Source organism: Hylobates moloch, unplaced genomic scaffold (genome assembly GCF_009828535.3).
Source record: "Hylobates moloch isolate HMO894 unplaced genomic scaffold, HMol_V3 SCAFFOLD_2, whole genome shotgun sequence".
Classification (NCBI taxonomy): domain Eukaryota; kingdom Metazoa; phylum Chordata; class Mammalia; order Primates; family Hylobatidae; genus Hylobates; species Hylobates moloch.
In genome coordinates this window covers 131,718,831-132,295,546 of record NW_026652277.1, presented here as the reverse complement: position 1 = coordinate 132,295,546, position 576,716 = coordinate 131,718,831, and the positions used below count along the sequence as shown (strand labels likewise).

Below are 576,716 nucleotides of genomic sequence, written 5' to 3'. Positions count from 1 at the left end.
ACCTACAATATACCAGGCATTGCTGTTCCCAGGATACAGCAATAAATAAAAACCAAGTCCTGCCTTTCCTGGTGCTGATGTTCTGGTAAAGACACAAGTTAATGGGTGCAGCACACCAACATGGCACATGTATACATATGTAACAAACCTGCACGTTGTGTACGTGTACCCTAGAACTTAAAGTATAATAACAAAAAAAAAAAAAAAAAAAGGCATTTAGGTGCAATTTCTGGCCCAGACCCTAAAGAGAGCCAGAAAAGCATCCCAGAGGAGACTCCATTTTTCTGAGACAGAAAAATTGAGCATAAGTGAAGTCATTATAGGTAATAGGAAAATACAATGGTGATGAGGAAAGGCTTTGCAGAAGAGATGATGCCTGAACAGGTCTTCGAGAATGAATACAAATCCGGAGAGAAGCACTCAAGGCAAAAAGAAAGTGAATGCTAAGGCAGGGAGGCAGGAACAAGGACACTGAATTGTGAGGGAAAGGGGTATAAGTCCCTAGCTGATTATCAGCTGAAGGGCTCCTAGGAGTTGGAGGAGACAAGGATGAAAGTATGGGTAGCCCCTGGGTCTGGTGGATGTGTGGGCCAGTTCCAGGGATTTGGGGATCCTCCTTTCACTAGCCTCTCCTCTCATAAAGGGATACAGATTAATAAAATAACATGTTTGGATAATTGATTTTTTTTTTTTTTTTGAGGTGGAGTCTTGCTTTGTTGCCCAGGCTGAAGTGCAGTGGTGCTATCTCCGCTCACTGCAACCTCCATCTCCCAGATTCAAGCAATTCTCATATCTCAGCCTCTCCAGTTGCTGGGATTACAGGCATGCACCACCACGCCCAACTAATCTTTCTTTTTTGTATTTTTAGTAGAGACGGGGTTTCACTTTGTTGGCTAGGCTAGTCTCAAACTCCTGACCTCAAATGATCTGCCCGCCTTGGCCTCCCAAAGTGCTGGGACTACAGGCGTGAGCCCCTGCACCTGGCCTGGATAATTGATTTATAAATAGTTATCTGTTATTCACACATATATACATACACACATACACTTTTCCTTACATTTCATTTTTAAGGCAGTTAGAAAAGTTTTAAAATTGCAACATCAAAAAAATTATAATTAATATTTGTATAACACTTGGTACAATAGACTTTATACACTATACAATGAACTCTATAACACTACATTTTGAGTCCTAAACTTTTGAAACCTCAAAAATTAAGAATTAGCCTCTTGTTTTCCCTGCTTTTGGCTGGCTTTTTCTTCCCTTAGGCAATGATGCAAAATGCCCAGCTGACTAAGTAGGGTTCTCAGGTAAAAGGAAGTATAAAAAAGGCAGCAATTATCATAGTATCCCTTCATAGCACTGGTAATTTATGATAAGCCATGTATACAACGATTTACCAACTTCAAATTTTAATAGGCCTGATCATTTACTCTATGAATATTTATAACTTTTACACTACATGCCTTTCTTATGGATTTCAAATTCTTTCTGAAGATATAAAACAAAGCTTTGTTTATTAAAAGGATAACTTCACATGTAACAACTGTTAAATTGAGCCTAATGGGTGGTGAAAGGTGGTGAAAGCTATGCATACATATTCGAAAATGTTTCTATTTTCTTAAGGCTGAGAAATCCTGCCTCTTATGTTCTGAAGAGTGGGCTCTGATGAGCAAATTAAGGCTCTCCCATCTGTACTTTTCGATTTCCGACACCATCTCAACGTTTTCCCCACCTTTATTTTCTCCCTTCCTTTGTGCTGGATTTGAGAAAGAATTGTCCTTCCCCTTTGCCAAAGTGAATCTCTCTCTTCGCTGGTACTTCTGACTCCTCACCTTCCTATATTCCAGGAGCTTGCATTGCAGTACAGCAGGGAGTATGGAGTTTGTTATCATCCATGGACTCATAACCTGGCCCTGTCACTTTTTAGCTGTGCGATGCTGTGCAAGGTACTTAACATCCTACAATTCAGGCTTTACCTTCGAAAAATGGATTCATAAAAGTAAGATGTTTTATCATTGCCTCTCTTACTTTCTTACATTTTCACTTTTTCTCATACTGATTGTGCTTCTTCTCCAACAAATATTCTCAGTTCTTTCTGAACCTGAATGAAAACAAGAGTCTCCCACCCTTGCTGCATGATCTCCTTACCACCCTGTGCCTCTCCCTTTACCACCAAATTTTTGAAAGAATAGCTATTCCTGCAGTCTTTTCTTAATAACCCCAAATTTGTTTACTTTGACTACTGATGTTATTGAACTGTTACGTGACCTTCTAATCACAAAGCTCTGTGTCTTTTCTCTATTTTTAAGCTCCTTGAAACATCTGCACCACTTAACACTGTTGGATCCCTTATTTGCTTAAAATAATTTATTCCACAGCCGCTATCATTGTGCTATATCTGTGTATCTTTGATGATCCCTCTTTCTCTTCTACCTACAAATTTAGCTGCTTTTAAAGTTTCTTTTTTTGACTGTCTCCTATTTGATGTACACAATCCTTCCTAAAATTTCACCAAATCTAACACCTCTATCTGAATGACCCAAAAGGTGCAGTGTCTCCATGCTGAATTGAGAATCTTATTATTTACATGCCTGAATATTCCACCACACCCTTGAATTCAAAACATCCCACAAACCAAAGATATCCTACTCCTCTCAAACCAACCCTTCTCAACTCTGCGTTAAAGATATTGAAATTCTCCCTGGCGACGTGATTCGAATCTTAGAGGTACTTCCTCTCCTACCACCTCCTACCACCAATCAGTCAACAGTCCTTATAAATTCTAGCTCCATAATATTTTCACATTTATCACTGTCTTCCAGTTTAATTGTTACCACTGTGGCTCAGGGGTTTATTACTTCTTATCTGAACTATTATAATAACCTTTTAATTTGATCTAACTCATCCTAAGTCTCTTCTTCTAGCTTCGCACCCCCCTCATTTTCCTGACTAACCCATCACCAGTGCCAGATAAATCGTCAGTTTAATTTTAAAAAGTATTTATGAATCAGAAACTTGCAAAAGAGAGAAAAGAGGAATTAGCATTTTGGTGCAACAGCTGGATACAATGCTATATATTTTACTGCATTATCTCATTTAATATTCAAAACAAATTGTGATGGACATACTTGGTTGACCATGCAATATTCATTTCCTCCTTCCTCTTTCCAAATAGAGCCCTGATTTTATTCAGGTTACCACAACCCCTCCCTGTGCCACCACAAAGGAGAATTCTAATTAGTCTGTGCTGGTCAGCTTCAGATTTGTCTGGCTATTGTTATTGGTGTAAGGGTAATTATAAATCCTAAAATGACTCATAAGAGTAAAGGGAAGAACTGGTATTTCACCATTGGCTAAGATTCTCTCTTAGAGAGCATCTTGCCCAGGTAGCCCCAGCCACCAATTTGGCACTACAAGAAGAGCCAAATTAAGTAGAAAGTTGACAAAAAAAGGGCTGAATGAGTCAGAGTGACATGCTGTACCTCCATCCCTCTGGGCTGTTCATTAAACGAGGTAATATCTTTCCTAACTTGTGATTTAGAGTTGTGTGGTCTATTACTTGAAGCCAAAATGTGTCTTTGAGCAACCTTATGATATGGAGACAGGCTCAGAGAAGCCTAAGTTTACATGACTGGTATCAGCAGAACCAAAATTTGAACCCACATTTGATTGATTACAAAGACTTTGTTTTTTTCACATTATCTGACTAGGACTTTAATCAGCCCAAAACCTATAGAAATATTTCACAAATGTATTGAGTACTACTTTTTATTATGCACTATTGAAGTGTTTTATGAGTATTAACTTACTGACTTCTTAAAATAACTCTATGGGGCCCACATATTGTTCTCCTTTTACAAAGACTGAGAGAGGTCAAACAACTTTCTCAAGGTCACACAGCAAGTAATTATCAGAATATGAAATTGAACCAAAGCATTCGGACTTTAGAACTCCTGCTCCTAATCACTGGGCTTACACATTTCTTCATGTACATTTTGCACATACACAATCTTTAAAAAGTAGGTATGTTGCTTTGGTACATTATATTTATGAGAAAAATTGTGAGAGCCTCTGCATGACAAAGCTGGCTTACAGTAGCAATTTCTGTATATACCAGAGAGAGGTTGGCAGGAGGATGGAAGGAGGGGCTATTTGAATGAAAACATGGGATATGAAATGAAGTAATCTTTTGGCTGAATTGGAGGAAACTCCAACTCTCACATCAGGGGTGAGGCCTTGTAATGTTGCTGGCAGTGGGGTTCTCAAAGAAACCTTCACTTATGGCTTAAGTGTGAATTTGCAATGATACCTAGAGACCCAGGCCAACTGCTCTATGGAGTCCTCCACAGTATTGGAATTGATTCCAAATTCCTTAGCCTAGAATTTATATTCTGCTTCCAATCTACTTTTCTAGCCTTCCCTTAGTGCCCTTCCCATCCTTCTCTTTTATACCTCCCATTTCTTCTACTTAAATTTAGGTAATGAAAGGCTGTTTTAAATTAGTACTGATAATTGCAACATTGAAAAATTTAACTTGCTTATAGATAATTTTTAAAACACAACTAGCATCTATTTACTAGAAACAGAAATAACCTCAACAGTTGGATATCTTTGTCATAATGCAATGGAACATATGGTGAGGGCAATGCTAGAACTCTGGAAAATGAGGTTAGCTCAGTGGGAAACTCTGTTTTATATTTCCAAAAAACTCCATTTAAGTTCTACTCAACTAACAAATGAAATAAGATCCTGTTCATGATACATCATGGAAATGTGCACTATCTGTCCTCACTCCTAAAGAGAAGCCAAGGGCACAAATTAAATAGGCCTGGTAGAGCTTCACGCATCTGTAATTTAATAAAGTAACTAGAGAATAAGAGCAACAGGGTTTATACCTAATCCTTGATTTGTTTTTCACTGTGGATATAAAATAACCCCTCCCTCCAAAGCTTCTGTTTAGTATGATATCTTCGGAATAAGTGAAATGTAATTTATTATCTTCATTTAGTAATAGTACATTGTTAAGGTACTGTTTGTCACTTGGATAGTAGATCTCATCAAAAGGTAATATTCTACTTTTTTCTTAGCATTAGAAATGTTATGTCTGAACAAGATGAATATTGAGCATGCATCTTTCTTTTTTAACTGTCACTGAGACACTGGGGAGACCATAAACAGTAAAGAGAAAGATTAACCGTATCACACAGTCAGTAATTTAAGGAGCGGGGAAATATTTTCAGGTCATCATCAATCTGAATGTTTTCCTTTTACAACAGAAAACCAGGTGATTTAAAATCTCTCCACATACACAAGGCATACCAGAGATAGAATTCAGAAAAAAAAAAAAAAGAAAAAGAACAAAATCTGGCGCTATCTGGGAGTTTTGCATGTTATGCTAAGCTTTCCGGGTTCCCAACAGGAAGGTAATTCACATTGCATATGGCATTGCAGCACAGTAAATTTTATTAGTGGAAATCTATTATCTATCCAGTTGGAGAAATGGAGAGGGCAAATAGGTTAAAATTTTTCTCTTAACTATTAATTAATGTGCCTCAGGTGGTCTCCTTCCCATTAATTTCATTGTACTACAAGAAAATATGGTAAGAGCAGCTGTACATGTTAATCGGTGCTGCTTGCAAAATACTACAAGATAGAGACCTGAATGTCTCCCTGAAAAATCAATAACAATAACAACACCACCATCAGAGCAGAAACTATTAAACACTGCCCATGCCAGCACATATACTATGGCAAATTCTAACAACATCCATGTTTCTAACTAGATTGGTGTTTATGTTAGAATAATCAAATCAAGAAAATGCCTTATACTCAGCCATGGTCCACATCACATATTGTAGCAAGAAGAACATAAATTAATGTATGCAAATAAAATTCAGATTACGTTGATTTTATTTTGGTTTGGGAATATATGACTATTACCAGATTTTTTTTAGAGAAAGAACATTTATCAACTTGCTTTAAAGTAGCTGTAACAAGGAGAAACCAGGATCTTAAAAAGTCTTTTAAACAAATTAAAAACATGATGTATTAGGACCTTTTATTTTGAAAGTGACAAGGACACATTCTATCCAGCTTAAGAAAGGAAGAGAATTTATTGCTCAAGTAATTGGAAAGGGAAGAGCTAGTGCCAGCTTCAGAGATGACTGAGATACAAAGATCATCATGTCTCTCTTTTTCTTGTTTTCATTTTTATTCGTTTCTCTCTTCCTTTACTTCCTTGTTTCAAACTTCTTTTTATGTGATGGCTTCATCCTCTTCTATGCAGATGTTTTCTCCATGTGTAGTCACACATGAATACATATATGCAGACAAACAAGAATAGAACGGTTGGAGTAAGAGAGGAGGAATTTCCCAAAGAAAGTTGGGGGATTGGAAAGGAAACTGCTACAAGAAGAGCAAGAGTTGGACAGAAACCGAAAAGAATAGAAATCTGCATTATTGCTTCTCAGTGTGATCACCAGCATCCACATCACCTGGGAAATTGTTAGAAATGCATATTCTTCAGACTGACTGAATGAAACTCTGGGGGTGGATCCCAGCAATCTGTTTTCACAAGCTCTCGAAATGATTATGATGGATACTAAGGTTTGAGAACCACTGTTCTACATGAAGATTTCAGATTATCATCGTAAACATATACCCTGTATATCCAACTGTCCCATGTGTACCTTAAGTTGTACCAGTTTGATAGAGCTTATCATAAACTCCCAAAGTTGCTTCTCCTCTGGTATCTGTATTATCAGTTAATCTCTCCACAGTCCATCTGGAAACTTTGAGCTCCATCCTAGAGTTCTCCTACCCTAACCCTCACTTCCAATAAACTGTAAAATCTTGCCTATTTGACCTCCTATACATTAATATCAATCTCTTTACTGATCTCTCTGGTACCTGCCCTTCCCATAACTCCAAATTCATTTCTCCTCTATAAACAAAATTATTTCATTAAAGTGCAAATTTGACAATGCCTCACCTCTGTTAAAATATTCACAAGCCTCGCAGAATAAATCCTGCAGAGGAAACTGCACAATCTTTAGCTAAGGCACTGACTATCTGAGCCTCTACTTTGCTCTCCTCCAATTATAAGTTAAGCTTCAGAGATCTATAAGCTCCTCAGGATTCTATTTTTAAAATCATGCTATGTTTATATATGCTAGGGAGTAGGTCCCCAGCTTTCATCAAATTCTTATTGACCCAAAAAGTTTAAGAACTAACAATACAGTAGACAGAAGACAAAAGTAATTTTGGTTGTCAGGCACATGTTTATGATTGAGATTACCCTGAAAAAAAAGTTAAGACTAATTTAACACATCTTTAAATATAAAACGATTCCTGTGCTTTTAAGAGAGTGATGCTGTGAGTAAAATAGATAATCCGTGTAGAATTAACCATGGTGAAAAGATTTTTCACAAAGGCAAAAATATCATTGTTCTACTTGTGTTCTGTTAATTAGACTCATGCTAATTATTTCATGGTTAAAAACTTACTGGAGAAGTTGGAATACAAACTAAAAACAGAGAATGATTTGAAAAAAAGAATGCATTTAATGTGAATATAGATTTGATAAGAAGATTGGATAAGGATTGCAAAGGCTATTATGGGGAGTCATGTAGCATATTTTTCATTAAATCCCATTATTTTTCTACCATCCTACAATTCCTACCTTTTCCATTCTTAGTAATAGACGTGTAATGCAAGTGTGACCAATTACCGTGATCAATTTTCCTACCACAGTGATTAACTCTAGAGTGAGTGTTTAACAAACAAACAGAGACAAACAGAGGCCTTCCCTAAATTGATAAATGGATATTGGAAACAAGTTCTCTTTCAACTGACTGTGCTAAAACAGGGCCATGTAAATCTAAGCCTGCCAGTGGCAATAGAGAGAACTTGTCAGTAGGAGAAAATTGAGCCAAAAGATGAGGAAAACTGAAACAAGTAAAGCTGAGAGAGAGGGAGGAAAAAGAAGTTTTGAAGGTATGGGATGAACTCTTGAACCGATAGATTTATCTTTTTAAAGCTAGATTTACTTTGGACTTTCTAGCTATATTGGTTAGCACATTCTTTGTTGCTTGAACTATGTTAAGTAGGATTTGAATTATAGTCGTTCTTCGACTTACAATAGGATTACATCCTGATCAACTCATTATAAATTTATCACATTTAATATACCCAGCCTACTGGACATCATAGCTTAGCCTAGCCTACATTAACCATGTTCAGAGCACTTACATTAGCCTACATTTGGGCAAAATCATCTAACACAAAGCCTATTTTATATTACAGTGTTGAATATCTTATGTAACTTATTAAATATTGTACTAAAAGAGAAAAACAGAATGGTTGGTGGGAACTTTAAATATAGTTTCAATTGAATTTGTGTGCTTTTGCACCATCACACAGTTGAAAAATCATATGTCAGGGACCATCTGCACTTTGAATAGAATTATTCACAACAGAAACATACCTGTCTAATATACTAGAAATCTGACTCAATGCTTTGGTGTCATTTTGTTTTTTACAGGGACAGATCCCAGGTCTAAATCCTAGCCAAAACCCCTTCTGTTAGAGGAGCTAACCCTTTACTGCTGATGAAAGCTCCATGCTGAACTGCTTTCCTGGTGACACTCAGAGATCGTTTGCTATGTGAATGTTTTTCTTGCTCAAATTTCAACAAACATGATTGGTAGGTGCTCTATTTAGGCTGTATACAAAGCACCAGAAGAACATAGAGTGATGGAGTTCACTCTATGTGAGTGAAGAAAAGAGAACAGAAAAGAAGAAAAGAAAAGAAAGAGAGAAAAGAGAAGAGAAGAGAAGAAAAGAACAGAAAAAAAGAAAATAAAAGAAAAGAAAAGAAAAAAGAAAAGACAAGACAAGACCAGACCCATAGAATCCTGTGGGATCTGCTGACATGTTTGTCTGAAGCTCGTCTTCCACATCACTGTCAAGATAGTTTTTCTAACTCACTACTCCAAAAACTATGAAAAGCCTCCAAAGGCCCCCAGTTGCCCTTCAAATTATAACTGCATTTGGTTCACACTTTTCCCTCCTCCTGAAATGACTTTCCTTCTTATTCCGCTTTTAAAAACTTTATCACCTGCAAAATTCACTTCAAAAAGAGCTCCCTCCATTGAAGGTTTAATAACCCTCTTGGCCCTAAAGGAATGACATGAACTCCTCATAATTGCCAATACCAGCTCTAAAATGAAAACATATATCATCTTCATATATCAGAAGAATGAATATTGTTAAAATTACCATACTACTCAAAGTGATCCACAGATTTTATGTAATCCCCATCAAATGACATTCTTCACAGAAATAGAAGAAGCGATCCTAAAATCTGTATAGAACCGTAACACTTTGAATAGACAAAGTAATCTAAGGAAAAAGAACAAAGCTGGAGACAACACATAACCTGACTTCAAAGTATACTACAAGGCTACAATAACAGAAACATGATATTTGTATAAAAGCAGACACATAGACCAAGGAAACAGAATAGAGAACCCAGAAATAAATCCACATATTTATAGCCAAAAGATCTTTTGACAAAGTTGCCAAAAACATACATTAGGGAAAAGACACTGTCACTGATAAATGGTACTAGAGAAATTGGATATCCATATGCAGAAAAATGAAGCTAGACCCCTATCTCTCACCATATACATATAAAAATCAACTCAAAATGGATTCAAGACTTAGATGTAGACCAGAAAATTTTTACTATAAAAAAGACCAGAAACTATAAAACTACTGGAAGAAAACATAGGCGGAAAATGTTAAGATACTGGCCTATGTGAAGATATTATGACTAAGACTTCAAAAACACAGGCAACAAAAACAAAAATTGACAAGTGGGACTATATGAAGCTAAAAGGTTCTTGCACAGCAAAGGAAACAGTCAACAGAGTGAAGAGACAACCTGTAGAACAGAAGAAAGTATTTGCAAACTAGTCATCCAACAATGAACTAATGTCTGTATTATACAAGGATCTCAAACAATTCAATAAAGAAGTTTTGAAGGTATGAAACTTCGAAGCTAATAATCCATTAAAAAATGGACAAAGGATCTGAATTGACATTTCTCAAAAGAAGGTATAAAAATAACCAATAGTATATGAAAAAATGCTCAACATCACGAATCATCAGGGAAATGCAAATTAAAATCACAATGAGATATCAACTCACACCAGTTCAAATGGCTATTATCAAAAAGACAAAATATAAAAAATGCTGGTGAGGATTCAGAGAAAAGGGAACTCTTTTACACTGTTGGTAGCAATGTAAATTAGTACAGCCATTATGGGAAATATTATGGAGGCTTCTTTAAATACTAAAAATAAAACTACCATATAATTGAGCAATCTCACTATTATTACTCCAAAGAAAAGAAAACGATTATATCAAAGAGATAACTATATCCCCATGTTGACTGCAGCACTATTCACAGTAGCCAAGATACGGAATCAACCTAAGTGTCTGATGACAGATGAATGCATGAAGAAAATTGGGTATATATACATAATAGAATACTATTTGGCCATAAAAAAGAAAGAAATTCTGTCATTTACAGCTACATGGATGGAATTGGAGGTCCTTGTGTTAAGTGAATTAAGCCAGGCACAGAAAGACAAATATTGCATGTTCTCACTCATATGTGAGAGGTAAAAAAGTTGATTTCATGGAGGTAGAGAGTAAAATGATAGCTACTAGGGGCTGGGAAGAATGTGTGTGTTTGGAAGTGGGGAGGATGAGGAGAGGTAGATTAATGTGTACAAATAAACAGGTGGAATGAATTCGATTTTTTATGTCATAGTAGGGTGACTATAGTTAACAATAATTTATTGTATATTTTTAAATTACTAAAAGAGAAGATTTGAAATGTTCTCAACACAAAGAAATGATAAATGTTTGAGATGATAAATATCCTAAATACCTAAATTTAATTATTACACATTGTGTGCATGTACTAAAATTTCACATGTATCCTATAAATATCTACAACTGTTATGTATCAATTTTTAGAAAGGTAAAAATAATTGCCAATATCAGCTCTGTAAGTTTGGACTAATTACTTAACCTGCTAAGTCTAGCTTTCCTCACTGGTTAAATGGGTATACAATCTAGTTTACAATATTATATGAAAAAATAAGATTAATAATGCAGGCTATTACTGTGTCTATCACATATTTGTACCCAATAAATACTCTTTGTCACAGATACATATATGCAAACAGAAGAGAGACCAATGGTCTTTGCTTGGAAGCACTGTGAATCCACACAGAAGGTTACTCGTGAACTGAGCCTTGGAGAGTAATCAGGATTTTGCCAGATAGAAAAAGTAAGGAAGGACATTACAGTTAGAGAATGACACATGATGCTAGTTATTCTTCATTCACTTCTATAGATTCCTCATCTGCCCACCTATTTCTAACCTGGAAGAATGCCCTGTAGGAACTGTATTACCCAGGTTTCCTTATCCACCAGCTTCTGCTAGGATCAGCCAATGGTAGGCACATGCAGGATAATAGAAGGTGAAAAGAAAGACAGTTTAAGGTATTTATCTTTTCAGGTCACCTAATTCTCATGGCTACTACTCTTCGCTGGTTTCCAGTAACAAATTCAGGTCTCGAAGCAGTAACAGCTTTCCAGTATTGCTGGCTAATATGCACCTCAATGCTCTTCGTTTGTTTCCCTCTCCTCTCCCCACACCTTTCTAAATAGTCCCTACATTTAGCCTTCTCCAGATTTAATACTGTAAGTCTGTGTTTCTTTCATGCCAGTACCCAGACATTTACAACATGTAGATCATAGGGAGCAAAAATACATGGTTTATTTAGGGAATGATGAATAGTTCAATTTTCCCCCATTTTCAAAATAACAAAAATGAATAAAATATAAAAAACATTCCTCCTAATATTCTTCTGGAACTATCACCCTTTTTCTCCTTTCCCATCATCAAGCCTTGTTATCGAAAAAGAAGGGGGGAGTTTATACTGAGTCACCCAACTCTTCACTCCTTTTCAGTCAGGCTTCAAGGCCACCCTTCCCCAACATTTCTTGAAAATACTATCCAAGTGCCTGTAACAACAGCTTCTGAACTATAGATATCCCTTGTCAGATTTAGAAAGTTCCCTTCAATCTCTAATTTGCTGAGAGTTTTTATCATAAATGGCTGTTGAATTTTATCAAATATTTCTTTACATCTATTGAGATGATCATATGGGTTTTTACCTTTATTCTGTTAGATGGTAAATTACATTGATTAATTTTCAAATATTAAATCACCCTTGCATTCCTGGAATAAACCTTACTTGGTCATTTTTCATGTTATACATAACTGGGTTCCATTTACTATTTTCTTTTTTAGAATTTTTTAGTCCATGTTCACTAAGAACATTGGCCTATAATTTTCTTTTTTACTGTCTTTTTCAGGTTTTGGTATCAGAATTATACAGGCCAAAAACTAAACTGAGAAATATTCCTTACACAATTATCTCTCAGTTTACTCCCTAAGCCTTTTTCTCACAGTGTTGTTTCTTTCCAGCCATTTTATTTTTCCACTTCTAATTCTGTGTCCATTGTTCAAATTCTAGAGTTTGCTAAGATTTTACTAATTGTCTTAGTATATAGTAAGACGTGTCAGGGTAAATAAGTAGGTTGGTAGCTTGGGTCCAGAGAGAGAGAGAGAGAGAGAGAGAGAGATCTTTTTATATGTATAAGAGATATATATGCACACACACATATATGTTTATATATATAAAATATATATATTCTTAAGCTTTTATTTTGGGTTCAGGAGTACATGTGCAGGTTTGTTACATAGGTAAACTTGTGTCACAGGGGTTTGCTGTCCAGATTATTTCGTCACCCAAATACTAAGCCTAGTAGCAAATAGTTATTTTTTCTGCTCCTCTCCCTCCTCTCACCTTCCACCCTCTGGTAGGCCCCAATGTCTGTTGTTCCTCTCTTTGTGTTCATAAGTTCTCATTATTCAGCTCCCACTTATAAGTGAGAACATGCGGTATTCAGTTTCCTGTTCCTGTGTTAGTTTGCTAGGGATAATGACCTTCAGCTCCATCCGTGTTCCTGCAAAAGACATGATACTGCTTTTTTGTTATGGCTGCATAGTATTCCATGGTGTGTGTCTGCTACATTTTCTTTATTCGATCTGTCATTGATGGGCATTTAGGTTGATTCCATGTCTTTGCTATTGTGAATAGTGCTGCAATGAACATATACATGCATGTGTCTTTATGATAGAACGATTTATATTTCTTTGGGGATATATTTAGTAACAGGAGTGCTGGGTCAAATGGTAGTTCTATTTTTAGCTCTTTGAAGATTTGCCACACTGCTTGCCACAATGGTTGAGTTAATTTACACTCCCACAAACAGTGTATAAACATTTCATTGTCTTCACAGCCTTGGCAGCATCTGTTATTTTTTTGACTTTTTAATAATAGCCACTCGGACTGGTGTGAAATGATATCTCATTGTGGTTTTAATTTGAATGTCTCCAATGATTAGTGATGTTGAGCTTTTTTCTGTATGCTTGTTGGCTATGTGTATGTCTTATTTTGAAAAGTTCATGTCCTTTGCCCACTTTTTATTGGTATTGATTTTTTTCTTGTAAATGTGTTTCCATATACATGCTGGATATTAGACCTTTGTTGAATGCATAGTTTGCAAAAATTTTCTCCCATTCTGTAGGTTGTCTCTTTACACTGTTGATGGCTTCTTTTGCTATGCAGTTGTTCTTAGATTCCATTTGTGAACTTTTGCTTCTGTTGCAATTGCTTTTGACATCTTTGTCATGAAATCTTTGGCTGTTTTTACATCCAGAAGGGTATTACCTAAGTTTTCTTCCAGGGTTTTCCTAGTTTGGGGTTTTATATTTAAGTCTTTAATCCATCTTGAGTTTATTTTTGTATATGGTGTAAGGAAGTGGTCCAGTTTCATTCTTCTGCACATGGCTAGCCAGTTATCTCAGCACCATTTATTGAATAGGGAATTCTTTCCCCATTGCTTGTTTTTGTCAGATTTGTTGCAGATCAGATAATTGCAGGTTTGTGGCCTTATTTCTGGGCTCTCTTGTGTTCCATTGGTCTATGTGTCTCTTTTTGTACCAGTACCATGCTGTTTTAATTACTAATAATCCTGTAGAATAGTTTGAAGTTGGGTAATTTGATGCCTTCAGCTTTGTTCTTTTTGCTTAGGATTGCCTTGGCTATTTGGGCTCTTTTTTGTTTCCATATGAATTTTCAAATAGTTTTTTCTAGTTCTGTGAAGGATGTCATTGGTAGTTTGATGTGAATAGCATTGAATCTGTAAATTGCTTTGGGCAGTATGGCCATTTTAATGATATTTATTTTTCCTATCCATGAGCATGAACATAGAATGTTTTTCCATTTGTTTGTGTCATCTCTGGTTTCTTTGGGCAGTGGCTTTGTAATTCTCATTGTACATACCTTTCACCTCCCTGGTTAGCTGTATTCCTAAGTATTTTATTCTTTTTGTGGCAATTGTGAATGGGATTGCATTCCTGATTTGTCTTTCAGCTTGGCTGATATTGTTGTATAGGAATTGTTGTTGTATAGGAATGCTAGTGATTTTTTTACATTGATTTTGTATCCTGAAACTTAGCTGAAGTTGTTTATCAGATCAAGGAGCTTTGGGACAGAGACTACAGGGTTTTCTAAATATAGAATCATGTCGTCTACAAACAGGGATACTTTGACTTTCTCTCTTCCTATTTCTTTATTTCTTTCTCTTGTCTGATTGCTCTGACCAGGACTTCCAGTACTGTGTTTGCTAGGAATCGGAGAGAGGGCATCCTTGTCTTGTGCCAGTTTTCAAGGGGAATGCTTCCAGCTTTCAACCATTGAGTATAATATTGGCTGTGACTTTGTCATAGATGGCTTTTATTCTTTTGAGTTATTTTCTTTCAATACCTATTTGGTTGAGGGTTTTTAACATGAAGGGATGTTGAATTTCATCAAAAGCCTTTTCTGCATCTATTGAAGTAGTCTTGTGGTTTTTGTTTTTAGTTCTGTTTGTGTGATGAATCACATTTATTCATTTTCATATGTTGAGCCAACCTTGTATCCCAGGAATGAAGCCTACTTGATCATGGTGGATTAACTTTTTAATGTGCTGCTGGATTTGGTTTGCGAGCACTTTGTTGAGTATTTTTGTATCAATGGTCTTCAAGGATATTGGCCTGAAGTTTTCTTTTTTCGTTGTGTCTCTGCCAGCTTTTGGTATCAGGATGATGATGACCTCATAGAATGTGTGGAGAAGAGGCCCTCCTCAAATTTTTGGAATAGTTTCAGTAGAAATGTTACCAGCTCGTCTTTGTGCTTCTGTTAAATTCAGCTATGAATCCATCTGGTTCTGGGCTTTTATTTGATTCATAGGCTATTTATTAATGACTCAATTTCAGATCTTGTCATTGGTCTGTTCAGGGAATCAATTTCTTCCTGGTTACATCTTGGGAGGCTGTATATGTCCAGAAATTTCTACATTTCTTCTAGATTTTCTAGTTTGTGTGCATAGAGTTGTTCATAGTAGTTTCTGATGGTTATTTTTATTTCTGTAGGATCAGTGGTAACTTCCCTTTTCTTGTTTAAAGAGATTTATATTAAGCCTTTGTTACATTTCACCTAAGCCAAAAAAGAGAAAAAAAAAAAGAAGAGAAGAGAAAAGAGAACAGAGGAGAAGGGGAAGAGAAGAGAGAAGAGAGGAAAGAGAAGAGGAGAAGGGAAGAAAGGAAAGAGAAGGAGAAAAAAGAAGAAGAAGACCCCTGACATGTTTGTCTGAACTTCGTCTTCCACATCACTGTCAAGATAGTTTTCCTAACTCACTACTCCAAAATCTATGAAAAGCCTCCATAAGCCCCCAGTTGCCCTCCAAATTATAACTGCATTTGGTTCACACTTTTCCCTCCTCCTGAAATGACTTTCCTTCTTATTCCGCTTTTAAAAACTTTATCACCTGCAAAATTCACTTCAAAAAGAGCTCCCTCCATGAAGGTTTAATAGCCCTCTTGGCCCTAAAGGAATGACATCTCCTATTTGGCCTGTTCACATTGCTGCACTGCACTGGTAACTCTTCAACAAAACCCATTTTTACTCTTGCCTCTTATTGTTACTTATGTACAGGTCTTATTGTCTCTCTCAACCTCAACTAAACTATTTAAGAGAAGTGTACTCATCTGTTTATTGCCTTCTGGGTCTAGTTCAATCTCTTATAATTTTTAGACCATTAAAAAGCTATTTACTGAAGTGAATTGAGTTGAAATTGGTATAGACAAGCCAGTATGTCTGGTCATCTTAATCTATATGTTATTGAACAATGTGCCAGCTGGAATCTCCTTTTATGCAATGTCCTTCTCAGCATTCTTTTTCCTTTTCCATGGCATTTTGAGTCCTACTGCTAAAGTACAAAATTTAAGAAAGCATGTTTTCCATAGTGAATGAAACATAGGTAAAATTCTGATAAAAATAAAGCATTAGAACTGAACATCCAATTAGTAAATTCTAATAAATTCATGGACTAAAACAAAAGTTATCATAAAAGTAGCTAGCAATGCACAAGGAAATGTTTATATAATATTATACAATTTATGTTTATTTTCTTTCTCCAGTGCTCATTCTTTCCAAATGTTTGTTATCTATGCTGGATCTTGAGAGGAAGAAAAAAAGAAAAATGAATAAACCATATTTTACAAAGTGATTTCCACTCTGTAATTTGTAACCTGCAATAAAATATATGTATCTATTTATATTGTCTTCCTAGTCAGGGAAAAACGATAAGCAAACAGCAGCAACAAAAGAGCTGCAACCCTCTGACCACCAAGAGTGTTATGAAGGCTTAGTGCTGCCATCCAGCATCCAGCAGTCAGACTGTCAAAGCATAGCATGTAAAGTCTGAGACAGCATAGCATTTCTAAATCAATAAAACATCAACTTGGTCCTACTTTTGATGCAAAAAAATTCTAGTGGTTTAACCCAGAAATAGAGTGAAATACAGAAATAACAGAAGATAGAGGATCAAAATTGTACTCAAGATTACTTGCCTTTTAGGTTTTTTTTTTCAAATATCATTTGAACACCCAAAACAAAGTTAAATATGAGAATGTATGTCAGAATTAGAGATGAATAACAGGGACATGGATGTCTCTGAGCTAAAGCTAATGTGAGCATCGTAGCTATGGATGAAAGCTGTTGCAAGAATGAGTTAAAGGCCCTGAATGCTTGCTGATCTTTCTTCCACATAATTAAGTTTCTTCAGTATTCTTCTAGACCCTGCCTCTTTTGGACCACACTGTATGTTTTCCTCTCTCCCTCACTTCTTCTAGAATACTATCTTGAAACATATCAGTCCAGCCAATATATATATATAAATAAAAGAAGAAAAGCTTTTCAAATACAATTCAAATCATATCCAGTCATCTACATATTCAAAAATATCTATGGAAAAAATAAACACAGTGATCCCATTCTTATGTGACTTGCTTTGAGTTTCTGCTTCTGCATTTAAGACAAGAGCTGTCTTATATAAATGAATTAATCTGTAAATTTAAAGTTAGGTGGAGTGAGGAATTACTTTGATGACATTGATCAAGGAGAAAAGAGTAAGAGAATATGAGACGATCCTCAGTCTGGAGGAAGGGAAAGATATAGAGCTATGTGAAACAAGCTACCAGTGGAAAGGCAATGAGCAGGCCACAAGGGATAGTGAGGAAAGAATATCAAAAAGGAAGAAATCTGAAGAGATTTGGAGGGTACAATGGAATGAAAAAATGGTTGTAGAAATAATTTGTGAATATTGGTGTTAGATACCTAGGAAAAGAAACAAGTTCAAAAGAGTATGGATGTAATTTTTTTTTCAAATGTAAGATAATGATGCTACTGATTGTGTTGTAGTGTCATAGAATATGCAAAAAGTGCCTCCTGAAATTGTGCTCGACACAATGCGTGTGGCCAGATGTGAGGGCTGTAATGGAAATGTTCAAATTAAACAGAGGACATGTCACTGAAGAACCTTCCAGAAAGTACTTTGCTTTCTATCGTAAGCAAAAAGCATGGTCTACTAGGAAGTATCTTCCCTAGAAATATAAAGATCAGGCTTCTCACCATCATGCCATTATTATTTTGGACCACATGAGATTACCAATATCAGACAAAGTTTTTTACCTGTAAAAGTTTTAATTTCACGGAGTTCAACCTAATAGTTGAATAATCTTGGTAAAGACATTTTACTTTTGTGGGTCTTAGTTTACTTATCTATAAAATGAGAATTATAGGCTAGATCAGTGAGATTCAATGTATATTTTTCCATGTTATCTCTCCCATAACCATATCAGCAATACCTCTCTTGATGCACAGTGATTGCAGATATGGATAAGGGTAGGAGCACCACATTTTCTCTCTCCAGTAGACAGAAATTCTGATATGCCCCTTTACTGAGCCATTCCTTTCTCCTGCCCTATTGAAAACACTGGGAGAGATGCCAGAATTGTTCTAATGAACAGAATGGTTCTCTCAGTGTCAGGTACTAAAAGTTACAGTACAGTTGGTGTCAAAAGTCTGGAAGAATACACCCATAACCATAATTTTATGCTATGTATCTTGATTCTTCTCCTGTGGCAAACGCAAGTCACAAGCTGAGCAAAAACAAGTTAATGGGTTGAGGATGTGACCATTTTGACGTTCCACCACCTAGGGAAAATAGCAACCAGGAATAACAGACAAGGCTAAGGCCCAAGGCAACATGCTAAAGTGGAGAATCCTCTACTCTCCTTTGGGAGGTCAGATGAATGCAGAGAATGCAGCCTTGCTTAAGAAAAGGCAGAGTAGAGCTACTTAGGCTATAGCACTTGTGACTCCATTTTGTAATTTCTGTTTAATTTGCTGTTTTAACACAAGCCTCACAGCTTCTTGAAATCGTCCATCTTTATATCCCAAATATCTATCAATAATGCCTTCTTGTCATTTAGTAGACACAAATACTTGTCCCTTTCTGAGCCTTCATTGCCATTAGGAGACAATTTTAAAATTTGGACAAAAAGTTTACAAAAATATTACAAATAAGTCCTTTATCCCCTCTACCTTTTAACATTTTGCCGTATTTGCCTTACCCTTCTCACTCTAAACCATTTTAGAGTGGGTCACAAACATCATGGCCCTTTACCCCTACTCAAACGGTTTGGATATGTATTCCCACCAAAATCTCACGCCAAATTGTTATTCCCAGTGTTGGAGGAGGGGCCTCATGGGAGGTGATTCGATCATGGGGGTGGATTTTGCCCTTGCTGTTGTTGTGATAGTGAATGAGCTCTCACGTGATCTGGTTGTTTAAAAGTGTATAGCACCTCCCCCTTTGTTCTCTCTTCTTCCTGCTCTGGCCATGTAAGTTGTGCCTGCTCCCTCTTTGCCTTTTGTCATGATTGTAAGTTTCCTGAAGCCTCCCCAGCCGTGCTTCCAGTATAGTCTGCAAAACTGCAAATCAATTAAACCTCTTTTCTTGATTAATGACCCTGTCTCAGGTGTTTCTCTATAGCAGTGCAAGAATGGACTAATACACCTATGTACTTCAGTGTGTATTTCCTAAAAACAAAGAAGTTATATTTGATAACCACAATACACTATCAAAATCAGATTATAGTCCATGTATTTGAACCATAGTTATACTTTGTCAATTATGCCAATGTATTTATTTATTTATTTATTTATTTATTTATTTATTTATTTATTTTTGAGAGGGAGTCTCACTGTGTTGCCCAGGCTGGAGTGCAATGGCATGATTTCAGCATACTGCAACCTCTGCCTCCTGGGTTCAAACAATTCCCCTACCTCAGCCTCCCGAGTAAGTGAGATTACAGGTGCCTGTCACCAGGCCCGGCTAATTTTTGTATTTTAGTAGAGATGGGATTTCACCTTGTTGGCCAGGCTGATCTCGAACTCTTGATCTCAAGTGATCCACCCGCCTCAGCCCCGCAAAGTGCTGGGATTACAGGCGTGAGCCACCGCGGCCTGCCGCCAACTTTATAGCAACTTTTCCAGTCAACAATACAGACATTGCAGTTAATTTTTATTTCATTTTACTCTCTTTTGATTTGGAACAGAATAATAATTTGTGAATGGAAACTAAGGTATATTCTGTCATCTTAACTCTTTTTTTTATTTCTTAGTATAGTACTAAATTTGCTAACAACTGGAATTTCAAAGACAACAGTGGAAAGGGAATGAGACTTGGAATCAAAAGACTTGAGTTTCAATCTAAAGTTCCTGAATGTGTAAACTATTGTGATTTTTCTTAGCTGCAGCCCTCTCACTTGTAAAATGTTTACTGTTCTCAGTGGTACATTGTGAAATATCTTGTGAGAAGGCTTTATGTATAGTGAGGAACTATCCAAGTATTAATAATTTTTTTCATCTCTAGCTACATATCCCTTGATCATAAAGAAGATACTACAAAATATTCAAAGATAAAATATTAACACTCACCAGCAAAACAAAATATAGAATGATTTAGAGAGGTTTGGGGCATATACAGAAGAAAAATAATCAGAAAATTCTAACAAACTCTCTAAATGACATAGAGTTTCTCATTCTTAATGCTATTGATATTTTAGACATGATAATTTATTGTCATAGGGGAAGGGGGAGACTGTCCTGTGCATTGTATGATGTTTAGTCATATTCCTTTTTAAGTGGCCCAACAGATTTCCACCTGCTTCAAAGTTAGTCATTTCCACTATGATTAGAATATATATACACTTATACATCTGTTTTACAAATGTTAATTTATGGTATAATTGTATATTTACATGTCTATTTTGCTCATTTATCTTGAGTTCCTCATTGGTAGGAACCACATATTTCTAATCTTCCCAGTATTGCAGTATATCTCTTGATAAATACTTGGAAGAGGAAGAAAGGAATGAGAGAGGAAGGAAAGAAGGAAGGGAGGGAGGGAGGGAGGGAGGAATAGAGGGAGGGAAGAAACAAGGAAGGGAGGAAGGAAGAAAGGAACTTAAGGTTGTAGTTGGTACAGAAGATCTAGTGGAATAATTTGCTGAACTGAAAGAGAATGACCTGGATCCAAGCGCCTCATGAGAATCCATCTGGAAAACATTTCTTGATATTGGACACTTTTTTTACTGAAAGGTTATAAAATTAAACCTCTCATTAAAAAACCAGATACCTGCGATTTTGAAGCTCCCAATTTAAGTTTTTCATCAAGAAAGGTGTATGTGGGTGAGTGTATATACCTTCATATGATATATACCTTCATATGACATTTCTGCTCCCAAAATGATAAAGTAAATATTACGTTTTTGTTGATTCTTCCCTTTTTTCTTCCAAGTGGTACCAGATGCACATGTAATTAAAGGGAACAATTTTCTCTTAAATCTTATTAGAGAAGGCATGTTTGCTTTGTTTTGTTTTTAGTAAATATACCGGAGCAGAGTTGTCAAGATAATTATTATTTATTTTGTTTGGCTTTGACTGGATGAAATGGGGAGACACCCATAGCATTTTTTTTTTTTTTTTACTTTAAGTTCTGGGATACATGTGCAGAATTTGCAGGTTTGCTACATAGGTATACATGTGCCATGGTGGTTTGCTGCAAGATCATGGCATTTTTAACAGAAGATTGATGTTAGCTTTTTATTTGCTTATTAAATTAGGGGAAATGTTATGCAGATGAATTTTTGCTATTGTTTATTAAATTAAGGTAAATATGCAGCTAAATGCAGGATGAAATATACAATTTAACAATTATTCACAAAAGTAAATATTCAAATAAGCTCTTTCCCAAATATGATATAAAACACTTCTGGCCAGGGCGGTGGCTCCCACCTATAACCCCAGCACTTTAGGAGGCCGAGGCAAGCAGATTGCCTGAGGTCAGGATTTCAAGATCATCCTGGCCTACATGAGGAAACCCCTTCTCTACTAAAAATATAAAAATTAGCCGGGCCTGGTGGCAGGCACCTGTAATCCCAGCTACTCAGGGAGGCTGAGGCAGAATAGCTTGAACCCAGGAGGTGGAGGTTGCAGTGAGCTGAGATCGCACCACTGCACTCCAGCCTGGGTGACAAGAATGAGACTTCATCAAAAAAAAAAAAAAAAAAAAAATTCCATCACTCAGAACATCGTCCTTTGTTCAGTCCATCTCCACCTCTCTAAGCAACTATTTTTCTAATTTCTTTCAACATAGATTCTTGTGTAATAATTCACATAAATAAAATCAAACAGTATATGAATTTTTGCTAGCTTTATCCACTTAATATAATCTTTTTCAGATTCATCTATATTGTTGTCTGTATCCAAAACTGACTTTTTTTTTAGCGCTAAATGGTATTTCATTGTACAAATACACCATAATTTGTTATTTGTATTCCCATTGGTGAACATAAGAATTATTTCTGGTTTTTGGTGATTAAAAATAAAGCTGCTATGAACATTCTTCTACGAGACATTTTAAAGACACACGTTTCCATTTCTCTTGTGTAAATATCTAGCAGTGGAATTGCTAAGTGATTATTATATGTTTAACTTTTTAAGAAACCACAAATAAATTTTCTAAAGTAGTTGTACTACATTACCCTGCCACCAGCAGTATATGAGTTTCAGTTATTCATATGCTTGCCAGCACTGGATATTATCTATGTTGTGGAAAAAAAAATTCTGGTTTATGTATATGGTATATCATTTTGGTTTTAATTTTCATTTCCCAGATAATATGATACTCAGTATCTTCTCACATACTTCTGGGCCATCGTATATCTTCTTTTGTGAGATCTATTCAATTCATTTACCCACCTTAATCGACTATTTGTCTTCTTCTTATGGATTTGGAGGAATTCTTTAAATATTCTGAATATAGTTCTGTCATTGAAAATATGTATTTTTAATATCTTTTCTTCTGCCCATAGTCTGGCTTTCCCTCCTTTATTGGTGAAAAAAAAAGAATTTCTAAATATTTTAATAAAGTCTAATTTATGACTACTTCTTTCAAGTTTAGTGCATTTTTGTTCTCTAAGCAACTTTTGCCTATGCCTAGGTCACAAAAATATTCTTTATATATTTTTCTAGGAGATTTATTGTTTTAATCTCATAATTTAAGGCTATAATCCTTCTGGAATTTATTTCTGTGTGTAGTGTAAGGTGAAGCTAAGATTCATTTTTTCCCATGTATTTATCCAATTAGTTGCTCTATTATCATTTATTGAAAGGGTAAAGTGTCTTCATTTTCCTCTGGTCTTCAGTGTTCTGATGATAATTCAGCCATCATTTGTATAATTACTCCCTTATATGTGATGACCTCTTTCCTCTGACAGCTTTCAGTATTTTGCCTTTATCTTTTATTTTCTAAAGTTTTACCATGATGTGCTTAGGTGTAGTTTACTTTGTGTTTATCTTGCTGGGAGTTACCTGGGCTTCTTGGATCTATAAATCTATGTTGTTCACCAAACTGGAAAAATTTGGGGCCAATATATTTTAAAATAATTTTTGTTTGCTTCTTTCTCTTTATATTTATCTATTTTGATGTTTACTGACTCCTTTGTATTAGTTTTCAATTGATGCCATAACAAATTGCCACAAACTTAGAGGCTTAAATCCACAAAAAATTGTTATAGTTTTGTAGAATAGAAATCTGACACAGTTTCTACTGAGCTAAATCAAGGCATCGGGAAGGCAGTGCTTCTTTCTGAGAGCTCCAGGTAAGAATCTGTTTTCTTGCACATTCAGGTTGTTGGTAGACTCCAGATTTTGTGAAACTGACATTTCAGGGCCAGCTTTGGCATGTGACTTCCTCAGCTTCTAAACCAGCAACAGAAGGTCATCTCTCTCTCAGCACTTCAAATCTCTCCTGCCCTTTTCCATTATCTCAAATCTTTGACCTACTTCCACTTTTCAGGGTCCATGTGATAATCCAGGATAATGTCTCTACTTTAAAGCTGATAACCTGAATTCCTTCTGCAAAATTCCATTTTCCATGTAAAGTAACATATGCACAGGTTCCAGAGATTAAGGTGTAGACATCTTTGGCAGAGGGAAGGGGCCGGCATTATTCCGCCTACCACAGCTTTTTATCTGCTGGCTTCAATCTGCTGCTAAATTCATCCATGAAACTTTTTTATTTCGGATGCTAAATTTTTTATTTCTAGAATTTCTATTTGATTTTCTTATAGTTTTCATTTCTCTACAGAGACTCACCATCTGTTCACTTATTATAGTCATCTTTTAAATTAAGTCCTTATGATAGATCCTTTAAAGTCCTTTACTGTTAATTGTCTACTAATTTTCATGGTATGTTAATTTCTTCTGTTCTTGAGGATGGTTCATATTTTCCTATATTTTCATATATCTAATGAATCCTTCTTGCACACTTGGTATTATGGATAGAGACTCTGGTTTCTGTTAACTTCCTGTCAGAAGTGGTGCTTTTGTTAGTTTGTCTGTTTGCTTGTTCATTTGTTTGCTTTTTCTGGCAACCAGCTAAATTGTTGACTAAACACATTGAATTTTTAAAGACTTTATTTTATATTTTGTTAGGGTCAGTCTGCTTCACCTTTATTCCTAGACTTAAAGTATAGCCGTTAATCAACAAACACAGCATTTACATCTAATATGGAGTATTTCATGGGTTTTACAGAAAGTCTGAGGTGTTTATCAAGCAGGATTCAAACTCCAAACACTGTCATCCCACCAAGAGGAAATGGCTGAAATCTATGCTCAGCTTTTTTATCTTTTAAGTTTTTATTTCCCCTGGACTCCTTAGAGTATGCCCTATACATAAATTTCAGAAAATGACACAAAGGATTGAGGGCAGTTAAATTAAAGATTTTGGGTATCCTGTTTCTGTGGCTCCTTCATTTCTGGACTTTCTCTCGTTAATTTCTACTCACTCTGTTAGCCTCTAACTCTGTCCTCTAACATCACAGGTTGATAAAACTGTGCCTTCTGCTTAGTTGTATCCAATTGCACCACTCATTGATTGGGTATTTCCCCTCACTGTAAATGTGGCTGTCACCCAGCATGGTTTCCTTTTTTCAGTGTCAAATATTGTTCAGTGTCTGCCTAGTTTTGATTGCCCTCCAGTGCCTTCAAATAGCTTTACAAAAAATATTTTGTCCAGGATTTATAATTGCTATCTGCAGGAAGGCTAGTCCAATACAAGAAACTTCATCATTACTATAACTAGAAATTTGACTCGTTTTTCAAAGGATAAGAATAAGCTTTTAAAGGATAACTTTGCCTTCTGTGTTGAAAATATACGGTAAGACAAGGAGTCAAGGATAGAATCTGAGAGGCAATTAGGAGTTCCTTATAATAATCCAGGAAAGAGGTCACATTGGCTTGTAATAGAATGGCAGAGGTAAGGTGGTTAAAAAGTTATCAATTCAGTAAATAGTTTGTAAGTAGAGCCTGAAAGCTTCCCAACAGATGGAGAAAGAAGATAAAAGAGAGAAGTCAAGGATTTCTTCAAGACTTAGTAACTTAGCAGTTTTCAGTAACTGGCATGAAAAAGTTATACTGGGGCCTTGGGGGTGACGGGGAAAGGGCAAATCATATGAGTTTAGTTTTAAGCCATTGTATTAGGGTTCTGCAGAGAGACAGAACTAACAGCATATATGTATATATAAAAGGGAGTTTATTAGGGAGAATTGGCTCACACAGTTACAAGGTGAATCCCACAGTAACCTGCCTGAAAGCTGGAGAGAGAGAAGCTGGTAGGGGCTCAGTCCAAGTCCAAAAGCCTCAAAACCAGGGAAGTCCATAATGTAGCCTTCAGTCTGAGGCCAAAGTCCCAAGAGCCCCTGGGAGGCTGCTGGTGCAAATCCCAGAGTCCGAAAGGTCAGAGAACCTGAAGTCTGATGTCCAAGGGCAGGAGGAGAGAAAGTGAGCATCTGGCGTGGGAAGGGAGAGACAGTAAGAGACTCCACAGCTGTTTATCCCCATTCTTTTGGCTGTTTTGTTCTAGCTGTGCTGGCAGCCGATTGGATGGTGCCCACACACATTGAGGATGGATCTTCCTTCTCTCAATCCGCTGACTCAAATGTCAATTTCCTCTCAAAACACCCTCACAGACACACCTGGGAACAATGATTCACCAGCCATTCAGGCATTCCTCAATGCAGTCAAGTTGATACCTAATGTTAACCATCACAAATGTATTGAAATCAAGATGTTTATTAGACATCTAAGTAGAGGTGCGAGTAGGCAGCTGGATATACAAGTCTGGAGCTCAGTGGAGAGGTCTGGTTGGAGACATAAATTCAGGGGTTGCATTGGTTACCTATTGCTGTGTAACAAATTATCCCCAAACTTAGCATCTTAAAACAAAACAAGAGTATTTATTATCTCACGCAGTTTCTGAATGTCAGAAAGTCAGATGTGGCTTAGCTAGGTGGCTGTGGCTCAGAGTTTTTCATGAAGTTGTCATCAACTTGTCTTTAGGATGTGGTCTCGGAAGATTTAACTGGGGCTGGAGAATCTACTGCTAAACTCACTCATGTGTCCTGTGGCTGGAGGCTTCAGTTCCTCACTTCTGTGGACTTTTCTATAGGGCTTCTCACAACATGTCTTCACAATCTATAGGTTGATCCACACTAAAGGGAAGTAGAATTGAGCCCAACCTCTTGAAAAAAGGTGTATCAAAAAATTTGAGAATATATCTTTAAAAGTATCACAGAAGTTATCCGCACATAGATGATAATTAATCATCTATGGGAGATAAAATATCTGAGTGCGATCAGCAAGGAAATGTGTAAAATAGAGAAATCTGAGAGCTAATCCCCAAATCACACCAACAGAAAGCAGTCAAAGAGAAAAGAAGAAACAAATAAATGATGTTTTAATGGAGATATCAGTGAGATGATAGAAAAATAAAAAAAATTACAAGGTCCTTGAACCTAGAAAAATGAAGTATATTGTGTTCCAGGCACACAAAACACAGACATTGTAATAGACTTTACAATGATGTCAGCTTTCTATTTTTCTACGCTTAGTTTTCTGTCGTTAATCACATTTCACATTTACTACATAATTATTACATGCTGTATGTATGCTTGGGCATTTAAAATATATTATATCTTTATAATAAGGTTATGAGAAAAGTTTTATTAGCATTTTACAGATGAGAAATATGCAGTTTAGAGAGTTAGATACCTTTTCCAAATTTACATGAGTAAGCTGCAAAGCCCGTAACTGAACCATGGTTGGCCTAATCCAAAGCACAAATAGTAGCACCAACTTTCTTTTTTTTTTTTGAGACGGAGTTTCGCTCTGTCGCCCAGGCTGGAGTGCAGTGGCGCAATCTCGGCTCACTGCAAGCTCCGCCTCCCGGGTTCACGCCATTCTCCTGCCTCAGCCTCTCCGAGTAGCTGGGACTACAGGCGCCCGCCACCACGCCCGGCTAATTTTTTGCATTTTTAGTAGGGACGGGGTTTCACTGTGGTCTCGATCTCCTGACCTCGTGATCCGCCCGCCTCGGCCTCCTAAAGTGCTGGGATTACAAGCGTGAGCCACCGCGCCCGGCCTTCCAACTTTCAAAATATGCACTAAATTATAAGCACTTTATAATTACTGTCTCTTTCATTTTCCATTAGTTAATTAATTTAGCCATAGAAACAAAACTTGTGTTTATAAAAAATTGACCATAATTCTTAAGAACTCTGAAATAATTTTTGTAAATGAAAAAAATTAATATGCAAAGTATACAAAACATAATATCTCATCAACACAATAGAGCGTGATCATTCTTCTTTGACAATGTCCATTACATTCATCTTTCCTTTCCATTTCTACTGCTATCTATTTTCCTATTTCCCCTGTTAGCCATCTTATTAGCCTCCAGTCTCTCCCTAAAATCCTTTCTGTGTATAACTGCCACGTTCATCTCCTGAAACACAAATATCATCCTGGCTTATCCCTGCTCAGAAAATTTCAACAACTAAATGGAATCAAGTCCAGACCTCTGATTCTAGCATTTCTTTCTAATCTCATCTTCTTAGCCTGGCCTCCAGTACAGCCAGCCTATAAATATTTTATGTAGTTCTATCTTCATTTCTTTTCCTTCCTGAAATGTTTGCCATCCCTTCCAAAATCTCCCTTCAATATAACTGACCGATCTATGTCCTGCATGGAGCCACAAGGATCTCTCTACTCTCTCAACTCCTGATGTCCCCATATACTTACTGTACTGCTTTATATTCTTAATTTTCTTTTTTTATGAATTTCTTTACCATTAATATGCAAACTTCTTGAATAAAAATACTATGCATATTTCATTTCATTACACATTCTATGCATGTAACAAGATATCACATGTACCCTAAAAATACGTGCAAATATTATCTATCAATAAAAATTTTTTAAAGTGAATCATATGGTTTATAGTATAGCCTTTTACATATAATAGATGCTTAATATTTACTTAATGTTAACTAAGTCAACAGTGAATGTTATACATACCATAATAACAAATGCAGAGAACTTTGTGCTATATGTACTTTCTAAGAGTTGTATATGTATTAACTCATAAATCCTCTTTCTTAATTTCCTAAAACTTTACAAAAATGTCTAAAATTTACTTTTCAGAAAAAGAACTGTTGAATATGCTAAAATGTGCATTTTAAATATCATGTGTGACATAGGTCATACATACCATGCTTATAGCTTAAGCAAAGGATGGGCCCTGTGCTTTTGGCTTCTCTGTCAGAATAGAGATGGTGCATAATGATGTGAATGTGTCTGGTTATCACTTCTTTCCCAGTAACACTTTTTTTTGCCTCCAAAGACCATCATCTTTATCCTATTCACCTTAAATAAACATAATCACCAACTTATGTTTCAATACACATTAAGTGCTGTTAAATAGCTCCATTAAAAAGCAATTAATTACATTGTGAATATAGGCCTAGTTTGGCCAAATTGTATCTCCCATAATGCATCCTGATGTTAGGTGTCTAAATCAGTATAACAAAAAGGGAAGTACTCTAGGTTGTTGGTTGCAGTATCTGAACTTGGAATGATGCTAGATGTAGACACAGAAATAAATAACATAAAGTAGCTATATCTACACTACGAAATTTAATCTGAGGCCTCTTTTTTTTTTTTTTTTACACAGACTTAGAATAGAAAGCTAACATTCATTTTTTACGACCAAAAAAAAAAGTCAACCTTGATAATGGAGAAATAAATAAGCATATTTATTTTTTACAATCAACAGATTGTAATCTATGGTCTTCTTCTTATAGATTACACAAAAAGTTCCTGATTTCTGTGGAATCTAGCAGTTTCAGAAATGGAACATTTTATGAGTGACACTAAAGTAATACAAAAGTTCCAAAGTAAGATACCTGGAATTGGAAATCCTGAAAAAGTAGAAATTATTTTGCAGTTTCCTGGAGATGCTTGTTTAATATTTTTTTCCTAAGGCTTGGCAGATTGTCTTTTTCATCTCTGTCTCACAGCACCTGAACAAAAAGACAAATGTACCCATAACATACCCATCTCAAAAACAAAAGAAAGAAATGGTATTTCTGGGTCCAGCAAAGAATCGTGGCAGAAGGATTTGGTGGGCTTCCTAAAACACAGTCATGATGTTTATTCTGGTTTGGATTTAATCAGAAATTAAATGCTATATGGAGTTTTAACTTTTTTAAAAAACTGTTACTTTCTTGAGCTATTACAAAGCAATGATTATCTGGTAGCATATTGTTCTCACCAAACCTTATGAAACTTCAGTACATCCTTCCAAATCCCCTCATGACTTAATCTTGAATTGAGCAACAGAGAACAAAAGAATCAATTCCCTTTTTAAGGAACAAATGTTTCATCATCACACTGGACACAAGCCAACCTGCAAAATCCCTAGGTCTGCCAAAAAGCAAAAATAAAAACGAAAGACACTTAAATTTTTTTCAAAGACATTACTAGCACTATCCAGAATTGTTAATTCATTCAAGTTTGTCTTTGGCAAATCCTGCCTATTTCCCTGAGGTTTTGTTGGTGATGGTGTTGGTGGTTTTGTTTGTTTCTTTGTTTGTTTTGTAGAAATAGGGTCTCATTGTGTTGTCCAGATTGGTCTTAAACTCCTGGCTTCAAGTGATCCTCCTGCCTCAGCCTCCCAAAGTGTTAGGCTTGAGCCACCATGCCCAGCCTCTGTGCTTTTTCTACAATTATTTTCTTTTCTTTTTGAGATGGAGTCTCTCTCTGTCACCCAGGCTGGAGTGCAGTGGTGCAGTCTTGGCTCACTGCAAGCTCCACCTCCCGGATTCAAACCATTCTCCTGCCTCAGCCTCCTTGAGTAGCTGAGACTACAGGCGCCCCCCACCACGCCCGGCTAGTTTTTTGTATTTTTAGTAGAGACGGGGTTTCACCGTGTTAGCCAGAATGGTCTTGATCTCCTGACCTCGTGATCCACCCACCTCGGCCTCCCATAGTGCTCTTCTTCAACATCTAACATTAGGTTCCTAGAGTTGTCAAATGTATCCTCCAACCCCAATTTAAGTATGTGGAGAAATAAGCTAAGAAACATTTTCTAAAAAAAGTCAATGGCATAATTTTTGCCCAGTGTTTCTACTTTAAAGAAAACATCTTCTGAGCACCCATTTTGTTCCAAATTCTGGGGAGAAAAGTGAAGAAGAAACCCAGACACTGTATCTGAGTTCTCACAGTTTAGCGGGAAAGACAGAATTACAACAGATACTAACCTACACTGAACTAAGGTTTTGACAGAACAGTGTTAAAGATATAGAGGAAAGAGAGATATTATACTCTATTTTGGGGGTCAGGAATGCCTTGGAATTATTTGCCTTGGAAGAAGTTCTAAGTTTGAGATATTCGTGGAACTTCAATCTGGAGATATACAGGAGGAATTAATATTGGGGTCTGGGGCTCTGTGGAATATCAGGGCTAAAGATATTAATCTGAAAAGATCAGTATCATCCATCCTTCGATAATAAAGAAATGGATAGATGTAATATTTCCCAAGGCCTATACCCTGGACTAATTATCTCATAAGATGTTCTGAAGAAAATAGAGCCCCATGATCAAATAAGATTAAGGAACACCACACTTTATCCCCCTCCTCTGGAAATTTGTAAATGATATGAACATTTTAAAGGTCCTGACAAGTCCTACATTAAGACAAGATGTAGAAAAGTATCACGAGAATATTTATTAAGAAAGACAAGAGGCAAGAAATTTGAAGAAGTTAAATATGATAATTTATATAAATCCTAGAATAGTTTCCAAAGATGAGTATTTGCAAAGAGAAAGTCTTACTCAATTTCCTGTTCCACAACCCAGCAGAAAACATGGAATATATTATGTGCTCAGTGATTATTTGGCAGATGAAAAAGTAAACAAAAAAATACAGCAACAAAAAATGCAATTCCTCATATAAGCCTTTTACACATTCTACTGAATGCCTACGAAGATAGAAAAAAAAAAGACTGGCAACAATACAATCAAATTTAGACAAATTGACAAAAAAATAGAATTTGATTTTGGAGAAAGTTTCATGAAATTTAGAAACGTGTTCTTAGTCTCTAGAGCAGTGGTTCTTAACGAGAGAAAGGGATGATAATTTTGCTCCCCAGGAGACATTAGACAACATCTGGACATATTTTTGCTTATCGCAACTGGGAATGGGGTGTATCTACTGAGTAGAAACCAGGGAGGTTGCACCCTACTCAGGAAACACAAGTCCTAAAACATCCTACAATGCGCAAGACAGCCTCCACAGAAAAGAATTATCTGACCCAAAATATCAATAGTGCCACTGTTGAGAAATACTGCTCCATGACAAACAATACAACTGCAAATGCAGAGCAGAGCAAGAAGGGTGAGTCCAAATCAGTAGTAGGAAACTCTTTGATTTGCCCTCCCTTTGGTGCTCTAAACTCTAGCAAATAAATAAATGAATACATAAATAAATACATAAAATACATGCACAAACCAAAAAAACATGCAATTTTTTCCCCTAGATCCTAAGGAATCACTTTTTAAGCCAGCCAGAGCCTGCCCCATACATCCTTTCAGGGTCCCCAAGGCCATCAGAACCATATGTTGGGAAACATTGATTGAGATGTCACTCCTCTCAAGAAAAGAATTCCATGGTCAATCTTTTCTGGACTAACTACTGTTAGAAACAGACATATCTGCTCAAGATGTGCAGATCTGTGCAAATAAATCTGCCTTTGGTTCCAGAGCCAAAGAAGGAAGCTGCCTGAACCTAGATGAAGAGCAGACCAAGCTAATGAAACTAAGAAACTGTCTTTCGAAAAATGCCAGGTCTAGATAGATTTCTATCTGCTAAAGGTGAACAAACAGAAAAATAATCAGTAGGGAAAGGAAAAGGAAAAGCTTAGCAGACTATGCTTGATGTCTTCAAAAACATGAAAGATGAAAGTGGCCTCTGGAAAAAGGGGATGAAGAGCACAGAGTGTAAGATCAACGCAGAGATACAAAGAACTCTTACTAAAGTAGAAAAAGAATGCAATGAAACACCAGAGCAAGAGCAGAGCTAAAACTCCCATTAGAGACAATGAAAATAGATGTGATCAAATCAAATCAGTAATAAGGATGGCAAGTTTGAGAAGCCTTGAATCCAAAGGGAAAGAACAGAAGTGAAAGTGACAAGAAAACTCATAGATACGAATAAAAGGAAAAAATAATCAACTTTAGAAAGCTGCTTCTGACATCACTCAAGGAAACCTCGTAATACATATAAATCTGCCTACAGTGAAGAAAAACAAATTTATAGATTTAGAAACTTCACTGAATGTATCAAGCTAAAATAGTAAGACTCATTATTGAAAATAATAGAAATTTGGGATTACGAAGCATTAAAGAAAAAGGGAATAGTTTGCCCATAAATGGCTAAAAATCAGGTTGACATTAGACTTCCTGAACCATACCAAATGCCAGAGGAAAACATAAAAGCCTACTAGATGCCTATATACATACATACAAATCTGTGAAGAATAATTAGAGAAAATGACCAAAAGATGATTGTGATATGAAAGTTGCTTACCCTATACGTATGTGATAAATATAAAAGAAAAACAATGCATGTGGTTTTCACATTTTAATGAATAAGATCAATAGTTATCATCAAAGAGAATGACCGTTTTCAAATGTCAAAAGTTACTGATATTTTAATATACTGTATTACATTTTAATCATAATGTCTGTCCCCTCTGCTTACAATAAATTTACCCCCTCACTCCCTCCGTTTTCCAGTTCAAATGCAGTGCTACCTTGGCAAATAGGCTCTCTGAACAAAAGTAAGTCCCAGTTTGCAGTGTTTGCCAATTTCCATGGTGGAGATATTCCTACCACAGCCCATTTCAAGCTACCAATGATTTAACAACTCAGCTGTTGATTCCTAAATACTTAACAATGGAGCTGGTAAGAGCCAGCTCTTTTACACCACTGTGAAACGTTACCTTCTCTGTGAAGCAATCTCACTTACTACATGTCATTATAGTTAGCTCTTTGCATTTATGTTTTTATCATTAGACTAGGAAACACTTGAGGGTAGAAACTGTCACAACAACAAGAGTTGTTGCTGGTTTAGTAGAGAAAGGGAAATTTGGCTGGGAATCTTGAATCCTGGATGAAGAAGCACTGGCACACAAATTTCCAGTGGAAAAGACCAACAAACACACATATTTTATTACTGCAGGTTGGCCTCAATATACGGAATGGGATTCTAAACTCCAGTGAGCTAGAATGGACCCCATATGAACCAAACTCTTGTGTGTCTTGGCCCACAGTGTCAGATATTCACAGTTGCCCCTTTTCACTAAACATGCACACCTGTAATCCCAGCACTTTGAGAGGCTGAGGAGGGCAGATCACGAGGCCAGGAGATCGAGATCATCCTGGCCAACATGGTGAAACCCCGCCTCTACTAAGATACAAAAAAAAAAAATTAGCCAGGTGTGGTGGTGTGTGCCTGTAGTCCCAGCTACTCAGGAGGCTGAGGCAGGGGAATCGCTTGAACCTGGGAGGCAGAGGTTGCAGTGAGCTGAGATTGCACCACTGCACTCCAGCCTGGCGACAGAGCGAGACTCGATCTCAAAAAAAAAAAAAAAAATCCAACCTAAGTTTATGATCTTTCCACATTAATGTTATAGTGAAGAAAAACAATGAGAGATAATTGTAGGGCTCAGAGCAACAAACTAGCCTATCCACCCCCTACCCATACTCTAGGGCCCTGGACTCTATCCTGATTACTAACTGGCTTTCAGATGGATACAGCAATGAACTTGATCAAGTCTTCTATAATGTGTACACAGATAAAAACATCACATTGTACCACATACATATACAAAATTATTATGTGTTAAATGTAATGTTTTAAAAGGTAACATTTTCCCAAGGGAGAGAAGACTTTGGATCCCTGTATGACGCTGTCATAAAAGAAAAGCAAAACAAAAACAAACAACAAGTTCAGAAGTCTGTACTTTGAATTTTAACTCCTTTGTTCATTTCACCCAAAGCTCTAACCCCTAGACCCCTTGCCCAATGGTGCCTCAGAATTTCTGTTGTCCCTGATCTGAAGCAGAGCCTTAGGATCCAGGAAAGGAGAGACGACTGGTGTTGAAGTAGAAAAGAGCCTTGAACTCTCACTAAAGGGCAGTAGTAACCCTCGCAGCGGGTCAGCAAACTTTTCCCAAAGGGCCAGATAGTAAATTAGACTTGCAAGCAATATAGTCACTGTCAGTAGAGATTAAAACTGCATAATTCCCATTTCATAACAATTAAATTCTCTTTAATTTTCAATAGCACCAATTCAGAAAAGATGAAATATTATTAATGTTATAAAATAAAACATAATTTGCTCATTTCACCAAAATCAACAAAGAGCCTAAGAACATAATTGCAAGAGCCAACATCCTCTTCAGCATTGAAGGACAGCAATATTTGCTAATATGCCTCATTGTTAATCTAGCAGTTGTGTCCACCTATTTGACACAGAAGAACGTTCAGCAACCATATCCCTATTATATCAGAACACTTTAAATTATGTTCCACACTGAATTATATTTTAATGTGTAGTCTGTGAAAATAAAAGTTATTCAGATTAAACTTTATTTTGGCTGCAGGTTTAATATTTTCATGACCATTTGAGAATGTAAGGCATTTTATACATATTTCAGAAGGTCTTTTCTGACACCTTGTCTGTACAGCTAAATTAACAACTGTAACAGAGTCAATCCGGTATTTACATCTGTTCTTAACAACCAAATAAAATTGCTATATGGTCAATCAGTTGATCAATGCATAATCGGTTGTGAAGATAACCAGAAATATTAGCCAACTTGTTAACTGTGTGAACATATAGACAAAGACAATGAGCAAATTGGAGGACGGAAATTTAAAAATGTAATCAAAATTGCTCTGATGAAAAAAACAATTTAGATGAATGAGGCCAAAATTTTATTCTATTTTTTTGTCTTGTAAAGTCCTGAATGTTTCATGCTTAGGATTTTTGACATTTATTACTACCTCCAGCAATATCTTATATGAGACTTGCTTGAAATATCCTCTCCCCAACCTTCCATCAATACCACCACTTTACATTTACTAAAATAAAAAGTATGGAACTCTACGTTTTCTGAAGTAGACACAGATAACAAGTTTATTTAAGCAGTTATATTACATAAACAATATTGATTGTAACAAACTACATACAAAAGATGATACAATAAAACCAAGGAGGGAAGCAGCTACAGAAGACAGTGAATATTAAAACCAGCTTTTAAGAAAGAACATAAAAAAAGTAGATGAAAGCTTGAGAACACAACCTCAAACATAACTGAACAGTTAAATTTTAGGCTGGGTGCAGTGGCTCCCGTCTGTAAGCTTAGCACTTTGGGAGGTGGGGTGAGTGAATCACCTGAGCTCCGGAGTTTGAGACCACCCTGGGCGATATGGTGAAACCACATCTTTACCAAAAATAGAAAAAATTAGCCGGCTGTGGTGGCATGCACCTGTGGTCCCAGCTACTCAGGAGGCTGTTGTGGGAGGATCGCTCGAGCCTGGGAGGTGGAGGTTGCAGTGAGCTGAGATAGCACCACCACACTCCAACCTGGGTGACAAAGTGAGACCCCCCATCTTAAAAAGAAAAGTTAAAATTTTAAAAATCAATTTTGTATATAATGTATATCATATGTATAAACAATGTATATACAAAATTAAATAACATTATAACTATATATTTTATATAAATTTTATATATGTATATATAATTTTAAACAAGTAGATTATTACCTCTTGCAAATAGAGCATATAGATATGTTAACTGATTTTTTTTACACTTCCATCCAAAATACTTTTGGTCATGTGTATGCAAACAGATACTATAAACTTTTATGGATTTAGTATTAAAGTATTAATGGAAAATGGGCCTTATATGGCATTTTTACACCTTTTCTTATTCATAATTTCACTTGTGTCTAAGTGCTCTGACAGGTGGGTCGATTAAGAATTATCATCAGACATATTTTATAGATGACATACCTGTAAGTCAGATAGACAAAGTGACCTTCCTGAGGTCACACTATTAGCTAAAGGGTGAAACTGACATATGATCAAGGTGTTCTGACCTTTTCCATGGTACAATTCGGCTTTCCACCATATCATTACTGAGATGTGAAAAATAAGTTCTTTATTTTATAAATAATCCATCTATTCTCCTAAAACTTGCTAAAAAATGCGTAAACATCAAGGATAACATGCATGTTTATCCAGAAGAGTCAGAATAAGTTAAGCCACCCTAGTGAGTTAAACATCTTTGGCTGTAGAAGAATACGAAAACACACCCAGTCTCAGTCTCATTTGGGTTCATATTTTAAGAACTTAATTGCCTGTTTGTCCAGACACACTGCGCTAACCACAGAGGAAGGAAAACAGACTTGCTTCTGTTTTGGACCAGTTGATGCGGGAGCAATAATTCCTTATTGTTTTGGAACTGTAATGTAAAATTATCAATATTTAATGGGTGAGATGGCTTGATACAAATACTTTTTTTAAACTAGGCTTTTCTCTTCTCTAGCTGTGCCCTATCAAAAGTCAATAAAATAAAAATTTCAAAACACAGACACAGCAGCAAGTCTCGATTTTGACCACCAATTTAATCCATATTTAATCAGCACTGAGAAAGAAATAACTGAAGGAGACTTTCTGGTGATGTGAGAGAGTATGGAGAGTTCAGTTTATTTCCTAAAACCTAAAATTTTATGTTTGCATATGAATAATGTTGAAAACGTGATTACTAGAAAACAAGCTGCCTGATTTTGACTGCACTGAGAAAGAAAGATGCTCTCTAATTATTCACACAGTAGTCTAACCTTTACCAGTAGCCTTAAACTTCAGCTTCTTTTCTATTTACTGTCTTCACGATGTTCAGATTCTGCAGCATTTATTGAGTGCCTGTGATGAACGCGTCCAATCTTACTCATAGTTTTATCATTACTGCTTCTTCCCTCATATTTTTTAAAGTTTTTGTTTTGTCTTGCTTCATATCAATATCATGCCTCCTGTTATTTTATTTTTACAATTTTTATCATTATTTCTTGAGTATTTTTTATGCATCAGACCTAAAACGAGTACTTTTAGATATTATCATATCTCATCTTACTTGACCTTCAAAACCCATCAGGTGGGCCAGGCGCAGTGGCTCACGCCTATAATCCCAGCACTTTGGGAGGCCGACGCGGGCGGATCATGAGATCAGGAGATCGAGACCATCCTGGCTAACGTGGTGAAACCCCCTCTCTACTAAAAATACAAAAAATTAGCCAGGCGTGGTGGCAGGCGCCTGTAGTCCCAGCTACTCGGGAGGCTGAGGCAGGAGAATGGCATGAACCCAGGAGACAGAGCTTGCCGTGAGCTGAGATTGTGCTACTGCACTCCAGCCTGGGCAACAGTGTGAGACTCTGTCAAAACAAAAACAAAAACAAAAACAAAAAACAAAAAAACAAAAACAAAACAAAAAACCCACTAGGTGGGCATCATTATGCCTATTGTGCAGATGGGAGAAGTGAGGCCTCAAGACTCGTTTATCAGCAGTCTCATATTCATGCAGTAGTGAGGCTGGAGCACAAATCCAAATCTATCTGATTTCGATCTCATGTTCTTAATTTCTAATCAACTCAGCTTCTGCTTTGTTATGTTATATCATATATAATTTCAAATTGTATACCTATGGTGACTACTTCTTTAAAAGTTTATACAGAAAACGAATAATGTATCTATCCTTCTTCCACACATTATCATCCCCATCAAACCTTCTGCCCAGCCATGGCCCATGAGGACTTCTTAATTTCTTTCTATAGAAAATATAAAAAGGCATCAGGCTGATTAACACATTCAGAGAGTGTTAACTCTGCACTCTCCTAAAGAGGTATGAAAAAAAATATTTCACCCTGTCAATTAGTCTGTGTGGTAGGTTACGGATGGACAAAAATTCTTCCATACTTTTCCTATCTCCTTCCTCTCATTTTACCACCTAGGCTGGACTACTCCTTTGACCAATAGAGTATGGGAAAGTGATGCTTATGTCATTTTGGGGGCCAGCCTTTAAGAGGACTGTCTGTTTCTGCCTTGGCCTCACAAAGCCCTGAACCACAATGAAAGAAGTTTGACTAGCCTGCTGAAAGACCTCATGGAAATATCTTGAGATTACATGAAAAGAAACATGGGCTCATCAGAGCCTGGCCTTCCAGCCATGCCTACCAAGGTTTTAGGCATGGAGTATGGTAAGTCATGTTCCCAAGAGACAGAATGTGAGACTTGAACTTTGTGTGCAGTATGTTACTGAGAAATTCTTTCCCAAGGACTATGCCTATGAGTGAGGAGCAAAGTACACTAGGGAGAGAAAGTTGAGCTGTGACACCATTTCAACAGGTAAGTTTTGGAGCTATGGTGGCCATTGAGAGTTGCTCTGTATTGAAACAAAAGGTCAGTTCTTATGCTCCAGCATAGGAGAATCACTGGATGCAGGCCCAGGTCCACCCATGCATTAGAGGTTTTGCAACTTTTATTTAAATGGCTCTTATTTAGGAGTCTATGCAAATAAGTTTCATTGTTTTTTTCTTTTCTACAAAGGCATAGTCCCTTTAAATATGTATTGTTAGCATGTTAAGTTTTTACATGAACATTTTGTAAAATGTTCCAAGTTAAAATTGACAAGATTCTTCTTGCAAAACCTATTCCAATAGTCCTCTCCTGACACCTACCATCTTCAAACTAATTTTAGTAGAGAACAAGGAAAGTCAAATTAATATCAGTCTACTAGGAATATCTTGCCCCAAATCCTTTCCAATCCCAGAGCTGTTTTATTAGATTCTTTTTTTGTTCCAATTAGTTGTATAGAGAATCAATCAAAGGAGTATATAGATAAAAAGTTTCAAGTCTTACTGTATTAAACCAATAAGAATCAATAAGAAAATCTTCATTTTTATCTACTTCTGATTTCCTAGACAAACAACTTATAAAGCAGGGATCACAAACTAGGCTGCACGTAATATTACCGCCAAAATTAGAGGAGAAAGAATTGCTTTTTTGACAAATTAATTTTATATTTCAAATGGCCTAAAGCAGCTCTGTCCCTTGTTATATTTTAAATTTATATTAAGTTAATAGGTGCAGATCTTGATGAAGTGGCATCTTTCTCTTCGGTCACAGCAAGAAGGAAACGATCACGTTTCTCTGGGTCAGTGTTCCCATTTGCTCATATGAAATGGCCTTAGAAAGCAACTGAGCCTGTTTTCTCTCATTGCCATCACTCCATAAACACATAGTTTTACAACAGCTTAAATTAAAATGACATGACTCTACCCAAGAGCTCTACTCATTCCACTATTTAGAAGACCTTTTAACCTATTTAGTTAAGTAATAAGATTTTACTCTTATTCAAAATCTCACATTTTAACTAAGGTAATCAGATTGATAGAATTGTTTTTAAGATACAGGTAGATTATCAGGCCAAAATCACCTCTTCTTAATATGTGGCATAGAACCTAAACATCTCAATTAAATAAGTGGCCATGTACTTACAAAACTAACAATTTTTTAAAAGAAATTTATATTTTCAGCATCTCTACAGCTCACCTCCATTTGACTGGAAAACCCTGAAACTGAGCAAAACCTAAATCAGGTTCCTACATGTTCACAATGGAATGTCAGATCTGTGGTCTCTGCAGCTCATTTCTAAAGCATATGGTTTTCCTTGATTCAAGAACACAAAATCATGGCCCACAGGGCACTCATCAGAGAATTTTCTTCAGAACTGACTGCCTTTCAGAATTTAACAAAGACTCACTTACAACAATGAACATTTGATTCAAATGGGATAAGAGACATTTTAATTATCTATGACCCTGGCTACTGGAAACATAATACCTCTATCACTAGCTACCCCAAAGCTTATCAAGAGCTTACAGAAATGAACACTTTTATGTTCTCTTGCTGGAAGTGAAAACATATTTCCAATTTTCTGTTGGGCACCTGACAATATGAACTAAAATTGAGAATGCACATGTTATAAGACCTAGAAACCGCATGGGCAAGTATTTATTCTAAGGAAATTATTGCATTTTTTACAAAGTTGCATGGATGCTGACTGAAACTTTCTTTTCTTAAGAGAGATAGTGTCTTGCTCTGTTGCCCATGCTGGAGTGCAGTAACATGATCATGGCTCACTGCAGCCTCAAACTCCTGGACTCAAGCAATCCTCCTGCCTCAGCCTCCAAAGTAGCTGCAACTATAAGAGCACAACACCACACCTGGCTAGTTTTTCTTTTTTTTCCTAGAGATGAAGTCTCATTTTGTTGCCCAAGCTGGTCTCAAACTCCTGGGCTCAAGTAAGACTCCCACCTCAGACTCCCAAAGTATTGGGATTACAGCCATGATCCACTATGCCAGGCTTGAAACTTTTTACAGTGCAGGTAAATTGGAAATAAACTTAATACTCATTGAGAGAAGGCTAAGTCTGGCATAGTAATACAAAGGAATACCATGTAGCCATTAAAAAGACTCAAATAGTTTTTTCTATATATGAATCTGTAAAGATTAATTGCTAAGTTAAAAATGTGAAAAAAGAAAGTATAATTTCATCTTGTTTTTAAGTTTATATAAGTATACATATGCATATAAGAAGGTATAGAAAAATCGACACAGAACTGTAAATAGTCATTATGCAGTGGTGGAGACTGCCTGATTTTAGACTTTATACATTTCTGCATTCTTAACTTTTTACAATGAACCTACAGTACCTTTTTATTTTAGGAAAATTAATTTATTCATTAAAAATGCTTCCAAAAGAACAGACTACACATTATTATTTTAGCTCCTATTTAACTTGCCGAGTTAAAATTTCATGTTAAATTCTCATATTTATAGAGGAGATGATATAAGAAAACTTGAACAAATGTTTTTAAGCAAAATTATAATAAGATTGCAATAACGATTGGTAGTATCCAGCACTGTGCTAAGTGCTTTACATGGTTTACTTCTTTTAATATTCAGAACACCCTAAAATAGGCACTATTATTATCCATACTTTATAAATGAGCTAAAAAATAGTACTATTATTAGCCATATTTCACAAATGAGCAAATTAAAATTTAGATACATTCAGTAACTTTGCCAGTTTGGGGTAGAATCAAAATGCTAAACTAAATATGTCTAATTCGACAGCCAATGTTCTTAATCACTATGCTAGATGGTTTCACTATTATATTATATTAAGGCCATGATCAGAAAAAGAAAAACTGCTCTTTGCATTCCATATTTGTCATTTTTAAGATAGGGTTTGGGGCTTTAGAAAGGTCCAAAGAGCTGTGAGAAAGAAGATCAAAGCAGCCTCCAGCTATATCTCAGTCTGAAGGTCAAAGTCAGATTGTTCTTCATAGCTCACAGAAGCTTCTGCAATTCTCAAATCTCTGGGAAGCTTCCATCAATGGTCTCAGTCTATAGTGGGAAAGCAGGTGCTTCTCAGCTTACTGGGGGAGCCTCCAGGACATTTCACATCTGCTCATGCAACTGCCTCTGCAGAATACTGGTTCCTTTTGTCCCATCTTCCAATATCATGCAGCACCTCTCATTGGCCAGCTGTAAACTGAAGCAACACGGAAAAGAGGATTCTGGGAAATACAATACCTGGCTTCTTCTCTACAGTGCAGAAATGATCTTGGAAAGGGGTTGTGGGATGCTAAGTTGACAACAGGTAATCCAAGATTATTGGTTTATTAGATATTTCATGTGTATATCTATATAGAGAGACATATACAGATACACACATTTATATACATACACTATACATTTTAGATGTATACATAGGCAGTGTAGCATAATAGTTAAGAACACTGACTGAAATGAAATGGTTTGTACTCAAATCCTGGTTCCCCCTTTTTAATTGGGTGGCTTTGGGAAAATTGCTTAATTCCTCTATGCTTCAATATTTTTATCTTTAAAGTGGGCTAGTAATATTATTTACCTCATAGGATTATTGTGAAGGTTATATATAAATATTTATATGTATGTAAATAACAAAAAGTGCATGCTCAAGGCAATTTAGCATGCTCAAGGCAATAAGTGAGATACAACAGCAAAAGATGTGTTCAGGAATGTTAGTAATGGTATTAAGTATGACGTTCATTCTAAGTGTGGTTTAGAAAGAGAACTCAGAATTATTAACTGAATTATAAACAGAATTAATGGAATTATTAACATAATAGATGTTGTGTAATGTTTTAATTATTGTTGTATTTGTGGTTATTGGACATCACGTAATAAAATCTTTTAGTATGCAGTGCCAGGAAAAAGTTTTTTCTTTTGACACAATATGAATCAAAACCTCACCATACTTTATTTCGTTTGAGTTGAAATTCAGAAGTAAATTTAGCACTTGTTTAAAATGACTAACATACCAGCTTCAGATAAATCTATTCATTAACTACACTTGTTAGATTTTTATTCTGAATATTATCCTCCATTGTCCAATTTATATATTCAGTTTGTAAGGTAGTGGAACATAAAGATAAGGAGGAATTTTAGAAAAGAGAAAAGAAGAAGGAGGAGTGCTTGCCCTTATACTCTATATTGCTTATTTTCATCTCTTTCACTCCCTCCTTTAATATTTGGTTCTTCATTAGACTGACCTTCTTAAAAACTAATTTCAATTATTAATTCTGATTATTGGATGCTTCATTTATAAGAGGTTTTTATGTTACCTCTTAGCTGGACTTCCTGCCTTACATTAGGAAACTCACTAACCCTGATTCCATTTTAAAAACAGATATATATTTTAAAACTCCTTGCTATAATTCTACAATTCACTTGAGTAAGAAACAGTTACTCATGTAAGAAACAGCTCAAGTCAAACCAGTGCCTGGAATTCTGAGCATCTCTCCCATCATTTGTTAAAAGCACTGATTGTTTTCACCACCCAACGTGACCTCAAACGTAGGATGGTTCTTTCCCTCTGAGCAGCATATGGGCCTTGATTTGAACCCTGTTTTCAACCTCTGAAAGTTGAATTTCTCTCTCTCTCTTAGGTGTCCTCAGGTTCCCTCAAAAAGAATTTCAAGTATGTCATAGTTGATTTTTTAAAGTCAGATGGTCTCCCACATATCTTCCATATTTAGTGAAAAATATCCATCCTCATTTTCAGCTTCTCTGGAGGGTAGCTACCTCTCTCTTTGACATAGTCTTCAGAGCCCTCCTAGTGAATCTTGTAGATGATACCTACACAGCTTACATTTTTACATCAGGCCATTCCAAACTTACATTACAAATTTGGTGACAATCCACATATCCTTTTTCACATGACACATTAGTAAACCAGCAGACAGGTTTCGCTTTTATATAGATTTGAAAGATTAGGTAAATGGAAGTAATGTCTCCCACACACACAGAATATTTAAATATGATTACTTCTAACTCAAGCTGTCAGTTTATTCTGAAAACTCAAAAAGAATCAGGAGATTAATACTGTAGCTTGCCATGTCCTTTGATTTCCTTTGAAATCATGATGGATTCTTCTCCTTTGACAACCTCCATAATGGATCCAGGAATGCATGGGGAAAAATTGCTGGCATTTAAAAAATCTATACACTAACTCTTATAAATACAGTTTTCAAATATGCAATACTCGTATCTGCCACAACACCATTTAACATTAGTAAAATTCAAAACATTAGAAAAAAAACTTCCTTTTTTTTTAACAGCCCAACTTAATAGTCACATACATACACGCAGATTAATTATTCATGTAAGTTGGCGTTGTTGAGAGAACAATAATGGTGATCATGCTAAAGAGGGAATCTGGGGTTTTCATATAATTTCCATTTAGGTCATGTTTCAATTTCATATATAACCTAACCTACTCCTAACTCTTCTTTATGATTATGAAAAAGACTCCCTTCTACATTGGACTCATTCTACAAATGTAGAAGACAACCTTCTACATTTCCATAACAAACAATGTTCCTGCGTTTAGGCTTCTTCGATGTGTTTACTCTGAGGATAATCTAACGCTGAAAATCATATCGACAGGTCAGAGTACATTTGATAATGGAGGAGGTGGGACTTGTTCAGGATCCTTATGGCCCAGGCCTTTGCCCAGCTCTTAGACAGGAGAACAGTGCACATGAGTCCAGACTCCAGTATCCAGTGCTTAGGTACCACCTTTTCTTAGAGCTCTGCAGGCAGTACTGTGGAGGCCTGAGAGCTTGAGAGGTCTGACGAGACAAAAGTGAGTATCCTGAGAGCAGGTCTTATAGACAGCCATTACAAAGCAAACAGAAACCACCAACTGCAGTCTCAGTGACCACTGTCCCAGAGCTCCATCTCGACCTGAGGATTCTAGTGCCAGTCAGCTCTCCTAGAGTAATTCTGTGTTCCTTACTGAGGATCTTCAGTAAACTTGCTTTGCCACTGCCCTGCTTCCCGGATCCCTGGGACTCATCTATCCTGAGTGGCATGTAAGTGCCAAGCCTGTGTCATCTAAACCTGCCTGACCTATATTGACACTGTTGTGACTGTAACTCTGACCCAATGCCACCACCAGCTGATGCCAAAACATCTTGTTTCTGATTGCTCATCTCAACGCAAACAACTGTGGATTAATCCAAGCACAGGTGTGCAGCCTGCATAGTACAAGGCAGGGGTTCTGCTTGAGCTTCTCAAGCACTATCTCACCTACTCCTCACCAGCTCGCTAGGAAGTGGGCACTGAGCGTCCTCACCCTACACATGAAGAAACTGAACTCGAGGATTACGTAACTTCCCAAGTCATAGAGCTGGTAAGGGAGAGAACCTGGCTTTGTGCTAAGCTGAGCATAGACTGTGAGTGCTTAATCACTTCACTAGAGCACTTCTCGCTGGAAAGAGAAAGTGGGCTCCAACTCAGAAGCAAAGCCAGGCCGAAGCAAAGCTTGTGCTATCAATAAAAATATTCTATTAAAACAAGAAAATTTCTGCATACTACTTCAAAATAATAGTCAAGCTCACACTTCTGGGTCTCTCTGTGACCCTGCATGTCTCAGTCAGTATTCCAAATTCACTCCCACTAGTCTGCATATTTTTTTTTTTATTCTGCAGGTGCCTAGTTTCTGGAGTCAAAAAGCCCACTTCACTTCAGTGCACACAGATCCATGCCTTCCTCTTGAGCTACAGAGTAATCAAGAAAGGAATGTCCAGCCTAGCCACCCACAGATGGGTGGCAGAGGCTTGGAAAAATAATAAATCTACCCTAGCATGTTTCATCTTTTTCTAGGCTATGGCCACAGCCTCCTGTCTGAATCTGTGCATGCATTCTGGCTTTCCCCAGTTTGTTCCCCACAATGCAGTCAAGGTATTCTTTTCAAAATGCAAATCTGATCCTGTTTCTTGTCCTAGAACAGTGTTCCCTTCCTCTCATTTCCTAGTTAATTCACCCCATCCTTCAGATTTCAGGAACTCAACCATCACTTCCTTGGGAAACCTACTCTGGTCTTCCTGACCTGGTTAGATAATTATATTATATGCCTTTATAGTATCATGAACCTCGTCTTCAGAGGTTTTGATACATTTACAACAGGTAAGCAATCATTTTACAGCATTTGCTTTTGTTTTTCATCATCTCTTGGCAATTTGCATTCACACCTGGGCACGATTAAAATTGACCCAAGTGACTGGCACACATACAAACTGACTAAAGTAAAAGGTCGGTAAAACCTTTACAAACAATGACCTTTCTACAATATTATAAAAACCATAGTTCATACACAATCCTGGAAAAACTTTTGTGAGATAAATTATGATAAAAAATGTTGTATGTCTTATGGTTATGATATATTGATATCAAGGCCCCTGTTTTAACTTCAAAAAAAATCCAACTAACTAGCAAGTTATACTATGCTTAGGGAAACTATTCCTTCTTGATTATAAGCTACTGTGTTGCTTTTCTCTTCCAAAGAAATATGAATGGTTATCCTGCCTCAAAGGCATATAACTAAAATATTATATGGAGGAATAAACCTGGCTATTCGATTACCTAATTTCCAAGTAGAGATATATTACCAAACATCATTCTTTGTTCAGTTTTTGTATTACAGAGTGACAACCTAGCATCAAATCATGGTGCTAGTGTGTATGCTACAGTCAAGACACACATTTGAGTGATTCTTTTGTTTCTTTCCTTTTTTCCCCTTTAACATGGTTATAATCAGAACAAATTGATTTTGTTTCTCGGATTGCTGAAATCCTCCCAACACTTTCTTCAACACCAAGGCTGAATAAATCATTGTAATGTTCCCCTGAAGTGAATTGAAAATTAATTTACACAACCAAGATGATCCTTCTAATAACAGGGTACATGGAATGGGGAAATTGGAAATCATTACCCAGCAAACATTATCTGCATTATTTTTGTAGCTGCTTTAGATTGCATTGTAATAGAAAATTAGGAGACCGGCTGTGAAGAAGTTTAAGAGGGTCCCCTGAAGAGCGTCTGCTTTAAAATTGATTCTTTAAGAAAGCATTAAAAAGCTATTGGAATTGATTGCCTGCTAATATAAAGGAAAAACTCTTTGCCACCATTTGAGTTAAAAAAAGAGCATCTTCATTCATGCATGTTATTAAAACTACTGGCCTGAAAGCCCCTGTAGAAAGATAAAGGATATAGATGGGATATTAAAACAGCAATCTTTACCTTATCTGGGATTTAAACTTAATATGTTGCTTTTATTAATTTAGCAAGAACCATTAGTTAGGATGTCAAAGAGTGAATATACAATTAAAATGCTATAGAATGGTGGGATCTTTAATAAACAGTGGGCCAGGAATTCTTCATCAATCTTCCAAGCATGAGGCACACCCTTACAAAAAATAAATCCTGAATTTACAGCTTTTGCTTTATTGCTAAGTTTCCTGTGCAGCAACAGTGGAAGCCATAGCTGATAACACCTCTGATTAGCTTTTGAAGCTTCCCCTGAAATAAGGTAATGACCAATCAGATCCCAGCAGTTGGCCAGATAGAAAATGACAATTGCTATCTTTAAAATATGTAAAATGTGTCTATGGAGCTTTGAAAGGTTTCCATGTACCTGGTACAGTAGGCTACTGTTTGAGCAATGATATTATAGACAGATTTATAAACACATAAGCAAACACAGTAGGATGTCTTGACACTAAATTGTTTTCTTTTTATAGCCTTTTTTATTTTTACCACATTCAGTGGGAAATTGCCTTGTCTTTTTAAATACATGATAAGTAGGATTACTTAGCAGAATAATGAGTAAAAAATGCCTTTTCAAATACAGTAGATTATCTTTTTCTTTAAGGGTCATCTCAGACTTAAACTGCACCCTTGCCCCAATCCCTCCCTTTGTCTCTCTCCCTCTGTTTAAATGGATTGCAAATAATTTCTACACAGATGAACTATATCAACAAAGTTCTGATAGACAAATAGTAGATCCATGTAGGATGTAAGCTAAAAGTGCATTCCTAGATGAAAAATTACACCCACTACCACATTGGAGCATTGTTTTCAGTGGTATCAAGTCCTTGGTGAGGTAGTAGAACACAGCCTCATAATGAGGCCCTTTGGGTAGCTCAATTATGAACCCCCTGGAGATCATTGAAATGGGCCACCCACAATATACTAGACTAATAACACATTTCTCATGTATAACTTCAAATATTCATATGAAACCTAAAAAGTGTTCTGAACTTAACATCAGAACAATTCTATATTAAACCATATTCATCAAAATAGATTTTTAATAAGCTTTTCTATATCTGTTTTATTAATATTTTATTTTTAGTTGATTAATAGAGTCATAATTTCTATATGTTCTGGTTTGCCTGGGACAGTCCCATTTGAGGCCTGTTGCCTAGAGTAACTATTAATAGCAATCCCCTTCACTCTCGAAACTGTCCTGATTTGAGGGTAAACTACATAGCCACCCTACTTATAAGTGATTTCTGATATATTTAACTTCTAGGTCATTTGTAACAGAACTCAGAGCCATTTGTTATCAAAATAGTCAAGCTTAAAGCTAAAATAGCTAAGTTTTTATGTTTTCAAAATGAATTTCAATTTTTCTACCACCCATAAAACTTCTTAAAAGCCAGGACAACAGTTAATCCAAAAGGCGCTGTTATAAATATTTACTGTTTGTTAGTGTTGGTTGTAAAGCTAATTATAATGATCCTATTGTTAAAATGTTAACAAGAAATAAAAAACATTAATAAAAATAAAAATATTATCTTTATTACTAATTTGTAACACTTTTAGATTACAAAAATCATATACAATCCTGTTAAAAAATTTTAATGACTAAAAGAGTAAGTGAAAGTTCTTCATAAACTTACTCACAAAGCCAACCATTCTGAACGGATCTTTGTCTACAGATACAAATAGGTTTTTGGTTTCTTTTTTTCTGAAAATAGAATCACAATATTTTTAAACTGGTCTTTTCACTCTGTTGCAGAAACCAGAAAGAAAAGAAATATCTTAAATAACAAACATAATTATAACTCTTTATTATGTCTCTCAATTCTGTTGATAAAAAGTGAAGAACAAAAGTCGTATTTGTTGACAGGGATTAAAAGAAACCTGTAGAGCATATGGCAACCACAGCAGTATGTATCTCTCTCTGCCATCAGCCTCTTTCATGTTTAAGTTTCTGGGCTTCTGTAGCTTCTTCTAACTTAAATTTTTTACTAACATTCCTAGTACTAAACACCATGATAAAATTAAAACTAAAAGAGACAAAAAAGGAATACAATTAACATGAATGTTTTAATTAAAAATAAACTTTCAAAATCAACAATCTGGATTCCTGTTTAAATTGGAAGTATGTTCATTACATGAATATTATGGGCCAATGCATATTATAAGTATTTAATAGAGATTTGTTAATGCTTATGATAAAGATAAAAATGTTTATGATAAAGTATAAACAAGCACAACAAAAATGTCCTTCAATAGGTAAATGGATAAACTGTGATACCTCCAGACAATCGAATATGACTCAGTGCTAAAAAGAAATGAGCCATCAAGCAACGAAAAGACATGGAAGAAACCTAAACCCATACTGCAAAGTGAAAAAAGCTAATCTGGAAAAGCTACATACTATATGATTTGAATTACATGATATTCTGGAAAAGGCAAAACTATGGAGACAGCAAAAACATCGTTGGTTGCCAGGGGTTAGTGGGAAGACAGGATGAACAGGCAGAGGATAGTGGATTTATAGGGCAGTGAAAATACTCTGTATGATAATATAATGATGGATACATTTAATTATACTTTTGACCAAACCCATAGATAAAATTTTCAAAATTAAGAGTGGGCCCTAATGTAAACTATAGTCTCTGGGTGTCATGTGTCAATGAAGATTTGATATGGTTTGGCGCTGTGTCTCCACTCAAATCTCATGTCGAATTGTAATCCCCACATGTCAGGGGCAGAACCTGGTGGGGGGTGATTGGATCATGAAGGTGGATTTCCCCCGTGCTGTTCTCACGATAGTGAGTGAATTTTCATGAGATCTGACAGTTTAAAAGTGTAGCACTTCCCGCCTCACTCTCTCACTCCTGCCACCTCGTGAAGAGGGTGCTTGCTTCTCCTTCATCTTCTGCCATGATTGTAAGTTTCCTGAGGCCTCCTTGGCCATACGGAACTGTGAGTCAATTAAACCTCTTTTCTTTATAAATTAGCCAGTCTCAGGTAGTTCTTTACAGCAGTGTGAAAATGGCTAATACAAGCTTCATCAATTGTAATAGATGTATTACACTGGTGAGGAATGTTGATAATGGGGAGGATATGCTTGTGTGGAGGCAAGGGATATATGGGAAGTCTCTTTTCACTCCTCTCAATTTTGCTATGCGCCTAAAACTGCTCTATCTTAAAACATGAAAACAGAAGAAATTAACAAAAACAATAAAAATTAATATATTTTAAAATATTATTTTATTATAGATTTGTAACTTTTCAGATTACAGAAGCCGTGTACAATATAAAAAAAATCTACATGAAGTTCTTCCTTGTGTGAGCTTTGGAATTTTCTTCTTTCATAAAAGTTCTCACTACTTAAAAATTAGAATTTTCTATATTCTAACTAAACTCTTGCACAAATAATAATGTCAAACACCACATGTATTGGTTATAAAAATAATTTTAACATTAAATTAGACAAAATGTTTTCCACAATCACTGATAATAGAGAGAGAATTAAAATGGAAAAGCAAACATTTTTTAAAAGATTTCCCCCTGAGAAATTATATTTTGTTAGTTATTTTTCAAGACTGAGTGTCTCTCACTTTTGAAAGAAGTACAAAGCTAGAAACTTATCTATGATTCTAATGGATAGGAATGTCATTAAACAAAAGACATATTCTTCAATTAAAAATTAGTTGAAAATGACTCTAAAACCATCTCCACATGTCAAAAATCACAGAGAAAGAAAAAAAATGGAAGTGAGGTCATCTGTATATCATATATCTGACTGAGAGATACAGTCCTCCAAATGGGTAAGAAGTTGGTTGGAAAAGAGTGTTCAAAACCCCAAATTGGTAGAGATTATGTTCTCTTTTCTCATTCATTTATTAACAAGTGCAAGTTGCTACTTCTCTGCACACATACACAAAAGGAAAGCCCAACAATAGCTTATTGGAAAACCGAGAAAATGTGTATCTCTTACATAGGCCTACATTAGTAGAAAGAACTTAGGAAATGTAAATAACAGAAAGTTAGTTTTACCTTTGTAGTTTCAAAGGAGTTATAAAAGACTAAATAGCTTTATTTGCATACGTTTCTGCACTCCTCAATCTTTACAAAGTAGATGAAAGTCCACTGAAAATGTAAATACTCTTCACCTTTATTACCTGTTAAATTGGTTTCAAATAAACAGTGGGCATAACAGCTAAATTGCATGTCTCTTGGGAACGATAGTATCGAAAGACACACACACACACACACACACACACACACACACACACACACGAGAAGAAAGCCAAAGCTGATAGAATATCAAGTCATTCCTTTTTATACTGAAAAGTCCAGGTCAATATCAAGCTTTGTTAGAGATGCTTAAAATAAAAAATGCATACGTTCAAAATCTCACATGTATCATCATTTTAAGAAGCGTTTATCTCACTTTTCCTCCCTTAATTAACATATTAAAGGAAATTGAACAAATGGAACCGCTAGCAATTGAAGGACATTCTTTTTAATAGACCAGACATCATACTTCGACTACCTTCACCAGATCTGGAAATTGCCTGTTGCCATGTCACTGCTGGCAACTATAGAAAAAGAGCCCCTATCCTGAATTGCAGCTCAGCCATGCTCATCATTCTCCCTATTGTTGTGGCAGTTGTCAGGAAAATTATTTGAACAGCAGCATCTTGAACAGATGGCTTAGAGACAAGTTAGAAATGGAAACACCTATGAGAAGAAAATTGCAAAAGTCAAGCCTAGACTTCAAAGCACAGGCAATGGACTGCTCACCAGCCCTGTTCTCTAGCTATGGGATGGAAAGGTATATTTTTCCTACACATGTTAAACACACTTCTTTTACCCCTTTGGTCCATGCCAGACTCTTGCTGGCTGCCTTACATGGCCACGGTCCATGCCAGACTCTTGCTGGCTGCCTTACATGGCCACCCCAACTCCGTAAGTGTTGAGGGACAATGTAACTCCATTCTTTCTTTCTCAGCAGTCAGTTCTTCTGGGAGAATCAATCCGAGGTAGTAGTAGATGGGAGACACATTGTCTACCAGTTTCCTTCCCTTTTTCTCATTTATTTCTCTGTGACCAGGGCCTGCTTTCCTTCCCAACCCTTAGCTGTATGTCCTGTTTTGTCCTTATCATTCAATATGGCTGTGGTAGACAGGAGAATGTGCCTTGCAGTACTGCAACTGAGAGGAGCATAATTGACCAAGGGACCCATTGCTGTATTCTGAATCCAGCACTGAGTTGGCTGAGGCCATGCTTCCCATGTGCTGTTCCCAAGCAATGATTGAGTGCAGCAGGAATACTGAGGCAGCTACATTTTTGAGAGACTCAAACTCCTCTGTCATGTGACTTTGGCTCAGGGACTACACATAGGCTTTGCCAAAACTTTCTTAAAACTACTCTGATCCCTTTGACTTTTCCTGTTCAATCTTCCTCCCTTCCCTGTCTATTTCACAGGGGTCAGGCCTGCATCATGATTTGAGAGCTCTCCTACCTTCCCCAATTTTCCCTCTAATACAGCCTTTTGTGTCTGCTTATTGAAGAATGCAAACCAACACAGTGGCTCTGCCCCTTTACATCTCCTAATCTGTATATATCCTGTGAAGATCTGCTGAGTAATAAACTGGCAAAAGGGGCCTGGTATGTAGATTTGAGGAAGTCCACAGTCAGTCAAAAGCCCACACTGTCAGTGCCAGTCCACATGATCAGTGATAAGGAGCAGAGAATCAAAGGATAAAATTCAGTCGGAACTCTAATGGAGATGCTCATGATCAGATCCTAGGAGAGAGAAGGCATGCATAAAGTAATCTAAAAGCATTGGAGAAAAAAACATGTTAGTGGTAAAATTAACAAGCTGTGCAGAAAGTACACCTGGGGCAAAATTCCTCATTCCCATTCAGAGGCATTCTTTTGTATCAACTGTCTGGAACAGCACAGGGGACATACACTGAGCTTCTCATCAAGAATGGAACAGGAACTGCAAAAAAAAAGTTGGAGGGGGTAGATAAAATTCTAAAGAAAAAGCTCATCTTGAAAAAGGAGTCATTCAACTTTTCCTGAAAATGGCCAGATAAAATGTAAAAATCATTCTTAGTTTAGAGCAGGAACTAAGCAGGAGGAGAATTAAATTCAAAAACAGGAAAAAAATTTAAATTTGGTCTATAGGCCATGGGCTGCAACACCTGGCCTTGAATAGTGAAGAGAATTCTACCTAAGAGCCAATTCAGTAAACATAAAAAGTCACATTTGTATTGTATTCAAAATGAAAATAATTTGATATCATTCTAGAAGGGGAATGTATATTTAAATTTACTGCTTCATTTAAGTTATCAGCTTAATTGAATAAGAATATTACTAAGAGAATCTGCATTTTTTAAACTCACCAAAATGTTAATTATCTTAGTATATTTAAAAAGTAGCAATAAGAAGGCAGCTTTTACATATTTTTAGGTTGAAATTCCATTCAGAGCTACATCTTGCAGCTAAGCGGTTTCTTGTGTCCAAAGGAGATTGGTTTCCACGCCCTGTTTGGGGACCACTCAAGCAGATTACACAGGCATCAAAACTCTAGCTGGCTCTGTCATTTCATTTTATTTGCAAGGGAAGAGTCCACCCTTTATCTTTTTTTTTTCAGATGGAGTTTCACTCTTGTTGCCCAGGCTGGAGTGCAATGGCACAATCTCAGCTCACGGTTGCCTCCACCTCCCAGATTCAAGCAATTCTCCTGCCCCAGCCTCCTGAGTAGCTGGGATTACAGGTGCCCGCGACCACACCTGACTAATTTTGGTCAGGCTGGTCTCGAACTCCCGACCTCAGGTGCTCCGCCTGGTGCTGGGATTACAGGCTTAAGCCACCATGCCCGCCCCCTTCATCTTTTTTAATGAAGTTCCCACTGCCTGAAATCTTTAGTTCTCACTACCTGAAATCTGATGCAAACCATGTTTGTTTATCAGTAGTAACATTGCTGATATAGTTATTCATTAGGCATTTTTCTCTATATGTTTAACCTTGGCATACAACCTTCCTTATATAATTTAACACTATGAGGTTGGCAAGTAATGGGTGGTGAAACCAAGACTCTTGGTCAAGTGACATGACTTGACCAAGGTCACAGAATGAATTTGTCTGTAGCAAAATTCGTTTGGCTTTGCCAACACTGTACTCTTTCCCTTTCTTCTGGTAGTAGAACTATTTTCCTGCTGTCTCCTCTACCCCGTGCAGGATTCTGGTAGATATGTCATTTATGTGGATGGCCCTGTGTTTTATTTGCTGACTTAAGCCCACCACTAGAATGGATCATCATAGTAGATTCAGTGATTGATCTAGGAGGAAATTTTGTGATTCTTACAGGAACAGAGGTCAGGCAACAGATGTGGATGCTGGGAGAGAATAATCTTTCTGCTTTTATGATAGTGAGTGCTACATGTCACCCATATTTAGGGTGCCGAAGGTCTTCTTTGTCACAACACAAACATAGCCTGCTGGTTAATAAAGCCAATATTGAGGAAGGCAGAGCAGAGAAATGGAAAGAAAGTGAATCCTATGACATCCTCTAAAACCAGCTGTAGCTGAAGCTAGTGCAAAATCCTTGGACTTGCCAGTAGCAAAAGCTAATAAATACCCCTTTTGTTTAAACTAGAGTTGGGTTTCTATTAACGCAAGAGAACAAGTCCTGTCTAATACAGTATTAGAGCCAGAGAGCCAGAATTGGACTCAATTCCCCTGATTATGTAACCACATTAATTGAAAGTATAATTTTTCATCAAAACAAATTAGAATTGGGGGCCCTATCCTTGTTAATGGTGTAATCAATATAAAATGTAGGAATTACACCTAAGTGTCCTATGCATTATAGCTCCATCATGGTAATTAGCATTTCTTATTATAATTACCTTTTTATGTGTTTCTTCATGAATCTCTTGATGACAGGGATTGTATCTTACTCATCTTTGAAATCCTTCTGCTAAGCACAGTCCTTAGGACTTAGTATGTGCTCAATAAATATCTTCTGAATAGGAAAATATTTATAGCAATTTACCAATACATGAATTCCACTTCTTATTTCAAATTAACATGGAAATATCTTGTCTAAGATAAGTACATATCCCAATCTTCAAGGACAGTCTTCAATCTTATCTTTGTTTAAAATGTCTGACCTTATCCAAGAGGTTTCCCAATCACTCTGTCTAATACAGTATTCTTGTCACTTTTGTCCTCTCCTTAGTTTTCTTAATAATATTTACCGAAATTTTTATAGTTTATTCTCTGTCTTGTTTCACTAGAATGTAAGCTTCTTAGAGCAATCTGTGGCATAGAGAGGGCTCTCAAAAACAATTGAATATTTATAAGTAAACAAAGTAACTGGTGGTACATTTGATTCTGCATTTGTGATACCTTCCAACACACTTTAGATATTCATTTTATATTTTATAATGAAAAGCATAACAGTTAAATCTAATATATGTACATTCTAATATAATGAATATATGCTTTAAAAATTAAGAAATGTCCTCAGTAAAATATCTCACCAATGTATGAACACTGAATCTAAAAATCGTCTACTAAATCCATACTGGTAATCTTATTGATTAACATAGTATTGCCTTAAGACAATCTGCTAACTCAGCCATCTGTTTGCTCATGTTGTTATAGTAATGCTATCTTAGCCTAGATTAACTGTATAAACATATTGAGGTTTTAGTGAAATCTAGGTGTATGTCATGATTGATCCATACAAAGTAGTCAAATGTTATTTTAAAATATTTTATTTGACTTTGACTTTTTGTATAGCCTAATACAATTATCTATAGTCATCAACTTTTAAATATATACATGTATAAACATAAAGCAATTATAATTTAGTAGTAAAATTATATTTTATAAAACTATAAGTTAAAAATATATTTAAGTGGAAAAATATCCGATAAAAATCTCTCATGATAAAAAGTGATCATGAGAAGGATGGCATCATGGTGGATTAACTAGAGAAAGTATTTTATTTTTACTTCTTGTTTCATTAACCTCTCTATTAAATTGATGGCTTCAGAAACTGTGACAATCATCTTTGCTCCCTCTCTCTTGGTTTATGTGCCAAAGCCCAGCTCTTCTTGGTGATCTTTGGGGCTATGAAAAATGACATGCTAGGTATTTTTCCTCAAATAATGTTAACTTTTAAAAATATTGTATTGCTATTATAATACAAATCACTAGCCCTGTGTGATTGAAATGATAACAGTATATTGTTCTTTGTTGACTTCGAATACCCAGCTCCTTCTTACTCTTTATTTCTCCAGTTACCAGAAAGAACAGCTGTGGTTCTACATGGGGTCCACCTGGCAGCTTGAAGCATCCAGATGTCAACTCCTACTTTAAAAAGAAAAAGCAAGCACTCTTTCTCCATGGTAATGTTGCCTTCAGAGGCAACTGATGTGGGAGTGGAGATGAAAGGAAAAAAAAATTAGAGGAGAAAGGGCCACACTTCCATTTGATTCTCACCTGTAACAAATGCAGATGACATGCAGTGAAAAATACCAGTTCCCTGACCAATGAATTACTCTTTTCTATTTGACAGGTGTAAGTCAAGTCTCAGCTTACACTTTTCTGTGCAAATGGGTTACTTGGCTATAGTTGTCATCTTATTATTTTTTAATGGAGTTTGGTTAAAGCTTTACTCCCTGTTGCAGAGAAGAGATAAGTACGTGACATTTACACCAAGAGGATGGAGCCATGACAAATACATAAAGTGAAACCCTGAGGGAGGGGAGATAGGCAAGGTTTCATGTGTATTTTATTAAAACTCAAGATCGTTTGCTTTGAAGTTTTAATAAAAAGTTAAGTATAACCTAAAAGTTTTAGACTGCAGATTGATCAAATGCTCTTCATATAAAGTTTATATAAAATTATAGTTATTAAATACTTGAACATGATAAATAACTAGAGAAGACTTAGACTTACGTGTTTTATAAAGATCACACTAAAATATGATTCAAAAAAATTCAAAAATATTGGATTACCTAAAGTGTATCCATTTCTGATTACTTATTCTTACTTTTCCACAAAGGAAAATTTCCAAATCATATTCACTTTTCAGTTGAGACCCAAAGGAGAAAAACAAGCCATCACAATTATTGCTGTGCTTGGGAAGACAAATTTCTTTTTTGAAGTTTTAGTTTCTTTGGAAAAAGATGGGCTGGGCACAGTGGGTCACACCTGTAATCCCAGCACTTTGGGAGGCCAAGGTGGTTGGATCACCTGAGGTCAGGAGTTCGAGACCAGCCTGGCCAATATGGTGAAACCCCATCACTACTAAAAATACCAAAATTAGCCATGGTAGCACATGCCTGTAATCCCAGCTACTCGGGAGGCTGAGATGAAGGGATTGCTTGAACCCAGGAAGTGGAGGTTATATTGAGCCGAGATTGCACCACTGCATTCCAAACTGAGTGACAGAGCGAGACTCCATCGCAATAAAAATAATAATAATAAAATAGAAATTTTTTTTAAAAATCCTATCTTTGTGATTCTAATAATGAATCATAACTCAGTCATTTTTACATGAATGAATTTATCCACTTGTATCAAAATTTTAAATTCACTATTGTCACATTCTGGTACTTAATCTGTGTTGATAGAAAGACATTAGAATTACAGTATTTTTCTTCATAAGGTTTCCTAGAGCCATTTTGCAGCTCTTCTTCTTCCAGTATACCTTTATTATATTCATATGACACTGTTTTTTTGACTGTATGTATGTCCCCAGATAATGCCTTTTCTTCTACTCTATTTGAATAACTATAAAGAAACAATTCTATCTTATTTTGCTATTTCATACTTAAATCATAGCCCCAACTTGCCATTCACAATTTGCACCAGGACAGTCTTGCAAATGCTATCATCATAAAATAATCCTGTAGCCCAAAAATTGCTATGTAAACCGTGCTAACACTGAACTTAGGATAGATATTGAGTCTTTGCCCACATTCTCAAATAAGTTTGTTTAGTTTACCATAAGATAGCTATCCCTCTTTCTAATTAACGACTCCAACAATTCTTCTTTTTAACATATTAACATAGAGCCATCATAGTTCTTACAATAGTTAAAATCTGCCGACTTAGCCAATATCTTCCATGTAACCTACAATTCTGAGAGCCACATCTCTCAAAAAGTTAAGAGACAACTGTAATCTATAAGATTGTCTTGTTAGGGATTCATAACGGCTTCCATTTTTAGACAAAGCATCAAGAAATAAAAGGCAAAGCAATGTTTGGGGAAACTCAGAAAAAAACCTTTTGAAATTAAAACCCCCCAAAGAAAAATATTCATTTAAACTCCTAAAATTGGTCACTGCAATTAGAATACTAGCTTTTTAAATTAAAAAACAGCATTTTAAAAAGTAGGTTACTATATAAAGAATGTTTAATAAAATAGTCAGAATAGGGGCCTATTTAATGTCCACTGGCAGTTGTAAATTCTCTCTTACCATCAATTTTAGAATAAGCTCAGGTTCTTACCCTAAGAACCTGAATAAGATGGATATAGCATACCTGCTCCCTCACGGCACCTGAAATTCCCCTACCAGTCTTGGCAGTAATGACCACAACCCTCTTTCACAATGCCCTGGGGAAGAAATAAACCTTTGCTGATGCACAGCTTTCAAGCTCATCACATCCTCTCAATTTTCATGCTTCTGTCTAGTGAATTACTTCCCTTTCTTTTGCTTGATATTGCTCAAACCGCTGTAGGACACTATTTTTTAAAAATTGCTTCATTCTGAACTCATTATCCCATTATTTTCTTCTTTGCAGTTCAATCTCTATAATGCAAAGAGTCTTATTTGAACAACTCCTTTTTACCCAGCACCATTACTTGGGGAAATACACATGCTCAAAAATATGACCCTTGTGGAACCTCTGTTCAAATCATAGGTTAAAAACCAAACAGGACGCACAGAATAGAAGAAGCCACTGTATTTAATTGCTAAATGTTGTATTTCAAATATCAAAAGGTAGAGTTGTATTTTTTAAACCCTTCAGATATGGTCTATGCATAGATGTTTTTAGAAAGCTTTCTAGATTATTCTAATATGCAGCCAGTAATGAGATCCACTGTGCCGGAAAGTCTCCACCCTGACTGAAAAATAACTTTCAGTTCTGGTTTAGGAAATCAAGGTGAGGATACAGATGTGAATCCTTTGTTTCTCAAACTTTAGTGTGCACAAGAATTATCTGGGCTTCTGTTAAACACACATGGCTGGCTGGGTACAGTGGCTTACACCTGTAATCCCAGCACTTTGGGAGGTGGGAGGATCACGAGGTGAGGAGATCGAGACCATCCTGGCTAACACAGTGAAGCCCTGTCTCTACTAAAAATACAAAAAATTACCCGGGCGTGGTGGCGGGTGCCTGTAGTCCCAGCTACTCAGGAGGCTGAGGCAAGAGAATCACTTGAACCCGGGAGGTGGAGGTTGCAGAGAGCCAAGATCACACCACTGCACTCCAGCCTGGGTGACAGAGCAAGACTGTCTCAAATACATACATACATACATACATACACAGCTCTGGGGCTCAGACTCCAGAGAATCAGATTTCACAGGTCATATATGGAAACCCAGAACTTACATTTTCAACAAGAGGCTCTGGTGATCCTGATGCAGTGGTCTTCAGACCATGCTTTGAGGAAGGCCACTCAAAAGTCAATCACTATCCAGTCCATGAAGTAATATTTAAGAGATGATGATATTTTAGATCATAATAAAGTAACCCAGAATCAACATGCCAACATGAGTATCTTGTAAGTGAATTGTTTTATAAATTTATTTTCATATCCTTTTAGTGTACAGTATTTGATTCATATTATTGCTATTTTATCATCACTAGATAGACGTTCAGAGAAATTTGAAAATTATCCTCCTCTTGCCACTCTTGGACTTATTTAGAAGACTAAAACAGTTGAGATTCACTATTTTAGAAAATAAAAAAGAAATATGAAAAAATATAGAAAAGAAGGGAAAAGAGCTTTCTTTAGTTTGTACATGCATGTTTCTATATCTGTGTGTGTTTTTCTAAGAGGGAGAGGGGATGACAAAAATTAAAGTTCTTATTTTAAAATTATTAAAGGCTTTAATGTTATATACACCCAAGAAAATTATATGACTTGCTCATTTTAGCTCAATGTAATTAAGTTGTTTATTAAAATGACAAACTGAAAATATTTTTTAAAACATGTTTATTCCTCCAGAGAAAAAATGTCACATAAGCAAAAATAGGACAGAAACAGAAAAATGCACAAAATAGGCACTTTTTCTGCCAGTAAGTACTTGGAAATTAAATGTCAATGTAAATGCAGAATGTAACACGTAAGAACAACCTTGATATGCTTTATTTATTTATGTTTTGTTTTCTAGACAAAAATTTCCAGAACAATGTTAATAAAACTTTATATTTGTACTTTTAAATTCATTTAACATTAAAATTGAGAGTATGCATTTTATTCCTTAGTTAGTTCTATTGTCTCCTTCTCTCATGTAGTTAAATCCATTCTTTCTCCTTGGTTTAAGGCTTGAAATTCAGCTAGTTTAAACCATCTAAATCCTACCTTTCTAAGAACAGGCACACCTGCAGAAGTGCAAAGTTCTCATTGACCTTGGGAACACAGCAGTTTCAATTAAATAATTTCATTTAGTAAAAAGAAAACCATATGTGAATCAACATTAACTGCTCTTAGCCCACATCAGGGATGATAGCTCCCTTGGCACCAGTCTGAATTTTGAGCTAAGGAATTTGGCCTGATCTTCCCTATGCTCAGCCAGGACAGATTGATAAAGAGGTACAACATTAGCTTAGTCAGTTGCTCCATATTTCTGAATTTTTCTAAATATGTTCCTCATAAGTTTGCTTTCAATGGAAATACAGAGAATGCTTTCACACACATTTTTCCTTCTGAAATCAGTTCTCTGTGCATTAGAGCATTAAGCTTAGCAAATGGGAGTTACGATACTACTAACACATTTATTGAGTGCCTACTTTGTGCCAGGAACTGGACTAGGAGTAATATATATATATATAGTTTCTGATATTCACAAAAATCCCTCTAAAATAACTATCATTATCCCCATTACACAGATGAAAAATCTAAGAGTCAGAGAGGCTAAGTGATTTGCCCAATGGCAGAGAATTACAGGGCCAGCAAAACACTTATAATACAATGTTTCGTGTGCATTGATTTACATTTTTCTAGTCTATACTGTATTTTAAAAGCAAATGGCTAACTTTTATGAAGTGTTCACTATATTCTGGGCATTGTTCTGAGTGCTTTATATGTATTAACTCATTCAATACTTCAAAAAACTCTTTGAGAGAAGTGTTTTATTTCCATTCTACAGGTGAGAAAACTGAGGCACAAAGAGCTGAAGCAACTTGTTTGTGGTCAAAAAACTGATAAACGAAGGAACCATGATTTAACCCAGCCATTGACTCCAGACCATGCTATACAAATATTAAGTAGGTTCCAATAGCCATTTTTTTTACACTTAGTTATTAAAATGTACCACTACATGCTGCTTGTACATCAGGATTTACTATAACAGGACAGAATGTCAATGTGAGTAATTCTAGTTGATAAAAAGGACTACTTCAATCCTCTACCTCCAAAAGATGGGCAGGGGAGATCGACCAGACATCAGAGGCATAATGCTATATAGGACAAATCCTGGGTCTTTTCCAGCAGTCAAGAAATTTCAGAGTAATAGTTACATCATCCTAAGCAAAGGTGTTTTTTTGCAAACCCCTTAGCATATCTAAAGGGTACAACAAACAGTAAATAGGAGGTGTAGAGAAATCGCCTCGCAGTACTGAGAGAGGTGACTCCTGACATATAATTTCCATTAAGTTGCCTTTTCTGAATGATAGCTCCACAATGTTGATGCATAAAGATAAATATAGTGTATCTGATAGGAAATAAATGCATATAAGGTGGCATGGCACTTCATAAAAATAGGAGAACACTAAAAGAATAGTAAAATTCTCTTATAAATCTAAGGAAGAGAAGGGATAGTGTTTATAATATCTAGTAGTTTTTAGTTGGTTTGTCAAATTTGAAAGAAAGTAAAAAGGATGATTATCTATCTGTCTTCTGGGAACTGGCCGTGATGTAACAGCTTGAGCTAAGAGATTTGTTCTGCAAAAGCCCTAAGACTTGTTAGCAAATAATAATTTCATTAAAAGACAGAAAAAAAACATGTATCTGCAGAGAAAATAAAACTATCTTTTTACACTTAATAAAATAGCAAATATCGCCACTGAACTCAAACACATAAACTGCCAAGATTTTAAGTGTTGAGATACTCATAAAATATGGACTCTCTCTCAGTATTGGTGGTGTTTCTTCCCTCCACCCCTCCTTTCTTACTCCCCTGAGAGTCCAGCCCCAACAATTACAGGGTTGCTATCACAGCAGCTGTCTCTGTTGCACAGTGCTGATTTTCTACATGCAAAAAATGTGGACTCTAGAGAGCTATGCCAATGTGAGTTAACAATATGTCTGAATCTAGTTTGGGAAGACATGAGTTCATTGTATTATAAGAAAAAATACTGAATATGTTATTTTCTTAGGATTTTTAATTGTTGCCATTGTCATTCTGGTTTTAATTAACAACTAATACTCTGAAATGAATTATTTGAATAGAATTAATAAAGTGTACAAATAACTTAACGAAGTTTCAACCCCTGGCTTCTGACCTGTATATAATTTAATGAACAAACAGAAAAGAAAATGGAAAATGGTAAAATGAATGTATTATTTTCTTAACCTAAATAGACAACATTGTTTTAAAAATTGAATATCCCCTCTCAGGCTATAGCATCTATTAAGATGACTTTTCTTTTTCCAACAAACAAACAAAAAAATGATTCTTTTTGGTCTCTTTCTTAGATTTGTCTGATCCATCTAAAAGCCAATTTCTACATTTCTGAACTTGACTGCTCACTATGATCAAAAGAGGATTTCCACACAATCATTTAGAAATTTCAAAATGTATGGTGTTTGGGAATTATACATTCATTATGACTACATCCAAAGCTTGGTATCAGAAGCTAAATTATTTTTTCCTTGAAATATAAATACTGCAACTTAGGTGGCATGGCACTATTGAAAACAGCTTGCCATATGCCTTTGATTTCACTGAGAGACGTGCCATCTGCCACCACACTCAAAAATGATTCAAAAAAATTAAAAAGAATGGTAGAAGATTGTGATCAAATGCAAGAATGTTACCCATCATGTGTGGTCTAAGACTGGGCCTGGGTACTAGTTCAGATTACCTCTAGTCATGAAGTCAAAGCCAGACAGAAACAAATAAATTCTCATTTTTTCTGTAGGTAATGAACTGAGTACAGTGTAGTTCCCTCAGCATGATTATTGATACAGATTTAGAAAGAAGTCTTTGACATGAAAGTAAAAAAACCAAAGATCCTAGGGCAATGCATATTTTAAAGGAGTTTTGGCCCAAGGACTGGAATTAAAACAGGGAGAACTTGCTTATGCACAGTTAATTTATTTGTAAAAATTCAATACCTTCATGGGACTTTGGAGAAAGAAGAAAATGGCAAGATATCAGAGACTTTTGGGGGGGATATATGTATATTGAAGAAATGTATAAATCTATTTAGGTACTATATTTTATCAAGTGCTAAATCAGCCAAGTGTGTATTTTAACTCTACATAATAAAATCACTGTGATAAATCCCTTCAGATGATTCCCAAAGAACAGAGGTGATTTTTCTAAGAAGCTTAAAAATAGAAATCTCTCTTAAATGCATCCAGACAGTGCCCCTTACAATCACTATTTTGTCCCAAAAGAAAAAGAGAGCAGAACAAAATGTAAATTTTACAGGAAAAATTTTACAAGTAACTATTAGTTTATTTGGTTTGTTTATTTGAAGAAGGAAAAGATTCAAAACCTACGGACCAAATTTTGGCTAAGAGAATACTATCTTAGTCTATTTTTTTGTTGCTATGCCTGACTGAGGCTTGGCGGTTTATAAAGAAAAGAGGTTTGTTTCGCTTATGGTTCTGCAGGCCAGGAAGTTCAAAGACCATGACACTAGCATCTGCTCAGCTTTTGGTGACGGCATTTCGTGCTGTGTCAAGACATGGCAGAAGGTCAAAGGGGAAGCAGACACGTGTGAAGAGACAAATTCTGAGGGGTATCCTGACTTCATCACAACCCACGCTGGTAGGAACTAATCCAGTATTCCCATAGCAGAAACTCACTCATTACTATGAGAACCGAACCAAGTCATTCACGAGAGATCTGCCCCCGTGACCCAAGTACTTCCCACTAGGCCTCACCTCCCAGCACTACCACATTGGCGATCAAATTTCAACATGAGTTTTGGTGAGGACAGATTAAACCATACCCACATAGGAAGTACCATACGAACAATGAAGCTGGATTTCTTTATAAAAGAAAAAGAGAGAATATGTTATTAAACTGTAAAACTGGTTTTGAGAATGAAATGCAATCCTATTTCAGAAATTTGTAGCCAGCATTACAGGGTAGTCTTGTGCCTGGCTTGTGAGGTTTATTTGAAATGTTTCATTCCAGATAATCAAGGGAAAAATAGTTTCCAAATAATAGCATTTCCAGTACTCTTCTAAAAAATAAAATTCAAGATATGCAGCTCCCCCAAAATATCTAATTATTACAAATAACTATATTAGAACTGCTCTAGAAAGTTTATGCCACCATTTATTGAAAAGTATTTAATGGGCATCTAAAAAGGCATTATAGGAAAAGAAGTAAAGTAATAATAATAATAATACATGGCATTTGTATATCACTTTTTTATTTATTTGTATTATATTTATAAAATATGTGTTCCTATTTATAGATAAGAAAATTAAGGCTTATCAGGGTTCACCTATCTAATGTCAAATAGTTAATAAGTGTTGAAATCAGAAGTGAACATAGTCTTATGATATCGTATCAGAGTTCCTTATATTCCAGCACCATTCCTCTTAGCCTAAGACACAGCGGTTTCCACTTTCAGGGTCTGATATACAATTCCATACAGTTGCCCTCAATATTTTCCATCTTGTTTGAGTGGAAGTACTCCGGAAGCAGTAACATTTTAGCTGTTCTCAACAATAGACCCCTCTGTATAAACTGAGGAATTAAGGTTTTAAAAGGGAAAGTGAGAAGTATCTTTATGTCACAATTTGACACAATCTACTTGTATGACAAGTTATACATGCATGAAATAAATACTATAGTAAACAATATGTCCTTGCTAATAGTATCAAATATTGACATATGAGAGTGATAATTTGATCAGTACAATAGATCAGACATTATATAACAGGGTTCATGTAGAATAACTATCTCACAATTTGCCTATCCAGATCAAATTTCTATATATAGTGTACAAATGACTATATATGAAATATATATATACACAAATGACTATATATATATATAGTTGGCATAGCACAGTGGTATTAGGCAGAGAATTTTGAGTTGTAAAATAAATAATCTCTCTGCAAATTATCTAATAACTTATTTGTGAAGAAGGTCCAATTTTGAAACTGTTTCGTTGCTGTAAAATCAACTTCAAATATAAGAGACACCACAAAATAGGGTGTCTCCGAGGGAAATCTTCAAAGACAGGAGAGTGGGGTAATCAAAGAAAAGTTTAAAGTTTGCTGAATTTCTTGAGCAAAAAAAATGAAGTCTTTGAATAATATTTCTCTGAGTCATATTGCATCTACCATTTCTAGAAATATGTACAGCTATTAATAGAGAAAAGCAAAAGAAGCATCAGAAGCTAAGAAAAGGCAAGAAGACAAAGCAGGAAAGAAAACAAATGTCTTTGCAGTGCAGCCCTCAGAGTTTAGTCAAAATATTCTAGGACCATGAGACTGGGATCCTGTCCAGTCGGGAGGAGAGAGCTAGATATGGATGAAGGGACTTACAGAGTCCAGTTAAGAACTCTGATCCATTCTTTGTCTACACTCTGAAATGTGCAGAGTCCTTCATTCACAGGGGAGTTTTCCCTTTACTTAGTGGAGCTAAGTATGTTAATAAAACATTACCCAGAGCTGTTCCTACAAAAAGCACATATCAAATAAGAAGGTAGAAGGTCTCTTCCCACTTTAGCATGAGAATTTGCTTAGTGAAAAGCCTAATTATATTTTCAATTTTTAAAGAATGGAAATTTTCATTTTAAAAAATTCATAGTTCAGGAGCTCTTTTATCAAGAGGTTGGGAGATTAGGTGGTTAATGTTATACAACCTATTTTCTATTAAGTTTGGGATGCAGTTTTTGTCCCTAGATAATGGAAAAAATTCTCTTAATTGATACTTGTTATTAATTTTTTGTTTCCCTATTTTCTAGTTGCGCTTTTTTTCACTTGCCAGTTTAGGAATTTGCTTGGCTCTTTTCCTACATTTAATGACTATATTTAAAAAAAGGACTTGGCCATGTGCCTAGAGGCTCTTGGGTGTTGGGTGCCATATAAACAAAATTAATTACTAACTTCAGTGCCAATATCACATCATTGGCAATGAGAGGTTAGTCGACAAAAAAAAAAAAAGACAAATAAGAATTTCAACAAATAATAGTATGCATAGGATGCATAAAATAAAAAATTAATCAAGCCTAAATTTGTATATATTTGTATAGTGTTCAGTTTTTCCTAATATACTCATATACATTATTTCATCTGATTGTCAAAATAACCTCATGTGCTGGCTATTACAGATATTTCTAACCTCATTTTACAAACTTAAGGAACTTAGCCCCGGAGATGTTAATCTGTCTCTGTTTTTTATTTTGTTTTTTTTTCATTCACTCAACAAATACTTACTGAAAACCTACTAAGTGCCGTATGCTGCCCTAGGAATTGTAGGGTGACAAACCATCCCAGCTTGCTCAGAACTAGGGAGATTCCTGGGATGCAGATTTTTCGTGCTAAAATGGGACTGTCCCGGGCAAACTGGGATGGTTGGTCAGCTTAACACAATCTGGCCCTCCTAACAGCACATCACAGTTCAAGTCACAAAATAAACCATACCAGATGGAGAGCTCTGTCTCTCTCTCTCTCTCTCATTATTTTTGCCTCACTTGGGACTTTTATTTCTGGACCCTACTCCCAGCATTAGACTAAAAGTTGCCAGTGATCACCCAAGTACCAAAAATAGCTTTGTTGCCCGCTTGTCTGCAAAATTTGACATTCTGACCACCTGATACTCTCTTTGGCCTTTACTCTTTCCCTTGCTTTTCTCTCTCTTTCATAATGCCCAACATCTTCCCATCTAAACTTTCATCATTAAGCACATGGCACCCAAATGTATACCCATAGCTGCAATGTGATGGCTTTGACATGTGGATGTGTATGACTAAAAGGTATCTCCTTAACTCCTGGCTATCCCAAGTATTCAAATAAACTAAATCTCAACAAAAATGTTGTTTTCTCCACCCCCAATTCTTCCTCTTGACTTTCCTATCTCTGTCTTCAGGCAACACCACTCTCTTGGTACCAGGCTCATTCTCAGCCACCAGTGGTCTCTTTCTCTCCCTATTCACCACATCTAAGGTGTTAACAGTTCCCAGCAAACAGTCCTTCAGAAAGTTTTTCATATTCATCCCTTCTTTTCTTTCCCCACTGTTACTAAATTCCTCTTTACCTCCCTAGGGTTGTTTACCTCCCTAGCTAAATTCCTGTTTACCTCCCTAGGGTTATTGTTCTGGTCTTTTCCCTGAACCAACTCCACCCTCCACCTTCACATTCGTTTCTTTCTTCACTCCAATTTAGTCTACACTGCTCCCAGGTTAAAGTGCATTCTGGCCTTAATGCCCAGTGTTCTTTTGTATGAGCCCCATTCTCCAGCCAAAAAATAACCGTTTGCTATGCAGTCTTTTCCTCTCTGTGCCTTTGTTATATTATTCCTTATGTGCATAATATTTTATTCTGTCAAATTTAACTCATCTTTCAAGGCAATCTTAAATTTCAAAGTTCCATAGAAATATTTTGTAGTTTCAAATGGATGAGAACCCCTTCCTATGAACTCACTTCATTTTGTACTCCTAAACGCTCATCCTCATCTGCTTTATATTGTAATTATTTGTATTCTTTTCTCAGTCCTCCAACTAGAATGTATACTTCTCAAGACCAAGGCTGTGTCCTACTCATTCTAGTTCCCCTGCTTAACGCTGCAGGTGTTCATTATGTTTTTATGAAAGATTGAATTACTTTAACCCCTCACCCAATTCTGGTTTCAAAAATGAATTCTGTAAATTAGTCATTTCAGATATTTAAAATTTAGTGTGTGCCTTAAACAAATATATAATGAATTCATGAACAATGTAATTAAAAAAAAAACCCCTCAAACACCCAAGGATTATCCAACATCAACACAAAGTTCCTGAGTACAGAGGTATCCCTAGGATCATTACTCTAGTGTGCAGGTTTGTACACATACATGTTGTCAGCCCAGCCAGCCCCTTATCAGCTACTCTGCAGAAAAGGCCGCAGACAAGGAGAGTTATTCCAGGATGGGCAATCACTTGCATTCAGAAAATAGACTTTAATTGAGTAATTTTTCAGATGGTTGAAATTGAATTGGTATTGCACTGGAAAAAGAATGCCTGTTTGGGGCCTAAATTGTTCCTCCCCATTTAGAGGGGACACAACGTAAGCATAAGACTCATGCAGTTTGGGAATTACAAAGATTTAGATTTTAGGGCAGTCCCAAAATAAACCCATCAATTCAGGCCTTAGAGGGTTTCACTTAATTAACCTGGAATCAACTGAAACACTGTAACTAAAAGGTTCATCACAATATTTGTTTAGTTCATCACAATAGACCCAATTTCCAAAATATCAAAGTTAAAGGGAAGTAGAGTCATTTTTCACCATATTTGCTTTGGACCTGCATCTGCAGGGAAAATTAAGAGATTAATGGGAAAAAAAATCATATTATATCTTACCTCATCCACTGCCCCCCGCCTTCAAATCTTTCCCCATCATAAGGTTTCTTCAGTCATGCACAAATACTTCAGAGACTGCTACCTCAGACACTGCCGTCAGCGCCCAGAGGATTGAGATTTAGTCTTTGCATCTTAATTACAGCTGACTCTTTTTCCCTTGTTCTGAGCTGAGTTATAGCAAGGAAAGGGGGAGATGAATGAATGACCCATGCATCTGACATCTAATATCTGCTACTTCAGATTTGGGGTTTGATTTAGTGTCTCTATCAGAGAGTTTGAGGAAACAAAGTCTTTTATCTTCTTTAAATAAATTCATGCACTGAAGCACAATTTACCTTCTCTGGCAGTTTTATTATTCAGAACAATGGGCTTTTTTAGTTGTGCGATATTTTGGCTTTTCCCTTTCCTCTCACGTTTATAAACAAAAACATTCAGTTTAGTAATTTAAACAAGGATAAAACAGAAGTGATGCGTGGCACTAAGACTACAAAAGTGCCATGTTGTCATTTTCATTTTTTTTTTTTTACAAAGGACATAGAATTGAAAGCAAAAGATTCCTTATCTTTGTATTTAAATAATGACCTAAATTCAGTACACGAAAATGACCTTTTCTGTGGATGCATTGTGGTTGTTACCTCATCACCCTTTCATCTATATGAAACTTTGTATGAGTCCGTTTCTGAAGCATGAGGGCCTCCACTCTGCCCACAGGCTCCAGCCACAGTGGTAAATGGGGCCCAAGCCCCACCTCTGTTCCACTAACTAACCATAGCTACCCTGCCTGGCAGTTGCTCTTTCCCAAAAGACTGAGCACCTCTTTTTCGACACAAATGTACCATCTGTTCTTCCAAATTTTTCCTGGTGCTGCATTGGCTCACAGGAATATGCTTTTGTTTTCCCTAATTGACCTGCTTAGAAGAGGCATTGTTTTGTTATTTGCACGAAGGCATTATATAAGCTAGCTGCAACTTGGCCCTATGGATCTGATGTATGTGTTCTGGATGAATGGTGAAAACAGTATGCAACTAGGATTAAGCAGGCTTCATTAAGAGAAACAAAAAATCATACAACAGTTTTGCTAATCCAGCATTTACTTGCATTGAAAGTCAACGAATGGGTGAGGTGCAGTGCTCACGCCTTTAACCCCAGCACTTGGGGAGGCTGAGATGGGAGGATCACTTGAGCCCAGGAGTTTGAGATCAGCCTGGACAACATGGTGAGACCCCGTCTCTGCAAAAATAAATAAATAAATATATAAAAGTTTAAAAAATTAAATCAATTGATGACAAGAAGGGAAGTTGGGAAGACACTTGGGATTCTGACAGAACGTGTTCAGATGGTCTGTCCCACTGGGGAAGCTGTTATGGAGAAAATGGGGCCTCAGGGATACCAGAACTAGGTTTATGTCACCCACAACAGTGTCATTACCAAGAGGACAGGTGGAATGGAATAAGCCCATGATTATCATGAAGTAGAACACACCTCGGTGAGGTGTGTCACTAGGTGGAATATTCATTACAAGCTCAAGACAGTACTGCAGGAGAGGGTGCATCTTGAGTTTAATGGAGAAATCTCTGAGGCAGCAGAAGATAACAAAGACCTATCCTAATTGTAAAGTAGGTCCTTGGAAAAAATGGACAAACCTAATTGCTTTCTTCATCTCCTGTGGATGCTGATGGAGAAAATCAACCTCTGTGCAACAGATGCTACTGAGATTCCATGGTCTCTTGCAACCTTTTTGTCTCATGTTTTCCCTACAGAAACTGTTCCAGTGCTTTTTCACTCTGATCAGTCTCTGACCCCATCACCCCCTCCTTTACTTATCATAGATTTTTAACTAATATTTTACAGAGAAATTGAAGATGAACTACTGACCGCTTCCCTAGTCATTCATTCATTTAATAAGTATTGATTAAGGGTATGCTGTCTGCCAGGCACAATAACAGGTACTGTTTATAAAGAGATGAACAGAGACAGGTGCCTGCACTCTTCAGGATTACTCTTCTCTTCTATACAGAACCACATCCTTTCTTCCTTTTTTACTGCCTGTTTTATTAGATCTTACTAAATCTTATTAGATTATATTAGATCCTTTGTTCTTTATCTTATCCCACAAGACTTTCTCTGCAATCTTTTTAAAACACTCTCCTCTCGCTCTTTTTTCTTCAGTTTCTTTTTCCTATCAGAATGTCATATTCAGTTCTCTTTTTTAAATAATTATCCCTCAAACTCCCTTGAGATTCTGGTTACTACTCTCTCTTGACCCTTTTCCTCCCAGGTTTCTTGGATGCATTGCTAGCTCTTGGTATGGTATTTGCTTCCTCACCTACCACTTCAGAATTGCTCACCTTGCTCTCACTAGAGTGACAAAATTCAGTGAGTGTATTTTAGATCTCATCTTACTGACTCTTTGGTAGCAGTTTTAATGTTAAACAAACTTTCCTACATTAACTATTCCTTTCTCTAGTCTTCCAACACAACACAAACTCTAGTTTTCTTCTTAAATGTTGGGCCATCAATTCTCAGTGTCTTTTATAAACTGCTCTTCCTCTGGGCTTTTGATAAACATTGGTGGTGTGTTCCTTCTCTTCACCTCGTTTGGGTGATGTCACAAGTGAAAGGTTTCAATTATATAAATTAGTGGATTTCAAATCTTACTGTAAGAATCAACTGGAAAATTCGATCTAGTAGACAAAGGTGGAGACAAATTTAGTATTTTAACAAGCACTCCTGATAATTCTGAGAAAAGTAGTCATCACATTCAAAGTTCTGTTAAGCTCTGAGATAAACCATAAATTCTGCAATAACACGAATTGTGTCTTTCTTACTTATCATGGTCTTCCCAGAGTCTAGCAGGGTATCTAATTAACACAAGTGTTCATTTGCTAGTTGTAGAACAATTGAACGTATATGTAATTGATACACAATCTCCAGCCCAGACTTCAGTTTGCATTCCCCACCAACCACCAATCTCAGTGAATGGCCCTGTCATCCACTGATATCAGATCAGAAACTCCGATTCTTCTATCCACTTCAACCCTGCCAACCAATCAATTGACAAGCACATCTACTTTAATCTTCTTATATCTTGCAAAGCCTTCCACTTCTTTCCATCACCATTGCCAATGTCCTAGTCCAGGCCACCATCATTTTTCAACTGGATTACTTCCACGCTCTTTTAACTAGTCACACTGTATCTATTCTTACTCCAAGTTTTCTTAAACAAAACTTGCATCATTAGAGTTCAAACACAGTGATATGGCTTGCATTGTCCTTTATGACATGGCCTCTGCTCACCTCTACCAAATTCATTCTCAACTTGCTTACCTCTGTTCACCCCACTTTATGCCCTACTCAAATTTTGGAAAGTATTTTTCTTACCTTTTATTCTAATGGTATTTCTTTTTACAAAAGCTTTTAAAGACGTATTTATTTAAATGCCAGTTCCAAGTGAAAAATTTTATTTTAGGTCTCATCTATATAAGTTACTTACTTTTTCATATTTTGATTCCTTTACTATACAGTTTCCAACTCAATTTTTCAGCCTTTGTTAATTTAATTTGATATATTTGATATAAATTATTATTGTTACATTATTATTAAATTATTAATTTTGCATGATATGCATTTTCTTTCAAGAATAAATTTTTGAAACTTTGTCTCGTAACGATGAAAGCATTTTCAATTTTTCTCTGATTTTAATAAAATTTTTTTAATACTTCTGTGCTTTATCTCTCATTCTGTTGAATGGTATCACTAATAATTTTTCGAAAAAGTAGACAATGTTTTCTTAATAAAATCTGACATTACCATTCTGTTATCTGAATGATAGGATGATAAAATTTTTAGGTTACAGAACTTTTTATACCCTCTTTTTTTTTTTTTTTTTTTTTTTTGAGATAAGATCTCACTCCATTACTCAGGCTAGAGTTCAGTGGTACAATCATGGCTCACTCAGACTCCTGGGCTTAAGCAATCCTCTTGCCTCAGCCTCCAAGTTGCTGGGACTACCTGCTTTTTTTTTTTTTTTTTAGAGAGAGAGGCTAGACTCGAACTCCTGTGCTCAAGTGATCCTCCCACCTCAGCCTCTGAAAGTGCTGGGATTACAGGCGTGAGCCACCATGCCCAGCCTTCAATGTTTTTTTGGCATTCATTTTGCATTGGACAACATGTGACAAAACTGAATTTTCCTCCTTGAAAGGTCAATTACTTTTGTCGACTTAGATACTTATAAGGTATTTTAATCTATGTAGTTCAATATTTTTTATTCTGTGATCAGATGGAGATATGTTTTCATTGTATCTTCATTGTATTCTTCCTGGAATACAGTGATGTTTTTCAACCCACTGTTGAATATTAGCTTTCTAAAACATCACCAAATCAACCTGTTAATAAGACAGAGCTGAGTTTATTGCTCACCTCAATAAGAGAAAGCACTACTCCCAGTGTTAACAGCACCTCTGAAGAAAAAGCACAAAGATATTTATGAGATTCTGAAGTCTGGCTTAAGGTAGGTCTTTTAACGGGGAGGAGGAAAGGAAGAGGTTTGATTAGGACTGGGTAAGGATCATGATAGAATAATACAGCATTGGTAGGCATAGGAAGGAGAGGATTTTGAAGAGAAAGGTTCAAAATGTTTTGGGGAAAAAAGAGCCACAATAGCATTATCATTCCTAAATGATAATATTTTTAATATCATTAAATATAAGTATTCAAATTTCCCCACATTATCAAATAAATTGGAGGATGAAAGAAATATCTTGGGATATAACCTTTGCTTCCTGTTGAAGAGTTGGTGGGTCTCTCAAGAAGTTTCTGGAGTAATCAGTAAAATTATTTGCAGAAAATAAAAGTCATTTGCAATTTTTACCATCCAGAGCAGGAGTTTCTGGGAATAATAAAGCCATGTCAATGTAAACAGGAGCAGTGTGGGTGTAGTTATTAATAGTTTCGACTTTCAGTGCATGCACATGTCTTTCTTCAGCTCAGGAGAACATTACTGATTTGGATGTTTAGTTGTTGTTGTTCTGAGCTCTTCAGAATTAGTGATGTAAAACATGGTCACTTGTTTTCTGAGCTTTTCATTATCTTCTGGGTTGCAGAAACTGACTCACCAAGTGTCACCTGAGTTGTAGAGAGGGTGCCCAGATATATATCTATCTGTATATATCTATATATAAGGTCTAAAGTCACCAAATGGGTATGGGAGAAGAGAGGTATAAAGTATAGTTCATTTTTGTTAGATAATATGGTTTGTGATATGGAACCAAGGCTTGAAATGAGCTGAAGCCTGAAGATTTTATATCAAGCCATTTCTATTTGCCTAATAATTATTGACAGTCTTTTCCAAATAATTGGCATTTGTCCTTATGCCTGTTTATAGACAGACAGGCGTATGGATACATAGAAATACAAAGATAGAGACATAGAGACAGACAGATATAATTTTTCATATACATGAAAAATTTTTTTGGCTAGGCCCAATGGCTTATGCCTGTAATCCCAGCACTTTGAGATGCTGAGGCAGAAGGACTGCCTGAACCCGGGAATTTGATACCAGCCTGGGCAACATGGTGAGACCCCATCTCTACAATTGTTTTTTTAATTAGCTGAGCACAATGGCACACACCTGTGGTCCCACCTACTCAGGAGGCTTAGGCGAGAGGATCACTTGAGCCCAGGAGGCTGAGGCTTCGTTGAGCCATGTTGGTGTCACTGCATTCCAGCCTGGGCGACAGAGTGAGACGCTCTCTTAAAAAAAAAAAAAAAAAATCACAAAAAACAATCAAACAAAACCTGTTCCTTTTGGAAAAATTTTATATTTGCTAAAATGTTTCAAAGACAGTACAAAGAGTTCTCATATATCACTCACCCAGTTTTATCATCTTATTTTATCATGGTATATGAAATAAACGTTAGTATATTACTAAACCCTAAACTTAATTCATGTTCCACCATTTTTTTTTTCCCATTAATGCTGTGTTTCTGTTCCAGAATTCAATCCAGGGTACCATAGTATGTTTGAAAGTCACACCTCCTGAGTCTCCTGGACTTCTACACTTTCTGTCTTCTCTTGTTTCTTATGTCTTTGAAAGTATTGAGGGGGACTGACCAGTAGTCTTTAGAATGTTTTCCAATCTGGGTTCATATTCACCAGAGAAAAAGAGCTAGAATGGATAGAACTTGGCTTATGGGACTTGCTCAGTAAGACTAAAATCTGCTGGACAGGCCATTAGAAAATGTAGGCGAGAAACTTTCAGGCAGCAGTTGAATCTGCAGTCCAGAATTTCTGCTTCCTCAGGAAAATCTCACTTCTTTCCATTCAGATTTTTTAGGATAATCTCTTTTGCTTAAACTGATTATATAGGCTAAATACATCTGCAAAGTCTCTGCACAGCAACACCTAAATTCGTGTTTGATTGAGTTAACTGAGTATTGTTGCTGAGCCTAAGTTGACACAAAAACCTGTCCATCACACTAAGGTTATGAGTTTTTGAAATCATGCAGCAGAGGTGCATCCCATTATATCAGGGTGTATGTGAGATCTAGATGACATTACAGTGACATTAACCTTTATCACTTTGGTAAGGGGGCATTTGCCAGGATTCTTCATAGTAAACCTATCGCTTTTCCTGCTTTCTTCTCTATTCTTTGGAAATAAGCTACAAAGCCTAGAATGCCCTAGCAGGTAGAAGGAATTAAACTTCACTTCTTGTATTGGGGAGTATCTATATATGTTATTTGAAATTCTTCTGTAAGAAACAGTTGTTTCTTTTCCTCATTTATTTCTTTATTCTGTCATTTATCCATGTCAGGATAGATTCATGTATATACTTTGGATTACAATCTAATACCATATCCCTTTGTTGTTCAAATTGTTCCATTGTGGGCCACTGAGAGCTCTATCAGGTTGCTTCCTATGTCTCTTTGACATGCCCCCATCATTTTGCTTTTTAATCACTTTTTTTACTTTCTGGTACTAAAAGATATTCCAGGCTCATCTTATATTTTCCCTGTCCTGGTCCTAGAATCAGCCATTTCTCCAAGAAACCTGTTGCTTTTATTAGAAAACAATATTTAGAAACCAAGAAAGATCTGAATGTGCAGTGTGCTCATTGCTAGTGGGTGTCATGGTTTCTAGACCCTCTCAGAAGATAGCGCTAGGTAAAATATACTTATACTAACCTGTATATCTATAATTGTGCGCTAGGTAAAATATACTTATACTAACCTGTATATCTATAATTGTTTCTATATTTATCCAACTGTATCTTTAGTAAGCTAAACATTAGTTTATACCAATGTGTCCAATTCTACTTCAGCAGTGCAGGGCTCATTATGGACCTTCTTTCTTATTTATCAGTGACTTCCTTCTCTAAAAGTGAGAAACCTGGCCCCCACACCCAAAATCCATTTACATATTTGTTCAACCTCAGTATACATGTAAAGCACTTTTAGAAATGTTCATACGCCTGTGCAAAAAAAAAAAAAAAAAATACCAATTAGTGTACGGTGTTTATGTCTAGTTCTTTTTCTGCAGTCTTACAATTTCTAGTAAAAATTTCATTTACTAAAGTTACTTGTTAGGATTTTTCTTTTAGGTTGCATACATTAAATTTTACTTTCTATGTATAATTCTAGGAATTTTGATGTGTATAGTTGTGTATCATCCCCCCAGGATCACACAGAATGTTTCCTTTATCCTAAAATTTCCTCGTGCAACCTCTTTGCAGACAACCACTGCCACTTCCTTAAATTTTCCCAGATTTTTAATAATTATTTTTGTTTTCTAGTCTTTTTCTTTATATGTCTTGTTGGATAATTATAGAGGAAGCTCAACCAAAGTAGGCTAACCATATAGCATCTTTCTATTCATTCTATTTTGAACAACTGTTTTCCAAGCTCTTCACATTGCCATGCATTTGGATGGGTAGAGAATATATACAGAAGGATATTTTTTATTAAAGATCATGTTCACTGTAGTAGTATATTTGAACTTTCAATTATTTTATTTCTTTATAGTTTACACTTTAAGATATAGTTAAACTCAACAGAAGCTTTATTTTTACAAACCAATTAGAGTTACAAAAAATGTTTTATGTCATACTAATGACGATATATTACGGAAGAAAGTACAATGACCTGTATGAACTATACTTGCTGTTAGTTATAGTAATTATATATCTAATTCTGTGTTTTAAAATAATTGTATACTAAATATAGCAATTTAAAACAGATCAACCCTGAGGCTCAGTGGTTCATGCCTATAATCCCAGCACTTTGGGAGGCCAAGGCAGGGGAATCACTTGAGGCCAGGAATTGGAGACCAGGCTGGGCAACATAATGAGACCCTATCTCTAAAAAAAAATATAGAAATAAAAAATTTGCTGAGTGTGGTGGCACATGTTTGTTGTCCTAGCTACTGGGGAGGCTAAGGTGGGAGGATCGCTTGATTCCAGAAATTTAAAACTGCAGTGAGCTATGATTGTGCCACTGCACTATAGCCTGGGTGACAGAGTGACTCTCAAAGAAAAAAACAAAATCAACTCTGTAACTTTAGAATATATACGAGTTTCATTGTCATATTTATTTTAGAATTTACAAATATTAAACCAGTAGGTTGTTAAGTTTTATTTCTCCTATACTGGAGAAATCTCTGGAGGCCACTTTGCTTTCTGATAAACTGGTATCTCAGGCCAAGTGTGCATGGGCATGTGTGTGGTTATTGGTGGAAGGAGCTGAGGTTCATTTTTGAATAAGTTTATAATCTTATCTTCCCTGACTCCCTAGAACTCAGCCTGCTTAAGTACCAAACAATATTGAAGAAAATATATTCAGAGAATTTTTAAATAAAGTCTAATTATCTTTAAAATAGACAAACAGAATTAGATTATTTTTTCCATTATAATAATTATCTCTTGTGGAAAATAGCAGTTGGATGAATTTAGAAAATGAATGAATTATGTTATATAATGTGTATATCCATTTCATGATACCATTTTTTAAGAGATAATTTCTGTAATAGCAAATCACTTACCGTAAGAATCTCATAGATTTTTTTTTCATTAATTTGCATTCTTCACAACAACTAACAAAAAAGCATTGTGATTGTGTCTCACCTGCAATTTGGTGGGCAAACTGGTACACCTACTTTAACCTCTATGATCAAATGACACTGCTTCAGGAGTATTTTAGGAAAGTCTGCTGCCTTGACAAATATGATTCTCAACTGAATTTAAATAATGCATTTTGAACAATACTTGCAGTTGAGGAGAATACAGAGCATTTGTAACTTTGCTAAATAGCATTGAAGGCCACAAGGGATAGGAATGTGTTTTTGTTGTCATTGTTGTTTTGTATATACCTGGGAAAGCCTTTCCTTTTATTATCATCCTAGGGTCTGAGAGATAGAGGGGACTACAGAGGTCATCTAGATAGCAGGTTTTGTAACTCATGCTTGTGTTTACAGTTGAATGTTCCTTGTAGTTCCATTATCTCTTTACTAAAAATAAATGTGGTGAATGCTAATGGAATGTGATCTCTTTGGGAAACTATTCAACAGAATGATTAATTAATTGAGAGAAAGGTTAGGTGATAGCTGAAATAAAAATTAGTGTTTTTTAATTCAACATTCAAAAACACATTTGACATTTTGTTGTAAACTATGTTTCTAGCAGCTGTTAGGGTAATTGTTTTGCTAGTTTCTAATTGCAGATGTTGGCAGCTGGAAATTAGAAGCAAGTAGTAGTTTCTTTAGAGAATGGAATTAAATGTGTGAAAACATGAGATTATGCTTTTTCAGTTATCTTCAACACTACTATGAAGATTGGAGTTTTAGAATCTCTACTAATTATTTTAGGGGTCAGATAACCTTAAATATTAAAAAGCTCTAAGCCTTTACTAGATATATATAAAGGCCTGTCACTTTTCAAACGTAAGTTAGATGACAAAGAAGTCTCTATGGCCAGAGAAAGGAAGGAAAAATAAAGACTTATTTGAATAATTAAATAAAAGAGGGGGTTTATTAAATTATTCAGAAAATTGCTTCAATTTTCCCACTTGGCCTTGCCTGGGCAGACCTGAGAAAATGCTCTTTTCTCCTACATTTAATCTCCAGAGCAACCTAAAAGGATACTGACAAACATTAATTTTGCATTATAAAATAGTCTCGGTAAGTGACAGCAATTTCAAGATTAATGTGAGATTTCAGTAAGGAAAAAAGGTTCCCTTAAACTTTGTATTTAAGTCTTATATAATACTGGTCACTGTCTTGCAATGGTATTTTCCAATCAAACAGACTTCTGAAGACTATGAGTTCTCCAGCAGCTAGGAATGAAGAGTGCCTGTTCTGAGAGGTATGGTTTCTATTGTGCAGTTCACTGAGCTAGTCATTCACACTAAGCCTCTGGCATGCTTTTTTAAGATTTATATTCAGGTATAGGATAGAGAATAAAGTCAATAAAGATAGGGAATTCAAAACATACCCAAACTTTTGCTCTATAAAAGTTACTGTTAAGAGAAAGAAAAGATAATCTATAGGCTGGGAGAAAATTTGCAAGTCACCAGTCTGATAACTTGTATCCAGAATTTTTTTAAAAGCCCTCAAAATTCAACAAAATAAGAAAAAAATTACTCAATAAAAAAATGGGCCAAAGATTTGAACAGCTTCACCAAAGAAGATGTACAAGTGGCAAATAAGAACATGGAAATATGCTCAATATTATTCACCATTAGGGAAATACAAATTAAAACCGTGGTAAGATACCACTATGCACTTATGAGAATGGTTAAAAGTTAAAGAAATCTTACAATACCAAGTGATGGCAAGAATGTAAAACTACTATAAATCTCATACATTGCTGGCGAGCATGCAAAAATGTACATCTACTCTGGAAAACAGGCAATATTTTATATTTAAGTGAATGCTTAGCCATATGACCCAGCAATTCCACTCCTAGTTATTTAACTAGCAAAACAAAAATTTCTGTGTGTGCAAAAACCTGTATGTGAATGTTTTATAGAAGCTCTGTTTATAATCACCCAAACATGAAAATAACTGTATGTCTTTCAATGGGTGAGGAAAAAAACTATAGTTCAAAAATAAAATGGAATATATTCTGCAATATAAAGGAATGGGGAATTGATATACACAACAACATGGACGAATTTTGAAAGCTTTATGTTAAGTTTAAAATCCAATTTTCAAAAGTCTTTAATAAATGAATTAATTTATATGACATTCTGGAAATAGAAAAACCATAGCAATGGGAGCAGATCAGTAATTACCAGCGTGGGGATAGGAGGAATCAGGTTGGTGATTCTAATTCCATTATTCTGATTGTGGGAGTGGTTATTTAAATCTATGTGTTGAAATTAATTAACTATACACCAAAAAGTTAATTTTAATGCATATTAAATTTAAAAATTTTTAAATTAAAATCGCCTTGATAAGTACTCAAATTGTGATGTTATAATCCATCTTTTTCTAGTTTTACCTGTTTCTCTTACTTTTTTTGCGCAAATTGTTCACTGACATTTTCAAATTAGTAATAATCACCCATGCTGTGGAGAGATTGGTGGGAGAAAAGCTTGAAAAATTTCTCACCATTAATCAAGTCTCCTTGGTCTTTAAAAATAAGTTTTTGATATAATGTACATTTTATCTTACAGCCTGCCCTCAGGATATTGCCAAACACTCCTTTGAAGAAAATAAGGAAGCAGGGTCTGGGACATTACCAGTCTTTGGGACAGGGAATTTTGGAGTCTACCATGCTAGAGCTATTAGGCAAAATTTGAAAATGTGGGGCTTCTGCCTCCTAAATTCTGCTGTGATGACTCCAGAGTAATCAAGGCATCAGAAATAGAAAAGCCCTGCAAATCAGGGGCTCTGTCACTGAGAGGTCCTAAATAGCAATCCTGGCCAAAGTATCAAGATCTAGCTCCCTCTGTGGCAGTCACAGTGCTATCAGTAGGCTAAATCCATCCTCTCTTCAGAGTTGAGCCTCTCTCCCACACTCACGTGGCAATAATTGAAACTTTGGGTACATTTGCCTCGCCTTTCCATTTATGATCCTACACTGTGTAAATCCTGCAGCTTTTATGCCATCCGCTTTATCTCCCCTTTCTTCTCAACTTAAAGTCCCACTTTTCTGAATACTCTCAGAAAGGGCAGGCATAAATCCAAACTATACATCAGATTAGACTAGAAATCCCTATAGAGCTCTAGTCCCTGTAGCTCAGTCTTCAGATCAGGTGTGGAGTCAGGATAAAAAGGCATGATTATCAAAAATAAATGGCCGTGGCTCGTTCCATAGAGACCAGCGTAAAACTTGGAGGGAGGACTTATCTTGTTAATTCTCAGCAGCTGTCTTTAGGTTTTAGCAGCTGTTTGGGGGTTTAATGAGAGTAGAGGAGAATAGCTCTCTATTTGGAAATGCAAGAGGGTTTTGGACTAATTTTTTTCCTAAGAATTGGTGCTGAATGTATAAATGCACTCCTAATATTTTTCACGTCTTGCATTTTAACATGTTGAATTGTAAAGGGTTAAAAAGATTTAAAGAGTTTTTAAGTTCCTCCAGGAAAGGCGAAATATTGGCCAACTGGTAGACCACTTAGAAATTGCCCATCATAATTTCTACATGAGGGTTTATGAGGTCAAATAGGAAAAAAAGAGATGAATAATTTTAAACAAAGCTGTCAGAGACCCAGGTGGGAGTTAATAACTGCACTGTTCTAAATGGAGAGGCTACCTGCATCCTGAAGCAGATATACTTGTATCCTAAGTGTTGTAAGTGCCTTTCCTTGCCTCCGTTCCTCAGAGTGTGACTATAGGGCCATATACGATGCTTTTTGACTCTGCCGTCACCCACAAGCATGTCCTTTATATATTGTATATTCTATAATGTGCCAATTTTTTTGTCATAAAATATTACTTATCATATTTATGCCCATCAATCAACAAGTGGATAAAGAAATGATGGAATACTACCCAGCCACAAAAAGGAATGAATTAACGGCATTCACAGCAACCTGGATGGGATTGGAGACTATTATTCTAAGTGAAGTAACTCAGGAATGGAAACCAAACATCATATGTGCTCATGCATAAGTGGGAGCTAAGCTATGAGGATGCAAAGCCATAAGAATGATACAATGAACTTTGGGGACTCAAGGGGAAAGGGTGAGAAGCAGGTGAGGGATAAAAGGCTACAAATGGGGTTCAGTGTATACTGTTCAGCTTATGAGTACACCAGAATCTCACAAATCACCGCTAAAGTACTTACTCATGTAACACTGGTTCCCCAACAACCTATGGAAACAAAAAAAATTAAAAAATATATTACTTATCATATTTAATTTTAAAGGGACCCAATATTTTGTCAAAAGCAAAACCAATTTCCTGATTAAGTTTATGAGGAACTTATTTAACTTGATGAGTGACAATTTAGGATAAGATGTTCCATAAGCTTTTTGCTACAATAGCTACATTTAAAGAAAAAAATTGCACCCACCTCTATGTATTCAAAAGCTTTCTCTTAAATTCTAAAAAATGCTCACTGATTGACATCAGAGTGAGTGAGATTTCTTAATACACAGGCCTATTATTTTTTTAATTTCACTCAGATGCTTTAGAACCTCTTGTTCACTGACACTATATCACAATGCTGGTCTCTTTAGATATCAAAGCCATGACTTTCTGACAATCCTGCCTCCTATCTCTTCTTTTTTATTGATCCTTACTTTCACAACCTTTCCAAATTGTTTAAATCATTGTAATACTGCAATGTGTTTGTAGTTATCAAAAATCATTCTTTACATTTTAAAAATAGTTTTGACAATGCTCTGGTTATTCTTACTGATGTTATAGAATCATTCTCTCAGTACCTCCTTCACTCCTTCCGACAAAATCATAAATGTACTTAGAAATATATTAATCTATAATTAATACAGTTATACAATCTGCCTTCCTGATGGGCAGGGACCATAGCTTGCCCTTGTATCTCAGATTTAGCACACAGCGGAAAACAGTCAACAGTAACACTTGCTACATGTTTAGTAACACTTGCTACATGTTTGCTGAATGAATAAATAATTCTCATCATACTTCCTCACAGCTTCAGGAGGAAATATAGTACTTCCAATACTGGGCCTCATGTCTCCCTTTATGTATGAAAATTTTCTGTTTCTCTGTCTCTGTTTCTCTGACTGCCTTTCACATCTTCCCCGAAACTCTGTCTTCCAATGTTAAACTTGGCTTGTGGCTTTTGAACTGTCCTCTTTCTTCTAGAATGTTCCAGTCCAAGAGCAGGCGGCTTCTAAATTGATTCTAGAATGATTTACTGGCTCATGCAACTTCATCTACTTTATCTCCACTATACTAGAAATCAGTCAAACATTTTTGTTTTCTCTTTTAATTAATATCAGTTCATACCAAATGATGAAGCATGCTTCTCTCATAATAGAAAATAAAGAAAAAAAGTTCCAAACAATGATACTGAAGTTGCCCAATAAAATAATTAAGAAATAGAAAACATTTCCGGTTAATCATCTATTGAGAACTTACTATGTGTCAGGCTCTGTGCTAGCCACTGAAAATGTTTCATTTAATTATCACGACACTATAAGGTAGATGTAATTTTGAGTCCCAAGTTCCACGTGAGGGCACTAAGGCTTAAAGAAGTTAAATGGACCTAAAACGGAGAGGTAGAGCTGGCATCGGAACCCAGGTGATTTCGACTCTAAGATCAGGGTCCTTGAGTGCAATGTTATTAAGTCCTCCCAAATTCACCTACACAAATCAACATTTACACCAAGGTTGGAGATGTCGTTAAACATTATTTTATACCAGAATCACAGTTACAACTGCATTTCAACAGCACCATTCAGAGCATTAACTCCTGGCTCCTTTCAATGGAGATAATGGCTGAACAAACCCTCTAAGTTCTAGGTAGAGTCATCCTTCGATATTCTGCTGGTGATGTTCAAGGATATTTTAACAAAGAGAAGTGAAAAAAGGGTGAGAACAATTTTTTTAAAAAGTAAAACAAAGAGAAAGCAGATGTATTTCTGAAGCAACTAGCTTTACACAGAGCACCCTGGACTTAGTAGCATTGAGAAAAAAAAAATTGCCTGTTGTCATAGACCCAAACTGGCTGTAAAGCAGGGCAGTCTCTGTGCAGGTGAGAGGGCAGCAGGTTGTAGCAGCTTGTATTTGCAGTATGTCTTCATCCACCTCTGTGCATCCTCTAGAGTTCCCCCTATCTGCCCATTTAATACTAAATACCTAAAGTGCATTTTAAAGTCTCATATCAGATTTGTCCTCTTGAAAAGCTATTAAGCTAGTTACCCTGCAGCCCAGAGGGCTCTTCTTCAGTAAAACTGATTGTACCACAGCATCACCATTAGAACAGCCCTCCATGGCTGCCTGCATAATTCCTGTGAAGGGTCACCAGTACTTCAACTACAAAGGCCTTTTTTCTTTTACAAAAAAAAAAAAAAAAAAAAAAAGGGAAGAAAATGGTAAATCAGTATTTTCAATTTTTCAAGAACAAAAACTGACATAAAAGCCCAGACACATTTTTTTCCTTCTTCTCACCGTACTCATAATAACTGCATTCAGTTGCAAACCTTGGAAGGAAAGTTACCTCATTATGTTATGATCTAAGCCAAAATCCATTTTAATGTCTATTCCTGCATCTAGATATTGATTCCATTCTTCAGATATCCCACCTGGAAGTGTGAAAATTTCTACTATTGGATGACATAAAGCAGAATCTGGGCACTATTTTAGGCTGATTTTGTAACGATAAGCCAATCTGCCCCACAGTGGAGTAATAAACAAGCTCCCTGCAAGGTGACCATGGGGAACCACAGTGAGAAATAGCTGATCTCCTGTGTAACATCAGTTCAAAGCAGTTGTCCTACAGCCAACCTTGAGACTGGGGTAAGATTGTGTGTGATGGATTCATACATGGTAGAATAGAATAGAATATAATGGGATTGTGAGTTGCATCATAGCAGTACATTAACAGATTATCAGATTATCAATTTTCCCTTCATAAATACCCTATCTTCTCACATCCAAGCTACCTGTAAGTATTCATCTTTTAAAATCACTCTCTCTCTCTCTCCTGTTTTCTGTGAGCACACTCTCAATGAAAAGCATACTCAGAGGCTGAGAAAGCAAAAGCTGAAGGAATTTTCAGTGAAACTTGGCCTTATTATAAACAACAATTAGATTCTTTAGTTTATGAATGAAATATAGTTTGATAGGCACTACTTCTTCTGATTTCCTATAAATGGACAACTCTTTCTCTGGATTTTCTCCTGAATCATTTGAAGACAAATTTTCTACTGTTTTGGCATTAAAAATAGCTTTTCTTTCCAGATAAAGGACAAAGCTCTAGCATTGTCATGAGGATAAGGACACTGAAGGACAAGGATTTACTAATGCCTCCTCAATCCAAAACACATAGTAGCAAAGAAAATTCATTTTAAAATTTGAGCATCTTGCCCATCATGGTTGAGAGGAAACTGTTTCTATAAGTAATTCAGAAATATAGTTTACTGGACTCCTGGACAATTTCACTCTCTTACAGGGAGAATAATAGGTCAGTGAATTGTGGGATAACCTGTCTATTTGGTGATTTAGGGTAGAATAAAGGAGGTAGACAAGAAGGTTTAAAAAAATCACATTAGTGAGTCAGTCCTAAAAATTCAACTTAAAAACTAAATATTGTTAGAATTTTCCAGCAAGATTCTTGAAGCTAATAGCCTTGTGATAGAGACTACAATAAAGATAGAAAAATTGAGGCACAAGAAATTCAGTTATTTACATAACATCTGGTTCAACTCCCCACAGCTCTTTCATGTCACTTAACTGGTCCATTTGTTCAACTGTGCCACCTCCTCGATATTCTTGTTTAGGAAAAAATAAAATATAACCTGAAGTTTTCACACTTGGTTATCTTGAACCTTCCTATTGTCCTAGGTTTTATTCAGTGTTTAAGAGGTAAATCCTTCCACTTCTTAATTATCATTTAAAAGACTTTAGGCATTGTGCCAGACAAGAAAGGTACAGATAGACAGTGGTTCCACCTTTTAAAGGGAGAGAAGACAAAATATGCACCTATAAAATAGCTGGACAGTTATCCCTAGACACGTAGACAAGGGTCTCAAACACTTAATAACTAAAGAGCTAAAATTATTAAAACATGGAATAAAGATTCTCTTGGGAAAGAGTTAAAGAACTTTCATTAAGGATGTCATTTGAGTTCAGTCTTAAAGTAATCATAGGACTTTGTTGAGAAAATAAATATAGTGTGGGGAGAATAAAATATTGTCATTCAAGAAAAAGAAGCGAAATCAAGCAGGGCATGGTTTCTCCTAATAATTAAATATGTTTTTTTCCTAACCTACATCTTCTGCAAATGTTGATAAACATCAATAAAATAGAAAAGGCTGAAATGCTCTAGGCACAAGAGAAAAATAAGGAGAGTTAAGATATAAGAAGCATTCAATAAGTATTAGAAGAATGAATTAATTAATGAGTGGTGTTGGTGAGATGATAAAATAAAAATATATCTTACTGTAGTATTTCATATTCAGCTGCTCCCTTACAAAAAACTTTTAAAAAAAGAATTAGAAATGGCCTGAACTTCTTTCTCTTAGCTTTATGAACCCTGCCATGCTGCCTCCTCTGCAGACCACACTGAATAACAAAAATTGAAGAAATCAATTTCAACATTTGCTTTGGAGACAATGAAGAATGTGATCCCTGTTTGCTAAAATTCAGTTCGAGATGTCAGCATTCAGCTTCATCTTCTACTGCAGAGCCAAAAGAGGCTACTGTGGTTGTGTGAACATGCCTTTTCTCTCCTCCACACCACACATATCCTAAGGGAGAATCTGACTTTTGTGGAAAATGAAGCTTGCACAATTTGGAAGGGGGTGCTTTTAAAAAATACAAAATTAGAAATGCAAACAGCTATAGAGCCTTGGAAGGAGTCCATGCAAGTGAGAGACATGCAAGTTTAAGAGTCAGGAGATTAACAGTAAATCCCATGTATTCTTTGCATTTTGTGACTGGTCGTGTCCTTCTACTCCCTTTCTGGGTAAACAATTCCTTGTCTCTCTTCACATGAATACTGAAATGTTACAATCTTTATGCAATTTTCTGACACTTGACACCCAAACAAGAAGCACAATCACTCCAGAACTGCTCATTTTCCTGTCATTAATACAACGTATTTAGTTATTTTGCAATTAGTTATGTGCATATTTATTTATTTGAGACGGAGTCTCACTCTGTCACCAGGCTTGAGTGGAATGGTGCCGTCTTAGCTCACTGCAACCTCCACCTCCCGGATTCAAGCGATTCTCCTGCCTCAGCCTCCTGAGTAGCTGGGATTGCAGGCGCTGCCACCACAACTGGCTAATTTTTGCATTTTTAGTAGAGACGGGGTTTCACCATGTTGGCCCGGATGGTCTCCATCTCCTGACATCGTGATCTGCCCACTTTGGCCTCCCAAAGTGCTGGGATTACAGGCCTGAGCCCCCGCGCCCAGCCAGTTATGTGTATTTTTGAGACCTCTGCTAGACTGTGAGCTCCTTGAGGGTGGAATCCTTGGCCTTTGCATCCACAGCACAGAGATCTCAATACAAGGTTAATTGCGTGATTAGCTAAATTATGTTTTTTGTTACACAAATTACTCATGCTTAAAATGACAAAAGTATTATTATATTTATATAAATTTAGCAAGTTTTTTACCGGACTATTTCTGTTGATTAAAGAGCAGCACTTGAACAGCAGGTTAGTTTTCTCACATATTTTTTTTTTTTATACCAAGGAGGTGATTTTAAAGAAGTGTAGAAAGTTACAAAAACTTACACATATAAACAGTCAAACATGCTGTACACATCTACAAGCAGCCTAGAAGTACTTTATTCTTAGTCATGATGATCATTTTCAAATGAATAATCGAAATTAGAGTTTTGCAAGCAAAACAATTAAAGATTCTTTTACAAAATATAACCAACATAATCTTTGATTAACAAATTATATTGTGGAAATAACAATGGAACATTAAATATACCATTTTGTGAATGTACTGTAATGAGTTTCAGAAGAAAAAGAAAATCATTTTGTACTATTTTTCTGGGCTGTGACTTGGATTTACACAGAGGGAGAATAAAAAGAAATTAGAATAAGCCTGAAGTTTTGCTTTTTAAGATTATTTTTCTGCAGCAAAGCCTATAGGAACAATTAAGTTGGAAAATAAAAAACACACTAGCTTTTTTTAATAAAGTCACAAAAAATAAACATACAACTACATTAAAGCAAGAAGATAAAAGAAGAGAAAAAAATTAAAAACACACCATATTTTGTGTATCTTTTAATCCCATCCCCTCCCTATAACGTATTTTCTCTTTCTGAGATTTGCTTGTCTTTACTTCAGTCATATATAGCTTATATGCACCATTTAAGATTTATTATTTTCAATATCTAAATATAAGTATTTATTATAGCAACAAAATAAGATAAATAATACAGACTACTACATTATAAATGGCTCAAGGACTAAAGTACTTAACTGATTTACACAGATATTGATGATGAAAATAATACAGATGCCATAACTTGGTTTTAGTTTCTGGCTCGGTTTCAATCAGAGTTTCATGTTAACAGCCAAATCTACCTTTTCTTTGAATTCATCAGCAAATATTAGCACGTGGACAAAGTATAGGACTGGCAATCTTGTCATGTTACTTTTTTCTCCCTCTTTTGTGTGCAATTCTTGCATAACAAAGAGGAGAGCAAGTTCAAAAAAGGATCTAAAACACATAAGCTTATTACTATTATTTCTTACAATGAGTGGCTTTTTTCTAGTTTAAAAAGTAATTTATTGGGAGCTATGGCAATTCTGATATAATCTGAAGTCACCTATGTTAATTAATTTGATTTGCAAAATATGACTTTCCAAAAACCAGATTTTTTCAATTTTAGTTTCCCACTCTGCTTCTTTTTCACTATCAGCAAAACAAGATACGAAGAAAAGGTATAGAGAATAGAAAAATCTGATCTCTTCTGTCTCATAAAATATATGCTTAGACTGGGCTTTTTAGTTGTTATTTGATATAAAGATTACTATTTTGAATTGTGGATACAATTAATGATTAAAAAAATCATTATCAACATTATTCTGGTTTTATTAAACAAGAGAATTTGGTAACCATTATCAGTTTCCCACAACATAATCACCATAGTTGGAGGAATAGCATAATTTTGGAAATTATAATGTAATTATATTAAATTTCACAAGTGTTTTCTGTATTTATACTTAGAAAAAATTTTTAAATGTGTTCTTACTCTACTGTGTGCACACAAAGATCTGCTGTTCTATTTGCTTTTTATTTCTCATAAAAATAAAACAATAATAGAAGCTACTATGTTAACTATAGCTTTTAGCACCTCTGTTTATCATTGTAATCAAATTACATTGAAAGCCACTGAAAACTTAATAGATACACTTATTTTGTTGACCTTCACTATATGTCAAGAAAATGGGACAATGCAATCTTTATTTGCAGGCTAAAATTATTTTAAAGTTTTCATGAAGAAAATAAAATAAAAGTACAAAATGCCAGATTATCCAAATAGAACATAATTCACCTCATTCAGTTAAATAGTTTATTTTAACGCAAAAGATTAAAAGATATGGAAGACAAAGAAAAGTGAATGGAGGCAAAAGAAAAAGAGAGGGAGAAGAAGGAGGAAAAAGGAAAAGGAGAAGGAGAAAGGCAGCACTCTCTCTTCAGGCCATTTTCAAACTGAGTCAGTTGGTTTGCTTTTAGCCAGAAAAAGATTCTGTATTTTCCTGTCAAACTTTGAAAATCAATCTATATTTTCAATATTTATCAATATTGGTTCACATAACTTTTTAGTAAAACTTGTAACAAAAAAGAAAATGAGGCCCTATTGTTTTCTTTTTTTTTTTTAAGGTTTTCTTTTCTTTTTTTTTATTATACTTTAAGTTTTGGGGTACATGTGCACAACGTGCATGTTTGTTACATATGTATACATGTGCCATGCTGGTGTGCTGCACCCATTAACTCATCATTTAACATTAGGTATTCTGATTCAATACCTAAATGACCAAAGAGCAAGTGCTGCTTTGACGTTGCTAGGTTCTGTTGATTTTCCAGTCTCTATCAGCTTGCATCATCAGTAATGTCCTTAGAGCTCTGAATCTTGTTTTCATGTGTTTCTGCCTCCCAGGTGAGATGTTAATACAGACAGTAAACTAAGCACATGCAATTCATAAGAAGAGCCACAACTCACAGCCTTCTAAAGTCTCTTTTGGTCAAGCAAAAAAAAAAAAAAAAAAAAAAAAAATGAACAGACTCTAGAACCCAAGAAGCAAATGATTGAAATAACGAGAGAACAGCAAATGAATGTCAGCTGTGATGATTACAGAATGGGTGTGGGCTCAATTTCTAAATGTGTAAGAAAGAGATGTGTGAGAAAGAATTGAGAATTATACCACTTGGTAGGAGGTCAACGCAATTATATTCAGTGAAAAAACAAAATCTCTATGCAGAAAATAATGATGAACCAAAATATGCAGTGGACTCTGCAGGACAAGTTAAGTATATTAGTTTATTGTAATTCCATTTGCTGTTTCTAGAGTAGGAACTGGCTATTGAGTGGAATGAAGATGGGGGGGACAGAAAAGCAAAATAAAGAAAAAAGACATAATGGAAGAATGAAAAGAATGAAGGAAGGAATTATGAGGTCAATTTTTTAACTCACAGCCAAGAAAGGCTAGAAGCTCTTACTAGAATTTATAAAGCAAAAAATTAAAATCGTAAATATCTTCTGACAAAGAGAATCTATATGACTTGCTGATATAATGGAATCAGTTTGTATCTTTATTCAATGAAAAGTTGTGTACTCATGTCACAACCTTATTTAAATATATACAGACTTATGAGAATGTGTATTAAACAAGTTTGCCCAAAGGGGGTTTGGATTATAATCCCAAAAGATACAATCCTAAATGCCATAATCCCAAATGTTGAAATCTCAAAAGATCAAAATTTCTAAAGTCTAAAATCCCCAATGTCTAAAATCTTGGAATTCACAATCGCAGAATAGTTGCATCATGTTAGGTAGAACTATTACCTTGTTATTGTCTTTATTTGGAAATTAAGTATGGTTTAAGGCAAGGGTGTCCAATCTTTTGGCTTCCCTGGGCCACATTAAAAGAAGAAGAATTGCCTTGGGCCACTTATAAAATACACTAACACTAACGACAGCTGATGAGATTTTTTTAAAAGTCATAAAAATTCTCATAATGTTTTAAGGAAGCTTATCAATTTGCATTGGGCTACATTCAAAGCCATCCTGGGCCTCATGTGGCCCATGGGCCATGGGTTGGACAAGCTTGGTTTAAGGGGTTATTTATGAGTGCTAAATTGACAGTGAGCAAACTTGTGGACTTAATTTTAGGTGTCAAGTTGCCTGGATTAAAGAATGCCTAGAAACCTGGTAAAGCATTATTTTGCACGTGTCTGTGAAGATATTTCCAGAAGAGATTAGGGTGTGAATTTGAGTGGACTAGGCAAGGAATACCTGCCCTCAAAGTTGGTAGGCATTGTTCAATCAGACAGGGACCTGGAGAGAACAAATACTGAGGGTAAATTGGTCTCTCTCTGAGAACTGAAAAGACTTTTTACTATGATTATTATTATTATTATTATTATTTTTGGAGACAGAGTCTCACTCTGTCAACCACAAGCTGGAGGGCAGTGGCGCGATCTCAGCTCACTGCAACCTCTGCCTCCCAGGTTCAAGCGATTCTCCTGCCTCAGCCTCCCAAGTAGCTGGGACTACAGGCCCATGTCCCCACACCCAGCTAATTTTTGTATTTTTATTAGAGACGGGGTTTCGCCATGTTGGCCAGGCTGGTCTCAAACTTCTGACCTCAGGTGATCCACCCACCTCGGCCTCCCAAACTGAAAAGACTTTTATTCTGCTGCCTTAGATATCAGAACTCTAGGTTTGCTGACTTTTGGACTCCAGGACCTCCACCAGCTGCCTCTTGGGTCCTGAAGCTTTTGACCTCAGATTGAAGCTTACACCAGCTTCCTGGGTTCTGAAGTTACTAGATTTGGACTGAGCCACACTAGCAGCACCTCAGGGTCTCCAACTTGTAGACGACCTGCCCTATGACTTCTCAGCCACCATAAGGATGTTAGCCAATTCTTCTAAAAATCCCCTCTCGTGTATCTATATACATATCCTATTGATTGAGTCTCTCTGGAGATCCCTTACTAATACACACTTGTTATTGAGGAAGCCAAGTATCATTCCTGCTACTGTATTCCTTACAACACAGTGGAAGAGATCTGTGAAATTGTTCCCTCACAAAAAGGCTGTGATAAGTTAAGTGTATGAGGCTTCTTAATAGTGAAAGATAAAAGTTTAAAAGCTGATTATTATTAGTGCTGCAAAAGCTGAAAATCCCTTAATTGCAAAGGCCAAGCAATAATCAGACTTCCAGATAGACTGCGTATACTTACAAAATTTGTAGACCACAAACACTGCCCAAATACAGATCATAGAAGTAAAAACACAGATGAAAACTACAAGAAGTCCTCCAAGCCAAATTATCCAATCACATATAACTTCTACCTCTTCACACATAACTTCTACCTCTTCACACATAGCGCCAATTTGCTAAGCTATGTATTTCATCTTCACATCATATCCCATATTAGAGATCTAAATTGTGTGGAGACTTTTAGAGAGTTCTAATTTGTTTTATGCTGCAAATTTGATTCCATTAAAGTGCATTATCACAACGTTGACTTTATGTATAAGCACTGCACATTTATATAGAAATGTTGAAATTTCCTCACTAAATGAAGAAATGTCCCTTTTGTAGATCTGCATTTGTGAAAGATAAAATTTCTTGAGATCTTGACTCTTTGGGTGATTGCATTTGTGACAGTAACTCATCATGGTTTTCCATCAGTCTCACCAAGACAAGATTTATGTTGTCTGTCATTATGTTTCATATGAACAAAGTTATAAAGCTAGATGCACATAATTACCAACCATAGTATATATTTCGCTTCTGACCTATTTATATGAATACAGCTTGACTGCTTATAACTGTTATACCCATGCAACTGTCATTAGTATGCCAAAATGTTAATGCTTGCAAAAATACGCATGTTATTATTGCCTATTTTCTTATGTAACATGGCCTAGGAAGTGTTTTGTTGTGTTTTTATGTTTCTCAAATAAATCCCCTTTTAAAAGTGTAAATAAAATTTTTTAAATTTTTTTAGAATTGTATTCTCAGTATTTTGATCTTTTGGAATTTCAACACTTGGGACTATGGCATTTGTGATTGTTTGTTTTGGAATTCTGATCAGCTCCCACCTGAAGGACATACTAAGAATTCTCAAATATATGCAGTCTTTTGTTGTTTTGGTAAATTTAAAATTCTTTGTTCACTGAGTAAGTACTTTGTGAAGAACAAATGCTAGAATATTAATTCCTTATGAATATTTTAAATCTCATTATTTAGAAGTTTGGCTAAAAATCTTTAATTAGGGTATAAGGTAAAAATGGTACCTGGTAGTAATGTGTGGACTCTAATTTCAAAGATTTGATGGATGCAAAAATTCTTGAGCACAGAATTCCTATAACAGAATAAGAGATTAAATTTTTACTAAAATATTAATTATATTCAAAGTAGAATTGAATAAGGCTTACACGCCTAAAACATACAGCTCCAACTGTTTAGCTCCAATTGGAAGAATCCTCAAATATATGCAGTATTTTGTTGTTTTGGTAAGTTGAAATTTCTTTGTTCACTGAGTAAGTACTTTGTGAAGAAGAAATGCTAGAATATTATTAATTCCTTATAAATGTTTTAAATCTCATTATTTAGAAGTTTGGCTAAAATCTTTAATTAGTTTATAAGGTAAAAATGGTATCTGATAGTAATGTTTGGACTCTAATTTCTAGGATTTGATGGTTGCAAAAATTCTTGAGCACAGAATTCCTATAATAGAATAAGAGATTAAATTTTTACTAAAATATTAATTATATTCAAAGTAGAATTGAATAAGGCTTACATGCCTAAAACATACAGCTCCAACTATATAGCTCTAATTGGAGTCTGTTGTATATTTAACTAAGATTTGCTGAAATGAAATTTTAGTTAAATATACAACAAGATTACGATTCATTTATGTAACAATTATTGAGTCACTACTACATGCCAGGTACAGGTGCTCTAAGCCTTTGGAACACAGCAGAGAACCCTGCCCTCATGGGACTGTTAGTCTAGTGAGAGAAGACAGGCAGTAAGCAATCACGGTAATAAATGAGGATGCCATCCACTATGCTGAAGATGAAAAATGCTATGGAACAATAAGAGAGCTGGGTAACCAATATTGAAATTGTTGAGAGTGGGAGGGGGAGATATTTAGTTTGCAATTTTAAATTAGTAGTGGTGAGTAGTCAAAGTGCAGCCATATCTTGAAGGCCAAGAAAACAGAATTTCCTGATGAATTAGATATTGATCTTGTGAGAGAGGGTGGTAAGTCAAGGACGGCACCAAGGTTTCTGACTGAGCAACCTGATGGGGTTGCCGCCAACTGAGAGGAAGAAGACTGGAAATGACTAGGTGCCAAAGCCAATGAGCTTTTTCCCTGTGATGCTAAACTTTACCAGATAGAGATGCTACATGTTAAATATCCTAAAACTTTTGTGAAATCTCCTGCCCCTGCAGTTTTTGTGACACCAGTCTCCTGAATCTTCTGTTTCCCTTTTCCAGCAGCACCTCTTCATTTACTGGCTCTTACACATCCATGCACAATCAAGGTTCCTTGATCTCCAACTCACCACTCCCTCCCCATCCTTCTGCCACCATCCTTTGGTACTTATCTCAGATCTCCAAATTGTCTTACACTCTTATCCCAAAAAATCTAAATCTGGTTCTAGTAATTTAACAATTAACCAAATAAGCCCTCTTTTTCCCCCTTCTCAGTCCTCAGCAACAAAAATGCAGAAATTATAAAGCATACCAAAAGATTTACAATGTTATCAAGCTTTAATTAAATAACAGAAGTCTCTGCAAATGAAGAAACAAAGGAGTCAAGGCCAGAATACAGAATACACTAACTAATCCTTCAGCTGGCCAAAGGGACTTAGATATTGGCCCAAGGAAGTTGACCACTCATGTGGGAACAGAGTAAACTTGGACTTGTGCATGATAGAAAGCAAGATGTAAGATCATGCATAAAAAGAAATCTGAAAGGCTACATCTGAGTGTAATGATATTGAAAATAGCTATTCATTTAGGGAATCCGGGGTCAAGCAAGAGAAGGAGGAGGTGGGTACTGTGTGGATTAAGTCTAATTGGAAAAATTCAACCTCTGAGCCTGTGCCATCCTAGCTGTAAAATTTGAATGTATTAGTGTAATTTGAATCTATTAATGTTGTGTGGAAATTTCAAGTTGAAAATATGAAAACTGAGCAAACTCATAAAGTTCCAAGAAACTTCTATCTAGGGACATTTTTCCAACCCACAGCAAAATTATCACAAGACCAAAAGAAAAAAGCCAGAAAAAAAAAAAAAAAAAAAAAAAACAAGGGAGAAAGTCAAACACATAGAAGTAGAGAGTAGAATAATGGTTTTCATCAGCTAGTTTTATGGGAGGGGTGAATGGGTGAAAGGGAGAGTTGGTTAGTGAGTACAAAGTTTCAGTTAGAAGAAGTATGAGCTGGTGTTCCATTGTACAGCATGGTGACTATAATTACTAATGCATTTCAAAATAGCTAAAAATTTTAAGAAAGAGGATTTTAGCTGTTCTTACCACAAAAAGAAATGATAAATATTTAATATGTGGATATTCTAGCCTGACTTGATCATTCTACAATATATAAATGTTTCAAAATATCACACTGACTCCCATAAATATACAAATTATTATTTGTCAATTAAAAACAAAACTTAAAAAAGAATAAACATCTTTGATAATTACACTGAACAAAATTTCTAGCATATATTGGCCTATCCTAAAGTGCAAGGAAGCATTCAATTTAGTTCTTGTATTAGAAACTGAACAATGTAATCCTTTAAAAGTAGTAAAATTTTTCATGTATTTTTTTTTTTTTTTTTTTTGAGACAGAGTCTCGCTCTGTCAGCCATGCTGGAGTGCAGTGTCACGATCTCAGCTCACTGCAACCTCCGCCTCCCGAGTTCAAGCAATTCTCCTGCCTCAGCCTCCCGAGTAGCTGGGATTACAGGCATGTACTACCATGCCCGCTAATTCTTGGATTTTTAGTAGAGATGGGGTTTCACTATGCTGGCCAGGCTGGTCTCGAACTCCTGACCTCAGGTAATTCGCCCATCTCGGCCTCCCAAAGTGCTGGAAATACAGGCATGAGCCAGTGCTCCTGGCCGTGAATTTTTTAAAGAAATAATTTGCAGTTGATAATGTGCAGTATCAGAAACTTTGAATCTGGAAATAAATACCTGTAATAGTGAGCATGTCAACTGAATCATATTAGCCAGTGACATGTTTTGTTAACTAAATTATAATCTATCAATAAGCATATGAAGTTGATAACTTTCCAAGATCAATTAAAAGCTGGCACAAAGGTAATATAATACATATCTAGAGATAAATATTATTGAGATTTATTTCCTGACATTAAAAACAAATTTGATACAGGCCAAACACTTTGCCCTTCTTTGACCTTGGAATTCTCTTTTCTTTTCTTTTTTTTTTAATTTTATTATTATTATATTTTAAGTTTTAGGGTACATGTGCACAATGTGCAGGTTTGTTACATATGTATACATGTGCCATGTTGGTGTGCTGCACCCATTAACTCGTGATTTAACATTAGGTATATCTCCTAATGCTATCCCTCCCCCCTCCCCCCTCCCCCCACCCCACAACAGTCCCCGGAGTGTGATGTTCCCCTTCCTGTGTCCATGTGTTCTCACTGTTCAATTCCCACCTGTGAGTGAGAACACGCAAACTATCACAAAGACAAAAGACCTTGGGATTCTCTGTCTACAAACTCCCGCCCTTCAATACTCAACAATGGCTTTATATATGCCTTTTCCCATGGGAACAAATTTGTTTCTCTCCAGGTAGAATTCATCACTTTCTTTTATCTTTTTCCTTTTTTTTTTTTTTTTTTTAATTGAGATGGGGTCTCACTCCATCACCTGGCTGTAATGCAGTGGAGCAATCTCAGCTCACTGCAGCTTCCTCCTCCTGGGCACAAACAATCCTCCCACCTTAGCCTCTTGGGTAGTTGGGACTACAGGTGTGCACTATCATGCCTGGCTAATTTTTGTATTTTTTATAGAGACAAGATTTTGCTATGTTGCCCAGGCAGGTCTCGAACCTGTGAGCTCAAGCAATCCACTGGCCTTGGCCTCCCAAAGTGCTGGGATTACAGGCATGAGCCACTGCACCTGGTCTCATCACTTTCATATTTGAGCTAGATCCACTTCAAGTTTTCCTGGACTACAGAATGCATTATATTATATTATATTATATTATATTATATTATATTATATTATATTAATTATATTATATTATATTATATGGCTAATGACTATTAGCCATCCCATTCTTTTCTTCTGGGAACCATAAGCTTTTTGAAAAGCAGGAGACACTTGTGTTCCAGTGCCTTCTAAAACATCTGACCGACTCCTATTCACAAGCATTTTACTACCAAACAAAAAACTGGTTTGAATCCCTTTACCTCCTTATATCTAACACTCTGTAATAGTTAAATATGTGTTATATTAAGCAGTCTATAAAATCAGAAAAAGACTTGTATATTTTCTATTAACAGTAAATACATGGAAATGCCAAGAATTCATATGCATAGACTGAGCAAATTCAGTAACTAAGCAAATCTACATAATCTAATAACTTAATGAAAATTAAAATGTGTTGCACCTCTAAAACTATGCTCTCATGTTTATATGAATAAATGAAGTTAATCTGTAAATAGGTAAAATTCATTGTATTAATCAATTGTTCTATAATACAATCTTATTAAATCACACAAACTCTTGTGCGTGTGCATAAGTAGCAAGTAAGTATGATTTTCAGATAATTTAATTTTGCTTCAAATTATATATTTTGTTAAAGTGGAATTATTGATATCACTTTTAATCTCTTATCTGGAAAATGCCTGAAAAATAAAGTTTGCCCAGTACATCCCCAGTTAATAATAAGTCTCCAATGAGTGAATCAACTGAATGAATATGCTTATTCAAAATATAATTTTACAGAGTGTAGTTTCAACTTATATTTATCAGTAAGTAACTTGTGAATTTGCCTAAGCAAAGCTCTAAAATACATTTTCATCAGGTTGGTTCATCTAAATATCTTCTCCTTTAAAGATTTATCAGTGGGAAAATTTAACCATATTGATTACAGTATAGTTGCATAGGTGAAATAACTATAAAGAAAAGCTGCTAAAGGATTATCAGGCAGTGGGGGAAAGAAGTAGGCTATGATAAGAAAGGGGTGTATAAGAGAATCTTCCAAGGATTCAGAAATATCATTCTTGTTTATTGACCTGGAGGGTGATCAGAAAGATATTTGCTTTATAATTTTAAAAACATACATATATTCTATCCATAGCATATATGCTTTTTAATATTAGAAAGCAAAAAGAACAAATTAGTATGTAGCATCTATGTAACCAAGTGGCACAAACTGGGCGCCTTCAACAGAAATTTATTCCCTCACATGCCTAGAAGTTAGAAGTCTGAAATCAAGGTGTCACTGGGGCTGCACTTTTTCTGAAAGCTCTAGGAAATAATCTAATCTATGCCTTTCTCTTGGCTTCTGTTGTTGCCCAAAATCCTTGACATTCCTTGGCTCATAGATGCATCACTCCAGTCTTTGTATACATTGTCACATGGCATTTTTTTCTGTGTGTCTCTGTGTGACTTTTCTCCTCTTCTCATAAGGGCACCAGCATATTGGATTAGGGCTCCCCTTAATTCAGCAAGACCTCATCTTTATTTGATTACATCTGCAAAGACCCAACTTCCAAATAAGGTCATATTCACAGGTATAGGGGGTAGACTTCAATATATCTTTTTGGAGTACACAATTCAATTCATAATAGCATCTTTCTCAGAAGCCTTGTTAATATAATAAAAAAGGAAAGTTTGAGCTATTCCCTCATTATTTTAATTACATGCAGGCTATTTTGCATATTCCTGCATTTATTATTTTAGTAACTTGTTCAATATTAATGGTAAAGAGTGTGCACCATGTGTGGCAATGTGTGTGAAAGAAAGAGAAAGAGAAAAAGTGAATAATCAGAAATTAAGTGCTATCATCAGGCCTGAGTTAAATTTGGCCATGTCCATTTATTCCATTAGTTAAATGTGCAGTAAATGAGATTCACATTGTAAAACAGGCAATGACAGAAGTCTGGTCTCCTTGTTCTTTTAGTTTCTGCTTGTTTACTTCTCTGGGTTTGTTTTTTTTTTTAACGATGTTTGTCTTGTTTTTTGTTGCTTTTGCAAGCATTGGTTCTCGAACTTGCAATTAAAAGTTAAGTAGAAGTTTTTGTTTATTTTGCAGCAGTATTCTTAAATATTTATGAAGGATCTTAAGTCTGACTCGCTTTGAGGAAATATAGATGAATTAATAATTGATGTGGCTGCTTTGCAGAAAATTAAAGGGTGGAAGCACGTGTTAAAAATTAAATCATCCATGGCTAAGACAGCAGATGTTATTTATTTAAAATCTTGCAAAAATCTACAATTAGGTTTTTTCTTCAGTCCAAGTCAACTGAAAACCTAACGACTCATTTCAACTTTTCAGATTCTAAAACCTGAGGCTAGTCAAATACTAGACAATAAAGGAGAAAGAGAAATTTCAATTCTTTGTCCTAGGAATTGTAAGAATACTCTTTATTCACACAGAAAAGAAAATAAGTAGGAAAGAAGGATCTGTGTGTTCTGTATGGGCCTAGAGGCAGGACCCATTTACAGTCTTGGTACTTGTTTATACTTATAGAAATCATATTGCTTATTAGCCATTTTGGCACAAAAAATCTCTACAGCGCTCTAACCTATGGACATTGACTTGTGTAAAGGAAATAAAATAATGAAATACAAACATGTGGGAAAATGTTGGGTTAAAAAAGCTTGCTATGATGGAGAAAAGGTAATTCCAGTAGCTGGAGAAGAAATTCACACTTTTCCACAAGATTTATATAACTTACAATCTTGGCTGGAAGTACTTAGAGGGGAACTTTTCTATAAAAGATCAGCAATTTTATTTCTGCCTATGGAGAATGAGAGAGAGTCTATCTGAACACCCACACTGTTCTAGAGGGAGGAGAATGGAAAGCATAACCTCTACAAATCCTCACCAAAAGCCTCACTTTCTTATCTGAAACAAATAAGCAAAAAAGAAGTTGCAAGTTCAGTGAGAAACAAACTATGCTACTGTTGTATCTTGAAGTTACTACTTAAAGCTGTCTAGTTGTTTTGAAGGTGTCGTTTTTAAAAGACATATTCATCTAGCCACATTTAGAGCCTCTCTTTTTTGCAGTAAAATACTCCATAACTTAATGGATCATTTTTTATAATTCTGGTTTACCCATATCTGCTACTGGAAGATTCCCATAAAACAACTGTCCTAAGAATGGCTGCTGTCATCAAGTTGTAATGCACAGGGTAATACTTTATATATTCTTTAAACATATGAATCAGGAAGAACTGTCCTGAGTTCCTTAAAAACTGAAAACTGAAAATTGTAATATTTCTCACATGAGCAGATTTTTGAAGAACATGCGTATCCTTAGTGTGTCCAAGGTGGCCTAAAATCTGAAATATCCTTCCCCAATTCACCAGCATTAGCTATTTTTCTAAAGACTTCATTAACCCAAACCTTATACTTTTTTTGTTGATCCTATCAAATTCCTTATATTTACTGTTGGTTCTATCTTATATTTCCTGGAAATATAAGGTTGGTTCCATCAAATTCCTTGTATTTCCTGTTGGTTTTTAACCAACAAAAAGAAAGTTACGTCTCTATCACTGTATTGACTGGAAATCCTCTTTATTTGATTCCCCCAGTGGCTCAGAGAAACATTATGGGGTTGAAGTAGTGGTTTCTCAATAGTCTTATGACTGGAGGGTCAACAAAATGCCCTAGCTTCATTTAGCTCCCATTAAGTGTCCTTTAGTCACTTGACGGAGGTCACTGAGCTTGCGTGGCCCCACAGAGATCTCATGTACTCAACATCTCATTGCTTCTTACATCATCAAATATTTTCTTATTCAATCCAAGAAAGATAAATAAATTTTTCTATTCTCTCCTAAATATCTACTACCTCTGTTTCTAAATTAAATAAGCCCAAGATCCTATTGTATGATCCCAAAATGTGCTTATACATATCTTTGCCCACAGTTCACTATGAAATGAAAATATTGTGTTACTAAATAGCTCCTTCTCCAGGTAGTTAAAATTATAACAGTGTCTTCCAAGCATTGTTATGTGGTATGTCCTATTCTTACAATCTTTGCAACAATGGTATAAAAAAATTAATAAATGTTGTTCAAGATTTAGCCAGTGCATTCAAGAAAACACAAGAGCAATGCATTCAAGAAAACATAAGAGCAATGCTTTTAAAGCTTAGAAAGGAGTGGGCTGGGCTTGTTCATCCAGCTTTCAGTTACATTGGTAGACTCACTGCATCATGATTGAAATGTGTAGCTTATACAAGGAAAAGCAGCTATTCGGTACTTTCAGAGAAGGCAGAATTTAAAAATCTAGACTTAATAGGAGTAATTTAGGTTAGAAATTAAAATCATCTTCCTCATTTTAATGCTATAGTGAATGCTGTGACAAGCTGTACAAATCCCCCTTCAAGACTTTGGGACTTGTTTCTCCAGTTGCTAGAAGAGCTGTCCTCAGCTGTTAGCCTTCTCCAGAAACTGTCCTGGACTACAGAGAGCTGTCTTGCCTAGCTGTAAGCCTCCTTCCTGGGGCAGTAGCACCCACTGACTGGTGTAATTTCTAAAGTATAGTATATAGCATAAACGCTATATCACTGTACAGTATAAACTATGCAGTATATTACATAGCATATTGAATAGGATGTAAGGATCAAGCACCCTCACTGAAGTATGGGATAACTCTTTGTTATTGAGACACCATCACAGCTACAATTTTTCCTTCGGCTTGTGTCTTAGGTTAGGCTATTACAACAAAGTACCATAGGCTTGTTGATGTATAAAACACAGAAATTTGCTTCTCATAGTTCTGGAGGCAGGAAGTCTGAAATCATGGTTGTGGTCAGGCTCTGGTAATGACATTCTTCTGGGTTGCATACTGCCAACTTCTGCTTGTATTCTCACATTGTACAAGGAGAGCTAGCTAATGCCCTGGCCTCTTGATAAAGGCACTAATCCCATTCTGAGAGCTCCACTCTCCTAACCTAATTACCTCCCAGGACCCCAGCTAGAAATACCATCACACTGAGCATTAGGTTTCAACATATGAATTTTGGGGGCACACAAAACATTTAGCCTATTGTGCTGCCCAATCCTGCTGTCTCCCCCACTTCTCCCTTTCATCCCCTCCCTCCTAAACTCTGTTCATTCTCACACCCAATTCATTCCCTTCTTTCTCCTCCCTCTTCTCCCATTCCCTTTCTCCATCTTCCCTTCCCTTCTCTTCTCTGAGAGCAATCTTGCATGTAATCTCAGTCTCAGAGTTTGCTTCCCAGGCAGCACAGCTGCAACCAATGCTTAAGAAAGATGGGAATTTAACCCAAATTAGTTTGTAATATTTCTTTTCTAGACAAGGTTTTAAAAGAACAAAATAAGTGATTATCTTTCTGGAATCTTTTAGGACTGAACAAACCCAGAATTATTCAGATTAAATGATGTTAAGAATTATGAGATGTGTTGAAAGAGTTAAAAAATCAATTAGTGCACACATCAGAATGATTCAACGACAGAGAATAACAGATTCCATTAAAAACAAAAGTGATTTCACCAGTGACCCATCTTTGTATACTTCCAATATTCTTTTACTTTTCCATTAACAGTTGCCTTTTCTTGTTAACTTCTCTTATCTTGATACAAATATTAATTTTCACTGTAATATAAATCAAATATGCAGCCTATCTGCTTTGCCAAATACCTGTGTTATATTCTCTTTTGAGAGGTAGGCCGGGCGCGGTGGCTCACGCTTGTAATCCCAGCACTTTGGGAGGCCGAGGCGGGCGGATCACGAGGTCAGGAGATCGAGACCACGGTGAAACCCTGTCTCTAGCAAAAATACAAAAAATTAGCCGGGCGTGGTGGCGGGCACCTGTAGTCCCAGCTACTCGGAGAGGCTGAGGCAGGAGAATGGCGTGAACCCGGGAGGCGGAGCTTGCAGTGAGCCGAGATCGCGCCACTGCACTCCAGCCTGGGAGACAGAGCGAGACTCCGTCTCAAAAAAAAAAAAAAAAAAAAAAAAAAAAAGAGAGAGGTAAACTGCAGTTACTTTACTAGAGGTCTAGAAGCCCACATATCCACTATTGTCAAAAGAATCACATGGTACAGTATTAGAAAGCATCAGCAATCCCAAAATTGGGGTGCTCACATCAACAAGGGGCCCTGGACACTAACACTAATGTTGGTAGAAAAACATCAGGTGCTAAGTGGCTATGCATTGCCAACACAGTCTTTTATCTCTGTTTAAAATAGCAAAGTATCACTCATGCACCTTTTGCGTTGTATTGAAAAGTTTTCAAATTTGTTAAATTTTCATATTATAAATTCACAAGCAGCTGATTTGCATTTAACAAAAATTCTTCTATCATTTCAGAATGGCTACCCATGTATAAAAGGATGGCATGTATCTAAGCTGAAAAAGTGTGCTCTCCTTTACACATTTTTGTATCCTTGTCTCATTACACAGTTAACGTTCTGTTTCACCATCTAATGTAACATAATATGACAAGTAAAATTTGAGGAAAGAAATCATTTTTTATGTTTTGTAGCTACTTTCCATTTGAAAAGCTGATATCCATCTCCACATTCTTAAGCACACCAAATAGCACCACAGCTTAAGCCAACATCTGCTTGCAGACACTGGTTAATGAGTTGATGGCTGACTTTTAAAAAATTGAAGTAGCTTGGCACATCACATTCCACCGAAAAAACTGTGACATATGATGTTTTATAGTTTCCAATTTGCCTGAAAAGGCTGTGTTTTTTTTGTGTGTACCATCTTTTCTTGTCTTGTTTATATATTTTACCACCTACATGGATTCACACAAAAATATTGAATTCTTTTTCATTTTCTTAATTAAGAAAAACTATATAATTCTATAAATGCCAATGGAAAAAAATTGCTAAATTATGTTCCTTCTAAGATAAAAGCACAGAAAAAGATGGTCTAAGACTGTCTTTGCTTCCCATATGTTCCAGTTTTGAAGAGAATGTACTTATTTGCCCCAGTTGATATAGTGCCCAAGAATTTCTGGGTGCAAATATATCATTCTCCTTCCAATAGCTCATATCTCAATATTTAGATAGTCTTCATGTACTTTTTCCACATTAAATATTAAATTATGTGGTGTGTCCTATTCTTACAATCTTTGCAACAATGGTATAAAAAAATTAATTTTGCTTCCCATATGTTCCAGTCTTGAAGAGAATGTACTTATTTGCCTCAGTTGATATAGTGCCCAAGAATTTCTGGGTGCAAATATATCATTCTCCTTCCCATAGCTCATATCTCAATATTTGAAACTTCTGAAACTTTTAAAAATTATATCAACAATTAATTTAACAATAAAGCTATCTTGTTATCAGAGGATCAAAGTATTGACACTGAATCCAATTCTCTGACCACCCACGACTTACCTTTCTTGTTGTTTACATTGTCACTATTATCAGCTTGGTGTTCATCTTTTGACTTGTATCTCATTTACTCTGAATTAAAACAATGTAAGTTTCCTGTGGAGAAAATTTCTTGGAATTTAAGACTGAATATCCTTTTCTCATTTAAAGTGGTAACTTTATTGGCAAGAAGCAATGATATTGAGGGGAAAAAATAACATTTAAATTTTTTAGAAGACTGCTCTAATCTATTTAATTTTTATAAAACTTCAATTGTATAATTGATATAGAATAGAATTTTGAAATTCTAATTCCTTAATAAAGGATGAATCTCTCCTGCCACCTGTTTTTGTATGGACCACAAGGTAAAAATGCTTTTGGCATTTTAAATGGCTACATTTTAAATGGTTATATAAGTACCTATGCAATATCCTTAATTTGTCTCTTGACACAAAAAGCCTAAAATATTTACTACATATACCTTTAAGAAAATATTTGTGAGCTCCTGATCTGGAGAAGATCCCTGTGCCTTTGTTACTAGTATGCTAGTATATAGTTTTCTTTTCTTTCTTTCTTTTTTTTTTTTTTTTTTTTTGAGACAGTCTTGCGCTTGCGCTGTGGCCCAGGCTGGAGTGCGGTGGCATGATCTCAGCTCACTGCAAACTTCACCTCCCCAGTTCAAGCGATTCCCTGCCTCAGCCTCCCAAGTAGCTGGGATTACAAATGCGTGCCATCACACCCAGCTAATTTTTGTATTTTTAGTAGGGATAGGACTTCACCATTTTGGCCAGGCTGGTCTCAAACTCCTGACCTCAAGTGATCTGCCCACCTCAGCCTCCCAAAGTGCTGGGATTATAGGCGTGAGCCACTGTGCGGGGCCTGTTACTAGTATGTAGTTTTCTATGACAACTGTGGTCACTGGAGTCAGAAATTACTTCCCTCAGAAAAGACAAGCAGATTAGATGGGTGTAGGAAGGAAAATGCTTTGGTTATTTTCCCCCTGCTTTCTGTTTTTATGTATTTCGTCATATTTTAGTTGTCAATCCAGCACTCTTTTCCCCCATTTCTTCAATAGGTTTTTCTTCCAGACACAAATATCATATTTCTTACAGAATATAAATGCAACATATATTTCATGTATTTGTGGCAAGTGGGGACCATGATGTCATTATCTGCCTACCTCATAAAATCTGACAAAGTGATTACTGTGATGAAATAATTGACTAATAAATACACATAAATCAATTAAAAATAAATCAATAATACAAATGTAAAATAAATTTTTAAAAAGAAAGAAAGTGTTTTAAAAAAAGAAAGTGTTTTTTTCCCCCATAATTAAGCTTTGGGTAACTGAAAAATCTGTATAAACTAAAAACATGCTAATAATTGATATGAATTACCAGCTTAAATAATGTGTTCATTTAATAAAATTTCGGTTTTGTTGAAGACTTTACACTTTAATTTTTTATTGGAGTATTTTGACATGAGTATTCTTGATTATGTCAACAATTCAGTCATGCTTGCAGACACTGGATTTGTAGGAAGTTTTCTCGATTTTCTAGGTGTCATCTTTTATAAAAGAACAATTATTCTGTCTATAAGCATGACCTTTTTGATGTTCTATTTGTATGGCTCTACTCTAAGTAAGCAATATTTTAGACCTAGATAACTAAGTGTCTTCTGAAGTGTCAGGGATTCTGTATTCTGTCTTTGTAAGTTATTACAGAAAAATGAGTTTATAATAATGCTCCAAGAGAGTTGGACACCATACTAGATATTTCATTTTCAGATCAGAACAAATAACACATTCCATGCCATGTAGGTCTGGCTTCCCAGGCTGCTCAAAATGAAAAGAGAAAAAAGGCAAACATAAGTCCTAAATTTCTATTTTTTGGGAATAGCAAACAAGACGAATGACATCTAGAAAAACAACTTCAAGCTCTCATTTTAGAGAAGAGAGAAACTGAGGTCGAGGGCAATAAAGGAGAGGGGGCTTTGCAGGCTTTTCCAACACTTGGCTTCTGTGATTTTTTTATTTTTAAATGAGTAAACATGAGCTTTTATATTGTGTTCACACTTGGAATAGAATAAAATAGTATCTAATGCAATTCAAAACAGCTTTAGTAAGTCATTGTGCTAGTATCATAATATTTCTTTTTTCGGTACATCTTTCTTCCAAAGTCAGTTTTTAATTTAACACCAAAAGAGCCCACATTGCAGCACTCAGAAAAGAAATAAAGGTTTTATTTTTAAAGAGTGTTAAGTCTACAAGTGACTAAAGAGTCTTTGATACTAAAAATACCCTAGGTAAAGGGGGAAATTTTTCAGTTTGAACAGTATGTAGTCATAAATGTGGCAGACTTTCTATTAGCTCAGACTCTGGGAAGAACAGTTGGTGAGGCTGCAGCTCTTTGCTAAGGAGCATAATACATATCACAGGGAGTCATGAAATAAGAACCCTCCATTCTGCCATAGGTACAACTACACAAGTACACACACACACACAAACACACATATACACACATCCACATCTAAATATTATCACATGCAGAAATGCCACATCTATACACAGACTCAGAGATATACACACCCGGTATCGTGGACACACATACACACATGGACACACACACACCAATGAGTAGGTACCACAAGTAACTATAGTAATAGCAACTGTCATTTAAACTATATCACTTATATTAGTTATTGGTCTTCTTTAGCCTAATGAAATGACTTCCTTATTACAAAACATCTTGTCACCATATTGAAAACAGCATGTTACAAAGATGGCAGAATCTTGATCAACTTAAGAATGTGTCAACATAATGACAACAGCAAAAGGAACAAATGCAAAAATTGTATGTCTACGAAAACATGGCTCATTGACTGTTCTTGGGAGGTCACTCTGTTTCCTCATCTGTGAAATATAGGGACTGGACTGGGTGTTCTGTGAGGCTTCTTATAGTTCTCATACCCTTAGAACATACACTTCTATTTGCATATGAATGAGAGTGATAAATTCTTATTGGCTAATCCCAAATGGTTTGCCAAAACATTTGATTAAAACATTTACTGCACACCTGAATATTCTGCAGAGGTAAATTATAATGTTTTCCATATAAAACATTTAATTTTCCTGGGCACAGTGGCTCATGCCTGTAATCCAAGCACTTTAGGAGGCCGAGATGGGCAGATCACCTGAGGTCAGGAGTTCAAGACCAGCCTGGCCAACTTGGCAAAATCCCATCTCTACTAAAACAATAAAAATTAGCCAGGCATGGTGGATGCCTGTAATCCCAGCTACTCGGGAAGTTGAGGCAGGAGAATCACTTGAACCCAGGAGGCAGAGGTTGCAGTGAGCCGAGACTGTGCCACTGCTACACAGCCCTGGTGAGAAGAGCGAAACTCCATCTCAAGAAAAAAAAGGAAGAAGAAGAAGAAAAACATTTAATTTGTGCTTAAACTAAGCAGAGAAATGGTTGGTCGACACACTCACTTTTAACCTTGACCACATGAGTGTTTCAAGAGACTAATAATAATTCCTTAGGAGTTATCAATAGTAAACTATCTACAGCATCACGAAATACATAATTTACTAAGGGCATCACTGCCTTGGGTGCTGAATAGACACTGTGCATGTTGAGCAGACTTCAAATAATGGTGGCAAAGTGATAGCTCTATATTAAAACAAAAACTTCCTGCTTGTGCTTCTTCAGAAATTATGTTTTAATTTGGATATTCTTTCAAATTTTTTCATATTAGGGAAATTAATAATATGATTTAAGTACTATTTTATTTCCTCTCTCACATGGAAAAAAAATCAGTGAACTACCCACACATATCATAAGCTATCAACTATTGAGTCTCCTTTTTAAATTTGTATCACCAATGTCAATTTTTAATTCAAGGCAATAATCTGTTGTTAAAAAGAGGACTCTTAAAAGATCCCTCCCAGTAGTAATAAATAAAAGAACACAAAATTTCCTCTATAGCACATAAAATGCACCAAATAAGACAGGAACTAAAGGGTTCCAAATCTAGTTTGGATAATAATAAACAAGTCTCATGGCTTCTTTGTGTCTACTTTTCTTCCTTTTTAAAATAAAGAATTTAGAGTAGATTATTTTAAAGTCTTTTTTAGCTCAGAATTATTTGTGTATTGCTATGATTAGAACATTTGTGTCACCCCCCAAATTCATACGTTGACACCCTCTCAAGTTTATGTCATTAGGAGGTGGAACTTTGGGAAGTTAATTATGTACCGAGGGCAAAGCCCTCATGAATGGAATTAGTGCCCTTATAAAAGAGGCTTTCATGGCCAACATGGTGAAACCCCGTCTCCACTAAAAGTACAAAAATTAGCCAAGCATAAATTAATACAAGTGGCCAGTGCCTGTAATCCCAGCTACTCAGGAGACAGAGGCAGGAGAATCGCTTGAACTGGGGAGGCGGAGGAGATTGCAGTGAGCCAAGATTGCACCACTGCGCTCCAGCCTGGGCGGCAGAGTGAGACTCTGTCTCAAAAAAAAAAAAAAAATGCTTCAGAGAGTGAGCTTGTCCTTCCACCATGTAAGGACACTACTAGAAGATGCCATCTGTGAGGAAGCTCAACCATGCTGACACCCTAATCTCAGACTCCCAGTCTCCAGAATGTGATAAATAAATGTCTACTTTCCTGTTTTACCCAGTCTATGGTATTTTGTTATAACAACCCAAACAATCTAAGACATGTGTGTAATAACTTTGAATTAGTCTCTACTGAGCACTCAGTGTATTTCCATACTCTGCTTGCAATATGCTGTTGAATGCAGGAACTGTGACTTGTAAATCTTTAAGCCTCTACAGCATTCCCATCATGCTCAGCTCATAGTAGGTTCTTCCATCTGTTTGTTGGAAGCTCTCGAAAAAAATTATAAACTATTTTCTCAGGATACCTTTTAATGTTTAAAACAACAGCCAGATTTTCACTTCTGTTATTTGCAGAGATTGTCTTTCTTTGCACTAATGAGAAAGATGCATACCCTGAAAAATGTTTTTAAGTAACTATGAAAAAAGACTTAAATAAAGCATCTGCCCTATTGCATCGCTAATGAGGTAACCTCTTTATGTTTATGCAATCCATAAATAGTGGGCACAAAATGCCAAAGGTTTTAAAAGTGCTGAAAATAACTTTTCTCTTGGAATAATAGCATTTTTATTTTAAGCTGCAATTTACAGATATTAAAGATTGTCATTTTGCCCCTTCTTCTGTAGCTGTAGTTTAAAAGCAAAATAGGCAACTACTTTTTGAAAGGGCAAAAGCAAAATAATGAAAGAAAATAAAATGTATTATTTTACAGAGTTCAATACTTTTAATAACACTGGCTTTGAACTCTTGTTTTTCATTTCCAAAACCATGGCGGCAAGATAATTCCTCCAAAGGCTAAAACCAAGACAGGGTATTGGTGGAGACCTGGGGCTCAGCAGGCCTGGGGAGACAGTGAAACCTGAGAGTTAGAGTTTACCAGGAAGGTGTGATAATTATAATTTGGCTGGGAAAAAATAGTAAAACTAAATTGGTTGGGTTGACAAATAGCCAAATTACTCAGCAAGTTCTAACATGGAGTTGAGACCCATAGAGAACATGGAGATCTGTCTTAAGAAACAGAAGGCTAATGACAAGGTGTAGCCTTGAGAACCAGGAAGGGAACAAAGTCTAGTGTAATCTATTCATTAGCGTTGTTCTGAAAAATTGATCTGGGTACAAAAAGTAGTCCAAATGATAAAAATAATGCATTTTCTGCCTACAAAAGGAAAGTACCCATTTTTTTCAGCCAGATAATACACAGATACAAAAAAATATGAGACAGAGACGGATGAAAAATGCTTAAGTAACAGAAGCAGAATACTAACATCACAGTTAAGACATGTGACACTGGTCTTTAGCATAAGGAAGCAGAAATATGAATTGCCCCTGATACTAGCATAAGTGAAATCTCTATACTTAGTATTGGGGATGCAGTAATTAGCAAAAACAGACATAGTACCTTCCTATATGATCCTATTATTCAATATGGAAGATGTCCATAAAATAATCACCCAAGCAAAGGCAAAATTGTGATTGGCACTAGGAAAGAGAAGTGCATGGTATTCTGATAGCATAAGAGGGGGATTTTACTTAACCAGGATGGTGCAAAACAGCACTCTTAAGGAAGTGATGATTTTGCTGAGATCTGAACAATGAGTAGGAGTTAACAGGATGATATATGTGTGCTGGTGGGGAGGAGGTGTTAATGAAGAAGGGATAAGATTTTCCAGGAAGTGGGAAGAGCAAGAGCAAAGTCCTGTATTCAAGGGAATGGAAGAAGGCCAATGGCTGAAAAGGCAAAAGGAAGGAACATGCAGTGACAGGTGACACTGGAGAAGAGGTAGAAGGAAGACCAGGCACAGTAAAGGCCATGTTAAGTATTTTGGTGTTTATTCTAAGATTAGTGAGAAACCATTTAATTGTTTAAACAAAGGACTGACATAGGACGTTAAGTTTTATTTAAAAGAAAATAAAAAAAAGATTATTCCAGCAATGACATAGTGATGTAGTACAGCCCAGATTTGAAAGAAATAAAGTGGAAGGTTTTTGGTGGCTTTCATTATTTTCCAGGTGAAGATGACAGCAGCTTGAGCTAGGGTCATAGCAATGAAAATAGAAATAAGTTGGTTTGCGAAAATGTTTAAGAAGTAAAATCAGCAGGCCTGGTGATGGTTTAATTGGATATCGTATATGAAAAGAGAAAGCCTTTAAAGATGACTCAGGGTTTTGGCTTGTATATCTTTGAAATAGCAATGCTAGGAAAAGATCTTATTTTGTTTTGTTTGCAGTGGGAAGGTGGTAATGATTAAGTTCAGTTTGGGATAAGTAGAATTTAAAATGTCTTTAAGATGTCTATGTGGAGATACCAAATAGGCAATTGAACATACCAGTCTGGAGCTTAGAGGATAGTGCTGGGCTGGAGATAAAAACAGGCTAAGCATGAACACGGTCAGAGCCATAGGTCTGGGTGAGATTGCCTGGGAAGAGAGGATAAACTGAGAAAAGACGAGATCTTAGGATGAGCCTTGTTAAAGCTAAAATGTAATGGAGAAGGATAAATCTGCCATACCTTCCTCACTCTGACCAGACTTTACCTTACTGTAAAAATGTGCTAACAGTAAAATGAAAAGTAACAAATAACCAGAGAATACACTAACGGTCGGGCGTGGTGGCTCATGCCTGTAGTCCCAACACTTTGGGAAGCAGAGGCAGGAGGATGGTTTGAGCTCAGGAGTTTGAGACCAGCCAGGGCAACATCAAAAGACCGTGTCTCTATAAAAAAATACAAAAATTAGCCAGGTATGGTGGTGCATACCTGTAGTCTCAGATACTTGGGAGGCTGAGGTGGGAGGATCACTTAGGCCCAAGAGGTCGAGACTGCAGTGAGTGGAGATAATGCCACTGCACTTCAGTCTGGGCAACAGAGTAAGGCCCTGTCTCAAAAAATCATAATAAATAATAAATAGAAGAAGAAGAAGAATACACTAACATTATTATTGCGAAAGTCAGGGAACATACCAGAGAAAGACAGCTTAGAGTGGTCAATGATTTAAGTAAACTATGTTAAAAAAAAAACAAAACACTCAAATAATGAAAATATATACTAAGGTCTGATTTTCCCCTTACCAAACGATGTTATTTATTTATCAACCTAATTCTTTGTCCCATGTCTATTAAAAACATATTTTTTTCAACAATTTAAAATGAGATTTGCTTTGGTATTTGGACCAAGTGAGTTGTCTGTGCCCTTATTGATTAACACTGGGGCTGCATCTGAAGACAGCAGCCATGTGCCTCAGACAGGAAGCTGAGACTCAACACAGCAGCGCGGAAGAGGGGCTCCACTACAAACCTTAACAAGGAGGCTGGGTTTCCAGATAGAGGAGAGGGTTTACAATAAAACAGAACAGGAATAGTATCTTCTCTTTGAGTATAACATATATATTCATGTACATATCTCCTTAGAAGCTTCTTCCTCAGTGACAATCAGAAAATATTGATTCCTAGGGAAAAACCTGGATGTTGTTTGTGAATCACTAACCAAGCATTTAAGGCTTTAGACTGAGGTTAACCTGGAAGTACAAAGGTGAATTTTAGTAAGGTATTTCTAGGAAGAAAATAATGCATGTAGGTCTTCATTTTGTAATGGTTGATTCTATATTTTATTATAAAACAAAAGAAAAGCACATCTGCTAGAAGTATCATCACACTAAAAGATAAAATATCTGTAGTTTTTACATCTGAGTTTATGCAAGTGTTAATTTCTTTCTATTTTAAAAACAATAGCTGTTATGGGAGCCATAATGGTCTGCAGTGAGGCAGATGAACAAACTGAAGAATTAGTGAAATACTCCCAGTTGGTAACTTCACCATGAGAAAGAAATATTCTGTCAGGGCTCTCAATGAGATTTTTAAATCTTGTGTTGAGTGATTTATTGTTTTATATCTACAATTTTAAATTGTTCTGAGAAATGTTTTTGTACTCTGGAGAGAACTGATGAAAACATAACTGAAAATATATGCACTGCCTTTGAAAAACGTTTGTAATCTTTATTTTAAAATTCCTTTTTATGTTTTCTTTCAAAAAGATAGTTTTCTTTTGACAATGTTATTCTATTATAAATTTTAATTTTCTTATTCTGCTTTGTCTAATTTTATAGATTTAAATACCTCAGCAAACCTAAAGTATAAGGATGAAAAAAAAATTCTGATGTGATGACAATGTGCCAACTGAATGGTATTTATACTTTGTAGTCAGAAATGTTACAATGAAATTGTCTATGCTTGTGATCTCACATTATGGAGAGTTCTGAGGGTCTGACAACTCCTGACGTTATGATATACTCCTATTACACGGTTAAAGCAGACAGTCAGAGCAGAGTTCTCAGCAGAGCATAAGGAAAGATTTATAGACATGGCAAAAGAACACTTTGCCTGTTCCCTTCTTTAAATAATTATGACTTTCCATGAATCTCTTTCTAAATCAACTACAGAATGACAAATATCTGGGCAAAGAAAAGGCCACAAAAATATCACTTACTGTAAGCACTATTGAGGTTTTAGAAGCACAGTATTGAATTCTCTGTTGTACGTTCTTCATATGATTCATTATGTGGGATGCTCCCCACCTCTCCACACACCATGTATTTCTCCCATTATCATTCAAAAAGGACCTTTAAAACTCCCTCTCTCTGTCAAGTTCGTTCTTTTCTCAATACAAGGAGTCAAGAAGAAAATATTTCAGTGTATTTTTCATTGAACAAGTTAAGGAAATGTGATAAAAAGATTTGTCTAATTGATTAAATGGTATGAGCACTCTGGAAGGACTTTCCAGGATTTTGGAAAAGGAAAAATAACATTTGCAGGTATATGTTTTATTTAATTGTGAAGGTTTATATAAAGTAACATTTTGAAATACTGGGCTGGGTGCAGTAGCTCATGCCTATAATCCCAGCACTTTGGGAGGCGGAGGCAGGTGGATAGCTTGAGCTCAGGAGTTCGAGACCAGCCTAGGCAACATGGTGAAACCTCATCGCTACAAACAATACAAAAATTAGCCAGGCATGGTGGTGTGTGCCTATAGTCCCAGCTACTCAGGAAGCTGAGATGGAAGGATCGTTTGAGCCCAGGAGCCAGAGTCGCAGTGAGCTGAGATCAGGCCACTGCACTCCAGTCTGAGCAACAGAGTGAGACCCTATCTCAAAAAAAAAAAATAAAACCTGTATTTTTTTTCAGTACTGAAACACTGAATTTTGAAAAACGCTTCTTTGTTCTGAAAAGGGAAAGACAATATTTATAGAGTATCTACTCTGCAAGGGCCTTTCCATAGATTATATCTGTCAATCTTTACAACAGCCCAAGGAGGGAAGAAATATCAGCGCCACTTTACAGATAAGCACACTGAGTTATAGACACGTTATGAGCCCAAGATCATACAGTGAATAACAGACCCACACTCTAAAGCTTTGTCTGGTCCTCAATTCATGTTCTTTCTGAAGACCTGACTATTGCCTACTCCTAAGTTTTGCATACAAAAATGGATAAACACACAAAGTGAAAACAAAAATAAGCTAGCCCTCTTGCTTTGCTATTATAATCTAAATGCACAATGGGGAAAAAAGAGGTGACTGCTGATTTCATAGTTTATATAATTCCACCTATTTGAAGAGTCTAACAATAAAATACTTAAGGGATGTAGCATTTATAAATTTGCAGACTTGCTGAGTTCTGAGCTATGCATATTACCTACATTATATTCTGTAACTATTTTAATCCTCACAATAACAGCACAAGGTAAGCACCATTACTATCTCCATTTTAATGATGAGGAAACTAAGGCTGAGAGGTAAAAACGTTATCCAGGATCACACAAGTGATTCTATAAGTGGTAGAGCTGGTCTTGAATCTATGATTATAGCATGCTGAAGCGCTCTTATCCATGATGCTAAATTGCCTCCTTTAATTACATAATTACTACAAAATGAAACTACAACAAGCCACTGATTATGCTTATATTTCTATGTATTTTACAAGCAATATATTGCATTATCTATGAAAACTGTATGATTCTTATTATTAATTCCCAAAAAATGCATTAATTCTGTTAAAAAAATACAGAATCAGTGCAAAAAAATGCATTAATTCTGTAAAAAGAAAACTGCAGAAAACCAATATAGAAGTTAACTTGAAAAGTAACATGTGAATCTAACCTGTCACATTCCTCATTACACCTACCTTTCTTATCAAAGGCAACTACTGTTCACAGACATATAACCTTCCAGACATTCTCAATGTGTGTGTGTGTTTGTATATATATGTGTGTATATATAAAAATGTATTTATATATACCAATGTATTTATATATACACACATATACATACATATATATCATATCACATTATATATGTATGTATATATATGCATGTATACATATGTATGTATATGTGTGTGTATATGTACATATGTGTGCATATATATAATACAAATATAATTTTAAGTCATATTACATACCGTAACTTTTTTTTGGCTCAATAACATAACTTGGAGTTCTTTCTATATTGGAACACTTAACTTTAATGCTTTCATTCTTCACTTCTGAATAGCTTACCATAATACAGATATGTCATATTTTAATTTTCCATTTTACAACATTATTTTGTGGGTTCTTTAACCTTTCTCTAAAGCATCTGTCATGTTATCTACACAATTACTTATTGAATCCTTCTGTTTGGATGCCCATCAGGTGGGCTTAAATTTCCCCATGTCCAAAATGAAATTTATCACCCTCCTCCACATTGCTAGCTCCTATATGTTCTTTAAGTCAGGGCTACTGAAAATGTGAGCAATGGACAAGTGATGGTCAGGGATTATTTGAACTAGTCCATGGTTAAATAAGTACAGAAACTAAGAGAAAGCATTTAGAAACCTTCATTGCACTTTAGCAATGCTGCGACATCTTCCTGCACTAACACGCTTCTAGTAATTTATTTTTACTGCATTTTACAAAGTATGCAATGAAAAAGAAATTTAAAAAATAAAAACAGAAAGCTTATCCTTCACCACAGATACTCTGAGGAACAGTTAGTACTGCAATTCAGTGAAGGGCCCTGCTATCCAACCAGTCTAAGCCAGAAATGTGAGACTTACTCTTCCTATCTTTCTGACCAAGAATATACATTGGTAGATAAGCTAGAGAAAAACCATGAGAATATTTTTAGAGCAAAGGAATTGCTTTCAAACTTTTGTCTTTACTGATCCCTTTTCCATTAGGATAAAAACATGCTGATTTTCTCTGATCTTTTGAATACCCTCTACCACTAGTGGAATTGAAGTGGCCCTCCAACTATTACCTTAGCTCTTTCCTTCTCTCTGTAATAAGATTTTTGTTAAACATTTTTAGGAATGCAAAGATCCCTTTCATATTCCCCATTAGTTTTGTTAAACCACTACAGTGTGATTTTCCACAACTCCTCTGTTGAAAATCTTAAAGTAACCAATCATAGCCTTATTTCTATGAGGTTGGTGGAAAAGTAATTGAGGTTTTTGCTATTTCTTTTAATTGCAAAAAGTAGAATTAGTTTTGCACCAAGCTAATAAATCCCCTGTTCTTTTTTCCCTTGACTTCTGTGCAACATCTAATACCACTGACCATTCACCTCTTCTTGATAATCTGTCTAATAGTTTCTATTTCAAATCATTCAAGTAAAATGTGAAGTTATCTGTCAATAGGTATAGGAGAAGATGTAAAATTGCCCCTGTAGAGATTAAGAGAGGGCTATGTCTGTAGAATAATATAAAGATGGCCAGGCAGTGTTGAAGGCCTAGGTCAGCCTGGAGACCATCAATGTGGAGTAGCACCAATTGCTTCTTTCTCTTATTTTCTTGAGTGAATGTAGCCCCGGTGTAGATATAGAGAAAGTGGGTGGTTGGATTGACCCAGAGACTATCATTTAAAAGAGTTTGGGTGGTAGCTGAATGTTACTAGAATAGATAAGATTACCTAAGGAAAACATGTCAAAGGGGAAGAAAGCAAAACTAAGGATAAAGTTTCAGACAATGTTAGTATTTAAAGAGTTGGCAGAAAAGGTGTTTACTGATGGCGTTAAGGAAATATAATAGCCAGATGAAGGGACAAACATGAAAAGGTAGGGGCTAAAAATTAGAGGAGAGAGTTTTAAAAGGCAGGTGTGGTCAATAGTAGCCACTGTAAGCAAATTATGCTGTATGGGGCAGGGAAATATATAATTGGTTATAAAAATTGAGAAGCCCTAAGTGATTTTATCAAGGGTAGTTTCAGAAACACCCTGAGAAGCCCATGCAGCTATAGCTTTTGCTGAATCAGATGTGAACACTGCTTCTGCAGCTCTGGGACTTACACTAGTGGCCATGGTATTCCCAAGGCCATAAAGTATATGACCACAATTAGAGGGCAGAAGCAAATCTCTGTGGAAAAATCTTTGTACGCACAATGCCCTCCCAAAGGCTTTGACGAGAGTGTGTTATCTGTCATCATCTACTCTATTGCATAAACCACCCAGGCCCCTCTGTGGAAGCCATTCAATCAAGATAAAGTCCCTTTACTTTGATAAAGAGAAATAGTAAACTACAAAGCTGATATTTCCTACCTAATGCCACTTCCAAGCCCTGTCTTAATTGACTTCTAAGCTCTCATGTCTGACTTTTTATGGTGATTTTCTTCTGTCTCTCTCTTCTTCAAGACTTCTGCCAAAAAAAAAAAAAAAAAAAATTACATAGGACATGAAAACCTTCTAAACCAACAACAACTACAAAAAAAAAAAAAGACTAATCTTTTTTGTTCTTCTCATTTTCCATTTATATGTTTCATTCCAAAAGATATCCCAAGAGCCCTCCTTGTTTTGGCACACGTGTCATGAAAACCCCAGTCACTTCCTCCCACTCCCAAAGTGCTTGATGAAGGAAACACAAATTTCTCACCATCCAACTTGAGGGAAAGGAGTTTGCAAATACGAGATTTCCTAATGTGTCAAAAGCCCAAGAGAAGTCCCAGGACCACCCTGCAACTTGAAGTGTCCCTCAGTAAAGAGGAAAATTCTCCTGCTTTTTCAGAAAGCACTGGACAACAAACATGTTCTAAATGCCATGATGTTAAACATGGGACAGGAGAAACTATTTCATTGGATGCATTCCCCACTCTAATTTAGCACTATGTCAGAATCAGTGCTATGTGGCCACCCAATTTCATTTTATAGTTGTGATGGTTAGTATTGAGTGTCAACTCGATTGGATTGAAGGATGCAAAGTATTGTTCCTGGGAGTAAAGGAGACTAACATTTGAGTCAGTGGACTGAGAGAGACAGATCCATCCTTAACCTGGGTGGGCACCATCTAATCAGCTGTAAGCATGGCTAGAATAAAGAAGGCAGAAGAAAGCGGAATAAGCAGATTTGCCTCCATCTTTCTCCAGTGATGGATGCTTCCTGCCCTCAAACATCAGACTCCAAGTTCCTCAGCTTGTGGACTCTTGGACTTATACCAGGGATTTGTCAGGAACTCTTCGGTCTTTAGCCACAAACTGAAAGCTGCACTGTCTTCTTCCCTACTTTTGAGGTTTTGGGACTCGGACTGGCTTCCTGGCTACTTAGCTTGCAGATGGCCTATTGTGGGATTTCACCTTGTAATCATGTGGGTCAATTCTCCTAATAAACCCCCCTTCGTATATACATCTATCCTATTAGTTCTGTCTCTTTAGAGAATCCTGACTAATACAATAGTTGTTTTCCAAGTATATATCAGGCTAGCTACCATGCAGTTAGGGAGGGCTATGATTCTGTTCCAGCCAATGAAATGTGAGAAGAGACAATGTGGCTTGAGGTGGACTCCCTGTAATGGTGAAGGTGGAGTTCGTGTATACAGTGGTAGATACACAATATTCAAGCAGACTGCTTTGCATCAGCTGAGATATCACATGGAGAACAGTCATTATCAAGTATCTCTCTACTTGTAATCAGGATTTTCATGAGTGACAAACTTTTGTTGTTTTAAGCCACAAGATTTGAAGTTTAATTTGTTACTACACAGCATACGTAGTCTTTCCTATCTCGATTGATAGAAGCTTCACACAATTGTAGATCTAAAAGAGATTATTTTCTCCAATTTCTTCCAAGGCCCAGCGAGTATGTGTGACATGCCCAGTATCACAAAATTACTGAGTGGCGCAGAGGAGACTAGAATGCCACTCTTCCAACATTTGGTTCACTGTTCTCTCTTTTTCAACAAAGATTACAATCTATGATATTGGAACAATAGTGACAAATATTTTGATAACATGCATTTATCAACATTTTAGAAAAATAGGCACATTTATATACATATGCATAATAAATATTATTTTAAATGTATGTGTCTAAATGCAGAAATATGTATCTTCAATGTCTTTTACATAACATGTTGGAACTTGATGCCACCCATCTTGATAAAGATTTGTAGACTCATATTGTTGTTTTAACTAGAAACTGCCTTAAATATTATATATTGTTTAGTTTTTCCTTTGTTGTTGGTAAATGAGGAAACAGAGGCCCAGGAAGTAAAACCATATTTCATGAGTTCATACAGTCTGTAGAAGGGTAACATTTGAGAGGGAATACACTGATAGTCTTTAGGAATTATTTATTATTATTATCTGCTAGGGACTAGGAACAAAGCAAAATAGTGTGAAGAAAATTGCTGTCCATTACATAAGACTGCGGTAGTCTCTTGGATTCCTCAGGGGATGGAGGTGATGAAAACAATGTCACTCCAACTTCTGTTTTCCCTTGTGTTTAAATAAGCCATTATGATAAATTACCTCCCACCTTGTGTGCCTATGTGATGTCTCTGCATAAGCTTTCCTTTTTGTGGTGTTTTAATGTCCTTTCTTGGTAAAATACTCATGCCCTAGATTCAAATGATCCTCTGTTAGACTGTAGTCTATGTGAGGCCCTGAGATCCTGAGGTCCAACAGGTCTCTACTAGCAATCTATTTAATTGTCAAAGAGCAATGCAATTCCTTCAGAAAGCTCTGCTAGAAAGATAATACTTCAAATCCCCTACTGTTTATGAAGTATTTTCTCCATTAGAATTGTGAATATTATATGTACACATCATATACATAAGCTCAACAGCCATCTTCCATGATATGAGCTGAACATAATGAAAAATCTATGAACCTGCTCTCAGTAACCCAACAATAGAGCTCACAATTCCTCTCTGTTGGTTAGCTTTTACCTTGCCTTCACTGGTCAACAAGTAGAAGCTTTTCTTCTTTTTTTTTTCAGAAAAAAAAAAGGTATTTGACACATAGTAACGGTACACATTTATGGGATACATAATGATGTTTTGATACATATATTGTGATAAGATCAGACAATTAGCATATCCATCAGCTCAAACACTTATCCTTTCTTTGTATTGGGAACTTTTAAAAAACTGTTACACCTCAGCGTTAAAGGGTCCCAAGCAGGTTGAAAAAAGAAGAAACGCTGGTTATTCCTCCATTGGCAAAATTATGCATGTAGTATTGCCTCTTACCAATTAGCAATAACCGTATCTCCCCTATGCCTTCGTAGTACTTGGGACATAAGTTCATTACAGATTATTTCATTATGACTTAGTATGATTCATTTGTGTAAGTCCCTCCTATTAAACTATAAGTGATTTAAGGTAGGGGATTGCTTCGTATATGCCTACATCCCCCACACCAATACTAAAAGTTAAATTTGTTTGTTTCAATAAGTAAAAGGATGAATTGCTATGGAAGTAATGATTTGAAAGTGATGGAAAGGATCCCACAAATATAAATAAATTACATGTACAGAAGGTAAGAAAGCGAGATTCAAAGTTGATTCTGACTTCACTGATTATGAGTTTTACATCCATCTATCTTTCAAGAGGGTCAGGCTCACAAGCCGGCCTTTCTCTTTCTAGGAGAAATGCTTTTTCAGATGCACAGAAATACCCATTCTTGGCTGAAGAAATAAAAAGAAAAAACCAGACTCTATGTAGAAATCAGAAAGTAGGGCAGGGCCCAGAAACATGGTATCTGATAAACTCTGTTCTCTGAGAAGGAAGAAGAAAATGCCTTCTCCGACTAAACCAGGCAGCTTCAGCTTCAGCTCACTACATTTTTCAATAGGTGGAAGTATATCAAGCACAGAGTAAGAAGAAGGTCCTTCTGGAGTATAGGATTTGTCTAAATCCTGCACAGAGAGCAAATATAAAGGCACAGGAAATGAAAATTACGATGCTGGAACCACCCAGACAGCATCCGACGGGACTCTCTCTCCCTTGAATGCCAGTTAAGTGTTAATGAGAAACCTGGGAGTATCCCCAAGATACCATGGCCAAGACTTCTATTCTCCCCATTTTTTTAATCGTCAAGCTGAATATCAGCATAATAGGCACTTATTCACAGGGACAGTTAAAAGGATGTTTGTAATAGGCTTGAAACCCCTCAGGTGAAATTGGCTTTCTGAAGACAAAGCTGTGGTGATGGATCTAACTTCCTCACACTTCTTATAACTTGCTCTGCTTCCTAAAGCTCTATTCTCTGAGTTGACCTTGCTTAGCTGGTATTATCTTTTAGATAAACCTATCTATTAATAATTTACTCATTTCTCATTTACATTATGTTATGTTTGTTTTTTAAGGAAGTAAGAGTATTGATTTTAATTCCTATATCATGAAGCAAATTATTTCTGACCTCTGTATGTTCAGAAGATATGCACTTAAGCTGCAACTCTTACTAGCCATAAAATATCCTGCTGAATCACGAATATTAAAGCAAATAACTTTCCATCCTGAGGCCAAGGGTGCATACTTCCATGGGAAAACAAAATAAGGTGATTTAATTTTAAGAAAAAAAAATCATGTAGAAGTTGGGGAAAATTTAAGGAGGACTATAAGAGTTTAATATAAGAAAATCTAAATATTATTGCCATAATTGTAATGCTACAGGGGAAAATATATTCAGAATTGTATCATCCCTTTATAACTGAAAGACAACTGTATTTTCCTCAGGAAGTTCTTACTTTAGTGATCACCAATCCTTACCTTAACTTCCCAGGATACAATTTTTTCTCATTTGTCTCGCCACTCCATTGAGGCATATAAGGTCATGGCCTTGGAAATGCTCTTTACACACACACACACGCACACACGTACACATATCTATGACATCATCAAAATTTTTTAAGGCTAATTAGTAATTATCCTTTAAGATTTCTTATATGTAAACAGTATTACCACTCTTTCCTTCCAAAACCATGAGTGTTCTGAATTTTGTGAAATTGATCCTTCTAAAATGTTTAAGCTAGAAGAGAAAGAAGTATGGATGCACCCCTGGGAAAAGAGAAGGAAAGGGGGTGTAGTAGGGGGTGGGTTCTCTCTGCTAGGACTTCTGCAAAAGCAAAAGTTAAAAAGGGATTAATAACAGGGTTGATTTGCAATAGAGTCCAAACTAACATTGCTTTGACTCTTTGTTCTTATTCTGATAACACAAACCAAAACATATTCAAAATTGTAGCATACAAACATATACTGATTTTAGGCTGATGAAACGCTTCTCTTTGGGACCATTATCATCCTTACCCTCATCAGTGCTTCCCTAAATGTTTCAGTACACACTGGCTTCTCCCTTTCTGCCTTCTGTGTTCTGCCTTCTTTGTTAACTATCCTTATACTCAATCCCAAACAATTTACCAGGTTGCTTGTATATGATCATCTTTTCTAACATTTTCTTATCTTCCCAACGATACTGTGAACTCCATGAAGACACAGTTTGTTTTTTCATGTGCCAAAAAATAAAAAAATCCAGAACTCTGTATGACTCTTTATATTTCCAGCTTCTACACAGTGCCTGGCCCATAGCAAATGTTAATTATGTGTTTAATTAGTTAATTCCAATAGCTGAAGAGTAATTTATATTATTTATCTAGAAACTAACAATGGTATTTCCATTTTAATAAACAGATAGTAAGAATATAATTTTGCTCTTAATCTTCTTTAAAGTTGTCACAATAGAACTCTGGAAGGGAAATGTATCTATCCCATTCCATTTTACATTTAAAAACCCACATAAAGCCATCTAAACCTCTAGGACAAGTGTAGGTTTAAGTGGCTTCCCTCCTGCTCCAATTAAAAAAAAAACACTACTAAGCACTGTAAAGTATAAAAGAACATTAAAATATCGTGATTTGTGATTTTGTGACATGATTCTCTAATGTGCAGTTTTACACATTCATCCAGTTGGTCACTAAGGCAATTTTTGTGATAGTTAATTGTTTTTATCTTTATTTAGATCTGAGTAATAGTTACACCAGATAGTTTTCAAATTTCTGTATTCTTAAAGAAAATTGAGACAAAACACTGATGAACATACTTTTACATATTATTATAGTTATTCTTTTTAAAAAAAAAAAAACTTCATTTCCATTGGGCACCATGGCTCACACCTGTGATCCCAGCACTTTGGGAGGCTGAGGCGGGTGGATAGCTTGAGCTCAGGAGTTCAAAACTAGCCTGGGAAACATGGCAAACCCCATCTCTACAAAAAATATACAGAAATTAGATGTGTGTGGTGGTGGGCACCTGTAGTCCCAGTTACTGGGGAAGCTGAGATGAGAAGATCACTTGAGCTTGAGAGGTCGAGGCTACAGTGAGCTGTGGTTATGCCACTGCATTCTAGCTTATTCAACAGAGGTAGACTCTATTTCAAAAATAATAAAATAAACTTCGTTTCACAAGTATGTAAGTAAAAATCAATATGTACTTAAAATAAGGCATGCCATTAATATTTAGATGCAACAAATTGCATTTTCTCAATATCGAAGTGCTTGGCTAGATAGCACATTTTGAATTATCAATTTTTTTTATTTTTCAGAGGTGAAAATTTACAGAGAATTATGTCATAATCAATCACGATAAGGAAAATATATTAACTGTGGGCTATTAGAGAAAATCTTTTATGTGCTTGTGATCCACCTTCAGGTAGATTTATTGACATATAATAGATGTCAAATAACTCTAAATGGTTGTCTTGTGGTAATAATTACATTTTGGGGCCACACTTTATCAAGTTGATTTTATATATAAGAATTTTACTACCCAACTGACAATGCTATGATGGGCTCTTCTCTCCTAACTGATGATATTTTGTTAAATACCATGATCAGACCTTCAGCACTTCTTGAAATTAGGTTGAAGACATCTTGCAAAATTAACATTCCACATACAATTTGAATTCAGAGGTGTGTTTAACTCTTGAGACAGAAGGAAATCAAGGAATCATATTTAGCAGTTGTTTTTGCTCTCAATCTGTCACGTTTTCTAGATAAATATAACACTGATGTGAAGAAGTAAATTTTCATATGACTTCTGTAATCTCTAACAGCTCATTCCATGTGTATATTTATATAGATTTTATCTCCCTATGCAGGATCAAAGTTGATGTCCAGCAGCCTCTCTCTGGTTGCTCCCATTAAATTCACACCACATGCGTCCACCAGCTTTTGTGTAATTAAACTTGCTATTTTTAACTCACAAGCAGAAACCATTGAAAGGCAATGGTAACTGTTGTGTAAATGAAAAAGGCCTATTTGTCACCATTCATTATACCAATTCAGCCATGATAAATGAACAGAAATGGAGTATTCTCCATATTTCTAGTGCAGCTCCCCTAAGCCCATGGTCTGAATGCTGAGAGAGGGTGCTCTGTAGGGAGATGGCATGCATAATGCGGAAATACTTAACAGCACTTTGCAGTCTGGAGCCAGAATGGCCCAGATCTGACTCATCTCCATGTCAAGCTTGTTTGGCATTTAGCTAATGTGTAATTTTATTTTGACATGAATCATTGAAACTTAAACATGTTAAACTAAATATTTGAACTCTACATAAAACCCTTTTTAAAAAAAAACTAAAGTATATACTTAAAGCCTTTTAAAAAGTGCCTTAGCTAAACATAAAATAATTATACATAATAGTCTCAAAGATTCCTGACTTTTCTCTTTTGAAGGGGTAGACTATTCTGGGCATATTGATATTTTGCTTTGAATAAAAGGAAAATTATTTCAGTATGAACTTGGCTCTTCAGAATGAGGTGATGTGAAATCTCAGCATTTATCAGATAAGCTAGAAATTCAAGTCATCAGTGACTGAGGACTTGGGGTCCATAAACACCAGAGGGCAAATCTTTGCATTATCTGGGTAAGTACTGCCTTTTCTTTTAGGCCATTTAAACTTGAATGGAGAAATAGAAAAGTTAAAAGATAGAGTAGAAAATTTAGAAAAAGTCACTTTTAGAATAACTAAACATGGTCTTTCCGATGTTGTTAACATCTTAAACTGATGATCTGAAGAGAAGAGTTGTGATACTAAACCTTAGATTTAGCATATAGGCATCCACTGGAAAATAGAGGATAGAAACCAACTCTGACTGGAGACATTCTGGATCTAGTTAAGAGACAGTCTTCCAATCTAATCCAACAAGTACTTCACCCAGAATTCAGGCATCTCAAAACTTACGAACTTTATAAAAGGCCCAACTTTACTACCTACGTTTTAGAAAAGCATATTGTGGGTACTAGTGGAGCATCACAGTACTGAGATCAAAAATGGTATTCTTTATAACCTGACTCCAACTTGCCTCTCTGCCAAGTGGTTTTCCTAGAACCTAGAACTTTTCTAGGAAAAGTTTCCAATTTGAAAACAGCAAAAAAAAAAAAAAAAAAATTTCATGACAACCAGTTGTTGAAGAAAGCTCAACTTACCAAATAAAATGAATATGAAATACAAAACACAATATTAGAATATTTGTAAAGACAATGGAACCCAGTCCTAAAACAAGTTGTAATAAAATAAAGTGATTGAGCTTTTATTTGGATCATGAATCAATTCAGAAAATATAGAAATAATTGAATTTCCAATATTGCACTAGTGACAAAAAGGCTAAGGGTAGCTTGCTATAGTGGTATCAAATGCAGAGTCATGGCCCTCCGAGCCATAGTTGAAGGAACCAGCTCAGTGAGTGGAATGGTATGAAAGGATGAAAACCTCCCCTGACTGCTGCTCAATTCCCTCCAGCAGAGCTGATTAAAAAAAAAAAAAAATGCCCTTTTGCACTACATTGACCTGTTCTGTGAATAGGTCAGCCAGGTGCAAGCTACCAGATGTGACTTTCCATGGTCTCTAAGCCCCAGGAGGCCATTTATCTCTTTTATTAGATAGGACTCAATGCTATAAGGGGTGGCAGAACCAGCATCTTACTATCAGGGTATCTGAATTTGTCAAAATTTTAGCTTTTTCAATAGGAAAAGCACTCTGAATGTGTTGTTTCTCCTCATTACATCATGATTTTATCATAAAACAGACTTCTCAGTAGTTTGGGAATAGTTTAGACATGCTTATAAAGCCACCTCTGACAGCCTAGATTATTTTATACTTCTATAAAATGCCCTTTTCACCCACTTTACCTAGATTTTTTAATGATTCAAAACATGTTGAATAACTTATGTAAAGATTTTAAGAAACTTGAAGAGACAGTTTACAAAGCTCAAATATCTAGTGGGGTTTCACTGGAGAACCTCATAACATTGAAAGAATGCTTTTGCACTCTCAGCGCTCCCCTTGGAAAGCCCTCACCAAAGCTCAGGCCCCATCTCGTGCTTTGTGGCTTTTCCCTTAGAAAATTGCAGATGCATCTTCCTCCTTGAGGAAACTTGGAGGTCTCCAATCCCCTATTTCCACGTCTCAGTCACCAACTTAACCAGATAAACTAATCTCAGATGACATTTAAAAGACCTTTCCAAAGATAACACATACTCAATTTAACATTCCCCTACCTGCTGCTTCTTCTCTAAGTCAATGAGACCTAAAACTGGCTGCCTTTAGAATAATCTAGACAGCTCCTTAAAAATGCAAATTCTTGGGGCCGGTTGCAGTGGCTCAAATCTGTAATCCCAGCACTTCAGGAGGCTGAGGCAGGTGAATCACCTGAGGTCAGGAGTTCGAGACCAGCCTGACCTACATGAAGAAAGCCTGTCTCTACCAAAAATACAGAAATTAGCTGTGTGTAGTGGTGGGCACCTGTAATCCCAACTACTAGGGAGACTGAGGCATTAGAATCGCTTGAACCCAGGAGGTGGAGGTTGCAGTGAGCCGAGATTGTGCCACTGCACTCCAGCCTGGGTGACAGAGCAAAACTCTGAGAAGGAAGGAAGGAAGGAGAAAGAAGGAAAGAAAGAAGGAAGGAAAGAAAAGAGAAAAGAGAGAAAGAGAGAAAGAGAAAGAAAGAAATAAAGAAAGAAAGAAAGAAAGAAAGAAAGAAAGAAAGAAAGAAAGAGAAAGAAAGAGGAACGAAGGAAGGAAAGAAAGAAAGAAAGAAAGAAAGAAAGAAAGAAAGAAAGAAAGAAAGAAAGAAAATTCTTGAGCTATACTCCAGACTTTTATTCTGCAAGTCTAAGGGGACACAGGAATCCCCAAATAAGTTTGGGAATCGTTTGGTCAACTCATCAATGGCTATTGTGGAAAATTTGTGACCACAATAATTGGTAGGACACTATCTCCAGGCAATAAATAAGTTCATGATCTCAATATTGACAGATCTGTGTTCAAATCTTTATCACTTGTGAGTTGCTTGGCCTCTCTGAGCCTCCACTTTGTCCGTTAGGGAAAAAAAAGATGTAATAATACTTACCCAGGTTGTTATGTGAATTGAATAAGAGAATTTTGTCAAAGATGTTAATATGAGGTAAGAAAAAGAAAATTGGGAAAAGGGAGGCAAAACAAATCCTAGTACAGAAATAATGGTTATGCAAGGCAGTGCTGAAAGAAGTAGTCAGCTATACTGCTTTCCTGGGGAGGAATTAAAGTCATTACACTCTTCTGGGCTCTGGGTGGAATAATTCTGGATGTAAATTAAGAATTGAGGAGATTAAGAGGTGGTCCCGGTTAGGACACAGGGAGCTTCCTCCCTTGGGCAACCTGAGAATTCCATTCATTGAGTTAAGATAATTGCTGAATGCTTACTGTCTTCCAAACAGTGTTCCAACACAAACTATACCATATAAGAATGTAAGAATCACATTGTTCCCACTCTGTTGGAATTTATATTCTAGTTGGAGCAAGGCTGGTAATATACAAATAGATAAATTAGAAGTAAATAGATGAGCAAGAAAGATCAGACCATGACAAATATCACACACAACATTTAAAAGGCAATATGATAGCGAGTGACTAGGCAGGTGCTTTTGATTGGGTGGGAGTGGAAGGGCATCTCCAGGGAGCGATAGTTAGTCTGAAATCTGAAGGGCAAAAAAGAGTTGGCCCATGAGAAGATTGGAGGTAAGTACATTCCTGGCAGAAGGCACAGCTAGCACAAAGGTCTTAAGATGGCAAGCTTGGCACGTTCAAGAAACAGAAAAAAGCCAGTATGGCTGAGGACAGTGAGTGTTGGTGAGAGGGTAAGGACATAAGGTCGAAGAGATAGGGAGTGGTCAGAGGACAGAAAGCATTGTATGCCAGAATAAGGAGTTTGGATTTTATTCTAACGATGACAAGAAGCCACTGAAATGTTGCAAATAAGAGTAGTAACAGCGTTCCATGTATGTTTCGCTAGGATCACTGTGAGCTCTCAGTAAAGAATGAATTTTATAAGGAAAGAGGTGAAAGCAAGCAAATCATTTAGGAACCTATCACAGTAGCCCAGGCAAGAGGACTGGTGGATGCAGCTTGGAAGAGTGTGATGATAGTAGAGAGAGAAAGAAACAGATGGAATCAAGACATATTTCAGACGCAGAGTCTACACTTCTTGTGATATGGTGGATGTGGGATGTATAGGAAAGAGAAGAATCAAGGAGAAACAGGTTTTGAGGCTTAAACAAGTGGCTGATGGCTAGCAAAGAGCAAGTTACAGAGGGCAAATTCAAGCACTCTCCTGGCGGTAGTTCAATCACCATAAAACTCTAACAAAAGAAGTAACCAATCTAAACAGGTCCATGAAGGTCATCCAAATACTAACAACAGAGGAACAGAACTTCAGTAGATGTTCTATTCTTAGATTTTTAAAAGCATTTGATATTCCATTTATATAAAGAACGACTTTTAAAAGTCACCTGCTTGGTGAGATATTTTAATATTATAATACACAAAACTACGAAATGACATGGTAAAGTATAGGTAAATTGATAATCTAAGTTAGGGCTTGATTTTCTTGTTGTCATGAGGTTAAAGGTGGACAAATATCCTTTAATATCAGGTCAGCTATAGAGACAGCAGAAATGACTGAGCGCTCACTGTGTGTCAGGCACTGTTTGAAATGTTACTCTTTCAGGAACCTTGTGAGATTCCATGATCATCCCATTTTACAGAGGAGGAACCTGAAGTAACTTCCCCATTGTCACTGAGTCTGCCAGGGGGAAGTAGAGCTTGAATTTAGGCAGTGTGACTCCAGAGCCCAGACACTGAAATCATGCTTGCACCCCCTGAGAAGGACTTTGCTGTGACCTCCGGCTTCCCTGGATTTCTTCTCTTCAGTATTGTTTCCATGGAAAGAGTTAACAACTCCACACCCCTGGCATTCCCTTTACAGAGTTTTGTCCGTATACATCTAAAGATAAACGAGCCCCAAGCCCTAGGTGCTTGGAAGCTATGATATGAGATAAAATAATTGGGTTGTTTATTTTATTCGTATATTGCTTTAACTTGCATTATGCAATAAAACTCCATTAATCCATACTTCACTGATCTCATGTGAAGATAACCAACTAAACTATATGTAATTAAGAAATGGTACTTTTTCTTCAGATAATTCTTTAGAGTCTTATTTGTAAAGTAGGCAAATCCAGTTTTTTAAAAAAGAGTCATTTATTTTTGGTTCTAGTAATTAAATTTATTATGTTATCAAAGTAGCTTATTCTTATGATATAGTATAAAACCAGGGCCTTTTGTGAAGTGTAGTTTTTTACAAACTTAGCTTTATTACTTATTAAAATCCATTTATATCTTAGTTAATAATATTAACTTTCTTTGACATTACTAAAACTCCACTTCTTCCCAAATATTTTCTCAGGCAGATTTCTCACATTTTTCTTCCATTATTCTAAATGAATGAGGTTTTAAAGTGTTCATATTTATGGGACTACGTATAAAAATAATAATAAACACCAACTTTTAAAATTATGTTCTTTTTCATTTTGCAGAGATTGCTTAGGGAAATAAAAATGTAAATGGTACAAATTTACAGCCCTTTATTCATGGAGCAATCCTTCCCAACTGTATGGAAGAAGCCCACAAATATCCAGCCACATAAAACTTTTAATGCAGACATTTCAAACACCACCAGATTTCTGTCACTTCTTTTAAGGAGGGAAATTTTTGTGTTGAACAATAGGAAACCATGAATAGCTGGTTTCGACTGAAGCCTAGTTTTCATATTTTAAACATGATCATTTAAGGTCAGAGAAACCAAAACTTGACAAATAGTGTTAATTTTTGAAAAGAAGAAAGACAGCTTGTTTTGAGAACTTACTATGAGCCAATACCTCTATTAAGTACTTTCCATGAACATTCACAATGTCCTGTGAGATGTGCCCTCTGATTTTCTCCCTCTCCAAGCAGAGGAGAAACCGGCCTGCCAATTGGTGGAGTGCCTGCTGGATCACAGTAAAGGATGATGCTGGTGTTAAATCTCACTCACCTGCTTCAGCAGGGTGGGCTCCAGATGAGCTTTTCCTTCCTGAGAAGTGCCCAGGGAACATGATCAGCATTGGTCTTTTTTACATCCCTATATCAGCATCAGGCTTTGGGTGGTATTTACAATGACTTGGAGAAGAAGAAGTGTACTGGTCAGTTGATGCCCTTGAGTAATAGAGAGTACCAGTCTACGGGGCTATGCCAGCTCGGGGACCTCAGGGAAGGCTTTTGATTCTGTCCAAACAGCCTATTCATTATGGGACTACATATAAAAATAATAATAAACACCAGCTTTCAAAATTATGTTCTTTTTCATTTTGCAGAGATTGCTTAGAGAAATAAAAATGTAAATGGTACAAATTTACAGCCCTTGATTCATGGGGCAATCTTTGAATTACGGGTGGCCAAGACAACATACACATCTCTTGACACATTTTCCCCTTCCCAGACCTCAATTCTTTTGGGGAGAAACTTCAAAACAAGGATTTTCATATGTGGTATAAGAATAAATATGTTCTTATTTACAAATTTTAAATCTACCAGAAACATATTATATGTTCACGAGTAAGACTTCCCTACACATTTATCTCCTATTGTTTTCCCTTCTCTTTTCTCATAACCTTCTATTTTCTCCCTCCTATTCTCTTCCTTTCTGGTATTTCTCTCTTGCCTTCATCTATTTGGAGGAGGAAGGAGGTGAGAAAGGAAAACATGGGAAAAAAGAGAAGTTATGGCAAAGCAATTATGCTTAGCACTTCTTTTATATGTAGAATATGCTTGTGCCATTACCACTTCTTAGATATTTGCTTCCTGGTTTTAAACTTTATTTCTTTAGATGAAATTCTTTAGAACTACTGAGGGTGACTTTTTTTCCTTACATTTTTTGTGCCTCAAGCAGAGAACTTGAGTTCTACTTTCTGGATACATGTCTTGCTAAATGTGTGACTTTGGACAAGCAATAGCCCCTTGCATTTTTCACTTCATCGTCAATTATACAGAGAATAATACATGTTTTACCAATCAGACAGGGCAGCTGTGAAGATGAAAAGAAACAGCAAGGAAGCCACACTGACAAAAGACTGATTTTATGAGCAATTCTGGTCACACCTTAACATTTCTGTTCCTTTCCCCTTCCTTTCTCCATAGTCTTATTTCTTCTTTTCTGCCTTTCTCATCTGCCATTTTAGCAATGTCTCATTTATTTGACATATAAATAAATAAGGTGTTCCATTAGAAATTAATGGATTTTTTTTGCCAAAGTAAACCATGGAAGTTAATTTTTTTAGATTTCATCATTTTAAATGGAATATTTAAAATACAAGATTTACTTATATTCTGCCTCTTTAGACATAGTTTATTAACACAATTTACGTTTCCTGATGGTTCAAGATTATCTTCACTATAAACACATGATGCTCTCCCTCAAATTGTTGACACCCACCCCATGCTGCCATTAGTACATAGTGCCTCAATTACTGGAACCTACTTCCATTGTTTCACCTTAACCTACGGTCTAACTTATGTTTTACAATCTTTCTTCCCAAATAACTCTAAGTTCCTTGATGATACAGACTGTCATTCATTTAATTCCATGTCCCAGTGCTTTGCATGGTGTCCACATTCCAGTATGAGTTTAGTAAGTACTACCTGAAGTTATAAAAGTCACTGATAACCTGAAAACCTATTCATTTCTAGGAGAGAAGGAACTATTTGCAACAACCATGTTGGTTTACATAGATTTGATCTTCACAACTGAATAAGGAAGGTAATATTACTATCTCCACTTTAGAAATGAGAAAACTGAGGCTCAGATAACTTAAATACCTGCCCAAGGTCACACAGCTACCAGCAGAAGAGCTATAACTTGAGTCTGGACCTGTCTTATTTCAAAGTCTATTCTTTTCCTGCCACAACACATACCATATACACTAACTCTGACATTGAATGGGCTTTGTGGTTTGAGATGAAGTTCATGGCTTTTACAATTTTTCTGCCCCACCCTCAATATCGCCTGCCACCTCTTTGGCTATAATTTATCTCATGACCTCTTTTACTGTCCTAATCTGCAACTGACTTAGAAAATACTAACTATGGGCCGGGCGCGGTGGCTCAAGCCTGTAATCCCAGCACTTTGGGAGGCCAAGGCGGGCAGATCACAAGGTCGGGAGATCGAGACCATCCTGGCTAACACGGTGAAACCCCGTCTCTACTAAAAATACAAAAAATTAGCCGGGCGTGGTGGCGGGCGCCTGTAGTCCCAGCTACTCGGGAGGCTGAGGCAGGAGAATGGGGTGAATCCGGGAGGCGGAGCTTGCAGTGAGCCAAGACCACACCACTGCACTCCAGCCTGGGGGACAGAGAAAGACTCCGTCTCAAAAAAAAAGAAAATACTAACTATGTATATTAGACTTGTTTAAAAGTAAGAATAAAACATTCTCAGCAACAATAAAAGGAAAGAATGACAAATGGTTTTAAAGCTGCACATTGACCCGGGCTTAGTAGTAGTACCTAGAGTTGACGTTTCTGCAGCAATAACCATGGCTCTTCAGGAACCAGGGCCCATAGGGAGTGACCGTTTCTGGCGTGGTTAAGTAAAGGGAAAGTGAGGCCACACTTCTGGGATCTGGAGAGTTTTCAATAAGTAAATTGCAATGAAAAACACCGTGTAGTCTTTGGCATCATCTATCTAGATTTTCAGATGTGTCTTTTGCTATTCCTTGTTCTTAGCTGGAGGATATATTGTTAAGGGGGCTAGATAAATGACGTCTGGATAACCAAAGTGTTCATAATGGTCTTTTTCTTTCTTGTTCTTCTTACTTTTTCTTGGCCCATGTTCTGTGTTTCAGGTGTTAGGTTTGACAGCATCACCCATAGCACCTAGGCTTTGGTCACTGAGAGCACATAGGCCAAAGAGAGTGCAAACCGCTGGTACAAATTAGATAACTGCAAATGAGTAAGTAAAGCATTAAACAAAAAATGACTCCAGTTGGCATAAGTAGTTTTTCCCAGAAATACTGTGCCTGTGAAGATGTAATTGTACATGGTACCTAAACATCCACTGGGTTGCTGACAATGTCTCTGCACTTCATGTCTGCCTCATTCTTTCTGCCTCCACAGAGTTGATGACATTTCTTGGGCTCTTTTGCTACTACTTCTGTCTTTGTTACCACCACTTCTGTTCCATATATAATCTCCTTTGCTTGCTTTCCTCTTCTCTCTGCCTTTTTTATTTCTTATTTTGTTGGGTCCCTATCATGTCATCTGAGCTTCTTGGCTACATCTATATGAAAAGACTAACTTTTTTTGTAAATCTCTATTAAACCAGAAGATTTCTTCCCTCTTGTTGGATAATTAATCAATCCCGGCTCATCCACCATAACTTTCACATTTTTGGCTCCTCTTAATCATGTACAAAATACTCAAAGCTCATGGTTTATTTCGTTTTTTACAAGATGCACATTATTCTTCCTTTTGTAACTGACACCATTCCTGGTGCTTGAACACTAGACTCCAGATAACTGAAGTTATGCTGTACTCGATAACGCCTACCTGCCAGAAATCACTTCTCCATTGATGCACACATGGTAGTTGATGTATACATTCATGACCTCTCCCAGGAGGTATCCAGGTTAGGATCAACTTCCAAGTGCCAGCTCCAACAATTCCCTTTCAGTTACTCTTCACCATATATCTCAAAGTAAAGGAAATTGGCATCACCAGAGGGGTAACCTGATTCTCGAAGTGATTTTCTTAAATCATTATAGATAGATGAGGTAGATCGATAAATAGACCAATTATTTGTGGCAACTCATAGCAAAACGTAGTGAGTTTCGGTCATGATATTAAAAACTCCTAATACATGGGCTTTAATTTGCTAGAAGATCATCCTAAAAATATGATTTCTGATGGTTTCACATCACCCAGGCACCAGTTTATCAAGTGGCATCCTAAAGGACCCTGTTCTGTCATTAGCCTAAGACCAGAGTTACCTGCTACTGCAAACTCAAATAGCGATATGAAGGAAAGAAAAACACTAGAAAAATATGTTCGAGGAAGAATGAGAAGGGGTTTATTGTTGTTATTTTGTTGTTGTTGTGTAAGATATAGAGTTTTATCTATGTTTACCTGTTGAAGAGAAACAAGAAGAGAGAGATAGAAAATACATGAGTGGGTGGGTGAAAGGAGGTATTTGTGGTTTAAAATTGTGCTGTCTAATAGGATAGCCAGTAACCACATGTGGATATTGAGCACTTGCAGTGTGGTTAGTCTAAACTGAGATGTGCTGTGAGCACAAAATACACATAGAATTGTGAAGGCTTAGCATGAAACAAAAGCATGTAATTATCACATTAATATTTTTCATGTTGATTAGAGGTTGAAAAGATAATATTTTGGCTACAATAGTTTAAATAAAATACATTGTTTAAATTAATTTCACTTGTTTTTTTGTTTTTTAAAATGACTAGAAAATTTTAAATTACACATATGGTTCACAATTGTGACCCACATTATGTTTCTTGACAGCATTGTTATAAGGTTTTATCTACCCAGATTAGGTTCAATGAGGAGTAACAGAAAACGATAAAATGACCCACAATGATTACTAAATATAAATATTTATTGATTCCTCACACAGTAGGCCAAAGGTAGACTGGACTAAAAGGGCTTATGATCATCAGAGGCTCAGGCTTCTTTAATCTTTCTGTTCCACCATCTTAAGCACACTGCCTTGTGATCCAAGATTGCTGCTAAACCTCTAACCAGAAAAACCACATTCCAGCCAGTAGGAGGAAGAAAGGAACCCGTTAAGATTCTATCTCTGTGAGGCCTTCTACAACCATCTTCTACAATCTTCCTTGATTGGTAAGAACTAGCTTTGGTCAAGATATGAGCCATCTCTGTAAACTTTGGGGAAGAGGGGAACTAACTACTGTGATCTGGTACTTGGCTCCCTGTAAATACAAGAGAGATCGAAGAGTGCAGACTTTATTCCTAATAGTCAAGCGCACAGCTAAACGTCAGGAGTTATATTTAGGATGACCACTTGTCCCAGTTTGCCTGAGAGTCTGTTTTGTATGTGTTGTCCTGGCGTAATTATTAATAGCTCCCCTTTTTTCTCTCTCAAGTGTCCCAGTTTGGATGATAAATTATATGGTCACCCTTGTTATGTTTCCAAGAAAAAAGGGAGAAACAGATGATAGGGTGGCAATTCTCTCTGCCAGGGGTTCTTGAGAAATCACTCAAGAGATCCTTAGCAAATAGATGTGTCATCCAACCCACCCCACCAGTATTCTGAAGCTGGTTGGAGGTGAGTTGAAGGAGACACCTATTTGCTAAGGACTTCTTGTGATCTCCATACAGAAAATTAAAGGACTTTTCTCACTCTTTATTATTATTTATTCATTTAAATATGTATGGTACAACTCCATTTGCCAAGTGCTGTGCATTTGGGAGACATATATGTAAAACAGAATTTAATACTATTAATCCCATACTATTAAACCCATTTTCTATTATAATGGAGTAATAGGAGTTTGAATTATTTGAATAGTCTCGATCCTGGTACTACTATTTCTCTCCCTGAATACTTTTCTAAGTCTCTTTCCGTCTTTTACTGGTTCCAGAAAATTCTAGCCCACTGTTTTCCAAAATGTCTTCAAATATATTGCTAATTCTTTAAGAGAGTTCCTAGCCAAATAATATTTGGAAACACAGCATTATTAAAGCATTATAATGCAAGTTAGTATATTAATAGCTCTGAGAAGTACCACAACTGAAATTCCTATTTAACTCTTCTAATCTGAATAGATTTGGAGTTTAACACCTGCTAACATCTAATGCAGCATCTCTTTGTACTACTCCTAGAGTCCCAGAAGTATGAAGATATTATCAGACTCTCAGTCCTCGGTTCCTACCTCTACATTCTGCCTCCTCATGCTCACATTTGTTCTCTATTTTTACCTCTAAAGAGGTGATGCCTAAGCTACCTTCTCTAGCCTTTACTTCATTCTCAAAACTAACTAACTGGACATCTCTGCTTAAGTTAAACGTTGTAATCTCAAACTTAACAACTTAACATTTAATTTGACTTTTTGTTCATAATCAAGTCTCCCCGATGCATGCCTGTTTTTGGAATTGTACTACCTGCAGTAGACACTTTGTCTATCTGTTCGTTTTTGGTTTTGTTTTAGTTTGGGAATTTTTTTTTGGTGAGGGTGGAGGGAAGGGTTAGGGAGAAAGCCTAGCAGTATTGTACTTCATTCCTATTTTTGTTTGAGTGAGAAGTGCATTGCCAATGGCTCTTGGCCAGACCGGGCTTGAGCATGTGGTCTGGGCTCAGCCAATCAGCCTCCCACTGGGCACTTTGAATTTTGAATTATTAATATTAGAACAGAGATGTAAGAATGGTTAAAATGCATTCACAGCGTGGTGGGTGACATTAGCAGTGTTCTGTGACAACAGTGTTCTCAACTTGGTTACTTTAGATGATTGTGATGCAACCTAAAGTTTGAGAACCACAGTATTAGATCTTATACATCAGCTCTTCCAAGAATAATTATTCCACCCAAAATTGACTCTGCCTTTTCTTAAGTCCTATAACCCTTAATATCTATACCACTCATGCTGAACCTATCCCATATTGCTTTGCAGTTATTTATCTTATCTCTTGACTAGCTTCTTAGCTTCCAGAAGGCAGGGTGATATAAATCACCATGACTGACACAGAGTGTAACTCACTTAATGAATCAATGAATATTCACTAGTGACAAATTAATTGCTCCTGATATATGAACTTCTCCATTTTCTTTTTTTTTTTTTTGAGACGGAGTCTCACTCTTTCGCCCAGGCCAGACTGCAGTGGCACGATCTCGGCTCACTGCAAGCTCCACCTCCCGGGTTGACACCATTCTCCTGCCTCAGCCTCCGAAGTAGCTGGGACTACAGGCGCCTGCCACCACGCCCGGCTAATTTTTTGTATTTTTTTAGTAGAGACGGGGTTTCACCATGTTAGCCAAGATGGTCTTGATCGCCTGACCTCGTGATCCACCCGCCTCGGCCTCCCAAAGTGCTGGGATTACAGGCGTGAGCCACCGCACCCAGCCAAACTTCCCCATTTTCTACAAAATAAACTTTAAATTAGTTCACTTCTATTCAAGAGCTTCTTAAGCAGGGGTCCTCAAATTTGCTAGATGTTTAATTAACCTGGAGAGTTATAACAAATATTGATACTCACGTCAGAGCTTTAGAGATTCTTAAGTAATGGATTTGGGGTGCAGCAATCTGGTCACTGTGACTTTAAAAGTTCCTGAATAGTTACATATTGCAGGCAAGGTAGTGTGTAGTCCAAAGACTGAACTGCAGAAGCAGTTTACCTGGGAGTTTCTGAATGTGCATTTCAACAAGATTCCCAGATGATTCCTATATACTTTAAAGTATGAGAAGCACTTGGTTTAGAGCAATGATGTTCAACAGAAACATAATACAAGCCACATATCTAATTTAAAATCTTCTAGGAGCCACATTAAAAAAGATTTTTAAAAGGTAAAAATAATTTTAATAATTTATTTAACCCAATGTATCCAAAATATTATCATTTTAACAATATAAAATTATTAGTGAAATATTTTATAATATTTTTGTACTAAGTCTTTTAAATCCAGTGTGTATTTCATACTTACAGTATATCTCAAATCAGACTAACCACATTTCTAGTGTTTCATAGCTACATGGGGTTAGGGGTCACTGTACTGGATAGTGCATATCTAGAGTGTTCTGACCTTTCCCTCTCCAGCACCAACTATAGCTTTCCTTACAAAAGCTTTTGCTTTAGTCAAAAGAAACTTTTCATCAAACAATCAACCTGCCATTCACTTTCCTCTCTTCCACTGTTACATTCACTGCTCCTCGAAGCCTGGAAAGACCTCCCTCTGCTCTCTCCTGGTCTAGGTTCCATTTTTTTCCTTTAAACCCAGTCTAATTTTATAGCTCTTTGGTGAAACCTTCCTAATATGGTTCTAGATTACAATGATTAGTTGTTGCTCTAAATTTTGCAGGATAAACATATATTTTCATCTATTAAGGGAGATGGTAAAAGATGGTTTTAGAAGGCTAAACATGGAATGTAATTAGAATGATAAAACATGCTGCCCTTCTTAATAAAAATGAAACCTAGACCTCAGAAGGTTGATATTGAAAGGCCAACTCTCTGGTGAGGAGTAACAGCCTTCCCAGGAAAGCTAAATCAATCTGCATAATTCTACTCCTGGAGATCTTCCATGGTTACCCTTGCCTACCTTGCCCTGACCCCATAATGCTAGAACTAAATAACTAATTCTCCAACTCAAGCATAAATGCAGGTGTGAGCAACAACTCTTCTCTTGATTGCTCCAAAATTTAACTGATATAAAAATAAAACATTCAAAAAATACTTTTTCAATAGCCAAAAGGCAATTAAAACAAAAATTTCAGAGTCCAATGAACTTAGACACTCTATAAAGTTTGTAAAATTTAGCCTGTTTTCTGTATGAGCAAGATTACCCAATTCACAGATTACAGGATGGGGAATCAAAAAAGAACTTGCCAAGTCCCCCGTTCCTTGATCTTCTTCTCTTTCCACATGGTGACATTATGTTTGGGCTACAAACCTAGTACTTCCTAGACATCTTGACTCCTGTTGGTCTAGATTTTCACTGTCCAATACTGTAGCCACTAGCCACATGTGCAACTACTGAATACTTGAAATGTGGCTAGTACAAATTGAGATGTGCCATACATGTAAAATACATACTAGATCTCAAGATTTTTTACATATATGAATTTTCCATTGCTGCCATAAAAAATTACCTCAAATTTAGTGGCTTGAAACACCCCTTTATCACATTTGCTGTCTCACAGCTCTGTAGACCAGAAGTCCCATATCGAGTGGTTCAGCTGAACCCTCTGCTTATTAGAGACTCATAAGGCTAACATCAATGTGTACATGCGGTTTCGTTCTTTTCTGGAAGCTTTAGAGGCAAGTCTGTCCCAAACTAATTTGGACTGTTGGATGAATTCTGTGCCTGTGGTTGTAGGGCAGGAGTCTTGTTCCCTTCATGGTTGTCAGCCAGAAGCCTCTCAGCTCCTTAAGGCCACCTGCATTCCTTGTCATACTGTCCCCTCCATCTTCAAACCAGCAAGGACATGTTGAATCCTTCTCATGCTTTGAATCTCTCTGAATTCTCCTGTCATTTCTCTTCTTCTTCCAGCCTGAACAAATTCTCTGCTTTTAAGAACTCATGTGAGGGAGCTTTCCAAAACACTTGGTGAGAGATGGAGGAGTGGTAGCTGCCCAAACTCCTCCTTGTTCCCACACACCAGCCTTAGTCCACTTGCCAGCTGTAGAAAGTGGTGAAAGAAACCACTTACTGTAATGGTTTGGGGGTGAGACACAATGCCATCCAGGAAGAGTTAAGAGAGCCTTACAGGAAACTGGTCTTGAATTACTACCCTGGTGAGAATCCAAATAACAAACAGAAGTGTAAACAGATTTCTCAAGCTTATGAAGTGCTCTCTGAAGCAAAGAAAATTGAATTATTTGAGAAAAGAGGAGAGTGGGCAATTAAAAATGGTGAAGTGAGTGGAAGTTTTGGCTCCCTCATGGACATTGTTGATATGTTATTTGAAGGAAGACGAAGGATGCAGAGAGAAAAAGAGGTAAAAATATTGTGCATCAGCTCTCAGTAACCATAGAAGATGTATTTAATGGTGCAACAAGAAAACTAGCTCCATAAAATAATGTGATTTGTGGCAAGTGTGTAGGCTAAGGTGGTAAGAACGGAGCAGTAGAGTGCTGTCCCAATCACTGAAGTACTAGAATGCAAATAAGAATTCATCAGATACGATCTAGAATGGCTCAAGAATTTCAGTCTGTGTGCATGGAGTGCCAGAGCCATGGAGAGGAGATCAGTCCTAAAGATAGATGTAAAAGCTGCAATGGAAGGAAGATAGTTTGAGAGAAGAAGATTCTACAAGTTCATGACAAAGGCATGAAAGACGACCAGTAGATATCTTTCATGGTGAAGGAGATCAGGAGCCAGGAGATACTATCATTGTTTTAGATCAGAAGGACCATATTTTCTTACTCGACCAGAAGACCTTTTCATGTGTATGGGCGTAAAACTGGTTGAAGCAATGCATGGCTTCCAAAAGCCAATATCCACCCTTGACAACCAAACCCCAGTCAACACCTCTCATCCCCCAACTCAGATTGTCAAGCACAGAGATATTAAGTGTGTGCTAAATGAAGGCATGCCAGTTTATTGTAGATCCTATGAAAAGGATCACCTAATCATCAAATTTAAGGTCTACTTTCCTGAGAATGCCTTTCTGTTTCATGATAAACTCTCTTTGCTGGAATAACTCCTTCCTAAGAGGTAGGAAGTAAAAGAGGCTGATGAAATGGATCAAGTACATCTGGTGGACATTGACCAGTATCAGAAAAGATGGGCCATTACAATGGGGAAGCTTAGGAGGATGATGAACATCATGCCAGAGGTGGTATTCAGTGTCAAACCTCTTAATGGTGCCAATGAGTAACACTCACTGCTGGTATTATATATGCAGTGGTGAATAAGTGAAGGACTATAACCATAATATGCTCACTTCTTGATATTGTTTTTGTTTTAATATTCAATTATAGTCGTGTTTTAAAAGTTAAATGAATAATAAATGAAAATATAAAAGCTCTGATTTTGCCTTAAATATATGTTGACATCAGTGTGCAAGATGAAGTTTAATATCTGTAAAAATTACTTTTTTTTTTTTTTTGAGACGGAGTCTTGCTTTGTCGTCCAGGCTGGAGTGCAGTGGCACAATCTCAGCTCACTGCAAGCTCCGCCTCCTGGGTTCACACCATTCTCCTGCCTCAGGCTCCTGAGTAGCTGGCACTACAGGCGCCTGCCACCATGCCCAGCTAATTTTTTAATTTTTAGTAGAGATGGGGTTTCACCGTGTTAGCCAGGATGGTCTCGATCTCCTGACCTTGTGATCCACCCGCCTCGGCCTCCCAAAGTGCTGGGATTACAGGCATGAGCCATCACACCCGGCCTAATATCTGTAAAAATTACTTTTAAGAAAAGTTATGCTAGCATTTGTTAGGTCATGTCTTGTAATTAATTTCAGATGTGTATATGAACAAGCTTAGCTTGAAATGCTAAGTATATGTATTGACCTCCACTTATGGCCATTCATTGTTAAACTATGAAATTAAAACTCTGTACAGTTGGCCCTCCATATCAGCAAATTCAACCAGCCCTAGATTTAAAATATTCAGAAAAAAAATACAACAATAAAAAATGATAAAAATTTTTAAAGTGCAGTATAACTATATAGCATTTACATTATATTAGGTATTATAAGTAATCTAAAGATGATTTAAGGTATATAGCAGGTTGGCCAGGCACGGTGGCTCACACCTGTAATCTCAGCACTTTGGGAAGCTGAGGAGGGCAGATCATCTCAGGTCATGAGTTCAAGACCAGCCTGACCAACATGGAGAAACTCTGTCTCTACTAAAAAATACAAAATTAGCCGGGCATGGTGGTACATGCCTGTAATCCCAGCTACTCAGGAGGCCGAGGCAGGAGAATCACTTGAACCCAGGAGGTGGAGGTTTTGGTGAGCTGAGAACATGCCATTACATTCCAGCCAGGGAAACAAGACCAAAACTCCATCTCAAAAAAAAAAAGAAAAAGAAAAAGAAGTATATAGCTGGTTGTGCATGTGTTATAGGCAAATAGCACACTATTTTATATAAGGGTCTTGAACATCTGGATTTTGGTACCCAGGAGGGTCATGGAACCAATTCCCCATGGATACTAAGGGACCACTATATTTAACTGGTAATCAGAAGATAAAATGAAATGGCAAGAAGTGAGCATATTATGGTTATAGTCCTTCACTTATTCACTACTGCATATATAATACCAGCAGTGAGTGTTATTCACCGGCACTGTTAAGAGGTTTGACACTGAACACCACCTCTGGCATGATGTTCATCATCCTCATAAGCTTCTCCATTGTAATGGCCGATCTTTTCTGATACCGGTCAATGTCCACCAGATGTACTTGATCCATTTCAAGTACCAACAGAAATGTTGGTTTGTATAGTTATGTGTATTAAGTGGAACTCATTGTGATGCTTCTGCATTTACGCTATTACTTCGACTTTTATTTGAAGGTGCATAATACATAATCTAGCTGTGGCATCAGTAATAGAAATGATCATATTTATAGTTTATATATCATATAACTAATGTTATATGATATAGTACATATATAACATATGTAGATCATATATAGTTACATATATATAGAAAACTCTGTTGATCAGTCCTCATTACATTCTTTTTTTCCTTCTTTTTAGGCCATCCTGAGCCCCTAGGTAGTGACTTACAGAGCTGGGTTAAACTTAACTTAGAACTTAAAGTGATGAGACCTTTACATGGAGGAGAAATAATTTGCATGTACAATATGGGAAGGTATTCCTTAGGTATGTTACAGGCTCACTTTAAACCATTTGATTTATGCTCCAAAGTATCTGTAATTAATGTTGGGAGTATAGCCAATTGTGATAAATACCTTTAACTGTATATTTTAAAGTCAGCATATGGTCACATGCTTACATTTAAATATCAGCATTTAAGCAATTCTTGAAATATATGAATGTCTCCTTAGTATACTGATTACAAAGCGTTTTCAACATTTGTCACTACAGGTGTTTTCTCCCTAGGTCAAAGAATTAGCTTTTCACTAATTAAAATATGTAACTTTTCATTTTAAATCGTTAAAATTAGTAATACAAAAATATTATTTGACTGTTTAAAAAAAGAACTCATGTGATTAGATTGAACCCATGCAGTCAATCCAGGATAATCCCCCTCTTTTAAGGTCTTTAACCTTAATTACATCTGCAAAATCCCTTTTGCCAGGTAATGTAACACATGTACAGGTTCCAGAGACTAGGGTGCAAACATCTTTGGGAAGTCATTCTTTCTACCATAGTATGAAAAAAAGTAAAGTATTTCATTAATGATAACTATATTTGTTACATGTTGAAATAATATTTTTGATATATTAGATTGAATGAAATATATCATTAAAATTGATTTCATCTGTTTCTTAAGTTTTTGAATAAGCTCCTAGAATATTTAAGATTATATATGTGGCTCACATTTGTGTCTTACATTGTATTTCTATTGGTCAGCACTTGTCTAGACCTCTAGAGAGGTTAAATCCTCTTTACCACCCTCAGAGTTTTTGATATTCGGTCTGTGGACCCATTCCTTCCATGAGAAATGCTTCCCTTATAATCAGGAAGTCGTGGCCTTACACTTTTAGGTCTCTCGTGACTAAATACAGCATTGCACGATACAAAACCCACAATTTTCATACAAGAGATACCCAAATATAGTGATGGAGCATGGAGATCTGGGTACAGGGCACATTTCCTTATAATAAAATGAACCTTGTTCAACTTGATAGCCCTAGTGATTACTGACCTCACTCAATGAGAGCAGAGACTTCTTCTATTCGTCTTCTGATTTCCAGTGGCGGCACAAAGAAGGACCTTTTTCTTTCCTTTAAAAAATTTTTTTTGAGATGGCATCCTGTTCTGTTGCCCAGGCTGGAGTGTGGTACAATCATAGCACACTGCAGCCTTGACCTCCTGGGCTCAAGCAATCCTCCCACCTCAGTCTCCTGAGTAGCTGGGACTACAGGCATGTGACACCAAGCCCATATATATTTTTTAATTTTTTGTAGAGATGGGGTCTCTCCATGCTGCCCAGGCTGGCCTCAAACTCGTGGACTCAAGCAGTCCTGCCTCAGCCTCTGAAAGTGCTGGCGTGTCTGGAATTGGTGGGTTCTTGGTCTCACTGACTTCAGAATGAAGCGGACCCTCGCGGTGAGTGTTACAGCTCTTAAGGTGTTGCGTCTGGAGTTTGTTCCTTCTGATGTTCGGATGTGTTCGGAATTTCTTCCTTCTGGTGGGCTTGTGGTCTCGCTGGCTTCAGGAGTGAAGCTGCAGACCTTCGCGGTGAGAGTTACAGCTGATAAAGGCAGTGCGCACCCAAAGAGTGAGCAGCAGCAAGATTTATTGCAAAGAGCAAAAGAACAAAGCTTCCACAGTGTGTAAGGGGACCCAAGCAGCTTGCCACTGCTAGCTCGGGCAGCCTGCTTTTATTCTCTTATCTGGCCCCACCCACGTCCTGCTGATTGGTAGAGTCCAGTGGTCTGTTTTGACAGGACACTGATTGGTGCATTTACAATCCCTGAGCTAGACATAAAGGTTCTCCACGTCCCCATCAGATCAGTTAGATACAGAGTATAGACACAAAGGTTCTGCAAGGCCCCACCAGAGCAGCTAGATAGAGTGTCGATTGGTGCATCCACAAACCTCGAGCTAGACATAGGGTGCTGATTGGTGTATTTACAATCCTTGAGCCTGACATAAAGGTTCTCCACATCTCCACCAGACTCAGGAGCCCAGCTGGCTTCACCCAGTGGATCCCGCACCGGGGCTGCAGGTGGAGCTGCCTGCCAGTCCCGCGCCGTGCGCTCGCACTCCTCAGCCCTTGGGTGGTCGATGGAACTGGGCGCCGTGGAGCAGGGGGTGGCGCTCGTCAGGGAGGCTCGGGCCGCATAGGAGCCCATGGAGGGGGTGGGAGGCTCAGGCATGGCGGGCTGCAGATCCCGAGCCCTGCCCCCAGGGAAAGCAGCTAAGGTCCGGTGAGAAATCGAGCGCAGCGGCCGTGGGCTGGCACTGCTGGGGGACCCAGTGCACCCTCCGCAGCCGCTGGCCTGGGTGCTAAGCCCCTCATTGCTCGGGGCCGGCAAGGCCGGCCGGCTCCTCTGAGTGAGGGGCCCGCCAAGCCTACGCCCACCCGGAACTCCAGCTGGCCCGCAAGCGCCGCGCGCAGCCCGTGTTCCCGCTCGCGCCTCTCCCTCCACACCTCCCTGCAAGCTGAGGGAGCCGGCTCCCGCCTTGGCCAGCCCAGAAACGGCTGAAGGGCTCCTCAAGTGCCGCCAAAGTGGGAGCCAAGGCAGAGGAGGTGCCGAGAGCAAGTGAGGGCTGTGAGGACTGCCAGCACGCTGTCACCTCTCGCTGGGATTACAAGTGTTAGCCACTGTGCCTGGACTGAAGGGCCCTTTCAATGAATATTTACTAAACCAATTGAAAGTCAGCAATTGGCTGGTTAAAAGAAAAAAAGATAGATTTTGGAAAGTAAGTCAGCTACCCTCAATTTCTTCACAACGACAAACATTTCTATATTTTACTGAGAGGGCAGCCTCCATTTGAAGCTGTAAAGTAAATAATATTTTTTATATTTTGGAGACAGAGCCTTGATCTGCTGCTCAGGCTGCAGTGCAGTGGTGCGATCATGGACGACTGTAACCTCAAACTCCTGGGCTCAAGGGATCCTCCTGGCTCAGCCTCCAGAGTAGGTGGGACTACAGGCATACACTACCCTGCCTGGCTAATTTTTTTTTTCCAATTTTTTGTAGAGAAGGGGTCTCGTTAGGTTGCCCAACCTGATCTCAAACTCTTGGCCTCAAGTGATCCTCCCACCTTCTCCTCCCAAAGAGCTGGGATTATAGACATAAGCTAGCATGACTGGCCCAAATAATATTTAATGGTTACATCTTTATGAGACAAGAAAGTATGCTGATGTTCAGGAAAAAAATATATTATTTACCAAATGAACACTCTAATTAACCAAATGTTTTCACTGCTGTGTACTTTATTTGGCATAGATGACTAAGCCAAACCAATAAATCTGTGACTGTTTTCAAAACTGTATTTCAAATAGATTTTTGGGTGTACCATTATGTCTGGTGTTTAGTTTTATTTGTTTAATTTACCACAATACCAAAATATTTCTTAAAATGTTAGACCACACCCACCCACCTCTGCACTTCACCTAGCAGAAAATCCAGGTCATCTGTAGAAGTTGAAAAGCAACACAAAAAAGCTCATGCACCTTCATCTAATCCTCCAACCCTGGGCAAGGTAAAAGCTCTTTCCAGAGCATTGCATCCCAGTTTTTGGAGCCGTACCTGCTCCCAACCCCAGGTGTGACCCTGTCGCAGGTAGGCAAAATTACTGTGACAATCTCACAATCCATCAGCTACAGAGCAAAGGATCCTCTGAGGAGAAGTTAGGATTGCTGAGAAAGCACAGGCTGCTGAGGCTTCCTCTCCTGCCAGACATAAACCTGATGCAAGACAGACTTATGAGAAACCAGATTCAGCTCACCCATCCTCCTTCCCAGTCATCTTCCAGGTACAAAAGAAAGACTGAATACTAATCAAAAGATAATATAAATAAACCTTTTAAATAAAATTTACTAATTGAAAGGACTAATAGATGGAGTGATGCATTCTTCAAAATCTATTGTCATGCCTTTGTGGACTTTATTGCTTATCAGCATTTTTCCCCTGAAGAAAAAAAACAGAACAACAACATTTGTTCAAAAAAAAAAACAAATCGTGTTTCTTCCTTTCTTATTACTTTTATTGTTTGAGGTTTCTTCTAGACTATAATGTGGCATTGTGATTTTGAGACAGGAAAAAAAAATCTCTTGTCTTTCAAACATAGGAATGTGATTGTATGCTATTGTTGCCAACAATGAGCTAAAAAGGTTAGTGGATCACATATCTGGCAAACAGCCATCTTTCCTCCTGCTCAATATATTACACAGTATACATTTTATTGTTGCTGCTGAGCATATGATTTTGTCTGAGTAGTTGGTAAATAAGTTTAGACTTAACTGATCTCTTTCTAAAACTCAACAGCTTTGTCATTCAGGCTATTCCTGAGATTTAAAAAGTGCAGTTTGGGTTCTTAGCTCATGACCTTTTGAGGTGATGGTAAGAGTGGCAGGAGAAAAGAGGTGGGGTGGGCTGTTGAATGAGAATCTAGAAATATTGTGCCTTGTAAATTGCATCCACATTTCATTTTCAGATTGCCTAAATTAACAGAGTGAAATTACCATAATAAAAAGGAATGGGTACTGGAGAAAGTACAGCAATTCTTTCTAGTGTTGTTGCCCAGATTCCTTCCAACATACCTCTAATTAAATGGACCAACTCTCTCCACTGACCTCAGGTTGACACAAATTTGCATTCTGCGACTGTCATTTGAAAACAGACAAGCCGTCATAAGCAATAATGCTGTGATTTCTTGCCTAAAGGACTTTTCTGTGTACTGCATTTATGCTATGGAATGTAAGCAAGAGACTTAATGCCTTTACAGAGAAAATGGGAGGAAAGATTTTCATTTTAAGGGAACCCCAGAGGGAAAAAGTTTATCAATGAGAAATACAGTGTTCTGGGTAATTTTGGTTGGGTAGGGATGTATGTTGAGGGAGCAGACTAGATAGAGTTGGGAGAGAAGAAGTAACACATCAGTCTCCTTGGAGCAGTAGAGTCCTTTCAATCGGGTAAAGAGTACAGTAAGTAGCAGGTGGAATCAGCTCCTGGCCTGTTTTGCTGGGGTCAAAGGGTTGGAGGAACACAGACTAAATTGGGAAGGCTAGTGTGCCTCTCGGCTTCTGGACTCGGGACCTGAAAGAAGGCTGAGTCCTGAGCTCCGCTTCCCAGCTAGGCAGTGATCGCCCCCTGTGACTCCGGATGCACACAGCAGCCCCGAGCACGCCGCGGCCGCCGCCCGACCCCTCACCGCCTCCAGCTCTCCAGCCTGGCACTCTGGAGCCACACACACCAGCTTCCTGGACACCTGTGTGCCCCAAGCTCTGGGTCTAGGCATCCCCCTAACCCCAGAGAGACCGGTCTCAGCGCCTCAGCGATTGGGTCCCTCCGACCTCTGTGTCCCCGAGTTCTGCCACCCTGGTCACCTCCGCAGGTTCCCCAAGCTGCGACCTCAGTCCAACTGGGAGCCCTGCGCGCCCATCCGGCCGCCCCACTGCGCTGCTCGCCCGCGGTTCCAGCGCCTGGGTGGGACGCGTAGTGGCTCAGCAGCAGGACCTCTGCCTCCGGGTAAATCCTCCTCCTCCCCTTTCTCCGCCTAAGGCCCTGCCCTCCCTCTGCATCAAGCCGCTCCGGTGCGTGCGCCCGTCTCTCCGCCAAAGACACCTGCGCTTCCTTCCCCACCCTCCTCCTCCCTTTCGCTGAGGTTTCTCTGCTGCCTTTGGGAGCTCGGGAGCGGCAGCTGGAGGAGGAGCAGGGGGAGGAGGGGAAGCCGAGGAGGAGTAGGGGCGGGGTGGGTGGGGAGAGAGCCGGGAGGGTGTGGACTGGCAGCCACTCTGCAGCTGGTCGCCGGGGACCCGGTCCCTCCTGCGCGCCCAAGTGATGGAGGGGAAGAGATTCGCTTAGACACACACGCGCACACAGCTGGGCACGTCTCCGGGAGGCAGCTGCCGGCTTGGGCGCTCTGGGGGCCGGGAGGCGGCCGTGACAGCGCCAGCCGCGGGGAGCGGGGCGCCCGCACAGCTTGGCACCGGAGGCTCGAGGACGCAGGAAGGGAAGATCCCAGCCACACTGACTGTTGCTGTTTTGGGCGGATTGGGAGGGAGCGGGTTGCCCGAGGAGCTGTCACCGAGGACGCCCGAAGTCTCGCCCTCTGCGCTCAGGGTCCGGGGCTGCGCCGGTGCCCTCGTGGGGCAAGGAGGATGCGCACCTCCTCCCGCAGAGCGGCTGCGGTCTCCGGCACTGCGCGGACTCCGGCTCCTGCGGCCGCCCGTGCCGTGCCCGCGCCACGGGAGCGCGCCCTGCCGCACCTGGTTCCAGCCTCTAGGGGAAGTGCAGGAAACGCGCCCTAAACTCCACTACTTCTCGCCCGCCTGCCCCCCCGCCGGGCTCCCCGCCCCAGACCTCGCAGCCGCCGCCGCCGCCGCCTGCGTGTGGGGCCCGCCCGCCTCTTACTCACACGCGCCACGCACAGCCCTGTTGGTTTGCTGCCGTTCACGCCGACTCGCTCTCCGCTGAGCCTAGCCCGGGCATCCGAAACTACTGGACCAACTGCCGCCCGGACCGCAGGAGCGGCCCGGTGGCCCCACGCGACCCGCCGCCGGCCCCCGCACCCTGGGGCTCCCGTCCGCGCCGCCACAGCCGCGGACCATGGTGAGCAAGGCGCGCTGCACGCCTCGCGCGGGGGAGGGGCTTTGAGACCTCTAGATTTGGGGGGAAATGAGAAGGGGCAAATCGCCAAAGGGAGGCATCCGGGTGATGCCAGCAAAAAAGCACTTTGTGGGGTGCGGTTCTCCTGGGCGCTGCCTGGGGAAGACTTTTGAGAGGTTTGCTTAGGACCAGAGGTTAAACTAGTGCTAGATGAGAACGGCGGGGGCAATTCCTGAGGTAAAATTAGACAGAAGGTGTCAGTCAGCCTGCCTGTCTGTTTCTCTCTCAGTCTCTCCTAGAGCGCTGGGTAGCGCTCTCTTTGAGGGAGAAAGGGAACACGCGTTTACTGCGCTCTCCAGAGTTTGGGGGTTCGCGTTCGGTCACTTCTGGGGTTGCTGTGGAGCTGTTTGGAGCGCGAGGGCAGCTTTGGGACAGTGGGGGCCTGCGAGGCCCTAGCAGAGGGCAGGCAGAGGGCAGGCAAAGAACAGGCAAAGGCTAAGTTAACATGTGGGTGGGGTGTTTTCTCTTCCCAGCTGGCCCCTCCCACACCCCTCACAGCCCCACTTTATGCATCTCTTCCCACCCAACACACACACACACACACACACACACACACGCGCGCGCGCGCGGGATGGATGCAGTCGAGGGGTGGTCATACTGTTGCTACTAACAAGTCTGAAAGGTCGCTGTCTACTCACTGGAGCGCTGAGACTCCTGCTCCAGTTACTTGGGCGACCACCTTGGTTTAGGGCAACCTGCAAGGAGCGTCCAGCTTAAGGTGGATGTCTTTACCTGGAGGTTCCAAGCGCACAGCAAACAAACCTCTACCACAACTCCGGAGTCACTTCACTTTGGTGGGTTTCCTCTGCTCTTCCGCTTCCCTACTTCACTGCTTCAGGGCACCCACCCAAGGGAGCTGATGCTCAGATCCGTGGTCTACCCTGTCTTCACCCGGTGGGTCTTTCTCTCTCTCCTCTCTCTCTCTCTTCCCCTCTCCCTCTCCCTCTCTCTCCCTCCCTCCCCTCTCTCCCCCCCTCCCTCCCCTCTCTCCCCCTCTCCTCTCTGTCTCCGAATACCAGTTTCTTCTTAGAAAACATTGGGGAGAGATTTAATATTTGCAAAGTGCTTTATGTCGTATTACTTCGTGGATACATTTAATAGCACTGTAACTCTTCTCTGATTTATGTAAACTTGGCCTGATAAATAGCATGCAGGGTCGGGTTGGGTGGGAGCGAAAGTGGGTGGGTGGGCCTTCTTTCTGTGCTAGTGCTCCGTTCTAAACTGATTTGCTAGAAGTAATAAACGGCTGGTGCTTCTCAAAGGTTTTACTTAGTAGTTTCTACATATTTCAGAGCTTTAGACAAATTACACATTATAATTTATTTCAAATATATTAAGCTCTTTTCAAGAAAAAGTTGAAGAGAAGATAATAAAAGAGGATTACAAATGTGAATATCAAAAATGATTATTTTTTTAAAAAGGTTTTATTGCTATCAATTATGTTGCAATAGATTTTTGTTGTTGTCATTGTTACCTTGGGGTTTCCTCCTAGTGAAGTTTTTAGAGAAATGAAAACAATACTACTTACCTTCCTCTCTCTGTTTGGTCATTGCTCAAAGTAACTGAATGAGCATCAGGGCAGGCTTCTTAACTTCAGGAATATGAAGTTATTCACCAGTGAACTGATGGAGACACAAGAAGATATTACAAGACACATAGCAATGGGAAGGAAACCGTTGTTAAATTTAACCGCCTCCAGTGTTTTAACAGTGAAAAAGTAAACTGCTTTGGCTTCTCCCAAGCTACTCTGGCCTTTTAGAAACACTCTTTTTTCAATTAAGAAAACATATAGAAACATCATTACTTGAGAAAAATATTTTCAAATAGGTACGTAAGCAAATTACATGGGAAATTACGAGCACAATATTCAATGGAGTATTACAGCAAGTACTGGGATCCTGGTTTCTAGGTTAAGCCAGAGCTCATGCTTAAACTTTAACATTTGAAGTTGCTCCCTTTGACATCTTTGTGAGGAGGTGTTGCCCAGTGTTCTCATTACGCTTTTATCATTGTCCTCACCATTTTTGCCGGCATACACAGATGTTTTTGAATGAATAACCTTCTTACTCACTGAATTCTCACTCATTCAAAAAGTATTTATTGAGCACAGGAACACACACAATATGCAAATTTGAGCTGGGGTGTTATTTTAAACAAAAAGGGAGGATTTCTGGTAGAAGCAGGATGCTTACTCCTACACAGTGTAAATAGAACTGTAGAGCAGTGGCTTACTTAGGGAAGCAGCATCTTGCCCAGAGTAGGTGGTCAACAAAGAGCTGTTGACTCAGAAATCACATAAGATATTAACTAGCCAACTTTGTTTCCCTCCTAAATTCTACAATTATCTTTAACCCACCATGTCGTTAAGATGTGACTCAACTTCAGAGAATTGATGTTGACTCTAATCTCCTTGCTCTTTGTCTGAATACTTTAGAGTAATTTAACTATCTGTGCACTGTATGATTTCTAGCTCTGGCTTTCTGTGTGTGATTTCTATGGAGTAATGCCAGCTCTGAATTTGTCATTAGTATTCATTTATGAGAAAATGCAAATGTTCTTGTTGCACTGAAAAAGTGAATTCGCATTCATAGAACACAAGAAATATTTTGCTCCTAAATCTTACCGTCTCTTAATTTTTATAATCTCAGAAACAGTAACTTTTTTTAAAAAGCAATTATATATAAATGAACAAGTTAACGAAAGTAGTTATTTAGGATTTTTTAGAAAAGGGGAAATGTCTTATGGAAACTTTAGTTGAAGTGAATTTTCTTTGATGCTCTTGACATGTCTAGCAGGATGATCTGTTTATTGTAGGCACCCTCATTCATGAATAAAATAATTCTCAAGGTAACTTCCTAGTAAAAGGGGCTAGTGGAGGAGAGAATGCTTACTAAAAATGATTCCAGTTTGGGAATAGAGTATGAGTAGTAACACTAGAGTTGTGTTTGAACATTGAAATTATGTGAATATTTCTGTATTTCATTGGTTCTTATATGGATGAATTTTTTGGATTTCTAAATACTTTTTCCCAATATTTTCATATTCTGAGATGATTGCAATTAAGTGAAGAATTATTATTTGGTAATGGAATAATAGTTTCTTTTAAGTACAGGTGAATAGCTTGAAAGAGAGAACAAGTCAAGTTAAGGAAATTTTTTAAACCATAGATTTCAAATCATTTAAATCCTTTCCATTTTTTGGTGAGGGGAGCTCAAAACAAAAATACCTAGTTAAACTTTTCATTATAAATTAAACCATTACCATTCAGAAAAATCCTGTATTTTAGGCTTTCTGTGAATTCAATATTAATTGTTTCAAGTTAGCAAAAATGTAACCTTTTGTATATATATTCTGGTATCTAACTTAATTGTTGACAAATTTTGCTTCCTCTGGAATCAATGTTTGTTTCTGAGTTTTACTGTTATCTTAACCTTTAAGCAGAAGTGCAATTAAAGCAAGATATTAGTAACTTCATTTAAAAATCACCAATCTAAGTAAAAAACATTTCAGAGTAGCTAACCCTTATCAAAAGTAGAGTAAAAGATTACATCTGGAAATTCATAAAATGTTGACAGGATAAATGAACCTTTCTAAATCTCATATGGAAGTTCCATTATGGTGTCTTACTATTAATTAACATTGGTCCAATAGATTATTTTTCTTCTTCTTGAAGTTTTATGAAGGAAAGCTATGTCCATATTAAGAAATAGTTGAAGAGTTTATTTGACTTTAGACCACTTTACCTAACTTGACTCTGCATGGGGGAGGTAAATTTTATTTATATTTATTTATACATACATATTTATATATATATATGTGTGTATATATACACAAATGTATAAACGTGTGTATATATATACACAATGTGTATATATACACACATATACACATACACATATGTATACATATATAGTATGTATTTATGTTTCTGTTTATGTATGTATCTGTTTTTTAATAACCTTGTACAATAGGAATAGAATCCCTTTGTGCCATATGTGGTTTGTGAAGTCAGCATCACTTTGAGAATGATACCCATAAATGCTCTACTAGTTTGATATTGAAAATATGGAGTATGATACATTTTTTGAACAATTTATTTAAGAAACATTTGTAATAAATTTTAGTATGTGCCTGACAATGTCCAAAGAGCTCTACTCATATTAACTCATTTGATTCTGGTAGCTCTCCTGTCATTTCCCATTTTACAGAGGGAAAATAAGTAGGTACAGCTGCTATTATTATTTTATTTTTCTTTTGATCTTATCATTTTTACTGCCATTTAGGAGATGAGGAAGGTGAGGGTTTATGAACCTAAATAAATGACTCAAGCTCCGCAGCTACTATATGGCAGAACTGGCATTTGAGTCCAGGCAGTCTACTCTGCTCTTGAATAGATTTTTTTTTCTAAGTTTACTTAAATAGAGGGCCCAGTGGGGAGCAAGTTAGGTGTAAAGCAAATAGATTCTAGCAACTGAGATTTATAATTTTCAACTTCTAGTGAATTCTGAAATTCATAAGGAAGGTGATTGTAATGAAGCCGTGACATAACCTGAACCACAGCAGTCCTTGAGCATAGTGCTATAACTTAATGTAGTTTTTAATGGACTTAATAATTTTCAAAGGTTCAGCTACTTTTAAATGAGGTAACTTTAAGAACTGATGCCATATTTAAGTAGTTTTAATAGCTCAGAGAATCTGATACTGAATGTTTTATGCTTCCCATGATATCCTTATAATGTGAACCTCTTGCACAGAGGTCAATATTGTGTTACTACGGTGTATAGTACTTGCCAAAGGAATCTGAGTTTTATAGAGGTGTGAAGTGAGAAGACTTATTCTGCTCAGACTTGGGTACAGACAGTTGGCATCCCATTAATATTTACTGCATGTACTGAAGCAGGGCATTCCACATGTTGTTACTCCAGAGGTTAAAAAAAAAGCTTCAAGTGTCTTTATAATTGCACAGTTTTAAGATGTGATTTAATACTGAATAGACATTTTATTTTGTCATGATGATCTCAGGACATTACTATCTATGAAACCTTGTGGAATAATAACTTTTATGAGATGGAATGGCCTAAGATAGAAAGGAGAAGGATGTTATAAGAAGTGTGAAATAATAAACCGGTTTTAATGTTTAAGTTTAGGAGTAGACAAAAAGAAGAATGCCTGTAATTGTACTTTTTATTTGAAAAAGGCATACAAGGCATAATTAACATGAAGTAACAGAATCTTTAAACTGCTAATGAGGTACCACAACTGTTCTATCATAAATATTTACAGTCTTACTATTTGAGTATAGTTTGGGGAACTATTCAAGAACATATTAAAATGTCACTGTAATGCTCTCTGCCATAGCTAACTAACTCAAGTCAATGGAAAAAATCACAATAATTCTGAACATGCCTCAACATAAATAATTTATTGGAGTGTTAGTACTGTAGTCAGACAGAGTTGGCTGAATTAAAATCCCTGCTTTACTGCTTATTAGCTATGGTGTCTTGGGCAAGTTACTTCATTCTTCTAGTTCTTAGTAATTTAATTAATTATTATTATTATTATTATTTGAGTTGGACTCACGCTCTGTCACCCAGGCTGCAATGCAGCGGCACAATCTTGGCTCACTGCAACCTCCGCCTCTTGGGTTCAAGTGATTTTGTGCCTCAGCCTCCTGAGCAGCTGGGACTACAGGCATGTGCCACCACGCCCAGCTAATTTTTGTATTTTTAGTAGAGACATGGTTTTGCCATATTGGCCAGACTGGTCTGAATTCCTGGCCTCAAGTGATCCGCTCACCTCAGCCTCCCAAAGTGCTGGGATTACAGGCGTGAGCCACTGCGCCCGGCCAAATTCTTAGTAATTTTATCTATTACATGGTAATGGAAATACCACTTCATTGATATCCATATGATAATCTATGCAAAATACTTAGCATTGAGTGTCATACATAGTAAAAGTTCAGGAAGTAGTAATTGATACTGCTGTCATCACCACCATCTTTAACATCAACATACCATCATCATAGATGGTTAAACATAATGGGAACAACATGCTCATTATGTGTATTTGAATACATCGTTCTCCATTTTAAAGCATGGGTTCTCTTACTCTTGAGGGAAGTGTATGAAGAAAGAATTATGTGTTTTAAGACTTAAGCTTGATTAAAGTAATACCAGATTTAAAGGCCTATGCTGAACACAGAAATTAAGAGAAGGCTTTTGGGGCCGGGCGCGGTAGCTCACGCCTATAATCCCAGCACTTTGGGAGGCCAAAGCGGGTGGATCACAAGGTCAAGAGATCGAGACCATCCTGGCCAACATGGTGAAACCCTGTCTCTACTAAAAATACAAAAATTAGCTGGGCATGGTGATGCATGCCTGTAGTCCCAGCTACTCAGGAGGCTGAGGCAGGAGAATCTCTTGAACCCAAGAAGTGGAGGTTTCAGTGAGCCGAAATTGCACCACTGCACTCCAGCCTGGCAACAGAGTGAGACTCCGTCTAATTTAAAAAAAGAAAGAAAAAAAAAAGAGGAGGCTTTTGGGACAGCTAATTCACTGTTCTTACTTGCAAGGCCTTGCTTTATAAGTTCACTTGATTCTTTGGAATATGTATCCTCTTATCCAGATGTAGTAAATGGAAAAGAATGAAAGTTTTTGCTAAAGGAATTGAAATATTTATATTTGTCTTTGTATCTGATATGAGTTGAAAACTTTAGGTTACACAGAAATTTCTTTCTGACATTTTTATATTTCATACATTATAGAACTCAGTGTATAAAGGGAAAAGCTATTTCCTAACTCTGGTCACTAAATGTGAATAACTTGACTTAAAAGGTTAAGTTTAATTTTATTCTTAGATTTTTTTTTTTTGCCACTCATTTAATTCTGGTAGTTGATATTTACTATGTACCAAGCAGTATAGGTCTTTATACATTTTGCCCTTACAAAGCATTCATTGGGACATATGCCGTTAGTATTTCCATTTCACAGATGAGGAAATTGAGGCCCAGGAAGGACCCAGAGCTAGAGGGGTGGAGCCATGATCCTCACCCACACCATCTGTCTCTGAAGCCCATATTTAACCCGCACACTAACGGGCTTCTTAGTTGCAGTTGGCCCCCAAGTATTTTCTGTGGATTTGTGGGCCTTAAAACTCATGCCTCCCTACTTTCCTGTATCTTCCTTGCAACAAACAAAAGAGTAATTTAATTTCAATAAGGCTCAATTTCTTGACTTTGTGTACATACTTTTCATATGTATATGCAATGGCCACTAGAACAAAGAATTAGATAACATTAATTTTTAGCAAACAATTGAATTGATTTTAAAATAGACTTAAATAAGTATGCCAAAATCCTTCTAAATGCAGTCATGTGTCACTTGACAATGGAGACACATTCCGGGCTATGCATTGTTAGCCGATTTTGTTATTGTGTGAACATCGTAAAGTGTACTTATACAAACCTGGATGGTATAGCCTAGTACACACTTAGGATATATGATATAGCCTATCATCTCTAGGCTTCAAACCTGTATAGCATGTGAGTGTACTGAATACTGTAAGCAGTTGTAATATAATGGTAAGGATTTGTGTATCTAAACATAGAAAAGGTACAGTAAAAACATAATAGTGTAATCTAATGAGACTAGTGTTGTTTATGTGGTGTGTCATTGGCCGAAACGATGTTATGCAGTACATGACTGCAGTTGCACTCACACTCTGTAGGCAGTAGTGGGAACTGACATTTTATGCAAATGGAATGTCCTCATCTGGTGAGCTAGCTGTCTGTGACCTAAGGTTCCTATCTGGCTCACTTTTTCTGAGCTGAATGCAACAATATAGGATGAGAGGGCACTGGAAAAGAGCCTTCCTCCCGGGGATGCAGCACGGAAAAGTGGAAAAGTTTGCCACAGGGAACTCTAGGGTTCCTGCAGATCTGAAAGGTCCCCTCGCACCCTTGAAAACATCCATAAAAGGCTCAAGGACTGTTGTCTTGCTCACCTGACTTGAGTGCTTCTCAGGGACAGGGATTGTATTCTTTTCATCCCTATTTCCATGGTACTTGGCACATGGTTTAATGGGGCAGACACAGAGCTCCTTAGTGTAGGTACTCAGAACTTCAGAAGCAGAGAGCTGAGGCACCCAGACAGGAGGACCTGGGGAAACTGGGCAGAGGCAGAGCACAAGACAGGTACAAGGTTGTATGCGGGACTGGTGGGCTTGCAGATGCATGGGTAGCTGGGAGATACTTTTTTCCATTTTATTTTTACTTAACTATGGTTCTATTCCTCTGTTTCCAAATCTAGACTAGATGTGTGATACCAACTTAGCTCTGATATCTGACTCTTTAAAGTGAAGAACATAATTCCCATTGTCTTGATAAATGTGCCTGGCACATCATAAAATCTTTAAAAATATTAGCCATAATACGTAAACCCGGGAGGTGGAGCTTGCAGTGAGCTGAGATCGCGCCACTGCACTCCAGCCTGGGAGACAGAGCAAGACTCTGTATCCAAAAAATAAATAAATAAATAAATAAATAAATAAATAAATAAATAAATAAATAAAATATATATATATTAGCCATAATATTATTTTCAGATTTTCTATGAATATAATTATTTTTTCTTAATCAGTTGTTTATCTTATCTTCATACCCTGTCCACTCTGAAATGGATTGCTAGTGAGTTAAGGGTTATTTATAGAAGCATTTACTTTGGGAGTTTCTGAATTCCACAAATACTAGCATTCTTTAAATAAGGGCTTCCAACTCTGTACTACTAACAGAAAGATCAAGTGCTTGAAAATTTTTATACACCATTACTTTTTTAAGATTACCTCTTCTCAAACACTTTATGTTATTTTGCTCTTCTGTATTGGCAGTATCATCTGCCCAGACATCCAAGAAAAGTGAGAAACTAAGAATAGTTTGTCACAAAGATCATAGTAGGAACATAGGTACCTCAAGATCATCTCCTCCCACTTGTAGTCTGTCACCAAGATGTGACAATCCTGCTTCCTGAACACTACCTATCTCACCAGCCCCAGTGCTATTCCTTAAGTTCAGGCCGTTGGAACTTCTCACCTGAATCATAGTAGCCTCCTAATAAGCCTTGGATCTCCATCCTCTTCAATGCTTGATTTTTTTTCTGACTACAGACCTGATCATGCAGTTCACTTGCTTACTAACCTGCAGCATCCCTTACCTTCAGGGTAAAGTTCAAACTAGCTCAACCTACAAAGCCCTTACTATTCCAGTGGACCAGCCTGGGACTCAACTTCTGTCACTCCTCTGCAAGGTCCTTACAATTGGGTGACTCCAGGGAAGGAATGGACCATGCTCCTTCATACTTCATTCCTTTCTATATGCTGGTCCCTCTCCCTAAGGGTTCTCTGCTTGTCTAACCTCTTATCTTCCACACTACCTCTCTTTGTTTTCTTGCCCCTTTTCTCTGAAGCTCACCCACCTCCACCCAAGCCAGGATGGGCTATCTTTCTGCTCCTCTGTTTGGTAGTACAGATCATACTCTATTGAGTTAATGTTATTCCCCTGTCACGCACACACATACACACACTCTCTCCCCACCCCCAACAGTACCTACAACTCCAGTGCCTAGCACAGTGTCTGGAATATATAGGAAGCACTAAATACATTTTGATAGGAGAAATAATCATCTTATCTCTCCCTGTGTCGACTTTTTAATGCCCTTCTTACTTGCTGACTTATTTCAGTATACATTGAACAGGTACTATGTGTCAGGCAGTGTGCTGGATCTGAGAATATGATGACCTTATTTGTCTTTATATTACAAGTTCTCAAAGAACTTGTAAGCCCAAGGGCAACCCAACTTTCAATGAAACAAACAGTATCGAGTGTGCTAGATGATGGAGAAAACGCATAGTGAGGGCACAATGTAAGAAAGCGGGGACAATGTGCCTGGTGGAGCAGGGAAAACTCTACCCCTCCGTCCTGCCCTAACCCCCACTACCTATTTTTCTCTAGTAGTGTTCTAAGTGCCTAGAAGTAAGCATCCATCTATCAATATGATTATAATAATTTTTAAGAGACGATTTAGGTCTCCATTTCTTCAATAATAGTCTATAGAGTATTAGGCCACTTTTATTTTCTACTTGCAGACCAAGAAAGCTTCAAAAAGTTCTGTAACAGTCCATGAGCTCATTTTTGAGGTTTTCTTTTATTTAAATTCTTTTAAATATATCTAATAATCATGTTATTTAAGTTTATTTTTCTCTACAAAGCAAGGGATTTATATTTAACCAATTATTAGTATCCACTTAATGAGATTTAAAAATCTGAGTTCTCTTTTAAGAATGGAAATAAGTATGAAATTAAGTTCTTTTACCATGACCAAAATGGAAAACTTAATAAGATCAAAAAATTAGCTAACAACATATGGTAATCACACTACAGATGTCTCTCTAGTACTAAATAAATAGAAATGACCTGTTGATTAATACATTTAATGGCAAACATTTGGAAGCAAGTCTTTTTTTAGATGTGCATGGTCATCCCCTGGTAAGTAATTATATGTGCAAGTAAAATAAGAAATTAGTTTCAAAAATATAACATGTAAAATGTAGTATTACCTTCAAAATATATACAATATAATACACTATTCTCTAAAGACATTGACACATTTAATTTACTGAATAAACTAGACCATTTTAGGTGACTTCTTGTATATTATTCCTGAAATTAAAAACAAAGTAGTAATTAAATATTATGTTCTTTGCTTTCCTCTAAAGTACATAGAAACATTTTCATTAATATTCCCTAATTATGTGGATATTATATTCCCATTTCCTGTCTTAATGTGAGAGAAAATCATGAGCAATAAAAAAGTAGAACCAAATTAATTATATCTACTTTTAGTTATAAATTTACTTGGAAATTCTTAAACTATTTTGAAGATGTAACTATATCCTGTTTTAGAAGTCACCTTAACTTCTTTCTCTGACTTTAGTAGCTTTCTGATTACCAATAATTCCATTGCCCTAAGAAAGGGCCTAGTTTTATTATCTTGCAACCATGCGGTTTACTGTGACTTAATTCTCTCACGATAACAATCAGCTATTCTTGGTCTACAGGTAGTTCCAATATTCCAAAATATTGAAATGTTGGAAAGCTGAACAAGTCTTACACGTGTTATAAGTAGCTGAACATAGGACTTACAATCCATACTGGGAGACTTTTGAAATTGAAAGGGGATATATTAATAATGATGCTGAGAAAAATGTTATGAAGTCCTAAATATGGTTAATGCAGTGCTTGCTGTCTTCCTGTGCCAGTGGTTTACTGTTTGGGAAGACCCCTTCTATCAGCCTGTCTTTTTTTACCCAACACAAGGCTGGGGCAGACATTCTGGTAATGATGCATATTGCAGTCTTTTTTTTACCCAGGACTCCCTAGATACCTACGGTAGGCTTGAGGAGAAAGACTTCATCGTTTCAGAAGAGAACCAAGTGGAGTCTTGGCTCTCCAAGGTAGAAAAAAGGGAGACTGATGTATAAAGGGAGTACAGTGCAGAAAAGGAAAATAAGGACCTCTGTGAGTGTGGAGCTGGGTGGACCCTGTGGATGCTCATGTGAGGAAATAGAGTCCATGTTCTCCCCATTGTAACCATCACTAAACCAGAAGGTTGGAAGCATACCTTTGGCCCTGCTGCCTAAACACTTGCCGTGAAGCATCCCCCACTCACTTCATCTAGCTGGAGTGGGTAGCAGGAAACATGACAGTAACTCAATATCATGATAATAGCTCAGAATCATTGCTACTACATTCAGCAGCTATTTATTGAGCAACTACTGTACTCTAAGAACTTCATTCGTTGATACAAAAGACAGTTCAGCATATTACAGGCCATTTAGGAATGCATTGGAGGAGGCGGTAGGACCTATAAAAGTAAAAAATCATTCAGAATTCCAACCATTATCCATGTTTATTTTCTTGGTTTTTCTCTTTCAATAAACTCTACTTTTTAAAGGTGTCTATTTAATGTGTTCTTTCTTCTTTTGAGATGCTGATCACTTGGAATTTTAAATATTTTTTTAAAAATCTGGAATAATCTACATTTTCTCAGTAAAGGAAGTGAGAATTTATGTCATGGAAATGGGGACATTTATACCCCTCCCACCGGACTGTGCATCTCTTACCCAATAGGGAGTAGCAGGAAGAAGAATGCAAGTGTATTTCAAACATACGTTTAAGTAGTTCTACTTTTGTCATTATTTCCATCTGAAAAACTTTTTTCTTTCTTCCTAGGACAAAAAAATCAAATATTAATTCTATTTAAATAATGTACTGTATTCAGAAGAGTAGCTGCCAAATTTGTTGAGACCTACAACAAGATAATTAATTATCTAGCACACAAGGACTATTGGAGTGTTGGATATAAAACAGATGGTGGAAGAAGAAGGATGAGGCAGTCAGGATGCTCTGAGGGTGTGATAAGTCTTTCAGCCTCAGTGGGGTAAAAGCTACTCGTGCGCCAAACCTCCTTCATACTTCCTGCTCTGCTTACTTTGTTTTGGTTGATCCTTCCCTCACCCCATCACTTTGCTCCTTGAGATTCCAGTTTCCCTTTCCACTGCCACCACATTCATTTTAAATGTCAAGAGAAGTTAGAGAAGTTAGGGGAGGTGAGGACAAAGGTCTATTCCCCTTGGACCCAGAACTCAGTGCCAGCATCTGTGGCAGTCCCAATACCAATCCCGTGGAGCAAAGCAGACTGCAGTATCCTTGTCCTGACATTGCTTTTAGTCATGCAGATGTAGGCTATTACAGAGTTTTAGGTTCATACCAGAATCAGTTAGATAAATTAATATTACACACAAACACCATGAATTTCTTTTGATTTGCAAATTTCAAAGTCTTAAACTGAAATCTAAACATTTTCCCAGAGAAAACCTGGTTGAGTATCAGTGAAAAAGGTTATACAAGGAATGGTTACTACTCCCCACTTCAGAGTGATTCTCCTCTATGTCTCATCAAATTTGCCAGCAATTAGAAGGTACATCCATACTGAACTAAGTATGTGATGGTAGGGATTATAATCACTTCACTATTGGTGTTTTTCTTATAGATTTATCATCTATTACAAATTACCATCATGACGCATTTATAACTCTGCGACAGTCTTAGTACTTGGCATTACAAAGAGGGGTGACAGATTTCAGATATTTAAAAAAACTAAGTTCAAACTTTGTGACTCATGCACTAAAGAAATACAGAATAATTCAGATAAGACATCATCACAATAAAGGTACTCATTCATCATAAGAAAGAGTGAGTTTCTGATCTGGGGAAGTAAGCAGTCACCTTGCCTATCCCACCCTCTCAATATCAAGCCCATCTTTTATCATTTAAAGTAGAGTTCCCTAAAATAGATTACACTGACAAGTAGTAATTACTGACAGCTGCATTTAATTAGCAGAGCAGATTCCTGCTCATGACAATAAAGTATTATTACATGTTTAGCATTAGCACTGCCAGTGAGAGGTGACTTTGCTAACACAGAACTAGAAGACCTGTTTTCTTTATTTAAAAGCACACCCAGCTTGGCTGGAATTGAGCTTGTGCTATGTGGGAGTGTCTATGGTTTTACAAAAAGAAAGAAAAACAGTAGCTGTAAAGTGTTTTTCTTTTTCTTTTTCTTTTTCTTTTTTTAGGAAAACAGGCAGATTGTACAAGGATGAGAAATAGTCTAGTGCCAGCCATTGGTTCCCATTCTGGGATTGTGTGTCAGTGTTTTTGTGTTTGTGAGTCTGTGTGTGTGATGGGTAGGAAGGAATGGAGGTGTTTGGGTGCCACAGATGGAAATAAATTAATTAATCCCTGTAAATAAGTAATTTCTGATTATATTAAAGACACTATTGCTACCCTTCCTTCCTTCCTTCCTTCCTTCCTTCCTTCCTTCCTTCCTTCCTTCCTTCTTTCCTTCCTTCCTTCCTTCCTTTTTTCCCTTCTTCTTTACCTTCTGTACTTAACCCTGTACACATCTCTAGTTCATGGAATATCATAAAAAGTATATGTGATCAAATTTAGGATTTTATATAAACTAAATTTTACAATTGATTGCAATTTCCATGCATTCTTTTTTATAGTAAGAAGGCTTGACTTACCTGCTCCTACCTCTATTATTTCATTTCCACTGCCCTATCTAGGTCTCTCACCTGGCAGTTCTTACTAAGTGTGAGCCTATACTGATGGAATTCCAAGCATCACATAGATGTTCAATATCTTGAGCAATATCACCTTTCCAACATCATCAATCCGTGGTGCATAGGTAGATGGTGTTAACTTTAAGGATTGTGAAGATGACTAAAACTAGCAATTCTTGACTTGAATGACGTTTTCTATTTTTATTATTTAAATATATTACTGAAAATATATAAACAGCCTATTGTGACATTATCAGTAGAGCCAGTCCTATAACTTAATATAGTTCCTCACATTCATGGAACTCAATGCCAAAAATATTTACTGGTAGTCTAAAAATGTGAAAAAAAAAATGATGTTGCATGTCTGGACCTTATGTTTGTTGGGATAGTGTAGCATGTTTTCACAACGCTGTTTGAAGTTATCTGGATGTTGGCATTTATTTTTCAAGTTGTAAAAATAGACTCTGTATAATATACTGCCATCTTGTAATTTGCCATTATAAATGCTATATTCATAAAAATCAACTTATGTATCCATGGCAATAAGAGGCAAGATGAATATGAATAGAGAAATCCTAAATTGATCCTCAAACTAATTTGCATCATCAAACTGTTCAGCAGATCTGCCAAACTTCTTCTTTTGTCTTTTCTTCCTCCCTCCCACTCACCCTCTAGTGGACATAGCTAAAGAACAAGGAAGATGCATAGAGAAAGCCCACAGCCAGGTAAACAATGGGGAATCCACAAAGGATATGGCCAACCCACTAGTTTAATACTTATCACTATCTACAAGTACATTATTACCACCGACTGTATTCACAACCCCAGACTGGGCACTAAATAAATGTATTTAAGGTGAAGAATGTGTAATCTTTGTTTGCAAACACTAATCATTCTAACAAGGGTATTTAAAGAAAAAAATGTCAGGAGCTTATCTGTATTCTAGGAGATTTTACTCAAAGAAAATTCCAAGAAACAGCATTGTGTGGATACTAAATATAAGTATCCAAATGGGCATTCAGTTAAGACCATTTAAGAGTTATTTTGAATATTAAACCACAAAGCTTCACTAACACCCTAAATTTAAAGCCTTACTGAGTCTTATAATATTCTGATGTTTAAATCCTATTAAGAATAGAGGTTTATTTTTATTTTGTGCTTTAGAATAGAAGATTCTTCACTGAAAAAGAAGTTTATAGGATTCAAGGGCATTGACAAATTTAAAGCTCTACTGAGTCTCATAATATTCTGAAGGTTAAATCCTATTAAGAATAGAGATTTATTTTTATTTTGTGCTTGAATAGAAGATTCTTCACTGAAAAAAAATTTAAAGGCTTCATGGGCATTGACTAAAAAGAAGTATTATGATCACTGAAATTGAGTATGTTTGACAACTCAATATTTCAACTAGAAAACTTTCCAAAATTACATCTATAAAACTGGAAACTCTACTATACAACTGCTCTAATTACTGTGCTAGTTCATAAATTAGTACTGAGGAATAAAGGTTCAAATATTATCTTTTAAGAATATCTTTGACTTGTAATATTGTCATTCCTGTTTCAGTCATTAGGCAAATACTTTCTGAGAGCCTACTGGTTTGTTTTGTTTTGTTTTGTTTGAGACAGAGTCTCACTCTGTCACCCAGGCTGGAGTGCAGTGGCGTGATCTCCGCTCACTGTAAACTCTGTCTCCCAGGTTCAAGCAATTATTGTACTTCAGCCACCCAAGTAGCTGGGATTACAGGCGTGTGCCACCTTGCCCAGCTAATTTTTTATACTTTTAGTAGAGATGGGGTTTTGCCATGTTGCCCAGGCTGGTCTGGAACTCCTGAGCTCAGGTGATCCACCCAGCTCACCCTCCCAAAGGATTATAGGCATGAGCCACCAGGCCCAGTGGGCCTACTTTTTTAATAGAGATAAAACACAGTCCTCTGGCTTCAAGGAGTCAGGTGAGAAAGTAAATTATTGCATTGCAATTTAAATAAGGGTTAGTTCCTTGTCATTTCTCCCCTCTCATCAACTAGAATGTAAACTCCACTGAAGGCAAGAATTTTTGTTCACCAACATAGCCGAAGCATGCTAAAATATTGCCTGGCACAGAGTAAGTGCTCAATAAGTACTTGTTGAATGAACTCATAGGTATATGAGGGGGCATGGGAGAAGAGTAGTGGAACAGAAAAGTGGCTGTGAGGGAAAAGGGTCTGAAAATGCTTCCAGGAGGAGGTAAACTTTGAGATCCATCTAGAAACTCTAAATAGAAAATAATTTAGCAAAACTTGCCAGGATCATGTATGCCTGCATAAAACTGAGTGGGTTTGTTTTTCCCTTTTTGTTTCTTTTTTTTTTGGTTTTTTTTTGTTTTGTGTGTGTGTGTGTGTGTGTGTGTGTGTGTGTTTGTCTTAAAACCTGGCTTAACAGTGAGTTGGAGAAACACTAGTTTGGCGGGGAAAAGTAATATACAAGTAATTTGAATCTTAGGATGCAAGAAAACTCCTTGAGACACCTCTCTTCATCTCTATGCATGTTTCACATGTTCAACAGTTATATCCCAAATCTATCTTTCTCTCCAGACGCCTAACAATACTATCTGCCAAACCCAACCACCTTAACAAAGAAATAACACTTTCATCATGTTCTGTTCTAACATGTTTTTGAAATTACCTAATTTTCATCAATATTGGGCTAGAATACCTTTTTCCATATTTTAAACTGGAACAGCCTTTTCCATAAAGCCTAGACCTCTTTTGTGGTCTAAATAGGTTATTATTTTAACCCTTCATCAATTGTGATTGAGTAACTAACCCCATCAAGTTGATGGGGTCTTGGTCTCAAGATCAAGTTGATGAGGCTTGGGTCTCAGCCTCAAGCCAAATTTCTTACTGAAGATGATAAACAAATCCTCTGCCTGTGCTAAACCTAGCAATTCATTCATTCAGAAACTAGGAGATTTAACTGATGCAGTCAATGTTCACTTTCTACACCAAGCCAATCCTAAGGATTTGTTAGAATCTTTGTTTAAATGTTTCTTTCTCCTGATTATTGGCCTGGAACTAACTGTAGACATTTCCTGCAAGTATAATCATTTCCTAGTTTGACAGTACTTTATTAACCAGCCACAGGACTAAAGTCGTCTTAGGCTGTAATATCCCTTAAGTTGAGTGAGACACATTATCCGCAATTGGAATCACTAGAAACCTTAAGAGCAATGATTCTACAGATGTACAAGTGATAGTTCAGACCTGTGGAACCCATCCTTGGTCCATCTGAATGCACCTGAATATGTTGGTTGAATGTCTACTTTCAGAACACCACTATACAGTGACGGTACTGATAGACTTTGTGCATCTAGACCAGTTGTCTTATAAATTGAAATAGGCTTTGGCTTGAAAAGGCAAAGAACATAAAAACAAGTCAATAACTGACAAGCGACACTTCATATGCACAAGGGAATTTATGTTGATGGACACTTATCTGCAAGAAAACAGAGAATACATCCTAGCCTATATAATGATTAAATAATTCAGGGAGAAGGTCATTCATTTTTTAAAAGTGAGAGTCAGAGTCATCAAGCTAATGTTGCATCAAAATGTTTTAGGTCCAAGGATTTGTACCATGAATGAAAGTCAAAAGCCATGTGTAAATGATGAAGAAAAGTGATGAGCTGAAACTAGAAACCTGCTCACGTAAGAAGAAACTACTTGTCCCTCTAAGGCCAAGTTAGAGATGACAGTTTTCAGAATAGATATTAAAGGGAATACAGTTTTAATTCTCTCACATTATCTAGAATTTAGAAGCTTTCTGATTTTCCTTACCCAGTCACTAAATTGGGTGCCAATGGCACCTGGCAGCCCTGTTGTCTAAAAGGGAACCACAGTGGGTAAGCATTTTTATGTAGTTACATTATATGTGCAAAAATGACTATAGCAATACATAGCAGTTTTTCTGTTAGGTTGTATTTATCTTCACCTTCCTCCCCTTGAATCTTATACTCTCAGAATCTAAGAAAGGGCAGGAAGAAGCCAGTGTCCCCCAGCCATCCCTGCTGGGGTCTTCTCAAAATGTCTTTGTTAACAGAAGGAAACAGCACAGCTACTCACCCTCTGACTCAGTGTTCCTTTAAAACAGCCTCCCAGGACTCTTTGGCCCTAAAGATAAAACTGTGTTTGCCTTTTGAGAATCTTTGAAACACTCTGTCTCAAATTAAGATCCAAAACCTGAAACCAGTTCTCTATAGCTTTATACCCTGGATAACTCTGTATACTTTATTTTTCCATTTACTGAGTGGGAAAGTATAAACTAAATGTACATACATAATAAGATTTGTACTGGTTGAACAGACATTGCATGCCACATCATATACCATATTAGACCCGTAACATGCATTATATGTTATCTTCATAATAATCCTATGAGGTAGGCTCCATATTATACTTTTACAGATGAGGAAATTGCAGCTTAAATTAAATTATTCAAAATTGAACATTTAAGAAGAGGAAGGAATAGGACTTGAACTCTTTATCTTTCTGATTCCTGCCAAAATTTCATGATCTCTGCCACCAATCATACTGTCAACTAAGGGTTACAATGATTTTTGAGGATAAAATGTAAGCATCCTTGTACTATTGGTATGAACAGATTAATTATTTTACCTGTATCACCCCCAACACATAAAAATCATCCCAAAATGAGTCCTCCTTAATCTGTTAATAATTTTACATATCATTAAATATGCACTAGGCAGTTTTACATATGCTGTCTTTCTCTAATCTGAATACTAATCCTGCTTTATGTTTTCTTCTTTCATACCTTCTAGGTAAAAGAGCCTCCCTTCATTCTGGGGCATGGCTCCTTATCACATGTGTTAGTTGGGAATAGGCTACATTATGCTGAGGTAACAAATGACCAGTCTCAATGGCTTAAGACTTTAAAGATTCATTTCTCCCTCCCACTATGTGTGTATTGCAAGTTGGAAACTCCACTCCAAGTCTGCACTTTGAGTCCCCGACCAGCAGAGCAGCATTTATCAGGAATGAAAAGAGATCATTGCTAAGGACACACAGGCTCTAAATGCTTTCCTCTGAAAGTGACACAAGTCACTGTGTTCATTTTATTAGCCAAATCAATGTCTATGGTCAAATCTGACATCCATGAAGCAAGGAAATATAATTCTCCTCCCCCAGGGAGAAGAAGCAAATATTTGTGAAGTTTAATACTGTCTATACTATTAGGTATGCATGCGTTGCCATACCGTAGTAGTATGGCTAGTATTTTATGTGGGTAAGTGAACTAAACCTTCAGAGAGATTGGGAATTATAGATGGCAAGAAAGGAAATAAGTTCTAAGGAATTTTCTCAAGTGCTACCTTAGCAGCTTCTACAGAAATGACCTCCAGGATTCTTGTCCTTTCACAAACAGGTTTCTTCATATTTATTACTCTTGCTTAAATGGATTTTGGTCATTATCAACAGGGAATTTATAGGCTTCACTGTTACCTTTTTGAATTTAGAATATATATTTAGAATTTGGAATCACTTTCTCTGATGTCAGTTCTGCAGCTGATTTTTTTTAATGTGTTATGTGAGCAAATGTAGATTATAACCATAAACACAGTACAAGGAAAAAGCAGGCCCATCTGTCTCTTTCAAACTTGATTAGGAAAGGTTGTGCAGACAATATTTTTAGTATGGTCTTAAAACTAAGGTTAAGCTACTTTGAAGCCAGTTGGCTACCACAGACTTATTCATTTTGAGAGTTAGGATAAAACAAATTGAAAATATAAACACATTCTGAAAGACGCATTATATTGCTACTTTAAAACCACATTTATATTTCAATTGCGCAGGAAATACATTTGCAGGCACATAGAGTTTTTCTTCTCTGACTTTGTGACAGAAATTCTGAAAGGCTAAAAATTCTATTACTTGTAGTTAATGCTACTAACAAGAATTAACATACCAAAGAAAAGTCTGTATGCAATCAAGAACTGTGTAAATGAAAAAAGCCACATACTATGGTAATCTAAATGGTATGGAGAAAAGTAAATTCAGTAGTGATTGTAAGAAAATAAGTGGCTTTTCCACTTATTGTAAATATGATCTTAATAATCAGAAAGATCAAGTCACCAAGTTATTAAATTATTAAGTGAGCAAAAAGTGTCAGACTAGCCTATTTTTTCTTTACCTTCCTTTATCATGGGATATAGACAAATGCCAACAATCAGATAAACAGTCAAATGCTAGACGCAGATATACGTGTGTGTCTGTGTGTAAAAAGATACATTGAGATGCATATTTTGCTAGCACATTGTATATTGTACCAAATCTAATACTTTGAAGTAGACTTTATGTTATGTTATTAACATTTTTATGCGGGTAAGTGAAATAAACCTTCACTTATTATTATATTGTGCTACATGTATTTTAAAAGATCTTTATAATTATCGAACTGGCACTATTAACAACTATTGAGAGATGGCAATGGATTGGAGTCCCCAGCTTCTTCAGCTTACAATCTTACAGAGAATGTGGAACACAGAACAATAACTCAAGCCAGAAAGTGCTGAGCCCAAGCAGGATAATAAAGAATTTTATAATGAATGAGAGGCAGAGCCAGAGCTGTTCACCAGGCTAATTGAGAAAGACCCTGAGAACACCTCTAATGGCATTAATGAAGAAAAAATTAAAAGGGAAAGAGGACAGGAAATTTCAGCTAAAGGTAGGTTTATGAAACAGCAAATCGTTTTTTATATAGATGGAGCAATAAAGCCAAATGCCAGAATGTTTCAGGCACTGTGCTAAGTATTTTTATATTTTTAATCTCTACAATGCTATTAGGCGGAAGTGGAGCATTCTATATGAGGGAAAAATATAAAGAGGCTTATAGTAGTTGGGTGAATTGCCCAAAGTTTCAGTTAGATGAAGCCAAAATTAATTAAATCCATTCATTTATTTGTTCATCCAAAAATATGCGTGTTCATGCCTGTAATCCCAGAAACTTGGGAAGTTGAGACAGCGTGATTGCCTGAGGCCAGGAGTTCGAGACTAGCCTTGGCAACCTAGTGAGACACCGGCATATATATATATATATATATAGAGAGAGAGAGAGAGAGAGAGAGAGAGAGAGAGCACTTCCTATGTACTGACATTATAGGTGCTGAGAATACTGGAGTGAACAAAAGAGAAAAAATACTCCTGTCCTTATGGAGCTAATAGTTCATGGTTTTCTGTTTAGTTTTTAGCTGTGCAAATTTTTCTCAAATAAAACATTAATAACTCTCTCCCCTACACATAAAGCAGATACAAATAAAGCTGTTTGGTTAAGGTGATGTAAGGGGCTGGGACCTCTACCTGGCCAGAGCTTCCTTCACCCTTTCTCATTACGTTTATACCTAGTTAGAAAGCCCGTACACCCCGATACTGCTACCAAAATGGTGGACATATCAATGAGGGACAAGAGAAATGGGTGCAGATAGTGAAATAGGAATAGAGAGATCACAAGAGCTATCTTATGATGTAATCGAATTAGTATGGGAGTGAGGTTATTTGGACAGTGAGAAGAATGATAGAAGGGAAGAAGACTTTGGGAGGTTTTTCAGTAGCCCCCCCTGAACTAGTGGACACTGAGTAGATTCAGAAGGATTTGGAAGACATAATGAATCAGCATATAAAGACTGTCATGCATTAGAGAGACATTATAAATTTGAAGATAGAGTATAAGTTTAGAAATTAGAGTGTTGAGGCACCTAGGCTGGCTTTAGTACTTAAACTTTGTAACTTTGGTGAAATTACTAATTCAACCTGAGTCTCAGTTTCATTAGAAAAATGGATGTAATAAATATACCCTGTCTAATTGTAAGAATTAAAGATAATGTGTGTAGAGTCCCAATAACAGTGCAGTCACCTACAGAGTACTCATGCCACCACCAATATTTCTAAGATTTTTCTAGGGAATGTCTCGTATGCATTCAGTAACAAGTTCTAATAGTTATTATTACCCCTATTTCTTCCTCTCCAGTGAAAGATTACAAAAAAAAGGATGCAAATGAAAAACTAACTGAACTTGATGTGCCATCCATTGTTATGAAAAAGGATGAGAGAGGCAATGAGGCTCTAAGCCCAATTGAGATAATAGTAGAGTCACTAACAACAACAACAACAACAAAATAGTATCAGGTACTTAAAGACATACTCATACATGTACGCAAAGGAATAAAGTATGTTTATGACAATATTGTTTGTAGTAGCAAAAGACTGGGAAAAACTTAAATGTCCTTCTGTAAGGACAGAAGAAATAAATTAAGGCATAGTCATACTGTGGAATATTATTCAATCACAAGAAAAAATAAAACAGAACTTTAAAATATGAAATGGTTTCCAAAATAACTGTCAAGTATAAAAGCAAGATATATATACTCTCTGGAAAAGTAACATTTTAATTTGCTCACCTGTGCTACTTATGATATATGTACCCAAGGTACCAAAAAAGAGAAAAAAAGTAGAATTAAAAGATGAGAAATTGATGTTGCCCCTTAACTAAGACTTCCAAAATGGCCTTCACAAGGCATCAGCAAGCCATAGCCATAGACTTTGAAAATAGCAGTGACAGCTGGTAACCAGAAGCTGTACTATATAAGAGTCAAGTTTACCAAAAACTTCAAGATAAAAATTATTCTCCTAGGCAGTATTTGTCTGTAGAATCATTCCCAGGAGTAATATCTTTGAATCCAAAAGAGAGGACTTATCTAAATTATAAAGTTGTGTAATGGTGCATGTAAATTGGATAATGCAAAAGAAATGTGTTAAGTAAGAAAATTAAACATTCTGAATTCTTATATTTTCTCTGAGATTGGAATATATGACATCATCAGAAACATGCAAGTAAACTTGTATCATGTTTAATAGAAACCACATAAATTAAAAATTGGATGCATATTTAATTTATATATCTAGATAAATATATCCAGTTTGTCTTATATATCCAGTTTGTTTTTGTTTTGTTTTTTGCAAACAAATATAACAAAGCAAAACAAAAGACTGCTAAGATGATAGAAATACCTACATTTTGTGTCTCCTTGGGCGGATAGGAGCTAATAAAAGGGATGTTTTAATCATTCTTAGAAAAAAGATTATGGAATTATAAAATCTTAATAGGCATTGAGCACTTGCTAGGTCCAAGCATAGTGCTGAGTGATTGATATTTTAGTTAGTCTTCATAACAACTTGACAAGGTAACTCCTTCTCTTTCCCGAAGAGGTTCATTTACTTGCCCATGATCTTATAGGTAGTAAGAGGTCAAGTGGGCATTTGAACCCAAGTCTGCTGACACCTTATTTGTAACCACGATGCTGGTTGCTCTAGGCTTAGGGTATAACCTGCAAGAGGGGGATAGGGTAGGACTCAGTTAGTTATAAAGAGCTAGAGGAAAAGCAATTTAAGAGAACAGATTTGTACATAGAAATAGGAAATAATGCTGTGAAAAGTCTTGGTGGGCAGAATCAATGACCTATATTTTACTATTATAATTTTGCCCAAGGCAACCTTTTGTTGTCAGACAGTTATTAAAAAAAAATCTACTTAAAGAGTCTGATATTAGATCCCTGAGAATAGGGGAGAGGAGGAGAAAAAAAATAGCAATTTGAAGAATCCAGTGAGGAGTAGATACGTAAGTTAGAAACATAATCCACATGGATTTTGAAATCAATGAAGGGATTGAAGTTGAGTTAAAGCATTGCTAAGAACTTGTTAAAAAAATATATGTCCTATGCTTCTGGCTGGTGCAGACATTACAGCTTTTTCTAATTAGTCACCCTATATTATGGGCTGGACATGAAGTGGACAGAATATAGTTTACTCTCCAGGACAGAGAGCCATGAATAGCAAGGTGTTAAATGGTGGAGATTAATAAGCCTTGGCAAGTCAGGGTAGGGGACTTTAGGTGGCATCTGCTCACACTGCAGTGGGCTTAACTCTCGCCAGTTGTATGCGTAAGAACGGAGAGTTCCAACTTTCAAGTGGAGAAAAGCTCATTTTGTTTACTAAAGTACCCTAATTTGAGTATTTGAATTCACAGTGATGTTAAGGAGGACATCCCATTTTCTTTTAATATGTGTGTTTTAATGTAATTTTGATGATGTGGTAGTCAGATCACTAGCCACCCTGTCTAAAATAAGCCTCATAACTTTTTCCCGCCCTCTAGCCTACCGCCCCTCCCATCATTACTCTTGTGGTTCCTTCATGGCCCTTAGGACCTGATGTTGGTGTAACTCCCCAAAGTAAAGCATAAGCATGACGAGAGCAGGCACCATGTTACTTTTGTTCCCAGCTAGGTAGGTGCCTAGCCTACCACTATAGGTACTCAATGAATATCTACTAAATAAACAGATGGATGTATGAAATGTATTTTTCATTACATGTAGAAGAATAAAAAAATTACAATATACTATTTAAATATTATATCCATAGATATGGCTCCAAACCCAGAAGAAAGAGTATTTTCCTTATTGTGATTTTAAGACTGTTATAGAATTCCTTCACATTTTAGTTAGCACCTTCATTCTTAAGGGACATCTGGATACTGGAACTACATGCATCCGTTTACTCCAAGTGTGTTAATGATTACCCTTGTTAGTAATGCAGGAAGCGGAGATCATTTAGGGAGGAAGAGGGCACTTCTACATGAGAATGTCACAAATTCTATGGGTTTTTCCTCCAAGATTGACCTATATATTTTACCTAAACTGAAAATAAAATTATTTATGTTTTCACAGTGCCTTAACTTTTAGGGAGATGTTGGACATAAATTCCACATTTGATATTTTTATATCTTAAGGAAACCAGGAATCAGGGAAATTAAATTACTTGCACAAAGTTTCCTCACTGATAATTGGAAAATCTAAGATATTAAACCAGAGCTTTGAATCAAACTTCAGTGAGTTTCCCATTAAAACACACAAGAATAATTTGCTTTTAAAAGGAAAATCTAATTTTATTTTTCTAACTAACTGTATAACTGCTATGCAACAATTTCATTGCCTCAGAACCTGGAAACAACAACCACTACCTACCAAACAAAAAACACTCGTGATTCACAGCTCACCTCTTTCAGAGAAGCTAATCTAAAACATTGGCGTATTCAATAATCTAAAACATTTTAATCTTATCTAAAATATAGAAAAATTGTTGTTGCCCTTAAAATCTTTAAAATAATTTGTGCTGTTGATTCAGTTAACTTGTTCATCTAGGAAAGTTTTGTTTTTTTCTAGCAGCATTAACTGTAGAACACATAAGTAATATTGAAATGCTTTTTTTAGCCCAACAGTGTAAATATCTGGCAAGTATAATGTGAGTTACTCTTCCTTTGCTTTTATTAATTTCTTTTCACTTTTTGGATCATGTTGTCACTTGAACACTTTTGGATATATCTGGAATCATCTCTCTTCTCTGTTCTCCATTTCTTGTCCCCTTGGAATTAAAAAATCATCAATTTGATTTCAGTGCTCATCTGATATGTGACAGAATAAACAATACTGGATGTGTTCCAGGCACACATTACATTGAATGCTATCCCTCCTCCAACAGATGGCCAATGTGATGTTCGTTTTATGGTGTCCTTAGATCGGGACAGCTTCCTGCATCATTGGTTTGTTGCAACCGGTAGTGATATGGTTGGAAGAGTAACTTCCAAAAGCAGATGACATTTTGGTATAATTTATACAAATAATTATCTATACACAGACAGACTACTAAAATACAAAAATAATTTCTACAGTCTTGAACAAAGGTCGCATTATGGAGGATCCTTGCTCACTGATGGCCTAATTCACTTTATATTATGATAAATTCAATAATTGTTGATAGAAAAAGTCACATGCCTGCTTCCGCTTCTCTTAATGGCACTGCAGGGTTAGATTGCAGCATGAATGAAAAGATGGTATGTTTTCAAAGCCTTGGCAGCTTGTGGTGACCTTCAGGAGAAATGAAATGCTCTGCTGGCTAGAGAAACAATTGAGCTGAAACCAGTGAGGCACAGTAAACTCAGAGATAGACTTCCCAAATTAAAAGCTGTTAGCAACAGCTCAGACAAGAAGAGAGAGAGTAAAGAATATCACTCTGCAAGGTGATTTTATGCAAAGATTTTAAAGTGGGAGAGAAAACAAAGTGCAGATAAGAAAAAAAAATTTTTCTCTTCCTGAAGAACTTAGTGTACATATGATATCTAGACTGTGAATATATATGTCTATAACCTGTTGAAAAGCACACAGAAAAAGAAAAGTCCAACCTTTTCATGAAACAGAGCATGAAAGAATTAGTAGGGGTCATAATATTTTATAATCAAATTGTTTTCTATGCATCTCTAAGTCACAAAACATCAGTCAGTGGACTACATATTTGAGAATCCTTTTAACATATTTGTAATAAAATATGTGTGCTACTGTTTCTCAGATGAAATGATTAAAATATGTATACTAAATCTGCTTACTAAATCTGTTGAGCATTAAGCTCTATGATTGTTTGCAATTTTTTCTATTTTATTAAAATAAACGAATTTAACAAGGTTTCTAGTAGTTTGTCGAAAGACTAAAACAACCCCTTAAATATGTATTTAGGATACAGATCAGACAAAGGCAGAAGACTGAAAATATATTTTTATATTTGCAAGGAATAAAAAGAAATGTGATAGACAACAAATAGAGTTGCCATATTCTAATATGTTCAGCCGTTCTGTTAAAATGCTTATAAATAATGCTAAAATAGGTATAAAATAATCCTAACCATTCATGTTTACATATTCCACACATGAAAATTTATTTGCGTAAATGAAAATGCTCTTATATCCACAAAGGCTCTATTAGTCCTGTGTTACCCAAGCCACATACTATAGTTATTAATTTTACATTAATATTTGTTGCTTTAATTACATTGGAACTAGAAATGGTGGAGGATGATGGAGGTACAGTAACATAAAATTAAGACTATGTTAATTTTATCTTACTTTAAAAAAATTGTACTTCTAGAATGTCTTGCAACTCTCAGAAGCCCTCTCTTTACTTGTTACTATTTTAATGGTGCACCCTTATTCATTCCTCATCAGTTAGTGACCTACATAATATTTATGCCAAGTCTTAAATCTAAAACTTCTGAGTGCTCAGCATAAATAAAAAATGAAGTTGTAAGCTTTCATGTGTACCTACTGTTTATCTATGAAGAAAACAGATGTAAATGAAAATTTAAAGCTGAAAGGATACTCCTAAAGTTATTTTAGTGCTTCTTAATCTTTTTTGATCATTTTCACTTGAAAATTTGATGAAAGCCTGGCCCTATCTCCAGAGAGGAAAAAAAGAGCATACACACAAAAGAACTGTGTTTTATTTTTGAGGATTTGCCAGCTCTTTCTATGAACTTCAGGGACTTCTTGGGCCTATGAAAGCAAATATAAAGCTCATTTTTGTTTTTTCAAAAAATTACTCCAAATGTTAAACTTCATTACCATTAAATTGAAAGGCATATGTATGGATTTCAACTTCGACATTTGCTCCATATTGAACTGCAGCAAGGCTATCTTGGCTTCAACTGAAATTCTGCTGTATAATGTCTTAGCTTAGGAATCATTTGTGTCTATGTCTAAAGTAGTGGTTCTTAAAGTGTGATGTCTAGACCAGTAACGTTAGTGTCACCTGATAATTTGTTAGAAATGTAAATTCCTGAGACATCACTCCAGACCTATTGAATCAGAAATGGGGATTGAGGCTGGGATTAGTGGCTCACACCTGTAATCCCAGCACTTTGAGAGGCCAAGGCGGGTGGATCACTTGAGGCCAGGTGTTCAAGACCAGCCTGGCCAACATGGCAAAACCTCATCTCTACAAAAAAATACAAAATATTAGCCAGGCGTGGTGGGGCATGCCTGTAATGCCAGCTACTGTGGAGACTGAGGCACGAGAATCACGCGAGCCTGGGAGGCAGAGGCTGCAGTGAGCTGAGATTGCACAACTGCCCTCCAGCCTGGGGAACAGAGTGAGACTCTGTCTTAAACAAACAAACAAACAAACAAAATGGGGGTTAGATCCAACAATCTAGTTAAAGAAGCACTCCAGATGATCCTGATGCAAGGAATTCCCTTATTTCTAATTCTCATATCCAAGCATCTGATTTTAATTACTCCATCGATACATAATTTACATACAATAAATGCACCTATTTTAAGTATACATTGAGTTATGACAAATCTATGTACTCATTTAACAGCCACCACAATCAAGATATTGAACATTTTTTTCCATCTCTCCAGAAAGTTCTCCTGTATATTTGCAGGCAATTCCCACCACCTCCTCCCCAATAAACTACTGATCTGATTTTCATTACTGTTGATTAGTGTGGCCTGTTCTAGAACGTCAAATCATGCTCTACATGATTTATTTTTAAATCCAGCCAGCTTGTTGTGTATATATCATTACTTCATTTCTTTTTATTGCTGGATAGTATTCAGTTGTATGGACATACCACAACTCTTTATCCATTCACCTGTTGTTGGACATTTGGGTTGATTACAGTTTAGGGCTATTATAAAAAAAGCTTGCTGTGAACATTCTTGTACAGATCTTTTTGTGAACACATTTTTCTTTATTGTAAGCAAGTGCCTAGGACTGGAATTACTGGGTTGCATGTACAGTGTATCTCCATAAGGCTACCAAACTGTTTTCCAGTGTGATATACTCCCACCAGAAACGTAAATTCCAGTCGTTCCATCCACACCATCTCCAATACCTTGGTATTGTTGGTATGTTGTTGTTATTTTTAGCATTTACCCTGCTAATGAGTGTAAACTGATCTCTCACTGTGGTTTTAAGTTTCATTTCTCTGATGACTAATATTGAGCATGTTTTCATGCATTTATTGGCCGTGAGTGTATCTAGTGTATTTTTTTTTTTTTTTTCTGAGGCAGGGTCTCTTTCTCTCACCCAAGCTGGAGTACAGTGGCACGATCATGGCTCACTGCAGCCTCAACCTCCTGGGCTAAAGTGATCCTCCCACCTCAGGCTCCCTAGTAACTATAGGCATGTACCACCATGCTTGACTGCTTTTTGTATTTTTTAATAGAAATGGGGTTTCAGCATTGTTGCCCAGGCTGGTCTTGATCTCCTGGCCTTGAGTGATCTGCCTACCTAGGCCTCCCAAAGTGCTGGGATTATAGGCATGAGCCACCACGGCCAGCTGAGTATATATTCTTTGATGATGAATTATCTGTTCAATTCTTTTTAATTGGGTTGGTTTTCATTTTGTCATTCAACTTTAAGAATTTTTTTTCCGCTTCTGGATCTCGGTCTTTTGTCATTACATGTATCAGAAATATTTTCTCTCAGTCTGTAACAAGTCTTCTTTATTTTCTAATATCTTTTGAAGACCAGAAATTATAACTTTAATGAAGTTCAATTTCTCAGTTTTATTTTTTAAGTTTTTAATTTATTATTCCTGACCTAAGAAACCCTTGTCTACCTCAAGGATCTTCTCTTGTGTCTTGTTGTAAAAGTGTTATAATTTTGGCTTTTATATTTACAAGTATTTTACGTTTCTATTTAGATCTAAATATATTTGGTATATGGTGTGAGGCATAACCCAATGGTTTTTGTTTTTTGATTTTCCATTTGTATATCCAGTTGTTCCAGCACAGTTGTTGAAACTTCAGACAAGCATCAGTTTTTAATTTTCTAAAATAATTTACACTAGTTTTGTTTTAAAAGTTTAAGACTCTTCTCCATTATTCTTAGATTTTGGCCAGAGCTTCCATTAGATAATGTTCATTTGGAAACATAGTAACATGAAATCCAAATATTCCTGGAGAATTTAATATTAGTCTAAATATATGTATTAGTTTTGCCTAAATTCAGCTAGAGGAAAGAAAAGACAAGAATGCTCTAGGTAGAACTCTACTTCATTGGAAAGGTGAATCTGCTAATGGAGAACATTTCTTAGGTGGCGTAGTTAAAATACTACCAACTTTCAAAGCAGAACGCTAAATTGAAAGTAAAATGACTGAAATAATGAAATGCCTAGTAAATTATGAAATTCTGCATTGATTTAGTTATAACCATTGAAAATATCTTCCTTGCGGCTGGGCACAGTGGCTCACGCCTGCAATCTCAGCACTTTGGGAGGCCAAGGCAGGCAGATCACTTGAGGTCAGGAGTTCAAGACCCGCTTAGCCAACATGGTGAAACCCTGTTTCTACTAAAAATATAAAAATTGGCCGGGTGTGGTGGCGCGTGACTGTAGTCTCAGCTACTCAGGAGGCTGAGGCATGAGAATTGCTTGAACCTGAGAGGTGGAGGTTGCAGTGAGCTGAGATTGTGCCACAGCACTCCAGCCTGGGTGACAGAGTGAGACTCTGTCCCCAAAAAAAAAAAGAGAGAGAGAGAGAGAGAAAGAAAGAAAATATGTTGCTTTAAATTTCATTTTAAGTGGTAACAATTTAAAAAATAGCTTTATATTTAATATTGTGGTAGAAATATGTTTATTTGTAAAAGTTGAGAAGTTATAGGAAAACATAAAGAGTAATTTAAATCAACCATAACCCTTCTATTCAGAATAAGCATTCTTAACATATTGGTATATATTCTTCCAAATATACAATCACAAGGACCAAAATGGAAACATATTCTAAATATCATTCTTTTCCTTAAAACATTGTAGATCTCTATATCTTAGTAAATGAAGGTCAAATAGCATCAGATTTTACTATTTGAAAGTAATACATCTTGTTTAACCACTTCCCTAGTAATGTTCATTACAAATATTTTTGTTGTTGTTTTGTTTTGTTTTTTATTTTTGTCATTACTAACAGTGCTATGATTAAGAACCTGGTAGGTATAATTTTGCATTCTTATCTGATTGTTAGACTGTTTGTTTCAATGAATAAAGTTGGTAGTTATGTTTGTTTGTTTATTTAATGTATTTATTCTTGAGCCTGAACTTAATCTTGATGACATTGGCTGTATTAGCATATTCAACCTACTGGAACATTTATAATCTGGAAGTAAACCAGAAAGTTGCCAAACTCTATTTACTTTTCCAGGGCATTTTGAGGCCTTAAGTGAGTTTACGTATGTGAAAGTAGATGGAATATTCTGTTACACATTTCTATCATTGAAAATTATGGGGAAATATAATCATATCCTTAATCAAACATATACAGACAGTCCTCTACTTATCAAGGTTCAACTTAATGATTTTTCAACTCTACGATGCTGTGAAAGTGAACAACATAAGATATTTTTAACTTCCAGTGAGTTTCTGGGGACATAACCCCTATTGCAAGTCGAAGAGCATCTGTATACAACAAACATCCATTGTGCACAGGTCTCTATCTAGATGCAAAAGGCCTGAAAAAAATACAAGACTTCCTAGGTTCCTAGAAGGAAAAAAAAAGCTATTTGGTGAGTAAATAAAGTCTTTTCCACAAAAAAACATTTTTGAAGTTTTTGCCGTTTGTAATACAATTGAATTAGAGAACTTAAGATGCCATTTCAATAGAAATTTCTTACTCCGGAGTCCTTAATAAGTTACAGATAAGCATAATTATTTGTTTTCATGTCTCTCTGTAAAAAAAATCTAGAATCCCAAAGCTTTTCTTGCACAACTACCTCTCCCTGACCACTGGCATATAGTAAAGGCATGTTTTCATTCATTTATTGAGTAGCTATTGTGCAATAAATGTACTGAGCATCCTGGAGGAGCTTGCCACCTACTTGGGACTATAACATTTGAAAGTTATTTCAGATAGGAGATTTTAGTTTGAATTTAAATCTAAGTCTTCTGTGAGGACTATGAGTTTAATTTTTTTCCCTATCGTTCCATCATGGACTCATCATTTCCTTGTCCAGTACAATATATTGGAGAGAGCAAGTTTACTGCTCACTTCCATTGAATCATAGGTCTTTTTCTCTGCACATTACCCTGAAGACCTTAATGAAAGGCATGTTTGAAAGTATACATAAATATAGATACTTTTTCTTTAGATGTACTTTATATTTATGAAATCAAAATTGGAAAAGAGCCCTGGCAAGCAATATTTAGTGCAAACTTAATTCTCTGTTTAGAATGTGAAACAATCTTGGCCCAAAGACAAATGTAGTACTATATTTTTCAGTGTTTTATTTCTCATATTTGAAAAATTTAACACAAAAGGATATTTAATATTTTCTTTCTTGTTGTTTTTGAGACAAAGCAGCATCTCACTGTCGCCCAGGCTGGAGTGCCGTGGCGCAACCTTGGCTCACTGCAACCTCTGCCTTCTGGGTTCAAGCGTTTCTCCTGTCTCAGCTTACTGAGTAGCAGTGATTACAGATGCACACCACCAAGCCCGGTTAATTTTTGTATTTTTAGTAGAGATAGGGTTTCTCCATATTGGCCATGCTGGTTTCGGACTCCTGACCTCAAGTTCTCTGTCTGCCTCCGCATCCCAAAGTGCTGGCATTATAGGTGTGAGCCACCACACCTGGCCAGGATATTTAATATTTTCAACCTGTGGTTACTACTTAAATCATTATACTGGGTAACATTTTAGAAATAGGTGGATGTGTTTTACTGACAAGTCCCTCACATAGTAAGAGGTTTTTACCTATTACTGCTTAAATCTCTTCTGGACAACTCTATTTGTACTTTAAGTATTTTACAAATTTCAGCTATTTAAGCCTACCACCCTTTTAGAGACTTTATGTCCCTGAGTGCTCACATGTATTCTGTGAAAAGATTTCTTAGAGTGTGGTCAAAGAAACCACTTTCAACAGCATCCCCTAGGTTACTTGTTAAAGGGCTTTCCTGGCCCTATCTCTTCTAAATCTAAATCTCTGTAAGTGTGACTCTGTACTTTATATTATTGATGACATCCCAGATAAGTATGATGTTCACTACAGTTTAAGTACCAATGACTTACAAGATCAGTTCTCGCTTTCGCCTCCTAGTTGCCGGTTAACATGATGCCTAGTCTGAAGGGAACATCATCCTTCTCTTGTTTCATACCTGCTTGGCTCTGAGAGCACCTGTCATCAAGGACAACTGTGTCTCACCTACTCGGGAGGAGAAATGTTTCCATGGGCATTTCAGGGTTTTTTGGCATGCAGGGAGCTGTCAAGAGAATCACCTTACCAATCTATTTGTTCAGTTATTTCTCCTTACCTGGTCTGGTTTTCGCCTCCTCCTGGGACTGGGTGCTGGGGCAGTTCAGGGGGTCAGAGGCATTTCATGAGCTACAGGTCTATGTCAACAGTGAAAGAGCTGTTCTTTCTTGTACTCTACTCAATGTTCAGTGAGCCATCTAGTTAGTTTTTTTGTTGTTTTTTGTTTTTGTTTTTCGAGACAGAGTCTTGCTCTGTCACCCAGGCTGGAGTGCAGTGGTGTGATCTCGGCTCACTGCAAGCTCCGCCTCGTGGGTTCACCCCATTCTCCTGCCTCAGCCTCCGAGGTAGCTGGGACTACAGGCGCCCGCCACCACACCCGGCTAATTTTTTTGTATTTTTTATTAGAGACGGGGTTTCACCGTGTTAGCCATGATGGTCTCCATCTCCTGACCTCGTGATCCGCCCGCCTCGGCCTCCCAAAGTGCTGGGATTACAGGCATGAGCCACCGCGCCCAGCCACCATCTAGTTAGTTTTAAACTACACTATTTTCTGCTATGTAGGAGGGACAAATAAGGACAAGAATATTAAGTTTAAGAGACTTACGCTCCAGAGATAATTTTTTAAAATTCAATTTATGCTTAAGATATTCCTAAACTTACTAATACATAGATTTTCAACTTAAATTATTTTAATAGTCATTTACTATGATCATTTTTCTCTGTTTTTCTTGAAGAGTATTCTGTTAATTACTTATTTTCTCTCTGTGAACAATGTCAATGTATAAAAATTTTATTTCCAAATTAATATATTGTTATCTGCTTCCTAAAGCAATTTCTAAGCATTCATTATATGACACAACTCATTAGGTTTTTTACTAATCAGTCTTAATATTGCACATTGAGTAATTATCTTACAAATTTGAGCAGCATTATATATACAGACATAATCAAAACTCCCAAATCATTTCAATCAAAAAACAATATGAAACTGGTAAATAATAATATATTGATAAGAAATTTTAATTCACCTCACATTGATATTAATTAAAATGGTAGTATTCCAAATTTTCTTGGTTATATTGCTATCAATATTTTATTATCTATTAAAGGAAAGAAAATCACATCTCACTAGTAAATGCCAATTCATCTATTTTTTAAATTTAAATGCAAATTCTTTCCACCCCTTGCCTTTACAAAGAGATAAGTCAAAATAGGAATTGCGTCTGTTATGCATTACTTTATACACACTTCAATATCAAAATTATTTTTTATCATGATTCTCCAAAAACTTATTTTAGACCGACATCAAGGAATTCAATTTTTATCCTAGTTTCTATATGAAATTGCAATACAACAATAAAATTCTTAGACATTTCTTATTAAAGAAAAAAAAACTAGGTTTTATCCTAGTTCTCACAAATCCCTGTGTAATTTTCAATAGATTACTAGTTGGAAAAAAAAAACAGTAAGGATATTTGTGCTATACATACTTCAAATGTGGCATCCAATGCTCTTCTCATGAAGGAATGAGAAATGCCTTTTATATTATGAACTACTGGTAAAATGACTAAGAGGATGTTCTAGCAAACCTACCCTAGGTAATCTCATACAGGTTTCAGAATCAAACTTGTAAATTTCCTCTTAGTGCCTACAAAGTTTGGAAACTGAAGTTTTACAACATAAGGCTTTGGACCTTCTGTATCAACAATAAAGGAAGCCCAATCCACATTTTCTCTAATTATGATTTGGAAGTCCTTGCTTGAAGTGAATATAGTAAGATGTTCATGCTTCCCTTGCTACTATCGTTAATTGTGCACAGTCCCCCCATGATCCTTCACCAGCTGCCGCTACTGCCTATACTGAGGTGGTCAGAACAAAGTTCAGGAGAAATAGATGTTGAAATGGACAAAAATAAGTGATCGTATATCCTATATGTATTTCTTAAGAAGGAAATAAATATTTAGCATTTGAGGAGTCTCTTGGTTATTCAGATTTCTAGCTAGATCAGAAATAGGTAAGATTTTCTAGATTTCTTAATCCTTTTATTAAACTTATTGGATTCTGGATTGTAAAGCACTTGATACACTTTCATTTAACTTGGGTACTCAAATAGTATCTTTCATATGTAGCTATTTTTATAGCAACCACACCTGTGTCTTATAGAGCAATCCATATGTGTCTTTTTTATTTAACCTGTAGAATATTGAGAATGTTTTTAGTCTATAATTGCGTTGATGGATAACACTTCACAGCTAGAATATAGAAACACTTTAGAAAAATTATTATAAATATAATATTGAGCACTAAAAAACAATGTTTTAGTAATGTTATAATTCAAAATTGGCTCTGAGATATATTCTGGGTCAAAATTATATACTATTTGTAATCCAGTGAAAAAATTATTTGCTTATAGGTTATATATATATAATAATTTATATGTAAATGATTTTACTAAGAGATAAAGGATGAGAAGACCAAAGATGTCCCCTAAGGATGCTGTAGGAATGAAGAATATATATTATATATATATGTGTGTGTATGTGCATATATATGTGTGTGTATATATATATATTTCTTTACAGAAGCTTTGCCTTAAATAGTCCCTGAATAAATGAGAAAAAAAACTAAACTGAAATTTGGACCCTTATGAGAATAGAAGGCTATGTTGAACATTTTTTAATAGTCATAATTATTTAAAAAATTACATTCAGGCAAAGAATCCCAGAATTTAAAGCACTTTCTTAGAGGCAAAATGCAATGGTAATTGTACAGGAACGTGGCTTTGGACTTTCTGAACTTCAATGTTTATGTCTGTTAATTCAAGATGCCAACCAACTGGTCTCTCAGTTCAACATTATATAGTCCAGTGTATTATATCAATCCTGCTTCTCAAACTGTGGTCCATGGACCCCTGAAATCTTCTAGTCACTGTCAAGAGAGTCCCATAATAATATTAAGGTGCTCTTTGTCCATTTCATTGTGTTGAGGTTTGTATTTTTGGTGCAAAAATCAGTGGTGAGTAAGATGCTGGTGCCATAGCATGAATCAAATCTAAGTGGCACTAGACTGATTGTATTATTTACTGCCACATATTCACATTAAGAGAAGGAGAAGAGACAGGAGAAGGAGGAGGCAGCTTTTCTTAAGAATGTCCTTGATGAGGCAGTAAAAATCTCAACTTTTGAGTATGGTCTTTTTAATAATCTATGTGATGAAATGAAAAGTACACATAAAGTACTTTTACTGCATACCCAAGCACAAGGGCAGTCTTGAGGAAGAGTTCATGTGGGTCGTTTGAGTTGCTAGCTGAACTAGCCACTTTTTCATGGAACATCGTGTTTACTTGAAAGAACAACTGTTAAGCTGCTATTATTCGTAGTTGGGTATTTCACATGCATTTTCTCAAAAATAACATAGTGAGTCTGTCACTTCAAAAGAACAACCGACAATATTTGTTTCCAAATTTGAACTTTTACTTGAAAGCTTGAATTTTAGAATTAGAAAAAAGTATTAGAAAATTGTATATGCCACTCTGAGTATGACTGCTTCTCAATATGTAAAGACTTTCCTGATGAGGTGGGTGGTGATATTAATGAATATGATTTTTAAATAATGACACATGTCAACATTTGGGAGAACTGCAGAACCCAGTGCAATATTTTCAAAATGACCAGTACATGATGGTAAAATTTATGCTTAGTAAGAGATCCATTCAAAGTGAAAGACCAGTGAATTTTAATGTAATAGAGTACATTGATATGATTTCAGATTTCACATTGCAACTAATCTTTAAGAAATGATTACTTGTCAAGTTTTGGTGTAGTATTAAAGAAAAATACCCACAGCTATTTTAAAAAGCTATTCAATTACTCCTTTCTTTTTCAACTCTCTATCTATGTGAGAGCTAACTTTTAAAAATATACATCAACCAAAACATCTTGCAAAAGATTGACTACTGAAGCATTTATGAAAATCCAGCTGTCATTTATTATGTCAGACACTAGAACTTTTCAAACATATGAAACAATCTATCTCTTCTTGCAGTTTTTGTTTGCTTTGAAAGGACAGTTATTTTTCATAACAATGTTATGTGTTAACATGGAATTAGTTCATTTTTGCTATTTTTAAATGAATGATTTTTTAAAAATCTGTTTTAATTTCTAATATGGTTAATAGTAATAAATATAATCTACATGAAACAAAAGCTTCTAAGACCAAAAAGTTTGAGAATCGCTGATACAATCAGGGTGGTTTGGAAGCAGCTATTCAAATCCAAAATAAAGCTTATTTTGCCACTAGAGGGAGCTTTCATTTTACATAAATGTATTGTATAGCGGCATTAAGAATTTATATGAAAAATAAATGTGAGAGTTCTAGAATCACAGCACTTACTATGCAGCACAAAGCTTTGTGAGAATGCTACTGCTTTATTTCTGTGGTAGCCCTTTAAACAAAATGGAAGGATTTTTTTCCTACAATCATAATTGTGTTTGTGCCTAGTATGCTTGAGAAAATGATGTCTACATTACATATTTAAGAAAACATCACAAATTCTTAATATATGATGACATATAGAAAGAATTCATTATCTTTTTCATCTTTCTAACTGCTTCCTTTTAAGTAACAGGTGTTGATGTAGTTCTTTCTTTTCTGACTGACCTTTGAGTAATTGCTAATTGAGTGTAGGTCAGTCAGAAATACTTCTGACATCTTGTATTTCTCCCAGAGACATTTGTATCAGTTACAGAGAAATGACTGTGCATATGGAAGCAATGGGGAAGTCCTGAATGATTTAGTTCTCTTCTCTGAGGTCCACATGGAATCACACCACTACTGCAGCCAGTCATTCCTGTGGTTTTATAAACTCTCCCTCAGTGACATGCATTTTTTAAATAATAAAATTTATCTTTCTTTGTCTTCCTGAAGGCCTGATATGGAAAATCACATTCTGATTTATGGGCACAGGCTCAATAGGTAAAGCTGCTAGATTAATTTTGTAGATATTTTAGAAATAATTGCATACATTATTATATTTCATAAATAATCTTAAGTAGACAGTGTTCTAGTAGAATTTAAGTTAAGCACATCCAAATTTGCAGCACCAATGTTGGTCCAAATTCTTTAGTTTGTTTGTCTTCTTAGTATGACGTAATGTGCCCTGATAAGTACCAACGTGAGAAAACACTTGTAAGAAAAATCATTTTCCTTGAGTACTTTCTTCTTCCTGCAGAGTCTTTTCTTATATTCTCTTAAACTAGTGGTTCTTAACATATTGAAGTAAAAAAATTATTTTTAAATCAGGTGGAAGCCATTGTCACTCTGCCCAGAAAAAAAAATGCAAACACAGTATGATACATTTTGCATACAAATTTTCAGGTTTTTGGACCTCCTGAAGTCCACGAGAGTTCTAGGTTAAGAATCCAGACTTTAAATCAATAGGAAACCAGTGAAACTAGAATGTGGCAGGTTTCTTTTGAGGTGGGGGTGGGGGGACTGAGGAAGGAGAGGATAAGTATCTGGGACTAACATGCGTTAATCACCTTATTTATTTGAAATTACAAAAAAAATCTTTGGGAATCCTGAAATACTTTTAGTAAAGGCTCCAAAATCCATTTCTACTAAAATATTATGTATATAAAAGCTAGAGCTGAAAGCTTTGGTAGAGTTGAGGCCAGACTTGGTGAAACCTGGTTACACCCCGGTGCAGAAATCCATTCAACCTGCCAGTCTCCGTCATGGATTTTAAAAAGTGATGTATTTAGAAAAGCAGTATTGAGTCCATCTTAGTTTAAACAAATTTAAACTTTTTTGAGTTTCCAGGAGCCAAATTGGTCTCAAGAATTCATTAAGAATAACTACACAAGTTTAAGTTATATAAAAGAAGCTAAGAGCATTTTAAATGTGGGCAAACAACTCACAATAGTAACACTAAAGTTGTTCATCCATATTCAGTTTGTAACATTTTCACTCTTAATTGAGAAAGGATTGTCATAATATATTTAAACTATGAATAATGAAGACATAAAATGATTTTACTAAGAGATAAAGAGGATGGGAGGACCAAAGATGTCCCCTAAGGATGCTATAGGAATGAAGACAAGAAAGGAGAGTAGAAAGACAGTCCTTTTTGCTCACAAATTCATGGCAAATGTTGACAGTTGAAGCTTACCCAGAAAATGAAATAATTTTTTCTTTCTTTCAAAATAATTGTACTCTGCATTTCTGCTCCCTAAAATGTTTGTAAAGAATTTTCATTATTACACATTGCTCTCCAGATGAACTTCTTTTAATCTCACATCTGTATACCTGAATTATTGTCCTAGGTTTTACTTAAGTAGTAGGTGATTGATAGTTTAATTTTGCATATGTGCTTGGATATAGCCATTGTGGTGAAATGAAACTAGACAAACTTTATCATTAATAAACTTAATTATGACTTTCTCTTACCATTTCATGTCTACTGCCATATTCTAGTGATCATGAAATAATAATTTGCAATGGCTTTCAGCAAGGATAGATTACTGGTACCTTGATTCTACTTTTTTGAGGGTTATGTTGATTGAAACAATTAATTTTTCTGTCTTTCTCATTACCCAGTTGAGCCTAACAAATATATTAAGGGTGTCTAGGGTCATCACACATAAAATGAATGTATAACTCCTGCAAAACTGAAAAATTGAGTTTGTAGGCTGCCAGTTTGGCAAGAATACATTCAACACCTTTCTGGGTAACTTCAAATATTTGTAAAACTTGGAGAGAACAGCAGACAGTATGATTTGCAGCTTGGAGAGTAAACTTTGTGAGTCAACAATGATGTTGAAAGCCAGCAAAGATCTAATAAATACATGTTACAGTTTTAACACTGAAAATCAACTTTCAGTTATTCATGAGGCTATTTTTTCTTCTTAAAAAGCCACTGGTTGCCCTTCCGTTCTTCTAAATTTGGCAGACACACAAGTAGTGATGATGAGTGGATAGTGGCATGTGGCAGGCTGTGTCATGGTCCTGGGAGACCTGTCCCATTCTGAAGAGAACCCCATGAAGCAGCTGAGGGCTCAGCCATATGTCCAGATTTTTCAGGAGATGGATGATGAGAGCTAAGGAGAGTGTCAGTGTCCCTGAAATGGAGCTCAGGTCAAGGATTTAGCCCCAGGTAGAGACGTGAACCAAAGCTTTACCATATTTAGGAAAGAGTGTGGGGTAAGGAGCTCTGGTGCCGATTCAATAGGGAGAATATAATGGCTTGTTCCAGATGTAGATCCCTTAAATTTACACAAGTGCCTAGGATACCAAGACTCAATCTTAGACCTTACTTGCTACTGGGAATGAGGCTTCTCAAATTAAATATGCCTTGTTCAGGATTGACTCAGGTGAGCTAAGACTACAAGTTTTTGACAGTGAATCCACGACTGAGAAAATGAAGACATCTTTTCTCCAGTGCAACACTTTCATTTCCTAGGGGACCCTAGTGTGTCCTGTGAATGACCTTTAGAAGTAAATTAACTTTTCCTAGAAAAATAACAAAGATGAACTAAAAATGAACTTATTATTAATAACATAGATTTTACACAGAATTGACTTTTGATGAAACCTGCTTATTATTTTTTAAACAGCTTTACTGAGATGTGATTCTCATACCATAAAATTCACCTATTTAAAGCATACAGTTCAGCAGTTTTTAGTACATTCACAGAGTTCTGTGACCATTACCACAATCTTTGGAACCTTTTATTCTAGAACATTTTCTTCATCCCCTCAATAATCCCTGCAACCGTTAGGGTCACTTTTCAGACTCCCCTACTCCAACCTACTAGCTCTAGGCAACTACTAATCAACTTTCTGTCTCTATAGATTTTCCTATTCTGAGCATTTTATACAGATGTAAGCATACAGTATGTGGTCTCTTGTGACTGGCTTTTTTCACTCAGCATAATGTTTCAAGGTTCACCCTTGTTATAGCATGCATCAGTACTTTATTCCTTTTTACTGTACAGTAATATTCTATTGTATGAATATACCATCTTTTATTTATTCATTCATCAGTTTGTAAGTATTTGTGTTTCTACTTTCTGGCTATCATGAGTAATGCTGCTGTGAGCATTCACGTACATGTTTGTGTGTGTGGACATACGTTTTTATTTTTCTTGGGTATATATCTAGGAATGGAATTGCTGGGTCATATGGCAACCCTATGTTTTGTATGTTGAGGAATTCACAAATTGTTTTCCAAAGTGTTTGTGCCGTTTTATAATCCCACCAGCAATGTATGAGGGTTCAAATTTCTCTGCATTCTTACCAACACTTATTATTGTCTGTCTTTTTTGTTTTAGCTTTTCTGATGGTGGTGAAGTGATATCTCATTGTAATTTGAGATTGCATCTCCCTAATTACTAATGATGTTGAGCATCATCTCATGTGCTTTTTGACCATTTGAGTATCTTCTTTGGAGAAATGTCTATTCCAATCTTCAGCCCATTTTTAAGTTGGATTTTTTTGTATATTTAAAGTGTTCTTTATATGTTATATATACAAAACTCTTTTCAGATAGATGGCTTGTAAATATTTTCTCCTATTCTCTGGGTTGTCTTTTCATTTTCTTGATGATGTCCTTTGAAACACTATAGCACAATAGTTTTAATTTTGATGAAATCCAGTTTTTTTCTTTTCTCATCCATACTTTTGGTGTCATATCTAAAAAAAAAAGACTGCCTAAAATACTATGCATATTAAGCCATTTTACATTTTAACCCTTAGTCTTTTAGACTTGCATAATTTTTCCTTTGCTGTATTATCAGGCTGTCTTCACCAGCACTTAAGGACTATTTCTCTGGTGTTAGAACATGAGAGAGGGAACAGTTTTCAGCAAGTCCTTTTTTTATGGAAATCATTTACCTCCTAGCAACCACTAGCAGTGAACATGGGAAAGAGCAGATAAGAACACAGAACTTACATTTTCTTCTTAACCTCATGTAGAAATTTCACTGAGGTATAGTATATTTCTAGTTATTTTTATGTATTTTAATTAATGCCCAACACTTTGAATGCTCACAAAGAATATCATCACTAGAAAATTCAGTCTTATCTTTTCCAAAATAAATTATTGGATAGTGTTACTTAGTACAGGACTATCGGGGAACCTGCCCCCGATAGTCAGGTAGGTTCCTTTCTATTTTCCCTAAGTGTTGGCCGGGTTGAGAAATAAAGGGACAGAGTACAAAAGAGAGAAATTTCAAAGCTGGGCATCCAGGGGAGACATCACATGTCGGTAGGTTCCATGATGCCCCAGGAGCCGTAAAACCAGCAAGTTTTTATTAGGGATTTTCAAAAGGGGAGGGAGTGTGCAAACAGGGTGTGGGTCACAGAGATCACGTACTTCACAAGGTAATAGAATATCACAAGGCAAATGGAGGCAGTGTGAGATCACAGGACTGGGGCAAAATTAAAATTGCTAATGACGTTTCGGGCACCATTGTCATTGATAACATCTTATCAGGAGACAGGGTTTGAGAGCAACCAGTCTGACCAAAATTTATTAGGTGGGAATTTCCTCTTCCTAATAAGTCTGGGAGCACTATGGGAGACTGGGGCTTATTTCATCCCTACAGTTTCAACCATAGAAGATGGCCACACCCAAGGGGGCCATTTTAGAGGCCCACCCTCAGGGGTGCATTCTCTTTCTCAGGGATGTTCCTTGCTGAGAAAAAGAATTCAGCAATATTTCTCCCATTTGCTTTTGAAAGAAGAGAAGTATGGCTCTGTTCTGCCCGGCTCACCAGCGGTCAGAATTTAAGATTATCTCTCTTGTTCTCTGAACATTGCTGTTATCCTGTTCTTTTTTCAAGGTGCCCAGATTTCATATTGTTCAAACACACATGCTCTACAATTTGTGCAGTTAATGCAATCATCACAGGGTCCTGAGGTGACATACATCCTCCTCAGCTTACGAGATGACAGGATTAAGAGATTAAAGTAAAGATAGGCATAGAAAATCACAAGGATATTGACTGGGGAAGTGATAAATGTCCATGAAATCTTCACAATTTATGTTTAGAGATTGCAGTAAAGACAGGCATAAGAAATTATAAAAGTATTAATTTGGGGAACTAATAAATGTCCATGAAATCTTCACAATCCACGTTCTGCCATGGCTTCAGCTGGTCCCACCGTTTGGGGTCCCTGACTTCCCGCAACACAGGACAAGAGTGTATACTCTGGAGTCATGCTGCCAGGTTGAATCCTGACTCTAACACTTGGCCGTATGAGTTTGGGCAAGTTATATGATGTTTTGTGTGTGTTTTAATTCTCATCTATGATATTGGAATAATGACAGGACCTACCTCATAGAATTGTGAAGATTAAATGAGATATTATAGGTAAACTAATTACAACAATATCTGACACATAATAAGTGCCCTTAAGTGTTAAATGATAATGATGTTATTGTTTTGTGTTACAGAATTAGTGTATCTGTGGAAAATTGGCCAAAACAAATTCTGATGGATCTTCTTTATTGCTGTTTAAATATTTCAGACAAAATGAAATATAACCTAGAATATGAACAGTGCTAGATATGCATACTTGAAACAAAAATGATCATGATCAGTTATATATTTCTATTTTACTAAGATTTTTTCTCTTATAAAAATAAAGTATACCTTCTAATAGTAAGGAAATTGCCTCTGCCAGTTTTTATTGTTTAATTTGTTTTAATTTCAAACATTAAAATAGCACATTAATTGATCAAGGAGTCTCAATTAATTTCAAATGCTGCAAATATACTAATATTTATTCATGGCAGTCACAGCAGGGGTAGAGGGACAGGAGACAACCATCTTCTAGAGGAAGAACTTTTAAAACAATTATATTAATTCCATTTATAGGAAAAAGAATAATTCATAGAAAAATTAATGTTACAGTTCCTAAAAGCATGTTCCAGTTACTATTCCCAAAACAATGTATCAGATTCTATTGTATTCATTGGCTATTAGTCATTTTGGCAGCTTGGGCTATGCTGCCACTAACAGTATGAAACTAGCATACTATCTTCTAGTATACACAAAATTGTATAGATATCTTGTCTCTCTATCAGACTGTTGCTCCTTGAAGGAAAGCGTTAACCAAGCCTGTTCTGTATTCCCCATATCCAGTACAGTACTTTGTCCATAGAAAGCACTCAGTAGATTCCAAAGGGATCATACAATTTTAAAGCCACAGGAGAAAGTCCTTCATTAGATATGGCTAAATTCATGAAGTATTTATGTAATGTATGAAAAAATATATATACTAACTCTACAGTAAAGGAATGAAAAAAGTCTGGAAAGATACTTTTCCCCATGAAGCCTGCTTTCCCATTGCTCCTTTGTGGTTTCCCAGTCTTGTTCCTCTTCCTGTCACTCATGGTGCTAACACAGATGCCTCAGGACACCGCTTGGCTGGGTGCATCTACAGGTGTTCCCTGCATATCTGTAACGGCCTTGTTCAGCAGATTATCTTGCTTGTGTATGTCCCTGTCTCTCCCTCTAAACTGGAGCCCTGTGAAGGCAGAAATCATTCTTGTCTTGTGTTGCATTATTTTTGTCTAGTGTTTAGTGGTCCTGTGTAAAGAACACTCATATATAATAATGATTGAAGTAAATATCTAGCTCTGCTGTGGGCTAGCTGTGTGATTTGGAGGAAGTCTGTTAGCCTCTCTGGGCCTCTGTCCATCTCTCTATAAAGAGATGAGGCTGGACCTGATCAGGGTTTGAAATGAGGTGATCCATTTGCTGATTCTGATCCAGAACGGTGTTTTTATTTTTATTATTTCTTGTTTGTTTTTTACAGAGAAGCGTGTACTCCCATTTTGCTGCAAGACTCCCTTTCAACTTTCACCTTTGTGCTCAGTGCTATCCTCCAAGCTCCTGAAGGCACTCTGGCATAGGCTGAAGCTTTGTGTTACCTTTCTGTTCTAAGATTTGGAGTCTGTGGTTTTAAGACATGCATGATTTCGTGCTTCACCTCCATTTACTTACAAGCAGGAGCTTTCATTTACATTGTCTTGTCCTCTTGAGTATCATTTGTTTTGACTCTTTCCACCTGGCAAAGCTTTTGGATTTCAAAGCTCACAAATTCCTGCTGTTGGCTGTGCCCTTTACTTTAACAGGGGTGATTATATCTTCTCTCTTGATATTTTTATTAGCACCCTACAGGGTGTGAATTTTTGGCATTATGATGAAGATAAAATGAATAGTGGGAAAACAACATCTTTCGGAATATATATCCACACATGAATTTTAGAAATCCTATTATTCATTTGAAATTATTTATTTTCCTTTCTATGGGTTATACCTATGAGTCTATGTTGGTTATGAAGATGGATGAATACGTTTTGATTCTGAACTTACCAGCAAAATTCATAAGTAAGTATACATATGTACTATAGACATGTTAATAACTATTTAATTAGTTATACCCCAGGATTTTTTTTTCCAGGGCAAAACCAATATAAAAATGGGCTATAATCCTCAGTGAATCTGTTGTGTGAGGTCTGATTACTTCTATGACGTGGCATTCTCTAAATATTGCTGCTTATTAGATTGAAGTATAGTTGACATAGACCCATATTTAGTTAGAGTGGGCCATAACATGCCTTTGTTGAGTAAAAATGTTAATATAACTAGTAGTTATGAACAGTGAGATGAACTTCTGCTGTTTTTGCACTCAAAAAAAGTAACAAATGTAAATTTTGTGAGTGTGTTTTCTGTACTGAGTAGAATAGCAGCCATTACATTGAGAAATAGGTGACCGTTTGGCTGACGATTGCTGCCTATTTTAGAACATTCTGTATGGTTAGCTCCTTGAAGAATAGATTCACAATAGGAGCGACTTTCAAATCTGATAGAAACCCGTGAGACATACACATGGGCCTGTTCAAATAATTGAACTCCCTTCCACTTATGACTATCTTATTTGCCTCTTGGTGCAGCCCCGAAGATTGTACAAGCTGTGAAGAAGCTACTTGGATATGGTTTAGCAGTCTCAAAGCAATCATTTCAGCTTCCGTCACAGTAGACCTACTTTATGGAGCACCAAGGGGCACTGTCATTAAGAATACTAAGGAAGTAATTGCTTGTACATGGCCCTGAGTAGTTCCTTCCCTTCTATATAGTTTGCATGCTTTTGCACTGTTATTCTCCACGTTGTTATTTCAGATATTAGGAGATTTGTGGTCACAGGCTATAGATGACCTTATTATGCAACAATCTGATGTTTGAAGCAGCAGTATCTAGATATGTCAGTTTCTTATATATAGCTTTGAATAAGTGTTTCTGCTTTGGAGGAAGCTCTACCTATCTGATACATCTGTAAATGTGGCAAGTTAAAGATTACCATGGTCAATACAGTCTTTCTCCACCTTTGGTCTTATTACCCTCACTCTATGTCAAGTGCTTTATCTCTTCTGGAGAAGGGAGCCTGAGTTTACTGAGGACTCAATGTGCTTGCCATCAATGCCTACTCACTTAAAAGACATTTATTATTACTTCATAGATAAAATTTATTGATTAATAAAGTATCTGAAATGAATAAGGGGCATTAGAGAAGACAGTTCTGATTCAAATTTATTTTTCCCCTTATTTTCTGTAAATATATTTTACCTTATTAAATGTGTGTGAGTGCATAACAATGAGAAAGAGAACGAATGAGAAAATGTGGGCACACACTCTCTCAGAATAAAACCTTACTCTTGTGTGTGATTTTGTTCTGATGCCAGGTATCTGGGTTTGAAAAAAATTTTCTAGTGCCTTGTTAATTATGTGTTCACCATTATTACATAAGTAATTACTTTATGTAATAATATTAATGATATTAAGCTCCATTCAATAAGAGAACTGTAATCCTCAATTGCGCAGACATCCTCGCCTTTAGATATTTATTCAAAATTTAGAGAAAAAGAAAGATACATAGAAGAATTAGATATTTGATCTTTGAAAGGATTTCCAAAAGACTTTTTGACCAAAATTTCAGCGAAGGTTAGTGAAACATAATCAGTGATATATTATTGCATGGTATTAACATTGTTTCAGGGTCATGAGAAAGCTCTTTCTATATGAGAAATGCATACCTTTAAATGGATTAGACATGCTAAAAAAGTTTCTAACCTTGACCTTAGCAATATTAATTTTAGGAATTCAAGAGGACACACCAAAAACCATCTAATCCAAGTTTTTACCAAAAGCTGGAATGTCTCCTAAGATCTTCATCAAACATTTGTCCAGGCTCTGCCTGAATACCTCAGAAACAAAAAGTTCATCATCTAGTAAAGTGTAAGCATTGTGGTGTTGGTGAACACTAATTCTGCAGGGTTTTTTTCTGCTTCCAGTGCATCAGCTCTCTTTTCCCCAATGCCATCTCCTGGAGACAAGCAAAGTGATCACATCTTCACATCTGAAACATTCCAAATTTCCTGCAGCTGCTTCTCCTTAAGTGTTTCTCCTTAACACGTTATTGAGATTAGGTGCCCTCCTGGTTTCCCTTCTGGATGGGTATTCTCATCCAGCTCTTTCCATAGTTTAAAATACTTCCATAACTTTGTGTCATGCTAATGCTTCCTCACTTGTAAGGCACTCCAGAAAGTACCACAGTTTGGTTTCTCCTTTGACCTAAAGTGTGACCTAAAGTGACCTAAAGTGTGACCTAAAGTGTGTCCTGAAGTGTGTCTCCATGGGGTTATTGATGGTCTCCTGGGCACCAAGCCCTGACTATATTAGTCTCTCTGCAGCATTTGACGTGGTTGGCTGTTTGAGGCTCTTTCTTCTTTTGGGGTCCTGAAACCTCCTTCTGCTTCTTCTCAGGCTCTTCTTTGAGTTCACTATTTAAAGCCCAGAGTTGGCATTTTCCAAGGTATTATCTGTCAGCTTTTCATATAGTACACATACTTACTGAGTGATTTTATATGGTCTTATGTATTATTATCCATATTTAGATAATTCACAAATACATAATCACCAATCCAGATCTCTCCTAACTTTTACAATTAAGTTGCCCCATGAACTTCCCTAGCTTAGGACCTTGTCACTTCCTACTCATTTTACTACAACAGTCTCAGGACTGTTCTTAGGTGCAATTCATGTATTCCCAGTGGCTAGGCTAAGCTTTCTGAAACAAATATTAATAATTATCCCGAGTCAAAGACTTCAGTGACTCCCCTTTGCCCACCAAATCCTTTTCAAGCTCCTTAGTTGTTTAGTCCATAGACTTTTTATGACTTACTTCGGGTTACGTCTCCAATCTCATGTAAAACCACTTTCCATCTTAAACTCTAAAGTTATAGTCATAGAGAACCAGCCTCTGTGTCCTGAACACTTGGTGCTTTTTCTCCTGCTCTGAGCCCTAGGCTACTGCTTCTGCCTGAAATTCCTGACATTCCCTCTCTCCCTTCTCTTCACATGACTACCTCCTGTACAGCTCAGAGACACCACTCCTCTATCCCATGGCTTACTCTTCCAAAGAGTTGAGTTAAGTGCCTCTCCCGTGGACTCGTGGAGCTGCTGTGCACGGTGCACCTCTCTACCTTAGCACTTCTTACACTGTATTATGATCATTCATGTACAGTCAGCCCTCTGTATCCATGGATTCCACATCCATGGATTCAACCAACCTTGATCAAAAATATTTGGGAAAACAAAGAAAAAACAGCAATACAATACTAAAATATGATACAAATTTCAAAACAGAATATAAAGTGATTTATATAGCATTTACATTATGTTGGATCTTATAAGTAATCTAGAGATAATTTAAAGTATACAGGAGGATATTGGTAGGTTATATGCAAATATTGTGCAATTTTATATCAGAGATTTGAGCATCCTCAGATATTGGTATCTTTGGGGAGCCCTGGAACCAATACCCTGTGGATACTGAGGGGTGACTGTACATGTCTCTCCACCACCAAACCATGAGTAACTTGAGGGAAGGCTATCTTTTCTCATATGTGTAACCCCAGTACTTATGAAAATGACTCTGGCACTTGAATGTGTGCCTTAATATTCATTTATTCATTCAGTGAACATTTTTTGAGTATCCATCTGCTGTGGTTTTAGTATGTCCCACAAAATTTGTGTGTTGGAAACTTAATTCCCTATGTAATGGTGTTGGGAAGTGGGGACTTTTGGGAGGTGTTTGGGTCATTAAGAGAAGCTGAATGGATTAATGACACTATGAAAAGGGCTTGCAGGAGTGGATTCTCTCATTCTTCTGCTATGTGAGAACACAACATTTTGTCCTCTCTTGCCCTTCCACCTTCTGCCACATGAGAACGCAGCAAGAAGGCCCACACCAGACGCCATAGTCTTGGTCCTAAAATTCCCAGTTTCCAAAACTGTAAGAAATAAATTTCCATTCGTTATGAATTACCCAGTCTGAGATTCTCTGTTATAGCACCACAAAATGGGCAAAAATGCTATTGTCTACAAAGGGCTACAATAGATGCTACTGGTAAGATAAAAATGAACTGGCTCTTATGAAACTTACTAATAATTAAACAATGTCTTTATTCCCTTTAAATGTTATTTCATTTTTTATTTTAAAATGTGGGATCATTTAAAATTTTCATCTTGCTATAAACCATATTAGCTAGTTTTCCTGTCTGTGTCCTATGTAGATTTGTTCTTTAGAACATACTTTGGGTTGCAAAGTGTGCACTTAGTGCCAACATTTATCTCCTTTCATCCTCAGAGTAACTCTGTAATGTCCGTATTGTTATTCTCTTACGTGTGAAAAAACAGAAAGGTGCAGACTGTGTCAAAGCAGAGTTTCAAATTCAAGGCCCTAGAGCTTTACACTAAGCTGATCTAGAAGCTCTTTTTGCCTTTATTTAAGGCACTGATAACAAATGCTGAATGAGAAGGAGCTGAACTCTGAGCCCCCAGAACTGACATTACAGATCTTTTTCCTAGTGGCACCATCCATTTATCAGACATTCTTATCAATCTTCCTAGTAGGCAGCCCACCTTTCTTCATCCTGTCCACAAGGACATTACAAAGAGCTCACTAATGCCTTGCAGAAATCACTCTCCGCCATCTCCATGGCATTGCCTGTATCTACAAATCAAATACCCCAGCAAGTGGGGGAAATGGAACTAGATGACCCGAGATTCAGTCCCTGCTCAATACTGAGCCTCATAAATATGTGTCAGACTAATGATTGACTTGACTTTCTTCCCTATTCTTTCCATTACAGCCACTAATAACTTGCGGGTGCATACATACTGAGTGTAATTACCCTTTAAGTCCTTAGGTGTGCTACATTACTGTTGGTATGAATACAAAACAAAAACTTTCTTCAGAGATTGGATGGCTTCCTTGCATGAAATGCACATAGTTGTGTATCTGTTTTAATCAGCTTTCTGCTTGCTCCAAAGAAAAGATTTCTAAATCATGCACTCCCTAACTAGTAGTTGTACTAAGTGGCTGGGCAAGCAGGACTGAACCCAACTGTGTTGAGACTTCTTTCATCTCCAGAGAAAAGGTGCATCAGGCAGCCCTGCCCTGGATAGGGCCTGAGAACGAGAGCCCATTTGACAGGGGATAGAAAGAGTACCTGGCATACCTAGAAAGAGGCTGAGTAGGGTCAACTCCCCGGAATTGGGCACTGTTAGGTTCCCAGCCCCAGTTTTCCACTGCTGCTTGATAGTGCAATCAGGAGTTAACAGTGGGAAACAAATTAAATAATAGATTGTTTACAACGTATTTTTAGCAGTTTTCCCCCACAAGGGTTAATGGCTTATTGCTTAAAAAAAAATAGTAACACAACTCTTGTACATAAAACCATCTCCTTTTTATTTTTTAAAACTTTCTTAGGAGGATATGACAGTACCAATACAAGTGGCACCTAGCAATTGTTAAGTTGTAATTTTAGAAATAAAAAATGTGTTCACAATGATCCTGTATTTTGAAAGAAAAATTTAGCATAAACTCTGATATACCATCTGGCATTCAAATCACATTAAAAAACATTCATAGTAGTGTGAATTCTCCTAGGACAATGCTGGTAAGGAACAGGAGACCGAATTGAACAACCTTGAAGAAAATGAAACCCCTTTTGGCATTACTGGTTTCTGTGTGATCTTCTCTGTTAGTACTCCAATTTTAGTATGATCCTTGATCAGAAAGGCATAATTTATAGACAAAATTTCAGGATGGGACTTTAGTTAGTGTCTATACCATGACATCTTTAAAGAAGTTCTGAATTCTCCATTTAAACCTAATGGTTTATTGATTATTCTGAAATTCCAAAAAAGAGCAATAGATTGAACCTTTTGTCTTCCTCAGCCTGCACTAGTAAAAGCAGTAGCCACTGTGTTTGGTACACTTCACACTTTTCAAAGCTGATTCATACTGTGTTTAGTGTGTCTTCGAAAAGACCACTTTTGGCACAGTAATTAGATTCTAAAAATGTAATTACAATAGAAACAACAACAACCACAAAAAAACCTTGTGGTTTAATCTCTCCATATTTATGTAATCATTTTGAAATAGTACATAAGTTTGGAACTTATAGAAAAATACCATTTATAATTGTGCTGCATTTCAGTGACTACTGAGGACAAAGAATTCTTATATAATACATTGTTGTGGCTTTTTGGAACCCCAGAGCTCATGTAATCATTATTATAAAAGAAATCTATCATTTTTGTTTTTCATTTGAAGTACAATACTATTATATAACCCATTGGATATTTTGTACTAAATTTTAAACTGTGGTAAATGAAAAATATTTAACTTTGATTTCAAAGCCCATAGGAAGATAGTTTTGAAAATTCAAAATTTATTTCCCTTAACTTTCCTGAGTTCAGCTCTATCTGTCCCTTAGGTAATGATTACGAAGTATGAGCTTTGTACTTGTAGAGCTCACATTAGTGAGCAAGTGGGTTCTGGAAATTACTGTTCTTTACATCTTCCTGAGGAGATAGATAACAAGTATTAATGTCCTTTAGCTGAAACAAACTAAAACACAAGTTATGATTGACTGAAGGTTTTATCATCTGTGATTTACAAGGAAACCAACCTCTTGGAATGACTTCTCCTCAGCCTCCCAGATACGCTAGAAGAAGTTGAGAATATTTGGTGAATTAATTCTATAAATGCTTGCTCACTGACTGGGGCCATTTAAAAATAATGAGGAGGAAGATAATTGGTGGGATGTCTTTAAATTTTGTGTCTTGAATTTTTTTTAAATCCAGTTATTTGTTCTTGTAGAACATATAATATTTTCATGTTTCGTGGGCGTACCGACTGTACACGTTGCCGATTTGGAAGCAGTTGCAGCATCATTTTTCCTACCCAAGGAAAAATTTATAAATAGTACTGATCAGTATCCAATGTGTATTTTTTTTTAGCTGTGTCTGAATTGTCTTTAGTGGGTGTATTTTTGGTGTAAAACTACAATGTTGTATTATGATATCTTCTATGAAATAGATTTTAAAATATATATATTCTAGATGGAAATGTAAAGGATAACATTAGAAAAATGCAGTAAATGGTTAAATATATTCACTCATCCATTCAAATATTCCATCAGTCAGCATTCATCAAGGGCCTACTATGTGTCAGGGACTGTTCCAATAAGAATGTGTTGAAAATGTTCTCTGTCCCAGGAACCATGTGAGACTTTCTAAATACAAAGTTCATAAAGCACAGCTGTGTTCTTCGGGAGCTACAGATCTGTGCTATTGTGGGAAGCAGAGATGAGTACTTAGTAGCTGATTAGGTCAGGGAAAAGTCCCAAGGTTATGGGGCAATGGTCCTCATAACTATTGGACTGAATTACTTTTATTCAATTCTTAGGCACAGACTATATCTAACATCTAATCATTTCTGGGAATGGCAACAAAGGCAAGCAGGTGAGAAATTTTGGAAAAGAGTCAGTATAGAGATAGCATAAATGCCTTCTTCATGAAACCTTTAGCAGTCAGACTGGTCAAAGATAATCACTGTACCTCACAAAGCTCATGGATCTGGTGTCATACATCTGTATCTACATGACTCTCTGTCTGCTCCCTATGCACAGCAGCTCAGAGCTCCAAGAGCAAGGATTCCAAGAGACAGTAAGTGGAAGGTACAAGTCTCTTATGTTCTTATGTCCTTTTTCATTAGAAAAAGGAAAGATATCAAATAATTTATTTTTTGGAGCCCTCTTTAAAATGTTGCTGTCTGCCTGGCTAGCATGCCAATATACTAGTGATATTTTTAGAACCACATGAAAATCCAAATGTAATATAATCCCAGTTCATAAAATAAAATGTACTATTGCATTGATTTTCTGGTTTGCACTGTGTAGAAACTTACCCAGTGAATTTTGCCATTCAATAATTGCCCTTTGGTTATCTCTCCTAAAGAATATATTTTATGATACACTATTAATGGAGGAAAAGATTACTCTATCAAATGCTGTTTACCTGTTGATCACACTGCTGCTTTACATTACTTAACAAATATTTTTGCATAGTCCTAATGGATTAATTATGCATGTATATTCTATGTATTATACATTGATAGAGATAGCTATAGTAGTTCCTGACTTTCTTAAGCTACACAGGAATAAAACTCATTTCTTTACACTTTTAGTGTATATGTGAGTGGATATGTGTGTGTTAAAATAACATCTTCACACATTGCTAGTTTCAGTGAGATAAAATTTCAAGGACGATTCCCTCTAAAATTTTTAGGTAGTAGAAGATAAGACGCTGGACAAAGGGGGCATTCTCATCTTACTACAGTGTATCACACAATTAGGCACTTTATGGGGGATTTTATGTCTTCTGCTAAAGTAGCCAGTGTTGGACAATTTCAGAAATAGGATATTGGAATGATCAGACCATTGGTTGGTTCTGCTATGGTAACTTCTGTTTGCCTAAAGAGGGTGATGTTTGTTTGATTTGAATATATGTCAGAAAATAGAGAGTGTTCTTTGTTTCAGGCTTCTTGAATCATCCCATGCCAGAAACAGCCATACCACAAGATTTCTAGCAAGTCAAAATGCTTCTTTTTCACCTTCTGTGATAAGAGATTCTTTAACAATGTCAGAAGATATTTGTAATATGTTACATGGATTAAACAACAGGTTATAAAACAGTGTGTACATTAAATTATAGCCCTTTTATGTTTTACACACAGAAAAAGACTTCATGTGGTACAATTGTGGTTATGTCTCCAGCACGATCTCTGGTGTAGTTCAAAGAGCCCAGTTTTAAATCCCAGTTTGTTCACTTACTGGAGATGTGATCCTTGACCCTGAGCAAGCTACTAAACATTTCTGGGCCGTAATTTCCTCATTTGCAAAATGGAGACAATGTTAGGGTTTGTAAACTAATGGCTAAATATATATAAATAATTAGGACAGTGACTGGTACAGAGTAAGTGCTCAATATTATTAAAATTATATTACTGCCATGAATGCATAATATTAATAGTACTTATCTTTGGATAATGACCTTAAAAGTGATTTTTATTTTCTTATTTATAATCGTATTTTCTAAATTGTCTAAAATGCACTTGAATAAAGGTGTTATTCAAATAAGAAGAAAAAAGGCGAGTACACTAATTTATACAAGACATCTTCAAGCACAACTTCAGTTATCTTTAACATCTTCTAAAGAGAAACCACTCTGTACCATTCTAATTTTTATTTCATTTTTACCTTTCTTCTTAATGCATTAAAATTGGAATGTTACTAAGTTACTAACATCTGAACAGCTCCACAAAAGTAAGATTAGCAGACAAAAATGCGAGTTGTTTTTTTCTTAAAATATTATTCATAATAAATATTGACAGACTTTTATCATTTGTTGTAACTTCATAGGTTTCTTTTTAAAATTAACTACTTATTTTGTTCTAATGTAAAGTGAATCACAGGAAAATGAGAAAAGCAAAATTGTATGCTTGAGGGAAAAAAATTTAATAAGTCACTGGTAATTCAGTGCTAGTTTGTAAAAGGGAAGGATGGATTTTAACAATTTTCATATACGTTTAATTGGGAAGAAAAACAAGGTTCTTTACGGTAGAACATAAACATACTTACTTTCTCTTTTTAATTTGTTAAGCAAATTAATCAATATAATATTATATACGTGGCTAATAACCATTTAAATCGTTTTTAAATTTTATATTGGCAAGAACACTTAACATGAGATCTACCCTTTTAACAAATTTTTAAATGTACAATGCATTATTGTTGACTAAGCATAATGCTGAAAGCACATCTCTACAACTCATTGATCTTGCTTGACTAAAACTTTATGTCCATCGATTAGCAATTACCCATTTTTTTCCTCCCCTCAGCCGCTGATAACCACCATTCCAGTCTTTGAGTATATGAATTTGACCATTTTATTAATTTTGTTCTTAAAAATACTTTTCTTATTTTCTTATCAAAAACAGCATTACTTGTTAGTTATGGAAATTTTATTGAAAAGTAGACACTGGGAAAGAAATAAGTATCACCTGTTATCCAACCTCTAGAGATTATGGCATTAGACATTTTTTGCATATATCTTTTCATTATCTTTCCATACATGTATATTTCGATGTTTTTTTAATAAATGGGATCAGACTGCATGTGGCATTTTGGAACCTATTTTGTTCATTTAGTGATGTCTTTCCAAGTCATTAGCAATCGACTTCACCACTATTCGTGATGGCTTCATGAAAGTTCATAATTAAATGTATTATAATTTTTTTTAATTTTATTTTATTTTCAGTTCCAGGATAAATGTGCAGGATGTGCAAGTTTGTTACATAGGTAAACATGTGCTGTGGTGGTTTGCTGCACCTATCAACCCATCACCTAGGTACTAAGCCCCCCATGAATAGCTGTTTATCCTGATGCTCTCCCTCCCACCACCCTCCCCACCCTGACAGGCCCAAGTGTGTGTTGTTCCCCTCCCTGTGGAATTTGACCATTTTATATACCTCATATGAGTGGAATCATGCAGTATTTATCTTTCTGTGATTGGCTAATTTCACTTAGCATAATGTCTTCAAGGTTCATTCATGTTGACACATATGGCAGAAATTTTCTTCATTTTTAAGGCTGCATAGTATTTCACTGGACGTATACACCACATTTATTTAAATTTAACTTTTAAGTTCAAGGATACATGTGCAGATTTATTATATAGGTAAACTTGTTTCATAGGGGTTTGTTGTATAAATTATTTTGTCACCCAGGTATCAAGCTTACTGCCCATTAGTTATTTTTCTGATCCTCTCCCTCCTCCCACCCTCCATCCTCCAATAGGCCCCAGTGTATGTTGTTCCCTTCTGTGTGTCCATGTGTTCTCATCATTCAGCTCCCATTTATAAGTGAGAACATGCATATACCACATTTTTAATACATTCATTTGTTGACGACTGTTTAGATAATTTCCACATTTTGGCTGTTGTGGTAATGCTGAAGTGAACATCCAATGCTAATATCTCTTCAAGATCCTGATTTCAATTCTTTTGGATAAATGCCTAGCAGTAAGATTCAGCATTCAAATATTTACTAGCTAATCTATTTTAGTTTGTAAAAATGGCATTTGCTTGAAAATAGCATACAAATAGAATATCCTAGCACCTTAGATAATGGGTCATATTATATAGACAAATGAGCTGAAGATCAATCCAGATTTTAGTGTGATGGATATTTTCTCAGTCTTTTTCCTCCTGATTTAATTTTATTAAGTTTAATAATTTTCTTCTCAGATTTAGTACTGTTCTACTCTTATCTATGTGTATATATTCACATACATATGAGTGTGTGTGGTGTGCATGTGTGTGTTATAAGGAGCAGCTTGGAGATTCACTTTTTACCTCTACAATGTAAGTTTATTATGGCTGTAAACTCTTATGTTGTAATTTTACTTTCTGCAGCTTATTATGGAAAACAATATAAATATTTGTAACACTAATATTAAAGAAGCATTTAGCTCTTCTTTTCCCTGGGTTCCATGGTCATAGATCCAAATTTTAGGAGCTGGAAGATTCCATTCCCCTTGGGTTGTGGTTGAGGCAATGCATAGTAGAGAGTGGTCATAAGGTTTTCTGTGCCAAGTTGTGACCAAGGCTAGGTCTTGTGGCTGAGACAAGCTTCTCAACCTTCAGCACAATTAGTTGAGAATAAAAGATTTCATAACTGGTTTATCACCATGAAAAGGAACTCACACAAAAAAAGTTTAAAAAAATAGATGACTGTAACAACTCTCCAACTAGCACAAAAATACATTCTTGGTAAAATAATGTCTCAACATGAAAGCCTTCGGGTTTGTACATTGTGAATGGGTTTGTGAATGAAAAATGGATTTTGAATGTGAAAAATGAAGCCAATATAGACTTAGTATTAAACTTTAAAATACTTTAATGACTTTTAAGTTCCCCTATAAGGTGGGCCAAGCATTTTCTGAGTAAGGGCATGTGAGGATATTATCATTTTATCATCTTTAAAGGAAGGTTTATTTCCTTTTTTCCTTAATGTTGAACGTTTAAGATTAGATTCCTGATCAATTACAAGGCACACATATAATTAACATCCAATGACTAGACCTACATGGAATGGAGATAACCTCTGTCTGATAAAATTGGGTGAGTCCCTCATCAGTTTTTCCTGCCTCAGATATATGCAATGTTATTTCTAATAAGTTCTTCCTCGCTGTATTTCCTGCCTAAATAATCCACCTGCTTCTGAAAAAGATTTGGGGTTCTTTTTGCAGGTGTATCATTTTTTTTGATATCCTGAAGCAGTTTCTAGTAGCATTTCTCAGCACAGGCAATAAACTTCACAAATGCTCTGTTTATTAACTAGAAGACTTGCACATCTCATTAGGAATTTTCAGGGAACATATTTTTCTTCCCTGTCATTTTCTTTTTTCCTAAAAGAACAGATTCACTGTGTAGGAAACGAAGATAATTTGACTGTCTGCATTGTGAACTTGGTAACTTATTTTTGTAAGCAAACATTGGAGAAAAACTTCCAAAACATTTTTATTTAACTGAGTGAATTGGAATGTAAACTAAAGATGATGTTTATTTTATGACATGAAAAAATAATAATAGCAAAAATATGTTAATTTATATTACTTTATAATTTCGAAAATAAACTTTGCTGAATATAATCCTATGTGATTTTTGTAGTCTGTTGATAGCATTTGTATTGTTACTAAGCTGCCAAGAGGTCTTACAGGTTATTAATGACAAACCAAGCTTAGAAGTTATGGATACTGTCAGTGCAATGATACATATCATCTTGATGGTGATTTTGGTTATAAATAAATCATAATGACAGCTCAAAACCTAAAAAATTAGAATAAAGGAAAACCAAGGTTGGTATTTTAAGCAAATGATGAAAAACCTAATCAAAGACTGAAATCTAGACTTTGGTATTTAAACAGCATTCATTCAACTAAAAATTTAAAAATGATTTTAAAATTAAAAAACGGTATTCTTTTATTTTTTCCTGCCCTCTCTACTGTCTTTCTCTCCCTGTAGCTTCAGCAGAAAATATCAAGAATTCTCTTACTGATTCTATATTAGGAGTCAAGCCAAATTTATAGCTTGGATTTGAAAGAAAAATGTTTAGAAGTCCTGGAACTCCATCTACCAAAGTATATAAATTATGTCACTTCTAGTAAAAAAACTGTTTAGGGAAAAAAGCTTTTTTCTACCTGAGAAACTTTAGTTGAGAGATTATTTTGCATGTGACTTCACATACTTTCTGTAAGAAATTAGCTACACTAAAATCCGTGATTTATTGTTGTCTAGCTACGTAAAAGCTTACCAAAGTGGTCATTGGTTCCTGCCTTTAATAATGGAAGAAAGGGGAGGGAGAAAGGATAGGAGGAGGAAAATGGAGACAGAGAAATCAAATATGTGGAAAAAGAACAGTTCCAAGTGCACCTCAGTGGGCCAAACAGAGCATTCAATACAATGTATTAACATGGGCTTGAATAATTCAAACTTTCAAACCACAGGAAGAGGCTTTCCAGGGGGAGGAAAAGTCACCATAATTAAAGCTTTACTGGCACATGGAGGCAGCTGTATCCTCCGACAGACCGAGAAAATTGGACATGGCCTAATAGCCTAAGAGAACGGGGATGCTGTGGGGTAGCATTGTTTGAGAAGTGTTAGGTTTATTTTGGCGTTCTCCAATTATAAAGTCAATTCTCTGGATACCAGCTTCTTTTACATATTAATGGTCTAACCCTTGGCATATGGCAAGAATGCAGGATTCAACTCAGACTGCTTGAAAAAGGAATAGTGAGTTCAAAGATGCAAAGATGCCAGTGGCTGCGTGTTACATTTTTGAGAGGTAGCCTTCAAAGTAAACAAGAAAAATGGGATTTTTTTATGTCAATATGTGATTCATTTTAGAAAGAATGTTTCTTCACTTAGTCTCTCCACATAAGGTACTTACAGGTTTCCAAATATTATATACATTTATTATACATACCCATAAACTCATACGTATTCATACAGTTTCTGAGTTTTATTTAAAGATTATTTCAGTATATACCTTCTTTTCTATAGCAAATTGAAACGCCTACCTCAACTCACTGCTTTAAAGTGTTCAAAAATCCCAGTTGATTTTGATTCATCCAAATGCCAAGACTCATCGGCACCTTGCTTTTTTTGTAAAAGGTGCTTATTTTTCCCCTTGAGTGCACTTCCTACTTGAAATTTCCTGCCATCTCCCAATGTCTTCTGCAAGGATGTTAATTGTCATGCTTGCTTTCTGGGGATTGAATACAGCAAAGAGTCTATCTGAAATAAACAATGCAGTGTGTTCCTGGGGGCCTTGCCAGACAGAAAAGCTAAAACATATTGCGGTGTTCCCTTGGGGATTTCACACCATGCCTGGACTAAGGAAGGTGGAAAAAAGCAGGTAGCAGCAATATTTCCTACTTCCTCTTTTTCTTCTTGACAGCAGAGTTTAAAAGCTTACCTCTCTCTCCAAGTTTGATTTCCCACTTCCCCACTATCCCTAACATCAGTGTAGCGGTGAGCTGTTTTCCAAGTGGCCACAGGGAATTGGAAAATAGGCTTGGAAAACAAGGAATCCAAAGTCTACTCCTCCAGGGAGAAAAGAATTTTATTGTTGTCAAGCTACGTAAAAGCTTACCAAAAAGTGCTTGTAACCTTTTAAAGAAACTACATTTAGGACAACCTTTAAAACTATCAAGACAAAAGTGTGTTATACGGAACCATCATTCCAAGAATTAGATCTGACACTATAAAACTGCACTGGCATACTTTGTAAAGTACAGCTCATTTAAAATCAGTTATTTTAATTAAAGATTCTTGTTACATGTTATTATGTAAGTTATACTATGGACTAAGGATGCAGTAACAAAGTAAGTGAAACACTGAGATACATTGGAAGGGATCAGAGTTGGAGATATGATACGTTATTTGGGGAAATGGTCTACCATATCCTAGAATATATCTTCTTCTTCTGAATTCCAAAATTAAATGGTATCTAAACTCTTACTTTCATTCTCAAAATCTGTTTCTAATAAGAACTTTGCCAAACTTATAAGGCTTATCTTTCTTATAAGCCTTACTTACAAGGCTACTATCTTATGTTAAAGAAGCAGAAGTATGTGCCCTCAAAAGGTACCACAAACCCATTGATGTGAAGCTTACATTTACAGATTGCAATGTTAGTTCGATGATGATTTGAGGTTTTATGAATTTATTACTTATTTATTACTTCAGCTCTGTCTACAGCTGAAGGCGCCCTACTTTGGTTTTAATGCTGAATTGTGAATAAGCAGGTCAGATTACCTTCAAAGGCATACAAATTGAAATCAGATCTCTGAAGGCTCATCCAAAGGAGAAGAGATGAAGTCTCTTATTTACTGCCTTTGGAAATATCTTACTTTTGAATGGGGAAAATAATTGTACTGAAATCAACTTTAAATACACCATTTACAATGTGTAAGGCAGCAAAATGTAGTCAGAAGTAACTTCATAGTTTAACATTCAGTAACCATCGTTATGCCACTGGAATGAGTCTTTGATGAACTGGATTTGGAATAACATCTGCTGGCCCAGATTCTCTTTCCCAGCAATGTGTCCCTCTGCCTGTTGGAAGAGGGCGTACCTCCTGAATCTTAGCCTGGGGCCAGAGCCCTCATCTTACCTATTGAAAGGCTATGCGATGCTGACCCACAGTCTCCTTTCAGGCTCAGCTCACCAGGCCCCTGTTAAATCTTTCTTAACCTTCATGGCTGCCATCTCCTGCCCTGTATCACCCACTGTATCCTGGGGTACAGTATCCCATTTGTGCTCAGGAGGAAGTGAAGTCATCCTGAACAATTTTCCCTTTTCCACATTCTTTGTGTTTTCTTTCCCTCTGCCTGGAATACCTTTTTTCCAACATCTTTCCCCCACACCTCATCCCCCACTCTCTCACACATCTTTATCCTGGAAAACTCTCACTTTTTTCAGGTATCACTTAGATATCACTTCTTTGGGAAGCCCTCCCAGGCTGGCTTGGTCTCCCTTCCTGTATCCTTTCCTAGTTCCAGTACCATGTAATTTTGCTTTGGTCCCATTTATCATTCCAAATTAGAATTATATGCCCATTTCTGATCTGTATGGGAACCTTCCTAGCTACTCCATAATATTGGAGGTCAGGGACCAGGATTCACCATGTTGTTTCTACCACTTGTCTTAGTGCTTCTACATAGTAATCTCAGTAAATATTTGTTGAATGAATGAGCACACTGTTTGGAGCCAGCTTGTCCAAAATCTCCCAACTTCTGGAAGGTAGCTGTTCCTCTCCCACCAGACCACTGCCCTGCTGCAAGAGACATGTCCTATTTCTGGTACTCCTACTTCTGCTCCTTCCTTTCAAGGTAAATCCAGCCATACTGGGGCCATGTCCTGACCATAATGAGGAGGTTTTCAGGAAGCAATAAAATGGGGACAGCCTTCAGGAGCTAATAGAAATGTGGGAACTGTCCAGAATAGAGAACACCCCCATTTGGCATTTTTATCATTTAGATCTCACTGCAATTGCAACAAAAATCTGGGACAGCTTTGTTAGATGCCATCACTGCATGGTCTAGATTTAGAACTGTGTATAACACATAAAGCACAGATTCCACCTATTTTTCTCTAAATAGAAAGAACAGGTTATAAAGTTGAAATTATGCTTCTGTGGCAGAACTCCATGGTGCAATTTACTGCTCCTTATTTCCCTTGTACTATATTAAGAACAAACACGATTTATAGGGCATTTCCTGAAGCAGCACTTTTACATTTTAGTAACATTGCATATACTTGCTTTTGCTTGTACAGACAGAAATACATTCCTGCTTTCAATTCAATGCCGATAAACATACAAGCGCACACATCTAAATATTGACATAGATGCTGATTTTCTTGTAAAGAAATAAGAACTTGGAATATTCCTGAAGTTTTAACATACTTAAGTAGCTCCAGATTTCTTTGTCTAATTGCCAGCTAAAGAAATTGACTACTTGTTGCCATTAAAAATTATCGGATATTGATTAGCAGTCCTATAGTTTACTGCCTATTTATCTAAGTGGAATTGATGCAGTAAAGTAGAAAAAGAATGAATAAAAGAAGTTTTCTTCTTGAAGTGCTTGATTCTTTACCAAGCTTGGGAGCTTTTCCTGAGTGGTGACTTACTGATAAACTGATTGTTAGCTGCATTCTGTCATTTGCTGTGGAGAACACATTTCCATCTGGTTTTCAAAAGGAATCCTTTGAGATCTGCATGTGTGCATGAAATTACATGCAGAGAAAAAAGTATGTTCCCCTAGCCTTCGTCTTTTTTAATGTAAATTCACTCAGAGGTTCTTATCGCTCCCTGTCTGTTTAATTTCTGCTTCAGCAGTGTGCTTCCTCTCACCCAACCTGCCCTCAGCCTTTGGCTTTCTGGAAATTAGTATGCAGTAATCTGAATGCAGCTGACCAAAAATTAAAACCCTGGAGATTTATTATGAGTTTATGGTCCCTCACTTTACTGGACTTTTAAAGAATACTGAAGTATCAGTATTTTAGAAATAAATATGAAAAGACCTCACATTTCTCTTAATTTCTAAATTCTCCTCCACTTCCATTTTATTTGGTTGGACTTCACTATTTATTTGGGAGAAATTTTTCTGCTGTTTTTGACTCTAACCTTGTAAGAATTGTTAAATTTGCAAGCAAAATTATGCAGAAAATGTAACCTTAAGACAGAGAAATTAATAATAATGACAAGAAAAAGAATAATGCTTTAAATTGCCTACATTCAAATTCAAGAAGTAGAAGAATTGAACAGCAAGGATTTCTATTGATTTTGACATTTATTTTTTATTACGGCATGGTGTTCATTTATGGAGCTATATAAATCTCATAAGAATAATTGAAGAGCACATGTAAACCTGCTCCTTTGCCCCTTTTGGGTCTCCTCCCTCATGACTTAACCCGAATGTCAGGAAGCAGCTGTCAGTCATGAGTGGTAATGTTAAATCACCTATTGTTTCTCTCACTAACCTGCCCCCTCAAAGCCCATCGCAGGTGGCCTTCATCAAAGGTAAGTAATGAGAACCACGGAGATTTGTCATCAGTGATAATTAGGGTGACCATTTCATGTTTGGAAAATTTTAACATATATTTTAAAACGACAGAGTAAAAAAAAAATAGTCATCTTTTTGTTCCTTTGTAATTACAACTATAATCCTCGACAAGGCAACCTGCAATGAGAGCATTTTTGCTCAAGAAGGGATATAAGAATAACTCTCTGGAGCTAACTCTTTTAAAACGACCTTGAATAATATCTGCATAAGGCTTTTCCCAAAGTTAGTGAAATTTCCACATGTGTACTCAAGTACGGAGCAGTTTAGAATACATTCCCTTATCGGGAACTATTTCCCCTTCCCTTTGCCTATGAAATGTTTTGTGCAAGAAGCATTATAACCCATGAATGTATCCATTAACTCCAGAGATACAAATGGAATGGGAAAAAGGAATGGGGAAAAAATTAATATTTGCATTTATACAAAAAAATTTATGATTGTTATAATTACTGTTACTGTTTGTATAACTACTGTTGTAAGCAGCAGTGTATTAGGTTGGCGCAAAAGTAATTGCGGTTTTTGCCATTAAAAGTAATGTCAAAAACCGCAATTACTTTTGCACCAACCTAATATTTCCTCTTGCAAAGAAGCAAAAGAAATATAATTCATTTTTTCCTTTTCCTAGTTCTGCTTATTACTTATCCACCATGGGCAGACAATACCATATTGATACTCTAACTCAGAAGAGCCACTCTTGGGTTACAGAATTTAAACAAGAATTAAGTCAAGAATTAAAAAAAAGAAAACAGCTTTAATAATGTATCATCCTTATAGAGGAGGAAGTGATTCTGCAAATATTTGAAACCTTAAGTTGAAAAACCATGAATCTTGTGGTATGTGGTCTTATAAACAAAACAAACAAAAACCCCAAAATACTCTGACTATAGAATTTCCATTGAGGTGAGAGAAAGTCAGACTGCGAAAAGGCTAAAGCTGAAAGGTCATATTGATGTTCATTCTTTGCCAGATGCACCACTCCCTTCATATTGCAGCTTCCTAATGCAGCCAGAGGATCATAGTATCTTCCAACAAGATCTAAACTAATCCCATGCTGACCATCATTCCATTATTTCCTTACATAAATACAAGGATATAGGAAAGAGCAAATATTTTATGCAAGGTAAGTTATGTGGATCAAGTAGGAAAAAAGGAACAAATGCATATGCTTGAAAAATAGGCCTTTTGTGCCAATTAGACCCCAATCGTTGCTGTAGAAACTGTCCTATATTTTATAAAATATGAGTTAAAGAGTAGAAAATTGTAAATGGAGTGCTGAGTCATTTAATGTATTTCATCTGGAAACTGTCACCAAAATTTGAGAGTTTTTTTTTTTTTTTTTTTTCCACACTCTCATAGCTTTTGGAGATTTAGCTGTAGCAGGTCATGGGCTAATTTATGTAAATGGAATTTGTACTCATACAAAAAAATGCTTTTTGCTTTTTAATAGCTGATCAGAAGAGTACTCTCATTATGTGTAAAAGCATGAGTTACCCGTTGATTACGAAGATATTGAATACTTATTCACTTACAATGCCAATATTTGAATGTTAATTCATTTAACCAATAAATATGTAAATAACATTTTATGTGCATGGCATATGAAGTATTATAAGCACATTCAGAGCAAGGTATTAATTATTAGCATGTCTTTTACAATGTAGTACTCTAGGATGTCCAATGAACTGAGAAACCCATAGATCAATAATTCTAATCCCAGCTCTGTCACCTTAAGAGTCACTTAATTTATTTAAACTTTGGTGTTATTAAAGAACTAAAATGAGCATAGCAAAGGGTTTCCAATTTCCCCCCTTGCCTTCTATGTGCCTTTTATTTGGGGTGGGGTGGGAGGGCAGCTAGTCACCTCTCCAGCCCCATAAATTTTGACCAGCCTATAAACAGCTGTCAGAAAATAATTTTCAGGTGGTGTTTGAGATTGTGCTAATAACCTCAGGCAAGGGGCATGGAAACAGGTAAGGGGACCAACCTAAATTTGCATTAAAGTTGAAAACTGATACCTAAGCCCAAACTACGAGGACTTTTTCCTATCACAGAAGTCAGCAAACTATAGCCTGTGGGCCAAAGACCTGCACCAGGTTTTGTACATCTCAGAATTAAGAATGGTTTTTATACTTTTAAATGGATGGAGAAAAAATTAAAAAGAATAATATATTGGGATATGTGAATATTATATAACATTTAAATTTCAGTACCCATAAAGTTTTGTCAGAACACAGCCATACTTGTTCATGTGCTGTTGATGGCTGCTTTCATGCTATAATGGCAGAGTTGAAGAGTTGCTCCAGAGTCCAAATGGCCAAATAACCTAAAACATTTGCTATCTGGCCTTTTACAGAAAGTTTGCTGATCCCTACCCTATGCTATAAAACCCTATATATAAAACCCTAACCTTGTTTTAGTTGGGAGCCACTTGGTCATCATGTGCTCTCTGATGCGCATCTGCTGACGAAATCCTCCATGTGAGTCACTTAAATAATTCCCTTTTCACAGTTTCTGTATGTATTGTAAGCATAAAATATATACAAGAATGTGTTAATGTAAAGTTTAGTAACACTGTGTGAAGCACTTAAGAGAATGCTTGGCACAAAGGGACAATGTTAGCTACTACTGGTATTTAGTTGTATAATTAATTATATGTTTATTGACTTAATAAACATATATTATGTTCTTTTTATTTATAGTTGTATAGTCAGGGAACTAGTAGGTGCTAAGGAGCATGAAGATGACTCTGACACATTCTCAGACTCCAAGGTACTTAAACTCTAGAACATACCCAGATAACAAATGCAAAATAGAATATTGAGTCATAAAGAATTGTAGATAAAGTACTATGAAACTTAGAAAGCAAGAGAGGGGGAGAAGGGAAGTCAGGGAAGGCCTCTAATCCCAGCTCTGTCACCGTGTATAGTCAGGTGTTTAGTTGTTGTATAGTTGTATACATAGTTGTATAGTCAGGGAACTAGTAGAAGGGAAATCAGGGAAGGCCTCTAATCCCAGCTGTGTCACCTTGTATAGTCAGGTGTATAGTTGTATACATAGTTGTATAGTCAGGGAACTAGTAGGTGCTAAGGAGCACAAAGATGACTCTGACATTCTCAGACTCCAAGGTACTTAAACTCTAGAACATACCCAGATAAATATTTGAGCTGATCTTGTCCTTTACCTTGCTGCAACCACTCTTAAAGCCATAAAGTCTTCAAGCCTTTCAATTACCAATACCTGAATATCCTTTATAATCTCAATTTCAAGTATTGCATCCTTAACTGCCACTTGTCTTTCCATCTGGCTCCCTTTATTATTCCAATTTCAGAAATTTCTAGGGGCCTGTGATCCATTGATTCTTTATCTTTTCACTGTCACTTACTCTTTTGTTTTTACTTTACTCCTACCAGCTTAAGAGTGTATTCCTTCATTCAAATTAGTTTCTTCCTTATAACCTCAGTTCCATCCATAACCAAACACAACTCCCAGTTTATGTGAGGCCTGCTCCCTTGCAGACCAACCTTTCTAGAGAAAAACACACAACCATGCTGACCATTATCACTTTACATTCATGATCACTATCTTCAAGGGATCCTTAGTGCTGCCCAGAAGCCATGGTATATTTCCTGAGTCCATCATCAGCCTCTCTTCTCAAAACTCCACATATCTTCTCTACTGTCTCTCTCCGCTGATCTCCTTTCCTCTTATTTCATTAAAAATAGAAGCATCAGAAGAGAACTTCCAAAGATTTCACCAGCAGAACCATTTGGCCCCAAGCCTTTGTGCCTGCATTCTCTGTCTTCTCCTCATTACTCTGGGTGAACCACCCATGCTTCTACCTGAGGCCACCATGTTGTCACTAGATCCCATTCCCTTGTACTTACCCATGAGAACTACTCCACCAGTTCTCCCCTCTTCATGTTACACCATCAAAATATCCCTCTCTACTAGATCTTTCCCACATATGTAAACATGGTTATTTCTTCCATCCTTGATTTCTTTCTTCTTTGCCCTACTTCTCCCTTCAGCTAGACCCCAATTTTTCTTTTGCCTTTTAGAGCAGAACTTTTCTAAACAGCTGTGAGGACTCTAGCTCCAGTCCCTCTTCTCCCCTCTCTTGGACCACCCTCCCCAGTCAGGCTTTCACCCCACAACTCTCCTGAAACTGCTCTTTCAGCATCACCCATAACTCCATCTTGCACATACAGTGGTCAGTTCTCATTCCTCGTCCAATTTGACCTATTGGCATTTGACACAATCAATTACTGCATTTTTCTTGAAACACTTTTTGTTTGCACTTGACTTTCAGGAGGCCATACCCCTCTAGGTTTTCACTTTCCTAACTAGCTGCTCTTTCTCTGCATCTTGGTTATTTCTCCTCATGTCCCTAACCTCTTAGAGTGTCATAAGTCTCAGACACTGGATCTCTTTTCTTTCCTCTTCTCACTCCTTTAATGATTTAATCAGTCTTATGGCCTTAAATACCATCAATAAGCTGATAATTTTCACCTGGACCTCACCCTAGTGCTCCAGGCTCAGATGCAACAGATTATATCACTTAGATTCTAATAAGCATCTCAAATTTAAAGATCCAAAACAAATCCCAATTTTTCAGTTAATTCTCTTCCAGCACCTTTTCCCATCTCAGTAGATGGTAATAGTGTCCTTCCAATCACTTAGGACAAAAGGGTTTTTCTCTCATACTTTACATCTAATCTATCAGGATTACCTGTTGGCTCCATATCCACTTCTCACCTTCTCCACCATTATCACTCTTTCGTTTGCCACAATAATCTCTCAATGGCATTATTTCATATCTTTCTTTGTCCTTTCCTCTGCCCTTGTTCCCTAAAGTTAATTTTCAACACAGCCAGCATGATCCTTTTAAAACTTAAATTTAATCGTGTCACTCCTCAAAATCTTCCAATGGCTGGCCATTTTACTCAGAGTAAAAGTAGAATCCTGGCTATGACTTGCAAGGCTGCTGTCATTCCCTCCCCCTCTCCTGTATGTCTCTGAATGTATCTTCTGCTACTCTTACTTCACTCCACTCTAGTCAGACACTGTCCACTTTGTGTCCTCAAATTCACCAGGACTATTTACACTTTAAGGCCTTTGCACTGGCTGATGCCTGGAATTTTCTTCCCTCTGTTATCTACATGCCTTGTTCCTTCACCTCATTCAGCTCATTGATCAAATGTCAACTCAGTAATTGCCCTGCCCTGCATGTGTTGTTAGAGAGAGAGGAATTTGTAGAGGAATCCCAGAGGTCTTTGTGGAGGTCCCACGTGGATCCTGGGCTGAAGGCTGGGCTTAGGGAGAACTCTCCTGTGGCTTAGCAGTAAGTGGCTATGTACTACGGGGTTGAAAAGGGAACAGCAGCACTGGAAGACTTTGGTGTTCCATCTTAGGCAGGTTAACATCTTCGCACCTTGTAATCACCTCCAACATCTAATGCCACATTAGAAAGGCTATGCCTTAGGTTTGGTACCATACCCTTCTCTGCAAAGCTTAAAAACATGTGTGTCGAGATTCCTTGGAATGGGAGATAATCTTTCAAAGTTAAGTCTTGCCCTGTTAGAGGGGATTAGAAACACCTTGACCTTTTTACACATCTGTCCTAGACAATGTCAAGGTGATCATCAAGTAATTAACTGCCTACTAGAATAAAATGAACACTCCTCAAAGGGAGAACATAGACTCCAGAACCTTTACAACGTATCGTCTGCCAAATCTAGTATTCAATCCAAAATTCTATACATGTAAAGACATAGGAAAATGTGGCTCACAATAATGGAAAAGAGTTAATAGAAAGTGACTCTTAGGTGACCCAGAAGTAGGATTTAGCAGACAGACTTTAAAGAGCCTATGATAAATATGTTCAAAAAATTAAATAAATATATGTTCAAAGAAGTGTAGCATTAGGATATGGTTGATACAGTGGCTCACCAGTGTCATCCACTATCCATTCAACACTGTCATTTTTCTGCTTTGCTAATATATTGAGAACATATTTATAGCATGCCAGGAAAGATGGAAGATTTGAGAAAAAGAAGGAGGACTTAATGGGCCATGGTCCTCCTGCAGACAGGTGGGAATCATAGAGTGGAAAATGTAGAACTTGTTTTGGAAAGGAGAGGAGAGAATTCTTCCTCTGAAGTGAAAGAGAAGGAGAAAATGAAAATATTTGTCTTAATATGAAGGCTTATTTTAAATATATAGCATAAGGCAGAAAGAATACTAATTGGGACCTCATATTGAATGAATTCAATCATGTGGGAGGCAATGAGGGGATAAAATTGAGGAAAATTTTTTAAAAAATAGGATACAATTGTAAGGGAAGACATACTGAGTCTGCAATAAGTAAACTAGATTTTTGCTTTAATTTGAAGTTATAACTTTCTTCTTAGGTATAGAATATATATTTCCTAAGCATAAGCCTCCTCAAAGCCTGGATTAATTATATTTCTAATAAATTAGAAATATAAATTAGAAATATAATTTCTGTTCATCCAGGGCTAGATTATATTTCTTAAGAGCTGTTTGATTTCTACTCTAAATGAGTTTGTCAATTCATTTATTTCATATATACATAATCTCACTTACTGTGTTTAAGAAACCCCAAAAATGATAAAAGAGAAACAGGAATTGGTAGAAATTAATAAGAAGAAAGAAAAGAAATCAGGGAGTGGGCCTGATGAGATGGCAAAATTTGGTCTCCATGATCAATTGAGAAACATCATACACCAGAACTGAGCAGTAGAAATCAGCAAAGGCAACTGGAAGCCAGGTTTTAACTACTACAAAGAACTTTGTAACAATTAGACCTGTCCAAGTGGACTTTCTCCTATTATTAGTTAATAGAAATATTCAAGCAACAGATAGACATCATGTCTCTGTGTTACTTTAGAGGAAATTTATATTGTGAATGATATTTAATAGACGGCCTCTAAGATCCCCTCTGATTCTAAGATTCTATGATAACCTATTATAATAAGTCTACTTGGAGCATTTTTTAAAAAAAAAAAAAACATGGAACCTAAACAAAATTATATTGATTTAATTTCTTTTTTCTCCACTTTTCTGTGATAATTGTTAATCTGCACCACCCATTTTTGGTAATGTTGCTTTTTATATGGCTAATCCCAACCCCTTTTTTTTTTGTAATAAGAACAAGCTTCCTGAATTCATGTTCAGTGATAAAAACGTTATGACAGAATCATAGGCTTATCAACTTAGAGCTGGACAAAGCCTTAAAACTCACACAGGCAGACCTCCACATTTTTCAGGAGGAAAAAGTAAGTCCTAGAGAGGCTAAGTGTGCTACCCAAGCTCACGCTGCATAGAACCTCCCTGGATCCCATTCCAGAGCTGTCTCTACAGCATTTGCTGCCTCCTGCCCATTTAAGTCCATTTAAATGAAGCTTTCTGCAGTGTTTTTATTTAAAATATGTAATTTATTTCAGTACTTTAGGATCATGTCAGATGACTAGGAGCATGCATCAATTTGTACCAAAATGAAATTTTATAATGCAGTCTAAAAATGCAATTTATTTTAGCAGTTTCCTCTTATACCCGGTTTAAAGATTTTTTAATGGATTTTTTTTAAAGTTCCTTCTTATATTTTCACTGAAATGGAAATCAATGAAATCATAATGCTTTGAAATAATGGTGTGGATGGAATGTTTTCATTTGCAATAGACTAATTAAATTACTTATTTTGTCATTATAACTTGCCTTATATTAGCAAAATTGGCAAAGTCTGCCTCATTAAGCTGCATTTGAGAAGGGCATCTTCTTTTTTCTCGTTTACTAATTCAGAATACAAGAATTCTCAGCATCATGTCAACTTTTCCTGACATCGTCCACAGACCACTCTGGTGCCAGACGACTGTGGTGCCACTGCAGCTAATCTGATTAAAGCTCAAAAGCTAAATAGTATCTGGTAATGCTAGATCAATACTAGCACTGGAAGGGTCAATTTGAGCATGAGCCCAATGTTTTCTCCTCCCATTGACTGATCATGGAGGCACAGATGATGGCCAAAAGTGACTGATTACTGGATAAATATTAAATCCATTATCAAGCCAGTGAAAGGCTGTGTGAAAATGTGAGTCACTGTAGCCCTGAGGGTCTTGGTTTTGTCATCTATAAACTGAGGGGATTGGACTATATGATCTCCAAGGATCTTCTAGTCTAAAATTATATTAATGAACCTACAATAGCCCCTGGGGTGTGCTGATAACCAGAAATTGTATGGGCAGCCGCCAAACAGCACACATAGCCAAATGGACTCTTGTATATTTCATTATTATTTAATCTCCTTCTTTCTAAGGTTTCCACTGTAGCTCCAATCACCAGAGAAAATTGAGTATGTTGGGAATGAGCTTATGACGCCATATGGTGGAACTGAAGGGGGAAATGGCTGTTGTTTTCTAAATACACTGAGTGCAGTGGTTCTTCAGATTTTATGGTTAACCCTTTGAGAATATGATGAAAACTATAAATTGTCCCTTCCCAGAAAATTACACAACTATTCAAATTTTGCTTTAGCTTCTAGAGCTACCTGTATCTGTCTCCCTTTAAATATCCCTGGTTTCATGCATGGTCTTACATGTGGTGGGGTTTTCATAGAGGTATCATAATATGATAGAAACAGGATGAGCACTGAATCAGATCTCCACTCTCTGTTACATAGAGCTGTGAGATATTAGGTAAGATGGTTAATCACTGTGAGTCTGTTTTCTCACCCATAAAATGGGAAGATAACTCCTTCATCACAGGATTGTGGGGTTATATGAGATAATATGTGTACATTGCCTAATACCATGCTTGACACATAGGCATTCAACAAGTTTGTTTCTTACTTCTTTTCAAAAATGTGACTAGTTTATACTTTAGGTGAAGTTTTAGAAAGCAACTAATGAAATGTTTTTGAATCATAAAATGTTAAGTGTTGGAAGGTAGCAATCTAATAGCCCATAACATTCTTAACCCTTATCATAACTTTTGCAACTTGAGATACTGGAGACCTAGCATGAGGAATGGGTAGCATCTTCAGAGTCCCACTACCTCCTCTCTGGCATTCAGTGAGCTGTGGTCAGCTCTGCCTCCAATGCAGGGCTCCATCCAGACCAGGAATGGCCTCAAGCACCAGCCTCCTCTCTTGCACCTGTCAAAGCCCATCTATCCTGTGTTTCCATCCCTCTATGCCTCACTCTCTCACCTACTTTGAGTTAAAGTGCTAACAATGAATAATAAAACACTCCTTACTGCACCTCCCTTTTAACTGCTGCCTTCAGTTCTTGTTACACAAAGAAATGACGAGCTGCAAGAAATGGCCTGACTCTTCATTTCTGAATTGTTGCTAATCTATCAACTAGCTATGAGTATTCCTTCATTTATATTTTTGGAAAAGAAGAATGATAACTGATCAGCGCTCATACTGTATTACACATGTCTCTTGTTGTGTTAGGATGAAAATTAAAAAGCAAACGGGTTTAAAGTATTGACTATAAGAAATGCTAGGTAAATGCCCTCTTAGGAAATACATACTGTTTCCATCCTTTCTAGTTATTTTCTATTCCTCAAAGTCGGGAGGAAGAGCAACAATGGCAGAGATAAACTTGGCAGATCTGAGCTGGCCACCCTTTTAGCTTTAGTGCTTCTTATTCCAAGAATAAGAATACCTTCTATACCAAATCTCTAAGAGAACTGAGTAAACCCATATACCTGATACATCTACACTGGATTGTGGAGGAGTAGAAACTGCAAAAACAGTGGCAATGAAAGCCATCCAAGAACTTGTGGTGTGGTATGAGTGCCTGAGCCACAGACAGACAAAACCACAAGGCCAGTGAACCAGAGGAGGGAAGTCCCCTGCCCAATCATAGGTTGAGGAAGTGGACATTCATGGTTGTTTGGCAGAAAGCTCACTATATATATGTGGTGCACAAACTTAATGTTGTGAATGCGTATCTGTACACAGGGAAAGATGATAAATTTTGTAAATAGATTTTTTTTCTAGTCATTAAGTGTGTCCATAGAGATTTGTATCATGAGAACTAGAATAGGGAAGGTTAATAATAAAAGTTTTTCTAGGAAAGATATCCAAGAAAGAAGTCTATATTTTCTGAAACTGGTGACCTGGAACTCGAGAAAGAGTGTACTGATGTAGATACAGTACAAAAACCAGATTGCTTGTTCTACCTGGCTTCTGGATGCCATGGTCCACTCTCTCAGGCCCTCTGGAATTCTAAAGACCAATGGCAACTTGGCCAAACTGGATGTTTGGTTGGTTCTACTTGTTCCCTGGATTCAGCAAATTGTTCCTCTGTTCAAAATCTCTACCTTATAAATAAAGAAGTAAGTACTCCAACTCTAGAAGCTAGATTTATGTTACCCCGATTCCAGAAGGGGGCTTGTGCCTTGTGTTCTCCATATCTGATTCTCTGCTCAGTTCTCTGGGATCTGTCATCTGCTTCAACCTTCCTCACCTCCAGGCCCAGAGCACTTGGGACACCCTATTCTTAATGTCCTGCCTAATGGTGGGAAGTAGTAGGTGCTAAGCACCTCTTATTTTTAGCTATACATTAGCCCTTTTATTGGTGCTTCTTGTCATGGAAAATTACAAACAACTCCACCTAAAGATTTTCATCTAACAGATTCGAGCTTCGGTGGAAATTGATCCCCTTTAAAATGGGTACCCTTTCTTATTGAAGCAAATAGCTAGATTATTAATGCAAAAATAATTTTATCACATTGACTCATTTTTATCACTTCCATTCTTATCATTATTAAATTAGCCTTTAGTAAATCTTTAGTTATTTGATTTTTTCCCACACCTCCTGATAGACCAATGTGTTTTGTGTCATGATTGCCATTTCTGAGATTCCCTGTCAAGTCACAAGTGACTATGTTTTGGGCAAAGGCTGGCATTTTTGTATGTGTGTGCAGAGGCAAGACAATAATAAGATGCAATAAAACATGAGAGCCAGTGTTCTCTGCAGACATGAAAACAACAGGTACCAAAAAGTGTATCTTCAGGGCAACCAAACATATTTTTTGCAATCGAAACTGAATTTTCCCCCAAATATATTTGAACTTTGAACTAATATTTGAGTACGGAGTATGAACCAGAAGCTTAGCTTGGCCAACCACTTTAATAATATCAGAAATAGGTGTTCTGTAAACTTTTTAGTGCCTCTTGATCAATAAAAGTTAGAGCAAACATTTTATTTGCAAAAAGCTGGTACTTGTCACTTATCACAAGTTCTTGGTGATATATATGTCTATGATGAAGAAAAATACTGGCAAATTATTATTCTCAAACCTGCATAAGTATTAATGTTGTTTTCTGTTCTTCGTAATTTGATGTACTTCTGATAATTTTTGGAAAATAAACCCACACATTGTATTTTAAAATAAAAAGTGACAATCAGTAATTGTTTTTGTTGCTTCTCTCATGAACAGACAACTGAGAGTTAGCTAATGCCTTGCTATTTAACTTAGCAAGTTTGAAGTGAAAAGAGAGCTTTGACTCCATTTATTTCTCAAAACTAACTTTTTATAATTTTATCTTAAATTTTTTGCCAAATGTTTCCTAATTTTTTAAACTTATCTCTGAATTCAAGCATTTTTCTCTTAGTCAAATTCAGGGCATCAACAAGCCTAAGAAAAGAGATACAAATACGTGATATGTAGACATGTTTTTCATCATTGAGTTTATGATAACAAAGGTCTAGAGGCAATCTAAATGTCATCAATAAAGAATGAGTTAAATAAATTTTTGGATATGGCATCTGGTAGTTGACAGTATCATTAATTGAGAGAACAGAATATAGGAAGCAAATCTTAAATCAGAGAGTGTGATGAATTCAGTTTGGGATCCTTGAGTTTTAGGTTCCTATGGGATATTTGGGTGAAATTGTCTATCAAGCCATTGGCTATAAGATCAATTTCTGAGGTTGGAATTAGGGTTCAATGTGGGAGTCATTGACATATAAATGATAGTTTATTCATAAGTCTAAAAGAGATCACCCAGGGACAGCATGCAGAAAGAGAAGAAAAATGAACCAGAGATAGGGTGCTGAAACACACCAAGAATGGATTGGCAGGGAAGAGATGCCCCCAAAGGAGTTTAGAAAACGCATTCAGAAAGGACAGAGAAGAACCAAGAAAGAGAGATGTAGTGGAAGTCAAGGAGTAGAGGGAATAAGTAGCCAAATGTGTTAGGTATATTAGTAAGATGAAAATCAACAAATCTTCGTTAGATTTGGTATGAAGGTCATTGGTAACCTTGGCCAGAGATTTTCACAGGAGTCCATCCATTTGCTAGAACCCATGTCCTCTTGCTTGCTTAAAAACTTGCCTCCTTCGGTTTTCCCATCATTCTCCCGCAACACAGCCTCTCTTTGACTGGATTATTACCATCATAGTGAGCTTCTATCTTCAAACTTGACCCAGGCTGGAGGGAGCTCCAACCACTACATTCTATCTCTATTCTGTTTTCACAGTGAAGCTACTTGAAAGAAGTGTTTGTGTATGCTCTCCCAACCATCTAGGATCCACTTCACTCATTAACCCACTGAAGGTTAAGGTCTGCACCATTACCTCCCTGAGCTTTCTGCCAGTAGCCTTCAAGCAGCCAAACCCCACACACGTTTTTTAGACCTCTCAGCAGAGTTACACATCTTCGACCACTTTCTCCATTTTGATACATTCTCTTCTCTTGTGACAACATAATCTTTTGGCACCCTTTCTGCCTTACTAACAATTCTTGCTGGCCGGGAGGTGGCTTAAACCTGTAACTCCAGCACTTTGGGAGGCTGAGGCCAGAAGATCTCTTGAGGCCAGGAGTTTGAGAACAACCTGGACCACACAGTGAGACCCCATCTCTACCAAAAAATAAAAATAAAAATGAGTTAGGCGTGGTGGCATGCACCTGTAGTCCCAGCTACTCAGGAGGCTGAGGCAAGAGGATCACTTGAGCCCAGGAGTTCAAAGCTGCAGTGAGCTATGATCGTGTCACCACATTCCAGCCTGGATAACAGGGCGAGACCCTGTCTCAAAAAACAAAACAAACCCCAACTCTTGCTCTGTATTCTTTGCTGACTTCTTATCCTTTCTTCAACTTTAAAATATCAGTTTTCTTGGATTTTTCCCTGGAACCTCTTCTCCTCACTTTCTAAGCTTTCCTCCTAGGTGATCACATCTGATACTGGACTTTCAAGGCGTCCCATAGACTCTCAGGTTTACAACACTAGTCCAAGCTTTTCACGGAACATCTGACAGGCACATCCCTACTTAATGGAATGAACATGAAAAACTCTTACAAATAAGTATAAGAAGAAAAAAGAAAAAAAGACACCACATTAGGAAACTGAGAGAGCAGGAAAAGGTGAAAATGTCCAATAAGCACATGAACATCTATTCAACCTCACTCATAATCAAAAATCAAATTAAAACCAAATTTCACTGGGCAAGATGAAGATGAAATATAATACATATTGTAATGAGGAATGTTGAAGAAATTTGCACTTTTATGCAATATTGGGGGCAATAACTCTGCATTTAGAAGTACAGTTTGTAAATATGTATCAAAACGTAGATTATACACGTCCTTTTCCACAATGTTACGACTTTCAGAAATGCATCCTGAAATAATTTCATAAATGCATGATATGCAGACATGTTTTTCATCATTGAGCTTATAAGAGCAAAGGTCTAGAGGCAATCTAAATGTCAATCAATAAAGAATGAGTTAAATAAATTATGTATTATCTGCATATAAGGATATCATACATATAGTAATGTGGCTCTACATTTATTTTTAGAAATAAGAGCAATACTATATTAAGCTTAAAAGGTAGTTTTTAAAATAACATTCATATTACAATCCTTTTAAAAAGTATTTGTTTAGACATGCCTAGAAAAGCATCTGGAATAGGATATAAAGTTGATAGTGAGTCTTTTGGGGTAGTGTTATTGTGAGGACTCTTTATGTTCTTCTTTATAGTTTATGTGATTGAGATACCATGACCGTATTATTAGATTTTACTCCCTTAATTATATAAAAAAAAAACTATCTCCTTGCAAATGAATATGGGTGTTACTTTTCAGTCCTTAATTACTATGATTAACATTTGACAATATGGGGTGGAGAGATCTCTCTTCATAATACATTTTCTCTTCTGACTAATTTTGAAAGGAGACCAGAGATGCTTTGTCACCCACTCCTTAGTTTTGCCCACTGCTGACTACATACCTTGTGGTTCCTAAACACCTTTATGGAACACCTTAATGCTATTTCACTTGGGGACTTTGGCTATCAGCAAGCTTTGTGTTTTGTTTTTCAGTTAGAAATCAATGATAGAAACTTTAAAAGAAATGAGCTTCCATCTAAAATAAGGTTGGCAGAAAAGTAGCCAAAAATAACACATTTCAAGGCTTTGAAGATTAGGAGATAAGTGAGAAGTTCAAATAGCTTTTCTCTTATCTGGAGAACTGGATAATTCACTGCTTCACAAGCTAACAAAAGTTTTGTTTTTTTATTTTAACTGGATTTAATGAGAAATGATAACATATAAGAGTTCAAAGCATAGTGAAGATCTTTTTCTTATAAGTTTTTTTTCCATTTTTGAATATTAAGATGGAGGCTATAATTTTCTGAACAAAAGTAGATAATAAGTTAATAAAAATCTTGAAACATTTTACTTAAAAATAATTGCCTGACAGGTCCAGAGTCCCGAAAGAAAATGCTAATTGTAATAATTATTAAATGCTTATCTACTAAAAATAAAACAAAATTTTATTGTTTGAATATTTTGTAAAAATGGAAGTCACTTAGAGTCCATGGGAGATATTGATTTCTCTATCCCTTATTTTCAGGACTAAATTGGCAATACTTAAAAGAAATCGAACTTAAATAAAGAACTTAAGGGAAACAACAGCAACTGAATGCCATTATATATTTATTTCAATCTCCTACACTTTCTACATTTTCAAGCATATTACTAATAGTATTCTGGTTATATTCATAAGCATAGAAAAATCTTCAAATGTCAAAGAAGACTGATTTGTATTCAGTATATTTCCAAAGGAGAAAGGTGGTTTTTGATACCACTTCTCCAATAAAAACTCATTAAACAAAGAGATTTCTGAATCGAAAATTTAATAGTTCATAGTCTCCCATGCATTCCAAATAACTGAGTTTTTAAGTTCCTTTTGCTTTTATCTTTATTGTTAAATATTATTGCTGTTTTATTAATACATTTTTAAAGGTAAATATATGTATAATATGAGAAAAATAAATATATTTGCAATATTCTAAGACATTTTCATTTCATTTTAAAGTGAGAGGAAGTACATTGGTACAACTTAATGAAAAATATGTGCTATGAATTTTTTTTTTTTTTTTTGAGACAGAGTCTCGCACTGTCAACCAGGCTGGAGTGCAGTGGCGCAGTCTCCGCCCACTACAAGCTCCACCTCCTGGGTTCACGCCATTCTCCTTCCTCAGCCTCCCAAGTAGCTGGGACTACAGGTGCCTGCCACCACACCTGGATAATTTTTTGTATTTTTAGTAGAGACGGGATTTCACCGTGTTAGCCAGGATGGTCTCAATCTCCTGACCTTGTGATCTGCCTGCCTCAACCTCCCAAAGTGCTAGGATTACAGGTGTGAGCCACTGTGCCCAGCCGATATGAAATATTTTTATAAGATGTTATAATAGTCTTTTCCTGAGACAAGATACGAAGTTGTCATTTCTTAGAGCAGAAATCCAGTTTGATTCATAGATCCAATATTATGAAAATATTCTTTAGGTGATCTGTGGCCTCATTATTCAGGTGAATAATCTGCAAAGTAGGATGTGCAAAATAGAGAAATTTCAATGCTTTGTCTTACTACACAAATTAATAATGCATGAACCTCACTTAATGAAATTCCATTGAAAACATACTCATTGTTTTCTGCTGCTGGTAGGGAAATTGTGTGAGAAGAGGGCTTGCTGAAAAAAGAGGGTCCAGTAGACAGAAAGTTCCATGAGGACACAGACTGTCTTCCTCATTTAGCATCATGCCTGTACTGAGGCCCTCCATAACTACTTGACAAATGACTAAATATGGAGGCAGAAACACTCTCCTGCAGAGTGTTAACATGGAAGAAGCACATGGGGCCTGGAGGAGGCTTTGTCCTTCTGAAGCACTGCAAAAAGCAAAAATGTTGGAAGACATATCTAATGTAAGAATATTAATCAATAGTTAAGAATTTACACTCGTCATTTAGCAATAAACTATACTATAAGTGGATTTGGGGAAAATGCTTATTGTTAAGTAAGGCATGGGTGTATTTCCTCTGTGTTTGTAGTATACAAATTATTGAACCCTACTTCTCTCTTCTCTCTCTGTGAAAAATAGTATAAATATCAACTTCAGTTCTGTTCATATGACTAATTATCACCACTCTCTTTAATATTCAGACCATACTTACAGAAAAAAATAGAAACCATCAAGTACATACTCAGCCAGCTTCCCTCTCATCCATCTAAAAATACCTTCCTGCTTATCCCTTAAACAAGAGATTCTTAGTCTCTTGCCCAGTTAACTCTTCTATTTGTGTGATTGTACCCAATCCCTCAACTTCCCATGATAGCATCTCATTAGTTAATTCTCATCTTTTCTTCAATTGTTTTTTCTTAAAAATCTCCTGTCTTTTACCAAAACCCTGAACTTTTCCCATCCTAAAGAACAGCCTTCTCTCAGTCCTATCTTTCACTACCTGCTGCTCTAACCCCTCATTTTTTTTCCTATCCAAATTCTTGAATAAGAGTCTGCACTGTTGCGCACTCCTCATCTTAGGCATTATTCAAGCCACTGAACTCGGTTTCTGCCCCTGTCATGCTCAATGAGTTGCTCAGATAGCTGCTGTCACTATTGTCATCATCACAGCCATCATCATTATACTGATGTCACTGCAGCCATTGTTGTCTCCCTCACATCAGTCTCACATATTGCATCTAGAGTGGAGTTCTAAAACACTGATGTGATCATGCCATCGTGTCTATTTTTAAACACAGTTCAGGACCTACCTAATGTTGCACTCCTCTCCAACTTCCTTTTTTGCCATTTTATATTCCAGCCAAAAATCAAAAACAAAAAACCATTTTAGGCTTCTTGAACAGATCATGCTTTCTCAACTCTGTCCCTTTGCAGGTGCTGGTCCTTTTGCCTAGAACACCTGCCTTAGGTCAACCTGGAATTTAGCATAGAGGATGGCTTCAAGTATTTGTTTTTATCTTTTAGATTAAAAATAATCTGGACTCTGATCACTTAGATTATTTTAAATTCTGGAAATGACAATGATAGCTATGGTTACTAGGACCCTATGACCTTTGTCTACATCTGCCAAAGAAAACTGCACGTTCTAGTTAATACACTGGCTTCTCTCTTAAAAATCGATTGCTACCTTTTTATATTGATTGTAAATATCACATCTTTAAACTAGTATCTTACTGTTAAAAGAGCAAAGTGAAAGAGTTGCTTAAGAAGTCTTATAATTATTTTAAGCGTATTTTATAGTTAAACTCATGGAAGAATTTTAGCGATTTTATAATTTTTATACAGTAATTTTTATAGTCCTTACCTCTGAGGAAAATGTGTGTTAAAAATTAGTTTCAAAAGATCCAAAACATTCCTAAAGTTTTTATGACTGTTGTTATGTTCATCAAAGTGATATATAGTTTGCCATATTAGAATAGATGATATAAGATTTATGACCAAATAATACTCAATTTTGCAGTTTTTATTCAATAACAAAAACATTATGGTATTGAATTTATTAAGATTCTTAGTATCAAAATATATGTCAACAAATTATAATTTTGTTACGTGAACTATCATAATTTATCTGTATGTGGCATTTTGGATTATTAATTAGGCTGAATTCTTATGTGTAAAAACCATAATACACATAATAATGTGGAATAACTCAACTTGATAACTTAATTTTTGCATTTTTATTGTGACATATCATAAGTTAAATAGAAATAAAAAATTCCATTTTAAAAATATAAAATCTAGTGGAATTTATTAGTGGAATTTTTTGCCATTAGTTGCTTTTGGTTAGTTATAATATTAGCTTCCTTTTTGAGATGTTTCATGAAACCTGTGCATTGTGGATTAATGCACATGTTCCTCAGACGTATTTCTATGTCTACATCTATATCTATTCTGCATCTGTATATATGTATTTAGGGACTTCATCAAAAGCATCTAAAAATCTTAGCACTACACTTTCCAATAAACAAAAATGACTACATTGAGGTATCACATTGATTTTTTTAACTTGAGTGTTTAACAGCATAACCACCGAAGTGTTATCTCTATAAAACAACTGCTTAGTTTCAAAAGAGAACCCATTTCACCCTGTCTGTGGTACATGTGTCCTCTCGTTTGCTTAAAAGGATCAGTCAATAGATTTTAATTGAATTCCTACCATGTGTAAAACAGGATGATCTGTGGAGACACCAAACAGCGAGAGATAGCCCTGTGTTATGTATTTACAGTCTAGGAAGGGAAACATGATGTATATTTATAAAAAGTCTACAATGATGCCACATGAGTATTGAAAGAATTTAATTTAATTTATTATATAGAGGAAGAGATTGATGGAAAGGCAACAATGTCATCAATTATGAACACAAAACCTCCTTCCGAGAAATCCTATGTGAAATGATTAATTGCTCATGTTTTTACTGGCTACAGGAAATGATTCCCATGTTACCTAGAACTGATGGCTAATTGGTCAATAACATGTAATAGTCTCCAGTTTATAAAGGGTATTGAGGAGAATCTGGGGAAACTGAAGCTAATCTGAAGGTACAAATCAATAACAACAACAATATTAATAGCTAACATTAACCATTACTACTGGCCAGACACTGTGATATGGCCCATGCGCGTCTTATACAAGGAGAAAAAACTTTTTAGTATCTCAAAATGAGAATCTGAGCCAAGGAATCATAAAGTTCCTTGCCCAAAGCCTCTGTATTAATATTTGTTTTCCATATCATCTCCACTTCAAACCCCATGTCTTTATTTGCTTTATTGTCTCTATAATTTCAAATAACCTGGAGCTAGCAATTCAGTTGGAAACAAAGAGGCTTATCAAATAGAAATCAACATGAGTAGGAGAGATCAGACCTTAGAAGATCAAAACCAGGGACTCCAGGTAGTTAAAAGAATATAGCAAGAGGTCAGAATAGCCAACAGTTTTTAAATTGGGAGAAAATTGCCTGGGGGCAAAGATCAACAGCAGGACAAGGAGAAGGGGCAAAAAGAGCTTCAATTAAAGGGAGAGGGACACACTCCTAAGAGGTGCTCTGGCCCCAAGTGGCCGGCAAATGCTGAAGCCTGAGGACAATACACTGTCACTCACCCCCAGGCCCATGGCTGCAAACACCTCTGTCATTTCTTTGCCTTCCTTGGATCTCACTCCTACCCCGAACATGTTGCACAGCATTGGGCTGGCCCTGCTAGTGTTTGTCACTGTGCTGCTGTTTGTCATCACACTGCTGCTGATGGCTGTGAAGTTGATACTCTGAATGGAATCTGGGTTTTCTTTTTTTCAATCTAAATGCAGATTTCTGTGAGAACTGGTAGAGACACAGGATCCCAGCAGGGAAATCCTGAGTCTTCAAGACCTGAAACAAGAAGGGAATCTTCATGCACTCCCCACAGAGTCAGATCAGCTCTCCAGAGGAGGGCATATGTGGGTAACAACAATCACCCCAGACACCATCTTTTATTTGTGAATAAGGAAAGGCAGGTGGGAGTCTCTGCATTTAGTGACTCATTTGGTAAATTTACTGAAGGACCATTTATATTTGGATTTCAGATTCTTAATAACATTAAATAGAAATAAGCTGGGCATGGTGGGACACACCTGTAGTCCCAGCACTTTGGGAGGCCAAGGCAGGAGGATCCCTTGGGGTAAGAGTTTGAAACCAGCCTGGACAACATAGCGAGACCTCACCTTTACAATCAATTGATCAACCAATCAATCAGTCAATCAATCAATAAGTAAGCCAAGTGTGGTAGCACATGCCTGTAGTCTCAGCTATTCAGGAGGATGAGGCAAGAGAATGACTTGTGGCTTGAGGCCACAGTGAGCTATGTTCATGCCACTGCACTCCAGCCTAGGTGACAGAGTGAGACCCTTTTTATTAAAAGAAAAGAAGAAGAAGAAGAACTAATACACATGACATATAGAAATAAAGGGATTAAAGACAGATGTGGAGTGTGGACAAAAGTTATTGAATATCCAGGACCATGATAACAAAAATACAGGGTTGCCTCAACCAGGGTATTCTTAGTATAAGTTTCTCGTTAGTTTTAATCAATTCTTGAGTTTCATTTAGCCTGTTATCTAACAGGAGTAGAGGTGTACAAGCCAAATGGTGAACCCAGATTTTCTAGGTTCAAATGCTGGTTCTACTTCTAACTTTCTATAAGTTATTTAACCTCCCTGAACCTTAGTGTTCTTCTCTGTAAAATAGGGAGGAAAATAATAGTACCTACATCATAGGGTTATCATATGGATTAATGAGTTGCTATTTGTCAAGAGCTTAGAATAGTATCTACTATTTGGAAAGTGCCTCAGAAGTGTACATTTTTTTCAAAATTTTTCTTATTTTTCTACGTTAAAAACTAGGCTATGCCCTGCATCCCCTCTTTCCTTAGCCTACTGCCTCCATTTAACAAACACTGCTGATATACTTTGGCAGTGTCCCTATCCAAATCTTATCTTGAACTGTAGTTTCCATAATTCCCACGTGTTGTGGGAGGGACCTGGTGGGAGATAATTGAATCATAGGGGCAGTTTCTCTCGAACTGTTCTCGTGGTAGTGAATAAGTCTCATGAGATCTGATGGTTTTATAAGGAGAAACTCCTTTACCTGATTCTCATTCTCTCTTGCTTGCCACTATATAAGAGGTGCCTTTTGCCTTCCACCATGATTGTGAGGCCTCCCCAGCCACGTGAAACTATGAGTCCATTAAACCTTTTTTTTTCTTTAATAATTTACCCAGCCTCAGGTATGTCTTTATAAGCAGTGTGAAAACAGACTAATACAGTAAATTGGAACTGGTAGAGTGGGACACTACTGTAAAGATACCTGAAAATGTGGAAGCAACTTTGCAACTGGGTAACAGGCAGAGGTTGGAATAGTTTGGAGGGCTCAGAAGAAGACAGGAAAATGTGGGAAAATCTTCCTAGAGACTTGTTAAATGGCTTTGACCAAAATACTGATAATGATATGAACAATGAAATTTAGGCTGAGGTGGTCTTAGATGGAGATGAGAAACTTGTTGGGAACTGGAGTAAAGGTGACTCTTGCTATGTTTTAGCAAAGAGATGGTGATATTTTGCTCCTGCCCTAGAGATGTGTGGAACTTTGAATTTGAAGGAGATGATTTAGGGTATCTGTCAGAAGAAATTTCTTTTTTTTTTTTTTCTTTTTGAGACGGAGTCTCGCTCTGTCGCCCAGGCTGGAGTGCAGTGGCGCAATCTCGGCTCACTGCAAGCTCCGCCTCCTGGGTTCACGCCATTCTCCTGCCTCAGCCTCTCCGAGTAGCTGGGACTACAGGCGCCCGCCACCACGCCCGGCTAATTTTTTTGTATTTTTAGTAGAGACGGGGTTTCACCGTGGTCTCGATCTCCTGACCTCGTGATCCGCCCGCCTCGGCCTCCCAAAATGCCGGCCAGAAGAAATTTCTAAGGGGCAAAGCCTTCAAGAAGTGACTTGGGTGCTGGGTGCTGTTAAAAGCATTCAGTTTTTTTTTTTTTTTTTGAGAGGGAGTCTTGCTCTGTCCTCCAGGCTGGAGTGCAGTGGCACAATCTCGGCTCACTGCAAGCTCTGCCTCCTGGGTTCACACCATTCTCCTGCCTCAGCCTCCCAAGTAGTTGGAACTACAGGTGCCCACCACTATGCCCAGCTAATTTTTTGTGTTTTTAGTAGAGACGAGGTTTCACCGTGTTAGCCGAGATGGTCTTGATCTCCTGACCTTGTGATCTGCCCACCTTGGCCTCCCAAAGTGCTGGGATTACAGGTGTGAGCCACTGCACCTGGCCACTATGAAATATTTTTATAAGACACATTATAAAAAGCATTCAGTTTTAAAAGGGAAACAGAGCATAAAAGTTTAGAAAATTTGCAGCCTGACGATGTGATAGAAAAGAAAAACCCATTTTCTGAGGAGAAATTCAAGCCAGCTGCAGAAATTTGCATAAGTAATGAGGAGTCAAATGTTAATCACCAAGATAATGGGGAAAATGTCTCCTGGCATGTCAGAGACCTTTGCAGCAGCCCCTCCCAGCACAGGCCTGGAGGCTAGGAGGAAAAAATGATTTTGTGCTATGGGCAGCCTAGAGACTTGGTGCCCTGCATCCCAGCCACTCTAGTCATGGCTAAAAGAGGCCAAGGTACAGCTTGGGCTGTGGCTTCAGAGGGTGTAAACCCCAAGCATTGGCAGCTTCCACATGGTGTTGGGCCTACATGTACACAGAAGTCAAGAATTGAGGTTTGGGAATCTCTGCCTAGATTTCAGAGGATATATGTAAATGCCTGGATGTCTAGGCAGAAGTTTGCTGCAGGTAGGGGGTGGCCCTCACAGAGAACCTCTGCGAGGGCAGTGCATAAGGAAAATGGGTAGAGGCCCCCACACAGAGTTCCCGCTGGGGCAGTGTGTAGTGGAGCTGTGAGAAGAGGGCCACCATCCTCCAGACCCCAGAATGGTAGATCCACCAACAGCTGACCGTGCACCTGGAAAAGCCACAGACACTCAGTGGTGTCTGTGGAAAATCTGCAGGCCATGAAAGCAGCCTGGAGGGTGGCTGCACGCTGCAAAGCCACAGGGGTGGAGCTTCCCAAGACCATGGGAACCCACCTTTTACATCAATGTGACCTGGATGTGAAACGTGGAGTCAATGGAGATCATTTTGGAGCTTTAAGATTTGACTGCCATATTGGATTTCAGACTTGCATGGGGCCTTTAGCTCCTTTGTTTTAGCCAATTTCTCCCATTTAAAATGGGTATATTATTCAATGCCTGTACCCCCACTGTATCTAGGAGGTAACTAGCTTGCTTTTGATTTTACAGGCTCATATGTGGAAGTCACTAGCATTGTCTCAGATGAGACTTTGGATTGTAGACTTTTGAGTCAATGCTGAAATGAGTTAAGACCTTGGAGGACTGTTGGGAAGGCATGATTGGTTTTAAAATGTCAGGACGTAAGTTTTGGGGAGGGGCCAGTGGTGGAATAATATGGTTTGGCTGTGTCCCTACCCAAATCTCATCTTGAATTTTAGCTCCCCTAATTCCAATGTGTTGTGGGAGGGATCCAGTGGGAGATAATTGAATCATGGCAGCGATTTCCCTCATACTGTTCTCAAGGTAGTAAGTAAGTCTCATGAGATCTGATGGTTTTATAAGGGGAAACCCCTTTCACTTGGTTCTCATGTTCTCTTGCCCATTGCCATGTAAGACATGCCTTTACCTTCCACCATGATTGTGAGGCCTCCCCAGCCACATGGAACTGTGAGTCCATTAAATTGAGTCCATTAAACCTCTTTTTCTTTGTAATTTTCCCACTCTCTGGTATGTCTTTATCAGCAGTGTGAAAACAGACTAATACAACTGCCAATTCTGCCTCCTAAGCAGAACTTGACACCATCTATTTCTCTCTCTGGAAGGTCTGCTACCCTACTCAAGAGACTCAACTCTCTTTCTTGACTTGCAATAGCCTTTTCATTGGACTTTGTAGCCTCAGCCTAGCACCCATACGGGTATGAATCCCAATCCACAACTCAAGTGTCCAGAACAGATTATATTAATACTATTTTCCATAGCACCTGCTACTTACTATTTTGAAGCCATGTTGAACCTGCCAGGATGGCCAGAAATTTAAACACATTCATTTGGGAGGTTCAAGGTCTTCCACAGTGCCAAATCTCAGGTGGGGCAGGGACAATCGAAAATCTGATCCTTGATGAACACTGGCTGCCAGGAGGCTCCACCACTGCAGTGCGCTTCATCCTGTTTTCCAGGACGCAGAGCTCAGAGAGCCTCTGCACCATAATTCAGAACTCTCTCTCCTTTCTCTTATTTTTCTCTTCTCTCTCTTTTCTCCTCTCCTTTTAGGCCTCTCTCTTTTCTGCCTGGAGGACTGCTCTTCCTGCCTTGCATTTTCTCACAGCTCCACATTCTCTTCCTGTTACCCACTGCACACAATCTCTAAATTGCTCTAAGCCAATTTTGGATCAAAAGAGCCAGAGAGAACATTTCTATTTTTCACTTTGCCATATTCCTTACCTGAGGCAATGAGCAGAGGGCCTGCTGTCTGCTTAAATAGAGAATAGGGGAGAAAAACGAAACACAGGGAGAAAAAAATAGATGAATATCTGAAATACTATCTCACCATGCATTCAATATAGAGAAGCCAAGCAGACTGGCTGCAAGACCTAAAACACTAATTGAATCTCGTTATTCCCTTGTGTGAACATTTTCTGTGGCTTCTAATTGTGCTGAGTGTCATGTCTGAACTTGGAGACCTAGTGTACAAGTTGAGGCAAGTCATTGCAAGCCCACAGCCTCCTCTGCTCTCCTGTCATTCTCTTTCTCTTTCCCAGTGTTGGGCCATATTAAAACTTATAGCCCTTCTGAGAAAGAATATGGTAGCTCTTCAGATTTAAATTACAGTGTTTGATAGTATTTGCATCCTTAAGATTCTCCCTACCCCACTCCAAACAGAACAAAACTAAGCAAAACCCAATAGGAAACAGCGATTCTTTGGATCTTTGTTGACCAATACAAAGTAGCTGTGGCTACTAAACACCTGAAATGTGCCGTAATTTCAGATTTTGAAGGCTTAGTATCCAAATACGCAAAATATCTTATTAATATTTTTGATTACATGTTGAAATAATGTGTTTCATATATTGGGTTAAAGCAAGTAAATTAAAATTAATTTCACGTGTTTCTTTTGAGCTAGGGTCTCATTCTCTTGCCCAAGCTAAAGTGCACTGGCACCACTATAGCTCACTGCAGCCTTGAACTCCAAACTCCTAGGCTCAGGAGAGCCTCCTGCCTCAGCTTCAGAGTAGCTGGGACTACAGACACACACTACTAATACCCACCCACGTAAGTTTTAATTTTTTGTGGAGATGGGGTCTCATCTCCTGTGTTGCCCAGGTTGGTCTTGAATTCCTGGGCTCAAGCAATTCCCAAAGTGCTAGGATTACAGGCATGAGCCATCATGCCCAGCTGCCTGTTTCTTTTAACTTAAAAAAAAAAAAATGTGGTTACCAGGAAATTTAAAATTGTGTACGTGGTTCACTTGCATTATAATTCTCTTGCATAGAGTTGCTCCAGATTGCGACTATGCGGGAGAACAACCTGATCTATGGAAATACATAAAGGGCAGAACTTCTGTTCCCATCCTGTCCTCTGAAGACCCAAAGATGATGGTGCTTTGACATAAGCCTCAGATAGGACCAGCCTTAAATTGGAGTGACTTAATAGGTAGATGACATTTTTTTTTTCAAAATAAGGCATTGCTTTTCATTTTTAAACATATTCTGTTCAGAGGCCCTTAAACATCCCGAAAGTTTGATTAAGAATTCTAGGTACCCCCACAATTATCCTCAAATAACATAAGTTTCTCTTGCAACCATCTAGAGCTTTTGCTCATCCCCCTCCACAGATGTTCAGAATGTTCTTAAACAAATAGTGATAATCCTGCTTTGGTTCCCGTGAATTATACATTCCCAGTCCTCCAATGTGTAGCTTCTCTTTTGAGGGTCACCATAATTTCACAGTCAGGCAGTCAGCTGAGGGAGGAATAGGGCCACCTTAACCTTCAGCTAATGAAAAATTCTCAGTGGGCTAAATTCGTACAGAATTGAATCAGTACATTAACTCTAAAATCTCTGCAGGTTGTCTGAGACACAAACACCTAAGCAATAATCTGCATGAAGGCATAGAGACACTTACAGTGTTAGAGTACTAATGGATTTTTTTTTTTTTAGATGAGCCTGAACAACTTTCTGGTTTTAAAAGATAGAGGAAATAAGACATGGAGTAGTTAAGTGAATTGCCAGTTAGGGCCAAGGAAATAATTATAATTTATGGCTCTTAACTCTTTCAGTCAACAAATGCTGAGCTACCCACTGTGTGTGAGGTACTTTCCTAGGTGCTGGGATACAATAGATACCAGTTACAGTGCTTTTCTGTTATAACAGAAGACACAAGGAAAAGTTGACTTGAAGAGTAAAGACAATTTATTGTCATGTAACTGAGAAGTTAGGCTAGCATCAGACTATTCTTGATACAGTGGCTCAAATGATATAATTAGGATGACTGTCTTCGGTTCTCATTGCCACTTCTTCAGTGCTGGCTCCATTTCTGTGGGTCTCCTCCATTATTGTCACAATATAACCATCAGCAGCTCCTGGGGTTATGTGTTTTCAGATACCAATCAAGCACAAAACAACTTGGAATTTATTCTCGCAGCTCTAATTTGCCCAAATTGGGTTATGTGTTCAACCCTGAACCAATTGGTGTGGCCTGGAGATTAGATATGCCGACTGGCTTAAGCCAATCAGGGCCCACTACCAAAGACAAGAATGGAGTCAATTCCATCCAAACCACATGCTTGGAATTTTGAACACTGTAAGGAAGGGGAAAAGGGAATGTAAATGCTGAGAAGCAACAAAAAAATAAAATATAATTCTTTCCCTCAAGTGCTCACACTTGAGAGCTTTCCAATTCTCCTGCTGGTTTTTACATGCTGTGTCATGGAGCCCTAGAAGTACTCTAGTGGCATCTCAGGATTTGAGGGGATATGCATCACTATAGCCTCCAACCCATTACCTCCAACTTTAACAGAGCTAGCCCTCTTTCATCTGTTTGACATATTGGGCTTCCATGTGAGATTTTATTTGAAGAAAGTGCCTCACTGCTGAAGTACAGTGGAAAGCTGCTCTCCTACACATAATACTGTTGCAACACCAAAGTCACCTACATTACTTTTCATACATTACTTTTTCTTTGATTCAAGAATTTACCCCTATTTCTGTATTGCCTTTTCCCGTGCTAATTTAATGGAATCAGTATGTCATGGAGGCATTTCCTGGAACTTAGGTTTTAGTGCTGAAAATTTCATTTCAGGGGCTTTCTCATGCTTCTGATATTTTGCTGATAGTAGTCATTTTGTAGACTTTCTTCCCATTTTCTTCTTCATTTACTCACTCAAAACACTTGAGAATGATTTCTGCATCTGTAAGACTTCTAAACACTCAACTTTGAGTCATGAGTACGCAAGTGAAATTTTTTAATAAGCAAGTGACTATGTACCAGTGAGGTGCACTAGTGTAGACACTAAGCAAGTATAGTATGACTGTCCTTCCAATAATCTCACTGTGTATCTGGAATAGAGTTATAGCTGATAGTTTGAATATTAACACTTAACAAAAAAAGCAAACTTTTATTCAAGAGAAGACAAAATGTCTCTTCCTTCAGGTCAAAGTTTGCAGTATATTTGTTATGGTCATATACTTGGTGAATTCTTCACTTTCTTTGATAATTTTATTTATTTATTTTTTTTTTTTGAGACGGAGTCTCGCTTTGTCACCCAGCCTGGAGTGCAGTGGCGCGATCTCGGCTCACTGCAAGCTCTGCCTCCCAGGTTCACGCCATTCTCCTGCCTCAGCCTCCCGAGTAGCTGGGACTACAGGCACCTGCCACCATGCCCGACTAATTTTTTGTATTTTTAGTAGAGACGGGGTTTCACTGTGTTAGCCAGGATGGTCTCAATCTCCTGACCTTGTGATCTGCCTGTCTCGACCTCCCAAAGTGCTGGGATTACAGGCGTGAGCCATTGCGCCCAGCCTCTGATAATTTTTTTAAAATCTCTTTCATATTTTAGTCAATGAAAATATAAATTTTTAAATCTATCACATTTGTCATTAGCTCTCAAAGAATTCAGATCTCTATTTGTATTCAATTTCCTCCCATCCCATTTCACCATCATGGGATATTTGGTTTATAAAAATTTTTTATCCCTCTAAGTACTTTCAGGGAAGCACTTGGAGAATTCAAACTGTCCGCTAAAATTCAGTCTTATGCAATGCATATCATAACTTTGTGTAGTGAGTCTATTGTATCAATAGTTATTTACCCATTAAAAAGCAAATGATTAAAAAGCATGAAAATAGATACAAATGCACAAATATTTCAGATTGGTATGGATTTATTTTTACATTAGTTATCTTTGTTTTTCATTTGGTGCAATATCCCCATTTAAGTTCCTTGGAAATAGACTCCATGAGAAATTTGTGTGCCTGGAATTTTGGGAAGTGTTTTGATAACAACAGCTGAAAGGAAATGAAAAAAACATTTTGGACAGATGGAGAGGCTCATCTGTAGCGCTGTCATGACAGAGGCCCCAGGTTATCATGGGAACTCTTGACTTAGCTGGCTCCCCAGAGCTATCCCAAATGGAGGCAAAGGGGCTTGGCCTTTGTATCCCACACTGACCAATCATTGGATGCACAACACCCTTAGGGAGGTGTCGTACCCTGAGCAAGGCAGTTTCCTTCAGCCAAGGGCAACACTCTTGTCTGCAACCAGCACTCTTAGCACTTGAAGAAATGAGCTCCTCAGTTCTAAAGAGGAGGGGCATCCATTACAGTGTAGGGCCCCCATCTTCATACCTAGAGAGGAGCCTTGAGGTGTAGAATGATAGGTATGTATCCAAGGATTTCCAAGGGCTTCTATTCTCTCTCGTGACTTGTTTGCCATTCACACAAGTTATTTCTAGTAACTTTAAATGCATGATTTAGTAAGGTAAAAGACATTTGTTGGCACAATGAAAGTACAAGTAATAAGTGGTAGATTGAATAAGAAAAACATGTAAGGGGTTGCCCTGGGCCTAAAAGATTAATTATTAATTAGTGCATATGTGCTAAATCTCTATTAATAAAAGAAACATGGATAGGCCATGAATTTCTGGAGGTTGACTTTTTTAGGTATGTAGTATATTTCTTAAGTAGGGGAGAAAAGAGGAAATCACAAGGAAATTATTTCATGTATTTCATTGGTTAAATTGCCTAGTCTTGGCAAAACTCTGAGAAACTGGGTAGTACTTTTGTTAACAGCAGAAACAACCAAAAGTATTACAGATATCCTCAAATAGCATATACACAGAAAAGCATTAAAAATAAAATAGGGATAGATAGTTGGTATAAACAATGTCTTTGACCTAAAGTGTCTGCTACCAGACTGAAACAGCCAGTAATGATATGATACTATAGGCAATCCTTGCTTTTGCTGGCTGCTGTGTTAACTGAAACTGGTATATATTGAAACTACAGAATGTAAGGACCATCTTATTAACTTTTATTTCAATTATTGTAACTTTTATTTTCCTAAAATTATGCTTTTATCTTGAAAATAATTAAGTTGTCTGAATCATTAGACTATAACTTCATGAAAGAAGAGACCTTGTCTGTTTTGACTGATTAATTTTATCCCTATAGCCTAACATGGTGACTGGTCCCACAGCAGACATGCAATAAATATTTGATGAATGAATGGCAGAACCATCAACCAAAGGAAGTAATTGTATAGCAGCATTATTCTGAATTATTGCCAGATGAATTTTTTTTATTTTAATTTTATTTTTTATTTTTTCTATTACTTATCAATTATACAACCTGGGTAAATTTAGCAAACCTAACAGAACTTTCTGTAATAAACTGTTAGTGTTTGCTTCTTATTTAGAGATGCATAATTTTATAGCAATCTTTCATAATATTGTATTCTAAACAAAGATTAGTTGTTCTCTTATTTCCAACTAATTACTATAGCTCTAGTTCCCAAAAGGACTGACATTCATATGTATGTATAATTAGTGGAGCCCATAGTGAATATTTTATATTTTTTTTTATTTTTTATTTTTTGAGATGGAATCTCGCTCTGTCACCCAGGCTGGAGTGCAGTGGCACCATCTCAGCTCACTGAAACTCCTGCCTCCTACGTTCAAGTGAGTCTCCTGCCTCAGCCTCCTGAGTAGCTGGGACTTACAGGCTTGTGCCACCACACCTGGCTAATTTTTGTATTTTTAGTAGAGACAGGGTTTCGCCATGTTGGCTGGGCTGGTCTTGAACTCCTGACCTCAGGTGACCCACCTGCCTCAGCCTCCCAAAGTGCTGGGATTATAGGTGTGAGCCACCGCACTGGCTTACGTATTATTATTTTTAATAAAATAAGTTTAGGCTTTTAAATTTCATTAGAAAAATAATTTTCTGTTGACTTAAAAAAAATTCAAGTTTCTAACCCTACTCAATATTATTCATGCTTACATAGACTAGGATATCTAGTATGCAGAACAGAAAAAATATGGATATCAAATAAGGACTAGAAATGCAAATATGAGATGCAGCAATGCTCAGAGGCATGGGGAAAGCTGAAAGATGACTAGAAAACAGAGTGCTTAACCCCATGGAGTCTCTTAAATTTGTTTTTAACAGCAGACTTTTAAACATGAAGGAATAGCTTTTTATATTTATAAGACATGCCCTAGTACCTCGAAACAGACAAATTTGTGATTTATAAATTGATTGTAGAAGATCTAGTGCTTTCTTCCAAATAACATTTCTGCCAATCAATCTTGTTTCTTGGACTAGTCTCAAACCTCAAATTCATGCATTTTCTGCTTTTTGGAGTTTATCTTATTCTTGGTTTCTCTCTCATTTCTCATAAAGATGCAGTTTTCCGGTTTTCATCACTAAGGTACAAGTAAAGACCAGCCTAATATGTTGGTAGCCATTGGGTTAACTCTTTCATTGCTTGAGTGGCTGGTATTCCCAATTCAAATTGACACCTCTACACAATTACTGAGCACCTCCCTCGTGATCCCTTGTGTTAAATTCATGAAAGCTGAAGAACCACCGCGTTGCAACAAGATTAACAACAGTGGAAGCTTAACCTCAGAAGGATAGTTAAAAAGATAAGAAATAATAACCCACAGTTGAGTGAATTACCAGTTCCACCATGATGGCAAAATAAACAAAATTAAGTGGCATTACAAAAATGACTTCATTTGGGTTGGGAACTTTCATTGAAAAGAAAAGAATATTTAAAAAGAAGAAAGTTTTGTTTAATCTCTTCTTTTGATTATTTTTCCTGTTACCATAATAAATGAAACCAGGCGTGGTGGAAGAATAGAGTTTACTTTCTCACTCAAAGTTGTTTTTTTCTGTTTGTTTCGTTGTTTTGTCTGTGTAGATAAAGTAACAGTTTGGCTACATGAGAAATCTTTTCTCTTTGAAGATTCTCCTTATTATGTTGGTAAAGCAGAACAAAACCCATATTCTTTTCAGTGACTACAAGTTGGTAAACAGTGCTCACCCTTACATTCAGAAGTTGTGTAAGGTCTAAACAAACTCGCCAATATAAAACTTGATTTTGAGTAGGAGATGGATTTCCTATACCTGTTAAGAAGAGGAGGAAATTTTGTTCTTTTTTTCTCTTAATAGGAACACTGCTGTATAAGCGTTGCCTAAGGTATCATTAAAGCCACTTTTTATTTGCCTTAGCTTAAACGACTGGCAGACAAGCTATCTTACTGTCTTTTAAAGCTGAACTGAGTGCAAGAGCCAGTTGTAATAGGTCTGCTTTGAACATTGTTGTTGAAGCCCTCTTGATTATACTTTAAAGCTTGCAATATGTATGTGTAGTGCTTGATGGATTACAAAACCGCATCTGTATCTATTATCACTTTCGATCCTCAAAAAAAACACTGTGACTTAAGCAAGGATGCTATCTGACAAATTACAAAACTCATGTGCCTCAGCCATGCCTGCAAGTTTCCAGTAATTTCCCTGGGTAATTTAGTTCATGGAACATTGCTCTGTGTCACATTTCCCTTTGTTAGTAATCATGGAAATAGTTGAATGCTGGACAAGCACTGTTCCTACAATGTTATATTAAGATATTTTATTCACAGAGAATATAATACAGCTCATATACAAGCATTATGTGTGTAGAGTGCTGTATCCTGGGTTATAGCTGCTGAGAATTTCCAGGTTAGGTCAGTGTATGAAAAACCTTATTCAGATTGCCTGCATTCAAAGCCTGAAGATGTATCCTGCTCCACCATTTAAGCTTCAGTTTCAATGAGGTCATGAGATTTGATTGAAACATCTTCCCTGAACCCTTTCCACGAAAACTTTTACCTTTATGTCAGTATAAAGCATAGTGTTTTTCCAGGAGATTTGGCACTAGTTTCACTAACCGGGTTTGGGTCCCACATGTATGCAGCTTTTCTTTCCCACCTGTATGCATAACGCCTGTCTAGTTTGTTGGTGGCTTCTGCTGGTGTGGGCAAAGCCTAGGACTCTGGGAGCCTGCTGTTTGTGTGAGGTTTGCTTGATATTTTGCCTTGAAAACAAGTCACTGTCCCTGATTTCTATGTGTCAGAGCAATCTATCAGGCTTTCTAGCTTCTCAGCAGTCTACTGCTCTCCACAGTGTCTGTTGAAATTATGCTTCGATGTCCTTGTAGGACTGTATCTGTCCTCACAACTTGTGGCTGTCCCCACACCAGCTCCCCAAACCACTTCTGCTTGGTTGTCCTGTTGTTATCTATTCTTCTCACCTCTGGTGTTCCAGTGTGACAATCCACGCAAGTAGGCTGGCCGCATACCAAGACATTATTCTTGATGATGATCCTGACTTTCCATTTAACGCTAAGCATTAACATCACAAGTACATAGGAAAACCAGATGTTTTTCTAACCTGTTTCTGCCTCATAACTGTGGGTTAGGATGTGCATTACTGTCCTATCTCTCTAAACCTTCATTTTATGTCAGAAGCATGATGCTGTATGGGAACTTTTCAATTTCCAAAAAAGCATATTTATCTTTTTAATCTAACTTTCTTCTTGTATTTGTTCTGTGCAGTCTTAGGCGAGATGCTGCCTACATAGCATCAGCTATTCATTTCATGTTGTAATTGCAAACTGTAGATATGTAATTACCGATGCTTTTTCAATATAGATCTTCTACACTGAATAGTATCTGAAACCTAGATGCCACCTTGTGATTCACTGGTTGTATTGCTAATTAAAGCTGGAATTCTATAAGTTCCTAGTCAATTTCCATACAATAACAATGTATGTTTTCAAATTTTACTACTGAAGGTAATATGTTATCATGAGATCAAAATACTATTTTGATTGTGGGTATACATCTGCTGTCTCCTCCTTGAAGTAAACTTAAGATAATAATGGAAGCAAATGTAAGGTGATCTTTCAACCTTTTAATTTAAAAGCCCACATAAGTGGTCACTTCTTTATTGGCAGAGTTTCCCAGCATTTGAGTTCTCTCTACCTGGGGAAGTTCCTTATCAGTTATAGATGGTAAGGAACAGATTTTTTCTTTTTTTGGCCTTCCACAAAAATAACTATAAGGGAAACAGAGATGTCTTTGTCAATTAGCAACTGCTTAAGTAGTCAGCTGCAGCTACTAACTTTGGAGCACAGCTTGAAGGTATAGATACAGGGACAGTGACTTTAGGCCAAACCTTGAATTTTCATAAAGAAAACATCATGCTCAAATATTTCACCTAACATTTATGTCGAAAAAATGAGCCAGATATTTTAACATTCACCGTATTATTTAATCCTGAGAAGAACCTATGAAATACATTATTTTCTCCATGGTATAAATGAAGAAAATGAGCCTCGGAATGGTTTAGTTAACTGTCCAGTTACACAGCTAGTAAGTGATATGGGCAGTGAGTAACCTTATAGGTCCTGGGCATTCTGTCCACTCTAGCCACCATGCCATCACTTCGTTCCATATTAAATTTTTTCGTACAAAATCATTACCGTAAAGCTGCGATCCACAGACACCAATCTAAGAGAGATGGTATTGCTAAAAAATAATAGTGAATTAAATTAACTCAAGTTTTCTACCTACAGTTTCCACTCTTGTAAAGGGAATTCAGACAGCAAAACCTGCAGAAATGTTTGTTAAAACCTTCTTTCCTTCTCTATCCCTGCTCTCTATAACCTCACTTTATCTGAGTCCTCTCACTTAAAACCCTTTCACAAACTCCTCTGTCCCTGTTGGAGCTTTTCTGTCTTCTACAAAAGGACAGCATTCTCCTCATCTTACCCTCTACTGTTCTACCTATAATTCCATTTCTATCTCATTCTCACTATTTTAATTTGGCATCACAAAAGCCCAAAGAATCAGGCAGTAGAAGGACCCTCCTAGGAGTGTACTGGGGACAGCATAGGGGAATGACCCAAGTGGGCAAAGCCAGTACCCTCTTCAGTAGTCAGTGTAATAAGACAAACCTGGGAGTTGAACAACACAAGTCACATGGTCAAATACAAAGAAAAGGGGTGGAGAAAGACATCCCACCTTCTTATTGGGTCAAACTAAAAGGCACATAGCAGTGGACATGGATATTGAAAGACGTAAAGAATTGGGGACATATGTCAACAGCTTTCCCTCAACAACAACAACAACAAAATCTAGGAACATCTACATCTGGATTTAACAAATCCAGCACTTGCTTGGAAAATTAAGAACTGTGCTGTGCTATTCAATTCCACTTAAGTCCTAGAATCTCTACTGCTGCTTACTTTAAAAACCACCATGATAACCAATGAGTTATACTTGTAGGTTGAATTTGCCCAGCTCTTACTATAGTATCTTCCCTAGTTCTCATATGTGTCATGGTGGCCAAAAATATTTTATTTAAGAAGTCAGAGAAAGGGAGATTTTTAATTATGATGCTGAGATCTCCTATACTGTCCACTCAGTTCAGTTCTGATGATTTCACTTCTACATCATTTAGGTATTTTGAATAAAGGCAGGATAATAAACACAAAATCTCATTAACATACAATAGTATGCATTTATCTAGCTCATGGGTCTGTGGGCCACTTGGAGTGGGCTAATCTAGGCTGGGATAGGCTGGGGAGTTATGATGATCTTAGCTGGTTTGCTTCTGTGGATGAGATCAGCTAGGGATAGGCTGGATTCCACTGGGGCAGTTTAGTTTTGCTCTACGTATCTCTCATCCTCCTTTTTGGATAAGCCAGTTAACCCAGACAGGTTCTCACAGTAGTGAAAGTGCTAGAGGGCAAATTCAATAGTGCAAGCATTGCCCAAGCCTTTGGTCACATCATGCTCACTAATGTGAGCAACACAAGTTGAACAACACAAGTCGAACAACACAAGTCACATGGTCAAATCCAAAGAAAAGGGGTAGAGAAAGACATCCCACCTTCTTATTAAGTCAAACTAAAAGGCATGTAGCAGTGGTCATGGATAATGGAAGAGGTAAAGAATTGAGGACATTGATAAAGTCTACCAGCATTGATTTATTTTTCTTGAGTATCCTCCTTTCAAAAGTTATATAGTATACATTTAGGTAGTGTCAGCTCTAGATACAGGTACCATCCATTCACTTATTCATTATTCATTTAACACATACTAATAATTTTTTACACAAGTGCTGTTTAATAGAAATGCATCATGAGTCACATGGAATTTTAAGATTTCTAATGCCACATTTAGAAAAGGTAGAAAGAAACTGATAAAATTAAATTTAATAATATACTTAATTAAATAAATCCAAAATATTATTATTTCAATATGTAATCAATATGAAAGTCATTAATAAGACATTCTTTTTCCCTACTGTCCTAAAAATTCAATCAGATCCAACACCTCTGTTTGCACTAGTCACATTTCAAGTGCTGAACCAAAAACAGCTAGTAACTATTGTATTAGTGAAATTACAGACTACGAATTGAACTTGGTGCTGAAGATACCTGACACTTGCCCTATGGATAGTACAGTCTAGACATAAAGACATAAAAGAATGACCCAAAGCAGTAAACAATTGTTGCTGATGTTGTGATGGAACCAAACAGGATGGTACTATGGAGAATGACAGAAGGAAAATTAATTTAAATTTCATAGTCATTATATACCTTTCTGAGAAGTTCACATCTTAATGAAGATCTTTGGGAAGATTTTTGTGTTTACATCTCTTAGATCTTGTCATGCCACTGTGCAGCATCACTTCTTATTCTAACAGTTCTCTATTACACACCCCCACCACAAAACTCGTCAAATTTTCCAATCTCCTAGCCTGGTTTAGTTGGAGACATTTCAACATACCTTTTCAAAATCTCTTATAAAAAACCATCACTATGCTCCTAAGTCTGGAAACGAAGATGCAGTTTGTTGCAAAACCAATATAGCAAAGGGATATTACCTGAGATCTTATTACCAAGTGGATAAATTTCCTCATTATGACTTTGCCTGATAAGAGCCCAACATTTTATGATAAAAAAATTGAATGGAAAAGTTGTTTTTCTCTGTGTTTATCTGCTTTATAAAAAATGTGAGTGGTAATAGAGAAAATACATAATGAATGTAGATAAAAGGGAGAACATTGCTTCAGAAGTAGTACAAGGACTAACAGAAGCAGAGAATGGAAAAGGTGTGAGAAAAAAAGGAAACATTAACCATATTTATCTGTTCTTAACCTGATTAAACTTGGAACTGCCCAAGAGAAAGTTTTGACTTTTCCATGCTAAACTATCCAAGCAGGGTTTATCAAAGAGGGTAATTTTACTAAAGCAATTATTGTCTATTGAATTTGAAAGCATCCTGGCAAGAATAGGGAGATAAGATATTTCTTTGTATTACATTTTAAAAAACCTGATTTTTCTTTAAATATATAAACATAGCTTAAAGAACTGAAAGAGCTTTCTTTTAAAAGGTATGAATCACCTTGTGATTTCTTTTTTTAATCCTGTTCAGTTTATTACATGCCTTTTCATTAGTGAGTCATTGCTTTGATTGTGTAACCCATTGATATCAAAACTACCTTGCTCGGTGTCCTCATGCTTCATTGTTCCTTGGGCAAAATGGCAGGTCCCAGGGATGGCACTTGGAATAACACTGTCAGCGAACCCAAAGCCTGTTTGACTTTTATTTCTGGTGTGATCGATACTCATATCTAAATAGCAAACAGTTTAAGTAGTTTTGGGGTGATATGATACAAAAAGCAGCGTACTGAATTTTAAGCTCCTAGATGCTGTTTTCACAAGATATTGCTGAAAACTACAGTTATGGCTCTGTGTTTTCATACTAGACACTTTAGAAAATGACTTTAATTACATAGAGAAGAGAGTCCAGATTACATGGTGAGCTTTTTTACACTTTAAATTACAAAAATATATTTGTGCATCTACTCCAGTTTTTCATGAAGGATTTACATCAGAACAGCAACACCAGCCTCGTGTTTAGCAACAAAGGACCACTTCGAGTTAACCCTTCCAAATAATATTTTTTTTTCCACCAGTGGATAAATACCAGATAGCTCCTCTCCTCTCCTTCCACATACTACATCTGACATTCTGGATTTTAACATTGAGACGTTTTGGGTCATTTCATTTCGTTGAGATATTTTTAGATGGGATTAAAAACAAATTGAAAAGAGTCAAGCAGTGGTACAGCTAATGACAAACCAGTGCTTTATGAATTGGTGCTTTATGAATGAAAAGCAGCTGTAATAGGGAGGCCATGATGAAGGCTGAAAACTACCACCACTACTACCACCACCCTTTGCCCCAGGTCAGGAAGCGTGCAGGGGACTTTGATTAAAGTTATAGAATGGGAAGTCTGGCAACAGAGACATCATCATTAACTCAGAGACAGAGAATGGTCCTGTGAAAAGGGAGAGCCTTCGTTAAATAGTAATTAAAGTCACTTAGTAAAGACTAAAAAGATTGCCGGTGTAATAGAGAGTAAGCGGGTGTGTGTGTGTGTGTGTGTGTGTGTGTGTGTGTGTGTGCTGAAGCTCAAGAATTGACGTAAAACAATTTAAGCTGAATTCAGTGATGAGCTTTGTGCTTGCAAAGTATCTAAGAATCTTTATATTCCCATGGCTTAGAACAAGGAAGTTATGCTATACGTTTTTGTTGGATGAACAAATGCATGAATGTTCCTAATTAAACAAATTTTAATTGATGCTGACCCAGAGAATATGGTTCACCTATTTCTGGATATTAAGCCCCTCCAAACAGAAAGGGGGATCTCAGAATTAGGCAGTCTTTCAGATACAGCTCTCAGCATCCTGTCTGTGGGGATTTCACCTGTCCCTGCTGCAGTGTCTCATAGACCAGATGGAGGCCAACTGCATCCAACTGCAGAAAACGAGGCTAGAGTTAAGTCTAGGTGGCAAAACAGGTCTGTAGTTCTTATCTCCTAGTTTCAAACGCAACTCTTGCCTCCTAACTGTGGCTGAACAGAAAAGTACAAAAGAGAGGAGACAGAGGTCTAACCCTTGTATGCTTATTGTTTACCTCATACATCTTTCCCTCCCCAAGGAAACCCCATCACAATTTCAAGATTAGGGGCAGGGCCACTTTTAGCCCCATTTGGCGCTTTTGTGCAAATTGTTAAAACGTATCTTTCCCTCCTGGTGGATGCAGCTCATATCAGGGTGATGGATGGCAAGCAAAACACATGCTTGATTTGGGCTGCTGAAAAATCATCCTCTCCACTAGGTACCCTGATACATGGACAGGCCTGTTTCTATGCCTCTTGCTAACTGAAAATTAATGATAACAGAATCCACATCAAGGAGGATATTTTTATGTGTATAATGAGATTAAACAACTTTGCAAATTGAAGTCACTCAAGGAAGTGTAAAAGCTCACAAATTTGAAGTTTATAGTTGAAAGCTTGTCTGTGATTTTTAAAAATCATCTTAATTTAATCTCTGATTACCTTTAGCATTTCTTTATGTCCAATATACAGAGTGCTTAGAAAAGTATGATCTGTCTTTGGAGAGCTCTCAAGCCTAACAGTGGAGAAAGTAAAAAATATTTAGAAACGGAAATGCACAAGGGATAATTACTAATTTGAAACTGACAACAAACCTAGATTTTATATATTATTCAGCTAAACAGTGGTACAGAGGAGCACTGGCAGAGCATAGAGTTGAAAAACAACATTATGTAGAATAACCTATTAATATGGTGGTGGGGGCTGTGGGGAACAAACTTGGTCCTTTCTCTTTTCTTCAGGGTACAGGTCTATAATATTCAACCTTGTCTATTATCCATCTCGCAAAATGAGTAGTTGGTGACATCTCAGGATATTTAGTCAGAAAATGCAAAGTACTAGACCAGCCCTATCCCAATGATTCCTTTACACTTTCTTAAACCTTCTTTTTTCTATTACATATTGGGTACAATATTTACTATTCAGGTGATGGGTATACTAGAAGCCCACACCCTACCATTATGCAATATATCCATGTAGCAAATCTGTACGTGTACATCCTGAATCTATAACAAAAAAAGAACCTTTTTAAAGACACAAAAATATTTTTTTCCTATTCTTCATTTTAACTTATCACATACTGGTAAAGTGATCCTCTAGCCAAGTAAGCAAACTATGCCACAGCCAATCGTCTACACCGATGCTCTTTCCTTTGGCCAAACCACCAGAAGTTCTGCTGGGCTGAGTCTGTGTGGTCCATAGAGACACTATTGAGCAATTTCTGGACCTTTCTGTAGAAAAGCAAGCGCCACCAACTGTTTCCTAGGAAAGCTCTTTTCCAATAATTCGATAGACATAAGGTCTACATTTACTCATGGGAGAGTTTTAGTCATTTAATAAATAATCATCAAGCAGCATCTTCAGTAAAATAAATCTTTGTCTCCTTTAAGCAGACTAAGTCTCAACATTTCTGTAGCAGTCAACTTTGTGTTCCCACTATCATGATTATCTTTTTGTATTTTGTATGTTTAAAGTAGATGAATTTTTAAAAGCTTAGGATTCTAAATTGCTATGTGTAAATAAGCACCTAATAACATTTTAATTAAATATTGATGAGCAGATACAAAATTGCTTTTAGAAAGTGTATATTCTGACAGTGATTATATTTTATTTCTCTGCTTCTCTTTCCTCTACCAATCTTCTTTATTAATACTTTATCTAATTTGCACAAAAGGTATTGTGGTTTTCATTAAAAATATAGACCTGACTTATGTAGAAAACTACTATTAGATTCTAAATGAGAATCCAGATTAATGAACAAACTTTGTCTGTTTCTTTATGTGTCCGTTAAGGAACTTTTCCCAGAAATTCCAGAATCATACACTCTTAGGCACTAAAGGTGCTTGGAGGACATGTATTCAGTGACTCTCAGCTCAGGTTGCATATTAAAATCACATAGGGAACTTCGGAGGCTCAGTTTCTCCACCCCAGACCAGTTGAACCAGAATCTGTGAGGATGGGGACTGGGCACTGGTATTTCTTTACACCCAGGTATAGTCTAAAGTGCAGCCAAAGTTTAAAAACCTCTGGTTTAATCCAACCACTTTTTATATGAATAGACAAAATAAAAATTGAGGAGGAAGAAATAACTTATCTCAGGCCATAGTAGAGCCTAGATTAGAAGCCACATCACTTAGCCTCAGTTAAGAGCTATTTTCATTAAAAAAAAAAAAAAAACAACAGTACTTGTATCTTGTTTTATTTTTGACTTATTTGAACTTTCCCTTGGTATTAACATTAACAGAAGAATTCCATTTCTTAACTTTTCTGTGAAATGGATTTTTTTGTCAACTAGAGAAATGATGCTGTGCGATAGTATAAATTAACACATGGATGTTCTACATTTCCCAGTATTATTTACCTCCTTGCCTTTCATCAAAAATACATTAGTCTTTGATTGTTGTACAGAGTTTCAAAACATATTTATAACTTTCATTTTATGTAAGTCAAGAAGATGTCGCAAATCATTTTAGCATATGTAGACTCATTTTTAAAGTCATCATAAAATGTATGGATAGCTCACTTTCAGTGTAACATTCTGAGAAAGTGGAACTGATAACATAGGCCCAACATCGGCAGTACTGAAGATGTAGATAGTTCAACATTTTCCAGTTCTTTGACATCTATCTTTTCTGTATGTTTATATCTATTGAGCTTATCAAAGTCTAAAATATTTCAATACAGCATACAATTGCATTACCGATTGTTACATGGCATAGGTTTTATCTTGTGGAGAGATGGAAAAGCGTATCTAAATGCATCATGCCTATGCTCAGAAGTAATGCAAATCTTCTGTCATGCTGGTACCAGAAATAAATGAAAACGATAGTAGATAAAGACTAGAAGTATTTTTCTCTTTTGCGCACACGCAAAATATTGTGTATAGTGATCATCATCATGCTTTAAGCATCCACTATAAGCCAAACATTCTATTATCAGCAGAGAAATGTACCTGCAACAGACTCCTCCCCTCTAAAAGCAGCACAGAAAAATTCAGCTGTTATTAATCAAAAACAAAATAAACAAGTGTACTTTAAAGGAGTTGGGAGTGAAGAAGAAACATTTAAATGAGAAAAAAACTTATAAGTGTGAGGATATTCTGTGAATTATGAGTAAAGCTATATACATTCACTCAATTTTCAGCCTATTACAATTATTCAATAAAGATATATTTACCTAATTGGATAGTTGACTTGAGTGTACCTATGTATAAGTTGATGTTACCTTATGTGAGTTGCATATGATTTGTACTAATTATCACTATAGTACAAAACATAGAGAAATTCATAAATGGCAGATGTCTTAATGATCACTTTTTGGAAGACTTGAAAAAAATGCCCATAGTAGGACCACAGAGTGAGGAAGATCAGGGTGTTGAAAAAAGTAGACCAGGTGGCTCTCTATAATGAACCCCATAATAAATCTGCCCTTGTGGAAGGTGCCACAGTTTAGAGTACAGATGTCTGAATTATCAACCTGAGAGTCTGGCTCAAGGAGGCACTCTCATTCTAGTCAGACTCATTAGGAGTTGAAGTTTCTGAACTGCAAGGTTGATTCATGAATGGGGACCACTCCTGACCACTACTGTTTCCAAAACATTGGTGTTCTTTGTGTCCCCTACCTGGACCACCTTTTCTGTCCTGTGAACTGATCAGTGAACATGGATGATTGCAAGGGATACACCATCCAGACAAAGAGAAATTTGTGGAATCATCTGAATGAGTGACTTCTGCCATTACCTGGAGGGTGTAGGATCCTAATCAACATGGTCCATTTCTGATTCCTGGATTTTCTCGTCTTTCTCAAAGCTGGTGGTGTTCAAACCATTTTCCAAAGACTCTAGGATTCCATGTAAGAATTGTTTTGTGGGAGGTGGATCCTCTTAAGAAGAAAAAAAATTCCAAAATTTTGAGTGCTACTCTCATCTAGCCCTCCCCTCCCTGTATTAACAATTTTAGCTTCTCTAATCATATTCTAGTTCTGTATCCTTGTAATGACATTCTTTTTAGATCTCTTTAATGGAGTATTGGGAGTTCTCAGACTCTTCTGTCACTCATTTGTTGAGAAAATCACAGAAAGCTGATCATCTAGGGGTTACAATGTATGTGTATTTTTTTTTTACTTGTTTAGTTCTTATACAATATTATTTCTTTTGTTTCCTTGGGAAATTTTTTAAATTATGAGGAATAATTTTACTTTGTATTAATAGGAGCTATCATAGGGTATTCTAAATCTTTGAACTAGAGATTAATTTAAAAAGCTTTTTACCATTTTATGCAATATTGGAGGAATATCTGCATGAAGTATATATAAATGAGCAATCTCATACTCTTAGAAGAATTTTTGTTTGTTTTGGGAGTTTTTGTTGTTTGTTTTGTTTTGTTGAGACAGAGCTCTGCTCTGTCACCCAGGCTAGAGTGCAGTGGTGCAGTCTCAGCTCACTGCAACCTCTGTCTCCCAGGTTCAAGCGATTCTCCTGCCTCAGTCTCTGGAGTAGCTGGGACTACAGGTGCGTACCACCACACCCGGCTAATTTTTATATTTTTAGTAGAGACAGGGTTTCACCATGTTGACCAGGCTGGTCTTGAACTCCTGACCTCAGGTGATCTGCCTACCTCAGTTTAGCCACCCCACTCGGCCCCAGGAAAATAATTTTTAAAGAAATATAAAAGGTTTGTGCTATAATTTTAGAACATATATCAATTTTCATGCAGGGAATAAACACAATTTTGTCAAAAGATTCAGAAATTATTAAATAAAACAAAAAAGTTTAGCAAGTGAAATATCCTACACATGAAAATTCATTTTTTCCCGCAAGTACAGAAAAGAAGCATGTCAGAAAAGGCAGAGCATAAGAAGCTATTCTTCCATCATTCCGTTAATCTTATTTTTTATTTATATACAGAAGAGCAAAATAAAGAGTGCAGCTTCAACCTACCCCTTGGAGTTTATGTTTCAGGAAAAATGAAATCATGACTGACACTTTGGTGGAATTTCTTATTAAATCATGATTCACTAGTTTCCTAAAATATCTTTTAGTACCCTAGGGGAAAAGTGTAAAATAGCCTGCTCTCGGGTTTTTAAGAGAACTATGTGTAGTCATTCTCAAAATGCATTTCATGCAAAAGGGCTCTTTTTCTTTTCTTTTTCATATATATATAATTTTAATTTTACTAATATCCTAACAGATTTAATACCCTGTGAAAACTAGAAGGTATTTATAACTGAATAACTGGTATATAGAAACCCAGAGGCAATTACTTCTTGTATAACTATGCCTTAGGCAAACTTCAAGTTGTTTTTTAGAGCCAGAAGTTTAAGCCTACTCAGGAATTTTATTCAGGCACAAAATTTGCATTGTCTACCCTTACATTTCCTGCCTCTCTTCCTTTTGTATCTCTTCAATCCTAATTCTACCTACCATTCTCCAACTTGGAAAACATTATCTGGCTACAGCTAACACTGTTAGAAGACCTGGAGAAGCAGGTATCCCTGTGTCCTCCTGTTTAACAAAATACATTCCCAGCCCAACTGTTTTCATTGCTTTTATGTTCCCTATGCATGTTTTCAATTTACGCTACTCTGGGAAATATTTCTCTTATTTGGGGTGATATTAGTGTATAAAATAGGCTAGAATTTCATACCTACTTTTGAATCTGTGAAGATTTTTTTTTTTCAGGTACATATCCACTAACTAGGAATTAATTTGCACTTGGGGTAACTGTTTTCCAAAATCATCAGTCTCTAACTCAAAAGACTTCAGCTCTTAGTTATTAAATGTATTTTTTTCTATTTTTCAGGGATAAATGATGTCTAAAGAGAAATATAAAATATTTGAAAATATGACCATGAAAATAGCAAACATGCTATTTTACAAACATGTTTGTCCATAGAACTCAAGGTTTAGCTGAGGGTTTTTCTTGTCATGTAGAAAAGCAGCTTCTTTATAATTAATCTGTGTAAATTCTGTAGAATTCTGATCAGACACAAATTGTCTATTTTTTACTACTTTTTTTGGCACAGTAATGATATATTTCTTCTGGGTCATTTCTAATCTTATAGAAAAGTGGTAATCTAGCCATTGTGAGAGAGAGAATCTACTTCAACCTTTTGAAAAATATTCAGAGTTGGCCGGGCGCGGTGGCTCAAGCCTGTAATCCCAGCACTTTGGGAGGCCGAGGCGGGCGGATCACGAGGTCAGGAGATCGAGACCATCCTGGCTAACACGGTGAAACCCCGTCTCTACTAAAAATACAAAAAATTAGCCGGACGTGTTGGCGGGCGCCTGTAGTCTCAGCTACTCGGGAGGCTGAGGCAGGAGAATGGCGTGAACCCGGGAGGCGGAGCTTGCAGTGAGCTGAGATCGCGCCATTGCACTCCAGCCTGGGGGACAGAGCAAGACTCCGTCTCAAAAAAACAACAACAAAAAATATTCAGAGTTGAATTATTAATATTGAACCCATACTATTTGCATGGCATTCTGTTATAGGGTATGAAGTAATGTAAGACATATCCTTATCTTCAATATACTTATAAGTAATTCAGACAGTAATGTATAAAGGAAAAATTTTTAACACAAGGTGCTTCGTGATTTAAGAGTTACTGCAAAGTAATTGTTCATTCATTCAACAAATATTTATTGAGTGCCTACTATATATTAAAGACTGCTGAATGTTGTGTATCTAAAAATGAAAAAAAAAAGAGTGTCTGTCATCTAGGGAGATGAGGCTAGAGAGTTAGACAGGGATCAGGTGATATGAGGTCACAGTAAAGTGTTATCTTTCTTTAGCCTGTGAACAGTGGAAAGGTATTAAAAGTTTTTATACAAGGGATTGGCACGATTAATTTTGTTTTTTTAAAAAATCACTCTAGATGCCATGTGGAAAATATACTGGAGGGAAACAGACAAGGTTATGATGGTGGTAGAGGAGGAGAAAAAGAACAGGAGGATACACCGAGAAAAGTAGTGAAGTAGGTTTGAAAATTATTTAGGAAGTAAAATCAAAAGGATCTGATGATTAGATAATGAACCTAAAGAAGAAAAGAAGGATCAAATCTACTCTGATTCCTTTTTAAAGGGTTGAAGACTTGGGATTTTGGCTTATTCAACTGATGACTGATGGGCTGTTTACAAAAAGAGAACACTGGATGAAGGCTGTTTTAAGAGGAAGGTTTTTATGGATTTAGTTATAAACATATTCAGTTTGGAGAGTCTTCAAAACGTTGAAGTTGACATGTCAACTATTCAATTAGAAATAAAATATGGGCCAAGCACGGTGGCTTATGTCTGTAATCCCGGCACTTTGGGAGGCTGAGGCGGGTGGATTGCTTGAGCCCAGGAGTTTGAGACTAGCCTGTGCAACATAGAGAAACTTCAATAAATAAATAAATATGGAAATAGGGGAAAAATGTTAAGCTAAAGATAAAATTTGAGAATCATCACCAAATGATTGGTCATAGACCTTCATGAGCTTTCTTATTAGTATATACAGCAGACAATAAAGTGGTTTCAATTTAGGATTCTCTCATTATGAATTAGAAGAATCTGGAAAGGTTTAATGGGGGAGGTGAGCTGAATCATGAAAAAAATATAGAATATGGATAATACAAGAGATGAGTAAAGTGAATGAAATTGGCAGGCACACGATAAAAATAGAAATAGATAGAAAAGATATTTTTAATTGAAAGTAATGGAAATACTAAGCCAAAGTAGCTTAATCAAAAAAGGAATCCCTAGATTCACATATAACTGAAATGTTTAGCGTATTCCTACTGCAAGCAAATCCCTCTCCAAGAGTGAAACAATAGTCTCAGAACCCAGTTCTTCTTTTTCTGTTTCTCAGCTCTGTTTCCTTGTTGTTCACTTAATTTCATGCAGGTTTTCCTCTCATGATCCCAAGATGGCTGCCAGTAGTTCCAGAGGTTGTATTTTACATGCTTATGTCCAATAAGAAAAACAGAGCTTTTTTTGTTTTTAATAGAATAAGGCAACCAAAGCCTATTTAATAGGGCAACCAAAGCCTATTTAATAGAATAGGGCAACCAAAGTCAAATGGAGACCAATTGACCTAATAAGGTTGTGTGCTCATTTCTATCATTGCAGGAAGAGGTTGAGATACATTGATTACCTTAAGAAAATTAGAGTGCAACTTTGGATTGGGGATAAATCCACCCAACAAACCACCTAGAGGGTTCAGAAAGGGATAGGAAATCTAGAAGCTTTCATATTATTGGGAGAATTAAATGCCAGGTTAAGGACCTTGGACTTTGTATTAGACTATTCTTGCATTGCTATAAAGAAATTCCTGAGACTGGGTAACTTATAAAGAAGAGAGGCTTAACTGGTTCATAGTTCTTAGGCTTTTCCAGAAGCATGGTGCTGGCATCTGCTTGGCTTCTAGGGAGGCCTCAGGAAGCTTACAGTCACGGCGGAAGGCAAAGGGGAGCAGGCACATCACCTGGTGAAAGCAGGAGCAACCTTTTTAAAAGCTCGAAGATCTTGGTTTTTGGCTTATTCAGCTGATGACTGATGGTGCTATTTACAAAATGAGAGCACTGGAAGAAGGCTGTGTTTAAGAGGAAGGTTTTTATGGATTCAGTTATAAACCCATAAAAGATGCCACACACTTTTAAATGACCATACCTCATGAGAACTATCACAAGAACAGTACCAAGGGGATGGTGCTAAACCATTTATGAGAAACCCACCCCCATGATCCAGTCACCTCCCACCAGGCCCCACCTCCAACATTAGGGATTACAATTCACCATATGATTTGGGCAGGAACAAATATACAAACTACATCAAACTTAATTCAATAGACAAAGTGAGCTCTTTTGTTTTGAAGAGAATAGGGATCCAATGAGATCAGTGCTTTAAGAAGTAAGTCTTAGGGGCCGGGCGCGGTGGCTCGAGCCTGTAAGCCTAGCACTTTGGGAGGCTGAGGCAGGTGGATCATGAGGTCAGGAGTTTGAAACCAGCCTGGCCAACATGGTGAAACCGTGTCTCTACTAAAAATACAAAAAAAATTAGCCGAGTGTGGTGGTGTGTGCTTGTAATCCCAGCTACTCGGGAGGCTGAGGCAGGAGAATCACTTGAACCCAGAAGATGGGGGGTTGCAGTGAGCTGAGACCATGCCATTGCACTCCAGCCTGGCATGGGACTCAGTCTCAAAAAAAAAAAAAAAAAAAAAGAAGTAAGTCTTAAGGCAATTACAGAGCATACTATAGCATCTAAGAAAAAGAAAAAGAGAAATCTGTTAAAGAGTCTCTGCCAATAGTTTAGGAAAAAGATGGTGAAAGCCTGAACTGTAGTTAAGGAAGAAATATTTATGAAAGGAAGATAGTAGTGAAGTGCTAAATGTGAAAAATATTTCAGTAAAAAAGAATCCACAGGACTTCATGAGATAAGAATAATGAACTTTGAAGTGAAACTTCAGTCTTTCACTGGGATTTTGAGTAATGTCATAGCTTTGTCACCGAGGCAAAGATGAGAGTCTTCCTTTTTCCTGCTATAATACTGGACCCTCTTCTTCCAAACCAAGCCCTGCACTAGGCTTTCCATTCCATTCCATTCCATTCTGGTTTAATTCATTACCATCATCTCCTGTCCCATTATTCCCCACATGCCCAACTCTCCTAGGAGTCAAAAAAAAAAAAAAAAAAAAAAGGCAAGTTCTAACCTCTGTCAGAATGAAGGCTGTTCTTGACTCTACATCATGAAACCTTCTCCTTATTGGAGTTAAACAGTAGCTATCATTGCAACCGTTTCAGTGGCACTTACTTTTTAACACATTTTTTGTACATTTCGTCAACCAGAAATGCCTCTATCAGCAAGAAACCGACAACTGAATGGTTTACACAGGTAGGATTTCAGGGAAAGCCGTTAGTGCTGTTGGTTAAGCTGCTCATCCTTCACAGGCCCTGTATCTTTGTGTTTCTCTGGACTTCCATTGTCTTTTACATCATGGGGACAAGACAGCTGCTCTATCCCCAAAGCATCATGTGGTCATTCAAGGCAAGCAAATGTGTGAAAGAGAGAAGAGAAGCAGGAATCCGTTTATCAATAAAGCAATATTCTGGCAGGATTTCTTACCCAGCATACTTCTTATAGCTTATGAGCCCAAATGGGGAGCCAAAACCACCAAATGGGTCACATAACCACTCTTAGCAGTAAGGAAGAATCAGAAAGTGAACACTTGATTTTCTGTTCTCTATTTGTGAGATGTATAGCAAGAAAGAAGAGAGTTGGGCACGGTGGTTGGCCAAGCAATAGAATCTTCTCTGAGAACTATTGTTATACAGTGTACTCTGGGTTTGCATGTGTGTATGCTCTTGTCATCTTAGTTTTGACCTTGTATTTATCTGTACATTCCATTTCCTCTGTTCTTTAGGAGACTACTTGCATGGTTGATTACCAATTTTAAAAATATATGTTTTCTTCTTTTTTTCTATCAACCACTACCAGCTTCTGCTTAAGTCATCCAACAAAGATGCTAGAATTTTGAATAAGCAACACATTTTGACTAAAAAGAATATTTTCTTGTTTATACCTAATTATCTTGGCAAGTACTACCTATGCGAAAGGAAATATAGCAAAATTACCAGATGATTCCATGGGGATTTAGTTAAAGTATCCCATTTTATCTTTTATGGGGGTGATAGAGCCTCATGTAAAGAAATATTTCCAAGAGACCTCATCAACCTGATTTAGAAATTCAGCTGAAAAATGTAGCACCTGCATATCAAAAATAAAATTAATAATGATATCACTTGACGCAATGTGTAGAAAAAAATAGTCAATTAAAGCAATAGGAATTCAATCAGAATGCTCTGCAGGCAGCATCATGTAATTCTGACTTCACAATAACATGAAATTTTAAATGACAACTGTGCTAAATCAGGGAGCAGCAAACCCAGGCTGAGTTTAAATTTAGTAACACTGAAAATAACTTTCTCCATAGCAGATTCTCTATGAATTACAGGTGACCGACCACTTCTTTTTCTGTTCTGTTTAGAGATAATCAGATACTCACTGTCTTCAGCATTGGTGTCTTCTATTCTCAACGGCATTTCTGGTGGCCACCCCAGGAGTCTCCTTGACCTGTTTTAAAACCCTTGGAAATTAAGGAGAGAATCCACCACATATATTCCTTTGAAAGTTTCCACCATATATGTTCAAAAATTGCTGAATGAGCACAAGGATTTGAAGGTAAGTGAATTTAGGGGGTAACACACATATTTGCATAACTCTTAATGGCATCAAAAGTAATTATATATTTTAATAAAATATAAGAAAGAAAAAGAAACTATTAAATGTAAGAAAATTATCCATGTATGTGTAGTTCCACAGCAAAAAGGGGAAATAAATAAAACATAATGTTTAAAAATTGTTTCTGTCATGTAAATGTAAACCCAAGAAGGGCAGAGTAGAAATCTTGATATTTGATAATCAGTATCACATTACAAAGCGTAACATACTGTGGTTCTCAAACTTTAATGTGTATAGGAGTCACATGAAATTGGGAGGAGGGATCCTTAAAATGCTAATCCCTGGGGATATTTCACAGAAACGTAGATCCACTAGGAATGGGATGTGGAGTAAGAATGTGTATTTTTACATTTACCCACTCACAAGTGATCCCGATGCCTGTGAGTCTGAGGCCTTTGAGAAACACTGAAAGTGACATTCAATACAATCTACTTCCCATTTTCAAACCTTATGCTAAACCTGAGCTTTTATGTTGGTTGTCTCCTACAGTCATAAGAATAAATAAGGAAGGGGTAATTTTGTTACAGAAGTGCTAAATTGATATTCCCTCTTTGAATCCCCTAATTTGAGTTACTCCTTTTTAAAGTTCAATATGATGAGCTAATTCCCAGGTGTCACTATCTCTCTTTCAGAGTGATAGCCCTGTGGTTGCTCTCTGTAGCTATTGCTCTGTTTCGTGTAATGTTTCAATTATTTAGATATTTAGGGTTATTGTATCTAATTATAAGAAATTTCTAAAAGATGAAAATAATGAGTTATTACTAGGTTTGGCTAAGTATTTCTCAATTTTGAGGATTGTATCTTTTTCTCTTCATTTTGAAAGCTCAGCCTTAGATTTTAAAAGAACAAATCTGCTTAATAGCCCTTTCCATTACTTTTTTTCTTAGCAAATAAGAACTTATAAATCATGTGATACATTTATGGAAGGTTACATGTACATTTGGTGAATATCACTTTATTGTATTTCTGTTTCCTGTATTTCATTTAGCAACTTCTATAATTTGTAATTTTTAGTTTACAAAAGGTTTTTTTATTCCAGTGAAAGTGTTTAGTAGGGACACATTCAGATCTTAAATTGTGATGATTTTTTAAAGGTTCAATAAGATATTATTTTTATGGTGAAGACTGAAGTTTTTAATCAAAATCCTTTCATTGGATTTCAGGCTTATAGACATTTTTTGTCTCTATTAGTCTTTGTGTACACTTGTTCACGTTGTGTAGAATTTTTTATCCATAACGTATCAAAAGGCAACAATTAACCTTTCATCAAAAAGAAGTGTGTCTTAATAGTGCCAATTAGCACATATTAGCTATTAGTTTTACATGTAGAGAATTGAATATGGTCATTTGCATAAAATAATGGAGTACTTTTTTCAAGTAATCAAAATTAAAACTTTGCAGTATTGGATTAACTATAATAATGAAGTTTCACATGCACTTGTTATTAGAATTGTGCTCAGTAGTAAGATTGTCATACCTGAACATAGCCTCAAATTTGTAGTTCACAAATTTATGATTGGATAAAATCTCCAAATAAAATTTCATAAAGCTTTTAGTGTAAATCCTCTGCAATATTTCCATTTCAGAGAAACATACCTTTACTTTTCTCTCTCTTTCTTTCTTTTTTCTTATTACTTACTTTTTCTGGAAAAAGGAAGAGATAGAGAAAGAATGAATTGTGTCTTGAAGTGAATCATTTTCGTTATCACTGGTGTATTTATCAGACTATGTTTTTAAGTTGCAATTTCTTAAAGAAAACGTACAATGTAATTTCAGGGAACCTGAGCAAGACAGTCTCAATAAGCAGGAAGCAAAACATGCAACAAAAGAATAAATTACAGAAACTTTATAGAATCATAGAAACATAAAGTTTTGAGCAGAAATGGACCGTTTTGATCTTCTAGTCTGTCCCCTCATGTATAATCACATTTTCTCTTCCAAATCTGCCATATAAAAGTCTAACACAATGAGTAGTAAACAACAATCTGGTTAGGGATGACATCAACAAAGGGAAGTTAAGTGGGTGTTTTTCAATAATGATTTCTTCAGTAAGAAAACTAGAGGGAAATTTTTCCTCCAAGATGAAGATTGAAGATTTATAGATACCTAAGTACTTAAAACTGAATTTAAAATAATTTGTGTCTAATTAGATCAAAATAATTTTTAGATATAATTCTTCATTTGTGGAATATTGTAGTGGTATGAAATTCTCCATGTTTTATTCTTCATTAAACACTGATAATTTCAAATTATGACAATTAGTTCCTTGGAAAGATTCTTTATTTCTTGTATCAAATAAGACAATGTACTTTCAAGAATTCTCTAACTATAATAGTTTGTTCCATTTGGAGGATAATGTTATACGTTTGGTTACATTAGTGTTAATATGTCTTTGTTTTTTAATTCTCTGGTGTAACATACGGTTTCACCATTATTACGACCAGCTGCAGTTGGCCTATGATTTTGTTCATTCTGTCTGAATCCAGAGTAATTAGCTCTTTAGTTTAATGACAATATTTGTTAATGGGTGTTTAGGGCCAAATTCTGCTGTTCGAGAGTGGGTGGCATATTTGAAGATAAAATCTGGCCCTTATGTTGTAAGCATAAGCTGTGTAATTTTACTTCAAGATGATGGTTTACAGAGTTTGGGGTAGGAAAACTAAATGTGCATTTGTCTGAAGTTTCTCATTTTCAAGAAACAGAAAATAAAAGTGACAGTTTATGTAGATGAACAGCAAACCCACTGAAAGTTCCCTGATACAGCTATCCTGTATGTGTTATTCTATAGCTAGAATATGGAACACAATGACAATTATCAAACAGACTTTAGGTACATTCTTTTATGTGACAGGACACACACTGAGTTTTTTAAGTGCAATGCAACAGTTTTGATCATTGTATTTTTGAAGGACTTAGTGAAGTGGAAAGAATCCTTACCTGGGAGTCCCTGGGGTTCAAAGTCTGACTCAGCTTCCTAGTAGCGGCATGACCCTAAGAAACTATCTTCACCTTTGCCTGAACCTGTTTCTTCATCCTAAAATAAGACTTTTATACCAGATGATCCCAGAGGGTCTTTCTGGCCCTAAAATGATAAGTCTAACTTGCTTTAAAAGAGCACTATAAAAGGATGGTAGGGAAGACGCAATGACTTGAGCTGACTGAACAAACAAAACAGCAAGTCTACTACTGAAGGTACATGGGGATATTTTGGCCTTACAAGCTTTCCTTCAATGCCTTGTTACTTTTATCCTGGAGTAGAGAAATATTTGAAGAGTTTTATGTAGAAGGCACTATAGGTCATGCTATTGGAAGTTTCAAAATGAATTTTGGCAAAATTTGAAAAACTTCCAAAACTAGTAGCAGTTAAGATATCCAACAATGAATAGGATGCCATGGTAGATAATGAATTCACCATCTCTTATGGTACCAAAGGTTTTATGACCTGCCAAACTGCCCTTCAAGGTGTAAAGGCTAGAGGCAAATTTTCTGAACATATTGGAACTTAGGAAATATTGTTATCAAGAGTCTGTCTTGAAACAACTAGTAGCAACTATTAGAGCCCTTCTTGAAGCAACTATTATCTATCCAGCCAATAAGTGACTATAGAAATTACTGCAAAAAACCTGATTGCAAGCATTGAATATTTATTTCTAGCACTAAATCTAAGATAAATATGGAGATTAGGATGACGTAATAGAACATAAAAGTATAATGTCCTGACAATGTCAAACTAAAACAACTAACAAAAATTAGGAAAGACACAACAGAAAGAAGTTAGTGTGTGTGTATATATATATATATATGTATGTATATATATACACACATATATATATATACACATATATATGTGTGTATATATATACATATATATAAACAAAGTTATTTGATTACTTTATTCTCAATATCAAGGAATCAATGAATATTTTTTAAACTCACAATCAAACTATAGAAGTATAAGCAGATTTAAGAGTATTAAAAAAGATACTAAAGGGGCTACTGTTATTGCCTAGAAATGGCTGGTAAAAAATGCGAGGAGAGAGAGAACTTTTCCTATCACACATAGTAGGAAAATAGTAAACATTCTAAAGAGATAAATGATCAAGTCTATGAGATTATAGAAATGATATAATTTATTATGTGAACCTATAAACATTATGAATTAGAAGAAAATGTATATTTTTGAAGTTACCCAAAATAGACCATATCATGAAAGATTTTCTCAAATCCTTTGTGACAGTATGTTTCTGTCATACCTTTCACATCAATAAATACAAAAAATACACTTATTTCTTCAAAATTTTTTCAAATCGTATCGTAGCTTAAAACCCAATTCTAGGTTATACAAGTATACAACCAATAGAAGCTAATTCAAAACTTTGAAAATGAAAGGATAGGCAGAGGTGTACTGGGAAAATGCTATCTAAAGAAATTAGGAATTAAAAATCTTAATATCAGAAAACATAAAACTTCAGGGCCCAAAAGCATTTACTAACACAAAAGAGGGACTCTATAATAAATGCTGATGGGTATAATACAAAATGAAGGTATATGATCATGAATAAGTAATAGCTTTAAGAGCTACCATAGAAGTTTGTTCAGCAAATGAACTTCTGAAAACATCCCAAGAAATAGAAATAGCCCATTTTTTAGGTGGTAGACTGAGTTTAAAAATTCAACTCCTGTATTATGAAGCCAAATATTTATATTGAAATTTATTTTCAAGACAAAATATTTCCATATCAAAGATAATTAAAACTACTCATTAACCAAAAATTAGGTACTTAACCAGTCACAAAATTTTTTTCATTATCAACAAAAAGAGGTTCCACGTAGCTTCTCTTTTTGAAAAGAAAGCAAGCAAGCTTCCAGTAAGGCTGTAAATGTATGCATCAAACTTTTTTGATTTGAAGAAAAATGGAATGTTTGGACTCCCCCTACTCTAAACAGCTATTCTAAACAGCAGGATATAATTTCAGAGTTTCTGCAGTCAAGAGGTTTCTGCTGAGCAGAAATTCTTGTTCAATTTAGGAATGCAGATGATAATAATTTTCCTATCCTTCTCGCAGCAGGTTTCCTGCCTTCATTTTGCAGACTCCTAAGCTCAGTTAAAAACAAATAGGGAACTTCAGTTCCAGGTAACACATTCTTCAAACATAGTCCCATTAACCCAACTTAGTTATCATGCAAAGCCGCTTAGCTTCACTAGTGAAATGGAATACAGTTGAATTGCCTTTCTAATGTAATACCCATTTGTGATAAATGCAAAGTGGTTTATGATGGCAAATTTTGTAGAGCATGAAAACTTATGAGAAAAGAAGCTTATATTTTCTAACCTAAAATTATGAAGAAATGTCATATATGTTGGCATGGGATACTCCTATTAAAATGAAAAAAATATTCAAAAATGAAAATTTAACACTTGGCCTTTATTATATATACCTCAGCAAAAAAAAAAAATTAAATCAAACTATTATATTTCACAGTAACATTTTTCCTACCTTGCACATTCTTTCTAATTTAAATGAATTTTCCCTAGTTTAATTTCTGTCCTTCTACTAGATCTCAACCACATGGCCCAAAATTTCCTTACGTTGTTTAGGAAAGTAAAGATTGCTCAAATACATCTTCTGTCTGCTGATACAAGAATAATCTTTTCTGTATAAATGCAACTTAAACTATCTAAACCACACATTACTACAGAGTAGGTCACTAAGACATTGGACTTATCCTTCAAATGAGTAAATTCTAGATGATAGTTTCCTCAAGTTAGCTAAAATCATATTTGATGAGTGTCGTAGCTAACATTTTACAGCAACAAACCATTCTATCTTTATTCCTTGCTCAGGTAACTCACTTTGTTCTTCCATTCCTTGCTCTTCCTTCATGAGCAGGGTACATATACACTGTGCCATAGCAACCACATTTCTATCATGCCTTATCAACATTGCCAAATTTAATGACTGATTTTAATAACAGAAAAAGTAAGTTTCCAGCCAAGCTCAATATGAACTTTATAAATGATAGTGGCTTGATGTGAGTGTTCTGATGCAGGACAGATGTGCATTGTACAGTGATTTCAGCTGAGAATCAAGACCCATTCCTATATACATTGTAATTCAATGCATTCTTCATTTCTTCATTCAACAAGCATTTGGTTAATAACTACTTTGTGGTAGGCTGTTCTAAGACTTGAGATACATCATTGAATGAAGCAGATGAAAAGCTCTATTTTCATGGCCTTGTTGAGGCATGGCAGGCAATAAAAAGCAATCATAACAAGTAAATGAATTATGTGGCATTATGGACTACAATAAGGTATAAAAGAAAGAAAACCTAAATAAAACATAAAATGGATAAGAAACAATACGACAAGATATGGGACGTGAGATCAGATCCTGTACTTTGTTCCAGTTCTTCTGGCTGATGTTTTTCAATGTTCATTCTTGTTGTCTTAAAATCAGAATATGTGAATTAGATTTGGAGAGTGGAGTCTTTATTAAATGAATGTTGCACAAATTTTCTTTGTTTAATGATCAGCTTCTCTACATTGATATTTGTACTTGAGATACTTACAAGCTCTCCCCAAGCAATACTGTGGGATTTCCAAAAGGATCAAACAATGAAGAATATTAAATTTAAATTTATTTTCTTTTTCCTGATAGTTTAGAACCCATGGAGTAATTTTTTTTTTTTTTTTTTTTTTTTTTTTGAGACAGAGTCTCGCTCTGTCGCCCAGGCTGGAGTGCAGTGGCGCGATCTCGGCTCACTGCAAGCTCCGCATCCCGGGTTCACGCCATTCTCCTGCCTCAGCCTCTCCGAGTAGCTGGGACTACAGGCGCCCGCCACCACGCCCGGCTAATTTTTTGTATTTTTAGTAGAGACGGGGTTTCACTGTGGTCTCGATCTCCTGACCTCGTGATCCGCCCGCCTCGGCCTCCCAAAGTGCTGGGATTACAAGCGTGAGCCACCGCGCCCGGCCCCCATGGAGTAATTTTAAATTATTATAGTATCACTATAACTGTAATTCTTGCCAGTGATGTTAAGCAAAGCCTAATTAGTTAAAAAAGATGCAAATGTCAGGTAAGAGTATGTTAACTTTTAGAATCTACCCGGATTTTAAAGGTACGTCATTATGGAACCATTAGATAAAATTCTTACTTGATTATCAGAAAAATGAGGACTGAACTATAAATTTGAATATATATTTTTACATATTTTATGTATCTTTTTAAAATTATCCATTTTATAGGTACTTTTCAGTAAAATTTAGTAAATTTAGAACCCATGGAATAATTTTAAACTATTACAGTATCACTATAACTGTAATCCTGGTCAGTGATGTTAAGCAAAGCCTAATTAGTTCAAAAAGATTCAAATGTCAGATAAGAGTATGTTAACTTTTAGAATTTACCTTGATTTTGAAGGTATGTCATTATGGAACCATTAGATAAAATTGTTACTTGACTATCAGGAAAATGAGGACTGAACTTTAAATTTGAATACATATTTTTATGTACCATATGTTTTTTTAATCACCTATAGTAATTTTTATAGATAATTTTATTAAAATGTAGGTAATTATAGTAAAATGATGCCACCTTTAGACTTATTTTTATGTTAATTACCATGTAAATTCTTACCTACCAATCCTGTAGCATCACAGACTGATTGAGCTGGAAGTAATTTCAGAATTTCTAGTCCTACTGCCTTTGTTTGACAGGTGTGAAAACTGAGTTCTAGAGAGGGAAAGTAATTTGTCCAGGTTAGATGGTGTGTGCAAGTCCCTCTGCCAGTTAATGGTAGAACTGGGTTGGAAAGGAAACCTATTCTTTTAAATCCCAACCTAGTATGTTTTTTAGTAATTGACTCTACTTGAGATTTTTCATTGCCTATTATCAAAATAGTGTTTCCCTTAAAATTAAGGAGAATTGACCATATCTTTGCATTTCTTAAAGTTATCTAATTATTGAGTGTGCCTAAGCTCCCTGAAATAGCCTCAGTTGTTTAAAAACCTCTTCAGCACAAATGGAATTAGACTTAAAAAAAAATGAGAATGATCTTAGCTACAGCCACACCACCCTGAACGTGTATCAGATCTCAGAAGCTAAGCAGGGTCGGAGCTGGTTAGTATTTGGACAGAAGATTGATCTTTGGAGATTTTTTTTTTCTTTGAAAAATAAATGAAATTATTTATGAAGCCATGAAATGACTTACCTGTTAATCAATATATGGCACAAATAAAATACAACCGTATTATTTTTCAATGAATTATGAAAGAAGAAAATACTAAGTAGTAAAGTGCTGAGCTTAGAAAACAACTTAAGTAACATCTGTGCCCTAGGTTCCTCAGAGTCCTTAGGAAGTGATACAGAGTCATTTGAAAACTCTCTGAACCCTCATATGGGAAAATTACATAACTCACTGGAAAATTTCAGTAGATTTAATAGAGCAGAGAGGTAATATATTCAAAACACAAAGGAAAGTATAAAAGACTGTCTGCTAAGCCTAGGGAGTTTCATATGCAAAAAATTAAATAATTAAAGCAATATCAGTTATTTTCAAAGACAGTTCTGAGTTTAAGCATTATAATACATCATTAAAAATTATGCATTTGGTGCTTATAAATGGATTCTAAATTTCCTTGAAATGAAAGATAAAACCATGGCTTTATATAATGGCAAAACGAGGCTTTCTCGTTGCACACAATAGAATTTTCATATGTGTTTCCAGGCATACCATATATTAAACCAATATAATTTAAATTGTAAGTAAATATAAAAATATGTATAACATTAGAGATAGAACTCTAAATTATTTGATAAAGAATGATTATGGAAGCAGCTTTAAACACCTAAATTCCTGAAGACTTAATAAGTACTTTGTGAACTTTTCAAGGTTTTCATGGTTTTTCTGGTAGTGAATGAAATAGAAAAATAAATAATTCAACCGGCTTTTACTTTGGTTGTTGTACATTTGTAAATCGTATAAAATTAAGAAGCTAAAAACTGGATCTTCTACCTGTTCCAATACACATGGTATCATTCAATTAAAGTCTTCTATTGATAAGTAAAGCTAATTGAAAATCACAGTTTAAAACTACATCTGATTCTTATTAATGTGATGCCCAATTATTAGCATTCTCGCATTAGGCATTTTAGACTAATTTGTTTATTATTTTCAATGATAACAAAAAATGCTTAAACAATACAAAGCTAATATATTTCAGATTACCAATGAAAGAAAAGCTGTGAAAATAACTAATTTACGCTTATTTTTGATGGCCTGAATTCATTTTGTCTGAAGCCCTTAGTGATGTCCTTGGAAATGTCTATCCCTCTCCTTTCCCTCTATCCCTTCCCCCATGAATATGTATGTGATTTAGAAGGCAACATTTTTTTGCATATTCTTTTCCCAAAGGAACTTTATTTTTCATTTTTAATCACTTCATAGTTGAATTGTCCTCTGATCAACAAGGGGATTAGTGGGCCACACGTCTCCTCTACGTAAACCTATATGGTCCAAGAGTGTTGTATTTTGCCTCTTGGGCTGAGTAAAATCGAACCTACCTTTGCCTTTCATTGTTTTTTCAAACATTATGTAAATTGGTAAGAATAAAAATAATGTGATTGGAAGTACAGCTTGACAGACAATATAGTGTAATATAATATCCAAATACTTATGAGGTAGCAATAGTGCTTTGGGGCACCACATTTATTGTGAATGAGGATTTGCATTTACACATTTTTCTCTACTGTTTAGATTACATACTAAATCGCTGTGGGAAAGTAGAACTGTTTTTAAAACATTCTACTTAACCACTCTATGGGTAACAAAGAAATGCCAAATCCAGTTTCAATCTAATTTGGGAAGTACAGAGGCACAAGAAGTCACATTACACAAGAGTTAATAATAAATAGAAATTTCTGTATGGATTGACATGACCATTATAAATTATCCTTCTATATTTCATATCTAAATAAATTCAGTGTGTGCAGAAGTTTAAGCAAAAAAAAATAGATTTAGAAAGTTTTATTCATGATTTAACAGCAAGAGTATATTTCCTAATGATTTAGACTTCAGTCATAAAAAAGTTATGTGTTTGATTCTGAACAGGGATCAAATAATACAACTCTGATGCGAGGCCTACTCAGGGCATTGGCATTTTTCATTTCTTTAGGCTACGCTGTTTAAATACCAGCTGTTTAAATACCAGTTCACTCCCAGCTCATCATAAAACCACATCATTCCTTCGAAACCTTGCACCTACTGATGAGCTTAGTAACCTTTCAACTAAGTTTTTCAGTTTTCCAAAAGAAGCAAAATTTTTCACATTGAAGTTTTGAGTGTTGTTTAGTTTCTGAAGAGAATTATTCATACCAATATATGTTTGTGTAAATATCAAAGACCTTTGTCACTGAAACTGGAACTGCTTAGTTGTTCAGGTAACAAAATGAAAACATTCTTTTCCATTTTGTTTTGCACCTTAGCTCTGAGAGTCATCACTTATAGGAAACAATATATTTAAATTTGTATGTAGACCGGGCACGGTGGGTCACGCCTGTAATACCAGCACTTTGGGAGGCCAAGGTGGGCAGATCATCTGAGGTCAGGAGTTTGAGACCAGCCTGGCCAACATGATGAAACTCTGTCTCTTGTAAAAATACAAAACTTAACTGGGCGTGGTAGCAGGCACCTGTAATCCCAGCTACTCAGGAGGCTGAGGCAGGAGAATCACTTGAACCTGGGAGGCGGAGGTTGCAGTGAGCCGAGATCATGCCACTGCCCTCCACCCTGGGTGACAGAGCAAGACTCTGTCTCAAAAAAAAAAAAAAAAAGAAAGAAAGAAAGAAAAGAAGAAATATGTATTTAGTTTAGTGTTTGTTAGAATCATACAAGATGGTAACTTAAATATTTAGGCTAACACTAAACTCATTTTAATGCAAGGAGAGTGAGGGAAGTGAGTCCTACTTTTTCCAGGTTAGTGGTGGAGCCATCTGTGGCTGAGTTTTCTGATAACATACAAGGCAGTATAGAATAGTGATTATGAATGTGAGCTCTGGAATCAGATGGCCTAAATTCAAGTCCCCACTTCTGCTGCTTACTAGCTGCGTGACCTTGGACACCTTCAGTTTGCTAAGTCTCAATTTCCTCATCTGTAAAATGCAGATGATAACATTGCCAACATCTTAGGACTATTGGAATTAAAAGAGATGTACTTTACATTGTAAACTACATTGTAAGGCTCAATAGATATAGACTGTTCTCATTTGTGCTATTCCAAATGGTCTCTCTTGTTATCCCAAAACTGACATCTTGCCATGAACACTTTGAACTCTGATTGCTGCTTCATTTTCATTGTTTTCATTGACTTGAAAATGAAGAAACTGTTAATATACAACTTTATATAATTATATAACTATATATGAATAGTATATACATATGCATATGCATATATTGAGTTGTGAAAGTATTCAAGTGAGACTGTTTAATAGAATACTTTTATTCTCAGGATAGTGGTTGCTTTAAACCTGCAGCTTTGGAAAAGGATTTAAATGGCAACCTAATGACTTTTTCATCATCACCACATAAAAGATCTGGCAAGATATGTAAAGTTGGCCATATGGGCATGGTTGGCAAGACCTTTGAGTTGAAATTGAACTCACCCAACAAGTTGTTTCATCAAAACATTGCCTGGAAATGTTTTTATCTTACTACATGGTGGTTGGCTTTCTAGCTAAACCCGTCAGTGAATGGAGAATGTGGCCAGTTAGAATAGTATGAAGGAGGAGATTCGGTTCATCCAAATTGTTGAGCAGCTGGAGCAAGTGAGTCATGTTCAACTGACACTGGACAGCTGTCCATCAGCTCATAATCATGAGAAGAGCTTTATGAAAAAGCAGCTGGCTTCAGCACCGCAGCATCATCAGAGAAATGCAACTGCCTGAAATAACCCAAACTTTCCTCCCATCCTTGTCTGCCCTGAGAGAGCTTTAACCTACTGGGGGCAGCCATGAAATCCTTCCCCAACTAAAACCATGCAATCTTCCATCAAGGAAGGTATTCTTTAGGTGTCCTGCACTTTCAGTTTTCTTTTCCTTTTGTTTCTTTTTTTTTTTAAGGAGGATGATTCTGTTCTCTATCTCTGGGGTTTTTTCCTGAAGGTTTTCTGAGTCAGAATAAGAAGTTCATCAGAAACCATTTTGATGGAATAAACTAGCATGCTTTCACACATTAGCTCATTCTCTAGTTCACTTTTTTCAACTTCCTGTAGATAGTAAAGCAACGAATATGCAATGAGAGGATATGTGTGTCTATATGTGTGTCTACTGGAGTGTAAACATGTTGAGTGGAATTGTTCTTTTAGCAAAGAATAAAAGTATCACTAGAATGCCTCCTGATTGCCAGCAATGAAGCTTTGTTTACTATTTTGGGACCACAGAGTATAAAAAAAAATTAACAGCCTGTATCATAACTGAAGGTGCATGCATTTATGATATGCTGGTTTTACTTGTGCATTGCTGCAATGGGCTTTGCCAGATTGCTGAGAAGAGACTGCTGCAAGTTAACAAGTCACAGGGCTGCCTGAATGATTTGATTTACTCCAGGGTCTAGCCAGTGCATTCAGCTTTATTTGTTAACCTAGCAGAACATTATTTATTAATGAGCTCTTCATGCTTTATTAAACCTAATGTCAAAACACCTCTCTGGGACCCTACTAGGCGTGTTTCCTCTTTGTGGTAAGGTCTTCCAAAGAAAATGAAAAATTATGCAGCAGAGCCGCAGTTAAAACCCAATAGATATCAGTTCAATTGTCCTTGATGCTGTCAGATGGTATTTCTGAATCTTTGTGAAAGATCAGAATATGATGCAGTATGGAACTGAAATTAAAGAGTCCGCTCCTTCAGATGTCAGTAATTAGATCCCACCAAAATGAAACAAAGCTTCTGTGGCCCCATCAGCGGGCCACAGCTAACAGATTCAACAGGAGGGGAAAAGTACAGATGCAGTTTGTACAACAGTAATGAGGAGATATAGGCTTATGCAGATATCATAGTGATTTGAGATTAATAACAATGTGAAATAACTAAAGATAGCTGTGGCATAGGGAGAATGGACTCTATTCTGAATATACCACCGAGTCTGCTGGCATATAGCAGCAGGGGCCTGTGGGAAAGGAGAGGAAGCCTTGATGGCCAGGAGGACAACCAGTGGGTATGACAACATACAAAAGGCAAAAGGCATGGAACTGTCAGCTGAGGATTCTCCTGGCTTCCTGGGGGAGGGGTGGGACTCAATAGGGGCAGAAGGGTCATATCCATGGGGAAATCCAGGCAGCAGGGGGATATAAAAGGGTAGGTGAGTGTTGACATCCTGGTTTAAGGCATCATGACACACTTATCTATCACTTGTAGGGAGAACCAGAAGTGGAACCAGCCAGAGTTCAGGGTCCCATGCAAGAAGACTGGATTTCTCTGTCCTGAGTTTTTTGTTGTTGTTGTTTGTTTGTTTTTGAGACAGAGTCTCACTGTGTTGCCCAGGATGGAGTGCAGTGGCGTGATCTCAGCTCACTGGAAGCTCCGCCTCCCGGATTCATGCCATTCTTCTGCCTCAGCCTCCTGAGTAGCTGAGACTACAGGGGCCTGCCACCAAGCCTGGCTAATTTTTTGTATTTTTTAGTAGGGACGGGGTTTCACTGTGTTAGCCAGGATGGTTTCGATCTCCTGACCTCATTATCCGCCCACCTCGGCCTCCCAAAGTGCTGGGATTACAGGCATGAGCCACCGCACCCGGCCCTGAGTTTTTATCAGGGAACTACAGGACAGAAACTAAGGTTTAGAAATAATAGGGAGTAATTACTTTATCTCAGTAGTCTCTGCAAGTGTCCAGGACCTATCCCTGTCACAGGATACATGAGGTCTATTGGTAGTGAGGTCCAACAGCAAGTCATGCTAGATGCTGGGACTGAGGCTGTGTCTGCCCTTTCTACTGGCCACCAGGTTTCTGTGTGCCATGATTAGCTTAAGAGTTGGAAGCATCAGTGATTCTTGTTCTGGGGCCTAGAGAAATTGGGCTCAGAAATAGTGTCTGAAAAGAGAGTTGTCTATTTTACAATTTCTCAGTCTTGCTCTCTACCTTTTGTAACAGCTTAAATTCTGTGTGGCATACAACTCAGTATTTAATTATGCAGATTTTGTTACTGTCCTTTCTAATTGTTTCTGACATGTAGTTAAGGAGTAATTATGAGCTCCTATCATGTGCTGGACACATTGGGAATTAAAAACGTGTCTCAATTACAAATCTTACGGGAAACTTACAACAGAGTAAGGAAATATACATGTCCAAATGTAAGGCTATTGTAAGTTAAAAAGTTGTCAAGGTCATGAAAGAGTAAAAAAGGCTGGGGAACTGATACAGTTTGAAGGAGACTAAGGAGATGTGACAATTAAATGCAATGTGGGATCCTGAATTGGCTCCTGGACGAGAAAAAGTATGTTGCTGGAAAAACTGGGGAAATTCAAATAAACTGGAATGTTTAGTTAAAAGTTGTGCAAGATATTAACATTGGGAGAAGCTGGTTAAAGGGTATAACAGGAACTCTGCAACTTGTCTGTAAGTCTACATTTATTTCAAATTAAAAGTTTGAAAAGTGATAAATGCTATAGGGAAGATGCAGATGACTATCTTTGGATGTTCTCAGAAAGAAAGCTTTACTTCAGTTGGTGAAATAAAGCTTCATAAAGAGGCAGTTAGATATCCAAAGGTAAGATAAGAGACATCTCCTGGGAGAGAAAACAGAGTGAATGAAGACTTAAAATCAGGAAAAGGGAGAACTTCTCTAGGAAAGAAAAACAGAATAAGTAAAATGAAGAGCATTGTAGGCCTTGAGGAAGAACTTAAGATGCAATTTATAGGTAAAGAGACAGGCGAGAACATGCAGGAAGATTAGTAAGCAATTTGATTTGCTCGAGTTCACCATAGGTGAACTGAGACTGAGTGGGGATCAAGATGGATTGGGGATTGTAGAGATAAAATTGTGAAAGATTTTGAATACCAAGTTAGGAGTTTTTCATGCCTCTCCTATGCAGCAAGATATCCCTGCACATGTTTTAGCTTGTCCTCTAGGAGACTATGGATGAGTATGATAAAACTGGGATTATATCTTATCTTGAGATACCTGGGGACAGGTATACAGGAGGAAATATCTTAAATTGGAATGTTACAAAGAAAAGGGAGGAAGCTGCAGAGAATGCTTTAATCTGAAAGCCAGAAGACAATACTGTACCTGGGAGAAAGGTTAAAAGTGATAACAGACCAGGAGGAAGGGAAATACTAGACAGAGAAGGGCAGAGCCCCTGGTGAAGCCCACCCTCAAGTCTGGACCCACAGCCCAAAGTGAGAACATTCATTCCTGTTTTCCTGCCCAAATGTTGCCCTTTCCAAAACAAGCTTTGCCTGCCCTGCCCACCCCCCTGCCATCCTGTACCCATAAAAACCCCAGGTTCTACTGGCACAAAAAAAAAAGAGAAAAAAGAAAGGAAAAAAAAAAGAAAGAGAAGAGAAGAGAAGAGAAGAGAAGAGAAGAGAAGAGAAGAGAAGAGAAGAGAAGAGAAGAGAAGAGAAGAGAAGAAGCAGCTGGATATCAGAAAGAAGAAACAGCTTGACTTCAGGAGAACGGCTTGATGGCAGGACTTCGAAGAAGAGTTCAACCAGGGATGGCCGAACTCCAGGGGAAGGCCACATTCCCAATCCATCCCCTTTCTAGCTCTCCATCCCGCTGAGTGCCACTTTCATTGGCAATGAAATCCTCTGCATTTACCATCTGCAATTCATTCGTGTGACCTGATTCTTCCTGTATGCTGAACGAGAGCTCAGGGTACAGAGGGCTGTCACATTGAGCTTTAAACACTTAAGCCATTTGCAGACAGCAAAGCTAAAAGTCCTGTCAGCACCCAGAAGCACTCGACCCAGCCCCTGCATCCACTCACCTGCATTCTCCCCCTCCCATGAGGGGTTGAGGGCTGCAGGCTGAGTACACAAACCACCCCTTTCTCGAGTCCCTCAAAGGGGTCAAGGGAGCTATCCCATTTCAAAAGAACTTACTAACTAGAATGAAGGCTCTTACTAACCTACTGCAACAGGCAAGTTAAGAGTGTTGTAAACACAGGCAATATATTTAGAGTTAACTGCTTTAAATTTTTTCAAGAGATAAAATGGAGAGAGCTTTCTTTGATGGAATTGCAGAAGTAAATATGTCTAAGTTAAAAAGAGGACTATTAAAATGCTAAATAATACTGGGAATTATCTAAATATATAAAAGCATTTATGGTCTAATTAATGCTTTTTTTAGTAGGGAATAGTAAACTGCAACTGATGTTTTGTTTTCTCCACCAGGATCTATAGAATATGAATGTTGGCATCATGGTGTTAGGGTTCAAAAGGAGGAGTGATAAATTGGAGGGGTGCTCATTACTCTGGGTAGCAAGTGAGAAAAGAGCAATGAAACATCAACATCACCATGTATCCATGCATCTCCCAACTGAATGGTAGAAGCTCTCCATAGAGAAAATATATTAGGAATTTGGAATATCCATCATCACTATGACTACAACTTTGCAGAAGGCCAGCCTGCCCTCATTGAAGAAAGCTCTGTGTATCCTAGAGAGGAGACTTCCTGTGGTGATAATGATCCTATTAACTCCCAGTCAGTGTCTACTAAGGAGCCTGGTTATAAGTGAACAGCACGATCTGTTAGCAAGCAGGGACTCCATTAACACGAACCCCTTTAATCAGGGATCCAGAAGAGGCCGTTATAGACCACACCCACAGCCATGCTTGAAATATTGGACTCTGGTTGTCAGTTCTCACAAAATCATTCCAAAGTGTGACAATATGTCTTTCATATTTCCCACACTGTTGCAGAACAATGTGGGGCACATAACATGTGCACATGTTATGTTACTTGAGGATATTTTTCCCATTCATTATGTTTTAGCCATTAGCTATTACCTTACATGACCTTTCAATAATTCCAAAACTTCTGAGTATTCAGTCTATTTTGAATTCTATTTGATTCTTCTTGCTTAGTCTGTTATGCCAAGTATTTTCTGTTCCACTACAGTATCATAAGTGGAAACAATTTTCTGGTCCTTCTGTGTACTTCAGGAATATATTAATGAAAGCTGGTTTTAACACATTTTTCCCTGATATATATAAAGTTAAATGCTTGTCTTAGTAAATGGAGCCTTTATATTAATAGAATACGGCATAATTTTAGGAAATATCTTCATGAGTCTCATAAAAAATTCCTAAAGTTACTAAAAAGAAAAATCATTTATATAGCCATCATATAAAATGTTTGTATAATTTTATCTTTAATTTTATTATTGTGAAATGGCTTTTAGAATGAGTCATAGGAACCAGTGGCTCTCTGGAAATAAAACTTATAGATGTCATGAAACTGAGGAATAACTCACACAATGGAAGTTAGGATCAAGACTGAGAAAGATCTGTATTGTCTACAAAACTGGGCTAAATCTGAGAAATAGGATGAAATGGAAATAAATGTAAAGTCCCATTCTCCAATTAAAAATTTAAAAAGTAAATTGGGAGGAACTTAGAAAGAAAAACATATATGAAAGATTCTGGGCATTCATTTAATAATTAACTCAGTATGAGTTAGAGATGTGATGTAATTGCCTAAAAGCTGATATGATACTAGATTATATTTGTAATAAGAATGTGTCCAGCATGACAACCTGTCTTATTCTAGGTTGGTCACACCTGCAGCCATGCCTAAAATAGTACATTATGTTTTGAAAGCTGCACTTTACTAGAGCAGAGACAAAATGTGTTCATAGTACCACACCAAGGATTATAAAAGGGTTGAGGAGTAGCCTGAAGGAATGGGAACCTTTAGCCTGGAGGAGGTAAGATATAGTGGGGGACTGAAAACTGTCTTCAATATTTGAAGGCTGACTTGGAGAACATGGAATTTAGACATAGGATAGAAGAGGGAGGAAAGTGTGAATGGTATGTAAATCTTGTCTCAATTTATGTAGAAATTTTATAACTATGACCAAGATGCCTGGCAAGTAGCAGTTGTCCCTGAATTGGGCAAAGGCCAATCACTGCTCATTGCAAATGCTGAGCGAGCTATATCTAAATGCAGTTGGTCTGAGGGAACAGAGTGCCTTGTCCTTGGTACCTTCTAAACCTAGATCTGAATGACACAGAAGTGTCCCAGACCTTAACTGGGTATAGTACATGCTCTTATGGACTATAATGCTCTTATGGTCCATTTGTCTCTTGGAATTGTAACAAAATATCAGTTTCGCGTTCGTAGTAAGCCATTTAATGCAGCCCCTGTTAATCCAGTTCATATTAGTTGATGTTCACATTGCCGCTGCTTTAGCTGGAGAATTGCTAACAGTTCTCTTGTCCATTTTTTTCAGAAATCAGAGCAGCTGCTACAATAGCTAAAATAAGCTAAAACCCCTTAAGACATGAATTGTGATCACAGATTTTTTAATGCATTTTTTGTTCATGTAATTGAGGTCCAAATCTACAAGAGGCTTTTGCTTTCAAATTATGTAATGAAAATGTAGAATATACCTAGAGGGGCACACAGATGAATGGAGCTACAAAATCACTACTGCTCATATGGAATTTTTATTTCCTAATTTGTTTGTAATTACTACTAGTAATGAATATTTTGTCTAAGTATTTTTGCAACATTTCCATTTTATTTCATCTGGTTGATTTACAATAGAGTATTTACGTTTTTTGCCTTGGATGACATATCAATTTTGTTACTTTAGCCTTTGACAGAAAAATCAAAGGCTATGAACAACCTGGTATGGTGTCAAAATTCTATTTGAGTAATAATTTTCATAGATTTTTTTAAAAAGCCCAAAATACATTGAAAGTTCACCTTATGCTATTGCCTGAGAATTTTCTCTTTTTACATTACCCTGAAAGGAGAACAAACTTGAAGTTTATGCTACTGTCCAGCAACATACACAAGCATTCATATGTGTGTGTTTGTATTTTCACTCCCTTTCTTCCCTCTCCTCCTTCTCCCATTTCTTTTTTCCCCCTTCTGACTTCCAGTCATTCACCCAAGATATTTGAGGTTGTATTATTTAACTGATATGGGCTATTTATTTCTAACCAACTTAAATTAATAATTGCATGCCAGTTTCTACTATGAGGGATAGCAAAATAAAAATTGGAACAGTTACAAGTAATTTTCATCTTCTGCTTAATGGCTTTCTTTTTATTAAAATAAGCATCCAGAATTTGAATACCAAATCATTTATTCTAACACTGCTTAATGAGTTGGTGAGAAGATAAACAATACTCAATAGAAAAGTTGAAAGAATACAGGAAGCAAAAATGTAAGAAGAAGAAACTTTAAGAAAAAGAGAAAATTGGGTCAGAGGTAAATAATGTTGAAAATTATGCATGGGAACATTGTTAAAAAAAGAAGGTATACAAAATAAACAAGTTTCTTTTTCAGTAATAAAAAAGGAACTCAAAATGCACATTTTTAAAAAATTTAAAATATATAATTAGTAATTTCCAAAACAAAAACAGTACCAAAATTTAGCATAAACTTAATGAAACTTTGCTTAATTGGATTGAATTGACTGTAGAGAAATGTACAGTCTCACTGACAATGCAGAATGTAAAAAAGAACATTATACCCATTTTAGTTTGGCAATGATGAAGTGATTCTGAAAACCTGTACAGCCCAGATTCCAGCAGCCCGCACACCTCATAATCCAATTTAACTAAACTAAAGTCTGTTGTTTACATGCCAGCAATTGCTATGATCCCTTGTGGATTTAATTCCTATCCTTCTTGTTTGGCTTTGGCTAAATTCATTGCATTCATTGTCCAGTACTATTTAGTGAGCTTATAGTATAGCCCTGTAAGCACTATATTTGGGAATAAATACATAACCCAAGACAATCCCTTAACTTTAAAATAGCTGCATCATGATTTACAATGAACAAGACACTTTGCATAAAATCGTATAAAGACGTTAAAGCAGGTATTATCATCTCCTTCTCAAAATTGAGAGAGCTAAAGCTTAGAGACATCAAAAGACTCATCCAGGGTCACTGAGTAAGTAAAGGAGACAAGAATGTTTCTTTCCTACAATGCAATGCTAACAAACGTATCTATAGCTTTTATTAGTCTATGGACCGGTCAGATTCAGAGTCAACACGGCAATTTGAAAGGATGGGGTCTCCTGGTGAGTTGCACACTCACCCCTGCAATGATCAACGTATCTATAGCTTTTATTAGTCTGTGGACCAGTCAGATTCAGAGTCAACATGGCAATTTGAAAGGATGGGGTCTCCTGGTGGGTTGCACACTTGCCCCTGCAATGATCCTCTCTTAAGTTCTCATAAGCAATATGATTCTTTGTACTATTATCCCCCAGCTAGGAAGCATTTGGCCTTGATCTTATTGGCGGTCACAAAGATTAAATGATACCATTGGCATTTAGTACTCAGGGTCAAGGGACAATAATTGTCCGGGTGGATGACCAGTGCCCACAATGAACAGTTCTCCAACCCCAAATGTGGACAGTGCCTATGTTGAAAGCATGTTAGGGATGAATTACAAATAGTGAGTTATGATGTGTTTTTAAAAATTAGACCCTCATAAACTAAAATTGATGATTGTCAGAATTTATCAAAAACGTGCCTAAGAATGGGCCACCAACACTCAGAAGCCCCCGCACATCCATACATAACATTGGAGTGTCCCCAATTTTTAGAAGAAGCATTATCAGTGTCTCAATGATGAAGTTTTCAGTTGGTTAGGGTTTTTAATTGCTACTATTTCTAGTTTTAATTCATCATTATCTACTTAGGTCATTATGAACTATTTGGTTAACCCTGAAGAATTTAGTGATCGCTACTTTTGTGAGCGATATTTTTGGCCTAACTTAGAGTAACTATACTGTAGTAAGACATGGGATATATTGTGGTTCAAAGAGGGATCCCTCATACTTCCATCACTAGAGTAGATATATGCACAAACTTCCCTCAGAATTACACAGCATAGTACAATATAAAGTAGTATAGTACAGCACAGTATAAGACATATGGTATAGAATGGTATAATTATATTACATAGTAGTAAGGTATGTTAACAGTATAATAGTACTATAGATAGTACAATATAATACAGCAACAGTATAATATAGTAAGGTATTATGTATCACCAAGTTTTTTTTTTTCCATTGGAAAGATGTAAAAGATAAATGGGTGGTGGGGGCAGGGGAGTCTTTTGTCCAACCAAAGTCAGTTAAAGGAGAGAGAGCGAGAGAGAGAGCCTGAGTTATAGAGCAGCATAATCTGAGTTTGGACTTCTCGCTGAGAATGCTTGGCATGAAACAGTAGGAATGAGCCGTCTTCACCGTGACTGTCCTTAGGGGAATCCACTAGGCTGCTCTAATGTTGCTCTTTATGCTTCTCTATTTCTAATGAAGTGCTGCGAGACCCTGTAGCAGAGATAGTATTGTTTTTTGTTTCAATATCAACTGGTACTTTTTCTGTACAATGAAAAATGTTTTGTCCATAATATTTATCACCTCGTCTCTGGTTTTATTGTTGAAAACCACCTGACTTGCACTCCTTTTCTTTTCAACATTTTTTATTAAGAAAATATTTGGAAGGAAGCAATAATACTAAATTGCAGAATTACAAAAGGGCAGCTTATACAGCTAAATTTTAAGATACTCTGAGAGACAAAGAAATAAAGCCACTAACGCTGGGTAAGAAAAATGTGTGACAATGGAAGTATGCAATGTGATTTACTTGGCTGGCTACCATGTAGGAGAATAAATTCTATAATCTTGCCAAAACCTAAGGGAAATGTGAATTGAATAGCAATAAATAACCTTATTGGAAACAGTTGAATGTGATATACTGTATCCTCTCGCCTTAATACATGAAAATTTCTCATTGATTGCAGCATCAGACTCAAGTAGACTGAAGATGGGGCAATTTTTAATGTACTCCACAATGTCCCTTCTGTTCCCTGCCACAACCTTCTCAAACTTGATGAGTTAGAAGGTCAGATTAATCTATGTATGCAACTCCAAGCTTTTTGGCCTCTTTCAGGATTAAATAAAACTTATAGAAAATGTTTTTCTCTGTTCCTTTCATTTTGTTGTTCAGAAGCCATTCTATGTTTATAAATACTGTATGTTTAGTAACATTTTAATTTCTCTTATTCGACTAATGTTTTAAAGGTATGACCACTTTAGTACATTTTCTTATTCAACCCTCACAGTATTGCTGTGAGCTAAAAGAGAGTATTATTTTTCCTGCATGTTTACAGTTGAGAACATTCAGGCTTAGAGTGTTATGTGACTTGCTCAATCATATGTAGCAAGTAAGTGGCCAATCTGGGGCCAGATATCTGGTTTCTGCATCCCAAAACTGAGTTAATAAGAATTTTTTCACGTGAATGATTATATTTATGATAGTTTTGTTTCTGCTGAAATGTCTAGTTATACCATATTTTTATTACTGAGTGATGTTATAGGTGAATAAAATACAATTTGCTAGCTTCATTCAGACAATTTCTCATTTATTTTAAAAATATGAGTATCTATCTGTTTTGTGCATCAGGAGGAAAAAAGAAAAAGAGATACAAAAACTGCCCTCAAGGAGTTTACAGTCCAGAGGGGAAGCAAATAAATAAATGTGTCCACTGCAATACCATAACAATTTGTGTAGTACAATAAAAAATACATTTGGTCTTTGTCCTTCCTCCACCCCCAATAAAGCTCCTAAAAACTGTTTGAATTTCCTGAGTGATAGGGGTGTCTTTTCGTCTGTTAATTAGATGACTCAAGAGTGAAGAGGGAGTGGGAAGGTCTAGAAAAATGGAATAGAAATAGAGAACCCAGAAATAAATGCAGGAATTACAGCAGGGGTCCCCAACCCCCTGGTACTGGTCCATGGCCTGTTAGGAACCAGGCCACACAGCAGGAGGTGAATGGTAGGGTTGGGGGTTTGGGGTGGGAAAGTGAGCATTGCATTACCTCCTGAGCACCACCTCGTGTCAGATCAGTGGCAGCATTAGATTCTTATAGGAGCATGAACACTATTGTGAACTGCACGTGTGAGGGATCTAGGTTGCCTGTTCTGTATGAGAATCTAATGCCTGATGATCTGAAGTAGAACAGTTTCATCCCAAAACCATCCCCGATCACTACCGCGAGTCCATGAAAAAATTGGTCCTTTTCACAAAACAGATCCCTGCTGCCAAAAAGGTTGAGGACTACCAAATTAGAGGGTTAACACTTTCAGCCCCACCAGTTGATGTCCAGGGAGGGGGGAAGGGCTGGTGATTGAGTTAAATCATCAATGACCAATGATCTCATCAATCATGCCTATGAAATGTAACTTCAATTAAAAACTTTGAGACATCAAGGCTAAGAGTCCTTCCAGAATGGTGGACATGTTGATACACTGGGATAGTAGAGTGCCTGGAGAAGGAATGGAAGCTGTGTGCTCCCTAACTCCCTATGCCTTTCTTCCATTTGGCTTCTCCTGAGTTGCATCCTTAATAATAGGCTGGTTATTGTAAGTACAGTGTAGTGTTTTCCTGAGTCCCATGAGTCATTCTAGCAAATAATTATACCTAATAGGCTGGTTATTGGAACCTCTAAATTTGTTAGCAAGTCAGACAGAAATCTAGGTAGCCAGAGGACCCAGGACTTGAAACTGCATCTGAAGTGGGGCATCCTTGCAGAACTGAGCCCTTAACTTGTGGGATCTGCACGAATTCTAAGTAGTTAGTATCAAAATTGAATCAAACTGTTTGAAACCTAGTTTGTGTTAGAAAACTGTAGAATTGGGTGTTGTTTGGAAAAAACAAACAGCAGTGTTCACCATGCCCTCAAGAAAAGGCCATGAGCATGGTTCAAGGCATATGGAGTGTGTGTGGCCAGTATGATACCCTTTTGATTACCATGCATTCATGTTTCTACCAGGCATGTTGTGTACTTATCAAGAGCTGGTAGAATTTGGTCCCAAACTATTTGTGCCAATAGTATTCTCAGTATAGTTGTATATTTTAGTTAAATGTTTAACAGGTTTTAGAAATATAAGTACAAAATGAAAGAGTAGTTTCTATGAAAATTAAGTAAATTCTTTGGAAAGACTCAATAAAGGCAAGTTACAAAAAAATTCTATCAAAGTGGACGAGACAACTCAATATTAAAGAAAAAATAATTCTAGAAAGTTTAAAAATAAAGTGTGTGTTTTATACTATAAAAGTAAATCTTATAGTGTAAAATTACCCAAAAAAATACTTTAAAACATACTTAGAGCTTTTTAAAAATATATGTAAATATGAATTACCAGTACAGAAGTCTTAGATTTAAAAAATGAATCAACCCTGAAAATTCGTCAGAGGTGTCTATAGTATTATTTTGAAGATATGAAACTGGAATTGTAGATGGTGAAATATAGGTTGTGACTTAGTAAGGAAAAAAATAAAAGAGTACCAATCACCAGTCCTATATTCAAAGAAAAGGCCTTGATTTTCCTTTAAAAGATGATTCATAATGTATGTTGGGACCTAGAAACTGATACCTCAAAATGTGGCATTTTGACATGCTGAATTGAAGAAGTCTCAAGGTCATTCTGACCTTCTACCCCACCACTGTCTCTCCCAAAGCCCTTATCTGCCTCAGATCCAGACCTGTGAAAAGGAACAATTGTTATTTTTCCCTTCCCTGTAAGACCAAGAATGTAACCACACCTGAACAAAGCTTTTCACAAGAAAACCTACAAGCTAATCTCTGTTCCCTGATGCATTCATTCTCCCTAGTAATTCCCTCCACAGAATTCCTCTTCTCTCCATGGCCATAACCTATTTTGCCAGGATGGTATATACGCTTCTGAACCCTGGTGGAAGGTAGGGAATCACTCTATGTTTCTCTCTATGTACACATTAATAAATTTGTATGCCTTTTCTTTAATTGTAACTGCCCAATGGGTTCCTCTTGCCTGCTGCACAGAAAATCCAATCACACTAAGACAGTGGTGTTGTGGTAGAGAAAACATTTAATTATTGCTAAGCCAGCCACGCAGGACAGGAGACATTTCTCAAATCCGCCTCCCAAAAGCTCAGAGCCTAGGATTTGTAAGGATAATTTGGCAGAGAGAGGCTAGGGAATGGGTGCAGTTGATGGTTGGGGATGAAATCAGGGGAGTGTTGAAACTGTCTTTGTGTGCTGAGTCAGTTTCAGGGGAGGGGGAGTAGTCACAGGACCAGTTGACTTTGTTCCTTGGTATGACTTAGTTCCTTGCTTTGCATTTGGGCTGTCATCAGAATGCAAAAGTCTGAAAAATATCTCAAAGACCAATCTTAGACACTATTTGACAATAATGATGTTATCTATAGGAGCAATTGAGGAAGTTACAAATCTTGTGACCTCCCGAAGATGGCCATCATCATCTAATTATGCCTACATCTTAGTGGAATTCAGGGTTGCCACATAATCCTAACCTTGTGGCCTTTCATCAGTCTTACAAAGGCGGTTCAGTCTCCAAGCAAGGAGGGAGTTAATTTCAGGAAGGAACTGTTGCCATCTTTGTGTTAAAGCTAACCAAGGCAGATAGCTTGTGAGGTTAGAAGCCAGATGGAGTCCCTTAGGTTAGATTTCTGTCACTGTTATAATTTTTAAAACTACAAAGGCAGTTTCACAGTTAATCTGTCTTTTGTGAGTTTAGCAAGCCTTCAGAGGGAAAAGGGGAGGTTTCCCTTGGCCCTTACCTCTTTTTTTTTTTTTTTTTTTTGAGACGGAGTCTCGCTCTGTCGCCCAGGCTGGAGTGCAGTGGCACGATCTCGGCTCACTGCAAGCTCTGCCTCCCGGGTTCACGCCATTCTCCTGCCTCAGCCTCTCCAAATAGCTGGGACTACAGGCGCCCGCCACCACGCCCGGCTAATTTTTTGTATTTTTAATAGAGACGGGGTTTCACCGTGGTCTCGATCTCCTGACCTCGTGATCCGCCCGCCTCGGCCTCCCAAAGTGCTGGGATTACAAGCGTGAGCCACCGCGCCCGGCCGGGCCCTTACCTCTTTTAAGTTAACGTGAAATGTACATGTTTTAAGTTAACGTGAAATGTACAAATGTGCAAAGTATTAATTGTCAATTTCCCACCTTAGCCACTTCCGCAGTTAACTAACCACCAGTTCTGATTACAAAACAAGAGAGTTGGCCATGCCTCAACTATTCTGTTTTTGGTTAAAAATTTTGAAGTTATCACCTGAAAGCCTAGAAGATAATGTTCAAAATTTAAATTATTTGCAACACCATTTTGTCAGAAGGGAATTATGACTTCAGTTTTCATTTGAGGAGAGTTAATCAAATTTTAGTGAGTATATTACTCTCATATTTATTTTGAAATAAAAAGCATAGCCCTCAAATTTTTTTCTTTCCTTCTAAATTATTTATAGAACAATAGAGCTCTCTGAATCTACCAAATGTCTGCTTCATTACTCTTCCTCCAGGCTGGCTTCCCCTAACTATTCTAGACTGTGTAGGAATGTGCTCTAGGCTCATGATTTCCTAAGAGAGGATTTTGTGACTTTGCTCATTTACCTGTAAATGAACCTGACAGCCAACCTACTGGGATTTTAATTTTCCATATATCAAACCTTAGTCTCACCTGCTGCTAGTTTCAAACTCCACTTGTTTAATTTGTTCAAATATTCATTGACTATTTCTATGTAACAGGAACTCTCTGGGCACTTGAGATACAAAGATTCCTGCCTTCATGGTACTTATATTTTAGAGGGGTGGGGAGAAGATAATCAGAAAATAGCAATAAATACAACAGGAAAATTAATTAGTATATTAGAAAACAGTACAATGGGAGGAAAGCAGCAGGATAAGTGGGGTCAGGTCAGGAGGACCAAGGATTGGAGAATGGGGTTGCAAGATTTTTAAAAATTTTTTATACAGACGAGGTCTTGGCTATGTTGCCCAGGCTGGTGTCAAATTCCTGGTCTCAAGCAACCCTGCTCCTCAACCTCTCAAAGTGCTAGGATTACAGGTGTGACTCATTTTGCCCGGCCTTTTGAAATTTTTTTTAAAACTTTTTTGTACAGGTTGCAGTTTTAAATAGGGTGGTCAAGATAGCCTCTGATGTGATTTGGCTGTGTCCTCACCCAAATCTCATCTTGAAATGTAGTTCTCATAATCCCCATGTGTCATGGGAGAGACCCAGTGGGAGGTAATTGAATCATGGGGACAGCTCCCCCCATGCTGCTATTCTTGTGATAGTGAGTGATTTCTCACAGATCTGATGGTTTTATAAGGGCTTTTCTCCCTTTTGCTCAGCACCTCTTGCTGCCACCATGCAAAGAAGGACATGTTTGCTTCCCCTTCTGCTGTGATTGTAAGTTTCCTGAGGTCTCCCCAGCCATGCTGAACTGTGAGTCTTTCCTTTATAAATTACCTCTTTCCTTTATAAATAAACCTCTTTCCTTTATAAATTATATTATAAATTACCCAGTCTCAGGTATGTCTTTATTAGCAGCCTGAGAATGGACCAATACAGGCTCATTGAGAAGCTGACGTTTAGGCTTCTCAATGAAGAACGTGAAGAATGCAGCCGTGTGGGAGAATATCACAGAAGGAGCAGTGACCCTAAGGTGAAAGGTGCCTAGCATATATGAACAGCAAGGAATAGAGTGTGCCTGGATGAGGTAAGAGAGAGAACTATTAAAAGAACAGTTTGACTGCCCTTCTAAAGATGGCAGGACAAGAGAGGGACCAATGGTAAAAGCAGGGAGACTAGTAAACGACTATTGGAATAACAAGTAGGAGATGATGGTTTTGCACTCCTAAGTGATAGCAGAGGAGATGAGGAGTGGCCAGTTCTAGACATGTTTAGAAGGTATAGCCAGCAAGATTTCTTTACTATTAGGTAAAAAAGAGAGGTCAAGGATGACTCCAAGGTTTTTGTACCTGACAACTAGAAGAATTGAGTTGCCGTCAAGTGAAATAGAGGAGATAGTTTGAGGAGCAGGTTTATGGAGAAAGATCAAATTTAGTACTGGACATATCAAGCTGGGATTTTTATTAGACATTCAAGTGGAAATGTCAAGTCAGCAATTGCATGTATGAGTCCAAACTTCAGAAGAATTGTCATCAGCTTATAGACTGCTCTGTTCGTAGAGGAGCCGATGATCAGCCAGTCTTCTCAACTGGAGTTTCACAAGAGAATTAAGCCCTCTTGTCTTAAAACATCTCTTGTATGTAATAAATTAAGTTATATCTTATATATACAAAATAGTACTGGTTATGGAGCATCCTTGAGAGAATTGATGAATCATTTTTTGTGCGTTCTCTGAGGTGCTGATGAGGAAGCGCAAATGAGAAATGTTGTTTGCGTGCCTAAAGAAACTTGTTATTTTGTCTCCTTTTCAGTCAAATTTTCTTAATTCTCATTCTTAAGATAATTGGAATCTTAAAAATATTTGAAGCCATCTTATGAAACCTTAAATAGAATACTATAAATCATTGTTTCTCAAAATGTGCACAGTTTTAATTGGTGTTTGCAAAAAGGCATGTGTATGGGGGTTGGGGGCTGGGGGAGCTCAAACATGTATAGTGCTTGGAAAGAAAAATTAAAATTAAATCTTTTCCCAACCCAGAAATCCCCTCCACAAAGGTATAGAACAAGAAAGTACTTTTATTATTGAATATGCGTTAAACCAAAATGTGATGCTCGTCACAGGCAATTCACTGTGATATCCACTAAGATATTTCCAAGACAAAAAGGAATCTCACCACCTTGTATAGCCGAGCATTTACAAACCCATTATATACATGTTTTCAAGATAAACAATAACTAGTTCTCAAATGAGAGGACTTGCTAACACCTTTTGTCACACATAGTGTGACACTCTGGGGTGATCATCTGTGTTTGCTTATTGTCTTTAACCAGAGGAAAAACAAACCTCATTTTGTTTTTGTTTTTGTTTTTAGATGAAGTTTCACTCTTGTTGCCCAAGCTGGAGTGCAATGGTGCAATCTCAGCTCACTACAACCTCCACCTCCAGGGTTCAAGGGATTCTCCTGCCTCAGCCTCCCAAGTAGCTGGGATTACAGGCACGTGCTACCACGCCCGGCTAATTTTGTTTTAGTAGAGATGGGGTTTCACCATGTTGGTCAGGCTGGTCTCAAACTCCTGACCTTAGGTGATCTGCCCCCCCCCCCCCACCACCCCTGCTTAGCCTCCCAAAGTGCTGGGAACACAGGTGTGAGCCACTGTGCCCTGCCCAAACCTCATATCTTTACAACAGGAGGTAGCTTTGCAAATTGGAGCAAGGCGCCCATTGAAGTTAAGCTACTTTGCCACAAAACTGGAAGATAGAGGTGCTATCTTTTTGGTGTTTGCATTTCAAAAAGATGACTCTCATGTCCTTAAGAAAAACATTTTTGAGACGTAAAGCTGACAAAAGGCCTATCTAGCTCTCAAAAGGTTTATAGACATTTTTTAAAAAGAAGAAAGTATTTATTATTTATTAATACAATGGTAAATTTTCTAAAGTAGATGTTCTTTAAAAAAAAAAAAAGAGGGGAGAAAAGTATCTCTTCCCTTATTTTCAACAGGAAGATTCTGACTCTTATTTTTAATTTTTATTTGTCCTTACAATAGTTAACTCTGGTTGTAAAATAAGATAAACATTTTTTTACTATAGGACTTCTCAGAGCTCTTAATGTGCTTGTGTGCATTATCAAATACCAAAGGAGAAATATGTTTTGCAACATTTCTCAAACTTATTTGAGCATAGAATTTTTTTTAATGGAGCATTTCATAGGAACAATATTCCACAAATTCACACACTGGAAAATGCCACATTGACCAAACAGAGACCTAATTCCAGAAAGAGCAGAGTATTTATTTTGTTCCAGTACATTATCCTGTGCCGGCATCCTTTATGGCCATAAAAACTTCAGTCATTTTTGCAGTCAAATTTGTAGTTTCTTATTGTTTTCCCGGTTTATTTTGGTGCATGGTATGCTATTTTAATGTCTCTAGTTTTATATTTGGTTAAAACATAAACATTCTATATTTCTATTTTATCACTTTCATAATAATGGCATCAATATTTTATGACTTTCATATTTTTACCCCTACCACTATTCCCTCAGTTCTACTTCTAGACAGTTGCCCTATGTCTTGGAAGTGCCTTGGTATCTATTTGAAAATCATATGTGAGATTTTAAGTTTGTAAAATGTTTGTGATTCTAAAAATAACCTTTTATAGGCCAATTCACTGCTCGAGGGCACTGAGTCTCTAGGTAGCTACATCCGGGAATAGAGGTGTGTGTGTATATGTCATAAACAGATGTTTGGTCATTATGAGAATTAGGCATACAACCTGTGATTATCTAATGCATTTATTAAAAAAAAACTTGTACTAAGTAGCAGATATTTCCATTAATCTCTCATTTCTACTTATAATCACATGATTTACAAAGTAAAGTCCACAATCAGTATAGAATGCTTCCAACTATGCACAATTATTTCTTTAGTTTATTTAATTGTACATTGAATTTTGTGAATTTACAGAGTTTTCTCAGAATTTCTTCATACAACCTGGTGAATCACTTTGTGTCAGCTCTGCCGATGTGTAGAACAGAAGGTGCTAATTGCAACTTAAACCTATTCCCTATTTTTCTGCATTAACGCTGATTGTTCCTTTGGGTTGATCTTGGAAATTCTGATGACTGTGTGCCTGGGGAATGATCGAATTGTATAGTATCTCACAGGGGTTCTCTGTTTCTTGTATTTCCACGTTGACCTCTCTAGCAAAATTGGGAACATTTTCATTGATTATATTCTCAAATATGTTTTCCAAGTTGCCTACTCTCTCTTCTCTCTCCAGAATGCCAGAGTCATAGATTTGGTTACTTTATATAATCCCATATATCTCAAAGGCTTCGTTCATTTTTTAAAGATTCCTTTTTCTTTATTTTTGTCTGACTGGGTTGATTTGAAGGATCAGTCTTTGAGCTCTGAAATTATTTCTTCTGCTTGGTCTAGTCTGTTGGTAAGGCTTCCAACTGTATTTTGAAATTCCTCTAGTGAACTTTTCAATTCCAAAAGTTCAATTTGCTTCTTTCTTAATATGGCTATGTTATCTTTCAAATCTTGGATCACTTTTCTGGCTTCCTTGGACTGGATTTCAACTTTCTCTTGGATCTCCTTGAGCTTCCTTGCCATCCAGATTCTGAATTCCATGTCCGGCAACTCAGACATTTCAATCTGGTTAGGATCCATTGTTAGGGAGCTAGTGTGATCCTTTGGAGGTAACAAAACACTCTGACTTTGAATTGCTGGAGTTCTTGTGCTGATTTTTTCTTGTCTAAGGGAGCTGGCATTTCTACTTTTTTGAAATAATGTCCTTTGCAGCAAAATAGATACAGCTGGAGGCCATTATCCCAAGCAAATTAACACAGAAACATAAAACCAAATGTCACATATTCTCATTTATAAGTGGAAGCTAAATCTTGAGTACACACAAAGATGGGAACAGTAGACGCTGAGGACTCCAAAAGCAGGGAGGGAGGGAGTGGGCAAAGGCTGAAAAACTTCCTGTTGGGTACTGTATTCACTGTCTAAGTGTTGGGATCAATAGAAGCCCAAACCTCAGCATTATACAATATACCCTTGTAACAAACCTGCATATCTACCCCAGAATCTAAAAAAAAATCGAAATTAAAATACATATATATACAATGAGATTTTTTTTAATTTGACAAATGATTATAAAATTCAACTGGAGGATAAATGTGTAAGAATAGTTGGAAAACGTTTTAGACTACAATGAATTATTGTAGAGTATATAAGAAGCCATCATAACCTAAGAGATATTAAAACGTTTTTAAGGTGCAGTTATTAAATTTGTATGGGACTGACAACAAAACAAGCAAATATCAATAATACAGAATATATAGTCTTGAACAGGACCAAATATGTGCAAGAACTTGGTAAGTGATTTTGTGGCAGTTCATTCATTTATTTGTCTATTCAAAAAATAAAGTACTCATTAAAAACAACAGCAAAAAAAAAAAGAAAGGAAGAAAAAACAAAAAAAAAACACTGTTCCATGGAATAGAGAGGTCTCTTATCATTTTAACCAAAAATGGCTGGTTCTTGACCAACTGGTTGGAGCCCTGGGGACTTGGGCTGTCTCCATCCTGAAACTAAACCTATCTTGTCTTTTCAAGGCAACAGCTACCAAAAAAACAACACTGCATCTTTACTTCTTTACCCTTCAGTAGAATTCTTTCCTCAATCATTGCTCTTTTCACCCAATGTTTAATTTTTTTTTCCATTTACAAACTTGCCCGGACTTTAGTTTCTCCTTCCTAATGACACCAAATCCCCTCCTTTAAAAACAAAATCTTTCAAAACAACGTTAAACAAAACAGTAACTTTAAAAAATAATCATATAGCTTATTATCATCACACATTTTAAATTCCATATCAAGTGACTCTTACTTCCTAGGCTAAGACTCTACTCCTATGGAATTTTAGGTCTTTTTTTTGTGTGTGTGGAGCTCCAGTCTGGCTAAGAGGTGCTTACAATGATGCTAATAATTGAGTTTTAGCAAGTAATGGAGGAGACTTCACGAGGGCCGCTCCCTGTTTATTTGGTTTTGTCATTAGAATTTGGGCAGTACATTATCTGTTTGCTCTTTGAAAGAGTAAACACAAAGAAATTAAGTAAGCTAAAAGAACCTACGATAAGGTTGTAATATCTCATTCTTTTACAAAAGCCCCACTCAGCGGAAGGACGGGTATGGAAAGATCTTTTTGCTTTTTTGCTCAACTCCGTCTTCCTGCACCCCAATTCATAGGCAAAACAGAAAATCCTAAGAACAAACTGGCAAAGCTACAGAATATAGACCCCCATACTAATTTCCCTAATTTAATGTAGATCTTACTGTTCCAGTCTCACCAATGCACCACAATGTAGCAGTGTCTCGTTGTGAAGTACCACCTGGAGTTCTTCATCTCACAACCAAGAGAATTAAGAAGTGTGGACACAAAGGGTGACGTTGGAGCGAAAGTTTAATAAGCGAAAGAAGAAAGCTCTCTGTCATGGAGAGGGGGCCCAGAAGACGGTTACTGTTTTTACAGTTGAATGCAAAGGCTTTTATAAGAAACTGAGGAGGGCTGGGCGTCTCATTTGCATAAGCCACGAATTTCTGGTAGCTCCACTCCTGTTCTCCTAGTGAGCATACAGGCCCTTAGCTTGAGTTACTCCATATTGCTTTGCTTCCCTTACTGCGCATGTATTAGGGGACAGAATTTTCCATTGAGGGCATGTCTCAGGCAAGCCCCTCTGTACAAGTTCCCTTATCTGTGCCTGCATGCTGATTTTTCAGGCTATTCTTTTGTTTGAAAGAATTCAACCAAGGACTCACCCTTACTGCCTGCTTGACCAGTATCCCCCTTTCTCCTCTCTCCAACTGAAGTTCACTCTTATCCTTCCTGAGAACATACAACTATAAATTCTATTTCTTCCATTTATCTACCTAATTGCATATTTGTTAACAAATGATATTATCAGTTCTGCCCCACAGTGTGATTTCTCCCCTCTCAGTGTAGGCCAGAGGCCATGAGCCCACAGGATTATAAAACAGATAGAATCTTGGTCCTGGACACAAGTGTATTTAGTGTGGCTTGTGCAATGCTTTAACAATTTTTTTTAATTTGCATTCCTTTACTGGGGCAGGCACACTCCAAGCCTGACCTCACCACTCTTTATTACCTTACAACAGCTGAATGTACACATTTATCTGCTTAGTGACATGGACAGTGGGTCTGGTCTCTCTATAGCTCCTCAGTTTGACTCATATTCATATATCTCATTTTCTCCAGTATACAGGATTTATTTGCCTCTAGCTGCAACTTCCCTTCACCAAAATGATCATTTTTCCCTTTCTCAGATGGCCTGACCTAGAAAACTAGAAAAGATCTCTTGACTGTGGAACTTGGTCATCTCTGGGGAAATAGCTCCCTCTAAATCTGCTGACATCATCCAAACAGCAGTTCCTTTGTGGCTCTCTGGACTTAATAATGACTTGAAACTCTCTTGTAAAGTGGTGGAATGTGGAATCTAAACATCAAGGTTATGTGTCCTGCCCACTTTCTTTGTCTCTTTCAGTGGTATCTATTGAAGCAGGTCAGCTGAAGAATGACAAGGTTCATACAAGTGGAAAGGAGAGCTTTATTTCTCATAAAGAGTTGCAGCCTGCAAGGTGGCTATTCTGACAGGCTGGGAGGCATGGCCTCTGGCCAGACGCCAGAAACAGACTGCTTCAAGGGTGGGACAAATAGGATGAGGATTTATGCTGAATGAGATGGCCAAATATACATATTCAATGAACTATAGGAGCAGTCATAAATATTCATGAAAGGAGAGACCTGCCCATGTGCAACTGAGCTTCATGCCTCTCCATGGGACCCATGTTCAAAAAATGGCAGCATTAGCATGATCCAGGGGTGGAATTTTCCACACTCTGATGTCAAAGGTAAAGCAGGGAACACGAAAACCCTCACTGTATATCCTCCACAGACTAGCCAGGACCACTCCATGGTGAGTGCTCCTTTATCAAGAAGAAATGCTGGTTGGCTGTTGTGCCAAAAACCACAAAAGGGAGGGCCAGCAATCAGGCAGTTGGTTGAAATAGCGGTGGAGTCTTTTGAAAGGGCTGGTTTCTGTTTAGCCCTTACATAAGAAAGCCTAAAGGCAGTTAACAAAGAGACTACAGCGTGACAAAGTGTGTCCGACATCCCATCCTGTCATGGCCAGGAACTCAGTTTCCAGAGTTTCTCTGATGTCCCTTTGGCCAACAGTTCATTCATCCAGTTGGAGGGGGCTTAGAATTTTATTTTTATTTACGAAGTGATCATAATTATTTAATATTATTCAGCTAAAGGGAGCTAGCTTTTAGGAAATTAATTTCTTCAGGTCTTTCTTGCATCCAAATGCCCAGATTTAGTCGATGCAAAAGATATCTGTGTTCAAATCAGTTGAAATTAGAGGATTGATTTCTGAGTTTTCCAGCACGAATGGTAACTTGTTTCTTTCAATATGATTCTCTTCTCTTCAAAAGATAAACTTGATGTATCTTGATGAATACATGTCTCCTCCTAAAGTATGTACATAAGGTACCTAGTGACAGTATGTTCCTTGCACTTATTTTTATAGACCCATTTATCAACTTACTTCATAATTTAGGAGACCTGAATGCTTAGATGGGCTGCGAAACAGCTATTCAGACACCATTCAGAATATATGACTTGGAAGCTTCTCCCAGGAATAGATTTCTGATTTGTAGAACAGAGTACCTGTCCAAAGGAATGTATAACCATAATCTAATATTGCTTATTGTTAGTGTGAAGACACATGTGGAGGAAATTTCACTCATAATAGTAATACTGATTACTCAAGAAGTAGTTGTCTTTTCGGGATAATAATACTGATAGTTAACATTTTTAAGTGTTTATTATGTGCCAGACATTACAGTACTATTTCATTTAACCCTTAAAAACCCTACAGTTTAGGTACTGTTTCTTTTCCTATTATACAGATAAGGAAATTAAGGCACAAAGAAATTAATAATGAATTTATTCAAGGTCAGTGCCAGGGTTCATACCAGGGAGAATGACGCCAAAGTTTAGCGTCTTAACCTTCATGTGACACTGCTGCATGTACATGCTTCTACCACAGCCATTGTAGTCCCCAAACACACCAAACTCTGTGTTCTGTGAGGTTTTCTCTTTATCAATAATAAACTTTACTCACCAGGTCCATCTTTTGGCTTGCTACATATCCTTCAAAATATGGTTCATATATCACCTTATCTATGAGGACTTCCCTGACTTTTCTAAGCAGAATTATAACTCTTCTTTTCTTCAGCTCCAATAACACTGTGTGTGTGTCTGTCTGTCTGTGTGTTTGTTCATGTTTGTCTTCCACCAGTGCTGCTTATGAAGCAGGTAGCTTTCATCTCCAGGGTTCCACCCATTAGTGATTAATAGAAGTTTGCTAGTTGAAAGTGCTCCATGAATGAGTTAACAGGATATTAACCACTTAGTCCTGGTTTGATAAAGACTGCTGTGATGATAGCATGACAGAACCTGAAGAAGAAGAAAAAAAATCCCACAGATATACACCCATGCTCTGATTAAGTTAAACTTTTTTTTTTAGTTTTATTACTATTATACTGTAAGTTTTAGGGTACATGTGCACAATGTGCAGGTTTGTTACATATGTATACCTGTGCCATGTTGGTGTGCTGCACCCATTAACTCGTGATTTAGCCCCTTCCCCCCACCCCACAAGATTCCCCAGTGTGTGATGTTCCCCTTCCTGTGTCCAGCTGTTCTCATTGTTCAATTCCCACCTATGAGTGAGAACATGCAGTGTTTTGTTTTTTGTCCTTGCAATAGTTTGCTGAGAATGATGGTTTCCAGATTCATCCATGTCCCTAAAAAGGACATGAACTCATCATTTTTTATGGCTGCATAGCATTCCATGGTGTATATGTGCCACATTTTCTTAATCCAGTCTATTGTTGTTGGACATTTAGGTTGGTTCCAAGTCTTTGCTATTGTGAATAGTGCCGCTATAAACATACGTGTGCATGTGTCTTTATAGCAGCATGATTTATAGTCCTTTGGGTATATACCCAGTAATGGGATGGCTGGGTCAAATGGTATTTCCAGTTCTAGATCCCTGAGGAATCGCCACACTGACTTCCACAATGGTTGAACTAGTTTACAGTTGTACCAATGGTGTAAAAGTGTTCCTATTTCTCCACATCCTGTCCAGCACCTGTTGTTTCCTGACTTTTTAATGATCGCCATTCTAACTGGTGTGAGATGGTATCTCATTGTGGTTTTGATTTGCATTTCTCTGATGGCCAGTGATGATGAGCATTTTTTCACATGTTTTTTGGCTGCATAAATGTCTTCTTTTGAGAAGTGTTTGTTCATATCCTTCACCCACTTTTTGATGGGGTTGTTTGTTTTTTTCTTGTAAATTTGTTTGAGTTCATTGTAGATTCTGGATACTAGCCCTTTGTCAGATGAGTAGGTTGCAAAAGTTTTCTCCCATTCTGTAGGTTGCCTGTTCACTCTGAGGGTATTTTCTTTTGCGGTGCAGAAGCCCTTTAGTTTAATTAGATCCCATTTGTCAATTTTGGCTTTTGTCACCATTGCTTTTGGTGTTTTAGACATGAAGTCCTTGCCCATGCCTATGTCGTGCATGGTATTGCCTAGGTTTTCTTCTAGGGTTTTTATGGTTTTAGGTCTAACATGTAAGTCTTTAATCCATCTTGAATTAATTTCTGTATAAGGTGTAAGGAAGGGATACAGTTTCAGCTTTCTACATATGGCTAGCCAGTTTTCCCAGCACCATTTATTAAATAAGGAATCCTTTCCCCATTGCTTGTTTTTGTCAGGTTTGTCAAAGATCAGATAGTTGTAGATACATGGCTTTATACCTGAGGGCTCTGTTCTGTTCCATTGGTCTATATCTCTGTTTTGGTACCAGTACCATGCTGTTTTGGTTACTGTAGCCTTGTAGTATAGTTTGAGGTCAGGTAGCATAGCGTCATGCCTCCAGCTTTGTTCTTTTGGCTTAGGATTGACTTGGTGATGCAGGCTCTTTTTTGGTTCCATATGAATTTTAAAGTAGATTTTTCCAATTCTGTGAAGAAACTCATTGGTAGCTTGATGGGGATGGCATTGAATCTATAAATTACCTTGGGCAGTAAGGCCATTTTCACGATATCGATTCTTCCAACCCATGAGCATGGAATGTTTTTCCATTTGTTTGTATCCTCTTTTATTTCATTGAGCAGTGGTTTGTAGTTCTCCTTGAAGAGGTCCTTCACATCCCTTGTAAGTTGGATTCCTAGGTATTTTATTCTCTTTGAAGCAATTGTGAATGGGAGTTCACTCATGATTTGGCTCTCTGTTTGTCTGTTATTGGTGTATAAGAATGCTTGTGATTTTTGCACATTGATTTTGTATCCTGAGACTTTGCTGAAGTTGCTTATCAGCTTAAGGAGATTTTGGGCTGAGACTGTGGGGTTTTCTAGATATACAATCATGTCATCTGCAAACAGGAACGATTTGACTTCTTCTTTTCCTAATTGAATACCCTTTATTTCCTTCTCCTACCTGATTGCCTTGGCCAGAACTTCCAACACTATGTTAATAGGAGTGGTGAGAGAGGGCATCCCTGTCCTGTGCCCATTTTCAAAGGGAATGCTTCCAGTTTTTGCCCATTCAGTATGATATTGGCTGTGGATTTGTCATAGATAGCTCTTATTATTTTGAGATATTTATTGAGAGTTTTTAGCATGAAGGGTTGTTGAATTTTGTCAAAGGCCTTTTCTGCATCTAATGAGATAATCATGTGGTTTTTGTCTTTGGTTCTGTTTGTATGCTGGATTACATTTATTGATTTGTGTATGTTGAACTAGCCTTGCATCCCAGGGATGAAGCCCACTTGATCATGGTGGATAAGCTTTTTGATGTGCTGCTGGATTCGGTTTGCCAGTATTTTATTGAAGATTTTTGCATCGATGTTCATCAAGGATATTGGTCTAAAATTCTCTTTTTTGGTTGTGTCTCTGCCTGGCTTTGGTATCAGGATGATGCTGGCCTCATAAAATGAGTTAGGGAGGATTCCCTCTTTTTCTATTGATTGGAATAGTTTCAGAAGGAATGGTACCAGCTCCTCCTTGTACCTCTGGTAGAATTCGGCTGTGAATCCATCTGGTCCTGGACCTTTTTTGATTGGTAAGCTATTGATTATTGCCCCAATTTCAGAGCCTGTTATTGGCCTATTCAGAGATTCAACTTCTTCCTGGTTTAGTCTTGGGAGGATGTATGTGTCGAGGAATTTATCCATTTCTTCTAGATTTTCTAGTTTATTTGGGTAGAGGTGTTTATAGTATTCTCTAATGGTAGTTTGTAGTTCTGTGGGATCAGAGGTGATATCCCCTTTCTCATTTTTTATTGTGTCTATTTGATTCTTTTCTCTTTTCTTCTTTATTAGTCTTGCTAGCGGTCTATCAATTTTGTTGATCTTTTCAAAAAACCAGCTCCTGGATTCATTAATTTTTTGAAGGGTTTTTTGTGTATCTATTTCCTTCAGTTCTGCTCTGATCTTAGTTATTTCTTGCCTTCTGCTAGCTTTTGAATGTGTTTGCACTTGCCTTTCTCATTCTTTTAATTGTGATGTTAGGGGGTCAATTTTAGATATTTCCTGCTTTCTCTTGTGGGCATTTAGTGCTGTAAATTTCCCTCTACACACTGCTTTGAATGTGTCCCAGAGATTCTGGTATGTTGTGTCTTTGTTCTCGTTGGTTTCAAAGAACATCTTTATTTCTGCCTTCATTTCATTATTTACCTAGTAGTCATTCAGGAGCAGGTTGTTCCGTTTCCATGTATTTGAGCGGTTTTGAGTGAGTTTCTTAATCCTGAGTTCTAGTTTGATTGCACTGTGGTCTGAGAGACAGTTTGTTATAATTTCTGTTCTTTTACATTTGTCGAGGAGTGCTTTACTTCCAACTATGTGGTCAATTTTAGAGTAGGTGTGGTGTGGTGCTGAAAAGAACATATATTCTGTTGATTTGGGGTGGAGAGTTCTGTAGATGTCTATTAAGTCCGCTTGGTGCAGAGCTGAGTTCAATTCCTGGGTATCCTTGTTAACTTTCTGTCTCGTTGATCTGTCTAATGTTGACAGTGGGGTGTTAAAGTCTCCCATTGTTATTGTGTGGGAGTCTAAGTCTCCTTGTAGGTCACTCAGGACTTGCTTTATGAATCTGGGTGCTCCTGTATTGGGTGCATATATATTTAGGATAGTTAGCTCTTCTTGTTGAATTGATCCCTTTACCATTATGTAATGGCCTTCTTTGTCTCTTTTGATCTTTGCTGGTTTAAAGTCTGTTTTATCCGAGACTAAGACTGCAACCCCTGCCTTTTTTTGTTTTCCATTTGCTTGGTAAATCTTCCTCCATCCCTTTATTTTGAGCCTATGTGTGTCTCTGCATGTGAGATGGGTTTCCTGAATACAGCACACTGATGGGTCTTTCCTCTTTATCCAATTTGCCAGTCTGTGTCTTTTAATTGGAGCATTTAGCCCATTTACATTTAAAGTTAATATTGTTATGGATGAATTTGATCCTGTCATTATGATGTTGGCTGGTTATTTTGCTCATTAGTTGATGCAGTTTCTTCCTAGCCTTGATGGTCTTTACAATTTGGCATGTTTTTGCAGTGGCTGGTACCAGTTGTTCCTTTCCATCTTTAGTGCTTCTTTTAGGGCAGGCCTGGTGGTGACAAAATCTCTCAGCATTTGCTTGTCTGTAAAGTATTTTATTTCTCCTTCACTTATGAAGCTTAGTTTGGCTGGATATGAAATTCTGGGTTGAAAATTCTTTTCTTTAAGAATGTTGAATATTGGTCCCCACTGTCTTCTAGCTTGTAGAGTTTCTGCCGAGAGATCAGCTGTTAGTCTAATGGGCTTCCCTTTGTGGGTAACCTGACCTTTCCTTCTGGCTGCCCTTAACATTTTTTCCTTCATTTCAACTTTGGTGAATCTGACAATTATGTGTCTTGGAGTTGCTCTTCTTGAGGAGTATCTTTGTGGCATTCTCTGTATTTCCTGAATCTGAATGTTGGCCTGCCCTGCTAGATTGGGGAAGTTCTCCTGGATAATATCCTGCAGAGTGTTTTCCAACTTGGTTCCATTCTCCCCATCACTTTCAGGTATACCAATCAGATGTAGATTTGGTCTTTTCACATAGTCCCATATTTCTTGGAGGCTTTGTTCATTTCTTTTTATTCTTTTTTCTCTAAACTTCTCTTCTCACTTCATTTCATTCATTTCGTCTTCCATCACTGATACCCTTTCTTCCAGTTGATCGCATCGGCTACTGAGCCTTCTGCATTCTTCGCATAGCTCTCTTGCCTTGGTTTTCAGCTCCATCAGGTCCTTAAGGACTTCCCTGCATTGGTTATTCTAGTTATCCATTCATCTTATTTTTTTTCAAAGCTTTTAACTTCTTTGCCATTGGTTCAAATTTCCTCCTGTAGCTCAGAGTAGTTTGATCATCTGAAGCCTTCATCTCTCAACTCGTCAAAGTCATTCTCCATCCAGCTTTGTTCTGTTGCTGGTGAGGAGCTGCGTTGCTTTTGAAGAGGAGAGGCGCTCTGAGTTTTAGAGTTTCCAGTTTTTCTGCTCTGTTTTTTTCCCATCTTTGTGGTTTTATCTACCTTTAGTCTTTGATGATGGTGACGTACAGATGGGTTTTTGGTGTGGATGTCCTTTCTGTTTGTTAGTTTTCCTTCTAACAGACAGGACCCTCAGCTGCAGGTCTGTTGGAGTTTGCTAAAGGTCCACTCCAGAACCTGTTTGCCTGGGTATCAGCAGCAGTGGCTGTAGAACAGCGTGTATTGGTGAACCGCAAATGCTGCTGCCTGATTGTTCCTCTGGAAGTTTTGTCTCAGAGGAGTACCTGGCCATGTGAGGTGTCAGTCTGCCCCTACTGGGGGTGGTGCCTCCCAGTTAGGCTACTCGGGGGTCAGGGACCCACTTGAGGAGGCAGTCTGCCTGTTCTCAGATCTCAAGCTGCGTGCTGGGAGAACCACTACTCTCTTCAAAGCTGTCAGACAGGGACATTTAAGTCTGCAGAGGTTACTGCTGTCTTTTTGTTTGTCTGTGCCATGCCCCCAGAGGTGGAGCCTACAGAGGCAGGCAGGCCTCCTTGAGCTGTGGTGGGCTCCACCCAGTTCAAGCTTCCTGGCCGCTTTGTTACCTAATCAAACAACTAACTCGGCAATGGTGAGCGCCCCTCCCCCAGCCTCGCTGCCGCCTTGCAGTTTGATCTTGGACTGCTGTGCTAGCAATGAGCAAGACTCCGTGGGCATAGGACCCTCCGAGCCAGCTACGGGATATAATCCCTGGTGTGCCATTTTTTAAGCCTGTTGGAAAAGCGCAGTATTAGGGTGGGAGTGACCCGATTTGCCAGGTGCCATCTGTCACCCCTTTCTTTGACTAGGAAAAGGGAATTCCCTGACCCCTTGCACTTCCCGGGTGAGGCAATGCCTCACCCTGCTTCGGCTTGTGCACAGCGCACTGCACCCACTGTCCTGCACCTACTGTCTGGTACTCCCCAGTGAGATGAACCCGGTACCTCAGTTGGAAATGCAGAAATCACCCATCTTCTGCGTCACTTACGCTGGGAGCTGTAGACTGGAGCTGTTCCTATTCAGCCATCTTGGCTCCTCCCTAAGTTAAACTTTTAAAAAGGTGGGGGCAGGTGGGAGAAATGAAAAAAACACTTAGATTATAATAACATTCTATGAAATGCATGGATATAGCAGTTGGAGAAAATAGTAAAATCACTTTCTGTTGCATAGAAGCTTGTAATATGACATCTTTCTGAGAAACTGGTAGTCTATATATATTTTGACTGACATTACAGTATCTTATTTCTTTTTACTTTATACCCCTAGGGTAGAAGCTATGACTCTGGGACCAATTTTACCCAAATTGTATAGTTCTGAGGTCTCTAGCTGAATAATCTCTGGCCCTCCCTCTGAGTCTTCTAAATTTTCCAAAATGGAGTGCCACCCTTTTTCCTGGGTCTTGCCTTTTTAATCGATGCTTTAGAATTACAGGACAGTTGGCTCTTGCCTTATAATTTTGACAAGACAAAGCCTTGTTTTGTAAAGTTTGAATGTATCATTATTCAAATTCCTTCAAAAAATCCTGGGTGGAAGAGGTGATTAAAATAAAATTTAGAAAAGCTAGGCAAAACAAAGTTGAATGCACCTTAAATAGATGCGTTTGGCCTTGTAGTCTTGCCTCTTAACAGCTTTGTAATGTTGAGAAAGATACCTCTCTGTGAGAGAGTTCTCTAATCTGTGAAATGGGATGATAGGTATCTATACCTTATGGTTATTAAGAAGATTAAATGAGTTCTGTTTGCAAAGTGCTTAGAACACTCAACCATCATCAAGTTACTTAGAAATCTATATGCATACATTAAATCTCAACAAAAATGCTTTCAAAAATTCTTATAATTCCATGCCCTCCACTTAATGAAAGTGATAGAAAACCCTGTGAAAAACATTTCTCCATGTTTTAAAACCCTGGTTCAAAATAACATCCATTATGTTGCTTAATTTCATTATGTCGTTTCTTATACAAAGATTGCATGACACATTCAATTTTAAAGTTAGTAACAGAAAAATATTTTCTCTCTTGAAGAACAGATAACTGTTTCTATAAAATATTAAAATTTATATGTTACCTTTGGCTTTGGGGAATAATTTGCCAACAGAATTCAAGGTAATAACCTTTGGAGGAAACTGAAATTTAAATGCCTGTGTTGGTGAGATACATATGTCTTCATGATCAATGAAATGAAAATAGGGTTAAATTTTGATTGCAGAAACTAAGGAATCTAATCAAGCAGTCTGCCTCAAAGATGGTCAATAGAATCTAGAGTGGAGGTGGTCCAGGAGGACACGGTGGACAGCGCCAAACATTTCCTCAGAAAATAGTTCCCTCCACACACAGTCCATAGTAACTGTCAAGCCCCAGCTTCTGACACTGCAAGGCACTGATGACATGCCTGAGGATTATCCTCACTCGACTTAATGCTGAAACAAAAATGAAGATGAAGTCTCTGCCACTTAGCCAGCATCCATTGTTTCATTTTCAAAGCCTAGGAATTACCTGCCTCAACACTGCTTCTCATAGAATTTGATTCTCATGTTGTCTTTCCCTGGCCCTAACGTGACATTTATTTCAGAACAAATAAATATAGTTTGTAGTTACCTGTTCAACTATTTCTCTAATAAAGCAAGCGGCCTGTTTTCATGTGTTTTTTCTTCAAGCAGAGTAAGAAGTCTAATTGTATAGTATTGTATTAATAGCCAATAAGGCAGAATCGAGTAACAATAATTATATATTTAAGTATATTTTCATTTTATAGTAATTACTCTGTAATTGAAAATAACTTAAGGAGAGAAAGAGCACACACATACATGGAATACACATTGTGAAGAACTTCCCATAAGAGGAAAAACTGTCAGGATATATGCAGTGGGATCCTTTTGTGAGTCTATGTTTTTCTTTGTCCCATATTTTCTATACTTAATATTATTAGACCACCATTAAGTCTGTACCAAGGACACGTGTCAACAGTTGAAGTCATTTTCTCTTTGGCCACAGCTGCAGTTTCAGGTTATTCATGATGACCCTGTATTCAAAGGGCTGCAATAAAGTGACCTTCACCACCCAAGAATCTATTCAAACAACTAATATACATGTTAAGTGGAAACTAGGACAGATGGCAATATCAGCCAGAGAAGCTCTTGTCATTATTGGAGTCTGGTATTCTGTTTCAGTCTAGATGGTGCATTCTTGCCAAAAAGTTATCTTCACAATAGCAAAGTTCTGAAAGACCAAGAGCTCCATGCAGAGCTTTATGTTAAGATAGCAAAGAATATGTAATATCTTAATATTGGGAGAAATATACATAGGACCCATACAGAGACTTTGCTTAATTGGTGAAACCTTATTCACATAAGGAGAATGAAAAGAATTATACATGGTGATGATTCTTTCACTCAGTTGACAAATATGTATCAGGGACCTTCTAAATCCCTGGCACTGCACTCTGTTCTGAGGATGTCATCATAAGCAAGGTAGTCATGGTGCATTAACTACCTTCCAACCCCCAGTGAAATGACTTTTAAAAGGGTTTATTTTTTAAAAAGGCACACACATGTAAAGCCAAAATTCATGCACTAGGAGACAATAACAACAAATCATTTAAGCTGGAAAGCAGATGCAATCATGGAAATGAATTTTTGGAAACCCCAAAATGTTGAATTCTAAAACCAGAAGTGGAGAAAGTCCAAATGCAATCCAGTTTCCACTGAAAGACTTCCAGAAAGCTCAGGAAATGGCCTCACTGTGTGTCTCGGGAACTGTGAAGCAAGGGTAAGCTTAGTAACAGGAAGATTGATTAAGAGCAACTAGACACCCCCCATCTCACACTCCTCCATGTAGCTGGGAAACTGAAGTTTTGTTCCATGACTAGGGAAAAACAGAGTCAATGAACTTGGAATCATTAGGCAGAAGAGTAAACAAAGTACCAAACTGAAAATAGTGCATTTAACTAAGAGTTTAGCTACAGAATGTTGAGACTCACAGCTTTCTTCCTCACTGGACTTAGAGAATCCTGGCAATCACATTTCTTGAGGAAGGATACTGTATCAGTTTTCTTTGGGGAATTTGATCAGTTCAAAATGAAAAACCTAAGGATACTAAGATCAAGGATTCCCTAAGGAAACACCCCAGCCAGATCACCCTGGAATGAGAGCACAATTGACCCATTTCTTGCACACTCACAAGTTCTTCATTCAAAAATGAGTAGATAACAGTGGATCAACACATGCTTCAGGAAGGCATCTAATTTGACAAACAAAACCAGACAGAAACACCTTGCAGGAAACAGAGACTATGTGAAGAGATAAGATACTGCTTCAGCGGAAAAAGTGTATGGTATAAAAGAGGCACATTCAGAAAGCAAAAGAAAAATATGCATGGAAATTAAAATTATAATAGAGGAAATGGAAAACTAAATATACAATAAAAGTAAAGATATAGTTGAGATGTTTTTCCAGCAAATATAGCAAAATGATAAAGAGATGGAAAATAGCAGAGATTTTTAAAAATTAGTCCAAGGATCCTATTTCTGAATAATAAGAATTCTCCAGTATGAGAATTTTTTTAAATAGAGGAGAAAAATCATCAAAGGAATATTCTCAGAATTAGAGAACAAGAGTTTCCCAACTGAGAGGACCATGAAGTGCCCAGCACACTGAATAAAAATAGGCCACATTTATTAGGAAATTTTACAACACTGAGGACAAAGAAAAATCTTAACGAATTGTAGAGCAAAAATGCAGATTTCATAAAGTAGATAAAGTATCAAATCATGTCAGACTTCTCAATAGCAATACAGGGTAAATTCAGAAGAAAAAATATTTCTAACCTAAATCTATACTAAATGGTATTATTGATCATTTCAGAGGGTAGACATATCTCACAATATCATGTTTTTATATACATAAGATTCAGAAAATTTTACCTTATATACACCCTTTCTCAAGAAGCCCTTACAGGATGTACTTCACCAAGCAGGAGAGAAACAACAACAAAACAAGTAGAATATATATGATTTAAGGAATCAAGAAACATGAGATTTAATCCAAGAGAAAGCATGGAGAATCCTAGGATGATGTCTGTGCATCAGCTAGTTTTGAATGGAAACAGGCAGAAGGCTCTAAGAGATTTCTCCAAAAGAGGGAAATTAACAGAAAACCTAATGCTATGTGACTCAGATGAGAATGGTACTACATGGCAATAATACTGTATTAATAATAGTTATAATAATCACTACTGACCCAACTATACTGAGAGAATAGGATGACAGAAAGTGCTTCCACGGTAAGTGTAGGGAGAGTGTGAAAAAAGAACGAAAGCCTTTTCCTCCAAGAGTGACACCAATAATCAATGCCTAAAGCCAAAATTTCAAGACCTACTTGAAAGTAATAAAAGCATATATTAATAAAGATAATAAAAAATGCCACAATATTCAGCTAGAAGAATTTCAAGTAATTGCTTCTGGGGAGCTGAAAATGGTGTTGGAGGAGACATGGAGCTCCTGTTTTCCATAATAAGCCCTGTAGCTCTGTCTCTTTAAGATGCGTTCATTTGTTACCTTGAAAAAATAAAGACCAAATGTTTTTAAAACCTTGCTTAGACTTAGTTGTCTGGGAGTTTACACCCAACAGTGAGACAGATATGATACAGTTATATAAACATGTAACTATCAATTGTGCTAAATGCTATGGCAGAAATTTTTTGTTCAAAATTGTATAAGCCCCTATAAAAAGAGATGTGGCTTAGTGTCGAGGGAGGCCAAAAAAATTTTCCCTGAGAGAGTGACATCCTGGCACCTTATGGGATAAGTATCAACTTACCCCATCTGAGCCTTCAGCTTCTATGGCATCTGCTAGGCTATATTAGTTAGCTTGGGCTGCCATAACAAAGTACAGGCATACCTCGGAGATATTGCAGGTTCCGTTGCAGACCACCATGATAAAGTGAGTCACATGAATTTTTTTGGTTTTCCAGTACATATAAAAGTTAAGTTTACACAATGCTGTAGTCTATTGAATGTGTAATAGCAGTATGTCTAAAAAATGTACATACTTTAATTAAAAGTAATCTATCGCTAACGATCACCTGCACCTTCAGTGAGTCCTAATCCTTTTGCTGCTGGAGGGTCTTGCCTCGATGTTGATGATGGCTGACTGGTCAGGTGTGGTTGCTGAAGGTGGGGTGGCTGTGGCAATTTCTTAAAATAAGACAACAGTAAAGTTTGCCACATCGATCGACTCTTCCTTTCATGAAAGATTTATCTGTAGCATGTGATGCTATTTGATACATCTTTTACCCAGGGTAGAACTTCTTTCAAAACTCAAGTCAGTCTTCTCAACTCCTGCTGCTGCTTTGTCAACTAGGTTTATGTAATGTTCTAAAACCTTTATTGTTATTTCAACAATGTTCACAGCATCTTCAGCAAGAGCAAATTTCATCTCAAAAATCCACTTTCTTTGCTCATTCATAAGAAGCAACTCCTCATCCGTTCATGTTTGATCATGAAATTGCATCAATTAAGTCACATCTTCAGGCTCCACTTCTGTTTCTAGTTCTCCTGCTAATTTCCACCATATCTGAAGTTGCTTCTTCTGCTGAAGTCTTGAACCCCTCAAAGTCATCCATGAGGGTTGGAATCAACTTCTTGCAAACTCTCATTAATGTTGATATTTTGAACTCTTCCCATGTATCATGAATGTTCTCAATGGCATTTGTTATGGTGACTCCTTTCCAGAAGATTTCTAATTTATTTTGCCCAGATTCATCAGAGGAATCACTGTCTATGGCAGCTATAGCCTTATGAAATGTATTTCTTAGTTAATAAGACTGGAAAGTCAAAATGACATCTTGATCCATGGGCTACAGAATGAATGTTGTGTTAGCAGGCATGAAAACAAGATTAGACTCCTTGTACATCACCATCAGAACTCTTGGGTGACTAGGTGTATTATCAATGAGCAGTGATCTTTTGGAAGGAATCTTTTTTTCTGAGCAGTAAATCTCAACAGTGGTCTTAAAACACTTAGTGAACAATGCCATAAACAGATGTGCTGTCATCCAGGCTTTGTTGTTCCATTTATAGAGCTCAGGCAGAGTAGATTTGGCATAATTCTTAAGGGCCCTAATATGTTCAGAATATTAAATGAACATTGGCTTCAGTGTAAAGTCATCAGCTACTATGGCTTCAAAATAAAGTAATTAGCCCCTAATACGAGAGGCAGTCTAGTCTTTGAAGCTTTGAAGCCAGGCATTGTCTTCTCTCTCTAACTATGAAAATCCCAGATGGCATCTTTTTCCAATAGAAGGTTGTCTTGTCTACATTTAAAATTTATTGTTTAGCATAGCTACCTTCGTTAATTATCTTGGCTAGGTCTTCTGGATAACTTGCTGCCACCTCTATATCAATACTTGCTGCTTCACCTTGAATTTTATGTTATGGAGAGACCTTCTGTTTTTAAACCTAATAAACCAACCTCTACTAGGTTTAAACTCTTCTGCAGCTTCTTCACATCTCTCAGCCTTCATAGAATTAAACAGTTATGACCTTTCTCTAGATTAGTCTTTAACTTAGGGGAAGGTTGTGGCTGGTTTGATCTTCTGTCCTGACTAATCAAACTTTCTCCATATTGGCAATAAGGCTGTTTCACTTTCTTATTATTCATGAGTTCACCAGAGTAGCAATTTTTAATTTCCTTGAAGAACTTCTTCCTTTGCTTGCACAACTTGGCTAATTGTTTGGTGGAAGAGGCCTAGTTGTTGACCTATCTTGGCTTTTGATATGTCTTTCTTGTTAAGTTTAATCATTTTTAGCTTTTGATTTAAAGTGAAAGATATGACTCTTTCACTTGAATACTTAGAGGCCACTGTAGGGTTATTAAGTGGTCTAATTTTAATACTAATGTGTCTCACAGAATAGGGAGGCCCAAAGAGAGGAAGCGAGATAGGGGGAATGGCCAGTGATTGGAGCAGTCAGAATACCCAACATTTATTGATTAAGTTCTCTGCCTTATATCAATATGGTTCATGGTTCCCCAAAATAATTACAGTAGTAACATCAAAGATCACAGATCACAGCTTGGGGCAAAATAGGGAGACCCTGTCTCTACTAACAAAAATTAGTTTGGCAAGGTGATGTGTGCCTGTAGCCCCAGCTGCTCAGGAGGCTAGGCAGAAGAATCTCTTGAGCCTTGGAGTTTGAGGCTGCGGGAGCTGGGATTGCACTACTGCATTCCACCCTCGGTGACAGATCAAGACCCTTTCTCAAAAAAAAAAAAAAGAAAAAAGAAACAAAGAAAGAAAGAAAAAGACACTGATTATTATAACAGATATATTAATAATGAAAAAGCTTGAAATATTGTGAGAATTACCAAATTATGACACAGAAACATAAAGCGAGCACATACTGTTAGAAAAATGGCACAGTAAACTTGCTTGATGGAGGGTTGCCATGAACCTTCAATTTGTTAAAAAAACGCACTATCTGTGGAGTGCAATAAAATGAAGCAGAATAAAACAAGGTATGCCTGTACCATAAACTGGGTGGCTTAGACAACAAACATTTATTTCTCACATTTCTGGAAGCTGAAAGTCCAAGATCAGGGTGCCAGCAGGGTCGGGCTCTTGGTGAGGTCCGTCATCCTGGCTTACAGACTTCTTGCTGTGTCTTCACATGGCAGAAGGAGGGAGAGAAAGCTCTCTGGGGATATTTTTATGAGGGTACTAATTCTATTCATGAGGGCTCCACTCTCATGACCTAATTATTTTCGCCAAAGCTCAATGCATTATATCAGGGGCTAGGATTTCAACATATGAGTTTGGGGGAGAGGTGCATTCAGTCCATGACATTCTACCCTTTTCCCCTCAAAACTCATGCCTGTTTCATATACAAAATGCATTCATTTCATCCCAACAGCCCCAGAAATCTTAATTTTTTCCAGCTTCAACTCCTAAGTCTAAAGTCCAGGACATCATCTAAACATCATCTAAATCTGATTTGAGTGAGTCTCAAGGAATGATTCATCTTGAGGCAAAATTCTTCTCCAGCTATGAACCAGTAAAACCAAATATGTTATGTGCTTCCAAAATACAATAATGGGAAAGGCACAGGATACACATTCCCATTTCAAAAGATAGAAATGGGGAAGAAAGGGATGACGAGTCCCAAGCAAGTCCAAAACCTATTAAGGCAAACTCCATAAGACTTTAAGGCTGGAGAATAATCATCTTTAGCTCTATATTCTGCCCTCCAGACCCACTGGGTCAGCAGTCCCACCTTTTGGCCCCACCGGGGTAGCAATCCTGTCCCCATTGTTCTACCTGGCAGGGAATGAGCCTCCACAGCTTTGGACAGAGGTCTTATTGCCTATTGAAAACAAGGCAATGGCCCCCCCATTTTGAAACCAGGGAAGCAGCCCTGATAATTTCTGAATCACTTTTGGCCTCATTCTTCCCTTGAAAAATAGACCCTGTTCATAGCAAAATACCTCTATGGTCACATCCTGTGAAATCCCAGAAGTCTGATGCCTTCCTTCATTTTTTTCCATCTCTTTCTCTTTTAGTTCAGATTGGCAGTTGCTTTGGTGGGGTAGTTAATTAAGTCCATGGTTCATACCCATACTAATCTCCTTACTGAACAGTCTCTTGGCCATATCTACAGTACTGTCTTCTGAACATGGTTTCTCATTTTTTGCCATATGGATAAGCTGAGAATCTTCCAAATCACTCAGTTCTAGTTCCTTTTTGCTTAATAATTCTGTCTTCAAGTTATTTTTCTCTACTTATATTTTACTATAAGCAGTCAGGAGCAACCAAGCCACTGCTTAAACACTTTGCTTAGAAATCTTCTCAGCCAGAGGCGGGAGAATGACATGAACCCGGCAGGCGGAGCTTGCAGTGAGCCAAGATTGCACCACTGCACTCCAGCCTGGGCGACAGAGCGAGACTCTGTCTCAAAAAAAAAAGAAAGAAAAAGAAAAGAAATGTTCTCAGCTAAATATCCTATTTCATTGCTTGCAAATTCTACCTTCCACAAGGCACTGGAACAGGAACACAATATAGGCAAGTTCCTTGCTGCTTTACAACAAAGCTCACTTATTTTCCGTTGTTTAATAACATATTCCTCATTTTCAGCTGAGACCTCATCAGAATGGCCATTTTTACTATCTGTGTTTCTACTAACACTCTGTACATGATTATTTGTGTATTCTCTAATAAGATGGAAGTTTCCTATACATCTCTCCTTTTTCCTTCCTGAGCCCTCACCAGAATATCCTTTAAAAATCCCTTTATGATCATCTCATTTTCTTAGAGCAAGCACTTCAGAATTCTTCCTACCTCTACTTATTACCCAATGCCCAATTCACTTCCACATTTGTAGGTGTTTGTTACAATAGCACCTCACTTCTTGGTACCAGTTTCTGTGTTAGTCAGGACTCTCCAGAGACACAGAACCAATAGGAGATTATATATGTATATAAAATGAGGAATTGGCTGTATTAGTCCATTTTCATGCTGCTAATAAAGACATACCTGAGACAGGGCAATTTACAAAAGAAAGAGGTTTAATGGATTCCTAGTTCCACGTGGCTGGGGAGGCCTCACAATCATGGTAGAAGGCAAAGGCACATCTCACATGGCAGCAGACAAGAGAAGAAAATGAGAGCCAGGCAAAAGGGGTTTCCCTTTATACAAATATTAGATCTCATGACACTTATTCACTACCATGAGAACAGTGTGATGGAGACTGCTCCCGTGGTTCAATTATCTTCCACTGGGTCCCTTTCACAACTTGAGAGAATTATGGGAGCTACAATCAAGATGAGATTTAGGTGGGAACACAGCCAAACCATATCATTGGCTTATGAGATTATGGGGATTGAGAAGTCCCATGATCTGCCATTTGCAACCAGAGACCCAGAAAACCAGTGATTTAATCCCAGTTTGAGTCCAAAGGCCTGAGAACTAGAGGAGCCGAAGGTGTAAATCTCAGCCCAAGGGCAGAAGAATAATATCCTAGCTCAAAGAGGCAGGCAAGAAGGGGACAAATCCTCTCCTACTCAATTTTTGTTCTATTCAGACCCTTAACTAATTGGATAATGTTCACCCACATTGAGTAGGGTCATCTGTTTTATTGAGTTCACCAATTCAAATGTGAGTCTCATCTGGGAAGACCCTCACACACATACCTAGAAATTATATTTCACCTGGGTATTATGTGGTTCAGTCAAGGTGACAGTAAATCACAGGCTGGTATAACTGGAGGATGCCACTGGAATGTGCTGTTTAATAATAATGACAAGCTTAGCCCCTGTAACCACATGTAGGGTAATATTCACCTGGGATAACCTTTACTGTCTTTGTTCATGGAGATTAATTCCACTGATTCTACTGCAGGAATAACCACCTAGAATTACAGACTGGGAGAACCTAAAGGTCTTCAGAGCTCTAATCTTCTTATACTTTCCTTTTGCAGACAGGAAAACTTAGCCTCCAGGAGGTTTAGTAATCTGCTTAAGGTATCAGAGCTATTTAATTCTAGGGCCAAAGCAAGAACTCGAATCTTCAGGTTTATTTTCTATGACTATTCTCTAGAATTTTTTCCTCATAACTTGACCTTTTAAAGAAAGTGGTTATCTCAGCATTGCCCAACAAGAGAAAACTTTAAATTTCTTTTTTCAATGATGAAAGAAAACATTGCAAGAAATGATTACTTTTTCCACTTGAGTATTCCATTATTGTCTAAATGTAGAACCTGATAGCAGCTTAGGGATGATCAATCTCTTCTTTACAAAATAAGTAGTTTATATTTTATACTCATAAATAATTATGTGAAACACTAACAGTGATAACTTGTTACAATATTTCCAAGAATTCCTATAAATATGGCAATATATATGACTTGCATACATTCTCAATCTGTTTTAAATAGTGGCTTTGCATTTACTATGAATGCTCATATTTTAATAGTTTTAATTTTATGTTAAAAAAACACATTATCATATCTTAGAATATAAAGCTAAGGAAACATATAAGGAAATATCTCTCCTTCAGAAAACTTTGCAATTCAAGACAGTCTGTGTGTGTGTGCATGCACACACACACACACACATACTCACATACACACACTTCCCTAAGTTCCCTGAAAAAAGAATATTCATGAGTCAGGAAGTCTATTTTTGCCAGAAAACAAAGCACTCTTTTAAAAGGTTCATACTGCTGCACCAGAACTCCGTGACATCTTAGTAATGTCTAAAATGGCCAAATCTACAACATTTTGAAATCTTGGCGTAGGTCATGATACCATGTACTCTGCTGTTCTTCAGGATTTCCTACCACATCAATAGCAGCTTGGTTAGAGAACAAGGCTATTGTTACTAACAAGAGCATGTCACTGGCTTTATTTTTTTCTTTGTGATAAGGAAGCTTTGTAATAATTAGGTCAGACTATATTTCTGATTTTGAGATTCAATTTGGAAAATTCCAAGAAATACTTATAATATCCCAAAGAATAATTTAGAGTTGTGTAAACTTCATGGTTCATTGTCTCTTCAGAACAGAAATTCTCAGTTATATGTAAGAAAATAGCATATAGATGTAATGACCATTGGAAAATATATTAAGCCACATTGTATCTATGAAATTTCATTATGGGCAACATCAGATATCTATGGTTTGGGTGATTCAGGAAAACAATAACTTAAAAATATATGCTTTGTGATTGTCACAATGTTCCCGGGTCACACAGTTAGAAAGAGAGATAGGATTCAGGTTTGTCCCCTTGAGTCTGTGTTCTCCTCTGTAATGCTAACTCTGATAATGTGATGGCTAGGATGAAGATCTGGAAAGATCGAGAAACCTCTGAGGAACTACTTTTGGAAAAGTGCATCAGCAGAATAACTTGGCTACAGAGAGAGTTTTAACAGTTCTTCAAATCCAGTACACATTTAGCCTAGATATGCACATTGAGTCTCTAAATTACTGAGGCCAAAATATTGCAAGAACCCCGCTAAGGTGGCAAAAGTTACTGCAGCAAGTGTGACAGTGAATCATGCAATTAAAGCACAGAAATTGAACGTGTTTGGTTGTTTATTGTTCTTGATAGGTTAGCTCTGAGGGATACCTGCTATGAACTGAATTGTGTACCCCAAAATTCATATGTGAAAACCATACCTCAGCAATGTATTTGGAGATAGAGCTTTTAGGAAGTAATTAAGGTTAAATGAAGTCATGAGGATGTGGTCCTAATCTGATAGATTGGCAGCTTTATTGGAATAAAGAGAGAAATGTCTCCACAATCATACACCAAGGTAAGGCCATGGAAGCACACAGTGAATAAATGGGCATTAGGAAGAGAGCCCTCATCAGAACCCAACCATGCTGGCACCTTGATCTTGGACTTTCAAGCCTCCAGAATGATGAGAAAATAAGTACCTATTGTTTAAGCCACCCAATCGATGGCATTTTGTTATGGCAGCCCAAGCAGAGAAAGACCTCACCAGCATGACATACATTGGGAGATAGGAGTGTTGAAGCAAGATTTGCATTATGTGCAGTACAGGATCCCCATGTCCAGAGTTAGAGAGCAGGATTGTGATGGTTAATATTAAGTGTCAACCTGATTGGATTGAAGGATGCAAAGTATTGTTTCTGGATGTATCTGGGTGATTCTGGGTGTTGCCAAAGGAGATTAATATTTGAGTCAGTGGACTGAGAGAGTAAGACCCACCTTCAGGAAGACCCATCTTCAATGTGGGTGGGCACCATCCGATTGGCTGCCAGCACAACTAGAAAAAGCAGGCAGAAGAAGGTGGAAGAAGCTGACTTGCTGAGTCTTCCGGGCTTCATCTTTCTCTTCTGCTGGATGCTTCCTGCCCTCAAACATCAGACTCCACATTCTTCAGCTTTTAGACTCTTGGACTTATGCCAGTCGTATGCTAGGGGCTCTCTGGCCTTCAGCCACAGACTGAAGGCTGCACTGTCAGCTTCCCTGCTTCTGAGGTTTTGGGACTTGGACTGAGCCACTACTGGCTTCCTGGCTTCTCAGCTTGCAGACGGCCTCTCGTGGGACTTGAACTTGTGTTTGTGTGAGTCAATTCTCCTTAATAAACTCCCTTTCCTATTAGTCCATTCCTCTAAAAAAAACAAAAAACAAACAAACAAAAAACAACAACAACAACAAAAACCCTGACTAATACAAGGGTTTACAAGAGACCAAGGTTCAAAATCCAAGGAAATTTTGAGGTTGCAGAACAGAGTCATTGACTAAGCAGTATTGAACCAGTATTTAGCATAGTAAGTAAATTTGGAATTAAACTAGGTTAACTTCCTTCTACAAGTTGCAAGATTTTAATTAAGCTGCTTAACTCCCTCATTCTAACTTGGGTACTTTATGAATCCTACTGTAGAGATAATAATGCCTTTATCACATAGTTGTTGTGAGGATTAAATGATTAAATATTAAATGATTAGTATTTGGCACAGTGTCTGGCATATGCTCACATCTCAGTGAATTGGTAACTACATACAGCTGGCAAAGTTAGAGAATGTGAGGTCTGAATTGCATTTGTTTATTCATACGCCAAATAATTATTGCTTGCTTACTATCTGCCAGGCAAGATTTTACATGCTAAAGATACAGCAGTGAGCAAAATAGAAAAACAAATAAAAATGTTTAAAAACCTACTAGCTTCATGTAGCTTACATTCTGGAGTTCTGAGGGTAATGACAAAACCAGGAGTTGGCAGGCTCCCAGCTATGTACCATATCCTAAAAGGTCTTGCTCTGGGCAACTCATACAGTCCTTGACTGGGAGTGGCTACCTATATGGAAAAAGAGACAAAGAAAATGTATGCTGTCAAATAGCTTGCCACATATATGGTATTACTGTTTTTCTTTTTTTTTCAAAAATGCATGAAGGACTCTTGACGTGGTATTTTGTTAAAAGCTACTTGTCACCCTTTTTTTTTTTTTAACCATCTCAAGCCAGTTTTTCCCAACTCCAAGAAGAACTAGGAAGAGAAGCTATCACCCTTATTTTCTAAAGGCTTTCTTCTCCCTCATCTCTCCCCTTTGAAAAGAAAGGCTTTATATAAAGCCAGCTTCCTTAGCCTAAACAGAAGTATACCTTGATCTGTTCATTGTCCTGTAATGTTTTGCTTGCTCTCTTGAACGTTGTCTCTGAAAGATTTCAGCCTAACACAAAAGAAAACGGGTGTCAAAACACTTTGAGGAATTAAAACTTCACAATGACACATTTCTGAGAGGGCCCCTGCCAAGTTGCACACTCCCTGTCTTAACTTCTGTGGAAGCCTGTCTAGGGCAGCTCTGGGAACCTTCTAGTGTTCCTATGTGTGTATTTTCCCTTGTCACCATTCATCTTTCCTTTGGATTAAGAAGGCAAGTTAAAGTAGTGAACTTTTGCTGCATAAATAATTAGAGACTAGATTTTGCTTTGTTTTGTGGCCATTTACTATGTACTTTGTGATGTTTGTCATTCTTTTCTAAACCATGTGCAGGGCTGATTGGTAAATGAATTTGGTTATGAGTAATAAACCAGTTTTCACATCTAAAAACCCATTCACCAAGAGATGTCTCTGTAGTGAGAGTGTGGCAAAACAGGTTGTTCTTTTGTTGCTTTAGAAATATGTCTGATTTTCCTGTATTATTTCGGGGTAACCTTTGTTCATGTATATAGAATCCAGTCACAGCAGCTAAGGGAAGCATTGGTATCAGTTGCCTATTCTTGTATGCTTAAATAAAAGAAAGCCAAAAACTGTTAAGAGCAAGTCTTTTTGCACAATATCAATGAATAAGCAATTTTGGTAAGTAAAATAACCAGTAGAAACAATGCTGAATGTTGAAAGCAAACTGCACTTATTCCAAAAAATTTTCATGTTTAAACAAAGTTTTGAATTTCTTTTCCTCTTCTCACATAAATGCATATATATACTACTTTTTCTCAGCTATGAAAAAACATTCTTATTTCAGTAAATTTCCTTCTTTTAGGTTTACCATATGGATCATGGAAAAGGTATAATTTTACAGAGTTTGTTGCTTTTCATGTACATTTATAAGTTTATAGTACCAAATAAATGCAGCCTTTCAAATAACAAACTCTTACAAAAGGAAATTCTTCTTTCATAACTAGAACACCTCTCATAGGACCAAGTCTTTTGTTAGTAAGATAAATTCCAGAAATGGATTTCAGAATAAAGACCTCAGTGTTTGTTTCTATTTTTGTGAAACCAATAAAGTGCTGACAAAGAGTGCTATAATATGCCACCATAGTTTAGAAATAAGGCACATTTAAGAGTGTTCTTTATTGCCTTTTGAGAGTTGGATATTGCTAACCTTAGCCACACTACCACAGAAGATGCTTTGCATTAGCAGAAGCAGGGTGGTTGATCCATTTGAGCGCCACCTGAATATTACATACACACTTAAAAAATGTCAAGCCTTTAGGAACACTGGAGTGATTATCATACTGTGGCATTATGTTCCCATAGGTTTAAGTCTGAAATATACTGAATTTAAAGGAGGAAAAAGTATGGCTATCATAATGTATGTTTCCATTGTTCTTCATATCATTTATTTCCTAACAAATTGCAACCCATCTCACAAGGCCTATTTCAAGGGTTATTCTTGTGGATAAAAAAAATTGCAAAATTATTTTGATACATACTTGCCTCCTTGAATCTGGATGTTAAAATGTATGATACTACCCATTCAAACTACGGTACAATTGCATTGCAATTCTGAGGACAGGAGAGGGAAATGGGATAGGGAAATAAAACTAATTTTCAAGCCCTGGTGAAAGGACTAAGAATGTGAAGGAAATGCAGGTTGCACAGACGACTGAAAACAGGAAACAGGTAGGGAGTTTGTTGCTAAAAATGCAGAGCATTTTAGCAACAAACTAGGGCTTAAGAGCAGGATTCCCAACTCTGGCTGCAGAATCACCTGGGAAGCAGACCACTTCTTGGGAGTGACTCGCATCTAAGCTAAGACCACAGAAAAGAACGGGTATATAGGACATAAAAATAGATTTATACCCCAGAGCCTTTCTCTATGCTTTTTAGAACACCTATACTGCATGTGTTCAACAATTACACCTTGCCTTGTTTTTGGGGGGATAGCGTGGGGTGAAGAGGTAGATTTTTTTAGAATCATTTACCCTGAGTAGGCATTCAGTAAATGCTTTGTTGCCAGTCTGATTCCATTTCCAGCCGCAACCCCATGGAGTTGAGTTGAATGACATCTAAACGTGTAGGTAAGCGTGCATGTATACATAACGCTTGTTGTGAATGAAAAGCAAAATTAGTTCTTTCAAAAATGTTAGCTTGGCTCTGATTAAAGATAAAAATAAAAACTATAGGTTTCTGCAATGATACAAGTGGCTTTTTCTTACAAGGTATCCATTTATATTTTCAACAGCATTTGTCTTTCTTGAGAAAGTTCTTCATTCAAAGACCACACTGCAACCATGGATCATTTATGTATAACTTGGTAGATGATAGACATTTGAAATTACTGTGACAGGTGTTTTCACATTGTTTCTGCTGATCTGAGAAAAACCACGTTGCCAGAAAAGAGTGTGGAGAACTCAAATTCCTCAGAATCAATTTGAAACAGTCTTGTGAAATAAGAACTGCTATAAAGAAGCATTTTGGAAAGGGGTGGGGGTGGGGAGAACAGTTCTTGAGATGAAAATACAGTTCAGTAAAACAAATTTATTTATTGATGGAGACTATATATACACTGTGCTTTAATTTATTCATCATTATTATTGCCTTGAAATTGTTTTTTGTTACCATTCATATAATGGCCTCAGGAGGCCCAGAAGAGAGCCATGAAAACAATTCCATGGGTGTTACTAGTGAAATATTTCATTATACTTCAAGATAAGAAATAAGAATATACTAAAGAGACAAAGGAATACCAAAAGCTGAAGACTAAAAAATATAGAGAAAGAATGCTTTTTTTATAGAATGGCCCATCAATGCTAGCACTAATCTGTAAAACCAGTAGCAGTTGTATTAAGTAATTTATGTGGGAATAAGAATTGTTTTTATATTACTTTTGCTGTGGATGATAACATTCTGTAAGCTCGTCATATTTTTAATCTTGACTTAAGAAAAATACTGCTGTGGCAATTATTAAAATAAGAGTTCCACTTATCTTTGTGCAAGTAGCTTCTTCTCTTCCTCCTGTGTCCCCCTCCCTCAAGTGCCCTCCCCTACCTTACTCCATCCCTCCTCCCCCTTAGCCAAAGGCATTTGTGAATTATAGAAGCAGTTATGTCATGCTGTTATTTTGTGTATTCTTAATAAATGCTCACTGTATTTCAGAGGTGGTCTGAGGAGGTCAGCTAATGCAATTTCACTTTGATTACTTATTTGAATTTTGAATGCAAAGAACCCTGAACCAATTCCCTAAATATGTCATAATCATAATTTAGTTATCCACAACTGCTTCATTAAAGTCTCTTTCAAGAGGATATTGATTATTCCAGTTCTTTATTATATAATAACAATATTCATAAGATGCCCTGTTCTCCATCTTCATTTGCTTGACCCACTAATGGGTACTGGTTTCAAATTTTCTTTTCCAATCACAACGTCCCCTTTAAAGTTCTGTGATTATAGTGACACAGCAATATCAAGCAACACCTTTAGCTACTTCAGGTGTTGTACATTGGATTTCACAAATTCTTTCTGCCCCTTTCAATACATCAATACACCTTTGCTGTTACCATTAGAAATCTGTATCTTAAACTCAAATGTTAGCATGGCATTCCAGAGCTTAACATCCTTCATTGCTCCTATTATCTACCTTGCACTTTTCTCTTTTCTTTTTCTTTTTCTTTGTTTTTGACAGTCTCGCTCTGTCACCAGGCTGGAGTGCAGTGGCGTGATCTTGGATCACTGCAACCTCCACCTCCCAGGTTCAAGCAATCCTCCTGCCTCAGCCTCTTGAGTAGCCGGGACTACAGAAGCACACCACCATGCCCAGCTAATTTTTTTTTATTTTTTTTATTTTTTTTTTATTATTATACTTTAAGTTTTTGTATTTTTAGTAGAGACAGGGTTTCACCATGTTAGCCAGGATGGTCTCGATCTCTTGACCTTGTGATCTGCCCACCTTGGTCTCCCAAAGTGCTGGGATTACAAGAGTGAGCCACCGTGCCCGGCCTGCATTTTTCTTTATAGAGATAGGTGGTATGAGAAAAGTCTTAAACCAAAATGAGAAACTTGTTCCAGCTAAATGAAATAACTAAATGGGGAAATTAATGTTAACCCATACCGACTTAGGGAAGTTATTTTTTAAATGTGGTTATGTTTGGCAGTTTGTGTTATTGCCAAAAAGAAAAAAGAAACACATTCATCATATATGAACTTCTCACTTAAATGATTCATTTATCTTTTTAAAGAAGGTTTTTTGAGAGCATCTAGAATGTTCCAAGCACTGGCCTAAGCTGTGGAGATTAACAGTAAAATGAAAGACATTGTCTTAGCCCTTATGCTGCTTACACTCTGTTAGGGGTACAGGCCAGTAAAGAGAATTGAATCACTCTGTGACAGGGACTTTGCTTGGAGAGAACAGGGTGGTAAGGATCTAGAGAAAGGGAACCTGGAAAAAGAACTGCCAGAGAAATCTTCCTGAGGAAAGTGACATCCAAGCTGAGACTGAAGAGGAGAAATTAGCCAGGCTGATTGGGATAGTGATCTAGGCAGAGGAGCAAAGCCCAGTGTATTCAAGGCATTGAAAGCAGCTCTGGGTGAATGAATGGGCCAGGCAGGGTGGAGTGGGAACAGATGAGGCTGGGGAGCAATTAGGACCCCAGTCATGCAAGGTCACAATCGGGGGAGGGGCAGTTTGGGGGAGCCAGAGAGATCTTTGAAGTGTTGATTTGAGGTGCCTATAGGTATCCAGGCAAGATTTCCAATAGGCAGAGACTGCATTGCCAATAAACAAAGCATTTAATTTTGTTTTTGGATTTTTTTGTTGGTTTGTTAGTTTTTGTTTTGTATTTTTGAGATGGAGTCTTGCTCTGTTGCCCAGGCTGGAGTGCAGTGGTGTGATCTTGGCTCACTGCCACCTCTGCCTCCTGGGTTCAAGTGATTCTCCTGCCTCAGCCTCCTGAATAGCTGGGATTACAGGCGCCCATGACCACACCCAGGTAATTTTTATATTTTTAGTTGAGACAGGGTTTCACCATGTTGGCCAGGCTGGTCTTGAACTCCTGACCTCAGATGATCCACCAGCCTCAGCCTCCCAAAGTGCTGGGATTACAGGCGTGAGCCACCGTGACCAGCCAGCACTTGATTTTGAAATTTATAATTTAGTACCTAAATTTAATTAAGAGGTAGCTCAATTTCTTGAGATTCCTTGGCTAGTTTATTAGAAATTTCTTTGACTTATCTCTTATTACTAATTTATAATTCATTTAGTTCTATATCTGTAGCTCCCTTTCTCAACAAATTTCAGAATTATGTGCTTAAAAATATTTTATTGATGAGTTAAGTAATTACTCATTTTTTATTTCTTTGTACTTTTTTCAACTATAAGTTGACATAATTTAAAATGTTGTGGCCTACCATAAGAAGTGCAAAATCGAGAATATAAAATAGATTGTAGCATTACATTAAAAGAGTGGATTCTGTGGAAGTTTAATTCCCCATGCTTGTCAAAAGTTGTTAAAACATTGCTAGCCTTTTTTGAATATAAAATGTGGGCAGACATGTACTAATATATCAAAAAATGACACTTTGTCAAAGAAGCCTTTCATGGAAGAATGTTCTGAATAAAATGTTTTCTTTTAAAAAGAACCCGACCTGTTTAACATTCCAAAGCAAACACAAAAGAACACAAAATGCCTGAACTCACTGCCAGTCACAACAGTTAGTTTCATTTACCCCTTAATACTTTTTTTTATATTCCAAAAATTGTTCCCCAAAAGAATTATCGGTTTTATTCCATGATAACCCTGGCTTGAAGTAAAATAAAAGTAGCTCTGACCCTCCTCAAAATGGATTCTTTTCAGACTTACTAGCACTTCTAATAGTATGATGATGATATAGTTGGCTATGTCTACTGTTAGACTCAATGTAATTATATGTGAAGCAACAATTCCCTTATCTATTAGGAACACTTGCTGCAGTTAACTGCATTTCACTGTCTGACAGATAAAATGCAGAATTAAAATCTCAAACTAGTTTCTCAAAGTTTTCTTTTCCCCCCAGTCATTTAAACATCTTTTAGCCTAGGGGAAGATGGTAGCTGGAAAAGAATGGGAAACCAGATGGCATTTAAAGGCCTTAGCAAGATTTACAAAGCAGATGGGCCTGTATTTTTACCTATTCTAGCACCTCAAACAGGTCTTCTCTGCTATAATTGCTTTGCAATGGTTCCAATCCTTTCAACCTTCTGAGGATGTCCACAGTTAAGATAATGTTTGATAGTTGAAATGTTAAACTGAAAATCAATAGATAATTGGCTTTTATTACTACCTAATACTGTCTAATGTAAGTAGGAGGAATATTTGTATGTGTTACTCATATTCTTTGCAGAAAATACACTGAAGCCTAGGTCTTGAGTGGGGATATCGTTCATTGGAAGAAACAGAAACAGATGGCAGTTGTGGTAATTGAGATACAGCGTAGCTTAAAGGCATCCTGGAATGCCACCTAATAATGCTAGTGTGAAAAGGAAAGAAATAGTCTGCACAACTTACTTGATGTGTAAGCTGAGTCTGATTTTATAGCCTTATAGCCTGCTCACAATTAAAATGCCCCAAGGGTTATTGGTGGTGTTGAGGGTAGAGATTGTGCAAAGTTTTGAGCTAATGTTAGAGAATGATGGGAACAAATCTCCCCAACTGTAGACGTTTGTTGGAGAATAGAAAGCCCTGGTTTTAATAAAATACTAGAAAATTCTGCATATATTAATATTTGTATAAAAGGACACTAAGATTGGGGGCAACAGATTTTAATTACTGATAGTCAAGCCAAATGTGTTACCTTTACCTTTTCATTAATTTACACTATTACTGCAAGGGAGAACTATTTTGTTGTTGTTTGTGGTGGTGGTGGAGGTGGGGGTGACAAGCATCTCACAATTGAGAATGCCTTCCTAGCCCTCTGAGATGGGAGCTGAAGACAGTAAGGGGTAGCGCTGTGGATTTAGGCTTTGAGTCTTGCCTCTGTAACTTACAAATTATATGTATGAATTATGTGTACCTTAGTCTCTCCAAGTCTCACTTCATTCATCTTTAAAATGGGCTGAATACAACTTTATTAAGCATTTAGTTCAGTGCCTAATACATATTTAGTACCTAATAAATGATAGCAATCATCATTAATAGACAAATGTGCACAGCTTAGAAGTTTTTCCCACCAAGCACACTAAGGATTGTAGGACATTCATGGATATAGTTTTTTACTGCACCAGGAAACCCCGTCCAAATGGATGCAGGAGTGTTTCAGAATATCCTCAGAATCTATAGACCAGGAAACATTGTTGTACATCACTACCCACTATTTAAACTGTTTGTTTAAATACAAGTTTAAAGCAGAACTTCTCTTTGAAAATACCTTCTGGTCGCATTTATTGGACTGACTCATAAGAAATTTTATCACACTGATTGTTACATACTTATAAATCATTTGCTAAAAGCAGTGGTTTCTCCTAAATGTATTAAGGCCAAAATTAATTTCTAAAACTTACATCGCTTTAAAGTTTAAACAATCATATCCTTAGCTATGAGCTATTATTTCCTGGAAGGTTAAAGTATATATCCTATGTGCAAAGGAAATGTCAAGGACATATCAATATTTGATTTCATTACACATTAGCTATGCCAGAGACCCTGTAGTCCTACCTAATGTAAACAGCTCACTAGGAGTCCACAACAGAAACCAACAGAAGATGCAAATTGATCCTGCTATATTTTAATATTAAAATCTTACAGCACTTTTTGAACTATTTTATAAATTAATTAATTTCAAAATGGATGAGGCAGTAACATTGAACTTTAGCTAATTATGTTTAAATTAAATATAAGCATTTAAAATAACCATTTTAATTAAATACAAGGTGCAGGCAGCTAATCATTAAAAGTGGAATTGGTAACTTGAGATTTATCATCCTGAAACCACTTGTACCACATTTCTAATGAGTTCTTTCCTCTACTTAAATGAAGGATTAAATTTATTTCCCCGACGTGGCAGCTAGTAAAAGATAACCCTTTCTCAGGTCATGGTTGTCAATTTGATGTTGAATCAGAGTAAAGAAACCTGTTTTGCTATACTCGCTTTGATCCAAAACAGTATTTACTATTTGCTAATCCATTTCCAACTGACAGTACTATAGTTCTACAGACACCTAAGAAAAGCCCTAGTAACTGAAATAGCATTTACTACTGCAACAGAAAATAGTTATATTTTATAAAGGAAATTGGTCCTTTTTATAGAGGAGACTCCAAGGAATAAAATCTAAATAATTTTGTGATTAAATTTTTAAAAAATTACATTACAACTTCAAGATTGAGGAATAACATTCAAAAACATCATTTCATAAATTATGGATATATATACTCTATATTTGTAATAATATACATATATACACATATATAAATTTGTATGTTTTTTTAAAAAATCATCAGCTAGTTTTTCTAGTGCAATGTAATTATCATTTAGCATAAACTCTGACACTTAATAAATGTTTGTAAAGTAAGTGAATAAATAAGTGATAAATTTTATAAAATGTCTTTTAAAGGGCTCTCTCTTAAAATCATTTTTTGTTAGCTCTTACCTTCTACTTTAACCTTCTCCATTGAAAGAGCTGATAAAGCTGAAGTGTATCTACTCACAGCTTTGAAGACTGTGTGTTTTTCCCTTATCTGTTGCTTTCCTGTATTCTAGAATTAGTACAAATGTTAAGAATCTAAAAGAGAGCATAACCTCTGGTGACTGAAAGGGCAATTTAAAGGCAAGTTTGCATGTTTTGTTCCTTGAACTAAATACCTGCAATTACTGATTGTCACATTTTTCTTCTGTTGTAAAAACTGAACTAATTGAAGGTATTACCCTTAGGGGACAAGCTCTACAGTATAATGAATGTTGAGTGCCCTCTTGAGTTTAGCATTTTAATTATTTATAATTATAATGATTTCTGTTTATTTGAGAACTTTGGAAATAATTCTAGTTTATCAAACAAATTGAGAAACATAAATTAGCCAGGCGTGGTGGCGGGCGCCTGTAGTCCCAGCTACTCGGAGAGGCTGAGGCAGGAGAATGGCGTGAACCCAGGAGGCGGAGCTTGCAGTGAGCCGAGATCGCGCCACTGCACTCCAGCCTGGGTGACAGAGCGAGACTCCGTCTCAAAAAAAAAAAAAAAAGAGAAACAGAGTAGTTGTGGCTTTATTTGTGATTTTTCATACCGAGGTCAGCAGGCTTATGGATATGCCAAGAAGTTCTTACAAGCAAAGGAGCCAGTTTTCTGGGCGTGACTGATATGTGCTATGTCCTAAAATAGCTGGATATGCTTTTTTCTACTCTCTCTCTGATTTCTCTAGAACGATGTGGGCAATATTGGGGTTGTGAGGTGAAGAGCTGACAAGAACTCAACTGGAAGAAATTGGAAATAATTTATGAAAGTATGTTAATCAGAGAGGAGACACAGTAGACTCAGTAGCTGGCTATTAGCCAAGTGTATAAATTTTTAAGACCTTTTTCTTTACTTGAAAGATATTGTCTGTGTGTGTGTGTGTGCTTTCTACCCTAAATATATTTGCATATAATAGATCCAAGTACAAGATGGGTTTCTAGGCCATTATGGACCAAAATAATCTTTTTGTCAACTGCAATTGGATATCTATTAGTGAAATGATGTATTAGGGTCCTACAATCTGTTTATATGTCATATACACTCTTAATAGTAGCCTGAAATAGTAATTAAATGTTACTTTTTAAAAAGAGCTTGGCATTGCAGTCTGTTTCATTTTTCTCATCTCTTTCTTTTTTTTCATCCCACTAATACAGCACTTTAGTTTTAGAGCCAAACATGTACTCTGCAGCTAGAGAATTAGAATTACTGGTAGCTTATGTTTAACTTAGGAAGAAGCAGCAACTGCATAATATATCCAAGTAGTAGCAAAGGTAAGAATGATTGATATAAATAATCATATAGCTATCAACAGGTCTGGAGATACACAATACATAACATTTTTAAGGAGAATAACTTTAACCAGTCTCACCTAAAATTCTCAGCAGCCAGACTGGAAACAAGGTTCTGCTATACAAATGTTATTTAAAAGTCCATGTGGGTAGCTTCCCATTTCCTAGCCCATCTCTGATCAAGGGAAATTAACAATTACATATTCCAGGGTTAAGCTCAAATGTGATTTCTGCTCTTCCCCTGCAAATTGTTCAATAAAGGGACTGGAAGTACTATAAAAAAAGAAAAAGAGAAAGAAATGTTCTTATCATCCACAGTATACTTCTCCTTCCAACAGCAAATCTAACCACATCTGGGAAAAAGCAGCAAAAACAAACAAACAAAAAGACTAATTGGAAAATCACTTTGCCTCCGTGTCCACCCCCAGGTGCTAAAGCAGGGGATAAACCAAAAGGACAGCCAGTAGGTGAGGAGAGGCCATGGAATACCCGCCAACAAGATAATCATCGCTGGAATAATAGGGACCTGTCTGAATGTAGGTATGTGTGCCGAAGACTTCTGCATGCTCTCGTGGTGCATTAACTGGCATTCCCTACTTTCATCCATGTTATATACCTGCCATCTCATCACTCACAGCCACTCGGAACCCCTTGGTGGCCCTCCAGCAGGAGGTCTTTCTCCTCTCTTGAGCTTCTAAAACACTGTACAAAATCACTTTAAACTGCTTCCTGCTTCAGTGTTGCCCATATAGAAACCTTCCCCATCACTGAAATGGATTCTTTTTTAAAAAAAATTTTTATTGATTTTCTTTTGTGTGTGTTGTTTTTTGTTTGTGTGTGTGTTTGTTTTTGTCAAGCTGCAGTTATCATGAAACTGATTCTTATTTCCTAAACACAGAGATCCTTTGTCTTTGCTGTTCCTATTATCTGAAATATCTTTCCCAACTACTCTTTGATAGTTTTAGGTCTGTTTACCCTTGAATGCCAAACAAGATCAAAGTTCACCCACATTACAACAATCTTGCCGATTTCCTCATCCCCATTATTTCCTTTCTTCCAAACTTCTGTAGAACTTGTTGTATACCTCCTCTGACATTTGTTTGACAAGTTCTATCGTGCTTTTTATCCATATGTGCATATATCTTGTGTCCTTGCTGTAACAACTGTTTCTTTCTGAAAAAGACAGGATCTATTGTGTTTTTGTATACCAGAATCCAAGAAGAGGGGAAACCAGCATGTCACGAGCTGCTGTGGTGGAGTCAGGCAGCACGGGGAAGTGGCTCAGAGCATGGACTCTGGAGCTAGACTGCCTCCATTTGAGATCCTGCTCAGCCAATTACTAGCTGGGTGATCTTGGCAAGGTTTTTTGTTAAAACTGCTATGCCTTAATATCTTTAAAATAGGAATAATAATACTATGCATCTCATTGAGTTGTTGTTATTAAATGAGTTGATTAGAACAGTATCTGACACACATTAAACACTCAAAATTATTGCCTACTTACTCCTCTGTCTACAGTAATATCCCATCTTAATTTTCTCCATAATGCTATAAAATATATGGCATTGTTCCCATCCTCAAAACAGGAACACTGTGTCCCTGGATAAAAATACTAAAGGAAGCAGAATCAGAACTAAAGTTTCTGGTCTTAAACCCTAGGCTGTATCACTCTGAATATTGTCTCACATACATGTGCGCAGTGACCAGTTGCTATTGATAACAATAACATTTATTCCTCTCCGGCCACACACGGTGGCATGTGCCTGTAGTCCCAGCTGCTCAGGAGACTGAGGCCGGAGAATGGCTTGAGCCCAGGAGTTTAAGGCCGCAGTGAGCTATGATCGCACCACTACACTTCAGTGTGGGTGACAAAGTGAGACCCTGTCTCAAGAAGAAAAAAAATTATTCTTTTCTGTTCTTATAGTTTTAAACTAAAGTATGCTGAGATTTCACTGTTTTATATTAAAAAATAATCAGAAGATGAAATGTTTCCACTTAACTGTAAATACCTTTTTTTAGTGGGCTAATTCAAATCGGATGGAGTCATAACTACTTTTTTTTTGGTCTGACTCAGAGGCTAAAATGCAACTCAACAAATATTTTATGTTCTGAGGCACTGGTAAAGGAGGGAGAAAAACCAAATGGTTATTCCTACCCTAGGGTATTTTAAATCTAGGTGACTCAGTAATGGAAACACAGCAGAAACATCGAACACAATTTAACCTCTCATTCCTAGGTTCACTGTGAGATTGGTCCTTTTACAGTCCCTCCCTCACCCTGTGTAATAGTGCAGGTTGGATACAGTATCATTGTCTATAAAAAAATAACATTTTAGGATTTGGTGAAATATGCCATTTAAAAGTAAGCTATCCAACTTATATGAAGTAGAGTTTTAAAATTATTTTATTCTATTTGAAATTGTTTTGGAGAATTTACAAAGACCTTGGTTAAATGGAGCATGCCAGCCACTCTTGGAGTCTCTTTATTGTCTAGAAAATCATTAAGTCTTGTTCTTGTCACTTGCAAAATTCCTTAGCTGCTGCTATTTCTTTGTGCATCTGAAGTACTGAGCACTGTGCTGGGATGTGGCAGATGACTGATAAATCCTTAGATTATTGGTAAATATTTTACCACCCTACTGATGATACATTAAGTATACTGTGCCCCCCAGCCCAACACCAAAGTCCAGAGTAGCTTCACAGACTCTCAGTAGACCTAAGGAAACTACCTTTAGGTGAAGATGACCAAGAGTAGGGATAAAAGGATGAGCAGTTTTGAACACTTAACCTTATTCTAGGTATTTTTACTTTATTATTTTTATTTTTTTTTAACGTTTTTAGAGATAGGGTCTTGCTGTGTTACCCAGGATGGTCTTGAACTCCTGTCCTCAAGGGATCCTCCCACCTCAGCCTCCCAAGTAGCTGGATTATAGGCAGGAGCCAGCGTGCCTGACTTAGGTTTTTAACTTTACATACATCATTTCATGTAATCCTCAAATAACTCTATGAAGTAGGCATTGTTGTCCCCATTTACCAACAAGGAAGCTAAAATCCAGAGAGTTTAACTAATATATTTAAAAATCACACAGCTGGTGAGAAAGAATTTCCGGTGCAAGTGTAATCCAAAGACCTAACCAACGATGTAGCAGTCATGGGGGTGAAGTGAGCGCTAGGTTCAGCGTCCTGAGGCAGGTACTCTGACACTGATGTCAAGTTGCCTCAGGCATATTATAGAACTTCCTCGTGCTTCAGTTTTCTCATCTCACATGACATTACTATGAAGATCAAGATATTTTATTTGTGAAATAGCTTTAAAATGATCAGAGGTGCTATAAATATTAATTATAGTTGTGAGTTTGGTAAATATAAACATTGAAACAAAACATCCCCAAAGGATTTGAAAACCCTGGCAGGCGATGGGGAAGAAGTGGAAGTAATAAAATGAAACAAAGACCAAAGATGTAGAAACCCCATCCTCATGCAGGGCTTCTGGGAGCAAATCTAGACAAGATTGCCCCTAGTGACCTAGCGCGGATGCTGATCCAATGCTATGCAGTTCTCAGTTACTAAGTGGCAGTTACCCTTATATGTTAGATCATGTTTTAAAATGTAGGTATAATGGCCATAATCACTAAACCAAGGACTGGACATAGGACAAAACATTAAACATCAGAACTGTTGCATATGGAGCCCTGTATCTTGTATAAGGAACGGTTGTATGGCAAGCTCTTCATTTGGAGCATTAAGAATAATACTATCCATCCATACATCATTTTAAAGGTACATCCCAGCATCCCTGAAACACCCCGGGAACCTCAATGGGATACAGCTTGATGCTTCTTGGAACAATCTCTTTAACAGTTTTTCAGAGGAATTAATGGCACTTCAAGTTATGGCTGATGACTGGTTTTGACCTTGTAGATGTTGAAGGGAAGTAAATGTATTTGATGAGTTATTAAGCACATGCTTCAGTTATTATGATAGTAAAAACAGCTCAGTCTTATAAAACTGTGAGGTGCTTTCCATTTCTTAGCACTTAATTGCATTCCTACTGAGTTTAGATAATGTCATTAATCTCAGCATGTGACATAGTATATTTATTTAGATTTAAGAAAATTACCCAAATTTCTTTCTCTTCTTTTGTTTACACTTATATAAGTTTATTTCAGAATTACTTACTCGATTTTTTAAGAATTGTATTTTAACCCAAATGAGAACAGGCAACTTAACTGATACTTTAGATGATATTTTAGCAGTCAAAAAGAAGAAACCAGTTTTAGATGTCCTTTGTCAAAGCCTGCCTAGAGGAGGCCTCTGCTTCCAAGATATACTGCTGAGATGGAGAATATATGATCAATTGCTCAATTTCATCTGGCCAATTTCAACTGTCAAGTATTTCTAAAAATATAGGCCTGTGACAATAACACATTGGACTTTGTTCATAGCCTCCTTAGTATTTGCAGTTTATCATTATTGTTAATTATTAAGCATTTTGATGGCAGAATGGGTTGCAAGAATAATGATCACAGTCACACAGCAACAAATGGCTAATTTGGGGGTATAGTCCTCAGTTTCAAAGGTATTTTGTAAACTGTAAGTCACTATACAAACATTATTTATAGGAATAATTTTTATAATACCAAATTATGTTTTTCTGCAAGATAGTGAAACAGTATAGAGAAAAAAATCCTACATATTTTACTTTAAAAGTATTCATAAGCATGTGTTCTTTGACATATAACAGGATGTCTGTGAGAAGACTCATGAGAATTATAATAATATCTGCTCTTAATAAAGTACCTGCTGTATGCCAGACACTTTAAAATGGATCATTCTTAGTCTTCAGAACATTGCTTCAAGGAGATTTTGTTATCTTCTCATACAGCTGAGAAAACTGCAGCTAAGATAGGTTCATAAGAAGATTAGTAAACTAATAAATGGTAGAACCACAATTCAAACCCAGATCTTTTAGACCCCTCTGTCCATGCTCTTTAACTATAAGAGAGGCTAGGAGGTAAGGAGTGAAAAAGAAAAACTCTCAAATAGAAACAATGATCGACAGATAAATTAATTAATTAGTTAAATAATAGTAGCTACCATTTATTAACAGGCCAGGTACTGGGTTTGGTGCCTTAGAGACCTTAAGTTCATTATCCTAGTAAACAGCTCAAAAGAGTTCATTCATCTCAGATTTTTCAAATAAATTAGAAATTAATATTCTCATTTGCCTTATGAGATGTTTAACGTTCAAAGACATTAAGTAACTGACACAAAATGGCACATCTAGTGAAGAGCAGATCTAAGTTACCAATTCAGGTCTTGCCAAGTTCTAAAAATACATATTCTTTCTATTAAATAATATTATATTCTAAAACATGTGTCTTATTTATACAATAAAGACTCTGGACTACTGCGTACTTACCTTTTTTTCTTTTAACTTATTCTTGGGATGATTTCAGTTTTATTTAAAACTTACCAGGCTTTATGATATTAAGGAACTTTCAGATAGTTAGTATTAGTTCGACGAATATGGACTAGTTTGTGTTTATTCTAATGCTGCCCATGATTTCCAAGTTAGATTTTTACATTATAAATCTCATGCTCAATTTGTATTTCATAGTCTACAATTTCACGAAGAACTTTAAAAATGAAAGAGAATTTATTAAACTCAGGAAAACTGCCTTATATATGTAAATTGCTGCTCTGAAATACCACAAGTCACAAATACAACTGAATAGCTTTCATCCTAATCATATAAGAAGGCTAGAACAACATTTTGCATTCATTCATTAAACAAGTGTCCATTGATGGCCAACTATTTTTATAGCGTTGTGCTGGGGACATTGGCAGATAATAATTCAAAACCCCCCGCCCTCAAAGAACTTTACAAATTAATTAAGGAGAAAAGGCAGGGTAACCATTAAGTAACAAAAGCCAAAGTTACATAATATTGCAACTGTGAAATAAATCATGCTTAAAAAAAAAAGAGTGCTCCAACTTCATGGCTGGAGGTGCTGACTATGGGTTGAAGTGGTCAGAAGGACTCCAGAAAGGAAGGTAACTGGATCAGCAGAGAGGATGGACAACACTGGTCAGGCAAGTGCATGTGGTGCAGGTGGCCAGGAAGCAAATTCATTTATTGTTCTGAAGGTTTGTGCAAGGGAACTGGAGAAGAATGGAAAAGGAGGTGAGGCCAGACAGCCAAAGGCTTTGATTTTAGCTGAAGACTCTGGCCTGTGGCGTCCAGTGATAGGGAGTCATTGTACACTTTTGAGCAGGGGAGTGACATCATTAAAGTAGTCCTTTAAAAAAGATTAATCTGGCAGGACTAGGCAGGATGGATTGGTGGAAAAAGAACAGGAGCAAAGAAACTACCGCAATAACTCAGGTATAAGGTGATGAGGTACTGGGCAGAAGTGACAATAGGAACAGAAGGAAAGAAATAAATGTAAGAGATAGTTCAAAGGAAGACATGACAGAAGGTGATGACTACATGTTGGAGGAGAACAGACAAAATACACTAATTTTAAATCCTATTTGGAAACTTTTATAGTTTATAAAGTGTATAGAATTCATTAGGCATTATATATATTCCTGGCCTGAGATGCCATTGGATCCAAGGAAGATGTTGCTTTTACTCGATGTAGCACTTCTTTTAGCAAAATCTAAAGGAAACTGCTTCATTTTAAGAGATAATAAATTCTATTATAAAAATTACTGAGAGAATAATTTATCTTTATATCACAATAATAATAATAACTGCAATTACAGAATGGCAGCACAATTAGATGAAAATTCAGCTAAACAATGATGTTTCATTTACCTCCAAAATTCTATTTTATTAATTTAGCTGTTGTTATATTTTCTACAAAATTGGCTTTTTTAAAGTGTGAATTAAGTCTAGATTTGATTATTTTCACAAATATGTTAATATGATTTTCCAGTAACTTGGGGGTTTTTGTGTCTTCATTTTAGGAATAATTCCACTGTCTTCAAAATATATTTGTATAACAATTACATTACTTTCCAAGTGGAAAAATGCAGCCATAGAGAAAGTGATTTTATGATTTATCCAAAGTAGTGTGAGAGGTCAAGAATCTCTTCCTATGGGTCCAGTGGACTGTATATTAATAGATAAAAAAAAGATTAGAAAACAATATCATTTTTGATTGCTTATACTTAGTGAAAATATTGAATGCCAGGCAAACGCAACCTTCTTCCCTAACACACACACACACACACACACACACACACACACACACACACACCATTGCGTTATATATATATATATATAAACTTCAGGAAGCAAGTGTCATTTTAGAATTACTTAGATGCTGTTTTTAATGCATCAGATAAAAAATATCGTGGCTTCTAATATTAATTCATTCTCCACTTAGCATTGTTAAAAATATTTATGATCTAGTATAGAGCAAAACTTACTGTTATCCATTTTCCCCAGCTTTGATATAAAAGCATTCTTCAGTTGTTTCCTAAGGAGGAATGTTGTCAAAGTTTGATGGTAATTTATGTTGTCAGTCCATTAAGTTGATTTTATGGCAGCCAACACAACTATTGTCCATTTCTGAGAAACCCGAGGACTACTCTAGGTCTCCACGAAGACCGTTTGATACCTACCCTCTCATATTGCTGACCTTGAGGGGAGTTGAGTTTGGTAATTTATGGCAAACACCATCTAGGAAGACCCATTTGTAAGATTCACTGTCATTTGGGGCTAAATGATCATTGCTGAGTCCAGAGACAATCTGAGCTCCTGACAGAGCAATCCCATAAAAAATATTGCCTACCCACCCAGGTGTCCTTTCCAATTATCTGGAGTAGAAATTAATACTTTTAAAAGCTGCTAGTTTTTGAAAGGTTATTACAATTTATTCCAGTGGTTTCTTTTGCACATTGTGATGAATTAGTTTATTACACCATTATTTTCCATGTCAGCTTTTTAGAAGATTGAACCATAATGTTGAAACATTAGTGTGAATGGCAAACATACTATTTTATAGCTGAGTAACATATTTCTTTGAGAAAAATGTGCTCAGTTTTTAATAACAGGTAATTTTATGTTTATGTTCCCTAATGCTGTTGTCAGATATTATTTATTTCTTTTTTGGTAAGAACTAGAGAACTTTCTTTTAAAATGTTAATGGTGCATTAGACAGATTTTAGAGTCATAGTAAGAATATATTACTGAAAAATAGAAAATATAAATTGTAAGTGTTTTTCCCTGAAAGCTAATATTTTCTAAGGTTTTCTTGACACCGATTTAATATATAGTTACTTCAGGGGAGAATCATACTTCTGTCTCAATATTTTCTCTAAATGTAGTTGGGGGAGGGGGAATTTCTAATTTATTTTTCTGAGATCTCAAGTTTTTCTTTAATGAAACTTCTTTATCTTAAAGGACTGGCTTCATATGTCATTTGGAAGTATTTTGTAAAATAATATGAATTAGCACTTTGATAGAGATTTTTTTTAGTTGTTCTCCATTCAATGTCTACTAGGATACTGAGAAAGTATTAGTAATTTCCTATTTAACCAGGTATTAAAAATAATCATGGTGTCGACAAAGATTGATAAGAAGTATTCTCAAGAGTACTCTGTATACTATCTTCATTCATACAGCAAATGCACGCCTATTGCATGCAGGCATCATACAACTATGTGGAGTTGAGACACATCCATCACAACATTCTAGAAATGCAGTCTTTTTATTCCTGTCACAATTATTTTTATTCCTACAGTTTTTAAAAATGTAATGCAGCTTTACAAAATTCTGAATCTTGTGTAAACTGAGCATGTAAACAAATGCAGTAACACTTTAGAAGTTTTACATTTGCTACCTCCAATACAACAAGTACTTGCCAAAGGAAATACTGATTTTTGTTTTCTCATCAAACACATTTGTTTCTTTAGCAAATGTTTGCAATACTGAAGTATTTGTTTTTATTGATATTTGACTGGAACAAATGTTAGTTTTAGCAGAATTAAGATTCAAGGCATTTCACAAATTTTTCCCATTGTGCCAGAAAATTTTTTGATAATGTCTTAGGCTTAAATGAGTTCCAAGGTTTCTTGTCAAATTTACATTGAAATCTAACATATACAAAGAAAAATGTATACATTGTAAGTGCATAGCTCACTGGATTTTCACAAGGTGAGCCCACCTGTATAACTAGCACTTGGATCAAGAAACAGAAATCACCAGCATCCAACAAACACTTCTGTGTCCCCTTCCAGTTGTCACCTCCCAGCCCTTATAACCATTCTCCTGACTCATGACACTATAGATTAGATTTTCCTGTTTTTATGAACATGATATAAACATAGTCATAACTTGTGCTTGGTATAATGTTTTTGACATTTATTTACTTGGTTGTTTGTAGTTATACTTTGTTCTCATTGTTGCACAGTACATTCCATTGTTTAAATATATTTTACTTACCCAGCCTACTATTGATGATCACTACTTTGATTCTAGTTTGGGGTTATTGCAAAAAATGCCACTGTGAGCATTATTATACATGGCTTTTGGCAAAATATGAAAGCATCTCTGTTGGGTCTATTCCAAGGAGTGGAATGGCTAGGCCACAGAATAAATAGAAGTTCAGCTTTCATAGATATGGCCAACCAGTTTTCATGAGTTACTGGTAGTCTCATAGTTACTAGTTATTTTCCTTTGGCCTTCAGGCTTAGACATACTGGGAAGAATTGGGTAAATAATTTCTAGTTTCTCTCAGGCCTAAATTTCTGTAATTCAGTACTTGTTTACAGTAGAGAGCATTGGCATAGATTTCGACAAAAGGCAGATATTGAGAATCTGCTATTTGGTTTTCTACTATATTTGTCTATTTGCATTTGCATCTGAATTTGACTGCTAATAAACCTGTGAAGTCACATTTTATGATAAATAAATGAAATTACAGCATTGAATGCAGAAAAGCTGAAAAGTTTTTTGGTTTGCCCAATTATATGCTTCCCTGTAATACAGAACATTTTTTGCCAGGCTGATGGTAATAACTAGCTAAATGCAATGCCTTCTCTTCAGGGTTCCTGGTTATTTCCACTGAAGCAGAGCAGGAATTGTGTGTGTGCATGGTATTTTGCAAAGAACAGGTCCTCGATACATTTTGGTTGAACATATTTATCCATTTTGTCAAATGGTTTTTTATGAGCTTTGGGGATTGCATAGAATCCTAGCTCTGCCAACTGACTTTTGCCAAATGCTTCATCTCCCTTAGCCTCATTTTCTTCGTCTGTTATGTGGAAAAAATAATAGTCCCTGCCTCCCAGATCACTGTGAGAACAAAATGACATAGCACACATGAAGCACTTCACACATGTTAATAATAATAAATAAAGTCTACCCATGATAAATACTCAGTAAGTATTGGGTGATGTTATAGATGTTTTTCAATTTTAAGATGAGTATTCTTCCAACCTCTGCCTAAGATACTAAAGATTCTGCTGCTCATAATTTATGCATAGACAGACATGTTATATAATCAACTAGAATCTGACAATTAGATTTTATTCTTTCTTTCATTAATATTTCCACAAATATTTATTGAGTACCTTCTACATGCTATGCACTATGTAAGACACAGGGATTCCACCAGAAATAGTTCAGACACTGTCCACAGGCATGCAAAGCTGTCGAGGATTGCAAGTCCACAGACAGTTACAATGCCATGGGACCAGGCATGAAGGGAGGATCCAGACACAATGAGTTTGCACAGAGGAGGCACTGCTTCACTTCGGGAAGGTTTCCTGAAAGAAGTGACAGCTCCATTGACAGCTGATGGATGCAAAGGAGTTAATCAGGTTAGGGAGGAATAAGGGATGTACAGAAACAAGAATGCAATAGACAGAAGAGGCAGCATTAGAGAACAGGAAGATTTCAAGAAAGCCTGAAGCTTAGAAGCCTAGGTATGGGAGGTGAGGGGGGAAGGAAAAGTGTCAGAAAGGAAGGGATAATGCTAAAAAAGCAGGCATTAAGGTTTTATAGACTGGACTCTTGGACTTTATCCTGAGGGTAATTAGAAGCCACTGATGGTTTCATTACTTTTTAATTTGTAAATTAAAGTATGATTGGCAAATAAAAATTTTATATATTTGTGGTCTGTGTAATATTTTGATATATGTATACATTATGAAATGATTAAATCGAGCTAATTAACGTATCACCTCACATACTTAACATTTATTGTTATAAGAACATTTAAGGTCTACTTTGTTAGCAATTTTTGAGTGTACAGTACACTATTATTAACCATAGTCACCATACAGTGCAATAAATCTCCCAAACTTATTTCTCCTATCTAACTGAAACTTTGTACCATTTGACCAACATCTTTCCATCCCCCTGCAACTCCCAGCCCCTGGGAACAATGATTATACTCTCAGATATGCCATTAAATGGATTTAAATGTGAATGCCTTGATCATATTTGTATATTAGGAACAAAGTAAAGAATGAATTGGATGGGAATGAGACAGGAGGCAGGAAGACCAGTTAAAAGGCTGGGGCAGGAAACAGAGTAGAAGGTTACACTGGTCTGAATTCAGGTCTCAGCAGTGAGAACAGGGAGAAGAGGATGGGTAGAAAGTAGAAAGTATCACACTTGGAAATCTAGGATGGTACCTGTAATTCCATCCTGGACAATGGGGTGGATAGTCAGGGAAGGAAAAGATGCAGAAGAAAAGAAGGTGAGGGGTGGAAGACAGTGCATTTCACTGGGCATGTTAAGGTTGAAGTGCCTGTTATTATCTAATTGCAGAAGATATGTAAGTGTTGAATAAATAGCGTTGAGTTCAGGTGAGAAACCTTTTATGAAGATGTAAATAACATGGTAATTACAGCATCCTTGGACACAGGACAGGTTGCTTAAGCAGAGCTTGGAGTGAGAGGAGAAAGGCCTAGAAAAGAGCCCTGAGGAAAAGCCATATTTAAGATAATAAGTGGAAGAAGAGAAACCTCAAAGAACACTGAGAAGGAATAGCTACAGAGATGGTAGGGAAATGTGAAGAGGGGGTTATCACGATGACCACTGAGATGAAATGTTTCTAGAAGAAGGGAATGAATGGTCAATAGTGCCAGATGCTGCCAAGATGTGAAATAAGCTGGATATTGAGAAGTGTAACACCAGATTTGTCAAAAAGGAAATCTGTGGCAACTCTGCTTAGAAGAGGCTGGCTTTGAGCAAACCAGGGTACAAATAATAAGTGGAACCACAACTAAAAGTTGATGAAATTCCAGATAAATGTGATTCCTCAATAGCACACTACATAGCTATATATTTAAGAGAGTTACACTATACATTGTCTGTTAAATACATATTTTTAAACTTAAGCACAACTACAAAATACATACCAGTTTTGATCACAACAGGTTTTCCATCACTGTTTTGACATGTACCTTTGAATCATGCAAACGTTCTTTAGAAGAATATGAATTTTATGCCCTAATCCAATTGTTAAAAATTTGCCTCGTGGTGAACCTCAGCTGAGGATTCTGAAGAACCAGGAAGGGGTTGAGGGAGAAAATCCTCTTTGGAGAAATTCCGTTTGGAGATTTTTTGTTAATTTGGGAAAGAATAGCACGTGGAAGCTTAGTGTAGAGGGATTCCACATGGAAGGAAAGGTCCTGTTCTTGCGTGTACAGAGTCAAACTCAGAGAATAGACTCCTTGGAAGAAAAGTCGGCGATTCATTATTGTGAGTTAAGAGAAGACATGCTATAAATCACAAACAGGAGAAACACGGTTCTGCTTTCTCTGCCCTGTTCCACTGTTGAAAATTAACTTTCCTCAGGATTTTTTTTTCCTGGTGGCTGTTATTTGCAGTATGGTCCACCCAGACTAGCTTATTCATTTCTACAGGCAGTTCCTGTTGGTGCACTAAGGTAGAAGCCTAGCAAATTAGTTTAGGGGGTTGTAGGAACTCTATGTGAAAGCACTGCTTCCATTTCAATCCATAAATATAGGGGTGTTTATTCCCACATTTCACACCAAGCCCAAGCCAGGTCAGTATGTGACATTTGTGTTTAGAAGAGATTCGAAGGGACAGTGTTTGGGTAATTTTTCCATTAAAAAATATGTATTCTGTCACTTAGGTGTATGATATAATGGGTTCCTTCATGAACTCTGCATCTTCACAGAGTCGTTTTATTGCTTCAAGGGTAGATGAGGTCGACACTCTAATTATATCTGTTTTATAGAAAGGTAAAGTCAGAATCTGAGAAATTAAGTCATTTGCCTAAGTACATATCTGGTAAGTAACAAGACCTGGATTCAAAACCGGATTTTTTTCACAGCAGCCTGGTGGAACTAAAGAGTAGCGTGCTTGTCTTTTTTTCTTTTTTTTTCTCTTTTTTCCAAGTTTTGAATAGAATCCATTGGCTTGATTAACAGAAGACTGATATTTTTGTTTTCTAATTCTACCGCAGACTTCACTTTACTCTCTATTCTTTTTCTTCTTTCTTTTTTGTACTTATTTGTGTCCTATTATTTATATCTCTACAGGCCACTTAAAACTGGCATGGGGATGAATAAGAGGACACTTTATTAAGTCACAAGATAATGTAGTCATTAACAAAATTTGTATCATAATAAAATACGATATATAAGAAGTAGAGTTAAACACATTAGCATTAAGCACGAGAGATATTGTTCTACAGGATAATTAGCATAAATTTGTTCAACAAATATGTCTCAAGCACCTCCTACTCTTAGGGTGCCTCTCCATGCTGGGTCAATGGCAGTGCACAGAATGCATGGCCTGCCCTCCCAGAGCGGACATTCCAGCCGGGGATGGGGTGCTGGAGGGGAGGCAGGCAGTAAATGCATATGTTACCAGCGCAATCGGGAAGGATAAGGCAAAGTCAAATGGATAAAGATGCCCAGAGGATGGGAGGAGAGAGGCTGCCTTCTTATGTATAGCAGTCAGGGAAGACTTGTCAGTGAGATGACATTTGACAGAGGCCACAGGAAGCAAACCCTGCCCACATCTGCATGAAGCACATCCCAGGAAGGGGCAACATGACCAGAAAATGCCAGAGGCAGGAACTTGCTACATGTTTATGTGCCCCTACTCCTGCCTTCCTCCAAGCAAAGTGAGCAGATGAAGTGGGTGAGGGGAAGGCAGAATGGCAAGAGACTAAATAAAATGTGATGAAGTGCAGTAGTCTGACTTGTACGGGCTGGTACAAGCCCCTCAAGGATTTATTCAAATATGTCACAGTTACAATGAATATTGTTTTGATACATCTAATGTAAGTCTTTTTTTTAAAACTGATTTCAAAAACAATAGGCATGGGGTCTTGCTATGTTGCCCAGGTTGGTTTCAAACCCCTGGGCTAAAGCAACTTGCCTGCCTCAGCCTTCCAAAGTGCTGGGATTACAGTTGTGAGCCACCACACTCAGTCTCAATCCAAGTTTTACCACCTTGCTTCTCTTTTGGGTTCCTTTTTCAGTTCTAAATAGTGCCAGCTGGAATATTGAGCAGGATTAGAAAATAAGCATGCTTTCACTCACCTCGCCTTCCCACTGAGGCAGGCAGCAATAATTGATCACAAATTTCTCTAGGCACACTGCAAAAAGTCAGAGCTGGCCAAGAAATGAACCATTCCAGACATAACCTTGAATACTCAGACATCTCCTTTCCCTTTTTACCTCTCCTTCATTAATAGACTGCAGTCCCAAGAGCCAAACCTTCAGAATCTGGATTTGCCTTTGCTTCTGCCCACTTGTCTGAGACCCAGGAACTAAAACTTCCTGTGATCCTTTCTGCTCCCCACGAAATCCCCCCTCTTGGTCCTGTGAGCATTCAGTCCCCCTGAGCCCCCTGGTAACCCTTCCCTGCTTACCATTGTCCAGTTGAAGGGACATGAACAGCAAAGAGCTAAAAGCAAAATAATCTTGACCTTTCTGCATCTTAGTTTCCTCATCTGCAAAATGGGCCTTACCATGCCCAGCCTGCAGGATTGTTGTGAGTACTGAGATAGCAGCTATTAATAAGGTGACTACAGCTGACACCACATGAGTCCTCGATCTCATCAGAGGAAAAGAGAGGAGAAAAGAGGGCCCCAGGAACTTGAAACAGAAGAAACCAAGGTGGAAGTTACTTATGTTTTGTACTGGCCTCCTAGTTTCACCACACTGCCACTTCTATCATACCTCACTGAGCACAGAAGAGCAAATAAATGAGATAAGACAGAATATGATAATCCAGGACAGAAATTTCATCTCTCCATCAATATGGTGCAATGGGAGTCTGCCCCATTGAGAAAATGAATATGAAGATGAGCATGAAACAAATATTGCCATGGAGAGAGGATATGATTTTTTAGCAGATGGGTGGGAAAAAGGAGTGGATCAGTGCAAATGTAGAAACAGGCCATTTATAAAATTAGGAAATATAATGGAATCTCAATAGGACATGTAAGTATTTCCACCTATACCTATTGTTATTGAATGGAGATTACTGGACATTATTCAATTAGCTATCCTGGAGCAGGGCTGACCTGGGTTTAGGACCTGGCACTCCCGCACCAGCATGGAACATACTAAAGGAGATATCCCAGCTGTTGGTACTGTGAGGAAGTCTAAACCAGGAGACAGAGCCCAGGATCTGAACAGCAGTGCTGCCCACATTAACAGTACCATGGGCATCAGGCAGTAAAAGGGTGTTTCAGTGAACAAATTAAATACTGCAACTGGGAATATTCAAGCTGATAGGTAAAGTCTCAACCATTGGCTGGGGATCAGTGGCAAGACATCAACTCCTTGTAGAGTCAAGAGGGGTGTGAGGGCTGAGAGAAAGACTAGGACTAGCCCAAAGCAAAATAAAGAGCATGAAAATTATTAGGCAGATCCCCAAGCAGATTCAGTTAACAAAACTGGGAGCCAATCATTCAAGACAGGGAAGATTTGGAATCACAGCTCAAAGCACAGGCCAAAGCCTTTAGCAGCAAAGGCTTCATGGGTGCTGAACTTCTACATCCCTCCCAGTGGAGACAGGGACTGACTGCTCAAGGGGCAGGCCACTTGGGATCATGCCTACACTGGGAGGTTGGATCACAGGAAGAGAAAATGTGTCAAGGCGGAGAACTGAGCCAGTGCTGGCCCCTCTAACTTGACAAACTCCCAGCAAAATCTACTTTAGCCTTGACTTTCCTGGGCTGTAAGATGAAATTCTGAGAAGAAAGATGAGAAAAGTAAATCTGTAGAGTTGCCGGGAGCTTTCACACTCCTCCTTCTTTATAAAAACCGGTTTCTGCTTAGCTCAGGTAGTAACAGAATTATTTCTAATTACCTAAAATTTCTCCTCTAACTGGATTTCAACAGGAAATGATAACCTCAAAAGTTTAAATTTCTGGAGTGAAAAATGTAAAAAATTAAGAATATAGGAGTGTTAACAGTTAATGGATTATCAGAGTGGTATGTGCAGCATAGATGTGTACACTGAAAGAAAGAAGTGTGAATTTGTAAGGAATAATTCTTTTTCTTTAAAAATAGAAAATGCATGCTAATATTGAGAATAGAAACTGAAATTTATTTTGCATAAGAAACATAAATTTGTGGCCGGGCACAGTGGCTCATGCTGTAATCCCAGCACTTTGGGAAGCCGAAGCGGGTGGATCACAAGGTCATGAGTTCGAGACCATCCTGGCTAACATGGTGAAACCCCATCTCTACTAAAAATTAGCTGGGTGTGGTGGCACCCACCTGTAGTCCCAGCTACTTGGGAGGCTGAGGCAGGAGAATCGCCTGAACCTGAGAGGTGGTGGTTGCAGTGAACTGAGATCACGCCACCGTACTCCAGCCTGGGTGACAGACACTCCATCTCAAAAATTAAAAAAATAAAATAAAATAAACATAAATTTGAAATCATCAGCATATAATTAACCTAGCCACAAAGAATAGGAGATAAGAGCATAGCTGAATATATTGAATTGAAAAATAATGACCTTAAAAACACTGGCACAAGAATTTATATTTTTCTATTTTAATTTATAGCTTGTGAAGTGTTGACATAATTTTCTACATTACATAATTTGGGAGTGTCTTCTTTCAAAGGAGCTTTAAATATATTGGAATTTATTGGGCAACTGCTAACTCAGAAGCAAGTGGTTGTGCATCTATTGGCTTCCAGAGAGAGGTTGCACTGGTTCATTTAGGCAACTGGAATCCCATTTACCAGAAAGCTAATCAACAAGATGGCTAGTTACATTTATGAGTATTTCTTTTAGAGGCATTTAGTTTCAATCCCGCAGATGGTAGCTGCAGACCATTAGTTTCTGAGCCAAGCTTTTCAGTGTCCTATTGTACTTAGCAAGATTGCTATTGCAGCAACACAATTATTCCAGATTCAGCGAGAGTCAGCGTGCCTAAAACAAAACTATGCCATAACAATTTAATCCCAGCTCACCTTCCCCTTTGCTGGATAAGCAATCAAACACCTGCTGAATTCTGTTCCATATAATGAGAACATCTTAGCAACAAAGATCAAAGAACACTGACATTTGATCTCTAAGTAGAACCCCATTATAAAAAAGGATTTTTATTATGTGGTGTCGGATAGCTATTTTGTGGGTCAGATCGTGCTGGGACAAATAATACCAAAAAATCCTAACTCAACATGATTAATTTGTAAGACATGGGTCATTCCTTTGCCTCAGCATCAACATTTTTGAGTGCTTCATTCTATCAGAGTCAGCCATCTTTTGAATGACTTGAAAAACAGTCATTTAAAATGTACGGGGGCAAGCGAATATGTGCTTTCTGGTTTTTTATTCGTGCTTTAAAAAAAGCAGTAAAAATGCAAGGTGAAAGGATATTAAGGATGTTTATCTTTCTAGTTACACTGGAATTCCCACTTTCAAGAACAAGCAAAATAGTTTGAGCTTTGAAAATGTCCAAAACACACGTTTTCCAATGTAATTCACATAAGACAATTTGACGATTCCTTCTGGGGTTCCTTTTCATGCTTGCAGTGAATAAATAAATATGAGCACAAAATATAATGCTTTCTTTCAGGATTTTATTATAATTGCTGAATATATCTCCTACACTCAGGCATTAACTCCTTCTCTGAATCTTTTAAAAAAAATATTGCATGTACGCTATAGAATGCAAATCCTCCTTTCCTTCTCCCATCACACCCAGACAGCTTGTGAAACCCCATTTTCTTCATAAAACCTCTCTTGAATGAAAATGAAATAGGGCTTTCACCTCCAGTCCTTCATATAATGGTCTAATTGAAGCAGCTTTCCCCAGATTCTCTTCTCTGTAAAGGGCACTTGTACTATTTCTCATATATGAAGTAAATACTTATTTTGATGTATTTAGTCAAAAGGGCAGCTGGGTCTCTGTACGTTTGCTTATGAGATTGCCTGTCTTAGGAAACTTTAAGAAGTCAAACATTGAACAACAATCCTTTGGCACTGTGTGCCACTGGAACTTAATAGAGCTCAATGGTGTTTTTTATATTAGCGGTTGTGTGAATGTAGGCTATGTGACATCTAGATCTGTGTGAATACCACAGCGTGCACAAATAACAGTACAGATTAAAAACAAACTTAACAGGACATCCAAAGCCGTTATATTGAAAGTGTTGTTAAACTAAAACCATTTATGTGACAATATTGAGCAGAAGACTAGTTTTCAGTAAGAATATTTAATGGTCATCAAGGAAAACATAGTCATTTCCTACTCCCTATAGAATACAAATTCTTGTATTTAAAATTAACGCTAGCCAAAAGTACCAGAGCATCCTCCTAACATTAATAGCCTCACTTATCTTTTGGCTAAATGTTGATCTAACCAACAAACGGAAACTGTTTTAAGCCTGTCTCTTCTTGATATGACAGGATGCAGAATTACCGCAATTTTGGACAGTATTTTAAATCATTCAGGACTACTTTTGAATAGTTGATAAAAACTAAACTTTTGTATATGTGTATTACACTTTTTTCCATGTAATATCAAAGTGGTGATATACCTCAGATTTAAAATTTCTGTTGACCTAAGAAATTTTTTTTAATTTTTTAAATTTTACTTGAAGTTCCAGGACACATGTGCAGAATGGGCAGGTTTGTTATGTAGGTATACATGTGCCATGGTGGTTTGCTGCACCTACCAACCCACCATCTAGGTTTTAAGCTCCGCATGCATTAGGTATTTGTCCTAATGCTCTCCCTCCCCTGCTCTCCACCTGCCAACAGGCCCCAGTGTGTGATGTTCCCCTTTCTGTGTCCATGTGTTCTCATTGTTCAACTCCCACTTATGAGTGAGAAAATGTGGTGTTTGGTTTTCTGTTCCTGTGTTAGTTTGCTGAAAATGATGGCGTCCAGCTTCATCCATGTCCCTGCAAAGGACATGAACTCATCCTTTTTTATGCCTGCATAGTATTCCATGGTGTATATTTGCCACATTTTCTTTATCCAGTCTATCACTGATGGGTATTTGGGTTGGTTTCAAGTCTTTGCTATTGTAAATAGTGCTGCAATAAACATGCGTGTGCATGTGTCTTTATAGTAGAATGATTTGTAATCCTTTGGGTATATACCCAGTAATGGGATTCCTGAGTCAAATGGTATTTCTGGTTCTAGATCTTTGAGGCATCGCCACACTGTCTTCCACAATGGTCGAACTAATTCACACTTCCACCAACAGTGTAAAAATGTTCCTATTTGTCCACAGCCTCACCAGCATCTGTTGTTTCCTGACTTTTTAATAATCACCATTTTAACTGGCGTGAGATGGTATCTCATTGTGGTTTTGATTTGCATTTCTCTAATGACCAGTGATGATGAGCTTTCTTTCATATGTTTGTTTGCCACATAAATGTCTTCTTTTGAGAAGTGTCTGTTCATATCCTTTGCCCACTTTTTGATGGGGTTGTTTTTCTTGTAAATTTGTTTAAGTTCCTTATAGATTCTGGATATTAGAAATGTCAGATGGGTAGATTGCAAAAATTTTCTCCCATTCTGTAGGTTGCCTGTTCACTCTGATGCTAGTGTCTTTTGCCGTGCAGAAGCTCTTTAGTTTAATTAGATCTCATTTGTCAATTATGGCTTTTGTTTCAATTGCTTTTGGTGTTTTAGTCATGAAGTCGGCATCCCTATGTCCTGAATGGTATTGCCTAGGTTTTCTTCTAGGGTTTTTGTTTATTATTATTTATTTTTTGAGACAGAGTTTCACTCTCATTGCCCAGGATGGAGTACAGTGGCACGATCTTGGCTCTCTGCAACCTCCGCCTCCCAGGTTCAAGCGATTCTCCTGCCCCAGCCTCCTGAGTAGCTGAGATTATAGGTGTCTGCCACCACGCCCAGTTAATTTTTTTGTATTTTCAATAGAGACGGGGTTTCATCATGTTGGCCAGGCTGGTCTCAAACTCCTGACCTCAGGTGATCTACCCGCCTCGGCTTCCCAAAGTGCTGGGATTACAGGTATAAGCCACCATGCCTGGCCTCTTCTAGGGTTTTTATGGTTTGGGGTTTTACATTAAGTCTTCAATTCATCTTGAGTTAATTTTTGTATAAGGCGTAAGGAAGGGGTCCAGTTTCAGTTTTCTGCATATGGCTAGCCAGTTTTCCCAGTACCATTTATTAATTTATTCCCCATTGCTTGTTTTTGTCAGGTTTGTCAAAGATCAGATGGTTGTAGATGTGTGGTGTTATTGCTGAGGTCTCTGTTCTGTTCCATTGGCTGCAGACCTAAGAATTTATAATGTTTAGAAAAATGATTTTATGGTACCTAGAAATTAAATTTCCAATTCAAATTACTGTAGAAGTAATGATTTTCTTATATCAAATCATTCTGAAATTATAATTTTATGCATTGGGATGAAGGAGGATATATCTGCTACAACAGAGATCAAAAGTGACAGAAGCTTACCTCTAAGAGAAATGTATTTCTCTGCCAGGTGCGGTGGCTCATGCCTGTAATCCCAGCACTTTGGGAGGCCAAGGTGGGAGAATTACTTGAAGTCAGGAGTTCAAGACCAGCCTGGCCAACATGGTGATACCCTGTCTCTACTAAAAATACAAAAATTAGCTGAGCGTGATGATGCTTGCCTGTAGTCCCAGCTACTTGGGAGGCTGAGACAGGAGGATCACTTGAGCCTGGGAGGCAGAGGTTGCAGTGAGCTGAGATCGTGCCACTGCACTCCAGCCTGGGTGACAGAGGGAGACTCCAAAACATCCCCCCCACCCCCCCAAAAAGGAAGCTTATTTCTCACTGACCTAACAATTCAGAATGAGTAGTCCAGATTGATAGGTTGGCTCTGCTCCACCAGGTTATTCCAAGACCCTATTCTTCTGTGTTTCAATCAACTTCATCTTCATGGCTGAAGTGATGTCACTGCCATGCCAGTGTCCCTGTGCATGGAAGAGCAGAAATGAAGGGCAAACAACCTGCTTAAGTGATGTGGAAGTTGCACACATCACTTCAGCTCACATTCTATCAGTGAGAATTCAGTCACATGGCCATATTTAGCTTCAAGGGAGGCTGGAAAATAGTCTGTGGCATCCTCATCTGAGTTCATACCCCAAATAGCCAAATAACTGTGTGTTTTCAAAATCCCCGTCAGTCTTTGCATCCAGCACAAAGTCATGTACTGGCTTTTCCAACAAGAGCTGAGAGCTCTTTTGTGCTGGTAATGTGTGTAAACAGTTAAGATTGCTGACTTTACCCACAGAGTCCCCCTATATAGTGTTAGTGTAGTAATAGGATAATGCAGTATAAACTCCCATTCAGAAAAGGAAGAAAGGGAAACGCATAGCAGTCCCTGATCCATACCAGTGATGAAAGCCTGCTGCTCAGTGTATTCGGCCGTTCTTGCATGCCATAAAGAAATGCCTGCATCTGGGTAATTTATAAAGAAAAGAGGTTTAATGGCTCATAGTTCTGCAGGCACAAGCATGGCAGCTTCCCGGGAGGCCTCAGGGAGCTTTTACTCATGGCAGAGGGTAAAGCGGGAGCAGGTATATCATATGACGGAAGCAGGAGAGAGGGAATGGGGGAAGGTGCCATACACTTTTAAGCGACCAAATCACATGAGAACTCATCAAATATTGCAAAGACGCACAAAGCCATGAGGGATCCACCCCCATGATGCAAACATATCCCACCAGGCCCCACTTCCACTGTTGGGAATTACAATTCAACATGAGATTTGGGCAGGAGTGAATATACAAACCATATCACTTAGGAACAGCCTCCCTGCCCTTCTAGGGGTTGATGCCCTTTGCTTAGACCCTGGTGGACATTCTTGGCCATTGGCCTCCATGGCTTCTGACTTTCCTCTCTGCAGGTTCTTCCTTGCCCATATTCTCCTTAGCCACATGTGAGGTGAGACAGAGAGAAACACGCCTTTGGGGACCTCGTTTAGGGATTGAACAATCGCAGGACTTTATGGGCCAGATTTCTACTTTCTTTAATGATATGATTCTCCCAAAACTTAGTCAATTTAGGTCAGCCAACTGTATCTTCTGTAAGGGAGGATCAAAGTTGGCTACCTTTGAAAAAAAAAAGTACTCTTTCACAGTGCTCACAGATTTCTATCTCAAATATCCTATTTAGCTGTCTTTATGGTTGCCCGTTAGGATAAAGCTCTCTACTCTCAAAGACTGCTTCTTGTAGAACTGTGGTTTACAGGGAAGAGGCATAGCTAGAAGCAACTGGACTCTGTAATTTTTTTTAATTTTAGTAGAAATGCTAAAGGTGATTTTATTTCTAAATCAGACTTTTTTTCTATTGAAAATTATGAGAGTTTGGACCCATTTAGTTAGCCAGTCTCCAATAACAATCCATTCCATCACAACATTAGGAAAATGTACTTTCCTTTCAGATGTCCATTGGTTTAAAGGTGATGCCACATCTCAAGGGTATCAATTCAATTAAGATCACTTACCACAAATTCTTTAAGTTCAGCTACAATAGGTACAGCACTACTGTGAGAAATTATCCTCCCAAAGCTGAGGGCTGTGGCTTAGGGGCAGACAGCTGTGTTCCCGATGAGTGAGGAAGGCCCCTGCTTCGCACAGCACCCCCACACGAGCACTCCCTCCCACTGCAATTCCCAGCAGCTCAAGACTCAACTCTCACTTCTGCATCTGCTGTCTTTGTTTGCTTTGGTGTCCTTGCCCCTGCCTCCTCCACGTACCTGGCCACTCTCATTGAACCTTTATGGTTTTGACATCTGCCATTTTCCGCCCATGTAAACCACCCTGGCCACTCTCTCCAGACTCCCTCCTTCTAATCAGGCAGGCTTTGTGTCCCCATGTGAACGTTCCTGTCATTCCTCTGGTTTGGGGACCTGTCTCTCCAAAACCCAACATTGTCATTTCATTTCAGCCTTGCCTTAAACCAGGGCTCAGATAAGCCAGGCTTACTGCTGGGACCACCGCAAATAATACCTGAGGCAAAACTTGAAGCACACTAAGCCATCTTGAGAAAGAACCTTTCATAATAAAGAAACTCTATTCCTGGAGAGATGATGAAATTTCAGTGTGAGGTGTTTTGTGTTTTGTTTTGTTTTAGCAAGGCAGTCTTTGAGCTGTGTGAGATAGGACTGGAATGTGCTATCAGGACCAAGTACAAAGCTAAGCCCTGCCTCTGGGGCTTGTAGGAATGTGGACAGAATACCAGAACCTAGTTGGTATACAAGGTATGAAGTCAGGTTCAAAGCCAAGATTCTCAAGGTAAACAATGAGGAATGCCAAGAAGTAAGGGTCAGGTCAGCAGCAAAAATCAACAGAGAGGAGGACCTGCAGTGAAGTTGGAGCACAAGTGAGAGTAATTTCCGTGAGCATCAGTTGAGATGTTTGAATGGCCCAGGCTCTGCAGACACAGGTATGTCACTACCTGGCCAAGGCTCCCACTGTTCTGGTCCCAACTAACAGCAGAGCAACAAGTTAGGCAGACATAAACGTTTACTGAATAGCTGTTATATATCAGGCACTGCCACAGGAGCTATACAAAGGTTACTTATTTAATTCTAATAACAGTACTATGAAGTAGGTATCAACTCAGCCTTTTACAGATGAGGAAACTGTAACATGGTTCAGATGACCTAGCTAGTAAGTGTCAGACTAAGATTAGTGCCCAGTTCTACCTAACGCAAATGTCTTTGCCTTTTCTGTCCAGCAGGGGTTAAAGTATGTTTAAAACAATCTATGGATTTTTGGGACCTGCTACCTCCAGTTTCCGTGTTTCTGCTTATGTCCTGTAGATGTATTTATTTGAGAACTATCTTCTGGATAGAAGTTTCATGATTAAATGCTCATGTTTGGTCACACGGTAGGAACTTTTGGAGAGTTTAATTTTAGGCTGTGTGGGACCATTATGCAACTTATCAAAGACAGTCCCAAAGCTGAAAGAGTTTTCTTTCTTTGTGATGTAACTAAAAATGTCTTTATCAGGCTCTGATCTTATTTGTGAAATTTCAATCTTTGAACAATGACTGGTGGGAAATCCAGTTAATAATGTGATCTTTTCACTAAATGTATCAGTCATAGGTCATCCAAAGGTGATGAGAGGTCTGCCAATGTTTGGGAATGCTGCATGCTTGTCTCTGTACAGTCCAAAACAGAGTGAAGTTTTTCAGCCTAAAAACACAGGAAAGCGTCTCTCCTATATTTATCAATCTGGTCAGGGGCAGTTCTGTGCCAGTCTGCTCAGGCTACAGAGTAGAGTGGTGAACACAGTTGCCACTGGGAACTCTGGGAGTACATTTACACTGCCTGCTGATTTCCCACTCACTTAAAACCTCAACATAAAAAATAGAGATGAGTCTCTTATGTAAAAATTGTTTTATTTGAGAATAATACACAAGAAGTAGGACTGCAATCTGGGACATATATACAGACCAGATTGGCCTCTGGAGTGTTCACAGAATAAAGGAAAAGGTTAGAGTTTATTGGGAAAAGTGGAGGCTATGCGTTGGTTTTGGAAGAAAGCTTATTGGTGCTGGCAGCAATAAAAGAGCTGGTGAGTTCTGACTGGCAAGTGTCAATAGTTATTAGGTAGGACTTGTAATCCTGGAGTTACAGTTAGGCCCTTGTAGTTTTGGACTGGGCTTGTGAGACTGTGTCAGGCACATGTTCTTGTATAAGCAGCTAGCTGTCCTTATGCTGCAAACTGTCCTTGTGTGACCCATGTAGTAAGCTGCAGTTTGGAAAAATTTCTTCTGATGGTTCCTGTTATCAAGCAAATCATGCGTGAGATCCCTCCCTTCATGACCCTCCTTGGCCCCATTTGCCCGGGTTTGACCCAAGTGACTCTATTTTGAATCTTACAACTTTCACACCACAAATGCTAGTATTGGAATAGTAATGATACTACATATCTAATCACTTTATTCTGCAATGGACATGCACAACTTCCTAAGAGGAAGACAAATCCAGAAGAGGAATTAGACAATGGTTATATATAGTGATCTCCCACTGAACACAACATATGTGTTATTAACAATGATAATCATTATTATACTGGACATTTATGCAATACTTATTATGTGCCAGGCATTATTCTCATACTTTATGGATATTAACTCATTTAACCTTTACAACAGTCTCACGAAGTAGATATTATTATTCTTCCAATATTACATCTTCCAAGATGAGAAAACCAAGGCATAGAACAGTTAAGTAATTTGCCCAAGACCACATGTCTAGTGAAAAGAAACCACTGAAATTATGCTTCCTGTTTGAAAGAACTGATAATGAAACAGATTTAATGAGTAACAAGTACTCTGGAGTCAGTAAAGGGAAAAGAGAGAGCGTGATAAACTTATATATAGTATTTAGTCTAAGTTACCCCACTCTTCACTGTGGCCACCTTCCACCACTTGTAGCTCTTCTCCAAAAACTTGAACATTTTTCCCTGTGAATGTGTTTAGGCAAAGATAATTGCTGTGATACTAAGGCAGAAATTGGTGAGTGAGGTGAGAAGATAACTTTCACTTAGTAGCAGTCCAGAAGAAATGACACCATTCTTCACAGCACTCTTCCCTTAAGCTTCCCTATCCCCTATAAATGGATAGACATACAGGAAAACCTTGGTATGGGACTATTCTTTGTGTAGAGCTTATGAAGACTAGATTGATTAAGGGCAGTTATGTTAGCTTCTCTTATGAGACTTTGAAAGTTTTATTATACAGAATGCTTTCTGTAAACGGCATTTACCTGTAAGAGGAAAAAGATGATTACATCTATTGATTATATAATTATTCATCTTTACAAACATTTTGCAAAGATTATCACATTTAAATTCTGTCTGGCTCACAAGGCTTGTGTTATCCTCACCCACCCTCGCAGTAACTGCTCCCTCCTTTCTCCCAGCCACACTTACCTCCCATGACTCGTGAGCCTGCCATGTGACCATATTCAGAGCTTCCACATGGAATAGGTTTAAATGAAAAGGAAGATTGTTGACATTACTTTCTGATGTTACTTTATTTTACTCATTCCTTTCATTGGTTTACCAATCCCAAACTATAAACCTTATTTGACCCAGGACTTTTTCCATGTTTTAAATCTTCATTACAATTGCACAGCTCCTATAAATGCATGCTCCTCATATCCCCATCTAAAGAATTCTATAGAGAGATGGGAGGTTGTTATCCTTAAAATAATCAGACAGTGATGCTCCAAGCAGGAAAGCTTAAGAAATAGGGATGATAAAGGAGACAGTACACAAATGGAAAAATTTAAAGGCAGGGCATTATTTTGTGAGAGAGAGAAGAGAGACAAACTGGAAACCAAGAAATATCATGAATATTACAAACAACCAGCTGTTGGAAATGAGGAAAAAAATATGAGACGGAACATGAAGCAGGGAAGCATTTGTTTTATTCAAATAGTTAAGGATCTGAGAGCCATTCACATGGCAGGCTTGTATGCAAAATACACACACACACACACACATAAACTATCATCTTAGGTAGAGCAGGAAGCTGACAAAGTGGCAAGATGCCGAGAACACTGGCAGTCCCAAGCCCATGTCTGTAGCACAAGAGCCAATGGGCAGGAAGGACGCGCTCACCTTCTCAGCCTCGCCTTCCAAACAGCCCCTACTTGTCACATTCCAACTGAGTTTCATGCATTTGGTATTGTACATATTGTTAAAATGAAAATTAAAACTGTCATACTTGGGTGAGTCAGGCACATTTATAATTTATCACCTTTCTTTACAGTTAAAAAGAACAACCAGGGAAATGCAGCTTAGCTCTCATTCACAAACTCTCAGCACTGCATAAAGCATGCTTGAGCCTCATAGGACAGATATACCGCACACATTTAGCATATTTATTTCTCCCCTTATGGAACTTTTTCTTATCCCTCATATGCTTAGCTTTAAATATATTTAGAGGCTATAAATATTACATGGAATTTTGAGATCTGAAAAATGACTTCTTCATGGCTGATTTACTGATATGCTGAAGAACAAATTTAGTATCCATATTTACATGATAAAAGTTTTCAGTTAATACACTGGACTGTTTTTAGCCATCCATGGCAATGCTGTGATTACATTTCAATCGTTGAGTGAAGGAGAGGAAAGGATCCAATTTAGAATGAACCCAGGTTTCTGGGTAAGTGGAGATTTGCTGAAGTTGTGGGGGCAGGAAGAAACACAGGTCTCCAGTGGTAAAGTTAAGTATATTTTAATGAGGCACTGTAGCCAGAGGTGTCCTCTTGATATTTAAAGTATGTATAATGCACTCATTTGCAAAATGCCATTTTAGTTCCCTCTGAATAAAAATAATAGTTACTACTTACTGAGTACTTGATTTGTTACAGGCATTGTTTCTCACTCTATCTTATTTAATCCTTATAACAACCTTGTGGGTATATTTCTTCAATTTACAGATGAGGACACTGAAGCAGAAATAAATAAAATAACTTGCTAAAAAAAAAATTACACAACTAGTAAATGAAAAGAACTGCCAGGCTCCAAGATCTTGCCTTTGCCTCTGCCCTATACTGCTTCCAGCTTGAAAAATAACAAACTAGCCATTTTTGACAGAACAGTCACATTTCTCCCTGGTGGCTCAATCTCAGAGCAGCCCTCTCTGCATTCCTCATTGTGCTCCTCTGCCCAGCGTGCTCTTCTGTGTACCGTTGGAGCAGATCTGAACATGACACTAATGCCCTGTGTTGGATTCACAGCCAAGGTGAGGGTGGAAAAGAGTCAGCAAGGTCCAATGCTTTCTAAGCCTTTATTTATTATACAAATGATTTTAGAACACTATAACAAGCAAGGAGGGGGTGGACCTTAGAGAACTTCTAATTCATCTCAAACATGTGATGCATCTCAAATTTCAGCCAGTCACACAACATCTTTGTGATTTTGGCCAGATCTACCAACTACTTTTACAATTATTTAATACACCATTTAAATAAACTTTTTAACACTTTTTAAATGTATTTATGTTAAAAAAAATTTGTATCACTATTACAAATGGCAAGTCAGTATCACTTTTCACAAATTAAAGATAACCATAAAAATGTACAAAAATAACATTATGAAGTTCTAGTCTAATATTGCCAAACTCTTTGAAATTGATAGCCACTATAGATTAGACATTATTTCAGAGGCGTGAAAGATACTGTAGCATCAAACTGAGACTTTTCCCCTTGAATAAATAGAAGGATTGAAAAGGAAGTAGAAGAAAATTAATCTTTCCTCAGGTAGTTCAGTGTTATTTAATGCCATGTCTGTGCATTACTTACAGTCATCTCCAGCATAGCCAGTGGTTTGTATCCAACACTCAGGAAAGTCTAGGGAATAGCTATTGTCCTCATTAAAAAGAACAAAAACTAAGGTCCAGAAAGGTGAAATGTTTACATGTCTGATACCTGACATCTAGCATTTAGTAGATGTTAAATGAGTGAATAAATGAGGTATTTGGATATATTTGCACTTTAAAATCAAATATGGCTTCTAATTTTGTAACTTCCATTTCCTGCCAGTATGACCAAAACCCAGGTGGTCTCTTGACTCCCAATAATGTTCTTGTTCATGCCACATACTGCTCCACAAGTTGAAACTGATGCATAAATGGTAGTTGAGAGCTAGATGCAGATTCTATGACAGGTCCAAGTTCTACAAGGCAAACCCTAGCACAGAGTTGGAAATCTAGCATGTATTAAATAAGTAATAGGGGATAAATCTTTAAATAGACAGGAATCTTGTTGTCTCCTTCCTTCTGAATTTAGCAATTAAATTCAACTTCTGTTTACTGAGAATACCTATGCTTCCAGCACTATTCATGTAGAGTAGAATCAGATAAATGAGTCTACTCATGCTGAATTACCCGGATGAAGTGATCAGCAAACACACGCTCTGCCTCCTCCCTCATCTTTTTTTTTTTTTTTGACCTTTTGTCCATAATGTCATTTGCGAGAGTGTAAAATTCTGAGTTCTTCAGACTTTTCCAACCATTCTTTCCACGTACTTCAATCTCTTCAACCACAGTAGCCCAAGAGTTGCCACCATTAGGCTATTAGGTGTTAATCATCCCAGATGGCCTGACTGTTCAACACCGAAGATCAGGATTAGTTGGAAACTAAACACTCCTTCAGTCACTGCAGTGAGAACAATATAAGCACATCTGAAAGGAGAGTGGGGAGAAGGTCAAGGCAACAGGGCAAAGATATTCCTGTTGGACTGAATGGTGCTGCTGTTGGCAGAGTGCACTCCTGATATAGACTGAATATTTTTGTCCCTTCAGTATTTTTATGTTGAAATCCTAACTCCAAGGTGAGGACATTAGGGGGTGGGGCATTCTGAAGCCCTAATGAATGGGATTTGTAGCTTTATAAAAAGAGACCTGAGAGAGCTCCCTTGCCCCTTCCAAGTGAGGATGCAGCAAGAAGATGCCTTCTATGAACTAGGAAGCAAGCACTCACCAGACACTGAATCTACCAAGCCTCCAAAACTAAGAAGTACATTTCTGTTGTTTACAAGCTACCCAGTCCATGGTATTTTGTTATAGCAGCTTGCAGGGTCTAAGACAACTCGCCATTACTATCTTTGGTGGAATTCACATTCATGTATTCCATTCCAAGAGCAGGAGCTTGAAGAAATGTTTGCGATAAGTTACTACTCAGGATTTTTTACCAGGAGAGCCACGTAGATGGGTCAGGTGCAAAGGACTGTCAAGTGTCATATTTTCAGCCATTCTGAGAGATGCTAGGAAGGAAATTAAAGTGTATATATAAGATATTCCTGCATGGTTACCTGCTCATTCCAACTCAGCTTCTCCTAACTCTGGGTTCTGTTTTTATGTGGCCTCTTCAGACATCAAGACCTTTTGCCCAGATTTCCACCATTCCATCATTTAAGTAGCAACTGCTCTAACAGTAATAACAGGAAAGATCTTACTAACCCAAATATATTTTGCTTTTAATTATGCTAGTACCATAGTAGACATCTTTTTTACAGAACAAAATTAATCCAAAAGCCATTTTGTGAAGATAATGATTTTTTCAAGTTGAAGGCAATATCCATCACTTTATGAGATCAGTGACTGTCCTTTTCCCAGCACCTAGAACTATCATGGCGTATAGATGTTCAGTAAGTACTTGTTCAATGAATGCATGTAAATTTGGACATATAATGGACTAAGGAATCAGAAATGGGTGCTAATTTAATTACTACTACTTCTCTATCTGACCAATATGACTTCAGACAAGGTACCCAACTCTCAGAGCCTCCTTTTTTTTTAATCTATAAAATGCCAGTGTTATTTTTAAGATTAGGGATAAAGTATTTAGAGCATCTAACACAGTACCTGGCTCATAAGAGGGATTTAATAAGTGGTAGCTCTTTTTATTATACTTATAAGTGGATCTATTTGGGGATATTGAAGAAGTCTGAAAACTCCTTTAATTTCAAAGACCTAAGAATCAGTGCCACCAATTACTCATCAGTGCCACTAACAAGGCACAGCGTTGGATGCCAGAGGAGCCATCAGAAGCAGGAAATGGGAAAAGTGGAAGAGATGAAGTAGGAATAAATGAATGGATAGGAAAGGCAGGCAAAGAAGGGGAGCTCAGTGGAGGAGCAGTGACTTGCCACGAATCCCTGCCTTGTTAGCACTTGGCACAGTGGGACCTATCCACATAAGAAATCGCATTTCCTTTCCTCAAGAGTCCACTGAGACTGCAGGAGAGACAAAACTTGACAACTTTTGAATGGACACCTGAAAAAGGTCCTCTTATTTTCTGTCACTGTTTTGTGTTTCATTCTTTTGTTTGGCCAACTTAATATTAACTATTTCAATTTAGCAGATATTTCAGGAGCAACACCAAGTTCAAAACCCAGTTCTTGGCACTCAAGCAATGATATACTAAATATTTTTCACCTGAGACTACAGAAGATCTTACATCCCTGTGATGTCTATAGGTGTGTATTTCTCTTACCACCTTGACAAAATTAAGTGGCTTTCTCATATGCAAGGAGAATTATGCTTTCTAGTATCCAAGTGTTAAAGCCAGCATACTGTTACTTTTGTACTTTGAAACTACAAATGGGATATGGTTTGGGTGCGGGAGAAGAAATTGGAATTGCTCTCATTAAGGGAGAAAAGTCTTTTCCAGATAACCTATTCAAGAAGAGATAATTCTCAGGTTTCCACTTTGGATACTGCCATTATCCAGAAAGTCATCGAAACAAGATTGCTATGATACATTATATTGTCATATCCACATATCCATTTAGGAAAAAACAATTGGCAATAATTCTTCAGCAGAATTCATTATATTCTCTGAATGAATCAGCTTGGGAAGGCAAAATATCAAAAAATGATATTCTCTCCAAAAGTAATTCTTCATAAAAACACCAGGACTTTTGGCACTCTGTAAATATCAGTTTTGTAACAATTATAATTAAAAGAGCCAAAAGAAGGTCAGAAAAATGTAGAGCCCAGTGAAAAATGCCCCAATGCCTTACTCCATGAAAATGTCTAGAATGATTTGAAGTATTGGGAATATGCAAATGAATGAGGAATATTCCACAACAACCTCCACTTGAACAAAACAAGGCTTTTGAATTGGCATAAGTTCCTTGAATAGTATTCTGAAGTGAGTCTATGCCAAAAATATAAAATAAGAGCAGCACATTAAAGTAGCCAACAGTCAAACAAACAAACTGGCCCTTCAGGAGAAACTGAAGGATTTCAAGTTAATGCCCAATTCACTTCAATACAACAAAAACATGTTAACTTTTAAGGTGCTATGAGAGATACAAGTGTGTATTAGTCTGTTCTCACGCTGCTAATAAAGACATATCCAAGACTGGGTAATTTATAAAGGAAAGAGGTTTGATTGACTCACAGTTCCACACGGCTGGGGAGGCCTCACAATCATGGCTGAAGACAAATGAAGAGCAAAGTCACATCTTACATGGCCGCAGCCAACAGAGTGTGTGCAGGGGAACTGCTCTTTATAAAACCATTAGATCTCATGAGACTTACTATCACAAGAGCAGCACGGGAAAGACCTGCCCCCACGATTTAATTACTCCCACTGGGTCCGTCCCATGACACATGGGACTTATTGAAGCTACAATTCAAGATGAGATTTAGGTGGGGACAGAGCCAAACCATATCAAAGGGGGATGTAGCCTGATTCCTGTTTTGTGAGGTTTGTAATCTAATGAGTTAGACAGCTACCCTTGCAATTACAACACAAGGCAGGATTTATTCATTCATTCAACCAATATGCACTGAGCACCCACTGTGTGTCGGTCTCTGTTCTGAGTGCTAGACATAAAGCAGAAAACAAGGATCTCTGCCTTCCTGGTGTGGGATTCTAACAGGTGGATTTTTGGAATGACCATGAGTGATATGGAGGAAAACAAAGCAGACAAGGGGGATGCAACCTGGACTCCAGTGAGGAGTAGGAGTCCTCACTGAGAAGATGGCATTTGAATAAAGACCTGAAGGAGGTGAGTGAGTCATTAGAGTGGCTGGGGAAGAGTGTTCCAGGCAGAGTTGAAAGAGCAAGGACAGAATAAACACTATGCCTGGCATGTGCAAGAAACAGCAATAAATAAACGTCATGAGGAAGAAGAAATTAATCTTGACTGTGGAATAGGAGAAAACATCACAGAAAAAGATGACATCTGACCTAAATCTTGAAACCGTGCCCTAGATGGAGAGGGAGGACAGTGACATGCAGAGTGAGCAGACGAGCAGGGAGCAGAGTGAGAACAAGACGCAGGTCAGCTGTGCTGGCACCCGGCTGTCTGTTCCAGCTCCGGTTCTGTGGGTTACTGGTGCTCATTACTTCATCAACAGCTCCCTGCTGTTTCTTTCTGCCATCACATCCTCATCTACCTCTTGGTTTTTTCCCTGCGTGAGGAGTGCTGTGGTCATCACCCCTTCTTCCTCCTGTCTCTGGGCATAGTCCCTGCCCCCAGAAAACCCTGTTTTCTCACCTGACTTAATGTATGTATCAGTTATCCCCAGGTCAGTATCTCAGTCACAATCTAATCAATAGTGCTGTGAATTATGGGAGGAATGATCAGGGTGTAGGAAACATTTGCAACCACCTATAGGAAGAGCAACTGGCAACAGTGGGACCTCTGCAACCTGCAGGTATCTGCAGGGGCTCTGAAGAAAGAGCTCATGGTGTCCTCTCCACATTATCTATTTGCCAGGTTAGGCCTCTGTATCTCTCATGCCACTTCCACCCTGGTTCACCAATCAAGAAGTCACTTATAGAGAAAACCAGTGTCACCAAGTTCACCCATGTCTCTCTCCACCTGCTCCCCTGGTGTTTCTGAGCCTCCTCACCCTGTGCAACCCTTGTGCCATGGCACCCGCATGGTAAGCATGGATGGCAGACTTGGAAGCTGTGACAGTAACGTGGGCTTAAGATCACTTTAGAGGATTCCACACTGAAATGCACACAAAATTTCAGGACACTGCAGGAAAAGAGAGAAATTCACAGAGGCTGGGGTCAAAGAGGAATGCATACAGGCTAGGGGCTAAGGCATCTCTCATCAGCCCTGGCAGTCCCAGCATAGAAGGAGCTAGGTAGGAATGATGGTTTCCAGCAGCCCTGACTGCACACTAGAATCACCTGAGGAGCTTTTGAAAAACTGATTCTCCATCCCTAATTAAATGGGAATCTCTGGGGTAAGGCCCGAGCACGTATTTCCTTGACAATTCCACATGCAGCTTAGGCTGAGAACAACTGAGCTAGAATCAAAGCTGCCTTCTTCTCACTGCAGATCCTGCTTCCTGTGCAGCTCTATGCAAAAAATTCTGCCTACCTGGGAAGGACTCCCTCTTTAGCCTCTCTGCCACTCCTATATCTCCAAAATGGGGTTTCAACCAGACAGTTCTTTACAGGAGAGGAAAATAGATGGCTAAGTGTTAGAACCTTGGGTCAGACCTTAGATCCAAGCCAGCAGTGCAACCTTGGGCAAATTATTTAACCTCTCCTGGCCTCAGTTGCTTCACCTGTAACCAGATGGCAATAATTATATGCACCTAATGGGGTTGTGATGACTCCATGATACCATAAGTGCAGATAGTGCCTGGCACACAGTAGGAGGCTGCTATTTGCTGTCAGTGTTGTGTGTCTTAACCGGGCTTATGCAAGTCCTTACCCTGCCCTCCAGACACAAGGCTTGCCAGTTTCTTGACTCAATGGACTCTCAAACTTGAATTGTTTTAAATTTCTCTCTCCTCCTCCTCCTCCGTTTTCTCTCCACCCACCGCCTCCCACTACCGCTCCCCGCTGCCCTCTCTGTCTCTCTCTCTCTCTCATGCTCCCACATACACTCTGTGGTATCTATCACATCCCAGTCTTGCTCCCTCTGCCTGGTCTGGCCTCTCTCTGTCCTTCCAGGCATGGACCCCTATGCATGCTCAAGATTCATCTTATAATCACCTCCCTGGAAACTGTCCCTGAACAAGCCCCTGCACCCTATCTCAACCAGAATCCTCTCCTCTGTGCTACTGAAATGTTCTGCACATATTTCTAACTGCATTTACCACATTACATTCTATCTGTGCATGTAGCTCTTGCCTCCACTACAAATGAGCATCTTAAAATGCATTATTTGTCTTATACTTTTGGTGCTTAAAACAATGTCTGGTACACAATAAGCACTCAATAAATGCTGACTGACTAAATAAATGCTGTAAAATATCTTTCCCAGTGGCATATTAAGACATCTAGTCCCCTCCTCTTAGCCTAAAATTTATACCATTGGCATCATTTCCATGGATTAAACAAGGAAAACACCACCACTGTATAGATTCTCTATGCAAATCTAGCTAAAGTGCAATTGTGTATATACGTGCACACACGAACGCATGATACTGCAGAGGAGCAAGGACTATCTACTGCAGCCATCGTCATCACCTCCCTATCCATTGGTGTCCTCCGAGGAACAGTGGAGTTATGGGCTAGAGAAACTCTCAGGTTCTCTCCAATCCTGGAACTTCGTGGAGGCAGGCTCAGGTCTTTGGGAAGTTCAAAGAAGCTGACTCTGAGGGAGGAAAATGGAGAATTGGACAGGGAAGTGAGGAACCAGGCCCATTGTCATCCCTTGATGGGCAGAAGACAAGATGGGAATGATGAGATCTGTGCAAGAAGATCATTCAGGAAGGGCAGATCTAGATGCAGGGTCTAGAGGAAATGGAGAGGGAGGTGAGAAACAGGGGGTAAGAGGAGGATGAGATCTTCTCACAGCAAGCACTGTGGAAGGGTTTGGAGTGGGGGAAAGATGAAATCGGAGGGTTGGCTGGGGATCCAGTTGACAAAAATAGAATGTGGATAAGAGAACAAGGAGGACAGAACAATGAAAATGTCATGTAAGGCACATTAACATTAGCCCTGAAAATCTCCTGGAAGAAAGTCAAAACTCAAGTCCTCTGAATTCAGACCGGCTTGAAAGAGCCTGGGCTTCCGGTGGTGAATGGCACAGGCGCCCCAAGGTCCAGCTGTTAGCCTCCCTTTCAGACCTACCAAAACCCAGCCTTCGTTCACAGTAGGTACATACACATTGTTTGGTGAAGACCTTATTCAATACTCACAGAGACGGTAACTATTTATAAGCCTGCCTTTTCTCCCCTTATATCGGGCCAAAACCTTTGCTTCACTTGGACCAGGCAATCTCCATCACTTCAGGCCCTAACGCTGTTCTGTTTGCTGTTGCTCTTAGATTATAGGTAAACAGCATGGAAAATGCTATTTGTGACCAGGAGCACATTTCTGGAAAATGCCTGCCCTGCTGGTATTTGGCTGAATTTTGAATAGCTGTCTTTCTGATTACCTTGGCCAGCCAGCTGCTGTGCAAACAAGAGGGTGATCTTTACTCATTCCCAACATTTATATGGCGTAATAAGATATGACAAACTTTAGAGGAAATTATGCATAAATTGATATCAAAAATTGATGCATTGGTTGTCTGAAAACAAAATCACATTTGCTGATAAGCTTTAATTTATTGTGGGAACAAGCAATAAAATGAAGGTTTCCTTTGGCAAAGTTTTACTGGAAATTCATAAAATCATGCAAGTGTACTGATTACAAATCAGCTGTCTATACCATACCATGCACAGATATGATCATTGCACAGTCCTTATCTTCCTCATTTTGTCACTTTTGGCACCAGTTTGTGTTTGAGAACCTCTCAACTATGATATAAGCTATGAGAATATTGAAAAAGAGAATCATTAATATGCAAAAAACAAATTAAAATTTAGGGTGCAAATAAGATAACAATTTAAAAGATTTATAAGGTAAAATATCGAAAAATTAAATTGAAGGAAAAACATATTAAATGATAATGAGAGAGGAATTTCCAAGTGGAAGCATATACCACAATCACTCCCTTGGCACCAGTGAAAGGGCACATTGGAATATTAAATGCCCACATGGTTACAAGCAAGGCTTATTGTGACCACTGATAATGAATGTTACTAATCAGAAAGAGAAATACAGAAACAATAGTAAATAATGATTTCACAGAAGTGAAATTTGTGGATTTTTTATTTTTACATAAAAAGAAACGTAATCAGATAAAGATACCAAGTAGGTCTCTGACTTCTTAGGCCCAAGAGCAAACTCTACAATAGATAGTTTCAAAATTCAGTTTCCTGAAAGAAGTATTTTAAGAAATTTTTTTAAATTTCAAATTGTCCCCCTTCTCCCACTTTTTTTTTTTTTTTTTTTTTTTTTTTTTTTTTTGAGACGGAGTCTCGCTCTGTCGCCCAGGCTGGAGTGCAGTGGCGCAACCTCGGCTCACTGCAAGCTCCGCCTCCCGGGTTCACGCCATTCTCCTGCCTCAGCCTCTCTGAGTAGCTGGGACTACAGGCGCCCGCCACCACGCCCGGCTAATTTTTTTGTATTTTTAGTAGAGACGGGGTTTCACCGTGGTCTCGATCTCCTGACCTCGTGATTCGCCCGCCTCGGCCTCCCAAAATGCTGGGATTACAAGCGTGAGCCACCGCGCCCGGCCCCACTTTTTAATCATGATATAACACCATGTTCCCTAAAAAGTTTAAGAACACTTTTTTCTCTATATGGCATATTCTTTTACAAGACATCTTTTAAGATCTAATATTTTATGTATTTTTATACTGTGAAAAACTATTGTCAAAAGGAGGAAATACTTCGGAGTTTTTTACTTCCTAAATTTATAGGAAAAGTCACTTTTTAAAAGTTTACTTTTATAACGTTTTAAGAAAGCAATAAAACCTACATTTCCTCCTTTGTATTCTACTTTATGAATTCTCTCCTGAAATATGATCTACTTAAATTTCACTTACCTCCTTTTTTTCTTTTGATAATCTGTAGTAGATATTTGCATAGATTGCTCCTGAAATGTATGACAATTGGAACATTAAAATGGTTTCCACCTCCATTTCCAAAAATTACTCATGCAACTTTGATGCATCTGCGAAGTTAGGCATTCAGTGATGATGCTTGCCTGATTTTTAATGTGAAACATTTGAGTGCAAAGTTAGATTTTTTTTTCTATTTATTTATTTTTTAGAGGCAGGATCTTGCTTTGTTGCCTAGGCTGGAGTGCAGTGGCATGATCGTAGTTCACTGCAGCCTTGAGTTCCTGGATTTATGCAAACCTCCCTGCCTCAACCTCCTGAGTAGTAGGACTACAGGGGTGCACCACCATGCTCAGCTAATTTTTAAATTTTTTTTTTGTAATATGGCTGGGCACAGTGGCTCACACCTGTAATCCCAGCAGTTTAGGAGGCCAAGGTGGGCGGATCACATGGTCAGGAGATCGAGACTATCCTGGCTAACACGGTGAAACCCCATCTCTACTAAGAATACAAAAAATTAGCTGGGCGTGGTGGCAGGCACCTGTAGTCTCAGCTACTCAGGAGGCTGAGGCAGGAGAATGGTGTGAACCCAGGAGGCGGAGCTGGCAGTCAGCTGAGATTGCACCCCTGTACTCCAGCCTGGGCAACAGAACAAGACTCCGTCTCAAAAAGAAAAAAAAAATTGTAACAACAGGGTCTCTGTATTTCCCAGGCTGATCTCAAACTTCTGGCCTCAAGCAATCCTCCTGCCTTGGCGTCCCAAAGCACTGGGATTACACGCATGAGCCACCATCTCCCCATCTCCCACCCCAGATTTTTCTATAAACTAGCAATTGCATAGGTAACTTTAGAAGTACATTTGAAAAATTCGGTAACAACATTAAACAAGCTTTTTATTCATTGTGAAATGCTTTCAGTAGTGACTGAAAGTTACTTTTCTCTCTCATTGTGTAAAACTAACACAATGCAACTCAATAGAATGTTTTAGGATGATTAAAATGTTCTATATATGTGGTGCTTGATAAGGGAGGTGCTGGTCACATTGAACAGTTGCAAGGTTGTTAGTTTAACCATGGAATTAATTTTAAAATGTTTATTTAATTGTAATTACTTTAAATTTAAATAGCCAAATATAGCTAGTGGCTACCATACTGGACAACACATAACCAATAGATGTGGCTTGTTATCTATATACTTCGTTTCATTGAGATGGAACCTTTGTTTGTATTTTCACTTACCCCATGTACTCCTCAATTTTCTTATCTAGATGAAGGTGTAGACTACGTGATTTCTAATATTGTTTACAGCTGAAACTTGTCTATTCTCCTCTTTATCCCAAAATATCACACTCTTTAAAACCAGCTTTATCACAGATCTAAACATCAAATCTAATAATATGAGCCTTTAATATCTGTAAGAATTACCCTATATGTTTGAGTTTTATACAATATCTTTGAAGTCAACATTATCATACTACTTTTCACAAAAGTGGCAGAAAACATTTTTTCTGAAAGTATCTTTGCACAATTGCAATTACATAAAAAATACTAGCAAAACCTTCCCCTTAATAGCTCACCTAACCTTCCTTTCTCTCTTCTCTCCACCCCAGAGAACTTTTCGGTGATGTTACTGAGCTCTCCTAACAATAGCAAGCATAATGCTTCATTTGTTTGGCATCCCACCCTCTGCTAGATGTTATATTAAGATTCTTGGCTGGGCATGGTGGCTCACACCTGTAATCCCAGCACTTTGGGAGGCCAAGGCGGGCGGATCACAAGGTCAAGAGATCGAGACCATCCTGGCTAACACAAGGAAACCCTGCCTCTACTAAAAATACAAAAAATTAGCCGGGCGTGGTGGCAGGCACCTGTAGTCCCAGCTACTCTGGAGGCCGAGGCAGGAGAATGGCGTGAACCCAGGAGGCGGAGCTTGCAGTGAGCCAAGATTGCGCCACTGCACTGCAGCCTGGGTGACAGAGCGAGACTCTGTCTCAAAAAAAAAAAAAAGATTCTTGTTGCAGGTGTGTGTCTCAATTGTCTTTGCATCTCCAGCTCCTGGGAAGGAAGATGCCTGGCCAGTGATGAGACCAATATGCCAATGATGTTAATTAACATTTACTAAGAGCTCATTATGTACCAAGCATTGTGCTAAAGGATTTATATTCTCACTTCTCACTCACAATATCTATGAGGTAGATACTATTACAGTCTCCGTTTAATAAATGTATGATAAATGGACAAGAAACAGTCCAGAAACTTGGCTTTTTCTTTTCCTGGAGTTTGACTTGTGCATTATAGAAAGACAAAGATAATTTATCAGCAGCTTTTTCTACAATGACAAGCCTTAGCAACAGTTTTTCTTCACTGCAAAATATGTGTGTCTACCTAATATTTTTAACAACTAAGGGTTCAAAGAGCAACACTGAGAGCTAAAAGGAGCCAGATTTATTCATTGACATTGACACTGGACTGGAGCTAGTTGCTTACTCTCATTTTCTGTACTTTTTACTCTCAGCAGTTGTCTTAATCACTTGGCATGCTCCTAAGCTGGTTCAGTACTCTCAATTAAATTACAAGATGAAAATACAAGTTGTAAAATCTACAGGTTTATTTTGTTCTGATTTGTTTTACTTTTTTAAATCTCTTAGATTAATGTGTGCCTATTGAGTAGTGTTTATTTTTTAATGAAAACCTGCTTACACATCATTAATTTTTATCTGAGATCCTTTCTACTAGTGTGTAAGATTCGTGAAGGCAGGGACTTTGGCTTGCTCATCTCTGCATATATCCCCAGGCCTTGGAAAAGTGCCTGACATGTAGGCAGGCAATCAACATTAGTTACATAAATAATGACCAAAGTTCTAAATATTTACATGGCTGCACTATATTCCTCTGCCTCCCTTTTTTTTAGTGCAATTTTGCCACCTTTAAAAAAGGTTATTATTTACACAAAGTAAGTGTATTTACATAAAATACTCAGAACGTGGAACAAAAAGGCAGCATACAAAATTGAAAGTTAAAAATTCTTAAAATGTCAATTATTTAAGTAGATTCAGATGTGATCACAGAAACTTTTCAGTGGTTAACCAGAGGTACGTATCAGAATTATCTAGAAGAGCTCTTTAAAACTACAGAGGCTCAGGTCTTTGTTCAAGAGATACTGATTTAGTGAGTTCAGGGTATAGTCTGAAAATCCACGTTTTCACAGAGAATCTCAAGTGATTGTCTTTTACTTTTTCCTTTTTCAGTCAGCTGTATGGTTGTATTAGAGAGAGGACAGCAGGCTATATATATGCACACATATATATTTATTTTATATATATATAAATTCTCCATACATATGAATAAGTTTCTCTATACATATGTCTATATATATATGTCTCTCTCTCTCTATGTATGTGTATATATATATATATATATATATATATATATATATTTGTCCTTTTTGACTGATTGCTTTCACTTAGCCTAATGTATTCAAGGTTCATCCATGTTGTAGCATGTGTCAGAATTTCCTTCTTTTTTAAGGCTGAATGAATCTTTCATTTGTATGTATAGATTACATTTTGTTGATTAATTCATCTCTTGATGGGCACTTGTATGCCTGGCTTCTTTCAGTAGGCATAGTGCTTTAAGATTCACCCCTTTTATGGCTTGTATCCGTGGTTATTTGCCCAGGTAATTTTGATAGTTCTCAAACTCTGCTAGCCATATGAATGCTGAAATGCCCAAACTTGGAATCAAAATTGTTTTGGGTTAAATGTGTGTGTATTTTCTTTCTTTCTCTGGTTTATTCTTGACCAGTGAGGTTACTATTTCTCAATGGTATAAAATTTCTATCACTCTTGAGGCATGTTCCATGACAAGGGCAAGGAATGGATCATGGTAATAATTTACAGTTGTATAGCACTGACCATTGACAGTACTCAAGTACTCATTTTCATGCCTATTTCTAGCAACATCTACATCAACGGCAATTCCTAAGAAATTGGTAATTAAGTAGAATTTTCTTCCAGTAACAGAGGAATTTGTTTTTTGTTTTTGTTTTTAATAGAGATGGGGTTTCACCATGTTGGCCAGGCTGGTCTCAAACTCCTGACCTCAAATGATCAGCCCACCTCAGCTTCCCAAAATGCTGGGGTTACAGGCATGAGGGTATTTCTATTTTAAAGAGGTTTCTAGAGGATTGGAGAACTTGCAGGACTAAAAGATGTCATTTTTATGCTTTGTGTCATATAACCCTCTTATCAACATCTTATATGTCTTATAATGACCTCTTATATATCATTATCCCCACCTTACCTATGAGAAAGCCTAGACCATGAAGGATTAAGTAGTAATGTGCTTAAGGGTCACACAGTTGGCAAGTGGTAAAACCATCATTTGAACCTAATTATTCTGATCCAGATTCACTGCTCGTGGCTTCCTGTGCATCTGTTTGAAAGGTACAAGGACGGCTCCCATGACAGAAATTAACTCACCCACCAGCCCAGCAGGGTGCCTGAAATGCCTGAAGTAAATTGACATCTTTTGGTCCTGAGAGTTCTCCAATCCTCTAGAAACCCCTTTAAAATGGAAATACTCTACAGATGAGTTGCAGTGACAGCAAATTCACCCAGGGGGAATCAGTTTATAGCAGTAAAAACAACAGCCACAGTGAACAGGCAACCTACAGACCCAGCCATCCCATTACTGGGTATGTACCCAAAGGAGTATAAATCATGCTGCTATAAAGACACATGCACACGTATGTTTATTGCGGCACTATTCACAATAGCAAAGACTTGGAACCAACCCAAATGTCCAACAACAATAGACTGGATTAAGAAAATGTGGCACATATACACCATGGAATACTATGCAGCCATAAAAAATGATGAGTTCGTGTCCTTTGTAGGGACATGGATGAAACTGGAAAACATCATTTTCAGTAAACTATCACAAGGACAAAAAACCAAACACCGCATGTTCTCACTCATAGGTGGGAATTGAACAATGAGAACTCATGGACACAGGAAGGGGAACATCACATTCCGGGTACTGTTGTGGGGTGGGGGGTGGAGGGGGCGGGGACAGCATTAGGAGATATACCTAATGCTAAATGACGAGCTAATGGGTGCAGGAAATCAACATGGCACATGGATACATATGTAACAAACCTGCACATTGTGCACATGTACCCTAAAACCTAAAGTATAATAAAAAAATAAAAAAATAAATAAATAAATAAATAAATAAATAAATAAAACAACAGCCACTTATTGAACCTGTTCCTACATACATTAGATACCTCACTTCATTCTCAAAATAATCTTTTGAGGTCAGCATTATTATCCCCATGTAACAAATGAATAAACAGTCCCAAGAATACTTAAGTAATTTCTTCAAAATTACACAGCACATAGCTGGAGGATCTTGTTTCTTAATCTCAAATCTGCATATGTGTATAGATAGTGCTTTTCATACCACCTCTTACCAGACTTTCTTCCAATAAGATGCTGAACAGGGGAGATGAAAGGTTGGGACACCTTGAGGCAAGTGGCTGGGAAAAGGAGTCAAGTTGAACTTGGTGTATAAATGTGTCTGGAGCTGGCTTGAATTAATATTTATGAATGACTAGCTATAAAAAAAAGTTATAAAGGCCTCTCTGTTTTTTTATTTTTACTCTTTTTAAAAACATCTCCCTCTACAATGAATTCTTTGCTTGTGTAGAATGTGTATTTGGCACTTTTTTCTTGGTCTATCCAGGGAGTATTTTTGAAATGTTGTTTCTTACTGAGCGCCCTAAGGAACTGATGATATTAATCGTGGTGAAGAAAGAACAAGAATGTAAGATTCACACTGCTCTTTGATTAAAGCTTCTTAGATAGAATTTTACCTCAAGAGCTTTGTTGTCTCAATGGCCTCCTATAGGTATTTTTCTGAGCGGTCTCTGAGGGTTTTGTTTCCTAGTTCCCTGTAATACTGCCTATCAGCTTCCAGGCTGCATGTATTTCACTTCAAAAGAGAGCCTGGATAATTTGCCTATTTCTGCACTTTAGAGCAGAGTCAAACAATGCCAAATGGGCTATCATGTGTTGACAAGAAGTCAGCAGGAAAGGCTAGTCAGGTAATCATCAAGTCGATATATTTGAGACGCTGTGCGATGATTTCAGCTTTGCATCAACTAAGTATTCTCCCTGCACAGTGGGTATCAATTAATCAGGTGGAGTTCAACTCAGGGTCCCAGTTACGCTGTTTGTTGTCTTAGTGCCTTAAATAGGAATATGTGACATAAGGCTCCATTATAGGAATAAAACTCTACCTAACTACCAATTTCTTAAGAATTGCCTTTGATGTAGATGATGCTGGAAATAGAGTGCCTTTTGATCCTGCTGAATATTTAGCAACCTTCATAAAAAAGATAAAAATTTAGAAAACTAGTTTACTAGAATTCATTGACTCTTTTGCTGAACCAAAATAGTTTTATATATTTACAACTATTTTTGATATATTGCCCTACATTTTACAAATAATTTTCTCAGAATATTCAAACATTTTTAAGTGACCTTTAGTATGCACCTTTTGCATTTTAAGCCTCGGTAAGGAAATTGCTACTGAAAAACATAAAAGTTTTTAAGTTGTATATGCTTTTCCTAATTGAAAGGCATATGTTAGATTGCTCTTGATATGTGATGCTAGAAAGATCAAATTGTAATTCTAAAAATATTTCTACTTCAGAAGTGTTTTGTATTTAAAAAAATAAAATTATGTAATTTATTGAACATATTTTATTTTATATTGTTCAGTGGAAAATCACATCTTCCAGAGAAAAAATCAATGATATTTTATTTGCTTTCCCCAGACTGAGTTTAATGACAACCCAAGATATATAAACTTATATCCTGGCTGCTTTTCTTAAGAGATTTCCAGCAAAAGTAGCCACCCAGGCAAATTTTTTATGCCACACAACTAGACTCAGCCCTTGGATGAAGCTTTGAAACATTGCATCTTACTGCTTATTTTATAGAATATTTTCTTTATTACCATCAAGCAGTTTTCTGGTGAGAAATACAACAAATGACCCAAAACAATGTAAACCTGAAAATCGATAGCTGATTGTTAATAATACGATCTAAAAGAGAGATTTCAGTTACATTGTCTCATGGACCCAGAAAGCAGGATAACAATGTTAAATCCTTTGTGTATTTTTTTTCCTCTGATTATCAAGGTTTATTTTCATTAACTGGTCCCATTTGATTAAAAAAAAAAAAAAAAGAGCTAATCCTGGACAGAGCTGCTTACCAAAAAACTGAACCATAGTAATGGAAAAGTATTAATATAAGCTAGGATATTGCCAAAATGTATTCGCCTAAATGTCTGTTTGATATAGGCAAAAATAAAAGCAAAACACAAAAACCTCACGTATTATTTTAGTCACATATGTGTTTCGGCGCCAAGGAATGGGTATGGTTAGTTGAAGCCCTTGTAGAATAAGAAGCTATAGACTGACAGAAATGAAAGAAATTGATAAGCTGCCTTGGGAGTTTCAGTCTGGCCAATATGCATCCTTGGCGCACCCTGCATTCCAGGGTTTCATATTCCCTCTGAGGTCCAGGGCAGGTCTGACCTGGGTTGGGACTCAGGAGCTGGCATTGTATGGGGTTGTCAGCCCAGTTGTTTAGTGCAACATCAGGGAGAACAGGGGTCTAAGGTATCAGGTCCATGGTGGTTGTCAGTCACAGCAAGAGCTGGACAGAAAGGCAGGGACTGCAATGGGAAAAATCAAAGCTAGGGAGTTCAGAAGCATTCCAGAGGCAACTTGAAACCACGGAAGGAAAATCTTTATGGCAAGATACCTCTTGGTGGAAGGGAGATGTTAAGGGCACTGCCAGCTTTGACCTTAGCCTTAGAGAGTGGATGTGATAATGATCATGGTAAAGATCAGTGAAAGAGCTGGTATCCTTATATAATTCTTGAAAAAAGAAATACATAGAGCAACAGTGAATTCTCCTCCCTAGTGCATCCTGAGAAGTTCACAGGGTTGTAAAATCTTGGAAGAAAAAAAAAATTATCTTGGAGTTACCAAATACCCCAACATATGCGAAGAATTATTAAATTTCCAAAGTAACATTTATACGTGCAAATGAGTATGTGTTCCATACAGAGTACATGTTAGCCAAAGATTCATAGCTACAGGACCCACTTGTCTGGAAGGCAGGCTGAATTTCTGAACTGGGCGGGAAGCAGGTCAAGTCATGGATTAGCATGCTGAATGGAATTGTGGATCTATATGCTTGCATTCAAAAAGTGACTTGGCTGGAGAGGAGACCTTATGTTAGGAAAGACAAAAATGGACCTTGAATGTCTGGCTTAAAAGTTGGGATTTTATTTAATTGGATGATTATTCATTTTTATTTTCATTTTCTTGATACTTTTTAAAGAATTATCCTCTTGGGTGTATACCTTGTTCTGTTCAGTTTTTAGTCAGACATCTCTTAATTGCTTTTGGACATTCAAATTCTGAAGTGGGAAAACCTCAAGATATTTCATGTTGGCTTAGTTTTCTCATTTCTACAATGAATGTCTTGGGCTAGAAAATATTTGAGGTCTCTTCCAACTTAGAGGTTGAGCCTGGGCAGTGTAAAAACAATCTGTATGGCTGGGCGCGATGGCTTACGCCTGTAATCCCAGCACATTGGGAGGTCAAGGTGGGCAGATCACCTGAGGTCAGGAGTTTGAGACCAGCCTGACCAACAAAGAAAAATCCCGTCTCTACCAAAAATACAAAATTAGCCCGGTGTGGTGGCACATGCCTGTAATCCCAGCTACTCGGAAAGGCTGAGGCAGGAGAATCGCTTGAACCCAGGAGGCGGAGTTTGCGGTGAGCTGAGATCGCACCATTGCACTCCAGCCTGGGCAACAAGAGTGAAACTCCGTCTCAAAAAAACAAAAACAAAAAGAACTATCTGTATATACACTTGACATTGAAATAAGAGAAAAGTTTTCACTGGCTTAATGATTCAGTATCCAACAATAAATATCACTGCAGATTGGAAGTTCAGAGTATCAAATGTTACAATCTTGTTTAAAACATTAATGTTACGACCTACAAGTCATCCCTGTGTTCCTTGCTTCTGTCCTCACACTTTACCTATAACACACACACTCCTTCAAGGTAGGGAAAGTGGACATGGTAGAGGCACAGTTCGTTCTTCATATTGCAGTGTATTTGTAACATATGTTAACAGAAGGGTAGGTTTCACATCTTAGGTGAATTATTCTCTTCCAACCTTGAGTTAACAAGGATTACTGTGAACATAAGAGGGAAAATCATTGAAATAAAAATACCTAATGCCACAATTGTTCCAAACTAAATGTAATCTACCACCCTGTTGAAAATTTAGAATTCCAGAGATTTTCTAACTGGATGCCATAAATGCCTTCTCTCTTGGCTCAGAATTCCCTAGGAGTTCTGAAACTTAGCCCCACCCCATGAGGGCAGAGTTTATGTTATTCACACTTGTATCTCCAGACCCAGATAAAATCCACTGAAAAGCAGGATCTCACTAAATTGTGTGATAGGTCAATTAATGAATGCTTATGTGAATGACGAAATGTTTACACACAGCCCCCAAAGGTCAGCCTCGAAGGATGATATGGATATCCTGCAGAGTGGCTCCTGAGGGCTCCAGGTAACAAAGCATGACTCTAAGGGCTCATCACACATTCTGGAAACTGTCAGCTTAGCAAGGCTGGCTAAGCAGAGTGACAGACAGTCCCAGCTGGACCTTCCCTTCAAGTATTATGCAAGACAGGTTCATCCCCAGGGACAGGGGGTGATGTCTGGACTGGGTCAGGGAAGAGCCCCAGTCTCGATAAGGAGCGAAGCAAGGGCATAGAAGGTAGCAGCCCCTGGCATCTAGCACCTAGGTGGGGCCTGGGACAGGACTTCCAGCAGGAAGCAGGTAGGACACGCTGTCAGAACTAAGATCTAATATTCATTAACTCCTTATCACCCAAAATTGTATTCCCACCTCCAAAATGTTATTTTTAACATTTGCTAAAAATAAACAAATATACAGATAAATAAATAAAAATAAATATTCAATTTGTTTTATGGCAGATATGCTAAGGGATGATGTGATAATAACCAAATATTGGAGACAACTTAAATATTCAAATATGGTGGTTGGTTTTTTAAAAATATGGGATAGCCATGCACTCATACTATACAACTGTGTTCAATTATTTGCAAATATTCTTTTAACATGTGATTAAGTGAAAAAATAAGGTAATAAATATTAGTATTGTATTTTTTATAAAAAGAAAATTTTATTTATCTACAAAGAAAAGGGTTTGGAAAGTCACAAACCAAGATATTACCAATTTTTTTGTTAGGTAATTAGATTATACATTTTTCCTTTTTTTGCTTATTAAGAAATTTAAATTTTTCTTTAATGCAAAAAAAAGGTAAAAGAATTAACAGGCAGTAAATTTGTCCTTGATGCACTGAGTTACAGAAAGAACTCTGAGTGGAATAAATATCATCTGTCTTTTGGACGTCCTAGGAGTTGAGTTGACACTGTGGTGGTTGCTTGTGTTAGGTGGAGCGAGCAATATCACAGAAACCTCCCATTAGTGATTTCTGTTGTATTTGAAAAGCTTAGAACACTGTTATGTGGTGTATAAACTGTGGGTCAGAACAGTGATACAAAAATAATAAGAGTAGTTTTGCTTCAAGAAATCCAACTTAATTTAAAGTGACTGGATTCCTATTTATAAGCCTGAGGTACATTAGAGTTTGAACGTTTTTTGTTTCCTTTCAAATGTACATTAATATTTGGCTCAATGCTCATAGGGAAGCAATTCAGCGCCAAAGGTGCAATTATTCTTCCAGAATGCTAAAATCAATTTAGCTGTTTGGCTTATAATAAATGCTGAGTTATATTCTCAGATGCCAAAATTCCTCCAATTATAGGTGTACATTACTGGGACTTCTGAAAAAAGAAATATGTAAGACCTCCCTTTTTAATTCATGGAATTCAAGCCCTAAAGAAAAAGAACAAAATCCTCTTAAAAATAAGAAAATTTCTACCCTCACCTATACATTTGTAAAGCCAATTTGATCGCTGCTTGTATTTTTAGAGAGGATTTTGTTATTTTTCTCTAAGAGTATCATTTTTTCTCTGTTAAATATTTTTAGACTCTTTGCTGAAAAGCAACTTTATATCTTACATGTGACTTACTAGAAAGGTTCTCAAATCATAGCCTATAAATCATTAATGTCCTCTGATTTTCTATAACTATTTTCCAATTGAACTGAAAAAAATGACCAAAATAATCACATAAAGAAGTATTTTTTGTGTGTGAGATAAATCTATTGTTCATTTTACACACACACACACAAACAAACAAGCATTTTTAAAATGTAAAAACAGTATATGTAATCTCAAAGTTAGATATGAAAGGCATCAAAGTATGGTTGAAAGAATACAGACATTGAAATCATAGAAGATTGACTTTCTGTCATAGTTTGGACAATTACTCTATAAATGTAGGGCTAAATTACTTCATTTCTCTGTACCTCAGTTTCTCCTGTTTACTCCTATCTACAGGCTTATAGTTAGGGGAAAAAATCAGGTAAAGGTATGGTCATAATCACTAATGAATACTAAATATTTAATAAATCCTACCGGGGGCTTGTCTGTTCATTATTTATTTGGGGTTTTTTGTTGCTTTTGTTTTCTGTTGTTTTGTTTGAGACAGCGTGTCACTCTATCACCCAGGCTAGAGTGCAATGGTATGATCTCGGCTCACTACAACCTCTGCCTCCCAGGTTCAAGTGATTCTCCGGCCTCAGCCTCCTGAGTAGCTGGGATTACAGGCACATGTCACCACACCTGGCTAATTTTTGTATTTTTAGTAGAGAAGGGGTTTCACCATGTTGGCCAGGCTGGTCTCGAACTCCTGACCTTGTGATCCACCCACCTCGGCCTCCCAAAGTGCTGGGATTACTTCTTTATTGTTTATCTCTCTTGCTTTACTGTAAATTTCCTGAGGGCAGGACCGATGTCCTCTTTGAGCCCCAACATTTTGACATAATTTCTAACTCCCAGTAGTTACTCGATAAACATTTGTTGAATGAATTGGTGAAGCATATAGTATCCTGCAAAGATTGAGGGCTCCTAATCAGGATTATTTGTGATTTTATTGTAATCAAATATACTAAATCTTCCCATCCTGCCAGAGTTCCAAACCCTTTTAAAATTTATAATTAGGATATCACAAATATCTCTTCTCTAAATCTTTCGTATTCACTTCTCTAAAAGCTAGAGTGCAATTCTGTGTGCAGTGCTCTCCCTATGTTGGTTACTACTTAATCTCATAGGTTTTTCATGTCGTCCTTAACATTACGCAGTTCTTCCTTATTGAGGCAGTTTAATTTCAATTTGCAGTTCCCCTCACTGCCTTCCTAACTTTTGAAAGACCACATTGTTAGTTTTAAAAGAAAGGTCACATTATTTTCTGGAAGTCGAGAATTTATCAGATTCTGCCATTTTATCAGAACAAAAGTTCTGTCATCTATCAAATGGATGAAGTCTCCCAATTGTGGTCCAACCACCATGCCAGTGTTGCCATCTGTGTCAGGAAATACTTTGGCTGACTCACCCCAATGAAATAACTTCTCTACTGCCTTGTTTATCTTCCCTCAGGCACTTTGCATTCTACTTTTCCCTTTAGGTTTGTGGGCATCCATTCACTGTGTGCCTCTTCTTTTGCTTTGCTATTCTTACTCCTTTAGTGCCTTTGTTCTTTTTGAATCAGGTGAATTGTCTCATAGGGACAGTACATGTTATGCTTTGATTACAAACAACCCTCCAATCTAAGTGGTTTATAATATATGTTTTTCTCTTTCTCATGCTACATATCCATCATGGCTTGGGTAGTCCTGAGTTCCTCTTGGTCTTAGTCCAGGACCAGACAAACAGAACAGCCACTATCTGGAGCATTCCCAGACACCAGACATGGTGGCAGAGAGAAAGAGACCCACATTTCACACTAACTGTTAAAGCTCTCACCTAGAGGTAACATGTGCCATTTCTGCTCATGTTTTATTGGTCAGAATAGTCCTATTCTACTCCTGTCTTCTAAAGGGGATGGAGAGATACTCTCCTACCACCTGTTGGAAAGAAGAACTGTAAACATCTTGTGAAGAGATTAATGACTGAGACATATACCTTTCTATCAATTCATTTTGGTCATGAGGCCTATCCCACCTGTGGGAGCTCATATTTACTTCCATGTTTTAAACTTTCAAATTTACTTTATTTGTTCACTATATATTATTGAGCAGAAAAATGAGAATCAGTAGTCAAGATAATGGTAAATAATGGTAATAACCCCATATAATTGCTTTCTTATATAGATTGTTTATAATGCAGTTAACTCCCATCCTTAAGAAATACATAAAGTGTTTGAGAATCACTGGTCTCAAAGAAAGAACATCAGACTCTTAAAGACAAAATACAGATTTGCCCTCATGTCTCTTTTTTGTATCACCTGCCTGACTATAGATCAATGGCTCCTTTCTATATGCCATTTTTTTTCCTCTGAAAATTATACCTAGCTGTGACTTATGTGGAAATGGCTAAGCTGGCAATAATTGTATAGGTGTCCATACATGCACCCTCAGAACCTCAATGGTACCTCAAGGTCATCTGCCTTGAGGACTGGTAAATCTGGTCATAATATGGATAATTTACAACTGGAGAAATAAAGGAGTTCTCCTTGCCATGCAAAGAAGGCCTCTTTGAATGTTAGTATTGGCATTAATTCCCTTTATGATGGGAGGCAAGTCACTTAATTGCTAGATGTCTTCTTTTTCTGATCCAAGGATAATATTAACATACTTCTCTAGGTCCTTGTGAAGCATAATATATAGAATTGATTGCAAAGGCATTTTCAGAATATGAGACACTGTAGAGACATTTGATGCACTCTGAATTCCCTACGTTGCCCACAGTGCCACTCCTAGAGGTAGATGTCTGGGTAGGGAATGAAATATTTGAGGGAAGGGGTAGTTATACAGGGCAGAGATGTCTATTTCTGAATTCCCAATTAGCCTAAGTCAGTTATCTACGTTGTGGATTATATCTGGCCTGCTTGATGCACTGATCTTCCTCCTTTCTTTAGGCATTTTTCTGGTTTCTTTTTACTTGGCAGAGGAGATAAAATTCAAATTGGTCTTTTTTGCCTGGTATAGTATCTCTAGGAAGAAGTTAGATTGGATGGCCAATTTATAAACAATACTGACAGTTTGGGTTTAGGGTTAGAGTAATAGCATACTTGTTTAGCATTTAACTGTTTTGAAGTGCTTTCACATCATGTATCATCTTACCTGAGACTTGCCATAACTGTGTAAGCTGATTATTACTCTAATTTACAGAAGACCGAGGTTCAAAAGATTCAGTATGTTGCCCAATGTCACCACACTAAGAAATAACAAATTCAACCCCATATTTTCTGATTTTGCATGGAGTAATATTTCGTTCCATTATTCCAGTCTACCTCTGTGTTTTCTAGCAGAGATAAGTGATGCCCAGCTATAAACCATGATCAGATGGAACCAAGACAGGGTTGAATGAAAAATTAGCCCAGAGGAACTTATTATTTGAAGTCAAATTCAAGATCTTTTGCCTAGAAAGTAAAAGAAATGAACTATTTCTTCAAGATTAATTTTAGTATTCTAATGAATTAAAATTAATTCAGTTAATTAATTAGTTATTTTCCACCAGAGCATTCAGCCGGCATGGGAGGGGGAGGTATTTTGAATTCCTGGTAAAAATGATGACTTGATTTCTTGATGATGATATTAGCCAATGACTCAACTCCATCTCTCCTTCCCCTATAATAAGAAGAATAAGGAGAGTTGATTTTCATGCATTCATTATTCATTTACTACCCTTTGCCAAGAAGCGTTAGTCTAATGGATGAAGGGAGGGGAAGAACAAATAAGTAAACAGATTATTATAACACAGTAAGTGCTGAAATGTAACAAAGGATGGCACCAAACCCAAAAGGAAGGGCAGCAATTAAGGTGAAGTAAGCCATTACTTAAACTCATTAAGTAAGAGTTAGGTCAGTGGTGGGGGAAAATGGAGATCTAGCTGTTAGGGCAGAAGCTCCATCAGTTCTGGATGGCAAGAGGATGGGGAAGGAGGTGGGAAGTGGAAGGCAAAGGGCAAAGTAAGAGGTAAGCAAGGGTTAAACCTTGAAAGACCTTTATGGCCTGCTAAGAAATTTAAGTTTATTCTTAATGCTCTTGGAGATGCTGCTGAAACTTATAAAAATAGAAAGGTCTGTGGGGTAAATGGATTTGGAGACCTAGTAAGTTTGTCAGCTGACTCAAAAACACTCCAGGTTGTTAGTAAAATCCAAGCAAGAAAAGACCAGGTAAGGAGAGGTTATGATCTATGATGTACATCATTTAGCCCATAATCTGGGCAAACTAGAACTGGGGTCTCCTAATTCTTAGGCTGGCATTTCTTTCTCCCATCCCACATTGCCTTCCCATCTCTTTGGCATTTTATTCCTTTAGAGAATTTTATTCCTTTTGGAATATATGCTGAGATGTTAGAATATCTTTAAAGGTAATCTCATTCTCCACTAAAAACAGATATTTATCATGGTGATGTTAACATTTAGACAGTTCTTACCAGCAATCTCATTCGTGTGATCTCATTTGGTTTTCTCTGAGAACGTTAAAGTCTTTTTACTCCTATGGGTAAAAATAAAGATACCCTAAATTTCTTTGGTGGAATACTTTAAACTTCAAGCAGTGCCTTTTCTTTATATTGTAGTTTGGAGAATAGAGAAAAAAATTGTTTTATTTTATGCTTTAGTATCAAAAAATAACTGCTCATTGTTAATGAGAATTATAGGGCCAGTTCAACTGCAGTGATAAGTTCAGGGCATAAAAGATCATATATCAACATGACCTCACTAACCTTCTCTGTACTAAATGACAAACTGCTAGGAATAGCCTTTGGATCAGGTCACAGAGACACTAAAATACTTACCCTTCACCACAGAACTCTATTGAACCCTATCTGTCATTTACCACCGTCAATCATAGAAGCCTGCTTCGATGCTAAACAGGATTTCAAACAAAAAATAAAAGGAAAGAGAACTTCCTTCAAATAGTTCAACTTCTGATTTTATTTAGTGTCTTTCTGGACATCTGAAATAATATGAGGAAGGATCACAGCAAGTTAACCACGCTTTTTGCATTTGTGGAGGGTTTGTGTATAAGGGAAAGAGCAAGATTTCCGGGCCAGTGGGATTCAATCTGGCATCTATGCTTCTTTCCCCTTCCATAATAGGGTAACACTGTGTCATTGTTATAATGATAGGACAGATATATGACATTATTCTTTTCTTTATAGCAGGACTAGACCAAGCTAATAGAGACTTGGTTAGCTTTTTAAGAGAAAGAGACTCATGTTATTTAGCCAAAAGGTTCTGAGACTGCTAACTTCATGCTATACATACTTGCTGTAAAAACTTATTCCCCAAAATTCAACTAAATGCCATTATTTCTTGTTTGTAAATGTGTCTATGAGAGACTTTTACAGTTTTCTTAGAAAATCAGAATTTAAAAAAAAATTATCTTCAGGAAAATGAATATACCCTTCAACCACCATCAACCACTCTAAAACTCATGTGTTACTTTCATGCCTTTTTCATGTGAGACAGAAATATTTGGGATGGCATAAAAAATAAATTATATCCTCATATAGATTTTATTATTATCCTCATAATTTGCCAACTGGGAATTACTGAGATTCCACATTGTACATAGCATTTATGCACTTGATTTTGGGACCAGGACTCTGGCTCACTGCAGAAAAAATACTGAACCACACGAACACTATCCTTGCACTTATAAAGCTTATGAAGATAATATCAAAGGTGATTTGCTGAGTGAATTAATGAATTCACATAACCTTTGTGTTCACATAACCTTTTAACACAAAAAGAGTATATTTTCCTATGACTGAGTCTAAATTACAACAAAGCAACTGATCAATACAATTTTTTTAAAAAGTAACTTGCAGTTTCAACTGCAGCATTTTCTTTAAACACTTTTGTCCTCTCAGTAATATCTATTGCTTCATTTATATATTATACTATGATTACTTTAGTCAAGAAAGGAAAAATCAAAACATGAATATTGTGCCAATCATAAAAACATGTGTAATAATAACAAGATAGACCTAATATCTGCACATAATCAGATTTTAAAGGCAGTTTTGTAAGTAGGAAAAATGTGTGACTTTATATTGCCAATGACTGAGGCCTCCCAGCATTCCTGTTTTTGCAAATCATGCTGTAAGAGATCCCATAATTATATGATCTTATTGGATCTTCAGTAGCTAAGACTCAGTTGAAAAGTCCTGAGAGTTCTTATGTCATTACTGTCAAGAAAACTTTAGTAACGTCCTATTCTGTAAATCAGAAATGGGAGGGATTATTCCTCCACTTACTGCTAACACTTAAAAGTAACAGCACAATGGATAAAGTAGAAGGTGAGTGCATTTCTAGGCATGAAGGAAAGGAAGGCCTCAGTGAGGCAAGAAGCATTCATGACTCCATAGAAAATCCATCAGTGAATCCAACTAGTCATAGAGAACCTGCTACATGTTTGGCACTATAGTGATTTAAATAACTATAAATTGTTTCCACCACCTAGGTTATTCCATTTTAGTCTCAGAAACCAAAGCAATGCATGTGTAACAAATGCAGAGAAAGCCCACAGCTTGTCATTGTAATGGCAGAACAAAAATTAAAATATAAGCACTCTCAGTTAGGTATAAACTTTTCATTTGAGGTAATCATTGATGTCACTAATCCTGTCACAGAATCAAAGTAGAAACAAAGAAAGATGAGTAGGTAATGCAGCTGGCCAGCCTGATTTCTAACGATAACAATGTAATGATACAACAGGCATCCTATTTTCATACTACTTCCAAGGACAAGTAAATGATCACATAAAAAAAGACTTTGACAGTTATCTTGCCCAAATCTTTCTTCAACCAAGTTAACTCTGGAGTGTTAATTTATAGACTAGCATAAGAGTTAGTCGTTAAAAAAATTATTGAAACACTATATGCCAGGCATTCTGGTGGGGGCAGGCAGACAATAAATGGATGGTGTTTTAGTTAATGGATCAGTGAGTTTGGATACTGATATATGCTATGAGCAATTTAATAGAACAACTTTAGGCTTACTTGGCTAGCATTAATGAAGTCTTCTTAGAAGAGGTGACACTTGAATTGAGACATCAATGAAAAGAAGGCAGCCATCCATTGAAGGAGAGGAAGATCATTCCAAGCAGAAGGAATAGTAAATACAACTGTCCTGGGTGGAAACAAGCCTGTTTAATGTGAGAGAGAGGGAAAGGGGGCCAGCGTGACTGGAGTAAATGAAGGGAAAAGTTGTAATGAAGCTGGAGTAAACAGGTGTCCAATTACATATATTTTCGTAGCGCATGCTAGAGTTTGGATTTTTTACTGGTTGCAGTGGAGAGAATTTTGAAGATTATGGGTGAAGAAATAGTTTAATCTACACTTTAGAAAAAATTACTAAGGCCAAAGAACAGTGGAGAGTGAAGATAGAAAGGTTATTGCATCCATCCAGGTGAGAGATGAAGAAGAACTGGACCAAGCTGTAGCAGTCTCATCTCTAGATGACGGAAGTAATTGGACTCAGGGCATCTATGGTGTAGAGACAACAGGAATTACCAGTGCCTTTGGATATGGCATTTGAGGGGGAAAGTGGAATTAAGACTTCAGCATATTTTGCCTGAGCTACTAAGTGTTACTGCCATTAGGGAGGCCCCTGAGAAGTCAAGAGGGGTGGGATCCAGGACTCAATGGAAGAGATTGGCTTTCAATTGGCTCATGGACAGTTCATCTACTACTATAACATGTGGAAGACAGAGCACCTGCACAGCAATGGAAACATTAGGAAAATGGCAGGAACATGTGGTATTTTCCAATTATTTATCATTTTTTTTTTGGTAAAGTAAGAAGCATAAGCTAAGAGTTAATTGAGGAAAGGCAGTGATAGAGATTTGAGGAAAGAGAAGTTGTAAAATAATTATCTTGAAGGAGAAGGAGAAGTGTGATAAGATAGTCTGGAAAAGTCAAGAGGCCAATTTTGACATGTAGCCATATTTGAAGTGAGGTCAACTAGCATGGTGGTATGCTTTTTGCAATAATCAACTCTGTAGATGCTGGCAGAGAGTAAGTAGATAGTTGAATTTAACCATGGGCATTAGTTTTCTATTGTTCTTATAACATACTCAGACTTAGTGGCTTAGGGAACACAAATTGATTACCTTGCTACAGGTCAGAAGTCCAAACTGGGTATCACTGGGCTAAATTCAAGAAGTCAGCAGGGCTGCATTCCTTCGGGAGGCACTAAGGAAGAATCCATTTATTTGCCTTTTCCAGCTTCTAGAGCTCATCTCTTGGCTTTGTTGATCCCTTCCATCTTCAATGCCAGCAATGGCTGCCATACCTCTGCTTCTCCCTCCTCTGCCTCCGATGAGATTACACTGGGCCCACCTGGATAATGCAGGACAATCTCTCCATCTCAAGGCCAGCTATTAGCAACCTTCATTCCATCTGCAACTTTAATTCCCCTTCGCCACATAATCTGACATATTCATACATCCAGGGATTAGCTCGTGGCATCTTTAGGTAGCCATTATTCTGCCCAGCTCACCATGGTTGAGGTTTTGCCAAACGAAGAGAATGGAAAACAGTGACAGTGTTTATAAGGGATAATTATACAGTGGAACCATGGACTCCAAGCCAAGGAGAAAGTGAGGTTATGAGAAGGACGGCAAGAAGGGAACACACTAGTCATGTAAAGGAGTGATGGGTCTCAAGGAGGTCAGAAAATTTCTGAAGTAGAGTACTGGAATCAGTGAACTGGATGAATAGGATGTGATGGTTGAGGCAGGAGGTTTCAAAATAGATTTCAGAGATGTGAAGTTGTTGGAGATGGCAAGGTTTATGAGTTTTGAAACTGAAAAACCCAAGAAAATGAGTAACAAGTCATTTTCCTCTAAAATAAGTCAAATACCTAGCATTGGCCCCAAGGTTGTGGTAAGGTTCTAGGGTGCTTATTTTTTAATAGAATATGCACAGTTTATTGATTCCTGAAAAGTAAACCCAGCTTCACATTCGTTCCTGGCCCCTAGACTTCTATGGAGAGGAAGTTATTCCCCAGCACTAGCTGTGTGAGAAGTAGGGAGTACAGTGCACAGAGAGGGAGCTCTGTCACCCAGGGAGGCAGAGGCCAAAAGACCTAGGCAGGAGACCCATGCTCTGTGTGAGGAAGATAGGACATTCTGTTTGGGGACTACTAAATGGCTTAGAATATGATGTGCAAATGTTTCCACTAAAGTGTGGTAGCGTTATCTGTGATGTCTTTATGGCACCTAGGGAACATTTAGCATCTAATTTGCTAAGGATGTTCCTATTTTGAACTTAAAACTCTTCCAAGATGTATTTCGCAATACAAATATGTGCCATCTCATTGCACTGTTCATTGAAAGATTTCTCTCTAGTGTACTATGCCCAGAAAGCATTGAATTAGTTATGCTCCATTGAAACCAGTACAAAATGGACTGAGAAGTTTATAGTTTCCATGTCAGATTATTAAAATAACATTTTCTTCCAGGCCTATGCATATACTTTTTTCCAAAGTAGTAAAAAACGACAGTTTACTAAAAATAAGAGGTCAGGTTTGCATGTTCTCTATACTTTGGGGGTGAATATGAGTTGGATATGAAATCCAAGTAAAACTAGAGCATAGATGAAATGGTGCATGATGTATTCCAAGGTCAAGAATTAATTAAATGTAATTATCACGATGATATTCTTAGAAAATAAGAAATTGCCCTATGCTTTTTGAAGAGAATGAAATTTGATTGTTTGTTAGAAAATAGTACACTATACATATTTTAAATATTTTGTCAAACTAATAGAAGCCACTACATTATAGAATATGCAAAAACAAGTTGCAGTTTTTAAAAATTCATGATTAATTCCATGACACTTTTAATAGCCTCACCTGTCTCATCCCACACCATGCCCTTCATTTACTCTCTTATATCCACTCTCCCCAAACCCTTCTTTCAACTTTTCAATTTTCTAAATATCCTATGAAGCCTACCTCTTCCACAGAAAGTCCTTTGACTGTAAGGCCCAAACACTATTTATTTCTGACTTTCTTTTGGCCTTGGGTTTAGTACCACCATTCTAAAGCAAATGGTCTCTACTGGCTAGTTTTCACATTTAACAATTTGAGGTTTGTAAGAACAAAATTGAATTCTTACATGGCTCTCCTCATCCCTACAGAACCAGCCTGGTCCTGGGCACAGAGTCATGCTCGAAAGCATGTTTCATTGATTGATTTAATGGATAATTAATGCATGTCTCACCACCCAACCTCCAGCACACCCTAGCTACCTTTTAGTAAACATCTAGTATGAAATTCATTTTGTAATGGCAGTGGTGACAGTGGCAGGGAAATAAAATAATGTATAGACTCTAGGCCACAGTTACATAGTTCATCAACAACAACAATTTTAATTACTTTTTGACAGATTAATTTAAAGTAGGCTAAGGGAAAATCAAACCAATTCTCTAATAAGCCCTCATCTATCAAAAAGTCATCCCAAGAGGTGAATATTTTGTATATACATGTGTGCATATGTAAATGGCATCACTGTAGTCCATCGTTTCTGGGTCCCCGCCCTTGAGGAGCTTACAGTAATTCTGGTTTGAAGAATGACATGGCATGTTGAGAGAGAAATCATTATATTATGTCCATTTGACCATGATATAAGTCCAGCTAAGTTGGGATTTTTATGTTTTCTGCAGTTTCTCCTAAAAGGTAAGCACCATGAAGGCAAAGACTATGTCTGCATTGTCCCTTGTTGTAGCCTTCATAGCTAACACAATGCTTGCATATAGTAGGCAATAAATAAATGTTAAATTAAGGCAGAATTGCTATTTGACATAAAGAAGACTGAGGGGTGAGAAAGGGAGGGCAGTCAGTATGTTCTAAGACTGCAAAGGTAGCACACACTGTGGTAACATGGTGTATTATCTACACCTCTCATGAACAGCAGCCATGGACCAGGTCCTCCCAGAAAGGAGAGCGATGAGGGTCCAGGGATATCCATTAGCCAGGAAGCAAGACATGGCCAGAGAGGAAGGGAAGGAGTGCTGTGCTGCAGCCAGACAGCTGGAGCTCATGAACACCAAGTATCTGTTAAGACTGGCCCCAGGGAAGTCCAGCCTTGGCTCCAGAGCTACTGGATTTTGGCAAGGGAGGTTTTTAAATTCTTGGTCCCACTGAACAGGCACATGGAGGTGAGCTTCCCCAGCCAAACTGGGTTCCTGAGCTGTGGATCTGAAGGTAGAACCCCTAAGGGATTTCACCCTGAGGAAGAGTCCTCAATGGTCAGCAATTTTGCTCTTGGTATGAAAAAATAATACATAAATGCATATATGTATACACACACATATAGATACAAACACCTTCCACTTAAACCTTTAATCAGTGCAAGGGTTGCTTCTGTTAGGAGAGTAGTGGAAGACTTTCAGATACATGCTTTTTTCTTGAAACGGGGTTTCACTTTGTCACCCAGGCTGGAGTGCAGTGGCACAAACACAGGTCACTGCAGCCTTGACCTCCCAGGCTTAAGCAGTCCTCCTGCCTCAGCCTTCTGAGTAGCTTGGACTACAAGCTCCTGCCACCACATCTGGCTAATTTTTGTATTTTTTGTAGAGATGGGGTTTTGCCATGTTGCCCAAGCTGGTCTCCAACTCCTGAGCTCAAGCCATCTACCAGCCTCAGTCTCCCAAAGTGCTGAGATTACAGGAGTGAGCCACTGTGCTTGACCAGTTACCTTTTTTAACAGCTTTATTAAGGTAGACTTGACATATAATAAATGGCACATATTTTAATTGTACAATTTCGTGAGTTTTGACATATGTACATACCTGTCACTACAGTCAAGATAATGAACATATCATATCCATCACCCTTTCCCCCTAAAATGTCCTTATGCCTCTTTGTTATCTATTTGTGCCAGTTAATGTTTTATTACTTCTCAGCTCCAAATGCATTTTTTGCCTGCTCAATGAAAATGGACCTAGGTCCTTTAAATATTTTCCCTTTGGAGCTGTCACCATGTTCAGCTTTGTCGGTAGAGGGCGCTGGAGAGATATTACCAGAAGAAAGGGTTTCCCTTCTGGGTTCCAGTGTGTGCACTAGACAGGCTCTTCTAGGGGCCGGCATCACCAGGTGGCCAGAAGCTCCCTGCAATACGTCCTCGGGCATTTTCATAGGTGAGTGCCTCTGGTGAGACATGTTCTATGAACAGCTCCTCTGGCACCCTAGAAAGTGGATTTCAAGCAACTTGCACCAGTGCTGCATCCACTTCCTTTGCTGTACAGTTCTGTATTTCAACCTTATTGAGGCGGTGGCAGAGGGGCGAGGACTGGGGCTTTTTCTCGGGTGCTCTGTCTCAGCATTCAAAAGCGTAGCTGCTCCTTATAGCTGCTATTCCTGTAGAGTTCTCTTTACCCCTGGTTGCTCCAATCCCGTTATAGTTAGTAATTCTTTATATTTTCTGTTTGAATTACTGTACAGATTCCCTCTCTTGATTGGACCCAGACCATATCTACCTTCTCATATATCTATATCTACATTCACACACACACACACACACACACACACACATACACATCTGTTTATATCTGTATACCTGTATCTGCCTTCCCATATGAATTTCCATATGAATTTTAGAACTCCTATCAATTTCTACCAAAAAAAGCCTACTGGAATATTGATTAGAAGTACATTGAATCTATAAATTAATATAAGGAGAACTGACAGATTGGCAATATTGCATTTTCTAACCCATAAACAAGTTATACTGCTCCATTTATACATGCATCTTTAATTTCTCTCGATAATGTTTTTTAATTATCAGTGTACAGGTTTTGCATATTCTTTGTCAAATTTATTTCCTAAATACTTCACACATTTATGTTATTGCAATGACATTGAAATTCATATTGATCACTGCTAGTATATAGAAATACAGCTGAGTTTATATGCTCAACTTGTATTCTGCAACCTCACTAACTTATTCTAGTAGCATTTTTATTAACTCCATCAGTCTTTCTATGTAATCATGACATCTGCAAACAAAGACAGTTTTACCACTCCCTATCCAATCTGTCTTTTCCTTTTCTTGCCCATCGCACTGGCTAGAACTTTCAAAACAATGTTGAGTAGAAGTGGTAAGAACAGACGTTGTCTTCTTCCTGATTTTAGGAGGAAAGCATTAAGTCTTATTAAGTATGATGTTAGCTGCAGGATTTTTGGTGATGATCTCTATCAGATCAAGGAAATTCCCTTCAATTTCTCAGTTGCTGAGAGTTTTCATTAGAAATAGATGTTGGATTTTCTCAGATGCTTTTTTAGCATCTACTAAGGTGATCATATGGTTTTTCTTTTTTAGTCTATTACTCTGATAAGTTACATTATTTGATTTTCAAATGTGAAACCATCCTTGGGATAAACTCCACTTGTTCATGACGAATTATTTTTTAAATGTTTTTCTATTTTTCTTCTCAAAAAGTTAGAATATAAAACTTTTGGGAAGGGGAAAAAACAGCGAGGAAAATATGCTGATGCCTTCTTAATCTCTTACTCAATTTGTAATTTGAGCTTTGGGGCAGAATAGAACCTATGTTTGCTTCCCATTACTTCTCAGTATCATTTCCAACCCAAGTCTTTTTGTTCAGTTTCTGAGATGGGCTTAATGAAATTTTTTTAATATACCATTTGTTGGTCTTCTAATTTTAGCATCAGAAAGAAAGTCTGAGATGTGATAAAATACGTAACAATCTTACAGAACTTATATCTTAACCTGGTAACTTTTCTCCAATAGAACTAATGTTCAGGTAGTTTTTCCTTGTTAATTATTTTCTAGGATTAGATGATTGTATATGTTCTCAGAACCTTGTCTTGATTTTCGACTTTTATACATTGTACCTTGCATTTCATAATTACCTTGAATAAGTGATTTCAGTAATGATATAAGCTTCAGCTCTAAACCAGCAAGGAAGTTTTTTCAAAAGGAAAGTTTCAACTTCATGTTAAATATTCTGCCAATTTCTAGACAGTCATTTTACTATAGTTGCCACAAATCAATACCTTATTTTCATGTACTGCATAAAAGTTGTTATAGATGTATTTTTCAAAGTATGGATATGTGCCCATTATATGTAGTTTTTACTCTGTACTGTTATTTACAGAAAAGTACAAATAGAATATGTTGTAAGTGGGAAAGGGAGAATTTCTTTTTTGGAGGTCTTTTTTGTTCAATTCAAATCAAGGAACATTTGTGGAATGCCAACTCTACACAGCATTCTTTTGTTAATAGTGTTTCTTAATTTGTTATCCTTTTCCTAAGTGACAGTATTTTATCATTTTATTCGATAGGTCTATTTTAACAGAGAGATGGCTTCTCTTAGATTAGTCGTATGATGGATGATAATGTAATTTATTTCATTCAAGTAGGGATAGTTCGTGCATTTCTGGGAATCTCATTATCTTGAAAACTTTGCCCTATTATCTTCTTCTTTTCACGAAATTACCCCCTTAGCTTAATTACAAGTGTAGTGTTTTCCCACAGGCAATATAATGTCTACTTACCCTAAATACCCCAAAGTAAAGAAAACTTAGAGCATTAAGTAAAATTGATTTGTTGAGCCCAAATCGAAAACAACATTACAGCTTACTGGTTAATCAATGTAAATTTCACTAATGCCACAAGGAGTCAAATCCATTTGTAAAAGAACATGTGTGCAGTCTATTTCATAAACTTGTATCATATGCAATGTTAATTTGATCTAAGGTAGTTCTGTGAGACAAAAAGAATATTACCCCAAAATGCTCTATTTAATCATTGTATAACAAGAGTTATGTCCAGTTATGGCAGGAGATGTGCACAGAGATATATGGAAACATTTATTGACACAGAAAACAGCTGTTTATAAATTTGATCAGTTAGTTATTATAGCAAATTTATAGTGCACTTATCCTAAGGAAAATCTACTCAGTAGTAACCACAAGAATCAGAAGTCCCCACTTTTTACCAAATTTAATTCTTGAAAATTGTTTCTAAGGTGACAACAATATTTCTCCTTAGGCAGAAAATGTTACTGTGGTTACATTTCCCAATCAAATAAATATTTGGTATCAAATAAATAAAAAATATAATCAATATTATATCACAGTAGCAAATATACAACAAATATAAACTTCTTCCGTGAGATAAAATGGTAAAATTATGCTGCCAATCATATAAAACAGTACCAACCAATTAACTAATTACTTGCTCCTCAAGAGGTCAAAAATCCCACTCCCTGTACACATAATTTCTAACAGTGCTACTCTACTGTGTGGTTACCTAAAGTAGTATACTAGCTGAAACATGCTTTGGCGAAAATTTTACTGACATTTCTTTGGCTTAGAATTTAGGAGGATTTAGAGGGATTATATATCACTTTTTAGCGCTCCTGAAGCTGTCCATAGACATTTGAGCTGCTGCCTTCTTTTTCCTAATGTATTTTTCCTCTAGCAAGCAAAAGTGTTCATTCATAATTATTCCTTTGACCTTAAAACCGCCTCAAATAATGTAGGCACTGGTTACTCAGTGGTTCTATTGACAGGTATGAGAGTAGTTCACACTTTACTGGGAGATCATAGGAAAAAAAAAATCACCAAGTCATTAGCACAAACTTTTTTTTTTCCTTTTTCTGTGGATGTTTGAAAGTGCTCTGGTAAACCGCGAAGATGACTGGTATCCCAGAGCACAGGTACCTGCTTCAAAATCTGTCAAAGTTTTAAGTGGATGGACAAAAGTGGTAAAAATTGAGGTTTGGGTGTTCATTGAGCCTGAACTGAGGAAAATGAAAATACAATGCTACAAAAAATGAGTCTTGTGACATAACCCTTAATCCATGGGTAATTGAACCAAAAGTATTCTCCTTCTTCTGTATATTTGTTCTCAACCCCCAATTCCTCATAACTTTCTAAGTAAGTAGGGTGAAAAGAAAGTCAGGGCTGCCTAGGGAAGCTACATTTGTTTCTCAAGGCTTGCACCTGCATATTTCATGCCTGACGTGTTGCTGAACACAACCGAGTAAAGTGCCAGAATAAAATCAGCTCTGTCCACGTGGTACCAGGAATGCTGCTGAAACCAAGTTAAGTATAGGATTCCGCAGGATCCAAGACAGTCAGGGAACTGGGACCAATTCTGGGGAACCTCAAAGCTGAGCATATTTGAAGAAAATTCAGAGTAAAATGGCTATGGGCTGCCAGGAGGCCTTGATTTGAGATACCAAGCACCACTGATATAAACACTGATGCTCAGAAAAAGAAATGATGAGTGTGTATTTGTGTCCCTTGAGACCTAATTTAACTTATAATTATTCACCAGAGATAAGAAGCAAGGTATGTCTACTTGCTGGATATCTGAATTTACACAATTCTCTAGTCGTTAGTATTTTTTACAAATATACCACTCAGACTAGGGGTCAGAGGATCTGGGTTTAATTCTAAGACCCGTCACTTATCTGTCGTGATTTTTGTAGCTTATAAAAATCTCTACAGTTTAAACATTTTTTTAAAAAGTCTAGTACTCCCCCTCCCTGGATAACAGGATTGTTTTAAATATCAAAAGGAATGAAATACGTAAGAGTGCTTTGAAAATTAGAACAATAGGCTAGGCGCGGTGGCTCACGCCTGTAATCCCAGCACTTTGGGAGGCCGAGGTGGGTGGATCACCTGAGGTCAAGAGTTCGAGACCATCCTGGCTAACATGGTGAAACCCCGTCTCTACTAAAAATACAAAAAAAAAAAAAAAAAAAAAAATTAGCCAGGCATGATGGCGGGCACCTGTAGTCCCAGCTACTCGGGAGGCTGAAGCAGGAGGTTGGTGTGAACCCGGGAGGCGGAGCTTGCGGTGAGCCGAGATCACGCCACTGCACTCCAGCCTGGGCGACAGAGCGAGACTCCTTCTCAAAAAAAAAAAAAGAAGAAAAAGAAAGAAAGAAAATTAGAACAATAAAGAATACAGTTAGGCTTGAGGCCAGGAGTTTCAGACAGGCAACAGAGTGAGACCCTGTCTCTGTAAAAAAAAATTAATTTTAAAAAAAGAAAGAGAAAGAAAGGAATATATAGTCAATCAACAAGAAATGTATTGCTAACTATGTTCTCTGAAGTCAACTAGCTGATGTTCATGAGCTTTTCCATGTCTTCTAATCATCTATACAATTATTTAGTTAATATTTTTTCTTAAATCAACTCATTTTCCCCTTTTGCACCCACATTACTCTTATCATAAAACATAATATTCATAAAATCAGAGGTCAATGTGTTTATAATTTTTTTAAGCTTTTAAGAGTCAGGTTCTTGCTCTGTTGCCCAGGCTGGAGTGCAGTGGTGCGATAATAATCTCTAATTCCTGAGCTCAAACGATCTTCCTGCCTCAGCCTCCCAATAATTTAATATGTACTAAAATGAATTCATACTTATTAAAAGTTTTAAAAGTTCTGTATATCATGCCTCAATAAACACTGCTAGGGAAGAAGAAGGCCTTAAAATGCAGGCAAGTAGCTGAGACTGAACAGGGTAGGAAACAGAAGCCATAAAAGGGTTGAACAATTGTTATTTGATCCTTTTTCAGATAGCATCACTCTCCTCTTTAAGAGTACAGTATTGATTTTTAACTTAAGGTGAGTTAGAAATTTATTTTGAAAAGTCTCTTTTTCAAAAAAAAATTATTTACAGTCACTAAAGTCATCTGGAAGTGTAGAATCTGAAGAAAAATTTTTATTTGAGGTTTAAAATTTTATCTTGGTCTGGAAACTTCTGTTTTGTCAAAGGAAGGGGTGATATTGGCACATTCTGGAGTTCAGAATTTTTCTGTAATGCATGCTTAAAAAGCCAGATTTTAAACTTTTTACACAGCCCTACCTGTGGCTTAGTATGTTAGCATTATGATGTATTTTAAGGTTGGAGTTTGAAGTAAGATTATAGTGTGTGATTTTTGGCATAGGCAAACAATCCAATAAACTGAGTGTTCGAAAAAGGAAAACAAAGACCATGTAAATCTCTTCAAGCCAGAATGTCTACCTCTTGCTTCCTTGGGTAGAGCTACTGTGGACAAAGTTTATTACCTTTAAGTTATCCCTGTCTGTACCCTCCTCAATCGTGGCACAATTCTCCCTGGGCATCTAAGGCATTGGGGACCCATCATGGTAATGTTCAAAAGGTCTGGAGCACCAGTCCTCCTGCTCCGGATGGGGGAAGGTAGACAAACAACTGTGAGCTCCTCCAGATCCACAAATCAGCTCCCATTTCAGTGCCAAATGTCAGAGATTCTGGAACCAGCTTATGGTCTGGGAATGGCAAAGACCTGAGGTAGAAAGAACTATGTTCAACCATTTATAAGCCAGGAGTGCAGTAATATATTGAATGGTTAGGCAGTAGAGGCAACTCTGCAGTTAATACACATCTTTAAACTTTTATTTTAGGTTCATGAGTACACGTACAGGTTTGTAATATAGGTAAATTTCGTGTCACAGAGGTTAAGTATACAGATTTCACCACCCAGATAACTAAGTATAGTACCTGATAGGTAGTTTTTAGATCCTCACCCTTCTCCCATCCTTCACCCTCAAGTAGGCCCCAGTGTCTCTTGTTTCCATCTTTGTGTCCAAGTACACTCAATGTTCAGCTACTACTTATAAGTGAGAACATGTGGTATTTGATTTTCTGTTCCTGAATTGGTTTGCTTAGGATAATGACCTCCATGTCCATCCATATTGCCACATGATCTCATTGTTTTTTATAGCTGCATAGTATTCCATGGTGTACAGGTACCACATTTTCTTTACCCAGTCTACCATTGATGGGAATTTAGGTTGATTCCATGCCTTTACTATTGTGAATACTGCTGTGATGAACACATGTGTGCATGTGTCTTTATGGTAGAATAATTTCTATTCCTTTGGATATGTACCCAACAATGGGATTGCTGGGTCAAATGGTAGTTCTGTTTTAAGTTGTTTGAGAAATTGCCAAACTACTTTCCACAATGGCAGAACTAATTTACGTTCCCATCAGCAGTATATAAGCACTCCCTTTTCTCTGCAGCCTCACTAGCATCATACACAGTTTTCGTTATCGAAAATATTTTTGGAGCCTTTGATATACCCACAGGCACTGTAAATCAACAAAAGGGACACTCTGTCCTCAATTACATCATTCTTCAAATTTTTTTAACCATGTGGTGCTTTTTTAGGAGTATGTGAGGAGAATAGCATCCCAGGAGAGTCCTACTCCAAAAAGATACTGCTGTTTGGGACAATATAAATATAATGCAATATCATATAGGAAGTTGTCTTTTTGTATATTTTTAAAACATGTTACTTTTGTGCTTTGGAGTTGCCCTAGATAAATAAGTTGTAAACCTTTGTGAGTATCTGCTTATTCGGCTTAATAACCCTTTTGTGGCTTTTGAATAATGTAAGAATTTGATTCATTATTTAGAAATCTGAGTTGCTGCAGCAATGAACCAGATATTACATTTAATCCAGACTGCCAATACTACACAGATTGCCAGCTTTGCAGGACATCAGACCTAACTGAATTTTCCTGCTAGTTTTAGAAAAAAAGACAGAAAAATAATTCACTTCCAAAAGTTAGAGAAAACACTTTGCCAATTACTAGTGACCCTTGATGTGACTTTTAATTTATAGAAAGGCCCAGATTAATTGTTTTCAAACCAAAAGCTATGACTCTTAGCTAGCACTTTAATTTTAAACAAATCCTCTTCTCCATCTTGACTGTGAGATCGTACCTATAGAGTGATAAGCCTTCTAATGATCCCTGGCATAGTGTCAGCTTTTGAAGCCATATACTGTATATATTTTGGAACTAAATATTTCTTCTTTCCATTGACTCTTGACCCCCTTAGAACATCTGTCGCCTTCTTCAAATGCTTTCACTGAGTAAAAAGTCAATTGGCTGTAAGTGGTGATGAACAAAATGTCGTGTGATTAATGCTACAGTTTAGGCTGTTGTGATTAGTCACAGGAAAAACAGTTAAACTTCCTCCCCCAAGAAACGTGGTATGTTAACGGCAAATGGCCTGCCTGAAGCCCAATAGGAAGAAATAGTTGGGCAGTGTTAAAAGCTGCCTATTGATTTGTGCCCCGACTGAAAGCCATGTGCTGATGTAAATGAAAATGTGTCAAGAGTTGATATCGATTTTTTTTTTTTTAATCAGACCATCTCTGGGGAAATACTGCTAGCCATACTACTGCTCGTCTATGAGTGAAATAAGGTTCCTTTCCACAAGACTACACATGTCCAGACATCAAATTTTTCTCTTTAACCGAGGTGTGGTAAGATGCCTCTCTATCGTCTGCAATCTCTGCGTGGAGAACGTGACCCAGAGACTATAAAGATTGTCTTCATGAAAGACATGTATGTGGGAAAGGCTGTGAGCTCATGCCACCTATCTACACATTGGTCTGTTTGTGTATGGTTCATAACACACATGTAGGCTTCAGCTAGGAATTGTCATCCTATGTCTCCTAGAATAAATCATTGCAGAAGAATAAATTTATTTTTAGAAAATTTTATCCAGAACCACAATACAGGATAAAAGGTAAAACATATTAGAATATGAACTGTGAAGTTGGGGTCTTTCTTTTCCTTCAGACTGTAAGAAAACTAGCCACATTTTTTTCCATTTCTTAGGAGTTATTCCCTGAGCTGTACCTTATTCATAGACTGCAGTGCTTGTAAATATTGACTAACTATATATGAAAAGGCCAAGAGTCATAATAATCATGCAGCTTTGGGTCATATCTGTGGGGATTTCAGCTGCCTAGGTAAGGCTGCACTCCTGATTCAGCTGGGATAAAGCATGGACGCTAATATTAGGCGATTAGAATGGAAAATCAGTGTGGAAGAGGAGAGGGGTCATCACCTAGCAATATATGTGGATTATTTGGAATCAACTACTGGGATTAGAGAAAACCCTAATAAACTAATAAGGGATATGGTCTTTCCCTCCATACTAGCTTAGAGAGCTGAATCCACTTACTTTGATTTATTGGCCTTAGGTACAGGCACATGATGAAAACTTCACTTTGCAAATTGATTAACTTTTTGTTGATTACTCAATGACTTTTGCAGTACTCTAAATTTTATGATCTGTGTGCCTTGTGCTCAAGATTAAAGGAAAAACAATGATCTGAAATAGACCTTAAGGGAATAGGAATTACTATGATAAGACAATTTTATATGGAAAGTTCTGCATTAAAATTTAGGAGTCTGTAACAAAAACTTTCAGAAGACAGTTTGTTACTGGTAACTGGGAAGACAAATGAGGTCTTACAAATGATCTAAGTAGATGGAACTTTTCAATTAGGGATGCTGCCTTAAAATCTTTAAAATTAACTTAAATTATCTTAAAACAGGTGTAGCTTGCTGGCCCTGTAACGTGACTAACAAGCTAAGGCTTATGGCTGACCCTCTAGGGTATTCCTAAGGTGGCTATTTCTGCAGCACGGAAGAGCAGCCCTTTCTGCAGCATGGAAGACCAGCGCTGACTCAGAGATCTTTGCCTGTCTATCAGGAGTTCTAGACCAGCTCTTGACTGCTCCACCTCCCATCATTTCTTGTATTGTTATTTAACTTTGGGTATATATTTATTAAGCATCTCCAACAGGACATTAAACTCAATAAAAACATGCATCATAGTTCATTATGTTGGCAGCAGTGCATAAATTCATAACTGCTCAAGGAAAAAATACACAAATATACATATATACATGTACACATATATGTGTGTATGTATATATATATATTTTTTTTTTTTTTTGAGATGGAGTCTTGCTCTGTTGCCCAGGCTGGAGTGCAGTGGTGCAATCTCGGCTCACTGCAAGCTCTGCCTCCTGGGTTCACGCCATTCTCCTGCCTCAGCCTCTCCGAGTAGCTGGGACTACAGGCGCCCGCCACCATGCCCGGCTAATTTTTTTTTGTATTTTTAATAGAGACGGGGTTTCACCGTGGTCTCGATCTCCTGACCTCGTGATCCGCCCGCCTCGGCCTCCCAAAGTGCTGGGATTACAAGTGTGAGCCACCGCGCCCAGCCGTATGTATATATTTTTAATGCAAGATGAGCTAGCCTTCCTATGACATTAAATTATTTAATCACTTTTTACACTGAAATCAAAGAAATACACACAAATAGCTTTACACAGTTATTTATTCTAAGATGAATGCAAATTACCTCAAAAGATATTATCCAGAATAACAATAAATGTTTATTCTTTCTTCTTACGGTTTATATAGCTGCTTAATATGCCCATTCATCAAGTATTTCCTAGTAGTCTTTCATGCTCAAGCATATAAATATCATTTTCAAATATATATTAAATTATATATTAAAATATATATTTGATAGTGATAAATATATACATATCATACATATATATGTACTTGAGAAAAAATAATTTGAGCGTGGCCATAAAGTCTGAAAATATAGACAATATTAATTTATCATATATATGTAATATAATATTAATACAGTATTTGTTATATGTTTTGTTTCCAGGTTTAGTGACCACTCAGTGTTTGCAAATATATTGTAAAGGTATACATTTAACAAATTAACTGATCTTCTGATTTTAACTTGAGTTACCAAGTTGAAGGTTTTTCTTTACTTGCTTTTTTTGCTTTAAATAAAAGAAAGCAAATGATTTTAGGAAGAGAATTGTCACAGCCAAAAACTTCCAGGTTAAGCAAAAGATCATAATAACTTTATCTTATCAACTACCTTGAATGTTTTAAAGTACGTTCTTCACTCGCTTAGTAAAACGTCTGAATTAGAAAGCTTATATTACCATTTAATTTCCAGCCTTTCCTTTCAGGGGCCACCCTCACTTTTCCAAGTACTATACTAGTGAAAGAAGTAGAGAAGGTAAATGTCTGTATGTGAGTCATGCATTTGTCTTTTGATTGTAGAGAAGAAAAAGAAAATACATATATACCTATATAAACCTAAAAATAAGAATGAATTATTTGCCAGCCCACAAAATTTTTCACTACTCCTTTTTTGTCCTTTAGGGGTAGAGTTAGTTAAAAAATCTGTTGTTTAAATTTTGGTTTGGAATTAATAGACTGAGATGGGAAACAAGAAAATAATGAGAATATATACTATACTTTGATTTTTTTTTTTAAAAAAAGGAAAGAATAAGGAAGTAGAGCTCAGGAAAATTACCTTCCTTTTCTCATTCCCCAAATCTTCTATCCCCAAAACAATTTTGATTACTTCAATTCAAAGTGCTCATATTTTCCAGAGCACAAAATAGACTCCAAATATAGTTCTATATAGAATTTTATATATTTATGCCACAAATTTGACAATCATAGAAAAATATAAGAAATATGCAACACAGAATTCTTATAATTGGAACATATTTGAAAGCATGGAAACAAACATAAATTACAATATACAATATAAAGGATGCTAAATACCCAATATTTCCTTCCCTAGTAATAATGCTTTTGTTTTAATATGTTTTAATGTTCCTAGGAAAAGTTGTTAAACAAGTTTTGTATTTTGCATATCTTAGAACAGTAAATGAAATATACCCTAATAAGTTACCTTTTTTCTTAAGTATATCCACATAGGACCAAGCCTTTTAATGAATTCCTTTAACTGGTAATATATTAGTATTTACAATTTAAAAGTTTTATTCTGTATATTCTGTTGAATAAGGTTAAACGACCTAATATCCAATTATATATGTATAGAGATACATATTTCATATCTATAATTATCTATTAATTGATGGAATAATTCAGGTGGCAAAAATTTTAAACATTTTCTTTTGTATTACTCAGGAAGAAAAGTAATCAGGAAACTAGAGGAAGCTCTTTTTTTCCCCTTTTTATTACACCAAAGAAATTAAGTGCAATGAAGCACATTATGCCTTTCTTTATCAGGCGCGTATTTACATTTGCATTTCTAAATTATTTACCATAAATACATTTTTAACACGAGAAAACCTTAAAATAATAAAGTTCAATTTTTCAGGCTTTATAGAAACATGCAAATGTTAATATGACTAAGGAATATACTTTAAATTACAGAACATTTGTATTCATTATTCTATTAGCCCTGCTGTGATAGTCAGGCCTCCCGCCTATGGAGTATTAGAGAGCCCCCTAGTGGCACTTATATGCCTATTAAATTTCCAAACTAACAATAAAGTTAGTTACTTTCCTTACTAACTGCTTGGACCAGTTTTGATACCTAAACATATTTGGTTGACTTTTTTCCCCAATTTTTAAACCCAAGTTGACTTCCTTTTATGTACCACACAAATTGTGCACGTTTATGGCATCAAAAATGTAATAATAACATCATCTCTGGTTATTCAAATGCTCAGTTGCTAAACATCTCTTTTCATTCTTTCTCACCTGGTAACATTTCCAGTCATCTCAGAAATCATTTGGAGATTCACTGTGAAAAACATTTTTATGGGAAAAAAGGTCCTACGTTAAATGGTAAAAGCATACACTTACCCAAATAGATGTTATTTTAATGTTATTGCAGTAAAGAGACATGTCTTCATTACACGTTCATGTAGCCAGATGAAAAGATATACAAAATGATACCTAAGATGCATTATCACTGAGGCAGCCATCTAACATGTTTGGAACTTTTTAACATTACACTAGTTTATGGTCAAGATTTGATGACAGACTCAAGGGTGATGTTCCCTTAGACTAGTGAACAATTTGCAGTATTTTTGATGCTTTTTCCACTGGATACCCACAAAGCCTCTGCCCTTGCCTAAAATTATCCTTCTTAATAGGTGAGTGAATGCTTCCTGAAGGTTTAAAATACATCCATGGAATCTTAAAAGGTAAGGTGAAGTTAGTCTTACAAATGCTGGAAAAGAATGTTCTGCACAGTGAAAATAACTTCAACAGGAATACGGAGATGAAAATAGCATGAATATGCCCTGGGAACTATACTGTAAATTATTAGTATCATTGAAATACAGAGTGAGAGGTAGGAGCATAGGACAGGAGACGTATCCAGAGATGTAACAGGGACCAACTACACTATGGAAGGCTTTGGGGACTACAGCAAGGATTTTAATTTATCCTAAATACTAGTAGAAAATATTGTAAGATAAACCAGGTTTCTGCTTTAGGAAATCAGTCTGGGAATAGACTTGAGGATAAATTAGAGGGGGAATAAGATTCCAAGTCAGAGTGAACATTTGGCCCAAGCAGGAAACGATGAGAGCTGGTAGAGAAAGTTGTCAAAAGTGCCTCTACATTAAAGTGAGGTCATTTCTGGGCTACTGATGCCCTGGACAACAGTAGAATTAACTGGAGTCTCAGCAAAGGCCTTAGCACCACCCTGCCTCAGTTCAATAGCCTATCAGTGTTGTCTTCTTTGGTTATTTGCCCCTTATCCTTGGCAATTCTGCTGCCTCCCTCCCTCTCCCATATTCATGTGAGCATCTTGTAGCCATCAGCCCTGAAGAAAGGCATGGGTTGTGTAGTTTGAGCTTCACTAGTTTGAAGGGTATGAAGCAAAGAAAAGAATACCTGGTTGAAAGGTAGGATTTTGGAACATGCAGAGTGGTTAGATGCTAGATGTTGGGCATAAGGGACAGGGAGAAGGCCAGAATAGCTCCAGGGTCTCTGGCATTGCAACTGGGAAGATGGAAGCACTAATCACTGTTTATACAGCCAATAAAAGGGGAGGGCCAAAAATGAAGTGTATTTGCTTTCTATGCTATGTTACAAATTCTCATGAAGTTAGCAGCTTAAAACAACATGCATTTATTACCTCATCACTCCTATGGGGCATGAGTTTGGGCATGGCTTAGCTAAGTTCCCTGCTTCAGAGTCTCACAAGACTGCCATCAAGGTGTCACCTACAGCTTGGTGCTCATCTGGAGGCTAAACTAAGGGAAGGAGATGTGCTTCCCTGCATGTGGTTGTTGACAGCATTCAGTTTCTAGCAGCTGAAGGTTCATGACAGCTTCCTCCTTCAAAGCCAGCAACAGAGATAGAGAGTCCACAGTAAGCCATCTTATGTCATGTATAAAAATCACAACGGTGACATCCCATCACCTTTGCTATGTGGGCTAGACACAAGTCACAGGTTCTGCCCATACTCACGGGGAGGAGATTATACAAAAGCATGAATATCAGGGACCAGGGATCACAACAGCCACCCTGTCTATCATAGGAGTACTTTTATAATGTTTACAAAATGTGAAATTACTGAGTGTTTTTACCTCCAACTATCGATGTAAGGAAATTATATTATACTATAACTTGGATCGTTATTATATAGGCTTAGGATTATTAGAATAAATGTCCCAAGAATAGCTACCATATAGGAGGAAAAAAAGGAATAACTCATTCTTTCTGACCTTTACCCCCCATTCAGAAGGGTTCCTACATTTCTAACAGGAATTTGTTCTTCAGTGTCTCATATACCTCTGAGAAATCTCAGTTCATGGTTTGGAAACTATCAAAGAGCAAACTCCAAGAATACCTAAAACTAAGTAACACTATAACATTGGATTGTTGCTGGTTGCTTTCCTATCCACTGTGAAGTTTGACTTGTTGTAAATATTTAGGGAAGTATCAAAACTAACCTTAAATTCTTTCCTTGTGCACCTCTTCTTGAACTCCCCCCAAATAAGTCAAGATTTTTTAAAAACTAGGGCAGTCCTAAAATGGCATATATTATATCCAGTTGTCTTCTAAGTCCTAACAACTCTTTCTTTAAAATATTAATACTGGCTCTACCTCATCCCCTTTTTTCTATTTACACAACTTCTCAACACTGGTGCAAGCTGTTACTGTCTTATGTCTGGATAAATCAGCATCACCCTCCTATTTGGTATCCTTACTCACTTTTCCGTTCCCTCTTCTGTCAGAGCTATTCAAGATTGAATTTTTATCATATATAAACAGCTTTGAACATGCAGTTTCTTTTTTCAGTCATGCATGCTGGTGCTCCTTTTCCTACACTACCATCTACGTGCCCATGTCTGCTTTTTTAGAAGGTCTATTATCTAATGTACCTGCCTATTCAACTATATTCCCATTCTTAACACAAATCATATTTTCTCTTCCAAATAATTTCCTCTTGGCCTCTATACAAAGCAGTCTTGTTTCTGTTTTTTTATGTCTTCTCAGATTTTACTTCCAGCTTGGGTTGTCCATGCATCTGTCATCATGTCTGCCCTAAGTTACGATGAATAGATATTGCACAATGGGGAGCCCAGGTAATGAGTAAGAGGAAACCAGATGTGTAGAAAAGAAAAGGAGAAAGATGAGATGAACCCATAACAGAACTCAGAAGGCAAAGCCCATGGCAGAGCCAGAAGGTTGGAAGAATGTAGGCAAAATGAACAGTAATATCATCAGATTCTAGAAGTCAAAACCAATCCAAGCATGGTAGGTAAGCCAGGACAAACGTAAATATCAAGGGTGGAGACAAGCAAAGAGGGGCAGACAGAAAACATCCATACGCACGCGCGCGCGCACACACACACTCACACACACACACAAAAGATACAAGGTCATATGTGAGGATATTCTCAGGACTTATAGGGATGAATGAGCAAAGAGAACAGGCAGGTGCATATTCACCAGGAGCAGCTTGATTAGAGAGGCCACATTCATCCTGAAAGCCAGGTTCTTTAACAACTCAGTGTACTTCCTGTTCAGGCAGACTGGTGCATGTGGAGGATTATGGTCTCTGAAGCCAGTCAGACATGGGTTCAAATTCCTCTTCCACCATTTGTTAACTGTGTGACCTTGGACTTGCTATTGAACTTCCACAATCCTGACTTCACTAATCTGTAACGTGGATCATTCTACCAATCTCATGGGGTTATAAGAATTAAATGTGATTACATATACTATATAAAATGCCTAACATCGGCCAGGTGCAGTGATTCACGCCCATAATCCCAGCACTTTGAGAGGCCGAGGTGGGTGGATCACCTGAGATCAGGAGTTGGAGACCAGCCTGGCCAACATGGTGAAACGCCATCTCTACTGAAAATACAAAATTAGCCGGGCATAGTGGCATGTGCCTGTAATCCTACTACTCGGGAGGCTGAGGCAGTTGAATCACTTGAACCCAGGAGGTGGAGGTTGCAGTGAGCCGAGATCGCACCATGGCACTCCAGCCTGGGCAAAAAGAGTGAAACTCCTTCTCAGTAAATAAATAAATAAATAAATAAATAAGCCTGACATCTGGCAAGTATACAACATATATGTTGATTTTTGTCATTTTATTTTTATTTTTATTTTTCTATCTGCCAAAACCAAAATGGCTGCCAAGTTGTAGCTATCCTTTTATGAGGTCTGCATGACTTTCTCTAACCTCTTGTGATCCATAAAACCTGCCTCGTACATTGTGCCACTTACCACAGAATGTTCTTTAGGTGTGCTAAGTTTCAGGTTATTCAAGCTAATTTCTTCAATGATATTAAAAGCTCCTTGGGGAGAGATTTCCCAGTGCTGAGCTCATCATACTCAGCCTGAACTTGAGATTACAATGCATTTCAAGGCCCCGCTTCATTCACCCATTCAGCAGGTATGTATTTAACACCATGTGTGATGTACTGGGGATGAAACAACAAAGAAGACAAGCTCAGCTTCCTAGAGGTAGGCATGGGTTACGTCACTAAAGTAAGGGCACTGTCATCTTAAAAATGGAAGGACCCTAAGAGATTATCTACCCCAGCTCTTTACTTTTACAAAGATGCAACTGAGAATCACAGAAATGACAGTGGCATATAATTTCTTCTCCACTGACCTCTTTTTGGCCTGTTGAATCACTGTTGTTTGGAAAAACAAAGAGATAAAAGTCTAGGATGTTTTAACTGAGTGAGAGTTTGAGAGTGGTTTTGCCTTCTGCCATGTCACTGTAAAAGAGGCCACTTATCTCAGACAGCATTGCCAGCAAATGTCCATGGCATAGCCTCCTGCAAGTCTCTACCAGAAAACGCAAGAGTTCTCTGTGGCTGCTATGCTCTGACCTCTTTGCTTGTTCCCCAGTGTGAGAAAAAAAAAAAATCATCATAGGAAGAAACACAGGTAATTCAGGAAACATGCAAAGATATTTTCTGCTTTCTTTGTTGGGGAAGCCCAAAACATGGTGGCTTCTTCCAGCAATCATTCCAGACCACTGCTTAGTACATTTTTTTTTTTTTTTTTGAGACAGAGTCACGCTCTGTCGCCCAGGCTGGGTGCAGTGGCGCAATCTCGGCTCACAGCAAGCTCTGCCTCCCAGGTTCATGCCATTCTCCTGCCTCAGCCTCTGGAGTAGCTGGGACTACAGGCACCCACCACCACGCCCGGCTAATTTTTTTTATCTTTTTTTTTTTTTTTTTTTTTTAGTAGAGATTGGGTTTCACCACGTTAGCCAGGATGGTCTTGATCTCCTGACATGGTGATCCACCCACCTCGGCTTCCCAAAGTGCTGGGATTACAGGCATGAGCCACTGCACCCAGCCACTGCTTAGTACATTTAAAAAGACAAATCTAAGCATTTGTATTTAGGGATGCATTTGAATCAATAACATGAGACTGGCATCTGAAGACTCAGTGGCTTTAATCGAACTGTTTGCTCAACATCCTTCAATACTTGATCCACAAACTTATTTCAAAATTAGAATGCCAAGGTGAAGATTAACACCTCCAGTTCAGTGGGGCTAATGAGACATGACTTATTAATCCTACAAGAAAATCTTAATTAGGCACTGGGGCACTGCTTGTTTCATTGTTAAATACTACCCAATCCCCAAAGAATTGGAAAATAAATAGGGACTAAAATAGAAAGGAGTGTTATAATTAGGCCCCCTGAAATGAAAGAAATGTTTTTTTCTCCCCACAGAAAGCATTTGTCACTTTTTTCCCTAAATAACCCAGTATTAGCATTTGTAATAAAGTTTGATACAAACATTCTTGAAATAGCTAGACGTGCACACCAGAGAACGGGGAAAGTCTGATGCACCAGAACTCTGCTAAGAAGGCAATTGTACTGCTGAGTTTCAGCTGCAGCAAAACTGAGGTCACTGTCCAGGTTAATTAGCAAGATGACTTCATTATTATTTACTTCTTGTTCATTTAATAGGCTCTTCCATTAAGATACACTCATTTTTAACACTAAGGATTTCATGATGCAAGTTGAAAAGGAATTGCTTCACTTTATTTCGTTGGCATTTTTTCCAAACTATCCATAGTACCCAAAAAGGAAATGGGAGAAGGGAGGGCTGCAGCACAAGGGAATAGCAGACATTTACCCAAGCTTCCCAAAACTGAAAAGCTGGAACATAGCATACCCGTGGTAGTGCTCATGACCAACAAGTTTTCCATAATATTTGGTGTTCTAAAATTTGTTTTCATCAGTGGATTAAAGATAAGTGTAGAAAAGAAGAAAGAAGGAGAGAGAAGAGGGAGGAGGGAGGAGGGGGTAGGGAAAGTGGGAGAGAATCTTTGTGACATTCATTTACTATTTCAGAATAAGTCACCTTTTTAAGTTACAGCCAGAAAAAAAATATCACTGGTATTCGACATACAATTTGTTACAAAGTATACTAATAAACCAGATTGCCAAATTATGTCAGTCACATCTAAATAACAACAAGCAAATTGCCTTACACAGATGGAGAATGTGTAAGGTGCATAGATTTCCTGCGAGGCAACCTCAACTAAGACTTATTAATGTTGTCCTACTTGTTTATTCTGTTTAAAAGCACGGACTGCATTATTTTCACCTTCCATTAAAGCCTAAGCCCCACATTTCAAAATCTTCAAGCTTTAAATAAAGTTTCCTTATCTTTGGCAGAGGGAAGTTTCCACATGTACAGGGTTCTCAAAGAAATGTCAATGACCACCTCCCCAACGCCAGAGCTTCAGAAATGCAAGAGTACCCGCAACTAAAGTTTTGGGAAGCCAGTTTAGCAATTATTCTGATTATTGTTATATTGGATAAAGCTATTAAAAGAAACGTTTTCCTTCAATGTGTACTAAACCATCAAAATTGTGTTTGAAGAGAATAAAGAATAAGAAATTATCTGGGGAGACTGAGATCATGAGATTGCCCAACGGCTTCCCTCCGTTCAGTGGCCACAAATTATACCCCTTGCCTCAGCATAATGAATCTGTGTACTTATTCAATACAATTAATAATGGGAAGCAATCAGAGAAGCAATCATAATATTTGAAAATAATATAGAAGACACATACAGCTCCAACATTTCTTAGCTATGTGACATTTGATCAGTTTAAGTTAACTTCTTTGAGTCTTTGGCTCCACATTTCAAAGTGGAAGCGCTACTAAAAACTAAAGTTTGCTTTGAAAATTTGATGATATAGAATACATAAGACAGGTGCTCTGTAAAATATCAAGCAACAAATAAATGTATGAAAGGGACCAGGACACGAAAGGATAGGTGATCAATGAAAATCCATCACTGATAATTAGGAAAATTATTGAAAACACATATATACTCTTTTCTACACAGAAAAATGCCAGCAAGATCAGCACTGACCAACTTGGAGAGGGTCATTCAAAAAGGAAGGAAAGGTGTAATTAACTATTGTGAATCCACATATGCCTAGATGCCATTGCCAGAAAAACTGTTAAATGGCTAATGGTTGGCTGAAATTCTGTTTTAAATATAGCTCCCCATTGCTTCCCAACTGTCCTTCCCCTCTCTACATGGTAGAATGAAAATACTACTATTCTGAGAATCAGGGGCTATGTAGCCTAGTTTGAGTTCACTAGATGTGTTTACTTTGCACTGATCATTTCATTCATTCCTTCAGCCAATGTTTATTGACCTCTTAAGTATCAGGTCCTGTACTTACCACAGGAGACAGAGCAGTATACTTCTCACGTGCCTTCCTATTCTAGCAGGGGTCTCTTAACGTCTCCAGCCTCAGCTCCTTCATCTGTAAGAAGAGGGAAATGAGTGCAGTGCTCTCTACAGTATCTTCCAGCCCTAATGTTCTCAGTGTTGATTCTCTCTGAAGATTTTCATTCTTTAATCTTCTCTAAGGACCTACATAATCTTGCTGAGTCTTTCCCTATTCATTAAATTATGAAATGTTGAGTCTGTATATATGTATATATATTTACATATATGAACATGTATATCTATATATACATACATATCTGTATGTAGCCTATAACCTATTTTCTAAATAGAATTCCTCCCTTCAATTTATGTATTGCACATTTTTGAGAGTTATTGAGGGAAGTCACTATGCTGTTTGTGAAGGCATAAGCAGATAGGTGTATCAAATAGTCCCTATCTTCTAAGTACTTATAACGTAATAGATGAGACAAGATAAATATACAATAAATACACATCAGAATCCTTCCTTTAGAAGAAATCCCTTTCCATTATTGGGATCAGAGGAGGTTTCTTCCAGTCAGTGAAGCTAAAGTGAGCTTGGAGGAGAGGATAAGACATTGATAAGCAAAATTAAAAAAAAAAAAAAAAAAAAGAGAAGATCATCCAGGAAATAGTGTGGGCAGAAGAAAAGAATAAGAAAGCACAGAGTCTCTGAAAAAATACTGGCCATGGTGGACATTTCATATGTGGGATATGAGAGTTGAGACAAGTAGAGATTACAGCCAGATGTGAATTACAGCACAAAATTCAGGTGCTGGGATTTCATGCTGTAGGCTAGCACATCCCAGTAGAGTATAATACAAGCCACAAATGCAAACCACATATGTAATTTACAATTTTAGAGGCCTCATTAGAAAAAGTAAAAAGAAACGGAAAATTAATTTTAGTGATAAATTTTCTTTACCCAATATAGGCATCGCAACATAAAATCAATATATTTGACATTCTTTTTTTCATACTATGTCTTTGAAATCCAGTGAACATTTAACATTTTTGGTACATCTCAAGCTGTTCTCATGGCTAGGGGCTAGTGACTACCATATTAGACCATGCAGTTCCAGGCTATGGAAAGTTATTATGGGGTTTCAGAGGGAGAGTGGATTAGTAAAAGCAACTTTTAGGCAGCTGAACGAGGCTTTTGTATGTAGATGTGTATCAGATTGGGAGGATGTTATACTACAGGACAGAGAGATGAACCTGTTGAAATTATCTGGTTTTGAAGCGTGGTGGTTGACTCACAGGTTATGAAAACTTGGGAGAAACACTGAGGCTACACAATCCAATTAAAGAGAAAGTAGTGAGCAATATGCTGACTCATACATTTAAAAAAATAGAACTATTCTTTTGCATAGAACTATTTTTTGCACCTGATTATTTTGTTTATCTCACTGGGCCTGAGCCACATTAGGTTCACTCAATTCCACAAACAAGGATCAAACATCTAATAATGAACTGCACCAGGCTTTGGGGATTCATAGATGTACAGGCCATTGTTCTTAATGTCAGTAACTTAATGTCATGGCAATTACACAATAGAGGGCAACAGCTATTTTGAAGCCCTCTATTGTGTATTTGGAAACACAAAATAGGAACTATCCAATTCTGCCTGGAAGAATCAAGAAACGGGGCAAGTGACGCCTGAGCTGAATATTGAATGATAACTACAATTTCTACAGGTGGAAATGGAAGAACGGGCATCATGCAGGGAAGGAAGAATAAGCTGGAAATTTGGAAAGTACCTGGCATGTCTGGGCAACAATAAATATCTTCCCAATTTAGGGTCTGTGTGGACATTTGTCAGAAATGAAGCTAGAAAGGCAATTAAGGGTGAATTGGAGGAAGAGGGAGGTCAACATGCAGCTAAATGCAAAGTGGCTCCACTTTGCCACAGAGACCTAGAGCCTCATCAAGGAAAGAGGGCACTTCCAGAGCCCACAGGTGAGCACTGGAGAACATGGCTTTAACCTGAGAAAAGACAGAGAGGAGTCAGCTTCTGTGAGAGTAATGTGAAGACAATGGTTTACAGATTACAACCCAGAACACTGACTTGGTGTCAGATATAATGATCTGCCTTTTCACCGAAAAGTATTTGACATTTCACTAAATTGACCTTTGCTTGCCAATAGCAAACTCAATTGCATTATCCTCTCTGTTCAAAGTTTAATAGTATAGTCATAGGCACAATGTATCTCTTGAAGGTGAGCTTTTGTTGTTTGGCATTCTGTGTTCCCCAAACAAAAAGCTTCAAGTAAAAATCACTAGTTTTGTTTTTTCTTAAAGCTACAGGTGATGTAGAAATATGCCTGCATTAGTTTTCTATTGCTGCATAACAAATGCCCACCACCATGGAAACTTAACACGCATTTATTAGCATATAGTTCTTTAGGTCAGAAATCCAGGTAGGCTCAACTGGATTCTCTGCTGAGCATCTCACAAGGCTGAAATCAAGCTGTCTGGTGGATTGTGCTCTTATCTGGAGATGACTCTCGGGAAGAATCTGCTTCCAAGTTCATTCTTGTGGTTGGCAGAATCCAGTTCCTTGTGGTTATAGGAATGAGGTCCTAGTTTTCTTGCTGGCTATTGACTAGGGGTCACAACTCCTAGAGGCTGCTTTCCAAATCCTTGCATCTTCAAACTAGCAACGCTATGTCAATCCTTCTCTTGCTTGGAAACTAATCACTCCTGCTACTTGCTAGAGAAAATACTCTGCTGTTAAAGGGCTTATCTGATTAAATTAGACCCACCTGAGTGATCTCCCGATCTTCAGTTCAGCTGATTAGTAACATTAATTACAATCCGCAAAACCTTTTGCCTTGGAAATGTACCACAATCATAGTAGTAACACCAAGACAAAGGTTATGGGAGCCATGTGCAATTCCACACTCCCTTTAATAGCATGTCAGAGTACCTTTCAGATAGAACCGTTTTTTTTTTTCCTGTAAACTGAAAGAAGCATTTGTTGCTAAAAATGAAACAAAAACAAAAAAAAAATCTTTGAATGTCCATAAAAGAACAGATATAGAAGTTTTTCCTCTAAGTGGCTGATTAAATGGGGGGGCAATAAATGTATATGAATTTAAGAGAAAGTGAATAAAATAAAAGCAATTTTTATTTCTGATAGTATGGTAGAATAGGTACCCTATATCATCTATATCACCCTCACTGTTGAAATAACTACAATATATGATGAAATAGCTAAAATATATGTCTAAATCTATAAATATAAAACTATATCTATGAGGCTGCTCGAAAGTAAGGAGGGAACAGATCCCTAACACAAAATAAATTCAGAACACCTGATTGGTAAGCAAGTTCCCAGGTGGCTATTGCTGTGAGAATGTTTGCTAAACCCTAGAATTCTTTGGCTTCCATTCTGATGGTTTTGTGGGACCAGCTGTGAGATATAGCCTAGGTCTTGGTCAGTGCAGGGAATCTAACAGGAGGCATTCATAAAAACTGTATGCTAGAGAGCTATACTACCAATGTAAGAATGAATTTGCAACAAACTCTGATATTTCACAAGCAAATTGATTTTGGCATAGTGTGAGAGGATGGAATTCTCTGAGGATTCATAATCCCAAATTGGTCTTTGCTTGAGTTTGGGTTCTGATTCATCCTGCATGTGTGGTCCATAAAACCTCAAGCATGATCCCAGACGACCATGTCCTCAGGTGACTAGCAGAAAAAAATGTATAACTTCTTCGAAAGAACTCAACATCAGCCTAGGATTCAAGATACCGCAAAAAAAGTTTCTTATAAAATGAACAGTCAAGAGTGAAGTATCACGAAACAGTAAAAGAAGTAAGGCACTGTGAGTAAAACGACAGACCACAAAATCCTCATATAATAGAATTTTTGACATGGAATATAAAACAGTTATGTTTAAAGAAATTTTCTCACTTTGGGAGGCCAAGGCAGGCAAATCAGGAGATTGAGGCCATCCTGGCCAACATGGTGAAACCCTGTCTCTACTAAAATACAAAAAATTAGCCAGGGGTGGTGGTGCACACCTGTAGTCCCAGCTACTTAGGAGGCTGAGGCAGGGGAATCGCTTGAACCCGGGAGGCAGAGGTTGCAGCGAGCTGAGATCACGCCACTGAACTCCAGCCTGGCGACAGAGGGAGACTCTGTCTCAAAAAAGAAAAATAAAAAGAAAACAGAAATTTTCTAAGAGTTTGAAAATATGCTGAAGTTTGCTGCTGCCACTGGAGCCACTCCAAGTGCTGGCCTCTTCACACCTGGAACCTTCAATAACCACATCCAGGCAGCCTTCCAGGAGCCATGGCTTCTTGTGGTTACTGACCCCAGGGCTGACCATCAGCCTCTCATGAAGGCATCTTATGTTAACCTACCTAGCATTGCTCTGTAACGACTCTCCTCTGCACTACGTGGACATTACCATCCCATGCAACAAGGGAGCTCAGTCAGCGGGTTTGATGTGGTGGACGCCGGCTCGGGAAGTTCTGCACATGCGTGGCACCATTTCCCGTGAACACCCGCGGGAGGTCATGCCTAATCTCTACTTCTACAGAGATCCTGAAGAGATTGAAAAAGAAGAGCAGCCTGCTGCTGAAAATGCTGCGACCAAGGAGGAATTTCAGGGTGAATGGACTGCTTCAGCTCTTGAGTTCACTGCTACTCAGCCTGAGGTTGCAGACTGGTCTGAAGGTGTGCAGGTGCCCTCTGTGCCTATTCAGCAGTTCCCTACTGAAAACTGGAGTGCTCAGCCTGCCACGGAAGACTGGTCTGCAGCTCCCATTGCTCAGGCAACTGAATGGGTAGGAGCAACCACTGAATGGTCTTAAGCTGTTCTTGGATGGGCTCTTAAGCAACACGGAAATAAGGTTGATGGGAAATAAACATCAGTTTCTAAAAAAAAAAAAAAAGAAGAAGAAAAAGAAAAGAAAATATGATCAGGGAATCTGAGACCATAAAAAAAGACCAAGTGTTTGTACAATATAAGATTCTGCAAAGTAATATATAATAATTAAAAATTATAATGAAATGGATAATACCATTCAACATGTTAGATATAACGAAGATAGTGAACTGGCAGATCAATCCTAAGAAACAAACTAGAATGCAGTCCAGAGAGATGAAAAGATAGAAAACATGAAACATAGGTCATTACAGAAGCTAGTGTAAGAAGGTTTAGCATACATCTAATCAGAGTTTCAGGCAGAGATAAGAGAGATAATGGAGAAGAGGAATACTCAATGGGGTAATAAGGATTTCCCCAAATTTTTAAAAGATACCAATCTTAGAAATGGGAAACCTAGTGGATCCCAAACAAGATAAATGAAAAGATTTCTACACCAAGACATATTAAAGAAAAACTATAGAACACCAAAGTAAAAGAGAAGTTCTTAAAAGTGGAAAAAGTGAAAAGAGAGATTGCTTTCAAAGTACGAATAGGTAGCCTGATTATAAACTGCCTGTTTGAGATGTAAATCTTCTACCACCCAGAACTGTCTCCTTAATGACCTGGAGCTGTGTCTTTGACCTCAAAGGAGGTAGCGTGAGTTCCACCCATCCCCACTCCCCACTCCCCCACTCCCATCCCGTCTCCTGTCTTCTTACCTCCCTCTTGTTCTTTTGCCTCCCAGGCTCCTTGGGAGGGTAAGGGAAGAATTTTGATAGGTGCTTACCCAATTTGTAAAACTGTCTCCTGTCCTGGAGGTACGAAGTTTGTTTCTTCTCCATATAAGTGCCAATTAATAAACCAGATGGCCTGATTACATTGACCAAGCCCCTTCTTGTTTTTTGTAATTTTCCACTTCCCTGACTCTGTTGGACCTGCCATTCGTTTCTCCCTCCCTGTTTCATCAGTCTCTTCTTTAAACCACCATCATCTCTACACAATTGGAGTTGGGCTCAGTTTTATACTTGTTATAAATAAAGTTTTGGTGCCGCAAAAGAAATAGCACTTGAATATGAAATCTTCTTTTTAATTCTCAGCAAGGCAATGTACTTCTATAGAAGGGTGCGCCCTTACAGATGGAGCAATGGTGAGTGCACCCTTGGACAAGGGAGGGGAAGGGGTTCTTATCCCTGACACACGTGGCCCCCACTGCTGTGTTGTTCCCCTGTTGGCTAGGGTTAGACCACACAGGCTAAACTAATTCTGATTGGCTAATTTAAAGAGAATGACGGGGTAAGTGAGGTTTGGCAGGAAAAATGGTTATGACAGAGCAGGTAATCAGAATGAGTCAGGGTGGAGCAGGTAATCGAAAAAGGTTGCTTTACAAGGAAGTTAAGTTTAAAAGTAGAAGGCAAAGAATTGAACATACTGACATATTGATTATTTGAAGAGAAATTTATTACTCATATCTAACATTCTGAAGTCTCTCTCCACTACTGCAGTAGTATTACTGAATAGAAGCTGTCTTTACCACCTTTAACTAGAGTCTGGCTTTGTTTTCTTTAATACTGCTCAATAAATGACAACTTTATTCTGATATCTCAATACATTTCCCTGGTCCCCATGAAGGTGTTTTGCCTCCTGGATGCTGACTCTTCTTTACAAGTTTTGTGTCTTATATTTTGGAGGCAATTACTAACCTAAGAGGTCTTTACTGAACACTAAATATCTTAAAATCCAGTTAAGAAAAAGAGAGTAAGATTAATTTTTTGAGGAGAAAATTTTAGTACCTTAACTCTTTCAAAAACAGCTTCAACTCACTAGTAGTCTCAACAGCTGATCATTAGGATGATATTTCAAGAATTAGTTCATCCTAATGAAGAAAACAGCTCAAAGAAAGAAGTCCTACATATTTTTGCCTTTGGGAATGAGAAGAAATTAAGGAAAATATTTCTGTATTTGGTTTGAAATGTCACAATTTTTGTTTGCTGAATGGAAGGAAATTCTACTTCTAGCAGAAGGAAAATGAAAGAGCTGAGATGCAAGAAGGAATAGTGTGACAGAAATTAGATTAGTGGTTGCCAAGGGCTGGGAAGGAAAAATGGAGAAATGGGGTAGACTGCTAAAGGGTACAGTGTTTTTTGGGGGGTGATGAAAACGTAAATGTAAAGTTAATTATGGTGATGATTGCACAATACTGTGAGTATATTAAAATGTAGGTACACTTTTAAATGGGTGAGTTGCATGTGAATTATATCTCAATAAAGCTGAGACCAATAAAAAAGGAATAGTGAGCGATGGTATTGATAAATGTGGATAAATCTAAAAGAAATATTGTCTAAAACAGCAATAAAAATAATGTCCCATATAGGGAGATTTGGAGAATCAGTCTATAATGAAATTTCTGACTAAAAAATGTACATATTAGTGAGGAGGAGATATTGGAATTGGTGTACTAATTCTACTGTTGTCATTCTCAGAAATTATTCAAGCAACTAGTTTATTTCCTCTTTTGCTAGCTTTGATGAATCTACTATAATCCTTCTCATCCTAGCATGGTATTTTATGAGAGGAAACATTGCTCCATCCAGAGAGAGTGAGAAAGACTATTAACACTTGTTAATTTCAAATTATTTGACACCTCTTTCATTTCTTCTAAGTTCTGTACTTTTACAAAAATTACTTTAGCTCTCTTTTAAAATTTGTGCGTACCTTGTTTTACTGTGCCTCACTTTATTCTGCTTCACAGATACTGCTTTTTTTTTTTTTTTTTTTTTTAATTAAAGATGTGTTGCAACCCTGCATTGAGCAAGTCTACCAGCACCATTTCTCCAAAGGCATGTGCTCATTTCATGTCTCTATGACACATTTGGGTAATTCTCTCAGTATTTTAAACTTTTTCATTATTATATCTGTTATGGTGATCTGTGATCAGTGATCTTTGATGTTACTACTGTAATTGTTTCGGGCACCATAAACTACACCCACATAAGACAGCGGACTTGATCAATAAATATGTGTGCTGTCTGCTCCACCAACCAGCTATTCTTGTCTTTCTTCCTCTCCTCAGGCCTCCCTATTTCCTGAGACACAACAATATTGCAAGAGGACCAGTTAATAGTCCTACAATGGCCTCTAAGTGTTCAAGATAGAGTCACACATCTCTCATTTTATTTTTTATTACTTTTGTTGTAATTTCAACTTTTATTTTAGATTCGGGGGTACATGTGCAAGTTTGTTACCTGGGTGCATTGTACCCTGAGGTCTAGGGTACAAATGGTACCATCACCCAGGTACTGACCATAATACCCAATAGTTAGTTTTTCAATCCTTGCCCCTTCTCTCCCTCCTACCTCTAGTAGTCCGCAGTGTCTGTTGTTCCTATGTTTATGTCCATGGGTGCTCAATGTTTAGCTCCCACTTAAGTGAGACATGCTGTATTTGGTTTTCTATTCCTGCATTCAGTCAGTCAGGATAATGGCCTCCAGCTGCACCCAAATTGCTGCAAAGAACATGATTTCATTTTTTATGGCTGCATACTATTCCATAGTGTATATGCACCACATTTTGTTTATCCAGTCCACCACTGATGGGCACCCAGGTTGATTCCATGTCTTTGCTATTGTGAATAGTGCTGCAATAAACATGTGAGTACACATTTCTTTTGGTAGAACAATTTAATTTCTTTTGGATATGTACTCAGTAATCGGATTGCCGGGTCAAACGGTAGTTCTGTTTTATGTTCTGTGATGTCTCTCACTTTAAATAAAAAGCGTTTAAAACATATGTGTAAATATCACATCTGTTCACAGCATTGTTTATTGAATGTGTTTAAGCTTACTGTTGAGACCTACTGTTTATTTAAAAAGGCTCCTTTCAAAAGATTTACTGTTCATTGACAGTGCACCTAATCACCCAAGGGTCCTGATGGAGATGTACAAGGAGATTAATGTTGCTTTCATGCCTTCTATTACAATATCCATTCTACAGTACATGGATCAAGGAGTAATTTAAACTTTCAGGTCTTATTATTTAAGAAGTACATTGCAGGCTGAGCGCAGTGGCTCATGCCTATAATCCCAGCACTTTGGAAGGCTGAGGCGGGCAGATCACCTGAGGTCGGGAGTTCGAGACCAGCCTGACCAACATGGAGAAACCCTATCTCTACTAAAAGAAACAAAATTAGCCAGGCCTGGTGGCACATGCCTGTAATCCCAGCTATTCAGGAGGCTAAGGCAGGAGAATCGCTTGAACCCAGGAGGTGGAGGTTGCGGTGAGCTGAGATCACACCCTTGCACTCCAGCCTGGGCAACAAGAGCCAAAACTCTGTCTCAAAAAAGAAAAGAAAAGAAAAGAAATATATTTCATAAGGCTATAGCTCCCATTGTGATTCCTCTCATAGATCTAGCAAAGCAAATTGAAAACCTTCTGGAAATTCTAGCTGCTATTAAGAACTTCTGTGATTCATGAAAGGTGGTCAAATTATTGACCTTAACAGATGTTTGGCAGATGTGGATATCAACCCTCATGAATGACTTTGAGAACTTCAAGACTTCAGTGGAGGAAGTAACTGCAGATGTGGTAGAAATAGCAAGAGAATTAGTGGAATCTGAAGATGTGACTGAATTGTTGCAATCTCATGATCAACCTTGAAAGGATGAGGAGTTGCTTCTTATGGCTGAGCAAAGAAAATGGTTTCTTGAAATGGAATTTACTCCTGGTGAAGATGCTGTGAACATTGTTGAGATGACAACAGTGGGTTTAGAATATTACATAAACTTCATTGATAAAGTAGAGACACACTTTGAGAGGACACACTCCAGTTTTGAAATAAATTCTACTGTGGTTAAAATGCTGTCAAACAATAGTGCATCCCACCGAAAACTCTTTCATAGAAAGAAGAGTCAATCAATGTGGCAAATCATTGTTGTCTTAATTTAAGAAATTGCCACAGCTACCCCAATTTTGATCAAGCACCACCCTGGTTAGCAGCCATCAATATTGAAGCAAGACCTCCACCAACAAAAAGATTACAACTCACTGAAGGCCCAGTTGATCATTAGCATTTTTTAGCAATACAGTATTTTAAAATTAAGGCACATACATTGTTTTTTAAAACATAATGCTATTATACACTTAATAGACTACAATATAGTGTAAACATAACTTTTATATGCTTGGGAAACCAAATGATCTGTGTGACTCACTTTACTGCAATTTTTGGTTTATTGAAGTGCTCTGAAACCAAATCCACAACATCTCCAAGGTGTGCCTATACTACTCAACGATTAGATTTGCACTAATGAATGCATATCCAGTCCTAGAACCAAATAATGACAAATCTTCATAGAAAGGGGACGAATTTACCCAGCACGAACACTGAAGGTCAATACAGCTAGACTGTATTTTGAACTCTGCTAGTTATAGGTGCTAGGTAGACTGGGGCACCACACCTTAATGAGGTCTTGGCTTCCTCATCTATAGAATGGAGAATAAAATATCTTGCGTCCCTTACATTTTTGTTGTGAAAGTCCAATAAAATGTTTAAACTTGTGCTTTAAAAACTGAAAAGCGCTATACAAATGGATAGTATTTTGAAAACTGTGTGTTTGCTGGGCATGGTGGCTCACGCCTGTAATCCCAGCACTTTGGGAGGCCAAGGCAGGTGGATCACCTGAGGTCAGAAGTTCGAGACCAGCCTGGCCAACATGGTGAAACCCCGTCTCTACTAAAAAAAATACAAAAATTAGCTGGGCGTGGTGGTGCATGCCTGTAGTTCCAGCTACTCATGAGGCTGAGGCAGGAGAATTGCTTGAACCCGGGAGGCGGAGGCTGCAGTGAGCAGAGATCGCGCCAATGCATTCCAGCCTGGGTGACAGAGCAAGACCCTGTTTCACAAAAAAAAAAAAAGAAAAAAAAAGAAAAGGAAAAAGAAAACTGTATGTTTATGTTTCTTAAGTGAACAGTAGGTTATCTGTCTCTAAAGTTTTCAGGAGGTTATACTTACACAAATTTGCTAAAATTTTATATTAAACATGTTAAATTTTTGGATCTAACTTGGTAATTTGAATATGATACATTCATATTTCTGCACAGTCTGCTAATGGTTTAATTCTTCACATAAAATATTTAATGTTAAAAATCAGCATTCATCATCAGTCATTATGAAAGAAATATATGGCATAGTGTTATGGAAATTAAAAAGGAGAAAAAAGTCACTGCAGAGAGAGGATAATGAAAACTACAATGAAATGAAGCTTGATGATAAAAATACCATTATACTTTTAATGTATCTATGGCATTAAAAGCCATTTATATATATATATATGTCTTCGGTCTTCATTAAAAACAAAAACAAAACTTGAGGTAAATAAAATTTAAAATTTGGCTTTCTGTCTGGTAGTGAATACTATCTTTGATTTTAAAATAGATACCTTCAACTGTTAACAGATATGACAAGTAGAACTAATATTACTATAAAACTGATGTTTGCTACATGGAGCAGAGGGAGGAGCTTAATCCAGTTAACTGGAACTCTTTAACTGCAGGAGCCTATATCACTAGAATGATGTTTGGACCATGTATATTAACTTAATTAACTATAATTGTTACCTCTCCAACTCACACTTTTCTATATAAATACAAGATTAAAGAAGGAAGGATTCTGCTTCTGAGCTCCCTAGCAGGTCAAAGTTACTAAACTAACAACTGTTTAATGCAGTGAAAAGAAATTTGGGGGAAGAGTGGATAAACATTAGTTTATCCCTTCTATAAACATTAGTTACCTACACCAGTGAGATACTGGGATTAAGAGTAATTGGGATTCCAGGCCCAAACAAAATTCAGTTCCCATATTTTTTCTTAAGACATCATTCTACTAAATGAGACCCCTGAACAGAAGCAGAATTAACTGGCTCCTTTTAAGTTTGGTAATTATGAATGCAAAATGAGTATCCTCCTGCAGACAGAGCCAGAGGACTACTCAAGCTGATGCAATAACGGGAGCTGTGATAAATAATCTACGCCTGATATGGAAAGCTGAATGGAGGACAGAAATGAAGAACCCATACGAAAATTTGGAATTTGCTCAAAGCTATTCTCACCATAACTCCAAGTAGGATAAGCAGTATTCCACCCTGCAGTTCTGTATAATTTATCAACCTTTTTCCTTTTCATTTCTAACATTGACCCTTCATGGTTAACTGAAGAAACAAAGAGCTAAATAGCTTCCTTAGCCATTTGATAGAGCAATTATGAGCATCCTGACTGATACACTTTCTGCTTAATCTACTAACAAATGGTGTCCATTTTCCTCTTAATCTCTACCCCATCTCCCATTCGACTTGACACATGCACAACACTGTTTTTTGTGCCCTGTTCCTGTGCCTCTCTTCATTTGTTTCTTTCTCATTACAGCGCTCTTATGTAATTATTATTACAGAAGGAAAATGAGTCCTTTATGACAATTTTCCTCAGCTGCCCTTGGTTAATTTTTTCAAAATGTGATTTCTATGGGCTCCCTGACAACAAAGCAAATTGAAAGCTCATCAGTAGAATCTTTCTGAAGATCGGTATCTTTTCTAAGAAATGTTATGTCTTAGGACAAGAGGATTGTTTCTCCCAGTAATAGACAGTATGATGTGGTGCAGCCATCTTTAAAGAGGTCAGGACTGTTTAAAACTGGGGGCAATTAAGACATTAAAAATTAAAACGTACCTCAGGCACAAATTTCCCACCACAATGCAGTTGTCTTTACTTCCTTCTGCATTAATCTCTCATTATAAGAACATTCATTTTTTCCTAGAATAAGAGAATTTGGGGCCCAGAGGGATTGCTGAACTCATCCCTTCTCAGGCCTTTGTTTCTAGGAAAAAACAGAAGATCAGGGGGTTAAGTGGTTTACACAAAGTCACATAGTAGCAGGGTAACATAGTTTGAGCTTCCTGTTTTGTTTTTCCCTTGAAGGGAACATGAAATGGAGAAATAATTTCCTGACCCACAGAAGGAGCAGATGTCCTCAAGCCTCTGCATTTTCTTACCTGTTTGATAGAGATACTGTCCTCTTCAACTCACAGGATTTCCCCCAGTAATCTATTGTGATGAAACCCTTTCTTCTGGGGGCGTGTGTGTGTGTGTGTATCTCACAGCACTACCTTGTGTGGCACATACTCTGCTATGGTTATTGTTCTTAGGACTCTACGGCTTTGTGGAGAGCTACCATGTTCTCGAAGGCAGACACCATTTTCAGTGTTGTTTACCCAAGGAAAAGACGAGACTCAGGGAAGACCACAGAACTGAGAGGGAGAAATAAAAGGAAGTGAAAATCCCAGCTCTGTAAGAAGATGTGAAGCGTTGTGTTCCTGTGTGATGGAGTTAAGACAGTGTCTGTCTCTTAAAGTTCAGTGTCTGAAGAAGAAAGGAGGTACCACTGTGAAGAGCCATAGCTCCCACACAAGTAATCTATCCTCAAAGACCAAAAAGTCTGGCTGCAGAATCAGGCACATAATTTATGGGGCCCAGGGCAAAATAAAAATGCAGAGAATTCTAAGACAGCGACAATAGAGCATTAAACCAAGCACAGGGCCTTTCTGAGCACAGAGCCCCACGTAAATGCACAGGTACCAGCTCATGTCTCACCACAAGTAGTTACTTTAGTAATGTCTGGTCTAAACATACCCAGTGAAGTCTTCACTTTGCATGTGGTTTTTGAAGAAAAGAGTGTTGTTGAAGGAAGAGTTGTGCTTTTTGGAGAGTAGTTTGTGGCTACTTGGGCAGGAGGCAAGGACTCTTCAAGGTGGATTTTAGGGCCAGGAGGTGAGATTCTGAAGTGCAGCAGATCCTGCCTTTGTAGCGATTCTTCCCTCACTGCCAATCTAAGAGAATCAGAGGCTACAGCCACACCACCCTGAATGCGCCTGAACTCTCATGAGAGGATCTAAGCTCTATGTTTAACAGATGATGCGGATCTTATATGTATATCAAGAGTTGAACACTAGAAAACTACAAAAGTAATGAGGCAGAATCTGTGTCTGTTGTCCATATTATTTCTTGCATCTGCAGTTCCTGATGCATGGTAGGTCCTCAGTAACTATTTGTTGATGACTGGTAACAGGTGGTTATCTTAGTGTTGAAATCTGGTGGAGTCCTTCTGGCCCTAAAAGGAAGATCAGAGATTTAGAGAAGAAAGGTGCCCCTGGCAATAAAAAGAAAAAAGTTTTGAAGCATGTTAAGAATGCTAATTTTAATACTGCAATTTAAGAAAATGTTAGCATGCCTAAGAAGAGGAGACTTTTAGTATCATTTTGCATACAAGCTAATTATATATTATTTTATAGGTTTATTAAATATTTATAAAGTTTCCTAAGATTTTTAGCTGTACTTTTGCTATTAATGTTACTTAAGAATAATATCTCAGTAGTCTTTTCTTTTTAGGTTATTTTATTTAGAGAACATAGTCAGTGGCAGGGTATAGGGAGAAGCAAAAAAGCTGGGAAGAAAGACTTAGAAAAGTCAAAAAAAGAAAGGAAAAGATCGCAGGGGTCTCAGAAATCAAAACAGACCTCTGTAAATAGGCAGATTGGAGAGGGAGGCTAAAAACAGAAGATGAGAGGTAGGCCCCCTTTTTTAAAAGAGTTCTTGGCAACATACTGCACACTTGATGGGAACTTGGGAAAGGCCTGATTATTGAATGTGCAAAAGAAAAATAAATGGGGCATAATTAGTGGTGTCCTGGTAAATACTTAACAACTAGCTCTTGGGGAGGGGGGTGTGGTTTGTAGTATTTGTCAATTTCTATTGCATAAATTCTTCATGGCCATTTTTTTTGCTCTTTTTTAATTATTATACTTTAAGTTCTAGGGTACGTGTGCATAACGTGCAGGTTTGTTACATAGGTATACATGTGCCATGTTGGTTTGCTGTACCCATCAAGTCATCATTTACATTAGGTATTTCTCCTAACGCTATCCCTCCCCCAGCCTCCCACCCCCAAACAGGCCATGGTGTGTGATGTTGCCCTCCCTGTGTCCATGAGTTCTCATTGTTCAGCTCCCACTTATAAGTGAGAACATGCGGTGTTGGTTTTCTGACCCTGTGCTATTTTGCTGAGAATGATGGATTCCACCTTCATCCATCTCTCTGCAAAGGACATGAACTCATCCTTTTTATGGCTGCATAATATTCCATGGTGTATATGTGCCACATTTTCTTTATCCAGTCTATCATTGATGGACATTTGGGTTGGTTCCAAGTCTTTGCTATTGTGAATAGTGCCACAATAAACGTATGTGTGCATGTCTCTTTATAGTAGCATGATTTATAATCCTTTGGATATATACCCAGTAATGGAATTGCTGGGTCAAGTGGTATTTCTGGTTCTAGATCCTTGAGGAATTGCCACACTGTCTTCCACAATGATTGAACTAGTAGGTAGTTTACACTCCCATCAACAGTGTAAAAGTGTTCCTATTTCTCCACATCCTCTCCAGCATCTGTTGTTTCCTGCCTTTTTAATGATCGCCATTCTAACCAGTGTGAGATGGTATCTCATTGTAGTTTTGATCTGCATTTCTCTGATAACCAGTGATGATGAGCATTTTTTCATTTGTCTGTTGGCTGCATAAATGTCTTCTTTTGAGAAGTGTCTGTTCTTATCCTTTGCCCACTTTTTGATGGGGTTTGTTTTTTTCTTGTAAATTTGTTTAAGTTCTTTGTAGATTCTGGATATTAGCCCTTTGTCAGGTGGATACATTGCAAAAATTTTCTCCCATTCTGTAGGTTGCCTGTTCACTCTGATGATAGTTTCTTTTGCTGTGCAGAAGCTCTTTAGTTTAATTAGGTCCCATTTGTCAATTTTGGCTTTTGTCGCCATTGCTTTTGGTGTTTTAGTCATGAAGTCTTTGCCCATGCCTATGTCCTGAATGGTATTGCCTAGGTTTTCTTCTAGCGTTTTTATGGTTTTAGGTCATACATTTAAGTCTTTTCCATCTTGAGTTAATTTTGTATAAGGTGTAAGGAAGGGATCCATTTTCAGCTTTCTACATATGGCTAGCCAGTTTTCCCAGCACCATTTATTAAATAGGGAATCCCTTCCCCATTTCTTGTTTTTGTCAGGTTTGTCAAAGATCAGATGGTTGTAGATGTGTGGCATTATTTCTGAGGCCTCTGTTCTGTTCCATTTGTCTATATCTCTGTTTTGGTACCAGTACCATGCTGTTTTGGTTACTGTGGCCTTGTATTATAGTTTGAAGTCAGGTAGCATGATGCCTCCAGCTTTGTTCTTTTTGCTTAGGATTGTCTTGGCTATGTGGGCTCTTTTTTGATTCCATATGAAATTTACAGTAGTTTTTTCCAATTCTGTGAAGAAAGTCAGTGGTAGCTTGATGGGGATAGCACTGAATCTATAAATCACCTTGGGCAGTATGGCCATTTTCATGATATTGATTCTTCCTATCCTCTTCATGGCCAATTTTAAGCTACCAACATGAATTGACTGAATATGAAATCTTAAGCTAACAAGATGAATTCACTAAATGTGAAATTGAGAAGAGATATGTAGTATTTCATTGTACAGATGCAACAGACTTAACCTCGAGACCATAGATAATAGTAAAATGGAGTAAGATAATTAGGAAATAAGGAGTTTTTCAAATTTATTACCTTTGCTTTACTCTACTTAATTATGAATTTATATAATACAATTTTAATTTTTAATAATGACTTTAACAACTGGCTTGCAAAGTAGGAGCCAGCTGTGGCGTGCCAGTGGATGGGCATCACCACATGACTCTACCATCTGTGTTAAAATAGAAAAAGAGCTTTTTCAATTTTTTTTCTTTCTTAAAAGGAATTCAGAAAAGTGTAACAGGAGACAAGAATCTCCTAAGAGTATTTTTTGTCACCACTTTGCCAAAGGTTTTTTTCTTTTAAAACACTCAACTCAGAATTTGCAGATTGAAAGTTTAGACAAAGATGAGGGATACATCTATTTCTACCAATAAAATCTGCAATATTTTCAACTTCGCATGAGCTTCATAGGGAGGCAGAGTCATGCAATGTAGAAAGCCCTAATATAATTATTTACAACCCCAGACTAAGCGTTTGCAGCTTTGAGCAGGACATTTCACCTCCCTAGGCTTTGAGACAAGAATGCCCACTGCCCCACTTCTATCACAGGGCAACATGTGCATGTCAGGTGGGGGCTTCTCACATGCTGCAATGTTGAGATCTGCCATTTATTTTTAATGGTTCCATAAAAGTAATATGTGCTTCTATAGAGACAAATAAAACAAATATGGAAAAACATTAACAATCAGTGAATCCAGGCAAAGGATATACGAGTATTCGATTTTTTAAAAATAAAAAAATAGAAACACTAAGGTCATTTATACACAGACAGCATTTGGCAAACCTGCTAAGTAGTATACAAAGACAAAGTAGTAGTATCTGAAGAGATGTGGTATCCAGATGCCATAATCTTAGGATAGTCAAAGTTCAATTTATCTAACTGATTGGATTATTCAGCAATCATTTACTGAGTACCAATGACCCTAAATGCTGGAGATAACTCAATAATGCACAACACATACTTCTTAATCTCACAGAATTTAATCTAGTTAGAGTTACACACAAGTAAACAGACAATTACAATATGGCTTAAATAGAATTAAGTAGAGACTGCTGTGGTGCCATATAGGAAGAACAACTAAACCAGCCCTAAATGATCAAGAAAGACTTTCCCAAGGAAACTGAGAGCAGTGAGAACCTCAGATATAAAACATAGGAATTAAACCGAGGCCTGGGAGGAAGAGCAAGCATCCGTCGACGTGTCTAGCATTTATACTATAAGCCAAGCAACACATGCCTATTTACTCCTCACAGCAGTGCTGTGGGGCAGGTTATTGGTATCCCATTTGACAGATCTGATAAATAGAGTACAGAATTGGTATTTTCAAGCAATGGAAATCTTATGAAGAAAGGCCCTGAAGCAAAACTGATCATGGCTTATTCAAAAGAACTGCAAGTTGTTCTGTGTATTGCAGTTTGTATATGTAGGCCTTGGGTAGGGTATGTGGAGTTACAGTGGAACGGAGTACAGGGTCTTGTCGATGATAGGCATCTATTAAAGGGTATTAAGCCTGGAGATGATGTGATCCAGTTTCCACTGGGAAAGATTACTCTGGCATCAGTATGGAGAATAAATTAAGGAAGGAACAAAACTAATAGTGGGGATACCACCTGGGAGCTCATAAATTAGTCTAAAAGACACAGTGGCCTGAACTAAGGCAGTCACAAGTAATGGCAGAAATTGGGTGGATTCTAACAGGACTGGAGGTGGCATCTTACTGGCTGATTGGACATGGGGACAGGGTGGAGCCAAGAATGACAACTTCCAAGGTTTTTGGCATGGGTGAGGGGCAGATGGGGAGCCATTCACTGAGATATTGAGAGGCAGTGCTGTGGGAAGGGGTGGGTAGGGATTGGGTGATAATGAGAGGGCAAAGACAGCTTTAATCAAGATCTTACGAAGACCAGCACACAAGAATCTGAGTCTGTGATAAGTGGCAGCTAATCCCAATGGTATTTTGATCATCTACTATAAATCTTTCTAAGAGATAGTTCTTGAGTTATGGAGAGAAAAAGTGGGGTATCCATGATTCTGGTCAGTTTTAATTATAAGTGGCTTGGTGAATATGAAAAAAACCCTTGGTAAATTATGGAAACATGACCTTTCATTATAATTGCTACTATCATTACTTATTAGTATCTTCTCCCTGCTTTCATCAGGTTCAAACCACCTAAATGGTCCCTTTTACCTGCCCTTTTATGGAAACATTTTTCCTCTTTTTTTTTTTTCATCTCCCTATCCTCTAACTCAAGGTTCAACGGCAGGTAATTTGGGTGGAGTTAAGTGGTTTTTTTCTGCTCCCAATCAATGAACGAATATTTATTAAGAATCTCCCAGAAGCTAAGCTATGAGGGCACAAAGGCGTAAGAGTGATAGAATGGAGTTTGGGGACTGGGTTGGGGTAAGGTTGGGAGGGGGATGGATAAAAGACTACATATTGGGTACAGTGTACACTGCCTGCGTACCAAGTGCACTAAAATCTCAGAAATCTCCACTAGAGGATTTATCCATATAACAAGATAACATATAACCACCTGTACCCCCAAAACTATTGAAATTATTTTTTAAAAACTCTCCCATGTAAGTGTAAATCACCACTAGAGGACTTATCCATATAACAAGATAACATATAACCATCTGTATCCCCAAAACAATTGAAATTATTTTTTAAAAAGTCTCCCATGGGCCGGGTGTGGTGACCCACTCCTGCAATCCTAGCACTTTGGGAGGCCGAGGCTGGTGGATTGCCTGAACTCAGGAGTTTGAGACCAGCCTGGGCAACATGGTGAAATCCCATCTCTACTAAAATACAAAAAAAAAAATTAGTTGGGCATGCCGACGTGTGCCTATAGTCTAGCTACTCGGGAGGCTGAGGCAGGAGAATTGCTTGAACCTGGAAGGCAGAGGTTGCAACGAGCCAAGATTGTGCCACTGCAATCCAGCCTGGCAACAGAGCGAGACTCCGTCTCAAAAAAAAAAAAAAAAAAAAAATTCTGCCATGTAAGTATCCAAAGTTCTATGACTGGTGCTGCAATCATGGGGTCATGTTCTTTGGGGTCAGATAATTCTGAATTTAAATCCTCCTTCTGCATTTACCAACCACAGCCCTTGGGTAAAAAATCTACTCATGTCTGCTCAGTTTCCATTAAAAAAAAAAAGATAATATTACAGAGGTTTGTTATATCATATGAGATAGTAAATGTAAAAGAAAATAACACAGAGCCTAGTGTTCAATAAATGTAGTTCCTGTCCACCTCATAAGGCTGTTGCCCAGGATAAATGAGCTAATACTCAAAAGAGGGTTATGATTTCCTTGGAATAATTCTGCTATGTAAGTTCAGTCGTTTTTAATGAACTTTGCTGCTATTGTTCCTCTTGTTGTTTTTACTGGTACCAAGGGCTTGTGGTAACCATGTCTACAAGCCTTTGAGCAGCACTTGAACACATCTTTATTATTATTTTTTTTGAATCTCCTTATTTCTTTGTTTCATCTGGGGACTCATTTGTTTCTTTGCTTAGTGCTGCTTTAGAGAAACAGCCAGATGTCTCTACAACTTGTCGTTTCTGGCCACATACTCTGTTATTTAGATACTCTGCTTTGTTCAGCCAAGATACCGTGTCTGTTAAAGCTTTAGGAGTCTGAAGAAACTAATTGTGCTGTTATTGGCAGGCAAAATGAAAGACACTGAGAGATTAAAAACTGTGGATGGGGGGAGCTTAAATGTCACTGTAGGTCTTCAAGCATTTTTTATATAAAAAGAAATAATAAACTTTTAAAAAAAACTTTAGTTTTATATGAATTTCCCATTACCAGTATAACTGCTTTGATGAAAGATTATTAAAATATCCATTAAAGCTGGCATAGCTAAAGGGATGGGATTTGGGGGTTGGAGAAGCAGTTAACACTCTACCCAATTTAACAGCATTGTCCATAAGGATCAAATGGTGTGCCTTCTCTTTGTCTTATATTCCTAGACCAAAAGCAACAATCTCCAGCTTTTAAGACACCATCTTGGCAGATTCGAATGCTTTATAATGTTATAGAAAGCCAAAGAGGCATTTTCAAAGTTAAATTAACCAGATATCTTTGGTTTTCCCTGGGGAAGTTTTATTCAGAGCTGCTATGATATTGTATCTTAGCACATAGTCTGAGACTGGTTACAAAACAGAATGAGATTTCACTTTCTGTCTGCTAGACAGCCTCATTAGAAACTTTTGGCTTGGCCTCCTCATTTCTCAAAAATTCCAAGAGATTTCAGCTCAAGAAGAGAAATATTGACTGTGTGTGTATGCATGCACCATCTTGCTTTGAACAAAAAATATAGCATTAGCATTCTAATTCTTAACAAGAATTTCCATTAAAAGTTATTTAAAATACTTTAAAATACTATTTTTCATAATTCCAGTATACTACTTATGAAAACTGCTTTTATTTTATTCTTTTTCTCTGTAAAATGCATTGCAATAATTAATCTACCTCGTGAAGCCATTAATTATGTTATGCTTCATTTTTGCACAATGCACAAATGTTCCCAAAGTTCTATCCTACTGTTTTACTCAGTGCTCACATCATAAGAACCCTGTGAGATAGACATTATTATCATAATTTTATGGATGAGAAAAACAAAACTCAGAAAATTTCCATGACAAAACCACACCAAAATGTGACCCAAGGTCTTTTGACTCCCAATCCAGTGGTCTTTCCACTTCAACATGAGTGACTCACTCATATTAGTTGAGATCTTCGATAAAAATATTTGTTTTTCTCATTGTCACAGTAGATAGGAAGGTACCTTGGAATGCATACTGGGCCTGCCATAACCAGAGGGGGCAGTGTAAGGAGCCAGCAGCCTTGCGAACAAAATGCTGGAGAAATCAGGTCTCCTGAAGAGAGAAAAACCTCAGTAGGCATATTTAAGGCATCTCAGGCGCAGAGAAGCTAGGCTGGCAGTAGTATCTAATCCCAGAGAGCAAAATGTCTATGGTAATAACTGGGTTTAACATAAAGCGAGAGTTAGGTTTAATAGCCTAGAATATACCAGATGACCTGTGCATTGCAATTGGATGCTGACAGTTTTTTCGTCATAGTCTCCTAAATCTTGCACTACTTCTTCAGCAGGCTTCACATTCTGTCATGTTTTTCTTCTTTTTCCTGTCTGCTAAACTTGAACAGTTTAACCATGAGGTCATTTTATAACTTCACTCACCCCTACACGCAAAAGCCTTGCAAGTTTTGTTCCCAAGCCCAGCTATTGCCCTTTGGTCCTGTAATTATTTATACAATGGACATGACCCATTCCTACCCACCAGTGGAATGTGTATTGGGTTTTTTCCCCTGAACTCCACATCCACCGAGATCAAGATCACTTCCTAGGAAGACACCAGTAGGATCTGGAAGTCTCGAAGGAGGAGACATAGGAAAGATATCCCAGGACAGCAAGGAAGCTGATGATTGCACAGAGATAAGAGAAAAGGCATATGGAGAACAGTGCAGGGGCTGACCTGACAGTCTCAGAGGCTAGAGTGAGTGACTTAAGAGGGTGAGAAGCTGACTGTCCACACTGGGACCTCAGAAGGAAGGGCGTAGACTTTCAAGAGGAAGCGATTGAACTTGATCCAGTGAACAACCAAAAATAGATAAGCGACAAAATAACTTATATTAGGAAGATTAATAGTACTATACAGGGCCATAGAAAATGAACAAGGGGAGCATACCCAAATGTTAAGGAACAAGGGAGGCACAAAATGCCTGCACATCACGAAGCAAGAAGAAATTAAGGAGAAATCATTTTTACTGACCTTGGTGACTGAAGATACAAAAGATAGTAGAAAACGATAAGCTTTAAAACTTTATTCTAGTTTTTTTGTTGTTTTTTTATTTTTGCTTTTGTTTTTGAGACGGAGCCTTGCTCTGTCACCCAGGCTGGAGTGCAGTGGCACGATCTTGGCTCACTACAACCTCCACCTCCCGGGTTCAAGTGATTCTCCCACCTCAGCCTCCAGAGTAGCTGGGATTACAGGCACCCGCCATCACGCCCAGCTAATTTTTGTATTTTTGTAGAGACAGGATTTCACCATGTTGTCCAAGCTGGTGATCCATCTGCCTTGGCCTCCCAAAGTGCTAAGATTACAGGCATGAGCCACCATGCCCGGCCTGTTCTAGTTTTATAAATACAAGATTAATGCATACCCATTGAATCAGAATATCTGAGGGTGGTAGCAAGTGTGTGTGTTTTAAAGGCTCTGCAAACTTGCCATAGAGAATCACTGGCCTGTGCAGCAAAGCAGATTCTGGGCTTAGTACCTTTCCGTAAGGTTTCTAGTGCTTCTGAGTCAGTCAGTAGGTTTAGTCCATTGCCCCGTTGCTAGGAGATGATGATAATGCACACCAAAGAAGCAGCTAACACAATTCAAATGCTTATGCACAATGAAATGCCTAACTGTGGTTTTGACTGAAAGAACAAGAGTTAGTGGAGGTGGGTGATGATCCTGGACTGGAAGCTGGAGAAGGCTTCCCAGAGGAACTCTGATATAGCCCAGACCTTAAAGAATGGGTGGACTGGAGCTAAAAACAGACAGGTGGACCAAGTAGCTGGTGAAAGTGGACGAAGCATTGTGCAGTACAGTTTTAAGCAGGAGGGCATGGGCACTATGTTTAAATAGCAGAGGAGGTCGATAACTTCCCTAGCCTACCTCTGAATTGGTCCCCTGTATGAGGCTGGAGACCCTTGCAAAGGCCATGGGGCAAGCACATTTTTCCTTTATTTTTCCCATCCCTTCCCTTTGCAGCTCAGCCACAGACAAGCTTTCTTCCCTCACACTACTAATCTGTGAATGCACACTAAATTCAGTCATGCTAAGAAACAAATGACACATAATCCTTTGCATTAGTCTGGCAAGCTAATAAACCTTTACATAGTAATGTCACTTGTAGAAACCTCATTTCATTCTTACTACAGCACTGTGGAATGGGGAAGCCAGAAGTGGTCCTCATATTGTAGATAAGAAAAGGAAACCCCAGAGAATCCAACCTCAAAACCATAGAATTACTAACGGGAGTATTTAACTGGGGGACTTGAACACAGTTTTCTTTCTGCCACCCTGTTCTGCAACTTGCTGCAGTATTTGCATTTCAACAAGGATCAGAGCCCAAAGCACGTGGGTCTAACTGAGGACTTCAGACATTAACCTGTAGACAGGAGATTGGTTCTTTCAGTGAAGCTCTGAATCACATTACGTAGGTAACTGTCTTGACTTCACATTATCTGTCAGTTGTGTGATCACAGGCAAGTTGGAAAAAATTGTGAGCTTCACTTGACCTATGAAATGGAAATAACTCCATCTACTTTACAGGGTTTTTGAGAATTTCCTGAAATACCACCCGGACAATGTCCTTGCTACACAGTAAGCCTCAAGAAACCTCACTCTCTTTCTCATCCCCATTTTATTTAAACACAAGGCAAGCCCTGCTACGTTAAAACCACAGGCTCATCCAGCCTACCTGTTTTTGCTCTCTCTTTGCTTATACTCTTAGTCTTTTCTCTCTTTCCCTCTACCTTTGTCAACCACACTTGCCTGCCTTCACTTCTTAAACAAGCCGAGCATTTTCCCTCCTCAGCCCCTCATGTGAGCTGGTTCCTCTGCTCGCTCATGCCTCCTTGCTCCTCCTCCTCCAGGTGTCACTCCAAGTGTTACTTCTTCAGGAAGGACTGAAGTAGGTTCCTCCTATTACTCTTTCTCACTAGATCCTGTAACTTTCCTTTGTCATATTGAATACAATTTGTAAGTATGCATTAATCCTGTATGTAGGCTTAATGCCTGTCTTCTCCACTAGACTGTGGACTCCCACAGGGCAAGAACTTGTCTATTTATTTGGCCACTATTCTCCATAGTACCCAATACAGAATTTAGCACATAAGACATGTTCCATAAGTATTTGTCAACTGTGTGTTGGATGAGTGCTGGTCTTATCTCTCCCTCTTAGGATGCCCTCCTACCATCTCCTCAGCAATTCACATAGTACATTCCACACACACACAAAAATTTTACCATGCCCACATTCTCTGATCTTTTCCTTAATTTTCTTTTCCCAACACTTACTCATACTTTATCATAATTTGGTAATGTTTTCTGGTTGTTTCATGATTCCGTAATCACATTATCAGTTTTCTAAGGACTAAAACTCTTTGGGGATCTGTTTTCAAATCTCCGATAAACCTAGTATAATAGTTGAAAATGCTTTGAGAATTCAGTGATTTCTTGATTAATAAATGAATAGATCAATCACTCAATCCTAATATATCCCTTTTGCACAAAGAAAATCTTCACATAGCAATACAGAGATATCATTGCAGCAAAACAATTTCTAACCATGACTCATTGCTAGCTATATAGCTTCCTTCTTGGGTTACTATTTTGAGTTTCAATAAGAGGCAAACAATCTTATCTTGAAAGGGGGATTGGATTTATTTTTAATAAGACACGCTGAATTTGGAGCTTGCATTTTTCCCCAAAATTTAATAACAGCACTAGTAAAGCCCTGCACTCCTCAGCTGGCCTTATTTCAGGTATACGAGAACAGAGCTTCCAGGTAAGCTTCTTTTATGATCTAAGAGTGAGACCAATATCACCAAACCTGTCTAAATTCATTGACAGCCAGGGGAGGTCATATAGCAAAAGCATCTAGTCTGAACATGTTTCAGAATCCAGGACTGAGCAGAGGACATGGAGGGAAACATCAGGTTCCCCAAGGCCATTGTCCTCAAACATGTGACATCCTGATAGTTACCACTGATAACCTCAGTATCACTTTGATTTCACTCCCTTCTTCTACTCACAACTAAAACAAAACAAAAACATATGTAATTAAAATATGTCATTGCTATGCTCAAAATGATAACTTATGAACTGGGATTTCAAATTCACCTTGTTATTATGAAGCAGAGCCTTCAGTTTATGGTTGCTCTGCTGTTAAGCCTCAAGTTGCCCTTTTTTTTTTTTTTTTTTTTTTTTTGTGAGACAGGTCTTCTCTGTCACCCAGGCCAGAGTGGAGTGGCATGATTGCAGCTCACTGCAAACTCCACCTCTTGGGTTCAAGCGATTCTCCTGACTCAGCCTCTCTAGCAGCTGGGATTACAGGCGCCCATCACTGTGCCCAGCTAATTTTTGCATTTTTAGTAGAGACGAGGTTTCACCATCTTGGCCAGGCTGGTCTCAAACTCCTGACCTCAGGTGATCCACCTGCCTTGGCCTCCCAAAGTACTGGGATTACAGGCTTGAGCCACAGTGCCCGGCCAAGTTGCTCATTCTGTCCATATTCTTTGAATCATTTTATACACACACACACACATGCACACACACACACTATATGTTACATGCATTTTTTAATTTACTTTGACAATTATCTAACAGGTTCTGTCTAGTTATTATCTTTTCCCCTAGAGTTAGTATTTGATCTTATTACATGGTCCAGGAAAAGAAAGGTAAGTTTTGCTAAATACCTGTTACATCGTGACAATTGTGAGAGTTGGTATGGGATCTGCTCTTTGTGCAGTGTCACTTATCACCTGTCTTCCACCTCTGCTTAGCTCTGTAACAACCAACAGAGCTTCTAAGAGATGACTGCTGATCAGTCCTTCTATCGCAGGCTGCAGCAGTCCTGAAGGTTGATGGAGGGCCATGCTATTCAAACAGCAGGCGTGGCTGAGACAGAAGCTCCTGGTGCTGGGAAGCCTTGCCGTTGGGAGTCTCCTGTATCTAGTCGCCAGAGTTGGGAGCTTGGATAGGTGGGTGCTTAAAACACATGCTTATACCCCTGTGACTTTAAGTCTTGATTTAAACTTCTTTAGGACATAATTTTAAGTCTATCCACTTGTTTTTCTCCTTCAAAATTCCCAGGAAACATGCTTTTCTGCAGTATTGATTTTGATTTATTGAGCCTTTAAAAGACAGAGATCCAAGTTGCTCAAACCAAGATGTTCTGTCAAGATCCATTTGTATTCCGTGTGCATTGACACTTGTTTTCAGGGAAGGGATAAAGCTGTGTACAGTAAAAATGTCATTTAATAGAGCTCAGTGTGGTCTGTGTGCATCTGGTGTTGACCTCTAGCTGTAGCAAAACAGTGATGATGTATCTATGTATCTTCCTTTTGAAATTTACGAATGGACACTTAATGTGCTATCAGGAGCATTAAAATTATGTATGAGCCTCTAAAGGAGTTCACCGAGTTTGCCATCCATTGCTCTGGAAAGATGGCTGCAGGCGTGGGGAGTTTTAACTATGTTAATTAGCTCTGGTTTTCAGGGGCTGAACGCACCAGACAAGGAGGCTGTTGCTCAGAATAATTGCCCAGAAAGCAATGGGAAATCCATGGAGAGAAAATTACAGTGCTAAGATTTAGCTCTAAATAGGCAAACAGTTGAGAGGTATTGGACTTGCAGAAGTCCCAGCAACATCAGCTGGCTTCACATTAAATGTTTCTGGTGTGTTCTATGTCTAGTCTAATGGGCAAAGACAGAGAAATTAATTTCTGAAATGTGAAGCTTCCTTTTTTGCCCTTAAAAAAAAATTTTTTTTTTTTGAGAGGAGTTTCGCTCGTTGCCCAAGCTAGAGTGCAATGGCGTAATCTCGGCTCACTGCAACCTCCTCCTCCCATGTTCAAACTATTCTCTTACCTTGGCCTCCCAAGTAGCTGTGATTACAGGCATGTGCCACACACCCAGCTAATTTTGTATTGTTAGTAGAGACAGGGTTTCACTGTTTTGGCCAGGCTGGTTTCGAACTCTTGACCTTAGGAGATCCACCTGCCTCGGCCTCCCAAAGTGCTGGGATTACAGGTGTGAACCACTGTGCCTGGCCGGCCCTTTAAAATTAATTCTTGCACTGGAAAGACTGAAGTGTGTTCTCCATGAGTTCAGTTCTCACAGTCAGTGAAAACACATACAAAATTAAAAATGAAAATCTCTTCCTTTCAGTTTTCTTTTCCTTCCAAAATTTAAGCTAATCTGTAGACCTTATCACTTAGATTATTTAGTAATAACATAGCAGTGGTCCTTGTTTTCCTTTAGTTGGTGTCATTTTGACTGGTAAAGTGAACTCCTCTGATGCTTCTCAATTCAAAATTCCTGAGTAATTGTCTCACTCACTAGTTGTTACCTACCCTGAGAGTGTAATCAGAGCTTCTCACTGACTTCCAGTAGTTTCCTAAAGTAGCACTTGATGGTTAATGAGAAGCCTTGAGGTGGTGCCATTGGCCTACCTCTGTAATGGAACTCATATCCAGCCCTCCCCAATTGATCTTTAATTAGCTTCCAATCATTTACCTTTTACTTAGTAATTGATCTAATGATCACTAATGCATTATTATTTAGTTGATGATTCTTTTCATTTTTTTAAACTCTGTCTCTAGACTCTAAGGGTGTAGCTTTTATTTGGAATTGAATTGTTTGGTGGGCTTTCTAAAAGCCTCTCACTTGAGACTTTGAGATTATGTCTGAAGCTAACACAGGCTTATTTAGGCCCACCCTCCAGTAACTGAAGACCCTGCTTTCTGGGAGGGAGGCAGAGGTTACTTCTACCATCCCTTCCAATCCTAAACCTGTATGATTTTTCAGTCTGGGACCCATACTCAGAATCTATGCTTTCGGAAGTGGGAAAGAATATTATATTTTCTCATATTTTCACATCCTATCTTGAGTTAGGGAGTCCAAAAAGCGACTATTCTGGAGGATGTGATCTCCCAGGGTGGAAGATAGAAAGAGGAAGGAAGAAAAGAAAGAAAATGACCCTTTCTACAAGTGGGGAAATTCCATTTGACCTCAAACAAAGCAGAGACTGTCTATATCAGCCACTCTCAGCCAGGGTACTATGAGAGAATTAAATCCTACAAAAGAGAATTTGAGTGACTGTTTCCTCAATTCTTCCAAGGATGGTACTAGCATCATTCTAGGTGCTTAGGACAGAAATCCATCAATGGATGCCTTACGGAAGTAGAGCTTAATTCTCAACCAGAATCCAAGAAGAACTGAAAGATGAACTTGTATTATTCCAATCAATGTCACAATTAAAAGCATCTTTGCCTATGTATCTATTGATAATTTTGTATCCTCCATTTAAAGCCCTAGTACAGTAATCTCAACAAATTTATAAAAACAAAATTCATGTTTCTCTAAACTTTTAACCGGGTTAAATCCTGCTTTTTAAAAGCTGTCTAGCCCAAGCACAGTAGCTCACGTCTGTAATCCCAGCACTTTGGGAGGCCGAGACAGGCGAATCACGAGGTCAGGAGTTCAAGACCAGCCTGGCCAACATGGTGAAACCTCGTCTCTACTAAAAATACAAAAATTAGCTGGGGGTGGTGGCACACATCTGTAATCCCAGCTACTCGGGAGGCTGAGGCAGGAGAATCTCTTGAACCCAGGAGATGGAGATTGCAGTGAGCCAAGATCGTGCCACTGCACTGCAGTCTAGGCAACAGACCAAGACTCCATCTCAAAAAAAAAAAAAGAAAAAAAAGTTGTCTATATTTTCACACTTTCCACAATGAGCATGAGTTGTTTTAAAAATCGTAAAAAAGAAACATCATGAAAAGTAATATACACTGATATTTTTCCTTAAGCATTATGATAGATAGCTGTTTAAACAGAACAGACCAAGACCATGCTCCTCAATTCTGCAGAACAGGCTGGGTGTATTAGTCCGTTTTCACACTGCTAAAAGACATACCTGAGACTGGTAATTTATAAAGAAAAAAGGTTTAATTGACGCACAGTTCTGCATGGCTGGGGAAGCCTCAGAAAACTTACAATCATGGCAGAAGGCAAAGGAGAAGCAAGGCACGTCTTACATGGTGGCAGGAGAGAGAGGGAGCTTGCAGGGGGTGGTGCCATACAGTTTTAAACCATCAAATCTCATGAGAGCTCATTATCATGAAAACAAGGGGGAAATACACCCCCATAATCCAGTTACCTCCCACCAAGCCCCTCCTCTGACATGTGGGGATTACAATTCGGGATGAGATTTGGGTGGGGGCACAGAGCCAACCAAATCACTGGGCATGCCCTTGAGGTTGTTTCTCATCTCAGAAAACAAGAAAGATGCAATACAGTCTCTTGGGAAAAGCAAGCAACAGCCTCATTGCCACAGACGGGGAGACACAGGTTCCAAATTATTAGAATAACTGGAAGCTTTCAAGTGTAAGAATTGGTTTAACAGCCTTTTTGACTGATATTATTTAATTTTACCAAGAAGGCTAAAATGCCCTCACAGATCAACTTAGGGAAATTATAATGAACTTCAGTTCAATTCAGACTATACCTAAAAGGAAACTCAGTTTGATAACCATGTATGTTAGCCATGACAAATTAAACAGTCACCATCGTCTGCTATCATTGTGACTGTTACCACATCTTTCTCCCTGAGAAAAGCAGAGATGGTTGTTCACTATTCAGGATAATATTGAAATGGAAATCCTCCTTTCTGGCTATATCCATTGCACTTCTTCCTTTAAGAGCTTGAGTTCCTGATTTTAATGGGCTTGGCAATGAGGTCTTGAGGTTTCTGGCCCTGTCAAGGTTTTGTTGATGCCTGGTCCCAGGTGTGGTAGGTGATATACAGCACTTGCTGATGGCAATTGGGTTTGATCCTATATTCAGCAAAGTGGAAATACAATCCTGACCTCTTTAGATAGAGAAAGAGAGGCAGAAGAAATATAGTATTCTTCTGGCTATCCTCAAGGCTAAGGGCAGAGAGTCTCAGAATGAAAAGCTCAGCAAGTTCCAAGATTGGAATTTTGCAGGTTGATGATGCAAACAGGCTGGGGCAGAAACTGGGACCTCCTTTCAGATTATATCTCAAAGAGTTTCAAGAGCCATATGAGTGCTGCTGAGCTGCAAGAAAATAATACCACACGAAATGTGAAACACATGTCCTCCCTGCTACCCTTCCACCTCCCAGCTGAAGATTATAATCTCCTGCCTTTCACTTTTTCTTAATGATTTTAACTGGTGAGCTGTTAAAAAGCTATTAGTATGGCTGGTGTCACTTGTCTATCCTGTACTGCGAACAGAAGTACATGCCGTAGTCAATTAAGTGCTTGGTGAATAAAAAAATTTTAAGGAGCACTAATAAAAAAATCTCATCAATTATGTGTGCTCCATTTAATACATGGTTGCTTAAAATAAAATTTCCCAAACATATGTTCATTATGGATTGCAGCAGGCTGGGAACCAGTGGCTTTATTTATGCATTTAAAGTCTTGGTCTGACTGGGGAACCAGAAAAATGAGAAGTTAGTTGCAATGAGCTTAAAGTGTCTCTGTCTTGCTTGCAGGCTACAACCCATTTGCCCCATTGAAGGTCGACTGGGTGGAGCCCGCAGTCAGGCTGAATTCCCACTCCGCGCCCTGCAGTTTAAGCGTGGCCTGCTGCACGAGTTCCGGAAGGGCAACGCTTCCAAGGAGCAGGTTCGCCTCCATGACCTAGTCCAGCAGCTCCCCAAGGCCATTATCATTGGGGTGAGGAAAGGCGGCACAAGGGCCCTGCTTGAAATGCTGAATCTACATCCGGCGGTAGTCAAAGCCTCTCAAGAAATCCACTTTTTTGATAATGATGAGAATTATGGTAAGGGCATTGAGTGGTATAGGAAAAAGATGCCTTTTTCCTACCCTCAGCAAATCACAATTGAAAAGAGCCCAGCATATTTTATCACAGAGGAGGTTCCAGAAAGGATTTACAAAATGAACTCATCCATCAAGTTGTTGATCATTGTCAGGGAGCCAACCACAAGAGCTATTTCTGATTATACTCAGGTGCTAGAGGGGAAGGAGAGGAAGAACAAAACTTACTACAAGTTTGAGAAGCTGGCCATAGACCCTAATACATGCGAAGTGAACACAAAATACAAAGCAGTAAGAACCAGCATCTACACCAAACATCTGGAAAGGTGGTTGAAATACTTTCCAATTGAGCAATTTCATGTCGTCGATGGAGATCGCCTCATCACGGAACCTCTGCCAGAACTTCAGCTCGTGGAGAAGTTCCTAAATCTGCCTCCAAGGATAAGTCAATACAATTTATACTTCAATGCTACCAGAGGGTTTTACTGCTTGAGGTTTAATATTATCTTTAATAAGTGCCTGGCGGGCAGCAAGGGGCGCATTCATCCAGAGGTGGACCCCTCTGTCATTACTAAATTGCGCAAATTCTTTCATCCTTTTAATCAAAAATTTTACCAGATCACTGGGAGGACATTGAACTGGCCCTGAAATAATATGTTATACAACACTATGTGTTGTGCCTGGAGACACACAATGTCTCCTATAGATTAAAATATGCACTTTTCCTAGGCAGAGCTATCCAAGTCATTTTTCCATGTATACTTGTACATACGCAGTGTGTGACCAAATATAAGATCAGTTCTTTTTCTACTGAAAATTTACAAAAAAAAAAAATTGCTGTCTGCATAGTCGCATCTTTTCAGCTATTTACAAAAAAGAAGAGGTGGTGGTATTGGGAGAAAGTGACTTCAGCTATTCTCACAGAGTTAGTCTTCCTTTGATTCAGAATTTGTCACCCGCCATTTTCATAGATTTAAGCCAAAAGATAAATGTGTGAAAATGTACCAATGGCTGCGAAGCTTCAGGAAGTACAGGATCCAGTGATGCATTTTTTTTTTCCTAAGGGAAAGCTGGCTCTTTAATTCAAATGCTGAATTGGTGCCATGAAAACAGAAAATGCTATTTTCTTATTATTTAAAAGAATGTCTTATCTCATAAAATTGACACTGTTCCAAAGTTCTTGTGGTGATTTTGCACTATTGTTTTCTTGTATGAACCATGGTGTCACTTGTAGCATGTCAATCACACATTGGAAAGTCAAGTCCTTTTACTTCCATGTTGTATGTCAACAGAGAGAAATGTCATGTACATAATGTATATTGTTGTAAATACTGGTTTCACACTAAGTAATTCTATTTTGTAAACCGAATATGGCTATTTAATTTATTGTGAAAATTAAATTTATTGTGGTATTTAAAAATGGAATGGATTAAAATTACTCTATGTGCAATTTTTTTTTTTTTTACTCATTTTGTTTTACATGCCCCCTGCTGGCTTCCAAAATGGAAGCTGTTTACGTGCATATGAGAGCACTTGGAAAGATGTGCTTCCCTGCTGGATTTCTGTACCCTTGTGAAAATGTATTTATGAAGTGAGGTTGAGTATATTAAAAAAGAAAAACCTCAACCATCTGGAAATCAAGTATAATACCCACCTCAAAGAACCCTAGTGCTGCTCTGCTACAACTTTGTAACAATTAATTTACTTGCAGTTGCTGCTGCTCAGGAAGAGAGACAAGGAATATTTTAACAGAATCAAGGCATAGAAGAATCATCATTTTATTTGAACCTCTAATCAGAGTTAGACCAGTAGAGAAATTAAATAGAATAAGATTAGAAAACTCTGTAGTGAAAGCTGCTGATGCTTCAAAAATGAATACAAGATCTCAGAACTCTCCCTGTTAGTTGAAAATATATCAATTTGCTCTGAAAGGATTCAGCTGCCTAGTGTTGCCATTACTAACATAAACATATGGCTCATATTTCCATCCAGAGAAATTAATGATAAATTGGTGCCTCGCTAACATCAGATACACTGTATTATACTTAAATATATTCAGTAAAATGTGGAAAGGGGTATTAACAACGACAATAAAAAGATGGATTTTTTTTTTCTCACAATCACAGTTGCTAATCCAGTGGGAGATGTTTGAGAGAGTTTTGTTCAACATCACAGTGACAGTGCCTAGGGAAATCAGAAAATTACAATGGATTCCCCTTTGATTGTAATAAGTGTTGATTTTCTCCATGAGTCGTTTATCCTGTCCAGTGATTTGACGGTGAACTTTTCTAAATAAATAGCCCTTTCCCCTCCGGTGTCGGTATATATTGCTTCTCAAGCCACCACCTTGGTAATCATCTCTATTGTCTGAATTAGCAGTGATGCTGTTCTCTCAGCTTGAAACAGGCATGACACCAACACATGCGGGCAGGCCAGCTCCTCCCTCACTGTGGAATGACACTAGAATCAGAGCCTCAGGTCTAAATGTCAGCCACTTCTCCCCTAAGCCATGAATGAAGTCAATATAAGGATCCTACAGTCAGATTTCTCTGGGCCTCAACTCTCTGCTAACCATCAGTATAAACTATTTGAATACAATGTTCAAGGACACAATCACTGTATTATCATTAATTTCATGGAAGTATTCTTAGAGCGCTATACGGCCAATATGATTTTGTGCCAGTAACTGTCAAATTATGCTCCATTGGAACACGGATGTTTCAAAAACTCAGACCAGGTATTCCATCAGTAAAATAAAAAATGGTCATCTTTTCCCAGATTCATAGAGGAATAAAAAAAAGTTAATAAATTGAAATTTCTCCGTAATGATCTTATATGTTACCAATTTTTCTTAGACTTTGCTACTGCTACCAATAGTGTATATCAGACTTTATTCTAAGATTCTATTTGACTTATGCCAACTTTTATCTCAATAAGCCAATATTTCTTCATATTCAGGGGCAGGGGGAGGGAAGCACTGTGATTTCTAGTTGTTCTACTTCCTAAGTAAATTTGAGAATTGTTTTAAATCTTTAAGCCTCCCCAAGGAGATCTAAAGCAAGGGCCTATGTTGGGAGAATTTTTTGGGTGGCAGGTTTTATTTCACTGAAAAAAAACAGTCACAGCCACTGCTGATTGAGCTAGGTAGAGAGAAATAAAAATGCTATGATTTAATAGCATAACACTCGTGGAGATTTTAAACCTACTTGTTTAGAAAAATGTTTCCTGTTATCAGACAGACAACAGAACTCTAGAGAAATCTTCACCTCATTACAATAGCTCCACTAGGGCTGTCTTTAATAAGTTACTTCTTTTATGTCATAAACACCTTGCATGTTTTCAAGAGGCACAGTAGAACCATACAGCTTTGTGAAACAGTTCTAGCTGCAACGAGAAAAATTGTTTAAGCAATGGCGGGGTTTCTGCTGGACCATAAAGCTGAAATTACACCATTTCTGGAAGCCAAGGAATTCCGGTTACAATTAAACAAATAGCCCAAGGGATGGAGAGAGACTAAGGATCAGAGAGATTTTAGATTTTAGAACAGTAAAATAAACCCATAGATACACATCCTGAAATTCCAAGTCTATCTCCTACCCACCTGAAACCACTGCATATAAACCCTTAATTAATTAAGGCACTAAACTTTTCTTAATAATTGCTATATAGAATAACAGAAGCCCAAGAAGCCCAAGACATTTTGGTTCTGAGTTAATATATGATCAAGCAAAGGCTTGTAAACTCTTCTGAGGTTTATAATCCCATCTGATCTTAGATTTGGTACCTTTTATGTTGATGGAGCAGTGAGAAGTCATTAATTGGCAGCCCAGTTCCTCCTCATGAGTGTTTCACGGGCGTGCTTCCTGGAATGCTGCCCCTGAAATGAAGGCTCTTCTGGAAGACAAGCTTCAAGGCCTTTGGGGGGCATCACCTGGGACACTGCAGATGCGCTGCTGCTCAGGGAAGGTGAGAACCAGGGACAAGTGCAGTCCAAATTCCATCCCTGCTGAGAAGCTTTTGCTTGGTCCAGTGAGCTGTTTGCTAAATCAAATTGCCTTCATAAGCCTAATTTGAGAATTTTCCAGCAATGGAGAATTTCAAATGATTGTAGTATCTTCCCACTGAAATCTTTTATACTCTTTCCACACACTCAGCAGCCATTTTCCACTAAAAATAGTCTACCATCTAGGAGAGAAAGAAAAACATTCCCCCTCAAAATTACTAAATACAGCAAAATCTTAGCAATTTGGGCTAACAAGGTGAAAATATAAAATATTTTCAAACAAATTCATTGCAATTATTGCCAAGTAGACAAAGCATCAAACCGGGAGGCCAAGCGGGCAGATCACGAGGTCAGGAGTTCGAGACCAGCTTGACTAACATGGTGAAATCCTGTCTCTACTAAAAATACAGAAATTAGCTGGGTGTGGTGGCATGTGCCTGTAATCCCAGCTACTCAGCAGGCTGAGGCAGAAGAATCGCTTGAACTCGGGAGGTGGAGGTTGCAGTGAGCCGAGATTGCGCCACTGCACTCCAGCCTGGGTGACAGAGTGAGACTCCATCTCAAAAAAAAAAAAAAGAAAGAAAAGAAAAATATCCAATTGTGCCTGCTTTGCCAAATCAAAGCCTCTTAATTGGCATATTGGATTTTTTTTCCAAATTGGTATTATTCAAGTATTTCAAAATAGTCTGTTCTCTTAAGTAGGTTATTCAAGCCCCCAGCATCTGTCAATTTTTATAGCACACCTTTTATAGCTCATGTAAGAGTGAAATTTAGTCCAAAAGATGATCATTTGGTAAGGTTCTAATTAACGATGCCTTACTATACATCTTATAAAAACAATTTCTTTACATTTGAGCTTTCAAAAAATTCTTTTCAGTTACATTTTATTGCACCTTTTAGGAATAAGAGTGCTATTTCATAATGATTAGAAACAGACTGAGGAGTTGAAAGGCAGAACTGAACTGATAGCAATATGCAGCTCCCATAGAAAGCACCTGTTGGTATTTCAAAAACAAGTGTCTGTTATTTAAAGATAGTTCAGTTGAAAAGCAGTACCCTTTCAGTCATATCAAGTAGGCAGTAGCATGGTTGGTACTTGATCAGGCTAGATCTATTGATGAATTTATGAACCATATCAGTCTACCAGGTTTGCGGGAGGTGTTGGTAAAAGGCTTTATTGTTTCTAAAGATATGTGTCACCCTCTCTCAAAAACAGTCTGTCAAGAAGGTGAGTGTCTCCTAATAGATGGGTAGCACCATTTCAAAAAGGTAGCTTACCTTACACATATCTAAATGCACATGTCTGTGCTTTGCATTTCCATTTCTTTGATGACACCAGAGAACATCCTTAAGACCAACTCTAAAACTGCCTGTTTCCTTGGTAAAGCCTCAGGAAGACTCACCTAAAGGTTTGGGCATAAATTATAAAAGAAGTTGTAATTGCTACATGATCAGGTAATCTAACACTAGGTCCTGTAAATAAACTTAACACGACTCTTTAAAGGTGAAACTCTCTAGCAACACCAGATGACCATGTTGCCATACCAAGTAGAACTAGTGAGTCACAGTTCAGAAACTGTAGGAGAAATAAATAAATAACTCAGCCTGGAAGAATCAGAGAAGGCTTCCATGAGGCACATTTGAAGATCATAACATCTCACCAGGCAGACAAACAGGAAAAGCATACTCCAGGATGAGGGAAACAAGACAGCAAAAGCACAAAGTGTGAAAAAGACTAGCAAATCCAGTATAGCTGGAGAGTAGGTCATAAGAGAAGGTGGAATGTAGGAATGGAAACTGCAACAGAGCTTCCTAGGCCCTGAGCGAGTCTTCCACCATAGCCTTGAGGGGACCCTGCTAGATAGCAGGCCAGGCCCATCATGCTGACTCTACACCCAGCTGATCCTTAGAGGCTGAGGGTTAAATACTGGAAAAGAGATGATAAAATTAATAAGCCGAAGGTTATCTTTCAAAGAGAAAAAAAAAAAATCACACAATTGGTGCCCATAGAATCATCATTTTCCTTCCCATTCTGCTTCACTCTTCTCTTTGCTTCTCTCACTTCTCTTCATGGCCAGTAGCTTTGCTGCAGCTGATGGGATCCTCCATATTTGGCTCATTTTTCTCCTGAGATTGAGGAAAAAGTGTTTCTGTGGGTATACTGACCACGGAAGAGTCACATTGTCTCCTTGCCACTGAGCTTCTCACCAAAACTTCACCCATCCTGAGACTACAACAGGAGACATAGGAATGAAAAGAAAAACAAACACAATATTCTCCTGCAAGATAGGTGGTAAGAGTGTTCTCAAAAAAAAAAAAAAAAAAAAAAAAAGGCCAAGAAACATATTCATTTCATTACAAATAAAGCAAATAAAGTCATGCATCACTTAATGACAGGGATATGTTCTAAGAAATGCATCATTAGGTAATTTTGTAATTGTGTGAACAACATAAGAGTGTACTTACACAAACCTGGATGATATAGCCTGCTAGACTCCTAGGCTATATGGTATAGCCTATCACTCCTAGGCTACAAGCCTGTATGGCATGTTACTATATTGAATTCTGCAGGCAATTGTAACACCATGATAAAGATCTGTCTATCTAAACACATCTAAACATAGAAAATGAACAGTGCAAATATAGTGTAAAAAAATAAAAAAATTGTTAAATGCTACACCTGTATAGTTAGGGCACTTATCATGAATGGAACTTGCAGAACTGGAAATTGCTCTGGGTGTCAGTGAGTAAGTGGCAAGTAAATGTGAAGGCCTAGGACATTGCTCTACACTACTGTAGATTTTATATATAAACACTATACACTTAGGCTACACTAAACTTATAAAAGAGTATTTTTCTTCAGTAATAAATTAGTATTAGCTTACTCTAATTTTTACTTTATAAAATTTCTTATTTTTTATTTTTGACTCCTTTGTAATAACACCCACCTTAAAACACAAACAACACATTGTACAGCTGTACAAAAACATTTTCTTTCTTTATATCCTTATTCTATAAGCTTTTTTCTACTTCTAAATTTTTTCATTCTTTCACCTTTTAAGCTTTTTTTGTTAAAAACTAAGACATAAACATATACATTAGCCTACACAGAATAAGGATCATCAACATCACTGTCTTCCACCTCCAAATCTTGTTCCACGGGAAGGTCTTCAGGGGCAATAACAGCCATGGAGCTATCATCTCTTACGATAACAATACCTTCTTCTGGAATACTGCTGAAGGATCTGCCTAAGGCAGTTTTCCAGTTATATTTTTTAATAAGTAGAAGGAGAACACTCTAAAATAATGATAAAAAGTAAATACACAAACCAGCAACATAGTCACTTATTATCATTGTCAAGTATTATATACTGTACATAATTGCATGTTCTATACCTTTATACACCCAGCAACACAGTCGGTTTGTTTCTATCAGCATCACCACAAATATAATGCATTGTGCTACGACATTATGATGGCTACAAGGTCACAAGGCAATAGGAATTTTTTGGCTCCATTATAATCTTATGGGACCACCTGTCATATATGCGGTCCATTGTAGACCCAAAAATATCATTATGTGGCATATCACTGTGTAAGCTAAACTTTCAGGATGAAATGGGCAAGCCATTTTGTCTTTTCGAGCTTCCCATTAAATAGGAGAATCAGAACAGGGAATTTTTATGCTTCTTCTTATGACATTATACCATTCCATGAAAGGGATTATTGGAGCATTTCTTGTGACACTGAACTTCCAGAGTCAGGGCATGAAGGTGGAGGAGGAAGGAGGGGCCAGACTCAATGTACCCTACTGTACTTGTGCAAATGATCTCTCCAAAAAACATTGTCTATGATTTTGCCTTTAAGGGCTCTTCGTCACCACTCCCTTGCAACTAAATTTCTGTTCATTCAACCTTATTCTCAATTTTGGTTTCTAGTTTACCTATCCCTTCCCACATCAATTAACTTTTGCCACACAGCCAACCGTCCCCACAAAATTTAATTTAGTTCACAATTCTGTTGTTCAGCCAGGCAATTCTTCTGTTCTGGCCCAGCTTGTCTTCCCTCTGCTGGCCTCTTTCACATACCTATGGTTTCTGCCAGGTCAGCTGCTGCCTGGATGATCTCAGGTGGCCTCATCTTAATGTCTGGTGGCTTGTGCTGCTTAGTGATTGGTGCTACCTCCCAGTGTTAGCTGTTGGCTTGATGACAAGGGTGCCTAGGTCACATGTATCTTCTCACTTAGTATATGCACCAAGCCTCTTCACATGGTAGTCAGAAAGGGCTTAAGAGTAGCAAGAGAGGGCAAGTCCCAGTGTGCAAGTAGTTATTAAGTATCCGCTTCCATCATGTTTGCAATAGTCTCACTGGCCAAAAAGTATGTCATATGGCCAAGCTCAGAGTCCATATGAGAGGTGATTTCATAAGGGTGTGGATACAGGAAAGGAAATTATTTTTTTAAAAAATGTTTTGGCCAGGCATGGTGGCTCATGCCTGTAATCCCAGCACTGTGGGAGGCTGAGGCAGACAGATCACATGAGCCCAGGAGTTCAAGACCAGCCTGGGCAAAAGAATTTTTAAAAAATTAGCCAGATGTGGTGGCATGTACCTGTAGCTACTCAGGAGGCTGAGGTGGGAGGATCACCTGAGACTAGGAGGCAGAGGTTGCAGAAAGCCAAGCTCATGCCTTTGCACTCCAGCCTGGGCAACAGATTAAGATTCTGTCTTAAAAAAAAAAAAAAAAAATTGAAGAGATGGAATCTCTCTTAGTTGCCTAGGCTGGTCTTGAATTCCTTACTTCAAGCAATCCTTCCCCCAACCTCAGCATGAGCTTCTATGCCCAATAAGAAAGGAAATTATTGTGACCATTTTTACTAATAATCTATTGCACTTCAACCTTGATTTTATCATGATGAAAATTATAATATAGTAATAAATTTTATATTTCTTAATTTTTAAAGAAATACAGAATCTTAATAAGAAGAGTGGTAGGTAGAATAATGCCCTCCCTCAAAGATACCTACATCCTAATCTCGGGAACATGTGACTATGTTAGCTTACATTGCAAGAGGGACTTTGCAGATATGATGAAGTTAAGGGCCTTAAGATGAGGAGAGTATCAAGGATTATCTGGGTGGTCCTGATGTAATCATAAGGGTCCTTAAAGGTAGAAAAGTGAGGCAGTAAGGGGCAGTTAGTGGAATGATAAGCACTGAAGAATGGGTTTACACTTCAAGGACCTTCATGGAGATGCAACAGTGCTGGCTTTGAAGATGTAAAGAGGGGGCTATAAGCCAAGGAATGTGTGCAGCCTTTAGAAGCTGGAAAAAGCAAGGGGACAGCTTTCCCCCAGGGCCTCCAGAAGGGAACGTAGCCCTGCCAACAACTTGATTTCAGCCTGGTGAGACCTGTGTTGGATTTCTAAACCTCAGAAATGCAAGATAACAAGTTCATGTTGTTCTAAGCCACTAAATTTGTGTTGGTTTATTACAGCAGCCATAGAAAACTAATACAAGAAGCAAGAGGAAATGGAGGGCTCACAAAATGTCATGTTTAATCAGCTTATTCCCCTTCATCATGAATGGGTGATGAGGCAAGAGCCATCAATCACAAAGGACATTTCTGAACAATCCAAACAGAAGTCCTGAAGGATAGGAGAACCTTCGCAAATCCCTAAGACTGAACAGGCCTAGTGAATGCAGGCAGAGTGACCCTGCAGGACACAATCCCCTGGTGATGGAAACACAGAGTAAGCAAGCCTCATTTCTTCTGGGACACCTTCCCTTGTAGCTCAAAGAGTAAAAAACAATTTTAATGCTAAATTTCAGATAAGTTTATGCGAAGTGCAGATTACATGATATTTTTTAATATCCTTAACATTATGGCTTTTATGCTGAAAAGAGAAAACATTTCTTTTTTTCTTACAAATTTGTAGTATCTCACCTTGATCCAGAAAATCTGAAGTCCCCAAAGATCAGAGCCAGGAGCCTCTGTCTTTTCCCAGGTTGATCCCAAGAATTCCTCTAAATGGCACTGAAAATCATTCCATGGGAAAATAAAGACCTGAAATGCTTTTTCTTGGACTTAATGAAATTCAGAGGTATTTATTGATCATCTAATCATCTAATATGTTCCTAGCTCCTGAAGAATTCATCAATTACTAAAAGTCACTAGGAAAACTAGTTAGGCGTGTGACCAGAATACAGCTCTCCGGAATTCCAGCCCAGGGCCACTTGTCAAGAAAAGTCTCTAAGTAGTTCTATTTATTATTTATACCTGCCTACTTCCTAAATGGATTTGAGGTGGCAATTTTCTAATTAAAAGGTGTTTCTAATCTCTTTCTAATCTCGTTTTATTGGGTACATTTTAATCCCTTGTACTTAACCTTGAATAGAAGCATGTACTGAATCTGTATAAAAATATGAATTAGCTGAGTGCGGTGGCACATGCCTATAATCCCAGCTACTTGGGAGGCTAAGGTGGGGGAATTGCTTGAACCCTAGAGTTCAAGACAAGCCTGGGCAACATAGCGAGACCTCATCTAAAATATATATATATATATATATAAATTAGCATTAAAATTAAGATGTATGTCCATTTAATATACATGTAATATATATGAACACATATATTTTTATTTGTAAGCCTGTTGAAAGAAGTTAATAATAATGGTTCATCCTTGGACCAATTCAAACATTCTTTTGCTAACAATTACCCGTCAAATTTACAGCTGCCTTTAAAAAATTATATTCCAAAGGTGTCACAGTCTAGCCAAACAAAGTAAGAATATATAAGAGAAAAAAAAGAAAAACTCAATAAATAGATATTTCAAAAGCACATCAACCAATCTGGAAACAAATACTTTGACAAAAGAGGATAGCTTGCCTAAAGTGTCACTATATAGTATAAGAAGTTTCAACTGTAAAAGGCAGATGTCTTCTAATCCGAGGATACTGAAAGTGCTTTTAGGAAGTATTATACATCCAACTACTGTGTCTGTGTGCACGTGATTTTCAGCAATTCTTTAACTGGTTCATCCCATTGTGATGATCACGTTACCTTTCATCTTGACCATCACTGCAAGTATTCCATCTTGAAATTGTATCAGGTTTCTCTGAAAGCACGATTAAATTTAAAGACAAATTTAAGAATAAAGTGTTTACTTAGTATTATTGCCTGCATCTATTGTGTCTGAGGTCTCTTTCATTAATATAAAGTGATAAATTAATAAGCATACAAACCCAAGCCTGAAACTCTGAGAATAGAGTATTGATAACTTTCTCTGAGATCCTGAAATGTCCTTAGGAACTCTGAACTAAAGATCCAAGCAATTACTGAAAACAAAAGGTGTTCGCGGTGACGGGTCAGAATCATAGGGACAAAAGAACCCCAACACAGACACTCACTGACACCCATTATCAACTGTGTTTATACTCACAGACAAACCAGCCAAATCCAGCCACGCAAGCCATTATTTTGGATGAAGTTTGTTAAGTTGGTCAAATTATTGGTTACTACATGATCATCCTCAAAAAGTTACTCCAATCTTTCCAATATCTGTCTCAAATAGTGTCTTTGAAATATCTGGAGAAAGAATTTAAGAATTCTGTGTGTGAAATTAATTCTTTGTCAATCTCTTTGGCTGCCTCGTGCCCCCAGCCCCTGTAAATGTACTCCCAGAGCATTCCCAGGAGTCCTCGGGAACTTCTAAGCTCTGCTGACACACAAGCCAGTCAGCACTACACATCACCTGTCAAGCATGGCTGCCCGCCTGCTGTGTGCCTCAGTGTTTGTTCAGTACCACAGCCAATTCTGTTCAGGCAGTGTGGCTTCCCTAGTCAGGCATTGCCACAGTCTCCAAATAACCAAAGACCAAAGACCAATGACAATGGGTGGGTGGGTGTGTGTGTGTGTGTGTGTGTGCGCATATGTGTGTGCATGTGAGTGTGGATGGAGGCAGGTAATTCTTTCTCTCCTATGTAATACTTCCTTTGAAAAAGTACCAAAGCCACACTATAGTGATATATTAATAAAGCCACTCTTTCAGTTCCTATGTTCAGAAACTACCCCTGACCTTAATAGGGTCAGGCTGGAGTGGAAGACAAATCTGTGTAATAGACACCATGTTAAACTTGGAAGCTTACGATAGATGTTTAATAGACATTAATGGAGTGGGTGAATGAATCACTCTTTCATTATAATGACAAAGGCATTACTAGAGGGATAAACTTATCTGTCTCTTTCTTCCCTTCGATTGGGTTATCTGCCAAGAGAACCTAAAATTCTTTATGCAAATAGATTTCTGGTGACCAGTCCGCCAAAGAGTCAGACATATCCCCTAGCAGTGAACACAGTGCAGGATTTTGCTGAGCTCCTGAATGCCCATTACACTTTTCATGCATTGTAAGACACAAACACAAAGAACCAAGGGCTAGCTTCAAACTCTGCTCTTCAAAAGACTTCTCGTGCCAGGTACCAGCATGATATTTCAAGTCACTTTGTTCCTTTATGCCTTGTAATATACTGCAGTGAGGTGGTAGATGTCAACTCCTATTTATGTAAGAGTCCTTGTCCCTCAATAACATGGATCCCTAAATTTTATCTATTAAGCTGTTAAATTTTACATTTAATTAAGCATGAGTTAAAATTGTAAGTTTCCAAAACCATAACTCAAATAATAAATGAAGTGCCACTTTCATCATATTAAACCAATGTTCTCAATATTCATTGTTCAGGGTTTTATGATATTAAAAGTGAACCTCTTAGTTCACTAGTGGTATGGAAGCTAGAGCTAGTTTTTGTTGTTGTTTTGACATGGAGTCTCACTCTGTTGCTAGGCTGGAGTGCAGTGGCGTGATCTCAGCTCACTACAACCTCCGCCTCCTGGGTTCAAGTGATTCTCCTGCCTCAGCCTCCCAGGTAGCTGGGACTACAGGCACATGCCACCACGCCCAGCTAATTTTTGTATTTTTAGTAGTGACAGTGTTTCACCTTGTTGGCCAAAATGGTCTCGATCTCTTGACCTTGTGATCCACCCGCCTCAGCCTCCCAAAGTGCTGGGATTGCAGGCGTGAGCCACTGTGCCCGGCCATTGTTGTTTTTAATTACACTTGAATTCTATCTTTTTTTGCATGTTAATGAATCTTAGCCTGGCAAAGTGCCGACACAGTCCAGTGGACTCAAAGAGAAGTAGGCAGTTCACAGGACACAATGCCTCTGGAGAGTAATAGGGGTCTACATATACACAACTTCCCAGTCATAGATTAGGAGAAACACTCACTTTTATTTACTTTGACATATTTAGGAAATCACTATTAGACATTAATTAAAGAATGATTAAGACTAATTATTTGCACAAGGCTCTGTGTGTACAAATGAAATAATCAGACCATGGATGATCCACTTATTTCTACTCTCTAATGGTGGAAATAGCTGCAAACTGAAATTGTCATTCTCTGAGTCTAGTTATTATTGCATCTCAGTTGATTGGTTACATCATATAGACACAGGCAAATCTTTTAGGAACATACTTTAATGAATAAATAACTTTGGAAAATTCACCAAATGAAGAGGCAGCAGCTGTGAATAGATGAAAAATTCTTGGCCTGGATATCCACCTAAGTCAATAGAGATAGTTCTGTCTAGGTACGATGGATAATAACGTTAACATCTACCCTCCAAACTGATTATTTCAGCATCTCACAGGTAATTCTGGCAGAGACTCAAAATAAATGTTTATGTCACTTCCCACCCTCATATGGCAGAGGAGAAAACTGGGATGCAGAAAGGTTCAATGACCTGCCTAAGCTCACACAACAGGTAATTACAGAACTGGGAGCAGATCCCCAGGGATTCAGATTCCCACACTCTAGGAACCCAGCTGTTCTTATTATATTTAGTCCATTGTTATTATTACACTTGGGAAGAGTGGCTGTTTGTGACAATTCATGATTTTAAAAAACAAGGTAGAGAGTAGGAAGGGGAGCCATATCCACATCCTGAAAGTACCAGGTAGAATCCTTCAAAATCTGAGGTTACAGCACACAGGCAGGGAACGGGGCTTCTCAAACCTTTTCATGCCACAGCACACATACGTATATGTGATAATATTTCTTTGCAACCTAGAGTACATACAAAGCTATTATTCCTGACCCTGGAGACTCTTTAGCTATCCAGACCCTGTCCAGATGCTCAAAGGGCATCAATTTATCCTCTGAGGACAACAATTTATCTTGGCACATTTCTAACCCATTCACGACTCACTCAGATACCTTGGACCATAAATAGGAAACCCTGCCAGATCGTAAGTATTCTTTTAATTATTAGAATTAAATGTAACAATTGAAATTACTGTGGCTTCTTGGCTTCCATTATTCTTTACTAAAGAACATATCAAGTAAAAAAAAAGTTTACAGAAGCTAAAAATATAAGGGTGAACCCGGTTTACAAAAAAAAATGAAGTTCATTATTTGCTGAAAAATAGCTTCTGATGCAAAATAACTCCCAGAGAACACCATGGATAGTCTTACATATAGGCATTTAGTTCAGAGCCCATCATGGGAATGCAAGAAGGCCCATTCGTTCCAAGCCTCACATTGACAGAGTCCCAACTTTACAGCAGTGACATTACACCTCCAAATGAGATTATGCTGTTCTCTTTGAAAAGCTCTGACACATACAACATATTTTGACTTTTTTAAAAAATGTGCCTGGAATCTCAGAAAATATTGGTGGCCCTGGGCCTCTGAGCATCCACAATCCTCATACATATGGGGCTAAACTCATTCATAACAGGATTGTTAATAGAGAAGTTGCCCTTTAGGTATTCATTTTGCTCTTCCTTGTCAATTCGATTGAGAAACAAAAGCATGGGATCCACAGGTCTACAGGAGAATGTGCTTTTGAACAGAGAAAGTGAAAACGGCAGAAAAGGTACAGGAATACTAATCCACATTCCCATAGAAATGCTCAGGTTTCAATATTCCTTTTGAAAAATGTAGCTTCTCTAGTAAGTTGGTCACACTCCAAGAGGAATTAAGCTTGAAAGATAACAGAACTTCAAAAGCCAAGTTGAAAAGACCAGACCTGAGGCAGTGAAGGGCATTCAGAAGAAAGAAGAGTTTTAACTCAGCTTTCAAAGCGTGTTCTCCTTCCTCTTTGAAAGTTTCTGACACTTTCGGGGTTGGTGGAGATGTTCCCACCCGTGACATCTTTCATCAGAAAAGCATGAAATAACAAAAATCTCTCTCCAGGTAGAATAGGGAGAAAAGTGAAAGTAAGTTAAAGTAAGTTGCTTGTTGTTCCGCTTCTTCTTGAGCCTAACAAGTCATCTCCAAGAAAATTACTTGAGCCTTATCTCACTGCAAATCAGCAAGATGCAAATTCTACTATGTACTGGAACTGAGGCCCAAAACGAGCAGTCCCCGAAAGGAAGCAGAGGCCGGTTGCCAGCTGTGTGTTTCCATGACTAATTTTTCAGGATTGGCCAAAAAATGAAAAACAAAACAACAACAAAACAGTGGGGAAAAACTAGAAGGTAAGAGTAAAAGGTGTACTTAAGACTCAATAATTACATCTGTGGTTTTTAAAGGCTAATTCCATTATCAGTAATCCCCTGTTGTTCTGCATTTACCTGGGTAACTCTGCTGATCCTTCACAGCTCAACTGAGAATCATTCCAATTACTACTGGGTGCCAGGCCAAGAGCTGAGCACAAGGAACATAATAATGATATGCACAGTGCAAGGTACCTACCTTCAAGGAGCCTTTGCCAGACTCAGTGCTGGGTGCATGGGACATGGTGGTATACAAGATGAGCCCCTAGACACAAGAAATGTGACACAGGGAGACCCCATCTCTACAAAAAATAAAACATAAATTAGCTGGCCGGGCGCGATGGCTCACGCCTGTAATCCCAGCACTTTGGGAGGCTGAGGCAGGCGGATTACGAGGTCAGGAGTTCGAGACCATCCTGGCCAACATGGTGAAACCCCATCTCTACTAAAAACACAAAAATTATCTGGGCGTGGTGGTGCATGCCTGTATTCCGAGCTACTTGGGAGGCTGAGGCAGGAGAATCGCTTGAATCAGGGAGTCGGAGGTTGCAGTGAGCCAAGATTGCGCCACAGCACTCCAGCCTGGCGACAGAGCAAAACTCCATCTCAAAAATAAATAAATAAATAAATAAGCTGGGTATGTTGCTTCATGTCTGTAGTTCCAGCTCCTCGGGAGGCTGAGGCAGGGGGATTCCTTGAGCCCAAGAGTTCAAGGCTGCAGTGAGCTAGGATCACACCAATGTACTCCAGCCTGGGTGATGGAGCAAGACCCTGTCTCTTAAAAAAAAGAGAGAAATGTGACAATGTGCACAATACAAGATTGCTGCTCATAAAGAGATGTGTGCCAGGCTCAATATGGGCAAAATTATGGTACACAATGCAAGAGGCCACACCTCCAGGAGCTGCCTTTCTTGAACCCTGGCCTAATCATTGCTTGCAGAACCCCCATTTATGCCCTGATAAACACCAACATTTTTGAATGAAATATTTTCAGTGCCTATTTCCCCCATTGACTATAAGCATATTGAGGGCATTAATTATAATTTGTTTCTGCTTGTATCCCTGGCACTACACACAGTGACTGCAAAAAAAAAAAACAAAACAACCGCCACCAATTTCAACACAGATGTGTGTAGCACTGAGCCAAATTACTCAATTTCTGCTTAAGAAAGGTCAATGAGGTTTTAAAGGAACAGCTTATCTGCTAACATCTACGTAGTATTTTTACATCAATATTCATGAGTGATATTGGTCTGTGGTTTTCTTTGTACTATCTTTATCTGGCTTATACAGCAGTGTTATACTTGCTTCAAAAAAGGAGTTGGAGAGGTTTCTTTCCTTTTCAGTGCTCTAGAGCAGGTATTAGCACATTTTTCTGTAGAATAGGACAGACAGTAAATATTTTAGGCTTTGTGGTCCATATAGTATCTGCTGAAACTTTTCAACTTTGCCCCAAAGCAGCCATGTACAATGAGGAAACAAGTAGGGTGGTTGTGTGCCAATTAAACTTTATAAAAAATAAAACAGGTGGCTGGGGCTGAATTTGGTCAGCGGCTGATATCTACTCTGGAATAATTTATACACCACTTAAATCATGTGGTCTTCAAAGGGTTGAAAAATGCTATAGACTAAATGTTTATGTCCCTGTAAAATTCATATGTTAAAGCCTAATCCCCAATGTGATTCTGTTACAATTTAGGACATGATTAGTTCATGGGGGCAGAACCCTCACAGATGGAATTAGTGCCTTTGTAAAAGAGACTCCGGAGAACTCCCATGGCCCATCTGCCATGTAAGGGCCCAAGAGGAAGGTGCCGTTTATGAACCAGGATGTAGGCTCTCACCAGACACAAATGTTCTAGAACCTTGATCTTGGACTTCCCAGCCTCCAAATCTATGAGAAATAAATCTGTGTTTTTCATAAGCCACCCAGTGTGGTATTCTGTTATAGCAGCCTGAATGGACTAAGACACTAGAAGAATGCCTGATCTTAATGGAAAAGCCTCTAGTGTTTTCCCATTTAAAAAGATCACAAAGTGTTGCAGGTTCATCTTGTATTTTCGTTTCCTTAGTTCTGGAATAAACCATGTCTCCAAGGAGGCAGTGCCATACTATTTTAGTTATAGAGGGTTTATAGTGTACTTTTGATATCTAGTAGAAGTAGTTCCCCTTGTAGTTTTACTGTTTTCCTATTTTGTGACAGAATCTTTCTTGGCTGAGCCAACCACAGAAGAACAGAGAAGACTAAAAGGGTGTGTGACCCAAAGTCGGACTTGCCACAGGGACAGGGGGTGCAAGGAGGAAGCGCAGCTTATCAGGCCAAATGTGGAAGCTAGTAGCTTGAGCTTGGCAATATTGTGACCGTGGGTTCCAGCATGTGCTCATGTCTGTGGGTCCTGGCATGTGGTCAGGGAGGCTAAGAGTTTAACACTAGTGACATAAGGCTCCAGCAGCAGTGAATCCAGGTGCAAGGGAAATCCTGAGACCGACACATGCTGGGTAGCAACTGGTTAACAAGGGTCCCTACAGAGGAAGGTTAGCTTGGTAAGGACAAGGCAAAGCCCTCACTGCAGAGGCTCAGGGTCCCAAGACAGCAATCCAGCAGAAGGATCAAGGCAGATCCATTTGGTAGAGCTGCCAGGCATCTGGGGAAGAGACTGAGATGCCAAAATAAGCCCTAAGATGAGTTACCAGAACTGGAGCTCAGGGCACAGCTGGACATGCGCCAAATGGGGTTTAGGGTGAACTCAAATATCAGGCTAGAGCTCCCAAGTCCCTCCTGACTAATGTCCCAAATAGTCCCTGAGCCTCCAAGTAGAGCTGATTACTCTGGCTTTGAAGTAAGGAAGGAGAGCAATCTTGGAAATAATCAAGGTCAGACAGTGGACTGAGTTTTAGGGGTTGTCCTCGATTAGCCAAATGACCTTGGGCAGATCACTTTACCTCTCTGGGCCAGCAAGGGAATTGAATGAAATTATGTCTAAAGTTCTGTTTACTTCTAAAAGGCTAATTAATTAACCCATTTGAGAGCAAAAGGAACTTGTATTTCACCAGCGCATTCCGTGTGCCATGCACTCTGCCAGACATTTTACATACATTAAAGGGAGGGAAACTAGTGTTTTGTGTTACCAGTGGCATGTTGGTAAATGTTTAACCAACATTTTTGGTTAGCCAAATGCAAACCAGCTCTCTTGTGGGTAGAGAGGGCCCTGATTTGTAGCATTTGCTAATGTCTGTGGTATAAATACTCCCATCATAGTTTCAAGCTACCACCATGTAGTTACTGAATGCAGGGCTGGGAAGAAATATGCCATGGAACACCATAATATGCCATTTCTATCACACAGAAACAATCCACGTAAAAAACCTGAGAGCGGCTGGGCGCGGTGGCTCACTCCTGTAATCCCAGCACTTTGAGATGCCAAGACAGGTGGATCATGAGGTCAGGAGTTTGAGACCAATCTGGCCAACATAGTGAAACCCCGTCTCTACTAAAAATACAAAAAATTAGCGGGGTATGGTGGTGTGCCAGCTGCTCAGGAGGCTGAGGCAGGAGAATCACGTAAACCCAGGAGGCAGAGGTTGCAGTGAGCCAAGATCACACCATTGCACTCCAGCCCAGGTGACAGTGCGAGACTCCATCTCAAAAAAGAAAAACAAAAAAAAACCTTAAGGTATAGATATTAGTAAAATGCAATAAAACTATTAGTAAGTGATAAGCTTTAAGTATTCATTACATTTATTTTTAATATAATTTATTTAACTACAAGTATATATAATTTAATTTTGCATAATGCCTGTGTTTGACAACTGGCTCTCAAAATTTCCAATTTATCAATCAGTTTTTGAGAGCTTGTATACGTCAGCTATAACATACCACTGACTGTTACCTATTGTCTGCCAGTCACCATGATTGGCATTTTAGATACATTCTTTCATTAACCCTCACTGTACCCTTCTGGAATAGCTATTATTTTACAGATGAATAAAATATCTCAGAAAGATTAAATAAATTGCCTGGATTCACATAGCTAAAGTCTGGTTGTATGACCTCCACCCCCTAAATCTCCATATTCAATTATACTGCACAGCCATTCATATAACAGAAATTTGCTTTTAAACTGTTTTATCCTTTATCCAAGATAATAGATTGTGTTCCACATAAGCTGGGGTCCTCTAAATTCAGTGAGTTTCTGAACATCGATGTATGTGTTTGAGTTCATTGACACTGAGTAGTCTGGTTACAGAAAATACCATTAAGATGGATAAGAAACCCAATGTTAGGCAGGACTTAAACCATATGGAGGATGATCATGGGGAGCTGATTACGCCATATTAAGTCTTCCACCCAGAGGCACTAGAATCACTTCAACCTCTTATCTCATTTTCCTTAAGTTAATTTCAACTCAACAAAACTAATTCCTTTTTAAGCAAGTCTCTTTTTTTGCACAATGAACCTAAAGGTAGAATATCCAATAACATTTCAATCCCTATTTTCAACTAACTCATAATAATTGTTACTGTTGTAATGTTTGTGCCAAAACAATTTGTTAATGTTTTGTAAGTTTTGTTTCTTCTTACAACATAACATGATGGTATTTTTTTCATTATTTAGAGAATATTAGTCACTGTAATCAAACCCACATAGATAAGACCTTAGATATTTAATACAAGGGTTACTCCTGTACAAATGGAAATAAATTAAGTTTAACGTTTCTACACAAATATGGTTGTTAATTTATGTACAATGTCAACTCAACATGGTAAACTGGGATACTTTTTCCAAAGTTTACAGTACAGCTAAAGTTTCCAAAAATTCAAATAATATATATATATATAATTATACAAACATAATTATATATATAATTATAATTATATATATTTATATAAAAAGACCAATCATAGCACCATGTTATGCATCAATAGCAGCAACAACTTGTCCAGGTTCTGCAGTAATCTGAACAAAATTATAGAGACACCCAGCACACTCCATTTAACGAAAAGGGGAAAAAAAGGTAAAAACCAAAATCCCAGAAAATTGCAAAGTTCTGTTACTGTTGTGCTACCTGGCACCATTTTTTAAATTAGTTTCAGAACCATTATCTGGAAGGAAAACATTCTAGAATAACATTATTAAAAACAACTTTGATAAAGTATGGTCACCACTATGTATCATAAAGCAGGTACAAGATATTCTGCATTCACAGAGGTATGATACAGTACTGTCCTACATCTATATTACTAGAAGTTACAATTAAAAAGGCATTATTTCAGACTTGATTCTACTTTTCTAGCAGAGGGCCCAAAGGATGGTATGACACAGCTCTGTAAAGAAATGCTCCTTCTTAGGGTTTCCTTTCATTAGCAGCACAGTTCTAGGTACTCACTGTTCTTCATGAACATCAACTAAGAACTGTTTTTCAAAAAAACAGGCCACATTTTCTTTATCCAGTCTATCATTAATGGAAATTTAGGTGGATTCCATGTATGTGTTTATTGTGAATAGTGCTGCAATGAACATAGGTGTGCACGTGTCTTTATAAAAGAATAATTTATACTCCTTTGGGTATACACCCAGTAATGGGATTGTTAGGTCAAATGGTATTTCTGTCTTTAGGTATTTGAGGAATTGCCAAACTATCTTCCACAATGGCTGAACTAATTTATACTCCCACCAAGGGTGTATAAGCATTCCTTTTTCTCGACAACCTTGTCAGCATCTGTTATTTTTTGGACTTTTTAATATTAGTTATTCTGACTGGTGTGAGATGGCATCTCATTGCGGTTTTGATTTGCATTTTTCTAATGATCAGAGATATTGAGCTTTTTTTCATATGATTATTGACTGCATGTATGTCTTCTTTTGAAAGTGTCTGTTCATGTCCTTTGCCCACTTTTTTATGGGGTTGGTTTTTTCTTGTAAATTTGTTTAAGTTCCATATCGATGGGGGATATTAGACTTTTGTTGGAGGCATAGTTCTCAAAAATTTACTCCCATTCTGTAAGTTGTCTGTTTACTCTGTTGATAGTTTCTTTTGCTGTGCAGAAGCTTTTTAGTTTAATTAGATCCCATTTGTCAACTTTTTATTTTTCTTACAATTGCTTTTGGTGCCTTCATCATGAAATCTTTGCCTGTGCCTGTGTCCTGAATGGTATTGCCTAGGTTGTCTTCCACGGTTTTTATAGTTTTGGGTTTTGTGTTTAAGACTTTAATCCATCTTGAGTTAATTTTTGTTTATGGTGTAAGGAAGGGGTCTAGTTTCAATCTTTGATGTATGGCTGGCCAGTTTTCCCAGCACCATTTATTGAATAGGGAAATCCTTTCCCCATTGCTCGTTTTTGTGAGGTTTGTTGAAGTTCAGATAGTTGTAGGTGTGTGTTTTTATTTCTGAGTTCTCTATTCTGTTTCATTGGTCTATGTGTCTGTTTTATTTATTTATTTATTTTTGATCTTAACATTTTAATATGTGTATTTTGATTTTATTAAGAAGCACATTCAAACTTAGCCAGGAATAAGAGGATCAAAGATAATTCAAAGTTTTTTAAAAGCAGTACCACCCCAGAAAAATAGACTTTAGCTTTCATAACTGTATTCAAGCCATTCAATAATAAGCTAAAGTGTACATATGTGACTCTTCAGGATCTGAAAGCTGCCAGTTTGCCTTCCTATGTATCAGACACTTTTCTCTAATTAATCTTTTTTTAATTATTATACTTTAAGTTCTAGGGCACATGTGCACAATGTGCTGGTTTGTTACATAGGTATACATGGGCCATGTTGGTTTGCTACACCCATTAACTAGTCATTTACATTAGGTATTTCCCCTAATGCTATCCCTCCCCCTACCCCCACCCCACAACAGGCCCCAGAGTGGGATGTTCCCCACCTTGTGTCCAAGCGTTCTCATTGTTCAATTCCCACCTATGAGTGAGAACATGCAGTGTTTGGTTTTCTGTCCTTGTGATAGTTTGCTGAGAATTATGGTTTCCAGCTTCACCCATGTCCCTACAAAGGACATGAACTCATTCTTTTTTATGGCTGCATAGTATTCCATGGTGTATATGTGCCACATTTTCTTAATCCAGTCTATCATTGATGGATATTTGGGTTGGTTCCAAGTCTTTGCTACTGTGAATAGTGCTGCAATAAACATACATGTGCATATGTCTTTATATTAGCATGATTTATAATCCTTTGGGTATATACCCAGTAATAGGATCGCTGGGTCAAAAGGTATTTCTAGTTCTAGATCCTTGAGGAATCGCCACACTATCTTCCACAATGATTGAACTAATTTACACTCCCACCAACAATGTAAAAGTGTTCCTATTTATCCACATCCTTTCCAGCATCTATTGTTTCTTGACTTTTTAATAATCGCATTCTAACTAGTGTGAGATGGTATTTCATTGTGGTTTTGATTTGCATTTCTCTGATGACCAGTGATGATGAGCATTTTTTCATTTGTCTGTTGGCTGCATAAATGTCTTCTTTTGGGAGGTGTCTGTTCATATACTTTGCCCACTTTTTGATGGGGTTGTTTTTTTCTTGTAAATTTGTTTAATTCTTTGTAGATTCTGATGGGTAGATTGCAAAAATTTTCTCCCATTCTGTAGGTTGCTTGCTCATTCTGATGGTAGTCTCTTCTGCTGTGCAGAAGTTCTTTAGTTTAATTAGATCCCATTTGTCTATTTTGGCTTTTGTTGCCATAGCTTTTGGTGTTTTAGTCATGAAGTCCTTGCCCATGCCTATGTTGTGAATGGTATTGCCTAGCTTTCAGTCTAACATTTAAGTCTTTAATCCATCTTGAATTAATTTTTGTATAAGGTGTAAGGAAGGGATCCAGTTTCAGTTTTCTACATATGGCTAGCCAGTTTTCCCAGCACCATTTATTAAGTAGGGAATCCTTTCCCCATTGCTGGTTTTTGTCAGGTTTGTCAAAGATCAGATGGTTGTAGATGTGTGGTGTTATTTCTTAGGCCTCTGTTCTGTTCCATTGATCTATATGTCTGTTTTGGTACCAGTACCATGCTGTTTTGGTTACTGTAGCTTTGCAGTATAGTTTGAAGTCAGGTAACGTGATGCCTCCAGCTTTGTTCTTTTTGCTTAGGATTGTCTTGGCAATGAGGGCTCTTTTTTGGTTCCATGTGAACTTTAAAGTAGTTTTTTCCAATTCTGTAAAGAAAGTCATTGGTAGCTTGATGGGGATGGCATTGAATCTATAAATTACCGTGGGCAGTATGGCCATTTTCATGATATTGATTCTTCCTATCCATGAGCATGGAACGTTCTTCCATTTGCTTGTGTCCTCTTTTATTTCATTGAGCAGTGATTTGTAGTTCTCCTTGAAGGGGTCCTTCACAGCCCTTGTAAGTTGGATTCCTAGGTATTTTATTCTCTTTGTAGCAATTGTGAATGGGAGTTCACTCATGATTTGGCTTTCTATTTGCCTGCTATTGGTGTATAGGAATGCTTGTGATTTTTGCACATTGATTTTGTATCCTGAGACGTTAAAAACAACAACAAAAAGGGAGAATTTTAGACCAACATCCTTGATGAACATCGATGCAAAAATCCTCAATAAAATACTGGCAAACTGAATCCAGCAGCACATCAAAAAGCTTATCCACCAGGATCAAGTCGACTTCATCCCTGGGATGCAAGGCTAGTTCAATATATGCAAATCAATAAACATAATCAATCACATAAACAGGACCAATGATAAAAACCACATGATTATCTCAATAGATGCAGAAAAGGCCTTCAAAAACATTCAACAGCCCTTCATGCTAAAAACTCTCAATAAACTAGGTATTGATAGAATGTATCTCAAAATAATAAGAGCTATTTATGACAAACCCACAGCCAATATCATACTGAATGGGCAAAAACTGGAAGCATTCCCTTTGAAAACTGGCACAAGACAGGGATGCCCTCTCTCACCACTCCAATTCAACATAGTGTTGGAAGTTGTGGCCAGGGCAATCAGGCAACAGATAGAAATAAAGGGTATTGAATTAGGAAAAGAGGAAGTCAAATTGTCCCTGCTTGCAGATGACATGATTGTATATTTAGAAAACCCCATCATCTCAGCCCAAAATCTCCTAAAGCTGATAAGCAACTTCAGCAAAGTCTCAGGATATTTTTACTTTTTTGGGACAGAATCTCACTCTATCATCCAGGCTGGAGTGCAGTGGTACGATCTTGGCTCACTGCAACCTCTGCCTCCTGGGTTCAAGTGATTCTCATGCCTCACCCTCCCAAAATGCTGGGATTACAGGTGTGAGCCACCACTCTGGTCTATGTGTCTGTTCCTGTACCAGTACCATGCTGTTTTGGTTACTATAGCCCTGTAGTATAGTTTGAAGTCAAGTGGCATGATGGCTCCAGGTTTGTTCTTTTTGCTTAGGAGTGCCTTGGCTATTTGGGCTTTTTTTGTTCCATATAAATTTTAAAATAGTTTTTTCTAGTTCTGTGAAGAATGTCAGTGGTAGTTTAATGGGAATAGCATTGAATCTATAAATTGATTTGGGCACTATGGCTATTTTAACAATATTGATTCTTCCTATCCATGAGCATGGAATGTTTTTCCATTTGTTTGTGTCCATGATGGTATTTTTTTAAAAATTTAATAAGCAGCATCACTGTAAAGTTAGAATAGAAGCCCCGGGAACAAAATACTTTTTAAAAAACTAATAATGCATTTTCTATAAAATAGAAAGAGCTTCCAAAATAAATACACAATTCAAAAAAGTTAGTAGATACTTACTGGATAATATTTAAACCTTTATATTGTCTGCCTGAAAGGTTAAAAGGTTAATTGCTTGCAATCATGAGTGACCAGCCTTGCCAGAAAGAAGATAGATACTAAAATTGACTAGTGTCATCTATTAAATACTTTGAGCAATACCGTTTTAAAAACACTGGTACTGCTCTGAAAAATCATTTTCTCTATCATTAGTTGGTTAAATTATTCCATATGCCTTTACTGTAAAGTCATTTTAGGTCTTGGGAAGAATGTAATATATTACTTTTAATTACAGCATCAATTCAGAATGTTATTTTTCCCTTTTTGTTTGCTTCAGGGACCACACAGGAAGCTCTACAGAATGTGTGCAGCCTAGAAGCCTAACCTAATATTGAATGTGTTTCCTCTTATCTTCACTGTTCCTGCTTCTCTGTCCCCTACCTTCAGTTATACCCTTCTTTTATTCTCTCTCTGATTCTCTCATTTCCTCCTTGCTCTTCTCCATTTCTCTCCTGGCATTCAGTAAGGGAGTACATGGAAAACAAGAAAGGAGAGTGGATATGTGTCTTTGATCTCAATGTGCCCAGAGCCTGGCATAGTGCCTACCACTTCAGGGGAGGCCAAGAAATGAGTGACTGAAGGGATAGAGAGCACATTGAGCAAGGGCTAGAGAACTGTTATTCTGTTCTATATCTTTCATGATGCACTTTTATATATATAGGAGGTTTTTTTTTGCATTGAAATAGGGACATAATGGAGGGATGGAGTGAGGAAAGATATAAAATAGAGTAAAATAGTTGATGTTATTGGGGCTATTCAGAAAAGAGTAAAATATACTGAACCAGGTCATAACTCAGGACAAAAGGGGCTGATAATGAATGACAGAAGAGAATTTTCCACTTTATTTCATATATTCGTTTTATTTAAAAGATATATAAAGAAGAATTTAGCAATTTGAAGATGAAGCGTAGGAATGATTACCCAAGAAACCTTTCCTGTATACTGCTGAAGAGATTGGTTTCAGCATCTTCATAATGCTCCTTCCTACTAAGTAATAAAAATAATACTAATAATAATTTAAAATAGTAGTCCCTGACATTGAGGGCTTATTATGTGACAAACACTGTTCTAAAGACTTTATATGCATTGTTTCTCACAACAAGCCTATGAAACAGGAACTATTTTATTACCCTAACTTTATAGTTAACTGAAGAACAAAGAGATTACTAATTCGTGTAATAGTTTTGTATTATTCTAAAGATAAACTCCAGGTCCCTTAGGATTTCAATCAGGGCCCTCCACAATCTGGTTCTAAATATCTTTCAAAATTAGGTCCTACTCCTAACTGACAAAAATAGTACTATAAGGTTCCTAGCATGTCTTCTTGCTTTCTTGACTGTAAGCTTCACTCCAACCACTGTTTCCATCCAAAATGCCTTCTGCCTATCCTTTGCCTATTTGAATCTTTCCCATCATTCAAAACTCAGCTGTAGTGTTAGCTCTTTTATGGAGACATCTCTGACCAATCTCACCCAATGACCTTGCCCTCCTCTGAATTCACAACTCACTCTTACAAATACTACCTTTTAACTTCTCTTGACTTATTGTCTTATATTATCATTTAAATGACCATATTGGATTTTTGTTTCTCCAACTAGCATGTTAACTTGGTATAAATCATGTCTCCATAATGTATCCACAGTGCCTAGCTAAGTTCCCAGTATGCATAGTTATCATCAATGACTTTTTTGTTAAAGTAATGTATTGTGTAGCATATACAGAGACTATTCATGTCATTAGAATGTATTCTATTCTTCTTGGAGCCACACTTCATATAACTTCAGCATGAAAAATGTTCATATGCCCAAAGATTACATCCATTCTGGTAAAAAAAATTGATAAGATTTATCTATTAATCAGAATATTTACACTCCAAATACATTATTGTATTTTCATATTCTATAAAAATCAGAATATTAAAAAAATCCCACTTTAAACAAACTGGTTATTTGAGAAATAATACTGAGAAAAGTTGCAACTCAGACAAGAAATAAGAAATTAAATTGATTTTCTTTAAATAATGTACAAAACCAAAGGTCAGGCAATTGTAAGACAGGTAGAATGTCCTACTCTATTGGACTTATTTTTTGTTGTTGTTTTTGTTTTTGAGAAGGAGTCTTGATCTGTTGCCCAGGCTGGAGTGCAATGGCATAATCTTGGCTCACTGCAACCTCTGCCTCCCAGGTTCAAGTGATTCTCCTGCCTCAGCCTCCCAAGTGAGTACCTGGGACTACAGGAACCCACTACCATGCCTGACTAGTTTTTGTATTTTTAGTAGAGATGGGGTTTTACCATATTGCCCAGGCTGGTTTCAAACTCCTGACCTCAAGTGATCCGCCCACCTCAGCCTCCCAAAGTGCTGGGATGACAGGCATGAGCCACCACTCCCAGCTTACTGCATTCATTTCTGATAACCTTAAAGATCCCTGGAAAAGAAGAGGTTACAAACATCTAAATTTAAATATGTATGTGTGTGTGTGTATATATATTTTAATGGTAAGTGAATTAGGAAGTTTGGAAAACCTTCATGACGGTAGTTCACAGCTTTCTGAACGTATTTAAATGAGGTGGAAACTGACAAAATTGAATTGTTTTGGAAAACTTGCCCAAGGCAGACAAGGAACAGATGGAAGGATTATGCCAAGGAACATATCACATGCTACTTAACTCGTTTGGGGACGGACTGTTAGGCTAAAGATGAAAAGAAAAAACAAACAAACATTTAACTCCAAATGAAAGAAACAACCTAGCTGCTTTCAACGTACTCTGCCTGAGTTTATTTCAAACTGCTCTTTAGGAATCAGAAGTACATCAGTTTCTTCAAAAAGGCAGTGAAAACCATCTCCGTGTCCCTCACAGGCTGATTTGCTCATAAAACAAGAGAATGAACAAGACTGCAGTGTCAACATTTACTGTCACATTATCAAAATTAGTGTTGTCATTTTCTTTGTCATTTATTTATTTTTGAGACGGAGTTTCACACTGTTGCCTGGGCTGGAGTGCAATGGCACGATCTCGGCTCACTGCAACCTCCACCTCCCCGGTTCAAGCGATTCTCCTGCCTCAGCCTTCCAAGTAACTGAGATTACAGGCGCCCGCCACCACGCCCAGCTAATTTTTTGCATTTTTAGTAGAAACGGGGTTTCACTATGTTGGCCAGGCTCATCTCGAAGGCCTGGCCTTGTGATCCACTCGCCTCCACCTTGCAAAGTGCTGGGATTACAGGCATGAGCCACTGTGCCCGGCCAGTCATTTTTAAAAGTCCTGATTAAGCCAGGCACGGTAGCTCATGCCTGTAATCCCAACACTTTGGGAGGCCAAGGCAGGCAGATCACTTGATCCCAGGAGTTCACTGAGACCAGTCTGGGCAAACTGTTGAAATCCCATCTCTACCAAAAAAGATACAAAAATTAGTTGGGCCTGGTGTTGCACACCTATGATCTCAGCCTCTCTGGAGGCTGAGGTGGGAGAATTGCTTGATCCCAGGAGGCGAAGGTTGCAGTGAGCCAAGATTGCAGCATTGCACTCCAGCCTGGGTTACAGAGCGAGAGCCTGTCTCAGATAAAAAATAAAAGTCCCGATTAGAAAAATTCTTAGCACAACACTTAAACACCAAGGTGATTTAATTGGAATAACATTAGCCAAGAATTCAGGAAAAATTCTTGAGGAATTGAAATTAGATAACAACAACAATGGATCAAGAATGCTCTAGATTCAGAAAGTTGTGGACTGGCTAGTTTAACTTCTATCCTAAAGAAATTATTAGGCTTTATTTTTAGAAACCAATTGGGAATACTAATGGACAAAGATTCCCTTCATTAAACAGAACTAGCCTGGTTGCAGGAAAATATGGTCACTTTCACTAACAGGGATAATAAGAGATGCCATTTACAGATATTAGAGCAGCGGCACACACACACACACACACACACACACACACAAAAGCCAACATCATAATTAGATTGCCATGAAGAGTATGAGAGCATTTCACACTCAGAGTAAAACACGTGAAGGCCAGAGTCAGGGAAATGCTACTAATGACACGCCAAGCACTCAATGTTAACGTTCAGATGAAAGAAAGAAAGATGCCCTAACCTTAGAACCTTAGAAAGTCTGCATGGCAATACCGTATGGGTGAAAATTTTATGTACCGAGGATCAATTTTTATTAAATATAAATGGTAGATTACAACTTGCCTAAAAAACATGTTCTAATATGATAGACAATATGATATGAAGAATCATAACTTAATAAGGAAAAGTCAATCCAACACAAAACTTGGAAAATCAGGGCTATTTCTCATCTGTACTGCTTTCTGAAGAAGGTGTAAGCAAACAGAAACATATCTAGAAACTCCTGAGCAAAAATAAATGTCCTACATTTCTTGTCGCAGACTTTCGCTCTAAAAATACCCATTGGCTTTGAACACAACAGCTGGCCGATTCGGTCCAAAGTTCCATCAATCATCAGAGTGCTCCCAGGCAGCTGGATTAATGACCTTTTCATGTATTGACTCTCCACTTTGGTGTCCTGAGATTATTCAAGGACATAAGTGACTTCTTAAGAAAGTTGGTCCTTTGATGGGCATGTTAACTCCTTTATCTCCTAGACTTTGAAACAACATATATAACTCTAGATTTTTCACCATCACCAAACATTTACTGAGACTAAAACCAACATACCTAAGAATATGCATTGAAAAGACTGGGAGCAGTGGCTCACGCCTGTAATCCCAGCACTCTAGGAGGCCGAGGTGGGCAGATCACCTGAAGTCAGGAGTTCGAGACCAGTCTGGCTGATGTGGTGAAACCCCATCACTATTAAAAATACAAAAATTAGCCAGGCATGGTGGTACACGCCTGTAATCCCAGCTACTCGGGAGGCTGCGGCAGGAGAATTGCTTGAACCCTAGAGGCAGAGGTTGCAATGAGCCAAGATCATGCCATTGCACTCCAGCCTGGGCGACAAGAGCAAAACTCTCTCTCAAAAAAAAAAAAAAAAAAAGAAAAGAAAAGAAAAGAAAAGAAAAGAAAAAAAAGAATATGTATTGAAAATAGTTAAGTGTACAAACTACCAACCAAAGGAATGCTAAGGAAAACAAATGCTACAGAAAGAGGTAACGTCTTGCTCTAGAGAGGTGTCAGTGAAGAATTCACAGAGAATGCAGACATGAAGTGAGTTTGAAAGTACTCGAAGCACTGGACAAATGAAGAAGAGGAACATGGGCATCCAGAGTAAGGAGAGCATGTCAGCAAAGGGCTAGAGATTGGAATTCATCTGGCTTGTCTAATTTGAATACAGTCAGGATTCCTGTAGCAGATGTAATGGAAAATAAAAGTGAAAAGGTAATTAAGAGCAAAATGATGTAGTGTCTTGAATGTCAGGCTTAGCAATTTGTACTTTATTCTGCAGATAAATGGACTGTGATTTAGGAAGATTAAGGCAAAACCTGTGAACAAGATAGGTTAAAAGCATAAAGGTGGAAAAACCAGCATGAAAACTATTTCAATAATTCAACCCAATGAAACCAAATTCATATGTGACTTGCCCATGGGCCCAATCTGGCCCACAGCTGATTTTATATGGCCCACATACTTTTTTGAAAAAATCAAAATAAGTTTCCAATATTTAATATATAATATTGCATATTATAACCTGCATTTGCGACTTCTCCAGAAAGGCTTGTTTCAAGGCCCTCAAAGTCTTTCAAGGCCAAGACACTGAGTTTGGAGGCCCAACCCCAGGGAAACCCCATGTTTCAATCAAGCATCTCAAAGTGAACCCAAATACCACACTAAATGTGATTTATTTATATGTAATGGTATAGATCTTGACTTTCACTTAATTAGTTGATACTTTAGGTCTCGCAGAAAACCTCACTCTACCTCCTTTTGTAGTTTACTCAAAGCACTTATTAGGAAAATGGAGTTCAGTAGTTATAATTAGTTTTAACAGCTCAACTCTATTTCTTCAAATGTTGCACAATCCCTAGACCAGACCCCATGGACCCTGAACTTATTTCACATAGAAAAAAAATTACAATGCATTTCACTTAAGTAGAAAAATCAGAAAGAAAAAGAGAATACAATAAATAATTTTAGACGTGTTGAATTTCAGGTGTTAGCAGGAAAATCTATGTTAAAATATTCAACAGGGCACTGTGGACACACAATTGGAATCTGAAAGAGATTAGGTCTGGAGATTTAAATTTTATAATCATTTACACAAAAGTAACGATTGGGCCAGGCACAGTGGCTCATGCCTGTAATCCTACTGCTTTGGGAGGCCGTGGCGGGTTGATCACCTGAGGTCAAGAGTTTGAGACCAGCTTGACCAACATGGTGAAACTCCATTTCTACTAAAAATACAAAAAATTAGCCAGGCATGGTGGCAGGCACCTGTAATCCCAGCTACTAGGGAGGCTGAGGCCGGAGAATCATTTGAATCCGGGAAGCGGAGGTTGCAGTGAGCCAAGATTGCACCATTGCACTCCAGCCCAGACAACAAGAGCGAAACTTCGTCTCAAAAAATAAAAAATAAAAAGGAACAATTGATTGAAGTTATTCAAAATAAGCCTTGGAGAATATGAAGATCAGCAGACTGGAGGAAGTAGAGGAGCCAATGAAAAAGAGGGAAAAGCAAAAGAAACAATATCTTCTAGGGGTTGAAAGCCAGGAGAACAATGAGTTTTAAGATGAGTCAAACTCTGATTCCAAATCAGCTTGCACTCCTGTATACATTCGCTTATTTAATCCATACAATGACCCTTCAAGATGTGTCATACCCATTTGACAGATAATAATACCAAAACACAGAGAGATTCCCTGAGTAATCTGTTGGCACACAGCTAAGAAGTGATAAATCTAACAGCGTGTCTCAACTACAGGTGATTTTGCTTCACACAAGATATTTGGCAACATCTGGAGATATTTATGGTTGTTAGAACTGGGAGTGGAAGGGAGCAAAGGAGAGAGGGGAGAGGGAGAGAGAATTGCTATTAGCAACTAGTGGATAGAGGCCAGAGATGCTGTTAAATATCCTACAATGCCCAGGAGAGAGGAATTAAACAAAGAATTATCTAACTCCAAATATCAGTGTTACTGATCTAGCACATAGTCTTTCAAATGTGACGTTTAGTCTTTCCATAAGACCACTCTATCCAAGATGCAACCAAGTTACTGCACTAAGGCCAACATTAGGCTAAGGGAGCCTTGACAGAAGTTTATAATTTTTTTTAAGAGACAGGATCTTGCTTGTTGCCCCAGCTAGACCTGAGCTCCTGGGCTCAAGTGATCCTCCCACCTCAGCCTCCTGATTAGCTAGTATTACTAGTGCATGCCACCATGCCCAGCTCTGGAATATGTGTTTTTGGGTAGCACACAAAATTGAATAAGAAAATCTGGAAGTGGGGCCCAGCAGTCTATGTTTTTAAAAGCCTTCAAGGTGATTCTGGCATATTCCAAAGTTTGATAACCAGTAAACTTTAAAAAAAAAAGTCTGATGAATTTGGCAATTTGAAAGCCATCATGGCTTGTTGAGTATGCACTTTTTGAGAAGGTGCTGAGGAAAGAAGTAAATGCTTCAGCTAGGCATGGTGGCTCACGCCTTTAATCTCAGCACTTTAGGAGGCTGAGACAGGAGGACGGCTTGAGGCCAGGAGTTTGAGACCAGCCTGGGCAACATTACAAGACCTCCATCTCGAAGAAGAAGGAAAGGAAGAAGAGGAAGAGGAAGAAGAATAGGAAGAAGAAGGAGGACGAGGAGAAGAAGAAGAAGGAGGAGGAGGAGAAGGAGGAGGAGGAGGAGGAGAAGAAGGAGGAGGAGGAAGAAGAAGAAGAAGAAAAAAAGAAAATGCTGGGGGCAAAGGAATGAATGTTAATAAGGAAACAATTTTATCTAGTTAGGCTCTAGTGGATAGAATCCTGCCTTGCGTTTACATAATAATAATAATAAGATCCCTTATGTTTCCTCATATAGTACTGTAGCCTGATTGCTCAAACAGGAAACATGTCTTACACATTTACAGATTTCCCTTGGTACTAAGCACAAAATACCATGTAGTCAGTATTTAATAAACGTTTGATGAGTGAAATTAATAAGACTTTAAAAAGTCCTGCTTTGTGTTTTGGGCAAGCTGATATTTACCTTTACCTTCACAAGGCCTAGAACATACTCATTCTCTCAGCCTGGTTCTCTGACATATGGGTCAGAAGTAAAGCAATCAAGGAAATTCCTAAATAAATTTATTAGGATAGGAGAATTTGTAGATAAGGGAAAAAATTCTTTCTATGCATTCATTGGGTCAACTTTTAGCCCATAAAGAATTATGCAAAATAATTTGGTTATTTCAGTATCATAGCTATTCATTCTTAAGGAATTGCAGGTTTGCCTTGTTCTAGGTACTGTGCTAAGATCTGGCAATACAAAGACTAATACTTTATGGACCTTGCTCTCAAACAACCCACAGTCACTTAGATTGAGAACAAATATAAAAACAAGAGTGTATAGTTGTTTGAAGATCTAGATGGAGTTCACTGGGGCACTAAGGGTACAACTAGGTAAGAGAAAGAGGATTGTTAGTACTCTAAAATGAAACAAATAAAAATCCAGTGAAGTTAGCTTAAGAAAAAGTTAAGGATTTAGGGGTGTCTGATGAATCCCAAATCCAGTGACGCTGCTGGACTTCAAGGACAGGAACCAGAAAGTAGGAAGTATGGCAGGAGTTGAGGACAAAGGCTTTTTTTTTTTTTTTTTTGAGACAGAGTCTTGCTCTTGCTGCCCAGGCTGGAGTGCAACAGCACGATCTCGGCTCAGCTCCACCTCCGGAGTTCAAGCAATTCTCCTGCCTCAGCCTCCCGAGTAGCTGGGATTACAGGCCCCCACCACCACGCCCAGCTAATTTTTGTATTTTTAGTAGAGATGGGGTTTCGCCATGTTGGCCAGGCTGGTCTCGAGCCCCTGACCTCAGGTGATCCACTGGCCTTGGCCTCCCAAAGTGCTGGGATGACAGGCATGAGCCACCGTGCCTGGCTGAGGAAAAAGGCTTCTTACACAACATGGCTACTAAAATCCCACCACTGAAAGGAAAAACCTCATCAAAACGATTATTCATAAGACTAGTTGCAAAGAGGAGAAAGCATTTGCCCCGCAGAAGAGGTACAAGAGGGCCTTCTAGGCAAGAAAGCGAAATGAGCAAAAGTATGGGGACCTGTATGTGCGTGGACCATGTTAGGGTAATAACAAGCAGCTTAGGGTGACTAGAGGACAGCCAGGGAAATGCTGGCAGGGGAGGGGTCAGTTTGGAGGGCAGAATTCAATGAATTAGCAGTGTAGGTAGCAGGTGGATCACAGAGCTATCAAAAGAGGTCGGGGTGCAAAAAATTTCAAACATGAAAATACTGGAATTAGATACACATTGAAAAAGTTGACTTGGGCAGCTGTCTGGAGGGTAAACTCAAGTAGGAACATGAGGCTAGAAAAATGTTAGGAGGATGCTATTGTATGCATGTAATCAGTGGTGTCCAAGGTAGGAAGAGTGTACCCTAGGAGATGGGTGAGCCTATCCATTTTAGTGGAAATCAGAACTTCAGAACTTCTTTTTTCTTCTTTTCTTTTGAGACAGAGTCTTGCTCTGTCACCCAGGCTGGAGTGCAGTGGTACAATCATAATTCACTGCAGCCTCAAACTCCCGGGCTCAAGCGGTCCTCCCACCTCAGCCTCCCTAGTAGCTGGGACTACGGGCTCCATGCACCATCATGCCCAGCTAATTCAGAACTTCTTTTGATATGTTACTTGTTATATTTATTGTTAACTAAAACATTAAGGTTTACTAGTAGCACATGAATTAATACTAAGACCTTTCCTTGGTCCATGTGCGAGAGGGTCATGTGCTATTTATCCTGATGGTAGAGTGAGGAGAGTTCTATGATGTAGAACCATTGACAGTGACACTCTTCATCTCATATACTTTAGAGTGTCTATTTCAGCTTAGATGTTCCCGGTGAAGTGGATTTATGGCTTATATTATCTAATTTAAGCTAAACTAGCCCTCAAAAAAAAATGAGCACGATTTTTAAAAGATTCCTGCAAAGAGACATTAGATTGTAGATAATATGAATAATTCAAGCACAAGGAAATGGCAGAGCTGAAGCCTCTTCTTCTGCTAGCTGAAGCTCTTTCTCAACCACATTGTTAAAAGCAATGGCCACATAGATCTAACAAGAAATTGGCCAAAACAGTCTAAATTATCCGTAAGTCTGTTTAAAATATTGTTTTACATCCTTAAAGATAAACCTTACCCGAATTGTGTATTGTGCTTTGAGATGTCAGCTATTAGTTACTGGTAGTACAAAGTCACCAGAATTAGTAAGATGTTTAAACAGCGAGGATGAAAATATATATTGCTACTTACAGCAAAATGAATGAATCTCAGAAACTTCACATTGAGCGAAAGAGGCCAGATACAAAGGAGGATTTGCTATTGATGAAATTTGTGTATAAAGTTCAAAACAATTAAAACATAGCTGTGGCGTCAGAGGTCAGGCTGGTGATTATCCTTGGTGATGGGGGAGGAGAATGAGTCACTGGGAGAGGTCATGAGGGGAGCTTGTAGGTACTGGCAATGTTCCATATCCTGGTCCTAATTTAAACTACATGCTCACATGCTGTGTCCACTTCATGAAAATTCATCCAGCTGCACACTCACAATGTATCATCTTTTCTACATATATGCTGCCATTGAATAAAACTTTATTTGAAATAGATTTTTTTTTTTTTTTGAGACAGAGTCTCACCCTGTCTCCCAGGTTGGAGTGCAGTGGTGCGAACTCAGCTCACTGCAACCTCTGCCTCCTGGGTTCAAGAGATTTTCCTGTCTCAGCCTCCCAAGTAGCTGGGCTTACAGGTGTGCACCACCACACCCAGCTAATTTTTTTTTTTTATCTTTAGTAGAGACAGGGTTTCACCATGTTGGCCAGCCTGGTCTTGAACTCCTGACCTCATGATCCACCCACCTCGGCCTCCCAAAGTGCTGAGATTACAGGTGTGAACCACTGCGCCCAGCCTGAAATAGATTTTAAAAAGTAAGATGTTTAACTATTTTAGGTAGCATATATAAAAAGAATTACACAATATTTGTCCTTTTCTTACTAGCTTATTCACTTAGCATAATGTCCTCCAGGATAATCCATGTTGTCAAAAATAACAGGATTTCTTTCTTTTTAAAGGCTGAATAAAATTCCACTTTGCATTTTGCATATGTGTGTGTGTATAAATACCACACTTTGTTAATTCACCTATTGATTCCACTGATATGAGGCCATCTAAAATAATCAAACTCATAGAAGCAGAGAAAAGAATGGTGGTTACCAGGAGCTGGGGAGAGGGGAAAGAAAGAGCTGTTGTTCAATAGGTATAAAGTCACAGTTATACAAGATGAATTAGTTGTAGAGATCTACCATACGGCATAGTACCTATAAGTCAACACAGTCAACAATACTGTGTTATGCACTTAAAAATCCATTAAGAGGATAGATCTCATATTAAATGTGCTTACCACCACACACACACACACACACACACACACACACACACACACACACACAAAAGATGCAAAGAAACTTTTGGAGGTGATGGATATGTCTGTTACCTTGACTATGGTGATGGTTTCACAGGTGGATGCACATGTCCACACTTCAAACTGTACATACTTAATATGCTTAGTTTTTTTATATCAATTATATCTTAATAAGGCTATCTAAAAAATAAATTAAAAAATTAAAATTTGTTTTCTCTTTTTAAAAAAGTAAGATGTTTAATAATTATCAAGAGCATTGACAAATTTCTGTAATTCATGGGAAACTGTTTCTGTGCTGTTAATAAATACAGTTTCTAAAACACTATTGTTTCATTATCTCATCTTCTAAAATTTATATTTGAAATGTATAAAATATTAGACAAATAGCGCATGTACTTAATCTCATAATTTCATCAAATATAATTTATTGGAGCGTTTGAACACATCTGTTTGCTGAAGGGGACGTGCCATAAAAAGCCTACCCGTCTAGGCCCAGCGCAGTGGCTCACGCCTGTAATCCCAGCACTTTGGGAGGCCGAGACGGGCGGATCACGAGGTCAGGAGATCGAGACCATCCTGGCTAACACGGTGAAACCCCTTCTCTACTAAAAATACAAAAAATTAGCTGGGCATGGTGGCGGGCGCCTGTAGTCCCAGCTACTCGGGAGGCTGAGGCAGGAGAATGGCGTGAACTCGGGAGGCGGAGCTTGCAGTGAGCCGAGATCGTGCCATTGCACTCCAGCCTGGGCGACAGGGCGAGACTCTGTCAAAAAAAAAAAAAAAAAGCCTACCCGTCCAAACAAGAGCTGATAAGAGTCTGAACTATGTCAATAGTACTGGGAATGAGAAGAGGGGATGGAGAGAAGAGATGACAAGAAGAAAGAATCTGCAGGACCTGATAACTGATGTTTGGGATGAGTAAAAGGAAAGAATCTCTGGTGGCTCCAGGTTTCCGTGAAGGCTGGTAATGCCCTTCACCAAGAGAGGAAACCCAGGAAGACAATGGGTATGAGGAATATACAGACATTTAGAATATGGAAACCACACCTCTTTATTGAAATCCACAACAATAACCCCTTGTTATATAGTCAGCCCTTAAAAATGATTAATTCATTATTTTCTAAAGCCACACAAAGAAGTGTCACTCCTAAGAGGAAATCTTAACTAATTAATTACTTATGATTACACTGTAAGTGTAAGGTATAACTAGCAATGAAAGTACATTTGCTTTTGAAAGAAGGTCTAGGAAAAATTATTCTAAAATCGAGTGCTGTAATTATTTTCATAAGTATGGGGGGAAGTACAGTGTTTTATTATCAGGTCTATGAAAAAGGGCAGTGTAATTAATCATCAACTATATTCTTAAAATTAGGCTTCTTTTAAAACATAAAAGTCAAAGAAATGCATTTATTTTTAATTGAGGCTCTAAGAATATTTTTTAAATTAGCATCATGAAATTGTTATCAGGACAAAAATCATTTGCATTGCCCACAAATGACCCCATTTTCAGTAATGTGCATCAAATGTATCATCCATAATAAGACTTCGTCCTGGCTTGGCTTTTTTTTTTTTAATCTAAAAAGCTTTAATTTCTTTACATATATTTATCCAGTGTCCCTGTGCCTCATGAGGATAATTCTCTGGGAAATTAAACCACAAAAAGATGCCTGACTTTCCCCCAAGTCACAAGAGGCATAGGAATAAGGGACACCCCCAGGCGAGACTCCTTGGCATTCCGTGTTGCTCTCTTTACTACAGTAAAATGATTCCACAAAGTTATGAAATTCAGATGGGAGGCCCTAACATGTGTTGGAGGCCAGAAAAAAAATATCCCTAAGAAGACAGGGGCTGGGCATGGTGGCTCACACCTGTAATCCCAGCACTTTGGAGGCCAAGGTGGGTGGATCACCTGAGGTCAGGAGTTCAAGACCAGCCTGGCCAACATGGTGAAACCCTGTCTCTATTAAAAATACAAAAATTAGCTGGGCATGGTGGTGGGCACCTGTAATCCCAGCTACTCAGGAAACTGAGGCAGGAGAATCACTTGAGCCTGGGAAGCAGAGGTTGCAGTGAGCTGAGATCGTACCACTGCATTCCAGCCTGAGTGATGAGTGAGACTCGGTCTCAAAAAAAAAAAAAAAAAAAACATATTGGAGGAAGAAAGATAAAAGTGGCTCCAGCATTTAAAGGATCACTCTCTGCCATCATCTCTCACTCTTGTTTGAAGTGTTCCTTTCTATTACATTAATTCTTTGTAACTGACAGAAGTTTCCTTTCCTTCCTTTTCTCCTTCCTCTTCCTTTCTTCTGCAGTCAGTACCCTGCAAGGATCAGGGATGTCACCATAACTAGGACACATTCCTACCCTCAAGGAGCTCAGAGCTGAGTAAGAAACTTAAGATTTAGTCAGGGAAATATATGCCTTTTATATATTTTTTAATTGACAAAATGGTATGTATTTATCACATATAGCATGAGTTTTAAAGTATATATACGTTGTGGAATAACTAAATCTAATTGACATACACGTTACTTACAGTTATCATTTTTGTGGTGAGAACATATAATATCCACTGTCTTAGCATTTTTCAAAAATGTAACATATCATTAACTATAGTCATGATGTTGTACAATAGATCCCTTGAACGTATTCCTCCTATGTAACTGAAATTTCGGTTTTGTCCAACATCACCTCCTTGCCACCTCCAATAGCTCTAGCCTCAGATAAATACCATTCTACTCTTTTCTTCTATGAGTTCAAATTGCTTAGATTTCACACGAGTGAGATTATACAGTATTGTCTTTCCGTGCCTTATTTTACCTAACATAATGTCCTCCAGGTTAATCCACGTTGTAACATATAACAGAATCTCTTTGTTTTTTTCATGGCTGAATAGTATTCCATTGTGTATACATACATTTTCTTTATCCATTCATCTGTTGATGGCCACTCAGGTCGATTTCATAGCTTGCTACTGTGAGTAATGCCGCAACAAACATGGGGGTGCAGATATCTCTTCAACACATGAGTTTCGTCTCCTTTGGATATATATCTAGTAGCGGAATTGAGGACCATATGGTAGTTCTATTTTAATTTTCTTAAGGAACAGCCATATTGTTTTCTGTAATGACTGCACTAATTTACATTCCTACCAACAGTGTGCAAGGGTTCCCTTTTTTCCACGTTTTCAATGAACACTTATCTTTTGTCTTTTTTATAATAGCCATTCTAACAAGTGTGAGGTGATATCTCATTGTGCTTTTAATTTGCATTTGTACATTTTTTTGGCCCAGGGAACATCTGGAATTTTTATTTTGACCAGAAAGCTATGAATATTTTCACTTTGAAATCTTAAAGTACTGATAGATTGACATCTTAAAAGCAAATGCCGCTTGGAGGAGGTAGGCATGTTGCTGCTTTGGCCCAGGGCCGCCCCAACTGGCCTACGCCAGGGCCTGGCCTTGCCCTCAAGCTGCCTAGGGGCCTCGCTGCCTGGCAACCCCAGCCTGCCTGCACCGGGACCCGCGCCCCTTCCTGTGGCTGTGCCTGCACCTTGACTGCACGCCTGACATCTGGGCGCTGCAGGAGGGGAGTGCCTGGCTCACACCTTTCATGCACGCTGCCACTCGTCACTCCCACACGGCCTCCTTACTGCGTTGCCTCCTCGAGCCGCTGTCGGTTTACCCTGACTTGGCCAAGGTGGTGGGCTGCCAGTGGTCATCTCTGTCAGTTGCAGCTGAGAGTTTCTTATCAAAAGAAATGTGGTTGGCACCCCCACAGTTCTATGAAATAAGAAGACTTGAAAACTTGGCCTCTCTCCCTGACTTGCACAAATTGTGGTTGGATGGTACATTAGAAGGATGGAAAAGATGGCTGCCCATCACCTTGTTAACTGCTGATAGGAAGCTCCAGCTTTTTCCAGTTGATGAGCTACACTTGGAAGATTCAGACTTTTTAGAAAATCTTTTTTCTACTGAAAAGAAAGACTGGGTTGGGCGTGCTGGCTCAGGCCTGTAATCCCTGCACTTTGGGAGGCCAAAACAGGTTAATCACCTGAGGTCAGGAGTTCGAGACCAGCCTGGCCAACATGGTGAAACCCTGTCTCTACTAAAAATACAAAAATTAGCCGAGCGTGGTGGCAGGCGCCTGTAGTCCCAGCTACTCAGGAGGCTGAGACAGGAGAACTGCTCAAACCTGGGAGATGGAGCTTGCAGTGAGCCGAGATGGTGCCATGGCACTCTAGCCTGGGCGACAGAGCAAGACTCCGTCTCAAACAAACAAAAGGCTGAAGAAATCATGAAGGAAGGCAAGCAGTTTCACTGAATAGTGATATCCAATCACCATCTTTATGATATCTACGTGACTGTTCAAAGTGTAAACACGTTTATCCCAAGAACTCCTTAGTAAGAAAGAGCCATCTGTAGGGTGCCCATGCTTGTTTATAAACTGGCTTACTTGGAGTCCTTGTGAATAATGAGGGTTGAATTTCAACTTGCTTGAAATGTAAGGAACTTTGTGCCAGTAAAAGCTATTATAATGCACTATTTCTTATTTCAAGTGTTTTAGGGAGCTATCTTGCTTATTTTATTCTTTAAACCTTACAGTGTGCCACATGTATAAAGTTTATAAAGTATTAATGATCTTGTTAACCAAAATAAGAAAAAAATTTCACAAGGGTTCCCACTCCTGTATTGTTTTATTATCTCAAAAGTTTAAATAAGGCTGGGTACAGTGGCTCATGCCTGTAATCCCAGCACTTTGGGAGGCCGAGGCAGCAGATCATGAGGTCAAGAGATCGAGATTATCCCGGCCAACATGGTGAAACCCCATCTCTACTAAAAATACAAAAATTAGCTGGGCATGGTGGAGTGTACCTGTAGTCCCTACTCCACCTACTCGGGAGGCTGAGGCAGGAGACTCGCTTGAACCCATCCACTATATTGGCACTTTTCCTGATGTGCTTTGAAGGATGATCCATGAATTTCTTAGACACTTTGCTGGAATTACTTTAAGGGTGTCTGATTAGATGGTGAACAGGAGACTGAGATAAACTAAAAGTGATCATGTCATTGTTTTCTTGCTATGTCTTTAGCTTGATGATTAAGATACAATTCCTTTTAAAACCAAATGACATTAGTTATTATGTTTCCCAAATTAGAAATCTATCTTAGTTGATATTTTAAAGAAACACGAAGCCATAACCAAAACCATCATTGTTTTTACGCCAGAGTGTTAATGAATGTAAAGAGGTTACAGAGGTGTGGTGTTTAAGTAATGACGTTTATTTTTACTATATTTAGGGAGTAATTTTTCATTGTCTTTAAAGATAAATAATATTTATTGATTAAAGGTGAGAAGCCGAGTGTAGTGGCTCACACCTTTGGGAGGACGAGGCTTGATGGGAGGCGGAGGTTGCAGTGAGCCAAGATCGTGCCACTGCACTCCAGCCTGGGCAACAAGAACAAAATTCCATCTCAAAAAAAAAAAGGGGGGGTGAGAAATGATAGTTAAGACACCCATTGTGTCAAGATCTTTGACTATATTACGCATTGGACAAATGATTTGATTTTGAGGCAGGAAAATAGGGTCTGGAGGCAAGGGAACATAAGGCTGATTCACACTTCAGCTATGACAGGAAATATCCTCTCCATAGGGTGTTGGGGACCAGCCTCAACACCACCCGTAAGGGTACCGAAGTCTGGTGGTGACAAAGGAATGAGAAGAGACAGGTTAAGAGTTCATAAAGTGGGAGCCAGGGTGCCAGGGCAAATCAGAGGCTGCAAAGGCCCAGAGTTCTGGTCTCCACACTATTTATTGAGTACAGTTACTTAGATCTAAGAAGCAGATGTTCAGGGCGAAACAGTGAAAGGGAGGTGTCAGGCCTCTGAGCCCAAGCTAAGCCATCATATCCTCTATGACCTGCACATATACATCCAGAGGGCCTGAAGCAACTGAAGATCCACAAAAGAAGTGAAAATAGCCTTAACTGATGACATTCCACCATTGTGATTTGTTTCTACCCCACCCTAACTGATCAATGTACTTTGTAATCTCCCCCACCCTTAAGAAGGTTCTTTGTAATTCTCCCCACCCTTGAGAATGTACTTTGTGAGATCCACCCGCTGCCTGCAAAACATTGCTCCTAACTCCACCACCTATCCCAAAACCTATAAGAACTAATGATAATCCGACCACCCTTTGCTGACTCTCTTTTTGGACTCAGCCCGCCTGCACCCAGGTGAAATAAACAGCCTTGTTGCCCACACAAAGCCTGTTTGGTGGTCTCTTCACACGGACTCACGTGACATTTGGTGCCAAAGACCCAGAACAGAGGGACTCCTTCGGGAGACCAGTCCCCTGTCCTCACCCTCACTCTGTAAAGAGATCCACCTATGACCTCGGGTCCTCAGACCAACCAGCCCAAGGAACATCTCACCAATTTCAAATCAGGTAAGTGGTCTTTTCACTCTCTTCTCCAGCCTCTCTCGCTACCCTTCAATCTCCCTGTCCTTCCAATTCCAGTTTTTTCCTCTCTAGTAGAGACAAAGGAGACACATTTTATCTGTGGACCAAAAACTCCAGCGCTGGTCACAGACTCAGGAAGACAGTCTTCTCTTGGCATTTAATCACTGCAGGGATGCCTGCCTGATTATTCACCCACATTCCATTGGTGTCTGATCACTGCAGGGACACCTGCCTTGGTCATTCACCCACATTCCCTTGGTGTCAAGTCAATTGTGGGGATGCCTGCTTTGGCTGCTTACCCACATTGCAGCCCAGGGCTGCTCCCCACCCCCTTTCTCCGTGTCTCTACCCTTCTCTTTAAACTTGCCTCCTTCACTGTGGGCAACCTTCCACCCTCCATTCCTACTTCTTCTCCCTTAGTCTGTGTTCTCAAGAACTTAAAACATCTTCAACTCTCGCCTGACCTAAAATCTAAGCATCTTATTTTCTTCTGCAACACTGCTTGACCCCAATTCAAAGTCGACAATGGTTATAAATGGCCAGAAAATGGCACTTTTGATTTCTCCATCCTATGATACCTAGATAATTTTTGTAGAAAAATGGGCAAATGGTCTGAGGTGGCATACGTCATGGCATTTTTCACACTTCATTCCCTCCCTAGTCTCTGTTCCCAATGCGACTCATCCCAAATCCTCCTTCTTTTCCTCCAGCCTGTCCCTTCAGTCCCAACCCCAAACGTCACTGAGTCTTGTGAATCTTCCTTTTCTACTGACCATCTGACCTCTCACCTCCTCCCCAGACAGCTCCTCCTCAGGTCACTCCCCACCAGGCTGAATCAGGCTCCAACTCTTCTTCAGCCTCTGCTCCCCCACCCTATAACCCTTCTATTACCTCCCCTCCCCACACTTGGTCTGGTTTACAGTTTCATTCTGCAACTAGTTCTCCCCAACCTGCCCAACAATTTCCTCTTAGAGAGGTGGCTGGAGCTGAAGGCATAGTCAGGGTACATGTGCCTTTTTCTCTATCAGACCTTTCCCAAATCAGCCAGCATTTAGGCTCTTTCTCTTCAGACCCCACTAAATATATACAGGAATTCCGATATCTAACTCTGTCCTACAATTTAATCTGGAGTGACTTAAATGTCATCCTAACTTCTACCCTCTCCCCAGATGAACGGGAAAGAGATTTTTATCTAGCCCAATCTCACGCTGATAACCGCCGGCTTCATGAGCCAGACCTCCAGGAAGGCATTAGAGCAGTTCCCTGAGAAGATCCCCAGTGGAACTATCAGGCAGATTCCCCAGGTATAGCTAGGCGAGATTACATGGTTCCCTGCCTAGTTGAAGGGCTTAAAAAGGCAGCTTACAAAGCTGTTAATTATGACAAACTTAAAGAAACTACCCAAGGTAAAGATGAAAACCCAGCCCAGTTCATGGCCTGCTTAGCAGCAACCCTTAGACGCTTTACTGCCCTAGACCCAGAGGGGCCAGAAGGCTGCCTTATTCTCAATATGCATTTTATTACCTAATCTGCTCCCAACATTAGAAAAAGCTCCAAGAATTAGATTCCAGCCCTCAAACCCCACAACAGGGCCTAATTAACCTCACCTTCAAGGTGTACAGTAACAGAGTAGAGGCAGCCAAGTAGCAACGTATTTCTGAGTTGCAATTACTTGCCTCCACTGTGAGAGAAACCCCAGCCACATCTCCAGCACACGAGAACTTCAAAATGTCTGAACCGCAGTGGCCAGGCATTCCTCCAGGACTGCCTCCCCCAGGATCTTGCTTCAAGTGCTGGAAATCTGGCCACTGGGCCAAGCAATGCCTGCAGCCTGAGATTCCTCCTAAGCTGTGTCCCACCCCACTGGAAATTGGACTGTCCAACTCGCCCAGCAGCCCCTCTCAGAGCCCCTGGAACTCTGGCCCAAGGCTCTCTGACTGACTCCTTCTCAGATCTTCTCAGCTTAGCGGCTGAAGACTGACACTGCCCGATCACCTCATAAGCCTCCTGGACCATCACAGATGCTTTGGGTAACTCTTACGGTAGAGGGTAAGTCCGTCCCCTTCTTAATTAATATGGAGGCTACCCACTCCACATTACCTTTTTTTCAAGGGCCTGTTTCCCTTGCATCCATAACCATTGTGGATACTGATGGCCAGGCTGCCAAACCTCTTAAAACTCCCCAATGGTGCCAATTAAGACAATATCCTTTTATACACTCCTTTTTAGTTATCCCCACCTGCCCAGCTCCCTTATTAGGTTGAGACATTTTAACTAAATTATCTGCTTCCCTGACTATTCCTGGGCTACAGCCACACCTCATTGCCGTCTTTTCCCCCAGTTCAAAGCCTCCTTCACATCCTCCCCTTGTATCTCCCCACCTTAATCCACAAGTATAGGACACCTCTACTCTCTCCTTGGAGACCAATCATGCACCCCTTACCATTCCATTAAAACCTAATCACCATTACCCCGCCATGCTTTAAAAAGATTAAAGCCCGTTATCACTCGCCTGTTACAGCATGGCCTTTAAAAGACTATAAACTCTCCTTACAATTCCCCCATTTTACCTGTCCAAAAACCAGACAAGCTTACAGGTTAGTTCAGGATCTGCGCCTTATCAACCAAATTGTCTTGCCTATCCAACCTGTGGTGCCAAAGCCATATACTCTCCTATCCTCAATAGCTCCCTCCACAACCCCTCCATAACCCATTATTCTGTTCTAGATTTCAAACATGCTTTCTTTACTATTCCTTTGCACCCTTCATCACAGCCTCTCTTCGCTTTCACTAGGACTGACCCTGACACCCATTAGGCTCAGCAAATAACCTGGGCTGTACTGCCACAAGGCTTCACAGACAGTGCCCATTACTTCAGTCAAGCCCAAATTTCTTCCTCATTCATTACCTATGTTGGCATAATTCTTCGTGAAAACACACGTGCTCTCCCTGCTGATTGTGTCCAGCTAATCTCCCAAACCCCAACCCCTTCTACAAAACAACAACTGCTTTCCTTCCTAGACATGGTTAGGTATTTCTGCCTTTGGATACCTAGTTTTACCATCCTGATTAAACCATTATATAAACTCACAAAAGGAAACCTAGCTGACCCCATAAATCCTAAATCCTTTCCCCACTCCCCTTTCCATTCCTTAAAAAACAGCCCTAAAAGCAGCTCCCACACTAACTCTCCCTAACTCATCACTCCCTTTTCATTACACACAGCCGAACTGCAGGGCTGTGCAGTTGGAGTTCTTACACAAGAGCCAGGACCGCGCCCTGTAGCCTTTCTGTCCAAACAACTTGACCTTACTGTTTTAGCCTAGCCCTCATGTCTGTGTGCAGCAAGCGGCTGCCACTGCTTTAATACTTTTAGAGGCCCTCAAAATCATAAACTGTGCTCCACTCACTCTCTACAGTTCTCATAACTTCCAAAATCTATTTTCCTCCTCACACCTGACACATATACTTTCTGCTCCCTGGCTCCTTCAGCTATACTCACTCTTTGTTGAGTCTCCCACAATTACCATTGTTCCTAGTACAGACTTCAATCCGACCTCCCACATTATTCCAGACACCACACCTGACCCCCATGACTGTATCTCTCTGATCCACCTAACATTCACTCCATTTCCCCATATTTCCTTCTTTCCTGTTCCTCACCCTGATCACACTTGGTTTATTGATGGCAGTTCCACCAGGCCTAATCACCACTAACCAGCAAAGGCAGGCTATGCTATAGTATCTTCCACATCTATCATTGAGGTACTGCACTGCCCCTCTCCACTACCTCTCAGCAAGCTGAACTCATTGCCTTCACGTGGGCCCTCACTCTTGAAAAGGGATTACATGTCAATATTTATACTGACTCTAAATATGCCTTCCATATCCTGCACCACCATGCTGTTATATGGGCTGAAAGAGGTTTCCTTATTATGCAAGGGTCTTCCATCATTAATGCCTCTTTAATAAAAACTCTTCTCAAGGCCACTTTACTTCCAAAGGAAGCTGGAGTCATACACTGCAAGGGCCACCAAAAGGCATCAGATCCCATCACTCAGGGCAACGCTTATGCTGGTAGCTTAAGCAGCAGCTAGAATTCCAACTTCTGTCCCTCACAGCCAGTTTTTCTCCTTCTCATCGGTCACTCCCACCTACTCTCCCACTGAAACTTACACCTATCAATCTCATCCCACACAAGGCAAATGGTTCTTGGACCAAGGAAAATATCTCCTTCCAGCCTCACAGTCCCATTCTATTCTATCGTCATTTCATAATCTCTTCCACGTAGGTTTCAAGCTGCTAGCCTGCCTCTTAGAACCTCTCATTTCCTTTCCATCGTGGAAATCTATCCTCAAGGAGATCACTTCTCAGTGTTCCATCTGCTATACTACTACTCCTCAGGGATTGTTCAGGCTCCCTCCCTTCCCTACACATCAAGCTCAGGGATTTGCCCCCACCTAGGACTGGCAAATTGATTTTACTCGCATGCCTCGAGTCAGGAAACTAAAATACCTCTTGGTCTGATTAGACACTTTCACTGGATGGGTAGAGGCCTTTCCCACAGGGTCTGAGAAGGCCACCGCAGTCATTTCTTCCCTTCTGTCAGAAATAATTCCTCAGTTTGACCTTTCCACCTCTATACAGTCTGATAACGGACCAACCTTTATTAGTCAAATCACCCAAGCAGTTTCTCAGGCTCTTGGTATTCAGTGGAATCTTCATACCCCTTACCGTCCTCAATCTTCAGGAAAGGTAGAACGGACTAATGGTCTTTTAAAAACACACCTCACCAAGCTCAGCCTCCAACTTAAAAAGGAGGACTCTGTCAAGGATAGAGCCCAAAAACTCACCATCCAAGCAAGTAATTATGCTGAACCCCCTTGGGCACTCTCTAATTGGATGTCCTGGGTCCTCCCAATTCTTAGCCCTTTAATACCTGTTTTTCTCCTTCTCTTATTCGGACCTTGTGTCTTCTATTTAGTTTCTCAATTCATACAAAACTGTATCCAGGCCATCACCAATCATTCTATATGACAAATGCTCCTTCTAACAACCCCACAATATCACCCCTTACCCCAAAATCTTTCTTCAGTTGAATCTCTCCCACTGTAGGTTCCCACACTGCCCCAATCCCACTCAAAGCAGCCTTGAGAAACATCGCCCATTATCTCTCCATACCACCCCCAAAGTTTTTCGCCACTCCAACACTTCACCACTATTTTGTTTTGTTTTTCTTATTAATATAAGAAGACAGGAATGTCAGGCCTCTGAGCCCAAGTGAAGCCATCATATCCCCTCTATATGTATATGTATATGTATACCTGCATGTATACATACAGATGGCCTGAAGAAACTGAAGATCCACAAAAGAAGTGAAAATAGCCTTAACTGATGACATTCCACCATTGTGATTTGTTTCTACCCCACCCTAACTGATCAATGTACTTTGTAATCTCCCCCACCCTTAAGAAGGTTCTTTGTAATTCTCCCCACCCTTGAGAATGTACTTTGTGAGATCCACCCCCTGCCCACAAAACATTGCTCCTAACTCCACTGCCTATCCCAAAACCTATAAGAACTAATGAAAATCCCACTACCCTTTGCTGACTGTCTTTTCGGACTCAGACTGCCTGTACCCAGGTGAAATAAATAGCCTTGTTGCTCCCACAAAGCCTGTTTGGTGGTGTCTTCACACGGACTCGCATGACAGGAAGCAGTGCATCTTACGCGTAATCTATAGCAGTGGTGGTTTAAATGAATCTCCTTTGTACTCAAACAGCATATCTTTAACTTATCAGAGAGTCGCTAGAGGAGCAGGTTTAACTAGGAGCCTGCATGTCTGGCCACATTCCAGTGCTTCAAAGGAGTGTCTTTCTCCTTGAACACAGTGTTTATGGATAAGAGAGCAGGTCTCGCTCTGAGCATGGGAACATGATGGCATTTACAGGGCTTTCCTCCTCAGAGGCCTCTTGTGGCTTTCCACAACTTCTTGTCCCATATTTTTATGGCCAGCTTATGCAGGCACCCCACAAGCCCTTTTCCCAACAATAGGGCATACACTGAGTAAATGACTTTGTAACTTTACTTCATCCTCTTCATTTACATAGGGCATGCCCCCCAAGTAACCAGTGGAATCTTCTAGAGGGTATTTAAATCCCCACCAATTCTGTAACGGCACCCTATGCTCAGGCCCGCTCCCACACTGTGGAGTGTACCTTCATTTTCAATAAATCTCTTCATTCCCTCCTTGCTTTGTGCATTTCGTCCAATTCTTTGTTCAAGATGCCAAGAACCTGGACACCCTCCACTGGTAACGTATTTTGATGAGCCAGTCAGGAGAAATTCCAGGAGAAGGTAGGTCCAAAGTTTGGGATTTATTTTTCTTCTTTCCCCTTTCCTTTCTGCTCTTTACAGGGGAATCTCTCTCTCTCTCTGTCTTTTCTTTCCAACTCAGGACCCTTTGGTGGGCAGCACCGAAACAAGGAAGTAACTGCAGGTTTCTGGCCGTGGCCGGTGAAACTAAGGGGTTTCCATGTGAAGGTGCCTAACTGCCACCGCCCAGTTTGCTTAAGGGACCAGTGTCTTTTTCATTTTTTTTCCCCCTTTCTTTCTTTTTCAGTCTTTCAATGGCTGTTTCCTAGTACCTGCTTGGAATTGAGGGCAATTGGCTGGGGTCACTCCCTAGTATTGCCTGAAGGCCTAGGAATGCATGGGAATAGCTGCCCTGCCCAGAAGGGGAAATGATTCTTTTTTTTTTTTTTTAATCTTTTCTGAGTGTGGTCCCTGATCCCTATCTGTAGACAGCTCAGAGCAAACCCGCACACAAGTTTCAGGTGACTTAAACCTCCTTTTCTTATGCTATATTCTACCCTTCCCCTGTTCAACTGACTAAGGGCAAAAGAAACCCACCCAGCCTCCAGTTCCTATCATTAAAGTTTGTGGAAAGGGAAGCATGGGAAAGCGTGGCCTTATCAAATTATAAGGATGCTAAAAGTCAGGGATTACACTCAGGTACCAAAGGAAAGCTCATAGTAGGCTCTGGAGGGAAAGCATGAAAAGTGGCACTGGTGCCCACCTAAGGTCAGCGACGTCTGACACTCTAAGATCGCACCCCACAGGAGGACACTCCGGGGGATCCTGTGGACCTCAATCTCCCCAAAGGGGACGCTCTCGGCAGAGGTTCTGAGATCTAGACATAAGCCCTCCTTAGAATTTTCTCTGAGTTACAATGCTGCTTGGCCCCAAAATTGTTTATAATCTGGAGTTTACTGTCTAATGGGAGAGTGGGATGGCCATTGCATGTATGCAGGCTTTTGTGCTAAGCAGGGGGCCTGGTTAACTAACGTATGATGCTCTCATTTGGTGCTGTTTAGCCCCAGTGTTCTTTGGAGTCTCGGAGGTTTGGCCTTTAAAAATCAAACTGCCATCAAAACTGCTTTACCTGAAATTTTGGTTCACAGCCTTCATTGGATTATCTATTGGGGCAACCAAAGTAAAACTGGTGAGCTCTTATTGCTATTTCATGGCTAGGGTTGTAAGCTATTGGAGCTTCATTTATGCCTGTTTATACATGTCTAGATGTGTTTATTTACATGTATACTTACTGTTACATCTTGTGTCTACCAAACTGGCTTATAAGTAAAAGAGCGCTCATAAATTAAGTAAATAGTCTATGCAATTTTCAAGTTCATGTGACTTAAGTTACTAAACAAGCTGGCTTTAAAATTATTGGTAAAATAAGGATAGAAATGCCTTCAGAATTGTCAGCATACATTTTTGTCTGGATTTTATATTTGTCTTTGCTAGAGAGTTTGAGATGTTAGTGTTTGGCATAGAAAGTTATAAAGCTATAAACCTAGCCGAAACAAAATGATCTTGGTTTGCATGCTTTTTTTTTTTTTTTTTTTTTAACAAACAAGAGTAATTTATGAAAGGAAAATATCTTGGGCCCTCAAAATTACCAAGCTGAAGGGAAAATTCAAGCTAAGAACTCCTTAGGGCAAACCTACCTCCCATTCTATTCAGTCTCACCGAGATGAATGCATATCTAATTGTTTACTTTGGAAGGCTAATCAGAAACTCAAAAGAATGCAACCATTTGTTTCTCACCTACTTGTGACCTGGAAGCCCCCACAACTCCTCCCTGCTTTGAGTTTTCCCATCTTTCTGGAGCAAATCAATGTTCATTTTACATATGTTGATTGATGTCTCATGTCTCCCAGGTTAAAAGTGAAAGAATTGAGTACAGTGAATGAAATAAATGTTTTAGGTAAACTTTTTGTGTAAATTAAAACCTTAAAGTTATTTTTGATGCTCATTTAATATCTGGGTCATTTTCAATTAAGAAAGGATTGTTATGTAGGGAAATATGTTTCTAAAATTGTGGAATTGTTCTTATCTAAAAATTCCCATACCTGATAGTTCAAGATTTCTTGCTTTTTAGGGTTTCACTAAAGTTTTAGGTTTCTAAGGATAAAAATTCTAGTTAACCCATAATTCTGTATACAAAATGTGCCAGAAAGGGTTATGCTGTTAGTGAAAAAAAGAATAATTTTGTCTAATTCAGAAGTTACCTGAAAGTTAGTTCAAGTTACAGATTTGAAAAGGTTATTTGTGAAACAATGTAGTAAGGAATCATTAAGTAGGGAGGAAAGATCTGGAAAGTTTAATAAAATATTATTTAAAATCTGATGGAGAATTGGAGATATTTGGCTAACATTTTCATAAAGCTCTTAGTCTTGATTAAAGTAAAGTAAGAACTATTGTAAAGAAATGCTAATTTACGCTCCAGCTATGACAGGGAATATCCTCTCCATAGGGTATACGTCGAGTAAATGACTTTGTAACTTCACTTCATCCTCTTCATTTACATAGGGCATACCCCAAGTAACCAATGGAATCCTCTAGAGGGTATTTAAGCCCCCACAAATTCTGTAATGGTGCCCTTGAGCCCCTATGCTCGACCTGCTCCCACACTGTGGAATGTACTTTCATTTTCAATAAATTCCTTCATCCCTTCCTTGCTTTGTTCGTGCATTTTGTCCAATTCTTTGTTCAAGATGCCAAGAACCTGAACACCCTCCACTGGTAACAATTTTTCATGAAATGACTTAGTTTTCCTACTATAAAATAAAGACAATGATGAATTTTTAAAAATGCCTACTTGTACCGGTCTTTTATTAAATAAATGCCTTTTACAAAGGACTAAAAGGCAAGGAAATTCTACTGTATCTTTGGCTGATGCTTTTCCATGACTGGAAGTTATTTTTTTAATATAACGATTTTTTAGTGATACTGACGCATACTGCAAACATTTCAGAGTGCCACTCTAAAACCCCAGGCTTCATAGCTTTAAAAATTCAAGTTTATTACTTCCCCCTTGTCCACATTTTTTGGTCATTCTAAGACCAACTATTAAGCACAGGCACAGCAAGCATGCTTTCCTTCTAATAGGCTCTGCGATGTTCCTGAACTACAGTTTCCCTCCTTATTCCTCAGCTCACTGTTAAAGTTGAAAGATAGGGGCTTCCCTTACATGGGGCAGGGATATCCTGGAACCTCACATTGGGTTCTGGAGTCTGCAGCAACCACCCCATTGTTTTCAGGACGTGGGGCTGATGTTGGATACTATGAAATGAATAAGTAAATATCAGCCCGTGCACCTAAGTACCCTCCTTCAGGGCTCTGTGGTGTAGAAAGTGCTTTGATGTGGTTGGGAGAATGAGACACCCCCATGGGCTGCTTCTGCTCCCCAGCACAAAGTAAGTGTCTTCTAGTGACATAGTCAAATGAAAAGGAACCACAATCATTGTGCAGATGAAGCAGATTTTTGCCTAGTGACCTGTTGTAAAATGTAATCAGAGCTTTCCTTTAATGGACTGAAAATCCAAACTAATTAAAATACTGTCTGACCCAAACCATAGTTCAGATCAGACTGTGAGAGGCTATTGTCTTTAATGTACTTCACCTCTCCTCTGAAACATGCCCTGCTTCTTTTGAAAAGGTTAAAATTATGTCCATGCAGCAAAACTATAAATAGCCTGCCTTAAAAGGAGCAGGCATCCAAAAGGTATCCTGAATCCTCACCCTTAGCAGGATGAAAGAGCAGACACTGGAGAAGAATGTCTGCTTATATTTTCAGGCAAAAGATGTGAAGCAGAGAAAGAAAAATGTTAATAAACTGACATTTATTCAAATCATAATGGGAGGAGTTTTAGATGTTATTCATTGCGTTATTCAGAAAGACAGCACATATCACTGGCTATCCATACACACAGGGAAGAAGTCTCCACTTCCCAACAAGAGATGCATGGATATCATGGGACCATCCATGAATTCAAACTGAAGGGCCTAGAAAATCAAACTGAAGGTCAGTGTGAGTGAACAGCAGGGATAATGGCTCCATGATCCTTTCTTCAAATATATGATAAGACTGAGAAGGAATTCATTTTGGAAAAAAAAATAGAGGTAGACAAAAGAAGCCAAAATATTACTTTCTCCAGCTGAATCATCTGCCATGCCATCTGGTTCCATGAAAGTCCTGAGCAGACTAGCAAGAAAAAACTTAAAAGAGTTTACAGGCTGGGCGTGGTGGCTCACACCTGTAATCCCAGCACTTTGGGAGGCCAAGGCAGGAGGATCAGGAGATCAGGAATTCAGGACCAGCCTGACCAATATGGTGAAACCCCATCCCTACTAAAAATGCAAAAATTAGCCAGGCATGGTGGCGGGTGCCTGCAATCCAAGCTACTCGGGAAGCTGAGGCAGGAGAATTGCTTGAACCCGGGAGGTGGAGGTTGCAGTGAGCTGAGATTGTGCCACTGCACTCTAGCCTGGGCAACAAAGCAAGACTCTGTCTCAAAAACAAAAACAAAAACAAAAAAACCCAGCTTATGGACCAGCATGGCCAGAGTATAAGGAATGAGGGAAATAATTCTCAGAAATGAGGTCAAAAAGGAACAAGAAGCACAACTGTGAAACACAGAAGGCCCTTATCCCAGCACCTGACACTTGCTCCCTAAATGGTACCTGTAATAGCTGCCTGTGGGACTGTGAGCTCCTAAGAGAGACAGAAGCCCCCACAGCAGAAATCCATCCTCTTCACTTTCATATTTTCAGCACCTATGGTAGTTCCCAGCACAAAGAAAGTGCTGAGTGAATGATGAACAAATTATTTACTCTAATTACACTCACAAGACTGTTGTGTGAGGTCAGAACATGAAGTTATTAATTTATAACACGTGATACACCTCTCTAATGTATTAATTATGTCAGGTGGCTATCCATCGCACTTTCTACCGGTTATCAAAGTAGTTAGGTAGCCTAATTAATCAAGAAACTGCTTAATAAGCATGGAATAAGGTCAAAGAAAGCTGGATAGTCTTAAGGGATGTTACTTGCAATCTTGTCTTCTTTGCCCTGGCAATTTTACATATCAGAAGACATATCCAGCTAATAAATTGGGTCAAAGGCTGAACATGGTGCCTCACGCCCGTAATCCCAGCCCTTTGGGAGGCTGAGGCAGGTGGATCACTAGGTCAGGAGTTCAAGACCAGCCTGGCCAAGATGGTGAAACCCCGTCTCTACTAAAAATACAAAAAAATTAGCCGGGTGTGGTGGCAGACCCCTATAATCCCAACTACTCAGGAGGCTGAGGCAGAGAATTGCTTGAACCAGGGAGGCAGAGGTTGCAATGAACTGAGATTGCACCACTGCACTCCAGCCTGGGTAACAGAGTGAGACTCCATCTCGAAAAAAACTTCAATTACCTCTTAAAAACTCTATCTCCAAATTCCTCAAATGTCCAAATATCTCCTGCCTCCTTAAAGGCCCTATCACATTAAGGGCTAGAATTTCAACATGAATTTGAGGGAGACACAATTCACCCCATAACAGCTTGCCTCTTATTAATAATATACCATTTATTTAGTCATTGTGACAATATTTCAGAAGGTCAGTGTAAGCCTACTATCACAACATCTAATGCACAACAGTGATTATAGATTGTGCATCAAATTTTTAATTTGGATAACATAAGCAGAGGGTTAGATTCGATGACCTTTAAGGTCCCTCCCAACTCTGAAACTCCATGAGTATATTTGATAACTGCTAATATTTTAAAAATTATGATTGTTTATATGATATCAGGTGAACTACTTTTAGGTGCGAGCTTCAGAAATATCCAGATAAATGCATCAAAAAGTGACATAAGCTGCATTATGTAAAAAGCATTCCAGGAGTAAAGAAGTTCCAGGTTAGTTAATAAAGTTGCTTAACAAATCATCAGAGCCAGGGTTCTTTCCATCTTTCTAGCCTGCCAGTCATCAATGTGCCAGCAGTTTCCCCATGGTCACAAAATGGCTGGATTAGCTCCAGGTATCACGTCATTACAAAGTCTCCACAGGTAATACAAAGGAAAAGTGAAACATCTTTGCTTCTTTCCATTTTTTTTTTTTTTTTTTGAGACGGAGTCTCGCTCTGTTGCCCAGGCTGGAGTGCAGTGGTGCAATCTCGGCTCACTGCAAGCTCCGCCTCCTGGGTTCATGCCATTCTCCTGCCTCAGCTTCTCCAAGTAGCTGGGACTACAGGCGCCCACCACCACGCCTGGCTAATTTTTTTGTATTTTTAGTAGAGACAGGGTTTCACCGTGGTCTTGATCTCCTGCCCTCGTGATCCACCCGCCTCGGCCTCCCAAAGTGCTGGGATTACAAGCGTGAGCCACTGTGCCCGGCCTCCATTTTTTTTAAGAACAAAGAAAGTATTTCATAAAACTCCCCACTGGGCTTCTTATTGGTCAGATTTTTGTCACCTATGTACTATGATTGGTTTAAATCAGCAGACATCCCTTCATTTCTCATTGATAGAACTAAGTAACATATTGTACACACCAAATCAATGAAAGGCAAAGCAGGAACAGGCATAAGTCCTTCCTAGGGGTTGGTGAGGAGTCAGTTTCCCTTGACATGGAATACGTAAGAATTGACCAAATCCAGGTGCTGTTAGCAATGAAGGATAGGAAGATCTGTTGGCTACAGATATAACAATGTTATCAAAACCCCAAATCAGAGCTAGCAGTGAAAATGAGCATTTGATAACAAGATTACCTTGGGAAATCTGAAAAACCACAAAGATGGTGACGACAGTGGTTCCTACACTAGTGTTCCTTAGAAATATCAGAAGCAAAAACACATGAAAAAATGCTCGTCATCACTGGCCATCAGAGAAATGCAAATCAAAACCACAATGAGATACCATCTCACACCAGTTAGAATGGCCATGATTAAAAAGTCAGGAAACAACAGCTGCTGGAGAGGATATGGAGAAATAGGAACACTTTTACACTGTTGGTGGGACTGTAAACTAGTTCAACCGTTGTGGAAGTCAGTGTGGTGATTCCTCAGAGATCTAGAACTAGAAATACCATTTGACCCAGCCATCCCATTACTGGGTATATACCCAAAGGACTATAAATCATGCCGCTATAAAGACACATGCACACGTATGTTTACTGAGGCACTATTCACAATAGCAAAGACTTGGAACCAACCCAAATGTCCAACAATGATAGACTGGATTAAGAAAATGTGGCACATATACACCATGGAATACTATGCATCCATAAAAAATGATGAGTTCATGTCCTTTGTAGGGACATGGATGAAAGTGGAAAACATTCTCAGTAAACTATCGCAAGGTGTTCTCACCATAGGTGGGAATTGAAAAGAAATCATGGACACAGGAAGGGAAATCACACTTGGGGACTGTTGTGGGGTGGGGATTGGAGGTAATGCTAAATGACGAGTTAATGGGTGCAGCAAACCAACATGGCACATGGATACATATGTAACAAACCTGCACATTGTGCACATGTACCCTAAAACCTAAAATATAATAATAAAATAAAAATAAAAATAAAAAAAGAAATATCAGAAGGTATTGATGGAATTTCTAAGCTATTTTCAATATCTCAAAAGCCCTAGGAGAAAAGATCTATACAAACTAACTAAAATGTTAAATTTCTTTGATTTTGACTGAAATTCTATAGAGTCAGTATGCTAAGGATTATTCTCTCATCCTAATCAGAAGCTTATATTAGTTTTAAATATATATTGAATTAATGGAATGTTTTTAATAAATCAATAACTAAATAAATATATTTGAAAGGTATATTTCAAATATGAAAGACTCTTTTAAAATAAGAATTCCATGGGAGAAAAAAATTTTTTTTTTTTTTTTTGAGACGGAGTTTCACTCTCGTTGCTGAGGCTGGAGTGCAATGGTGCGATCTCGGCTCACTGCAACCTCCGCCTCCTGGGTTCAAGAGATTCTCCTGCCTCAGCCTCCTGAGTAGCTGGGATTACAGGCATGTGCCACCATGCCCAGCTAATTTTGTATTTTTAGTAGAGACGGAGTTTCTCCATGTTGGTCAGGCTGGTCTCAAACTCCTGACCTCAGGTGATCCACCTGCCTCGGCCTCCCAAAGTGCTGAGATTACAGGCGTGAGCCACCATTCCCAGCCTGAAAATATTCTTTAACGGGTTATTGGTAGAGGAAAATGTGAGAAATCATTGATGTTCAAACTATTCCCTTCTTCAAGGAAATGTAAAGAATTTCAGCTCCTTGGGACTCAGGAGTGCTATCCTGTCTACAGAGACAAGCAGTAAACACCCACAGACATTAAACATTCAACCTCAGTCTATTCTGTGCCTAGGCAGATATCTTTCACACTGGCCACTTGCTAAAAAGTCATGATCTTTTCATATCATTAACTTAAGACACCACGACGATTTCTTGAATAAATGCATTAATTAATATAAGTGAATGTAATATGCACTCCTGTTATCTTTTATTTCTACGAGAAAAGGACAAATCAACAATGAGCACTTAAATTAAATTCTATCAGCAAAATATACTTATATGATATCATAGACATTTGCATTTATACCCTGCAATTACTATCTGCTAATAGTAATTTATTTAATGAATATCAAGGAGAGTAAATATTAATGAAAATGTAGAACATTTTATTTTATTTATTTATTTATTTTTGAGACGGAGTCTTGCTCTGTTGCCCAGGCTAGAGTGCAGTGGCGTGATCTCAGCTCACTACAACTTCCACCTCCTGGGTTCAAGCGATTCTCCTGCCTCAGCCTCCCGAGTAGCTGGGATTACAGGCGCCTGCCACTGTGTCTGGTTAATTTTTGTATTTTTAGTAGAGATGGGGTTTCACCATGTCGGCCAGGGTGGTCTCAAATTCCTGACCTCATGATCCACCCGCCTCAGCCTCCCAAAGTGCTGAGATTACAGGCGCGAGCCACCGTGCCCGGCCGAAAATATAAAACATTTTAATATGAGACCTTCTGGTTTTGTCAATAGTGACAACTATATTTAGTAATTTTTAAAAGATCATTAATCAAAGCCAGAAAATAGTAAGGAGAGATGATTGCATGGCTCTTGAATATTAGATGGCCAAAGGAAAACAGCTAATTTCTAGAAGTAGTGTTTGGGGAAGAGAATAGAACAAATTGTAGCATAAAATGTGGCATAAATTGTCAGGTGTTTTGCATATGTATTGTGATACTAATGGGGACAATAATATAAACTGGCTAGAAAGAGAATGCATTGAGATTCCATGAATACCCCCATCTTCATGCCTTTTTTATTAGAATAACATCTAATCCTGCTTGGCAGCTGAAAGATACAATTAGTGTGCTAACGAGTAAAACGTCTACAGAGTAGAGAATGATCTCAAAGGTTGGTGGAAGATGTTCTGGGAAGACATGTTTTTGCTGTTGTTGCTTTACTTGTTATTAAGTTATGGCTTGTATTCATACACTGGTGAAGTGGACACTAAGCAACAACTATATCCTGTACTCCTTGTCATGCTGGAGGGTCACTGTCTTAAGGAGCTTTTTGGCTTTCAGGAACGAAGACCCAAACTAACTCAATTAAGTCAGGATATTGGGAACATACAAGAGGACAAAAGAAATGTCACAGATACAAAAGCCAGAGTAGGGTCAACACTCACACATCCAGGAGAATAAACTGAAAGGGGGGTCTTACTCCAAGACTTCTCTGGAGAGCTCAGCAGTATGTCTTTGCTGCAGTGCTCGGCAATTGACAGGGCACTGACTCTTCCGCACACGCCTCTCTGGTTTCTCTTCCTAGGAACTGTCTTATTCACCCTCTAATCTGTGAGTCTTTTCTCCATCTTAAAGTATATGCTCATTTATAACTATAGCTCATGCACAGTTTACCTCACTCATAACTTGGTCCAGCCTATCTCCATCTCGCTCCCTTTCACTTTCTTTTCCCACTGATAACTCTATTCTGGAATATCCCACTTAGATTGTCTAAGACAGATAGTCTGATTGGCTTAGATCATCTTTCATGCATGGGTCACTGACTAGCTCATACATTGACTGCCCTGGGTCAGGTGCCTATTCTTTTCCAACCAGTTGTGTCCAGAGAGATGGGGACACATGGTACTAAATGTGACTACCCAGGGCTCTTCCTTCAGCGGGGAATGGAGAAGGGGCCGCTTTCCTTTGGAGCATCTGCAGGTCAGCCAGGCAGTGTGATTGACATCTCTAGTTAAACAACTAAATCAGGGGAACTCAGTCAGAAGACATGCCAGTAGATAGCTTCATTATCTGGTTCGGAGATCTTCAGTGAGTCAGTAAATTTATAATTGTTTCATATTTACTTTATATAATATGATTATATATTTCTTTTATTTTGTAAGTAAACGTTAGTAATTATGAGAGACACTTTTCAGGTACAATGGAATTCTGATGCAATTAGCTTCTTGAGACAAAACAACTCCAACAGATAGAAACACCTAGGAACTCATCATCTTCCCTCCCATAAAATAAGCTCCCTTTAGAATCCATGAATCATGACTGTCCAATCCATTTTTAATAGCTTCTGTCAGAGACATTTCAAAATAAAGGGCAGTTATTATTTATTGTTTGTAATGAAACCTACTCAGCCCAGAGGGACATTATGAGGATCACTGTCAGATTTTGTAAAATGCCTTTGGCTTTTCAATGGAAGGGTACTATATATGGTAACAAAAGGAATAGCAATAATATTCTTGCACCATCTTGACACTGAGTTCATCTTTGTCTTAAAAAATAAGTTCATCTTTAGACATTATGGGGATTACTGAATTCAATTTGTCCTAAGAATGCTAAGGCTGGTGAAAAAAAAGACGCTTATTATAAAAGCACTTTCTCCATTCCCTGTTCTTTTCTATATGTGTTGTTCTTAATTTTTGTGTATATGGGAGAGTTGACTGTCTCTTGTAAATGCACAATAAAGTAATGGCAAAAACTGCCATGGCAAAAACTGCCATGGCAAAAAATGGTGCTTTTGCCATTGCTTTTGCACTAACCTAATAATTGAAATTTGAACTCTATAAAAATTTTAGGATGGCATAGAAAGAAATTTCTCAGGTGAAACTTTGAAAATGTTTCCCAGACTCACATGCATGCACTCATATGCTCAGGCAGTTCTATGCACACATATGAGAAAGAGAGACAAAAATAAGAAAAGGAGATGTGAAGTGAGAATTTTAAGAAAAACATTACATTCATACCTATATATGGATTGTGTTTATATTGCCTTACAAGGCACTTCTGTACATGTTATTTCACTTGATTCTCACTAGAAACCTTGGAGCTAGGTTGGAAGATGAGGATTGTCTAGCTCTTTTGCCCTGGGCACTGTAAAATTCAAAGGCAGATTTTCCGGGGAACAGGGCTGGGGATGGGAGAGCAGATGTGTCCACCGTTTCATGGAGGACACAAAGGGAAAGACTCTGTGGAAGCCCAGAAAGCTAGTGAACCCAGACATTGTTCTCCATCATGTCTTAATGTAGATTTCCAACTGTTTTTCCTTTAACCTTGCCAATACATATGTTAAGGTGAGAAGGATGCATTGTGAGACAGACAGAGTTGATGGGGTTAGATCACTTTGATTATTCATTTCTTGTCAATTTTCAAGAAGCAACAGAGACCAAGATACTTAGTGCAAGCCACAGAGCTAAAAGTAATGATAAAGTAACTATATATGATATGAGGCGGCCAGGAGCAAGAGATCTTTCCAAATCTGAGCTTCATGCAGGGGTTGCTGTGGTCAGTTCTCTATGACTTTAAGACTGACTCACATATTTGATATGCAGTTAATTCTCTATAAACAAACAAGCTGTTTGATATGCTTTGGCTGTGTCCCCACTCTGATCTCATCTTGAATTGAAGCTCCCACAATTCCCAGGTGTCATGGGAGGGACGCAGTGGGAGGTAACTGAATCATGGGGGCAGGTCTTTCCTGTACTGTTCTCATGATAGTGAATAAGTCTCAAAAGATCTAACGGTTTTATAAAGGGGAGTTTTCCTGCACAAGTTCTCTCTTGTCTGCCTGTCTGCCACCGTGTAAGACGTGCCTTTCACCTTCGGCCATTGTGAGGCCTCTCCAGCCAAGTGGAACGGCGAGTCTATTAAATCTCTTTGTCTTTATAAATTACCCAGTCTCAGGGATGTCTTTATCAGCAGCGTGAAAACGAACTAATACACTGTTTTGACCAAACCACAGCAAAGAATTAAGTAACTGCCCCCAGAGAAGTTGCCCAAGGCTTGCCTCTGCAGGTACCCCTACCATCAACTCCTGCCTCTTGTGAATGATCACACTGCTCTAGTTTTTTTTAATTTCTGCTTTTCAAAAATTCCAGGCTGTCTCAAATGAGGCAACCTAGCAACTTTCTCCCTATAGAAAACTTCACCTTGTCATTCTGCCACTTCTAACTCTAATTCAGAATTGCTTTTCTGGTTTTTACAACTCTTCATTGGTTTGCTCCTCCCTCCTTTTCCAAATTCATTTCTCCTTATCTTCATCAATCTGCCACCTTCAACACACCCCGTCACTCCACTTCTTGGCTTTTCAGGCAGTTACTGTTTGAAGGAGAAGATTGAAAATCTCATTTCTCACTTTTGAGAACTCTTACAGGAACATATTGCAAAGCCTCCCTCACATCCGAGAGAGAGGAAGAGAGAGAGAGCGTGACACCTCACAAAGAATGTCTAAGGTGGGAGTAGCCCTAAAATAGAGCACAATAATAAACTGATGCTGCTGTGCTTTCTTTAAAAAAAAAAAAAAAAAGCAAAAACTCACAATAGAACTTTCCCTCAGTAAATGAGCTATCATCAAAGTATTCAATTCTAGAAAAATTCCACAAATTGCTAAATTCTCTTTAAAATAAATAAATAAATAAAAAACCATGCAGTTCAAACCACTGCAACAAGCCACAAGGGAAAAAAGGCTACAAAGACAAAGCCCCATTCTCACTTGGTACCAGTGCTACCCTGGTATATGTTACACCACTGAGAAGACTTGTCAATTCAAACATCTGTTCTAAGGCACACTTCACCATCAGAACGGGTACTCCATTCATATTCCTTCCTTCCACAGGCTTGACAGATGGATGAATTCCTAATGGTCCCAGATTACATTCAAATAGTTGCAATAACCACCTCCTCCTTAGTGAACGCTGTTTTCCCCCCAGGCTATAAAACAAAGATAATGGTAGAGGGGTGTAAAATAACATAAATTGGGAATCTAGGCTCAAAATCCAACATTTTCCCTGCCGGCAGGAACACCAGACGGTGGTGTCTTGATTCTGCCATGCACATATTCCGTGAGTGACAACAGGCAATGAGATGCGAAGGAAAAGAGAAAGATGTGCCCACCAGGTCCCTCCCAAAGGGCAGCCAAGTGTTTTGTTTGAACTGCCTTGTGGCTTATTGGAGTCAGAACTGCATGTTCCGTAGAAAACTGTCTGCCACCAAGTTAGGATCTTTACTGATTATCACCAAAGGTCTTTTGTCTTCAGAATGCAATAAAAAATAACTCCCATAAAGGAAGGTGGTATAAGCTGGGAAATGCAGGCTACTATATCAGAGTCATGTGGATAGATGTGTTCTGCTAAAAGGCTTCCATTTTACTCTATAATAGAAAAGAAAGATAAAATTTCCAGGAAAAAGAAATGAAAGCTGCTGCCAGTGAAAAGAATTTCTACCACCAAGTCAAGTAGGCTGGGGTCTCCACTTACAGATGGTGATTACCATAGACTATGGATTAAATCGTGTCTGCATATCCACACCAGAAGTCTCTACAACTCTATTTGATCTTCCCCCTCATGGTCTTTTCTTTTCTTTTCTTTTTTGAGACGGAGTCTCACTCTGTTGCCCAGGCTGGAGTGCAGTGGCGCGATCTCGGCTCACTGCAACCTCTGCCTCCTGGGTTCAAGCAATTCTCCTGCCTCAGCCTCCCGAGTAGCTGGGACTACAGGCGCACACTGCCACACTTGGCTTATTTTTTTTTGTATTTCACTAGAGACAGGGTTTCACCGTGTTGCCCAGGCTGGTCACAAACTCCTGACCTCATGATTTGCCTACCTTAGCCTCCCAAAGTGCTGGGATTACAGGCCATGGCCTTTTCTTACTGTATAATCTTCCAATTTTGATTTTTGCTCTAAGTTGGCACAAGATTCACATTTCTAAGGATGTCAGGTTGTAAGTATAGAAATGAATTTCATTCTAATTTGTTTTTGTGTATGGAAGTTAATGTGGAATGAGGATGTATACATCATGATTAAAAGAGGCTGTGAAGAATATCTTGTAGTGAAGAATTTGCTTCCTGTAGTTTTGTGGCCTCTGGTGTTGTAATAGAGGGTAATCCATTTATATATTTTCATTAAAATTTATTCATGGTCTCGTCATGTTTCTTTTCATAATGTGCCAATATTCTTGCCCTATCCACTATCAAAATGAACTTAAAACATTTATTTTTTAAAAGGTTGCATGCTATTGAGTTTACAAGTTTTCTATTGATACATTTGTCCTCTGCACCCTCTTTTCCCCTCTTGTCAACTGCTATTCCTATTCACATTTGGCTTTGCATTACATTTTCCCCAATTCTAACATTCTCATTTGCTTTCTTTCCACTCTCATTTCCTTGCTAACTCTCTGGAGAGAATGAAATTCTATTGTTGTTATTTTTATTTTCTTTTTTCTTCTAAAGATTGGAGAGTAGAGCTGAAATATTTGCGAAATGACTAGTTCCATAAATATCAAGAAGTGAGTAATAAGTGGAAACTGTTCTTGGAATCCTAACTCCTAGGATGTGGTCTCTTTTTAGTAGACCACATAATAAATGGGTGGAGACCAAAAATCCAAGTGCCTTGAATATTGAGGGTGAGCTGAAATCAAATCAGGTTTCTTTATGGTAACTGATTATAAAGCAATTTCATCCACAATGACAACGAATTGATAAGTCAATTTGAGAACTAGGTTATTAACTCATTTTTATAATTAAGAAGCTCTTAACAAATTTCTGTAAATGCTACAAAAATAAAACTCCAAAAACAAACATAGTTAATTTTGTTAATAAGATATAGCTCTCATTTAAAAAAAAACTTTTTTTTTTTGAGATGGAGTTCAGCTCTGTTGCCCAGGCTGGAGTACAGTGGTACGCTCTTGGCTCACTGCAGCCTCCATCTCCTGGGTTCAAGGGAATCTCCTGCCTCAGTCTCCCAAGTAGCTGGGATTACAGGCGCCCGCCACCACACCTGGCTATTTTTTTTGTATTTTTAGTAGAGATGGGTTTTCACCATGTTGGCCAGGCTAGTCTCGAACTCCTGACTGCAAGTGATCTGCCCGCCTCGGCCTCCCAAAAGTGCTGGGATTACAGGAGTGAGCCACTGCACCCGGTCTCATTTTTAAATTTTTTTTTAAAAAAGGTAAAATTGGCCTCTTAGCTAAGAGATTATTTCTCTTGCAGTGTGAAAGGACAAGAAAGCTCTACCGGCACAGGACTTAGCTGCTGCTGACCTCCTTTATGTTATCAGTGGACAAAAAGGCTAGTTAAAACGTGCTTTGATGCCAGGCGTGGTGGCTCATGCCTATAATCCCAGCACTTTGGGAGGCCGAGGCAGGCAGATTACTTGAGGTCAGGAGTTTGAGGCCAGCTTGGCCAACATGATAAAACCCCATCTCTACTAAAAATACAAAAATTAGCCAGGCGTGGTGGTGGGTGCCTGTAACCCCAGCTACTCAGGAGGCTGAGAGAGGAGAATTGCTTGAACCTGGGAGGCGGAAGTTGCAGTGAGCCAAGATCCCTCCACTGCACTCCATCCTGGGTGACACAGCAAGACTCCATCTCAAAAAAAAAAAAAAAAAAAGAACCAAAAAAACAAAACAAAAACCAAAAACAAACAAAAAAACCTGATTTGATAATAGTTTCCTGGTGATTTTTTGTTTTGTTTACTGCTGAAATTTAAAATGATTGCTTACCTTAAGAGAAAGAGAGTATGCTTGTAAAATTTAAGTGCAGGACCAAAGCATGGACCCAAGGGAGCAGAGGGTGAGCACATAGGAGACCACAGCTACTCTCTGCTGTGTTACAGGAGAAGGTAGAGCCAGCTGGCAGACAGCAGGCTGGAAGCCAGCAGTTAGAAGTAGCAGCTGTGGGTGACCTCAGCTGGGAGAAATGAGAAGGATCCCTCGAGTGGAGAGATGTGACGACAATGCTCAAAAAACCATTGTTGCTTTTACTGCAAGAGCAGAGGTCAGATGTCCTCGGACATTAGAGGACAGACAAGTCAGGTGAGCTGCTTAAAAATTCAAATACCTTGTCCTACTTGAGTCTTGGGGCCCGAAAAATCTTTACGTTAAACCATCAACACAGATGACTCTGATCCAGGTCTTCCAGGAACCACACTTTAAAAATCCCTGGACTAAGATGCAGCATCTGTGAAAATAAAACGCAAAGATCTATGACAATTTTGCAGGTGATAGGGCTACATATTCCTACTTAGGGATATGCCTTTGTTTAACCCTTTTTAAAAGTCTCACCTACTCATGATATTAAATTACTTCGGGGTTATTTAATTAAGACACTTCCATTTTCCGATATTCTGACCTCTTGTCAGACAGTGTGTCCCCATTTGGAGTGTTCTAAATATAATCCTCATTTTAGAAGAAATTACGCTCTTTGCTGTTACAGCAGTTGTTTATATTTGTTGCTGTTTCATTCTTTAAAAATAAAACCATATGGAGATACATGCACAATTCCTGCTTCTCTCAGTTACCTACCCAGAAATAAAATAATTCTAGCTATAATTGAGTCTAAGCTACGCCAAGCCTGTCTGGTAGCCACTGTTTGAAATGTCTGCACAAAGCCTTGAAGGAATTCATTGTTCTTCAAAGTGCCAGCTATACATACTGCCATTTCCTGCAAGGCTTCTGCCACTCAGGAATGCTGCACCCTGGTAGTTCTTTAGTGGTGTCCTTTTTCTCCGTTGCGTCATTGTGGGACCCACAGTGTATGTCCGAAGATACTCCACCACAGCTCAAGAGCACCATCTTGGGATGCACATTTTTGCAACAGATAGAGGATTTGTGTGGCATAGAATTCCATAACTGCTAGAGGCAAGGGCAGTAAACCTAGAACAAAAAAATCAAAAGAAAGAAAGAAAAGAGGCGATGGGGCAGTTACTTTAACCATGTGCATTAGCTTGGCAACACTTCTTAGAATTTTTCTTGGTAGGAGATGCAGACTTTATCCAAGAAAGACAGTGCTATTGCCTTCCACAAAATTTATATTTTGCTATTGTTGTCTGCAGGTCAAGGTCAGTCAGCTTTGTAAGAATCGGCCATAAATCTAATAAGTGGCAAAGAAACTTAGAGGGCTTTATGGAAAAGTAAGTTCTTTTCAGATAGCCTGCAAAAATGTGCTGGCCTTAAATCACCAATTACATTGTAATATTTGAGATATGCAAGAAATCATTGAACTTTGGGACCATTTTCAGAAATACAAAAATATAAAAGTACTTTTAATTTCAAATCTCTAAAGTGAATCATCAGTAAATTATCACATAATCTAAAGGTTTGACAAACTGGGTCATTGCACATTAGATATATGTGTTAGAAATTCTGTGATGGAGTCTCATTTGGCCTTTGGTGTTTCCAGGCTAGGGTTTTCAGCACTGATGTCTTATGCCGGATCTCCCTTAGCTGCCCACACACCCCATGGAAATGGGACAGATGATGCAGTTGGTGGATGGGGGAAAGAAAAGTGAGACTAATAAGAGGGACCAGACTGGGAGAGAATTCATGTTTTTCCTCATGGTAATTAGAGAGCTTGATGCATACGCAAATTCATATACATTTCTTTAGGTTGCCATAGACACTGATGCCAATATTCCCTTTCATCCTCAAATTCTCTCCCTGAGCACAGGCAGGCTATATAACAATGTCAATGCCAATCTGTGTGTGCAACACTAACTAGGAAAAAAAGTTGGATGGCATTAATTTCACATGTGAAGTGGTCTGAACAATGCAACTAGGAGTTAAGAAAATGCCAATACCAGCCAGGTGCGGTGGCTCACACCCAGTAGTTTGGGAGGCCAAGATGGATGGATCACCTGAGGTCAGCAGTTCGAGACCAGCCTGGCCAACATGGTGAAACCCCATCTCTACTACAAATACAAAAATTAGCCAGGTGTGGCACACACCTGTAATCCCAGCTACTTGGGAGGCTGAGGCAAGAGAATCGCTTGAGCCTGGGAGGCTGAAGTTGCAGTGAGCCAAGATCGTGCCACTGCACTCCAGCATGGGCGACAGAGGGAGACACCATCTCAAAAAAAAAAAAGAAAGAAAGAAAGAAAAGAAAACGCCAGTACCCATCTCTCAGCCTCCATGGTGTCTAGGCTGCTGTGGAAGAATGAGCAGCGTCTCTTCCAGAAGCTTGAGGGGAATTGAACTCCTGGGGGAGAGGCAGGAGATTAAATTTAAGGCAAGAAGTTTGAGGATGTAAGGAAATTAATTAGATATCAGTTAGGGTAATGCTAGACAAATGCTAACGAATAAGCCCTCACATTTCAGTGGTTGTCGTCACCCCCAGGTTAAGAGTCCATTGCAGGTGTTCTTCATTGGCTGCAGCTTTTCTCCATGGAATAGTTCAGACATCCAAGCTCCTTCCATCTTGTGGCTTTGTCTTCCCCTAAAGCTATAGACTCCTTCCTATTCAGATAGGGGAAGAGAGTAGAGAAAACAATGATGCTTTTTAAAAACCCCATCTGGGAGGTGACATAAATCTCTTTCTCATTTCATTGATGAAAACTAGTCACATGGCATAATCTGGATGCAGGAAGGGCTGGAAGATGCGGTTCCTGGCTGGGCAGCCAAATTCAACTGACATCTCTACACTGTGAAAGGGGATGCTGAATTTTAGGGGACAGCTAGCCATCTCTGCCATGTAAAGTTTTCATAAGGCATAATGGACAGGACTAAGAAGGAAACCAGCAGAAGAAGAAACAGAATATTATGGGAAATGGACAAGACAATTAACTGAAAGGAATTGCATTTGTCTGGTATCCTGGCATAACAAAGACGAGATGGATGACTGAATTAATTATCTTTGAAATTTGGGGGTAAGGTAGTCTAAGAATTCAGGCATGATGAGATTAGGAGGCTTTGCTCAGTGTTCAAATCGGATATAATCAAGAACCAGGCCAAGCATGGTGACTCACACCTGTAATCCCAGCATTTTGGGAGGCCAAGGTAGGTGGATCACCTGAGGGCAGGAGTTCGAGACCAGCCTGGCCAACGTGGCAAAACCCCATCCCTACTAAAAACACAAAAATTAGCTGGGCGTGGTGCTGTGTACCTGTAGTCCTAGCTACTCAGGAGGCTGAGATACGAGAATCCCTTGAATCCAGGAGGCGGAGGTTGCAGTGAGCCTAGATCACGCCACTGCACTACAGCCTCAGTGACAAAGCAAGACACTGTCTCAAAAACAAAACAAAACAAACAAAAAAAAGCAAGAACCAGTTCTGGGGTCTCCAACTAAAAAAATCCTTTCCAAGTTATTGGAGGACAAGGTGAGATGTTTTCTAGTTGTTCATGTCCCAGAGAAATTTGCTGTTTCTCTAGCTGGAACACTTGGGCTTTTGCTGGTAGAACCACAGACAACTCTAGAGGAGAGGTGTCCACTATGTCTGTCTGCAATGAGGGAAATGGTGCTATATCTTTACTGCTCAATACTGTAGCCACTGGCCACATGTGGCTATTGAGCACTTGAGATGAGGCTAATGCGTCTAAGGAAATTTTAAGAAATTTACATTTACAATTAAATAAGTACATGTGGCCAGTGCCTACCATTTTAGACAGCTCACCTCTACAGGGATGTAATGGGCACCTCTTGTGTCGTCTGCCCAGGCCTCCCCTTTCTCTGCAAACTGACCCCTTCTCCTACAAGCTTCCTCAGGTGGCTCGGCACAGCCAGGTTCATAACATTTTTCCTTTTCACCAGCCATGGTTGCCTAACCCTGGGGTGATCACTATATCAACATTTTAGCCAGTTAGAGCCTCTTCACAGATGCTGGGGGAATAACAGAGCAGTCAGTCTCTCCGCAGGTGGATTCAGAAGATGTTGGTAGCCATGTTTTCTGCATGGGGATTCAAGAAGCAGAGGATGCCAATCTGCAAAAAGAGATGAATGAAGCAGGCATGAAGAGAACAGTGAGGTGAGAGAGAAAGCCAGAATCCTGGCTGCTGTTCTAGCTCCTGATTCCAAACTATTTCTAAAACGGCTGCAGCTGGCCCTCAGGACATGATGGCTTGTGCCTATAGCCCCAGCTACTCGGGAGGCTAAAGCAGGAGGATCTGTTGAGCCCAGGAGTTTGAGGCTGCAATGAGCCATAATTGTACTACTGCTCTCCAGTGTGGGTGACAGAGTGAGACCCTGTCTCTAAAATTAAAACAAAAACAAAAACACATTAAGTCAGTTTGGAATGTCTGACTGCCATCTCTACCTATCAAAATTCTACCAATATTTCAAGGCCCATTTCAAAGACCATCTCCTTCTCTATCCTATTTTTCCTTCTATTTTAGTTTTTGACTAGTTTGAGCACATGGCCTTCATTGTTTTATAATTGTTTATAGATGGTTTGTAGGTGCAATACTCCAAAACCTTCTCCAGACACAATTTTTTATTAATGCAGTCTAAAATGGCATTCAATTTTCTGGTAGCTACTTCATATTTTCATCTCATATTGAGTTTTGTGGTCAATTAAGACCCTCGATGCCATCTCACTGGCATGAGATGGTATCTCATTGTGGTTTTGATTTGCATTTCTCTAATGACCAGTGATGATGAGCTTTCTTTCATGTTTGTTGGCCATATAAATGTCTTCTTTTGAGAAGTGTCTGTTCATATCCTTTGCCCACTTTTTTATGGGGTTGTTTTTTTTTCTTGTAAATTTGTTTAAGTTCCTTGTAGATTCTGGATATTAGATCTTTGTTAGACGGATAGATTGCAAAAATTTTTTCCCATTCTGTAGGTTGCCTGTTCACTCTGATGATAGTTTCTCTTGCTGTGCAGAAGCTCTTTAGTTTAATTAGATCCCATTTGTCAATTTTGCCTTTTGTTGCCATTGCTTTTCGTGTTTTAGTCATGAAGTATTTGCCCATGCCTATGTCCTGAATGGTATTGCCTAGGTTTTCTTCTAAGGTTTTTATGGTTTTAGGTTTTATGTTTAAGTCTTTAATCCATCTTGAGTTAATTTTTGTATAAGGTTTAAGGAAGGGGTCCAGTTTGTTTTCTGCATATGGCTAGCCAGTTTTCCCACACCATTTATTAGATAGGGAATCCTTTCCCCATTTCTTGTTTTTGTCAGGTTTGTCAAAGATCAGATGGTTGTAGGTGTGTGGTGTTATTTCTGAGGCCTCTGTTCTTTTCCATTGGTCTATATATCTCTTTGGGTACCAGTACCATGCTGTTTTGGTTACTGTAGCTTTGCAGTATAGTTTGAAGTCAGGTAGCATGATGCCTCCAGCTTTATTCTTTTTGCTTAGGATTGTCTTGGCTATATGGCTCTTTTTTGGTTTCATATGAAATTTAAAGTAGTTTTTTTCTAATTCTGTGAAGAAAGTCAATGGTAGCTTGATGGGAATAGCATTGAATCTACAAATTACTTTCGGCAGTATGGTCACTTTCATGATAGTGATTCTTCCTATCCGTGAGCATGGAATTTTTGTCCGTTTGTCTGTACTGTTCTTGTAATATGGAAAAAGTCTCATGAGATCTGATGGTTTTATAAAGGGCAGTTCTCCTGCACGTACTGTCTTGCCTGCCACCATGTAAGACTGCCTTTGCTCCTCCTTTGCCTTCCGCCATGATTGTGAGTCCTTTCCAGCTATGTGGAACTGAGTCCATTAAAAATCCTTCTCTTTATAAATTACCCAGTCTTGGGTATGTCTTTATTAGCAGCAGGAGAACAAACTAATACACTATTGAATAATAAATACTGATCCAACAAACAATTTTCAGCACCTCTGATATGTGATCACTCTGCTGTAGCTGACATCAGCTACATCTCCAAACCCTCTTGGCTTCTGTTGACACCATGCTTCCCCATGGTCCCCTCCTACTCCAGTTCCACAGTTTCCTCTCCAGCAGGCGCTTCTTCACCTCCTCTTATAAACACTGCTGTTCCTTGCAGTTCTATTCTGGAACTCTTGTCTTCCCACTTCACACATTCTTCTCCAGTGGTCTCATCCACATAGCTTTGATTGGTTTTCCACTATTTGCTACTGACTCCCAGCTCTTATATCCAGTTAATTACTCACAACTCAAAACCCTTCAAAGTTCTCTTGGAAGCTTGAGATCAATTTGCTTTGGAACTCAGTTATGCCTTTAATCTTCAGCCTGCCACCTCCGTGTTTTTCCTGAACTAGACCTCTGGCTCAAAAATGACCACTGCTATGGTTTGAAGTTTCTCCCCTAACCCTCCTAATTCATATGTTGAAATCTTAACCCCTAAGGTGATGGTATCAGGAGGTGGGGCCATTGGGAGGTGATTAGGTTATGAGAGCGAAGCCCCCATTAATGGGATCAGTGCTCTCATAAAGGGTATTCCAGAGAGCCTCCTCTCCATTTTGACCATGTGAGGACACAGAGAGAAGATGGCTGTCTATGAACCAGGAACAGGTCCTCACCAGACACTGAATCTGCTGGTGCCTTCATCTTGGACTGCCTAGCCTTCGAAACTGTCAGAAAAAATTTCTGTTCTTTATAAGCTATTCAGTTTATGGCATTTTGTTATAGCAGCGCAAACAGACTAAAACAACCATTGAGCATCTAAGTCATCACCATAATTGCTGTATTCAATCCTATTATATTACCAGGGCTTTAAACATTGTTTATCATGACCCATTACTAGTCCTAGAATTAATTTTGTGAGTCACAGTTGATTTTTTAAAGAAGAGAACAGGCCGGGCGTGGTAGCTCATGCCTGTAATCCCAGCACTTTGGGAGGCCGAGGCAGGCGGATCACGAGGTCAGGAGATCGAGACCATCCTGGCTAACACAGTGAAACCCCGTCTCTATTAAAAATACAAAAAATTAGCCGAGTGTGGTGGTGGGTGACTGTAGTCCCAGCTGCTTGGGAGGCTGAGGCAGGAGAATGGCATGAACCCAGGAGGCGACAGGCCATTGTACTCCCCGGGCAACAGAGGAGATTCATCTCAAAAGAATAGAACAAAGAAGAGAATGGAATGGAACAGAAATAGCAGAATGCTTGCCTCCATAGTAAGTATTGTCTTAAGATTTTTTAGTGTGTGTGCATTAGATTACAATAAACATTTAATTTTTTTATTGTCGCTCATAGACAAACATTTAGTACCCACTGGATCAGACTACTGTGTCTTCCAGAGCATCCTGAATCAACTTATAATAAAAACAATTTGGAAACTAAATTTTCTGGGTTCAGTCACAGGTTCTGGTGCTTACTAGCTGTGTTTTATTGGGCAAATTACTTAACCTCTCTATTTCTCAATTTTCTCACCTGCAAAATGGATTTAAAAATTGTATATCATCATGGACCTATAGTGAAGATTAAATGAATTAATACAGTTCTTGCCTGACATGGATGAATGCTTTCTAAGTATCATCTACTCTTAAACAATAAAATATCTAAATACTCTATTAAAGATATCAAAATCACGAAAGTACATGAGAGATACTGAAACATAAACATATTGTATGTAACATGAAAACAGAAAAATTCATCAGATTGCTTTACCTAAAACAATCACACTTTGAAAGACTTTACATTCATTCAGTGCCCTTTCTTGGCTTGGCAATCTTCTTCACCATTTTAAGGATTTTTCAATCAATTCTTTTGAGGAAATTTTGACTTGATTTTTATAGGTCTAATAAATGATTATCAGATTTGGATATTATTTATATCCTGTAGGCATGGACGTTTTGTATGCATCATCTGTGACCCCTTCTTCCTTCTTACCCTGATATTAGCAAGAGATATACTTCTGTTCTACACATCTCCATGCTTCTGGAAATGGACTGTATCCATCACCTAAGCCAATGCTTCCAGATTTTTTTGTGATGTGACAAATTAAAAAAAAAAAGTATAGCACTGTAGGATAAAAGGAAGAGGCCACTCTGCTTAGAGATGACTGGCCAGATGTGACAGTGGCTTTGGGGCAAGAACAAATGGCAGCCCTAAAGCCTGAAGGGATCAGTATCTCTACATGTGTAACCCATTCTCAGCATAAGACAGAAACCTCTGAACTCTAAACCAAGAAGTGCATGTCCTTCCTACTGCCACAATTACCAGTTCAGCATGGGCCTATGATCAAGCCTGGCCAAGGAAACTGACAAGAAGAACTTAGACCCCATCATATCTTTCTCTGTCTTACTAGATGAGAAGAAGGATGACCACTGCCCTAATTGATGCCAACCTTAGGATGACACTAACCCTGTGGATGGTAGAAAATGTCATCTAAGGAACCTGGCTCTGACAAAACTGCAGAGCTGCTACATCAGTCAACCCTGAAGCCTACCCTATTCTAGATTCCCTGTTAAGGAGATAATAAATGCCTTTATTGCTTAAGCCATTTTGAATTATGATTTCAGTTACATTCAGCCCAAAGCATCTTAGCTGATTCAATGGCTTGTTCTACTTTATAGATTTTTCAACACTGCAATTCACAGTTATACTGCACTATGAAATATAAAGTATTACACACAACTTTGATAATTGGTGTTATGGATCACAGAGCACAGATAATCACAAGTGTTTAAATTTGGGGTTTTAGTTTCTTCTCAGACCCCCATTAACCCTTCCTTGGCAAAGGTTACTGCTAACTAGAGGTTTTTTGCCCCATCTATACCTCATTTAGATTCTTCAGCTTTTTGGTGGAATCAAAAAGCACTTCCCTAAATCTGGGTAATTTCAACATGTAAGCTGCTGGAAGCCACAATGACACCTACCTGTGTAACTGCTTTTTTTGGTAGTTCATAGGGAACTCTGGCACAGGAATTTTATGTTTACTATAAAAAGATTTAAGTTCATAAAATCAGTAACTGTGGACATGTGTATTAGTCCATTTTCATACTGCTATAAAGAACTGCTCAAGACTGGGTAATGTATAAATGAAAGAGGTTTAGTTGACCCCACAGTTCAGCACGACTGGGGAGGCCTCAGGAAACTTACAATCATGGTAGAAGACAAAGGGGAAGCAAGGCACCTTCTTCACAAGACAGCAGGAAGGAGAAGTGCTGAGCAAAATGGGGAAGAGCCCCTTATAAAACCATCAGATCTCCTGAGAACTCTATCACGAGAATGGCATGGGGGAACCACCCCCATGATTCAATTACCTCCACCTGGTCTCTCCCTTGACAGGTGGGGATTATGGGGATTATAATTCAAGATGAGGATTGGGTGGGGACACAAAGCCTAACCATATCAACATGTGAGCCCCAGTGCCCTCAAAATGGCCCATAATTGATTGTGCTGGCTTTCATGGTATGGTCATCTTGAATGTGTCAAAACTCTACAACTGCCACAACTAGGAAAAGGCCAGGGCAAGCACCATGGGAGTTTTTTTGTATGTTGGCCATTGCTCTCCCAGCTCTTCTTCAGGCTGCTACCTGGCATCATCCTCCAAATGTATTGGCACCCATGGAGCAGATGGCCTGGAAACTCACAAAAACCCCCTATGTGGCCAGCATTTCAAAGCCCCTCCTAACTGACAGAGGATGGACAACGGATTCCAGCTCCTGCTTGTGTTTCAGCAGGTGAGTGTATGCCAAAGGAGAGTAGTAGACTTAGTTTACACAGCCCTGAACAGTGGTTGGGACAGTAACAAAGCAGTTCTGAAGAGCCCAACCACACAGCTGCCCCTACATTTTTAGGCAGCTTTTGATGACAAATGGTAGCAAACTCACATCTTCGGCCTTGCAATCACTGTACAGGAACTCCCTCCTTCTCTGCCACTGGAATTCATCTAGAAGAAGCACATCTAGCTATGAGTAGCGGTCACTGGATTGGCTAGCCTATTCTTACAAACTCCCAGACTGCTTTTTGTTTGTGTGTCTAATATTAGAAATATTAAGGAGCTGAAAGGCCTTGGCTGCTCTGACCCCTGGACTTCCCTTATGCATTAAAAGCCTCCACTCCTATCTCAGCTGTTTGAATTTAGCATCCACAGAGCAACTTCCCCTAGGGAAGGATGACTGAGATGGCACAGGTTCTGGGGGCCCCTTCATGAGAACCTCTGCATTTTCATCACTTGAAGATACAGGGAGGCCAATCCTCTACCTATCCCAAGGCCAGTTCCAAGTTCTTGTCCCCAGGGCATGTGATGTTTCTTTGAGGAAAACTTAACATACATATTTGTTTCAACCAGGGAATGCCCTTTTGCAGTTAATGGCAGTTTCACTCCCTAGAGAGGAAGACAGCATTTGGACTCGATGCCCTTCATTTGGAAAAAATGTTACGAAATTATTTATAAAAATAAAGCAAGTAACCATCCATTGTTCTCAGAGATTAGTCTGAGGTCATTTAAATCTATGACAGATGCTAAAGCCTAGGATTTTAAGGATTATGGAGAACAATAAACATTGATTAAATATAGATTTAGATCCTTCCCTATAAAAAAATCAGAAGAAAAGATTTTCAATAGAAGAAAACTTAGGTGGTGGCCCTCTTATGAAATTATTTATTATTGAAGATCTAGATTTTGAGAATTATACTACCATTTACAGCACTGCTTTTCTAGGCCATAATGTCCTTGGTTATTTATATGGAGCAAATAATCTGTGTGCAGTTAAAAGAAATAGACTATGTATATTCTTGGATGTAAATTGAGAAGACAGCACTTGTTCTGGGCAGAGCATGTGGCTGATGCCAGGGCCTCTCCTTACCTGGCACCTTGAAGACTCCTTGATGGGAATAGCAACAGCAGCAGCAAATGGGCTGCTTCAGCAGACCATCAGATTTCCTCATAATGTAACTATGGCCCTTTTAGACAAAGCCCCTCAGAATTCTTAAATGTATCACAGTGGAGATCCTGAAGAGATCAAACAATAGATGGAATGGGAGTCTCTTAAAAAGAAATATGACTTGGCTGGGCACGGTGGCTCACACCTGTAATCCCAGAACTTTGGGAGGCCAAGGCGGCTGGATCACAAGGTCAGGAGTTCAAGACCAGCCTGGCCAACATGGTGAAACCCCATCTCTACTAAAAATACAAAAATAAGCTGGGTGTGGTGGCGGGCGCCTGTAATCCCAGCTACTCGGGAGGCTGAAGCAGGAGAATCGCTTGAACCTGGGAGGCAGAGGTTGCAGTGAGCTGAGATCGTGCCACTGCACTCCAGCCTGGGCGACAGAGCGAGACTCTGTCTCAACAAAAAAAAAGAAATATGAACTTTACTTTTATCTTCCAGCCTGTGAATTGAAATATTCATATTATAAGCATGTGTAATGGATACATACTTGTTTAATTGATGTATAATTTATGTACATGCTGCATTGCACATATTTAAAATATACAATTTGATGTTTTGACACTTATAAGTGTATATAAGATGTATATACACTCATGAAATCATCCACACAATCATGATAATGAATATATCCATAAATTCCAAAAATTTCCCCTTGCCTCTTTGTAATCCTTCCCTTTCTGCTTCTCCCACTGCTCCTCCCATCTCCAAGCAACCACTGATGTGCTATCACTATAGTTTGCATTTTCTAGAATTTAATATAAATGAAATTATATGGTATGTATTTATTTTTGTCTAGCTTCTTTTACTAAGCACAACAGAAACTCATCTATGTTGCTTCATATATCAACAGTTCATTTTTTAATGCAGAATGGTATCACACTGCATGGCTATATCACAATTTGTTTAGCCATTCACCTGTTAATGAACAGGTTGTTGGGTTTTTCAAGTCTTTTGCTATTATAAATTAAGCCCCTACGTACATTCATGTACAAATCTTTATATGTTTGTATCCTCTTATTTCTCTTAAATAAACACTTAGGTGTGGAATGGCTGGATCACAAGATAGATGTATGTTTAACTTATAAAAAAAATTAGAGATAGGGTCTTGCTAGATTGCCCTGGCTGGCCTCAAACTCCTGGGCTCAAGCGATCCTCCCATCTAAGGCTCCCAAAAAGCTGAGACTATAGGCACATGCCACTGTGCCTGGCTGACAAATGTTAGCTTTTTTTTTTTCTTGAGACAGAGTCTCACTCTTGTCATCCAGGCTCAAGTGCTGTGGCGCCATCTTGTCTCACTACAACCTCCATCTCCCGGGTTCAAGCGATTCTCCTGCCTCAGCCGCCCGAGTCACTAGGATTACAGGTGCCCACCACCATGCTCGACTAATTTTTTTGTATTTTTAGTAAAGATGGGGTTTCACCATGTTGACCAGGCTGGTCTTGAACTCCTGACCTCAGATGATCCGCCCACCTAGGCCTCCCAAAGTGCTGGGATTACAGGCTTGAGCCACTGCACCCAGCCGAATGTTTAACTTTTAAAAGAAACTATCAAATTGTTTTCCATAGTGGTTGTGCCATTTTACATTCTCAACAATGGTGTATAAGAGCTCAAATTGCCCCACGTCTTTGTTAACACTTGAAGTGATCAGTCTTTCTAACTCTGGCCATTTTAACAGGTGTATAGTGGCATCTCATTGTGGTTTTGATGTGCATTTCCCTAGTGACTGAGGTTGAGTACCTTTTAAAGAACGTGACATTTGCAAATTTTCTTTGGTGAAGTGTCTTTTCAAATCTTTTGCCAATTTGTAGTGTACATACATATACAATATTATTTCATAAAAACATATATTTTTGGCTACCTCATACTAGATCAATATGATGAGGCAGATTACTACCTAAGAGGTCACCAACCTCTTATCCCCACAGCTGCTAAATATACTTTACAAGTAGAAAATTTGTAAAGCCTCAGCCCATTCAAGGAGTAGAACATAGAGTTCTATTCTATGTTTGGAACACAGATTTCCAAGTTTCCACTGTCTCAGGAATCATATACACAGTGTGGAATTTAGATGGCCTTGGGGCAGAGGGTGGGAAAAGTCAACTGTGAGTTGTGCATAGATCCTAGGACCAGTGTGTACAAGTGGCCTCCAAAGATAACTGAAAATAAAGGAGGTTAGAAGGTCAACTGCTGGGCCGGGTGCAGTGGCTCACGCCTGTAATCTCAGCACTTTGGGAGGCCAAAGTGGGCGAATCATGAGGTCAGGAGTTCGAGACCAGTCGGGCCAACATGGTGAAACCTCATCTCTACTAAAAATACAAAAAATTAGCTGAGCATGGTGGCAGACGCCTGTAATCCCAGTTACTTGGGAGGCTGAGGCTGGAGAATCACTTTAACCCGGGAGGTGGAGCTTGCAACGAGCTGAGGTCGCAACACTGCACTCCAGCTGGGGAAACAGTGTGAGACTCCATCTCAAAAAAAAAAAAAAAAAATCAACTGTTTTTTTTAAGTGGCTCTGGGATAAAGGGCAATATTAGGGTCTTTTTTACTTGCCTTTGTTCTCCTCTTTGCTAACATGACTCGCAGGAGGGTGCCACCCCTCATTATCTGCTGCACTGCACAGTGGCAGCAACAGGCACATGAGACAATTGGGCCCCAACAAATTCACCGGATGTTAATCCCAGGGCTCTCTTGAGAATGCCAATCTTAAGAGGGTTCGCAGAGGCCTAAAATTAAACAGACTGGACACAGAGTGGGAGGGTGGTACTGCTGGGAGTAAGTGGCTATGATTCAGTAGGCACAGTACTGCCCAGTGTGGCTAACAGAGTATTTCAAAGATGGCTGCAATAATCCTTTCAATCCATAATGTTTTTCTGAAATGTCACCTTGACATTGGAGTAGTGGGCTCTATGTCCCCCCATCTTAAATTTGGGTGCACCTTTGTGACTGCTTCAGCCAAGAAGGGCTGTAAAGTTATGAGACTTCTGAGGCAAGATCATAAAAATGCCATCTTCTTCAACTCTATTGGTACATCCATTCTTAGAACCCATCTAACCATTCTGTGAGAAACACTAAGGAACCACATGGGGAGTCTTAAAGTCTATTCCCACAAATAACTTATTTTCAAAGGGGAAAATGAAAACTATACAGTGGAGAAACCTGGTAGACACCACCTTGACCTAGTTATCAAAGTTAACAAGACCAATAGATAACGAAAATAGATTAATGCATCTCCTGTCATGGTCACTAAGGACACAGTATCACTCCTATGGTATTTCTGCAGACATCACAGCTAAGTGTAATATATGATACTGGATTGGATCTAAAATTAGCAGAAAAATTAGCTGTAAAAAACTATTGGGATAGTTTGTAGGAATTTTAATACAAACCCTGAATTAGGTGAGTTTTATATAGATTTCCTAATTTTGATGACTTTATCTGATTATGTAAGGGAATGTCTTAGTTCTCAGGAAATACACACTGAAATGTTTCCAACCTACTTTTAAGTGGTTTAGAAAAAAAAAAAAAAAAACTTGTGTGAATAATTGGCGAATCTGGGGAAATGGTATACAAAAGTTTCTCATACTATTTTTGCAATTATTCTGAAAGTTTAAAATTATATAAAAATTGAAAGCTCTCCCTAACCCTCTAAAAGAAGGTAAGGACTTCAGCGTTCATGGAATGGGGCTGGTTTGGACATGGGCAATACTTGTTTCCCTGGATCCAGCAACGCTCACAGGCTGGCTGTATTTTAGAAAATAAACACAGATGATCCTCAGGGAATGGGAATGAACTACAGAGGGATGTCATTGCTATTTAGACAGGGGTTTGGACCAGCAAGGGTCTCCCTACAGCAGAGGGTGGCCCTTCTGTGCAAGCTCTTCTTTCTGTGACACCTTGTGGCAATGAAGAGCTATTGCGGACCTCAGTGCCATATGTTCACCAGGACTGACCTGCTTTTAATTCCATCATCTCCTAGAGTTCTTCGACAATTTGAGAGTAAAGATGTTTAGGAAGAGATACAATGCTTTCAGTTAATATGGCATGTGAAACTTCAAACTAGAAATGGGAAAAATAAGAGATGTAACAGTGTTCGTGTCCTTAGTTTATAAAGTAATGCCAATCATATTTCTGTAGCTTTATAAGCTACTGTACAACAATTGTGTCAAAAACTATACAAGTACTAAGAGATAATGACAAAAGTATGATTGAACAGTTCTCTCAAATGGGAAAAGTGCAACTGCAAGGCAAAGTTATGTAATAGTCTTTGCACATTAATGAGTTCTTGAAAAGCTGAGTAAACTGAACTTTTGTAACTGCAACCACATTTTCACTGCACCTTGAGAATTTAAAATAATATTATAGGATGAAATTTTGAAATGTGAAGCCATAGAAACTTTTTATTTATCTAAATATTCAGTCTCTGAAAAAAATCATGTTTTGCTAAAGTGCAGTATTCCTACAAAGTTAGATATTTACATAGTTAGAAGCGAGTGATAAATCATGTAAGCTTAAGAGCTTACATGTTTAAAATTGTGGACCACATAATAGGCAATTAGTTTGTATAACTATTAAAATTATTTACTGATAAGAAGGGTGAATTTTCGTATTTTATTTTGAATTTGCATTATGTATTAATAAAAGCTGTTTGGGTTATAAATAAGAGAGATCCATATAAACTAGTTCAAGCAAAAAATGGGAATTTATTGGCCCATATAACTGGGGAGTTTAGAGGCAGTGCTAGCTTTCAGGCATGGCTCAATCCAGGGGCTCCAGTGATTTCCTTCTAGCTAGCTAACTAGCTAGCTCTCCCTCTGTCTATCATCTATATCTCTTTACTTCCCTCTGTATTTTTCCCAGTTCCTCTTTGTACAAACGGGCTTCTCCTTAAGGTCAGGGAAGACAGCCAAAAGCAAATAAAGTAAGTTTCTCCAGTTTGCTCTATCAGCAATGTTTGGGGAAAATATTCTGGCCCAACTTGGATCACAAGCACACCCTGGAATGGGAGGATGGAGGCTATGTGCTTTACAACCCTACCAGGATCCTGGCCCAGGATGGGTGGCAGAGCAGGATGTTAGGAGTTATAGTTCACCCAAAGAACCAGAAGATGAAAAAAAAAATAAAGGTAGTAAACAGACAAAAACTATAATTACCACTGTCCCCATGCTTCATTAATGTACACTTTTATAATTCTAATGGACATATAGACAACTATGTATCAAAAGCTTTTTAAGCTAAATATTGGACCAATGCATGAAGACGTATTTTAACAGATTTAAAGAAAGCACTATTTGTAAGAGCCGAAATTTTTTTTAATCTAATAGGGTTTAGTTAAATCTTAATTTATTCACAAAATGTTTTGCATGTATTTATACAGAAATGTATTATTGAGAGGGGAAAGGCAAATTTAATACATTATGTGTTTATAAGACAGCATATAAACAGTAAATCCCAATTTTTGTTTTACAACAGATACCCTCACCTGCTTACATAGACTTATGTGTATTTTTTGTTTGTTTGTTTGTTTTTGAGATGGAGTTTCACTCTTGTTACCCAGGCTGGAGTGCAATGGTGTGATCTTGGCTCACTGCAACTTCCGTTTCCCGGGTTCAAGGGATTCTCCTGCCTCAGTCTCCCAAGTAGCTGGGATTACAGGCAGGTGCCACCAAGCCCAGCTAATTTTTTATTTTTAGTACAAATGGAGTTTCACTATGTTGGTGAGGCTGGTCTCGAACTCCTGACCTCATGTGATCCGCCCGCCTCAGCCTCTCAAAGCCTGGCATTACAGGCATGAACCATTGCGCCCGGCCAACTTATGTGTATTTCAAAAGTAAGGAAGCATGGGCGACAAAATGATATTAAGGGCTGGGAAGAGAGATGCATGATAAATTTTTTTCCTTTTTGTCTGTATTTTCTATTAAATGACATACAAAACAAAACTCAAATTCTATACAACTCAAAGTTTTATGCATTCAACCCTAGTTACAAATACTAATCCATTCCTGGCCAAGCGCATTGGCTCACGCCTGTAATCCCAGCACTCTGGGAAGCCAAGGCGGGCAGATCACCTGAGGTCAGGAGCTCAGGACCAGCCTGGGCAACATGGTAAAACCCTGTCTCTACTAAAAATACAAAAGTTAGTTGGGCGTGGTTGTGCATGCCTGTAGTCCCAGCTACTCTGGAGGCTGAGGCAAGAGAATTGTTTGAACCCGGGAGACAGACGTTGCAGTGAGCTGAGACCATGCCACTGCACTCCAACCTGGGTGACAGAGCAAGACTCCATCTCAAAAAATAATAAATAAATAAATAAATAAATAATAAAAATTAACAAATACTAATCCATTCCAAACTATCATGGTGCCTAGTGGCAAAAGGCAGAAGTCAGGTCCCACTAACTTACCCAGTTAACATGAGCTAAATGATTCAATTTATAAGAAAACTTTAGCTAAAAATCTAAGTGTGCTACACTGATGTGCAGAAAATGTTTGGATACCAAGCATTAGTCAAGTTTAGATACCATGCGTTAGTCAATAAGTGGATCTTGGCTCATCTATATCAGAATCACTTTGAGAAGCTTGTTAAAATGCAGACTCCCCGCGTATCAGTCCAGAACTTCCAATTCAGAAATATAGAAGGTAGGCCAAGGAACTGGCATTTTCAGTCAATTCCCAGGGGATTTTTATATACAATGAAGCATGAAAACTCCTGTTTCAGAAATGATAAGGTAGAAACAGTATAAAAGCGAAGTGATCAGTCTGCCAAGAGAGACTTCCCTACATCATTTATGTTACAATCATTATTAATAGCACAGTTCTTTTGTATAACATTTTGACTATGAACATTAATCAGAAAAGTATAAAGTTGTCTTTAAACAGTTGAAAAATAGAGTAATTTTATTACATGTAGGGCTCAACATTTTTTTTCCAGTAAAATTTTAAGGGATTAAAATTCATAAAATTCACAAAATTCTTACTACAGAAACCATCCTAGGATCTCATCTATGTTGTTAACAAAACAGTCTTCAAAGTAGATAGTTCTTGAAAAAAAAAAAAAAAGGCATGTAAGGAGGGAGGAAAGAAAGAAAAACTCATCAGAATTTTGCTGGGCACTGAAAAAGAACTTAGGGAAAATACTTTTAAAGTCATAAAATTCCATCAAGGGTAGTCTCTAAATGATTTAAAATATAATTTTAACATATCAAATTTTAATTTATAAATTAACTTATGGGGAATCTACAGTTTTAGGGAATACCTATTATCCTAAAATTTTAAGATAATAAAATGAAGAAATAAAAGTAAAATTATCCAATTACCCTTGCTTCAACCCTCTACCTAGCCAATGTGCATTTGCAAGTATATTGTAATGGAAAGCAGTGAGTAGTAATAAAGGAAACAATTAAATGGAAAATTTTTGTTTAATAGAGTAAAACGAGTTAAGCTAAATTCTGGTTTATTACAAACATACTGAATAATTTTCTATTGGGAAGAGCAAAAATCTTTATTGCCTGCTATAAGTACTTTTAAAGTACTTGGAAATATATTGTAAAGGAAAACTCAGCAAAATACAAAAATTAGGTGACCTTTTCAGTTATTTCCTTCTTTAGTTTCTATAGTGTAATAGTTGAAAGAAACTTTTTAAGATGGGAGAGCTGCAGTGCACCAGATTGCAGTTATGCAGCACTCAGCTTATTCTTAAGTGACATAGTACTGATCCTTTTACTATGGTTGCATTAGTCAGGGTTCTCCAGAGAAACAGGACCACTACCAATCTGATGGAGTTTTCCAATTAAACTATCCAAAACTTATGTAAAATTTCCTAGGAATTTTCTGTTTTCCACCTATGATCAGAAAGAATCTAGGAGTCATCCTAATTTGGAGATTTTATTCATCTAAATTAGGACAACTCCTAGATTCTGTGGGTTTATAGTATAAAAAAATTCTCATTGCTTACAATGCTTTGGCATTACAGTTGACCCTTGAACAAAAGAGGTTTGAACCATGTGGGATTCCATTTCAACCAAATGCAGCATTCCCTGGATGTAAAACCCATGTATATGGAGGGCCAGCTTTTTTTATACTCGGGTTCCACAGGATCAACAGTGGGACTTGAGTATGCATGGATTTTGATATATGCAGGAGGTTCTAGAACCAAGCCTTCATGTTTACTGAGGGAGGGATGACTACACTTTGTCATGAACTATAAAGCATTTAAAATTTTACCCTTCTTGCAAGCTAATAAATTAATCTGCTGGTTTCATGGATGCTGGCAGAAGTCACAAAAATCCTAGTTAGGAGACAAAGTACTTTATTGCTTATAGCACAGAAAGCAGCATGAGCATCAGCATACTTGTCAGTTCGTCTTGCCCCCAACTCCCACAGGGAATATGTAATGGACCCAAATGCCATCCGCACACTTTGTGGGTTGCACTGCAAAAGAGAAACCCAGATCCAACGGTCCAAATTTCTTGAACAAGCAGCAAACAAGCCAATCTCCCTTACCCTGATGGTGAGCAGTTACACGAGAGTCATTGTACAGTTACCCTGACCCATTTAATTGTCTGTGTCTAGCTGCAAAAATGCTCAGTCTCAGGAGACAGATAAGACTTGCAATCTGGCATACTTAGCAAGATTATGCAGGGACACTCAGGACCAAGACAGACCTTCCTCTTCTAACCATCCACCCTTACACGTTCTTGGCAGAACTCAAAATTTCACATGAATATGTGACTCCATTGACCACTGTGATTAATCTGATGTATAGAGGCTTAATTCCGTTTGTCTCGTATAGCATTTAATTAAGGGACTATCAACAATACCCAGGCAGCAGGACAAAGTACTGACCTTAATCATGACAGCCAGAGTTCTGAATACCATAAACCAACAGGCTCTACCTTGGAAAGTCAGTGGCTTTCTCCTTAAGGCTCTCATTTGAACTTTCTACTTGGTTTGCGGCATTAATCCAGGTATAGCTGGATGTTTTAGGGATGATTCAGAATCTGACATCTGTTGCAATTCTATCATCTATAACAATTCTGGTCAGTGAGTTGAGTTGGAGCTGACTGCCTTCTAAGGCCCAGGTGATATCATTAATCACTTCAGCTGAACTCAGGGACAAATTTCTTTTTTCTTTTCTTTTTTTTTTTTTTTTGAGATGGAGTCTCGCTGTCGCCAGGCTGGAGTGCAGTGCTGTGATTATGGCTCATTGCAACCTCCGCCCCCCAGGTTCAAGCAATTCCCCTGCCTCAACCTCCTGAGTAGCTGGGACTACAGGCCTGCGCCACCACACCTAGCTGATTTTTTGTATTTTAGGAGATGAGGTTTCACCATGTTGGCCAGGATGGTCTCGATCTCCTGACCTCATGATCTGCCCACCTTGGCCTCCCAAAGTGCTGGGATTACAGGTGTGAGCCACTGCGCCCAGCCTCAGGGACAAATTTCTTACCACCTTTTCTAATTACCTGACTCCCATCGTTGGGACAACCAACCACAAAGTGCACACAAATGAGTCTGCTTTCCCTCTGGAAAGTTCCTCCAAGTAACTAAGGGTGGCCCTATTTCAGAGAGCTCTCCACAGTCATCTGAGGGCTATGTAGTCTATTCTGGGTTCCTTAAACAATCTGAAATTTTATCCTATTTGCAAGCTAACAGGCTAGCCAGCCACAGTTTCATCATGCTAGTATTAGACTCAAGACTCCTATGTTAAGGGATAATTTATTACCCATGGCAATAGCAGTGACCGGAGCAACAGTATTAATTTTTGTGCTGCTGTTCTAAACCCCAATTCCCATATGCCAACATGAAGATGCCACATAATACTTGTACTGGCAATGGACTGCAGTGTAGTGTGTAGTGTAGTGTAGTGTAGTGTAGTGTAGTGTAGTGTAGTATAGTGTAGTAGAGTATAGTATAGTACAGTACAGTACAGTATAGTACTTAGAGAACCTGATTTTTTTATAATGGGTAGTAATCATGCTTGTTCTTTGCTCCAGAGGGAGTCATTTTCTCTATGTTGGAACACTGTTCACTACACAAACATCACTGAAAAGATAGTTTCAGACAAAGCCAGCACCTCTGTTCTCAAGATATTCAGAAACCCAGAAAATTGTCTCCCAAGGGAAGCCTGTAGTTGGGAGAAATTCTGAGAAACCACTAACTTCTAATTCAGATTTTGCATGAGTTAGGATTATATTCAGCTACATATAACAAAATCCCAACTACAGTAGTTTACCTAAATGTGTTTTTTCATTTGTTTCATTTTTTTTTTTCCTGCATGTCACCAGAGTCCAGAAGTGCACAGTCCAGGTCTGGAACGGCTACATACGAGGTCATCAGGGACCCAGGTCCCTATCCTTCTGCTCCACTATTCTTCTCATGTGGCTTTCCACCCCATGGTCACAACATGCATACGCCACCTCCATCTGTACAGTTCTGGTGGTAGGTGGAGAAGAATGATGACTAGATTTTAAGGAAGGTTAAAAACACTAGGATAGGAGGCGGGGTGCAGTGGCTCACGCCTGTAATTCCAGCACTTTGGGAGGCCAAGGCGGGCGGGCGATCACCAGGTCAGGAGTTAGAGACTAGCCTGGTCAACATGGTGAAACTCCATCTCTACTAAAAATACAAAAATTAGCCTGGCGTGGTGGTGGGCGCCTGTAATCCTAGCTACTCGGGAGGCTGAGGCAGGAGAATCGCTTGAACCTGGGAGGGGAAGGTTGCAGTCAGCCAAGATCGCGCCATTGCACTCCAGCCTGGGCAACAAGAGGGAAACTTCGTCTTAAAAAAAAAAAAAAAAAAGCCAAAACACTAAGATAGGAAAGAGGAAGAATTAAGATACACATGTAAGGTGATCAGGAGACACTAACAAGTTAATTTTCTCAGATGCAGTGTGAGTATAAAAATTAGAAAATTTGAGCAAGTAGGTGGATTAGATCAAAGTGATACTGTGTTTCGAAAGTCATCGGTAAAGCATTAATCAGTTAACAATGTAACAGGAATGATTTGAAAGGTTTAATGTAACAGTAATTGAGTAGATAAGCCATAGTTCAAAAATACATTTTTTTTTTGAGACGGAGTCTTGCTCTGTCGCCCAGGCTGGAGTGCAGTGGTGCAACCTCGGTTCACTGCAAGCTCCGCCTCCCGGGTTCACGCCATTCTCCTGCCTCAGCCTCTCCGAGTAGCTGGGACTACAGGCGCCCGCCACTACGCCCGGCTAATTTTTTTGTATTTTTAGTAGAGACGGGGTTTCACCGTGGTCTCAATCTGCTGACCTCGTGATCCGCCCGCCTCGGCCTCCCAAAGTGCTGGGATTACAAGCGTGAGCCACCGCGCCCGGCCCAAAAATACATTTTTAATGTAAATGGGTAATTTGAAATTTTGTTACACAAATGCACAGTTCAAAAGTACTATAATCTCTCATTGTTAGATGTTGCTATTCAGGTTTACGAGTTATAGCTTGTAGTACTGTGTAAAGATAGGCACCATGCTTACAAGATCAGAATTCAGCTTGAGGCTGTTTGAGTTTATGACAACACTCTAGTGTGCCACTGTACTTCTCTACCTTCTGTATCACCGTATGGAATTACTACACAAAATTAGCACTAAGAAACCTAAATTTCCTTATAGTAGAAATAAGCTTATATGAATAATTCTCTTACAGGAATTAAACTATCTGCTGCAGTTGTCAGCAGGGTTTAATTTTTAGCATAAGCAGAGGCCATCAGTTTCTTAACAGTCCTATTCTTAAATAATCATTTTTGTTTAAGAGATCATTTTACTGAACAATTTCAAAGCACTAAATATCTTCAAGATTGAAAAAATAAGTATCTATAGATGGAGCAGAAACTAAAGAAAAACAATTTAAGGAAAAAGACAGTCCTTAACTATACATGCATCCTATGAATTATCCATGCTTTCAGCTGGTTTGCTTTTACTGCACTGTCTAAAACTCCATATTTAAAAGGGTTTGATACAGAAAAGTTAGAATGTGATCAATGAAATCTGGAGCTTATCAATGGGTTTCAATAACTGATGCCACTTTTAGCTCTGCTAACATAGTAGAGATTATAGACAGAATTCTCTTGGCTGACTCCTATCATGGGATAAAACTCCTTCTCCCACACCAGTTTCTAAAGGTAATATAACCTGCTTCTATTGGTTTAAAATTATTAAATAATAAATACGTTTCTCAGCTAGTCAAAAGATATGTCCAGGCTCTTCTCACAAGTTCAATGTTAGGTGCTGTGGTTGCAAACAGTAATTTAGTAATTGTCACTGTTATTATAGTAATCCTAATAATCCCTTATTCATATAATTCTTCATTTTTTAAAAGTATTCCATATTAATTTTCTTATTTGAGATTCTGAATATTACTCTCCAAGTAATACTGCCCCGTTTTACAGATAAGGCAATTCAAAAAACGTTTAAGTGACTTGCCCTAAGTCACAGGCACTAGAGAAACTATTATATGCAAGATAAACCTGGTCCCTTCATTTATGACACTCCATTCATAGTGGAACATTCAGACAAGTTGTGGGCAACTGCAACATGGTTAAGTGTTGAGCTACAGCATACAAAGTACATGGCATGGAGAACAGTCTTGGCGGGAGAGGGGTCAGGGAAGTCTTCCCAAAGGAAACAAAGTGTCATTTCAGACTTCATTGTGTTGGCCCTGGGGAAGAACATTCAATTCTACTAAATTCACTTATTCTGTTCTCAGAATCTTCCAAGTTGATTTTGTACTTGATAGAGCACAACTTAGACGGTCAATTAACTTTACCTCTAGGCCAGTGTTTCACTCACCGTGATTTCTCTAGCAACTGCATCAGCCACCTGGGGTCTTGTTAAAAATACAGAGGAGGAGGCGGAGGGAGGGCAGGGGCCACCCTGGACTTAACGTTTTCTAAATCTCTTGGGGGTGAGGTTGGGGAAAACTGCTGCTTTAAGCATGAACACTTTCGGGATTTTGAAGTCAAATAGCAAATTAAAAGGGGTATTTTTGGTAGTGGCTCTAAAATTCCAGCATCAATACAGCCTTTTTTTTTTTTTTTTTAATAGGGGTGTATTTGAGGGGTAGGGGGGAAATCGTAAATTATATAACTGGGATGGGTGCTATAAAACAGGCTGTTAGCCTCTAGCCCTCACCTGCAAGGTGGTTGGCTTAAGGTAGGTGCTTGATAAATGTGGATTTACTTAACAGAGGAACATATGTATTCATAAATTCCAAGAGTTTCGAAAGTCTTTCTGCTCCAATCTTCCAGTGTCTAGCCGGCAGCAATGCTGCAGGGTGGAACAGCTAGGGTGCGTGGAGTTTGCAGAATGAGTTCAAACCTCCAGACATATCACCAGTAAGAACAAGTTCCTTAATCTGTCTCCATCTATAAAGGAGTACAATTGCCACTTACCTCCTAGAGTTGTTGGGAGTCTTAAATGAGATTAAGTATTATAAATAGATTATCAATGGAATATATTATAAATGCAAGTGCTTAGAACTGTACCTTATAAATGAGCTCCACAGATGCTTATTAAAACCCGAGCGGTGCCCTCTCCCCTTAACATCCGTAATAGGTCCCCTTATACCTCATACCCATTACGAGTCAAAATAATAATAATAATAATAAATAAGTGAACAAACGACAAACGAGAAAACTAGGCTACCAGGCACTGGGGCGATGGGCCACAGCCCGGGGCGGTAGTGGGCCCGGAAGGGGCGCGGGAGTGGGCTCTCCCCGCCGAGCTCGCGGCACGTGGTCGGCTTGGGCGGGAGCTTCGCGACAGTGGGGGAGGGGAGCAGCGTGGGACGCCGAGGAGGGGTCCAGACCGCCAAGGCTACGAGGCGCCGACTGCGCAGGCTCAGGGACAGGCGCAACCACTGCGCGCAGACCTGAGGGGGAGAATGTCCACCCGGCTGCACGCTCCCTGGATCTACTTGCGCAGCGGATGCTTGTCTTCTTCCTCATTTTAAGACTGTGTATTGCGCCGCCTTGCGCAGCTTGTTCACCCTAAGAGGGCCTCTAATCTCGAGCCCGAAGCGGCCTTCCCCAGCCGTGCCCCTCCCTCCCCCGTGGAGGCCGCAGTGGATGCGCCCACCTCCCTGCGGCCTCCGGAGGTGGTTTGGTGGCCCCCTCCTCGCGAGTTGGTGCCGCTGCCACCCCCGATTCCGAGCTTTCGGCATCTCCGCCGGGTGGTACCGAGCCTTCCCGGCGCCCCCTCCTCTCCTCCCACCGGCCTGCCCTTCCCCGCGGGACTACCGCCCCCACGTTTCCCTCAGCCCTTTTCTCTCCCGGCCGAGCCGCGGCGGCAGCAGCAGCAGCAGCAGGAGGAGGAGTCCGGAGGCGGCGGTGGCCGGGGAGCCCATGGCGTACAGTCAAGGAGGCGGCAAAAAAAAAGTCTGCTACTACTACGACGGTGAGCGGCCGGGCCGGTGTCGGGGTGGGCGCGCGGGGCCGGGCGCTGGGTTCCGCGGCTGCCGTCGCGAGTGGGCGCCGGGGCTGAGGGGTGGGAAGGAGGAGGGACCGACATTTGGCCGCATCTTAACCCGTTCCCGGCCCGGCACCGTTAGAACGAGACCCTCTTCCTGGCGCAGCCCCCGCGGCTCCTGCGGGCGGGAATCAGGGGGCCCGCCTGCCTTGTCTCCTGCCTCTCCCCCTTCGGCCGTGCAGTCCGCAGCCTCGAAGGTGGCCGCCGCTGGGGACGGCGCCGGCCTACCCCGCCTTGGTGGTGGCGGCGGCGAAGGGGGCGGCCCATTTTCTCCCCTCTCCCGCCCACCATTCGTGGCAGCGCAGGTTTGGGGTGACCCGCGTCGGCTTCTTACCCCCTCGACCCGTCCCCCGCGAGGCAAAATTTCTACCCCGGCCTTGACTCTACACAAAGCCCCGCGGCCGCGAGAGCTCCACCCCTGCCGTCCCCTTCCCCCCTCCTCGCCTGCTCGCCTCCCCTCCCCTGCGTTCGGTCTGGCCGGAGCGTCTTCTCCTTCCTCGGCTTACCCTTTCCCCGGACCCCTCCTCCCGGGTGGGCGCTGGAGAGTAGTTACTGAGGGTGGGGGCTCAAGTCGCGTGTGGCTTTATCACACACATGTTTTGCGTGGGCTCCAACCCTCTCCTTTGTTCGCTGGGTTCTTTGAGCGCGTCTTTCTCAGGATTCAAATGGAAGGGCTTCACTTCCTCAATAATAGTTCGGGTTTTCCAGTTTCAGGCAGAAAGCCTTCGCAGGAAATAAGAGGTGGTAGGGAGATGTGGAACTGCTACTGCTTGTGTTGTAGATCAGACTCCATGGGTCCGGGCTTGCCTCAGAGAGGTGGTTACCACCCACTTCTTTGTTGCTCTTTGTTCGATCAGGAAATAGACCCTGCTTTGGGGATTTAGAGAGCATTGGTATCTTGCAAAGAGGTGGTGGGAATCCCGGTATGGGAAACCTTTGAGAAGTGGGAGAAGTGCAGAAGTACTAAATATTCTAATGAGGTAAATTTGAGCTCACCGTGTAGTGAATTAGAAAAGTCAGATAATTTAATTTTAAGCATTCTATAATTTGGAGTATGAGCAGTAACATTAAATCTTCGAATCCTGTTTCCTGTGTTTCCTTGCTCAATGGAGTAGTAACCTGTTTTACAGATTTCACAAAGGCTTGGTAAATAGTTTATAGTAGGTTACTCTTGAGAGAAGGGATTCCAAAATTTAACAGAGAACCTATCCTAGGCTCCTTCTCCTGAAAGTCCTGTCTGATTTGTATGAAGCAATACAAATTTTGGAAGCTGTTTCCTACATTTGGTGTATTGTAAATCACAACATCTTAGAGAGGTAAGACCCTAGAGCACCAGCTCAGAATAAATCTATCTTTAGCTTGTAAATGGCCATACTGTCTCTTTTTAGTTAAAAAGGATTAATCTTTTAATGACTGATACATATAAAATAACCACCTGTGTCATTTGGGGAAAATCTGAAATCTTACAGAACAAATCTAAATTGATATGCGATAGCTAGGACAGAATAATAACAGCCCTACTTTTAAAAAATGATTTTTCAGACGACTAGATATGCATTATATAAATTGATTTGAAATTATGCCATCGTGGAGGGTTGGAGATGGAAATACATTTTAATTTCAACATGATTTACATGGCATATTTTGGGTTATTCTTGCCCTGCATTCCCTGATCAAATTGGATAGGAAGTAACCCCGTGTATAAGTTAATTTGTAAAATTACATTGTTTCTAAAGTGTAGAGATTTATCCTTGTCAGGGTTTGGAGTAAAGAGGAAAAGTTTTGGTTAGGGAAAGTGGTACTGAGGTTCTTCTCGAAGCTGTCAGTTGCTGTTGGTAGTGATGGACTCTGAGGAAGTAAGCTGCTTGTAATTTCTTGTCACCACAATGGAACCCTAGAACCAGGAGGGTGCACTTGAGTAGCAGTTTCTGAACAGCGCTCTTGTCCTGGGCCCGTTTATGATAACCTTCGTTGTGGGAATGGGAGCAGGCACGCGTCCCCGGGAAAGGATGCAAGCTTGATGATTAGAGTGGAAATATTTGTCTTGTGATTGTGACTTAATGTATAATACTTTATTGTAGCCCATTCACCTGCTTTACGTGATGGCCAGCAACAAGTGAATAGCTGATAGTTTGGAAATCTCTGGTGGGTTATTTTGTCTTTTGTCTGTGACTCACTTGTTTGTTAAAGTGGAGTTCTTAGTTGCTTATGTTTCACATACTCTTTGAATTTTTGTGGGAGGGAATTAAAATATTTTGCAGAGATTATTAAATTTTATATTATGCTAATTATTAATATGTGATAGCGTGCTGACCTCATCCAAAAACTTACATTTTTATTACCAGAGAACACTGTTTTGTCAGCTTACAAAAGTAGCAATACTAATTCTTTTTTTATTGTGAGAAAAGAATGCAAGGAAAGGAGCTTCTGTACCAAAGAGTCGTGACTTTAAGGTATATAACACGGATTGGATTGGGAATGGGTTATATCTGTAGTAATAGGGTCTGAATTATCTGCGAGCCTAGGTTAGATGGTTGTAACTTCTTGGTAAAGGAAGTAGAAGGAAGAAAGTGAGTGAAAAAGAAAAGGAGGGAAGGAGCAAATTTTATAACCATAGGAATCCTACCTTTAGGCTTCCTGGGGCTGTTAGGCACACTGAGCCTCTTGGCCACACAGAATGTCTGGCCACTGAGGCTGTTTGCATCTTAATGAAAGAACTTTTAAAGATATACATATTGTTCTGCACACGTTGTGTAATCTTCAGGTAGCCCTTTAGGTCACTGAAATGTTGGTCCCAAGGGAACCTTCAGACATTGATGGATTAGTTATCCTTAAACCTTTGAAGAAAAGTAAGAGAAGCTATTACTTCTCTGACCGTAACTATTGATCCATGCCTCCAAATTCCCAAAAACATACTTCTGAATCATATTCATTCTTTATACACTAGAACATCATCAACAATCTGTAAAATGATACAGCTAATTAGATGGTCACTAAGATCCCTTCTGGGCCTTAAAACGATGTGATTTTTCTCTACTTAAATATAATTAGCAGCTAAGCTGTGTTAGGCTCTAGTTACAGTACTCACATTTTTAATACTGTATCTAGACATGTTTATGCTTTGTTTTGAATTAATCTTGAGGCCAAACATATTTAGTGCCTGTTTTTATGGTGTATAAAATAGGGTTTATATACCTAATTTAGTAACTATACAAAAATTTCTCTGTGCTCTATTTTTTCCTCCTCTGAGAGGGATGCATAATCAGTTTCGGAGACAAGTAGTCCAGAAAAAAACACTCAAAGATTGTATACAGATAAAACTATATAAATATAAAAGTTATCAAGATTAGGCCAGGTGTGGTGGCTCATGCCTATAATCTCAGCACTTTGGGAGGCTGAGGCAGGCAAATCACCTGAGGTCAGGAGTTCGAGAAGAGCCTGGCCAACATGGCGAAACCCCGTCTCTACTAAAAATACAAAAATTAGCCAGGCATGGTGGCAGGCACCAGTAGTCCCAGTTACTCGGGAGGCTGAGGCAGGAGAATGGCTTGAACCCAGGAGGTGGAGGTTGCAGTGAGCCAAGATAGTGCCATGGGCAACAAGAGCGAAACTCCATCTCAAAAAAAAAGTTAACAAGGTGATACCTCCCAATGTACTCCTTCTTTAGCAAATTCTAGAAATTCTACTTGGCAGCCAACGATTGTCAGATTTTCCTAGACTTGTATTTATGAGTGGTACCAAAGTCTTTTGCTGAATAACCTTTAATACAACTGCATGGGTTCTTAGCTGTGGTATAAATCTTTATTATCCGTGAAATAGGTAATAATTTCTTTGGAGGCAAATAAGTGCTAAATTAATTACAGCAGCAGTTCATAAATACCAATAATACTAATTGCACAATAAAACGTGACTAAATAAGACTGAAATTTTCCTATACTTCCCTTTCCCCCAGAAATATTTTGCCTCTCTTTTCTTTCAAATTTTACCTCATCAGAGATGCTTTCTCCTATTACTTAAGTCCCTGTTACTGCCTTATTTTTCTTCCTTTCGGTTGTACCATATAACTTTTGTCTCTCTCCTCACTATAACATAAGCTTCATTAGGACAGTCTGTCTGTTTTGCTTGTGTTTGTATCTTCGCCAACTACATTTAAAAACGTAGCTTTTTTTTTTTTAATTAGTGATGAATAAATGATTAATTCCTTATACTTTTTTTTTTTTTTTTTTTGAGATGGAATTTTGCTCTTATTGTCCAGGCTGGAGTGCGGTGGCGTGATCCCAGCTCACTGCAACCTCCACCATCCTCCCGGGTTCAAGCGATTCTCTTAACTCAGCCTCCCAAGTAGTTGAGATTACAGGCACGTGCCACCACGCCTGGCTAATTTTTGTATTTTTTAGTAGAGATGGGGGTTTTACCATGTTGCCTAGGCTGGTCTTGAACTCCTGACCTGGGGTGATCCACCCGCCTCAGCCTCCTGAAGTGCTGGGATTACAGGCGTGAGCCACTGCGCGTGGCCAATTCCTTACTCTTATAGATAGAACGCTTTCATATAACGTTCCCTCTAATTCTTGGAACTACTCTGAACTACATTTAGGTAGGATGGGTGGCATTTTGGCATTTTTGGTATTGTTTAGATGAAAACAGATTCACAATTCTGTTTGGTGCAGTCTACCACTTTTCCTTTTCCACAGTGACTCTAGTTTTAATGTCCAAGGAGAGTTCAGCATCCGGAATCTTTATTTTTCTTTTCTCCTTTTCAAAGTGTTTCCTCTGCTACCAAACAAACAAAAATGCTTAACAAAAACTTTAAATGCTTCTGTTGACAAGTCCTTAAAGGAAGACACTTGGGATTGGAGAAGGCATCTCTTAGGGAATGTTAATAAATTCAAACTTGGAAGAATTCAAATCAAGTCCAAGGATTTTTTTGTACTGGTTAGTAAGCCTTATTCCTCTGTATTTCAGTAGCAGTCTGATTATAGTGACTTGTTCATTAAGCCAGCTTTGGGTTCATACATATCAAATAGGCTTAAAGTTCCTACTGTGTGCCAAATAGACAAAGGATTGTTCAAGTCCTAAGAAGGAAATAAAAGACTGCAGGTATAAAGTAAGAGAGGGGGCCGGGTGCAGTGGCTCACGCCTATAATCCCAGCACTTTGGGAAGCTGAGGCGGGCAGATCACAAGGTCAGGAGTTTGAGACCAGCCTGGCCAACATGGCGAAACCCTCTCTCTACTAAAAATACAAAAAAAAGTTAGCCAGGCATGGTGATGGGCGCCTGTAATCCCAGCTACTTGGGAGGCTGAGGCAGGAGAATCGCTTGAACCCGGGAGGCGGAGAGGTTGCAGTGAGCCGAGATCATGCCATTGCACTCCAGCCTGGGTGGCAAGAGCAAGACTCTGTCTCAAAAAAAAAAACAAAAAAAGTGAAAGAGAGGGGACCTTTGATAGTGTAATCAGAAGAGGGAAGACCTGAAGGAAGAGAATGGGCCAGCCTTAAAAAGAGTTTACTACATAAGATATTACAAATAGCAAAGCCAGATAGTTATTAATAGAACTTGGTACACTTAATGGGAAGAAAGACAAGGAAAATGTGGAGTCCCATGTTAGGCAGTAAAAGGTGGGACTGCACAAAATTGTGTAGTAAGAAATTTGACTTTACCCAGAGGTGGAAAGCCATTGAAAGTTTTTCAAATACAATGCATTCTCTTAAAATAATTGGTAAGGAGTTGTGGAATATAGGCTGGAAGCAAGAATTGAACGCATATTGGTCCATATAAAATGTAATGGTTGCATTTTAGATAGAAATAGACACATTTAAGAGAGATTTGGGCCTCAAACCAATAGAACTTTTTGATGGATTAGAAATGGAGTTGGAGCTGAGAAAGGGTGGTAGAGAATAAAGGATGACTCCTAAGTTTCTGGATTGAGCAGTTAGGTGATATGTGGTACTACTCACTAAGATTGGGAATACAAATAAAGAGCTCTGTTTTGAACATCTTATTATATTTGAGATCCTTATTGAATTCAAGTGAAAAGACTGAGAAGAGAGTTAACTTACTCTGTGAGTTTATAATCCAGAGAGGAGAGTCTAGACATAGAAATTTGGGATTTCTCAGTTTATATCAGGTGAAGTATTGAGATTGAAAAAGATACAGCATAGACAGACAACTGGTCCCAGGACTGAACTCCCGAGAGAAGAGAATTTAGGGCAGAACTGTTGTTCACTGATGAACCCAAACCCTTTGAACTGTACCTGCTTGGTACATGGTAGGCTGTTGATTTATTAAATGAATGGATGAACTGAAAACCCTTGATGTTTAAAGGTTGGTGGAGGAGTGGCCTTGGGGTAGGAGTAAAATCCAAGAAAATGGTATTATGGAAGCCAAAGCTCTGAATGTCTCAAGGAGGAGTGACCTCCTTGAAATATGTATTAAAGATGTGTTAATATGTATAAAAAAATGGATAGTGGGCTAAGTAGTCTGGAAAATGAAAATAATACACTTTTTTCTTTTTTCTTTTTTTTTTTTCCTGAGTCTCTTTTTACAGTCAACTTATCTTTGGGGCTAAAGGTACATTTCACAGTTCTGAAATCCAAAATGACCTGAAAATTGAAAAAAATTTTGGTAACTCATTTGGAATCAAAATCTTACCTTGAATCAGTGTGACACTATTTATGATCTTTATTCCTCTGTGAATACTGTAAATATTCACGTTTTTGCTGCAGAAATATTAATGTTTGATTATATCATGCCACCCAAACTCTAGGCTATTACGTAATATATGGCAGGTGTACCATATTAGCTCTACAAAATCTGAAAAAGTGTAAAATTTGAAACATATCTAATTTGAAGGAGTATGGATAAGAGATTGTGGACCTTAGTAGACACTTCCATTCTGTTAGTTTCTTGAAGACTGAGCAATTTGTAAAATGTTGCAGATAAATAATTATTTACAGTAATTTCTTTGCATTGACAATTAAAGTTTGTTGTGTTCAAGGAACTACCTTGAGCTGATTTTTCTGAATGTTTATTTCATTGGTAAAGTATTTTTATGTACAGGTTGAATATCCTTTATCTGAATTATTGGGAGCCAGAAGTATTTCAGATTTGGGGAGGTTTTGGAATATTTGTAATTATTTACCAGTTAGCATCCCTAACTCGAAAATCAAAAATTTGACATGCTCCAGTTAGCATTTCTTTGACCGTTAAGTTGGTGCTCAAAACAATTCAGATTTTGGAACATTTTGGATTTCAAATTTTCAGATTAGGGATAATCTGTATTTTGGTGAAAATCAGTAACATTTAAAATGCCCAAATTATTAATACATTACTGACCATTTAAATGATGAATAAAAATTGTAGGGTCTTAAAACTTTGTAGCCTTTTTATACTTTATGAAAAAGTGGGCCGGGCGCAGTGGCTCACATCTGTAATCCCAGCACTTTGGGAGGCCGAGGCGGGCGGATCACCTGAGGTCAAGAGTTCGAGACAAGCCTGGCAAATATGGAGATACCCCGTCTCTACTAAAAATACAAAAATTAGCCGGGTATGGTGGTGGGCGCTTGTAATCCCAGTTACTTGGGAGGCTGAGGCAGGAGAATAGCTTGAACCCCAGAGGTGGAGGTTGCAGTGAGCCAAGATCACGTCACTGCGCTCCAGCCTGGGTGACAAGAGCGAAACTCCATTTCAAAAAGAAAAAAAAGTGGATGCCTACAAAGTAGCCATCTAGAGAATTGTGAGATACAGAATTAGTGGGAAAAAGTTGGAGATGGTTATTTTATAACCCCTTTATATTTTAGAAGAATTCTTTTTTTTTTTTTTTTGATACAGAGTCTCGCTCTGTCACCCAGGCTGGAGTGCAGTGGCACGATCTCAGCTCACTGCAACCTCCGCCTCCTGGGTTCAAGTGATTCTTCTGCCTCAGCCTCCTGAGCAGCTGGGACTACAGATGCGTGCCACCACACCTGGCTAATTTTTTGTATTTTTAGTAGAGACAGGGTTTCACAGTGTTAGGAAGGTCTCGATCTCTTGACCTCGTGATCCGCCCGCCTCAGCCTCCCAAAGTACTGGGACTACAGGTGTGAGCCACTGCACCCAGCCAGAAGAATTCTTGGTAAACCAAAAAATTATCTGTAGCTTGGCTGCCCTGTATACATGTATCATTTAGGTTCTTTGTGTGTTCTTTGTGGGACTGGGGTCCCTAAATTTCAACAGAGAAACTTGTTGAAAGCTATGCATATTCGTATACAATTTGAGGACGCTATTAATAAAAAGTAAATTACTCTGATATATTAGGTACATAGTTTCTTGTGTTCATTTTCTTTAAATTAACCAAGACCCTAAGCCTTTATTTAAAATATTTATATTTCATATTATGTCTTTTTTTTCAGCCTTCACCCTGCCATTTCTAGTGAATCTGTAAGTGCCCTTGACATTCCCTGTTGTTATTACTTAAGAACATTAGCTGTGAGCTGCCCTGCCAGAGTTTGAATCTAGCTCCTCCACTTGCTAGCTATGTGACTTAGGCAATAATACCTGACTTGTCTGTTTCTCATCCTTCTTTACTATTATACAATAGGAATAATGTAATAATACCCACATCATAAGGTTATTGATAAGATTAAAAGATATGTGAAGTACTTAGAATAGTGCCTTCTAGTAAGCACTCAACAAGTGTTAATTACTGCTTTTTTTGTTCAAACACACTTGCTCAGAAATTGCTACTGTAGTCTCCAATTGTTGGGGCCTGGGGCTTTTCACTGGACTTTCAGTGTGCCTATAACTAGAGTATTTGATGTTATGATGTGGTAGATGTTAGACATTTCATTTGGGTAATTCTTACACAGAGGCAGATAGATGGAAGTTATTGTTTAGTTTGTGTCTTTTCTATTTTAGGTGATATGGGAAATTATTATGGGCAGGGTCATCCCATAAAACCTCATAGAATCTGCATTTCTAGTGAAGACTAGACTTTCATTATTTTTACTTTAATGATTTCTTTAGTAGTGATAACTAAGAAATGCCTTCCCTTGTATTAACTTAATTACATGATGCTCTATAATACTAGTGGGTTTTCCATATCTAAGAAATGATGAGACCAGGCTGCTTTCAAGGAACTGTATATCCCTTGTATTGTCACCATGTAAGGTAGAGCTTTATGGTAGATTCTTTCTTAATAGGTAGTTTATTTTCTGCAATCATAGCCTCTTAATTATAATTGCAGAGGAATGTTGCAAAGGGCCATGGCCCTGCTTTGCTAAAGTCTATATTGTTTGTTAGCCTTGTTGGCACCTGCATTAAAAAGGTCGCTTTCCCTTTAAAAGCCTTTGTGTATATGGATTGTTTTCAGAAGAGAGCTGTGTTGAAAATGAAGTAAAATTAGAGGTATGATACCAATAAAATCAAGTATTTGTGTTATTAGAAGCATGGATTTTGTAAAAGCTGATTGTTTATCCTGGACTGTTATCAAATATGTAGAAGAGAGGACAAAAAAGTTTTTGGGGTTGTTTCCATTAAACAAACAAAAGGTGTATTTAGGGAGGACTTTGAAAGATTTAGTGGATAAATCGCATTATTTATCCTAGCTTTTATTGTAATATATAAACCTATGTTGAAATGACAGACTTCAAACCATTAAAATAACTTGATTGTCCTGACCCTGTGGGGGATTAGTTCCAAGACCTCCACAGATAGCAAAATTCATAGATGTTTAAGTTCCTTAAATAAACTGGTAGAGTATTTGCGTATAACCTATGTATATCCTCCCTTACACTGTAAATCATCTCTAGATTACTCATAATACCTAATACAATGCATATGCAGTGTAAATAGTTGTTACACTGTATGATTTAGGGGAAGATTACAAGGAAAAAAGTCTATACGTGTTTCCAACAGACACCACCATCTATTTTTTAAAAATATTTTCAGTCTGCAGTTGGTTGAATCCACAGATACAGAGGGTTGATTTTGTATATTTAAGAGGCTTCTCGTTATTTACTATTGTAGGAAACACTGGAGCTTTACCTAAAAGTATTAATTTTATTGAAATGTAGTTGATGAAAATCTGTGATTTTGGTGTTACTTTCTCTTTTTTAAATCTTATGCATAAGTTTAAAGACATTGTGATATAAGATGCCCTTTAAAAAGACAGGCTAGGAATTACAACTTTTTAGTCATGAAGAATGAGACAGTATTTTTATTACCTTGAAAAATGTCATGCTGTGTCTTAGCGGAGCAAAACCTCATTTAGGACCTAAATTTCAGTTACCAAAACTTCCCTGATGGGCTTTAATATGGACACAGTATGTTTTAACATGCAAAACGTCAATTATGAGATTTCTGAAATGCCAGCAAATCATCCAAGAAGCAGTATTTGCTGAAAAAATTTTAAATCATACCAATAAAACTCAGAGAACTTAAAAGCATCTGAATTTGCCAGAGAATACAGAAAGCAGGCATCATTTCAAGGAACAGAAATTTTAAAAATTGGGGGTAACTAAAAATCAGAAAATCTTGCTTTCCTTAATCTACAAATAAATATAGTGTGTAATAATGGAGTCTTCAGCTGGTAAAAGTGTGCATAGCATCTTGGTTATCTGATACAGTTTGAAAGTTGCAAAATAAATCTAAGTTACTAAGGTTTTAAATAAATTTTGTCAAATCGTAAATGCCTTCTAATGATAGATATACATAAATTCAAATAGTTCATGGAGGGTCTCTTGTCTGTATTGTTTAGTTTGTGTCTTTTCTATTTTAGGTGATATTGGAAATTATTATTATGGACAGGGTCATCCCATGAAGCCTCATAGAATCCGCATGACCCATAACTTGCTGTTAAATTATGGCTTATACAGAAAAATGGAAATATATGTGAGTATTCCTTTTAATACATATTCAGCACTGATCTTTTTTTTTTTTTTTTTTCTAGCTACTGTGAAACTTTGTCTATTATTCCCCTTTTGAGGGCATTTAGCAGATGAAAAGATCTGGAAGAAAACAAACTTCTTTTTTCGTTTTATTCTTAGGAGATGAATAAGAATGTGAGCTATACCCTCTTTTTCCTTTTCTTTTAACCATTTAAAAAAGCTCCCCCCACCCTAGGCTTTCATGTTTTTTCTAGAGAACAACTCAGTATAGCATATTAACTATTTTTATTACAATCATTGGTAACATGCCTATGCTGCTGAAAAAAACTACTCTTTTTGTTTTATTCTTAAAAGATGTATAAGAATGGGCACTATAGCTTTTTTTTTTCCATCTTCCTTTAACCATTTAAAAAAGTTACCCCTACCCTAGACTTTCATGTTTCTGGAGAACAACTCAGTATAGCAACAACTCAGTGTAGCATGTTAACTTTTTTTTTTTTTTTTTACAATAATTATTAATCTGCCTGTGCTGCCGAAAAGAGTTGACCTGGGACTGTTACAAAATAGTAACACATAAAATTAATCCCACAAATATTTACAGGGCATATAATACATATGGAATACTGTGTTAGTGTGGCCAAGCATAGTACAGATAACGCAAGTGCAACAGCTGCCTTAATGTTTTTGTAGATAAAGATGAGGGTATGTATAAACAAATATAGACACAACAATTAGCTATTTGGGGAGAAAAGAAATATTTAAAACAATTAATGTTAGGCAATGTATGTGAATATGTGAATTATTTTCAGTTACATATAGACATTTAGAGAAGAGGGGAAGTTAGAATAAGACTCAATCTAGAAGTCTTGTGGAAGAATTTTGTCATATGTGAAATTGAGCTCTTCGGAACAAGGAAGATTAGGACAGAAAAAAGGACGAGAGGTCATGAACAAAGATTTAGAATTGAAAACTCTTTTAGTGAGTGATTTCATTGATGAAATCACTGGATGTTTTATCATGGAAAAGGAGAGAAAGTAGAGTTTATGAACATATGGATTTGATTTTTTACTCGAACTGTTTCCACTAAAATAAGGAGTGATTAAATCATAGTTGATACGCCTGTGTAATGCTTCCAAAGGAGTTTGAATTAGTTTTGAAATTGATTACTGTTTTCTAAAACACATGTATAAGTTTGGGTTAGTTTTGGAATTTATATATTTTGTTCTGGTAGACTTAGTTCTTTTGAGGGGACCTATAGGGGAATTCGTATATTTGTTTGATAATACTGATATAACCGGTTGTAATTCCACAGTTCTGACATTTATTTCTCTTCACAGAGGCCCCATAAAGCCACTGCTGAAGAAATGACAAAATATCACAGTGATGAGTATATCAAATTTCTACGGTCAATAAGACCAGATAACATGTCTGAGTATAGTAAGCAGATGCAGAGATGTACGTTTCTAAGTAAAAAGTAGTTTTGCATTGATAAATGTAAATTAGTATTTTTAGGAGCTTAGAATGATCTAAATCTGAATATTTTTCCTGTTGGTCTAATATGTTAAAATTATTTACTGATTTGAAAAGTCATTGTAACACTACTAAAGCTACTTAAGAAAAGAACAAACCTATCTGAAGCTTATTGGTTCGTGAAACTGCTGTTTGGATATTATTCTACTCCTAGTTTGCTCCCCTGATAACTTTGGGTTAATACATATTGGTAGGGAGACCTCACTCCCTTACTCCCTTGCTTCAAAAAACAAAAACAAGATTACACTTTGATTAGCCTTAGCTTGGCATATACATATCTCTTGTCTTCTCTGTGTGTACTTCAGTTTACCTGGACTATAATACACATCTCTTTTTCTTTGTTAAGATATTAGTGAAGCTTTTGATTCTACGTAATGTTCTTGTACAGGTTAGAAGTATTTTATTTTTAGAGATTGGTAACAAATTGGCTTGAAGGTAGAATGCAAAAGTCAACCTAAAATTATTGGAACAGTATCTTTTAAAGCTTGATACCAAAGTTCATTCTCATTAGTGTTTGTATTGATTGACTTCAGTGATGATTATAATACTAAATTAGTGTAGGTGCTAGACATCTCATATTTACAACCTTATACACATTTCTATCATATCTTGTTGGATTTGTTATAATGCTACAATGTAACTAGAACATGTAGTATTTAATTATTTTTTTTTCAATGAAGATTCCAACTTAGATGCAAAAGAGGCATGAGTAGCCCTTGGGCAAACAACATAACAGGATTGGTTTAAAACCCACATAATAATGAGTTCTATTAAGCTTATGATCCTGGCCAGGTGTGGTGGCTCACGCCTGTAATCCCAGCACTTTGGGAGGCTGAGGTGAGTGGATTACCTGAGGTCAGGAGTTTGAAACCAGCCTGGCCAATGTGGCAAAACCCTGTCTCTGCTAAAAAAAATACAGAAAATTAGCTGGGTGTGGTGGCGCGCACCTGCAATCCCACTACTCAGTAGGCTGAGACGGGAGAATTGCTTGCTTGAACCCCAGAAGTGGAGGTTGCAGTGAGCCAAGCTCACGCCATTGCACTCCAGCCTGGGCGACAGAGTGAGACTCTGTCTCCAAAAAAAAAAAAAAAAGATTATGATCTCTCTGAGCAGTAAGAAACTAAAATTCATTTCTTACAGTGCTTGTGACTTAAGGGTGTACAAAGATATTAATATATAAAACAAGGACCCTTATTCTTGAAGAGGTTACAATTCAAGGGCGTAGAGAAAGACTAAGAAAGGGTTACATACATCTGCCATATCCTTTCATTCTCTCAGTACTAAGGAACTAAATGTGTGATGTTGTGTCGTTCATCTGTATATGTTTTTTCTTTGTTGTCTTTAGTATCCTTCTATATTTTGGCTCCCATGAACCTAGTTAATTCTTACCAACTTTCAAGATCAAGATTAGCCATGGGAATAGGCAACCAGCTGTTGTTACATCTTTGGTTTAGTAACTTACTGACATGCATTTCAAAGTTACGGATTAAGGAGTTTTAAAGAAAGTAAATTATAAAGCAATTGAAGTTACTTTTAGAATGTTAACTTATTGTAATATTAAGGGGAAAGGCCTAGAAAATTTAAGCCTGTGTTTTAATTAAATAAGAACTGTTGTACTTAGACAACTATTGAGTTCTTGTTAATAGACCAGAAATATTCCACAGATAATCCTGATAAGATTTGATGATCTTTCACAGATAACACTTTAATTACCTTGGATAAAACAATAAATATATTTTAAAGTTGGAAACTTTATATTATACTGTGAAGTGTATGTTTGATGATTGCATCAAGCAAAAAAGTATTTGTAGGAAATAGTTTTTGTAAGAAAAGGCTTTCATTAATTTGCAGAGTGTGTTGAAATTAATGAAATCCATCTTCCACAGTTAATGTTGGAGAAGATTGTCCAGTGTTTGATGGACTCTTTGAGTTTTGTCAGCTCTCAACTGGCGGTTCAGTTGGTAAGTGCTAATGCAATCAGATTTAAAAGTTGATCTGAACTTGGTGTGTTATTTTTCGGGTTATTTGTGTGAAGCAGAAGTATTAATGATTGTGAATTTTGATAACAAAAGGAAATCAGTATGTTTATAGTAAAGTACAATTTACTTTCAGACCTCTATGTTTTATGATTGTGACTTAAACACTTTTTTAACTTATTTTCACTTAAGAGACTTCTTTCATTCCCCTTGTCTTCTAGGTGTCATTGTTACTACCACTTTCCACATAAACCATTATGTAATCTCAGGTTGCAGCTCTAGGAGAATATTTTTCTAAGGAGTAACTCCTAACTATTCATGTTACGGATGATTTCTGTTAACTTTTATGATTTTAAGCTCTTGCTTATGCGTGGCATACACTTGTAGTGTTTTTGTCTCATTGTACTAATTTTTTATGATAAATGTTTAAAAAGTCTATCTTGTTTCTACTTCTTAGCTGGAGCTGTGAAATTAAACCGACAACAGACTGATATGGCTGTTAATTGGGCTGGAGGATTACATCATGCTAAGAAGTCAGAAGCATCAGGATTCTGTTATGTTAATGATATTGTGCTTGCCATCCTTGAATTACTAAAGTATGTTAATTTATATTGATACTCTTTTCAGTGATAAAATGTTTTCATTAAAACACAATAAGTAAAAGTCTATGGCTTTAAAAAATATTAGGTAAACCATAGGTTGAAATAGTTAATGGTGAGTTTTCTATGAATTCATTACAAAACAATGAAGAAATGCAGGAAATTTGCCCAGTTCTTCAATTGTTAAGAGTTAGAAGTATGGCCAGGCACTATGGCCCAGGCCTGTAATCCCTCCACTTTGGGAGGCTGAGGTGGGCGGATCTCTTGAGCCCAGGAGTTTGAGACCAGGCTGGGCAACATGGCAAAACCCCATCTGTAGAGAAAAAAAATTAGCCAGATGTGGTGGTATGCGTCTGTAGTCCCAACTACCCAGGAGGCTGAGGTGGGAGTACCTGAGTCGAGGAAGTTGAGTCTGCAGGAAGCCATGTTCCTGCCACTACACTCTAGCCTGGGCAACAGTGTGAGACCCTGCCTTAAAAAAAAGAATTAGAAGTGTATAAAAGGCCAATACCATGGCTCACGCCTGTAATCCCAGCACTTTGGCAGGACGAGGTGGGTGGATCACGAGGTCAGGGGTTCGAGACCAGCCTGACCAACATGGTGAAACCCCATCCTACTAAAAATAAAAAATTAGCCGGGCGTGGTGGCATGTGCCTGTAATCCCAGCCACTCAGGAGGCTGAGGCAGGAGAATTGCTTGAACCTGGGAGGTGGAGGTTGCAGTGAGCCGAGATCGCACCACTGCAGTCCAGCCTGGGCTACAGAGTGAGACTCCATCTCAAAAAAAAAAAAAAAAGAATTAGAAGTGTATATAAATGTCAAAACTCCATTAAATACCCTTTTTTAAAAGTAGTTTGGCAATTTTCATTTTAGTTTCAGCTAGTAAAAAATGACAATGACCTTGGAAGTTTATATTCTAGTATTTTGTAAGTTTTAAACTGAAGACAAAAATTTGAAACCAGTGTTAAAGGAAATTTGTTTACCTATTGAGTTAGTGTAACTGCCTAACTTCCATATCTGAATGAGGCTTTGTTCTCTACTGATGCATATAAAATTATCTCTGAGTTGTTGGAGTTATTTTTCCTTATCTGTGGCTGCAGTTTGAGAGAGAGATCTATAGAGGTACTTATGAATTTGGACGTTTGCAATGTTAGTTATTTTTTGCCATCAGTTATGACACATCTTAGCAGATTCTACTTTATATTATACTGAGCTAGTGTTTTTTGCTTGTAGTTATTCCATGCATGCTATCCATAGAGGCTGATTTTTCAGTCAACTTAAAATTGATACTGACTCCTCAAATAAACAGTAATTGAGCAGTATCAGTGTAACATCTTGCCTGCTCATCAGGAGCAAAGGAAAATCATTTGCAATCATTTGCCTTGTTTTTTAATTGACTGTTGATGTTGGTTCCAGTGTCTTCAACTCTTTGAGCAAGTTCTTGCCCACTCAGCTAATAGTTTTAAACAACTTTAATTTCTCTGGACACATTTTTTTGGGTGGTGTATCAAACATGATTTAATTAATTGACTTGGTGCACAGCTTTCTTTGCTTATCTAACACATGAGCCACTCAGAAACTTTACCTTGATCACAGCCTCATTTCTGTTTTTTTAATTTTGTGAAGAAATTTTGCTATACTGTGATAATGCTCTTTATAGTCTTATGAGAATATTCTTATGAGTGCTTAGTCTGGAAATACCAATTTACATTGTATTGTTTTATTTAGCACAGCTATGGCACCATTACATAATAAATACAATGCTTTGCCATCTAATAATATCTCACTTCACTATACTTCAAAAGGATGACATGAGAAGTCCATTTTCCCCTTATTTTGACATGAGTATGCACTGGTAACAAAATGTCATGATACGGTGATTCATGTGACTCCTAAACTGTGTTTGAGTTACAACTGTGTCACTAATCTGTGGTCCTAGTCCAAGCAACAGTTTGAAATCATGAGTACCACATGTAGCCTCTGTCACAGCTGATCGATTCTGCAGTTCAAATGAAGCCATAGGTAATAAACAATTGAGCATGGCTGTCTTTCAATAAAACTTTTTTATGGACACTGAAATTTGAATTTTTTATAATTGTCACACGTCAGAAAATACTCTTGTTTTGGTTTTGTTTTTAAACCATTTAAAAAATATAAAAACTTCTTAGTTCAAAGCTGAAAAAAGAGGCAATTGGCCAAATTTGGGCCATGGGCCATAGTTAGCCAATCCCTATTTTATGCTATTGAAGATTTACTACAGAAGTGTTTTAATTAACAATCTTGAGTATGGTATAATCTTCAGTTTTTAATATATTAGAAATATGTGCTATGTTTTTGAAGCATGTAGAATAGAACAAATTTCACAAAGAGAAAATATATATTTTTTAACCTACATTGGGCCACAAGTGAGTATTTAAAGGCCTGAGGCTCAAACCTCAGATATTTGAATAACCTTTTAGGCTGAATGTAAAAGGTGATTAAACATTCTGGAATGCAAGAGCTCAAAAATGCATTTCCTGAATTTGTGGTGCTTCGTCCCATCTTAGAACCTTTAAAGGAAAAACCAAAACATATGGATTTGTTTTCAGGTATCATCAGAGAGTCTTATATATTGATATAGATATTCATCATGGTGATGGTGTTGAAGAAGCTTTTTATACGACAGATCGTGTAATGACTGTATCATTCCATAAATATGGGGAATACTTTCCTGGCACAGGAGACTTGAGGGTAAGACTAAATTCTGTCTGAATAAATATTGTGAGATGAACCTAGGAGATCAGTAATCCTATACTTGAAGTAGTATTTTTCCTGAGTTAATAATTTGAAACTTGTATGCAGAATTGAATTACTATGTATGCAGTAACATTTGCTAGAATTCACTGTTGCTGACTATAAGCAAAAATTTAGTGAGAACTTAAGGACTGCTTTTTTTCTCAGCTGTTTTCTTTGGTTGAATAAATGTTTTTGAATATCCACAAAGCATGAAGCCCTTCTCTTGATGTTCAGTTTGAATCTTCAAAACTACCTGATGGTAGCCTACGTTGCTATTGATTGTAAAGAATGGTGGAATAAAATAGACTAGGTCTTTGTAGGTTCTTCTGCTCCTCTCTTTTGTGATTGGTCTTGATTTTTAGTAGATCTAATTTTAATCTTTTTTTTTTCTTTAAGCTTCTAAAATTGGTAATGTATTTAGGTAGAGAAAGAATACCATAGTGTAGCCTTGCCTACCTGTTACATTAAGTGTATTTCTATTTTATTTCTGTTATCTTTTTCCATTTGATGCTCTTGTCTTTTATGACTCACTGGTCAAATCCTATTTCTGTAAGCTCATTGGTTTTTTGCCTCACTACACTTTTTTTGAACCTAACTACATGCATGTTGAAATTTATTCAATAATTTAAACAGCTGTTTTTAGTTCAGCCTGGATTATATGGGAGATTTATATGGCATTGAACAAAGTTTTAAACAATTTCATTAAGGTTATTTTTCACATCTGTGGTATATCATTACAGTTTAGCAACCAAAGTTTAAAGAGTTGCCGTATTCTTAAGCTGTATGGCTTTTCTTTATTAGACCACAGTGTGATACTTTCTCAGTAAACTCTTTGAATAAAAGAGTTACCTTACTAAAACTTTTCCATACTTACAAATGGGTGGGAGGTCAAATGTTTGGTTTGAGTTTAAATTATTTGGCTTTTAAAATTGCAGATTTGTAATTTCAATTCCTTGCCAGTAAACTCCTTCAATTTCTCCCTTTCCCCACCCGGTCTTATCTTACAGACCAGTGGTTCTCAAACAGTGGCCCCTAAACTGAGGAAAGCAGATCAGCATCACCTGGGAACTTGTTAGAAATACACATTCTTAGGGCCCAGAAACTCTGGGTGATTCTCCACCTTAAAGTTTGAGAACCACTGCTGTAAACCGATAGAATACATTTGTCAACAACCATCACATCCTAGTGGAAGTCAAGCAAAAGTCTTCTCTGTTTTAAGCTTAAAGAATGAGACAGTATCTTTGCAGTGTGATCCTAGTTTATCTCAGAAGTGGAAAATGGAAGCCTCATTTAATTTCTGACAGGTGGATGTCACTGTGGTCTCATCTCAGTTATTATTCATAATTCTTACAGTTTGAAGTTTTTGAAAATATTAGAGAATGCATGTTTTAGAAGGATTTGAGAATGGCTTTCAACATCTCTTCCTCTCACTTAAGATTTTACAGTCGCTGGGCCGGGCGCAGTGGCTCACGCCTGTAATCCCAGCACTTTGGGAGGCCGAGGCGGGAGGATCACGAGGTCAGGAGATTGAGACCATCCTGGCTAACATGGAGAAACCCCGTCTCCACTAAAAATACAAAACATTAGCCGGGCGTGGTGGTAGGCGCTTGTAGTCCCAGCTACTCGGGAGGCTGAGGCAGGAGAATGGCGTGAACCCGGGAGGTGGAGCTTGCTGTGAGCCGAGATCGCTCCACTGCACTCCAGCCTGGGCGACAGAGCAAGACTCTGTCTCAAAAAAAAAAAAAAAAACATTTTACAGTCGCTGATGTTTTAAGGATAAAATTTGAATATTTTAAGCATATCCCCATAACTTTGTGAGAGAATTAAAATCAGTCATTACATTATATGTACAGCTGTATTTGGGCTTTCTGTGTAATTCACGTGTATCGTTGGATGTTAATTTAATAAACACTCCTTTTTCTGCCTGCTAATTCATTCTCATGCTGAAAAGAAGGCTACTCTGAGCTTAGCTCATTGTTGAAACTGTTTGCTTTAATTCAAGTAGTCTAGTGGAAGAAAGAAAGGTGGCATAGTAGCAGTTGCAGAATGAGACCTGGAAGAGAGAAAGCTATGTCTAACAAGGGCAGCAGCTCTGAGTTGCCAGCTAGTTAGTAGCAGTTAGGATGAGAAGTGCTAACCAACTTTTCTGTATTCTGAAATCTTAGGGTCAAAATATATTTCATCTGTGTTTTAACTGTGCAGTAGGACTGTAAAGATTCACAATACTTTGGCTTTTCCGTATTTGTATGGTTTGTATTTAGTTAATAAATCTTAATAAAAATTTAGACTTCAAGAAAAATTGGGAGAGGAGGTGTGTAATTTTGCTTGCTTTCTCCTTGTTGGATGTTGGGTCTCATAACTCTAATATTGAGGGTAAATTTTGCTTTTGTAAAACTGGACTGAAGCTAAGATCATTCCATGAGAGGTTCAGGAAAAACTTGCACAAGTGCTAGTAATTGTAAAAATTCATGGATCTTCAGACATTATAATTTAACACACATAAGAATTAGGCACCCCCACCCCCATCCCCCCCCCCACCCCAACCAGGTGCAGTGGCTCATGCCTGTAATCCCAGCACTTTGGGAGGCTAAGGCGAGTGGATTACCTGAGGTTGAGAGTTCGAGACCAGCCTGACCAATATGGTGAAATCCCATCTCTACTAAAATTGCAAAAAAAACTAGCTGGGTGTGGTGGCGTGCACCTGTAGTCCCAGCGACTCGGGAGGCTGAGACAGGAGAAGTGTTTGAACCTAGGAGGCGATCTTGGCTCACTGGAGTGCAGTGAGCCGAGATCATGCCACTGCACTCCATCCTGGGCGACAGAGCAGGACTTCATCTCAAAAAAAAAAAAAAAAAAAAGGCACGCCCCAATCCTTTGGTATTGCAGTTAAAATACTATTTTGTAGTAATGTCTGTACTATACAGTATCTTCTAGGAATACGTATACACACACAGAAATGCATATGCACATCTACAAATGCATAATATGTACAAATAAGTATATATAATATGTGTATATATCATTTAAGAGTATATGTAGCTGGAACCTTTGCGTCTTTTGAGAGAGATTAATGCCTGGAGTGGTACTCATTGAACAAGTAGAAACAAAATTTGTTTGAAGTCCAATTAAGAACAAATCTGAGGCTAGGTGCGGTGGCTCACGCCTGTAATCCCAGCACCTTGCGGGGCCGAGGTGGGTGGATCACCTGAGGTTGGGAGTTCAAGACCAGCCTGTTGAACATGGAGAAACCCTGTCTCTACTAAAAATACAAAATTAGCCTGGCATGGTGGCGCACATGCCTGTAATCCCAGCCACTAGGGAGGCTGAGGCAGGAGAATTGCTTGAACCTGGGACGTGGAGGTTGCAGTGAGCCGAGATCACGCCATTGCGCCTCCAGCCTGGGCAACAAGAGCAAAACTCCGTCTCAAAAAAAAAAAAAAAGAACAAATCTGGTGCTTTAGTCGGTAGCTGTTAAATCTTCGAGAAAGTCTGGGTCGTTCTTTCATCATAGGTAAACTCATACCAACAGATTGTGAACCACAAGAAGGATTCTGCAGATGATTGTCCTGCAGGGCTTTTTGGCTTAATTTATTTTCCACAGGTTTACTCATAAAGTTGCCTTGTCATCTTAAATATTCTGTTTATGATGGATTTTCTGGTTTAATGTAATGTAATTTCATTGCCTTTAACTGCTTGTGTTAAATTTCTTTTCTCAAAAATAATCACTACAGATTAATTGAAAATGGTTCTTGTATGCTTTACAAGCAGTCTATAAATATTGGAGCATATACTTATTTGTTCTGTATTATTTCCTTTCTCAGTTTGATTGTTCCGGTCTCAACTCTAAGATGAATTCAAAATTGGATCCTTAATACTTAGTCTTTCAGTCTTTTCAAAATGTGGTAAACAAATGCCAAACTTTTTATTATAGAATATTCTCTAAGATCAGTTTAATTATATATTTTAGGATATTGGTGCTGGAAAAGGCAAATACTATGCTGTCAATTTTCCAATGAGAGATGGTATAGATGATGAGTCATATGGGCAGATATTTAAGCCTGTAAGTATTATTATTTTCAAAATTGGAATGGAATTTCAGAATGTTATTGGAGATGCTAACATTTGTTATCTTGTGTGTAGATTATCTCAAAGGTGATGGAGATGTATCAACCTAGTGCTGTGGTATTACAGTGTGGTGCAGACTCATTATCTGGTGATAGACTGGGTTGTTTCAATCTAACAGTCAAAGGTGAGCAATTCAAAGGGTGGTATTTCCAGAAAAAGATGGTTTTTCTTCCACCCAAGAACTTCCCATAAAAGTGCTCATTGTAGGTTCTTGCCTGCTGTTTTAACACTGTACTCTGCATTTTTCATGGGGTTTTGTCTGTTGTATGTATGACTAGAGTTATTCTTGTTTCATTATGGCAGATTTATATATACATTTATACATGACTAGTTTTTTAAGGTTTATTGTAGTTTGAACCCAAGGCAGCTATTTTTGAATGGTTGTTGACTCATTGTAAATAAAACATGCATACTTTGTTACTTAATTGGATTATTTATTTCTCATTAAGGAAGAAGAGGGTTTAGCTCTCCTCACCACTTTGCCTACAACATACTTGTACCCTTCCCATATCTCTATTTTTACAAATCAGAGTTTGATTGTGATACTTAATGTTTACAGCAGCATCTTTAAATACTTTTCAGCTTATCCAGTTTTTCTTTGCCGCATAATTGGTCCTAAGTTTCTCATTTGCTTAGTTTTCTCTCCGCTTACTGCTAAACTACTGGTGTCTCAGTATCTTCATGTGTTCAGATTCATTGAATATTCTGTCACTTTCACCTTCTTGAAAAACAGCCTTCTCATCTGTTCGTGTTTGGATGACTATCTTTGGTAGGCCTGACAGGACATATAGGTGTTCTCTGCTTTTTTTCTGTTGTATTGGTTCTCCCTGGTGGCTCTGTTCTCTGTCCTTAATTTTTTTCTCATGTTTTGGTGGAGCACCTTCTCAAGTAGCTTCCTGATAAAAAGTGTGTGGGGGATTAGGAGTGCTGCAGTACATAGTAAATGTTGATCATGTGTTGAAATCAGCATATGACTGAAGGCTAGGCCAAAGCAAAATATCACCATTCTGGAATGAACTTCTAGGGTGTAAGAATAAATCTGAAATTTTATTTAATAAGATAGTATAATTTATATGTAGATTAGAAATGATTTTTATCATGAGCGTTTGTGTATGATTTTAGAGGTTTTTTTCCACGTGAACTTTTAGGTAGCAAGTTGATAGTGTGCATTGTATTCTCCTAAGATGTGGAGAATTCTCAAATAGAACTTTCTCCAGAACAGTTGCTGGTATTAATGGAATTGGATAACTAAATACGGATACTAAAAGCTTCTTTATTTAACATTATGATTGCTACTATATCAGCTATATTAGAATTATGGTATAATCTGTTATTCTATATTAAGTGGAATGATATTAAATTAATTGTCCCTTTGTAGGTCAACAGTGGTTGAACCGCAGTTTCATATTGTAACTTAATGTGTTAATAACCATCTTTTGCCTCAAAATGTTTATAAACTTTCTAAAATGATCTACCTAATATACTCTTAAAAGTATATATTAACTATCAGTTTTCCTGTTTGACTTGAAAGTCCTTAATGTTTTTGTACTTAATATTTTTTATAATCATAAATTGCATCAGTTCACTCTTAGAAAAAAATTTACGTTGTATTTCAGCTAATAGAGTTTCAGTTGCATAAAGCATGTAAGGATATTTGTAATTCCAAGTCTTAAACTTCATTCTGAGTTTCTCTACTGCCAGCTTTGATTCAGCTTTTTCAGATCTGCTGAAGTTAGTTATCTCTTTTCCATCTCCTTGCTGCCATCAGCTATGTTCTTGCTCTTGTATTCTCTCCCATTCTTCGTTTTTACAAATTTTGGCCTTTAAAAAAATCCCTTTCCAGTCATTTTTGTCAAGTTTTGGGATGAAGGAAAAGTAAACATCTTTGTTAGCCAGTTATCTTTACTTGGAAGCCTGTAAGTTAACTTTTTGTATGTTTGTTTTGTCTTTAAAAAAATCCAAATGGTTTTTATCTGTTACAAGAAACTTTTCTAGTAGCAGTAATAAAAATTGAGTGCTAGAATTATGTAAATCACATAGTGCAACTATTGAAGAATGCTTAATGAAAATTCTCACAGTATACCGTTACATGAAGAGAACAGATAAACTTTGTAAAATTAACTCTGAAATGAAAGGAAATATAGAAAAACAATTTTTGAATAATGTTTTTTTTAGGTGGTTAGTTTTTTCATTGTCCCTTTTTTAATTTTTTCCCGAATACTCTTCAGTATGCGCAAATGTCTTTTATAATTGAAGGATTTTCTTTTCTTCTTTAAAGATTGAGTTGTGTGCCTAACTGGTAATATTCCGGGAAGGGAACTTACTGGTAACTTATAAATGATTATTGAATTGTGACATTTATCCACATAAAATATTTACTTTCATGTTAGGTTTACTATTAATATTAAATTTCTACACATAGAAGTTGAAGTTTTTGAAAATATTAATAGATATTTTTAACTCTTAAGTTATGAAAATTACTCAGTACCACTACCTAAAGTTAACTCAGGGTTAAACTGTGTTGTTTAGCTTTCCATAATTATTTTGCACATGTCCATAGGGAAAGAAATATTAATAAAAATTAATTTAGATTATACATAATGTTTTATTGTAACCTGATTAATTTCACCATGTAACCCTACATGAACATCTTTCTATGTTAGTAAAATAGGTGTATATTCATATTATAATCTTAATATAGTTGTGTACTTGACTTTTCCATCAGGGACACTTGCTAAAATAGCTAGTTATATCTTAATTTTTTAATATGTATTATTGTGTAACATGTTTGGAAAGGAGTTTTAGACTCGAAATTTTTTACATTTTTATTTGTTTTTAAAATATTTAGAAAACTCATTTTGGTTGAATAACATTTGCACTTATTATCTTTTTAAAATTTTTTTTCAAACTGTTACAGTATGCAGATTTTGTTGTTACCCAAATCTTCTTGTCTTAGGTCATGCTAAATGTGTAGAAGTTGTAAAAACTTTTAACTTACCATTACTGATGCTTGGAGGAGGTGGCTACACAATCCGTAATGTTGCTCGATGTTGGACATATGAGACTGCAGTTGCCCTTGATTGTGAGATTCCCAATGGTAAGTGTTCTTATTATGATATCTTTATTGTATGAACTGTCAATACAGATGCTTCTCCACTTATGTTGCAATTAGGTCCTGATAAACCCATCATAAGTTGAAAGTATAAGCAGAAAATCGATATAATACACTTAACCTACCAAACATGACTTAGCCCAGCCTACTTTAAACGTGCTCAGAACAATTAGGTTAGGCTACAGCTGGACAAAATAATCTAATACTGAGCCTGTTTTATAACAATAAAATGTTGAATATCTCATGTAATTTATTGAATACAAGACATTGAAGTTGTGACAAAAAAGCCAGAAAACTGTAAGTCAAGCCGTTGAAAGTCAGACTGTCTGTATATAGAAATAGATGGATGAATGATTAGAGTAAGTGCCATTCTTTATAAATAGGAGAACATTCACTTTGTGTTCACTTTTAAACATTTTCTTTGGAAATATTTCGCCACCTAAATCTGGATTCTGTGCATGGATTTTTGTGAAAACTGAGCTTGTAATATGTAACTTTATTTTATTGTTTCATTAGAGTTGCCATATAATGATTACTTTGAGTATTTTGGACCAGACTTCAAGCTGCATATTAGTCCTTCAAACATGACAAACCAGAACACTCCAGAATATATGGAAAAGATAAAGTAAGAAATCATTGAACTGTTTTGATAAACATTTTATCTTGACAAAGATTTAGGATGCTTTAGAGGGCCAAGTATGATGGATCTTTTTAACTTTATTAGATATTTTATTTTTTTTCTAAAGGATTTAAAACATTAAGTTACTGGTTATTCTTTTTTTTTTTTAATTTTTAATTTTTTTGTCAGGATGGGGTATTGCTTTGTTGCCCAGGCTGGTCTGGAACTCCTGGCTTCAAGTGATCCTGTCACCTCTGCCTCTCAGAAGTGCTGAGCTTACAGGCATGAGCCACCATATTCAGCCATTTAATTTCTTCAGTTAATGGAAATAATATTTTTTTAGTAGTTGAAATGTATTTTAAAATTGCAAGGTGCACTATAAGTTATTTTCATTGTCTGAAACATTTTGTTAAGGCTTTGTCTCCACAAGCAAAGTAGAGACATTATAGTACATAGCATGAATTTGAGTCACCTCTGTACCACAAACAAGCTGTATGATGTTTGATAAGTTCGCTTGCCTTTGTGCTTATGTTTTCTCATCATTGAAATGGCGGACTAAAATAATGCCTCCTTGGCCAGTCAAGGTGGCTCATGCCTGTAATCCTAATGCTTTGGAAGTCCAAGGTGGGAGGATAGCTTTGGACCAGGAGTTTGTGACCAGCCTGGGCAATATAGTGAGACCTTGTCTGCAAAAAATTTAAAAATTAGCCGGGCATGGTGGCGTACGCTTGTAGTCCTAACGTGCAGAGGCTGAGGCAGGAGGATTGCCAGGAGTTCGAGGCTGTAGTGAGCTGTGATCTTGCCACTGCACTATAGTCTGGGCAACAAAGAGAGACCTTTTAATTTATAGGTTTAGCTAGACCAAAGATGAAATTTTTTGCTAAATATTTTGCATGTAAGAACTGCAAAGAAATTGAATTTTGTCTAATAAACTTTGCATGTGTAATTTAGACAGCGTTTATTTGAAAATTTGCGCATGTTACCTCATGCACCTGGTGTCCAGATGCAAGCTATTCCAGAAGATGCTGTTCATGAAGACAGTGGAGATGAAGATGGAGAAGATCCAGACAAGAGAATTTCTAGTAAGATAATGCCTTTATTTTTCCAGTTTGTCAAAATGATACTTGAAATGGAAGGTTTTAGTGGCCTAAGAACTTCACTATAAAGTCATGTTCATGAGCGCACTATTACTGTTGTCATTTTTGCCACTTTCAGAGATTTAGCTTCCTGATGTCTCAAAACCTGATTTGGGTGTCAGCAGTTTCAGTTTGTATGGCTGGATATGCATATATGATTGAAAGTTTTCAAAAGTTAGCCACTTTAGTATATTTGGAAATTAATAAGACATCTCATTTATCTAAAGTAGGGTGAACTAAATAACTAAACATCTGTTTGATTTTACAACTTCTCATTACACTTAATGTGATGGTTAGATTGTAGCGTAATGGTATGTGTAATGATATAGACTGTCTAACATATTTGGTATTGGTACTTTTTTTTTTCGGTCTACTTCACCTCTCAGCTCTGAAATAAAATGCTACTTTTTAAGTAATGACATTATTCCCATCCCCTATTAGAAAAACACACTTTTTTCCTTTAGAGTTTCAGCATTTTTAAAAGAAAAAGAGATTCCCCCAATTTTTATTACGTGTTTTTGAGCCATTTCTTCATACATGAAAGCAAAGTTTTCAATATTAAGTAAACCATTCATTCCATTCAAATTTTAAAATCATTAGGCATGTTATCCTTTACCTTTAAATGTGGTAACTAACTGCTTAGTGCATTTGTAAGAGTATGCTGTAATGATTATAAAACCTGTGACTTTGTCAAAATTTATTAAAATCTTTTGTGCAGTTCGAGCATCAGACAAGCGGATAGCTTGTGATGAAGAATTCTCAGATTCTGAGGATGAAGGAGAAGGAGGTCGAAGAAATGTGGCTGATCATAAGAAAGGAGCAAAGAAAGCTAGAATTGAAGAAGATAAGAAAGAAACAGAGGACAAAAAAGCAGGTCAGATTTGTTTCTTGGTAATTGTGTTTTAATTGTAAATTTTAAAAATTGAGCTGCATTGTAATGTTTATGCTATCGAGAAGTCAGTTGCCTAAGTATCAGAGGAGGAAGTATGCTAGGTAGGTGACTCTTTTTTCTTACATATAAGTGGTACTTAGCTCTTAAAGCTTTTATATAAACGTTATCATTCCTATTTGCTTTAGTAATACAAGAAAACTTATTTTCTTGATAACATAGGTTTAAAATAGTGAACATTGCACTGTGATACAGATTGGGTAAGAAAGAGGACAAAGTAATTATGAATCTATTGGTAGTGCATGGTCAGAACTGAACTACTAAGATAATTTTTAACTACCTAAAGCTTATTTAATGGGAGAAAACACAAAGAAGAGTTACATATCCTTAGACCAGTTTTGCCATTTTGAAAAAGGTCAAATAATGGATTTTGTTCAGAAATTGAAGAAAACATTAAAAACTCTGAGGAAAGCTAGGAGGGGATTTGGGACCTGGGTTAGGGAGGAAATAATACTTTGATACATTGCCTTACTTTAAAACGCTGTGTTAGCTTTAGGCAATTGAATTTGCTACTGGAATCTGTTACCTTTCATCTGACTTCTCAGAACACTTACACATGCCTCTGCCATTTTATTTAACACATCATATTGTAGCACCTCATAGGATTTTGTCTCCCTACTAGATTGAGGTGCTCATGGCTAGGGAACACAGTATCTTAAATATTTGTATTCTCAGCACTTGATGCATTTCCTAATGCAAGTAGTGGTGATGAGCACACGTTTTAGTTAACCTGTTAATTTTGATCCTGTAGTATGTGAAAAACTGAGTTAGAGAGTGATCCAATTTTTCCTATATCTATCAAATTGAAGTTATGTGAATAAGCCGGCTCTTTTTTTTTTTTTAACTAGAGAGTTGGTAATCTGTAACATCTGACACTTTTAGTTCTGTTCTTTTACTTGTGGATTCACTCCTCAATAGGCTACATACAGAAATTTATAATTTTAACTTCCCAGTGTATTACAATGATGTCTTCAGTCTATGTTTGTAACTGATTGACATCCAAAAATTCAAGCCATGACTGAGGTAAGAAGGACTTAACTTTAGCTGTAGGATTTTCCTTTTTTTCTTTTCTTTCATTTTCATTATGTCTTCTTGTCTGTTTTTGGTGTTCTCATTTTTAAAAGCTTTATCTTTTCTGTGCTTAAAAATTAAACCCTCTATTTGGTGATGAGACTCTTCTGATAGGGCCTTGCAGTTGTTAAAATTCTTCAGCCTACAGAAAAATGAAATAGTACCACAGAAAGCTTTTTTTAAATCTATAGGTCAAAACCTAGAGTTAGGGCCACCTTTTCTCCCTCCCCACCCCAATCCAGTGACTATTCATAGCTTTTACTGCCATCGTATCGGAAACACCCAACACAAAGCTTATTTAGACTGAATTCATTAATAATAAGATTGCATAACTTTATATTTTGAAAATAAAGTATATTTTGAAATAATATATATACATTTTATATTTCAAAATAGGTTTTAATCTTTTCCCAATTTTTATTTTTAGACGTTAAGGAAGAAGATAAATCCAAGGACAACAGTGGTGAAAAAACAGATACCAAAGGGTAAATGATGTTCCTTATCAAGTACTTTTTACATACTATAAAAATACTAAACATGTTTATTGGTGTGTGTTTGTGTACACACTTCAGAAATACTAGACTGAACCTTAGAACATCATTATGGGGTGCTCTGAATTTTAGTTTGTATTGGTACATAAGACAACATATGCCCATCTTACCTGTTGGTTTATCAGTATAACTGAATCAGTCAGTTTGTATTCTTGTACGTAATTTATCTGAGACCCTTTTTTGCAATTATCTTTTATATATGCACTTAATGGTTTTCATGGTGTTCTTATTTCTGTGTACATGTTTTTTTATTGTTGTGAGATAGGTAAATTTAAGAAACAATTTTAAGTAAAAACAGTTGAGGATTTTATTGTCAGAAAGCATGTAAATGTTTGGGCACACATAATTTTGTGCCAGCCTTTACAGGATAACTTGGAATAGTTTATTAAATCACTAGAAAGATTAAGGCATTAATTACTCCAGAAACACTTAAGACATTATCAATTAATGTGTTTCTTAGCATGAGCCTACAGGACCTGATCAATATAATAGGTCAGTGCATTTAAACCAAGATTGTGCCATTTTTAATATTTCACATTGCCTCTTTTAACAGAACCAAATCAGAACAGCTCAGCAACCCCTGAATTTGACAGTCTCACCAATTTCAGAAAATCATTAAAAAGAAAATATTGAAAGGAAAATGTTTTCTTTTTGAAGACTTCTGGCTTCATTTTATACTACTTTGGCATGGACTGTATTTATTTTCAAATGGCTTTTTCGTTTTTGTTTTTCTTGGCAAGTTTTATTGTGAGTTTTTCTAATTATGAAGCAAAATTTCTTTTCTCCACCATGCTTTATGTGATAGTATTTAAAATTGATGTGAGTTATTATGTCAAAAAAACTGATCTATTAAAGAAGTAATTGGCCTTTCTGAGCTGATTTTTCCATCTTTTGTAATTATCTTTATTAAAAAATTGTACTTGGATTGTCTTTTGTCTGTTTATTACTACAATATGAAATCTTGTTTCAGCGGCTAATGACATCATTTCTGTAGACTTACAATACACTCTAGGTGAAAGATAATGATTACAGCTTGAAAGATAACTATTTGCTGTTTCTTTGGGAAGAGTATTTATAGTAATTTTTACTTATTTTTGCAATAGAAATTCTACCACTTTGCCCTCTATAGCTTAGCCAGTTAGTATCAGTGAAGATTAACATCCCATTACAATTTATGAAATAATAATACAGGCTCTGCAATTGAGATACAGGAGTTCTTTGAGCTGACCCAAAGGTTCTCAGAATTGAAATGGAAATTCTGAATTGAAAGAAGAAACTGACCAGAACTTGTGTTGACCAGACTTGCCTATAGTATATTGCTGGTTTAAAATGGAACCTGCTATTCAGACAAAACCTGTTTCTTATACTGCATTTACACGGCATCCAGGTTCCATTATTATTTACATGACATCCAGGTTTCTAATTCAAGGAAATAAACACAAGTGATTTTTCATTCAACAACTACTTATTGTGTGTCTGCCCATTTTAAGACTGTAGAAGTGTAACTGAATATAATGGAAAAATGCTTTCACTCAGAGCTTACATTCTAGTGGGAGGAAGCAGACAAATGGGGGTAACTCCTGCTACTAAGATGTGCAAAGAAGACAAAACATTTTAGGAACGCACCAAAATCAGTGAAATCTCCGTTTTTGTCAGGCCCACATTGATTCTTTTGAGACTAAAGATTACAGAATGCTAGAAGATAATTCAGTCAAAAATATTTCTCTTCAGTGGAGTAAAATATTAAAAGAAATATTTCTCTACAAGCGTCTGTTAAATGTTTCAGACATTCACAATAGCACCTAGACTTTTGTAATGAACAGCTGTGCACCCACCCAGACTTAGCAAATATTTTACTTTTGCTGTATTTGCTTCGGTGTTTTTTTCTTAAAATACACCGAAATTGAAGTTCTCTTCGTGTATTTTGTCGTTTGCAATCCTCCCTCCCTCCCAGTCTTAAGAAGTAATCACCATTGTGATTATTTTATCCATGTTTTTGTGAATATTTTACCCATGTTTTTGTACTTTTGCTACATATTTGTTATCAATCTGTAAACCTTTATGACATTAGGAACTAAGGAACTTAGTCTCTTCATTAGGGGGATAATGAAATATATTTAGTGTTTGTGAAACACATAGATGGTATGTATTTGGGCAATTCTGTAACTTTGCTTTTTTTCTTTTTATTATTTTTCCATAGCTTACTGGGAAACAGGTGGTGTTTAGTTACATGATTAAGTTCTTTAGTGGTGATTTGTGGAATTTTGGTGCACCCATCACCTAAGCAGTGTACACTGCACCCTATTTGTAGTCTTTTTATCCCTCGCCCCCCTCCCACTGTGCCTCCCATCCACTATGATGATCCTCAGTTTTAAATAAGAAAATACCATTTCCCAGGCTCCAGATGTTCCGGTATCCTCCCTGTGGATCTCCCAGTACCTGCAGCTCACAGGACATCAGGGGCTGTGGTAGAGTCACCTAGGAGATCCTGGAGTAGTGGATGGAGGAGATGGAACAGTAAAGACGGGAACTGAGCTCAGTACCTGGGTGCTAGGAGACAAAGGCCCTTTGCTTTTTTGCATTCAGTATTGTGATCTACCCCTGTTGACAAGTATTAAGTATAGTTCATTTTGACTGCTATGTATTATGTTCCATTGTGTGAACATACTGAAATTGTACACTTCAATACTATACTGAATCTCCTTGGGTGTATTTAAGAGGTTTTGTTTTTCTAAGTAGTTGGTTATATACAACTAAAACCTCAAGAGAATTATCTAAAGCAATTTCAGCAAGGTGATTTGGTACAGCATTAATATACAGAAATCAGTAACACTTAGTGACCAAGTCTGTTGGAAGAAAAAAGACCCCCATTTGTAATAACAAAAATTTTTAGAAATAATGTGTAAAGAAGCTATGGTTCTGGTGTCCAGTAAGGTCAATGTAACATAGTAGGATGTCAAAATACCCTAATACTTTAAAAAAATCATATAGGATAAAAATGATATTTGAAATTGGCAAGGAAAGACATTATTTTGTAGGTGGAATTGGGACGACAACTGGTAACCAAATGGAAAAAAACCCAGTTTTCTGCCCTCCACTAGAAGAATTAAATAGGAAAAGATAAAACTACCAAAAACCTAAACTCTTAAAGCAAATGGATTGGAGAAGGCCTAAGTGTGACACCAAATTCAACTATAAAAGAAATGATATATTTGATAACAACAAAAAAAAATTAGTTCAGTGGACCAACAAAAACTTAGAAGCCAAGTCAAGAAAAATGACAAAAGACAGAGTGGGAGGCAGATTTGTAACTCATCCAGGTCAAAAGGCTCATATCTAAAGATAGTAGAGGAACAAAATGTATAAGGATGTGAACTGGGAAACAAATACATATAAATAGTTGGTAAATATGAAAAGATCTTTAACCTCAGTAAATAAAAAGCTATAGAGAGACTTATTTTTTAACCTAGTTTTTTAAACCTATTATGTTTATTTTTTCTTTTTTTGAGACGGAGTCTCGCTGTCGCCCAGGCTGGTGTGCAATGGCGCAATCTCGGCTCACTGCAACCTCTGCCTCCCGGGTTGAAGCCATTCTCCTGCCTCAGCCTCCTGAGTAGCTGGGATTACAGGTGCCCGTCACCACGCCCAGCTAATTGTTTGTATTTTTAGTAGAGACGGGGTTTCACTATGTTGGCCAGGCTGGCCTTGAACTCCTGACCTCATGATCCACCCACCTCAGCCTCCCAAAGTGCTGGGATTACAGGCCTGAGCTGCGGCGCCTGGCCGTTTATTTCTCTTTTTTTAGAGAAAGGATCGCAGTCACCCAGGATGGAGTGTGGTAGCATGATCATATCTCACTACATCTTAGAACTTCTGGGCTTAGGGTATTCTCCCACTTCAGCTTCCCAAGTAGCTGGGACTACAAGTGTGCACTATCACACCTAGCTGATTTTTACATTTTTATTTTGGAGAGATGGTGTCTCCCTGTGTTGCCCAGGCTGGTCACAAACTCCTAGGCTCAAGCGATTCTCCTGACTCGGGCATGAGCCACTGTACCCGGCCTAAACCTATCATGTTACAGACTTAGAAAGCAACTATTGGCAAGTATTTGAGGAAACTCATGTCAGGTTTGGTAAACTAAGACATTAACTCAAGTAAAGCTCTTTAATTCATTTAATGAAGGTGCCACATTGTCTCAGTTCTCTATGGCATGGGTGAACGCTGTTCTAAGTCAGCATTGGTACTCTAAGCTAGTTACATCATATCTAAGCTTTGCCCTTCTACCAGAGCTACTAGCATTCTGTCAATGGGTGATTATTTGAAATTCGTACATTGAAGTTAGTCACCCGCATCTTCTGTTTTTTATGGTTTTGATACAGTAATACTGCTGAAGTTTTTTTGATAACTGGGATTCATAATATTTGTTATTCATATTGTGATATAAATGATAGGGGCTTTTGAAAACAAGTAGTAATCATTTCAATAGCTTAGGGTCTCTCCACCATAATCTTACGAAAATTACTAACCTCTGTGCCTCAGTTGCTTCATCATTTAAAATGAGGAAAATAATAGTCCCTACTTAATAGGTTTGTTATGAGTATTAATAACATAGTTAATGCTCAGTAAGGGTTAGCAGCTATTTTTTTTCATTTTTTTTTTTTGAAACAGTCTCACTCTGTTGCCCAGGTTGGAGTGCAGTGGCATGATCTTGGCTCACTGCAACCTCTGCTTCCAAGGTTCAGGTGATTCTCATGCCTCAGCCTCCCAAGCAGCTGGGATTACAGGCGTGCACCACCACACCTGGCTAATTTTTGTATATTTAGTAGAGACGGGTTCTCACCATATTGGCCAGGCTGGTCTTGAACTCCTTACCTCAAATGATCCACCCGCCTTGGCCTCCCAAAGTGCTGGGATTACAGGCATGAGCCACCGCGCCTGGCTTGCTATTGTTATGAGGTAAAGGTAGATAGATGGGTGAGAGTGGTGCCAGGGGAAGTTTTAAATTTTTGAGTGTTCCTTTAGATGCAAGATGGGTTGTATCTGAGCCTTTTATTGCAGTTTGATGCCTACTAGTATCAAGACTACTAGGTCATACATAGTGGATAGAGAAGCAATCTTTTGGAGACCTGATTTTAGCAAGGATACGAATAATATTTGACAACTTTGGGGGATCTTGATGCCTCTGTAATTTACTCAAGGATAATCTCAAGAAAAGTGGCATTAAGTAGATTACAGAAAAATAGAACTATCATATTGTTATTATTGGCTATTTACATGAGCAATGTGGAGAAGTGTTCAGGATTACAGCATTTAGAAGCTTCTCAATTGCTGCATTTCCTCACTCTACCACAAGATGGCAGATACTGCATTTAAAATTTTTTCTGTGTGTTTTCTCTTATAGTCACTTGGTGGCCATGTAACAAGCAGAGCAACATGTATTAACAGATTCTTTTTGAATGCAATATTGGATTAAAAACTATTTGAATTAAACTACAATTAAGTATGCTGATTTATGTTTTCCTGTAAGAATTATAACACTAATTTCTAAGTTTTACATCTGCAAAACAGTAGAGTGTATCTGGTAGTCATTGACTAATTGTGACTTTGCTAGTCAGACAAAATGGAACTGAATATTAGAGCCAGAATAATTTTCTATTTTGACTGGCGGTAAGAATCAGTTAGTATACAGAATGGGAAAGAATTGAAATTTATTTCTAGGAATTATAGCTTAAAATAGTGAAGTTAATATTCAGGGGCATTGGGTGCTTGTTCCACGACTTTAGTTTACTGAACTAAGTACCTAACCCCTTTGGTCTTTGAACAGTGCAGAGTTATGATTAGGATTATTAATGAAAAATTCTTTTTTAGTAGAATAAACGGTTAAGGACAGAAGACACCTTGATTAGATTCTGTTATTTGCTCTTTTTATTAAGATTGTTTTTACTCTAAATGTTAAAGAAATGTATAATTATTTCTAAGGTAAAGTGAGTAGCAGGATTCTGAATAGGAAATTTTTTTGGCCAGACCCATTTTGCAACCAGTGGTTTGTATTTAGGAGTGAGTTGAACAAAGAAGACTCTAATCTGTTTTTGTGTTGTGGATTTTTTATTGATAAATCAGTAGCTTCCAGCTTCTCTTGTATCCTCTACTAGTCATCTTTTTTGTTTCTTCAGAAATAAACATCCAGGGTCACTTCCTTGCACTTGCCATATACTTACTAGGATGATGTACGGGTAAAACTTTTAAAGGAAAGTATAGACAGGCAATTCCTAAAGTAAAAGAGAGCACATTATCAAAACTGGTTGTACTTAACAGATACCAACAAAAAGTCATCACACTTCTGGCAACAAATAATGTTTGATTTAACAAGACAAGAATTTCCCCTTTTGCTCTTAAGTGAGAAATGCACTTCAAAAATGTTCTTATTCTGAAGTCTAGCGGGAAAGTTTGAACTTGTGTTGCCTTTGGCTAGACTAGGTGAAATTAAGGTGCTCAAGAGGGCACTGTTGTGTGGCCCCGTGGTAGGTAATAGCCCTCCAAGCATGAGGATGGGAGATCTACCATTCACCAGTATTTCCAAAGTTATATTCTTAAAAAGGCTAGATTTCTAATTTCCTTAGAATCTAGGTATGTTCTTTTCAACTCAGCATCTGATAAAAAAGTTTGGGCAAGTAGGTGTGAAAAATTTACCGTAAATACCATTTTCCAGGAAAAAATATAATTCAAAGTCCAAATTATTACTAGCTGTCACCTTCCCCAACAATCAAATAAGCATTGTTATTGTCAAACACATTTATTTGTATAGTTCAGTGTTTATATGTAATAGGCTTAGGTATAATTCCTGTGCTATTCCCTTTTGATGCCAAACACCCTTTTGTAATCTGTTTTGTTTGAAATCCAAATTAGTATGTCTTAAAGTAAATGACAGCATTGGGCTTTCTTAATGTAATGACTCTTCTGCCATCCTATTTCTAGAGTTAGGCAGAAAATTCTGTAAATCTATCTTATTTCCAGTCTGTTTGTGACTATGGTGGGCAATAAATCTGATTTCCCAGAAAAACATATCTGGACCCCAATAGGTAAGGTAAACAAGCCTCATCTTAAATTGTTTGTGCTTCCGACCTGACCTCAAAACACCATCATCATCTAGAGCAGCAACATGTAAAGAATAATGCACTGGAAATCACATATATGGGTCTAGCACCAGCCTTTACATTATACAACTTTGCTTTGGGCAAGTCATTTAAATTTCTGTGCTTCAGTTTACTAAATCTATGAAACTGACTAGGTAACAGCTGACATGCTTTTCCACCACTCTGTCTTTTACCTGTCTGATGTCACAAATTGATCATTCCTTTCTGGCCTTGAGATGCATATCAACCCAGATAGCCGTTAACCCAGATAGTAAGAGTTGGTATTAAGGATAAAATGTTTTTGCCTTTCCTGTCCTGCAAGCTCTTTAAAGTCCAAAATATGCCTTTATATCTTTATGTGTAATAGGTATGAAATCTATTTCTTGGTTGTTGAATAGGATAGGCTTATTAGACATTCTAAAGTCAACTTTTTTCTCATATTTAAATGTTTACCCATATAAATTCATTTTTTAAAAGTTTTAAATCAGTTGATTGTACCAAACATTACTATTAAAAAAAAAAAGTCAGAGACCAGAATTTCCCTGCATCAGCGTTCGGTGAGGAGACAGGAACTATACTAATTTGAACATGTAAAGTTAAATATAATCCTTAATAATAACAGGATTGGAATAAGGGGTAAAAGAAAGAGAACTCTTTCTGTATACGTGTGTGTGTGTGTATATATATACACACACACATACATATACACACGCACACACACACACACACATAAGAATGTCAGACAAGGAGCAGCCACCATTCCCAAGGCCAAGGAGCAGCCACCATTCCCATTCCTTCTACCCGAGGAAGAGCCTACCTTACCTTCCCTGTCCAGCACTGAGATAGAAACTGTAGAGAATCCACATTCATGGGTCACTGGGTGGCAGAGAAGTCCTCAGGGCATTGCATGGGTGTAACTTGTTGAAAATTCACTCTCCAACATTTGCTGGATATCTGCCCTCTAGAGTGTTAGGGAAAGCTGTTCATGGAAAGGTGTCTCACAGGAGGAACTCTATCATGAAACTCCCGGAGCTGGTGCAGGGGAAGCTACCGAGTGCTGCTGATCACACAGCAGGGGCCAGATCCTAGAGAACTGGCTGGAGATGTTAGAGTAAGGAGCTAAAGAAGCCATGTGTGTTTCAGGGACCTGATGAGAAGAGCACACCTGAGAGTGAGAAAAGAAGCTTCTTCCTCCACTAGCAAAGCAGCTTGACATGATGCCACCTGGCAAAACAGAAATATTTAAAGGGTGCAACTCCAATACTGCAGTGCAAGCAATAAAGAAGATACTTGAAGTTGAGAGGCAATAAAATGTTAACTAGCTTATTCCCCTTTCCAAAGGAGTCTGGTGTTAGCTTTTGTGTGCAATGAAGTAGTATATCAGCTATTATATCTGACCTGGGCTTAGCTAGACCTGAGTCTCTTGCTTTGCTCTCCATTCCCTAAAAACGAATCCATTTTTCCTTCCCGCCCAACTATCAACATCTCTCCCAGGCGTTATCACCACTATTGTAAGGGTGAATTTGTTGATTTTTACCATAAAGAACAGAGGGAACTCTAAAATGAAATGTGATTTTGAACAGTGAAGTCAGATGATATTCAGGCAAATTGTGTGTACTTATTCTCAGGGAGGCTATATAGGGTAATATAAAGACCATTGAAACTAGGCTCCATCACTTATTTGTGACCTTGGACAAGTTTCCTACACCTCAGGTTCCTCATCTATAAAATGGTGAAAATACCAACTTCAGATAGCTATGAAGCTAAATGAGATATGAGTTTATCCCTGGTCCTTCCCAAAGCCTCACTAGTATATTAAAAGGAGGTAAAAATCCAGAAGGAAAATGGAAGAGGAAACCACAGCAGAAAAGGGAAATGACCATTAAGGAAAGTTAACAAGCAAGTGGTGACTAAAACCACCTGCAAGAGGAAAAGCCAGGGAGCAATCAGTTCCCAGGCCAGAACTCCAGAAAGGTCTAGAAATGTGAGGCATTATAGAAAACCAGTGCAGATTGGAGTTGAAAATAGGAAGACTGACTCATGTCATTAAGAGGAGTATTCAGACCCCCAGATACTGTCCCCTACACTGAGAAGCCTAACAGGCACCCTCCTCCACCCCAATAAAAAAGGTGTACCCTCTGCTGAAGTTGAATCAGATTGGCTCTGGGCTCAGAGACATAGGAAGTGAGGCACCACACTGAGAAAAAAAATAGTCTTCATGTTGAACTGTGACACTTCATTGAGTCTCAATATGGATCTCTTTATGTTTATCCTTGGATTTTGTTGCTCCTTATATTTGTAGATTCATGTATTTCATCAAACTTGAGAAGTTCTTGGAAAAGATCAACAAAATTGACAGCCACTAGGCTAAGAAAAAGACTATGTAATTAGCTAAAATCAGAAATGGAAGTGGAGATATTACTACCAACATTACTGAAATAAAGATTACAAAGAATACTATAATATTTGCAGAAATGGAAAAGCCAACCCTCAAATTCATATGGGAATTGAAAGGGATCCTGAACAGCTAAAACATCAAATACATGACAAGACAGTCAATACCATTAGTCATTAGGAAAATGCAAATAAAAACCACAGTGAGATATGACTTCACACATGGTGTGTAGTAAGGAAAAATATGTAAATATAGAAGACTTGAGGAAAATACACCTAAATGTTCATGTGAATGAGATTATGAATACTTTTTGTTTTACCCATATATTTATCCAAATTTACCTTGCAAGCTACTGCTAAGAGAAGCTTAGAGGCATGAAACAGGCGTGGACAATCATTAGTCCTACAGGGAGTGACTGGGATGGAAGGAAGTGATGCTTTTCATTGAGTAGTTCAAAAGCCCTGAGAAAATAATTTTTCTGCAACATTACATATTTGTCAGCAAACTTGTAAAATCAAAGCTTTGGGGAAAATTATAGAATAGGTTCACTCTTTATGCTTTACTCTCCCCTTAATTCCTTCTACATTTCTGTTTGTACCCTACTAATAATTCTATCCTCTATATTCAAACTGATTATCTGTCATTGAAGATGATAGCATCCTAGGTATCTATTGCTACATAATGAATCACTCCAAAACTTAATGGCTTAAAATGACAGTAATCACTTTATTATTATTTTTCATAGTTCTGCATGTTGACAGGGTTCAGTCACGTAGTCTGATTCTGAGTCTCAAGTCTTTTTAGCCTGAGGGTGGCTGGATATGGAGTCACATTGAAGGCTTCCTCACTCACAGGCAGGTGGTTGGTGTCTGGCTGATGACTGGGCCCTTAGCTCAGTTGCTGGCCAGAACACCTAAATACAGCCTCTCTATATGGCCTGGCTTTCCTCATAGCTTCGACAGAGGTGTCTAGGTTCCAAGAGCAAGCATCCCAACAGAGAGACCCAGGGGGAAACTGCATGACCTTTGCTAGCCTAGTTTCAAAAGGCATGCAACTTCCATCACATTCTATTTGTGGAAGCATCCACAAAAGCCCACCCAGGTTCTAAGGGAGGGGACATGGATTTCACCACTCTATGGAAAAAATCAAAACTTTTTCAGGCAAATTTTTAAACCACCACTGATAGTAAGTAATGTAAAATCGTATTACTAAGGCTTAACCTATACCTCATTTTTATTTACTTTGTGGCATTTTTTTCAATTTTTAAAATTAGATTATTTCTGTATTTGTGGAATGTCTGCTTACTTCCACTGGATTAAGAGTTTCATAAGGGCAAGGGTTTTGTTTGTCTTACACTCCACTGGGGATTAATCTCCAGTGTCTAGAACAGTGCCTAACACATAAAGCCTCAATTATTATTTGTGGAATGGAATGGAATTTGAGTGAAATAGAATGGGAATAGAATGGACTGGAATGGAAGGGGATAGAAGGGGATTGAAGAGGATAGAAGGAGATGGGATAAGATGGGATGGGATAGGATCGAATCTCAGGTCCAGGAGTCAGAATAACTGAATCCTATTCCAGTTCTGCCATCAACAAGTCCTGTGAAATTTGGAAAGTCACTTAACTCTCTGGCCTTGTAGAATATCTCAGTTTGGGCATGTCTGATGTTTCTTCATGGTTAGATGTAGGTTGCATGTTTTGGGCAAGAATATCACGGGAATGATGCTGTGTTCTCAGTGCACCCAGTCAGGTAATGCATGATTTAAATTTCTCTCATTACTGATGATGTTAACTTTAATTGCTTAGTGAATGAGAATATGAGCATCATTTTGAAAGCAAACTGCAAAAAAAATGACAACATTTTAGCAATTATGTATAATTTCCCCCAAGGATACTGGCTTTGGGATAATGTAAATATACATGGAAAAGACAAAGCTCAAACAAAGGAAAAAGACCCATCTCTTTTCCTGCTGATCACATGTGTGAAGATGGACTATTGCTTCTCTCTTCTCCATGCTTCCTCAGAGAAAAGAAAGGGTGTTTGTAAATATGGAGATGTATGGAACTGTAAATTTTATAAGCATATTTAAGCCTAAGCCTAACTTTAAAAATTGTTGACACACACACAAAGTTAGTTTCAGGATATTTATTTTAGTGTTGTTTACAATAACAGCCTAGATATTTACCTTCAAAAATTTCTTTAACCAAAATGGTAGGGTAGAAGCAAGCTGGCTTTACTCCCCCTGGCCCACAGAAAAACAAGGACAAATACACAGTGCTTTGATTATCACCAGCAATATCCCACTACTTGTATGTGAGGATAAGCCAGTTCTTGAGGCCACAGAGAGGTGAAAAATTCTGAGCAGATGGTGATAGAATTAGACGTCCATATCTACAATGCCCCTCCCCTCATTTTGCTTGTCACCAAGCACAGGGAAAATTTTCTCCAAACTCAGAATTTCTACACTTGAAAAAGTGAGATTGAGTTGGACAGCAAGCTTCCCCCAACCCCATATTGATTTTCTTGGCAGGAGACCTGTCCCTGCCTCAACCCATAGAAAGCATTAGCAGTGCTTGAAAAGAGAAATATCCCCGAGGACAGCCAGAAACAAAGAGGAGAGGCAGGACTACTATCACCAGCCCTGAAAACTCTACTGTGTTACTCAGCCAAAGGAGATGCCAAATCAGGGTGCCTCAGCAGCACCACACTGTAGGAGGTTCATTCCACAGGTGCCTTAGGTACAAACTCCAAGCCAGCCTTTCCAAAAAGGAGGTAGCAACCTAGAAAAGAGAGAGAGAAAAAAAAAAAGAAAAGAAAGAAAGAAAGAAAGGAAAGAGAGAGAGAAAGAAAGGAAGAAAGACATGGTTTGGCTCTGTGTCCCCACTCAAATTTCATCTTGAATTGTAATAATCCCCATGTGTCAAGGGTGGGACCAGGTGGAAGTAATTTGATCATGGGGATGGTTTCCTCCACGCTGTTCTTGTGATAATGAGTGAGTCTCAAGAGGTCTGTAAGTTTTTATAAGTGTCTGACATTTCCCCTGCTGGCACTCATTTTCTTTCCTGCTGCCCTGTGAAGAGTTTCCTTCTGCCATGATTGTAAGTTTTCTGAGGACTCCCCAGCCATGCAGAACTGTGAGTTCTCTTTTCTTTATAAATTACCCAGTCTTAGGTATTTCTTCATAGCAGCATGAGAATGGACTAATACAGAAATGAAATAGAAAAGGAAAGGGAAGGGAAGGGAAGGGAAGGGAAGGGAAGGGAAGGGAAGGGAAGGGAAAGTAAGGGAAGGGAGAAAGAAAAAAAATCAACAGGTAAATTAGAAAGAATCTCTAAGTAAACATATCCAATAAAAAACAAAACAAGCCAGACAATGAAGACTGAAATAAATAATCAACCCTTCAATGCAAAGACATAGATGTACATCCACAAGAAACAACAACAAACAGGGAACTATGACCTTTCCATACAGAAAAAGCGAGGAACCAGTGACTGACCCTAAGGAGATGGTGACATGTGAGCTCTCTAATGAACAATTTAAAGTAGTGGTTTTAAGGAAACTCAGTGACCTCCAAGATAACACAGATAAGCATTTGAGAAATTTATGAGAGAAATTTAACAAAGAGATTAAAATAATTTTTAAAAAAATCAGAAATTTTGGAACTGAAAAATATATTTGCTGAACTGAAAAATGTATTAGAGACTCTCAAGAACAGAATGGATCAAGCAGAGGAAATAATGAGCTTAACGACAGGC

The 576,716-nt window shown here is 37.8% G+C and overlaps 2 protein-coding genes, 2 long non-coding RNA genes and 3 pseudogenes across 5 annotated transcripts; 5 read left to right on the top strand and 2 right to left on the bottom strand.

Moving 5' to 3' along the window:
• The first annotated feature begins 126,782 nt into the window (after window positions 1-126,782).
• On the top strand, window positions 126,783-142,045 carry LOC116476878 (dnaJ homolog subfamily A member 1-like; annotated as a pseudogene).
• Window positions 142,046-149,785: 7,740 nt separating this feature from the next.
• HS3ST5 (heparan sulfate-glucosamine 3-sulfotransferase 5) lies at window positions 149,786-445,185 on the top strand. The gene is made up of 5 exons (XM_032157156.2): window positions 149,786-150,605; window positions 264,028-264,221; window positions 331,222-331,333; window positions 437,904-438,042; window positions 442,587-445,185. The coding sequence occupies exons 4-5, from the start codon at window positions 437,936-437,938 to the stop codon at window positions 443,518-443,520; spliced, it is 1,041 nt and encodes a 346-aa protein (XP_032013047.1). The 5' UTR covers window positions 149,786-150,605; window positions 264,028-264,221; window positions 331,222-331,333; window positions 437,904-437,935; the 3' UTR covers window positions 443,521-445,185.
• On the top strand, window positions 415,954-416,575 carry LOC116471159 (small ribosomal subunit protein uS2-like; annotated as a pseudogene).
• On the bottom strand, window positions 425,662-448,269 carry LOC131382869 (uncharacterized). The gene is made up of 3 exons (XR_009212459.1): window positions 448,154-448,269; window positions 446,657-447,057; window positions 425,662-425,785 (listed from the first exon to the last, which is right to left on the bottom strand). It is a non-coding gene; the product is annotated as an uncharacterized LOC131382869 (long non-coding RNA).
• A 32,458-nt stretch (window positions 448,270-480,727) lies between these two features.
• Window positions 480,728-484,237, top strand: LOC116476874 (acyl-coenzyme A diphosphatase NUDT19-like; annotated as a pseudogene).
• Window positions 484,238-508,710: 24,473 nt separating this feature from the next.
• Window positions 508,711-534,687, bottom strand: LOC131382868 (uncharacterized). 2 transcript variants are annotated; one of them, XR_009212458.1, is made up of 6 exons: window positions 534,632-534,687; window positions 512,515-512,821; window positions 511,216-511,360; window positions 511,021-511,103; window positions 509,562-509,782; window positions 508,711-509,087 (listed from the first exon to the last, which is right to left on the bottom strand). It is a non-coding gene; the product is annotated as an uncharacterized LOC131382868 (long non-coding RNA). The 2 variants fall into 2 exon arrangements; XR_009212457.1 differs by lacking the exon at window positions 511,021-511,103.
• On the top strand, window positions 533,690-564,354 carry HDAC2 (histone deacetylase 2). The gene is made up of 14 exons (XM_032157142.2): window positions 533,690-534,053; window positions 544,879-544,991; window positions 546,325-546,442; window positions 548,404-548,478; window positions 548,951-549,089; window positions 551,680-551,821; window positions 555,834-555,926; window positions 556,007-556,115; window positions 558,948-559,088; window positions 559,620-559,728; window positions 560,674-560,804; window positions 561,577-561,732; window positions 563,306-563,363; window positions 563,983-564,354. The coding sequence occupies exons 1-14, from the start codon at window positions 533,726-533,728 to the stop codon at window positions 564,011-564,013; spliced, it is 1,743 nt and encodes a 580-aa protein (XP_032013033.1). The 5' UTR covers window positions 533,690-533,725; the 3' UTR covers window positions 564,014-564,354.
• The last annotated feature ends 12,362 nt before the right edge of the window (window positions 564,355-576,716 follow it).

Excerpts from the sequence above, each read along its gene's own strand:
- HS3ST5 (XM_032157156.2), top strand. The coding sequence starts at position 437,936 with ATGCTATTCAAACAGCAGGCGTGGCTGAGACAGAAGCTCCTGGTGCTG. Across the intron at positions 438,043-442,586 it reads AGAGTTGGGAGCTTGGATAG|GCTACAACCCATTTGCCCCA; the intron begins GTGGGTGCTTAA and ends TCTTGCTTGCAG.
- HDAC2 (XM_032157142.2), top strand. The coding sequence starts at position 533,726 with ATGCGCCCACCTCCCTGCGGCCTCCGGAGGTGGTTTGGTGGCCCCCTC. Across the intron at positions 534,054-544,878 it reads AGTCTGCTACTACTACGACG|GTGATATTGGAAATTATTAT; the intron begins GTGAGCGGCCGG and ends TTTCTATTTTAG. Across the intron at positions 560,805-561,576 it reads TCCAGACAAGAGAATTTCTA|TTCGAGCATCAGACAAGCGG; the intron begins GTAAGATAATGC and ends TCTTTTGTGCAG.